The sequence below is a fragment of the Hypanus sabinus genome, chromosome 5, assembly GCF_030144855.1.
Source record: "Hypanus sabinus isolate sHypSab1 chromosome 5, sHypSab1.hap1, whole genome shotgun sequence".
NCBI lineage: Eukaryota > Metazoa > Chordata > Chondrichthyes > Myliobatiformes > Dasyatidae > Hypanus > Hypanus sabinus.
Window position 1 is genome coordinate 128,257,403 of NC_082710.1, and position 576,716 is coordinate 128,834,118.

The 576,716-nt window shown below is 41.3% G+C and overlaps 2 protein-coding genes across 2 annotated transcripts; both read left to right on the forward strand.

Annotated features, from left to right (window-relative positions):
* Positions 1 to 141,980: 141,980 nt before the first annotated feature.
* LOC132393763 (leydig cell tumor 10 kDa protein homolog) lies at positions 141,981 to 142,355 on the forward strand. Its single transcript, XM_059969156.1, has one exon. The coding sequence runs from the start codon at positions 141,983 to 141,985 to the stop codon at positions 142,244 to 142,246; it is 264 nt and encodes an 87-aa protein (XP_059825139.1). The 5' UTR covers positions 141,981 to 141,982; the 3' UTR covers positions 142,247 to 142,355.
* A 60,629-nt stretch (positions 142,356 to 202,984) lies between these two features.
* LOC132393764 (uncharacterized) lies at positions 202,985 to 205,011 on the forward strand. The gene is made up of 2 exons (XM_059969157.1): positions 202,985 to 204,606; positions 204,885 to 205,011. Exon 1 carries the CDS (start codon positions 203,023 to 203,025, stop codon positions 204,280 to 204,282), a length of 1,260 nt encoding a protein of 419 aa, XP_059825140.1. The 5' UTR covers positions 202,985 to 203,022; the 3' UTR covers positions 204,283 to 204,606; positions 204,885 to 205,011.
* The last annotated feature ends 371,705 nt before the right edge of the window (positions 205,012 to 576,716 follow it).

The following is a 576,716-nucleotide window of genomic DNA, read 5'->3' on the forward strand; positions in this document are numbered from 1 at the left end:
TTCAAAGAACTTCTAGTGGGACCAGAGAAAATCTTATGGAAGGCATTCAAAGATGTTGTTGAAAGTTTTCTTGGCAACTACAGATCACCAAACTATGTGCAGCTGGTTGACAACATGGTTCAAGCATTGAAGACCATGAAGTGTAACGTGTAATCTACAGATTCATATTCTGGATTCCCGTTTGGTCTTCTTACTTACAAATCTTGTCACTGTCACTGACATGGTAAAAGGTTTCACCAGAACATTGCGGGCATGGAGAAATGGTATCAGGGCAACTGGAATCCATCAGTGCTAACTGATTATTGTTGGACACTTAAGTGAGAATTCTCAGATTTTGAGTATAAATGAAAATCGTCAATAAAACATGTTTAGCTTAGTTGAACTATTGCAAAGTGTCAGCACCGTTATGCAATTAAACACATTATAATCATTAAAAGTTAATTTCTTGTTTCTACGTGAATTGCTACATTGTACAAGTAGTCTGAAATTATGTTTGCGTTCAGCTTCAAATTTCTGAGGAAGCAACACTTTGGAAAAAGATCTTGTTGTCCAGTGTAGTTTGCCCACTCCTTTTGGCAGAATATTTTCTACACTACCCTAATAAAATTGAGCATAATCAACTGCAAGAGTGTTTCCCCTTTGGATTAGAAACTTTCCAGCTTTGGAGCTTAAATTTACTATTAATATTTAAAGACAGATTTTATTTTATCAACTGCCTCAATCAAAATGCATCTGTTGCATTATTTCATTTGAACAAAACTACAGATAGCATAGGTTCATTATACAATTACGTATCATCAACTACTACATAATGTGGATTAGTGGAATAAAAGGGACACAGGAACACTTATTTTATTATTTGGTACAATGATGCCAAATTCAGTAATTAAAATCATCCATATGTTATTATAAAGTCATTTGGTTTCGGTGAGAATTTTATGGGGGGTTTTTTTTCAACAATATGTTAAGCATATTCTTTACTCCAGAATGTGGAATGAAGTGTTTGCTTTGTGGACTAGGTTTTGACCAAACAGACAAGGTGACTCGGCCAAGGCACCTTGTTGAGTCTAAGTACATATGCTCTTTCTGATGAGATGCTGGACTGGGCAGTAGTGTTCTTTGGAAGCAGGAAGTGAAGATGGAGGATTTTGGCAGAGGCAGAATTGATGGTATTTCTCCAATGCACTGAAGTGTTTGTTGTTGGCTGGCTTTATTCCAAATCATAAAGAGAGGTGGAAGTCACTGCTGTTTAGTAGAACTCAGGCTTGTTTCTCAATTTAAGTCTTGACTTTTGAACACTCTTTTCCTAAGGTGGCCGAAAGGTCTGCTGGAACACTGAAGACATTGTTAAATTTTATCATCGAGATCTGCCCTCACTGAAGGGTGGCACTGAAAAGTGGGAAGTAAATCATTGGGTCCAGGTTCTCCTTGGGACTTAGAGGTTAAGTGTGGTCTTGTGAAATGGTACAAGATTGAGAAAGATTTCTTTTCCTTGGAATTTTGTGACAGGCTCATCCTCATATAAGCTTTAGTGAAGGAATCAATGGCTTGGAGTTCGGTGTACTTCTGCCACAAAATAAATTTCATGACCTATGTCATTAATGTTAAACCTGATTCTGATTCTGAAGCATGGAGACACTTTCAGGCTGCGACAGCACATTTTATATATTTTTTTAATTTAGAGGTACAGCACAGTGACAGGCCCTTTCGGCACAATGAGCCCGCACTGCCCAATTACACCCATGTGACCAATTAACTTACGAGCCTGTAGGTCTTTGGAATGTGGAAGGGAACGCACATGGTCACGGTGAGGACCTACAGAGTCTTTACAGATAGTGGAGGGAACTGAACCCAGATGGCTGGCACCGTAATGGCATTACACCATCCATTCCACTATCATGCCACCCCAAAGACGCTGCCGCATCTTCAGACTGTGTTGGTCATTGATGCAAACAATATATTTCCATTATATGTCTTGATGTTACCTGTGACAAATAAAGTTCATCTTTAACAGATAGGTCGTGTTTCACTCTAAGCCACTGGCCTGACTGGGTGGCAATGGAGCTGTTAATTATTTATTTGTTCAGCAGAATAACTTAGAACAGGCCCTACGGGCTCAAAGAGCCGCACTGCCCAGTAACGCACCTCCAACTCTGTTTCTGTCTCCATACATCCACTTGACCTACTGAAGGCTTCCAACATTTCCTATTTCTGCTCCATGATCACTACATTCAAAGTTCTACTAGTCGAGGCACAACAGAATAGATGAATTAAAAAGGAAATGCAATTGAGCCAATCCTTCCAGCATACCAAGTTTGCTGCTCCTTCCTATTAATAAAAGAAGTGAAGAGAAGCTGATAATGTTTAGCAGATACAAGTGAAACATAGATTCCCTTTCTGTGCCCTTCTTTGCAATCTGTATGCAAGCTATGTCAATAATAGATGGAGGCAGAATTTTCCCTTCTGCTAATTAGTCCTTCCAGTAAAAATGGGTTCTTTGTTGACAGGTATGCTGTAGTGATTTTGTGTGAACTTTCAAAGATAGAAGAACCTGTCTTGTTGGTAAGATGCTAATTGTAAGATGAAGTGTTCCTTTTCTGTATCAATCCAATTCAGAATAAGTCCTTTTAAGGTTATAATTAGTTCTGTCGAACAAACCATTAAGTGTATTTCTATCTCCACAAATATTGTCTGATCTGCTAGATATCTGCATTATTTTCTCTTTTTAGTTCCAATTTTTTCCAGAGTAAGTTGCTTTTTCCTATGTCGATCCTTCCGGCTTGGAAAGCGGTTAGAATCTCAGGCTGCATGTCAGTCAAGCCCACATCTCAACTTCATTAGTGATGACTCTGGTGGACTAATTTATTTTTATCCATCTTACCAAAATCATTCACACAAGGGATTGTGCAAATACTGGAAATCCTGAGCAACATTTAAGGATCTCAGAGGTCAGGCAGCATCAATAGAGGGAAAAAAAACAACTGATGCTTCGGGCCCAGACCCTATATCAGAACTCGAAAAGATGATGCAAAAGCCAGAATATGAATAATAATAGTAACTTTTTATTTAGGAGTTAAAATAATAATAACTGTTTATTACTACACCAGAATAATAACTGTTCATTTCCCTGCGTAGCTGCTTCCTGACCTGCTGTGTTCCTCCAGCATTGTGTGTGTGTTGCTTACCAAACATTTACTTACACTTTATCCAGGATATACCAGTTGGAAGCCACCTTCAACCATAATTCTGCTTCCACCAACAAACGCTGAGGAAAATGGTAATTCCCAGAGAACCTTTGTTGTGCTTCTTGGATCAAAGACATTGCAAGACTTGATTGAAGTTTACAAGTCATCGCTGGTTTCAGTCAGGTAAAAGATCAAGAGCTGTTGCTCCCAGGTGGTTTATGCACCAGGGACCAGAGATTTTAAGATACAAGCTACAAGGTAGATGGAGGAAAGGGTTGGGGCTAGCAGTAGGTAGAGTAATTTTTACTCAGAAGGTAGTACATCACCGGCACTTCACTCTTGATATGTATCTATATGAGGTGTTGCCTCAAGAAGAAAATATCCATCATCAAAGATACCCACCATCTTGGCCCTGCCATCTTCTCAAATCTACCATCAAGCAGGAGGCACAAAAGCCCGAAGTCCCATTTCACCAAGTTTAGGAACAACTGCTTCCCTTCAACCATTCTGTTCATGAAACAAACTGCAAAACCTTAATCACTACCTCAGTATAGCAAAACCACGACCACTTTGATCACTTTACACGTCAATGGATTTGTACTCTATTTTCTAATTGTGTTCTTCTAAAAATATGTGTAATTTACGTTCAATTTATGTTTTTCTTGTGAAAGCTTTCATCTTGTGCTATGTGCCTGTGATGATACTGCAGGTAAGTTTTTCATAGCACCTGTACATACCTGCACTTGTACATGTTCGAAGTTCAAAGTAAATTTATCATCAAAGTAGAAAGAGACTCATCATCTTCAATCAAGTCTCCTCTCAACCTCCTTTATCCAACGGAAAGGATAAAGATTCTCCAGGTACTATCATTTTCCTTTCGGTTAGTCCTGATCAAGGGTCTCGTTCCGAAACATTGACAGTGCTTCTCCCTATAGATGCTGCCAGGCCTGCTGTGTTCCACCAGCATTTTGTGTGTGTTGTTGTTACTATAATTTTCCTGAGCATTTGTTGGTGGAAGTGGAATTGTGACAGTGAAGGGCTTCCAAACATTGTATCTTGGATAAAGTAAAAGAGAAATGGTTTTGCTCATTTACTGTGAATGCCCACAAGAAAATCCATCTATACAAATTTATTTTGATTTTTTTGTAGCCATTCACAGTAAATACAATGAAACACAATGGAATCAATGATAAACTGTACACAGCAAAGTTGGACAAACAACCAATGTGCAAAAGACAACAAAGATGTCAATTATGATTGCACTACAAGGAATCTGTATGGATTCAATAGGATGAATGGTCCCTTGAGGTAGAATTCATGATTCTATTACATTACCTTTAATGCAAAGCTCCTTGCCATAACATCACACAAAATCTAGATCATTTAGAAGATTTCATTGACAACTTAGTACCTGTGTCAGCAGGGCTGAATACAACTAATTCCATTCAATTCCTTATTTGTTTGTTAATAATCCAGTATCATACAGTGCTGCTTCACAGAGATTCACACAGAAATATAAATAATGTTAGTTAGTCTCAAAGATTTTGTGCAAAGCTATGGGCAGTAATACCCATAATTATTTTTCATCTCTTTTATAATAATCTTTATATCGTTAGACCTTGTATCCTAATGAGTGCAGCTGACAAAAACAAATCCAGTGAAGAACTTTACCAAGTTATTCTTATAATTCCTAACTGAGAAACATTTCCATGTTCTCCAGATGATACCTATTATACTGCACTGATTGAAAAGTGTCTCCTTATGATGTGCCTGAGGGAAGGTACTAATCTTGTCTTTCTGAAACCACACTGCTTTCCTTTCCCAAAGGCTACAAAACACCATAAAGGGTATTCTCACTAGCCTTTCTTTTCTGTGTTTTTTTTTCCTTCCTCCACACTTGGTTCTCATTTGCAGTAACCACAAGCAGGTCACCCCTCAGACTGTAAGACTTAACTCCTACATTTCTGAATTAAAGGAGTTCAAGCAGATTACGTTAATTTTGCTCAAGATTTTTTTTGTCATTCTCTATCTTTTATTTAAACAGCAAGGGAAAGGACAAAAAAACAAGTGGTTTTGAATAGATAATCTACTGGTAGAAAATCACCCATTATCTAAGGTACTTAACACAGGACATGATGCAGAACTGGACAGAAGGGTACGGTATTAAGGAAGGATTCTTATAAATGCAGCTAATTAAGGTCAAAGGCGACAGCTAACTTGCTGGTGGTCCTGGGACTGTGAACAGAAAGAGGAATAAAAGTACAGATATCAGGTTAAAGTTACAAAGGAGTAGTCATGTGACTGTAAAGATAGTTTGTCTCTTTTGAGGTTGAATCAGAGCCATTTCCCATAATAGAGAGCAAGAACCTGATTTACTGGAACTTGGGAAGACCCTGCATAAATGTTGTTTGTTATTTGCTGCTCTAGTATAAAGCATTAAGTCAATGCAAATGATCAATGCCTGTGTTGTTTCAAGTAGAATAGGCTTTAGGCATATTATCTGGATATTTTAAATGTATAAAGCTTTAGGTAGGCCACATTAGCAGCATTGTGCCTAGCTCTGTTTACAGGAAGGATGTAGAGGCTTTGGACAGAGTGCAGAAGAGGTGCACCAGGAAGTTGCCTGGAGTGAAGAGCATTAACTATAAGGAGAAGTTCTTTTTTCTGGAGTGTTGGAGCCTGAGGGTGAAATAGATGGAACAATGTAAAATTATGTGAAGCATGGATGGGGTAGTCAGATGCCTTTCCAAAGGTGAAAATGTCAAATATTAGAAGACAGGTTTAAGGAAAGAGGGGAAAAGTTTAAAAGAGATGTGTGAGGCAAGCTTTTTTTTCCACAGAGAGTGGTACACCCTCAAGAAAAGTGGTCGAAGGAGATAAGACAGCAACATTTATAATGCATACAGAAAAACACTTCAGAATTGGAGTCAGAATCAGAATCAGATTTATTATCACTGTCTTATATGAAGTGAGATTTATTGCTCCACAACAGTAGTACAGTTGAAAGATACAAAATTGCTATGAATTTCAAAATAAATGAATGGTACAAAATGCAGGAATAATCAGGAAGCATCCATGAGTTCATGAGCCATTGAGAAATCTAAGTGAAGAAACTGTTCCTGAATTGTTTTGTGGGTCTAAAAGTGGCTTGCTCCTTCTCATCAATGGTAGAAATGAAAGAGAGCATGCTCCAGGTAGTGAGGGCCCTTAGAGATAGATGCTACCTCCTTGAGAACATAAGACCATCAGATATAGGAGCAGGATTAGGCTGTTTGCTCTGCCATGTTATCACAGCTGATCCAATTTTCCTCTCAGCCCCAATCTCCTGCCTTCTCCCCCATCCCTTCATGCCCTAACTGCTCAAGAATTCATCAACCTGTGTCTTCAATATACATAAAGACTTGGTTTTCACAGCTGCCTGTGGCAAAGAATTCTTGCAGATGTTATTGATGGTGGCCATGAGAGAGCTGGCCTTGTTAACAGACTGCTGTGCTCCTGTGCACGAGCAGGAGACTAAAGGAATAAAGATCATATGTAGGCAGATGGGATTAGTTAGACTGGCACTATAGTCAGTGTAGACATAGTGGGTTAAAAGTGCTTGTTCCTGTTCTATACTATCTTATATTTTTAAGGTACATGGTGGATAAAAAGCTTCTCATTTCTTGACAATTCTGGATGTGAATTTAATGTATTAATGTTAAGTTTTGGTGCAGTTCTTCTGGAACTGTAACAAAATTCAGAAACAATCAAAAACTGAAACCAGGACTAATAGAACACTTATTTACAAATTTCAGAGCAAAATGCATCTAATATCTTATAAAACCTACAATGCTTACCAGAAGATTTGAACTAGGTTAGAAAGAGACAAGATCAACCCTTGTCATTCAAAGTTCAAAGTGAATTTATTATTACTGTGCATGGTTGTTATGATAACCTATCCTCATTTTCTTATAAGCATTTACAGAAAAAAGGTAAAAGCATAAAGTTTTATGAAAAACTATACATAGCCGAAGGCAGACAAACAATTAAAAGAAAACAAAAGAAAGATGAGCAAATAAAAATAACAAACATGAAGGATTCTGCAGATGTTGGAAATCCATAGCAGCACTCAGAAAACGCTGGGAGAATTCATCGGGTCAGGCAGCATCAATGGAACTGAATAAATAGTCGATGTTTTGGGGCAAGACCCTTCATCAGGACTGGAAAGGAAGGGGAGAGATGTCAGAATGTGTGGATGGAGGGGAAGGAAGATAAACTAGAATGTGATCAGTAAAGCCAGGTGGGTGGAGGAGGGGTGGTGAAGTTAGAAGCTGGGACATGATAAGTGGAAAAGGCAATGTGCTGGTGAAGAGGGAATCAGATAGAAGAGGAGAGTGGTCATGGAAGAAAAGGAAGGAGGAGGGACACAGGGGGAAGATGACAGGCAGGTGAGAAGAAGTAAGAGGTCAGACTGGAGAAATAAAGAAGAGGGTAGGTGGAGGGGGAAAATTACCAGAAGTTGGCAAAATTGATGCCAAATAAAAATTATACTGAGGACAGGAGTTGTAGAAGTAATTGAAAATGAGCTTATAGTGCACCGAATCAGTTCAAACTGAAGTAAAGGTCGAAGCGAATGAAGTTATCCACAATGGTTCAGAGCCTGATGATTACCTAGAATATGGCCGTATGGAAACGAAGGGTTTCCTGCCCAGTGGTGGTAGTGAGAAGAGTGAGTGCATGGCCTGAATGGATGCAACTTTCTTGTGGCAGTGGCCCATGTAAATGTGCCCAGTGTTGGGGTGGGCTTTCCCTGTGATAGACTAGGCTGTATCCTGCACTTTCTGTAGACATCCCCATTTCTGTACATTGGTTGCATAACACGCCATGTTGCAACCAGTTAGGTTAGTCTCCACACTGCATCCACAGAAGCCTGTCAATTTTGTTGGTAACATACCAAATCCGTGCAACTTCTAAGAATATAAAGGCACTAAGGTGCCCTCTTTGTAATGTGTTGCCCATTGCAAGGTCCATGTGCAGAAGGATTACAACAGCTCTTTATTCTCAATAGAATATCAACTGTGGTTCTAGCTCAGGTCTTTCTGACACAATGGAGACCTAACTTACGGAGAGCCTGTACATATAAATGAGCATTTGGGAGACTGGCAGGCTGATAGCATGGCAGCTTCTGGACTGCATGCACCTTCTGTTATATGTGAACTCTGTAGCAATATTATTGCATCTTGCAGACATATCTGAATGGTTTAGTTAAGTACCCTGGTTTAGCTACACATCACCCTCGTTTGCCCTATGTTTTTTAATTAAGTATATTGCCAGTTGACCACATTTACAACTTGCAACTGTTCAGGTTACAGAAAGTCCACAGGAATAGAGTCCTGTCATAACCTAGAGAGGACATGCAATTATATTTAACATGACAGATCACTGAACTTAAGACATGCAGGTTTCTGAGATGGCATATGATGAGCTGGCCTTTATTAGTTGGGGGATTGAGTTCAAGAAACATTTGGTAATCTTGCAGCTCTATAAAATTCTGGTTAGACCGCACTTGGAGTATTGTGTTCACTTCTGGTCACCGCATTACAGAAAGGCTGTGGAAGCTTTAGAAAGGGCACAGAGGAGCTTTACTTGGACTCTCACAGCTACCTAGACTATTCCTCTTCCCACCCTGTGTCTTGCAAAAATGACATCCCCTTCTTGCAATTCCTCTGACTCCACTGCATCTGCTCTCAAGATGAGGCTTTTCATTTCAGGTTGAAGGAGATGTCTTCCTTTTTTAAAGAAAGGGGCTTCCCTTACTCCACCATCAACTCTGTTCTCAAATGCATCTCTCCCATTTCACACACATCTGCTCTCACCCCATCCTCCCGCCACACCACTAGGGATAGGGTTCCCGTTGTCCTCAACTACCACCCCACCAGCCTCCGAGTCCAACATATAATTCTCCCTAGCTACCAGCACCTCCAACGGGATCCCACTAACAAGCACATCTTTCCCTCCCCTTCTCTTTCTGCTTTCCGCAGGGATTGCTCCCTATGCGACTCCCTTGTCCATTCGTATCCCCCATCCCTTTGCACTGATCTCCCTCCTGGCACTTATCCTTATAAGCAGAACAAGTGCTACACCTGCCCTTACACTTCCTCCCTCACCACCATTCAGGGCCCCAGACAGTCCTTCCAGGTGAGGCAACACTTCACCTGTGAGTCAGCTGGTGTGGTATACTGTGTCCGGTGCTCCTGGTGCTGCCTTCTATGTATTGGTGAGACCCGACGCAGACTGGGAGACTGTTTTGTTGAACACTTACTATCTGTCTGCCAGAGAAAGCAGTATCTCCCAATGGCCACACATTTTAATTCCATGTCCAATTCCCATTCTGATATGTCTATCCATGGCCTCCTCTACTGTCAAGATGAAGCCACATTCAGGTTGCAGGAACAACACCTTATATGCTGTCTAGGTAGCCTCCAACTTGATGGCATGAAAATTGATTTCTCTAACTTCCATTAATGACCTTCCTCTCCTCCTTACCCCATCCCTTATTTATTTATGTATTATTTTTCCCTTTTTCTCTCTCTCTCTTTTCTCTCTCTGTCCTTCTCACAGTCACTCCTTGCCTGCTCTCTATCTCCCTCTGGTGCTCTCCTCCCCCTTTCTTTCTGCCTAGGCCTCCCGTCCCATGATACTCTCCCTTCTCCAGCTCTGCATCCTTTTTGCCAATCAGGTTTCCAGCACTTAGCTTCATCCCTCCCCCTCTGGTCTTCTCCTATCACTTCAGATCTCCCCCTCCCACTTTCAAATCTCTTATTCTTTCTTCTTTCAGTTAGACCTGATGAAGGGTCTCAGCCCGAAACGTTGACTGTACTTCTTCCTGTAGTTGCTGCCTGGCCTGCTGCGTTCCACCAGCATTTTGTGTATGTTGCTTTACTAGAATGCTATCTTATGAGGAAAGGTTCAGTGAGTTGGGATTTTGCTAAGGTTTACTACCATGTAGTATCAGCTTTTCCCCCTTCTGTTCCTCCAGATGTGTTTTCTCGTTGGATGGACAAGATCAGGGAATTATCCATTCCAAACTGCTTGTTGCTTCAAGGACATGAAGTTATCTATTGAGCAATAAAAGGACAGAAACAATACATTTTTATCATATTTTATATTTGGCCATGTAGAATTTGCAAGTCAGAATCCATTAACACAGATAACGTTGAGGATTTTGCTCTCAGAGCTGAACAAAAATGTTTACCACATTGAGGTAGTCTCATATATCTATCATCATCATCTTTATCAATCTGTTGTCACTTTCACAGGCTGTTAGTTTCTTGATATCTCACAGAATCTGCCATCTATTTGTATGCAACTTATATATCAGGGGTTCCCAGCCTGGGGTCCACAGATCCCTCAGTTAATAGTTGGGCTCCATGGATAAAAAGGTTAGACTTTCAATCAGGTTTTAACTTCATTGTGGAATGGACCAGATAGGTCAAACTCCAGCTCGTTCACTTCAAGATACATCCTTTAATGCTATAAATCTAGATGGTATAGGAGTTCTGTTTTGATGGGTTTGCAGAATAACTTAATCAAAGTTTGCATTTGCACAACTGAAATTCTCTTGCCTTTTCCAAGGATTTGAAAAGGTGAATTTCAAGAGTGACTTGTGGTTATAACTGAAATGAACTGAAGTGAACAGAGACCAGTTGTTAACTGGAGTCCTGTCATTGACAGTGTTACAAAAGAGATAATGCAGTGCAATTTCACGCAATGCGTATTATCATTTATACTGTTTAAAGATTTTTTTTAATCCTTTGTCGTTTTTGTAATTATTTTTACTGGATCATTTTTGATTATCTGAATAAGATATTTCCATGATATTTGAATAAATTAGCATCAAAGAAACAGCAACAGGGAAATAAATTAATAATAAAATTGTGGTATCTATTTGTTTTTAAATTGTGGCCCTGCCAGCAAAGCCAGCAGATTTTTTCACAACTCTAGTTTGCCTGATGAAGGTACTCCCATAGGGAACAGAGCAGCATCACCTAGACAAACTGATGTTAAATGAACAATGACATAAGACCATAAGATATTGGAGCAGAATTAGGCCATTTGACCCATAGAGTCTTCTCTGCCATTTTATCGTGGCTGATCCAATTTTCCTCTCAGCCCCAATCACCTTTTCCCCATATTCCTCATGCCCCAACCAATCAAGAATCTGTCAACCTCTGCCTTAAATATACATAAAGATTTGGTCTCCACAGCTGCCTGTGGCAAAGAATTCCACATACTCATCTCACTGGCTAAAGAAATTCCTCCTCAGCTCTGTTCTAGAAGGACACCCCACTATTTTCAGACTGTATGTGTGGTCTTAGGCTCTCCCACCAGAGGAAGCATCCCCTCCTCATACACTCTATCAAGGCCTCTCTCCATTCGATAGGTTACAATGAGGTCACACCTCATTCTTTTGAATTCTACAGATACAGTCCCAGAGCCATCAAACACTATTCATATGATAAACCATTCAATCCTGAAATTATTTTTGTGAAGCTCCTTTGAACACTCTCCAGTTTCAGCACTTCCTTTCTAAGATATCAGGCCCAAAACTGCTCACAATACTCCAAGTGAAGCCACACCAGTGCTTTATAACATTTCAACATTACATCCTTGCTTTCATATTCTAGCCATCTTGAAATTAATGCTGACATCATAGTTGCCTTCTGTATAATAGATCAACCTGCAAATAGCCTTTTAGGAATCCTGCACATGACTCGCAAGTCCCTTTGTGCCTCAGCATTTTGTATTTTCTCTACATTTAGAAAACAGTCAACCTTTTCAATTCTTCAAGCAAAGTGCATGACCATACTCCTCCCGACACTATATTCCATTTGTCATTTCTTTGCCCATTCTCCTAATTTGTCTAAGTCCTTTTGCAGTCTCTCTACTTCCTCAATTCTACTTGCCCCTACACCCATCTTCATATTGTCTGCAAACTTTGCTACTAAACCACAAATCCCATCATCCAACTCATTGACATAAGAGAATCAGTCCCAACACAGACCCCTGGGGAACATCACTAGCCACTAGCAGTCAACCGAAAAAAGCTCCCTTTATTGCCACTCTTTGCCTCCTGCCATTCAATTGTTGCTTTATCCATGCTAGTTTCTTTCCTGTAATACCATGGGCTCATAGCTTGCTAAGTAGCCTCATGTGTTGCACCTTGTCAAAGGCCTGGTGAAAATCCAAATGCACATCATCAATCGATTCTCCATTGTCTATCCTGCTTATTGATTTTTCAAATAATTCCAACAGATTTTTCAGGCAAGATTTTCCTTTGAGGAAAACATGCGGAATACAACCTATTTTATCATGTCTCCAAGTACCCTGAGACTTCATCCTTAATAACCAACTCCAATACCTTCCCAACCACTGAGGTCAGAATAACTGCCCTGTAGTTTCAAGAACTTCCATTCTTGAAGAGTTAAGTGACATTTGCAATTTTCCAGTATTTCAGAACCATTTCAGAAACCAGTGATTCTTGAAAGATCATTACTAATGCCTACACAATCTCTTCAGCCAGTACCTTCAGAACTTTAGGGTGTATAGCATCTAATCCAGGTGACTTATCTACCTTCAGACCCTTCAGTTTCCCAAGAACCTGCTCCCTAGTAAAGGTAGTTTCACACACTTCATGACCCCTGATACCTGGAACTTCCACATACTGCTAGTATCTTCCTCAGTGGAGACTGATGTAAAAAAAAACTTACTCAGTTTGGCCACCAGTTCTTTGTGCCCTTTACTACCTCTGCAGCAATATTTTCTAGTGGTCAGATATCCACTCTCAACTCTCTTTTTCATTTGATGTATCTGAAGAAACTGTTCCTACCCTCTTTAATATTATTGGCTACCTTACTTTCATGTTACATCTTTATCTTCTTAATAACTTTTTTAGTTGCCCTCTTAGTTTTTAAAAGCTTCCCAATCCTGGAACTCCCCACTAATTTTTGCTCTATTATATGCCCTCTTTGGTTTTTATGTTGGCTTTGTCTTCTCTGGTTAACCATGGCTTGTCATCTTTCCTTTGGAATACTTCTTTTCAGAATATATATATCCTGGGCCTTCAGAATTGGTTCCAAAAATTTCAGACATTACTGCTCAACCATCATCCCCATCAGTTTTCTTTTCCAATCAATTCTGGCCAACTCATCACTCCTCTGTAATTCTCTTTACTCCACTGCAATACTGATACATCTGGTTTTAGTTTCTCCATCCCCATCCAGATGGCACATACTTTGGGACTGATCCCCAGTGCTTTTGTCTTTCCTGGTGCTGGAGCCTCCAAGTGAGTAAACAGAATGAAACTTGTAGATGGTACATATTGCAGCCCTGGTATGTAGTTGGTTATTTGGCTGAGAACAGCAGTTGCAGGTTGTGAATGTGCCATATTCATCCGGGTGGTTGGGGGGGGGGGGGGGGCAGTGGAATAACCCAAATCACATTTGGAAAGGGAACTGGCCTAATTAGGAATTGAAATCAGGTTGTTCAGTTGAAAGTCCAGCTTTCTACCACTGAGGACTGTGAGGGAACCAAATGGCAGAAACCATGTTGCAGACAAGAGTTAATGAGCAGATTCAAAAGCATGTTTAACTTTATTGTAGCCAAGATAGGCAAAAGCCAGGCATAGACAACAACAGGCAACCAGTCCAACTCAAAAATGCAGTAATCTGAACACAAATTCAGTAATCCAAGATCCTGGTACACAAGTAAGATACAGAAATGGCAGACAGTAAACAGATATTAAAAACACACACAGACAGAAAAGGACTCAAAAAAATCCCAGAGGCTCTTGCTACTTACAGTATCACACACTCAGACTGAACTAAGTAACCACAGCTTAAACAGAAAGCACAGTTTAAATACACAGATGTTAATTGGTAACATCTGCAGTCAATGATCAATTAATAAGAGAGTCCAATCAGTCCTGGAAAAAACCCTCAGGGACTATGTTTGCTCCTGCTGGCAAACCCCAGAGCAGATCAGAGTCCAAACACCTTTAGGATGACAAATACCTTAGTAAGACCTCTTGAAAGCCAAAGTTCCCAAGCTGGCATTTAACAGAGAATGTGCACTGTTTAAAGGTTTTTGCTCAAATCTACTATTTCAAACTAAAGTTTTTTGATTGTTTTCAACTGCCCTCTAGTGTCAGATTTTTTCTGCAGGTTCCTGAGATATCTGCAATACAGCATAATATTATTATTTGTCTCTTCATCAGGGGTAATAAAGGGAATTTTTATAGGTATTGAGGCAAAATTAACATGGAATTAGTGTCTATTACATATTCTAGAGATCTTATCAACAAAAAAATTGCAATTGATATGCATTGTCTTTGATTTCTGTATCATTGGTAGATGTTCAGGCATGAGATGATGTTAAATTTGTGCTTCTCTGTAGATATTTAGACCATAAGATATACGAAGGAGCAGAATTCGGCCATTTGGCTCACTTGTCAGCTCTGCCATTTGATCTGTTTGCCTCTCAATCACAATCTCCTGCCTTCTCCCTATATCTCTTCATGCCCCAACTAATCAAGAATCTATCAACCTCTGCCTTAAATATATCAAATAGCTTGGCCTTCACAGCTGCCTGTGGCAACAAATTCCACAGATTCACCACTCTCTGGCTAAAGAAATCCTCCTCACCTCCATTCTAAAAGGACATTCCTCTCTTCTGAGGCAGTGTCCTCTGGTCTTAGTCTCTCCCACCACAGAAAACACCCTCTCCGCATTCTCTCTATCATGGCCTTTCACCAATCAATGCACTTCAATGAGATGCCACTTCATTCTTCTGAATTGCAGCGAGTACAGGTCCACACCCATCAAATGCTCCTCATATGATAAGCCTTTCAATCCTGGAAACATAATTGTGAACCTCTTTTGAACCCTTTCCAATGTCAACACACCTTTTCTTAGATAAGGTGCTCAAAACTGCTCACAATATTCTAAGTGAGGCCTCTCCAGCCCTTCAACATTGCATCTTTGCTTTCATATTCCAGTCCCCTCAAGAAGAATGCTAATATTGCATTTGCCTACTCACCACTGACCCACCCTTTCAAATTAACCTTTACAGAATCCTACATGAGGTATCCCAAGTTCCTTTGCACTTCAGATTTTCGAATTTTCTCACCATTTAGTAAATAGTCAACGCTTCTATTTCTTCTACCACAGAGCATGACTATACATTTCCTAACATTGTATTCATTCTGCTACTTCTTTGTCCATCTTCCTAATCTGTCTAAGTCCTTCTATAGCCTCCCTGATTCCTTAATGCTTCCTGCCCCTCCACCTATCTTCATATTGTCCATAAACGTGGCCACAAAGCCATCAATTCCGTCATCCAAGTCATGGACATTTAACGTAAAAAGAATTGGTCCCAACACAGAACTCTGCGGAACAGCACTAGTCACCAATAGCCAACCAGAAAAGGTTCCCTTTATTCCCACACTTTGCCTCCTGCCAATTAGTTAATGCTTTATCCATGCTGGTATCTTTCCCGGTATATCCTGGGTTCTTAACTTACTAAGCAGCTTCATGTGTGGCTACTTGTCAAAGGCCTTCTGAAAATCACAACGGGCAGTGATTCTCCTTTGTCTATCCTTTGTTGGGGTCTGGAATGCACTGCCTCGGAAAGCAGTGGAGACCAATTCTCTGGATGCTTTCAAGAAGGAGCTAGATAGGTATCTTATGGATAGGGGAATCAAGGGATATGGGGACAAGGCAGGAACTGGGTATTGGTAGTTAGATGATCAGCCATGATCTCAGAATGGCGGTGCAGGCTCGAAGGGCCGAATGGTCTACTTCTGCATCTATTGTCTATTGTCTATCCTGCTCGTTATTTCTTCTAAGAATTCTAACAGATTTGTCAGACAAGATTTGCCCTTAAGGAAACCATGTTGACTATGGCCTATTTTATCATGTGCCTCCAAGGACCTCAAGTGACATTTTCAACTGCCTATTCCTCCAGAACCATGGCAGCATCTACTGATTCTTGAAAGATCATTACAAATGCTTCCACAATCTCTTCAGCCACCTCTTTCAGAACCCTCGAGTGTTACTATCTGGTCTAGGTGACTTATCTATCTTCAGACCTTTTATTTTCCCAAGTACCTTCTCCCTAGAAATGGCACCTTCAATCACTTTTGCCCTCCTCCTCCCAAAACTCACAAAATTCTGGTATACTGCTAGTGTCTTTCATGGTGAAGATCGAAGCAAAGTACTTATTCAGTTTATCCACCATTTACTTGTCCCCAAATCTACATTCCAGCATCATTTCCAACAGTCCTAGATCTGCTCTCACTTCGCTTTTATACTTTACATATCTGAAGAAACTTTTGGTATCCTCTTTAATATTATTGGCTAGCTTACTTTCACTATTCCATCTTTTCGGTCTTTATGACATTTTCAGTTGCCTTCTGTTGGTTTCTTAAAGCTTCCCAATCTTCTAATTTTCTACTAACTTTTTCTCAATTGTGTGCCCTCACTTTGGTTTTTATGTTGCTTTGACTTCTCTTGTCAGCCACGATAGCATTATCATGCCTTTAGAATTCTTAAGAACATAGAAAACCTACAGCACAATACAAGCCCACAAAGTTGTGCCGAACATGTCCTTACATTCAAAATTACCCACTATTTTTCTGAGCCTCATGTACCTGTCCAGCAGTATTTTAAAATACCCTATCGTATCCACCTCCACCACCGTCGCTGGCAGTCCATTCAATGCACTCACCACTCTCTGTGTAAAAAACATACCCCTGACGTCTCCTCTGTACCTACTTCCAAGCACCTTAAAACTGTGCCCTGTCATGCTAGCCATTTCAGCCCCGGGAAAAAGCCTCTGACTATCCACACAAACAATGCCTCTCCTCACCTTATACACCTGTATCAGGTCACCACTCATCGTCTATCACTCCAAGGAAAAAAGGCCAAGGTCACCCAATATATTCTCATGAAGCATGCTCCCTAATCCAGACAACATCCTTGTAAATCTCCTCTGCACCATTTCAATGGTTTCCACATCCTTCCTATAGTGACGCGACCAGAACTGAGCACAGTACACCAAGTGGGGTCTGACCAAGGTCCTATATAACTAATTCTTCTTCTTCCTTGGGATGTATCTACCCTGCACTGAATTGCTCCCAGAAACTCCAGCCTTCGCTGCTCTTCCATCATCCCTGCTAGTATTTCTTTCCAATCAATAATGCTTCATACAAATTGGAAGATACTTTCTTATATCATTGAAGATCACTTTGATTCATTAAGATAATCTGTATTCTCTGTGATATTTGATGGATTGAAGAACCTAGTCCCAGCTGTGGTAGCAAAAGCCTGCCTTCCTCAGAACAGGTGCAGGATTTAGGTGGCTCATGATTATCTCAGTGCAAAGATGAAGAACTCATTGTGTTATGCCCTGTAGTGTCATAGAGTCAAGAACCATACAGCATGGAAACAGGTCCTTCAGCCCAACTGTGCTGCGCGGCAAGCTAATCCCCTTGCCCATGTTCGGTCTTCTGCTGGAATCCAGCTGCATTTCCCTACAGGCATCCTGAGGTCAAGCACTAGTGCAGGCTTATGCTGACAACAGTGCCTTATACTCTACCAATTACACTCATAGCAACCCCTGCATTGTACTAATGGACACTTCTCAAGTATAAAGGGCAGGTCAAATTTCCTAGATCCAATAACTCTACCAATAGCCTGAATCATCTTTAAACTGGTTCCCATTTATAGATGTTCCCATTGAAACAAATGAGAAAAATAATCTTAATTAAACTTTACTATTTTCTGATCTAGCAATAGTCCATAGCTAGAGTCAGAAAATAGTTATGTTTAAATCAAATGAATTCCCTCATTTCTTTCAACTGGGACAGCTGTAGCTGAAAAAGATTTACCTCAACAAGGAGTTCGTCAATAATTTAACAATCTGATTGTAAAACTCTTAGTCCTTCATTGCTAAGACAACATCAGATGAGCACCAAAAGATGTGTTGATTATCTTCCAATTTCTATCTTACTAGTTCACCTTGAAAGGTATTGGACAAATCTTGTGTTGCCCCATAATCACTAACTGAATGGTGAATAGGCCATTTAAGTTTTTCTTGTGAGTCTGTGTTCCAGCACATGAAAGAAGCAGAACAAAAAGTAAGGTTTGCCTTCAAGTTGTACTTGGAGGGAGTGAACAATCTGTGCAAACCCCAAATGGTTTTGACGGCAACTGAAACCTAACTTTAAAGGCCAATACTCAAACTACATTACTGACCTTCCCTAAGATCTGTACCCTCACAACTTCTCATACCTTTTTGCTCCTCGAGACTAGACCATCATTACCATCCTCAACTAGGTATCTCAGGGTCACTCCAGGCTGCTACTAATCTTTCACTATTGCATAAAGGAGTTCATCTCAATCCTGTATTCAAGGCAAAAAAAAATATTTCTTCTTTCTGTTAGAGCACAAACATCTGCCTGCTCAGCAAACTTCCCAAAAGTGCTAGCAATCAAATACTGCAGTCGTAACTTTTGAGAAACCTCCCAGAAGTTTCCTACCGGGGCACTTGGGTTTAGGCCCGGATGGTTTGAGGACTTTACACATAAAGAACATGTCCTCTTTAAACACTGTTTTCCCTCTGACTCCTCAGAACTATTCTCAAACCTAGCATCATCTATTCATTCAGTACTAACAATCCTGTTGCTGGAGGATTGTTGTTTGTGCAATGTTATGTCCCTTTAAGATCTGAATACGAAGGTCACATGTGTTTCATTATGAAATCTGAAAGAAATTCCAATAGCTGTAGTAACCTCACTGAAACTGACAATGTTAGTTTAGTCTTGGCTTTGAATCTGGATTCTTAACGTTTTCTGCAAACCTTGCAGATGAACTGCTCTATGCCACTTTCATAAGCAGCAAATGGGTGACACACAACAGTGCTTAAAGCCAAAAATGTCTCGGAGTACTTTTTAGGTCATTCCAAGGAGCTAGAAGGTCCTCCAAAGACGGTGAAAGCAGAGATTAATGCAAGGAATGTGGACCAGTGATTCAAAAAAAAACAACAGTAGCACACATTAATTGGTAATTAAGTAGGTTAATTGGTCATTGTAAACTGTCCTATGACTGATTAGAGTTAAAACAGGGTTGTTGGGGGTTGTTGGAGTGACATGACTCAAAGGGCCTTCTCTATGCTGTATTTCTAAGCAAAAACAAAACACCACGAAGGTCAGGATTATTGACAAGTGTAGGTGTAAATGTTATTTGTTATCAACTGCACTTGTTGGCTCATTCACTGCACAAAGTACCACATGCTTATAATTCACCTTCTGAAAATCTATACCTCGAATAACTAATATAACATCGATACATTTCACAAGCTCCCATACTGCAAGGCTCATACTCGCATCTCACATTGTACATATAACCTGCTAATAAATCAGGAGCCGTCTTCCAAACACACTACGCAACACATACTTATATTCTCTCTCTATCTTGTGGGACAAGATATGGGACATATCATTATTCATATCGATTACTGGTGCCCCAGGATTAAAATTCTCAATATTATATTCAAATACCTCAATGTCCTTTCTCCTTGCATTCCAAGAAACATCTCTGGCCTTACAATCGACAAGAAACCTGCATTCCAGGAAATCTGATTTCTTGGCCACCCCAGTTTTAATTGTTCCTTCTCTGGGGAAATGCACCCTCAAATATTTGAGAGAAAAATTTTTATATCTGCACACCTTTGAGATACAGGAAGAAACTGGAGCACCCATATGATCACAGAGAGAATTGTGCATACAGACAACTTTTGAGGTCAGGAATGAGGCTGGGTTACTGGGCTACTAGATGTCTGTTGTGCCACCCTTTTGTATGAAGTGAAATATGATAATTTGCTATTAAATGTATAAAATGAATGGAAGTTATTAGCCTTGTATAATTTTAGGAGGATGAATGTTGTAATGTGAACAAAGTCACCAGAAAGACTCTGTAGCTAGTGGATATAGTGGCAATAAAAACAAGCTGCAGGCATCATTTTGAGACTCTTTGGAGAAAGAGGCCTGTTTGTCCTAATATACATGACATCTTATATGCTAAAAATCAAAGGACAATTCTATAGTTAAAATGCTTCCTTTGAATTACATATAATTTTCACATCTCCTTCTTTGCACCCACACTCCAGACACCCAAAATGATAGACAACTAGCATTGTCTAGTTTTCAACTAACTGGGTCCACAGCTCCAGGAAACTCTTGTCCAGGGCTGCATTTTAAACTTAATCTACAATCCATGTCCAGGTCTAAGGATTGGTTGTTGAAGTTAGGTGCTGAAGTTAATATTTTGTTACATAATCTAATTCCAGAATATGCCCCAATAAGAAAATATCAAATTATCTCTTGTTCTGAATGTAGAAAATGCATCATAGTAGGTTTGGAATCAAATAGCTAAATATTATTAACATATTGAGCCAAAAAGCAACATTCACAAAATTCTTAAACTTTAGAGATAAAACTATCACTTTTACTTCAAGTGCTGAAGCTCCTGAGCCTCCATCCTCGTTGACTTTGGCTTATATTATCATTCCACAATGGTACGATGTCTGGTCTAATGAGATTAAGGCAAACTCCTTGTACATCTGCCTGCAAAAATTAATTAGACATTCAAGCATCTGTCCTTTTCCTTTCAAAATAGACAAATGTGCGTTCCTGAGAGTGACTGTTGTAACAAAATCTGACTCCATTTACAACAACTAAGCACTAAAGTATAACACATTATTCTGCACCATTTTAGCAAACATACATTCTACATTGAAGATTGTTACTCTCAAAAATAGATAGAATAGGAGACAGAAAAATTCAAAGCTGATTCCACCATGTCTAAGCACAATCAAGGTCAAAGTTGAGTTCATTGTTATATGCGCAAGTACAGGTATACACAGGCACAATGAAAAACTTAATTGCATCACAGACACAAAGCACTGGATGCATAATATATCCCATGGGGTAAAAACAGACAATAAACATAAACTAAACACATTATTACAGGAAAGACCACAATTATTTATTTATTTTTACTTATTTAGTGATACAATGCGGAGTAGGTGCTTCCTGCCCTTTGAGCTATGCTATCCCAGCAACCCCACAACCCCACAACCCCAATCAAGTATAAACTAATTATGGGACAATTTATAATGACCAATTAATCTACCTGATACACCTTTGGACTGTGGAAAGAAACTGGAGGAGCCAAAGAAACTCCACCGAGAGAACATAGAAAGTCTCCTTACAGAATGATGCTGGAATTGGACTCCAAACTCCAGAATGCCCCAAGCGGTAATAGCTTTGCACTAACTGCTACACTTGTTAGAACAACTTCATTACATCGTTGTCAAAATGGTCAGGGTGTTGCTACACCCTGATAGTGAAGTAGCAGTTCTTGAAACAGGTGGTGTTGGAAATAGAGCAGGAGGTTAAGCACACATTCTTGAGACACACCTATGTTGACGATCAGTAAGGAGATGTTGTTACTACTTGAGATCTGCAGGTGAGAAATTTGAGGATCCAGTTGCAGAGTGAGGCAAAGCGGTTCGGATCCTGAAGCTCAATGATAGTTTGGATGGGATAATGGTGCTGAGCGTGAAATCGTAGTCAATGAACAGCAGGCTGACAATTATGGTCCTGTTGTCCAAATAGTTCAGAGCAGAGTGAAGAGCCAGAGAAATCACGTCTGCTGTTGTAGTCATATAGAGCTAGTGAATACAGGCTCTTGCTCACATGAAAGAACTACCCCACAATTATTCATTGTTCCATGACAAACAACTTATGCATGGTTCCATAAGCAAGCTCTCCCACATGCTTACTGAACACCCTGTGATTACAGACTTCCTCTTGATGACTTAATTGCTCTTGATCTATACAGAGACACCAAATGTTACGCATGATCAGAATGTTTCCACATGGTCATTGCAGTTCCCATGATGAACAGCTCATCACCAGTTCTTCTACTGGATCACTTACTGGACCTCTCCTATGATCAATGGCTCTTTCTGTGGATGACTAACTCTTATGTGATTGCTCTTTCTACTGTATTATCACTGACTTGCCTGTGGTCACCAGATCCGCCCTGGAATTATTGCTATCAGCCTTCCTCCCAGGATTATCAAAACCCCAATAATCACCAAGAACATCTGGACATCTCATCTCAGATCTATCCAGTGCATATCTCTAAGCTGCTGAACTGTTTCTTCCTCTGTTCCCTCTCATGCTCCTGCACACAAATTTCCACACATCCACCTTTGATCTGCCCTCCCACCTCTCCTTCTGATATCTTTCTGAATATTGCAGTAATCTCTTCTGCCTCTCCAGTCTCCATCCTTACCTTACAATCTCTTCCCAAGAAGCACAAACTTGTCAATTCTGCTGACATCCAGGCAGTGAAGCTCTTAACAAAAAGACCCATCAATCGCAGACTTAAAAGATCAACTGCAAGTGGAATTTCAGGTGAGGTCTCCTTCCTCATGCTTGCCAATCCCACCCAAGTAGATGACATCTTGTTTTAAGTTATTTATTTTTTATGAACTGATCATCACTGGAAGGTCACCTTGGTAGTGTAGCAGTTAGCACGACATTATAATGCTCAGAGTGTTCTGGAGTTTATTCTGGCACCTTTTTGGAAAGTCTCTGCTCATCCTCCCTGTGGAATGTATGGGTTTTCCTCAGGTACTCCCTTTTCCTCCCATAATCCAAAGTCATACAGTACCAAGTGGGTTAATCAGTCACTGTAAATTGTCCCGTGATTAAGTTAGGGTTAATCAGAGTCATGGGGTTGCTCAGACTGCATACCTTGAAGGGCTTGGGGGGCCTACTGTGTCACTAAATGAAAAAGAAAGAAAGCATTTTGAAGCAAAGTGGCACGCTAGATCAATTCCTATTCATCAGCATTGGTGAGTTGAATGTCACATATAGGCCTCTCCAGAGAAGAAGACAGATTCCTTCACTGAATGTTATTATTAAAGCAGCTGGATTGTTTCAACAATCCTGCATTTAGTAGCCATTATAACCCATGGATCAGTTGCATCTACAAATTCAGGTTAGTTAGCAAATGATTGGACTTGAACATAGGACACAGGGTTGTTGGTCTGATAACTTGATCTCTATGCCACCATTGTTTCTTATGTACAATAACTTAAAATGGGTTGTACTAGGTTAAGGGATGATTTAGCAGAGTTCAGCACAGTGGAAAGATCTGAAGAGTAAAAATAGAAAATAATTTTTCAAACAAATTAACAACCACAATATAATAAGATCTGAAACTCTGAAAAATAGTCATGTTTTTTGAAGACTCTGAAGAGACCTCTTGTACACTGTGTTTCTGAAAGTTAAGAAATCTTGTATTTTTGACAGAAGCGGAGAATCCTTTCTCACTCCCATTCATCATGAAATTGAGTCAGCAGATAGATATACTTCACAGATATATGCTACCTAAAAACCATGAAGTATTAGTTCAATGGATCATGCCTTTTTCCTGCCTGGTGGAAGACTGTGGATTCATCCACAATAGAGATGCCCTGTCATTCCAGTGGAGCAATGAGAGATTGCTATATGGCAGGAGGGACTATTTCTCTGAAGAGAGATCGAAATGAGATCCTGCCTGTTTTCAGAGGATTTGAATAAAAGTCTAGGACACACTCATAATGACTTGGTCAAGATTTATATTCAGGTTCAGATTTATTCCAAACACATGTATATTGGAACATACAGTGAACTGTGTCATTTGCGTTAACAACCAACATAGCTAAGTATTTTCTGGGACAGCATGCAAATGTTGCCACAGTTTTCAGCACCAACATAGCATGCCCATAATGCTTGGCAGAACAACAGAGAACACAACGTACAACAAAGCTGGAACAAGGAAAGAAGCTCCCTCCCACTCGCCCATGCACACAGTACTATAACCCCAAGACAGGCTGCTTTCTTCAGCCTCCTGCCTGCAGCAGGCTGTGGATTCACTGGCTCTGACTTCCCCAGCGGACTCACAGAGATTTGCAGACTCAAGCTCCGACTGTCAGGCATCGACTGGACTAACAATCGATGTTTGGGCTTCAATTTGCACTGCCAATCAACCTTCAAGCTTCGATCCAGACATCTGATCGATCTCTTGGGTTTCGAACATTCATATCGACCTAGGACTCACAGATAATCACAAATGGAAACCTTGGATGAGGGCCCGAACTCCATGCCTCGAATGACAGATGCACTGATGATGGGACCCCAAAAGTTAGCCCTCAACCTCCAGTCGGCCCACACACTGGCCTTCAAACACTGAGCAGAGGCTGAGAATTAGACTTAAGACTCTGGACTGTCCTCCAATTCCCTCACAAAACTGATCCCTAACTCCCCTCTCTGTCCTCAAAATCATCCCTATGGATCTAAAAAAAACCCTAAAACCTAATTAATTCTAAGCCACAACATCGATTCAATCATTTCTCAATCAATAGCAATGCATAAATTATTTTGTATCATTGATTTTTGTGGAAGCTTTTGTGTGAGCAAATTGGCCAGATTACCACGCTGAATACATTTAAAGTGATCTGTAATTGCGAAGCATTTTAAGACATCCATAAATGAATATAAATGGTGCTATATGAATGCAGGACATTTTTTTTTCATATGTCTATCACTATTGGCACTGAGCTCAGCCCATGTGTCACTATTTTTTCTATGATGCTGCATTAGTCCTACAACAAAGAAAGCAATTGCACCCCATAGCAACGTTTAAACTGAGATTGCCGTTTAATTAAAAGCCCTTCAAAGCACATTGAAAAATCTATATTTCAAAAATAAAAAAATCATTGTTTCAGTATTTGGGTGTCCAATTCATTTGATTTTATTTTGCTATACAATTTATAGTTGCTATGAATTTGACTGGATCCCAGATGGATTCTTCTAATGAAGTAAAAATCACGCAACTGGAGAAAAGGTTGAATTAACTTTGCAGGGGCGCTGCTATTCCTACTGTTATTGAATGTAACTGAATCTCAAGGTACATTTGATACAAATTTATTTACATTCATTAATGGCTAGCTTCCTAAAACTTTGTCCCCACTGCCATGATATCATCTGTCTGTTGTATCCTCTGTCTCCAGCCGTTTCCAGTGCAGAACCCAGGTCCAGCTGCTTGCAATAAACAGCAAGAGTCAGATTTGCAAATTCAACAAAGACAAGGATGTTTAGAACCGTTAGTTCCTACTTCCTTTTCCTCTGAGAGCACAGGGTAAATATAATTTTAATTAGAAACCAGCTCTCAGAAATGCTCTCCATTTCCCACAAAACCAAGTGAATCATAAAGAGCTTATTTATATGTTTATATGAGCAAAGGAAGAATTTAAGGGCTCAGGAAATGTCAACTTCCATTTGTTGAAATTATGCACCACAGAAGGCACTTTCTAAAATTATACCAAACAGGTTGATTATACTGCTATTTGTGGATGCTTCATGCAGCTTAAACATTCTGGGAACATAAACCATTGCTGGCATTAATTATAGCTATGTAGTCTGCCATGTACCAGGGACATTACTAATTTATTTTAATCAGTTCCAGAGGGATTAGCTCTTCTCCCACCTGCAGCTGCTTATTGTCCTCAGTTCTGTGAATAAGAGTTGAAGGGACAAATCTTTTGCTGGTGTCACATGCTCTTCATATTCCTGAGTTAAGTTTTCAGTTCAGCCAAGTTCATTTTATTTTGTATTTTTAAGGGTTAAATAATGATAAATAAACACCTGAATAATTGCTGTGGGGAACCGAACTGACATTTATGTTATTTTAGCACAAACACAAGAAAATCTGCAGATGCTAGAAATTCAAAGCAGCACACACAGAACACTAGAGGAACTCAGCAGGTCAGGCAGCATCTATGGAAAAGAGTAAACAGTCAACATTTTGGGCCGAGACCCTTCTTCAGGACTGAGGAGGAAGGGGAAACATTCCAGAATAAAAAGGTGGGGGGAGAGACAAGAGGTTAGTTGGAAGGTGATTCGTGTGGCCAGGTGGGTAGGAGAGGTCAAGGGCTGGAGAAGGAAGTATCTGATAGGAAAGGAGAGTGGACAATAGGGGAAAGGGACCCAGTGGAAAGTAATAGGCAGGTGAAAAGAAGTGAAAGGTCAGAATGGGAAATAGAGGAGTGGAGGGGCATGAGGGAGAATTTGTTCACTGGAAGAAGGTATCGATATTCATGCCATCAGATTGGAGGGTACCTAGATGGAAAATAAGTTGTTGGCCGTCCACCCTGAGAATGACCTCATCTTGACACAAGAGGAGACCATGGATTGGAACATCATAACAGGAATGGGAATGGGAATTATAATGTTTGGCTACCGGCAATTGCCGATTATTTCAGCATTATTTTAACAGTTGTCTTACTGGAGAAGTCCTTACCTGGCTCAGATGGATTGGGATCCAGGCATCAGAGGTAAGTGGACTTTCTCTGACACACTGTGCTACTGATTCCCTGAAGTAAACTAATATTGCATTAATAGTTCAGCTGTTTGCTCAAGATTACTACGGGCAATGTTCACTTCCAACACTCAGCTGACACCCCATTGTAATGCCAAGGGAGTATTACATTTCCACAGGTGCCAACATTTGGAAAAGATATCAGACCAGAGTGCTTCCTGATCTTTGAAATGGATGTAAAAGATCTTCTTTCACCCATTCGAAGGAAAACAGGCAGTTGTCCTTCATTGCCTGGCAAAAATGTATCCATATTATTAATATTACTGAAAAAATGTTCTTTATGGAAACTCAAGAAACTGCAGGATGCTGGAAATATAGAACAAAACAGTCAAAGCACTGGAGAAACTCATTGGTTCATAGATGCTGCCTGATTTGCTGATTTCCTCCAGTGCTTTGTATGTTCTTTCCTTTAAAGTTCAAAGTTCAAGTAAATTTTATTATCAAAGTACATAAATGTCACCATATACAACCCTGAGATTCATTCATCTGTGGGCATACTCAGCAATTCAATAGAAGCTATGACAGGATCTATGAAAGCTTAACTTGAATGCAGAAGACAACAAACTGTGCATATGCAAATATACAGTGAATGAATAGCAATAAATAATAAGAACAAAAGATAACAAGATAAAGAGTCATGAAAGTGAGATCATTGGTTGTGGGGACATCTCAGTGGATGGGCAAGTGAGTGTAGTTATCCCCTTTTGTTCAACAGCTTGATGGTTGAGGGGTCGATGCTGTTCCTGAAGCTAGTAGTGTGAGTACTGAGGCTCTTGTACCTTCTGCCTGTTGGCAGCAGTGAGAAAGTAGCATAGCCTGGTTGGTGAGGATCTCTGATGATGGGGAAGATCAGTTTTGAGATCTGGACGTCACTGACAATGCCTGTATGTATTTTCCGTTCCCAATTGACCTTGAGTAGATAATTGTCTGCCACTTACTTGAAGGACTGAAGATCTCCCAGTGAAGATACACATGCAGAGTTATGACACAAGAGACTGCAATCAATGGGATCTGGAGTATCACATAAAATCTTGGTCCTATTCAGCAGTTCAGGGAGCTTTATGAAGGAGAAAGCGTGGTCACTGATTCACATTGAACTGAAAGCGGGGAGATAGCCAGTGTAAACATGTGGAGGGAGGGGAGGAACAAATGCTGGCAGGTAATAGGTGGATTCAAGTCAGATGGGATGATAGGTAGATGGGAGAAGAGAGGTGGAAAAAATATCTGAAGCACGGAGGTGATAGTTGGAAGTGACAAAGATGATAGAATCTGTAAGGGGAGGAAGGTAGAGCATGGAATAAAGGAAGGGAGGTGGGGAGATAGAATGAGTTATTGCAATTCATGCTATGGTATCTGCATCATGCTGGTCCTAGATCATTAACGTTGTTATTGTACTGACACAGATCAATGTATTCATTCTCTCATAGCCCATATTTCAATATCCCAGGACTGTACTGAGACAAAACTATTATCGAAGTCAGCACGGTGTGAGCTTTGTGCACTGCTTTCCGATAACAACATGAAATTATTGCAGCTATCACTCTGAGTTCAACAGCTACAGTCCTTCCTCCAGCCAGTGTTTGCAGCAGGCAAGAGACAGTCATTTTATCATCTAAAATTGTTGACCTGTTGGGCTGGTTTTATGTCTAATGAACACTTGGTCATGGCTGGAAGGCCATCATAGTTTATCTCAGAAGCTGTCAAATTGTTTCACCTTTCCTAGTGCTGAGGAACACAGGAAAAATATGCAATAAAAGAATGTGTTGAGAAATTGAACTGAACAAACAAGGTGGGAGCAATCATGACCGAAAAACATAGATTGATGTAGAATACCTTGTCTTTGAAAGGTATACAGTAACATGATCAGAGATGAAGAACACTGGTATCTGCATTGGTGGGATGGTCAGATGCAGCCCCCTTGGGTGATCAAGGGTGAGGTGTGCAATGGAGTTTAGGAATCCGGCATTTAGTGGGAGATCAAGGTACTGGAGACATTTCAAAGTAGAAGGCACCTAGCAATAAGTTAAACTAACAAACCAAACTCAAGATCTGGAAAAACGAAATAAAAACAGAAAATGTCATACACAATCAGCAAGTCAGGCAGCCTGTGCTAATGTTTCGAGTGAAGACTCCTCATACAAATCAGGGAAGAGCAGAAAACAGATTGTACGATCTTAAGACATAGGAGCCAAATTAGGCCATTTGGTCTATTGAATCTGCTCTGCCATTCAATTACAGTTGACTTATTATCCCTCATAGCCCCATTCTCCTGCCTTCTCCCTGTAACCTTTGTCAGTCTTACTAATCAAGAACCTCAAAAATTTCTACATTAAATATACCCAATAACTTGGCCTCTACAGCCATCTATAACAATGAATTCCACAGATTCACCACCTTCTGGATAAAGACTCCTCCTCATCTCTGTTCTAAAGGGACGCATACGGAGGCTGTGCTTTCTGGTCCTAGACTCTCGCACTATAGGGAACATCCTTTCTATGGCCTCTCTGTCTAGTCCTTTCAACACTCAATGTGACCTCACTACCAATCTTCTAAATTTCAGAGAATACAGTCCCAAAATTATCAAATGTTTCTCATACACTAACTTCCTTTTATTAGATAAAGAGCTCAAAACAAGTTAGTTTAAAGTTGCAAATAGGGGTGCGCAGAGGGGCGGATAGAACAAAAGGAGTATCTATGATAGGGTGATAGGATGATATCAGGTTACCATGGAGATAAGTTGTAAAAGTCCTGCAGTCAAATAAGCTAATGAAAGCAATTAGAGATTTATAAAGAAACCTAGGAAGTGAAACATGTTGTAAGTAATTCAGCTTTGAGACACACCAGGACATGATAATCTGAGCTAATATCACAGAGGATGGCTTATGCCAGAAATGGCCATTTCATAAACACAGAAAAAACAGTTATCTGAAGTGCAGACTCAAGTTCTCCAATTCCTATTAAACTTACCCCTCTTCCCTCCCCCTTCTGTTTCCTCACCCTCTATTTTCTGTTATCTCTGTTGACACAATACTCCTCCTTCCCCTGCCCCTCCCACTCAACATGGCCAATACCTGCATTTTCCCCCTTTTATCTAGATTTACTTATCCTCTGCCAGTTTGTTCTCCTCCCACTTCAACCAACAAGTTTCTTCTGGCTCCTGACTTCATCCTTTAAGGTCATGACGAAACACTTTGGCCCAAAACATACACTGTTCATTTTTCTCCATAGATGTTGCTTGACCTGCTGAGTCCCTTGAGCATTTTGAGTGAGCTGCTCCAGATTTCCAGCATCTGTAGAATCTCTTGTGTCTCCATGGCACACAAGGAAGGAATGTGACTTCCAGTTTGGAGTTGCAAAGACGTCTTGAAATCAGAACAGCATGAATTTCATGACCACCATGGGTTTGAGTTTGGAAAGCTGTTTACACCTAGTTATATTTGAAAGCTAGTCCAGTTATATTAATTTTTACACTCAGTTAAAGTGCTGTGTATTTCCAGATAAACATGTGTTAAATGCTGGAAGGATTTTTATAAATGACTTCCAAGAAAAATGTGACATAAAACTACAATGAACTTATCAATAGAACATAGAAAATCTACAGCAGATTACAAGCCCTTAGGCTCAAAAAGTTGTGCCGACCATGTAACCTACTCTAGAAGTTGCCTAAAATTTCACTACCGCATAGCTCTCTATTTTTCTTAGATCCATGTACCTATCTACGAGTCTCTTAAAAGACCCTATCATCCCTGCCTCTTCCACCTTCGCTGACAGTGAATTCCTTGAACCCACTACTCTCCATGTGAAAAACTTACCTCTGACATCTTCCTTGTACCTACTTCCAAGCACCTTAAAACTATGACTTCTTGGATTAGCCATTTCAGCTCTGGAAAAGTAGCTCTGGTTATCCACATGATCAGTGCCTTTCATCATCTTATACACCTCTAACAGGTCACCTCTCATCCTCTGTCGCTCCAAGGAGAAAAGACCAAGTTCCCAATCTGTGCGGTGAATTCATTTTCCCTTGTTGTATGTATCAACTCAAATTAAAATTTTAGTGTGGAACTAAATATGCAACACCTTTTGCTTGTAGGAAAAAGATATCCCAGATTATAATGATATTTTATTTACAATTTGGGTATACAGTAGTCATATATTTTATTTGCTAAGGTGCCTGGCATTTCCACAGGATGTCAGGTCCATTGCTCAGGCAATGTAGATAGAACAACATTTAATCTGCTGGAGGAAATCAGCAGGTCAAGCAGCATCTATGGGAGGAAATGAATTGTTGACATTTTGGGTCAAAACTTCATCAGGACTGAAAGTGGTGAGATTGTCAGTATGAAGAGGGGAAGGAGTATGGTGAGAAAGGAGTCTAAGATGATTGGGGGACTGAGGAGAGGTATAAGGTGACAGCTAGGTCATGCCATCTAAGGAAGAGGTGGAGTTGGGAGACAGTGGCAGGTGAGTCATAAATGAAGATAGACAAACAGAGGGAGGGAAAAATAGGTGGAGAGGCAGACAGGGCAAGATGGGGTGAGGGTGAAGGTTGGATATGGCTGCTGGAGGGAGGTAACTGGGATTACAAATGATTGATGGATAAATGAGGTGATTGGCTGGTGGATCCAGAAGTAGATCAATCTGGGGAAGGGAGCAAAGGGAAGGGAAAGAAACCTGTGGGTGAAGTGCGTGTTTAATAAATAGATAGAACCAAGGCAGGAGGGGAAGGGGGTGAAGATGGACTAGGGGAGGTGGGGTGGTTGGTTGAGCGGAACAGGACAAAATTGTAAGACTAAAGAGTAGAGGAGGATTGAAATGGGGGGAGGTGTGAAGCAGGGGTCAACAACCTCCAGAGGAGACAGTTACTTGAAATTGGAAAACTCAGTGTTCATGCCATTGGATTGTAGACTACTCAGTCAGAATATGAGGTTTTGGTCCAGATTCCAGCATCTGTAGTCTCTTGTGTCTCCCGGCCCAAGAGATAATTCACATGGCACGGCTAGGCAGCTAGCAGAGCTGCTGCCTTGACTGAGGAAAGACGTGTGTTCAAACTGGACCTCCAATGTTGTGGGTGTGAAGTTTGCACATTCTCCTTGTGACAAAATGGGTTTCCTCTGAGTGTTCTGGTTTCCACCCACATTGCAAAGATGGACAGGTTGGTAGATAAATTTGCTTCCAGTGTGCAGGTGAGTAGTAAACTCTGGGGGCAGGGAACGTGGAGAAAATAATAAATAGATGAGATTAATGTAGAGTGAGTTAAGTAGTGTAAGTCTCATGTAAATGTCGGTTGGTGGTTGAAGGAACTCTGTGGGCTGAAGGGCTAGGATTTAATTGGGGGATAGCTGGTTGGCATAATCCGAAGGGCTGAGAGGCTTATTCTGTGCTGCATCTCAATAAGTACATTTAGAAAATGAATGCTTTATTCCTAGAGTGGCAGAAGGTCGCCTCTTCCCACTTCTACTCCTCCATCATCCAGAGCATTGATAGGAAACAAAGATTGCAATTACTTTGATTCTTACCTTTTCATCGCCTTTCTTCTCTTCCATGAATGTGAACTGTATGCATTTTTAACATCTTACAATGGATAAAGAGAATGTTCATAAGTTAAACAACACGATCACTGTACAGCCATTAGAACTATTACTTCCTCCCACTTACTTTCCTGTAATCATCCGCTCAGTTTCATTTAGCTTTTAAGTTTATCTTTTGTTTAGTGCTACGAGTTCTTTCCCAGGCCTCTCTTTCCTGTACAAGTAGGTGACCAAGTATGGATACTGCCTCCTGCCACAAATCTATGTAATGTGAACTGCTGTCACATCAGTCTGTTTTCTTTTCAATTCTCTTGAAACAATGATGCCCATTGGAACCATTTGCTGAAAACATGTGTTATTATCTCTTTTATTTCCTCCTCCTCCTTCCTCCCTAAGGGAGCAAAGCATCTGTCTGAATGGGCTCCTACGGTTTGTGTATGTTTTATGTGCTTCTCCCACAAAACCTTCACTCAGTCTTTTCAGCAGGGTTCTTGACTGAGGATTTCCAGGTTAAACTCATACTTATCTTCAAAAAAATTTCAAGCGTGTCACCTCAGTATTCAGGAGTTGGAAAGTTTACATTCTCAAGATGTTAGGCCATCATTGAGAATGTTAAGTGAAACCCTTCCATAGAAAGTATAATTCATGTAATTGCACATTCAGAAAAAAAAAAGAATTTAATAGGGCTTGATTTTCTCGTATTTAACCAAATTAAACAAAAAAAATCTTGCTTTCTTAATATTGGTTTACATGATCTATCAATTTCATTTTGCCTTATAATGCAGTTTTATTCAAAATGAGAATATTCTGCGCAGTCTCCATATTATGTGATTTCAGTGATGAATATGCCTGGACTCTTTTGATTCTTGTGTTTTATATTCTGTGTTTCTTACTTGTTTTTTTTGTGCTTTTTGCAGGATTTGTTTTATTTTTGCATGTGAAAGGAGGGTTGATGTTGTTCTTTAAACGAATCTCAGAATTGTATCCTGCATACATACCTGGAGAATGAGTGTAATTTAAACCTTGAACTTTGGTTAATTTAGGGTGAAAAATACTGGATAGGTTAAAAACATGGGCAGCAATGAACTACCTGGAACGTGCTGCCATTGTTTATTTAAAGTTAAAGTCTTTCCCGAGCCTCATAGGCTCATCAGGCTGGTGCTTATGCCAGTTTCCATGGTGTGAAGCGACTGAGACTCCCTCCCCCCGGAGAGGTTAACCCCCAGCATTTTGCTGGTACCCATTTTCAGCTGGGTGGACTGGAGCAATGTATGGTTAAGTGCCTTGCTCAAGGACAGAACATGCTGCATCGGATGGGGCTTGAAATCATGACCTTCAGATTGCTAGTCCAACAGCTTAACCACTTGGCCACACGTCACATTGTTTACTTGTTATTATCAAATTAGTTGCAATTAAAGAAGCCAATGTAAGCATTTCAGAATTGTTTTAATGAAGTAAAATTACTAAACGTTGATAGTAAATGATAATAAGTAGCTCAGTGGCTCATTGCCTCACAGTTCCTGAAGTGCTGCTTTAATATTGATCTCTGGTGCTGTTGATGTTGCGTTTGCATGTTCTCACTCTAACTGTGTGGTTTCCAGATGGTCTGATTTCCTCCTACATGTTGGTTGGTTGGTAGATTAATTAGCTATAGTAAATGTAGGTGGGTAGATGAACAATACATGGGAAATAAGAACTTGAGAAGGAATAAGTTACAGGAAAACTAGTGGAGGATTAGTCATTGGCCAAGTAACTGGGAGCATTCAAGGCATTGGCGGGTAGGTTCTTGATTGGCAAAGCCGTTAAGTGTCATGGGGAAACGACAGGAGAATAAGACTGAGGAAAAAATCAGTCACGATCGAATGATGGGGCAGACTTAATGGGCTGAATGGACTAATTCTGCTCCTATATCCTATGGTTTTATGAATGAAGATTAATAGATTTTGCTTTGAGTGTTGGCATTGACTTGAGGGGCTGAATGCTTCTTTTTGATGGTGAAAGGAAATATGAGAAACTGAGAAAAAAAAAGTCCCCAAAATGAATCAAAATAACAATTGTAACTTTCAGTTCCTAGATAGCGGGTACTTAGCCAGGTCATAGGATAAAACTAAACCCAATAACATAATATATTTTTAAAAATCCTTGAAATCTTGAAATGTTCAAATTAAGTGTGAGACTAATTAGTTTTTTTTTCTCTGAAAGGTAGATGACTCCTTTCCAGCTTGTCCCTAGTGTTTCACTTAATCCATAGATTGAAGGACTGTGGGTTCAAGTTCTACTCCCAAGACTTAAGCACAATAACGTAGGTTAATATTTTAGTAAATGTGTTACCTTTGACGCAGCTCTGAGTAACAACAGTGTGGTTTGGATAAGAGATTAATCTGAAGCCCCACCTGGTCTCCCAGGTGGAAATTAGAGATGACAATCTCACTCCTTTTCTTCTTCTCTACCACCCTCATGACCTGCCCATCACCTCCCTCTGGTTCCCCTCCTTCTTCCCTTTATTCCATGGTCCCTCAACCTCCCCTATTCAATTTTTCCTTCTCCAACCCTTTACCTCTTCATCTTATTACTCCCCAGCTTCTCACATCTCCTGTCTTCCCTCACCCACTCACCTTGGACAGAATGGGCAAAGTCTTCATGGACAGCAGCAGAGGTCAGGAGTGAACCCAAGTCACTGGTGTTCGGAAGCAGCGATTGTGATTGCTACAACAATGCTCTGCCACAGGAAATTATTCTGCCAAATGTAAAAGTCCAAGTTATAAACTTCAAAATTTCAGAGATGAAGTTCACTTACCCGTTGCTTGAAAACGTAAGTGAATACTTATAAGAATGCAAACTATGAACTCAGTTATTGGCTCTCTACTTGCTCCTCCCAAATCTGTTTAAGATGATAAGACCATAAGACATAGGAGCCGAATCAGGCCATTCAGCCCATTGAGTGTGCTGTGCCATCATGGCTGATCCTGGATCCCACTCAACCCCCTACACCTGCCTTCTTGCCATATCTTTTGATACCCTGATGATCAGGAAATGATCAACTTCCATCTTGAATGTACCAATGGATTTGGCCTCCACTGGAGTCTATGGCAGAGCATTCTGCAGATTTACTACTCTCTGGATAAAAAAAAATCCTCTCTACCTCTGTTCCAGAAGGTCATCCCTCAGTTTTGAGGCTGTGCTCTTTAGTTCTGGATACCACCACTATAGGAAACATCCTCTCCAATCCACCCCATCTAGTCCTTTCAACATTTGATAGGATTCAATGAGATCCCCACGCATTCTTCTAAATTCCTGTGAGTAAAAGCCCAAAGCTGCCAAACGCTCCTCATATGATAACCTTTGAATTCCTAGAGTCATCCTCTGGACTCTCTCAAATGACAACACATTCTTTCTGAGATATGGAGCCCAAAACAGTTGACAATATTCCAAGTGCAGCCTGACTAATGTCTTATAAAGGTTCAGCATTATCTCCTTGCTTTTATATTCTATTCCTCTTGAAATAAATACCAACATTGCATTACTTTACCGCAGACTCAACCTGTAAAATTAACCTTCTGGGAGTCTTGTACAAGGACTCCTAAGTCTCTCTGCACCTCTGATGTTTGAACATTCTTTTAGATAATAGCTCCCACTATTGTTCCTTTTACCAAAATTCATCATCACACATTTCCCAACACTGCCACTCGTCAACCAGAAAAGGCCCTTTTTATTCCCACTCTCTGTCTCCTACCTATCAGCCATTCATCTATCCATGCCATATCTTTACCGTAACACAATAGGATTCTAGCTTGTTAAACAGCCTCATGTTGGCACCTTATCAGATGCCTTCTGAAAATCCAAATAAATGACATTCACTACTTCTCCGTTGTCTACCCTGCTTGTTACTTAGTCGAGGAACTTTAATAGATTCGTTGGGCAAGATTTCCCTTTACAGAAACCATGCTGACTTTGACTTACTTAATCATTAGTTTCCAAGTACCCCAAAACTTCATATCTAATAATAGACTCCAACACTTTCCGAACCACTGAGGTTAGGCTAACTGACCTATAATTTCCTTTATTTTGGCTTTCTACCTTCTTAAAAAAAGGGAGTGACATTTTCAATCTTCTAGTTCTCCAGGACCAAGCCAGAATCAGGTGATTCTTGAAGGATCGTGAACAATGCATTCATTATCACCAACCTCTCTCAGAACTCTGGGATGTAGCCCATCTGGTCCAGGTGATTTATCCACCTTAAGACTTTTCAGTTTACCTGAAACTTTTTCCTTTGTAATAGCATGCTCCCTGACATTCATGGACCTCTGGCACACTACTAATGTCTTCCACAGTGATGACAGATGCAAGGCACTCATTAAGTGCTCTTGCCATTTCTTTGTCCCCCATTACTACCTCACCAGCATCGTTTTTCAGTAGTCCAGAATCAACTCTCACCTCCTTTACTCTTTATATAACTGAAAAAAACTTATGGTATCCTGCTTTTCATTATTGGCTAGTTTGCCCTTATATTTCACATTTCCCCTTTTAATAGCTTTTTGTTGAATTTTAAAAGCTTCCCATTCATCCAAATTACCATTCACTTTTGCTACCTTTTCTGCCATTTCCTTGGCTTGGTTTAATAAATTCAGACCAATCTGGGCTTGTACCACCTAGAGATTTCAGGTATTATTTTTGTTCAATATTATTTCTCACTAAATATTGAGGTAGTTTTCAACTATTTTGTTCTTTTTGCACCATTTACATATTTTATATGTATATATTTCTTAGTGTTGTTAAGGCATATTTTGGAGATGCTATATAGCAAATATTAATTTGACTTTGACAGCAACCAGCCTTCAGACCTAAATATAGATTGTGGATTGAATTGAGAATGCAGTTTGGAACAGTAAATTGCAGACTAGGAAACACCTAATTCTGCATATGCATGATCGCAATCAACATCACATTGCATGAATAGGACTCAGCGACCACAGTAATTAATACTCATTTTGTGTGTGTTGCGGGGAATATCCAAGTATTTGAAAGCTACATGCAACTCAAACGAAGCATCATAAGGGCATGGTAGCTTTAGAAGTTCTCTTGTTACCTTTGTTTTGTGCTGTAGTGTTGGATTGGGGAGCCTCTCTCTCCAGTGACTCCAAAGGTTATCAGCGAGTGTGCATGTCCAGAATAAAAGACTCGTTTATATCAATCAGATGCATCTCTCCAGTAACTTTGTTCACATTACATTTGTAACTTATCATCTTTTTTTATCTATTCCACTGTACTGCAGCCACAAAACAACAACTTTCATGACATATGTCAGTGATAATAGCCCTGATTTTGATTTTGATACTAATTTGACTTCTCCTCTACTGACAACAGAACATATTGTAACTGGCTACATAAGTTTTAACAAGGCTGTTTTTAACCATGTTTGAAAAAACTTTGTTTGCTCTCTGATAACTGCCAGTCTTTAAGATCTCATTTTGCTGATGCTAGATTGCTTTTTACATCCCACCCTACACCATCCCCAAGACTCTTTCAAGGTGCTTGTAAAGCACTCAATGATATTAAATCTTAAGATGCAAATAAAGAAGAACAAATACAAAGGGAAATGCTCTCAATTCTCAGCATCCTCGTACAACATCAGTAAGTTGTTTTCTACAAAAAGGCCCTGATGGAGTTCTGTTAATCTCTTCCAGCCCAATGCTAACTAACATGATACAGTCAAGTCAAATACAGTCCTATTCCTCTTGTTCCTCTCAGCACACAGGGAACATCAGCAATCCCTTTTAACCTACATTTTAAACTGCGACTAATCAAATGGCTAATATCTGTCAGCAGACACACTTTAATCACAGTTTAGCATTTGGTAGGATTTCTGAGATCATTCATCTTGGAAGATCCCATCACTTGGAATCAATAGTTTTTATCCCCTATCCCATGGGCTATTTCCAATCAATAGAGTGACGTTTGGAAGTTACATTGCTGAAAAACATCATTCAGAGATGCTTCTGCTTCTGAGAAGCCTCTTTCCACTCTGCTTTATGAGTACTAAGGTTTTATTTTAATTATTTTAGTACCCAAATACACATCCAGATGTGCACCAATACACTTCACTTCAGTTAGTCCCTGTGGCAATCCTGAAGTCACAGTCAGCAATTCACCAGTATTTTTGTGGATAGTATCCTCCCCTACATTTTGCACTAAACATACACACTAAAGAAATTTGCTCAGAACATCTGTATGTGATACATTGAGAAACTGGATATGCTTTTTCTGCCAACTTCAGAGAGAAGGAACTGGAAATGGGATTAGAGCTGGTTTATTATTTTTACATGTACCAAGTTACAGTGAAAAGCTTGTCTTGCCTACTGTTCAAATTCTGTAGATTAGATCATTGCATAGTGCATTGAGATAGAACAAGGTAAAATAATAACAATGCTAAAGTCTAAAGTCTAAAGTTGCCTAAAGTCTGGCAACAACAGAGAGAGTGCAATGCAGGTAACAATAAGATACAAGATCAAAAAGTGGTAGATTGCAAGGTCAAGAGTCCATCTTATTTTACTAGGGGACTATTTATTTATTGAAATACAGTGCAGAGTAGGCCCTCCCAGCCCTTCGAGCCATGGTGCCCTGCAGTTCCCGCAATTTAACCCTGGCCTAATCACAGGACAATTTACAATGACCAATTAACCTAACAACCGGTAGGTCTTTGTACTGTGGGAGGAAACCAGAGTACCCAGAAGAAACCAATTTGGTCACAAAATTCTTACAGGTAGCAGCTTGAAGAAGCTGTCCTTGATGCGTGTCTTCAGGCTTTTTTCAGTCTCCTACCCAATGAAATTGTGGAGATGAAAGAATGCCCAAGGTGGGTGAGGTCTCTGTTTTAGTGGCTGCTTTACTGAGGCAGTAAAAAGTAACGTATGGGGGAGACCGGTTTCCACAACAGAGTTGTGTCCACAACCCTTTTCTTTCTTACAGTCATGTGCAGACCAGTTGTCATACCAAGTTATTATACATCCAGATAGGATATGTTTTATGTTGCATTGATAATAATTGTAGATAACATACAATACTATGCCGATGTCATAGACACATGTAACAAAAATTGGTAAAGCAAAGATGCTTTAAAAAATAATAATCTGAAAGGATTCTAAATATCAAACAAAACTATAAAGTGCAGTAAACACTAGAAAACTAAATCTAAACAATAGTTGATGCGACCACCCTTTGCATTTAAAATTTCATCAATTCACCTAGGTGCACAGTCATGTAGTTTTATAAGAAAATCGACTCATAGTTTGCTCCAAGTATATTGGGGAAATTGCTGCAGTTCTTCTGTAGACTTTGACTGTCTTGCTTGCTTCTGCCTCTCCAGGTAATCCCAGGCATCTTTGATAATCTTGAGATCAGGGCTCTGTGGAGGTCACACTATCTGAAACCATATAAAATACCTAGTATGCCTAAGAATTTTACACAGTATTATTGTACTTTTTAAAATAATGGATTTTGCTAAGAGTTTAATGTATTTTGGATTATTTTAATTTATAGGTAAATGCTTCTATCTTTAATTGATTTTAATATTTTCAATCATTTTTGTACTCTGAATATTTGTGAATATGTTTTAAACATTCAGCAGTGGTCAAAGATTTATAGAATTTTGACAGCAACTAAATGCGGTCGTGTAGTTGACTGACTGTCACAGTTATATAATTTTTCCCTATTTTGTGGTCAAGGTATTTCACTCCTTCCTTCATCCACCAACGTGAGATCTGATTTTCTCATTTCCACAAGTAAGACCCTGCCAGCCGGTGGGACACTAGAGTGAATACTGAGCCTGGATCCCTCTGCAAGTTCCCATCAGTTAAAAATGCAGTGGGAAAGTCCAATCTTTGCTCAGTTATGAAAAACCATGATGTCTTGCTACAACTAGATGTTCCGTGCAAATTTCTTGTGACAATATTCATTCTTTGCAATGGGTTCCAATCTAAAAGAAAAGGTTCAAAGGTTCATTTTATTGTGAAAGTATGCAGGTATAATACAATCTTGATAATTGTCTACCCCAGATAGCCATTAAATATAGAAGGACCATGGATGTAAATGAAAGAAGACATCAGCTCCTTTGTTTATTTCTTTATGTGGCTGTAAAACACAATAAAAACAATCAACAATCCTCTACACATAACAATCCCCGGCCTTTCGCTCACAGAAAAGAACTGCGGCAGTAGCACCAAACCCCCAACCTCACTTACACACAAAAGATTTGACACGTCACCCACTCGCCAACCGTCCACAAGTAAACCACCGAAAAACTGAAGGAAACCTATAAAATACAGTCTAATAATCACATCAGTCTCAGAATATGGAAAAAGTTTCTTTCGTTGCTTACGTGGAGGGCAGCTGCACAAACTCAGTCCTTCCGTAAAAAGTGACCACTGACCGGGTCCGAACACCGCTGATCCAGGTCAAACGCACCAATCCAGGCCGACTCGGGTCCAATCGCCACTGATCCAGGGTTGAAAGCCCTATCCTGTTTGCTAACCATCTCTGTTGGGAACCATCACTGACCCCATCCAAATTCACCTCGATGCTGCAATCTTCCTCACTACTTCGAGATGGAGCCATTCATGACCCCATGCCTCATCTCTCATCTTTTCTGTGAGTCTGTTTTTGGTCTCAGACCTTCTCAGCATTCCCCCACACTCCGCCACCATCTCTATCTCCATGAGGCAGCTCCTTTGGAATCAGCAGAGTGCTGGATCCTTCGAGTGAGATTCAAACTGTAAGGTGTAGGCTCCAATAGTTTCCGTAACACGAACAAGACAAAAAGAACAAGCAGAAGTCATAGAAAGAGTGAAATAACTGAAAAGGTTTGCTATCTGAAAGATGTCACAAGCAGAATTGTTGTTTGCCGACATAATCAATTAAGTTACATAGTAAAAGTAAACAACGGCGCTTCCTTACAATAAGAACTGTCCCTGGGCAAGTGAACAGAGAAAATGTACAAGGACATTTCTGGGGCGTGAAGACCTGAGGTATAGGGAGAGGTTGAATAGGATGGGACTTTATCACTGGAGCACAAACAAATAAGGGAAAATCTGACAACCATATACAAAATTGTGAGGGGCATTGTTAGAGTGAACGTATGATTTTTTTCCCCTAATGTTGGATGAGAATAGAACTTGAGATCTTAGGCTTAGGGTGAAAGGTGAAATATTTAGAGGGACCATGAGGAGAAACTTCTTAACTCGCAGTGTAGTGCAAGTGTAGAATGAGCTCCCAGCAGAAATGGTAGATGTGAGTTCAATTGTAACATTGGAGTAAAGTTTGGATGAGAGCTGTATGGAGGCCTAAGATCCAGGTATAGATAGATGGGACTAGGCAGAAAACCCAGCTGGCATGGACTAGATGGGCCAAAGGGCTTGGTGCTGTGCTGTAGTGCTCACTGGAAAACAGTAACATGTCCAACATTTTACAGTGTAAAAGCGATAATTCAATGTTTCATCCATGATATAGTCCAGTATACGGTAGGGATGTAAGCTCTTGATGTAATATCCACTTTCCACATGCCAACAGAAATCAAGTAATCTAGCAACTGAGACTTCTAAGATGGTAGCAAGCAGGTTAGTATCCAAATCCCTGAAACTGAAGAGCTCAGATCTGAACTAACAACTTGCAGCTTCTTCCTGTTGAGAGATGGGTAATCAGCATGCTGATAACCTTTCACTTGCCCCATGCTTTCAGCAAATGCTTCAGTAGCTGGGAGGCCCAGGAACTGAGATTGCAACTCCCTCTGGGAGCATCATCCACCTGAAATATATATTGTGAAATCTGAGGCATCATTCCAGTAATTTTGTAATTTCCAGACTGCTTAACTTGAGAAAAACAAATCCACTTCTTCACTCTTTTGTCTGAAATCTAATACACAGCCTGTGCAAGTTAAAAGAGGTATAGAACAAGAGGTTAGTGATAAATAATTGGAAAAGCATCTATATCAGTAAACCATCCTGCTTATTATTCTCAGACTTTAATAATTACTTACCATCTCAAAGATGTACAAGATAGGCTTAGATAGTCTCAAGTTTAATCCTTTAATGCGTGTTACTTTGTTGCACTTTTCAATCTGTAATTGCTATAGATATTATCTTTTTATATGTTTTGGACAGAAAATGGTAATTGCTCTGAAAGGAAACTAAAAGTTATGGTTATTGGAGAAATGCAATAATGACATAAAATCTTGGAGATACTCAGTAGATCAGACAGTATCCATGGAGAGAAAAACAGAATTATTGTTCCCGGTCAATGACCTTTAATCAGAGCTCTTCTTCAGCACAATAAACATAAAGGCTGATCCATATTTTCATTGGTCACAGAAGCACTGCTTAGGACACTCATTCCAGCATTCAATTGGGCCATGAGGTTCAACATTCAACCATGTTATTATAGTTGTGAGAAGCAATGTAAAGGTTTTTAAAGTGTGGCAGGGAGTTTTCTGGAGTTATCTGAATATAGCAGATATTAATTCAAACAAGAACCAGATTTCAGTTCTTATTGTAAATGTGAACAAGTTCAGGAAGCTTGGAATTACCTTCAGTTTTATTTAAAAATTGTGAACAGTAAATTGAAGTTAAAAGCACAGGCTGCTTACAGACTAAGAGACTGATTATGCAAGACTCAAACATTAAGCAATGAGATGTGTTAATTGGCTTGTATCAAACCAGACAACCTAGCTAATTATTTGCACTATTGTGACTTGAGCGCAAGCTGGCAGACCAGGCAGATATTGTCACTTAGCATATCTAACATAGTCACAGGCACAGGCAATTAATAGTTTTTGTGTACTTACCATATTTATGTACTCATAGACATCCCTGACCACATCAATTTTGGGTGCCTTGCTCTCTGTCATCAAAAGATTTTAGAATATTTGTGTTAGTTAGTTTTCCCCAAAAATTGTTTTCAGAGGTGTTATCAATACAAAGTAATTCAACTGTGCATCTCAAAGAAACTATTTGTGAACCCAATGTATTGAAATGAACAATATCATTCTAACTATTGAAATCACCTACTGTTACCTTTGATCTTAAGGTTATAGAAATGTGTGGTACCTTTGTGTTTGTGAGCCTCTACTGAGAGTGCCTCCAAAATGATGGGCTACCATGAAGTCAGTGGTTAGTGGGCCACTTGCACAGACCATTTGTGCTCAATGGTTTTATTTTTGTTCTATAAATTCTCTAAAATTCTTAGTACATTGTTAAAAATGCTGAGAAAATTAAGTTCAGGGTAAGTTTATATGTACCCACTAATTGTTTGGATGTTGTTGACGAGTGTGGTTGCATCCTGGTCTGATATTCAGCTTAATTAAGCTAATTTTTAGAAGCAAATCATGTGACCTGGTTTTTTTTAATTGAAAACTTCACCAATCAGGATCACTTGCAATCCATATAGCCATATAACAATTACAGCATAGAAACAGGCCATCTCAGCCCTTCTAGTCCATGCTTACTCTCACCTAGCCCCACTGATCTGCACTCAGTCCATAACCCTCCATTCCTTTCCTCTCCATATACCTATCCAATTTTTTTAAAATAACAATATCGAACCTGCCTCTACCAATTCTACTGGAAGCTCGTTCCACACAGCTACCATTCTCTGAGTGAAGAAGTTCCCCCTCGTGTTACCCCTAAATTTTTGCCGCTTAACTCTCAACTCATGTCCTCATGTTTGTAGCTCCCCACTCTTAATGGAAAAAGCCTATCCACGTCAACTCTATCTATCACCCTCATAATTTTAAATACCTCTATCAAGTCCCCCCTCAACTTTCTACGCTCCAAAGAACAAAGACCTAACTTGTTCAACCTTTCCCTGTAACTTAGGTGCTGAAACCCAGGTAACGTTTTAGTAAAGCTCCTCTGTACTCTCTATTTTGTTGACATCTTTCCCATAATGTGGTGACCAGAACAGTACACAATACTCCAAATGTGGCCTCACCAATGCCTTGTAAAATTTTAACATTACATCCCAACTCCTATACTCAATGCTCTGATTTATAAAGGACAGCATACCAAAAGCTTTCTTCACCACCCTATCCACATGAGATTCCACCTTCAGGGAACTATGCACCATTATTCCTAGATCACTCTGTTCTACTGCATTCCTCAATGCTCTACCATTTACCATGTATGTCCTATTTGGATTATTCCTACCAAAATGTAGAACCTCACACTTACCAGCATTAAACTCCATCTGCCATCGTTCAGCCCACTCTTCTAACTGGCCTAAATCTGTCTGCAAGCTTTGAAAACTTACTTCATTATCCACATTGCCACCTATCTTAGTATCATCTGTATACTTACTAATCCGATTTACCACCCCATCATCCAGATCATTAATGTATATGACATTGGACCCAGTACAGATCCCTGAGGCACACCACTAGTCACTGGCCTCCAACCTGACAAACAGTTATCCACCACTACTCTCTGGCATGTCCCCCAGCCACTGTTGAATCCATTTTACTACTTCTATATTAATACCTAACAATTGGGCCTTCCTAACTAACCTTCCATGTGGAACCTTCTCAAAGGCCTTACTGAAGTTCACATAGACAACATCCATGGGCACTTCAATCATTTTCGCACACACAATTTCTGCCCTATGAATGCATGTCAGAGGCAGATCACAGTTGTCTGAGACACAATCCTTGAATACACATGGGAGCTCTGGAACATGGAATTACCCATAGATAGGCTCTTATGTTGTTAAAGCTTTCTCACAGAATAAAATAAAATAATTATTTAAACCAGTAGAAAGCTTAGCTTTCAAATTTATCATTCCAAATAAGTGAAGTATAATGGTATTGGTGCTTGTACGAAGGTCAAGTTAGCTTCCTGACATCAAGCTAAATTCTTTAATTCCTTGTAGTCATGAATCATTTCTTCTGAGATTAGACTGCTGCTGGCTAATGTTAGATTCATATTTTACTGGTATCTTCATAATTCCAGCATTCTGAAAATTTGTATCTTGTGTAGCATAATGTGTGTAAGATAAAGTCGAGGTAGTAAGTTATTTTCTTCAGCACATTGCACAAACTCAGATGGAATAGATACTCAGAGTCTTTTTTTACCTCACAGGATGGAAGAATCAAATATTAAAGGACATGTGGTCATGTGGGCATGTGATCGTGTGGATAGTCAGAGGCTTTTTCCCAGGGTAGAAATGGTTTCCACAAGAGGACACAGGTTTAAGGTGCTGGGGAATAGGTACAGAGGAGATGTCAGGGGTAAGTTTTTTACTCAGAGAGTGGTAAGTGCGTGGAATGGGCTGCCAGCAACAGTGGTGGAGATGGACATGATAGCTTCTTTTAAGAGACTTTTGGATAGGTATGTGGAGCTTAGAAAAATAGAGGGCTATGGGTAAGCCTAGTAATTTCTAAGGTAGGGACAAGTTTGGCACAACTTTGTGGGCCAAAGGGCCTGTATTGTGCTGTAGGTTTTCTATGTTTCTATGACATAGATTTAAGATGAATGAATGAATGAATGAATGAATGAATGTGTTAAGGAGAGACACCATGTATTGTACACAATGAATGTTCGGTGCCTGGTATGTTCTGCAGGGCGAGCAGATGTGATAACAACATTTAAAAAGCGTTTAGCCATTTACGTGAACAGACAGGGAATAGTGGGTGTGGACCATGTGCATAAAGATGGATCTAGTTAGACTGACATCATGATCAGTACAAACAAGGCATTCTGTGGGCCTATTTCTCTTCTACACTGTTCCATGTACTGTTCTAATGTATGTGCAGGTTTAATTCACATAGTTCGGCTCATGAACTTCCATCTAATTTTAATACAGAGTCAATTAATTCTGGCCAGATCATTAAGACAACACAGAATTAAAATGTTTCAAGTCAATAGATCCAGTAGAGCTGGTGGATTTGTCTCAAATATGGGACTACCTGCGCACCAATGATACATCCTGGGTTCCTGCTGCAGGAGTTGAACACTGTAATGGAAAGTGTAGACCTTTTTGAAAAAGTATCACACCCCACACCAACCCTTCCAGGCAATTAAGGAGCAAGTTTTGACTATGTGTGGAGTCCAAAAAGTATTCTCTACAAGAATGGTTGTTCAGCTTTCTCTCAATGGAGACTGCCAATGTTCAAACAAGCTGGTGTCCAGGATATTTATTTTTGGGAAATCTCCACACTTTATCCACACTTCTTTGGGTAGAGTTTCTGTCCCAACCAAGACATTAGAAACTCATGGGGACAAAAAGGTTGCAAATTCACAAAACCTTGGCCTCCTTATTGAACAGGAACTCTTTGGAAACGGAATTTTGAGTGCTGCTGTGGATTGGGCGCCAAGCTTACACTCTATAACCCAAATTGAAATCAATGTGAATGACGTTGTGATGAATACCTATATCTCTGTTGACTACATTTGTTCAAAGTGAAATATGCTTAAGAGGCCTCCAGATGGCCTTCAGTTTCATATATAACAAACAACTGTGCAGATGGCCACATAAATCGGCAGTCTTAAGAACTAGCGCAAAGATAATTGCTGTGTAGAAATGAAACATCAGCAGGAGGCTGAGACAATGATGGGTTGAATGTGTTTTTGCATGAGAGTGAGGGGGCCTTTTATGTTTCCAGGAAATGCTTTAGCTCACCCTAAAGCATTTGATTAGATTGATGTCTATAATGTACTCTTTCCTTCAAATGTTGTCAAATTGATGACATATCATAGGAGGACAATCAGCACATCTAGTTGATGCTGGTAGACACTGCATTCCCATCAGTTTCATGCCAGATTTTTCATTTGTTACCTCTCCACTCTCATGAGCTACAAACTTCCCGAAGTTCTTCTACTATGCACCCACTATAGGGGCAAATGACTGTAGCCATTCAACATGTCTTTGAAGTATTAAAGCAAATTGGGCCACTCAGGAAACACCACATGATCAATTGGAAGATATGCCAGCAGGCAGCGTCCGAGGCCAGGATCAAACTCTGGTTGCTAGAGATGAGCATCCTATCACTGTGCCACCCATCTATTCATTATACACCATCCAGCACTAACTGTATCTCAGCAATTAGCATGGTACATTGGTTTGGACTTCATGCCAAAACCTTGCTATTGAAGGTCAGGTCAGATTGAGACATGCTGATTATCATCATGTAAGTCATTGGAAATTGTTCACTCACAGTAGGCTGAATGCACTAGTGTTTGGAATTTGGGCTTTATAAGAGAAATAAGATAAAATGAAGTCTTAATATTATCCTTCTCACTCTTTAGAATATCCCACTCTATGATACAGCCATTGAAGTGCTTTTAAAGTACCTTCTATTCTCTGTTCTAGGGAAACTGACAGACAAATTGTGAAAAGAAGCTGTTACAGTGATATTGACTGAGGGACAAATAATGGCCAGAATAACGCTCTTCCTGTTCTTTAAAGTACTTCACTCAGGAGCTGTGCATACTCTCAGTGGCCATTTTATGAGGTACCTCCTGTACCTAATAAACTGACTATGTGAAGATATATTTGTGGTTGCTGCTATAGCCCATTCCTCTCAAATTTCAATGTGTTTTGCATTCAGAGATGCTCTTCTGCACAGCGTTATTGTAATGCCTGGTTATTTAAATTTAGTGACACCATCCTATCAGCTTGAACCAGTCTGGCCATTCTCCTCTGACCGCTCTGATTAATAAGGCGTTTTTGACCACAGAACTGCCACTCACTAGATGTTTCTTGTTTTTCACTGCATTCTCATAAAATTAAAGGGATTGTTGCATGTGAAAATCCAAGATCAGCAGTTTCTGAGATACTCAAACCACCCTGTCTGGCACCACCAATCAATCCACAATCAAAGTCACTTAGATCACATTTTTTCATCATTCTGATATACCGTCTGAACAACAACTGTACCTGTTGACAATAACTGCATGCTTTTATGTATTGAGTTGCCACCACATGATTGGCTGATTAGATATTTGTATTAACGAGCAGATGTACCTAATAAAGTGGCCACTGAGTGTATATTTAACTGCACGTTGGTGTAAGGCTTCACCCAAAACTGCAAAATCTCCAACAATGGGGCCATACACTAGATAACCAGTTTGGAACTTGGTGCCACACCATTTATTATTTTTACTGGGAAAAAGATGGAAATTAATTGCATATTATTTAAAGCTACAATCATACAGTACAACTTCCTTTTCCCACTGTGCAAACAAAGATGAATCAAAGTGGTATATATTAATACAGTTGCAACATAAAATAGTGACCAATGTTTGCACAAGTCCATAAACTCTACTGTCAGAATGCACTAACATACACCAATAAACTACACATTATTTGGTTTATTATTGAACTGTATGCTCCTTTTTTGGTTGTAAGTCACTGTTTTTTTCATGATCCAATCAATTCCTTTTACTATAATTCCATTTTAGGGCAAAAACACACAAGACTCTGCTTTGTGGCTTAGCTAAGGATTCCAGAGCAAATTTCTGTCAGTGTTATTGAACATAGACACCTGTTAGTTCTTTATTGTTTACTTTGTGAAAAAAATGTTATAAATTTCTGTTTTCTGTATTTTGCTCTTCAAACTGTACAAGAAACTTTATAAAAGCAAACTCTCTGTGGAAAATAGTAATAGCTCCCAGATTGAGCACAGAAGAATGTAAGGAAGAGAGTTATTTAATTGGCTCTTGTTCTGTATTTGCAGAAATCAGGAAATCTCAAATATCTTATCCTGTTTTACACAGATTGCTTTATTTTGGACAGTTTTCTGGCACATGTCGAACTGTATAAACATTAGCCGGAAATGGTCTTTTCCACTTAAAATAAAAAAAGACGGGCTGAATAAAATCCTATTGTCTTCACATCTGCCGAATGCTGCAGCAGCATTTATTTGAAAGGGTTGTACATTTATTTTACTTTTGAGTTAGTGCCCTGTCACATTAATTTCGTAACAGATCTCATACAAAGAAAGGCATTTTGCTTTCTGAAAATAATAAATAAATGTTTCTTTTTGTGAAAATTCAAGAAAATACACATGCGCAGAATTTCAGTGAGTGTATTTATATTTTTACATCCAGGTGCAAAAAAAACTGATGAATATAAAGCTATTTACTTCAATTGGAAGTAGCATGGATTTGATAGAAACATCTCCCCCTCAATATTTTCCACCTTTTTACGTACAAAATGGGCAGCATTCCAAACAGAAACAACTGACATTTGTAACTGCACTTCTGAAACCTTTCATTGTATTCTTCTTTGCTCCGCATGGAACCTTATACTATACTATTTTTCCTTAATATATATAATTTCAACCCTTTGCTTTCCCAGAGATGGGTGGAAAGTTCAGGCCAGAAATTCAGTGGCTAAAATACATCCAAGTATTGAAAAACATTAAACCGCAGTCAAATAGTATTAAAGAAATGCATATCTTTCCCTTTGCTTCCTAAATCATTGCTTTAAAGCCCTCATTGAGATCATTGGAATCTTGGATTTGGCATCCCAGTACGGGATCCAGTGGAGGCTTTGCAGAGTTGTGGACAGCATTTCACAGAAAACAGCCTCCCTTCCAGGGACTCAGCCTATACTTCTCACTGTCCCAGTAAAGCAGCCAGAATAATTAAAGACCCCACCCAACTACATACATTCTAACTTCTCCCTTTGCTGATTGAGCAGAAGATACAAAGCCTAAAAGCTCAAGCTACTAGGCTCAAGGACTGCTTTTACCTCACTGTTATAAGACTACTACCATAAAGTACAGGAGCAGAATTAGGCCATTTGGCCCATCGAGTCTGCTCTGCCATTCCATCGTGGCTGATCCAATTCCCTCTCAGCCCTAAACTCCTGCCCTCTCCCCGTAACCCTTTATGCCCTGATTAATCAAGAATCTATTAATCTTATGTAACCCCTTGGGTCACCTCAGGCTCGCTCAGCCCGTTCTTGTCTAGGGGGAGCAGCCTTCGGCCCCGCCAAACTGGGTAAGCAGCTGGTGTGGATGCTGTGTGATGTCCCCGCCTCGCCCAAAAACAGACAGTACACCATATGCGATTAAATGAGTACAATTTATAAAGGTTACTATAACTAAGTGATTAATAACGATACAGTATATATGAAGAGAAAATTAAAGAAAAGGCGCCAAACTTATCAAAGTCCAAACCACTTCGTGCACAACCGTTGGAGCTCAATTTCTGAAGTCTTCTGGCCACCATTTGATCCCCTCCGAACTCCTCGACTCGCAGGCTCAGGACCCTCTAAACTCCTCGACTCTCCAAACAGCTCAGGACCCTCCGAGTGGTCAACCAAGCACATCTAGCTTCATCCCCCCCCCCCTCGGAAAATCTCCCGGCCTCAGACCCCCCTTTGGGGTCCGATCCTCGCCCAGCTTAGAGCATTGCGTCCTCTCTCTCGACCCCCTCGCGCCGATCTGCCCAAAAGCCCGTCAACAAAAGCTTACAGACTCAGAAGAAAGAACATTAATCCCCATTTGGTTTACAAAGGAATACCATTCTCGTTATCAGTAAATTAGCATTCCTGCTAGTTAACAAAAAGAAACCCTTTCCCAACAGTAACAAAGAAAAAAGAAGAAACCCCCTTTACACTCTCCCTCCACCAAATAAAAGTCATGTCCTCATGACTACTAAATAACTCGCCACCTTTCCTGCCAACACACCGTAACCCAAGCACAAACAGTGACATCTCCTCCCCACACAGTAACCCTCACGCCCTGTTCCTCAGGCGCTACTTAGGCCAACTATCTGGGAGTTCCCTAACCCTTCTGAGGCCTCCGTACCCCCTCACCTAAACCCTTCAGGCTCGGACACAACTGGGGATACCTTGGGCCCACTACCAACTCCTCTCTCAACCTCTCACTCATGCCCCACACTGCACACAGCTAACCCTCCCCGCTACACCTGACTCAATGGGAGAAGGGCCAAAGGTCTCTTCCTCAATCGAGGGAAAGTCAGCAAAAGGCAGCATGTACCACACATCCAGCACATCATCCATCGAATCTGTATTCTTCCTCACTCCTGTGATCAGTAGCTGCTGTTTGATCTTCTCCAAACGGAAACACGTGGCCTGCACTGCTCCCGCAGTCTCTTCAGCCTCCTGTTCAGTATTCACTGCACTTCTCTCCAGCTTTTTCTTCCTCATGACTTCTTCCAGATCAACTTTCAGGTTTTGCACTTCATTTGAACTGTCGATGGTCATCTTCAGGTTCCCTTCAAGCTTCCGCTTCTCTCTTCTGAGATTCATCTGTAATTTCTTCACCTCCGCAAACTCCCCTCTCCGGGTTCTCAGTTTGCTATTACCCTCAGTCAGACAACTTTCTTCATTCTCTCCAACTTGTAAGTCTTCCGACTGGTTCCAGATCGCTTTCTCCAGTCTCTCCGTCTTCATTTCAAACTTGATTCCGTAGAGACAGTCACTCACGAGCTGCGACCTTCGCCAGCCCTGACACGTGTCCAGAAAACACTTTAACTCGGTAGTTCTCAGCTGCTCCTGCAACGACCTCACTTCATATTCTCCTGAGGCAAATCCAAATACCAAGAGATCATCCACATACACCAAAACTCCAAACGCCTCCATATCCCCTATGATCTTCCACCTGCCCTGCAGGAAGGTTGCAAGGGCTCCAGATATGCCCTGTGGCATCTTTTCGGACCCGAAGACTCCTAGGGAATTTATAACGGCCGTCTTGTCCTTGTCGGCCCCACTCATTGGGATCTGGCAACATCCACTCCTCAGATCGAGCACCTTAAACCACATCGCACCATTCAGACAGGCCATCGCCTCTCCGGCCCTCAGGGCCATATTCTGGTCACTGACAGTGCGCCTCTTCAACGCAATACAATCCACACACACGCTGCCTACGTCTTCCACGGCTTCAGGGGCCAGTCGCCGCAACCTCTCTCTCTCCGAGGTGTCTTCAGCAGTCAACTCCCCTCTCTCGTGGTATTTCGCAGCGTCCACTAAGAGGGTCTCACCCTCAGATACTTCCCCCAGGCCGTACCACCACTGGCTCTTGTTTGAATTCGGTATCGGCCCAATGCTGCTACACACGTCCGCACAAGCAGCTCGAAACTCTGGGTGCATCGACAATGCCTCCAAACAACGCTCACCCGCCTCCTCCGGGCAGGCCCCCAAGCACACCAGCAGGATATTGGTTCTCTCTAGAACAGAAACGCTGCCCGTCTCAACAGGGTCCGGACACATCAGCATTAACGATTCATGAACCTCAGTCTCCTCCACATTTGCCTCTAAGAACTCCATTTTCACTGACCAACAACCGTCGTCTGGATAATCACCGGCACTGGTACCCCGAATCTCCAGTGTCCTCAATGTTGTCAAGGGTAAATGCTTCCAATAACGGTTATGAAACAAACTGTACAGCAACTTCGCCCCGGTGCCAAGGATGGCTTTAACTTGACTTCCATCCATCCGTAACAACACCTGTGCGAATGGCCCCTCTAAGCCTTCAGGAATAGAGTCTGTTCCTTTCGGGAGTTCCTTGGTACATTGCTGGGAACGTGCTCCCCCAGAGACCCCAAGCCGTTCCCCCACTGGGCCTCCTCTAAGTTTCCCGACACCTCTCGAATCAACGGAACAACTGATCCTCTTGACAGATCCCCTTGGCACCACAAGCAATTTATCTGCCCCCCTAGGCAAAAAGGGATACCCTAAAAACTTCCCACCAATCTCCTGCCACGGCTATGATAAGCCCCCCAGCTGCGGCATTTGACTTCCAGTCGAACCACACGCATTTTCCCACACTTTCCCAGAACTGGCAGCGGTCACTTCGAGGTAATTGCGCCTGACAGTTCTAATAAAGTCACCAGCCCACCTACTCAAACTTTCAACCCGTCCCTGTCACTTTCCCTCAGCCAAGCACTGCCACTCACCCAACAACTGAGGGGTCCGCTCCGCCCACGCCTCCGCCCCTTTAGGGCTGGACATTATTCCAATAACTGGGCGGAGCTCACCACTGCTGAAACATCCCAACCTGTCACTCCTCACTCTCCAAACAGTACGGACAACCCATGGTCCCACCACCATTTCGTCAGCACTAGTCAGAACTTGAACAACGACCTCCAGGCTACCAACAGCAGCCACCCCACCCAACACACACGCAGCGATCACCAGCAATCACACACCCACAAAGGCACACCAGCTCTTCGCCGCAGACACAATTTAAATAGGGTGATCACACAGCCTCCACAGAAATCAACCCCGGACGAGCACCCCACAATGTAACTCCCTGGGTCGCCTCAGGCTCGCTCAGCTCGTTCTTGTCTAGGAGGAGCAGCCTTCGGCCCCGCCAAACTGGGTAATCAGCTGGTGTGGATGCTGTGTGATGTCCCCGCCTCGCCCAAAAACAGACAGTACACCATATGCGATTAAATGAGTACAATTTATAAAGGTTACTATAACTAAGTGATTAATAACGATACAGTATATATGAAGAGAAAATTAAAGAAAAGGCGCCAAACTTATCAAAGTCCAAACCACTTCGTGCACAGCCGTCGGAGCTCAATTTCTGAAGTCTTCTGGCCACCATTTGATCCCCTCCGAACTCCTCAACTCGCAGCTCAGGACCCTCTGAACTCCTCGACTCTCCAAACAGCTCAGGACCCTCCGAGTGGTCAACCAAGCACATCTAGCTTCATCCTCCCCGCCCTCCTCAGAGAATCTCCCGGCCTCGGACCCCCCTTTGGGGTCCGATCCTCGCCCAGCTTAGAGCATTGCGTCCTCTCTCTCGACCCCCTCGCGCCAATCTGCCCAAAAGCCCGACAACAAAAGCTTACAGACTCAGAAGAAAGAACATTAATCCCCATTTGGTTTACAAAGGAATACCATTCTAGTTATCAGTAAATTAGCATTGCTGCTAGTTAACAAAAAGAAACCCTTTCCCAACAGTAACAAAGAAAAAAGAAGAAACCCTCTTTACACTTAAATGGTTGGCTATTGTGACAAGATGGACTCTTCACTTCACCATTTATCTTATTATGATTTTGCACTTTATCTTTTACCTGCATTGCATTTTCTTTGTAGTTTTTACACATTATTCTGCATTGTTATTGTTCAATAGGTTTCAATAGGTGCATTTAAAGTCAGAGAAAAGTATACAATCTACGTCCTGAAATTGTTTTTCTTTGCAGATATCCATGAAAACAGGGGAGTGCCCCAAAGAATGAATGACAGTTAAAACATTAGAATCCCAAAGCCCCCCCAACTCTCCCTCCTATGCAAAGCAGCAAGGTAGTGATATGCCCTCCCCACCCCCACCAACAAAAAAGCATCAGCACCCTCCACCGAGCACTCAAGCGTGCAGCAAAGCAGCAATAAGGACAAAGACTTGCAGTACCCCAAAGACGACTTGTTCACCCAATAATTCAGCATACCACAGGCTCACTCTCTCCCTAATAAGGGAAAAAGAGGTGTCCCCATTTCACAGCAAAAGGGGAGCCATAATAAACAACTCGCCGATTTATGATGTAAAAAGTCTATTGCGTCGCTTTTCCCGAGCTCTGCATCCGGTCAGTCAGCACCAAAATGGCGCAGCTCTCCAGGCGCACAACCCCGGGCAGCCAACCCGCTGCTCCCGATGTTCCGTGCTCTCCCGCAGCGCTTCAGTCAGGGGCACCGGCCTAGAATCAGCACATCTCCAGAGCCACGAGTCCCGGAACCTCGAAGGTGCGCTCGTCTTCCAGGCTGCATCCCTGGGGTATTGTTTTACCTTGTTCTATCACATGGACTCTGTATTGATTTAATTAGTATGAATCAGAATCAGAAACTGGTTTATTCCTAATACTAATCATGTCAATGAAGCAACTTGTTAAGTACAACTTTCTACTTTTGCCAAAAAGTTCCAGATTTCTATGTAAAAAGCACATATTTACTTTTTGAGTTTTACGGACTAATGGTCAATAGCCCCATTGTCAGTGGTAAGCTATTCTGGCCGAATACTCCAGCTATTTGCAGTTCACTGCTTTAGACATTGTCAGAGAAATACTAGACTGGGCAAGTTTCTTGATAGAGTATAACTTAATTGTTAGTGTCTGTGGAGAATTCGAATGGAAATGGCCTTGAATACCATGTGCAAAATATAGAGACCATTCCCACTCCAATGTGATTGAACAAAATTACATTTTATAATGACACATATTTATAAATATCATTCTCTGAATGTCACGTCGTGTTACAGATGAAAAACAACCGTGTGATAGTGGCACTTCTAAGTTGCACTTGTAGCCTCCAGTCTAAAGCTGACAACCATATTTCAATCTGCAAAATTCCTTAACAAAAAAATCAGTTAAACTCTGAATGACCTGAGGCTTTGTTTACTCAACAACAATTGGATTTTGTTTCCATAAATGGTCCTAGCTTCACCTTAGCCGGATAGGATTTGGTACAGGAAACAGTATAGTATACATATCCTTATAAAATCAATTCATCTCTTCATAAGCAATGCCAAGAAAGATTCACTGAGATATATAAACCATACATACAGCATGTGCTTCTTGTCCGTTGCACCCCATTTCCTGTCAGGAAAAATAGAGAGGGAATTAAGAGGAGATTTACATTCAAGCATTCAAATTAGAAGCAGGAATAGTCACCTGACTCCTCAAGCCAGTGTCACTGTTTAATAAAAAGATTAAGATTGATCTATTTATAAACTGATCTTATATTCCCATTGATAAGTTCTTACCCACTTGTTTATTAATTCTCTATCTACAATATTTTCAAAGACACTGCTTCCTTTTTAAGCCAGAGAGTTCCAAAGTCTTAAGGTCCTCTGAGAAAAAGAGTATTTTCTCATTCTGTCTCAAATGGGTGATAGCTTGTTTTTAAATAGCAGCCACTAGTTCTAGATTTTCCTCATGAGTGGAAGCATTTTTTCCTCATACACACTGTCAATACTCTTCAGGACCTCTTACTCTTTCAAGCTTCAGCAGATGCATCTTTCCTCAAAAGACAACCTGCACACTCCAGGTATTAGCCTTGTCACCTCTCTGTGAACATCTTCTAAAACATCCTTCCTTAAATAAGCAGGCCAATAAAGAACACAGCTTCAGACGTGTCTCAAACAATCTGCCATAATAACTGAAGCATAGCCTCCTTACGTTTGCATTCATTTTGTTGGATCTAACTGCTTAATTGTTATTTTCTTTGCAGTTGAACAATTAATTGTCTGCTTGCATGCATAAGTAGTACATATATACATGTAACAGTTTAGTATCTTTCCTACTGGCCACCATATGCATATGAAGCTGTTCAGGGTCTCCCCTAGTTATATAGTTCTGGAAGGCTCTGGAAGCTTCTCTTGGAATTTGTCCACCCTAATTTGCCCCAGGACAGCAAACACCCCCTCCTCTGTAATCAGTATAGGGCCCATGACCTTACTGCTGCTTTCCTTAGGATCTATAGGATCTGTGCCTGCTCCTGACTATATGCAGATACAAAAAAAATCATTTTTCTCACTATCTTTTTCTGCTCAACACATTGATTACCACTCTGATCTTCCAAAGAACTAACTTCCAAAGGTTCAAAGGTACATTTAATGTCAGAGAAATGTATACAATATACATTCTGAAATGCTTTTTCTTCGCAACTATCCACAATATCAGAAGAGTGCCCCAAAGAATGAATGAGAGTTAAATGTTAGAACCTTAAAGTCCCCCCTCCCAGCTCCCCTCCCTCTCGCGCATAAGCGGCAGCAAGCAACAATCCCCCTTTCCCCCACTGGCAAAAATAAAGTGCACCCGCTACCAGCATTCAAGCATAAGCAAAGCAATAGCAAAGACACAGACTTGCAGTTGCCCCAAAGACTACATTGTTCACCTGATAATTTGACATGCTGCAAGCTCTCTCTCTCTCCTAATAAGGGAGAAAGAGGTGACTCCATTCCATTTTCCAATGAGCAGGAGAGATAACAGGCAACTCGCTGGCTTACGATGTTAAGAGTCTGTTACGTTGCTTTTTCCGAGCTCTGTGCCTGGAGATCGCAAGGTTCCCACATCCCCAGACACACAGCAGATGTTCCAACTTCCCAATGACACATGGCTCTCCTGTGGCGACACCGACCCTTGATTCACCCATCTCCAGTTACTCGAGATCCTAGGCTTCTGAAGTCATGCCAAAATCGTACGCCGTGTCTTTGGCGTGCCGAATAACGGTCGATTGTGGAGCCCCAAGAGCGGGTCCCACTCCCACAAAGAACCATAGTCAGTGTGTAACTCTAGGTCAGGGTCTTCAAATGAACCCTGAAAGGGAAAAATAGAGATATTAAAGATGGAAATAGGACTGTTTTTGAAGATGCAAGCAAAGGAGTCGCCATTGGCCACCATAACTACTTAGCTCCATCTTTCCTTGTTTCTTGTCTCTTGTTATCCTTTTGCTCTTAACATTTTTGTAGAAGACCTTAGGATTCTCTTTCACCTTGTCTGCTAGAGCAAACTCATGCCTTCTTTTAGCCCTCCTAGTTTCCTTTCAAAGGACTCTCTTGCAATTCTTATACTCAAGTACCTCATTTGTTCATACATGCCTATATCCACTATGCACTCTGTCATTTTCATGGTTTCCAAAACCTGTTATCCTTGTCTTTTACTTTGATTGGAACATTCAAATTCTGTAATCTCAAAATTTCACTTTTGAAGGCCTTCAACTTACTAAATGCCCCTTTGCCCAAAAACAACCTGTCCCAATCCACACATGTCAGATCCTTTCCAACAAATTTTGAAGTTCTCCAAATTTGATTCTCAACATGAGGATAGACCTATCCTTGAAACTACTGGATTTATGATCACCTACAGAAAATGTCACGCCCTGTCTAATTCCCAGATGTATGGATGGAGATCTCTGTAGTCGAGTGATCACACTCTCCCTCTCTTACTCTTGATGGTGAGGAAAGTTTACTAGCAATTCTTGAGTCGGAGAATCGCTGAATTAAAAGAAAGTGGCAGACTGTAATATCGTAACAGCGACTGCCGGTCTCCCCTTTTGCTAAAAAAAATGGGTGATATCTCTCTGTCCCTTGTTGGTGTGAGGAAGAGCCTTTGGCATCTCAGGGAAACGGTAGTTTTTAATGACTCTACATCACGGTCTCTCTTTTGGTGCTTTGCTGTTGCTTGGTGGGTAGTGGGCACTGACGCATTAGCTGTAATATGTGGGGCAGAGGGAGGAAGTTCTAATGCTTTTCTGGTGTTCATTCTTTTGGTGTTCTTCTGTTATTCATGGATATCTGTAAAAATAAGTATTTCAGATTGTATACTGTATACATTCTTTGAAAATATCAGAACCCTTTGAAGCATTACTACAGCTTACCTCTTCTCCTTATTTCCTTTCTGAGGCACAGAGCTGCCTTTTGCCCTTTCCCCCTTCTGATGGTCACCCCGTTACCTGGGTCCTGCACCTTGGGTGTAGCTGCCTCTCTATCTGCCCTGTTCATCATCCCCTCAGCTCCCGGAATAGTCCAGTGTTCTTCCAGTTCCAACTCCAGCTCCTTATGTTAGTAGCTGCAGCTGGATGCACTTCTTGCAGGTGTAGTCATCATGGTGATCTCCTTGCATTTCCATATCCTGCAAGAGGAGTATTCCACTATCCTGCCTAGCATCCCCACTGCTCTAAATGTGCAATACGGAAGATAAAAAGAATAAATCACGAATCTACCTGCAGCCTACACCTCTCCTTGCCATAGCCTCGAAGAGCCAAAGCCACTACACTCCACTCTGACACTGGCTCGCACACACAATGGTCGCACCTAAAGTGGCTGCCCCACTAAACCCTAACTTCTTATTGATCCTTGATGAGACCCGAACAATGTGCAATCCAATGACTCTTTGGGAACTCCGGCATGCAAAATGAGCAGACTGCCAGACTCACATCTTTTCAACTCACTCTCCCTCTATGCTATCCAATGTCTCCTTTCGAAATGTGGAGAATGGACCATGGGAGAAAGGAAAGGAGGAGGGGTACGAGGTGGAAGTGATAGCCTAGTGAGGAAAAGAGGGAAGAGGCCAGAGTGGGAAACTGAAGAAGTGGAAATGGGGAGGGAGAAGCAATTTTTAGAAGTTGGAGAAATTGATATTCATGCCATCAGGTTGGAGGCTACATAGATGGAATATGAGGTGTGGTTCCTTCATCCTGAGAGCGAGTTCATGGCGGCAGAAGAGGGAGCCATGGACAAACATGTCAGATCAGGAATGGATATAGAAAATAAAATGGAGGACATCATCTGATCACCATGCCTTTAATTCTCAGCATGGCCACAGCTCAGAAAACACTTGGTACACTGAACTTATTTGAGCCAACAGTCATGTTGTACAACTCTAAGTGTAAAGATTCCAGATACTAATTATTAGCAAATTCCTTACAGGCAGAAACAGGAAAAAATATAATAGGGTGTAAGGAAATGGGAATGAAATAAACAAATACTTTGCGATGGTCTTTGCCAAAGGAAAAATGAAAAAAAATTCCAGGAATAGTATGGAACTGAAGGTCTAATTAGAATAAGCATAGAAAAGTTACTGAAAGCATGCTTTTGGAGAAATCAATGTGACTAAAAGCTGACAAATAATTTGCATTTGATGGGACGCATCCTGGGAGGTTTAAAAGAGCTTAGAATTTATTATTAGTGATGTTTTAACAAGGTCCTTTGGAAATCCCAATAGGCTTAGCTAGAATATGTTACAGGAGTATGAAATAACATGTCATTTGAGTTGTTAGACATCAACTAGTCCAATGCATTGATAGTTAATGCTTTGGTTTGAGCTATTTCTACATTGTTGATGAAGATGAGGGAACAAGGTGTAAGTGATCTAGTCTACTAATGATGTAAGCCTAGGTAAGACAGAAAGCAATGAATAGAATGCAAAAGTCATGCAAGTCCAGACATTTATCAGCATGGCAGAGGCAATTTGCTGTGCCAACAAACCACTGTCTGTTTTGGTTATAATCTGGTCACTTGGACATTCAGCAATTCCTGAGGTCCACAGCATGAGCCACTATTGATGTAGCCTAGGCCAGGATAACTCATTTCCCTTCCACTTTGTGTCTAAGAAGGACATAGAAAAGAGTCTTTGTCCCAGATATCACAGAGGTTGGGGGTGGGGTAGGGTGGAATGGTCATGGAAGAAGATCAACCCCACGGTTCACTACACACAGTTGGTGATGGGGACGCAAGTTGTTGTTGACCAAGTAAGTGTGTGCGACCCTTGCATGTTGGGGTTTCCGGTTAGATTCTTATAATTCTTGAGGTGGGGATGTTTGAATGTTAAGCAGGGTCAGGGGATTAGGTTGTGAGGCTGGAGTATTGGAAAAAAAGTGTAGACAACATCAGATTTTCTTGTACTTGTTGTTGCTTGTACGTACAAAAGAATTGCAATATCCTTCCATTTTAGAAAACCGTGGTGAATTAAAGTACATTAATACATTAATGTATACATAATTCACGCTTAAAATACAATACTAAAATTGTTCTATTGGATACAAATAATGGATTGTGAGCAGAAAAATTCACAAGTTCATTGAGTGAAACTTGTAATTGACCAGTGCTTCCAACTTGAAGACATTATACATGACTAATAAACACAAAGTATGCTGCAGATGCTGTGGTCAAATCAAGATGTATAAAAAAGCTGGATGAACTCAACAGGTCGGGCAGCATCCGTTGAAAGGAGCGGTCGCTCAGATTATACATGACTTCTAGTCTGGATGAGAAACTTAATAAGACCAGAAACATAAATACTGTAGCTACAAGAACAAGTCAAAGGGTGATTATTTGGCAATTAATTGCTCTTCCTCTGATGCCCCAACATTGTCCAGTTATCATGGATCAAACAAGCTGCTCTCCATTTACCTGGAGGAGGGCAGCTCCAGCAGTGTTTAAGACATTCATCACTATCCCAAGGGAGGCATCCCATCACTATCCTAAATATACACTCAGCTTCCACTTATAAACCACAGCTGCAGTGCGTGACCAATGCACTGTACCAGTCAGACTTTCTACAGAGCACTTGTCCACTCTGCTCTCTGCCACCCAGAAATAATGAGGACGACAAGCAGACAGCAATGTTTCTCCCTTGCAAATGTCCCCACTCCCACTCTATCAAGTCATATATCCTGACATGTTCACTGACCTTGCATCTGAATCCTGCAACCCCTCATTTAACAGCACTCTGAGAATACCTTCATCTCAAGACGATCAAGGGTTAAGAAGGAGGCTTACTACCACATGGTCTGTGTATCTGCTGTACATTCTGTATCAAGAATTGAAGCATTGAGTTTATATGGTGCACCACGATGTTCATTGGAACAACTACTGCTTTCTCCACATGGATGATGTAATTCTCATGACATATTTTGTATATTGGAGACAGACGCTAATGTTTCCTTTAAAAATTAAAGTTCTTTATTGTGTATGGCATCTGTTGCTCAATCCCTCATATAACTTCCTCTACATTTTATGTGAACTTCAGTGACACAGTCCTGGCAATGGCTCACCTAATATCATGTTGATGCTGCTGCCATCCATTTTCTGAACTGTCCATGAACCTGTAGACACTAACTTTTATTCCGTTTTCTTGTACTTTTTATTTAGTTTTGTGATACATCCTGTGAGGCACTGGGCCAGATCACCAATGATCCAACCTGGGGTTATCGGGTGTTCCGGACCTCTCAGCATCAGACATTTTCACCCCAGGCAACCCAGCCAAGGTGGTTCAGACCCGGGCTTGCGTCCCAGCAGCATGGTCCACAGGTCACACCTCTTGATCCATTGCTGCTTAGAAGCTCGCTCAGCAGTCTCTGTGATGGCCCTGATGGTTCTTTTCTTTGCAGCCCTCGTAAGGTTTATATGTCATTGCTCTGTACCGCTGGGGCAAATCAACAGATTTCACATAATGGAAGTTGGCGATAATAAATCTGATACTGATTCCAGTGACACGTGTTCGAGCTCAACTTCTAGTGACTACATGGGTTTCCCCACGATGCTCTGGCTTCCTCCCAAATGCCAAAGACATAGCAGCTTGGAAAGTTTGGAAAGTAAACTGTCCACTGTAAATTAACCCTGGTTTAACAAAATCATGTGCGGCTTGTGATGGATAGTAGGTTCCCAGGACATAAATGGAGAATAGAATTGATGAGATAACTGGGATAGACTCAGTAGGCTGAATGATCTGTTTCAATATATTAATGAATTAGGAGTAATAATGTATTGATCCATATCCCTCCATTTTCTCCATATTCATGAACTTATCTAGGAATCATATCAGAACCTCTATCGTATCCGCCTCTACTACCACCCCTGCAGTGCATACCAGGCACTCACCATACTCTGTGTGAAAACATTGCCATATGCATCTACTTTGCATTTTCCCCATCTTAAAAGCACATCCTCTTGTATTAAACATTCTGACCCTGGAAAACAGATGCCATTGGTCTACCCTATCAGTGCCTCTCATAATTTTATAAGCTTCTGTCAGGTCTCCCCACGGCCTTCGCCACTCCAGAGAAAACATCCTAGTAGGAACTGTCTCTCGTTATGGGACACGCTTTCTAATCCAGGCTTCTGCAATCCCCTTCCCACCCATCCAAACTCCTTCCTTTAATGGGACAGCCAAAATTGAATGCAATGCCGCAGATACATCTGAATCCCAGTTTAATAAAGTTAAAACATGACTTGCTGACTATTGAACTTATTACCTCGACTAATAAAAGTAGAACATGTCATTTACCTTATTTACCACTCTATCAACTTGTAAACCACATAAAAATAAATTAAATAATATAAAAGAGATGGAGCAGGGTTGTGCAGATTTCTGAGACATGAACGTACAACAGAAATGCTGAGTGAAGGCATATTTTGAGGATGATAAATAGAATTAATCTTTAAATCTTTATATTAGAACAAATCATCACATGGGTTATTACTGACACGTTCCCAAAGTGCCATGGTTTTTTACTTAATTTTCTTTGTGAAGTTTTGTAAGAAGTGCTTAAATGTATTTTTATGATTTCAGCACCTCAGATGTAAATTTCTACTCAGATTTGTACCCAGTGGATAAATAGGTAATATGAGGACTTTCTGAAAAATATTTGTTCAGGCTACTCTACTTAACAGCAAGCCGAAGGAGAGCAAGGTTCAATTCTGTAAGTTTGATCCTGCTGGTATTTACTTCCCCACCCCTGTTCGTTTAAAGGAACTGACACCCTTCTTTTTAAAATAATCATGTTTCGGGGTAACTCTCCTTTAATAAACAGTCTTCTCAGTTTTAAAGCTTTCAAAGTGCATTTCCTTGTGCCTTTTGAGCACTTTTGCTCAAAATCTTCCTTATTTTTATCACTGACTACTCCCTACTAATTTTTATTTCCTATTTTTAAACCGGATCCCAAATGCGCACTAGCAAATACCTTGAAATCAGTAGTAATGCAACATGTCCATTTCCTTATAAAACACCCCACTCTCCAAGTTCTTTTGAACAGTACCTTGTATGCTTAAGATTGGATAGTTTTATATGAAGAAATACATTAATTTCTTCAGCTATTCTGCCAGCATTCCTTCCTTAACCAAAAATACCAAATCTAGATTTAGTGTCAGTCCATTTCAGTGTTATTTGCAGCAACATGATTGGTGCAGAAAAGCTAACATTTCCGTCTCTACTATAGGACTTTGCCTGTACTATTTTAGCAGAGAGACGTATGGATATACATCTTTTTAAAATATTACCAAATAAAATATGACTCTCTTTGTATGTATAATACATGTAATAAAATAATGTGAAAAGTGGCAAAGTTCCTTGAATGGGAAGTGGAATTCAATGTTCATATGCTGTTAAGTCATGGATTAAATGGCTAAGTCGGGCAGCGTCCATGGAAACGAGCAGTCAATGTTTCGGGCTGAGACCCTTCATCAGGACTGAAGAGGGAGGGAGCAGGGGCCTTATAAAGAAGGTGGGGTGAGGGTGGGAAGGAGAAGGCTGGTAGGTGCCAGGTGTAAAACCAGTAAGAGGAAAGATCAAGGGGTGGGGGAGGGGAAGCAGGGAGGGGATAGGCAGGAAAGGTGAAAGGGAAAGCACTAGGGGTAGTAGAAGAAGGCGGAATCATGAGAGAGCTGAAAGGCAGCTGGAGGATGAGGCAGAGTGAAACTGGGATGGGGGAAGGGGAAAGTGAAGGGGAGGGAGTTCAATCCTTTGATCTTTCCTCTTACTGGTTTTATACCTGGAATCTACCAGCCTTCTCCTTCCCACCTTCCCCCCCACCTTCTTTATGGGGTGATGCACCATCAATAACTCACTCTGAGACGTAAAGGCGAGATATCGGCTTTTATTGACTGGAAGAAGGAACCAGCAGTGAGTGACCATCATACTACATCCTGGAGACTGAGGCCGAGCATCAGGCCTCGATCGCCTTTATACAGGGGCCTGTGGGAGGAGCCACAGGAGCAGTCAGCAGGGGGCGTGTCCAGATAGGCACACGTAGTTCACCACATGGGGCCCCTGCCCCTTCCCTCTTCAGTCCTGACAAAGGGTCTTGGCCCGAAATGTTGACTGCTCGTTTCCACGGATGCTGCCCAACTTGCTGAGTTCCTCTAGCTTGTTGTACATATCTGCAGCGTACTTTGTGTGTCAATGGTGTCACCTGCCAAGAAATGCTTCAATCATTTTATGGAGTGTAGGCTCGTGTGACACAGCTAGTACATCCACTGCCTGGCAGCACTAGGGGCATGGGTTTCAGTCTTGACTTCAGATGATCTCTGCATGGAGGTCAAAGTCAAAGTCAGATTTACTGTCATTTGCACAAGTGGGGTTCATACAAGTACATGTGTGAAAGAAGTCAATGAACTGCAGTTGATGTTCTTCCCTACATTCCCTTAGAGATAACATATTATGCATTCCATATCCAATGACTTTCCAGATGGACAAGACTGGGAGCACAGCTCTTTAGCTATTGGATTGAGGTGGTTGAGTAGGGCTTTGCAGATGATTTACCACATGAGAGATGATACAATACTCCTCTGTAAGCTATTACAGTCAGACAATCTCTTTCCCCGAAAATGACACAGTTTTAGTATACCTGAGTTCCCCGGCATGTGCCTTGGATAGTGGGAAGAAATCACAGCTGCCAGAGGAAACCCATGTGCACACGGGAAGGAACATACAAACTTACTTACAGAGGGTGCCGGAAATGAAATCCAAAATCTGATGCCCTGAGCTGTAATAACATTATGCTAACCTCTCTGCTTCCATGGCAACTCTCTGATTCCTGGGACATTATTGTTTCTCAAGGTTGCTTTCACTTCTTATCAGTTAATGCCAGAATAAGAATGGGTCTGATATTTTAGAATGGAGTCAATGGCACTTATTTCAGTGAACGAACTCATGGTTGAAGAGTTCTTCAAAGTGTTGCTCTTTCTCTCTCTCCTTGATAAGTTCATCTTTATACTTGCCCTCACCCACCCACCCAACAAAGTGGATCCTAGTGTTATGGGGTAAAGAATTTCTTAGTATATGGCTGGATTTTTCCTGATCTTTTGAGCAACCATCTGTTCTCTGTGTCCTAAATACTTCTATGTGCCTATACATTCAAGTACCTGTCAAGCTGTTAATTTTCCTAAGGAACAGTAGAGCTTCCAATACACAAGAGCTACATTTAAAGTTTATTTCATTACAGGAATTTAGGTTCAGTTCTGCAAGTCACTCAGCTCCTAACCCATTACAGCCTTGGTTCAACATGGAAATTAATTCCAGAGGTGAAGTGAAAGTAACTTCACTTGTCATCAGGGCAGCATCTGATTGAGTATATCTTCAGGGAGCCCTGGCTATATGGAATTCAATAGGAATCAGAAGGGAAACCGTCCGCTGGTTGGAATCATACCTATCATAATGAAAGATGTTTGTGGTTGTTGGATATCAATCATCTCATCAACAGGATACCTCTTCAGGTGTTCAGATTAGGATTCAGATTTTATATACATCAAAACCTACAGTGAAATGTGTCATTTGCATTAATAATCAACACAACCTAAATCTGTGCTTGGGCAGCCTGGAAGTATCGACACATAATGCTTGACAGAACAACACAGAACACACGCAACAAAACAACAACAGCAAAACAAGTCCCTTTCAAAATGCCCTCCCACCCACATACATGGACAGTACCTCCAACCCAGGACTGGCCTCTGGTCCTCCAGTTTCCAGTCTCCAGTCTTTGGCCATCATACTTCAGCCATCGAACTTTGACCTCTGGAATTCTGATCAACCTTTGGGCTTTAGTCTTTGGTATTGTCCTCTGAACTATTTGATAAAGGACCTCGACCTTCAAACCTTGAACTCCAGGTTCACCAACACATTGTCCTTCACATTTCCCGCTTGCACTGTTGTAACTGTGATCAAAGTCACCAGAAAGACAATGAAGCTGGTGATATAGAAGTCTTTATTCATCACAACAAGCAGCCATTCTTCCGGAGACACTCAAGGTAATGTCTCACAAATATAAAAGTACATCTGGTTTTTATACCCCTGGGATCAAAGGTAATAGTATGTGATTCAATAATATTGCAATAGTTACATTGACATTGTTTACTTCATTACTTTGAGATGACAATGCTTCCTTTGAATTACTTATCTACAATAACAGAAACCTCTGAATGTTCAAATAATTTTTGTGAGATTCTCCCCTGAACTTATTTCAAAGTTCAAAGTAAATTTAGTATCAAAGTACATATATGTCACCATATACAGCCCTGAGATTTGTTTTCTTGCGGGCATACTCAGTTAATCCAAGAACCATAATAGAATCAAAGGAAGACCGTATCCAACAGGGTGAACAAGCAGGCAACATGCAAAAGACAGCAAACTGTTCAAGTACAAAAGAAAACAGAAATAATCACTTTCAATATTTTCAATAGGTTTCAATAGGTACATTTAATGTCAGAGAAATGTATACAATATACAGACTTAAGTTGTTTTTCTTTGCAAACATCCATGAAAGCAGAGGAGTGCCCCAAGGAATGAATGACAGTTAAATGTTAGAAACCTAAAGCCCCCACCCAACTCCCCCCCCCAACATATAAGCAGCAGCAAAGCAACAACCCTCCCTCCCCACCAGCAAAAAAGTATTGCCTCCCCCCACTAAGCACTCAAGCATGCAGCAAAGCATCAATAAAGACACAGACTTGCAGTACCCTAAAGACTACTCGTTCACCTGGTAATTCTACATACCACAGGCTCCCTCTCTCTCCCGAATAAGGGAAAAAGAGGTGTCCCTGTTTCACAGCGAGAGGAGAGACATAACAAAACAACCCACTGATTTATGGTGTTAAAAGTCTGTTGCATCGCATCTTCTGAGCTCTGTTCCCAAAGATATCGGGTCTCTGGGCACAGAGCTTTCAATCCTCCGTCTCGCACGGCACACTAGTTTTCTGTGGTGGCAAGGACCTCGGGTCCGCCTGCCTCCAGAGCCACAAGATCCCGGAACCCTGAAGGCACGCTGGTCCTGTAAGCCGCGTCCTTGGCATATCGAATAGTGGCCAGTCGTGAGACCCCGAGAGAGGGTCCCATTTCCACAAAGAACTGAAGTCAGCGTCTAACTCCAGGTCAGGGTCCTCAAAAGAACCTGATGGTTGTGTAATGTTATCCCCACTGTTGAGGGGTAATATCTGGTCCTGAACCTGGTGGTGAAAGTCCTGAAGCTCCTTAACCTTTTTGCTGAGGGTGGCAGTAAGAAGAGAGCATGATTTGGGAGGTGGAGGCGCCTGATGATAGATGCTGCTTCCATGCAATGGTGCTTAATGTAGATGTGCTGAATGGTGGGATGGCTTTAACCATGATGGACTGACTATATCCACTACTTTCTGTAGAATATTCCATTCAAGGGTTGTTTCCATACCAGACTGTGATGCAACTGGGTAATATACTCTCCACCACACATCTATAGGAGTTTCTCAAAGTTCTAGATGCCATTCCAGTTGTTTGGTTGTCATCCAGTGATTGTCTAGATTGATGCAGGGCACTTAACACAACCCCATTGCTTTAATGGGGTTGATGCAGATGCAACCTCTCAGTCTTTGGGACAGCCTGTATTTTTAACTTCAATTTGCTGTTTGTAATTTACAATAAAACCTGAAGCCTTGTTCTTGCTTGAATTCAGATCTGTTATACTCACATAGATACCTCCAGAATACTCCCTAGCAGCACAGCTGTCGAATCCTGGGACCCATCAACCTGGGCCAGCCCAACAACGCTGGAGGTCCTTCCTCCCACGTCCACATCAGTGACCTTCAGCATAGAGCAGAGACCTAGTCCCTGGATGTCCTTCATCATCTGTCCAGGTTGCTGGTCTTTGAACTTGGCGCAGAGGCCAAAATGCCAGATGACACAGGAGAAAATTACTAACTTGAATGGGCATCTTAGTTTTATGGACCTGTTGTTGTAAAGGCCCTGTTTCGATGCTTTATAACTCCATGATTCTATGACTCTAAGATAAGGATTGCAATTCCACTGTTCAAGAAAAAATTTAGGAACATCAGAACTTTCATTGACAACTTGAACAGTGTAAGACCTGAACTTGACTTCTTTATCATAGACTTGATGCTTTGACATTGGCATTCTGAGAGGGGAAGTGTAGGAGTAGGAAATAGGGAAAATGATAAAGGGACTATAACAAAAAGGGAAGTGAGTGTAAATCTAAGGCCCATTTACGAGTAAACCAAATGTAAAGTCCTGGTTAAGAGTTTTACTGTTATGCTGTAGATATTTCATTCTAGCAGTTCTGTAAGAGCAGTCTGTTCTGCTTTCAGCTTGTTTGGGTTTGAGCTGAGATAAGAGACTTTATTGCTTAACTCAGGAAGGTGGTGTCAGCCAATCAGGATGGTAGAATTGGGAGAAAGCTATGGAAAATGCCGGGGGGGGGGGGGGGGAGAGCTTTCTGTTGGCAGAAGCTGGGAGAAGACAGAAGGGAAGATGGTGGTGTATGCCATGCCTGTTGCACAAATTGGTTTGTGAAGATGAATGGCTTCGAGGAAGCAGGAGCAATACTCCCGTGGGAGAGCCCATTTGTTCAAGATGAACTTCAAGCAACATTTGGTATGCGATGTTTGCTTTCACACAGACCAAGGGTCCAGCACATGAGTTACAGACAGGCTTAAGATTTGAGCTCCATTCTGCACATGTGACTGTTTAAATATAATGGGCTCTTTTTGTTTTTTTCCTTCTTTCCTTTAATAACTGTTAGCTTAAGTTAATATTCTTAAATATACTTTATAATTGTATGCAGTGTATGATCTGTTACTTCTTGCCGACGGGCAATTGCAGTAAATCACACAACATGCATACAAACCGGGGTTTGGGTGGGTGAGACATCCCAACCTCATGGATTTGGCAGGACCAAAGTCATATACGCCCCAGACGTATAAAGCCTGAAAAAAGTGGGGTTCTCACCGCAGAATCCAGTGGCTGTTAGCAAGGGGCGAACGAGCCATATTTCCAGAGATGCCCAGTAAAAGGGAGTTTCAGAAATGTAAGGCTTGAGTTGCAAAGTAATTATATACGAAGCATAAGATTTTATATCTGAATGCACATGACACTTAAAAGAACTGCGAGCACAAATCAAAATAAGTATGCATGATCTGTTAGTCATTACTAAAACATGCCTTTCTGATATTGTAGATTGGGACCTGAATATGTAAGCCCAAAATGCATTTCAGAAGGATAGATTGTATGGAAGATGTGGGGAAGAGGTTCTGTTAATTAATGTTGGTCTAACCACAACTGAGGGGGAGGATGTTAATGCAGGAAACTAAGATATAGGAGCATTGAAACTGAAAAATAATAAAGTCAAGAATTCATTTGTGAATGCAGTGTACAGTTCCCCTCACAATAACCATGCTGGAAACAATATAAAGGAAGAAATCATGGGAACTTATCAAAAAGGTAAAGCAATATCTGAATGAGCCTTGCCATTTTTGTTCTCAATGTTTTGTTGCGACCCTAAGACATGTTTCCCCTTTGCTATGCTACACTTCTCCTAAGTCTATCTCTGTCAATATTTTCACTTTCTCTGTGGTCTTCTCTGGACTTTGTTTCTTCTGCTTCGATCCTTGACTCATTTCACATTCACTGTCATTCACTGACTACCCCTCTTTCATTTCCACATGAATATATAAACAAACTCCTCATTCCATAACAAAGAACATAGTAGGAATGCTTCCTGAAGATCACTTTTGAAATTTGACCTTTACCAATTCAGATCACTGAGGAAAATCATTTGGAAAATCTTAGCAAAGGAAGATTGAACGGATGGGGTCTGCCACTTTTGGAACACTTAAGACTGAAGGGTGATCTATTTCACAAAACTACAAAGGAGACCTAGGCAGGGTACATAGGATTAACAATCTTCATTAACTGAAAATGCAGAAGGCATGGATTTAAATCTGTAATGGAGTTAGAGGAGAGGTGAGGAGCAAAAAGTCATCTCCAGAGGATGGTAAGAACTATATCTGATTGACTGAAAGGTCTGTAGATATAGAAAACATCATTCTCTGTAAAAAGTACCCAGATGTACACTTGAAAAGCTGGTTCCTGCAGGACTGCAGTCTAGAAGTTGGAAGGTGAATTAGCCCTTTTGACTGACACAGACAGAATGGGCCAGAGATTTTTTTTGTGTGAGCAATCTTCTGCCTCATTTATCAGTGTCCCTAAGTAGAGCTCCCTTTTCTACCATGTTCTACATTGGAAGTTATAAACTTCCAATAATTTTTTCCATTGTATTAAAAGCTAAAGACAGGCAATTAGCCTGGAGAGCTGACACCATGCAATGGTTTTACAGAGGGGAGCAGGGTATAAAATGGTAGGACCTTGGATGGGTACATGGATGGTAAAGGTATGAGGGCTATGGTCCCAGTGCAGGTCGATGGGAGTAGACAGTTTAAATGGTTCAGCACAGACTAGATGGGCTGAAGGACCTGCTTCTATGCCATACCTTTCTATGATTTTGTGACCTGTTTTCTGCTTTCAGAGCTATAGCTCCACATAAAAGTATTCTAAGTCTAAAAAATTTGTTGCTCACAAAAACCAATAACAATATTTTGTCTGAGATGTCATATGAGATATCCACCTTCATCATGTAATGGGGTTTCCCTTCCTCTAACATTAATGCTGCCCTCACCTACATATCCTCCATTTCCTGGACATCTGCTCGCACCTCATCTTCCCACTGCCAAAACAGGGATAGAGTAGATAGATGTTTCCTATGGAAATCATTGAGAAATGGCAGGGAACCCATTCCTTATTACGTTAAGGGAGACTCTGATCAGGCAAATTGCTCTTTATATTGGGCTATAGTTTAGGCATGCCCTCCCCCAGCAGAACTGGGGCAGATGCAGAAGTGGCTGTGTGCTCCCCCCAGCTCTATTTTAACTCCTGGGATTCTGACACAGTGTGATGAGCCCTCTACAGTTAGATGAGGGTCGCATCACCTTCAAATGTTCGAATCCCATGTCACACCAGTTCTTTTTAACCTTACCCTCTGAATGACATGAGTCACTAGTACCAAAAACCCACCAATCAGTGAGCTGGGGCAGATTGGTTCTCAACCAGAGGGAACCATGTCAATATCTAGACCTCAGCCTAACTCGCCTCAGCAAGAGAACAGAATCTTGGATCAAGGGAGAGATGGATGAGCAGCAGAGCATGTTATGTCGTGGTGGCGGATGGGATCAGATCAGGACCAGATACTATAGGCTAAAGAGAATAGGAATGGATCAAGAACTGACATTTGGGAATTTGTTCTAGACCAGAGATAGGGCATTTTCACTGGTGAAGATTTGAAGCGGCTGTAGACCAGAGTGTTGTGGGTTGGGGAGATGCAACCAAGCTGATTGTAGTGTGATGGGGATAGCAGGTACAGTTCAAGGAGTGGGTTGGGAAGCTATTGAGCAGTGTTAAGCAATGAACCTGTCTTGTCCGGTGCCCTAATCCAATGCTGTGTGGAGAAGCGCATGTAATCTCTGGAATGACCAATAACAGGTGCCTCGAGGTCTGGTGGTAGAGATCACCATGGGAATTTCTATAAAGAATGTCAGTGTGGGAGCCAGCTTGAGCCACGTGCTGACTGATGTCGGAGTGCCTGGTCACCATGCCTAGAGTGACAGAAAGCAGAGCAACAAACAATCAGCTGGAAGATCTCAGCAGCTTCAGCAACATTTAAGGGAAGAAAGGAATTGCCGGCGACAGAAAATGGTCTAGAATTGTTTATTGAAGATATAATTGTATTTTTATTAGCACAACACAGAGAAATAAAACAGAATTATGCATATAAATTTCTAAAATGTAGTCTGCCCTTTCTCTTAGGAGCAAGGATAATGTATCACTGTTTGTAAGAAAATAATACTTGGCCCTGGAATTTCGGCCAATATATCTTACCTTATTGCTGCTTATTCTCAGCTCGGCTTCTGGGTTTGCACCAGGGCGCCAGTCACTGTAATTTTTTCATTGCAAGCACTTTGGAAGAATATCCTGAGGTCAAGAAAGATAACATATCACCATATACACCCTTGTTTTATTTCTTTAGAAAACCTACCACCATTGCTAAAGCACACCAGTTGTTTCTGGTAGTAAACTTTTCAATATTGATTTAATTTTTTAGAAATATTTTCAACCTATTAGAGTAGGGGCTCACAATTTTTTTATGCTGTTTACCAGTACCATTAACTGGGAGGACCATGGACCCCAGGTTGGGAACCCCTATATTAGAGGCTTACCTGACAACCTTTATCACAGAATGAATATCGCTACTAAGTTTGTGAGATGCTTCACTCATTTAAAATGCAGTTTTCTTTTACTGTGAGAAAGGATAGTCCAAACTGCGTAAAAAAAAAAGTCATGTACTCTGACATAATATGAAATGGCTCGTTTTAGGTTCCTTCAGAATTGTGAGGTCATGACCCACATGGAAAATAAAATTAACCTTTTTGATTAAAACAATTCTTTGCTGTACTAAGTAAACGGCGCTGAACTGATTAGTCTTTCACTGAAGTTCCTAAAATAATTAGCCGTCAATCCCAGGATAGAGAATTCTGTGTTCTTTCATTTAAAAGCTTCCCGTGTCTGCACTTCACCCTGCGACTAACTCAGCAACACAAATGGGCCTATCAACAACCTCTTCCAGCACCTTTGACATTTGCCAGATTCAGTTTACAGCAGTTGGATTCAATGAGTGTACATTTACACTCATCCTGCATGTCAATATCCAATCTTCTCCCATTGGGAGGAAGTTCGGCTGCACTTTCTTGTTTTTTTTTCATTTTGCAAGGACATCCTGTTTAGAAACTAATCACAAGAATATTAGGCTTTTTGCCAAGCATTGCAATCAGCAACCGCTCAGAGACAAATAGCCAGTGTCTAATTGTATGTGAAAATAAAACAGAAATTATACAACAGGAGATCGGTATTCTGTTGCATGGAGTGATATAAGGTAACTTTTTCCTTGAATTTACTTGTAAGTGTAAGGGAATTTCTAAGCACCCCGGAGCTTGCTGGCATAAAATGGGCCATTATGCCTCTCAGTAGAGGCCGGATGTTTGCAGTTGCTGGCAGCTGTTGTCCAAGCCCTACCCAACAGCTGATAGACTGGCAGAATACATTGAAACTGTGCAGCCTGGAGCCTGGGAAAGGTCCCAGTACTGAATGCACATAGTGGTGCAGGGTAATTAGCTTACCACAAGAAAGATTACAGTGCTAGCGCTGATGATGACCCATGTGACCTGCTTTTCAAAAGTCATTATGAATTAGAAAAGGTAATTCCTTTCACAGAAATCTGAAGAATTCCTGAATGGCCCATGTTTATAGCTCTACTTTTTAACAGTGGGCAATGTATCAAAAATTGCCAACTGCTGTTCGGGCTCTGTTACTGTCAAAAGACCCCTTTTACTAATAGAAAATAGATCTGGAAAGACTTGACCAAGAATTAATGTTAAAATGTTACATTTTAAACAAAAAATATTTGGTTAGTGGTTGTTCTTTCTGAACAATTACTATGTTCTGAATGGCCCTTATACTTCAGTGTCTGTGAAGTACTTTGGGACTCTGAAGGTCATGCAAAATGCTATATAATGACAAGTTCTCTCTTTCCCAAAGAAAATTTTAACCCTTTCATTTGCACATTGTCCCACTCCTAAAAATTGCAGCAAGGCCATCCAACATGGAGAAAGAAAATAGAATAAACTGTAAATTCCAGTTTTAAGTTATTTCACTCAGCTGTTAAGCCCCCAGTAACTCACTCCAGTCTGAGTCTGGAATGAATGGAGGAATGGAATCCATGAGGAGAAGTTCAGCAGCAGAATTTGTACACGTTGGGTTAATGCTGGAGGATCCATTTCTGCAAAACTCCACAGCTATGCGGTGGAGAGCATTCTGAAAAGGCTGCATCATGTCCTGGTATAAAGGCTCAAATGCACAGGTCTCAAAGAGGCTGCAAAGGGTTGAAGACTCAGCTACATCACGAGCACAAGCCTCCCCGTGTCGAGGGCATCTTTGAAAGGTGATGCCTCACGAAGGCAGCATCCGTCGTTAAAGACCCTCAACATCCGGGAAATGCCCTCTTCTCATTACAACCATCAGGCAGGAGGTAAAGAAGCCTGAAGATACTCTCTTCAAGAAGGTATCTAAAGGAGCTCACTCTTCTAAAGGAGCCATCAGATTTATGAATGTTCCAGGAATACATTAATACCTCCTTATTATTCCTCATTTGCAATACATATTTTATTTCTTCCTGTAACTTGTAGTTTTTCTTTAATATCTTGAACTGTGCAGTTGTCACAAAACAACAAATTTCACAACTTAGGTCAGTGATAATAAACCTGATTCCAATTTTGCTCCTGATTCTGCAACCCTACAATAGCCATTCCTAGCTGGGACCTATAATCCCCATCACATGGACAGGGAGAATTGGCCAGAGGATTAGGAAGAAAAAGGTGTACTAGCCACTTATTTTACTTTAATTTAATACATGTTAATGATCTATTGCTATTTCAACATGTATGTAATTTAATTTTTTGCTATTCTCTATAGGTTCCTTAAGGTTGTCATAGCCCGGGAAGGTAGTGGGGACAAGCTCCCACTACCTATTAAAATACCCCAATGGCATGTGCCTCAAGTACCCATGACAACCAAGTCCAGCTCTTGGCTTTCACGTGTGGCTTAGCTATTAAGTTCAGCAGAACTGTTTTTACAGACAAGAGACGAGGCAAAGGTGGGTTACTGGTGCCTTGAAACTAGTAGCTTAGGGTAGATGGGGCTCAACAGACGTAATTGGCAACTCATCAAGGAGAAGGAAAACTTTGATCTCAAACCTCTGTACCTTGCAGCTAAATCTACTAATGGAGAAGGATTCAGGAGTAAACCATGAGGAAAATTCTAGTGCTGGAGGCCCTAAAGCAGTCCTGCATTGAGTTCACCTGGCAACTAGTGCCTGGCAACTCCTGTGATGCTGCTGGTGCCAAACAGTATCGGTCTCTGCCCTTACTTTGGGTTCATCAGCTGCGTGGCGGGGGGGAGGGGGGAAGCCTGCTTCATGGGCAACAGTTTGCTCTCCATATCATACTGCCCTCACTTGTGTACCAGTTTGTGTAAGCTGGTATCATATAGACAGCAAGGTTGAACTATCATGGTTGAACCCAACCAACAGAAGACCAGATTCTATATAATTCTTAAATTAATAATTAATAGTTTAACAGTGTTGATAAAGTTTAATGAATATTTGAGTTTTAATAGTTTTGATGGGAGCTGAGGCTCCACCATCAGTCTTACCTCTTGACAAAAGTTGTAAGTGGTACCCCAGCAGACCCAAGATCTGCTGCGGTCTTGTTGCATCTCAACAGCCAGCTCACAGGGGTGGAAAGGCGGATCATTTAGCCCGTACATGGTGTTCAGACCACCAAAGTGAGCTTGCTTTTGCCTAATATCCCAAGAGCCAGAGGAAAGCAACCTTCTATGGTGAGGGAGGCAATTGGTCAACCGTCTCAGTGGGAATGTTGCTGTCGAGTGTTCATTCCACAGCACTGGCTCTGCTTACCCAAGGTGGCCCAGTGGACACATCCTCTCCATGCCAGTGAGCTGAGCTTCTTAGCCATTTAAAGTTTAAGAATAGGTTGAGATCGTTTCAGTCCCCCAGCCTCTAGTCATTTGATAAACTGTGTGCAGATAGAGAAACAGCTATCCTGAGGGAATCTGTAGAGGGAACTTCCCTCTATCCACGTCAGAAAACAAAGAGGAAGCTCCTAAGGGCCACATCAAGAATAAGCTAGGACTTTTCTGTCTGAAGTGAAGGAGGTGAGATACGACTTGATAGAAGTATATAAGATTATAGGAGGCATAGATAGAAGTGTGGACAGCCAGCATTGTTTCCCAGGGCAGAAATGACTAATGCCAGCAGATATCCTTTTAAGATGAGTGGAGGAAAATTTAGGGGAGATGTCAGAGGTAGGCTTTTTTGCACACAGAGAAGTAGGTCAACATTTGATGGCCAAGCATTTTAAGTTCAGTTCCCATTCCCATTCCAACATTTCAGTCCATAACTTCCTCTCATGCCACAGTGAGGTAGGTCATACTCAAGGTGGAGGAGCAACACCTTATATTCCCTCTGGGTAGCCTCCAACCTGATGGCATGAATATTGATTTCTCCTTCTAGTAAAACAAGTTCCCTCCCTGTCCCCTCTCCTCTATTCCCCACTCTGACTTTTTACCTCTTCTCACCTGCCTATCACTTCCCCCTGGGTCTCTTCCTCTTTCACTTTCTCTCATAGTCTACTCTAATCTCCTATCAGCCTCCTTCATCTCCAGCCCTTGACCTTTCCCACCCACTTGTCACCTTTTTTACCTATCCTCCTTCCCCCAACCCCTCACCTTTTTAGTCTGGCGTCTCACCCCTTCCTTCTCAGACTTGAAGAAGGGTCTTGGCCCAAAATGTTGACTGTTTATTCATTTCCGCAGATGCTGCCTGAACTGCTGAGTTCTTCCAGCATTTTGTATGTGTTACCTCAGAGTGGTAGGTGTCTGGAATGCTCTGTCATGCTAGGGTGGCGGTGGAGGCTGATTCATTAGAAAGATTCAAGGGACTCCCAGATAGGTACATGGATGACATAAAAATGGAGGGTGATGAGCTGTGCAAGAGAAAAGGATTAGAATGATTGTAGAATGGTTAAAAGGCCGGCACAATACCATAGGCTGAAGCGTCTGTACTGTACTGTGCTGTGCAATGTTCTGTGTTTTATATCTACCAGAGTCCAATCATCAAGTTGCTTTGAGCTCGACGTCTACAGCACTTGCAGACCCAAGAAGATCTTTGCCTTCTTCCACCTACCTCATTTCAACCAGCCAGCATGTTTTATTATGTCCTTCCTCATGTGTTTCTCCATTTCTACTTTAGGCTTGAAAATAGGGTTTACCACAAATATTCCTGATTGTACTGTATTCAATATTCTTTCCACTGTCTGGAAAAGAAGCTCTCCTCAGTGCCCAATTGGATGTATTGGTAAATTTCTTGCATTTCTTACTCTTGACAAAGCATTTATTTTGTGGAAAGGCAAGAGAACAATCCAGGAAAAGTACCAGTGAGATCTTCTTTAACTGAACCAGCTGTTATTGGATGAAGCTTGCTCCTGAATGTAAATTGTCTCCCTGTACCTTGCACATATGATGGGACTTGAATATTCATCTTAAGTAGGTATTCTATCTGATTCAGTAGTAGACTTGGACTATGGTTTTTGTGTAGTGCTTGAAATTGAGAATGGAGTTGAAGGTCTTTTGCTTGGTTTATAGGTTCAACGTCATCCAATTTCAACTGGACAGAAACTTCCAAGTCATCCCAATATCATCAGGGAATAATCATTTTTAGACTATATTCATAACCTTACACAGAGAAGAAATTCAAGAGTGGTATACATACAAACGTTTGTATAATATATTAATATTTAAGTATATTAGTTGTTCCTTAAGGGTGTTATAGTGGTGGTGGTAATGGGGACAAGCTCCCACTACTTATTAAATGCTCCCAATGGTGTGAGCCTCAAATACTCTCTGACAATCAATTCCAGTTCCTGACCTTCAGGTGTGGCTAAACTACTAAGCTTGGTGAAACTGTGTCTACTGACAGAAGAAGAGGCAAAGATGGGTTACTGACACCTTAAAACCAGTCACTTTAGGCAGATGGGGCTTTTCAGCTGTAGTTGGCAGCTCATCTAGGAGAAGAAAATCTCAGATCTCTAACCTTCGCGGCCTTGCGGCTATATCCCCTCATGGGGAAGGCTTCAGCAGTAAACCCTGAGGGAAAAATCTGGAGCTGGAGTCCCTAAGGCAGTCCTACATTGAGTTCAATGCTGACTGGCCACTCCTGCGACACTGTTAGTACCAAACTGTATCGGTCTCTGCCATCCTTTGGCTTCATCAGATGTATGGAGAAGGGGAGCTTGCTACATGGGCAACAACTTGCTCTCCATATCACACTGTCCAGGCTTGCATATCTAGATAGCTAGCATGCAATACCCATGGTCAACTCTGATTGATGGAAACCTTCACCTCACTTCAAGTATATTCGTGTTCCTGAAGTTCATGCCTCAACTTGGGGAGCTAATTATTTACAGAGAAATGCATGATTACTTCTTAGTATACTTGCTGAGGAAAAATGAAGATAACTAAAATTATGTGGAGACAAATTAGATACATAAAGCACATATATCTGCACTCATAATTGTTGCTATATAAAGTCAAAGAAAAATAGCATAATAGCATTAATTGTCAATAAATGACAGAAATGTATTTTGAAGATTATGAGTGAATTTGATATATATCCCTGAGGGCGATAACACCTGACCATTAACGCAAATATTAGTAGGTCCTTTACCATTTGGACTCACATAACTATATCAGGATTGAGAAATCTAGCAACAATTTGAAGGAATAAGAGTCAATGAAACTAAAATACACCATAACCAATTAAAGATTTATTCAAATAACTCTACTAAACCCAGAGAAAGGTAAATAATTGGCTTCTAACTTAAAAACAAGATTTTAATGCACAGCTTGGACTTTTGCCTCAATGACATGCTCCAAAGTGCAGCACAGTAGACTGCAAACCATTTTTGGTTGAGTCACATTCACCATTAAGAAAAGACTACTGGAAGTGGTTTAACCAAAAAAGAGTCAGGTCATTAATATTTTAGCAAGAAAAAAATACTTAATTCAAATAGATCAGAAATCTTAGGTCAAAAAAAAGCTCTGTAACTTAAACTTGACTTCTAATCAAGAAGACAAAAAGACAGCGGACCTCAAAAGGCTCGGCTAGTGCAATCCTTTGGCTCCAATTGTTCAGTTTCAAACCATGCCAAGAATTTGAGATAGTAAGGAAAACTTAATCTGGGCAATTTGTTTTCTATCTTTGTGTTCTGCAGCTGTGATGCAGAGAGCAGGTCTTTTGCCGCTGTAGTAAAAGATTCTGTATTCAACATCACCCTTTTGGGATAAAAAATCCAGGCTACATTCCACTGCATTACAAAGGGGCAGTTGTGTTTTTGGTGATCAAGGCAAATTGTTCAGGTAAGCCCTTCTGCTCTTCCACACCATAACTAAAGTCCCCATGGCACAATTTTGAACAGAAGAAGAATCGTCCTAATACTTCAATTCAATTACTTTTTCACACCAGTACCCTGAAATTTCCTTGGTTGATGTGGTCTGTGTTAATCCTCCTCAAAATAATTTGGGCAGAAGTCAGTCTTTAAAAGGTCCAGACGTGTGCCACAAGTGGGTGAAACTGGTTGCAAAACAAATTGCTCGCTCTCTCTGGTTCAGAGCATGGAAGTAAAATGATTGCATTTCCCCCAACTAATCACACCATCATTATTTTTATTTAAATTAAAAATAGGGATATTTGAAATTTCAGTTACTAAGAAGAAAATAATGGCAGTTAAAGAATATTTCCGGAATATATTTCAGGTTATTTGTGATGAATGATCAGACAGTTACTACTAAAATAGTCAATACTTTCTGCTGCACAATGATGGCAACCAGTTGTCGTTGAATAATTCAATAGAATAAAATAACTTGCAGGTGAGATAAGACTGTAAAAAGGAAATATAAGAACAAGAAACAGGAATTCTTAAGGTATAGATTATGGATAGGAATTTGCTTTTGGTCTTGGCCAACGGATGACTTTCATATTTGCATTTTGCATTGCACTCTGTCAATGAAATACATTCATGTGATATTTTGAAAGTGTCTGACAATGCAAACGTTCAACTATGTTGCAAAATTAAAGCAAATGGCTCCGGATAAATTACTGCCACAAGTTTTTAATAAATTATTCATGCACATTGTGAAATCAGTGAAAAATTACTTATTAAAACACAGGAGGGGGTGTAGGCAATCAGCCCATCAAATCTCTGCCAGCTCCCAACAGTGAAATCCCATCAGTTCCATTCCCAATTGCCTTGTAGTCTTGCAACTTAGTCTCACTTACACACTCATTAACTCCCATTCTATTGCATACTAAAGGGTAATTCTCTGGATTTAACCAGTGCTCTGGGACGTGTGAGGAACCCGATATGGCCACAGGGAGAATGTGCAAATTCCACATAAAAACCACCCAAGGTCAGGACTAAACCTAAGTTCACAGAGATGAGAGGCAACACTGTTAACTGCTGCATCGTTATGTTATTCTTCTCCTAGAAGAAATACATTGACATATTCATCATAGCTTCATACAGCACAGAAACAGGACCACTGGCCCAACACATCCATGCCAACACTTTTACATGTACATTACTCATCTGTGCCCATATTAAGATCTTAACTTTCTAGGTCTTGCTTGTTGGTATGTCTAAATGCCTCTTAATGCGAATGGCAGCATACTTTAGATATCAACTGTTGTCTTTGTAAAATAAGACTTGCCCCTCAGATCCCATTTCAAATGGATTTCTCTCAGCTTATCCTACCTCTTGACTTCACTTTGTTATGATCATGAACTTTATTGTGTACCTTCACTGCATTTTCTCTGTAGCTTTTACACTTTTTTCTGCATTATTATTGTTTTACCTTGCTCTAACTGTGATGAGTGACGTGAGCATGGATGGTTATACCTATGTGCTGGAGTATCTAAGGCTGGGATCGAGACCTGATGTGAGACTAAAATTAGGACAAAGAACTAAACTAGATGCTAGATCATAATCCAAGTAGAACTGACAATTGAGCACTGAACTTCTATTAAGGTGCTCCTTCAATATTGAAATCCCCAAAACATGGCAGTCAATTAGCGGGACTGTCCTGAACCTTAAAGGGGCCATACCAGCTATTCATATTCTGGAGAGTTAGAGTATCTAAACCCCAGAAGCTGACACAATTGGATGCATATCATAACACTGTGTACTGATTTGATCAGTATGAATCAGAATGAGCTTTATTACCACTGACTTATGTTGTTTTGTGATTGCAGTACAGTGCAGATCAGTCTGCAAGACAGGCTTCTCTCTTGTATCTGGGTACATATGACAACAATACACCAAACCAATATCTATACCTCTTGTTCGGATGACAACAGATTTACAGTGTTGTGCGGACAATGGGAATAAGCCTTTGATGTTTCGAGGCATGGTATTTGGGACATCGCTGGATCCTGACAAGGGAGCATGCCTCCTGCATGTGCACTTCAGTCACTTGCAGTTGACCAGCATTCTGACTTGTTCCCCTCTAATTTATTTATTTCAGCAGGTTGGGAGTCATGCTCCATTAAACAAAATAATTCTCTCTTTATACTACATAGCATTCAGATCTAAATCTTCCTAGTTACCACTTGCTTACTATTCCTGCATGTGGCTACTGTGGACATTTTGACCTTCACTGTGTGGTGGTAAAAAGCAGTAGGACATTTTTTTAAATCTCTTCCCTGAAGCATGACTTACCTCAGAGCAGATGATCAAACACTGGGATCAACAGAGAAATGAACTAGGGCTTGAAAACATATTTGGTTGAAAGATATTTAACATAAAACAAAATGTTTTTTTTGAAGGTCAAATGTAGTAGATCACAAAAAGTGCATGTTTTATGCACGCTGGGTTAGACTTTGTTGCTGTATCACTGTGTGAAACTGGTGATATATTGTTGAGGGTTTATTTTATACAGCTTTGAATTTTATTTTCTGTTAAATATTAGGAGTTATTTAAAACAAGCTGCTCTCCCCTGTTGTACAACATCTCCCCCATTATCTTATCAGAAATATTCCATTATAAAAGAGTGCTGTCCCTAGGTTAACTTTGGTAAATAAAAACAGATCCTGTTGAAGTGAATGGAGCAAAGCTTAAATTTACAATTATTATTCCATTCAGAAAATATATACTTACTTAGTTACTGCCTGTTACACCACTAGTGTTTAGGTTTGATCGACCTTCAGGCTTCAAGATTAGGTATTGACCCAGCAGTAACAGGTGGTGACAAAGGAGGACCCTGGATGAGGCCTAAACTGTAGGCCTCAAAATCTCCCATCTCTGGCGGTGTTCAGGGCTTCCTTCATTATGTCAGTAGTTTCCTCTCAGTTTTCCCTACTGTCCATCTTGAAGTCCCTGATAGAGACTCAGGATAGTTTACCAATCAGGTTTGTTAGCCCTGAGCTGAACCCCCGAACCTGGAGGACCGGTGGACCACTCTTTGTCTGTCCTCTACCCTTTGACCTGTTTGGCATGGATGACCCGAGCAAGAGCCATGAAGCTCTGACTCCAGCCAACATAGCTTTCTGGGTCTTTAAGGCACGTAAGCCTCCAAACCACAATGAGGTTATGATCCTCTTGGAGGGGGAAATACGTACTTTCCATCTTTGTAATGAATTCAGAATCTAAAAATTGTATTTTGCTGTGCATAAGTAAAATACTCAAATCCTTCTGTCAGCAAAGATTACCATTCTTCCCCTCATAAAGAAATTTTTTATTTGTACTGCAATGTGGTACAGTTTTACTAGGTGCTTAGGGCAATGTGAAGCCATCTGAGGCTGGGGAATTTGCCTAGCAGTTATTTCCTGTACATTAAGAAAAGAATCAGTCCACTGCATGTGATGGATGATCCTGAGAATGTTGGAGGAGATGTGGTCAGGAAGCCATGTTTCTATGACTTGATGTGGAAGTGCCCCAGCTTGGCCTATCTGAGGCCAATTGATTACACAGGTCTCTTTCTAAACTAAGACACTTTTCTTTCAGACAATCTTGTGACTGCCTGCAGCTTTAAAAATAGATTCTCTGTGAGTTGGCATAACTCGTGCTGCCTCATTTTGTGACTCAATGATATTTCTATATTTATCTTCACTGTGACTGACAAAATATCCATTGTGCTTCGCTCTCAACTGGCAAGGGATGACCATACCAAAGTAGATTGTAAATGCATTTATTTATTTTAGTCAGAATCGCCTCTTAAACTTTCGCAAATGCATTTTACTTACTGATAAATAAATAAAAAAACTTCTGTCACTATTGTTCCCTACAGCTATCTTAGTAAACTTGGACACTAATTATTCTTCAGATTAGATTTAGATTTAAATTCATTTATCACACATACATCAAAACATACAGTGAAACGTGTAATTTGTGTTAACAGCAAACAAGCCCAAGGAAGTGATGAGGGCAGCCCACAGGGGTCACCACACATTTTAGAGCCAACACAGCTTTTCCACAATGTTCAGCAGTACAAGAGAGAACACAACAAAACAGAACATACCAGGCAGCAAAGCAACAGCAGGTAAACAAGCCCCCTTCCTACGCACATGCAGATTCCTCAGGACAGGCTGCCTTTAGCCTCCACCCTCCAGTGGACTCATGGAATCACAGACACTGGGCTCCGACTTCACCAGAGGATTCACACAGATTGCCAGACTCCAGGATCCAGCCATTAGGTTTCAGTCCGGATCTCCGACCAGCCAACGTGCGGACCTCCGATCAACCTCCAGGCTTCGATCTGGACATCCAGTTGAACATTGGAGTTGGATCCAGACTTTTAATTGATCTTTAGGCTTTGGTGTGCACCTCCGATCAACCTTCACGCTTCGATATTTGGTATTGACCCAGCAGTCACAGATGGTGATGAAGGAGGACCCTGGATGAGGCCTTGAAACCGATGATGGTAACCTGAAAACTAGGCTTAGAAACCTGGTCTCACCGATAATGGGACCCCAAATGCTATCGCCTTCCACTTATGCCCTCACCATTGGCCTTCGAATGTCGAGCAAAGGTGTAGACTCCAGCCTGTCCACTAATTCACCCACATCCCTACACTAAAACCTTAATATTGTCCTTAACTCTGTGCCTAAGATCATCCCTACAAACATAAAATAAACTTAAAAAATATAACTAAGGACAGTATCAAGTTGCAGTCATCTCAGGGGAGAACACAACTCAACACCATCTTGAAAAAGCATATCACCAATATTGTGTTTTCGACAAACTTCTCTTCCAGTTTCATAACCCCAGCGACCAATCAAGGGACAGGCGTGAGGGCTTTTGGTCCATTGACAATACGAACTGTTGCGTTTTAGATTGTGAAGAGGTGTTGCAACAATTGTATTCTAATGTTAACATTCAATCTAAATTGCTTCTGATATGTTACCAAACAAAAATAAGCATGTTGCTATTATAAGGAATATTAAAATTACCTAAGACTTGGTCCAAAAATGAGGCTTCAGAAATACCTCATAACAAAACAAAATATGTTTAGGTTGCTATAGAATTATAGGGATTGAATTACAGGGAATAAGGGGCATACATTTTAAAATGGAAGGGTGTAAATACTTCTTTTTGCACAGGGTAGTGAATTTCTGGAATCCTCTACTCCAGAGGTCAGATCATTAGACATATTTAAGAATGTGGGTCAATAATTTTTTTTGAAAGATCAAGCATCTGAGGGTGAAGGAGAACTGACATAGAAGAGAAGATGAGGCCAGCAGAGAATAAGCCATGATCAGATTGAACAGTGGGAAAGGCTTGAGGGGAATGGTAGCCTATTCCTGCTTCTGTTGTCTTGTATTTTTGTGGACAAGTAGCCTTTTGGGACTCAGGGCATGGGTAGCAATGGTGCTAGCAATTAAAATTGTGATTGCCCAAAAAATCAGAATAAAAAATGCAGATATCTTGAAGGAAGATGCTAAATCATGTCAGGCCCAGAGCATAAAGAGAGATTCCAAAACAAGAAAATAACACTCAGTTTGAAGGGTCCTCATTTGCTGTACTCTTCCTTTAAGGGCTTACAGCATGGTAACCAAGTGAAGCAGATATGGCTGAATTTCCCCTACCACAATTCAGAAGCACCAGCTATTGTTTCAATCCATGGGGCTGATGAATCACTTCAATCAATGCGGCAACAGAAAGGTTTTGTCATTGTCATTTTCTGACAAAACGTAATTATTTTAGAAAAAGTAAAGCAAGTACATTTCACTGTGCTCTATAAATGCATGGAGTTTTAATGAATAGAATAACATATCAGAAAGTTTGTGTGATGAGGCTTCAGACTTAATTTACATCCTTTACTATCAGATTTGTTTAGCTTAAATTTTCTGTTAAAGTCTATCAGGGTAGGCCACAATAATTATTTGTTAAATAAATATTAAAATTCACAGTGTCATTTAAAAATTATGTAACATACTCCTGTCTTTTACTTGCTATGAGTTTCCTTCAAATAATAAATTAGTTCTTCTTTCCAATATTGCCTTTGTGAAGATATTCTTCATTTATTCTGTGCCTATGACTTGCTAAGAGTACCTCACTTCAAATGTTCTCAGCGTCATCCCCGGTTCTTGAAGGCGCTCCAAATCTCACTTCAGCACAGAATCAACTGTTCTGTGTGAGTGCTGACCTATCACTCTCCTGTCCATCAGCAGATGAACAGTTAACCCAAGATCCTGATGCTTTTCCTAGCTAGATCTAAAAGATCTCATGGCAGTATTTGAACAAAGAACTTTTGAAAGAAGAGTTGTTCCCAGTGTCCCAAACAACAGTTGTTCTTCAAGCATTTCCCATACACCTTTCTCATTACTTATCTCATTATCTCATGGTATGTCCATCAGTTTCAATTGTAAATGAACAAATACAACCTCCTTTTAATCTTACTGTATTTGCTTTTTTTGAATTTCAAAAAGTCTAAAATCTATAAACTAAAAACTAATCTTTGCCTTTCTTTTTTGTTTGCTCTAAACATGTTTTCCTCATGCATGTTTCCCTTTTATGTAGTTTGATATGGCATTAAATTCACCCATCCTCATTTATACAATTTTCTCAGTACTCATGCAATGAATTCCACAATCTTTTAATATATTTAGTTAAAGGTCTCCTTGATATTTGTAATGCCCACTCAATTCCCAGGGGTTGTAGTTTATCAGCTTGCAAGTCCAACAACTGTCCATAAAAGTGTAAACAAGTTGAAAGCACAAAAGTAAGTTTAAATGATGGCTAAAATTACAAAACTTTAGCACACCAGATGATGGTTCTAGGGAACTGTTTGAAATTCGCACAAGGTTCATTTGTCAATGTAAGTATTGATGGCATTCTCCGCCTCTGTTTAACTCTAAACAGATGCTGTTGGTCTTGCTGAGCATATCCTACACTTTGCATTTTTATTGATGAGTTTTGGAGAAATGTCTCCAACTATGAATACATTTGAAAGGTCTGACCCACTTATACGAAAAGTGAGTGTAAGATTTGAGAGCTATGCATATCGTGGCTTGGCCACTATATCAGTTACATTTGTTGGTATAGAAAATTCCCTTCAGGTGTCACTATGCAAAACCAGTAGTGTTTATTCCAGAATGGCGTTCTTTTTGATAGAATTTGCACGAGTTTTGTACAAAATAAACAAGATATGGATATAACAATTAAAGTTTCCTTTGTCATTAATTACCTTCATGCCAATTTGGAAACTAAATCGGAAGTAAAATTCATTTATTCTCCTCACAGTTTACAATAGTTTTCTACCTTTCTGCAATGGGGAGTTTTACAGAACTCTGTAGAAGACATTCCTTCTGTAATGCAGAAGTGGAAGGTATCCTGCACACAAGACACTGAAATCTAAGCAGCATACACAAAATGCTGGACAAGCTCAGAGGATCAGGCATCATCTTTGGAAGGAAATAAACAGTCAATGTTTTAGACTGAGACTCTTCATTGAGATGGGAATGGAAGGGGGCTGAGAAGGTGGAGAGACGAATAGGGTGAAGAGGAGTACAAAGCCAGCAGGTGATAGGAGAGACCAGGTGAGAGGGTAGGTGGGTGGCTAAGGGAGAGGGGATGATGTAAGAAGCTAGGATGTGATAGGTAGAAGAGGTAAAGGACTAAAGAAGAAGAAATCTAATTGAAGAAGGTAGTAGACCATGGAAGAAAGGGAAGGAGGTGGGGAAGCAAAAGATGATGGTCAGGCTATGAGGATGTGTGAAGAGTAAGGAAGTGGTGATGATAATCTGAATGGGGAATGGCAAAATAGAGAGAGGGGGGGAAGAACAGAAGGGGACTGCTTACTAGAAGTTAGAAAAATTGACACTCATGCTTCAGGTTGGAAGCTATCAAGAAGGAATATGAGGTGTTGCTCCTTGAGCCTAGTTTGGAATTCTCATGGCAGCAGAGTAGGCCATGGTAGTATTGTCCATATAGGAATGTTAAGTCACATTGAGATAGGTGGCCACCTGGAGATAGTAGCTGTAACAGCAGACAGAGCAAAGGTGGTCAATGAAATCGTCCCCTAATCCATGTCGGACAGTTCTACTTGCTGATTTAGAGGTCGCCATACCAGGAGCACTGGACACAATGGAAGGCCCAGAAGTATTGTTTCTCCTGCATGGACTGTCTGAAGCCCTGTATAGAGGTGAGAGAGGAGGTGAATAGGCACGTGTAATATCTGTCATGCTTGCAGGGATGAGTGCCACGTAGCTATCAGTGGGAAGGGATGAGTGGATAAGAGAATTATGTAGAAAGTGATCCCTACAAAAAGCAGAGATGAGGGTATGGGGAAGGGAATGATGTGCCTAGTGTTAGGATTCTGCTTTGAAATGGTGTAAGTTGTGGAAAATGATGTGCTGGATGCAGAGATTCATGGGGTAGTAAGGTAGTAAGGAATGACAAGTTAAACGCTATCTCTGATGTGATGGCTGGAGGATGAGCTGAGGGTAGATGTTTGGGAATAAAGGAAAAGTGGATCAAGGCAGCATTGATGCTGATGGAAGGGAAGCACTATTTTTTTGAAAAAGACTATATCTCAGATATTCTAGAATAGAAAGCCTCTTCCTGAGTACAGTTGAGGCAGAAACAGAGGAACTAAGGGAATGGAAGAATATTCTTACAAGTGACAAGGTGGAAAGAGATGTGCCCAAGATATCTGTGAGGGTTAGTCAAATTTAAATATGTTAATGGATAGTCTGTCTCCAGAGATTGAGACAAAAAGATTGAGAAAGGGAAGGGAGGTGTCGGAGTTGGATCAAGTAAATTTGAGGGCAGGTGAAATTGGAGAACAAGTTGATTAAATTGACAAGCTCAGTATAGATGTAGAGGCAGTAATGTAGTCAATGTAGCAAAGAAAGATTTAAGGAGTCTTACCCAATGAAGATTGCAGGACCACTTCGAAGAGCACCTTCACTCCATCTGCTACGACTGCCAGGATTTCCCAATGAACATCTATTTCAATTCAACCTACAAATGTTGTTGGCCAACAACATGTCTGTCCTTGGCCTTCTTTACTGCCATGATGAGGTAAAACTTAAGTTGGAGGAGTAGCATCATCTATTCCATTTGAGTAGCTTCCAACCTGATTGTATGAACATTGATCTTTCTAATTTCCACTAATTATTCCCCTTCCTCATTCTCTCTTTTTCCGTTTTCAATGCTGGTTTATATCTCACTTCTCTTCTCCTTACCTGCCATTTCCTCTCTTTGTTTCCTCATTTCTTTCCCTTTCTTCTATGGCTTATTGTCCTCTCCTATTGGATTTTTTCTTCTGTAACCCTTTGCCTCTTCCACCTCTTACCTCTCAGCTTCTTAGATCAACCCCCTCCCTTACCCATACACCTTCCCTGTCACTGGTCTCAATCAGCTGTCATCTTGTACTTCTTCATCTACCCCCCTCCCCAACCCCCACAACTCACCTTCTTATTCTGTCTTCTGCCTCCTTTCATTCCAGTCCTAATGAAGGATTTAGGCCCGAAATGTGTACCGTTTTTCCTCTCCACATTTGCTGCCTAACCTGCTGATATCGCTCAGCATTTTGTGTGTGTTGGAAGTATCCTGACTGGTTGATCATAGTTAGTAATTGCGAGTAGTGGACCCAGCCCAATACATCAATCATCAAATACCCCCACCATTTGGCAATTCCATCTCCTACCCAATGCAGGTTTCATTTTCTTGTAGCTTCTATTGGGCGGGAGATACAGAGGCCTGAATTTCCGCAGCACCAGGCTCAAAAGTATCTATCTCCTTTCAACCAATTGTTCTTGAACAAACTTGTACAATCCTAATCCCTAGAGTATAGCAACACAATAACCACTTTGATCACTGTATATTAAAGTGGACTTCGTTTTATTTTGTGTGTTTTAACTGTAGTTTTTTTTCAAAAAATGTATATAATTTAATTGTAATTTATCTATTTTTTCCTGTGAAAGCCACTTACGTGATGTTATGTGCCTGTGATGCTGCAGCTAGATAAGTTTTCATTTTGCCTGTCCATATATGTAATTTTGAATATGACAATAAATTTAACTTTGACTGACTGTGTTCAGAACACAGTGGAATCTGGTTTGAGCCTTTCTAGGTATATTCTCATATTCTCATAATGCCACCTGTAGTCAAACCTCCCATCCAATTGTCCTCAAACAGACTTCGCTGAGCCTTTCATACACTTTCTCCAGAGAACCTCAACCATTTGGCATTTATCTACATCTCCCTTGCAACAGCTCAATGTTTACCTCTTCTGACTCTTCAGTCAGTAGGTTATGGGTTCAAACCCTGTTTCATTCACTCGAAAAGACACAATCCTTGTTGCCATTTCAGTTTATTTCAGTTTATCCAGTCTATTGTCATTTAGAAACCACAAATGTAATGCAGTTAAAAAATGAGAATGTTCTGCCAGAATGATATCACAAAAGCATATGAAAAAACAGACTACACCAGAAAATCCACATAACGTTTGGCAATCCCCAATCTAGAGTCCGGAGAGGCTGCTGCATATTAATATCGCACTACCATCTTAGTATGTTCCCCAGAAAGGAGCTCCAAAGCCACCAGACGAAACAAGACCAAAAACTAAAGCTACAAGACCTGCACAAAACCACATAGTTACAACAGTGCAAACAATAGCATAATTGATAAAAAAAACAGACCATGGGCACAGTAAAAATAGTTCAAAGATGTTAAAAGACTATAAGTTTGAAAGAAACCACCACACGGATTCGACAAGTCCTCAGGATCCCGATTTGACTCGTCATCCCATGCTGGCAGCAGACGGGAATACTCCCACTATGGACTTCCACGGCATCGCCAGACTCAGCCTCGCAGAGGCAGCACACAGTGAAAGTTCCGCTGGACCCAGCCTCACAGACACAGCACACAGTGAAAGTGACCTGACTGCAGTGGACTCCGAGTCCTTCGAACCTCCGAGCCTCCGACGATCCCCTCCGGCACAGCTTCTCTGAGCACCATCCTCTGCCGAGCGTATTAAGACGCCTCCGCCAACGGCCATCGGCAATGTTGTGCTGATGGAAAATACAGTATTTCAGATGAAATAATAAACATAGTCCCAGTTTTCTTGGGTAGAAGTAAAAAAATCCCACAATGCATTTTGTGCAAAAAAAGTAAAGGAGTCTTTCTTTTCGGACCAATCAATCTAAGGAACATGTGCACGGCCTATACACACTCTTTATTAAACACTTTGCCTCTCCAACACGGTTACCAGCACCTCTACTGTTCTCACCTCCATAAATGTAGGCAGGGCTCCTGCTCCTTCCTAGTCTACTCAAACCATCTGGAAGCATGGCCATAGCATGTGTTGACAGTGCTTTCGACAGTATGCCATGGACAATGGCTTCATCAAGTTGGATTCAATTATCAACAAGGAGGATGCAATGAGAAATATGAACTCTCTGACATACACAGCTGTGATCATCTGACAGAAGCAAACTTTTTGAAATGCTCCAATTTTGTAAATAAAATTCCTTGGCATTTAGTGCTGCAAAAAAATAACATCAATCAACATCTTACACTGATTTGGTATTTCAGTTTGATGTTTATCTCAGGTTATGAGTGTATTATATAAAAATCACTCTCTCTTCTTATTGATAATGCTCCAAATTTCCGAATATGTTTGCTGGTGATAGGAAATTTGTCTGCTGCAGCATTAATCTGAAGATTATGAATAACAGCAATTTTTTTCATATGTGTACATGTGGCAGCCAATGATTTTACGACCTAGCCAAAGCTTGGATTTATATTGTACCTTTAACATCATAAATAAACCAAACAGCTTCACAGGTGAGTTAGCAAACAAATGTTGGCAAAAAGCCTAAGGTAATAAGCCCAAATGTGGCCAAAGGCTAAGTTTTGAGAGGAATGCCATCAGGGAGGATAGGAGACAAGGAGACAGAATGGTTTAGAGAAACAATTTCAGGGCTTAAAGACATAATGGTTGAAGACTTGGTCATCAATGATGGAACAGAATAAATGATAGATGTACAAGAGGTCACAGTGCACTCTCAACATTACTCCTAATAACTTTGCAAACCATAATTGAAAGATTGTGATCAAGACTTTCTCTAGGAAAGACCAGCATGTTTTCATTTATGGGACTGATTATATGAAAGGATGATTGTCTTTTGTGCAATTCATCATAGGTTCTATATCATTAGTTAAAAACAGATTTTATTTTTAGAGCTTAAATAAAATATTGTACCTCAAATAAACAAAACAACATTTCTCTGGGGATGCAATCCTCATCAATTTATGTAAAATCTTTGAACTAGAAATTGCCGTCTATTTCTCAGACCCACATGACCTCCTCCTTACTGGGAAGGACGTCTTGAAGTTTACCCATATAATTGACTGGAAGTGCAGCCAGAACAAACTAGAGATTTCTCTTCTCCATATGTGAAGGAAATCTTCAGACCTTTGTTGGCCATTAAAGAGTCTTATCCCTGTCTCATCTACCACATAGAAGTTTTTGTTTAAACTGTGGCAGCTACAGGAACAGATGCTGTTGCTGGGAAGATGAGCCTTGTGGAAAGCCTCTGAAGATAAACTCAAGTTCTTCAGTATCAGGGTCCCTAGCTACCATGGTTTCTAATACAGGAACTCCAATTGCCTATCCAATCCCTCCTCTACATACATACTGTGGTGAACTACATATACCTTTCTGGACACACACACACACCCCCACCCCCCCGCTGACTGCTCCTGTGGTTCCTCCCACAGACCCCGGTACAAAGGCGACTGGGGACACAGCCCCGGCCTCAGTCTCCAGAATGCAGTGTGGTGGTCAATTGCTGCTTGTTCTTTCTTCCAGCCAATAAAAGCCTATATCTCGCCTCACGTCTCCGAGAGTTATTGATGGTGCATCACACACCAATACTTCAGGCCATTACCAGTATGCACCACACTTGGCAACCTTTGACTATTAATCATCATCCTGTCAAGGCTTACAATATTCCCCATTTCTGCAGGACTCAAAATACCAACTTAGCCACCCATCACCTATATGACAACACCTTATCTGTAAAACAGTACCTCTCAAAAAAAGCCACTGCTCCACTGACCACTAAACATCCCACCCTTGTCCACCAACATCACCGTCTCTATGAAAATACGTTTTGATATCTAGTGCTCTATCACACGGCGTGGGTAGTGAGGGGGGACTGTCTAAACACAGACAGCACTATTCCTAGTCTATTATTTCTTCAATCAACCTGGCTATGAACTCTTCTACAAACAAGACTCTAAGGCATTTAGTAATGAAAGTAATTTTCTTTGAAAGGGAGGCATTAGTCATTCCAGATATCCACATGTCAGAATCAGAATTATGTTGATTATCACTGACCTTTATGTCATGTAATTTGTTGTTTTGCTGCAGCAGTACAGTGAAAAGACATAAAGAATGATATAAGTTACAAAATAAATAATGCAAAAAGAAAACAAAAATGAAGTCATTTTCATTTCTTCTTAGACCATTCAGAAATCTGCTGATTAGGGAAGAATCTGAATTCCTCTCAATGAGGATTGATGTGTGTTCTCCCTACTTCCCCTTTGTGGGAACCAGTTCCACAATCACCTCCCGGGACTTGTTGACAGTGAGTGTGAGACTGTTGTTGCAACACTACTCAACCAGCTGAACTTTCATTCCTTTATGCTAGAAGTTCCCAATACTTTTTATGCCAATGAGCTTTACCTTTAACAGAGGGGTCCAGGATGGGAACTCCTGTGCTCTGTTACCATCTGTTGGTGTCATCTGCAAATTCATACATGGTGTTTGAGCTGAGCTTAACCGCCGCAGTCATGAGTGTAGAAAGAGCAGATCAGTGGGGTAAGCAGCATCCTCGAGGTGCACCTGTATTGATTGCCAGTGAAGAGGAGATGTTATCATCGATCCATTTCGACTATGGTCTCTGTAAGAACACAAGTACAAGAAGCAGGAGTACATCATTGTGCTATATTCCTCTATGTAATATGACCATGTTGTTTATCTCTTGTCTTTTATCTCAGAGCCATTTGCTTGCATTAACCCCACATCATTCCCTGAAGTTTTTTAACATCTAAAGAACCATCGATCTCTGTTTTGGATATACTCATCAACAAAACCTCCCCAGTGTTTTAGGTAGAAAATTCCAAAGGAGTGCTAAATGCTGGAGGAACTCAGCAGGTCAGGCAGTGTATATGAAAATGAGTAAACAGTCAACATTTCAGGCCGAGACCTTTCTTCTGATCTAAAGAAGGGTCTCAACCTGAAAGATCAACTGTTTATTCTTTCCATGGATGCTGCCTGACTTGCTGAGTTCCTCCAGCATTTTGTGTGTGTTGCTTTGGATTTACAGCATCTGCAGATTTTCTCATGTTTGGATTACTACCAACTGACTGAAGATAATTCCATTCCCTTAAATTGAGACTGTGATCCTAAGCTCCAGGTACTTGGACAAGGGCCATTTTCTGTCTTGTCAAGAATTCTGTATCTTTCAATGAAGGTAACTGTCATTCTTTTCCTTGTCCATTAAACATTTCCTCACGAGACAAATTAACCATTGGGCAAAATTTGCAGTAATTCAATTGTCACAGATATGTTATTCCTCACCCTTAGATAGGGAAATCAAGCCCGCATGCAATATTTTAGAGCAACAAACAAAAATTCTGGAAAGAAAAGCAATGGGTCAGGCAGCATTTGAGGAGAGAAATGGACAGTGGAAGCTTTGGTTTGAGATTCATTATTTGGACTGGATGCTGCTTGACATAGTGAGCTTCTCCAGCATCTTGTTTGCTTTTCCACAGTATGTCATCTGCGGTCTTTCATAATCACAAGAGATTCTGCAGATGCAGGAAATTCAGAGCAACACACACAAAATGCTGGAGGAACACAGCAAATCAAGCAGCTTTTATGAAAAGGAAGAGAGTTGACTTTTCAGGTCAAGACCCTTCATCAGTACTGGAAAGGAATGGGGAAGATGCCAGAATGAGAAGGTGCGAGGAGGGGAAGGAGTGCAAGCCAGAAGGTGATAGGTTAAGCCTGGCGAGGGGGAAGGTAGATGGGTAAGGAGGGGAGATGAACTGAGAAGATGCAAGTTGATAGGTGGAAACGTTAAAATGTTGAAAAAGAAGTAATCTAATAGGAAAGGAGAGTGGACCATAGGAGAAAGGGGAGGAGTAGGACCATCAGAGGAGGTGATAGGCAGGTGAGGAGAAGAGAAGAGGTAAGAAGGGAGCCAAAACCTTCCATCCACCGCCACAATACTTACAGTTCCCTTAGCTCGCATTGCTCGTTTCTACCTGCTACCCAAGATTCACAAACCTGCCTGTCCAGGTAGGCCCTTTATTACTGCCTGCTCTGGTCCCACTGAATATGTATCTGCAAATCATGACTCCATTTTATCCCCCTTGGTTCAGGCTTCTTCCCACCTGCATCTGTGTGCCCAGGTATCCGTGTCAAAGAGTGCACATGTGTGTTCTTGTAGGTGCACATGTGTATATGTGTGGGGGTACAGTATGTGCATGTACATCCATATTAGCTTCTGTATCTGTACATGTATCTCTGTGTCAGCTTCTCTGTGTGCGCATGTGTGAGTGTGTTTGTCTGTGTGTCTGTTTATGGAGAATAAGGAAGCTTAAAATGGAAGTGATTGAAGCCTGTGAAAATGTGCCCATGTCTGCAGGCTGAAAGCAACTTAACTTCCTGCAATCTGCCATTAATCCTTTCATTCTGTAGAAAATCCAGCGTATAACAGCCCTTTTCAATACTGATTTCTTCCAGCGGAAGGATGTGTATTTGAGGACAGGAGATGCTTCAGCTGCCTTCATTAGTTACTTCCTATGAAAGGGCAAGGTCAAACATGGAGTTCCACAGGCAAACAACTATCACCGTTTGACCTTCCACTTTCTTCATGGGGCAATGGGACTGGTGAGATTAACAGTCTCTGCACATAATATTTCACTACAGACTTTAAACAACCCTTTTCTCGTCTGGATTTAGGGAGGCTAAGTAAGTGTTAGCAGAGTGAGGTGGTTGATTTTAACACATAACTTAACAGCATAACTAGCCCAGGCATACCTTCTGTAATCCCGTGCATATGAGTTTGTGTATGCATGGAAATAAATCAGATTTTTGCAGAAAAGAAAAGGGAACAAAGTAGACATGGCAGCTGTTAATTGTGTCAAATAATGCCAGCAAGAATCACAAACCAAACTGGCTGTTACATGGACTAAGGAACTTAGCATTTATCCTGCTGTTTGCTGGCTCCTTGCCGACTTTGGAAGTTAAAGCAAGAAATTGGGCATAAAGAATTCTGTTTAAAGGCAGCCTGTAACTCTTAAAGGGACATGCACTGACTCTTTTCGACCCGTGCTGGAAGTCATTGGTGTATTTTCAGTGTGACAAATTTTAGATGCTGTTGTTGTGAGAAAGTATTGAATATCAAGGAAAACTTAGAACCATTGGGCTAGTGGTACCCAAGCAATTTAATGTGATGACCTGTTCAATATTTCTAAGCTAAGACCCGTGTAATATTTCTCTTGGTGTTTACTTAGTTTTGCATCACAAGTTAAGTAAGTAATCACTAACGACCTTTTCCTATTTTCTTCAGACCTGAAGTAGCACTCTCCATTATACCCTTGAACTGTTGCACAATGTGTACACAAGACTCCTTCCAACTGTTGCATTCCTTCCCTGAAAATGCACATTCCTGTTATTGCAACCTTCTGACAGTCAGGATGCAAGCTCAATCCCTTTGTTGTAAAGTGTGCTGACACGCAATCTGACAAAGGGACAAAGAAGACCACCATCCCTGCCACCTTGAAAAAGGTTGTATGGGTTATTTGTGGACAGAGTGAATATGAAGTCAGGTTGAGTTCATTGTCATAAGCACAAGTACATGTATAAACTGGCACTTACTTGCAGAAGCATCGCAAAACGTGACCTGCATTTATGAACAAGAGGAGGTTTGCAGACGCTGGAAATCCAGGCAACATGCACAAAATGCTGGAGGATCTCAGAAGGCCGGGCAGCAGTTATGGGAAAAAAGTACAGTCATCGTTTCAGGCCGAGACCCTTTGGCCGGACTGGAGAGAAAAAGATGAGGAGCAAAGTTAAAAGGTGGGGAGGGGGAGCAGAAAGAGACACACAAGGTGATAGGTGAAGCCGGGAAGGGGAGGGATGAAGTAAGTAGCTGAGAAGTTGATTTGCGAAAGAATACAGGGCTGGAGAAGGGGAGTCTGATAGGAGAGGACAGAATACCAGGGAAGAAAGAAAATGGTGGAGGAACACCAAAGGGAGGCAATGGGCAGGCAAGGAGATAACCTGAGAAGAAGATCCCACTTCTTCTGGCAGACAGAATGTAATGCCCATTGAACTGGTCTGCGAATCTATGTTGCTCTCAATGATACATAGGAGGCCACACCAGCAACACTGGATGCAATAGTTGACCCCAACAGACTCAGAGGTGAAGTGTTGCTTCACCTGGAAGGACTGTTTGGGGCTCTGAATGGTAGTGAGGGAGGAGGTTTAGGGGCAGGTGTAGCCCTTGTTTTGCTTGCAAGGGTAAGTGCAAGAGGGAGATCAGTGGGAGAGATAAGTGGACAAGGTAGTCACATAGATCCCTGCAGAAAGCAGAAATTGGGGGGTGGGTTAAAGATGTGCTTGGTGATGGGATCCCGCTGGCAAAGGCAGAAGTCCCAGAGATTTAAATGCTGGATGTGGAGGCTAGTGACATGGTAGGTGAGAAACATAGAAACATAGAAAATAGGTGCAGGAATAGGTCATTCGGCCCTTCGAGCCTGCACCGACATTCAGTATGATCATGGCTGATCATCCAACTCAGAACCCTGTACCTGCTTTCTCTCCATACCCCCTGATCCCTTTAGCCACAAGGGCCATATCTAACTCCCTCTTAAATATAGCCAATGAACTGGCCTCAACTGCTTCCTGTGGCAGAGAATTCCACAGATTCACCACTCTCTGTGTGAAGAAGTTTCTCCTCATCTCATCCTAAAAGGATTCCCCTTTATCCTTAAACTGTGACCCCTCGTTCTAGACTTCCCCAACATCTAGCCTGTCCAATCCCTTTAAAATTTTGTACGTTTCAATAAGATCCCCCCTCAGTCTTCTAAATTCCAGCAAGTATAAACCCAGTTGATCCAATCTTTCTTCATATGCAAGTTCTGCCATCCCAAGAATCAATCTGGTGAACCTTCTTTGTACTCCCTCTATGGCAAGAATGTCTTTCCTCAGATTAGGGGACCAAAACTGCACACAATACTCTAGGTGTGGTCTCACCAAGACCTTGTACAACTGCAGTAGAACTTCCCTGCTCCTGTACTCGAAACCTCTTACTATGAATGCCAACATACACTTTGCCTTTTTCACCGCCTGCTGTACCTGCATGCCCACCTTCAATGACTGGTGTACAATGACACCCAGGTCTCATTGCATCTCCCCTTTTCCTAATCACCCACCATTCAGATAATAATCTGTTTTCTTGTTCTTGCCACCAAAGTGGATAGCCTCACATTTAACCACATTAAACTGCATCTGCCATGAATTTGCCCCCTCATCTGAGGACATGGGATAAGAACAGATGTGTGTGAAATGGAAGAATGTAGTTGCGAGCAGCACTGATGGTGAAGGAAGGGAAGCCCTTTCTTTGAAAAAGGAGAACATCTCCTTTGCTCTAGAATGAAAAGCCTCATTCTGAAAGCAGATGGGGTGGAGACGGAGAAATTGAGAGAAGGGGATGGCATTTTTACAAGTAACAGTGTGGGAAGAGGTATAGTCCAGGTAGCTGTGAGAATCCATGGGTTTATAATAGACCTCAATAGATAAGCTACCTCCAGACATAGAGACAATGAGCTCAAGAAAGGGGAGGAAGGTGTCGGAAATGAACCAGGTAAATTTGAGGGCAGGGTGGAAAATGGAGACAAAGTTGATGAAATCGATGAGTTCCACAATGGTGCAGTAAGCAGCACCAATAGATTGATGTAGCACAGGAAAAATGGGGGACGGACTTATGACATGGTAATGTGATGACACATGCCATTCCTGTACTGTTTCATATAAACTGCAATGAATTATGTAATTAACAAAGAATACTTAATCAAACAATACATTTACAATGTTACTTAAATATTACTGAAATTTAATTACACAACCCTCTTCCCTGCTTAGCTATAAACTGCAACTCATACAACTTATTTCAGATATGTAACACATTGCTCTGCAGTCATATATATCAAATCAGATCAAATCAACATACATTTATTATCAAAGAATGTATAAACTATACAACCTTGAGATTTATTTGCTTACAGATAGCCACAATGCAAGAAACCTGAAAGAACCCAAAATAAACAAAAATAAAATATCAACACAAGAGAAAGCAAAAAAAACACAAATCATGCAAACAATTGAAGTTATCAACAACATTCCAAATCAAATCGAGTCCTCAGATTAGAACCCTGGAGCCGGGGCAGTTTTCATAGCCTGGTTGCATGTAGAGAATAGTCAATCTATATATATATATATGTATATATATATATATATATACACACACTGTATGTGTGCGTGTGTATGTGTGTGTGTGTGTGTGTGTGTTTAAACTCTGTGGAGGAGTTCTTATTCTTGTGGAATAACTTCTTTCCTGATGATGGAAGTGGGAGGGGGTGCCACTATGCATGGCAGGTTAGACTTGTGGCTGTAAAACAATCTCTTGTTTAGAGGTCTCCTCTGTGCTGGTTGCAGGAGTTGACTCTGGGACTGTAGGAACTGGTTCTAACAGCTCTCGATGCCTTTCTTCTAGATGTGCTGGCATCCCAAACAGTGCATGGCAAGCTGCTCAATCTGCTGATCTGTTCCAGGCCAACAGACAAAGCATTAAGCCAAAGCTTTGACTTTGATCATGCCTGGATGACGGGCATGTAGCTCCTCCAATTCTTTAGCTCTCACAACAACGCTCAATCCCCACACGACGACCACCCATCCAGGGCAAGCTCATCCCAGGGTTGGTAAAAATGGAAGAACTGGAGTTTCTGTTGCACAGTTCAACCACTTTGGGAGATCATGTAGAGCTGAAAGAGTGTGGGCTCTTTTCTAGTTTCCCTTTGGATCATCTCTGCTGTGATAGGGAGACTTTCAATTTGCATAATGAAGAATACATCAAAAGGAGTGACCTCATTTGTAAATTTTTCAGGTATTTCCTTTTTCAAGGGTAAACGAGACAATCTGTCAGATTTCCATAATTAGTCATCCTCTTAAATTCAATTTTGTAATTGTGCCCTCCGAGAAATAAAGCCTATCTCTGCATTTGTGCTGCTGCCATTAATGGAACACTCTTCATTGATTGAAATGGACACTAGGGTTGATGATCAGTAACAAGGGTAAATTTTACCCCATACAAGTACTGGTTAAAATGTTTTACACCCCAAACTAGACTCAAGGTATCTCTGTCAATCTGTGTGTAATTTTTCTCTGCAGAAGTCAAGGAACATGATTCAAAGGCTATGGGGTGTTCACTTCCATTACTCAATCTTGTGACATGATGTCATATATACCATAAAGTGAGGTGTCATAGGCAAGCTTCACTGGAAAGTGTGGATTATAACATGTGAGAACAGTCTCTGATGTCACCATTTCCTTTGCCTTTTGCCACTTTAGAGTGCTTTGTTCAGTCTTATATCTTCCATCTATAGTAATGGGTTCAAGAGGTGGAACACAGTAGCCAAGTTTAGCAGGAACCTACTATAAAAATTGACAAATCCTAAAAGGAACCACCGCTGACATGTCTTTTGGCCTTGGACATCTACGACTGCATAAATTTCTCAGCACACTAGTGTAAATCTTGTGTGTCGATGTTGTGACTACAGTTAAGTGCTGCTTGTTTAAAAGAATTCACACTTTAAATTCTTGTGCTCTGAACCCATATCTTCTAATCTTTCTAACACTGCCTTGAGAATTTGGAGCTGGTCATCCTTACCGTAAGAATGATGTCATCCAGGTACCTGGGCTGCCTTGCAACATTTGCTCTATAGCTTTCTGCCAGAGTGCAGGAGCAGATGCTAACCCCAAAATAAGCCTAGTTAAGTGATAAAGCACTTTCTGACTGTTTATGGTGAGAAACACTTTGGACTGCTTTTCCATCTCCATCTGTAGATAGGCCTCAGCGAATTCACTTTGCAGAAGTGCTTCCCTCCAGAAAGGTTCGCAAAGATCTCCTCTATCCGGGGCAGAGGGTATTGATCTACTTTCATTACAGGGTTGATGGTGATTCTGACAGACCCAGTTGTTTTGGCTACTGGAACATCTGCTGTTGCCCAAGAGCTCCTCTCAAACATTGCTTCAGTCTCCACGTGATCTAGCTCACTGGCTACTTTATCATGGATAAACTAAGGAACCAAATGGGCTTTGTAATACATGGGTGTGGTATTTTCATTTAATGCGATTTTCCCTTGATATGTTTGATTAATCCAATACCAACTTGAACACTGCAGTGTCATGATCTAGTACCTTTCTTAATTCACTTTCAGTTGATTCTTTTGCAGGGGGTGCAGCATGCAAATGATGGATGAATCTGCAATCAATTTGTACTTGTCTCAGCCAGTCACTTCTCCACAATGTTGGACCTCCTGTTTTTCCCACATGCAAGCCCAATAAGGCACGTCAGTTGTTGTATTTCACTGTTACAAAAGTTATTCCCACAAGAGTTATCTTTTCTCTAGTATGTTTTCCCTCTCTCTTTTTTCCTCTCCCTTCCATCTCCCTCTCCCTCTCCTACTCTCTCTCCCTCCCTCTCTACCTCTCTCTCTCTCCCCCCATCCTCTCCCCACCCCCAAACCACCACCTCCCTCCATCCAGTGGATACTCTCTGATGCTGATAGCTTTCCACAGTAAAGTCCTAATGGAGTGAATCACTCCTCTCTATGTTCAAAAAGTAACTTGAACTAGGTCCTATGGAGAAAAAAACCTGGTTGCTAGCACTGAATGTGTGTAGGGTGATCAGCAACAAAGTTATAGCCATCTGCAAGCACTCAGCTCCTCTCATAGTAATAGTAACCAAAATCAAATCTTCCCACCTCTTTGCCCACAAATAGCCAGCCTGGCACTCATTGGTAATATTGATTTTCTCTTGTAGAGACACTTATTTAAACCAAATGATTTGCTGCATGCTACATCTTGTATCAAACACCATCAATTACTGCAATGCCTGTGAATAATTCTACTTGTTGCCCGAAAACAGTGAACACGCCAACTTCAATAATAAATTGATTCATGCAATAAATGACTTACCCATAGTTCTAATTTTCAGCTATTGTTTTAACTGATGTAAATGTTGTCACATTACCACAGCCTAAAGTTCACTGTATCCAAAGTTGTATACCTATTGTTGATGGAACAGCCACAGGGGTACTCTGCACCAGCTGCCTATACCCTTCCCTCCTCTTGACAGTTCCCAGTAACCTGTGCCCTTCACCTTGGGTGTAACTATTTTCCTGTATCACCTGTTTATCAACCTCTCAGCCTCCTGAATGTTTCCATATTACCATATAACAGTTTCAGCACGGAAACAGACCATCTCGGCCCTTCTAGTCTGTACTGAATGCTTACGCTCACCTAGTCCCACTGGCCCGCACTCAGCCTATAATCCTCCATTCCTTTCCTGTCCATATACCTATCCAATTTTACTTTAAATGACAATACCGAACCTGCCTCTACCACTTCTGCTGGAAGCTCGTCCCACACAGCTACCACTCTCTGAATAAAGAAATTCCCCCTTGTGTTACCCTTAAACTTTTGCCCCCTAACTCTCAACTCATGTCCTCTTGTTTGAATCTCCCCTACTCTCAATGGAAAAAGCAGATCCATGTCAACTCTATCTATCCCCCTCATAATTTTAAATACCTCTATCATCCCCCCTCAACCTTCTATGCTCCAAAGAATAAAGACCTAACTTGTTCAACCTTTCCCTGTAACTTAGGTGCTGAAACCCAGGTAACATTCTAGTAAATCTTCTCTGTACTCTCTCTATTTTGTTGACATCTTTCCTATAATTCAGTGATCAGAACTGTACACAATACTCCAAATTCGGCCTTACCAATGCCTTGTACAATTTTAACATTACATTCCAACTCCAATAGTCAATGCTCCAATTTATAAAGGCCAGCATACCAAAAGCTTTCTTCACCACCCTATCCATATGAGATTCCACCTTCAGGGAACTATGCACCATTATTCCTAAATCACTTTCTTCTACTGCATTCTTCAATGCCCTACCATTTATCATGTATGTCCTATTTGGATTATTCCTACCAAAGTGTAGCACCTCACACTTTTCAGCATTAAACTCCATCTGCCATCGTTCAGCCCACTCTTCTAACTGGCCTAAATCTGTCTGCAAGCTTTGAAAACTTACTTCATTATCCACATCGCCACCTATCTCAGTATCATCTGTATACTTACTAATCCAATTTACCACCCCATCATCCAGATCATTAATGAATATGACAAACAACATTGGAACTAGTACAGATCCCTGAGGCACACCGCTAGTCACCAGCCTCCAACCTGACAAACAGTTATCCACCACTACTCTCTGGCATCTCACATCCAGCCACTGTTGAAACCATTTTACTACCTCAATATTAATACCTAACGATTGAACCTTCCTAACTAACCTTCCATGCGGAACTTTGTCAAAGGCCTTATAGACAACATCCACTGATTCACCCTCGTCAACTTTCCTCGTAACCTGTTCAAAAAATTCAATAAGATTTGTCAAACGTGACCTTCCACGCACAAATCCATGCTGACCGTTCCTAATCAGACCCTGTCTATCCAGATAATTATATATACATCTCTAAGAATACTTTCCATTAATTTACCCATCACTGATGTCAAACTGACAGGTCTATAATTCAACTCACAGACCTCCATTGATACCCCTGCCCCCTCTTATCCCATCCCTATCTACAAAGTTTGTATAATTTTTGTCTGGTTCTCTTTCTCTCTCTTTCCCCCCCTGACTATTACCTCTCCCAGCCCTACCTTTCTTTCTCTTTTATTTCCCATAATTCTCCACCTTCCCCCAGCCCATTTCCCTTCAACCTATCACTTCTCAGCTCTCTACTTCATCCCTCCCCCCACTTCTTATCCCCCCTCAACCATCCCATGTTACTTCACTCCTGATGAAGGGTTTCAGCCCGAAACGTTGTCACTACCTCCTCCCATAGATGCTGTCTGGCCTGCTGAGTTCTGCCAGTATTTTGTGTTTTTAGGTCTATAATTGCTAGGTTTACTCTTAGAACCCTTTTTAAACAATGGAACCACATGTGCAATACATCAATCCTCTGGCATCATCCCCATTTCTAATGACATTTGAAATATTTCTGTCAGGGCCCTTGCTATTTCTACACTAAATTCCCTCAAGGTCCTAGGGATATCCTGTCAGGACCCGAAGATTTATCTACTTTTATATTCCTTAAAAGCGCCAGTAGTTCCTCCTCTTTAATTGTCGTAGTTTCCATAACTTCTCTACTTGTCTCCCTTACCTTACACAATTCAATATTCTTTTCCTTAGTGAATACCGAAGAAAAGAAATTGTTCAAAATCTCCCCCCATCTCTTTGGGCTCCACACATAGCTGTCCACTCTGATTCTCTAAGGGACCAATTTTATCCCTCACTATCCTTTTGTTATTAATATAACTGGAGACACCCTTCAGATTTAATTTCACCTTACTTGCCAAAGCAACCTCGTATCTTATTTTAAAGTTTCCAATATCCCTTGAAAACCATGGCTCTCTCAAACATTTCACCTTTCCTTTCAAACTAACAGGAAGATAAAGATTCTGTACCCTCAAAATTTCACCTTTAAATGACCTCCATTCAGAGTTCATCCAGCCCTAGCTCCAATTCTTTAACATGGTCTGAAAGAAGCTGCAGCTGGAAACACTTCTTGCAGGCCTAGTCATCAGGGACGTTGGAGGTCTCCTTGCCTTTCTGCATCCCGCAAGAGGAGCATTCCACTGTCCTGCCTGGCATCTCCACTGCAATAAGAAGGCAAGAAAATTTAAATGAGAAAGTCTACCTACAGTCTCCAGCTCTTCCCGCCAAAGCCAAAGCCTGAACTCCGCTCTCTAACCCTGGCCCACTCTCACAATGGCTACTCCCATAATGCCTGCTACTCTTATACCTAACATTTTTATTGGAGCTTGCCAAGTGCCTGATTATGCACAATCCAACAAGTCCTAAATAACTGTGGCATAGAGAATGTCTCAACTACCCCTGCTTGCTTCTTTTGACATCTCTCTCACACTACGCAATCCAACGTCTCCTCGGGAACCTTGGCAAGTAGAATGCCCGGACATCCCCTGCCCACTTCTTTTGAAATCTCTCTCACCATACACAATCCGATGTCTTCGCAAGAACAGCGGCATGTATGTACAGAATTAATAATTGATTATGGAAAGAACTAATGTAAAATGTGTGGATTCATTCACTGGGCCACAAAGAAGAGTAACTGATGCTATAACCACTCAAGGTATTAGGCATCTTTCCAAGTGACCAAAAATGTCTTGATAGAGATCTTCCTGGGTTAAAATAAATATTTATTACTTGTTTCTGTTTTATGGTGAAGAAATACTTAAATGTAGGTTTAAGCTTATCACAAGAAGAATTAAAGGATGTTGAAATAAAGTTCTTTACAGAACGCAAAAGTCAAGTTGCCTCAGGAGCAGGCTGAAGTCTAGAAGAACTACATAATTATTTGGAGAACGAGAATGTGTGGAATGACATAGAGAGTGAGATAAACCTAGACTTTACAAATACAAACTAACACACTGGTAGCAATTTCATGAGCAGAATGGCTGCAGGTACATTACAGCTTTCTGGATCCTTGTATTTCCTCACTAACACCTGAATCATAGTGCTACTTTTGAAGAAATTGGGAGATAGAAATTTGTCCCAAGCCACATACACCCAGTGGCCACTTTATTCGATACAAGAGTGGAACGAGGTGTGGTCTTTTGCTCCTGTAACCCATCTACTTCAAGGTTTGAGGTGCTGTGTTCAGAGATGCTGTTCTACACATTGCTGTTGTAATGCTTGGCCATCTTCCTGCCACCTTCCTGTCAGCTTGAACCAGCCTGGCCGTTCTGCTCTGACTTTTCTCATTAACAAGGTGCTTTCGTCTGCAGAACGGCCGCTCATTGGGTGATTTTTTCTTTGTTCACTTTTTTTGCACTATTCTTTGTAAACTCCAGAGACTGTTGTGTGTGGAAATCCCAGGAAATCAGCAGTTTCTGAGATACTCAAACCAACAATCATACCAGGTTCAAAGTTACTTAGATCATGTTTCTTCTCCATTTGATGCTTGGTCAGAACTACAGCTGAACCTGTTGGCTATGCCTGCATACTTTTATGCATTGAATTGCTGCCACATGATTAATTGATCAGATATTTGCATTAATAAGCAGATACACAGGTATACCTAATAAAATGGCCACTCAGTGTATATAGACCCAGTTTAGCTGCATATGTCACCAATAGATCCAAATGACAGAAACAAAGCACAATCCATAGATGTTGCCCAAAATGCCATTTTATCACATGCAACAGTGAATTAATTTCTAGCCAAGTTTATTAATATTTAAGTCTGCCTTATTTAGGCTGCTGGGCAAAGACACTGGTACCAGTCACTGAAAATGCATGATGGGTTGCATATGTGGACCACATGCCCTTGATCTTCATCTTTATTGTCATTCTTACGGTACATCAGCTCTGAAGGGCAGAATGAGACAGCGTTTCCCGGGGCAAGTGCAATCATAATGAAACAAATGCAACACTAAATAATAAACACAACAATAAATAGTAAAACACAACAGCCACATGTCGGTTAAAATCGAGTTATAAGTGTCCAGTGCAAGTTAAAAGTGTCCAAAGCAGAGTCAGGTAGAGCAGCTATTTAGCAGTCTGACTGCCTGTGGGAGGAAGCTGTTTAGTAGCCTTGTGGTTTTTGTTTTGATGCTCCTGTAACGTTTGCCTGATGACAGAAGAACAAATAGTTTATGGAGAGGGTGTGAGGGGTCTTTAATGATGTACCGTGAATTTGTGGTGTTGATGGAGATAAGTCTGGATTCTCCATGATTTAAATAGACTTTCCTTGGGAAGTCTTTTTTCCCTGTTATCTCCTAACACGCACAGTGATTGCCTCCTTAACATCCAGTCTTAGATACACGTAAACACACATACACACACCCATGCTGATTCTGGCATCTTCTGTCATTTTTCAGATCTGAATTTAGCAATCACAAATGGCATATCCACCTTTGTTGATATACACCAATCATCTCCAAAATCACTAAACTTTTCATTCTCTTTGACCCTCCAGCCTGCTCCAGTTCTATTTCCCTTGACACTAAAATTCTCTCATATTTTAATTTGATCGTTCTTCAAATTCTATCTACAATGTGGTTTTTACATCAGTTGCTGACCAACTTGTCAAAACCTTCCTGAAAATCCAGGCTGATGTTAACTTAATGATGAAGCCCAATATATCTCTGGTATAACAGCGAGGAAGTATCTAAGAGAAGCGGCTCATCATTAACAGATTTGCAACAAATTCTGTCTCCACATTGTGTTCCACTTGGAAAGAACAATAATAGCAGTAGAGGCAACAGAGGTGGATATTGGCAAGCTAGGTGCTCTCCCTTACCATCCATACTCTGTCAATTGGGCCCTTTCATAAAGCTCTGGCTTTATAAGCCTATGCCAGCCCAGAATCCAGGAGTGCATTTGCAGGTGGTCCTTATGCACAATTTTGCCTCACTTCTGCCAGAGTAATCGGGACACATCTAACATGGGTGTTCCTTCCCCTAGCTTTATCTCTTTCGGCATTAGGGACCACAATTGGTGGAGCTGGGGTTCAGCTCCAAAATAGGTCCTTACAGAGAATTAGTTCACAAATCAGTCTCAATGTACCCAGCTCAGCTGGAGGGCCTTCAACTTGTGAACAACATGTCAGGATATAGTGCTGGCCATTTCAGAAATGCCTTCTCAAAGACAGGCAGAAATCTTTGAAATTCACCACCTCACAAATACTCAGTCACTAAATATGTTCAAGACTGAAATCAATGGATCCTTTGGACTTTGATCCAGGAAATGAAAGGATAGGGAAAAAAAACGGGCATCAGGGTGGAAGTGAAGCATAGAATCTGTTTTATTCAATGGAAGATAAAATTTAAGCAACATTTGAGATTTCATTCTATATGTATTTTGTTTTTTTTTATTAAGGGTCATTTTCTTTCTGCTCTTTGTTGTTTTTATAAGATAAATCATGACAATTCAGGACAACTCTCCCGTTGGTTATATGTTGAGGCACAAATGAGACCATTTAGTGCAGAGACCAAGAGGACAGAACAGAGGGGTTACTTCCTTAAAATTTTACTGTGAGTTATCTAGTCTTATTATTTCACATTTCTTGTATTTTTGGGACTAATTTGGAACTTAGTACAAATAGCATTTTAACGTTTGTTTGCTAAAGCAGTTCCAATTTTAACTTAATTGTGTGGACTCTGGCATAGAACGTCATATTTAAAAGTTCCAAGTTCAAAGTAAATTTATTATCAAAGAATGTATGTATACGTCACCATATACTACTCTGAGATTCATTTTGTTATAAGCATTCACAGCAGAACAAAGAAATGCAACAGAATAAATGAAAAATGACACACAAAGACTGACAACAATCTTTAGCATTAAACACGCAATATTCACAAGAAAAACATGCTTAAACATGAAATATACAAATTTATACAAAAAGGAATACAATTAGAACAAAAAGTAAACAATGTGCAACAAACAAATAATAACGATAAGTTACAATAGCATATAACAATTAGGCCTACACAGCAATATTCATGTAAATCTCCAGAAAACCGCAACACAAAGCACCATTAGAATAATCCTAAAGTTCCTAGCAACTGTGAAATGAAAAGGGTTGGCTATGCTTGTATCTCATGTTTTCCCAGCTTGAGCTGAGAAAAAATACAACAATAATAAATAAATAAGTAAAAGTTAATATTGACAGTATGAGTTGTAGAGCCTGTGAAAGAGAGTCCATATATTGCGGAATCAGTTCAGTGTTGAGGTGAGAGAAGTCATTTACATTGGTTCTGGAGCCCAATGATAGAAGGATAATAACTGTTCAAAATCAGAATCAGGTTTAATATCACTGGCATCACTGAATTCCACCCAAAGACCAACGTCAAGCAACTGTACACCCACTGGAATAAATGAGAATGGGTCCTGGAAGTGTCAAGGCCACAGTCCTGAAAGAAATGCAAAACATCCATGAGTTTGTCAGGAAGATCTGGGAGAATATCTCAGACAGCAGGCAGGGACATGGAAATGGAGGTGGCTGAAGCAGAGCCAGGGGCCCAGGAACCATGGCAGGACAAGCCACTGAATGGGATCTACCATCGCCAGATATCAGAGGTGGCTGACATAAGAAAGTCCTACCAACGGCTGAAAATGGAAGGGTTGAGGGACAGTACAGAGGTTTTTGTTCATGGCTGCACCAGAACAGGCGCTGAACACAAGAACAACAGAAGCAGGGGGTTCATCACACCAAGCAAGATGCAGACTGTGCAAGGAATCTACTGAAACCAACCAGCACATTGCAGCAGGGTGTAAGATGCAGACAGGGGACAGCATACACTGAACAGCTCAACTAAGTTGCAGGAATTATATACAGAAACATCTGTGGTGAGTATGTGTTGGACTCTCCCAAGTCCAAATGGGAAACACCTGCGAAAGTAATGGAGAATGACAAAGCTAAGATCCTGCGGGATTTCCAAAAACAGACAGATCACAGGTACTGTCTTACCACCTAGACATAGTAATACTGGACAAGGAACAGAAGAAAGCAACAGTAATGGATGTGGCAATCCTCGTTGACGGTAACATCAGGAAGAAAGAATATGAGAAGTTGGACAAATACCAGTTGAAAGTGCAGATAGAAAGGAAGTTTAAAACCAGAGTAATCCAGTGGTGATAGGAGCACTTGGAGCTGTGACACTTGGACTGGGATAGTGGCTCCAACCAACCCCAGGTACGACATCTGAGATCTTGGTCTAAAAGAGCGCGCTACTAGGAACAGCAAGGATACTGCACTGAACCCCCAGGAAAAGATGAAACAAGAGGATAGACATCAGAATACCTACAGAACCTCAGAGGAGAGACTGCGTGACACCACAAGACCATTCATTCTTTCTGACACAATGACCCCACTCAGGCACTGAATCAGGATGCTCTTTAAATAATCATAGAATGCAGGAAACACGTGCTAGCAGTAATTAATGAAACGATTAAACCAAAAACACAAGGGCTTATCAACTTTAGTTAAGATATTGATTAGTAAATACAGGTGCTCAAAACCCTAGAAACTCAATGCTCCATCGGAAGCCACAAGGCCCTTGACATAAGGTTTAACTCATAAGAATGTAGGCAGCAAGCAAGACTGCTAGAAATACTATGTTCAATGACAAGGAACTAATGTGTGTAGCTTGCTTACTCACTAAGTTCACTTACTCACTTACATATTCCAACATAGAAGGAAGCCATTCAACCCATAAGGTCCACCCTGGCTCATAATAGAGCAAATACCATGTTCTATTGTGCTTTGTCATATTTCTGTGTGGCTGTACACCCATTCTCTCTCAAACATCCATCAATTCAGGGGATGTTTGCATGGCGTTCTGCATAGGTATGTTCCAATGAGAGGGGAAGGACGGTAGGGTACAGGAACTGTGGTGTACAAAGGCAGTTGAAAGTTTAGTCAAGGAGAAAAGAAAAACTTATGAAACGTTCAAAAAACTAGGTAATGAGAGAGATCTAGAAGATTATAAAGCTAGCAGGAAGGAGCTTAAGAATTAAATTAGGAGCACCAGAAGGGGCCATGAGAAGGCCTTGGTGAGCAGGATTAAAGAAAACCCCAAGGCATTCTATAAGTATGTGAAGAGCAAGAGGATAAGACGTGAGAGAATAGGACCAATCAAGTGTGATAGTGGTGAAGTGTGTCTGGAACTTGAGGAGATAGCTAAGAGACTTAATGCATACTTTGCTTTAGTATTTGCTACAGAAAAGAATCTTGGCAACTGTAGAGAAAACTTACAGCAGATTCAAAAGCTTGAGCATATAGACATTAAGAAAGAGGGTGTGCTGAAGCTTTTGGAAAGCATCAAGTTGGATAAGTCTCAAGTACCGGACGAAATGGACTCCAGGCTACTATGGGAGTTGAGGGAGGAGATTAAAGATCCACTGGCAATTATCTTTCCATCATCAATGGGGATGGGGAGGTTCCAGAGGATTGGAGGGTTGCAGATGTTTTTCCTTTATTCAAGAAAGGGAGTAGAGATAGCCCAAGAAAATATAGACCAGTGAGTCTTACTTCAGTGTTTGGTGTGTTGATGAAAAAGATCCTGAGAGGCAGGATTTATGAATATCTGGAGAGGCATAACATGATTAGGAACAGTCAGCATGACTTTGTGAAAGGCAAGCCTGATTGAATTTTTGAGGATGTGACTAAACACGCTGATGAACACAGAGCAGTAGATGTAGTGTATATGGATTTTAGCAAGGCATTTGATAAGGTACCCCATGCTAGGCTTATTTAGAAAGTAAGGAGGCATGGGACCCCACCTGGAGTATTGTGCTCAGTTCTGGTCACCTCACTACAGGAAGGATGTAGAAACTATAGAAAGGGAGCAGAGGAAATTTAGAATGATGTTGCCTGGATTGGGGAGAATTCTTATGAGAATAGGTTGAGTGAACTTGGCCTTTTCTCCTTGGAGTGACAGTATAAGGGGTGACCTGATAGAGGTGTATAGAATGATGAGAGGCATTGACCATGTGGATAGTCAGAGGTTTTTTCCCAGGACTGAAATGGCTATCACAGTTTTAAGGTGCTTGGAAGTAGGTACAGAGATGTTAGGGATAAATTTTTTATGCAGAGAGAGGTGAGTGCGTGGAATGGGCTGCTGGTGACAGTGGTAGAGGCAGATATGATAGGGTTTTTTAAGAGACTCCTGGATAGGTACATGGAGCTTAGAAAATTAGAGGGCTATGTGTAACCCTAGGTAATTTCTAAAGTAAATGCATGTTTGGCACAGGATTGTGGGCCGAATGGCCTGTATTGTGCTGTAGATTTTCTACGTTTCTATGTTTCTAATTCCCCTTTAATATCTTTTGCCATTTACCTGTACTACAGGGTAAGTTACAAAGCCAATTTTCCTATTAACCTATCTTTGGGATGGGAGAGGAGGTTGGAACATAGTGGAGATTAGAGCCGACATGATGACCATTCCAGTTTACACACTCATGGAACTAACTAATCCCTCATCTGATGGTCATCAGCGGTTCCAGTACAGCCACCATTTGAGTCTTGCAGTGAAAGTTAAGACTACTGCCATCATTTTGTGAATTACGCAATACAAAAGAACATGCAAGGACTTACAATTCAATACTCAGTCTTCTACAGCACTGAAGTGCTTTCCCTGGGAAGACCAAGTTTGTACCAATGGCCTTGCTATCACCCAATCATTGGAAAACTCCACTGCCATTCCAGAGGTGGTGCAGAGCAAAGCTGGGACTACCATATCTAGAGGGCATCCTCCAAAACCTTCCATTAGTTAGCAGCCTTTCATTAGTCATCCTGGATGGCGTTGCACAGGAGAAGGAAGCAAATCTAATTGCCCTTAACTTGTTGATAATTTTCTAACCTGTGGCCCCTTTGAGATTGATTCAAGTTGATTCAGATTGTTTTTCATCTCAGCTTACCCCAGTAACTTCAAAGTATGTAAGTTGACTGTAAGCTGTCATATTACTTTTGTTTTCCCTTGATCTTTGATGAACTCCTCTGTTCACAGCTACACAGGAAAATACAGATCTAAAATCTCTTTCTGAAATTAAAACTCTATTTACCAGTTAGGCTATTTTCAGCCTCAAATATTTACTTCATTAAAATAAATTACATTTAGGATAACATTCAAAACTGTCATTTTTAATTTGCAACAGCACCTAATTTTGTGAACATCAGAAATTTGGAAAATGAGCAGAGAGGTTAGAGTTATAACAAGGACCATAACACAGTGTTAAGTGAAACAAAGGTCTGAATTTTTTTCCTCAGCAATATTTATTCCAGGAATCATAGACTCACTGATTGAACTTGCCTGTTGTTTTACAGAGTACATTATAAAATACAGGAAGGTGATAATTCATGCTCTGTTGTAAACGCACAATATGTAAGTGATTACTTCAATGGAACTGTTTCAGAAGCAGAGTTCAACAGCCATAAGTGACTACAATAGTTGTTTAACAGATACAACCTTGGTCTCAATTCTCCCCTTACTCTCTTTTCTCTCTTACTGATGCATTTATATTTCTGCATGATTAATTCTGCTTTTCCCTTCCTCTTTTCTCATTGTTCATTGCTTTGCTTCTCTCTCATTAGCTTCAACTGAGATACGTTTGGTGACAGATTATGGGACACTACGATGGACATTGAATCAGAGAAAGGGTCTACAACCTAAACATGGTCAACAGTAGCTCCCTCTCAAGCAGAATCATAAGAAACATTTCTGTGCAGGTCCTCTTTCATTGAAAGTAAATCCCCTTTTTCCCAACCACCTTCTATTATCCTTTTTCCTTCTTATCATTCATTCACAACTACTACTATGAAATGGAGATTCAAGAGACACAAGATGCTGGAAGCTGGAGCAACATACTATGGAGGCCAGGAAGCCAGGATTGACTCCATCTCTTGTCAACTAAAGCGCAGAGGAAGACTGAAATCATCGAGGTGGGTACGGAGAGCGAGCAAGTGTTCAGCATTCCCTACCAGCCTCTTCCTTGCTGCTGCAGGAGAAGGTGTCTGCGTGTGGTGGTCTCCTGCTTACTGCTCCCGAGGGAAGGTCCTTGAATTCATGTGATCTCTCCCTCCCTTGATGCTGTTGGCAAGTGGTGCTGGAGCAAGGTTTAATCAACATGGGTGGATTAAACTTGAACTTGAACTCAGATTTCACTCAGAGTTCACTTGAACTCAGATTTGGGTTTATGATGTGTTCTAGCTCTGGTCACACTTTTGGTTACTATTTTTGGGGTATCTTTGAATCGGGGTGGCCTGCAGATAGTCAACTCAAAGCTGAACTGAACTGAAATACGCCTTTTGACTTTGTGTTTTATATCCTGTGCTTTTTGTTCTTTTTTTTGCATTTCCACTTGCGCAATTTTTTGCATGTGTGCTTGGGGGGTTGGGGGGTTGGGGGGCAGTGTTGATGTTTGATGTTTTTTTCTTGTTTTTTCTTTGAACAGGTTGGTTCCGTGTTTCTTCTTTGTTTCGTGGCTGTCTGTGGGGAAGATGAATTTCAAGGTTATACACTGCATACATAGCTTGATAATAAATGTACTTTTAATCTTTGATTATTGAATCTACTTGAGGAACTCAGCCAGTTGAGCAGCATTTGTGGGGGGTTGGGGGGAGGACTGATGTTTTGGTTATAATGTTCCATTGGGAATATCCTTCATATTATGAAATACTGTTATGTGATAATTCATTATAATAGTAGAGCCATCCTCAAATTAGGCTACAGCATAATCCAGGGTTTCATCTCCCATGCCATTTGCTACTCTACCTCTTCCCACTACTCTCATCCATTGCTGCCTAACCTGCAAAGTTCCTCCAGCATTTTGTTTGTGTTGTTCAGATTTCCAGCATCTGCAGATTTTCTCTTCTTTGTGATGAAATATATTGCTTTAAGATTGCTAGATAGATTATTAAAAACTATGTATGTCAGTAATATTTTTCTCTCTATCTCCAAGAATACCCAGAACATCTTGTATCTCAGCTTTGCAAGTGCCGTACTATGGTATAAAGCAGTCTTTTAGCTCTGGATACACAAACAATATGCTTAGTATGTCCCAAACATCACTTTTTCCTTTTGCCTTATAAATCCTGACTTGTGTTACTCATTATGCATTGTTAACTTAACCAGGCAAATTGAAATAGTTTCCATCATATCACTTGGTCTTGCAATTGAAAATGTTTACTAAGCTCATAGGACATTTAAATGTGAATTGTTGCAAGTTGTGGAAGAGGCTGGGTAAGTAAAGCAAGAATACAGTATAATAAATTACTCCTTTTTATATCATGTCCTTTCTCCTTTTTGTTATGATAAGTTCATGATGTCTTAAGACTATCATTTTAAAATGTTCAGTACTTAAAATAATTAAAAGACATTCTTTCATCAAAGTGATTACAGGAAGTTGCTTCTGCCATTAAGTTACCATTGTGGTATGAGGGCACAATGATTAAAATAAGCATATTATTATTTTATACATGTTTAAATTTGGGCTCTGAGTCATATATTTAGAAGTTACATCTGTTCTTGGTTGTTCTTTAATTAATTTTTAGAATTCTCATCAAAGGTATTTCAGGAAGTACAGCGTAACCAAAAACTGCATCCTGCTCTGCAATGAACAGAGAAATGTTATACCCGATAGGGAGAAGTGAAACCTTGAAAATATGGAGTTTGGAAATTTCATTGAGATAAAAAAAAGTTGCTGGGAAAACTCCGCAAATCAGGAAATGGCTGAGGAGTGGGGAACATGTTGAGTCGATGAACTTCCATTCGACTTGTAACAAGATGTAAGGTGCAGAGAATAAAGGGAATATCAATAATAAGTTGAAGGAGAGAGGGCAAAGGACACAAATGGTGCCACCGTTTGTGTAATTAGAGTGGTGAGGGTATGCTTTTCAATTAAAACAAGGCTGTGCCCACTACTGACTTCAGCTGCACCTCTGTCTGGGTTTGCCAATTTATAGCATAGCATCCCATTTAAATGTGTTCAGTTTGCTTCCACATCACAAGAAAGGTAAGAGAAGGCAAGAAAGGGAAACTTTAAAGTTCATAGTAAGTTTTATTCTCCAAGTACATACATGTCACTATATAGAACCCTGACATTCAATTTCTTTTGGGCACACTCAACAAATCTAGTAACTATATCAAAATTAATGAAAGACCACCCAACTAGGGCATTCAACCAGACTACAGAAGACAACAAACTGCGCAAATGCAAAAAGAAGCAATAATATACTAAATAAATAAACAAACAATAAATTTTGAGAGTATGAAATGAAGAGTCCTTAAAAGTGAATCCATTGGCTGTGGGAATATTTCCATGATAGGGCAAGTGATGTTGAGTGAATCTGGTTCAAGTACCTACTGGTTGTAGGGTAGTAACTTTTCCTGAAATAGGTAGTACAAGTCCCCAGGCTCTTGTAACTTCCTCCTAATGACAGAGATGAGATGAGAGCATGTCATGGGTAGTGGGGGTCCCTAATGATGGATGCAGCTTTTTGTGTCCGTGTGTCATGTTGATGTGTGCAATGGTTGAAAGGGCTTTACCCATGATGCATTGGGCTGTATCCAAAACATTTATTGTAGGATTTCCATTCAACTGTATTGTGATTCCATACCAAGCTATACTGCAGGCAGTCAACGTATTCTCCACCACAGATCTATAGAAGTTTCTCAAAGTTTTAGATGTCATGCCGAATCTCCACAAACTCCGAAGGAAGTAGGGGTGCTGCCATGCTTTCTTTGTAATTATACTTATGTGCTTACAGGAGAGCTTCATGAAGCATAAAGCTACCTGCTCTATGAATCTTCCTGCACAACCCCAATGCTACAATAGCAATGGAACATTATAAACCAACTCATGCTCTACCATAGAGCTGTCTTCAATTGGATCTTTATTTTGTTTATTTTGTAATAAGATCATGCTTTTCCATATTTTTTACTATTTGGTATTATTTTAATAATACCTCTTGACTTATAGAGCTGAGCAGTCAATGTACAATGAAGATATGAAGGAAAATTAAGAACATAACAGCAAGAGAAAATCTGAGGATATTTTTTAATAATTAACAAGAGAATTAATGAAAGAAAAGGGTAGCATTCATAATAGGACAGAAGTCATGGAAAAGATTTTAAGGAAGACTTTGCTACTGTTAATGCTGATGTTGCAATTAAGGATGACAAGTATGAAATTTTGCAAAGCATATAATAATAATAATATTAATAAGTACTTTATTGATCCTGAGTGGAAATTATCTAGTTACAGCAGCAACATTTAAAAACATACTTAGCAATAATAATAATAATAATAATAATAATAATAATAATATAATAACTATTAATAAAGTACAGAATAATAATTAATGAATGTGCAATAACAATGTATTAAAACAGACACTATTGTATGATATGTGTTCTTCTGTTATGCAGAGAGGAACTGTTATATACACAGAAATTTAAAATGTTTCAGGTATTTGAAAGTTAATACATCACCAAGTCATATAAAATTAATGCCAGGCTGTGAAAATAACAAAACAGGAAATTATAGAGATTTTGACATTATTTTCCTCATTCCCTGTTATCTCGGCTAATCTACCGCAGGCATCAATTTCTTTGTGATTAAAATTATGCAAAGGTAATTGGAATCCTATCAGCATTTTGAAACAAGTGAGCAACTTAAGAATATGTTATTACAATTTGCTCAAGGTGCAGGTTTATGTCAAGGATGGTGACATCCAAGTGGATATCAGTGGGCTAAATGTCCAAATTTCGACAGATGCATTGACTCCAAAGAGCCCTGGTTACAATCATAACCAAAACCTGCAGCTGGGATCTGGTCATGTACTTCAGTAACTTCTGAACTACTTCAGCTTCTTTCAAGCCAGCATACCAACCTTGATTTCATCCAACCAGTGACTTTTCAGGATACATAGTGTACAAATTCCTGACCTAATCTTTTAAAACTGTTCATGAAAGGAGTGCCAGTCTCTCTGCCATATAAGGCCTGTCAGGAACCTCAGGCTAGATCCCAAACTAGTATTCAGATCATTCATTTCCTGACAGATTACTGAGAAGACTCCACTGAGGAAGAATCTGTTCAAGTGACAGCAAATAAGAGAAATTTCGATAAAGCAAATGCATTGAACCATTGAACTTTTATTATTAGGGCCTTAGATAAAAGATTAATCATTGGAAGCTCTTCCTTAGAGAACAGTTGGAGAACCAGCTAATTCTTTTAATCAACATTTATGTAGACAAGTGAGAGGTATTTGAAATTAGCAGATCACCATGAAGTGGTTTGATAGCTGGTATCCAAAATGTTGCTCACTAATAACTATTGAAGTGAGGCATTGAGCCAAGATTCACAGCAGTAGTATCTTCTAGTCTCCAAAGTAAGAATATGTAATTTTTAGATGGCAGAAGCAGTCCTTAGAGGCAGGTTCAGATGGTTTTATTTTCCCCTGTATGTTACTGGTTATCACAGACAGAGGCCTCTACAGCAGAGTCAGAATCAGGATTAATATCATCAGCATATGTTGTGAAATTTGTTTAGTTTGCAGCAGCAATACAATGCAATACATGATAATTTCTTTCACCTCAGATGGTTGATGAAGTTTGATTTGGGCCCCCAAATCCTAAGGACTTTCTACAGGGGCACAATTGTCAGCATCCTAACTGGCTGCATCACTGCCTGGTCTGGAAACTGTACTTCCCTCAAACGCCGTACTCTGCAGAGAGTGGTGTGGACAGCCCAGCGCATCTGTAGATGTGTAAGCACCAACTTAACAAGCTTCCCACTATTCAGGACATTTACAAAGACAGGTGTGTTAAAAGGGGCCAAAGGATCACTGGGGACCTGAGATACACCAACCACAAACTTTTCCAGCAGCTACCATCCGGGAAACAATACCGCAGCATAAAAAAACAGGACCAACAGGCTCTGGGACAGCTTCTTCCACCAGGCCATCAGACTGATAAATTCATGCTGATACAATTGCATTTCTATGTTACATTAACTGTCCTATTCTATATACTAATTATTAGAAATTGCAATAAATTGAACATTGCTCATTTAGTCAGAGACATAACATAAAGATTTTTACTCCTCATGTATATGAAGGATATAAGTAATAAAGTCAATTCAAATATAAAAAATAAGTAAATAAATCAAATACAGTAAGCTTGGAGTTAAATAGTTAAATTAAAAATAATGCTAAAACAGAAATAATTAAAAAAGTGAGGTAGTGTTCATGGGTTCACTGTCCATTTTGTGTTCAGATGGCAGGGGGAAGAAGCTGTTGCTGAATTGCTCAGTGTGTGCCTTCAGGCTTCTGTACCTTCTTCTTGATGGAAGCAATGAGAAGAGGGCATGTCCTGGGTGATGGGGCTCCATAATATTGGACACCACTTTTATGAGGCACCATTCCTTGAAGAAATCTTGGATCCTACAGTGTCCAGTACCATTGATGGAGCTGACTAATTTTATACAACTTTTGTAGCTTATTTTTATACTGTGCAGTAGCCTCCCCACATCAAACAATGATGCAGCCTGTCAGAATGCTCCCCATGATACGTCTGTAGAAGTTTTTGTGTGTTCTAGGTGACAAACCAAGTTTGCTCAAACTTCTAATGAAAGATATGCACTGTCTTGCCTTCTTTATAGCTGCATCAATATCTTGGGACCAGGTTAGTTCGTCAGACATATTGACACCCAAGAACTTGAAATTACTTACTCCCTCCTCTACTGATCCCTCTATAAGGATTGGTTTGTGTTCCCTCGTCTTACCCTTTCTGAAGTCCATAATCAGCTCTTCGGTCTTATTGATTCTCAGTGCAAGGATGTTGCTGTGACACTACTCAATTAGCTGGTATATCTTGGTCCTGTACACACTTTCATCTCCATCTGAGATTCTGCCTACAATGGTTATATCAACAAATTTGTAGATAGCATTGGAGCTGTGCCTAGCCCACACAGTCATGGGTATGGAGCAAGTGGAGTAGTGGGCTAAGTACACCTCCCTGAGAAGCTCCAGTGTTGATCATCGGTGAAGTGGAGGTGCTATTATTAATCTGCACAGATTGTGGTCTTCCAGTAGGAAGTCAAAGATCCATTTGCAGAGAGATGTATCGTGACTCAGGTTCTGCAGCTTGTTGATCAGGACTATAGGAATGATGGTGTTAAACACTGAGCTGTAGTCAATAAGCAGCATCCTGACATGCTGTATTATCCAGGTGATCTAAGGCTGTGTGAAGAGCCATTGGAAATTGTGTCTACCACGAACTTTTTGTGGCAATAGGCAGGTCCTGAAGCAGGAGCTGATTCTAGCCATGACTAACCTCTCAAAGCATTCTTGGGCACTGGTGTAATTGTTGCCTTGTTGAAACAGGAGGGAACTTCCGACCACAGCAAAGAGAGATTGAAAAATATCTTTGAGTACACCCACCAGTTGGATGGCACAACCACTTTCAGAGCCTTACCAGCTACTCCATCGGGGCCTGCACCCTCCTGAAAGAGATCATGATGTTGGCCTCCGAGACAGAGATCACAGTGTCACTGGGTGCAGCAGGGATCCTCACAATTGTAGTTATACTCCCCTGGTCAAACATGTGAGACACAGTATCATGGTATTAAGTCCAGAAGACCATAAGACATAGGAGCAAAATTAGGTCATTGGCCCATTGAGTTTTCCCTGCTACTCCAACATGGCTGATTGATTAACCCTCTCAATCCCATTCACCTGCCTTCTCCCCATATCCTTTGACACCCTTAATAATTAAGAACCTATTACCCTCTGTTTTAAGTATGAAGGGTGATTGATAAGTTCATGGCCTAAGGTAGAAGGAGTCAATTTTAGAAAATCTATATTTTTCAACATAGTCCCCTCCTACGTTGTATGCAGAGCTGTAATCACTGAAGAATGTCTTAATGTGTGCATTTTCATTGCCCAGATGCTCCAGGTTTGAGTGAAGAGTCAACGAAAAGGCCTCTGCTATTGACCTGTTGTTACGTTAGATAAACTGAAGCCTCAGGTGGTCACTCCTCAGGCAGGAATTGCTATGTTTCATCACCAGCCTCTCAAAGCACTTAATCATGGTGGGTACTATTGGATGTTAGTCATTGAGGCAGGTTACCATGTTCTTCTTGGGCATCAGTACGATTGAAGCCTGCTTGAAGCAGGTGAATACCTCAGATTGCCAAAGCAACAGGTTACAAATGTCAGTGAGCACTCCAGCCAGTTGATGCTGTTATTTTATTTTTTATTATTGATATACAGAATGGAATAGGCCTGTCCCGCCCTTCAATCCTTGCCACCCAGCAGCCCCTGGCCTAATAATTAACCTACCAATCAGTATGTCTTTGGACAATGGGAGGAAACTGGAGCACTCAGAAACCCAGATGGTCATGAGGAGAATGTAGTCTCCTTACAAGCAGTGATCTTTCGTACTTGGCCCAGTACACCGAATCAGATACGGATTAGGTGTTTCCAACGGAGCCAGCCAGCAGTGTGACTCAAGACACGCACGCGCTTGTGTGAAGTATAGGTAAACACAATTGATAATTTCCAGTGAAAAAGCAACAATGAACTTCAGAACCAGCCTGAGCAGCTCCAGTCTGCAATTAAAATACACTGAGTGCAGATTCCATCCAGAGTAATACTGACTCCAGCTGCAATATGTTTTACAAAGAAGTAAATCTGGAGGTCAGAATTTGGCAATATTTATAAATTAACTTCTTGTTTAATAATATTATTTTTCCCTGATGTTTATTAAAGGTGAGGATGAGAACTGTATATACAAAATGTAATACTTGCCTGTGATGTCTGCAAAGGCACAAGTTAGACAACTTAAATTACACAACATTCAGCAACAGTGCCTTCTGGTAAATAGAAAGAAACTGAATATTTAAAAAACATATCAGTGGTCTTTACACAGTAATATATTATGATGGAATATGCCAGATGATGTACTTAAAGGCTGCACAAATTTAAATAGCCTATTCCCTACACAAGTTCCTGCAGTCATTTCTAATATAGTGGAGGCTGCCTTTAGCTCTTGTTTCTGTCTTTAAAGTCCACAACACTTGGCAGAGGACTGCACTCCGCAAAGTTAACAGAATAACCACTTAAAGATTGCACCATCTACCAAGACCCTTGCAGTCAGAGAAGGCAAATCTTTCCATATTTAGACCTAATGTTCCTGCTATTCACTTCCTTCTGTACTGTTAGCCATTGCTATAAGCTTGGGAACACAGCCAGGCAAATAAACCAGTCAGCCCTTCATGTCTGTGCTATCATTCATTTAAAGAGTAGTTACTCTGTGCCTTAATTTGATTTCCACTGTGAGTTCGATATCTTTCAACTTACCTAACATAAACGTATTAATTTCTGGCTTTCATTTTCACTCAGATTCAATACTACAGACAGGGCAATCCACAGTAAACATTTGGATCTAATCTCACAGGATAAACAAGCAAGAACAACTTATTTTGATGAGGAAACATCCTGATAACCTTTCATCAGTTCTCCATTATGGTGAGATTTGCTCTGATAAATATTTTACATGTGCTTTTCAATAACTAGATCTAAAATGGTATACAAAATTGTATCCAATCTTCTCTCACAAAATGTGGATTGTTGTTCAATCAGAAAACAGTTGCATCTACAGCTTTAGTCAAAAAACATTGAATTAAATCCTTAATTGGTTGCTTCAGAATTTGTTTAAAGATCATGAGGCCTGGAAGAGGTTTGCATAACACCAATAAAGGAGTTGAGAAACAGCTCAGCTGAGAGGAGAACAATATTGCATAAATTCTGAGATGTCTTTGAACATTCTGGGACCTTAGATTCCTAACTTTTTGGCCGGAATTTCTTTTACATTGTGTTATTTATTCTGGCATAAAACCGGCTGAATGACTTCAAGAATAGCACAAAATCCAAAGTTCATCTCCAGCATAGTTTTCAATCCCTGTGGCGATTCTCTTCAATAATACATGCACCACATTGTTGGGGGAGATGACCTACCTAGAGGAAGCTGCAGACACTGGGACTCTGGCACACCATCTGGCTCAGTGGCTCAGAAGGGAAGAGAGGGAGAAGAGTGTAGTAGTGATAGGGGATCCAATAGTTAGAAGGGCAGACAGGAGATTCCATGTACTTGAAAAAGACACCCGGATGGTATTTTGCTTCACAGATGCCAGGGTCAGCAATGTCTTGGTTCAGATCCACAGCTTTCTAAAGGGGAAGGGTGAGCAGCCAGAAGTTGTGGTACATATTAGTACCATTGACATAGGTAGGGAAAGGGAGGAGGCCCTAAAGAGAGAATATACAGAGTTAGGTAGGAAGCTGAAAAGCCAAAACCTCCAGGGTAGTAATCTCTGGATTGCTGCCTGTGCCATGCACCACTGAGGGTAAGAATAGGATGACTGTCATGTTAATGTGTGGCTGAAGAATTGGAGTAGGGGACAGTCTCGGATTTCTGAATCATTGGAATCTCTTCAGTGGAAGGAATGACCTGTACAGAAAGGTTACAACTGAACCCGAAATAGTTCAATATCCTTGTGGGCAGTTTTGCTACAGCTATCGGGAGAGTTTTAACTAATTTGGCAGGGGGACATGAACTGGAATGATGGGCTGAGGATGTGGCTGTTGGTATACAAATAGATGCAGTGTGCAGTGAGGCTGGGAGGGAGATGATAGGGCAAAACTTCAGGCAATGGGATGAGTTGAAATGCAGCATGGGGACAAAATCAGAAAGAGTGATAAATGCATTCAGTGTATAGAATTAGATGATCTTGTAATTCAGTTAGAGATCGGCATCACTGAATCATGACTGAAAGAAGAACATAGTTGGGATTAAGCACCCACTGGTGCACCTTATATCACAAGGACAAATAGGTAGGCCAAGGGGGCGAGGTGACTCTGTTGATCAAAAATGAAATCAAATCCTTAGAAAGAGGTGACAAACGATTGGACGATGAAGAATCCTCATGGGTAGAGTTAAGAAACTACGAGATTTCAAAGATCCTGATGGGAGCTTTAGGCAAATCTCCAGTTGTCAGGATTTTGGATGCAAATTACAACAGTAGATAAAAAAACGCATGAAAATAGGGCACTATTCTGATAGTCATGGGGATTTTAATATGCAGATAAATTGAGAAAATCAAGTTGGTGCAAGATGCCAAGAGAGAGAATGTACAGAATGCCTATGAGATGAGTTTTTAGAGCATCGTATGGTTGAGCCCACTAGTGGAAAAGCTATTTTGGATTGGATCTTGCATAATAAACCAGATTTGATTAGGGAGCTTAAGATAAATGAAACCTTTGGAAGCAGTGATCATAATATGAAAGAATTCACCCAACAGTTTGGGAGGGAGAAGATAAGGTCAGATGCATCAGTGCAGCTAGCCAAATTTGATTGGAATGAGACACTAGCAGGGATGATGGCAGGGCAGCAAAGGAGTTTCTGGGAGCAATTCGAAAAGCACCAAATCGATACACCCCAAAGAAGTATTCTAAAGGGAGGGTGCCACGACCATGGCTGCCAATGGAAATCAAAGAAAAAGAAAAAGCATCTAATATTGCAAAAATGAATGGGATGCTAGAGGATTAAGCTTTTTAAAAACAACAGAATGCAACTAATAATAAAAGAAAAGAAGAAATAAAAAGGTATGCTAGCCAATAAAATAAAAGAATATATCAGATGTTTTATTTTTTCAGATGTACATGGAGCAAAAGAGGGGCGGGAGTGGATATTGGACTGCTGGAAAATGACCTTGGAGAAGTAGTAATAAGAGATCAAAGAAATGGCAGACACACTTATTAAGTGTGTCTTCAGTGTGGAAGAGACTAACAGTATGCCAGAGATTTTGAGTGTCAGGGAGCAAAATTAAGTATAGTTGCTATTACTAAGGAGAAGGCACTTGGGAAGCTGAAAGGTCTAAAGGTAGATAAGTCACCTAGATTAGACAGACTACTCCTAGATTTTTAAAGAGTTAGCTGAAGAGGTTGTAGAGGTATTAGTAATGACCTTTCAAGCATCACTAGATTCTGCAAAGTTTCCCGAGGACTGGAAAATTACAAATGTCACTCAACTCTTTCAGAAAGTAAGGTGAGAGTAGAAAGGAAATCAATCATAGGCCAGGTAGCCTGACTTCAGTGGTAAAGAAGATGTTGTGCTTCATTATTAAGGATGAGCTTTTGGGATACATGGAGGCACATGATAAAATAAGCTAAAGCAAGCATGATTTTCAGAAGGGGAAATCTTGCCTGCCAAATCTGTTGGAATTCTTTGAGGAAATGACAAGCAGAAGAAACAAAGGAGAGAGAGTATATGCTGTTTACTAGGATTTCCAGAAGACCTTTGACAAGGTTACACATAATACACTGCTTAACAAGATAAGTGCCCATGGTATTACAGGAAAGGTTCCAGTATGGATAGAACATTGACCGACTGGCAGGAGCCAAATACTGGAAATAAAGGGGGCCTTTCCTGATTGACTGCCAGTGACTAGTGGTGTTCTGCAGGGGTTGGTGTTGGGACCGCTTCTTCTCATGTAATACGTGAATGATTTGGATGATGGAATTGATGGTTTTGTGGCCAAGTTTGCAGACAGGTAGTGTTGAGTTGGCAGGGAGCATGCAGAAGGACTTAGATAGATTAACAGTATGGGCAAAAATGGGAGATGTAATATAGTGCAAGAAAGTGTACAATTGTGCACTTTGTTAGAAGGAATAAAGGCATAGACTATTTTCTAGATAGGGAGAACATTCAAAAATCAGAGGTGCAAAGGGACTTGAGAGTCATTGTGCAGGATTCCTAAAAGGTTCATTAGCAGGTTGTGTCTGTGGCAAGCAAGGCAAGTGGAATGTTAACATTCATTTCAAGAGGAGCAGAACGTAAGACCAAGGATGTAATGCTGATGCTTTATAAGGCATTGAACAGAGTGCACTTGGAGTATAGTGAGCAGTTTTGGGCTCCTTATCTAAGAAAATACGTGGCATCAATGGAGAGGACTCAGAGGAGGTTCACAGGATGAGGAATGTTTGATGGTTGTGGGCCTGTACTCACTGGAGTTCAGGAGAAATGGGTGGGGGGAGAGGGGATCATATTGAAATATTTATATAATGGAAAGGCCTAGATTCAGTGGATAGCAACAAGATGTTTCCTATAGTGGGTTAGTTTAGTGGCAGTGGGCACAGCCTCAGAATAGATATATGTCCATTTAGAACAGAGCTGAGAGGAAATTTATTTAACCAGAGGGTGGCGAATATGTGGAATTTATTACCACAGATGGCTGTGGAGGCCAAATCATTGAGGGTATTTAAGAGGAGGTTGATAGGTTCTTGATTAGTCAGGGTTTTCAAGATTTTTGGGGAGATGGCAGGAAAACGTGGTTGAGAGGGTAAGTTATCAGCTATGATGGAATGGCAGAACAGTTTTGATGAGCCAAATGGCCTAATTCAGCTCCTATGTCTTATGGTCTGCTGATCTAATTGTATTTGACCGGCTTGCTTTACATCTTCTGAGTTTCTCATCACTCCCTTAATCATTGAATCTTCTAGTTAATTCTTTCTTACAACCATCACATTTTTGAACAAATCGGCACAACATTAACCCTACCTCAACAATGGAATACTGCATCACTTCTTGCACCACCATGGACCTGTTTTCAATAGTTTTTTTTTGCACTATTGTCCCTTTTAATCACAGACTTTTTCTTCACTGCCTTGCAAAATTTAAGTACAATTTATGTATAATTTCTGTTCAGTGTGTTGTCAGAATCTATAAGACTGCAAGCAAGTTTTTTTTAAACTCTACCTCAGAGTATTCATGCATGTCACAATTTACTTTTATCATTTTTCCTTGACTTTCCCTCAACTCAGCTTAAGTAACAACACTTCCTTTCAGCAAAAACGATCAGGTTGGTTTGTGACATGTCTCTTTAAGTGATGGGGTTAATGGCAGCTAATGCAAGCCCATACTTTGTTAAAATTGACACAGTTCTAAATTATGCTGTAAAAACCTGGCAATTCTGTTCCATAAAACTTGCATTTGAAGATTGTGCTGTTTACGAGATTTTCACAGTGCTAGAATAATCTATAGGAAACAGGAGCAGCTGTAGACAACCTGGATATTCAAACCTGTCCCTCCCATTCAATGCAATCATGGCTGAGCTCAACTGTTCCACTGAACCAGTTCGCCATAGCCCTTAATGCCCTAATCTTTCTAAAATCTATGTACTTCCCCTTTAAATGTTTCTAAAGATCCACCATCACGGCAGCATAGCAGTAAGTGCAACGTTATTACAGCTGAAAGCATCAGAGCTCAGAGTTCAATCTGACGTCCTCTATAAGGAGTTTGTACGTCCTTTCCATGGAACCTGTGGGTTGTCTCTGGGTGTTCCAGTTTCCTCCCACAACCACTGTAAATTTCCCCATGATTATGCTAGGGTTAAATTGATGGGCTGCTTCCAGCGCAGTTCAAAGATCTGTAAGGTCCTATTCCACACTGTGTCCATAGATAAAGAAATAAGCTCTCTGTGTCAGAGAATTTTAGTGATTTTCTACCTTCTGCAAGAAGAAATGCACATTATTTTTAAATGGTCTGCCCTTTATTAAAATTACAGCCCCCAGTTCAAGGTCCTCACAAGAGTAGAGAAATCTCAACACTTATTCTGATGTGCCCTTTCAGAAACTAATTAACTTCAATAGGATCACCTTTCGTTCCTCTAAACTCCAAAGAATACAGACCCAACCTGGTCATTCTCACTTGATCGTACAGTATGCTCAGCCCAGGAATTCACTTGGTAAATCTCCTTCGGACTGCCTCCAGACCTATTATATCCTTTGGTAGATTAAGGGACCAAATGAGAGTAAAAAACTTCTGCTACACGCATCTAGGGGAGAATTTTTTTTAATACGCCGAATGCACAAAATGCATAGTGTAGTAGCATCAAAACATTGAATTGTGCATCCAAAATTCACATAGCCAATCACTTGGTGGATTTTGGAACTGATCATGCTCATGACATCAGTTAATTGTGCATTAACATATCTATCAGATATGTCAATATAATGAGGCTTTACTCATTTAATTCAAGCACTACCCCATGTCCCTAGATCCCAAAGGTTTAGGAAGCACTGAGTTTTATGCAATTTGAAACAAGACAATGATTGATGAACAGTCAGATAAAAGTATGACCATTTATGGTCTGATGAGAGGAAGAGAGAACATTTGGGCAACATTTTCCAAATTTTTGCTCCATTGCAGACTTTACATTCCACAAGAAAAAAGAAACAAATTGACAGGATTGGACTGAATCTTAGTTCCTAGGAATGTGAGAGCTATAATCAAAGTATTAGTTCAAAGAAAATTTATTATTGAAGTACATGTATGTCACCATATACAACCCTGAGAATCATTTTCTTCTGGGCATACTCAATAAGTCCAAAAACCATAATAGAATCAGTGAAAGACCACAAACTGTGCCAATACAAAAAGAAAGAATAAAATAACTAATAATTATAATAAATAAATAAGCAATAAATATTGAGAACATGAGTGGAAGAGTCCTTCAAAATGAGTCCATAAGTTGTGGGAACAGTTCAGTGACAGGCAAGGGTAGTTGAGTGCAGTTATCCCCTTTGGTTCAGGGGTAATAACTGTTCTTGAACTGTGTGGTGTGAGTCCTAAGGCTCTTGTAGATTCTTCCTGATGGTAGCAATGAGAAGAGAGCATGACCTGGCTGGTGGGGGTCTCTGATGATAGATGTTGCTTTCCTACAACAATGCTCCATGTAGATGCACTCAATGGTAGGGAGGGCTTAAACCCATGATGGTCTGGACTTTATTCACTACTTTTTGTAGGATTTTCCATTAATTGGCATTGGTGTTTCCATACTAGGCTGTGATACGACTAGTCAATATACGCTTCATCATACTTCTACAGATGTCTGTTGAAGTTTTAGATGTGATTCCAAATCTTTGGAGACATCTCAGGAAGTAGTGGTACTGTGTGCTTTCCTCATAATGGCACTTACATGCTGGGTCCAGGAGAAGTCTTCCGAAATAACAACATTGAGGAATTTAAAATTGCTGACCCTCGCCACCTCTGATCCCCAATGAGGACTGACTCATGGACTTCTGGCTTCTTCCTCCTGAAATTAACAATCAGCTCCTTGGACTTGCTGACATTAAGAAAGAGGTTGTTGTGACACCATCGGGCCAGATTTTCAAACTCCCTCTTATATGGAGATTCATCACCATATTTGACCTATGACAGTGATGTCATCAGCAAACTTAAACATGGCATTGGAGCTGTACTTAGCCTCACAGTGCCAATGAAGAAAATGCAAAATGTGAATAAGAAAATTTGTAAAATAACTGGAACAGGACCTAAATCTGTATCCCATCCATTTTTAACAACGGAGATGAGTTTAGTAGCTTTGTGGAAAGTAGTGTAGGCTGATCATTAGATTGGAAGTGTTTATTGGCTTGAAAAGACAGAGCTGCTAGAGATGATGAACAAAACAGGGGAATGAAACCTCAGATGAATGCATTGGGTGGCAGTAAATGCAGATGTACAGAGAACTTGGAATGTAATGAACTGGAACTGAAAGTAGAGCAAGCAAATGGGAAGGTACAAACTTTGAGTTGGCAACCAGATCAAAGGATCAGAAAGTGAAAAGTAAATTTTGGATCCTGAAGCATAGGAGGGAACATCAGAAAAATAATGAAATTGCAGCTATGGGGATGCAAACATATGTTGTTGTATCGCCAGGATAAGAAACAGAGAGAAAGCCTTGCAGCTACATAGGCCATTTCATGACCTCTGGAATCCCTCAAGTACACAATTTAGTTATTTTTTTAAACTTATGCTCTAAAATGCTGACTGATTGTCCTAGCTCACAACAGATGTTGAATTTGCTTATACACAACAGATTTGTGCAGAAACTTGCGAAATCAGTTTCTCAGAATGAGTCCAATATTAGGAGAAACTTATGGCTAGATTACTGATTGCAGAAAGAATAACAGGAACTTTACCTTGAAATAGTCAAAAGCCAAAAAAATTCATTTTCTTTCAGGAAAATATAATTGAGAATTTCAAAACGGCACAAAATGTTAGAACAAAGAATAAAGCAACACAAGAACAGGACCTTTGGCTCACAATGTCTTTGCTGACCATGATACCGAATTAACATTCTCCCATCTGTTTGCACAATGCCTACATTCCCTGCCTGTTCACATGCTTGTATAAATGCCTCTTAAGTGTTGATATCATATCTGCTTCCACCAACTTTCCTGCCTGTGTTCCAGACTCTGTGTTAAAATGTGGCTTGTAAATCTCCCTTAAGCCTTCCCTCCCTCATCTATAGCGTCAGTATTTCCAGTCTGGGATAAAAGACTGGCTTTCTACCCTATCTATGCCTCGGATAACTTTATATACTTCTATTAGGTCGCCCCCCCCCCACCAGCCTCCAATCCAATGCTCCAGAGAAAACAAGAAGTATGTTCATCCGACCTTTCCGTAAAGCTCACATTTTCTTATCCAGGGACATCCTGATTTATCTCTTTTGCATTACTTCCAAAGCCTCTAAATCCTTCCTTTAATTTTACAGAAGAGCACACAGTACTCCAAATGTGACCTAGCTAAAGTTTGTACAGCTGCAGCATGACTTGCCAAATCTTTTTTCTCCAAACCCCAATTAGTGAAGAACTGATGCCTTCTTTATCACCCTATCTGCTTTCAGAGAACAATGGACTTGAACTCCACAATTTCTTGTACCTCAATGCACCTTAGGATCCTTCCATTAACTGTAAACTTTCTCCTTGTATTTTACCTCCCAAAGTGCAGCACCGCCCACTGGATTAAACTCTGCCTGCCATTCATTTGCTCCTATGTTCAACTGAGCTGCTGTACCTGGTGACAACCTTTCTTACAATGTACAGCTCCACCATCTGCAATCGTACTAATGAGTCCAATAACGTTTATATCCAAATCATTAATATACACCAGAGGTCCTGGCATTGATCCCTGTGGAACTGGTCACAGGTAGCAGTCAGAATAACATGCTTGGAAATAACATGCCTGGATGGGGTTTTGGACCTTCTTAGTTTAATCTTATTGCCAATGAAATTATTGAGATGGAGACTAAATCACCTTTGATGTGGTAGATAAATGTACAAGCCAATTGAATGAACCACATGGATTGTAATTCAGCTGACCTGGATGGGAACACTTTCATTTTGAACATGAGAAAGTTAGAGAGTAACAGAGTACCATGGCCTGTAATCAAGCCATCAAGTCCTCTTTGACTTGGTCTGCCTTGTCTCATCTATCTGCACCCGGACCATAGTCCTCCACACCCCTCTCTTAAAGGTTACAGCTGTATCCACACCTATCACCTCCACTGGTAGTTCATTCAACAGTCGCTTCACCCTCTGAGTGAAGAAGTTTTCTCCCAGTTTCCCCTTAACTATTTCACTGTTCACCCTCAACCTGTGACCTTTCGTTCTGGTCCCACCCAACCTGTGGGGAAAATGTCTGCATGCATTCATCTTATCTATACCCCTCATAATTGTTATACTTCTATAGGATCTCCCCTCATTCTACTGTGGTCCAGTGAAAAAAAAAATCCTAATCTTTTCGGGGCCTTAAGGCCCAGCAAAATCCTTGTAAATTTCTTTCAAACCTATTGATATCAAAGTGAAGCAACTATTGTTTCTTTGTTTGGTCTTCTTTCATTGCCAAGCAGTTCGCTGATAGGATGTATACCAGATTCAGCTGTGTACTTGACTCTATTGGAATTACTCTTTCCTTACATGAGTAGTTTGTGTATTTAACACTGAGAATTTCTGCATGATTCAATTCAATTCAAGTTTAATTGTCATTCTAGCATACATGAATACCCATGAGTACAGCCAAATGAGACTGTGTTACTCTGGAGTCAAGGTGCAAAACATAGTACCAACAGTCACACACAGCACAAAGTACACACAAACAGCAAATACAAATGACACAATTATGCAATGAAGGGGTCCCAAATCTTGGGTTATCAATCCACATTCGACCACCATAAAGCCCGTCTCACACCAACCAAAAACTGGGAGGCAGCACCAATTCCAGCCTGGATGCCCTGCGATATCACCTGCTGCGGAGCGCGATGATGACCTAATAATAATGATGGGCGATTACATTCCTAATTATGATGCTGACCAGGCTTCCCCACCCTTTCAAAAGCTTCCCACTGCACACTACCTCCACCTCATACCAGCCCTCCCCCACACACACCACCACCCAAACTATTCCACTTCTTTGGGCTTTTTCCTGCAGCCCAGGTAAATGTTCAAAATTGCAGTCAACTTGACATCCTGAAACCATTTTCTAACAAACAACACAACAAACCAATTCATTTCAATGTTGGTTGGTTGTTGGAATTCACTGTAGGTAAAACGTGACAGGAAGTCCCTGGAGAGTTCAGTGAGATCTTTTTGATTATATATCCTTCTTCCGTTGCAAGTCATTAACAAGCAACATTACTGTTTAATATAAATATATCAATTTCTTAATAGCTCCAGAGGATGTTTTATTTTCTGCAGAAGAAGATACTCTCATGTTTTAGTGGAATGTATTTTTGTACACATATATAAAATGGTGAAATTCAGGAGAAGATATGTTTAAACCTAAATGGCCACATCCGCCCGCAGGGCTGCATTCCTAGAGAAAACAAGTTGCTTTAACTTGTTCACTGTTTATGGATGGATCTTCATAGACTAAACTCTAGGGAGCATTGGGGTTCCTGAAATCCTCCCAGAATACACAAACAGAAGCTACAGTGTAAACAGAATGAGGTAGGTACAGCAGACAGGTTTGGTACATGAACAACTTTCTTCACTTTTAACACACACAAGTTAAGAAAACTGGTTTGCTATGATCAGAAGTATCATCCCTGTGAGACTTACTAAATTATTATTGCTGGGTAAAAACTTGACCAGTTTTATTTTGAATATGGGCTGAGAATATTTTTTGTTCTGCTGCTCTTGCCTCTATCATCCCTGTGAGAATTACTAAACAATTACTGTTGGGTAAAAACTTGGCCAATTTTACTTGGAACTGAGGCTGAGAATATTTTTGTTCTCCTGCTTCTGGTAGGTGCTTTAAGCATGCGGCAAATCTGAGATTGTCTGGCTGTTAAAAGGAAAATCACAGACTGTCAATACAGAATTTCCTGATTCATATTCCTGCTAGGTACGGTCAAATATACCTTAATATCAGAAGCATCAAATCTCATCATTCCTCTGACCATTGGCTCTTGTAGCCATTTATGGAGCAGTGTTGTGATGACATCGGGAGTTCAGAGTGCCAGTGATAAACCAATGCTATTGGCAGCTTCCTCCTTCCTCTTCCTGATGGTTGAGTGCAGGCCAATAGGTGGTGTTTGTTTGGGTTAGTTTGATCTACATTTTTATGCCAGTAGTTTGCCAGCCCAATTTATCATGCTGGTGAGTAGATAGCACTGTCACTGTTGCATTAGATCACCTTTGCTGGGAAGATATACCTTCTTCTGCCAGCATGAATCAATGGAGTAATAGAGGGATGCACAAACTTTACCTTTGTTCACAAGTGCTAAATATGATCAAGCACAGAGCTGCCAGCTGAGGTCACTTCCATTTAAGTCAATAGAACAAGATGGAGGACAACATGAAGTAAATACATTATTGTATACTTGAAGTTTTTGAAAAAGGATCTAGTGCTTTCTCAGCGTATTTTCTGAATAAACTCTTCTCAAGCTTCAGCTGGGTACAGGTATCAATTTTAACCAATGTTTCAAAGACAAACTCAGCCATTTCCATCAGAGACGATGCCAAGGTATGTCTCGTCTGGTGGTATATAGAGCCCCGTTATCCGACCCTTCTGATTAGTTAGTCTTTATCCAACTTGCTTTAAACTGAATTCCAGTTCTTACTTAGAGTGAGACCTTCATCTTTGTTAAAGTTCTTTTTCTCTGGTTTTATCTCAATGGCTTCCTTCAAAAGGTGGTCTGAAAAACCACGAGAGTGGCACAGTGGCTTTGTGCCAATGACGCCATATCCTATGGCCTTTACAAATGCAGTGTTCTGCTCCCGCTGATTTCTCCAGGTAACCCAAACAGATACACTTCCTGTGCTCCTTGATGCGGGCTTCTGCCATGTGTCCCTTCTGGCCGATATACACTGCTCCACATCCACAGGGAATCCTGTAAACGCCAGCCGTCCTGTGTCCCAGATCATCTGTTACTTACAGAAGATGCAATTTGAGCTTCCTATGGGTTTGTGGATGGTATTAATTCCTAAATGCTTCTTCAGATATGTTGATGGTACCTTCATAGTGTGGCCTCATTGACTCCAAGCACTCCAACAGTTCCATGACCAACTGTACAGCACACATCCAAACATTCAATTTACCATGGAGATGGAGAAGAATGGTTGCCTCACATTCCTGGACATTCGAATATAGCAGAAACTGGACAGTACCCACTCACACGGACTTATACCTCAACAATAACAGCCACCATCACGCCTCCCAACGTGGAGTGGTTCTTTGTACTTTGATCAAATGTGTGAAAACTACTTTAGATCCGCAGAGTGTCCATGAGGAAATAAGATGATTACACTCAACATTTCAACAGAATGGGTACAAGGTGAAGGAAATAACTTGGGCCCTTAAAAGGGCCAACGGAATACCCAGGAAACTTAACAATGATGAGGAACCCTTCGCTATTGCTTGTCTTCCCTATGTTTCCACAGTTTCTGGAAGCATCACCAAGGTCGTGAAGAAATAATGGATTAATACTATATTAGTTAAATTGAATAAATGGTGCAAAGAAATAAAAATAAAAAAGTAGTAAACTAGTGTTCATGGGTTCAACGTCCATTCAGAAATTGGATGATAGAGGGGAAGAAGCTGTACCTGAATCACTGAGTGTGTGTCTTCAGGTGTCTGTACCTCCTTCCTGATGGTAGCAATGAGAACAAGGCATGACCTAGTGATGGGGGTCCTTAATGATGAGCACTGTCTCTTTGAGGCATTATTCCTTGACGATGTCCTGGATTCTACAGAAGCTAGTGCCCATGATAGATCTGACTAATTTTTACAACTTTTTGCATTTATCTCAATCCTGTGCAGTGCCCCCCCACCATGCCCGATGATCATTTAGTCAGTTAGAATGCTCTCCATGGTGCATCTTTGACATTTACGAGTGTTTTTGGTGAAATACTAACTCTCCTCAGATGAAATAGGAGTTTGCCTTCTTTGTAACTGTGTCAATTCACTGGGTCCGGTTTAGAACCTCAGAGATACGCGAATCTAAGATAGGAAGTAGTTAAAGGTCTATATTTTTTAAAAATATGTATATGATTTTGTTTATTAATCTGAAATCTTTGTGATATAACTTTGTCCCTTTATTCCTTAGTACAAAAAAACGGGTTTTGTTGAATTTTAGTGGAATTTTAATGAGCAAGTGTTCAATTAAATTGTTTTACTGTACTGGAATGAAAATAAGGAAGAGAGAAATGTTGGAGGATTATGTTAAATACCATGCCAGTACTCCAGTTGCAACATGAAGTTTTTTTTTCCCTTTACTTGTTATCATTAATCACATTGTAAAGGTAATTCTATAAAAATCATGATAATGAGCAAGTTTAAATAGGCTTTGCTGACAGGAGCACAAGTTATATGGAGAATGTTATGGACTTTTAATGACTTTGCTCCAAAGGAAACTATTATGTGAAATATCTTGAGATGAATCAACATTGTTACATAGCACAATGTAAATACTCCTCGACTTTGTTTCACTGAACTTTATTGCTCCAATGCACATTATAAAGATTATTTTAAGGTAAATATTAATACAAAAGTTGCACAACTCATTAAGGTTTAACTGCTGCTCTGTACCTCAAGCTATCTGTCAGCAAGCTAATAAATTCTGTAACAGTCATCAATAACAATTTCTTCCTAAATACCATCTGTTCTCTACTAGAGACCAGCTTGCATGCTAGCATGTTTTTGGATTATAATCCAGTGAAACTAATACAACAATAGCTCATTATCTATGCACTCCAGAATATTTACTTTCAGGTTTCATGTGAAATTTCTGAATGACTGTCAGCAGATAGTGTTCACAACAGATTCTAAAAGTACAATAGTGACTGTGTGCTATATATACACCGCATAATTTTGTTTACGCAAGGGAAAATAAACAAAAATAACATTCCAATGGGTGTGAGAATGTCCGTTTCTTCCTGAACTGAAATTACCAAACTGCAAACATAGTACAAGACTATTAATGACAATCTGCATTAATCAGAGACGGAAACGTAAGCAGTTGCCATTGCGAATCAAGGCACTGCAGATGCTGGGAACTGGGGAAAGAAGCAAGGTGATAGGAAAAAGGAATCAGCAGGTCAGGCAGCATCTGTGAAGGGAAAGGGATGGTTGATATCTTGGGTTAAGGCCCTGCATCAGGAGCATTCCTCTGCCTAAAAAGTGCGGTCAAAGCTTTTTATTTATTGAGATGCAGCACAAGATAGGCCCGTCCAGTCCCTCAAACTATGCTGCTCAGCAATCCCTGATTTAACCCTGATCTGATCACAGGACAACTTACAATGGCAAATTCACCTACATCTTCGGACTGTTGGAGGAAACCGGAGCATCTGGAGGAAACCCACGTAGCCACGGGGAGAACATAAAAACTCCTAACAGACAGTGACAGGAATTGAAACCTGATAGCTGGTACTGCAAGGTGTTGTGCCTACCACTACACAACTGTGCCACCTCGTTGAGTTCCACCAGCCATGCTGGGTTCCAACTGCAGCTCGTTTTTGTTCTTATTGCGATGAGATCCATCCCTGTTAAGAACAACTTCAAACTTACCCGATTTCAATCAGCAAACTTTACAGCCAGGCAGAAATTCAGGATATTCCTGCCTCGACAGTTCAGGAATTGAGGCAAAAAAATATTTGATTGTGATTCAAAGAAATAATAGTGAGCTCTACTAAAGAGCTGTAGAAGTGCAAACAGAAAAAAAAGTCTTGAAACACTTAGCAGCTCAGGCAGCACCTGTGGAAAGATAAACAGAGTTAATATTTCAGGGTGAGGACATTGCATCAGAATTAGTCACATCTGCATTTTCAGCATCTAAAACATACCGCATTACAGTGCAGAAAAAAGCCACTCAGCTCATAATAACTGTGCCAATTGAAACTGCACATTTGCCTGCATGCACTCTATCCCATTTCATCTACTGCCTGTCTCTCTAAATGCCTTCTAAATGTTGCTATGATATTTGCTTCCACCTCTTGGCCTAGCAGAGCATACCGGGCACCTGCCACTCCCTGTATAAACTGTTTGCCATGTAACCATCCTTTAAGCTTTGCCGCTCTCACATTAAAACAATGCTCTGTCCCAATTATTTGCTATTTCCTGTCTGTGAAAAAGGCTCAGACTTTTTAACTTGTCTATGCCCTAACTAATTTTATGTATGCTTATCATGTTGTCCCTAAGCCATCAACACTCCCGACTAAGTTTGTCTGATCTTTCCCTATAGCTAAAATTTTATTTATTTTTTGATCTTCATTTGCTATTCTGAAAGTCATCTGATTCACTGTTGAATGGATTAAGAAAATTTCCAAATTTGGTCATTCTGCTATTTGTTACTTTACTGTGGTTTATAGGTGCAGTACATAGGGTGTAGGCTTCAGAGGCTGAGACTGTATAAGGCAAAAGATAGTGATAAGTAGCTGCCTCAGTCTTTAATGTGTGCGTACACATGCAAAGGTGTCAGTGAGGGAGTTCCATATATTTGACACAGTTATGGTGATATATGTCCAGCATTTATTTATTTGTAGTCATGCGCAATGCACTACTAAAGAAACACACGGAGGCAGAGAGAGCTGAACTCAAAATGCCTTTGCTGATTCAAAATCGCGCGCTTAAATCTCCCCTCCCATGGGCCCCTGCGACCCGTGGGGCGGACGTGACGTCAGACTGTCCCCGGAAGGTCTGTCCCGAGTGGGTAGTTCCAAACGCGCTACTGCATGTCGACCACGTGGCTCTCGATGGCGGTTCGAGTCCCGCGTGTGCGGGCCACCACACTCCCCCCCAGAAACGTCCATCGGGGGAGTGGAGCCCCCCGTCTGTGTGGCTTGCCTGGGTGGCCGGCCTCGCCAGCGCGGTGCAGGTATCCTCACTGGCTGCTCAATGTCCAAGTGTGCCGGTTTGAGGCGGCCCACTGTAAAAGTCTCTTCCCGGCCACCCACCTCCACGACACACGTGGTTCCGATCTCCCGGATCACCTTGAAGGGTCCCTCATACGACCACTGTAGAGGTGACCTGTGCATGCCCCTGCGAATAAAAACATACTCCCAGTCTCGGAGGTCTTTAGGGGTGAAGGATGGCGTGGGACCATGCCTGGAGGTCAGGACTGGAGCCAGGGTCCCTATGTTGTCCCGCAGCCTCATTAGCACCACTGCTGGAGTTTCTTCTGAACCTTGGACCTCTGGTATGAACTCGACCGGGACCGTCAGGGGCGTCAAAGACCAAATCTGCCGCGAAGGTGTCCAGGTCCTCCTTGGGGGCTGTGCAGATGCCCAGTAAGACTCAGGGAAGCTCATCTGTCCAGTTGGTGCACCATCAGGGCCGATTTGAGATGCCGGTGGAATCGCTCTACCAAACCGTTGGACTGGGGATGGTACGCTGTGGTGTGATGCAGCTGGGTGCCCAGGAGCTGCGCCAGTGCTGTCCTCAAACCAGATGTGAACTGCACCCCTCTATCGGAGGTGATGTCCATTGGGAGGCCGAACCTGGCCATCCAGTTTGCAATGAGCGCCCTGGCGCAGGACTCAGTGGACGTGTCTGTGAGCGGTACGGCTTCCGGCCTTCTGGTGAGCCTGTCTAACATGGTAAAGATATACCTGGCACCCCGGGAGACTGGCAGGGGGCCGACGATGTCCACGTGGTTGTGTTGGAACCTCCTGTGTGTCGGCTGGAACTGCTGGAGGGGAGCCTTCACGTGTCGCTGGACTTTGGTGGTCTGTCCCAGTGTCCGACCTGTTTGTGCAAACCGTGCCAGACGAATGTGTCCGCTACCAGCCTGATGGATGCCCGGATGGACGGGTGGGCCAGGTCGTGCAGCGTGTCGAACACCCGGTGCAGTACATAGGGTGTAGGCTGGTACCACAGGTCGGGGTTTGCTGGTAGACACGTCACACAGGAGTTGATCCGCTACCGGGCCGATGGAGACGTCCTCCAACTGGAGCCCCGAAACGGCGGTGCGGTAAGCCGGGATCTCGGTGTCTGACCATTGTGCTTTGCCAGTGCTGCGTAGTCTATTCCTGAGGATGATATGCCTACCGAGTGGAGGTGGGGACGAGACCGTGTGTTCCTCCCTGCGATGTGGCCGACGTCCGTGGTGAATTATGAAATAAAGGACAGGTGCCTCTGCTGCTGAGCCGACCATGGGTCTGACACCTTGGCCAGTGCGAAGGTGAGGGGCTTGTGGTCCGTATACATGGTGAACTCCCTTCCCTCGAGGAAGTACCGGAAATGCCGGACAGCCAGGTAGAGCGCTAGCAACTTTCTGTCGAAGGCACTGTACCTCACCTCTGGTGGCTGTAGGTGCCGGCTGAAGAAAGCGAGTGGCCACCACTGGTCCTCAACGAGCTGCTCCAGGACTCCGCTGACTGCCGTGTCAGAAGCGTTGACTGTGAGTGCCGTGGGTACATTGACTCTCAGATGCACCAGGAGGGCCGCCTTTGCCAGTGCCTCCTCGGCCTGCTCGAACGCCTCTGTGAACTCCGCGTCCCATGCCAATTCTTTGGCCTTGCCGGCCATCAGGCTGAACAAGGGTCTCATGATGCGTGCCGCCACCGGCACGAACCGATGATAAAAGTTGACCATCCCTACAAACTCCTGCAGGACCTTGACCGGGCTGGGCTTGGGGAACTAGCAGATGGCCTGGACCTTGTCCGGTAGGGGAACTGCGCCATGTTGGTTGACTCTGTGGCCCAAGAAGTCGATCTCCGTCAGCCTGAACTGGCGCTTTGCCAGATTGATTGCCAGTCCGTGGTCACTCAGGCATTGGCAGAGCTGGCACAAATGTACCACATGCTCTTGGTGCGAACTGCTGGCCACCAGGATATCGTCCAAGTAAACAAACATGAAATCCAGGCCTTTTCCTTTTCCTTCTGGGTGGTGGTGGCCATGTCTTTGGATGTTTTTTTCTAAGTACTTTTGATGAGCTGCTGCAGTGCATCCTTCATACAGTTCAAAATGCTGCCACGGTGCATCAGTAGTGGAGTGACAAATTGTTTTGGATGGTATATTTAATAAGCAGGCTACTATATCCCATATCATGTTGAACCTCCTGCATATTGTTGAAGCTGCACTTATCCAGGTGTGGAGATTATTCCATCACACTCCTGATCTGACCCTTGTAGATGGTGGCCAGGCTTTGGGAAGTTAGGAGATAGGAAGTGAGATACTTGCAGCAAGATTTCTAGCTTCTGACCTACACTTGTAGACACATCAAACAGTTCCATTTCTGGTCAAGGATTCAGTAAAGGCAATGCCATTGGATGTCAGGGAGTGGTAAGTCATTTTCTCATGTTGGATATTGTCATTACCAAACAATGGTATGGTGCAAATTTTATTTCCCACCTATGTTCAAATACTATTTGAAAATTTTGCAATAATCAACTAATATTCCTACTTCTGGCCTTACAATCAAAAGGAGGTCATTGATAAACAGCTGAAGATCAAGGACTCTACTCTGAGGAACTTCTGCAGAGATATCCTAGGTCTGAGATGATTAATCTCCTAGGACCTCCATTTTCTTTTGTTCTCGGCATATTTCCAACCATTGGAGGGTTTTCCTCTAGATTCACATCAACTCCAATCAAGCCAAGGCTTGAAGTCATACTCAATCAAATACAGCCTTACTATCTATCAAGGGCAGTTACTCTCACTTCAGTTCTGGAGTTCCGCTCTTTTGCCTGTGTTTGATGGAATGAAATGCATAACCAGCAGTACCATTCCCCATTTTACTACAGTGAGCTTCTCTACCATTGAGCTTAGGATATCCTGACATCATGACATTATCAAAGTGCAAGTTTCCCTTTCACCTGTTCAAAGTGTGAACATCACATTTCTTTTAAATGGTTATTCTATAAATCCCCAGGACTTTCTTTCCTACAAGCTTTCTCCATAGTAACTTATAGGCTTCTTATTGAGTCCATGCAATCAACATTAACAGAAATGTTTTGATTCAACATATTGCTCAGTTTTCAAGCAGGTTAGTACCATGTGCCCTATATTTCCTGAAGCCACGCTGGGACTACCCAATAAAGTTTACAAGCAGTCATATTTCATATTCCTCCTAAAGCTTTTTGACAGCTCCCCTGCAGTCTGTATCTAGCTCAGAGGCCTACAATTAAAAATGTCCAGTTTCTTCCATTCTTAAATAGTGGCACCTAATGAGACCACGGCCAATCCATGCGGACTTGCCCATAACTCAATCAACTGTTAAATATAATAGGCAGTAACTCACAGGGAGCCTTCCCAACTTCCCTCTGCTTTTCCCTCTTAATAATCACACCTGGATCACAAGGCTGCTGACAAAAATATATGAAAAGTCAATGACTATAATTAGGTGATTAAAGTCTCTCAACTTCCCTTGCTCAACTATTTCTCCTTTTTTCACATTTTTTGGGCCAAGTCCTGATGAAGGGTCTTGACTCCAAACATTGGCTGTTTACTCTTTTTCATAGATGTTGCCTGGCCTGCTGAGTTCATACAGAATTTTGAGAGTGTTGCTTGAATTTCCAGCATCTGCAAATTTTCTTGTCTTACTTCTCCTTTTTAGCTAGTTCCTTCTATTCCTTTAAGAGGGAGCTGATGTTACACTGGATAAGTGATATCCAGAGGCCTATGTTACTCATCTAGAAATATGAGTTTTGAATTCAGCTTAGGCATTTTGATTCAAGTAATTAAAGCTGGTAAGAGAAGCCCACCATTATTATTGGGGACAGGTTCTTTTGTATAAATCAAGAATTGCAATACTTGGCTTTGCCATGGCGCAGGGTCGCTTCAAACTGGCGGCGCGGAAACCGGCTACGGGAAAGTCTCGGAGCGGAGCCCGGGGCCCGAGGAAGGGAGGTCGAGTAATTGCTCCCAAAAAGAAGCAAGTGATTCAGCAACAGAAACTAAAGAAGAACCTGGAAGTAGCTATAAGGAACAAAATCGAACATGATGTCACCATGAAAGCCAGCTCCAACATGCCTAAGAAACTCAACATTGTGAAAGCGCCTCAGAAAAAACGTACGGTAGACAAATAGGAAAACAACTGGGAAATGCTTGGAGAATTTGGAAAAACAGAAGGGATCCTGCCAGCAGTTGCTAAATGAGACCTTTTTAATAGCCCTGACAATTTGAATATTAAAAATAGTTGGTTCAAAAAAAAGAATTGCAATACTTACAATTTACCCATCAAGGGGACTACAACAGTCTTTCGTGGTGAGGCATAAATTAACATGCACTTCCTTCAACCCTGTGCTCCCAGTGTGCCCTCACCTAAATCGGTGAGAACGAAATCAGACTAGGTGACAGATTTTGCAGAGTTCCTGTACTATGTACAGTGAGGCGAGATTCTGTGGGTGTAATAGAGACACCCGGATATTATGTTGCCTTCCAGGTGCCAGGGTCAGGGACGTCTCAGATCAGGTCCATGGCATTCTCAAAGGCGATGTCTTGGTACATATAGGCACCAATGTCAAAGTTAGACATGGTGAGGAGGTCCTGCAGAGAGATTTCAGGGAGCTAGTTAGAAAGCTGAAAGTTAATAAGCTCTGGATTGCTGCCTCTGTCATGTGCCAGTGAGGGTAAGAATAGGATGACTGGGCAGGTGAATGTATTTCTGAGGAACTAATGCAGGAGCAGGGGTTCAGATTTAAGGTTCATTGGGATCTTTTCTGGGGAGGGTATAGCATGTTCAAAAAGGACAGGTTTCAGCTGAACCCGAGGGGGACCAATATCCTTGCAGGCGGGTTGGCTAGATTTGTTCCGATGGATTTAAACTAACTTGCAGGGGAATGGGAACTGGGGTGATAGTACTCAGGATGAGGTAGATGGTTTACTAACAGAGGCAACGTGAAGTGAGACTGCTAGCAAGGAGAGGCTGGTAACAGGGCAAAGTTGCAGTCAACAGGATGAGTTACAATGTAAAAGGTGGACAAAATCGAAAAGGGTGACTACAGGACTGAAGGTGTAATATTTGAATGCACACAGTATGAGAAATAAGATAGACAAAGTTGTAGCATGGTTACAGATTGGCAGATATAATGTTGTAGGCATGACGGAATCATGGCTGAAACGAGGTTATAACTGGGGACTTGACGCCCATTACATATTATATTGAAAGGATAGGCAGGAAGACAGAGAGGGAGGCTTTGCTCTGTTGGTAAAAATGAAATGAAATCATTAGAAAGAAGTGACACAGGGTCAGAAGTTGTTGAATCATTGTGGATAGAGTTAAGGAACTGCAAGGGTAAAAAGACCCTGATGGAAGTTGTATACAGACCCCCAAACAGAAGTAAGGATGTGGTCTACATATTCCAATGGGCAATGTTACAATGGCCAAAACGGCAGTGTTACTATATGCAGGTAGACTGAGAAAATCAGGCAGGTGCTGGATCCCAAGAGGAGGAATTTCTACAATGACAATAAGATGGCTTTTTTGAGCAGCTCATGATTGAGGCCACTCAGAGATCAGCAATTCTGGGTTGGGTTTTGTGTAGTGAACAGGAATTGATTAGAGTGCTTAAGGTAAGAGAATGCTAGGTAAAAGGGATCATAATATGATTACCGTAATTTCATCCTGTACAGATAAAGCAGTGGCTGGTTGATAGGAGGCAAAGAGTGAGAATAAAGGGAGCTTTTTTTGGTTGGCTGCCAGAAATTGTGGTTTTCCACAGGGGTTTGTGTTGGGACTGATAGTTTTTACGTTATGTGCCGATGATTTGGATGACTGAATTGTTGGCTTTGTTGCAAAGATTGCAGATGACATGAGGGTCAGGTAGTTTCGAGGATCTAGACAGATTAGGAGAATGGGTGAAGAAGTGGCAGTTGGAATATAGTGTCGGGAAGTGTATGGTCATGCATGTTGGTAGAATAAATTAAAGGGTTGACTACCTTCTAAATGCAGAGAAGATACAAAAAAACTGAGGGACTTGTGCAAGGATTCCATAATGGTTAATGAGTTGTGGTGAGAAAGCAAACGTGATGTTAACATTCATTAAAAGAGGATCAGAAAATAAAAGCAAGGATGTAAATTTGAGACTTTATAAAGCACCGGTGAAGCTTCACTTGCAGTATTGTGAGCAGTTTTGTGCCCCTTATTTTAGAAAAGATATTTCGAAACTGGAGAGGGTTCAAAGAAGGTTCACAAAAGTGATTCCGGTATCGAACAGCCTGTCGTATGAAAAGCGCATGATGGCTCTGGGCCTGTATTCACTAGAATTTCAAAGAAAGAGGGGTGTCCTCATTGAAACCTATTGACTGTGAAAGGCCTTGATAGAGCGGATGTGGAGTGGATGTTCCTATGATAGGAGAGTCTAAGACCAGAGGACACAGCCTCAGAATAGAGGGGTGTCCTTTTAGAATGGAGGTGAGAAGAAATTTCTTCAGGCAGAGAATGGTGAATCTGTGGAATTCATTGCTACAGGCAGCTGTGGAGGCCAAGTTTCTATGTGTATTTAAGGCAGAGGTTTATCAATTCTTGCTTATTCAGGGCATGAAGGGATATGGAGAGAAGACAGGAGACTCTGGTTGAGAAGAAAATTGGATCAGCCACGCTGAAACGGCAGAGCAGACTCAATATCTGCTCCTATATCTAATGGTATTATGGTCTTCCCAATAGCCATCCTGAAACCTGGTGACATGCTATTCTAGCTTCCCTTGCCATTTCCACATCTGTCCTTATCCTTCTTCATTGCCAGGGTGAGGCCCAACCCAAACTAGAAGAACAACATCACATATTGTATTTGAATAGTCTACAGCCCAAAGGCATGAATATTGCATTTCTCACTTTCAGTAACACACACCCTCTGTGTTTCACTCCCCCACTCATCTCCTTATAATCTACCTCTGATCCTCTCAGATTTTTTATATTCTTTCCCATACCCCTCCTTGCAGCTCCCATCTTGCAACTTCATTTTCCTTCTCCTGGTTCTCTGCACCTACTACACATATAATTTAACCACCAGATGCTCCCCTCTCTCAACTGGTTCCATTCCCTCTTCACTTCTCTGCTAAAAGTTCCCATTGTCACTTTCCTTACTTATCAGATTCCAGCACTGATATCCTTAGTTGTCCCACATAGTCCCCTGTTATGGTCTCCATACTCACCCTCCCTTTTCCTGACTTTTTTTGCCTTTTACAGTCTCTGTTTTATTTTGCACCTCTACTTCCTTTAAAGTTTGTGAAGATTTGGAATGACGGCTAAAACTTTGACAAACTTTCATAGATGTGCAGCGGAGAGTATATTGACTGGCTGTACCTGGTATGGAAACAGCAATACCCTTGAACAGAAAATCCTACAAAAGGCCCAATCCATCACAGGTAATTTCCTCACAACCACTGAGCACATCTACATGGAAAGTTGTTGCAGGTAAGCAAAATCCATCATCAGAGACCCCCCCACCCACCACCTCCACCCATGCCATGCTCTCTTCTCAGTGCAGGAAGAAGGTACAGGAGCTTCAGGACCCATACTAACAAGTTCAGGAACAGTTATTGTCCCTCAACCATCAGGCTTTTGAACCAGAGGGAATAACTTCACTCAACTTCACTTACCCCATCACTTGTTCCACCATACACTAAGCCCACAACAAAACCTGTACTCACTTCCAAGGACTATTCATTTCACATTCTCTATATTTATTTCCTTATTCATTCATTCATCCACCCATTTATTTATTTATTTATTTATTTATGTGTCTGTTTGTTTGTTTATTTATTTATCTGTCTATCTATTGATTTTTTTTATTTATTTGTTATTACCTTTGTTTTCTTTTTGTATTTTTGCACATAGTTGTTTGTCCTGTTGAACATGGTATTTCATTGACTCTATTGGGTTCCTTGGATTTACTGTGTTGCCCACAAGGAAACAGATCTCAGGGTTGTATACAGTAATGTATATGTACTTTGTTAATGAATCTGCTTTGAACTTAGAACTTCTGTTTATTCACCTATCATCCACCTGTCTTTGTCTCCTAGCTCCTCCTCCTCCCTCCAAAGTTGGCTTCATCTGCCTGACATCCTTCACCCCTTCCTCAGTCCATCAATCATCTACTAGCCCTTATCTCATTCCTTCATCTCTCTCTCTCTCTCTCCTTTATTTTTCCAACCTCCTTTCTCCATTCTCAGTCCTGATGTCGGGGCTCACACTGAAACATCAGCAGTTCCCAGAACACTCTTCTCGACCCATTGAATTCCTCCAGCAGATTATTTGTTGCTGTGACAAAGTCTGTTTGGTTGCAGGGTGGAAATCTGCCATCCTCACATGGTCTGACAAATATGTCACTCCAGAGATACAGCAAGCCTCTGAAGTAGTCATCCTGTGAGGGGAGAAATTTGGGGCAAATAGGAATAGGGACTAAACATTGGTCTAGCCAACGAAGTCTACATTCCATGAACTATCCTGTTCCAACAATGTTTTAATCCATAATACTTTTTGACCTCTTGTCATGTGTCATGATGGCACCACCAACTGACTGGTCTTTGATATTTATTTCCCCTAACCTGTTTGCTGAATTGTTGCTATAATTTTGAGGGGGCAATGAAAGGTGAAAACTGAGGTTCTTTCCAGTTTTCCTTGCTGCTTGAAAGTTCTCATTTTGAAATGTGGGTTTCAGTAAGCATTCCTACTTCCAATAATAAGTGCAGATGCAGTCAAAAGGAATGCAGCTGTAGATCACCAGATAATAAATGTGTCATCAAAGGTGTGCGGCATTTCAGAGAATTAAGATTTGCCTTTTATTATGCATATCACATGTAACTGAAGTCATAAAACTGTTTCAACATTAATTAAAGAAGTCACCAGGGCTAAGCAAAGCTTTTTTGGCTCAGGTCCATGAGAAACATTCGTACAATATTAACTTTTACGCAGCTGCATTCATAATTAGGTAAGTTCAAAGTTCAAAGTAAATGTATTATCGAAGTCCGAAAATGTCACCATATACTTCCCTGAGATTCAGATGTATGTGCTAAATGCATAAGTATGGGATGTAGAGGGTAATATACTTAATTATTGCATTATGAACCACTAGATGCTATTACCCAGAATGAGTCCATTCTGTCCACTGTATCTCTGCTGCCTTTTTCAAGGAACTATCAAATTAATCCCCTCTTTCAAAAAGCTCAGCAAAGGATACCCAGCCAAATGTTTATCCAATTCCATCCAACTCAGTAATAAATCTGTACACATATCCTCGTAGGGCATTGTTGGTTTTAGCCATTGAAACAAGTTATTAACAGATTCATACAGAGCAGAATCAGGCCATTCGGTCCATCTCATTCATGACAGCCAACAAGTATCCTATTTAGCAGCCCTTGATCCACCATCTTCTATGCCTTGGCAAATAGAACGCTTATCTTGATGAGGGAGTAAATGAAAAGGGGTGTTATTTTTATTTCAATTGATTTACTTTGAGAGAATTTAAAATATTGAACAAATACAGAAATTGGACTCATTTTAGTTTGTTTTCAAGCTTCAACTCCTGTCATACTTTTTACATGTACTGATGTGCCATTACCTGACAGAAATTGAACTGAATGTTTGCAACTGATGTCTTTGGTGAATAATTCACAATTAAAGGTGCACCTCATGATAAAAGTAGTAAGACATAGTGTTCCAGGGACATTTTTTTTCTTTGTAAGACAGCATCCTACTGAAATACGTGTTGGAAAACAAATGGTAACCGTACGTCAGGATTCTGGGAGTTTGGGACCAGCAGTTCACAGGCCTTTTGATCTGCGGCCCAAAACTGCAATTTGTCAAGAGGCATGGGCCACATGGGGACTGAAGAGTCCAGTCAGTCAGCATTGTCGCTCCTGGGAGATCCATACACATTTATTGCTCTCCCTCCACTCACCTCATATCAGTGAAAATCCCTTAAAACTACACATGCAGCTGCAAGAAAGCACGTACTGTGTGTGTGTGTGTGTGTGTGTGTGTGTGTGTGTGTGTGTGTGTGTGTGTGTGTGTGTGTGCACGCGCGTGCGTGGGCGTTACTGGGTGGAGAAAGTAAAACACAAACACAATTCCCTGATGCAAGAATGTCTCAATTTCACATTAAAGCTTTTAACCTTTGATTTAGCTTTAAGACAATATGATGCACCCAATCAGTGTGCTATATATGCCTGCAGTCCAATTTGGAGGGAAAAACAATTGAAAACCTGCAGGTTCTGAAATCGCAGATCTTGGTCCGTATCATTACTGGTTATGGTTCTTCAACTAATTTTAGTAGAACATAGAACATAGAGCATCACAGCACTGTACAGACCCTTTGGCCCAAGATGTAGCTCCGATCTTTTAACCTACTCCAAGATCAATCTAACCCTTCCCCCCAAAATAATCCTCCACTTCTCTTTCATATATGTGCCTATCTAAGTAACTCTTAAATGTCTCTAATGTATCTGCTTCTACCACCACACCTAATAGTGTGCTTTATGAACTTCTCATACACTGTATAAAAGCTCTACCTCTGATATCTCTTCTATACTTTCCTCCAATCACCTTATAAGTATGTCCTTTCATATTAGCTTTTGCCAACCTGTGAAAGAAGCGCTGGCTGTCTACTCTATCTGCTGCTTTTATCATCTTATACACCTCTATTAACTTTCCTCTCATCCTCCTTCACTCCAAAAGGAAAAGCCCTAGCTTCCTCGGCCTTTCCTCAGGGGGCAAATTCTCTAATGCAGTCAGCATTCTGATGAATCTCCACCACACCCTCTCACAAGCATCCACATCCTTCCTATAATGAGGCTACCAGAACTGAACACAGTTCTAATGAAAGCCGTTGCCCTGAACTGTTGACTGTTTACTCTCTTCCGTCGATGCTGCCCAGCCTGCTGAGTTCCTCCAACATTTTGTGTGTGCCACTTGGATTTCCAGCATCTGCAGATTTTCTCTTGTTTGTGACAATACTCCAAGTATGGTCGGACCAGAGTTTTACAGAGCTACAATATTACTTCATGGCTCTTGAGCTCAATCTCTAGATTATTGAAGGCCAACACAGGATATGCCTTCTTAACCACTTCTCAACAACTTGCACAATGACCTTGAGGGATATGTGGACTTCTCTCAATATGGAGTGATTGCAAATCCATCATTTGATGTACATCACAGATTCATGACAATTCTTCTCTCGCTCTTGACTCTTAGACCAGAGATGGCAAGATAATTAGAATACATGGACAGTCAGCACTAATTCAGTATATCCATTAACTGGACCATTTTGACCTCACTACACCCATTATTAATGCTAACTCTGAGTCATCAAACAACCAGAGCAACTAATCATATTAAAGCATCCTAATGGGCAGCATAAAATGCACAACTTGCAAATGAGATTCCAAACATTTTAAACAGGACAGATTATAGATCAAACACCAAGTACAAGAAAATGGGAGCTGTAGTTGCTCAGTATATTTATATAAAATAGAGGGAGAGGGGAGAGAGAGAGAGAGAGAGAAGAGAGTGGAAACAAGCAAAGTCTTTAAAAATAAAATTCCTACAATTCCACAAAACCAAAAATAAAACTGCAAAAGCTAGAATCCAGGGTGAATTAAAGCCTTTCAACTGACCATGTACCATCTGTGGATATTTTAGCTATATAGACTGATGATCTTCCTGAAAGATGGTGGCATGCTCGGGTGCAGCAGCCTCTCCAGGACCAAAGGTGTAATTTTTTTGCATCTTTTGAGTGACCGCAAGACAGCGCTGGATATTGAGAGCAATGGGTGCTGCAGCTCTGCCCCAGTGGTGAGCTGCTTAATAGCTGTGAAGCTGGACTCGTTGCTGGCGGTTACAACTACTCAAGGAAGGAGGAAGGCATCAGTGGCAGTGCACAGGCCAACAAAAGGTGCAAATGATTGTCTCGCATATCTCTCTTGTTATCACAAAACTCTGTTGGACATCAGAAATATAGGATACTGCAAGTCTAGTTGACTGGTTCGATGGTGAAACTGATGGCAAGGGAGCTGTGTGGCCTCAGCTGTTGAGCAGATCAGGTCCTCATGCCAGGGGGTTGCCCGTTGCAGACATCCGGGGAGGGTTTGCCGGAGGTGGTGTGGGAGAGATCTTTTGAAATGAATGCTAAAATGGCATTTGCCTTCCTCGGTACCGGCTTGACCTCTGCATCTCCGATTGTTGAATTTTCTCCCTGTTTCAAAAATAGTCCACACATTTATTTCTACTACCAAAGTGCATGACCATGCGTTTTCAACACTGTATTTCATTTCTCACTTTCTGGCCCATTCTCCTAATCTGTCTAAGTCCTTCTGCATCCTACCTGTTTCCTCAACACTACCTGCCCCTCCACAAATCTTTGTATCATCTGCAAACTTGGCGACAAAGCCATCTATTCCATCATCTAAATCATTGATATACAGCATAAAAAGTGGTCCCAAAACTGAACCCTGCAGAACACCACTAGTCACTGGCAGCCAATCAGCAAAGGATCCTTTTATTCCCATTCACTGCCTTCTTCCAATCAGCCAATGCTCTAACCATGTTAGTAACTTTCCTGTAATACCATGGACTCTTAATTTGGTATCAGCCTCATGTTTGGCACCTTGTCAAAGGCCTTCTGAAAGTCCAAATATACAACATCCACTGCATCCTCTTTATCTTTCCTACTTGTAATCTCCTCAAAGAATTCCAACAGGTTTGTCAGGCAGGATTTTCCTGGACTTTGCCCTATCTTGTCCCGTGGCACCAAGTATTCCATCACCTCATCCTTAACAATTGGCTCTAACATCTTTCCAACCATTGAGTTCAGGCTAACTGGTCTATAATTTCCTTTCTGCTGACTTACTCCTATCTTAAAGAGTGGAGTGACAGTTGCAATTTTCCAGTCCTCTGGCACCATGCCAGAGTCCAACGATTTTTGAAAGATCATTTCTACTGCCACCACAATCTTTAACACTAACTCTTTCATAACCCTAGGGTGCAGTTCATCTGGTCCAGCTGACTTATGTACCATTAGGTCTTTTAGCATTTTAAGCACCTTCTTTCTTGTAGTAGTAACTGCGCCCACTTCTCTTCCTTCACACACTGCAACATCAGCTTGTGCTGGGTTGGGGACAGGCCCTGCTCTCCAGTGTGTGCTCCACAGAAGACAAGTTCGATTGTACTAGAGCATGAAGAGGACTTCTGCATCATCAATCTACAAGCCATGACATTTGGACACATGGGCTACATATATATATTTTTCTGTCATTGTATGTTTTTCTGTTAGAAACATAGAACCATAGAACATTACAGCACAGAAACAAGCCTTTTGGCCTTTCTTGGCTGTGCCAAACCATTTTTCTGCCTAGTCCCACTGACCTGCACCTGGCCCATATCCCTCCATACACCTCTCAACCATGTACCTGTCCAAGTTTTTTCTTAAATGTTAAAAGTGAGCCCACATTTACCACTTCATCTGGCAGCTCATTCCACACTCCCACCACCCTCTGTGTGAAAAAGCCCCCCCCCCCCAATGTTCCCTTTAAATTTTCCCCCCTTTCACCCTTAACCCATGTCCTCTGGTTTTTTTCTCTCCTAGCCTCAGTGAAAAAAGCCTGCTTGCATTCACTCTATCTATACCCATCATAATTTTATATACCTCTATCAAGTCTCTCCTCATTCTTCTACACTCCAGGGAATAAAGTCTTCACCTATTCAACCTTCCTCTGTAAGTCAGTTTCTCAAGTCCCGACAACATCCTCGTAAACCTTCTCTGCACTCTTTCAACCTTATTAATATCCTTCCTGTAATTTGGTGACCAAAACTGCACACAATACTCCAAATTCAGCCTCACCAATGCCTTACCATAAAGTTACCTTAACAACCTCACCATAACATTCCAACTCTTATACTCAATACTTTAATCTATAAAGGCCAATGCGCCAAAAATTCTCTTTACTACCCTAACTACCTGTGATGCCACTTTTAGGGAATTTTGTGTCTATATTCCTTGATCCCTCTGTTCAACTACACTCCTCAGTGCCCTACCATTTACCTTGTATGTTCTACCTTGGTTTTTCCTTCCAAAGTGCAATACCTCACACTTGTCTGTATTAAACTCCATTTGCCATTTTTCAGCCCATTTTTCCAGCTGGTCCAGATCCCTCTGCAAGCTTTGAAAACCTTCCTCCCTGTCCACTACACCTCCAGTCTTTGTATCATCAGCAAATTTACTGATCCAATTTATCACATTATCATCCAGATCATTGATATAGATGACAAATAACAATGGACCCAGCACTGATCCCTATGACACACCACAAGTCACAGGCATCCAGTCAAAGAAGCAATCCTCCACTCTCCACTGACCTCACTCTCTGACATCTCCCATTGAGCCAAAATCTAATCCAATTTACTACCTCACCATGTATTCCTAGCGACTGAATCTTCCTAACTAACCTCCCATGTGGGACCTTGTCAAAGGCCTCACTGAAGTCCATGTAGACAACATTCACTGTCTTCCCTTCATCCACTTTCCTTGTAACCACCTCGAAAAACTCTAATAGATTTGTTAAACATGACTTACCACGCACAAAGTCGTGTTGACTCTCCCTAGTAAGTCCCTGTGAATCTAAATACTTGTAGAATTTATCTCTTAGTACTCCTTCCAATAATTTACCTACTACCAATGTCAAACTTACTGGCCTATAATTTTCTGGATTACTTTTAGAGCCTTTTTTAAACAACTGAACAACATGAGCTATCCTCCAGTCCTCCGGCACCTCACCCATAGATACCAACATTTTAAATATATCTGCCAGGGCCCCTACAATTTCAACACTAGTCTCCTTCAAGGTCCAAGGGAATACCCTGTCAGGTCCTGGGGATTTATCTACTCTGATTTGCCTCAAGATAGCAAGCACCTTCTGTTCTTCAATCTGTATAGATTCTATGACCTCACTACTTGTTTGTCTTATTTCCATTGACTCCATGCCAGTTTTCTTAGTAAATACAGACGCAAAAAACTCTTTTAAGATCTCCCCCATTTCTTTTGGCTCCATACATAGCTGACCACTCTGATCTTCAAGACCATCTTTATCCCTTACTATCCTTTTGCTCTTAATATACCTGTAGAAGCTCTTTGAATTATCCTTCACTTTGACTGCGAAAGCTGCCTCATGTCTTCTTTTAGCCCTCCTGATTTCTTTCTTAAGTATTTTTTGCACTTTTTATACTCCTCAAGTACCTTATTTGCTCCTTGTTTCCTATACATATCATACATTTCTTTCTTCTTCTTTATCAGAATTCCAATATCCCTAGAGAACCAAGGTTCCTTATCCTTGCTCATTTTGCCTTTAATCCTGACAGGAACATACAAACTCTGCACTCTCAAAATTTTCCTTTGAAGGCCTCCCACTTACCAATGACATCCTTGCCAGAGAACAACCTGTCCCCATCCATGCTTTTTGGATCCTTTCTCATTTCTTCAAAATTGGCCTTTTTCCGGTTTAGAACCTCAACCCAAGGATGAGATCTATCATTATCCATGATCAAGTTGAAACTAATGGTGTTATGATCACTGGAACCAAAGTGTTCCCCTATACACACTTCCGTCACCTGTCCTAACTTGTTTCCTAATAGGAGATCTAATATTGCATCCTCTCTAGTCGGTACCTTTATATATTGATTTAGAAAACTTTCCTGAACACATTTCACAAACTAACCCGTCTAGACCTTTAACAGTATGGGAATCCAAATCAATACATGGAAAATTAAAATCCACTACTATCACCACTTTATGTTTCCTGCAATTGTCTGCTTACTCTCTGCAGATTTGCTCCTCCAATTCTCACTGACTATTGGATGGACTGTAATACAACCCCATTAATGTGGTCATACCTTTCCTGTTTCTCAGCTCCACCCATATGGCCTCGGTAGACAAGCCCTCTAATCTGTCCTGCCGAAGCACTGCTGTAACATCTTCCCTGACTAGCAATGCCATGCCACCCCCCCCCCCCCCCACCCTTCATCCTTCTGCCTCTATCACATCTGAAACATCGGAACCCTGGAATACTAAGCTGCCAATCCTGCCCCTCCTGTAGCCAAGTTTTACTAATGGCTACAATGTCATAATTCCACATGGCTCGTCAGCCTTCCCCACAATACTCCTCGCACTCAAATAGACGCACTTCAGAAGATTATTACCACCACACACAGCCCTTCTATTTCTCACTTTGCATGAAACGTTAACATCAGTTATTTTCAGCCCCGCTCCACTATCTATTCTGGCCCTCTGGTTCCCATCCCCCTGCAAATCTAGTTTAACCCCCCCCCCCCCCAATAGCACTAACAAACTTCCCTGCAATGATATTGGTCCCCCTGTAGTTCAGGTGTAACCTGTCTCTCTTGTACAGGTCCCACCTGCCCCAGAAGAGGTCCCAATGATCCTGAAATCTGAAATCCTCCCCCCTACACCAGTTCCTCAGCCACGTGTTCATCTTCCAGAGCATCCTACTCTTACCCTCACTGGCACATGGCACAGGTAGCAATCCTGAGATTACCACCCTCGAGGTCCTGCTTTTTAACTTCCTACCAAGCTCTCTATACTCACTCTTCAGGACCTCCTCACTCTTTCTTCCTACATCATTGGTACCGGTGTGTACCATGACATCTGGCTGCTCACCCTCCCATTTCAGAATGCTGTACACATGATCAGAGACATCCCTGACCCTGGCACTCGGGAGGCAACAAACCATCTGGGAGTCTCTGTCGCGACCACAGAACCTCCTGTCTGTACCTCTAGCTATTGAGTCCCCCATCACTACTGCTCTCTTCTTCTTCCCCCCTCCCTTCTGCCCTGCAGAACCAGACTCAATGCTAGAGATCCAGCTTCCGCAGCTTGTTCCTGGTAAGTCATCCCCCCAATGGTATCCAAATCAGTATACTTGTTGTTGAGGGGAATGGCCACAGGGGAGCCCTGCTCTGCCTGCCCTTTTCCCTTGCCTCACCTGATGGTAACCCAATTACCTGTGTGTTGCTTTTTTGGCTTAACTGCCTCCCTGTAGCTACAACCTATAAACTCCTCATTTTCCCGAATGATCCAGAGGTCATCCAGCTCCTGCTCCAGTTCCCTGATGCGGTTTGTTAGGAGCTGCCACTGGAAACACTTCTTGCAGGTATTGTTATCAGGGACACCGGAGATCTCCCTGACTTCCCACATCCTGCAAGAGGAGCATTCCAACATCCTGCCTTGCATTCTCTCTACTCTAAACAAATAAAACCAAACTTACCGGAACCCCCCCGCCCCCCTCGCCTCTGCCTGTTCACGTCGAAGCCTGTTGAGCCAAAGCCATCTCACTCTGACTCAGTCCACTCTGACATAAAATTACGTCACTCTATACGCTATGTCCACTGTGTGTGAATGTCGGATCTGTGTTTTGTACTTTGGCCCTAGAGGAACACTGTTTTGTTTGACTGTATTCAAGTATATTGATGGCAATTAAACTTGATCTTTCATTGAAATGTGAACTTAAATTGGTAACTCTGTTTTTCTCTTCAGAGATGCTGCCTGGCTTGCTCATCATTCCCAGTCATTCTAAACACAATTAACTGAAAAACCCACTGAACCTTGAAATATGTATTTGACACTAATATCAATTTGCAATTAGGTTGCTAGAAGAAAGGTTATACAATACATCTGTTATCAAGGTTTTTTACAACACAAAATCACCCATCCTAATGCAGTGTTGTTGATTATTTGACTGTATTTCTTTCCCCAGATGTTGTCTAAACTGCTGTTTTTCCAACATTTTCAGTTTTTATTTCAGATTTCAAGCAGCTAAATTTTTTCTTATTGATTTTCATTTAAAATCTGTCTTATGTATCCTTTAACAAAGTATAATATCAAAAAAAAACAGTGCATCAACATCAAAGGAGGGGGAGCAGTCAGATTGCTAGTTTTCTGTAGATAATCTCTCATACCTACGCTTCATAAGGAGTATGATGCAATGATGACAAATGCCAACAATTTTCCTGTCAGTACAAGATACTGAACCCTCATGCAGCTGCACACTTTCGAGGAATTTAAAATTCTAAGATGACTGACAAAATTCTGGGCATTTAGAAGTGGTTTTTAGAAGAAACTGCTGCAAGAGAATCAAGGGAAATCACAGACTTGGCACTTCAATGCTTTTTTCTAAATACAAAAGGGAAATAGATACAGAACAACCTATTCACATTTACAAGATCCCTGCAAAGACATACAGTATGTTGATAGTATTTAGAATAAGCAATTACAATGGTAAAAATGATCACAGATGGGCTGCGATCTCCTGCCCCAATTTTTGAGGTAAACAGAAGGGATAGAGGTCGTCTGTCTTTTTTATCTTGTTGGTGGTCTTGATTATGGAAGTTGTTTTTGAGGATCTGTAATCATTACCAGCAGAGTCATTGAGCTGTAATGACCTCATTGCACAAGTTATCATTTATCGTGGTAATAACTTTCATGGAACTATATCAAGCAGTCTTTACTGCAGGCGACCATGCTACTAATTCAATGTCATCATCAAACTCCCCTTTAGATACTATTAATAGAACTCACAGGAATACACACGAGATTTTGCGGATGCTGGAAATCATGAACAACACACAAAATTCTGGAGAATCGCAGCAAGTCAGGCATCATCTATGAAGGGGAATAAAAGGTTGGTATTTTGGACCAAGATGTTTTCAGTTTGTTCCCCTCTATAGATGCTGTGTGACTTGGTGAGCTCCTCCAGCATTTTGTGTGTTGCTCATAGGAATACACTGTCAATTGTTTTCTTTAGAATGGAGGAAGCTGAAGGCAGAATTAAATGAAGTGTATTTTATTTCCATTCTCATGTCAGATCCACTGAAAATGTGCAGTACACTCCTCTATAGCTCACTTGGTGAATTGGGGCAATGGGACTGACGATTGAAAATTCTTCTAGTATTGTAACATGGACACCTCTAATGCAGGGCCCACCAAAGTGTCTGATGTTATGAGGCTTAGGCACAGTTAACAGGAAGGAACTAGTTTCCTTACCTGTCTGGTTAATAATTAGTGGAAAGAAGTTAAAGAAATTGGCAGCGCTCTGTGTAGACATGCCTTTTCTGACTGGTATGAAACTAATGGGCCAAATGCTCCCCCACTGCATTGTAAATTTCATTGACTTCATATGGAAGTTCCAGATGGAACAGAAAAATCTAAAAAAGAAAACAAAATGATTTGGAAGAAATATTAGAATAAATGCTATAGTGTCCTCTGTTCCTTCACTACAGAATTGACAATTGGAGAGTATTCATAATCCGCATCTTTGTGCCTTTGATTGTCATCTGAGGATCATACAACTGATTAAGCAAGATATTAATAGCTTAAATGGTATTAGCATAACTAGGTATATTTAAATGGCATTATTTACAAAGTAGATAAATTAGTTGCTTTAAGATACAAAGTCTTTAAATGATTTGCAATCTTCTGTTAATGGTTTCCATTTTATCATTTGCACTGAAACTGCAAAGTTTCTTTTTCTCTCAATGAAGGCTCAGACCCAAAGATGTGTTGACTTAAAAATCCAATACTAACCACCCCAGAGTTTTAACCTCCAGGAATCAGCAGTTTACCAGATGTTATTGCAGTATATTCCTCATACAAATTTGTTAACTCTTAAGATGAAGAAGAAAACCCCACAGATGGAATGGGGGTTTTGTTGCAAATAGGGTTGGTGATACTGCACCGGAAAATATAGGAAAGAGCATTTACTGCCTCTTCCTAACATTGCATTAACTGCCATAACTTTGTCACACAATTTATTTAATTATTATAACTTAATAGTGACTTTTTGATATCGTACACTGTATTTTTGCCCCAAAACAACTCATTCTATTGCATATGTCAGGGAGAATAAACCTTATTCTGTCTCGGATGCTGGTCACTTCAGTGAGCTGCCAAGCTGGGCAATCCAAATAGCCTTCGGTATGAGCTGCATCAGTATTATAAGCAAATTGAGGCCCCTTAATATATATTTGATGATAAATTTGCATAACTTCATCTTAGTGATTGTCTCATTCCACCATTCCCAATGTTTTAAAGATATACTGAGCTGAAACTATTCATATCTTTGGTATTTATTTAGGAGCATCATTACATTTGTACAAGGGGTCTCAACCCTGCTTCTCCTTCCACAAACGCTGCTTCATGTACTAACTCTTCCAACGTTTCCTGTGCTTTGCCATTGGCTTGGAACTCCTTGTGTTTCTTGCCAGTCCATCAGGCCGCATGGCTAGCTTGGGTTGCCCTTAAGTATTGATGTTAAGATTTTCTTTGAGAAGGTAACTAAGAGTCTTGATGAATGCAGGGTGATAGTTATTGCCTATGTGGACTTCAGCAAAGTTTTGGACAAGGTTCTGTGTGGGAGATTGATTCAGTAGGAAAAGACAATTGACAGCATAGAGATGTTGACAAGTTCAATCAAAAACTGACTTGGTGATGAGGTCGATGGGAGCGGTGGAGGGATGGTGCTATGGGAAGCTGAAACAGCCAACGCCTATAGGTCAGCTGACAACCAATCCCAGGATGACTTTCACTGATTGGTCTTTGTTCTGTTACGAACCCCGTAACTGGGTCACTGACCAGCAAAGATAGAGAGGCCCGTTGAAGTCTGATGGTACTATTTTTTAAAAGTCTTTATTTATAAAGGGGCACAAAATAAGATTAATGCAGACATTCAGATAATATACGTCATCAATACTCAATCTAAAAACGTGGGTATAATAATAATCATCAATTAAGCAATAGCTCTATCGTTTGTCTAGGGGATATTGTATTGTCCGATGAAAAGATAAAAGTCACTGTCCTTTCAAGCTGCAGCTCTTTGGGTTTAAGAGAGACGGTTTTAAACTTGCCCGGGACTTTTATGAGGCCAATCCATTGAGTCAGGGGGAGTTGGTTCCCCATTGTTAGTTCCAAGTCGTTTTCCATGGTACCAGCTATCAGCCCCCAGGCAAGGGAACTGAATGCACGTGGCTTCCTTCAAATGGCTTCCCGCTATTACAGGATCGCTAGCGTTTCTTCTGGTGCGTCTGAGGGGCTGTCCCTACAGCCCCCCCCCCCCCCCCTTTTATCTTAACTCACCGGGTAGTAGATGTCAATCAGGTTGGGGTGATGCAATCTCTCTCTCTCAACCAGCCCACTTTGCCCGAGGGCTTGCACGTAGCATAGTCCCCAATCCACAAACGTGGTCTCCAGGAGACATGGCCATGTCTCTCTCTCATTTCCTGGGTCCTCTGACCCAACCCAATAATGCTCTTGCGATTTTCACAAAGGAGGGGGCTACCCCGCACCCTTCGGCCTCTCAGAGCTGTGGTACATTCATAACAGTTCCTAAAAACATATTAAATATTTTATACACATTAAACACATTTTAAACATATTAAACATATAAACATATTAAATGTTTTTGAGTAAACCATTTAAATAGCCATGCTCTAGATGCACTGTTGAGTTTTTTTTTTTCTTTGGCTGTGTGGTTTTACTGAATGAAGTTTCATCTTGTGTTCCGGCTTTGTTCTATCTCCTGGCTTCAGGTCTCATCAGTAGTTATAGATCAGCCAACACAGTAAATTGATGACAGGATGTTGTATTGACATGGCTTATAGTCATGGCTTAAGAAGACTTATTTGCCATTCTACAACAGTGGTAAGCTTAACTTGAAATGACCTAGCTGAAATTAATCAAATGCTTAATGAGCAGGTTATCAGTGAGTCCAGTGACATTGGTGTCAAACACAGAAAGAATCATGTGAGTCAGTTGTTGCTTCCATTATTAACTTTCATTTCAATGTCACTTCAGGAGTTACATTTGAATTGTGGTTCAAAAATTATGAATATTTCTTCTGAGTCAAGTTCACCAGTAAAGACAACTTGTGGAAGTCACACACCTTCTTCCAAAACTTGGGAACTGCTGAAAATGAGTGTCATTTCTACTTCATCCTTCCTAAGAACCCTGGTAACCTATTGTTTGATGAAACTAGCCAACATTAGCTAACTAGCTAACAGAATTTTTTGGAGAGCAGTCATCTTTCTTCATTGTTCACTACCATTGCCTAAAACTTGTTAAACACAATGCCGATGACTTCACCACATATGTCACTGTCAACATTTGTAAATGTGAAAAGTTCAAGCTGGGTAACATGACTGAATTACAATTCAAATGTCTGATTTTTATTTATGTACTTCAGTCACCTGACAATGCAGATATTTGCAAATGGCTCCTGACCAGACTGCAGCAAAACCTTGTTGGAACTGTGCTGCGTAGTATTATGCTAATACAAGAACCCCATTTTCAGCAAATGTCAACGCCATGGTCACAAAGCAGGCTTTTGCCATCCTTCACTGTCTTCAAGGCCAGCCAAACACAATGGCAAGAAGTTTCAAAAGCCATCAAAATCAACCAGGAGTGTAATGAACACATTCAAAGTTGACTTCACCACTGGGAGACAGTACATCAATGTACTTATCAACAATCAGTTGGTAAAGCTACAACTCAGACAACATCAAGCATCAGCATTATCTCCAGTAACATGCAGCGATCGTCACCAGTCAAAATAACTTGCAATCCTTCCTACAGTGCGTCAGGTGGAAACCTCCAGCTGACTGGCAAACTGCATGAAGTTGAACGATCAGAAAGTCAGCAGTGTGTGTTACCAAACAGAGCAGCCGGATCAGAATATCCTTGGCATTGACCGCATGGGCAAACTTGATCTCTGGAGCATCCCTCCGGATGAGGTCTTTGGGAATACTTTGGCCATTCCAGTGATGCCAGTCAATGCCATACCACCATCAGTACACAAGACCATGCAGCAACTCCAGTAGTCATCATCAAGTAAGCCAACAGGACAGTAAGTTTGGGTACAGATTTCTTCATTGCTGCTCTGGAGACTCTTCAGTACCCAGTACCAAGATGTCTTCGCAAAAGTGAATGGTTGTCATCACTTTGCGAAGTTGGCCTTGGCTGAAACCCCCTTTCAGATGGAAGTGGTGGAAAATTCACAGGAGCTTCTCACCATTACAAGGCACAAGGAGTTGCTTTCCTTCCTCCATCTGCCTTTCGGGGTAAAAGCAGTTCCTTCAGTTATCAGACAGTTCATAACTAGAATGGTGAAAGTTGCTCAAGGGTTAATAGTATGTTCTTTGTGTGAGATGTGGGAACTCTGGAAGACCTCCAATCTCCCTGATGACTCAATCTGCGTGAAGAGCACTGAGCTGCAACTCCTTAGGGATCAAGTAAAGGAAATGGAGTTGCAGCTGGATGACCTTCAGCTCCTATGGGAGAATGAGGAAGTGATAGACAGGAGCTACGGGGAGGTGCTCACTCCTAAGTTGCAGGAGGCAGGTATCTGGATGAATGTCAGGAGAAGGAAAGGGAATATGCTGTGGCTGCTCTCCTCAATAATAAGGAAAGCATTTTAGATACAGTTGTGGTGGGGGGGGGGGAAATAACCAAAAAGGGGAAGCCACAGCGACCGGGTCTCTGGCACTCAGCCTGGCTCTGTGACTCAGAAGGGCAGTGGGGGGGAAGAAAAGGAGTGCAGTAGTGATAGAGAATCCCGGAGTTGAATTAGCAGACAGGAGATACTGAAGACATGAAAGAAACACCAAAATGGTATGTTGCCTCCCAGGCACCTGGGGTAGGGATGTGTCTCAGATTGTGTCCACACTGTCCTAAAGCGGGAGAAAAAGCAGTTGAAAGTTGTGGTACATTTTGGTACCAACAAAACAGCTAGGAAAAGGGTGGACACTCTGAAGAGAGAATAAGGGGAGCTGGGTAGAAAGCTGAAAAGCAGGACCTCTGCAGTAGTAATCTTGGGATTGCTGCCTGTGCCACACATCAGTAAGGAATAGTATGATGTGGCAGGTGTGGTTGAAGAATTGGTGTAGGGAGCAGGGATGCATCATTGGGGAAGGTATGACTTGTACAAGAAGAACTAGTTACACCAGAACCCAAGGGAAACCAATATCCTTGTATGTAAGTTGGAACTGGACTGATAGGACTGAGGATGGGGCAGCTGGTATACATGTAGATGAAGTGTGTAGTGAAACTGTGAGGAAGGACAGGCACATGTATCGCATGGGGGCAAAATTGAAAAGGATGATCAATACTGGACTGAAGGTGTTATATTTGAATGCATGCAGTATATGGATTAAGGTAGATGATCTTGCAGTGCAGCTAGAGTGGGCAAGTATGATGTTGTGGGCATCACTGAGTTGTGGTGGAAAGAGAATCATAATTCAGAGCTTAACATCCATTGCATCAAAAGTACAGGCAGGTAGGCAAATTGGATGGGTGGCTTTGTTGGTAAGAAATTTTTAGAAATGGGTGAGATACAGTAGGATCAGATGATATGGAATCCTTGTAGGTAGATTTAAGAAACCACAAGGGTCAAAATACCCTAATGGGACTTATATACAGGCCTCCAAACAGTAGCTAGGATGTGGGGTACAAACTAAAATGGGAGATGGAAATAGGATGTAAAAAAGGGCAATGTTATGATAACCATGCAGGATTTCAACATGCAAGTGGCAAGGAAAAATCAGGTTGGTGCTGTATCCCAAGAGATGGAATTTGTAGAAAGCCTATGAGATTGCTTATTATAGCAACTGGGGGAAAGGCAATTCTGTTACTTTGTTATCTTCCAGTTTTTGAAGATCAGGTAGTTAGAGTATAACCCCCCTTTAGTGAGAGTCCTCATGACTACTTATATCCAATAGGACTTCAGGTATTCATTTGAATTTGGAACTTTGTGGTCAACAAACCCAGTGCTATCACAGTAGAGGCTGAAATATTAGGAACATTTAAGGGATTCTTAGATAGGCATATCATTGAAAGATAAAATGGAGGGTTATGGGTTATACAGGAACAAAGGCTTAAATTGATCAAGGAGTAGATACAATTTTGGCACAACATTTTGGACATGTTCTACGTCCCCTGTCCCTGCACTATACTATCCTTCTATACAACTCTGTGTCCAGAAATCTAGTGGCTTGCTGCAACTTGCATAATTCTCTTTTGGAAAAGGGGCATCATATGGAGTCAATACTGAACGAAGCTTTCCAATGCTGAGTGATGAAAGCAATTGGGAGTTGAGATTGATTAGAAGTGGGTGGGTAAAAGCATCTGGTACAGTCAGAGTCTTTTGATAGCAGATAATTAAATGGAGTTTCAACTGAACTGTCAGACCCTTGACAACACCTCTGCCATTTCACCAACACAGAGATAAAGCAGTTCCATACCAGGATCAACAATACTATTCATGCCTTAGAAACACAGAAAATGTGGAAATATTCACCAGATCAGGAAACATCTGGGAGAGTGAAACACAATCGAAATTTCGGTTCATTGACCTTTCATCACAAGCATGACACCAGAGAATGCAGCCTATTTGCTGCAGGAAAGAAGATCAGTTCATTTCTCTGTGACATTTTAATAGCCAACTAATGTAACATACGGCAAAATTATCATCTAGGTCTTCACACAGAGTGCCTTTCATAAGTGATTCCTTTGGTTACCACTGTTATTCCACTGATTCTATGATGAGAGACAGAAGAGACTAGTGCTCCATTAAGTGATTTAAAGTGTTTATGAATAGCACCATACTGGACTTCAGGATTCAGATGGCTACTATGTTGGCATGCCATGTATCAGAACTCCACTGGAAGCAAGGTCCTCCACACTTCAGAAATGATTTATTAGGCCAGCAGTCTTTGCCTCAAACAAAGCTACCTTCCCCTCCTGCATGCCACCTCTTTACTCTTTCTAGTAGCAACAATGCTAGAGCTCTCCTATATATTGGATACTAGTGTGTAGACCATTGAATTCATAATCTGCCTTGATGGTGTTTTCATATCTGTATTAATAAGAGGAATATAAATGTTGGTGCATCCTCAGGAAAGTTGTGACCTCCAGGTGTGGAAATACAAGGCTTGGAAAAAGAAAATACGGTTAACATAGGAAAAATAACACCATGTGAGTGACAATGCAGTATTACATCAAAAACAGTCAGTAAGGTACTTTACATCCAATTAAGGAAATGGATTTCAGACTAATATTTGAAAAACATATAGGACTTTAAAAAGTGCAGCAATTTTGTGTCAATCAGAGACACCCATGTCTCCGGAGCATGTGATAAGAGGCCCCAGCAAGAACGGTAAGGATCCAAGTGCTGGAGAATCCGAGACATGACTTCAAGACTGAGATGAGAATAGGGCTCTTGACCAGATGCTAGATGAGAACCTGACGAGACTAGATGAAAATCCAAAAGAGAGAAATATCCTAAACACAGTAGCAGACTAAACCAAATCTAAATTCAGGTGCTCGTTAAATATCCAAATCATCGTGCCAAAACAGGACCGTCAATTAGCGGGGCGGGCCAGAATCTTTAAAGGGACCACGGCAGATATACATACTCAGGTGCAAACCGTAACAGAGCATGATTTGAACTCATAATCTTCTGACTCAGAATTGACAGCACATGAGCAAATTGAAGTATTAGTAGCATTGTTTCATTAATTGATTTTGGGCCCTCAGGAATACTTGTGTGCTCTGTCCCTTGATGAGCTTGACTCAGAGGAGGGACATCTCATTGCACAGGACAACATTCAAAGTTCAAATTAAAATGATTAAAGTACATATATGTCACCATATACTACCCTGAGATTCATCTTCCTGCAGGCGATCACAATAGAACAAAGAAATACAATAGAACCAATTAAAAATTGCAAAGACAATTTGTGCAAATACAAAAGAAATGAATAACAATTAACAAATAAGTAAATACATAGAAGCATAGATCAATTAATCAATAAATAGATAAATAATATCAAGAACATGAGTTGTAGAGTCCTTGAAAGTGAGTCCATATTGTGGTATCAGTTCAGTGTTGAAGTGAGTGAAGTTATCTACACTGGTTCAGTAGCCTGATGGTAGAGGGATAATAACTGTTCCTAAACCTGGTGTTGTGGGACCCAAGGCTCCTGCACCTTCTTCTTGATGGCGGCAGTGAGAAGAGAGCATGGGCTGGATGGTGGGGGTTCTTGATGATGGATGTTGCGTTCTTGGGGCAGTGCTCCTTGTAGATGTGCTCAATAGTGGGCAAGGCTTTTCCTGTGATGTACTGGACAAGGATGTATCGGTAGCACGTAGTAGGCAAATGCATGAACGTGTATGTGGAAAGAACAAAATGAAGCAATCTTCCATGTAAAGTGTGCTTGAGGTTTCAGAAGTTAAACAAAGTATGTCTGTCTCCATCCATGCAGCCCCAGTAATATATCCATGAAATAGGTTGGAAAAGCCTGTCTTGACTACACTCTTGATTTTAATGACTCTACCCTCATACATCTATTTAAGTCTGCTGGCTTAGAGTGTCACAATAAAACATTGGAGGTAACATCCCATCGTGACGATTAGACTGGAAAGAAGGAAGCAAAGCTTGTATGAGGTGTTCACCTGAATGAAAAAACACATGGAACAAGGCACTTAACATTTCCTGGATAATCCATAAACCATCAAACATTCGTGCTCTGTGACAAATTCAAATCTAGCCGCACCAGGAAGAATGTGGAAGTTGCAATTTTTGTATGTTGCATTGTAGATTTCTTGGTTAATTACTCTTCTGGGAGGATGACATGCCTTGTTCATAATTTACTGTAAAATGTGAAATGTGTGCACAAGAATGTGCTTATGATTCAGCCAGTAATAATGGAGCAAAGAAATCACCCGGCTTATTCAATTACCAAAAGACAACTAATAAAGCGAAATTTAAATTGGAAAATCTTACAGGACATTTGCATCTTGCAGTGATAAATTGTTATTAATGTCACAAACAAATTTCTCTGGTTAACGGATAGTGGTAAGACATTTTCCTTCTTTTGCCTTCAAGAACATAATGTGAAAATGTCAGTGCAAATGAATTTGTTGGCATGGAAAACAGGGCCATATCCATCACCTTTCTGTTCCTGGGCACTGGTGTTTCCATACCAGACCACGAAGCAATTAGTTAGGATATCCACCACCGTGCATCTGCAGAAGTTTGTCAAATGCTTCAGTTATGTGCTGAACCTATGCAAACTTCTTGGAAAGTAGAGGCCCTGCCATGCCTTCTTTGTGATGACACTTCATCTGTGTGTAGTGGAGTTGACACATTGGAGTGTGTGTGCATTTATCAGTGCATACCTGTGCTGTATGCGTGGTCAGGTGTTACTTATGAAAGCCAGTGCATCGAAGAGTAATTCAAAATGCTATGTTTCTCAGCTGGACCCAACTTGTGAGGCCACACTTTACCATTCCCCCATATTGCAGAGCACTTCACATATCACACTAAGTCCTGCAATCTCCTGCCAGCTTATTTTTCTAGACCCCCTTCTTCTGTGGACCATGCCCACAAGTAAACCCATCTAAAAGCTGCGGAGACACACTCTGCTGCCTCTCAGTCTGAGGCTAAGCCCAGTCAGACCACAGGAGGCATCGTTGTGGCTTTGAGCTGAGGTACCTTTAACGGCTGGAGGCTTGATGTGTTTGCTGTGTGAGTAAGTGCTGGCAGCTGCCTGAAATTTAACAATCATTAGTTGGGTCATGCACTGCTTCTTAGGAGGAAGCATTGCTTAGTTCATTCGTGCCTGGGCTGTTGCACAAGGATTGCTATCTCAAACTGCGATCATAATGCACCAGCATGAAACAGCATGGGTGAGCCAGCAGCCCAGAGCTGATGAATTGAAGGCAAGCATGCATCATTACAAAGCACTCAATAATGAGTAGTGTTAACAGCCACATAATGTGAGAAATTGTCTTTGTGTCACAAGGCTCAGTGTTTGGCTTCTCTGTACTATACTTCAGAGATATCAAAAGGCTGAGAAGTCTTTGGGGACCTGAAACGTGGTGCAAAATTGTATTTTCTTTCTTTAAAATTAATTATTATTAGGGGTCCAAATCCACTGAAATCCACTTACACTTGGCCTTGGCTGCTATTGGTTTCCTGTGTCAATGCACTTGGATTTAATTAGCATAATAATGCTTGTATTTGCACAAATCATTTTAATCAGGAAATTAATTCCAAAACAGGCTGTAATGAGTATTCTTTGCTTTCCTTTGTCAGTATTACCAGTAACTGGATGTGCTCCAATGTGAATGTTGAAACTCTTGTACAAACTTCGAGGATCTTATTGCTTTCCCTTGGATCAGTTCATGATGTATCGAGTCTCCCAACTCTGTAATAAATTCAGTGATTTAAAATCAGGATGATATTGTCCACACTAATATATCAGGACCGACATTCCTCCACCCCACAATACACAAACCCCACCCATAAGTCACAACGAGAATGAGAAGAATTACTCATTATCATTACTGTTTGTGGGATCCTGTTCTACACTCGTTGGCTATTTCTTTACACAAATAACATTGAGATTTTTCAATGACTCCTATCAGTGTGCATTTTAATTAAATTTAAATTTCAGAATTAATTTTTGAAGCATATACAAAACCAACACTTATTCAGGATGTCCTGTGGCTACAGAAGATCCTTTACCACTTCTTTCTTTTGCCTTTAAATGTCAATCAACAACAACTTATCCCATTCAGTTTAGCAGTTTGAATTACGTATTGGTTTATGTTCAGCACCTTGGTTAGGACGGAAGCTACGCCACCTGGCCTACATTAGGAATTTATGACTGACATACAGCACATCAAAGGGAAAGATAATGTGATGGCCAATTGCCTTTTATGGTCCGCCATCGATGCCATACACATCAGGATTGACTATGCCAACATGGCAGCTGAACAAGCTCCCAGCAGAGGTCCAGACTTGCACAAAAGCAGTCAGGGGCCTGCAGTTGGCCAATATCAAGTTCAGAAACCATATGTCAAATGAGATAGTGTTCCTCTGAGGCCATGGTGCATAACATACGTTCAAAATAGTGAGTGAGAAAAAAACACACGCATCATTGTGCAAGAAAACACGTATATAGTCCAACTCTGAGTGACATGCTAATTCATAGTACATCTCCCGGCAATCCAGCCTGTGCTTCCGCCTGGCAAACACTAGAGGGAAGCATTGATGGAGAGTCCAGCTCCCAGCCGAGTACAGGCACCACATTACACCACCTCCGGTGTCATCTCAACTGGACTGCAACTGGCAAGCCTGCTTGAGGCCCAGTCCCTGCTACAACCAAGGCCACACAGCTGCCGCGTCACCTGTCCCACCACCAAACAAGGGAAACAGGCCGTGGCATCTCACATTATCAATGACCAACAGGATCTTTTGATCGCAAGAGATACGTCCAAGACAGTCACTCATGGTTACACTGCACGCTGCTTTCGCACACCAAGTCCAATGTCTTCGAGTAGCAGGCAACAGCACAGTCTGCACCTAGGTTAGCTTCTCTGAACCTTCTCCCGGCCAACCAGCGGCTTCTCCTTCTCCCAGCTGAGTGCCAGCTTCTCCTTCTCCAGATCAAGCGCCGGCTCTGAACAATGAACAGATCACTGATGTGGTAGACCTGCAGTACATTTTGTTCTTGGACTACGCTATAGTTTCATAATCATAAAAAGCACATTTTAAAAAGAAAAGTGAATCTTTGGTTGGTTGCCGCTGCATTCAAACGTGCTGCTATCTTACCACCATCATTCCTACCTTCCATCATGGCATTTAACACTCTTGGGTTCCAGATTGTTACATTCTATCTCATTCACTTTTCAATACATTTCAATAGGTACATTTATTGTCAGAGAAATGTATGCAATATTCGTCTTGAAATTCTTTTCCTTCGCAGACATCCACGAAAACAGAGAAGTGCCCCAAAGAATAAAAAACAGTTAAAACCCAAAGTCCGCCCCCCCCCCCCACCCCAACTGCCCAACCCACACTCAAGCAGCTGCCAGGCAATGAACCCACCTACCAGCAGAAAAACATCAGCACCCTCCACCGGGCACTCAAGCGTGCAACAAAGCATCAATAAAGACACAGACGCAGTACCCCAAAGACGACTTGTTCACCCAATAATCTGACATACCACAGGATCCCTCTCTTCCTAATAAGGGGAAAAAGGTATCCCATATCATAGTGAGAGGGGAGAAATAACAAACAGCTTGCTGATTTACAATAATGTAAGTCCGTTGCGACGTTTTTTCTGAGCTCTGTGCCCGGACAGTCGGCACCAAAATGGCGCAGCTCTCCAGGCACACAACCCCCGGCAGCCAACCCGCTGCTCCCGATGTTCCGTGCTCTCCCGCAGCGCTTCAGTCAGGGGCACCGGCCTAGAATCAGCACGTCCCCAGAGCCACGGAAATCCGGCACCCTGAAGGCGCGCTCGCCTTCCAGGCAGCGTTCTTGGGATATCAAAAAAACAGCTGGTCGTGAGGCCCTGAGAGCAGGTCCCATTCCCACGAAGAACCAAAGGTCCAGGTTTAGCTCCAGGTCAGGGTCTTCAAAGGAACCTTGAAAACCTTGAAAATGGAAAATAGAGCTATCAAAGATGGAAATACAAGATGCAAGATGCATTCAGCGCCATCTTAACTTCACTCCGCCTCTTCTGCTATGATGCACATTGACCATATAACCATATAACAATTACAGCACAGAAACAGGCCATCTCGGCCGTTCTAGTCTGTGCCGAATGCTTACTCTCACCTAGTTCCACTGACCTGCACTCAGCCCATAACCCTCCATTCCTTTCCTGTCCATATACCCATCCAATTTTACATTAAATGACAAAATCGAACCTACCTCTACCACTTCTACTGGAAGCTCATTCCACACAGCTACCACTCTCCGAGTAAAGAAATTCCCCCTCGTGTTACCCCTAAACTTTTGCCCCCTAACTCTCAACTCATGTCCTCTTGTTTGAATCTCCCCCTCTCTCAATGGAAAAAGCCTATCCATGTCAACTCTACAACAAACCCCATTGACACCCCATTAACCCCCCCTTACGATGGTCTGTTCTGCATTTTGGAAAAGGGTGAGAACACTTTTATTGTAAGTAGGAAGGGTAAAGCTGAATGCACTAAACTGGCCCACCAAACCCTAGTTGGTTCCATACTCCCTGCATCACAACATGATCAAGGATATGTCAGTACACTACTGGACAAGCCAGAGGTGCCGGCTGTTATTCCACCCAAGGCATATAGGACCCAAGACAGGCAGCTCATATGGACTCCAGACAGACAGACAATGACGGTTTTGGTAAGTTCTGGAGAGAGGGGCCTCTGTAGGGTAATGTAATGGGTGACAGAAGGCACATATTGTTCATAATTGAAACTGTTCTGCATATTTCACAAAGACTGTCATTGAATTATTGTGTTTACTTTAAGAGAGTGTCTGATGTAATGACATCAGTGTAAAGTGACTGCTTTGGGTTTGTTCATAACGGAAGTAAAGTGCTGCGGCTTTTGTTAAGCACATTAAACGACTTTTGCATGTCTTATTCACAAAATCCTACAGGGGAGATTGCCAAACAACACATCATATAGGCGGCTGAAAGGTGATTGGAACATCTGGTGACAGGAGGATGACCTTAGGAAACCAGCTGCACATTGAGGAGGGGAGCAACAGGCTAGTGTGGGGGTGGGGGCGCAGTTGATTAGGACAGAGACTGAATGGAGGGTCTAATATTAAGACATGGAAAAGCCATGGAATGAAAATTCTCAGGAAAATATCCAAATTCCCTTGCAATACTCTGGAAGATTATTGCAAGAATGACATGATTTCTCATAGCTGCTGTAGGTATAACCCACCAAAAAGAGATGTCCTGTCAAATTTCACCATTGAAGTAATTTGATCCAGGAAGGACTGCACAATTTACTCATAAATCAAATCACAAGGCAGCCCAGTTTGGGGGCAATAATTGCTCCATTTGCTCCTTTTACAGTAGGGAATGTCTGCTCTTTGGAGCATTTGTTCCAAAGTCATAGATCATTCAGCAGGAATGTCTAATCTGGTCTGGTGAAAACAACCGTTGGTAAAAAGTGAAAAAGAAAAGGAAAGGGGTGAAAGAGAAACCCAACATTTTAAATTAAAGATTTTCTTCTGCCAGTCAGGAGGTTACATGGAATAATGAAAATATGCTTTTCTGTACTTTGTTACAGCCTATTAAACCAGTTTTGCAAAAATGTGGAATGATGAAATGCTGGAAATGTACTAAAACGCTGATATTCAAGTAAAGCTTGGACGCTAATAGTTGCATTACCCTCTAATATCAGTGCATTGTATGCATATCAGGATTACACATATATCACAAGTGAAACATTCACATGAATTATTGAATGAAAGTCAAATCATTACACAAATATATTCAGGTCTGGTACTGGACATAATGATAAATGCTACCACCTGCTTTGCAGTCACCAAGTGGGAATAAATATAAAAGCAGCAGTGAAGGATGAGTATTTCTGGGTTTCATCAGTAACACCTCCGCCTGGACAAAGCCAAGGGGAACGATAGTTATTCTTGTTAATTGGAAACAGAATTCAAAAGGCATTTGCCCTATCTCCTTAGGGTAATATCTTTTCCAAACCACTGTCATCTCAAGTGCAACAAGCACATTTGGAAAACACACCTTTTATAGGGGGTGGTTGGGGGTTGGTCATGACACTTTATGATCAGGATTACCGTTGCTCTGTATAAATGGCTGAATTTAAGACAACAGTTACACAGGACTTCGGACAAAAGTATCCACATCATGACCATGGAAGCCTTTCTAACAGCGTATCCTACTGTCACTATTCACCAAGTAAAGTGATGCGTGGAGCCCACACAGAGGATACATGATTTCATCGGATGGACCTGGACAAAGAAGAATAATCACGGATGGCCTCTAAGAGGACCACAATCTTGCTGTAGTTTGGAGGCTTGTGTGCCTCACTGAGCTATGTTGGCTGGAGTCAAGGCTTTATGCTTTTGCCTCTTGGTGGGGTCACCCATGCCAAACAGGTCAAAGGGTAGAGGCTAGTATCAGAGTTGTCCACTGGTCCTCCAGGTTCAGGGGTTCAGCTCAGGCCTAACAAAACCAACTGATAAAATAAATTTGTAACGGAAACAGCAATAAAAAAAAAGTCCTTCTACATCTGAGCGTGATGGTATTCCTGATTCTCCACCCAGAACTTGCATGACTGATATTAGTGAAAACCAAGCTACTGACATCATGATGGAAACCTTGAACACAGCCAGAGATGAAGGACCTTTATCAGACAGGAGAGAGGGAGAGAGAGGGAGGGGGAGAGGGGGAGGGGGAGGGGGAGGGGGAGGGGGAGGGGGAGGGGGAGGGGGAGGGGGAGGGGGAGGGGGAGGGGGAGGGGGAGGGGGAGGGGGAGGGGGAGGGGGAGGGGGAGGGGGAGGGGGAGAGGGAGGGGGAGAGGGAGAGGGAGAGGGAGAGGGAGAGGGAGAGGGAGAGGGAGAGGGAGAGGGAGAGGAGAGGAGAGAGAGAGAGAGAGAGGAGGGGAGAGAGAGAGAGAGAGAGAGAGAGGAATAATCAAATGTGGAGCTTCAAATTTTATCCCTGTTTATGAATACATGATGCAAAACTATAGCTTGTAAATTTTGTAACATCTTGTAAATTTTCACTACTCTTGTAATCTTATCAATATCTTTCCTGTAGTTAGGTGATCAAAACTGCACACAATACTCCATATTTGGCCTCACTGACATCTTATACAACATCAACATAACATCCCACCAGCTCCTAAACTCACTAGTCTGATTTTTGAAGGCCAGCGTGCCAAAAGCTTTCTTTATGACCCTTTCTACAGTCATGCTGCTTCTGATCCGGACTGACTGAGGTCTCCCAGTCAGGAAGTCTAGGATCCAGTTGCAGAGGGAGGTGTTCAGGCCCAGCAGTTTCAGCTTTCCAATCAGGTGCTGAGTAATGATTGTGTTGAATGCTGAACTGAAGTCTATGAACAGCATTCGAAGGTATGTGTCTTTTTTGTCCAGGTGTTCTCCCGCTCCTGGGTCCAGTCTTTCGTGACTGCGCTATGACATGACAGATTACAATTTCTAATATACAAAGTACACTGCAGATGCTGTGGTCAAATCAAGACGTACAAAAAAGCTGGATGAACTCAGCAGGTCGGGCAGCATCCGTTGAAAGGAGCAGTCAACGTTTTGGGTCGAGACACTTCATCAGGACTGACCCTCGACCCGAAACGTTGACTGCTCCTTTCAACGGATGCTGCCCGACCTGCAGGTTACAATTTCTGCTCCTCGGCTCCATTTCAAATTTCACACATACCTCGGATCCATACTTCCAACAGGACCTTCACTGTTAAACCTTATTTTTTTGTCCAACACAGATTGCAATTAAAAAAGTAGCATACTTAAACTTGGCACATTGCTCTTTTTCATACTGTTTCCTGACCTCAGCTGAAATTATTCCAATTTTCCACTGAAACATGTGCAAAAACATAGGAAATCCACTTAGCACCAAGCCTCCATTGAGTATGATAACATATGATTCTGTGCCTCTAGTACATTTTCCTGTGTAATCCCCATTGTCTAGATACTAACCAGTATAACCACAAGCATGCCCAGTCTTCCTTCTTTCACAGCCGGGCTTGAGACCATCCATAGTGGAGTTAGAAAACAGGTACAATACCCCGAAATGATGAAAACTGGCTTTATTCATCAATGGTGAAGTTTCTGAAATACCATGCAAGTGGCTTTATGTGCAAATACAACAGTGATTCGTCTCAATAAATCCTAGTTTTGCAGATGGGAGGAATGTGGACAATGAAAAAGAGATGAAGAGACATGAGAAAATCTGCAGATGCTGGAAATCACAAGCAACACTTACAAAATGCTGGAGGAACTCAGCAGGTCAGGCAGCATCTGTGGAAAAGAGTAAACTGTCGATGCTCCGGGCCAAGGCTTTCATCAGGACTGTAGTATATGTTGGGGGTGCAGGGGTTAATCTTGCACCATTAATACCTGAGTTCAGCTGTGGAACATGAATCGAGTAATAATAAGGGATTTAAAATGGTTTAAATGATAACTACTAAACAGCTTGATGGTCATTTAAACCCCATCTAAATCATTTATTGCATCTTTACCCTGGTTGGCCTATATGTGGCTCAAAAACCACCAATATAGTTGACTGATAAAATAGTCTTGGAAATCATCTTGGAAGCTTCTCAGGTGACAGGTGATTTGTGTCGCACCTTGTTGGTGATGACTGAATCCCAATAATTGAAGTAAAATCCAAAGCTGATATATTGTTTTAATATCTTTCCCTTTCTACTCGCTCATGGGAACATAAAACTTCTCCTGCATTGTTGAAGGCTGTTTGGCCCATTGAGACTGTGATACTAAGAACCAGTCAGTTCAATTTCCTCCACCTATTCCACGCAGCCCTCAAGACTATATTAAATACCTTCTTGAGAGCTCTGCTTGATTTGATTCCAAACCACTTTTACAGGGAATAAGTTCTAGATCACAATCATTTCCTGTAAATGTTTTAATTTCTTTTTCATTGTTTATGCCAAACATTTTAAATCTCTTGTCTTTGAATTATCTTCTATTAAGAACAGTTTCCTTCTATTTACCTTATCAAAATGAGTCATAATGGTATGTCTGTCTAACACATTTGGCTTGAATCAAGCTCAACTAGGCAAACATTATGGAAAGGAATGCAATCATTATTCCATAGGTCTTTGAAGCCAATGGTCCTAGATCATCAGTACTTCTACAATAACAGTTTATGTTTGGGCATAACTTCACTTGACCCCCCCCCCACCCCCAGCCTTGTTCTACTGTTCAGGATGTGTTTGGTTATTCTGAAAACATCTTAGCCAGTACTACTTCACTTTAATATTCAATTCCAAGAACATCCTCTGACCAAAGAGCACAGCCTTATAACTGAAGTGGAATAAAATCCAGTCAAAGTTGAGGAAGCATCACTCAAAGTTTGTTAAAACTTCAAAAGTGTCATTACAGAAAATCTACAATACACGATAGCTGCAATTCCAGCAAGAAACAGACTACATAGCACTGTTTCGTCTGTCCACTGCTCGAGGAGAGCCGCTATGCATTTTACACCTCACAGCTGGTTGCTTGCTTTAGAAAGACAATCATTTCTATAAAGTGGGGAGTGCAGCAAACAGGTTGATGCACAGCAAGATCCCACAATCAACAATGCCAGAACAACCAGGCATTTTTGTTTCATTAATTGGCCAGCTCACCAGGGAGAATTTCACTGCCTTCCTTCAAAGCAGTGCAACAGAATAATACATAATTTGGAAGATGTGTAGCTCAGCTGGTTGATGGTTGGGTTGAGTTGTTCTCCGATCTTGGCAATTGACTTGCAAACATTTCATCACCACACGAAGAGACATCGTCAGTGTGCTGTTGATTGTGTGTGTCCTCTGAATGCACTGACAATGTCTCCTCACATGGTGAGGAAAGATTTGCAAGTAAATTGCCTAGATTGGAGATCAACTAAACACAACCAGAGTATTTTATGCCAGAGTGGCAGGGCAGGCAACGTCTCATTTAATAGCTTATCCAGAGGATGATGCCACTAACAGTGCAGCAATCCTTCAGAAGCAAGGACAGACCAGATTCATTTTGAGCTGTTGCCAAAGATTTCTGGCAAACCATGTAAAGTGGACATTGATGGAAATACCTACGATCTCTGTAGATAACGAACATTGACCAGCAGATCTGACCTCCTGGATTATTGTAACATGAGTGAAGATTGTGTAATCATCTCCAATGCAAGTATTAGTGGGTTAGAGAACATAAGCAATAATTTGATGGTAAATCATTTCTTGTTTGATGATTTTGCTTCTTATCTCTTAGTCAGCACATTAAAGAAGACCTCAGCTGCCTATGCACATCACAAGCTAATACTACAGTGAAGTATTGAAGTGCTGCTCTGCTCGTTGTCACTTGGACGAGCCATTATAGTAAAGCATTGCTGTGCAGCTAGAAGGTCATAAAAGATTTCATTGAACTATTTTGCAGAAAAGCAGCAACGTCCTCCCTGGTGGTCTAGTTGATCAGTAACGTCTTAAGAAATCTCAACCCTTGTCAGAACTCAACAGGTTCAACAGTAGCTGTGGGAGGGAAGGAAGTATTGATGCTTCTGGTCAAAATGTTGCCTCAGGAATGAGAGTGGAAAAGGCAGACAATTGATAGTAAAGGGGAGAGTGGCAGCGGTAGTGGTGAGACAGGTGTTTGAGGTGACTAGTGGAGTGAGGGAAAGAGAAGGATGAAGGGCAGTTTGAACTGGATAGGGAAGAGGAAGTGGGGAACTGGGATATAGAGGAAGATGGATAATGAACGTGGACACTGATTAAAAATGAGGCCAAGGAGAGGTCCTTTTCCCTGCATTTCCTGTTCTTTTCTGTCTCCCTCCATCCATCCATCATCCACGAACTTTCCCAACCTCCCATTCCCAACTCGTTTGACTTCCGCACAGGTGCTTCTTGACCTGCTGAGATCCAGCAGCAGATTATCTCTTGGCCCAGATTCCACAATCTGCAGTCTCTTATGCCTCCAAGAAAACTTAACAGCTCATCATCACCCTGTGGTAGTGCTACAAATTGGTTGCCATATTCAAAGCTCAAAGTACATTTATTATTAAAGTATATATATGAAACACGCTGGTTTCCTTGGCTGCGTAAGTCTAAGGAAGACACTCTCAAGACCCAACAAACTTGTGAGGTTGAGACAGGTCATCCCATCCCAAACCCTGGTTTGTCTGGATGCTGTTTAATTTGCTACCCTATTACAAATTAGTGCCACGAAATAACAGACAGTACAGTACATACAATTAAAGGAATTATATTTATGAATCTTAACTAAAGGGTTAGTAAAAAATAACAAATTGAAAAGGGCCCATTCTAATTAAACAGACAAATGTGCACAAGTTGGAGCTCATCTTGAACTTCTCTGTCACTCCTGTCCTGGGCCCTCGGTCAACGTGAAAGCACACACCACCTTCCGAACGTCATGTGCAATCCATCTTGAACAAACGGGTCTCCTTCCAGATCGTACGCTACGACCGGTTTTCCCCAGCGTCATCTCTCTCCATCTCCTGCCAAACACAACCCAAGACCAACTTTATTGTCCCTCACCAAGAAAACCTCCAGCTAATTGGATGGCACACATTCCACATCATCCCTCATTTCCAACAACAATCCAAACAGACTGAAAGCTCAACGAACTGCTCTCATAGAGCTGCTAAATGAAATATCTGCAGCATAACAGTAAAATATGAACCAGGGCACTACATATACCATTTTCAGGCAACCACAAAACAAGAAACCCAAAAGAACCATTTAAAAAAAACATCAAACACCCAAGGTGGAGAGAGAAAGAAAAAACAAATTGTGCAAACAATAAAAATAAGCAAACAACATTTAGAACAAAAGTGAGTCCTTGGACATGAAGCCCGGTGCAGCCGGAGCAGACCCAGGGCCTCAGCCTCAACTCAATTCATGCTTCTCCCTTATAGCAGTCATTGTACATCTCAGGATCAGAATCAGGTGATTATCACCAGCATGTGACGTGAAATGTGTTAACTTAGCAGCAGCAGATCAATGCAATACATAATCTAGAAGATAGTAAAAAATAAAAATAATAATAATAATAAATCAATCAAATGCAGTATACATATATTGAATAGATCATAAAAAGTGCAAAAATCAAAAATACTGTATGTTAAAAAAAAAGTGAGGTAGTGTTCAAGGGTTCAATGTCCATTTAGGAATCAGATGGCAGAAGGGAAGAAGTTGTTCCTGAATCGCTGAGTGTGTGCCTTCAGGCTTATCCATCTCCTACCTGATGGTCACAGTGAGGAAAGGGCATGCCCTGGGTGCTGGAGGTCCTTATAATGGACACTGCCTTTCTGAGACACCGCTCGCTGAAGATGTCCTGGGTACTTTGTAGACTGGTACCCAAGATGGAGCTGACTAGATTTACAACTTCCTGTGGCTTCTTTTGGTCCTGTGCAGTGGCATCCCCCCCACCCCACCCCACCCCATTACAGACAGTGATGCAGCCTGTCAGAATGCTCCCAACAGTACATCTTTAGAAGTTTTTGAGTGTATTTGTTGACATGCCAAATCACTTCAAACTCCTAATGAAGTATAGCTACTGTCTTGCTTTCTTTATAACTATATCTACATGTTGGGTCCAGGTTAGATCCTTAGACACTCACCAAGAATTTGAAACTGCTCACTCTCTCCACTTCTGATCCCTCTATGAGGATTGGTATGCGTTCCTTCGTCTTACCCTTCCTGAATCCGCGATCAGCTCTTCTGTCTTACTGACGTTGGGTGCCAGAGTGTTGCTGCGACACCACTCCACTGGTTGGTATATCTCACTCCTGTATGTCCTCTCGTCACCACCTGAGATTCTACCAACAATGGTTGTATCATCAGCAGATTTATAGATGGTATTTGAGCTATGCCTAGGCACACAGTCCTGTGTATATAGAGAGTAGAGCAGTGGGCTAAGCACATACCCCTGAGGTGTGCCAGTGTTGATCGTCAGCGAGGAGGATATGTTACCAACAATCCACACAGACTGTGGTCTTCTGGTTAGGAAGTTGAGGGTCTAATTACAGAGAGAGGTACAGAGGCCCAGGTTCTGCAACTTCTCAATCAGGATTGTGGGAATGGTGGTATTAAATGCTGAGCTATAGTTGATGAACAGCATCTTGACATAGGTGTTTGTGTTGTCCAGGTGGTCTAAAGCCATGTGGAGAGTCATTGAGACTACATCTGCTGTTGACCTATTGTGGTGACAGGCAAATTGCAATGGGTCCAGGTCCTAGCTGAGGCAGGAGTTCAGTCTAGTCATGACCAACCTCTCAAAGCATTTTATCACTGTTGATGTGAGTGCTACTGGGCAATAGTATTTAGGCAGCTCACATTATTCTTCTTAGGCACTGGTATAATTGTTGCCTTTTTGAAGCAAATAGGAACTTCTGCCTGTAGCAGTCAGAGGTTGAAAATGTCCTTGAATACTCCTGCTAGATGGTTGGCACAGGTTTTCAGAGCATTACCAGGGACTCCATTGGGACCTTCGGCTTTGTGAGGTTTCACTCTCTTTAAAGACAGCCGAACATCGGCTTCTGAGATGGAGATCACAGGGTCCTCAGGTGCATCAGGGATGTTCACAAGCATAGTTGTGTTCTCCCTTTCAAAGCGTGTATAGAAGGTGTTGAGTTCATTTGATAGTGATGCATCGCCTCCATTCACGCTATTGGGTTTTGCTTTGTAGGAAGTAATGTCCTGCAAACCCTGCCAGTGTTGTCGTGCGTCCGATGTCACCTCCAATCTTGTTCAAAGTTAATTCTTTGCCCTTGAAATAGCCCGCCTACAGGCCTGGGTCACCAGACTTGAATGCCACAGATCTAGCTTTCAGCAGACGACGTACTTCCTGGTTCATCCACGTCTTTTGGTTTGGGAATGTACCATAAGTATTTGTGGGCACACGCTCATCCACACAGGTTTTAATGAAGTTGGTAACAACTGCCACATACTTATCCAGGTTCGAAGATGAATCCCTGAATACAGTCCAGTCCACCGATCCAAAGCAGTCCTGTAGGTCCTCCTGTACTTCCCTTGGCCATACCTCCTTGGTTCTCACTACTGGCACTTCTGAAGTAAATGTTTAAAGTCTCGATGCAGGTTTTCAACCTGAAACATTGACAATCTCTTTCATCCCTCAGGTGCTGCTCACCTTATTGTTCTACAGTAGCTTTGATGAAGGCTCTTGGCCTGAAAGGTCGACTGTTTATTCCACTCCATTGATGTTGCCTGACCTGTTTAGTACCTCCGGCATTTTGTTCTGGGTTTCAAGCTCTGCAGAATCTGTTGTGTTCTAAAGAGCACAAAAGTACACTGGCTGTGAGGTGATCAGGAATTAAGTTCAAAGTTCACAGTAAATTTATTATTAAATTACATACATATCGCTATATATAACCCTGAGATACATTTTCTTGTGGCATACTCATTAAACCCATTATAGAAATAATGCAAGATCACACTAAGTTGGGCATTTAAGCAAAGTACAAATTTTGCAAATACAAAAAATAATAATAATAAATAACTAAGCAATAAATATCAAGACCATGAGATAAAGTGAGTTCGTTGGTCATGGGAACATTTCAATGACGGGGCGATTGAAGATGAGTGAAATTATCCCTTTTGGTTCAACAGCCAAAGGTTATTGAGGGGTAATAACTATTCCTGAACCTGGTGTTATGAGTCCTTCTTCCTTCTTCCTGATGGCAGCAGTGAGAAGAGAGCATCATCAGGCTTGTTGGGAGGGTGGGGGTGGGGCAGAAATCTCTTTTGATGGATTCTCCTTTTCTTTGACAGTGCACTGTTCTCAATGGCGGGGAGGGCTTTATCCATTACATTATCTGTTCAAGGGTACTGATGTTTCCATACCAAGTTGGGGAATGTAGTGTTTTCCCCTCCTTTCTGTTGTTTTGTTTCTTTCTTTTCAACTGAAAGAGAACCACACTAACCAAAAGATTCTCAAGATAGCTTTTTGTAAGTTCAATGAAAAGAGGAAAGATAAATTTAGAGACTCACTGATAATCAAATTAAAGCCAGTTGGAAATAAGCAAAGTGAGTGGGATTGTACTGCATAAGTAAAGATCATATAATGGTAAGATTGTGGGAGCAACTGAGAATAAAATAGAGCTAATCAATCCAGTGTGGGTGGATGTAACTTGAGTGAGCAGTGCAGAGGAAGATCACATCTCCTTTCATCACACCATCAGAGACAAGTACTTGACTCTTCTCCAGCTCCTTCAAGCTATGGGTTCATCTGTCTAATACATTTCCATCAACCCTCTTAAAGCACATGATAACCATGTGCTCCCTTAAATGAATGATTATAAATCTAAATGACACCATTGCTCTCCACTGCAGGTTTCACTAAATATAGGGAGTGCAGACATTTAAAGGATTATCGTGCAAAGAGTTAGAGATCTGAAGACATATTTTCACCCACAATGTCCTTTAAACTGAGCCGAACAGAACTTTCTTTTTTAACTTAATCCTTTGAGTTAGCTTCTAGATTTTAAAGAGCATACAAAAGAACAAATGAGGCCAGCTGTTTAATGCTTTTTCTCCTTTAGTATGTTCGCCGTTGTGTCAGAAATACCAGCTGTTGCAATATGAGAGAAACTTGCTTTTAATCCACTCTGATTATGGAGATGATCGGGTGATTAAATGTTTCTGCCAAAGAGGAAATAACTAGGCTTTCGGTATGCACAGGTGTCAAGTACATAACCCCAGCAGAGACAAGCTGCATACTACAACAGCTCATCCTAAAGAGCAACCTCCAGGCCATCTGGGTGAAAGGCCAAGGCGTAAGGACATCCTTATTCACAAATCTGACAGTTTACAGAAGTTTTCTGTTTTAAGAAAAATAAAAATCTCCCAGCATTGTCTGAGTCAACCTCCAATGTCAACTTGAAATAAAACTTGTTTGTTCTTTGGGGGAAAAAATCTTTGCATGTTTAGTAATGGACATTAAATTGTGTGCAATAAATTTGTTTCTGCATTCCTCACAATAAAAATGTTTTGTGATTTATATCTCCTGACTATAGCTAAGATTTGAAAAATGTGTGTGTGTGTGTGTGAGAGAGAGAGAGAGAGAGAGAAAGGCAGGGGGCAGGAGAGAATTTGTTTGTTACTACCACAGAAAGAAACTCACTTGAAGGATTTTTGGGGGGGAAATATAATAATTTGTATTCAATCTAAGCTTTTTATCAATGTCTTAAAACACCCTAAGGAAATCTACAGACAATAAACTGTTTTTATTTGAAAGTGTAGTTATTAATGCAGACAATTTGTAGAAATCAAGTACTTGAGGGCAATAAGTTATCAAAGGCACAATGGAATGCATCTTCTGTTCAGATGCCAGCAGTTCTATAGAACTTAAATGTACTTCTCAGGACAAGTCCTAAAATCCAATAACTAGTGCAGACTTCAACCAGAAGTAGCATTCTCTCCTGTGCTCACTGTACAGCACCAGTTGACTCCTCCTGGCTTCCAATGGGACAACACAGACCTCCTCTGTCTTCCTAATTGAGGCATGGAAATCCAACTGCCCTCTGAAACTTCCTTGGGTTTAACCTGGTGGAAGTTCAACAATGTCATTGAAATGAAGAGGAAGAGCCAACTGCTGGGAGAATAGTTTATGTCTGATTTAGGTCAGTAGGTATAGATGTATTCGAAAGCTTTGCTTGTGTTTTAGTTCTTTTATTCAGAAAAAATAAAGAACTTTAATTCTTATTTTTGGAGAAAGATGCAAGACACTGCAGATGCTGGAACTTAAACAAATGTAAAAGAAGCTGGAGGAACACAAGAGGTTAGGCAGCATCGGTAGATGGAAATGGACAGAGGAAATGTTGGTCCAGACCCTTCACCCGGTTAAAAGAGAAAGGGAAAATAGTTGGTGCTGCTGGCTGTGTGCCCAGAGACTCAATTTCTTTGTGCACTAAGCTTAGAAGAAGCTATGCAACAGATGTTTAACATCATAAATCAGTGAGTTGTTTGTTATGTCTCCCCTCTCACTATGAAAATGGGGACGCCTTTTTCCCTTATTTAGGAGAGAGCGAGAGGCTGTGTTATGTCGAATTACTAGGTGAATGAGTAGTGTTGGTTTACTGCAAATCTGTGTCTTTGTTGATGTTTAGCTGCACGCTTTGCTGGGGGGGGGGGTTGTTGCTTTGTTGCTGCTTGTGCTTGGGAGGGGAGAGCTGGGGGATGGTGCTTTGGGGTTCTAACATTTAACTGTCACTCGTTCTTCAGGATACTCCTCTGTTTACGAAGAAAAAGAATATTAGTATGTATATTGTATACATTTCCCTGATGTTAAACGTACCTTTGAAATCAGACGGCAGAAGGGAGGAGGCTGTCCCTGAATCATTGAGTGTGTGCCTTCGTACCTCTGTACCTCCTTCCTGATGGTAGCAATGAGAACAGAGCATGTCATGGATGATGGGCGTCCTTAATGATGGATACATCCTTCCTGGCGCACCTGATGCTTTGAGGATGTATTTGATACTACGGAAATCAACTCCTGTGACGGAGGTGAATTTTACTACTTTATGCAAATTACTTCAATCCTGTGCAGTAGCCCCACCCTCCCTCCCCCCCCCCCCCCCACCGCACAGCAGACAATGATGCAGCTAGGTAAAATGCCCGCCCTGGCACATCTGTAGAAGTTTTTGAGTGTTTTAGGTGCAAATCAGATCTCCTGAAACTCTTAATGAAATATAGCCACTGACTTGCCTTCTTTATAGTTGCATTATTATGTTGCAGTGAGGTTAGATCCTCAGAGGTAGTGACACCCAGGAACTTAAAATTGCACACTCTCACCAGATTGGAGGTTGCTTTGCAGCAGGTCTCAAAGAGTCAGTAGGGCCTATTCAGCATCTAAATAAACAAATAAAGGGCTGTGGCTTTTGTTACGCACATAAAACATGTTTCACATGTTTTATTCATAAAATCCTACACCGTGTTATACCCGATCAAAGATTGTTGCTGGGATCAAAATGGAACAAGCAATATTTCCCTATCAAAAGCAGCTACCATTTTAGAGTTTTCATCCATGAAAGACTGAGGTTTGGGACCTCGCATCAGATAAAGGGCACGTGCAAAAATGCTACAGAAACTCAGTAAATCAGGCAGCGTTTATGAAGGGGGATAAGGAGGCAATGTTTTGAACTGAGATCCTTTATCAGTAATGGAATGAAAGGGGGCAGAAGCCAGAGATGAAAGTGGGGAAAGAAGAGGAGTACATGCTGCCAGGTGAGGTGGAAGGCGAGTGGGTAAAGGAGGGCGCGTGAAGTAAGAAGCTGGAAGGTAATAGATGAAGAGACAGAAGGAGGAAGGAATCTAATAGGAGAGAAGAGTGGAGTAAGGGGAAGGTAGGAAACAAGAGATGGATGACAGGCATGTCTGGAGGTTGGGAAGGACAAGATAAGGGGTAAGAGGGCCACCAAAATGGGGGAGTAAAACAAAAGGGGAAGGGGAGAGAAGAGGGGAATGGTTACTAGAAGTTAGAGAATTTGATGTTCATACCATCAGGTTGTAGACCACCTTGACAGAATATGAGGTTTTGCTCCTCCAACCTACATTTGGCCTCATCATGGCAGTAGAGGAGGCCAAGGACAGCCATGTTGATGTGGAAATAGGAAGTTCAATTGAAATAGGTAGCCAGCAGGAGATCCTGCCTTTTATGGTGGACAGAGTAAAGGTGCTCAACAAAGCAGACCCTAATCTGCATTGGACCTCTCTGATGTAGAGGAGAATGCACCAGGAACACCAGATTAAATAAAATGACTATGACTGACTTGCAGGTGAAGCACTGTCTCACTTGCAAGGACTGTTTAGGGCTGTGGTGAACTATGTGCCTGTTGGGACACGCCCCTGCTGACTGCTCCTGTGGCTCCTCCCACAGGCCCCTGTATAAAGGAGACCTGCGGCCTGAAGATCGGCCTCAGTCTCCAGGACCTTGTATGATAGACACTCACTCCTAGTTCCTTCTTCCAGTCAATAAAAGCCGATATCTCGCCTACGTCTCAGTGTGAGTTATTGATGGTGCATCAATTTTATTGACTGGAAGTTTTAAAACATGGAACCCGTTTTGCGTCCGGACCGGTTGGATTTGGACCCTCAAGACCCTGACGCAGCTCTCGCTTTTGAACACTGGCTTGCATGCTTCCAATCGTACTTGGCGGAGCTTCGTGCGACTGAACCCGCCGTTATGCACAGAATCCTACTCTCGAGGGTCTCCTCCAAAGTTTACTCCTTTATCCGGGACCTGCCGACCTACGAAGGGGCACTGGACGCCCTCAAACGACAGTACCTGCGGCCGGTGAACACCGTCTACGCAAGACATCGCTTAGCTACCCGGCAACAGCGGCCTGGCGAATCGTGCGCTGAGTTTCTCCGAGCACTACAGACACTCGTCCGAGCTTGTGACTGCAAGACGCTCACGGCAGAACAGCATGCGGAGCTGCTGGTGCGAGACGCCTTTGTGACGGGACTGAGGTCAGTGTACATGCGCCAGCGACTGCTGGAGAACTCGGATCTTACCTTAAGCTCGGCGATAGAGAAGGCCAACGCTCTAGAAGCTGCTTTGCATAACGCCGACGCTGTCCAGTCGCGCGATTCCCCGCCGGTTTCGTGGACGCCTCAGACCCCGCCACCGCCGGCTCCCAGGAGCGAATTCGCCAACGCCGCCGCCAGTCGCCATTCCACGAGCTCCCCGACCCAGACCACGGCTGTGGCCCGTAAGGAACTCGTGCTTTGTTATTTCTGTGGCCAAAAGAAACATCCTCGACAACGCTGTCCAGCGCGAGAAGCGACCTGCTCCAGCTGCGGAAAGCGGGGCCACTTCGCCAAGGTCTGTAAGTCTCAACCTCGAGCGGAGTGCAGCGCTGCGGGTGAAACGTGGGGGCCGCCATCTTGCATGCCGGGATGTGGGCGGCCATCTTTGTCGACGTCAGCACGCCCCGCCCCCGATCCTCGGATGCTGACCGGGTACCCCGGATGTGAGCGGCCATCTTTGTCGGCGTCAGCATGCCCTGCCCCCGACCCTCCGATGCTGACCGGGTACCCCGACGGCGATCCAACTCTGGCCACTGTGACTCTCGACCAAAGTGCCCCACACCAGCTTGCAAGGTCCATGATGGACATCCAGGTGGAGGGGCATTGGACTGGATGCCTGTTTGACACGGGCAGCACTGGGAGTTTTATTCACCCGGACACAGTGCAACGCTGCGGACTTGCAACGCGGCCGGTCAGTCGGAGGTTCCATTTGGCCTCTGGGTCGCAGTCCGCAGACATCCGGGCGGGTTGTGTAGCGACTTTGGTGGTGCAAGGCACAGTATATCGGGACTTTGAACTGCTGGTCATGCCTAATCTGTGTGCACCTGTGCTATTGGGGCTGGACTTCCAGAGCCATCTCGAAAGTGTGACTATGGTATACGACGGGCCCCTCCCACCACTCACTGTCAAGAATCCTCAGTTTTGTGGGACTTCTTCACATACCCCGCTACTGACCACACACACACACGGACACACACATCCCATCCAGAACCAGGCCAACAGCTGCGCTACCGACACTTACAGCCTCTCCACTCTCAAGATCCCTCCCCCACCGCTGTTCGCCAACCTGACCCCCGACTGTAAACCTGTGGCAACCAAAAGCAGGAGGTACAGCGCGGGGGACCGGGCCTTCATTCAGTCGGAGGTGCAGCGGCTGCTCAGGGAGGGGATCATTGAGCCGAGCACAAGCCCTTGGAGGGCCCAGGTGGTGGTTGTTCGGACTGGGCAGAAAAATAGGATGGTGGTGGACTATAGTCAAACCATCAATAGGTTTACGCAGCTTGACGCATACCCCCTACCCCGCATCGCGGATATGGTCAACCAGATTGCTCAGTATAAGGTGTACTCGACAATAGATCTGAAATCCGCTTATCACCAGCTCCCCATCTGCCCAGAGGACCGCCCCTACACCGCCTTCGAGGCGGGCGGCCGGCTCTATCACTTCCTGCGCGTCCCTTTCGGTGTCACGAATGGTGTCTCTGTCTTCCAGAGGGAAATGGACCGGATGGTGGACCAGTACCAACTGCAGGCCACATTTCCCTATCTGGATAACATCACCATCTGTGGTCATGACAGGCCAGATCACGACGCCAACCTCCAACGGTTTCTCCAAGTGGCCGCAGCTCTGAACCTTACTTATAACAGGGACAAGTGTGTTTTTGGTACCACCCGCCTTGCTATACTTGGGTATGTCGTGGAAAACGGGGTTATTGGGCCTGATCCCGAACGTATGCGCCCCCTGTTAGAGCTCCCTCTTCCCACCACTCTCAAGGCCCTCAGACGGTGCCTGGGGTTTTTTTCCTATTACGCCCAATGGGTCCCCCATTACGCGGACAAGGCTCGCCCCCTGGTCAAGTCTACCTCGTTTCCCCTCTCTGCTGAGGCCTGCGTGGCCTTCAACTGCATTAAAGCGGACATTGCCAAAGCTACGATGCATGCAGTGGACGAGACCGCTCCCTTCCAAGTGGAGTGTAATGCCTCCGATTTCGCTCTGGCTGCTACACTTAATCAGGAAGGCAGACCAGTAGCATTCTTTTCTCGCACCCTCCAAGGCTCTGAAATTCGGCACTCCGCGGTGGAGAAAGAAGCCCAGGCCATAGTGGAGGCTGTTAGGCACTGGAGGCACTATCTTGCTGGCAAAAGATTCACTGTGCTGACCGACCAGCGCTCGGTTGCGTTCCTGTTCAGCAACCAACAGCGGGGCAAGATCAAAAATGATAAGATTTTGCGGTGGAGGATAGAACTCTCCACCTACACCTATGATATCCTGTACCGGCCTGGCAGACTCAATGAGCCCCCTGATGCCCTATCCCGGGGAACATGTGCTAGCACACAGCTCGACCAGCTGTACGCCCTTCATGCACAACTTTGCCATCCGGGGGTCACCCGATTTTACCATTTTGTGAAAGCTCGGAACCTGCCGTACTCCCTGGAGGACATCAGGACGATGACCAGGGACTGCCAAATTTGTGCCGAGTGCAAACCGCACTTCTACTGTCCTGACACGGCACAACTTGTCAAGGCCACCCGCCCTTTTGAACGCCTGAGTGTTGACTTTAAGGGCCCCCTTCCCTCCACTGACCGCAATGTCTATTTTCTCAGTGTTATTGACGAGTTCTCACGGTTCCCCTTTGCCATCCCCTGCCCCGACACCACTGCCACGTCCGTCATAAAAGCCCTGCGCCAGCTCTTCACTCTGTTCGGGTATCCCTGCTATATCCACAGTGATAGAGGGTCCTCCTTTATGAGTGAGGAGCTGCGCCAGTACTTGCTAGCTAGGGGCATTGCTACCAGTCGGACCACGAGTTATAATCCCCGGGGTAATGGCCAGGTAGAGCGGGAGAATGCCACAGTGTGGAAGGCCACACTTTTAGCCCTTAAGTCAAAAGGGTTGCCGGTCTCTCGATGGCAGGAGGTCCTCCCTGAGGCACTGCACTCTATCCGCTCTCTGTTATGTACGTCCACCAATGCCACCCCTCACGAACGCCTATTCTCTTTTCCCAGGAAGTCTGTCACTGGGACCACCCTACCAGTTTGGCTGACGTCCCCGGGGCCAGTGCTGCTCCGGAAACATGTGAGGAGCAATAAATACTCCCCGCTGGTGGAGAGGGTTCACCTTCTCCATGCGAACCCCCAGTATGCTTACGTGGTCTTACCTGATGGGCGGGAGGACACGGTCTCCATCCGCGACCTGGCACCCGCAGGTGCAGCAGAAAACTACCCTGAAGGCTCTCCGGTAACTATGAACCCTGCACCTGAGGTGACACCGTACTCACCAGGCCCTACACAGACTCCTCACGACACTTGTATACCGGGCGTTTCGTACGCATTTATACCAGGCGCCTCGCACATGCATGAGGGATCACCGGCGCCTAGTGGGCAAGAACACGTGCAACCCCCGTCCCCTGTGCAATCGCCAATGTTGCCGGCACCTATGCGGTCACAGCCGGTGCTACGTAGATCGCAGCGACAGATTCGACCGCCTGATCGGCTTGACTTGTAAGAACCTTCGCTACATGAGGACTTTTTCAAACGAGGGGGGGGGTGAATGTGGTGAACTATGTGCCTGTCGGGACACGCCCCTGCTGACTGCTCCTGTGGCTCCTCCCACAGGCCCCTGTATAAAGGAGACCTGCGGCCTGAAGATCGGCCTCAGTCTCCAGGACCTTGTATGATAGACACTCACTCCTGGTTCCTTCTTCCAGTCAATAAAAGCCGATATCTCGCCTACGTCTCAGTGTGAGTTATTGATGGTGCATCAAGGGCCCTGAATGGGCATGTATATCACTTGTCATGGTTGCAGGGATATTGGGCACTTCTAGCTTAACAGCTCTCTCTTAGTAAAATGACAGACTGACAGCCTGTAGCCTTCCTTGTCTGCTTTTCAAGTTGCAAGTGCTGTACTTGAACAAAGAATCTTTCAATTTATTAAAATAAAAATCCAAAAATAATAATTGGATTGTGCAAACAGGCAAACAATTGGAGCCATTAAATGCTAACAGTATCTTGTGCCAAGTGGCATGGTAGCTCTGTCTGTTATAATACCATTAGTAAGAGCTACGAACGTTAGCTGTGTACCTGTCCTCGTTCTAATGAAGTAAATGGAGAGAATGGTAGAAAGAAATGGAATTAACTGCAATTATTGTGTCTTGCTTTTGTTTCATTAACTGAATGATGAACTCCACCAAAAATGCTGAAGCAAACTTTGCCAGTCTGGGAAACATAATGTGTTCATTTGCAACACACATTTCAATTTAGTCCATTGCAAAGAACAAACTTGGCTGAGAGTTTGAAACAAATGCAGAATTATAAAAATCAAGTAGAAGTAGTTTGATTTAACAAGTGCCACAAACAGATACATCAACATTTTTGGATCTCGTTACTGAAACATTCTATCTTTATTTATTACTTTGTTAATAGACAGACAAAATTTCATGGAAATTTAATAATTCGTCTGCTTCATTTAAATATTTAGGCTTCTATAATAAATACTATGTTACAGGCACACAGCAGCATAGTGATATTTAACCAAACTAGACTGATCAGCCAAACAAGCATACTTTAAGTGATCTCCACTCCAATCCATTTAACTGTCTTTACTTCATATCTTTTGATGGCTTCAACTAACAACTATCTATTGCCATGTTATTTCTTTGATCAATGCAATCTCACTGCTTTCAGTAAGTGGATTCCTTGTTTCTACTCGAATCTATGCGGAGAATGCTTCCTGTCTTCAGCAAAGAATGGTCCTGCACTGAACTGTAAGGTTATGACTCAAAGGTTGAAAGTATCGATCCAAACAATTTTTAAAATCATCTTAAGTATCATCTGAACTGAATGGAGTAAGCTGCTATCCTATAGTGTACTTGGTTTTCTTTCTGAAAACCATTCCATTCTTCCTGGGACAGAGCCCAGAACTGACACAGGACTCTTGATGTGGGCTTACCTGAATCTGCAGCATTTTCTTTCTAATTATTTTTTATATTTCACCCCAGTCGAGCAAAACACCAATTTTTCATTTGCCTTTGAAACTATTTTTGCTGCCTGCCCACAAACATCTGTGATTCCTAACCTGATTTTCTGATCCTCTGCGATTCTAAGCATCTCAGCTATTTAGAAATATAAAAAAAACCTGTTTCTGTCTTTCTTCGATCCATTGTGAAAACACTTCTCCTCCCTGACCTCTATCTGGTGTAGACTTGGCCAGAAACTTAGTCTGATATTGTTTATTTTGTCAGTCTCTTTTCCCATCCACATTACTTACTACACTGCCTCATTTATTTTGATCAGCAAAGATTGATGTATGGCACTCAATTTCTTCAGTTATGGTGTAATACACCCAGTGTCAGCATTCAGTAAATGAAAGATTCCCGTATAAGGTAAAAGCCTTTAATGATTATTATTTTTGTGCAGAAAACCACAGTGTTCTGGATTTCCTGAGACAAATCTCTTGAAAAGAGTTTCAAATGGCGGACTGAACTCATTTTGAACTGTCCCTTTATCCTAAACCCTTTGATGGCAGCTTCAGAAGCTCAGGGAAGAAAAGTCAAAACATCCTTTCCTGTGAATGATGAATCTACAGTGTTTTTATTCTAAGAAGCATACCTTTTTTTTCTTTTTTAGAGATGAACCAGCCGGTAACTGAAAACTGAGCTGAGATTTTCTTTTCAACAACATTGTCAAAAATGTAATTTGCTCCAGTTTTGTATGCAATAGCCTTCCAATATAATTTGAGAGGAGAAGATTTCACTAAGGTCCACTCCCTGAGTAGAAAATGGAGCAGCAGGTCGCTGCTGCATAGCAGAGCTTTGACCAGCGAACAATCTGTACATCAGAAGTTTTGAGAAGGGGGCATTTCACTAAGGTCCACTGCCTGTGTAGAAAAGGGAGCAACAGGTCACTGCAGCATAATAGAGCTTTGACTAACGACCGATCTGCATTTGGGATTGATTAGGAAGAGCAAATTAAAGGGAGGCAGGGGCAAGCACAGTGGCTGCTGTCTGAGTGTACAGAGTCAGACTAGTGAACTTGAAGCTTTAGGTCTTTGACACTTCAGCAAAGAGAGGAATCAGTCAGAGAAAGCAAAGAAAAGGAAAGCTTAAGGTTAAGTTTGTTTTTCTCCTTCCCTTCTTTATATCTGTTCATCTGGGACAGTAGAGATGCCAGGCAGGATACTGAAATGTTCCTCTTGCGGTATGTGAAAAGGCAGAGAAACCGCCAGTATCCCTGCCTTTCAACTGTGAGAAGTGCATCCAGCTGCATCTTCCAACAAGCTGTGTTAAGGAGTTGGATCTGCAACTGGATGAACTCTGGATCATTTGGGAGGCTGAAGGGGTGACATATAAGGAGGAAGTTACCCCTGTGACCACCCCCCTCGGAGACAGGTATATCACTTTGGATACTGTTGGGGGTGGGGGAGTTGACCTAACAGAGGAACGTCACAGTGGTCTTGTCTCTGGCACTGATTCCAGCTCTGTGACTCAGAAGGGAAGGGGGGATGAAGAGGCATGCTGTGGAATAGGGGATTCATTAGTTTGGGGAACAGACAGAAGCTTCTGTGCATGAGAACAAGATTCCTGGATGGTATGTTGCCTCCCAGGTGCAGTAAGGATGTAGTCTACAAATCACAATGGGAGATTGAAAATGCATGCCAAAAGGGGAGTGTTGCAATAGTCACGGGGACTTCAATATGCAAGTAGATTGGAAAAATCAGATTAGTGCTAGATTCCAAGAGGGAGAATTTCCAGATTGCTTATGAGATGGCTTTTTAAGAGCAGCTGGTGGTTGAGCCCACTAGCAGATCTGCTATTCTGGATTGGATATCTGGCAATAATCCAGAATTAATTTGAGATCTTAAGGTAAAAATGCTTAGGGAAAAATAATCATAATATGATTGAATTCACCCTGAAATCTGAGAAGGGGAAGCTGAAGTCAGATGTATTAGTATTACAGTGGAGTAAAGGGAATTGCAGAGGCATGAAAGGAGAGTCGGCTAGAATTGATTGGAAAAGAACACTGGCATGGATGACGGCAGTGCAGCTGTGGCTAGAATATCAGGAAGCAACTCGGAAGGCACAGGATATATACATCCCAAAGTGGAAGAAGTATGCTGAAGAAAAGAGACAGAACCGTGGTTAACAAAATTGATTGTTATCTGAATGGTGTCAAGTGAGGAAAAGGGGAAGTACAACGAGAGCTAGGTGTCCTTGTTCATCAGCCACTGAAAGTAAGCATGCAGGTACAGCAGGCAGTGAAGAAAGCTAATGGCATGTTGGCCTTCATAACAAGGGGAGTTGAGTATAGGAGCAAGGAGGTCCTTCTGCAGTTGTACGGGGCCCTGGTGAGACCACACCTGGAATATTGTGTTCAGTTTTGGTCTCCAGATTTGAGAAAGGACATTCTTGCTATTGAGCGAGTGCAGTGTAGGTTCACAAGCTTGATTCCCGGGATGGCAGGACTGTCATATGTTGAAAGATTGGACCAACTGGGCTAGTTTACACTGGAATTTAGAAGGATGAGAGGGGATCTGATTGAAACATATAAGATTATTAAGGGATTGAACATGCTGGAGGCAGGAAACATGTTCCCGATGTTGGGGGAGTCCAGAACCAAAGGCCACAGTTTAAGAATAAGGGGTAGGCCATTTAGAATGGAGTTCAGGGAAAACTTTTTCACTCAGAGAGTTGTGGATCTATGGAATGCTCTGCCTCAGAAGACAATGGAGGCCAATTCTCTGGATGCTTTCGAGAAAGAGTTAGATAGTGCTCTTAAAGATAGCGGAGTCAAGGGATATGGGGAGAAGGCAGGAACAGGGTACTGTTCGTGGATGATCAGCCATGATCACATTGAATTGTGGTGCTGGTACGAAGGGCCAAATGGCCTACTCTTGCATCTACTGTCTGCTGTCTATAATTGATCAGAGCCAATATAAACCCCAGGCAGAGGCTATATAATAGAGCAAGAATTTGTTATAATTTAGAGGATTGGGAAGCTTTTAAAAAACAACAGAAAAAGTCACAAAGAAGATAAAGATGGAATACGAAAATAAGCTAGCCAATAGTATTAAAGAGTATACCAAAAGTTTCTTCAGATACATGAAGTGTAAAAGAGAGGTGAGGGTGGATATCAGACCATTGGAAGACAATGCTGGAGAGGTAGTAATGGCAGACAAGGAAATGGCAGACAAACTGAATAAGTCTTTTGCATCAGTCTTCACTGTAGAAGACACTAGCAGTATGGCAGAAGCTCTAGGTGTTTAGGGGATGAAGTATGTGAAGTTACCATTACTAGAGAGAAGGTTCTTGGAAGATTGAAAGGGAAATATGTCACCTGGAACAGATTGTGTACACCTCGGAGTTCTGAAAGAGCTGGCTGAAGAGATCATTGAGGTATTAGTATGATATTTGAAGAATGATTAGATTCTCAAATGGTTACAGAAGACTGGACATTTGCAAATGTCACTCCACTCTTCAAGAAAGGAAACTATAGGCCATTTAGTCTGACCTTACTGGTTGAGAAGATTTTAGAGTCTATCATTAAGGATGAGGGCTCAGGGTGCTTGAAGGCACATGATAAAAGAGGTTGTAGTTAGCATGGTTTCATCAAGGGAAAATTTTACTTGGCAAATCTGTTGGAATCCTTTGAAGTAAAAAAACAGGAAGGATAGACAAAGGGGAATTGGTTAATGATGTGTACTTGGATTTTCAGAAAGCCTTTGACAAGGTACCTCACATGAGTCTGCTTAACAAACTACAAGCTTATTCAGATTCAAATTCAGTTTATTGCCATTTAGAAACCACAAATGCAATGCAGTTAAAAAATGAGACAACGTTCCCCCAGAATGATATCACAAAAGCATATGACAAAACAGACTACGCCGGAAAATCCACGTAACATTTGACTATCCCCAAATCCAGAGTCCGGAGAGGCTGCTGTGTATTAATATCGCGCTGCTGTCTAGCGCGTTCCCTGGAAAGGAGCTCCAAAATCCACCAGACAAAAACAAGACTAAAAACTAAAGCTACAAGACCTACACAAAACCACATAATTACAACATATAGTTACAACTGTGTAAATAATAGCATAATTGATAAAAAAAAAACGGACTATGGGCACAGTAAAAATAGTCCAAGACGTTAAAGGACTATCAGTTCAAAAGAAATCACCACAGTTTCCACAAGTCCTCAGGGTCCCGACAGACTCGCCATTCCATGCCGGCAGCAGAAGGGAATACCCCCGCAATGGACTTCCAAGGCTTCGCCCGACTCAGCCTCGCAGATGCAGCACACATTGGAAGCTCCAATGGAACCAGCAAGATTCTAGTATGGATAATGCAGTGGCTGATTGGTAGGAGGCAAAGAGTGGGAATATAGGGAGCCATTTCTGTTTGGCTGCCAGTTACTAGTGATGTTCCATAGAGTCTGTGTTGGGACTGATTGTTTTTATTTTATATGTCAATGATTTGGATGATGGAATTGATGGCCTTGTTGCAAGGTGTGCAGACAATATGATGATAGGTGGAGGGGCAGGTAGTTTTGAGTAAAGAGAGAGGCTACAGAAGGACAGACTGATTAGGAGAATGGGCTAAGAAGTGGCAGATAGAATACCGTTTCAGGAGGTGTATAATCATGCGCTTTAGTAGAAGAAGTGAAAATGACCATTTTCTAAATGGAGAGAAAATACAAAATACTGAGGTGCAAAAGGACTTGGGAGTCATTGTGCAAGATTCCCTAAAGCTTAAATTGAAGGTTGAGTCTGTGGTGAGCATGGCAACTGTGATGTTAGTATTTATTTCAAGAGGACGAGAATATAAAAGCAAGGATGTAAAATTGAGACTTTATAAAGCAATGTTGAGCCTCACTTGCAGCATTCTGAGCAGTTCTGAGCCCCTTATCTTGGAAAGAATGTGATGAAACTGTAGAGTGTTGTATCTGTGCACAACTAAATAAAAGCACGTACACAGGCGATGGCTTAAACTATTCACATTGAAGCAAGAGAGAGAGCAAATGTGCATGCCCAGAAACAGGTCTATAGATAGTGTTAAGGGAGGGGTCATTGCTCTAAAAGAAGTACAATCATACATTGCAGTTCCTCCCCCTTTAGTTTAATGCACCATAAAACTGTATATGTACAAAACACTCCATTTTCACAACTTTCACAAAACTTTCACAAACCACGTTCCAAATAAACATGTTTTCACAATAACAGTCTATCACTAACATCAGAGTTCTAAACATAGAAACAAAGAAAACCCACAGCACAACACAGGCCCTTCGGCTCACAAAGTTGTGCAGAACATGTCACCACCTTAGAAATTACTAGGCTTACCTATAGCCCTCTATTTTACTAAGCTCCATATACCTATCTAAATGTCTCTTAAAAGACGCTATCATATCCGCCTCCACCACCGACGCCGGCAGCCCATTCCACACACTTACCACACTGAGTAAAAAACTTACCCCTGACATCTCCTCTGTACCTTCTCCCCAGCAACTTAAACCTGTGTCCTCTTGTGGAAACCTTTTCAGCACTGGGAAAAAGCCTCTGACTATCCACACAATCAATGCCTCTCATCATCTTATACACCTCTATCAGGTCGCCTCACATCCTCTGTCGCTCCAAAAAGAAAAGCCCGTGTTCACTCAACCTATTCTCATAAGGCATGCTCCGCAATCCAGGCAACATCCTTGTAAATCTACTCTGCACCCTTTCTATGGCTTCCACATCCTTCTTGTAGTGAGGCTAGCAGAACTGAGCACAATACTCCAAGTGGAATCTGACCAGGGTCCTATATAGCTGCAACATTACCTCTCGGCTCCTAAATTCAATTCCATGATTGATGAAGGCCAATACACCGTATTCCTTCTTAACCACAAAGTCAACTTGCGCAGCTGCTTTGAGCGTCCTATGGACTTGGATCCCAAGATAGAACCATAGAACATTACAGCACAGAAACAGGCCTTTTGGCCCTTCTTAGTTGTGTTGAACAATTTGTCTGCCTAGTCCCACTGACCTGCACCTGGCCCATATCCCTCCATATACCTCTCATCCATGTGCCTGTCCAAGTTTTTCTTAAAAGTTAAAAGCATTTACCACTTCATCTGGCGGCTCATTCCACACTCCCACCACTCTCTGTGTGAAGAAGCCCCCACTAATTTTCCCTTTAAACATTTCCGCCTTCACCCTTAACCCATGTGCTCTAGTTTTTTTCTCCCCTAGACTCAGTGGAAAAAGCCTGCTTGCATTCACTCTATCTATATCCATCATAATTTTATATACCTTTCAAGTCTCCCCTCATTCTTCTACACTCCAGGGAATAAAGTCCTAACCTATTCAACCTTTCTCTGTAAGTCAGTTTCTCAAGTCCCGGCAACATCCTTGTAAACCTTCTCTGCACTCTTTCAACCTTATTAATATCCTTCCTGTAATTCGGTGACCAAAACTGCACACAATACTCCAAATTCGGCCTCACCAATGCCTTATACAACCTCACCATAACGTTCCAACTCTTATACTCAATACTTTGATTTATAAAGGCCAAAGTACCAAAAACTCTCTTTACTACCCTATCTACCTGTGACGCCACTTTTAGGGAATTTTGTATCAGCATTCCTAGATCCCTCTGTTCTACTGCACTCCTCAGTGCCCTACCATTTATCTTGTATGTTCTACTTTTTTCCCCTTCCAAAGTTCAATACCTCACACTTGTCTTTATTAAAATCCATCTGCCATTTTTCAGCCCATTTTTCCAGCTGGTCCAGATCCATCTGCAAGCTTTGAAGGCTTTCCTCACTGTCCACTACACCTCCAAACTTTGTATCATCAGCAAATTTACTGATCCAATTTACCGCATTAACATCCAGATCATTGATATAGATGACAAATAACAATGGAACCAGCACTGATCCCTGTGGCACACCACTAGTCACAGGCCTCCACTCAGAGAAGCAATCCTCCACTACCACTCTCTGACATCTCCCACTGAGCCAATGTCTAATCCAGTTTACTACCTCACCATGTATACCTAGCGACTGAACCTTCCTAACTAACCTCCCATGCAGGATCTTGTCAAAGTCCTTACTGAAGTCCATGTAGACAACATCCACTGCCTTCCCTTCATCCACTTTCCTTGTAACCTCCTCGAAAAACTCTAATAGATTTGTTAAACATGACTTACCACGCACAAAGCCATGTTGACTCTCTCTAATAAGTCCCTGTCTATCTAAATAATTGTAAATCCTATCTCTTAGTACTCCTTCTAATAACTTACCTACTACCAATGTTAAATTTACTGGCCTATAATTTCCCGGATTACTTTTAGAGCTTTTTTTTAAAACAACTGAACAACATGAGCTAACCTCCAATCCTCTGGCACCTCACCCATAGATACCAACATTTTAAATATTCCTCCAGGGCCCCTGCAAATTCAACACTCATCTCCTTCAAGGTCCGAGGGAATACGCTGTCAGGTTCTGGGAATTTATCTACTCCAATTTATCTCAATATAGCAATCACCCCCTCCTCTTCAATCTGTCTAGGTTCCATGACCTCACTACTTGTTTGCCTTATTTCCATTGACTCCATGCCAGTTTCCTTAGTAAATACAGATGCAAGATCCCTCTGATCCTCCACACTGCCAAGAGTATTACCTTTAATACTATTTTCTGCCATCATATTTGACCAACCGAAATGAATCACTTCACACTTATCTCATTTGAACTCCATCTGCCACTTCTCAGCCCAGTTTTGCATCCTCTTAATGTCCCACTGTAACCTCTGACAGCCCTCCACACTATCCACAACACCTCCAAACTTTGAGTCATCAGCAAACTTACTAACCCATCCTCCACTTCCTCATCCAGGTCATTTATAAAAATCACAAAGAGTAAGGGTCCCAGAACAGATCCCCGAGGCACACCATTGGTCACCGACCTCCATGCAGAATATGACCTGTCTACAACCATTCTTTGCCTTCTGTGGGCAAGCCAGTTCTGGATCCCCAAAGCAATGTCCCCTTGGATCCCATGCCTCCTTACTTTCTCAATAAGCCTTGCATGGGGTACCTTATCAAATGCCTTGCTGAAATCCAGATACACTACATCTACCTTGTACACTATACACTACATCTGTTCTTCCTTCATCAATGCGTTTAGTCACATCCTCAAGAAATTCTATCAGGCTCATAAGGCACGACCTACCCTTGACAAAGCTATGTTGACTACTCCTAATCATATTATACCTTTCCAAATTTTTATAAATCCTGCCTCTCAGGATCTTCCCCATCAACTTTCCAACTACTGAGGTAAGACTCACTGGTCTGTAATTTCCTGGTCTATCTCCACTGCACTGTACCCAAGTGTCCTTCATGCAGATTCTCTCACACTCTGGTGCACAGCTTAGAGGGAACCACAACACGAGATACACACCCCAGCATTCTTTGACATACATACAGTTGGAATGTCTCACTGAGAACTCTGGAAACAGAGTTACCTTGACAGGCCATCCTTGCACCGCGACTTTATAGATTTTTGACAATGCCGGGTCATTCTTTGTTTCCCTTTGAATTTCTGTGTTTGTCACCATCAGCTGGTCCACAACGTGGTGTGCAACACTTCTGCTGGGTCACAGTATGAAGACTTTTTCTTCTTCAGTTGCCTTTAGTGGAAAATGCTGTTTGTTATCGTTGAACTCTATGTCATAAGAGTGGGCACCTCGGAATAGTGCCCAACATTGTAACCAGGTAGCAGTCATCAGTGTTCTTGTGCTGTTTAACTCTCATAGTTTTGTCCCATAAATGTCAATGCAGTTCATGATATTTCCCGACATTCAAGTTCATACTGGTCGCCAAATTGTCATGTCTGTACACAACAAATATCGATCAAATAAAAGCACACACGAGAGATGGCTTTAACTGGTGTATTTAACTAGTGAGAGAGAGAGATAGAGATAGATAGTGAGAAAGAGAGAGAGAGAGAGAGAGAGAGAGAGAGAGAGAGAGAGCACATGTGCAAACAACAAATCAATACATAGTTCAAAGTGGTGAGGGAGGGGCTTCATTGCACTAAAAGAAATTGATTCATACATTACAGAGAGTTCAAAGAAGTTTTACGAAAATGATTCCAGGATTGAATAGCTTGTCATATGAAGAACATTTGACGGCTCTGGGCCTGTATTCATTAGAATTAAGGAGAATGAGGGGTCATCTCATTGAAATTTGTCAAAAGGGTGAAAAGTCTTGATAGACTGGATGTGGAGAGGATGTTTTCTCTAGTGGGAGAGTGTCAGACCAGAGGATGCAGCTTCAGAATACAGGGGCATCCTTTTAGAATGGAGATGAGGAGGAATTTCTTCAGCCAGGGAGTGGTGAAAGTGTGGAATTCTTTACCACGATCAACTGTGGAGGCCAAGACTTAATGTATACTTAAGGCAGAGATTGATGTTTTCTTGATTGGTCAGGGTATGAAGGGAATATGGAGAAAGGGTTAGAGATTGGGGCTGAAGGGGAAATAGCAGTGCAGATTCAATGGGGCAAATGCCTTAATCCTGTTTCTGTATCTTATGGCCTTATAATGGATGTAATGAACAATAAGCTTAAAAATATTAATATTTTTCCAATCATCATAAATGGTTTAGCCACTTTTGTTGAAAGGTTTATTTTAAGTTCTGTGTCTTACTTCATTATCCAGTTACAGAGGTAAATTTATGAAAACTACAAACAAACTCTTGAGAAGTGGATTATCAAAATGCATTTATTATCAAAGGTTGTCAACTTTATACAATCTTGACATTCTTTGAGGAGGTGACCGGGCATACAGATGAGGGTAGTGCAGTGGATGTGATCTACATGGATTTCAGTAAGGCATTTGATAATGTTCCACACGGTAGACTTATTCAGAGAGTCAGAAGGTATGGGATCCAGGGTAGTTTGACCAGGTGGATTCAGAATGGGCTCGCCTGCAGAAAGCAGAGAGTCATGGTGGAGGGAGTACATTCAGGTTGGAGGATTGTGACTAGTGGTGTCCCACAAGGATCAGTTCTGGGACCTCTACTTTTCATGATTTTTATTAACGAACTGGATATAGGGGTAGATGAGTGGGTTGGCAAATTTGCAGACAACACAAAGGTTGGTGGTTTTGTAGATAGTGTAGAGTATTGTCGAACATTGCAGGGAGAGATTGATAGGATGCAGAAGTGGGCTGAGAAGTGGCAGATGGAGTTCAACCCGGAGAAGTGTGAAGTGGTACACTTTGGAAGGACAAACTCCAAGGCAGAGTACAAAGTAAATGGCAAGATACTTGGTAGTGTGGAGGAGCAGAGGGATCTGGGAGTACATGTCCACAGATCCTGGAAAGTTGCCTCACAGGTAGATAGGGTAGTTAAGAAAGCATATGGGGTGTTAACTTTCTAAAGTCGAGGGATAGAGTTTAAGAGTTGCAAGGTAATGATGCAGCTCTATAAAACTCTGGTTAGCCCACACTTGGAGTACTGTGTCCAGTTTTCGTCACCTCACTATAGGCAGGATGTGCAAGCATTTGTCATGGTCTGGTCCGTTAAGTCTGCATTCTGGTTCACAGTCCAGTCCATTGTTCCTTATTCCAGGTTTTCTGGTTTTCCCTTGTTCTGTTGGGTGCTCTAATTGAGGCATCTGATTCTCATTTTGGGCTGGCTACATAAATAGCTCCTGGGTTTAACTTCATTGGCTGGACTGTTCTATGCCCTCGTGAACAAGATTGGAGCCCTGCTGTGTCTATATAAGGAACTGTCTATTGTTGTTTGGTACAGTCTCTGTGTCCATACCTTTGCTAGGTAGGTCTGGCTGTTTGCTGCTACCTTGTGTTGGGAATTGTCTCTCTGTGTTCTGTGTATGAGTCCTGGCCCTATGCCCTGTTCCCTGGGAGGGGTCCTGACACTGTGTAGATCCCTGGCCCAAAGTCCTGCTCCTAAGGAGGGGTCCTGGCCCTATGTTCCATGTCACTGTGTTCCTGTTCTCTCAAGACCAAGGCTCTGTGTTCAGGTGTCCCAAGATCAAGTCAAAGCTTTGGGTTCTTGTTCTGTGCAGGAATTCTATGTCTAGTCTGGCAGTCAAGCCTTGAAGAACCCAAGCCATGTCCAGTCCTGTAGCTATGTCATGTCCTTGCCTAGTTCTGGGGTCTGAGTCTGAGTCAAAACCCAGGTTCTGGGTCCTTGTCCCTGGCTTGGAGTCCAAGCCCAGGCTCCTAGTTCCCAGTTCTTTGTCCTGGTCCTGTTTTCCTAGCCTAAGTCCTAGCCCAAGTCTGTGTTCCTGTCCTATACCTTACTCTAGTCCACTCCAGTTCCTAGTATTTCAGTATCTGTGTCTTGCATTTGGGTCCATTCCCATTGCCCCACTGTATGACAGCATTGGAAAGGGTACTGAGGACATTTACCAGGATGCTGTCTGGTTTAGAGATTATGCATTATGATCAGAGATTAAGGGAGCTAGGGCTTTACTCTTTGGAGAGAAGGAGGATGAGAGGAGACATGATAGAGGTATACAAGATTGTGCTGTCTTTACGACAGTTATTTAGTTTATAATATTTTCGCTTAGTAATTCATTCAATAGTATTTTCTAGTTAGAATTAGAAGTGTTTAAAGTGTATTCATTGCATGTAAAATATATCGGCATGCGATGACGTCACATCCGGTTTCGCCGCGTCTTGTGGGAAAACACCGGTTTGAAATTAGCGCGAGGGTGGGGGCTTTCCACGAGGCTCACCTGAGCACAAGCAGTTTTGCAGGCATGAGAAATCACAGTGAGAGCAACGCTGTAAGTTAATAGATAATCGATATATTGAACTAAGATATTAATGCTGATCCTGTTAGAGGTAACGACGGTAGATAATGTTTATGCTTTCGTTAGTTAAAGAGTCGCGGATAGTTTGCATGGAAGTGTATTTAAAGTAGTCAATGGAGCAGGTAAACTCTCCCTGTATACTGCACCTTAGTGTAATGTAGTTATAGTCACCTTTGCAAGTATTTACACTTGAAATGTGATATTAAGGAAGGAACAAATACTGTATCAATCTTGTATTGTTTTATCAACAGTTTTCACCATATGTTAATGTGAAGAGTGAACAGTAAATGGTTAATCTTACTGCGATCTGGTTCTTATTAACTGTGGTTTATCCGGACGTTAAATTCGGCGTTTCGTTACACCCGAAGGAGAACGTGACAGTGAAAAAGCGGCATTATCAGGTGTTTCAAGTGCTGCAATGTCAGCTCGATCCGGGATCAAGTCGATGGCGCCCAGCGACAAGGGCAGTAGAACGACATCAAGTAAGTCCACACAGGCAAGAGCCAAGGCAGAAGCCGCCAAGGTGCGACTGCATTACGCCAAACAAGAGGCAGTTTTGAAAATGAAACTGGCCACCAAAGAAGCCGAAAGGGCCGCCAGACAAAGAGAAGAGGCTGCCAGAGAAAAAGAAAAGGCTGCCAGAGAAGCCGAAATCCAGAAAGAAAGGGCCGCCAGAGAAGCCGAAATCCAGAAAGAAAGGGCCGCCAGAGAAGCCGAAATCCAGAAGGAAAAGGCCGCCAGACAAAGGAAAGCGGCCGCCCGAGAAGCCGAAATCCAGTTGGAAATGGCAAAAATATCGACAGAGTTGCAAGTGCTGCAGCTAGAAAGAGAAGAAGCTGCTGCCATGGCGGAAGCAAAGTACATAGAGGCCGCCAGACAAAGGAAAGCGGCCGCCCGAGAAGCCGAAACCCAGTTGGAAATGGCAAAAATATCGACAGAGTTGCAAGTGCTGCAGCTAGAAAGAGAAGAAGCTGCTGCCATGGCGGAAGCAAAGTACATAGAAGAAGCTGAAGGGTCGCGTGATCTGACCGCAGCAAGATCTACTTTAGAAAGGACCAGACTGGAACGCACAAGCGACTATGTACAATCTCAAATAGACAGGCAGGCTCGTCTCCCCTCTCCATACGTATTCGATAACTTCCCCAGCTACGAGGAACCTCAGAGAGTCACGATTGCATCACATCCATACGAGGAAGGAAATTTACCCTCACGGCTCCGTGATGAAGTCAAGAATGAAAGAACCGACAACGCTCCTTCACCCCCACAACAGGACGGCGGGGAGGGAGAGGTTCACTCCAGGACAACAATTGTCAGCTCGAACTGTACAGAAGTTTGCGGTCAAACTCAGTCAAGCCGTTCTTGTTCCAAGATCTGCCTCACTGAGGTGTACCCTAAAGAAGCACAACAAGACATTACCAAGCGTAAAGTAACCGACGAGACGCTAGGTCAGTCAGTTTTCGTTCGAACCGAGCGCGGAAACAAACTTGCACAATCAGCTCAAGATACCATTTCTTTAAAACCCAAAGACACCAAGGTCTTCAGAGATGAAGCAAATAATGGGGTTGCCCCATTGCCAATCAGAGAACCACGCCAGCGCTCACCAGATAACAAAGAGCAGGCAGTCAAACGGTTCACGTCCTTACGGAAAACCTGGAAAAAGAAACCTGAGATACAGCAACGCACCCGATTGGCCCACGAGGTACTGTGCACCCTAATGGCAGAGGTCACAGCCATTATAAACGCACAATCATTCCTACCTGTGTCTTCTGACCCAGAAAACCCCTTCATCCTTTCGCCATCAATGCTCCTTACACAGAAGGCAGGGGCACCTCCTCCACCAGGAGACTTTTCAGACAGGGATCTGTACACAAAGCAATGGAGACAAGTCCAGGCTCTGGCAAATCAGTTCTGGCCTTGCTGGAGACAAAAATATCTACCTTTGTTGCAACAGAGACAAAAGTGGACAGAACCCCGCAGGAATCTTCAAGTTGGAAACTTAGTCCTGCTCAGGGACAAGCAAGTCGCTCGCAACAGCTGGCCAACGGCCAGAATCACTGCTACATTCCCTAGCGAGGATGGACATGTCAGGAAGATCGAATTGAAGACTACCGACCAAGGCGATGTGAAAATTTACCAAGGGCCAGTTACAGAAGTTATTCTACTTCTACCCAATGACTGATTAAGAGACTAAGTTTTGTACTCTGCTCATTGTGACCTTACGAAGGTCAAGCGGGGAGTGTGCTGTCTTTACGACAGTTATTTAGTTTATAATATTTTCGCTTAGTAATTCATTCAATAGTATTTTCTAGTTAGAATTAGAAGTGTTTAAAGTGTATTCATTGCATGTAAAATATATCGGCATGCGATGACGTCACATCCGGTTTCGCCGCGTCTTGTGGGAAAACACCGGTTTGAAATTAGCGCGAGGGTGGGGGCTTTCCACGAGGCTCACCTGAGCACAAGCAGTTTTGCAGGCATGAGAAATCACAGTGAGAGCAACGCTGTAAGTTAATAGATAATCGATATATTGAACTAAGATATTAATGCTGATCCTGTTAGAGGTAACGACGGTAGATAATGTTTATGCTTTCGTTAGTTAAAGAGTCGCGGATAGTTTGCATGGAAGTGTATTTAAAGTAGTCAATGGAGCAGGTAAACTCTCCCTGTATACTGCACCTTAGTGTAATGTAGTTATAGTCACCTTTGCAAGTATTTACACTTGAAATGTGATATTAAGGAAGGAACAAATACTGTATCAATCTTGTATTGTTTTATCAACAGTTTTCACCATATGTTAATGTGAAGAGTGAACAGTAAATGGTTAATCTTACTGCGATCTGGTTCTTATTAACTGTGGTTTATCCGGACGTTAAATTCGGCGTTTCGTTACACCCGAAGGAGAACGTGACAAAGATATTAAGAGGAATAGATAAAGTGGACAGGCAGTGCCTCTTCCCCAGGGCACCACTGCTCAATACAAGAGGGCATAGCTTTAAGGGGTGGGAAGTTCAAGGGGAATATTAGAGGAAGGTTTTTTTTTTACTCAGTGGTTGGTGCATGGAATGCACTGCCTGAATCAGCCGTGGAAGCAGATACACTAGTGAAGTTTAAGAAAGTACTAGACAGGTATGTGGAGGAATTTAAGGTGGGGGATTATATGGGAGACAGGGTTTAAGGGTCAGCACAACATTGTGGGCAGAAGGGCCTGTACTGTGCTGTACTATTCTATGTTCTGTGTTTTATGCCTCCTTACAGGCAGCCACAAGACAAAGAAACTCCATAGAACCCACTGAAGCGAAAGAAGACTGTTGAACACCCAATGTTCAGACAGCGAAAACAAATCATACCAATAATAAGTTATTGAACAGCATTCTGAACTCAGGTTCAAGAAAGTGAGTCCAGAATCCTGTTACTTGTAGGCCACAGTCTCAGCTCAACACAAAGATGAGCAAGTCTCACGGAGCAGTGAGCTGAATTTCAGTGCAGAGACAAATAACCTCACAGCAGGAAACTGAACCAGACAGTTCCTCATCTCCAGCCCTGACACGCCAACCTTTTCGATCTGGAGTATGATTGTTACACCAGAAAATAAATCATCCCTCTGCATTTCTATATCACAATTTTCATTCAGTCCAGTGTGCCTATTGATTCCATTCAATGAATCGTGTTTTCACTTTCTATACTGCTGTTGGTAAAAGGTGATTGTTAATTAGGGACTGCTGCCTCTGTAAGCACTGTGCCATGTAATAACTCTCCCCAATTTGTCACATTGTCACTAAGGCTACCAGAACCAGTCTAGGTGGAGCCAATCTGTTTGAAAGTTCTGAGGTTTGTGAAAGGTAAGCTACAACTTAGAGTCAAAGAGAGAACAATATCTACACCTGAGAGACTGCAGATACTGGAATTTGTAGTACATACAAAAGTGCTGGAGGATTTTAATGCATCTAAAAGCATCTGTCCTGAAGAAGGGTCTTGACCGGAAACATCAACTGTTCATTCATTTCCATAGATGCTGCCTGATCCATGGAGTCAGTCCAGCATTTTGTGTGTTGGTTTGAATTTTCAACATCTGCAGAATTTCTCCTGTTTACAATCTGTAGAGGGAAATGGACAGTTGATGTTTTGGATCAAAACCCTTCATCTGAACTGGAAAGAAAGCGGGAGGAGAAAGACCATAATACCATAAAACCAGAAGACTTAGAAGCAGAATTAGACCATTCGGCCCATTAAGTCTGCTGTGCTATTCCATCATGGTTGATTTATTATCCTTGGCAATCCCATTCTCCTGCCTTCTCCCCATAACCTTTGACACTCTCACTAATCAAGAACCTATCAAGCTTCACTTTAAATATACCTAACAAAATGGATTCCACAGCCGTCTGGAGCAATAAATTCCACCAATTCACTACCCTCTGGCTAAAGAAATTCCTCCTCATCTCTGTTCTACATGGACATCCCTCTATTCGAAGGCTGTGACTTTTGGTTCTAGACTCCCCCTCTAAAGGAAACATCACCTCCACATCTAGGCCTTTCAATATCTGATAACTTTTAATGAAATCACCCCTCATTCCTTTAAACTCTAGCAAATACAGACCCAAAGCCACCTAAAGCTCCTCATACATTAACCCTTTCATTCCCAGATACATTCTTGTGAATATCCCCTGGATCCTCTCCAATGACAGCACATCTTTGTTTTTCAGATATGTGGCTTATGTATCTTAGTATCATCTGCAGACTTGGCCATATAGCCAACAATTCTGACATCTAAATCATTCACATATAACATAAGAAGATATGATCCCAACACTGACCCCTGCAGAACACCACTAGTCACTGGCAGCCATTCAGAAAAGGCCTCCTTTGTTCCAATTCTTTGCCTCCAGCCAGTCAACCAATCTTCTAGCCATAGTAGTAATTTTCTTCTGATACATTGGCTCTTTTCTTGTTAAGCAGTCTCATGTGCAGCACCATTTCAAAGGCTGGTTAAAGAATTCCAACAAGTTCATCAGGCAAGATTTCCCCATAAAGAAACCATGCTGATTTTGGCCTTTTTTAATCATGTGACTCCAACTACCCCAAAACCTCATCCCTAATAATGGACTACAACATCTTCCCAACCACTGAAGTCAGGCTGAGAGGCCTATAATTTCCTCTCTTCTGTCTGCCTCCCTTCTTAAAGACTGAAGTAACATTTGCAATTTTCCTGTCCTCTGGAACCATACATACCAAGAATATAGTGATTCTTGAAAGATCATTAATGCCTCCACAATCTCTTTAGATACATCTTTCAGAATCCTGGGGTGTGGTCCAGCTGACTTATCAAAACTTCAGACCTTTCAGCTTCCCAAGCACCTTCTCCTTATTAAAAGCAATTACACTCACTTTAGCCCCCTGATATTCTCAAATTTCTGAACTGACACGAAGATTGGCACAAAATATTTATTAAGTTTGTTCACCATTTTTTCATCTCCTATTACTATCTCTCTAGAGGTATTTTCCAGTGGTCTGATATTCACTCTCCCCTCTCTTTCACTTTTTATATATCTGAAATATCTTTTGGCATCCTCTTTTGTATTATTAGCAAACTTACCTTCATATGTCATCTTTTCTCTCCTTATGGTTTTTTTAATTGCCTGGTGGTTTTTAATTGCTTCCCAATTCTCTAACTTCCTATTATCCTTTGCTATATTATATGCCCTCTCTTCTGCTTTTCTGCAGTCTTTGACATCCCTTGTCAGCCACAGTTGCCTCACCCTCCCTTTAGAATACTACTTCATCTTTCGGATGTATCTATCCTTCACTTTCCACATTGCACCCAGGAATTCCAGCCATTGCTGTTCTGCTGTCATCACTGCTAGTGTCCCCTTCTGATCAATATGGGGCAGCTCCTTTCTCTGTAATTCCCTTCACTCCACTGTAATACTATAATACTAACTTTACCTTCTCCCTGAACTTAAAGAGATGGAGGGAAGGAGTGGGACTAGAACTGGCAGATGAGGTAGAGGGCTGACAGATAAAGGAGGGTGCAAATGCTGCCAGAAGCAGGGAAGCGATATTGTGTGAAAATCTACATTTCAATTTAGAATGATTTTTTTCCTATGGTTGAATGTGTGATAAGTGACATAAAACAGGAGGTGCTTAACACCCTGCTCAGGACAGTGCAGTGGCACAGCTGCCATCTAACTGCTCCAGAAATCCATGTTCAATCCTCATCTCTGGTACTGTTTGTGCTGTTTACACAACATTTTCAAGTTCAAGTTTATTATACCGAGGATATAAATGCCATGAAAGCGAGCTTTATACAGCAGTAACTCAGGACATTACGCATTCTTCCTGTGACTATATGGGTTTCCTCTGCATGCTCCAATTCATTCCCACATCTCAATGAGACATACAGTTCAAAATTGCCCCCAGTAGTCAGTGTGTGGTAGAATCTGGGGGACAGAGAAAGGGGAAGGAAAGGGAATTTGAGAGAAATAAAATGGGATTGGTATAGAATTGGTGTAGATGGTTTGATGGTCAGAGTGGTTTATTGGGCTGAATGGCCTGTTGTCCTGCTGTATAACTATTACCATGACTCCATTTAAGTTTATTTCAGAATGGATTACAACAAACAAATACTGATGAGTGTGATTTTCCTTTCAGTTCCACATTAGGAGTGGCATCTTCGCAGGTTCAAACATTCTGCTGTATGCATAAAACTTAACCAATGAAATAGAGATAGGTCTTGGAATTAAGGACGGCAGCAGAAACATTATTGTTGGCTGTTGCAATAGGCAAATACATACTGCTTTAAGAAGCATTTTCCTCCCTTCACTTCAACAAGAACTGAGCCAAGAGCTTTATCTTCCATCTACAAACCAATCATGTAGTTTTGCACAGGTGTTTACCCTGTAAATTTCATTAACTTAGTATTTGTTAACCAGCACTTACTCCTCAACCAACATTAATAAAACAAGTCATTTGATCAGATGTGGGAATGATACCTATGTGTGGCTCCCTTGTTTCTTATTTTAGAATAGTAAATACTTTTAAAAAATACTTCACCACCTATGAGACAATTTGTGATATCTCAAAGTAAATCTATCATCGAAGTACATACAGTATACATCACCATATACAACTCTGAGATTTGTTTTCCTGTGGGCACACTCAGTTAATCCAAGAAACATAATAGAATCAATGAAAGACAGCACCCATCTGGATGGACAAACAACCAATTGGCACAAAACAACAAACTGTGCAAATCCAAAAAGAAAAAATAAGAAATAACAATAATAAATTCATGAACAACAAATATCAAGAACATGAGATGAAGAGTCCCTGAAAGTGAGTCCATAGGTTGTGGGAACAATTCAATAATGGGGCAAGTGAAGTTGAGTAAAGGTATTCCCGTTGGTTCAAGAGCCTGATTGTTGAGGGGTAATAACTGTTCCTGAACATAATGGTGTGGGTCCTGAGGCTCCTGTACCTTCTTCCTGATGCCAGCAGTGAGAAGAGAGTATGACCTCCTCAAAAATCAATTTGAGGAAACTATGGGAGAGGAGGTTAGTTCACCAGTAGAGCAAGTAAGTAGACAGTGTGTGAGGGAGGAAAGGCAGGTGATGGAGAAGGGATGCGCTCAGCCCGAAGATGTAGGGGAGAAGAGAGAAAAGGATAATAAATTTGAATGCATTGTTATGGATGAAAAGAGAGGAGGAGGTGGAGAGTATCTTAAATGTATCTATTTTAATGCTAGGAGCATTGTAAGAAAGGTGGATGAGCTTAAAGCGCGGATTGATACCTGGAATTATAATGTTGTGACTATTAGTGAAACATGGTTGCAGGAAGGGTGTGATTGGCAACTAAATATTCCTGGATTTAGTTGCTTCAGGTGTGATAGAGTAGGAGGGGCCAGAGGAGGAGGTGTTGCATTGCTTGTCCGAGAAAATCTTATGGCGGTGCTTTGGAAGGATAGATTAGAGAGCTCCTCTAGGGAGGCTATTTGGATGGAATTGAGGAATGGGAAAGGTGTAGTAACACTGATAGGAGTGTATTATAGGCCACCTAATGGGGAGCGTGAGTTGGAAGAGCAAATGTGTAAGGAGATAGCAGATATATGTAGTAAACACAAGGTGGTGATTGTGGGAGATTTTAATTTTCCACACATAGATTTGGAAGCTCATTCTGTAAAAGGGCTGGATGGTTTAGAGTTTATGAAATGTGTGCAGGATAGTTTTTTGCCACAATACATAGAAGTACCGACTAGAGATGGGGCAGTGTTGGATCTCCTGTTAGGGAATGCGATAGGTCAGCTGACAGATGTATGTGTTGGGGAGCACTTCGGGTCCAGTGATCACAATAGCATTAGCTTCAATATAATTATGGAGAAGGACAGGACTGGACCTGGAGTTGAGATTTTTGATTGGAGAAAGGCCAACTTTGAGGAGATGCGAAGGGATTTAGAGAGAGTGGATTTGGTCAAGTTGTTTTAAGGGAAGGATGTAATAGAGTAATGGAGGTCATTTAAGGGTGAAATTATGAGGATACAGAATCTTTATGTTCCTGTTAGGTTGAAAGGAAAGGTTAAAGGTTTGAAAGCACCATGGTTTTCAAGGGATATTAGAAACTTGGTTCGAAAAAAGAGGGACATCTACAATAGATATAGGCAGCATGGAGTAAAGGAATTGCTTGAGGAATATAAAGAATGTAAAAGGAATCTTAAGAAAGAGATTAGAAAAGCTAAGATACGAAGTTGGTTTGGCAAATAAGGTGAAAGTAAATCCGAAAGGTTTCTACAGTTATATTAAAAGCAAGAGGATAGGGAGGGATAAAATTGGTCCCTTAGAGAATCAGGGTAGTCAGCTATGTGTGGAGCCGAGGGAGATGGGAGAGATTTTGAACGATTTCTTCACTTCAGTATTCACTAAGGAGAAGGATATTGAATTGTGTAAGGTGTGGGAAACAAGTAAGGAAGTTATGGAACCCATGATAATTAAAGAGGTGGAAGTACTGGCGCTTTTAAGAAATTTAAAAGTGATAAATCTCCGGGTCCTGACAGGATTTTCCCAGGACCTTGAGGGAAGTTTGTGTAGAGATAGCAGGAGCTCTGACGGAGATCTTTCAGATGTCATTAGAAACGGGGATTGTGCCGGAGGATTGGCATATTGCTCATGTGGTTCCATTGTTTAAAAAGGGTTCTAGAAGTAAGCCTAGCAATTATAGACCTGTCAGTTTGACATCAGTGGTGGGTAAATTAATGGAAAGTATTCTTAGAGATAGTATTAATAATTATCTGGATAGACAGGATCTGATTAGGAGTAGCCAGCATGGATTTGTGCGTGGAAGTTCATGTTTGACAAACCTTATTGAATTTTTTGAAGAAGTTAGGAGGAATGTTGACGAGGCTAAGGTAGTGGATGTAGTTCATACGGACTTCAGCAAGGCCTTTGACAAAGTTCCACATGGAAGGTTAGTTAAGAAGGTTCAGTCGTTAGGTATTAATGCTGGAGTAATAAAATGGATTCAACAGTGGCTAGATGGGAGATGCCAGAGAGTAGTGGTGGATAATTGTTTATCGGGATGGAGGCTAGAGACTAGCGGGGTGCCTCAGGGATCTGTTTTGGGCCCAATGTTGTTTGTAATATACATAAATGATCTGGATGATGGGGTGGTAAATTGGATTAGTAGGTATGCCGATGATACTAAGGTAGAAGGTGTTGTGGATAATGAGGTGGGTTTTCAAAGCTTGCAGGGAGATTTATGCCAGTTAGAAGAAAGGGCTGAACGTTGGCAGATGGAGTTTAATGCTGAGAAGTGTGAGGTTCTACATTTTGACAGGAATAATCCAAATAGAACATACAGGGTAAATGGTAGGGCATTGAGGAATGCAGTGGAACAGAGAGATCCAGGAATAACAGTACATAGTTCCCTGAAGGTGGAATCTCATGTAGAAAGGGTGGTGAAGAAGGCTTTTGGAACGCTGGCCTTTATAAATCAGAGCATTGAGTACAGAAGTTGGGATGTAATGTTAAAATTGTACAAGGCATTGGTAAGGCCAAATTTGGAATATTGTGTACAGTTCTGGTCACCGAATTATAGGAAAGATATCAATAAATTAGAAAGAGTGCAGAGACGATTTACTAGGATGTTACCTGGGTTTCAGCACTTAACTTACAGAGAAAGGTTGAACAAGTTAGGTCTCTATTCATTGGAGCGTAGAAGGTTGAGGGGGGATTTGATTGATTTAAAATTTTGAGAGGGATAGATAGAGTTGACGTGAATAGGCTGTTTCCATTGAGAGTAGGGGAGATTCAAACGAGAGGACATGATTTGAGAGTTAGGGGGCAGAAGTTTAAGGGAAACACGAGGGGGTATTTCTTTACTCAGAGAGTGATAGCTGTGTGGAATGAGCTTCCTGTAGAAGTAGTAGAGGCCAGTTCAGTTGTGTCATTTAAGGTAAAATTGGCTAGGTATATGGACAGGAAAGGAGTGGAGGGTTATGGGCTGAGTGCGGGTAGGTGGGACTAGGTGAGATTAAGAGTTCGGCACAGACTAGGAGGGCCAAGATAGCCTGTTTCTGTGCTGTGATTGTTATATGGTTATATGAAGTGGATCCTTGATGATGGATCAAAAAGCAAACTCGAGGAAATCTGCAGATGCTGGACATTCAAGCAACACACACAATATGCTGGTGGAACGCAGCAGGCCAGGCAGCATCTATAAAGCACTGTCGACGTTTCAGGCTGAGAATCTTCTGTCCTGACGAAGGGTCTCAGCCCGAAACATCGACAGTGCTTCTTCCTATAGATGCTGCCTGGCCTGCTGCGTTCCACCTGCATTTTGTGTGTGTTCCTTGATGATGGATGCTGCTTTCCTGCAACAGCGCTCAATGGTGAGGACAACTTTACACGTGATGGACAGGCCCATATTGACTAGTTTTTGTAGGATTTTCCACTTAATGGCTTTGGTGTTTCCATAACATGCCGTGATGCAATCAGTCAATATATGTTCCAAAATACATTTAAAAAGTTTGTCGAAGTTATAGATGTTATGCCAAGTGTTTGCAAACTTCTAAGGAAGTAGAGACGCTAACGTGCTTTTTTACATGCTGGGCGCATGACATTCAGCAAAGCAAAACCTTAGCAAACATTTATACCTTTTGTTTTATTGCCAATTGTTTTTCTGAACTGCACTGTTCTTTTTGGTATGCATCCATTTTAATATGCTCTATTGTGCATATGTTTCATATCTAGCCACTGGCACATTGTCTACCTAATATTTTCAATTTTAAAAGCATTAGGTGATGCAAAAAGCTATTATGGTTCTTTTATTTGTTTTTCTTTTCCTAAGCACTGTGTCTGCTTAGTTTGAAAGAGACTCCCATCTCTCTGAACTCCCACAGCCCCATGAAATAAAAGCAGGTCGTGCTCCAGTGCATCTCTGTGAGCCCTTAGACCAAATCAAACACCCGGTTAAGTGCGCTTCATTCAGCAAACGGGAAATATTACTTTGCAGCCTGGTGCCAGGAAGGGAGGGTGGTTTTAATAGGAGAATAAAGGCTAACGGAGACTCAGACAGTAAAAGCACATTCCAGGGAGAGGTTAATGGACAGGAAAAGCAAGCATTCATTCAGAAAGACAGAAAGGAATTTTAAAGTTGTGCGTTTTGATTTATAGGTGCAGAAGAGTCAGGGATCAGGCGAAGGAGTGAGCTTAAATGCATTCCATGAGGGAAACAGGGTATTAGCAGTGGATGTGAAGCTTAGCAATAGTGAAAATTTACAATGTGGCTTCAATACAAAAGCGCCAATGAGATAAAGTGATAAGCTGCATGCAGAGACTGGGCTTTCCATAATAACTGCAGCCTTTAGATGACTATGAAAGAATTTTCTGTATTATCTCCATTCAGAACAAGTAACACAATCAACTGCGTTCTCAGGCAGATATTGAACTATTTAACTGGCATGCTGATGCACCTAGTGTCTGTACAATTGATATTATGTCACAAGAACAAAATTAGCAGGTATACCTTCAGATGATTGCAAAGTTAACAATTAGACTTCAGTGATAATTCTACCAGGAACTCATAACCTACTTAAAATTGTACTCTCCACCACATTCAGTGGTGACAAATTTACCCGCTATAGGGAAACTGTGCGTGCATTGTTTTAACATAGAATTTGTCTGCATTGGAATTTTTCTTTGGGAAAATGAGAGAGTGCAACACTTTTGGAAATCAAATCACTGAGGCTGTTGGCTTGTTTTTTTTTTACTGCCCATTATTTAGGGCAGCTATGAAGGTCCACAATTTCGTGCAGCATTCAGGACTTCCTTCATCATGTCAGTAGCTTTAGTACTGGCAGTTATGCAAGTCCCAGGTGGAGACTCAGGAGTACCATTGCATTCACAAGTAGATGAATTCTTCATTGCTGTTTCCATAACAATTTAGTTTTACCAATCAGATTTGCTAGCCCTGAACTTGGAGGACTGGTGGACCACTCTTAGATGGGCCTCCATTCTTTGACCTGTTTGGCAAGGGTGACCTTACCAAGAGCTAAGGCATAAAGCCCTGACAAACCAACACAGCTCTCCGGGTCATTGAGGAATGCAAGCCTCCAAACCCAACAAACAACAAAGTTGTGGTCCTCTTGGAGGGATGACTTACTTTGACAGGAATCAATTCTTGCCTAACTTGAGTCATCTTACAAAGGTTTTATATAGTCAAGGGAGAGAAAAAAAAAATGTTTGTTGTTTATGCATTAATGCTGCAAATGTGGCTTCAGTTTCGATGCTTAGGATACTAGAGCAACATCTTGACTTAATTAATATGTAAGATGCCTTTAAGGGTTTATTGGTGATGTGGCTCTACTAGAGTTGTTCTTGCAAAAACATGCTTTGATCGATTTATTTAATTATGGTTTCCCTTCTACATCCATTTATGATGTTAAAGACACCGTTTAATTGAATGTGTGCACTTTAAACTGTGCAGGCACAAAAAGACACACAAAAAAATCTATTGAAAGTGCAACAAGCACATGAACTGCAGCTTTAACTAAGATATTCCCTAGACCGAACATGGTAGAAATTCAGGAATGTTCATCTCAGAGTGCCAAAACTAAACACGTGGCTTGATCACAGGACAATACATAGCAGATAAAATACATAGCAAGCACTGCATTTTAGTACTTTAACTTGTTCTATCACTTAAAGCCCATGAGTGAAGTAAATGAGATTTTTTTTTGCAGGGGAGTGTTGGCAGTTTTTCTGCATGCCTTGCTTTTATTAGGTTTTGTGTGTTCAGAGTTGACCAATGAGGCCAACACCTGCAGGCTGTTCCACAACGGGACAGAAGGTGACTGAGGGGGCTGGTGGGTAGATGGCTTGTGAAATGGTTCCTCTCCCATTTACACTGGACTTCTTGCTGTTTCTGACACATGCACTCAAGTACTATTCCATATGTTGCTTTTACACTTTGAGCAGTCATGGGATAGAGATTCACTGGAATCAAAAGGGATTTTGCTTTTTAGCAAGGGAGCTTTGAGACATCTTTCAGTCATTTTCTATGCCCACATGTTAATTTATTCCCGTGACTGGGGTCAGAACTGAAGACCGGTTCTTGCTTGAATTAATATCTGCTATATTCACATAACTGCAGAACACTCCCTGACACACACAATTCAAGGTCCTAAACAATTCTTCATAATGAAGCTGCAATATACTTGTACTTCTTGCAATTTAGAGTATTACATTCAATGTTGATGTCTCTGTGATGAAGAATTCAAATGTACAGTTGTTGATTGTAAGAACACATTTGTTCTGACTGGAAGGGTGACTCTGAGCTTTTTGTCTCATATCAATTTAATTCTATATTCTGTTCCTGCTCTGATATCTCAGCCTTTGAATCTACTACAGTATCCCAACTTTTCACTGTGTGTGTTACGTTGTAGGAGCTTAAACTGTAATTCAGCCATTTCGGATTATTGACCTTTCCAGTGTGTGTTATAACTGCCAATTATTATACATCTGGTATCTTGATTTTCATTCAGTGCATTAGCTGAATGACAAGTTGAGTAATTCTAACATTATCTTTCAGAATTCTTCCAGAATCTTGCAGTTACAGAATCATGGAACTTTTGAGCAATACAGTGTAGATTCAAGTCCTTTAGCTCGATCACTCCAGGCCAACCACAGTGACAACCTCACTACTCCCAATTTCCTGCATTTGACCCTTTTCCCTCCATCCCTCCATGTGCCCATCAAAGTGCTTCTTAAACAACATTAGTTGACAATATCGTCTCTTGCATTATCTCAATCAAGTGCCAGTACTTGCTTTCTTTCCACTGGCATCATTCCCCTCTCATTATTTACAGCTCCTTCACACAGATCAGCTATGATTAAAAAGAAGCATCCATCATTCACTCTTTGAGAGAGACCACGCCAATTGTGTTACCTGGACAATGTTGATATTTATCTTTGTTTTCATCATCTCTTAACATAGAAGACATGCATTCTTGACCTCTCCATGAAAGGAAGTGACGGTGTTCTGTGTTGTTCTGCAGAGCATTCTGGGCATGTTATATTAATGACAGGATGTGTAGCGACACTTAAGGACCATCCCTAGCAAGCCTACATAGGAGTAGAATTAGGCCAGGTAGCTCATCGAGTCTGCTCCACCATTCCATCATTCATCTCTCTCAATTCTATTCACGTAACACTCTTACTGCACCAGAGACCTAGGTTCATTTCTGCCGCTGTATGTAAGGAGCTAGTGCATACTCCCGCATTCCAAAGTTGTAGGGGGTTAACAGGTTAATTGGTCAGATGGGTGTATTAGATGGGTCTGGGCTTTTAGAGCCTATTACTGTGCTGTATCTCTAAATAATAATACTTTTTAACATTATGTGTAGTCAGCAATAAAAGTAAAGATCAGTATTGATCAAAGCTACAGATGATATAGCTTTCCAGTCCTGACAATTTCAGTTTAGAGCAGAACCATGCAAAATATTGTAAATGATGTGCATGTGAAAATGCAATTTGGCTCTTTAATCTTGATTCTGTTCCTCTGTGTACAGATGCTGCCTGACGTACTGATCAGATTCAGCATCTACTGTTTTTATTTAAGATGTTGAATGTCTCTCGTAGACTGTTGCCAAAGAATCAGACATTTCCAAGTCAACCATCTCCATTGCAGGTAAAATTCTAATCGGGAACACTGCTGCAGATTTGACACAAGCATGACTGCACACAATTATAAAGAAGATTTTGTGGCAAACTCCTGAACCTTTGGAGGAACACTGCCTGCCAGCACTGATAGGTTTAAATCTAATGAAGTCAGGTCTCCTGTATTAACCAAAGCAGCTTTACGTTGTGAATATGCATCCTGTCATTGGATTATGTGGGCAAAGTCACAGCAAGGGAATTATAATTGAAGAGTCTCTTTGTGGTTCATAGAAATATGACTGACAGCTGATAAATCCAACAGTAGCAGCAGCAGCAATGGCACTGAAAACATGTAGAAGGAAATAAAATGCTGTGAAAGACTATATTGAGGGAGGCAACAGTGTCAGTTGTGGGTAACTTCTATACACACAGAGCATTCCTGTTTGTTCAGGTGGCTGACTTCATTGCTAACAGTCCAGCAAATGGGCTCTGTCAATAGCCCTTTAATTAACTGCATCAGTTCACAGTTTCATATGAGGATCAATGCACATGGCAGTTCCCATAAGTCAGAGGCAGCAGTGCCAGCTCTGACAAGGAACAGGTTTCTCCTTGCATTTGCCTGCTGAAAGTAGGGACAAAGGGTTATTGAGAATGTCTGAGAGTCAGTTTAGTTCTGGTGTTCATTTATTGAGCCTCAATGGCCTCCAACTTTCCATATTCTTCCAAACACTTCTGTTCTTCTAACCTCAGTTTTCTGTGCTCAGCGCTTCTGCCCATCCAAGCTCAGGTTTCCACTTGCAGGTGTTTGCTTCATGTTCTGGATCTCAAGTCGAGTTTATTGCCATGTGAACAATCACTGTGCGGATTAGTTCAACACAGAACAGCAGCAGTAGGAGTGCGCTCACTTAAACCGAGTATGATGTTCTCTAAAGGAGTTGTCGATTGTTTGGTTTTCAGGTGGCTACAGAGGCCAATCTAGGTCTCACATATTCTGAGGGGCTTCTAGACATCATAATCCTGTCCCCTTCACCACCTGCTGTGCCATGGAGTTTAATCGGGGTGTTCGATCGGATTTCTTTCATAGGCAATGTCTAGTTGGGTCACAACAAACATCTACAAATGGCTACAAAGCCATCAATTCCATCATCCAAATCATTGACATATAGCGTGAAAAGTAACGGTTCTAACACTGACCACTGCAGAGCATCACTAGTCACTGGCAGCCAACTGGAAAAGACTCTTTATTCCCACTGTTTGCCTCCTGCCATTCAGCCAATCTTCTACACATGCTGCTATGTATCCCAGGGTGCTTACCTTGTTCAGCAGCTCCATGTGCTCACCTTTGTCAAAGACCTCCTGAAAATCCAAGTAAACAACATCCACTGACTCTTCTTTGTCTACCCTGTCTGTTAATTCCTCAAAGAATTCCAACAGATTTGTCAGGTAAGAATCTGTCCTTAAGGAAATCATACAGACTTTAGCTTATTTTATCATTTTCCCCCAAATACCCTGAAATCTCATCCTTAATAATGGACTCAAATCAGAACAAATAAAGTTTAATTATCATTCAAATTATACATGTATACAGTCAAATGATACAGCATTCCTCTGAGGCCAAGGTGCATAACACATATTCAAAATAGTGAAGGGAAAAAAAACACATACAGTCCTTATCTGCGAGGGATTGGTTCTGGGACCTCTCACGGATACCAAAATTCAAGTGCCTTATTCAACCTGTCTCAGTGCAGTGGACATTAGGACCCGACGGCAGAACTTTGAATCTGCAGTGTTTCTGTTCATGAAAATAATCATGATCACGATTGAAAATAAAGTGGAAATAATATAGCGATCAGAAAGAGGGGAAACGCCATCGTTCATTGGAAAAGTGTTAGGCTATGTCGGTCAACGATCAGAACAATTTTAAAGGATAAAGTGAGAAAGGCTCTGCCCCAATAAAATCTACAATTATTACTAAGCAACACAGTGGTTTAATTTTTGGGTTTTGGGGTTTTGGGTTTTTGATCCTCCACATCAACCCATTAAGGTGGAGAGCGCACTCGGGAGTGATCTGTCACTAGATCAAACTCGGGAACTTCTGTTCCTGAGCCCGGCGCTGAAACATATGTTCTTAAGTGTTTTATATGCATAGAAAGGTAAAATATATACCATATACAAAGACAAACGTTTGACTAACTGACATTAAATCATACGGATGTACCTGTTCCAACTTACTTATTAAAAGAACTTCCGATTTTTTTCGATCCCGATCCATGATAACCCACGCACATCCTCCCGTATACTTTAAATCATCTGTAGGTTACATATAATACTTAATACAATGTAAATGCTATGTAAAATAGTTGTTATACTACATTGTTTAGGGATTAATGACAAGAAAAAAAATGTCTGTACATGCTCGAACAACAAGTGCTGGAAGAGTGCTTCCGGGCTTTTGTGATTCGCAGTTGGTTGAATTTGAGCATGCGGAATCCGTGGATAAGGAGGGCTGACTGTATATAGTCCAAAGCCCTGAGATTCATGCAAATTGATTGTACAGCTCCAGGCAATCCAGCCTGTCAATCCACTGATAGAACACTAGTGGGCAGCACAGACGGGATAGGCCAGTCCCCAATCAAACACGGACGCTATGCTACACTGCCTCTAGCATCTTCTCATCTGGACTGCATCAGCAGGCAAGCCTGCATCTTGAGGCCTAATCCTTGCTACAACTGAGACCATGCTACTGCCTCATCACCTGTCTCAAACAAAGGAAGCAGGCCTTGCATTGTCAATGTACAATAGAATCTTGCGATCACAAGAAAAGTGTCGAAGACAGTCACTCATGGTTATGCTACATGCTGTTTTCATGCACCAACTTTGATGTCTTTGAGTAGCAGGCCACAGCACAGTCTGCACCTGAGTCAGCTCCTCTGAACCTTGTCCCGGCCCATCCGCTGGCTTCTTCTTCTCTGACACATCAGATGACTTTATCCTCTTCGACCAGACCACTGGTTTCTCCTTCTCCAGCCCATCTGATGGCTTCTCCTTCTCTGACCTGTTTGCTGCCTTTTTCTTCCCCAACCCAACTGCCAGCTCCTCCGACACCACAGCCAGCTTCTCTGAACAACAAACAGATCACTGATGTGGTACACCTGCTGTACCCATTGTCTTGGAGTCCAGTACAGTCCTACAATCTTAAAAAACACATTGTCAAAAGGAAAGTACATCTTTGGTTGGCTACCAAAAGGCTGCTGTGTTCAAATATACCACCATCTTATCAGAAGTCCAATATCTTCCCAACCACTGAAGTCAAGCTAATAGACCTACAATACCCTTTCTTCTGCATCATCCCTTCTTAAAGAGTGGAATAACATTTACAGTTCTCTTCTGGAACAATTCCAGACAGGTGATTCTTGAAAGATCATTACTAATGCCTCCAGAATCTCTTCAGCTACCTCTTTCAGAACTCTGGGGTATAGTCCATCTGGTCCAGGTCACTAATCTACATTCAAACCTTTCAGCTTCTCAAGCACCTTCTCCTTTGTAATTGAAACTACACTCAATTCTACCCCCTGACATTCTCAAATTTCTGGCATACTGCGAGTGTCTTCCATAGTGAAGACCGGTGTAAAATATTTATTAAACTGGCCTGTTTGATTTTGTCTCCCATTATTTTTCTGCCTTGTTATTTTCCAGCAGTCCGATATCCACTCTTGCCTCTCTTTTACTCTTTATATGTTTATTACAACCTGGTATGGGGCCTTTAATGCTTAGGATTGAAAGAGGATGCCAAGGGTCCTAGATTCAGCCAGCTCCATCACAGGCACAACCCTGCCAACCATCAAGGCAGAGGAGCCTGAAAATTCAATGATTTAGGAACAGCTTAACCCCCTCCACCATCAGATTTTTAAATGGTAAGTAAACCCATAAATGTTATCTTGCCATTCCTTTTCAAATTTTATTTTGTTATGTATAGGTTTTTTTGTCTTTGCACTGTATTGTGCTGCAAAATAGGACATCATGGTCGTGTAGCAGTCAACAGGACACTATTACAGCTTGGGGAATTACAGTTCAGAGTTCAATTCTGACACTTTCTATAAGAGGTTTATACATCCTTCCTGTGACCAGTTCCCTCCCGCTGTCTAAAAATGTACCAGTCAATGGGTTCATCGGTCATTATAAATTGTCACGTGATTAGGTATGATTAAAGTTGGTGGAATGCCGGATGGTGTGGCTTGTTGGGCCGAAAGGATCAATCAATGTATAAATAACAAATGTCAGTGATAATAAATCTGATTCTGACCCTGATTGTACCAGGAACACCATTTGCAGGCACTTCTCCAAGCAAGATTGTACATTTAATCTAGGAAGATTCTCAACCAGCTGTTTAATTAGTAATGGGTGAGATTCTGGAATGTTCTCTGTTAATATGATCAGAATTCTTGTTAGTATCATCTGATTTGGTAAATTCCAACACTTTAGGCTTCATAGTATATTTCCACCTTGAGTGTTCCACTTAATCAGTCAAGTTCATTCCTAGCTAATCAGACCTGTTCATTAAATCGACACAGCAATACAGGAGTCATTGCAAAGGAGAATGATGTCTGTTTCCGCACATCCAAAAGTTCAGCCGCATATTAGCATGAATCACAGGAACATAAAACAAGAGAATGGGAGCCAAAGTAGGCCAGTCTGCCCTTCAACTGCACTCTAACATTCAATGTAATCAAAGCTTCAGGTTCTAAAGTGAGTGCCTGCGTGGATTAAATGTGATTAAACCCAAAAATGATTGCAACTGCATTTCTCTCTAGAGAAGGGGTAACTTTCCTTCACATGGCATTGCAACAAAATGCTTCTAAGTGGCTGAATTTCTTAACATTTGGTCACTTTGGAATTCAGTGAAACTCAGCAATATCTTTGAATTTTACGCTTTAAAAGGAACTTGACTGCAGTCAGCTGAAGCGTTAACAACTATGGTCAAAAAGTTACGTCACAACTCAAGCAGAATTAGAATCAGATTTATTATCACTGACGTATCTCATGAAGTTTGATGTTTTGTGAAAACAGTACAGTGCAGGACATAAATAAAGGACTAGTAAGGCAGTACAATAAATTAAACCCCAGGTATTTCAAGCAATTTGCAACTCCATAATCAACATGACAAAGCCAGTCTTCATTTTCACAAATGAGAGAAAGGTTTACTCAGTGAATGGATACATGGAGTATTGTAATCAGTTTTGGTCACCTCATTATAGGAAGGATGTGGATGCCTTCGAGAGGGTGCAGAGGAGATTTACCAGGATGCTGCCTGGATTAGGGAACATGTCTTATGAGGAAAGACTGTTGGATAGGTGAAAGAAAAATCGAAGGCTATGTGGTAGAGAAGAGTTATATTGATCTTGAAGTAATTTAAAGAGTCATCACAACATTGTGGGCCAAAGTGGCTGTTCTGTGCTGTGCTACAGTGCTGTCGAAAAGTCTAAGGCACCCTAGCTAATTACAGTATATATCTGCCTAAGACTTTTGCACAGTACTGTAGTAATTTTATGCATTGCATTGTATTACTGCTCCAAAATAAAAACAAACCATGACATACCTGAGTGATGGTAAACCTGATCCTGATATTGGTCTCTATTGAAGACTGAGTGTGGGAAAGGGGCAGGGAGAGGGGAGTCATAGTTGGGAAAAGTGGAAGGGAGAGTGTAGGGAACGGAAAGCACCAGAGAGACATTTTGTAATGATCAATAAACCAATTGTTTGGAATCAAATGGCCTTGCCTGGTGTCTCAGGGCTGGGTGTGTCTGCACCCAGGCCACACCTCCACCCAGCTCTGCATTCCTTCTCTGCCACCTGTCCCACACCCCTCCACCCTCACCATTCCCAACATCATTTGCTCCCACAAGATTTACAAACTCACGCTCTGCTCCACATCAACAAATATAAACCCTATCCATCTATATCTATCTGTGTGTGTGTGTGCACAAGCCTTTAGTACAATACTATATGTTCTATAATGAGATTAAAGCTCTCTCCAGCAAAGGCAGAGTTTTCGTCCTCCAGAGTAACAATTTTCAATCAGTGTCAGAGAGTGGAGCAGGTTGCGATATGTGAAGACCACATATTAATTCCAATATTGCTGTGCCAAGCTAATGAACTTGTTTGATGAATTGGAAATAAACTTATCTGATTATTTGAAAATAAATTATTAGATTTCATGACATATGCCAGTGATATTAAACTGATTCTGATTCTGATAAAGGTGCTGTGAAAATACTGCAAAGTCTGCAGTTCTGGAATTTTCCCAATCGGATGACATTAGCCAGAAATTCACCATCATACGTTAAAATGCTGATTGAGGATATTTTCCTAAATTAATTATGCAATTCTGCTTGGAATTGGCAACAAAAATCCGACAATAATTCATCAGCAAAAGTATCCCTTTACCACAAGTGTAATTTTTATGTCACACATTCAAATATGTGGTACCTGTTATTTGCTCTGGAGCATGATGTAATTACCTTCTGAAACATTATCTCCCATTGCTTTGCACTTAATTCAGCAGGCATTACAGCGAGTATTGACCCATCAGCTTTGGCCTGACAGTGCACCTCTGGGTGAGGTAATTTGATTGTGCTATTTATGCAGGAAGGTGACGGGAGTAGCCCCAAACCACAGCTGGTTTTCTTTCATTCTCCCTTCCCCTACTTCTTTCTCTCTCTCTCATTTCTTTCAACAGGAAGTTGGGAATCTCATGCTGTTCCTGACCTTGCAGCCTGCAAGTGATGGCGACACTTTCTGACAGGTCCCTTTGCAAACATTGATGAAAGAACACAAAAGGTCGCGGCCCACAATTACAGAGGTCAGGCATGGGTCAGGAGGTTCACAGGAAAGCCAGCTAGTTTGCCCAGCAAATATAAAAGTGCAAATGACCAGCCATTGTTTGTGCTACTGCTCCAGATAGCATCACTGGCAATCTAAAGTAAATAGTGTCACTCACAGTGAATGCTTTACTGCGCTGACCAGGTGGTACCCATAATGCTCTGTGTGAGCAACCTGATGCAGTAAGGTTGATGTAATCATGGGTCAACACCAGACCATGCAGGTGTAATTAGGTTATAAAGCAATAGCCCCTTTGTGAATTGATTGTTGTTTTCTTGCTCCCTAGAGGCACCTCTCATAAAGTGCATTGCAAAACACTGCTATCTAAACCTCCTCCCTTCACCTTCCAAAATAATTTACTTCCATTTGCCCGTCAGGGCCTCTATATCGAACATAACACGATCCTTTCAAATCAGGATCAGAAGCAGGTTTAATACCACTAGTATATGATGTGAAATTTCTTGATTTTGTGGCAGCAATACAATGCAATACACAACAAAAGAGAAAAACTGCAAATTGCAGTAAGTATATATATATTTTTTAAAATAGTTAAATTAAATAAGTAGTGCAAAAATACAAAATGCAGTGAGGTAGTGTTCATGGGTTCAATGTCCATTCCAAAATCAAATGGCAGAAGGGAAGAAGCTTTTCCTGAATCATTGAGTGTGTGCCCCCTTCTAGGTGGTAGCAATGAGAACAAGGCGTGACCTGGGTGATGAGGGTCCTTAATGAAGGATGCTGCCTTTTTGAGGCATCGTTCCTTGAAGATGTCCTGGATACTATGGAGGCCAGTACTCACGATGGAGCTGACTGAGAGAACTCTCTGCAGTTTATCTCAGTCTTGTGCAGTCGCCACTCTCCTCATCCCCCCTTACCAGACTGTGATGCAGTCAGTTAGAATGCGGTCTATGGTACATCAGATAAACTGATGCAGGAACACTTAAACACTGATCCTGTTATAATGATCTTAACCCACTTTGCAATTCATTTACCCTGTGTTTGCCACTTCTGAAGAAACAGGAAAAGATACTGGGAATGTGATAAACGAACTCTCACTTATTAACAGCCAATTCATTTAGGCTCAGGTCTGGCAGTGTTAAAAGCATAAAAATTTACTAGTACTTTATTTCATTACTCTATCAAAAGATATTTATAAACATCACAACTGTAGCAGAGTCCTTCTGGGGCTTAAAATTGTGGCTTCTCTATTGTGAGAGACTGTTGGACCCTCTGCATAACTTATATTGCTAAAGTGACAAAAGGGGGAGGAACAGGCTACTAAAGGGTTTGAATGCAGCTAGAAATCTGGTTGTTTCAAAAAGAATGCTTCTTGGAGTGTTTGTACAGCCAACACAGTCTGAAAGATGTATTAAAAGGTTGTTGATTTTTTTGGAATTACTTTTTACCAAGCCAGCTGAATGATCACTCAAATTTCAGCTAATGAAGACTCCTTATGACTAGGTACCATGGTGTTCCTTACCTTTTGATATACACTACTTACCTTCCAGCACCAGGTTACTGCAGCCGCCAAACCCCAGTTTCACTTCTCTCCCCACCATTCCTCCGGAGGTGTTCCTTGGTGTCATTTAGATAAATGGTGATTTGGGCCAATAGGGTACACTCAGGAACAGATTGCACTGATTTAGCTCATCATTCTGCAGTTTAATGACTGGCAAAGATAGCAATGGGAGAAAAGTAGCACTGTGCCTTTGGGCTCCTGTGGAGACAAAATGGGGTCATGAAGTTTGGAATGCACTTTAGTGGCTGGGTTAGAAAAGGTGTGAAAATATGATTGGTGGTAGAACATTGGATGCACAGAATATTGATCAGGTGGGAAGAAGGGAGTAATAATCAGTAATTGGCCATGACACTACTTTAACTAAAAGTAATTAGGTTTCAGGAGTTGAAGTGGAAAAGCAACAAACAAATCAAGGGCAAATCATCTTTTCAAACTCCAGAAGCAGCTGCCACGTAGAAGGACACACCAACTCAAGCAGAAGCAAATGATGATTTGTATTCCATCTTCATGGATACATTTAAAGAAAAGAAGACTGATGGCATAGTATCACCCCTGATTTCTGAACTATGAAACAATGTTACAGCCAATGCAATGAGCCAGAATGTGTGGGAAAGCTGTAAAGAGGGAATGGAGCTCTCACTATTTATGCAGGGTTACCAATGTGCCTCACACATATGGACTTGATGTTCTCAAATCCAACCCAAGTGGTCCTTCTCTACTTTTAGCAGTCCTTCCCAGTAGTAGGGAAGATGTTACAATTTTTCCAAAGAGTAATTGAGGACATTCCTGAATCTTTTACACTGTCCATGTCATAATCATTTCCCGCAGGGAAGTTCTGCATAAAGAGCTCTACAAGTCTAGGTTTGGGAGTGACATGGCCTGAGTCATAAACTCCGTGGAATGTAGGACCTCAATGCTGAATGTTTGTCCAAGAAGTACAGTGACTTTGATTTGCTCAATCTTCCAATGCACTGAGAAGAATTTATAGGACCTCCAGAGCTCTTCAATCTTCTTACCCGAATTTCACTTCCTCGGAAGTGATAATCCCACTGCAGCACAACTAAGGTACCCATATTGGCTGCCATAGTTTCCACTTGGTGGAGAACCTGAGGAAATGCTGCAGGGTCATACAGAAAAGGAAGAAGATGGCAAAACTCCCACTTCATTTGGGGTTAACCTGGCAAAATAGAGTGTTGCATGAACTGTGGAGAGCTTTTAAAGAAAAAGAACCCGGTGACACAGTATTGTTCAGAATCTCTGAACTATGAAGCAGCATTTTGTAAAAGAGAGAATTTCATGGGTGGATTACAGAACAATGAAAGAATCACTACTAATGCATAGAAATGAAAGATAAATGATCAATCACGAGTGTTTTCAATTCCTTTTTCACTATTTATTTTGTAGACTACAGATACTTTTATGTGCTAACATTGTGTTGCTGCCACAATACAACAAATCCGATACCATCTTTCACTAATATGTCAGTGATAATAAATCTGTTTTTGATCCTGATATTGTTGGCAAAAAAATGGAGGGAGATGTTTTTTTTAATGAATAGAACTGACAATTAAATAAAGTTATACTCCACTGGTATTTCAAACCCTCGCTTCAATCTTGCTGAAAGATTAGAGGATACCAGAGTCAGCCAGCATTCAAGAGATGGCATAATCCACTATTAACATTATACAACTTAGTTTTTTTTAAATAAAGGATTCCTTCCAGATGTTTGTAATTGTTGAGAAATCTTCCAGCATTAACTATCTCCTTCCCCATCCACTATAAATTCTTGTCTTTGATCTTAGTAGTGTTAAACCTGCAGTCAACAGAAAGAAAATCTTACACTTATGATATACCCTTTGTTTTTGACACTGGTTGACACTGGCCATTGCAATATTTTGTGTTGACATATGTACATTGACTGTAACACTGTTTCATTGTTCAGGAATTATGAACAATTCAATGCCTTTGAGTTTCTTTTCCATAAAAGTATCCATACGACTAGAGTGTAAAACACAATTTGATTCTACTTGGGTTGGTCTGTCCTTCTATGTGGTATCCTCTTCTGGAGCTTGAAAAGACAATTTAACCTTGATCTGTTTGCTGCTCTTCCAGTTCAACCATCAAAGTCCACATGCTTTTGGTTAAAGTAGTGTGAAAAACTGAACTCGTGCATGCATAGCCAACTATGCGGTATAGATTAAAAAAATAGGGTTATGAAGTTTGGAATGCACTTTACAAGGCTGGGTTAGACAGGCCCTGGAACTAGGAATGACATTAGAGCATTGGATGCACAAAATATTGATCTCGGAGGAAGAAAGGAGCAATAATCAGTACTTTACTTCTTTCTGAAGCTTCACATATAAACTAAAAAGTACTTGTAAGAAACATTTAATATTCAATAAATACATCCTAAAGATCAAAGGGTAGGAAAATATGAATAAATGGGGCCCCACGCACAATTTATTAGAGATTTTTTCTTAAGATAAAATATCCTGCAAATTTAGTTTAAAGTTCAAAATAAATTTATTATCAAAGTACATATGTATAGATCACCATTCGCATCCCTTTGATTCATCATCTTGTGGACCTATTCAATAAATCTATAGAATAATAATCATAACAGAATCAATGAAAGATTGTCTAACTAATGTGTTCAACCAGAGTGCCTAAGGCAACAAACCATGCAAATGAAAAGAAATAATAATAATAATAATAAATAAGCAATAAATATCAAGAACATAAGATGACAAGTCCTTGAATATGAGTCTATAGGTTACGGGAACATTTCAAAGTTGGGGCAAGTGAAATGGAGTGAATTTATCCCCTGTTGTTCAAGAGCCTGATAGCTGAGGGGTAGTAACTGTTCCCCAACCTGCCGGTGTAGATCCTTAGGTACTTATACTTTCTTCCTGTGGCAGCAGTGAGAAGGGAGCATGTCCTGCGTGACGGGGATCCCTGATGATGGATTGCTGCTTTCCTGTGATAGTGTTTCATGTAGATGGGCTCAATGGTTGGGAGGGTTTTACCTGTGATGGACTGGACCATCTCCTCTACATTCAAAGTCAATGATGTTTCCATATCAGCCAGTCAATATACTCTCCACTACACATCAATAGAAGTTTGTCAAAGGTTTAGGTGTCATGCTGAACATCCTCAAACTCCTCAGGAATCAGAATCAGAATCAGACTTTAATCGCCAATTAGAGTCACTGCCATTCTTTCTTCACAATTGCACCTACAACCCGGGCCCAGGATAAGTCTGCCAAAATAATAACACCTATAAATTTAAAGTTGCTAACACTCTCCACTTCTGATCCTTTGATGAGGCCTAGCTCATGGACCATTAGTTTACTGCTTCTGAAGTCAGCTCGTTAGTCTTGCTGACATTGAGGGAGAGGTTGTTATGTCACTATTCAGTCAGATTTTCAATCTTCCTCCTATATGCTGATTCATCATCACCTTTGGTAGTGGTATCATCAGCAAACTTGAATATGGTATTGGAGCTTAGCCACACAGTCATAAGTGCAAAGTGAATAGAGCAGAGCACCAAACACATAGACTTGTGGTAAACTTGTGCTGGTGGAGATCATGGCGGAGACGTTGCCAATTCGAACTGACGGGAGTCTGCAAGTGAGGAAATCCAGGATCCAATTCCACAATAAACACAAAATACTGGAGGAACTCGGCAGGCCAGGCCTGCCGAAGGATTTTGACCCAAATAATCGACTGTACTTTTTCCATTGATGCTGCTTGGCCTGCTGAATTCCTCCAGCATTTTGTGTGTGTTGCTCAGATCTCCAGTATCTGCAGATTTTCTCTTGTTTGTGATCCAATTGCACAAGGGAGGTACTGAGGCCAAGGTCTTGGAGATTATTGATTTCTTGTCAAGTAATAAAATTTTCCTCTTGGATTAATTTGCACACCCTTTTGATACAGATTTAACAACACATGACAAACTTTGCCCTCATTTCCCACTCACTCATGCATTCTCTCTCTCACTCTCGCTCTCTCTCACTCTGTCTCTCTCCCTCTTTCTCTCTCTCTCTCTCTCTCACACACAAGTGAACTCATGTTGTGGTCACATGTCACGCAACATTTTTTGAAAACAGATTATTCATATTTTAGTTACTTTCTCTCAAAGGTTAAACATTCACCAGAACATCTTAAAACACACATTCACAACCACCTTCCAGAATCTTAGACCTTAAGTATTTGAAACAAAGAATGTTGGAAATTATTGGACAAATATTTAACCATCCCGCACAGCAACCAAGTTTCTACCATCCCCTGAGCTTTCTCAAAGTCATATCTCTGACCAATCGAATTCTGATTATGTGACCCATTTGACTTACAGTCTTGGACAATGAGTTCTATTCATCCTACCAGGACCATCCTTTAGTCCAGACCTTTGCTTCCACTTTATACGTTTGTGAGTTTCTGTGATTCTTCTGTTCTAATTGGGCCTATTCTGAATAGTTCACAATCTTGTTTGTGTTCAGCCAATACCCCAGGGATCTCTTGACAGAATTTATATACACCATCCTGACTCAGGCCCTGCATTGTCAACATTACTGTGGTCAGATTGTCAGTTCTTGAATCTCAAGTTCTTGCTGACTCTGACTTGTTCATGTAACCTGTCCTGTCCCCGAGTATAGGACATCACCTGCCTTACTAAGTTCATCTGTCCCAGAACAGTGCCTTCCCTATTCAGGCATACCGAGAAATCCATTGGAAACACTCCCCAGTCAAGGGCAAGGCCCAGTCAGTTATGAACACCAAAGCTCCTGTGTCCCCTAACATATCGCATTACTTACCCCCTACTAAAGTTCTTTGTACACATCGTGGTAACCAGTACTAGCAAAGGGGTTGCTGTTAGCTGTTTGACTGACTTGGATGCTGCCTTTACTAGTTGTATAATCTGATTAGTGGTCAATGAGGTTAGAGAACATTCTGCTGCGGTTTCTGTCTGTCTTGGTGGATGACTGTCACTCCTTCACTCTGTCTTGTGACATTGCCTCTGACCGTGGCCTGAGAGGCTACAGTTGTAAAACACCATTGTCTTTACCCTCCTATGTCTGGTCTGGCAGTCCATTGCTTGGTGCCCTGGTTGCTGGTACACAAAGTAAGTCCTCAGTGTCCTTGCAGCAATTACATTCATTACAACCAAGTTACGACTTCTCTTTCCTTTCTTTTTTGTCCATTTTCCCAGTCCATTAAACTGTTGTGGAGTAGGTGAGGCCCTCCCTTGGCCAGCATTGACCGTGGATGTTACGTCCTAGCTGTCTACGTAATATGCAAGCCAGAGCGGTACAATATGGAAAGCAAGATGTCGCTCTTTCAGCAGGTTCCCCGTCTCCATACAGCTGATGAAGCCAAAGGAGCAGCAGAGACCGACGCTGTTTGACGCTAGCAGCATCGCAGGAGTTGCCAGTCAGCGTTGAACTCAACATAAGACTACCTTAGTCAAGTCAAGTCAAGTCACCTTTTATTGTCATTTCGACCATAACTGCTGGTACAGTACGCAGTAAAAACAAGACATTTTTCAGGACCATGGTGCTACATGACACAGTCCAAAAACTAGACTGAACTACGTAAAACCAGCACAGAAAAAAACTACACTAGACTACAGACCCACCCAGGACTGCATAAAGTTCACAAAACAGTGCAGGCATTACAATAAATAATAAACAAGGCAATAGGGCAGTAAGGTGTCAGTCCAGGCTCTGGTTATTCTGATAGCTTGGAGACTCCAGCTCCAGATTCTTCCTCGGGGTTTCCTCCCCATGAGTGGGTATAGCCACAAGTCAGTGGAGGTTTACATTAGAGTTTTCCTTCTCCTAGGTGAGCTGCCAACTATGGCTGATGAGCTCCAACTGCCCTGTGACTGGTTTTAAGGTGCCAGTAACCCACCTTTGCCCCTTCTGTCAATAGAAATGGTTCCGCCTGGCTTAGTAGCCACATGTGAAGGCCAGGAGCCGAACTAGGTTGTCAGAGGCTGTTTGAGATGCTCACTGTTGGAAGCATTTAATGATAGTGGGAGCTTAATCCCCATTACCTCCTCCTGCTCTGACAACCTTAAGGTTTGTTACCTCCTTCCCTGCTGGTCCATTGCAGTTTAATCACATGTTTTCTTCACTCCATTATGCCTAGCATGGCAGTCCCTTGTTAAGTGCTCCCTGCATCTTCACAACAGCTATATTTGACACAATCACCTCTTGCCTCTCTTTTGATCTATTTCCCCAGCCCATGAAACTGTTGTGGAGCAGGTGGATCTCCCTATTGTTCCCACGTCTTAAAACCTCCTGGTGGGCTGAGCTCAGCCCTTCCTTGAGCATTTTCAGAAAAACTGATCATTCCTCCAAAGATTACCTAATCCTGAGTAATTGTTTTATTTATATTATTTTATTTTATTTAGAGATATAGCCCTTGCAGCTTTTGAACCTCTCGGCCCACCAAACCCCAATTTAACCCTAACCTAATCATGGGACAATTTATAATAACCAATCAACCTACTAACCGGTACGTCTTTGGACTGTGGGAGGAAACTGGAACACCTGGAGAAAACCAAAAAAATTGGAAAGGAAGCACATACAGATTCCTCACTGGTGAAATCAGAAGTGAACTCCAAACTCCAATTGTAATAACTTTGCGCTAACCACCACACTACCATGGCCAAGAGTGCTCGCTCCACGTAGTTCATCAGATTCCAGAATAACTGACGTAGTCATTTCCAAGTTACTGTCACCTCCTCCGAGTCACTGCCTCGCTTCATCCTTAATGATCCAGTCGATACCTCTGCTCATTATTGTCATTCCCTGTAGTTGCCCATTATCTGTCCCACACCCCCGTGGTTGTACTGTATAGATAGATACTTTATTGATCCCAAAGGAAATTACAGTGTCACAGTAACAATGGGAAAGGTTTCACTGCTAACATAACGGCCTTTCTGTAGCAGCAGTGCTTGGGTTATGGGCTTTGGAATGTGCGCAGTCCGAAGAAGGAAGTGTTTTTTTTTGTTGTGTGCCCAAGACCAAGGGGATCTTGGTATTTTGTACGGCGGAAGATGAAGAGAGAAGATGCCAGAAAGGAGAGGTTGTAGACACCAGAAAGGAGTGGACTTGGAGTGGAGCCGGGAGTCATCGAAGCCTGCGGAAATCGATGGAGGACCAGCGGAAGGGAATCTGTGAGCTCCAACTTGTGCACATTAGACTGCTTCATTAAAATGGGCCCTTTTCCTTTTGTTTCACTTTACTAATCCTTTAGTCAAATTAAGAATTATAAAGCTAAATCGTTTAATTTCATGTAGTGTACTGTCTGTTATTTTGCGGTACTGATTTGTAACAGGGTAACACATCACGCAGCATCCAAACAGGAGGTTTTGCACCTCAATCTCATACGTTTGGTGGGGCCAGAGATCGTCTTCCCTAGACTTATGCAGCTGACAGAACCTGAGGATTACATAAATATTAGAAGAGAAATAAAAAGAATAAAAAATATGTTACCACAAACATTCTTACAGGATGGATCATCACTTCCCCGGCTAAAGGGAGTAAAACTCTTTGTGTTATGACTCCATCGCAAAGTACAGACATGTGAATTTATAAGCCTAATTTCTTGTAGAAAGAAGCTGTCCCATAGCCTGTTGGTCCTGACTTCAATACTGTGGTAACATTTGCTAGAAGAAAGCAGCTGGAACAGTTTATAGTTGGGATTACTGGTGTCCCAGATAATCTTCCAGGCCTTCTTTACGCACCTGCTGCTATAAATGTCCTAATGGAGGGAAGTTCACATCCACAGATGTACTGGACCGTCCATACCGCTCTCTGCAGTGCCTAGCGATAAAGGTTGGTGCGGTTCCCGTACCAAGCGGTGATACAGCCAATCAGTATGCTCTCAATGGTGCGCCTGTAGAAAGTCTTGAGGATTTGGGGGCACATGCCGAATTTCCTCTTTTGTGATGTGCATACTGAGGAACTTGAAACTACTCACCCTCTCAACTACAGTCCGATTGATGTTGATTGGGGCAAGCCTGTCTCCATTCCTCCTATAATCCATGATCAGCTCTCTTGTTTTTTCGACATTGAGGGCTTTGCTGTTCTCTGTATTCATCTTTTCCTTCTGTATCTCTTTTATTTGTACACATTATGATTCTAAGTAGATTGTTCTCCCTTGCAAATGTACAAGACAGAAGGACTGTTGCTTTATCTCCCTTCCTCTTTGATTGACATTTCCTCTGGACTCCAAGTCTTAACCCACCTGGTTAGACCATTCCTGTTCAACCTTCTCAAGTTTATGGAGTATACACTCTGTCAGTTCTCCCTTTTTCACAATTAAGCCCAGATGTTGTTGTAACCCTACCCTTTTACATAGAAAGTTAAATACAATACAAATACTTTATTGTCACCAAACAATTGATACTAGAGCATACAATCATCACAGTGATATTTGTTTCTGCACTTCACGCTCCCTGAAGTACAAATCGAAGTAAATACAATAAAAATTTAAATTATAAATCATAATTAGAAAACAGAAAAGGGAAAGTAAGGTAGTGCAAGTCAGGTCCAGATATTTGGAAGGTACGGCCCAGATCCGGGTCAGGATCTGTTCAGCAGTCTTATCACAGTTGGAAAGAAGCTGTTCCCAAATCTGGCCGTACGTATCTTCATGCTCCTGAACCTTCTCCTGGAGGGAAGTGGGACAAAAAGTGTGTTGGCTAGGTGGGACTTATCCTTGATTATCCTCCGACAGCGTGTGGTATAAAGTGAGTCCAAGGATGGAAGATTGGTTTGTGTGATGTGCTGGGCTAGGTTCGCGATCTTATTCCTGCAATATCGCACTATCATCTCAGCACCTGGGCTTTGATTCTAAGGTTTATTCAGCACACAATCAGGCACACACAAAAAATTCCCCAAATGAGTATCCACACATCCTCTGGTATTTTCCGCACAGCCCAGGCCTTACACTTAGGTTGTTGCCAACAGTAAGAGTACACACACACCCTTCTGGTGCCCTGAACAGTCTTTAACCACCTTTTGCAACTGGTGGCCCTGCCTCAATCCTGTTCTGATAGCTGGTCCAGTACACACACAACACACACACACACACACACACACACACACACACACACACACACACACACACACACACACACACACACACACTCACTCACACACACACACACACACACACACACACACACACACACACACACACACACACACACACACACACACACACACACACACACACACACACACACACATCTACCTCTCCAGCTCTCTACCTTGTTCTTTGAAACTTCACCTAAGATAATGTATTATATATGTGATACGGCCAATATATGGATAATATATAATATGGCCAATGATACATGGTCATTGGCCTAATGAGATCTAAACATGGAGTGTCACAGTCAGAAATACTCAACCTCAGTTGTAACTGTGATCAAAGTCACCAGAGAAACACTGAAGCTGGTGATATACGTAGAAATCTTTATTCAGCACTGCAAGCAGGCATTATACTGCAGACGCTCTTGGTAGAGGCTCACAAACCAAAGGTACATCACATTTTTATACCCTTAAGATCAAAGGCAACAGTAGGTGATTCAATACAATTTCAATGGTTCCAATGACATTGGTTATTTCAATACTTTAGGTTGACAAATGGTTTCTTTGAGATACATTGCAATTGACAAGACACCTCTGAAAGTCCAAACACCTTTGGGGGAAACTAAGTAATACAAATATTCTAAAACCTTTTGACGACAGAGAGGCAGGCACCCAAAAGTAATGTTGTCCAGGCTGTCTCTGAGTATACAAGTATGGCAAGTACACAAAAACTATTGTTTGTCTTTACCTGTGACCATGCTGTGTAAGTGACAACATCCGTCTAGTCTCTCAGTTTGTACTCAAGTCACAATGATGCAAATAACTCGGTCATGTTGTCTGGTTTGATGCAAACCAATTAAGACTAACCCGTTCTCTTAACTTTATGCTCATGCATATGCAATCATCTTACGATCACATTTTGCAAACCATACTTCAGTCTATGGGCTTTTAACTTCAGTTTATTGCTTGCAACTGACAATAAAAACTAAAGGCTAATTGCAAGCTTCCTGAGCCTATTTGCATTTACAATAAGAACTGAAGCCTGTTTCTTGATTGAATGAATTAATAATACTATTAAAGAACTTTATTTCAACAATAAAACATCACTAAAACTAAATGTTTCACAATTCCCTTCTGCATTTCCCACACCACAACAGTAGCAAAATTTGTTTTCAGACATTCAAGGTTCAAAGTAAATTTATTGTCAAAGTGCATTTATGTCAGCCTCTCAAAGTCCAACCCCACACCTCCATCATGAGAGGTGGAAATGGATTAGGCCAGCCAGCAGGGCTCTGGTGAGGCTGTATAGGCGAATCCCCTGTACAGTGGATGCAATTGATTACAGAAACATTGATTAACTCCAATCATACCAACGACTTTGGACAATGGAGTTGGGAGATCATCAATGACCCATACTCCACTGGGATCTAAGGGCCCAAGAAGAAGAAGACATATATTGCACTATAAACAACCCCACGATTCATGTCCTTGCTGTCATTTGCAGTATATACAAGAAATACAATAGAATCAATGAAACACCATTCCCAAACATGTATCACTCAACTAATCAGCACACACTTAGATAACCACAATATACTTCCAGAAGAGCAGAAAGAGTGTCATAAGGGTATGAAAGGATGTAAAGATCAACTGATTCTGTAATACTAAATCAAGCCCAGTGAAAAAGCAGAAATATTTCATGTTGTTATATTGACTAACAACAAGCATTTGATTCTGTCCCACACTCATGGTTAACAGAAGCAATGAATATATATGAACTACTTGTGGAATTCAGAATAAGAATCAGATTTAATATAACTGGCATATGTCATGAAATTTGGTGTTTTGCAGCAGATAATAAAGCCGTAAATTATAATAAGATGTGTGTATATATATATTTTTAAGTCAAATAGTGCAAAAAGAGAGAAGAGTCTTGAGTTAGTGTTCATGGGTTCAACGTCCATTCAGATATCTAATAACAGAGATGAAGAAGCTATTCTTCAATCATTGAGTGTGTGCCTTTAGGCTCCTGTACCTTCTTCCTGAGGATATGTACTTGGTGATGGGGTTCCTTAATGGAGTAGGCCACCTTTTTTGAGGCATCGCTCCCTGAAGACGTGCTGGATGTTGGTGAGGGTGGTACCTATGATGGAGTTGACTGAATTCACAAATTACTGCAGCTTATTTTGATCTTGTGCAGTGGCAGCCCATACCAGAGAGTGATGCAGCCAGTCAGAATGCTCTCTGTACATCTGTAGAAATTTGTGAGTATCTTTGGTGACATGCTAAATCTCCTCTAAATCCTAATGCTGTCATGTCATCTTTGAAACTGTATTAACATATTGGGCTCTGTATAGATCCTCAGCAATGTTGATACCCAGGATCTTTAAAATCCTCACACTTTCCACTTCTGATCCCTCGATGAGGTTGGATGAGTGCTCCCTCATATTATCCTTTCTAAAGTCCATGATCAATTCTTTGGTCTTACTGACAATGAGTTCAAGTTTGTTGCTGTGACACCACTCAACAGTGGTCCAATGTGTTTGCTCCTCGGGTTCCTCAAGTGATATGTTCTTAATAATTATTTAGGGCCTTTTTTAAACTGGCATGGCTAAAGACCCCAAAATTATGGGAAAGGCATCAGAGTGAGCTGTTTCTTCCCTGTTGTTACACCGCTCAATTTGACTCAAGCCTATTAGACACAGGTCAAAGATGGAAAGTACACCGCTACTAAGCTGATGGCTGAAAACTCCAGCGGCAAATAAAATGGGTGACACTTGATTGCTGGATGTTCCTTGTTTAGTGAGTAGGACTGAATCAGAACCATTACATTAGCGCACCACCTAGAGCGGCATCATCCCTTCCACTGTCCTAAGTGGAACCACACTTGCCACCAGAGACTACTGTCTGAGGTTCATGGACTTTGAACAGTGATAGATTAATGTTGCTTATTGTATTGTACATGGCTTTGCCGTGGATTTCAGCTGCAGCAGACTAAAATGGGAGTATTTGAAGAATTCCATCATAACTGCTTGCACGAGTTGCATTCTTATTGGCACCACCAGAACCAGGAATTCCTACATCTGGTGAAGCACTGGCATATTATAATCCATTAACAACCAAAAAAGAACAACCTCCATAATCAAAATAAACCGAGGTGTTTTCCGGGGTGACTCTGTCCACTAGGGTTTTGTTTAGCTGTAAAGCCACTCTCTAATTTTCTGAATCAGATGAAAGCAAATTTTTAAATCAGAGACAAGCAGAAGAATTATATTTTGACACACCTTCTATACATAGATAATTTGAAATTATAGGCTCCTTCTTCAGTAAATGTAAAACAATTAATTCAAAATTCTGGTTAAGATGACACCACCAAGCACATGCAACTGCTCAATGGTAGTTAAAAAAGTTAAGAGATCTGACTAAAATCATCACTAAAAATACCTTTTCTGAGGTAAATTGTGTTAAATTATCACAGCAAACAAGCGATAGTGTGGCAAGTTCAGGAGATGAGCCATCATTGCAGATGGAGTTCCAATGCCTGTACAACTGGCCTGGGTGTGAAGCTGGATCACTCTGGGCATTGAGCTGATTTGAAGAGCTTGATAGTGGCTTTGGACTGGGCGGCAAAATCTGGGCCCGGAGCGAGTTGGTGGGTGGCATGGTCCAGGTGGCATGACTTGGCATATGGGTGGCATGATTTGGCATATGGGTGGCATGACTTGGCATGTGTCCAAGTCCTACACAGTGCCCAGGTCCTAGCACAAAGTACGATCTTCTGTTTAGACAATTTAATTGCCAACTCAGTTTGGAGGTGGGATCTGATTTCGCTCGCTCTCTGTGATGCTCACTCCTCTCTCCAGAGAACCAGAGCCTTCTGCTGTTCCAGTGTTTGGTCGATTTAAAGGCCAGCCCAGATAGACTGAAAAGACAAGGTGCCAGGATCCAAGGTGAGAGCTGATTTCACTTGCTCTCCGCGATGGTCGCTCACCTCCCTCTATGGCGCTGAGCTGCTGTGCTCCATGCCCGTTAATATGATGATCTGATAAGTGCGGCTCTGGGCCAAATCTGGGCTGCTCTGAGTTTCAGATCTGAGGACTCATTTTGGTTCGGAATATTGATGTTTGCTTCAATTGTTTGCATGAAGTTGTGTTTTTCTTTTCTCTCTTGCACATCGGGTGTTGGTCTTTTATTTTAGTTTCTTTAATTAGGTTCTTTCAGGTTTCTTGCTTTGTAGCTACCTGTGAACAAACAAATTTTAAGGTTGTATAATATATATATTCTTTGATAATCAGTGTACTTTGAATCTTTGAATCTCTGAAATAATAGAACAATTTCCTAAAGATACATATAAATATGAACTTTGAACCTGTTAAGTGTAGAACATTGAACATAAAGAAAAGTGTAATAGAGCCAATAGAATACAAAACAAAACAGCAGGATACAACACAAGCAATGTATGAACATGAAACACATAAGTCTCTGGGACATCAACAATGAAAGAAAATAGATCATTGTGCGATAAAGGAAAAACTTTTGACAGAATTTACTTCAAGGCTTAAGAAAGTTTGCCAAACAGAGGGTTCCTTATGGCAATACGGGAACAGGAAGTTAACACAAAAAAACAATCAAAAATCACAACAGAAGACCAACAAAATCAAAACGATAAATGTGGAAAATGCCAAGAGAAACCAGAATCAATCCAGCACACTACAGGGTCCTGCAGCAGTTTAACTCAATCTGATTACTTACATGGGCACAATCAAGTGGCAAACATCATTCACCAAAACCTTGCCTGAAAATACAAATTCTTAAAGTACACTATACCATACTATAAATACAAGCCTGATCCAGTTTTAGAGACAGTATCCTACAAATTATATTACGACTGATCCATTATTACAGATAGAATAATCCGTAATAACTGTCTGGATATAATATTACAGGATAAACAACATAAGCAACTTAATTAATATATACAATCATTCCAAACACAATAATTAATTAACAATAATTAATAAGCTCCTAGACCTTGGCCTCAATACCTCCTTGTGGAATTGGATCACTGATTTCCTCACTTGCAGACCCCAGCCAGTTTGGATTGGAATAACGTCTCCTCCACAATCTCCATCAGTACAGGTGCACCACAAGGCTGTGTGCTTAGCCCCTGTTCTACTCACTTTACACTTATGACTGCTTGGCTGAGCACAGCTCCAATGTTATATTCTAGTTTGCTGATGACACCACTGTCACAGGCCAAATCAAAGGTGAAAAGGCTAAGCATTGTCCCAATAGGTCAACCTTCTATAATCCGGCACCATTGGGACCTGAGGAATGCTGAATTACAGAAGGATCACATTAAGCAATAGCTAACTACCTCATCATACCTTTAAAATATCATGTTAATCAGTACATTAGATAATAATGAATCAGAAATATTAAATGAGTAGCAAGTGAAATTTTAATAAAGTAATATACTATACAGGCACAGATAAAATAAAGGGTAGAAGTAAATGTACAGGAATTAACTTATACAGAACAGTGAGCACTTCCGCTTCTAAAGTGAGACATTTAATATACCTTCAGGCAAAGTTACATGTCTGCAAGTGTGGGGTTGTCAGGATAATCAACATCTTCATCTTGCAAAATGAGTGAAGAATCAGGAGCTGGTGCTGAAACTGGCACAAGAGTTTCTTCAAAAGCTGTTGATGATGGTGGCAGCACATCTGGGTGAGCAGAAGCAGAAGTCGGAGAAAGGAGGTCTTCTATACAACACATTTCACGCGACCGCCAGGCAGCCAGGGATTCGGCACTGAGCTCTTCCCTCTTCGCAGTTACTTTACCTCCACTTAGTAATATGCTTAAATTCAGCAGGTCACCATGTCTGATCTGAGGTCGTAGGCAGAAGAGAACGGAGACCGGCTGGGCAACGCTGGAGGGTAGTGGGCGAGGGTAGAGGACTGACCCAGCGCGTGCCAGCTCCCCTGCCGCTGGCGGGTGAGCCAGGCAGGTGCCAGGTGGCTGCACCTCACGCAAATGATATTAATAAATGCAGGAAAACAAGCAGGAATCACCTGTCTGTGCTTCTAAGAGCACACCAACACGTGAACAGATCTAGCGCGACCAACACAATGCGCAGCAGGTTGGTATGGTGGTCCAGGAAGTCTGAAATTACAGTTGCGTGGAAAATTTGAAATCAGTGCTGGATTATCAAAGGAACCAGATTAGAGGTAGTCGGATTAATGAAGGTTGACCTGTATTTACAATTGGTATCATCCAAAAATCACTACATGATAGCATTACATACTTAGGCCTACATAACAATATTTATGTAAACCTCCAGAAAGCCACAATACCAATCACCACTAAACAGTCTGAAAGTTCTTTGCATTTGAGAAATGACTGTGTATGGCTATGCCCATATCTCAGGTTTTACCGGTTTGAGCTGAAAACAAGAAAAGGCATAATAATAAGTAAGCATTAAATATCAAAATCATGAGATGAAGAGCCCTTGAAAGTGAGTCCATAAGTTGTAGGGACAGTTCAGTGATGGGGTGAGTGAAGTTGCAAGAAGTTACCCCTTTGGCTCAAGAGCCAGATGGTTTAAGAGCAATAATTGTGCTTGAAACTGGTGGTGTGGGTCCTAAGGCTCCTGTACCATATTCCTGATTGCAGCAGCGAAAAGAGAGCACTCCTGTATCATGGGAGTCCTTGACGATGGATGTGGCCTTCCTGCAAAGTGCTTTGTGCATTCGTGCTCAATGATCGAGAGGGCTTTACCCTTGATGTATTGGGCCTTATACACTAGGCTCAACTGTTTAATGGCATTGCTGTTTCATCCCAGGCCATGATGCAAGCAGTCAATACACTCTCCACCACCATCTATCAAAGTTTGTCTACGTTTTAGATGTCATACTAAATTGTCGCAAACTCCTCAGAGCGTAAAGGCGCTGCTATACTCTCTGCATAATGAATAGCTTCATACTAAACACAACCTTTTAATCTTCTTCAAAATTAACCTGTTTTCTTGTTTTTGTGATGGAAAAGAATATCTGATCTGAATGTTATCACACACACAACATGCTAGAGGAACTCTAGAGGTCAGGCAGCATCTAGGCAGGAAAATGAACAGCTGGCATTTCATTGATGAAGGACCCGAAATGTTGACTGCTCACATTCCTCTGTAGATCCTGCCTGATGTGCTGAGTTCCTTCAGCATCTTGTGTGTGTTACTCGCAATTTTTAGAATCTGCAGGATCTGCTGTGCCTACCTTACAATGGATTTCACTCACGAAAGTCTGTGTGGCTTAATTGATAAAAATACCATACTGTTGAGTATAATTTGCAGTCCACTTCTGAAATTCAATTAGCTTGATATTAATCAAATCAAGTTTTAGAAGTAGATGACAATGGGATTGCGCCAGGGGGATGAAACCAAAGATGAACTTCTACTCCATATATTCGCAAAACCATAAGTGTTAGGAAGGTTGCCAATTTAATTTCCAACATACACAGCAATAGCTGTTTACCCTCAGTGTAAGGTGAAGGCTGCCAGATTTGGCTCATTAGATTTAGGACAAGGAAAGGAAAAGTCACCTAGACATCTTTCTACAGATTGCAACCATGAGGTCCCTGCTGGGAGAGACAAAAAACATATGTGAGGAAGATTGGCTGTGACACATTCCAGTGGCTTGTTGAAACTCATGCTTTGGCCCAACACAAAGAAAAGCCTCTTCAACAAGACACTGGAGAGCAGCCAATGCCATGCAACTGGGTGCCTTCATAAAGAGAGAAGTGGAGCAAAATAAAACCGTCAGCTTACAGTTACATAACACATTGTGACTGCCAGCCACTTTGTACTGAAGCTAAGTTCTCAGAGCAGATGAGATATTCCCTTGATAGTCAAGAACTAGAGGGACACAGACTGTGGGCTTTGTTGAACTAGCATAATTGTAGAGGCAGGCATGGTGGGTCGGTGGGTTTGTTTCTTTGCTGTATGCTTTGATCTTGAAACCATTTATGCACCTTTGTCCTGTCAAAGGACAGCTTCTAGAAGTCAAATAAAATACTTTTGAAATATGAATCAGCATCTGAATCTGGTTTATTATTACTGACATATGTTGCGAAATCTCTTGTTTTGTTGCAGCAGTGCAATGAAAGAAAATAAATAATTATTATGTGTAACAAAAAGAAATAAGATAAATACACTGTGCAAAAAAGAAATAGTGAGTTAGTGTTGGTGGGTTCATGGACCAATGAATACTGTTGGTTCACGGATGGGCTTAGAAATATCAAAGTAGAACAGGTGCCACGACTTCAATGATTTCTGTCACACCAGAGCAATGGTGTTGGAAGATTTCAAACCCTATTTTATTAGCAATTCAGCAGAGGCAAAATTGATGCAGAGCATTAACATCAGCCAAAGCATCATACCCTAGTGTTCACCAGTACCAACACAATCTTTCCAGGCATGCCAGGGGGAAAGGTGGGAGGAGGGAGGGGATGGAGGATGGTGGAAGGGAAGCGGGGGTGGGGGAATGCTCAGCACACACAGAGAGCAGAATTCAGAGGGCTAGAGGAAGTGTTCGTGTGACACATGATGTAATTCAGCAGGCATTTGCTTCAAGAGTTTCTCACCATCAGTCAAGTCCAGATTAAATCTTGACAGGCAGCAATAAAGGGAAAAAAAGAAATGAAAAGCTTAAACCCTTATTAGGAAGGCTTGGGATATACTCGGCCAATGTGAAAATTCAAACAGCAACAGCAAAGAAATTCTCCCTTATTTTGTTTTTTGTGCGTGCTTTGTCTCTGTGTGTGTGTGTGCACGCGCGCGGATCAAACACCTGTGTAACCCTGATATTCAAGTTCCACCCAATTTCAAGCTGACAGTCAGTGTATGCAGTAATCCTAGCTATTCACCTCTTGGATCCCCATCAGCCAGTCAATCGGCCCTAATTGTAAGTTGCGTGCTTTGGAGAAGTGGCAGGTGGCGGCAGTCAGTCTGGTGGGGATAAAGCTGTCGCAGAAACAGAACACGGCAACCAGGTACCCAGGTGGCCTGTGAATGCTTGCTGGGCCTTTGTTTCTCCTAGTGCTGGGTAACATTTGTCTGCAATACAAAGGTCACCCCTTATTATTAGTTAGAAGTACAGAATAAATAAAGATCCATTAAAGTATACTTGTAAGGACTTGAATATCCTGCAAAAGAAAAGCCTAATTGTTTGTGTCAGTGCCTTACCTGTTCCGTTCAACTGGAGGAGGATTCTCACAGATAGTTCAGTAATTAACTCTTGAACATTTGTAGTAGTCATTTTGAAAATAACACCAGTGTTCAACAAATAGTGAAATTCAATTCTGATTTGTAAGGGTAATTCATAATATTGCCGAGGAAAGAAGGAGTAAAGATTCCTCATTCTCTTTTATCAAAAGTGAAGTCACGGATGTAAAATTGCATAACTTTACAGTGATAAGAGGGTCTTAAGTTAGTGTAATTGCCAAATTATCTGACTATGAAATAGCATGAGAGACAGATCCAAGGCTTTACTTGCCTGGACAAATGGGATGTTTGAGCATCTGAAAATGTGTATATTTCCAAACTCAAGATTAGCTGCAACTACTTAGCCCAAGAATGCAAGAAAACTCAGAGAGTTGCGGACACAGTTCAGTCCATTAAGGAAACCAGCTTCCCTTCCAAGGATTTTATCTACATTTCCGGTGTCTTGGAAAAGCAGCCAACATAATTAAAAACCCCACCCAACTAGGACATTTTGTCTTCTGCCTCCTTCCATTGAGCAGAAGGTACAACAGCTTGAACATGTACCAGCAGGTTCATGGACAGCTCTGTCTCACTGTTTTAAGATTATTAAATGAATATCTTGTATGATAAAGATGAGCTCACAATCTACCTGATCATTACCTTTTCTACCTAAATTCCACTCTCTCTGCAGCTGTAACTACAAAACAATGAGATATAGAAGCAGAATTAGGCCATTTGGCTCACTGAGTCTGCTCTGCCATTCGATCATAGCCAATTTATTATCACTCTCAACCCCAATCTCCTGACTTCTCACATGAGAAGTAAATGGTAGGGCAATGAGGAATGCAGTTGAACAGAGTGATCTAGGAATAATGGTGCATAGTTCCCTGAAGGTGGAATCTCATGTAGATAGGGTGGTGAAGAAGGCTTTTGGAACGCTGGCCTTTATAAATCAGAATATTGAGTTTAGGAGTTGGGATATAATGTTAAAATTGTACAACGCATTGGTGAGGCGGAATTTGGAGTATTGTGTACAGTTCTGATCACCGAATTATAGGAAAGATATCAACAAAATAGAGAGAGTACAGAGAAGATTTATGAGAATGTTACCTGGGTTTCAGCACCTAAATTACAGAGAAAGGTTGAACAAGTTAGGACTTTATTCTTTGGAGCATAGAAGGTTGAGGGGACACTTGATAGAGGTATTTAAAATTATAAGGGGGATAGATAGAGTTGACGTGGATAGGCTTTTTCCATTGAGAGTAGGGGAGATTCAAACAAGAGGACATGAGTTGAGAGTTAAGGGGCAAAAGTTTAGGGGTAACACGAGGGAGAACTTCTTTACTCAGAGAGTGGTAACTGTGAGGAACGACCTTCCACTCAAAGTGGTAGAGGAAGGTTCGATTTTGTCATTTTAAAAAAATTGGATAGGTATATGGACAGGAAAGGAATGGAAGGTTATGGGCTGAGTGCAGGTAGGTGGGAATAGGTGAGAGTAAGCGTTTGGCACGGACTAGAAGGGCCAAGGTGGCCTGTTTCCATGCTGTAATTGTTATATGGTTATGTGGTTATATGATCTTGTAATGATTTGGACTCCAGAGCCCTCTGTGGCAATGATTTCGACCCTCTTTCCAAACAAATCCTTCCTCATTTTTGTTCTAAAGCAATGTCCTTCTTTTTTGAGGCTATGACCTCTTGCCCCAAACTATCCCACCATTGGAAACATCTTCCCCAAGTCCACTTTATGCGGCCCCTCATTCTTCTAACTCCAGCAAGTACAAACCTAGAGTCATAAAACACTGCACTATATACTGCATTGTGTTATTGTTTCACCCTTAGACTATTTGATGTAATTCGTTTTTTAAATTCTCTGCATGGATGGCATGCAGACCTAAATTTTTCATTGTATCCCTTTATCCAGAGAGTGGTGAATTGTGGAATTCTTTGCCTTAGGCAACTGCTGAGATAAGTCTTTGGGTATGTTTAAGGGAGAGGTTGATAGATTCTCGATTAGTCAGGGCATGAAGGGATACAGGGAGAAGGCAGGAGATTGGGGTTGAGAAGGGAAGTGAATCAGCCATGATGGAATGGCAGAGCAGACTTGATGGACCAAATAGCCTAATTCTGCTCCTGTACTTTATGGTCTTATTAGTCTTATAACAGTGATGTAAAAACTGATAGTCAAATGGTCTAATTCTGCTTTTATAATTTGTGGTTTTATGGTCTTACATGACAGGAATAAATCAATTACCAATTGCCAGTTTACAATTACCCATTAACACTTCCAACCAAGCCATCATGGAGGAGTTCAGGTTTTACCCAAAAGCTTTCAAAGTTAGCTATTTATTTTCATTACTAATTAAGGAGCCGATGCATTCATAAAGAGTGAATATTGGCAGAGCCACCAGTAGAAGTATCAGGTGAAAAGAACCCAGCAATTAAAATGGGAGGTCAGCTTACATAAGTGTCTTCACAGCATTACATTGTCCTGAAGTAGGCTGTGGAGAATGAAACAGCAGAGACCATTTTCACAAACTTCCCATAATGATCAGGTAATCTTCTTTGGTAATGGTGATTAACAAGTACTGGACAGCAAATTGCTTTTGAATGTGTTGCTTGCTCAGAATAATTTTATGGCTATGAAAGCTCAAAGCTGAACACAAATATAATTTCAGACTCCTTTTAGGAATTTAGAAAGACAAGAAATTAACTTTTATTGACTATAATGCATTTAATTGCATAATGGTGCTGATGCTTTGCCATAGCTCAAGTTAGCTAAAAATGTTTTGTTGATGATCTTTGTTTGCACTCAGTGTCTGAGGCTTCTCGCTTAAGTATCCAATAATAATCAGCCAGCACTGATGGATTCCAGTTGTCCTCGTACTGTTTATCAATGACCACAATATCCTGGTGTAGTTTTGGCCAGGAATTTGGGGAGATTTTCTTTTTTAAATCCAAGTTCTAAAAATGCAATATTATGGATCCACCTGTGTGAATGGACAGGCCTTGATCTTTAGAGTGGCACATTTGATAGTGCAGCACCCTCAAAGTGGCAGGTCAAACCTTTATTCCTCAGAGTTTGGGATAAGACAGAATACATCTATTATTTTTTCCCTGTTTGCAAGTCCAATTAAAATCCTCAAAACATGGTCAAGAACATTAAACTTCCACTAATCTTTTGATACTAATCAGGAAAAAAGTGTACTTGGATATGAAATGTAAACACAGAGGTTTTGCATTAAACATTGAGAGATTAAAGTTCACACTTCACTAAACAATTTATTAAGAGGAGGCAGTTAAAATATTTTTAAAATTTAACGTTACTTTTTCCAAATTTACACAACATATGCCAATGATATTAACGCTGATTCTGATTCCGATTCCACCTACTGAAGGCGAATGTAAACTAAATTTCTCAGCCATGCAGTCATGATGATAAAATTACCATTTTGAATTGACTATATTTTCATACAGGTCCTCTGTACCAGATTTTCTCACACTTTTCAACCAGAAGAAAGAAGCAGATACCAGCATTATCAAGAGGGAAGATAATCATGCTTGGGTTAACTGTATAGTTTATGGCTGCCCTCCAAAACGATGTGGCTTTCTTTGGCGGTTTTCCATTAAACCATTTACACCTACCATGCACTCTGGTGTAACAAATTGTCTCTTCTTTAGCGATGGGCAGGTCCACGATTCACATTACCATGTCTTTGCTTTGTTTTTGACAGTTCTGGAGTAAGGTCTGATGCAAAAGTCTGTTAACAGCACACAAAAGGTTAAAAAAAACCTGTTCAGCTCCATTCTGAAGTTTAATGATAGATGCATCTCTTCTCATTAAAATGAGAAAAGCTATTATCTCCTTCCCATAAATGTACATATGCTACAATATCATAATAAAGCACTAGTTTAATCAGCACTACTGCTTACAACTTCCTAAAGACTGTTTTCATTCTAACTGCTACAGTTAGAAAGAGATTTGTTTAATGAAAATATATAACAATTATATAATAGATTTGAGAGAAACAGCAAAAAGGCAAAAAGGCCCTCTTTTTGATTGATTTTTTTTTGAGGAGCACATTATGAACTGGGTCTCAAGTTTGAGATAAGGTTAAGAGACAGGCAAAGGCTACCCACAGGGAGTGAAAATATCTCCTCAAGTATATGCATTAAGTGAGTAATATCATAACATATGTGCATGAAACTGCTTCTGAAGTTCAGTTACATTGAAGTCAATGGAAAATTACAGGTTTGATAGAAACACCAGAGGATGGGTTTCTTCCATTTGACAGATGTCTGGTTATAGAGGCGACTAGGTACATAATATTTTAGGAATCTTCTTTTCCTCAAGTTTGCCCTTCTGGCAGTAAACATATTGCATTCAAAGTGCATGTCACTACTGAAGAAGCAAGAATTTTAATAAGATCATATCCAGTCTAATTTTACAAGAAAATTTATTCTGGATGAACTTGCTGTCAAGGGGGGGATTACTGTAAGGATATGGACTTTATGGTCAATTTATTTGTCACGCACGTATGCTAGTCAGTTTTTTTTTATTGCTTAGCCTCAGGTCAAGGTTTTTTCGTAATTCCAGCAGCCTTTCATGTAATCAGTTAGCAGTTGATGTGTTTTTCTAATCCAGTGTGGACATTACCATAGAAGTATCCCAGCAGCATAATTCTGAAGGCTCTTGACCTTGGCTGCCAGTCAGTTGCAGCCGAGGTAAAATTGAGGCCGTCTCTGAAGAATGTTTAATGGTTAAGAATTTATTGTGTAGGAGATCATCCATGACAGCAAGAGATGAGGATCTCCTAGACGTAAAGTCTAAAGTCCTTGAGAGATTACCAAATGTTCTGCAGACAACAGAATTGATGAAAATAAACCAGAATCAGGTTTAATATCACTGACATATGTCATGAAATTTGTTAACTTTGCTGCAGCAGTACAATACAGTACAGTAAAATGATGAAGAAAAAATTGTGAATTTTATATATATAAAACAGTTAAGTTAAGTAGTGCAAATTCAGAAATTTTAAAAAGTAGAGAGGTAGTGTTTGTGGCTTTAATGTCCATTCAGAAATAAGACGGCAGCAAAGAAGAAGCTGTTCCTGATTCATTGAGTGTGTGCCTTCAGGGTTCTGTGTCTCTTTTCTGATGGTTGCAGTGAGAAGAGAGCACGTTCTGAGTGATGGGTGTCCTTAATGAAGGGCACCGCGTTTTTGAGACATCTCTCCTTGAAGATGTCCTGGACACTATGAAGGCTAGTGCCAGTGATGGAGCTGACTATGTTTACAACTCTGCAGCTTACTTCGATCCTGTGCAGTAGCACACCCTCCAGTTGTAGGTAATGCAGCCAGTTATGAAGTTACAATGTTTTCCATGGTACATCTGTTGAAATTTGTGAGTGTTCTAGGTGATACACCAAATCTCCTCAAACCCGTAATGAAACAGAGCTATTGTCATGCCTTCTTTGTAGCTGCATCAATATATTGGGTCCAGGTCTGATCCTCAGAAATCTTGACAACCAGGAACTTGAAATTGCTTATTCTTTCAACTTCCTATTCCTTTATGAGGATTGGTTTGGGTTCCCTCGCCTTACCCTTTCTGAGTTCCACAATCAATATTTTGGTCTTACTGACATTGATTGCAAGGCTGCTGCTGCGACACCTTCACTAACCGGAATTTCTTGCATGTGAGATTCTGCCAACAGTGGTTGTATTGTCAGCAAATTTACAGATGAGCTGTACTTGTCCTCATAATCTTGAGTGTAGAGAGAGCAGAGCAGTGGGCTAAGCACACAGCCCTGAGGTGCACCAGTGCTGATCGTCAGTGAAGTGGAGATGTGGTCTTCCGGTTAGGAAGCCTAGGATCCAGATGCAGAGGGAGGTAGAGAGGCCCAGTTCTGGAGCTTTTAAATCAGAACTGTAGGAATGATGGTGTTAACGCTGAGCTGTAAGCAGCATCCTGACACAGGAATTTATATTTTCCTGGTGATCCAAGGCTACATGGAGGACCAATGATAATGCATCCACTGTAGACTTATTGTGGTGAGAGGCAAGTGGCACCAGTACTCCAGGTTCTTGCTGAGACAAAATTTAGTTAATTCTATCCATAACCAACTTCTCAGAGCACTTCATCACTGTAGATATGAATGCTACTAGACAATAGTCATGAAGGTAGCTCACCCTGCTCTTCTTGGGCACTGATATAATTGTTGCCCTTGTAAAGCAGGAGGGAAATTCCGACTACAGCAATGGGAGGTTGACCTTTAAGAAAATATAAAGCAGTTGCATTTATTGTAATTTGACAAAAATGGGATCAAGTGGTACAACACACCACTTCTATGCATATGTTCTGAAATAAAGTTTGTGAATTATAAGAGCTTAGATTTACTCACTTGCATCTCGAATATTAAAACTGCTGCCGTGTTACTTTCGTTCCATCAAAGGAACTTGTGCCTTTTGTTGCCTAGTTTCTAAGATGTGAGAGTTCCTTCCAAAATTATCATGTATCACAACTTCCAAAATAACACTTCTATTTTTGACATAATCATTAGCCTCTTTCAGTAATGAGGAAGTATTACAATATTACAATATTACAAGTATTACAATATTCGTCAATGTCCTGACGAAGGGTCTCCGCCCAAAACGTCGCCAGTGCTTCTCCTTATAGATGCTGCCTGGCCTGCTGTATTCCACCAGCATTTTGTGTGTGTTGTTGTTTGAAGTTCCAGCATCTGCAGATTTTGTCGTGTTTGCTATTACAATATTAATTGGCTTGTATTTCTAGTGCAATTCTTGTTTAAGGGATGCCTTGAATGAAACTTATTTGAACAAGCACTATATCCATTTTCTAAAGTCTTCTTGTGGCAGTCAGTATTACATTGTCATTTACAGCATTCCAATAAATTACTTTAACATTTTGATATATTAAGTAGCAATATACAGTAAGCTGACACAGTGGTAGACAAAAGATGTAGTAAGGACGTGAAGAACTTGCAGAGAATGAGACCAACAGCATTGCTCCTCTAAGAGGCAACGTGGATTCAAAGGGCTGAATGTCCTCTTCCTGTAATTCTATGATGCAGTGACACCATTCTAAAAATCATAAGCCGATATGACACAAACGGGACTTCCCAGTGCCAAACATTTTAATTCTCATCCCCATTCCCATTCCGACATGTTGGTCCATGGCCCCCTGTTGTGCCAAATGAGGCCACCCTCATGGTGGAGGAGCAACACCTTATATTTCATCTGGGTATCCTACAACCTGATGGCATGAATATCGATCTTCCTTCTGCTAAAAAAAAATTCCTCCTCTCTCTTCCTCGATTCCCCACTTTGCTGATTTACCTCTTCTTGCCTATCTACTACTTCCTCCTGGGTCCCCTCCTCCTTCCCTTTCTCCTATGGTCCACTCTCCTCTGCTATCAGATTCCTTCTTCTCCAGCCCTTGTCCTTTCCCACCCACCTGGCTTCACCCATCACCTTCCATCTGGCCTCCTTCCCCTCCCCCCATCTTTTTATTCTGGCATCTTCCCCCTTCCTTCTCAGTCCTAAAGAAGGGTCTCAGCTCGAAACACAGTCTCTTTTCCATAAGTGCTGCCTGATTTGCTCCAGCATTTTGTGTGTGTTACTTTGGAATTCCAGCTTTTGCTGACTTTCTCGTGTTTGTAAACCCAGTAAAGTCAGTTAAACGTATTTTCATTGGAATAGTAGACTAACAATAATAAAAAAGCCAAAATATAGGAGCATCCTAAATTCTAATGGCTAATTTAAAAATGTCATCATCTATTGACTTGATTACTGAAGGTATATGTTCATCGAAACAGATTTTTCAGGATTCAATAAAAAAAACAAAATCCATAAATTTTTCAACTCTTTGCACACGTCTATATATCCTTTTAATAGTGGCAAATAGTTAACAAACCTGATTTTGATATGTTGGTTCCCTATATAAAGATGTGGAATATTTCGAACTAGATGGCCATTGGGTGATCACAACTCAGTTACTCTGGAGACCCAATGCATGCAGGAAAGAGCTTTGCTGTTGATTGATACAGACAGTCAATTAGTACTTCAAAGGGAAACTGGTTTCTTGTTTTTTTTTCCACACAACACAGAATATAGAATAAAGGATTCCTGTTTGATGCCTTGTAATCCCTGTGCTTCTGTAGTCACTGAGACAGCATGATATCAGCAGATTCCTGAGTAGTTGGAAGGACCATGCATTGCCTGCTAATGGGAAAGAAATACTCAAAGTTCAATACTCTTCTTGGATTTTTCAACAGGTTGCCATAAGCATCCAACCGGATCGGACACCAAATACATCCCTCAGTTTAGACTGAAAAGAATAACCTCTGATTTAGCCTCAATTCAAATATGATTCTATAAAATCAAATCACAGCAAAAAAGCTTTATAAACCTCTAATGCATTCTAAAATTATTGCATATCTTAACTTCCAAAACAACACCTGTAGATTCTGACTTGATCATTAGCTCTTCCAGATGCTATGCAATATTAACCTGACAACAAAGTTTGGATCCGTCTATCCTGGTTTTGGGAGTTTCTTTCAGTAGCGATACTCATTGTGTAGAAAAATTGATTGTCAAATTAAAGAAGCAGCTATTCAGAATTAAATGCCAAGAATCAGACTCTGTGCAGTTTTCTGTTCAGTTTTTAAAACAAAGAACCCATTGGTTTTAAGGCTCAGTTGGAGTCATGGTATCAGCTGGTTAGTGTAATATTGGGAATGTTTTGCAATGACTATTGTCTGCTCCTATTAGTGGCTGTTACTGCATGAACATTTGGCTCTAGTTGGCCATAGAAGCCTTTGATATGATGTTTGCATTCTTTTGGCACAAATTGTCCCAACACACCAAAGCACCATTGCTTCAAGGTATCAAAATGTTAGTTGTTAGCTTCATTGGAAAGGAAATGTGTTTTCTCAATGGAAACGTGAAAGCTGAAGTGTGAAGTCTTTGCTTCTTTGTAGAAATATTTATATTGTGATTTTTCAGCCAGTTCTAACTTACAAGTATCGAATCTACATAGAAAAGAATCCCTGTTTTAAAAGACAATCAGTCCTAATCTGCCTTTTTCAGATTTTGCCCCAGCAAATACATTAGAGAATTTGAACTACTTGAGAATAATTGCCACATTCAAAATGAAATCTCGCAGTTATGACAACAGGGCCTACACGGCAAGTTTAATTTCATTTCACAATTACTTCTGAATATACTGAACTCTTCAAGTTGGCAATAGCTACCTTCTCCCCAACAACTCTGCAGCAATGCAATATTATTTCCAAATTGGCAACAGTATGACTATTTAAATATAGAGACATGCAGCCAGAAACCCATATTTATTGTGGCAGATGTTATTCTTTTCCCAACTATTGCTGGCAGTGCAATCAGTGGAACATCTGGGCCAATTCTGAAAAAAAATAATTCTGACCTTCATGTATTTCAGACTTAAAGTATTACAGAAGACAAAGTCCACAGACAGGACAATCCAAAATCCTTCTAAAGGACAAGGAATTGATTTGATTCTAGATGCAATGTCTCATCCGTTATTGCTATCGGTTTGTTCTTTTTTTCCCAATATATCTTTAAGTTGACGCTTCACTTGTATCGTACCCACCAAGGTCTAATTTAAGATTTTCTGTTTATTATCTAATCTATGTTCCTTCTCCCCTTCTTAATCCATCTTTGTCACATTCTCCATTATCAGACCTTTCCTCACTTTAACTCTCACATCTGTGCCACTGTTCTACGTTTATTCCCAGCAGAAGTGGAGGAAGTTTGCCAGGGACTGTAAAGGAGGTTTAATCCAAATGCAGAGCAGCAAAGTCTATTGATTTACTTATTTATTGAGATACAAGGCCTTTCTGGTCCTTTGAGCTGTGCTGCCCAGCAATCCTCTGATTTAATCCTAGCCTAACCACGGGACAATTTACAATAATCAATTGCCCTACCACCTGGTACATCTTTGGACTGTGGGAGGAAACCAAAGCACCTGGGGGAAACCCATGTGGTCACAGGTAGAACATGCAAACTCATTACAGGCAGTGGTGAGAATTGAACCTGGATCGCCTGTACTAACTGCTAACCACTACGCTACTGTGCTGCTCCATATTAAAGCTAGTAGTGATCAATAACTTTAATAATAAACTGTAAAATAACAATCCACGAGGTACCACAAGACAAGAGAGAACAGAAACTTACCACAACAAGGCAACTGAAGGCTAGGAGCAACTGGTTGAAGAAGGATTGTGAATGAGAGCTGGGTTTAAATAGGCTGCAGGTGTTTCCTGTCTGTGCAGGTCCGACAAGATCCCCATTCCTACAGTTGGCACCCTGCGGTGATGGGTCCAGTGGGACTCATTGATGAGTGATAGATCTAAGATGAAACTGGATGGCACCCAAGGTCTTTCCTGTGGGTCGTCCACTTGCCAGTCAACCAAGTACTCCACCACCCACGATGACGTGCATTCATCAGCCAACATACATGTACACTGGACCCCATTCTGTCCTACATTCTGGAGGTGCAGGCTCACGTAGGTTGAATGATCCATGGGCATCAGGCTTGAGGCAGGGCATGAGCAAGGTAGGTGTGATCCTCGGGGACAGTGGCAGCTGGAGATGGTAAGTGACTGGATTGATGTGATGGGCAATCTTGAAGGAATCAATGAAGTGGATTGAGAGCTTGCTGGCAGGTGTCAGGTGGATAGCCAGATCACGGTCCCCGGGTTGGAGAAGTCCGGCTGGCTGCTGCCAACATTTGGCCTGGTGGAAGTAGGCACTGTTGGTAGCTAGGATGCCAGTCAATGCAAAGAGTTACTTCACCCAAAAAAGCAGCAGCACAAAAGATTAAGTGGAACTGGTGCCTTGCACATTCTACAATAAGGGTTGACTACCCACAAAATGCTGGAGGAAGTCAGCACGTCAGGCAGCATGGAAATAAATAAATAGTCGACGTTTCAAGCTGAGACCCTTCTTAAGGACTGGGAAGGAAGGGGGAAGATACCAAAATAAAAAGGTGGGGGGAGGGGAAGAAGGACTAGTTAGAAAATGATAGGTGAAGCCAGGTAGGTGGGAAAGGTAAAAGCCTGGAGAAGAAAGAATATGATAGGAGAGAAGGGTGGACCATGGGAGAAAGGGAATAAGAAGAGGCACCGGGCAGGTGATAGGCAAATGTAGAGAAGAGGTAAGAGGCCAGAGTGGGGAACAGAAGAAGAGGGGAGGGAGAGTGAACAAAAAATTACCAGAAGGAGAAATAGATGTTCATGCCCTCAGGTTGGAAGCTACCTATGTGGGCTATGAGGTGTTGCTCCTCCACCCTGAGAGTTGCCTCATCATGGTAAAAGAGGAGACTATGGACTGATATGTCAGAATGGGAATGGGGATAGGAATTAAAATGGCTGCCCACTGGGAAATTCTACTTTTCGCAGATAGGGCAAACTTGCTCAACTAAACTGGTCCCCCAATTTACTTCAGGTCTCACCAATGTAGAAGAAGCCACAACGACAGAACCAGACACAATAAGTGACCCCAATAGATTCCAGGTGATGTGTTGCCTCAGCTGGAAGTACTGTTTGGGTCCCTGAGTGGAGGTGAATGGACAGATGTAGCATTCCTGTCACTTGCACGGAAATGTGCCAGGAGGAAGGTGAATGGGGAGGGACGAATGGACAATGAAGTCACGGAGGAAGCAATCCCTGTGGAAAGCAGAGAGTGGAATGGAGGATATTTCATAATAATATCCCGTTGAAGATGGCGAAAGTTGCAGAGAATGATATGTTGGATGCAAAGGAACATGGGATGATACATGAGGACAAGAGGAAGATGGGGGGAACATGGATGTCCATCAAGCGGAAGAGATGCGAGTGAAGGCAGCGTCAATGGTGGAGGAAGAGAAACCCTGTTCTTTGAAGAAGGAGGACATCTCTGCTGTCCTGAATAGGAAAGCCTCATTCTGGGAACAGATGTGGCAGAGATGAAGGAAATGAGAAAATGGGAGAGCATTTTTATTGAACACAGGGAGGGAAAAGGCATTGTCAAGATAGCCGTGGGAATCGGTAGGTTTATAAAAGATGTCATCAGTGCGCAGTAGGAAATCCTTGTCAAACAGTTGGGCTTAGAGACGGAGTGGATACAAGAAGATCTCAGCATCATAGCAGGTGCAAAACTAACTGGGGTGTGTGAAAAGTTCTACAAAGGTAAGGTCCTTGCTGAAGACAGGCATTCCTTCTCAGAGAGGAAAGGTCAAAGGGAATGCTGAAGACATGGCAGGGATTAGATTGGGATCAGAGGAGGAAGGAGAGTTGGGGAAGGGGTAGAGGGGGGCAAAGTGAATGTTTGGGTGTATAGGGAAGGTAGGGTGGATGTATTGCACCTTCCTTCTAAATTTTGGTTCCAAGAAATGAACAGCATCATACTTTCAGTGTTGATTATAGAGCCTAGCTGTGATTATCTTACCCATTTGGCACATGTCACAAATGACCAATTTTTTTAACCTTCTCTACTCTGACTGTTTCATGAGTAGTTCCTACTCAGCCCATCCTTCTTTAGAGACCTTTATATGCTATGGGAAATCTAAGGAATTCATATAACCATAACATAATTCATGCCCATTTCAATTTTCATTGATTCATTACCATTTTAGGGTTTTCCAACAGGTACAAATTTGATCCATTTTCGTTGGTCCACAAAAACACCTGCATCATCCAACTGTGAAATGATGCCTTGGAGATAAGTCTCCTGCCTTCTGCTGGAGACTGGAGAGGGCAAGCTGTATTAAGGGTCATGGCCGGCATGTCTTGAAGAGTCAATGATTTCTCCAACCTCATCAGGCAAGATGGTACATTCAGAGAAATTTGCTCCAAACTGCCTGGGCAGCTCCATTGTAGTGGAGACCAACAAAGGGATTTATGCTTAAGACGTTTACTTAGCGTCACTCTCCATAGATGCTGCCTAACCTTCTGAGTATTTCCAGCAATTTCGGTTTTTATATCAGATTTCCAACATCTGCAGGTCCTTTTTCATTTTCCTTCATTGTGTCCCCCAACTGGGTATTAGAAAATCTGACCCCGTACATGACCACCTTTTCAAAATGAAGAGTGGGATAAATGCAGTTTAAAGGCATTGGTAGTATGGCCCTAGCAAGATTAATAGGTAAGATTCGGTTTGGCCTCATCTTTCAGAGATGTCCTCCTGAGGAGCTTCCGTTGGTTCCAATGTACTTTATTTCTCCAAGGCTGCTGTGTAAAGCAGAAATTAAGGGAGCAGAAAGGTGAAGGGGTGTGTGTCCCTGCTGCTTGGGCAGCTGGATGTTTTCTGCTCGCACCAGGTTCCACCATGTGACCTGCTTGGTACTGCATCAGTGAGGTATTGCAGTTGTTACACTTGCTCGGGCGCAAGGTAAACTTCAGCTGACTGTGATTAATGATTAACTTCACCCTCCCAATGTCTTTGCCCCTACTTCTGCTCAATTTGACATTAAGAATAAGGAAGCAAATTGGATTCAACATTGGAACATTGGCTTAATGGAAGAAGCGAGAGAACGTTCACAGATGGTTGCCTCACTCACCCAAGACCTATGACTAAGGGTGTGATATAGAGATTGGCACTAGTCCGTTGTTACTTGTCTATAACAATAATCCAGATGATAACTTGTAAATTGGATCAAGCATTTGTGGATGACACCCAGATTATGGGCATAGCGGACAGTGAGGAAAGTAATCAAATTTTGCAGCTGGATCTGAACGAACTGGGAAAGTAGACTGAAAAATGGCAAATTGAATTTAATGCAGACAAGTGTGAGGTTTTGTACTTTGGGAGCACAAACCAGGATAGGACATACACAATGAATGGTAGGGCACTGAGGTATGCGGTAGAACAAAGGGATCTGGGAATAGAGATCAACAATTCTTTGAAATAACGTCACAGGTGGATAGATTCATAAAGAAGCTTTTGGCACACACACACACACACACACACACACACACACACACACACACACACACACACACACACACACACACACACACACACACACACACACACACAATCCAGCTTATCATTTCACCAATCAAACACTGGAGAGCAGCACCGATGCGAAAGGCTAGCCTCCAACTGACATGGAGGGCACACTATATGAACTCCAGTGTCTCCTCTCTTGGACTGCAACAGCAGCAGGCAAGTCCTGCAGCTTGAGGCCTAGTCCACCTGCAAGCAAATCTACGCAGCTCTGCCACCATCTGTTGCATCAGCAAATATGGGAGATAGGCTTGCAGCATCTTACATTATTGATGCCCAACAGGGTCTTGCGATTGCAAGAGAATCATGAAAGGAAATCGCGTGCCATTACACTGCACACTGCCTTTACACACCATCTCCAATGCCTTCCAGTAAAAGGAAGCAAAATGGTTCACAACAAGTCCATCTCCACCAACTCTTCCTCAAAAGATGAGGTATATCTGTAGTACCTGGAGTTCTTCAAGTCCAGCATTGTATTGTAATGATAAAAAAGACAAAGTACTTTGGTTGGCCCGCCAACAGGCTACTGTGTCCCACTGCACCACCATCTTACTAGAAGATCCCTATTGTGAGCCACTTGCTTGGGTGTTTTTTTATATGCAATTGCTCTCATAATTCCAAAACCAATAAATGGCTGTAGGCTACATTTAGAAGTAACACAAAAGCTTGCATTAAGGAAATCAGAGATCACTATATGTCTTTCGCCATTGATCATAACTCCTTAAGACATCAGTCAATCTTATGCTGTAAGAGTTCAACACAGCAGAAAAACCTTTGACACAATAGATCTAACTGAATGATGCACAGTTCAAGAAAGCCCCTTCAACATTAATCTCTCTTCTACATTACTCTGAATGGAGGGAGCATTTTGTAAATTGAAGGAAGTGACAGAGCATATTCTGATGAATTTGATCTCTTCATTCAGATCCCCCAATCCAGGTACTTAACATCCAATCAGAAACTGTTTGGCTAAAATTATGGAGTAGGGATGGCCAGCTACAGTCATGTCTTTAGCCTTTCCCCAATCCCAATCTTGGTTAGTAAAGAGCTTAAGTTCAATCCTTCTGAAGGTATGATTTCCATCTAAGGCCTCTAACCTTCATAATGCATAGACAAAGTTAACCTGTAAGTTCAGAATTTCATTATTTCCAAATCCTACTCACCAGGTTTTATAATATTGAACTAATATGTTTTTTTTTAAATCAGCCTGGATTTGCTATAAGTATTCCTAATACACTTGCTACCCTGGAAGAATTTTTATTACATTTTTTTTGTTGATTAAAAAAAACTTGCAAACACTATTTTAACACAAGTGTTCATCTCACCAGTTTCTGTCAAGGAAGTCAACACACTTTATAGATTAAATTTGATTGCCATCAAGCCACTTGTTTTTAAACAATTGAATAGATTGACGTCCATACATGAAAATAGCCAAAGCCAATTGTATTAGTAAAATTAGAACTTTAGAACTTTCAATCAAATGCATCTATTTCAGAGAAAACAATGTGAAGTAATGAGATGAGCAGAGATTCCAGTCTGCAAACTTCACTTCTGATAACATTGCAATAGTGTGTGGTTTATAATGCTAAAGATTAATCATAAGATTGACAAATAACTTCAAGGTACCTAATACAAACAAAATAAACTTCTCTACATGGGGAATTGCTTGATTTTGTCCCAATGACAATAGCACAATATAAAAATTCATGTTCAAACATTGGAGTTTAATGTTCTTGATCAGCAATTGGGTAAATCACATCCAATCAAAATGCTTAAAATGAAGTAGATGAATGGCGTGGTTTTCAGTTACAGGAACTGGTCTTCTCTTTCAAATACAGTCAATAAATTGCCAGGAGAAATTCACGGAAATTACATCTGTGCCATATTTCAATTAAATTAAATTTGAACATATTGCTTGCTAGTGTTCTTATCCGCCTTTAAGTTTGTCAATTTAAGTGAAGGTCATTTACCATGCCACAGAAATTTAAGAGATCTAAGATAATTGTTAAGTTTCTTGAAAAAATACTTTGAGGATATATATGAATAGCATCTGGAACATGTTTAATCGATGCAACAGTGTATCCATTTTAGTCACATTAACCTAGTAAAAGCTAGTTTTCCGGTCTATTATAAGTTTTATATTACATTACATACATCCTGGTGACAAATAGTTTGCTTGGATTCAGCTGCAGCATGTGAGAAATGGGCTGTGCTGCCAATAGCACAACTTGTTTTCGGTAGTAGAAAACCATGAGATGATTTTATAACACACCCGATTGAAATGCATTCATGCATATTATTCTCTGTAACTTCTGCCACCTCCAACGGGATCCCACCACCAGCACATCTTTCCCACCCCACCTTTCTGCTTTCCGCAGGGATCGTTCCCTACGTAACTCCCTTGTCCATTCATACCCTCCCCCATCCTTCCCACCGATCTCTCTCCCAGCACTTATCCTTGTAAGCGGAACAAGTGCTACACCTGCCCTTACACTTCCTCCCTCACCACCATTCAGGGCCCCAGACAGTTCTTCCAGGTGAGGCAACACTTCACCTGTGAGTCGGCTGGTGTGATATACTGCGTCCGGTGCTCCCGTTGTGGCCTTTTATATATTGGTGAGACCCAACGCAGACTGGGAGACCGTTTCGCTGAACACCTACTCTCTGTCCGCCAGAGAAAGCAGGATCTCCCAGTGGCCACACATTTTAATTCCACGCCCCATTCCCATTCTGATATGTCTATCCATGACCTCCTCTACTGTCAAGATGAAGCCACACTCAGGTTGGAGGAACAACATCCTATATACCGGCTGGGTAGCCTCCAACCTGATGGCATGAACATTGGCTTCTCTAACTTCCATTAATGCCCCTCCTCCCCTTCTTACCCCATCCTTTATTTATTTATTTATTGATTGATTGGTTGATTTTTTTTATTTATTATTTTCCCCCCTTTTTTCCCACTCTATTTTTTCTTTCTCTGTCACTCTCACAATCACTCCTTGCCTGCTCTCCATCTCCCTCTGGTGCTCCCCTCCCCCTTTCTTTCTCCCTAGGCCTCCCGTTCCATGATCTTCTCCCTCTCCAGTTATGTATTCCTTTTGCCAACCAACTTTCCAGCTCTTAGCTTCACCCCTCCCCCTCCGGTCTTCCTCTATCATTATGGATTTCCCCTTCCCCCTCCTACTTACAAATCTCTTACTATCTCTTCTTAGATAGTAAGAGATCTGACAAAGGGTCTCGGCCCAAAACATAGACTGTACTTCTTCCTATAGATGCTGCCTGGCCTGCTGCATTCCACCAGCCTTTTGTATTAATTATAAAATACAGTTTGGCGTAAGTTTAAACAGAGAAAAGGAGACTACAGAGGATTTTTTTCTGGGAACCAGGGATGGCACAGCAGCATAGTGGTTAGTGCAATGCCTTATGGTACCAGTGACCTGGGATCAATTCCCCACCATTGCCTGTAAGGAGTTTGTACGTTCTCGCAGTGACATCCTCTAGGTGTTCCAGTTTCTTCTTATAGTCCAAAGAGATACGAGTTGGTCGGTAAATTGTCCCACGATTAAGCTAGGATTAAATCGGGGGGTTGCTGGGTGTTGAGGCTTGAAAGGCCAGAAGGGCCTATTTCACGCCGTTTCACAATCAGTCAATAAACAGGTGTGTTGCATGTATTCTGTTTAATGTTATGCATTAATTTTGAATGAAAAATTTGAATAACTTCTCCAGGTCTCTCAATAACAGTGCTTGGTACATTGCAAGACCACCCATTGCCTGGTCATTCTGAACTAACTGTCGCATAGAGATGAATAGATATCCAATAGTGAAAATGGTTGCACATCAATATGGCTTGCTCTGTAATCAATTACAAAATCAAATAACATTGTTCATTTATATTTCTCCATTAATAGAGAAAAAAAAATCACAAGCAGTTCACAGGATAGTTCTCAACACTAAAACTTAGGTTAATGATTGTACAGTTCTGTTAGGACAGAGGACCAAAAACCTGGCCAAAGAAGCAGGCTTTAGCTAGTATCATAGATACAAAAGGTTCAGAAGGATATGGGCCAAAAAGGGCCAGCTTAGATGGAATGGAAGAGTTGGACTGAAAAGCTTGTAACTGGTGATTGGTTTATTATTATCACATGGAGTGAGATACAGAGTAAAAAAATTTGTTTTGCAAGACATCCATACAGATCATTTTGAAACATAAGTACAGCTGGTTTCTCTAATGTATAACTTTATGAGTCTGTGACTCTATAGAAAAGAGATCGAGGAACAGGATTCCAGGGCTAGTGGTCTTGTCAGCAGAAGTCACTGTAATTGATGGAGTAATTTGTCTCAAGGATGGGAGCAAGATCTCAATTCAATACATGTAGGTGACACAGTAATGTGGCTGGAGACCATGGAAATAAGATGGAGACCTTTGAAGACAAAGTAAGAATTTTAAAATAAAGGTCTTGTTTAGCTGTGACTTCCATGAAGAGGACCACAAACTTGTCGTAGGGTTTGGAGGTTTGCAGCTTCAATGACCCAGAGAGCTATGTTGGCTGGAGTCAGGACCTTGAGTTTTGATAGGGTCACCCATGCCACACAGGTCAAAGGGTAGAGGCCAGACTGTGAGTGGTCCATTTGGTCCTCCAGGTTCTGAGGTTCAGCTCAGGGCTAACAACCATGACCGGTCGAAAAAACTGTTATATAGGAGCGGTGAAGAATGCTCCTATGTTTGTGTGCAACAGGTTGGACAGAAAGAGATGGAGAACATTCATAGCTGCCCTAAATGCCAACAGCATAATGGGCAATAAATAAGTTAACCATGACTTAATATAACTCCGTGAGTACAGGAGCGATGACTGAGCTCGACTTAGGTCCAGATTAGGGAAGGGCAACATCGTTTCTTATGCCCTTAAGTTTATGAGAGTAAAGCAAGTGAAACTGGCCATCAATAGGCTGTAACATTCAAACCTGAAGATAATAAAGATGAACCTGTTGGCATTGGCAAAGGTTTATTATTGCCACATGCACCATGATACAGTGAAAAACGTATGTTTGCATACCAGCCAGTAAAAGATTCAAGAGATTCAACATACATTTATTATCAAAGTATGTATGCAGTATACAACCCTGAGATTCCTCTTCCCACAGACAACCATGAAATGAAGAAAACCATGGACCTCACTCAAAGAAAAAGATCAACCACACCAACCCCCACCAGCGTGCAAAAAGGTAACAAATCACACAAACGGCAAAAAAATGAGGAAAAAAAAAACACATAATATAAAACACCAACCCACGAAGTCATCAAAAGAGACCAGGCATATTCAATTCAGTTCTATCCTACACTGTGTCATACATTATCTGTAGGTTGCCCCAGCCAAAATCACCCAAAATGGCAATAAAAAATGTGAACTACAGAGTTCAATCCACAAACTGCATCAATTAAACCTTGTCCAAGACCCAGAACTCTGCCACCATCCTCTGGTAGCATGGAGCGAGAGAGGAAGCGAAACAGTTTGAATGCAGGAACCTTCCTCCGGGAGGGTGGTGGACAGTACTGAACGCCCACTCACCATCTACTCTCACCTTGACGACTTCAATCTTCCTCGATGCTTCGGCGAGATCAGTGAGAAATGGGGTTGATTGAGCATGCCATACACAAATACATTGTGGTAGTAAAATGAAACAGAATGCAGAAAATAGTGTTGCAGCAACAGAAAAAAAGGGTGTGATGAGGAACGGTTCAAAGATTCAAAGATTCTAAGTACATTTATTATCAAAGTATGTATACAGAAAAAATACTCAGGCAGCCCTGATGCAAAGAAACACCATGGAACTTGCTCAAGAAAGCATCAAATACCCAATGTGCAAAAAAAAAGAACAAATTGTGGAAATGACAAAAACCAAGTGAGAGGCACATGGAAGTAGTATTCAGTTTAGTGCAGTTCAACACTGCACCACTAGCTCACTGCAGGCCAGTGGGCAATTCTTCACCAAAGTGCTGCAGTGAGCATTGATTGCCCCGATCAAACTGCTCAGAAACAGCAGAGAGAAAGAGTTACCAGAATCTAGAAACACATGCAACACGAACCATAAAGTCCCTTAAAATGAGCCCACAGACTCAAAGATCAATTCTTACAAATTCGATCCCAAGATTCCTGCACCTCCCTCTGAATGTAGCTGTCGAGAGGGAGAGGAGGACTGATCTAATGCAGGCAGATGTCACCAAACACATGCCTGTCCTCCACTCTCACCCTTGTCGACCTCAACCTTGCTCGATCAGAGAGAAGCAATGGAGGCGATTATGGTTTCCAGACTTCCAAACCTCCAGGCTGCAAGGTTCACTCCAAACCTCACCAAACTCCCTTGGAGACAGCAAAGTGGCAGATCGCTCAATTGGCCCAAAAGCACACCATCAAAATGAAAATCATAGGTTCCAATCAGGCACAGCTTAGTAGTCGAATAAAAAGAAGTTAAAGAAGTACTTTCATGTAATGTCTGCAGGATGTTGCCATTGTTCATGGTTTTCGCTAGTGCCATCTTAAAGATCATGGAAGACTGGAAGGTCAAGATTTCAGCTTTAAAATATGATGGGTTGTCAGAAACCGATAATCTGAGGCATAGGTGAAATTCAATGATGCTGCAAAAATACATCAAAGAGTTGATATGATTTCAATAACAGTAAATAAAAATTACTATTTTGTATATTAGCATCTGAAATTTAGACTCTGAACGTTCTCTATAGATTAACTTGCCCCAAATTATTTATTTGTACCTTTCATTACCAAGTTCTGTTCTATATTTCACTGGACACCGGGAAAAGCTGGCTGGGTGAGGCAGAATAACATCAATAGCCAACTAGTGATTCACAAAAAAACTACTATCACTAATAGTTTAATTTGAATGTTTTTGGGAAAATACGAGAACTTATATGAATTATGATTGGAACAACAGTGCTAAAATCCTAAGCAATGCACAAAAGTGCTGGAGGAAATCAGTAGGTTAGGCAGCATCAATGGAAATAAATAAACAGTCATCGTTTCAGGCCAAGGCCCTCCGTCAGGACTGAGAAGGAAGAGGAAAGACACCAGGATAAAAAGGTGGGAGGAGGGGAAGGAGGCTTTCTAGAAGGTGAAAGATGAAGCTGGATGGGTAGGACAGGTCAAGGGCTGGAGAGGAAGGAATCTGATAGGGGGCTGGACCATAGGAGGAACAGAAGGGGACCCAGGGGGAGGAGAGGGGTTAAAAGGATAGAGTAGGGAATAGACAAAGAGGTTTGAGTGGATTTTTTTTAACAGAAGGAGAAATCAATATTTATGCCATCAGGTTGGAGTCTACCCTAACTGAATATATGGTGTTGCACCTTTACCCTGAGGGTAGCCTCATCTTGCCACAATCAGAGGCCATGGACCAACACACCGGAATGGGAATTTAAATGTTTGCCTATTAGGAAGTTGTGTTTGTGGCAGTTGGAGCAGAGGTGCTCACTCCATCCACCACAAGTGGAATTCTGCCCCTTAATCTGCAGACAGAATAGACAGTGTGGTGTTTCATATCTATGCTCAGCTTTGTGCTGATTTTCTGTGACTTGTTTTGTTCCATTGGATATGTAAGTGTCCTCTGCTTGGCCAACCTCCCCAGCACAGATATCCTAATTATATTCAGTTGGATATGTTGCAAACGCTGCTCATTCTTATGTACATATCTCAGAACAGATGGTCTGTTCTAGGCTCTGTCATGGGAGAAAATTACCAGGAAAACAGAAGATTAAATAACATGTCCAACGCTTCCCTGAAGAAATGCAATAGCCCCATTAGTTTCTGGGAATCGTAGCCCATAACCACTCAACGCGGAGAAGGAGCATTTGAGATATTGTTGAAAACTTTGAAGTCGTGCATGGAAACCACAGCGAAGCCCTGCATAGATGGGGGAAGAAATGCACCATCTGATAAACTACCTAATCACCCATCCCGGTGGGAACTTCTTGTCCCATCTGTGGAAGAGTCTGCAGTTCTCATATTGTCTTCATTAGCCAACGTAGAACCCACAAAAGCAGAGCAGGAAAATGCTCAATACTGAACAACTGCCTAAGAGCAATTATGATAAAATTGAATTTGCATTAGAAGAATTCATGGCAGTGTCCAAGCTTCTTCAGAAGTTACCACTTAATATGTTTTTGGCAGAGCTTCATTCTGTATCATGTTAAATTAGACAAAAGAGCTGTCAAGAAACATCCTAATGGGGTGGACTGATTGACTCTGTTCCTGGATTTGGCAAGTTTCTATCTTTTTGCTTGTTTCATTAGCTTTTATTATTTCTTTTCCATTTGTGAATATTTTATATTAATGTGTAGTGGAACAGCCTGTTTTATTTGTTTGGGAACTTGGCTTTACAAGTTGAAAATATTCAACCACCTAGCTTAGCCAAATGTTCTCTGTCCACTCAATATGCTGGTGTTCTTCTTAAATTGAGGATAAGAAAGAAATATTCCCAGCAAGAGTAAGAGAGGGCCACTGATTAGCTTCAAGTGGGGACAACACAAGAACCAAGCCACAGATAATCATCATCAGAGGGAAGTATTAATTTGACCTAATTTGCCACATGCAGCTATGGAGGCCAGGTCACTGGGTGTATTTAAGGCCTAAGAATGATAGGTTCTTGATTGAACATAACATCAAAGGTTACAGGGAGAAGGCTGAGAAATGGGGCTGAGGAGGAGAAAAGAAAGGATCAGCCATAATTGAATGGTGAAGCTGAATCAAAATGCTGAATGGCCTAATTTTACTCCTATGTCTTATGGTCTCATTTCACCTCACAGGACTTTGGGTCAGATATAACCTCAAAGATAATCCCTGGTGAACCTCCTCGCAAAGGGGTTCCCTACCAGAATCATGCCATGGACCGATACGCAAGGAGACCATGGATCCCAGATTGGGAAACCCTGCCCCAGGATATCTCAGTCATAAGCACAGTAGATGTGTACAGCAGGATAAAGGCTATTTCTTCAAGGATACCCTTATATCCAATGCAAATATATCAAGTTTCTTGAGCTTACTGCAACTTTATCTAGTGCTGTTTATGTGAGAGAAGTAAGTGAAGTGGCAGGATGATAGATGCCTCCAGGAACCTGAGAGATACATGCGATAAGGAAAATTCTGTGTTTCCTTTGGAGCCATCAGTAATGCTGAATGCAACCTCCTGAAAGAGGATCTGAAGAGTAGGGCTTCTCCTTATTTTATTTTCTCATGGACTGACAACACTAACAACCTACTAAGAGTTCTTCTATTGCACCTTATTACAAGATAATATAAACCAATATGATCAAGCTAGATGTATTGTATAACAATCCTAGCAAACTATTTTAGCATTTACTTTGTCAACTGCTTGACTTCACCAATGCATACATCAAGATACTTTTCATTGACTATACCTACAAATGCAATAATATCATGCCCTCAAGACTCATCACTAAGCTCAAGGACTTAGGCCTTGATATTTCCCTGTGTGATTGGGTCCTCAATTTCTTTATATGCAGACCTCAGTCAGTACAGATTTGCAACATAATTTCCTGCGTTAGTATTGGTGCGCCATAATGCTATGTGCTTAGTCCCCTGCCTTACTCATTATGTATCAATGACTGGGGACTAAGTACTGCTCCAATGCCGTATTTAAGTTTGCTGATGACACCACTGCTTTTGGCCAAATCAAAGCTGGTGACAAATCAGCACATAGGAGGGAGCTTGAAAACCTGTTTGATGGTGCCAGAGCCTCTCACTCAGTGTTCGCAAAACCAAAAAGCAGATTACTGACTGCAGGAGGTAGAAACTAAAGGTCCGTGAGCCAGTCCTCATCAGAGGATCGGAGGTGGAGAGGGTCAGTAACTTTAAATTCCTTGGTGGTATCATATCAGAGAACCTGTCCTGAGGACAGGATATAAGTGCCATCACAAAGAAAGCACAATAGCTCCTTTACTTCCTTAGATGTTTGCGCAGGTTCTGCATGGAATCTACTCAGAGGGTGGTGGGTTTATGGAATGAGCTGGCAGAGGAAATGATAGAGCCAGGTCCAATTACAGTGTTTCAAAGACATTTGGACAAGTTCATGGATAGAAAAGATTGAGAGGAATATGGGAAAGACATAAGCAAATGTTACTAATTCAGTTCTACGTCTTGGTTGGCATAGAGATTGTTTGTTTCTGTATTGTATAACTCTGTGACTCTATATACAGTACATTAGCCTAACTGTTGTAAATATTGGCAAGAGCCATTTATGAGATCTATTGTGATCTTTATAATAGTTAAGTGTGATTTTTTTACTGTTCTCTGGTGATAAATGTGTTCTCAGACTACAGAATCATCTCAACCTTCCACATGACACAGCTATAATTGGCACCTGTGAAGTGACTCATAGCTTCTTCACCAGAAAACAGCAGGACTGATTTCAAGAGAAGACCTAGGAACAAGTTATCTGCAAATTCTCGATTTTGGAAAATCTACCATCCAGCAAAGGAAAGGAAGCAACTCCACAGGCACCAGAAAAAATTAGCTCCAGCAAAAAAAAAGCTAATTAATAGCCAACGCATGGAAAAAGGGCAGAATGTCTCATTAATTTGCTGAAAACCATGATATGCATGGTCCTTCAACTTGGTCAAGACTATCTATACCATTAACATACAAAATACCCTAAAGCTCAGCCAGCCAATGAAGATAACATGGAGATGAACCTACCCTGAACCGAAATACAGTCAGTGCCTATTGAAAGGAACACATTGAAAATTTTTTCAAAATTAACTTTGACCTTGACACCAATCCTTGATTCGACCCTACACCAAACTACTGTCATCCCTCGCTGGCAAGAATTTGAAAAGGCAGTGTGTCTTTAGTGAGGAAGGTATCTCTACTGAACTTCTTAAACTTTGCAGAGAGCTAGTTCTAATTGAAATTACTGCATTTATTTCTGCATTTGATAAGGGGAAGACAGCCAAGAACTTCGGAAACATCATAAATGTAACCATCTTCAAGGAGAACGATAAATCCAATTGTGGTAACTGTAGAGCTGTCTCCTGTTGTTTGCTACAGGGAAAGTCACCACCAAATCCTGCCAAATCACTTCTTCCAAGTGACTCAAGAAATGCTGCCTGAGTTACTGTGGGGATTATATTCATCCAGAGGCACAATACACTTAATCTTCACTGCACATGCACATTAAGAGAAAACACTTTATGAGAGGGAACAGCACTATCCACCTGTATGTAGCCTTTTTAGATCTTAAGAAGTCACGCAATGCTATGACTGTATTACTGAAAGATTGCACCATCTTGACTGGTCTATCATATAATTCCATGATTTTAGCCAATGACTCCCCGACAGACTCAATATATGTTCTGGGGTTGAACAAGGCTGTGATAGGGCCATTAAAACTTTTTTCAGCCTTTCTTTCTTTAGTGCTGCTCCTCCCCTCGTGCTGAAGTAGAGTTGGCCGACCTGCAGCTGCTTTGTCATTCCACTGCCAAGTCATTCCAACCTCAGACCGAACAAGTGCAGTCTGAGGACAATATTTGTACTTGTCTACTTTTGGAGACTGAATTCCAAACCCATTGTCAGTTTGTTCACTGAATATTCTACAGAATGGGTCTTCCAGATGGCATCTGCAAAATAAAAGTCCTCTACCAACTTGCCTCATTCAACAGCATTAGGAACTAAAGATCTGCAATAAAACACTGGAAAGATCACTTTCATTAGAGATAATTCCAGCTTGTTGCAAAATTTGCATTTCTTTCCAAGAACATTTGAAAACATTTTTGAATTTTCCTTTATCCACCTGTCAATCTCTTGATGTAATGAGGGACATGTGCTCTATGCTTCCACTTCCAACTATAGGAAGAATGCCAAAAGATTCACAAGACTGATAATGGAATGGTGGGGACTTAACTTACAGTATATGAAGAAGCTGGATCTGGAACAATTGGCACTCTTTAACCTCCAGCATAGAAGTTTGAGGAGTGACCTTACAGAGGAACTGCCTATAAATCATAAGGAATGTAGATAAGGTGGATGATCACACTCCTCCCCTCTTCCAGGACAGAAAAGCTTAAAACTAGAAAGCATATTTTTTGGGTGCAATACAAAAGATTTAAAAGGGCCTGAGGGGTAACATTTTCACATAGAGAGTGGTTAGTATATGGAACAATCGCAAAATAAGCTGTAGAGGAGGGTGCAATTACAATGCTTAAGAGATATTTGGATAAGTACATGGATAGAAAAGTCTTAGAGGGATATGGAGCAAACACGGGCAAATGGGAATAGCATGGATAGATACATTAGTCACCATGGACGAGTTTTTTTTAAATTTTTCTATTTTTACAGCACAGGGTAGGCCCTTCCGGTCCTTTGATCAATGCTGCCCAGTAACAGATGAGTTAGTCCTAGCCTGATCATGGGACAATTTACAATGACCAATTAACCTACCAACTGGTCTGTCTTGGGGCTGTGGGGGTGGTGGGGGGGACTGGAGCACCCGGAGAAACCCACACAGTCATGGGAAAACGTACAAACACCTTAAAGACAGTGGTGTGAATTGTACCCAGGTCATCTGTATTGTAAAAGGTTATGCTAACCACTATGTTACCATGCCACCCAGCTGGCCAAAGCACCTGTTTCTGTGCACTATGACGCTATGATTCCATGACTCTATGAATATATGAGGAACCACCAGTAAACCTCATAGTTCCACAGGCAGGTCCTGTATTCCAAACGTGAGATAACCAAATGGACAGAAAGATACAAAGGTGTCCTTGTACCAACCCGGCTATGCCATCTTCTCACAGCTACCATCATGCAGGAGGTATGGAAGCTTGAAGTCGCATGCCTCAAGGTTCAAGAACAGTTACTTCCCTTTAAACATTTGCTTCCCAAACAAAGTTACACAACCTCAATCACCGCCTCAGTGTAGCAACACTATGATCTCGTTGATCACTTTGCACTAAAATAGACTCTGTTTCTTTATTGTTCTAATTGAGTTCTTCCTTGTGAAAATTATGTAGTTTGTTAAATTTATGTTTTTTTTCTTCAGAATGTTGCTTGTATGATATCTTGTGTCTGTAAAGCTCCTACAAATAAGTTTTTCATTGGACTTGGGCTTTTGGCATGCACCCCACCTAAATGAACCTCTCCTGCCCCAGCCATGGAAGTGTCTGCTAATTCCGCACTGGCCTTATTAGATCCTCAGAACATGAAACAAATCAAATCACTTTTACATCCACAGCACTGCCTTAGAATTAAAAAGACAAATACACTGATCAGCCCTGCAGTCAATTTCATAAAATCAGCTGTTTTCTCTGCTTTCAGATGAAGCAGTTACTACCAATGTCTTCTTAATCTTTTAAAATCTGCATCGCTTCAAATTATGCTTACTTACATTGAATGTGGTCTCCTTGACTTGCACACTTAATTCAGCCTTCCTAGTTGACAGATTTAGGTTTTGAATTCCTGAAAATCGGTGGGACAGGTTGATCATTGGGTTATCTGCAAGCCAAGGCTGAGTACCCTGTTTCATAAAGAAGCCTAAATCAGTATCCAAGAGGGTAAAGTTTGACTACTTTCACTAATGAGAATACGTCATTCTGAACTTGGACATGTACACTGTTCTAGCTGGAAATTTGCTGCAAATGCTAATTTGCTTCTCATCCAAAGCACAACCTTGGTCTTGAGAAAATGCTTGCAGCATTCAGAGACACCATCTATAGAGCACAATATTTGTCACTTTGCAGCTCCTTTTGGTAATATGTAAGTGTTATTTCCCTTGACTGCAGTCTTTGTTTGAAGAATATAACACTGGCCAATGCAGTGCATTTAAATATCTTAACTGCATCTGACAGCATTAAATAATTTTGATGTAGGGCAGAAAAGAAGTGTGAAATTTCTCACCAGATTAACATTCAAGTTATCAGACATAATCCCTTCACAAACAACACGTTTATTGATTATTGGGTCCTTGGCAGTGTTCTTGCCAATGTCTGTCTTTCCACAAAGGAGGGAAGAAATACGAACCTGGAAATTTGCCATCTTGAGAAGTTTTCAGGCAGCAAGTTGTCTAGGCAACCGAGGTCCTTCTTGCTGTCCAGTAGAAGGCAAATTATTTTGGTTCAATTGCAAATGTGCGGTTGGAAGGAGAAAGAGGCAGACACGAAATTAAAAAAATGTTCCTTTATTTGTTTGTCTTCAATTGATCTGCATCAGAACAGGAGAACAGTTCTGAAATTCTCTGTTCTTCAGTATTAGTTCAAACCTTTAATGATACCTCTTCAGCTGGCAAATTAGTTATTATAGGATGCAATACTGATGATAAGGGCTGTTGTCTTCATTGGCATGGTACTTTGACATGGTTTGGGAATTTATGTTGCAGTAACCATTACATCCATCTGACCGACAGAATTTTAAATATGTTGTCAGGTCTCTGTGGGACTTACTATCTTATTGGTTTGTCTGTTCAAACTCATTCTCGATTTTTTTCTCTTTTTCAATGAGAAACGACAGCTATTCTCTGGGATTATGGTATTTGAGGGTCAATTACTTTGGCAATATATGACATCTGGCTAGTTTCAAATCTTCTCAAATGCTAAGTTATTCGGTCATCTTTCTTTATAATTTGTATGACCTCAGAGACCCTGGCAACCGTTTGACCCTCTCTTTCCAGCCATAGAAGGAAGTATGTTTGTGGATGGTAAGCGAGTGATTGGGTTCTCAACGCTGCACTTCGTCATACTTTAGCTACTCTGAAAAGGCAGCAGTTGTCAAAGCTTGTCAAGTGCAGAGTTCCAGAACTGTGGTAACTGAATATTCCCACAATAACATAAAGGGTTCATTCAAAAGATATTATACTATAGTGGAAAGAAAATCAAAGATCTGTTTTTCTGCAACAATACTTTTAATTCAATCATGGGATTAGAAAAATGATATAGCATAGAAGGAGGCCATTTGGCCTATGACTTTTGTGCCAGTTCTTTAAAAATATTATCCAGGTATTTTCAATTTCCTGTTATTTCTGCTGCTTGTGAACTTTTGAGTTTCATGAATAATTTTTTTTTGGAAACTTCAATAGAATCTGCTTCTTTATTCGTTGGGGGCACATTCTGCATCATAACAATTCACTCAATATATTAAAAAAAAACAACTTTATGTTGCCTGTGCGTCCTTCTCTCCTTCTAAAAGAGCTCCTGAGCTGCTTCATTTGTTGAGGGATTGTAAAAGGAACTGAATTCTGTGATGGCTTTGTGATGGAAGGAAGAGTGTTGATGAAGTAGCTGAACATGTTTCAGCATGAGAAACTTCAGCAGTAATGTCCTAGGTCTGAAAATGTAGTGTATTTAATGTTTCAGTAATGCATGAGTAACATTGCAAATATGTTGTTTGATTAACCATTCTGGTTTGTTCACAAAATCTATCACACGTTATATGTAAGAAGTATGTGAATGGTATATATCATCACGTCATCACATCATATGTAAAAGTAAAATAAAACATCTATGAGTTATCCCTAGTTCCCATATTTTTCTCTCAGTTAGTTTTATGTTTTGGAGTTAAGAAACATAACAATGGTGACAGGTACGTTTTGAATGAACCCAAGATGATAACCTACCTGTTGAAATGCAGCAAAAATTTTTGCTTTGGAAGGGAGGAAAGAAATGTTCAAGTTTAAAATAAAGCACAGCACTTTATTTTCTTCAGAACGGGGGGGCGTCGAGTTAATAAAAAGAAGGCAAAAAGATGAAATCCACGGGTCATTAAACAGTAAATGTCGGATGATAATAATAATAATAAATTAATTAATATTAAGCAGAAATAATTGGCTATATAGGAAAAATAGACATGTTTGATTGCAGAACATATAACTGGATTATGTGCATTGAACAGTACATTTGAGCAGTATTTTGAAATAGCCAATGAAAAGTAAGTGTCAGTGTTGCTGAGTGTAATAGGTAGAAAAGCATTACAATTTACTTGGAAGTTTGACTGCCCCAACAAAACCAGCTGAAATGAGCTTTGCTGATGTACTGAATATAATGGAAGAAAATCTGGAACCAAAGCCATCACTGAATGCAGAACGCTTTCGGTTTCATAAGCAGGATCAAAAAAAAAGGTAAGTCCATTTCTGGCTGAATTTAAGAGAATGTCAGTGCATTATGAGTTCAGTGATGGGCTTAATGATGTGCTGAGAAATCATTTAGTTTAAGGAATCTTACAAAAATCATTCAAGAATGGCTTCTAACTAATGCACAATTCGTAACTAAAAGAGCAGATAAACTCACTGTATCAATGGAAACAGCAGGTATAGACACAATTGAGTTGCAGTCAGAAATGAAAGCGAGTTGGAACAAAATTGCCACGTCTAAACAGAAACCTGTTTGGCCAAGCAAATTGTGTTAATGTGGTGGCAGCGGCTCTCATACATCAGACCAATGCAGATTTAGAGGTAAAATGTGCAGAAAATACAACAAAGTAGGACACATACAGAAAGCATGTCAGGCAGACAGAAATAAATGGACTGCACAGGGAAGAGCAAAAGATAAAAAAGTCAAGTAGCAGTTTCAAAAAGAACACTAATCTGATAACAATGAGAGTGGCACAGGTCTGGGAATCTTGAGGTTTTTATTGTGAAAGCCAATAAGAGAGAAGCAAAATGGTTTATAACAGGAGTGAACAATGGACTAATTAAAATGGAATCGGACACTGGCTCAGTTGTTTCAATCATTCCACAAAATGAATTTGAACGGCTTTTCAAAGTTACTGAACTGGAGGCTGCAAAAATCAAACCAAGAACTTATATTGAAGTAAAAAAGTACCCCCTGTGGGAATGACATTCAAAACAATGAAAGACAACAAGCCCCATTGGACTTGTATGTGGTAAAAACAAAAGAGGAAGGCCAGCATTGTGTGGCTACAATTTGATTAGAGATCCATCCACAACTTGCATGCCACATCCTTGCAAAAGAGTCAACCAAAAGCAAATTAAGAAAGGTACTGGATGATACCAAAGCAGCGTTTAGGAATGGCATTGGAAAACTCAAACATATCAAGGGTAAAAAAGAGGTAAAATGAAAATGCCACACTCAAGTTTTACATGACCAATCCAATTCCTCATACCATACATAATAAAGTCACCAGTGAGTTAGATCACATGGCGGCTGAAGGAATTCTTTTAAGGTTGAGTGGAGTCTAAGGGAAAAAACACTAGTTACAGAAGCCAAGAAGAATACATCTGTCGGGATCTGTGGCGATTTTATGGTCATCACCAACCCAGTACTGGAAGTAGATCAATCACTGCACAGGATAGGGGACATATTTGCAAATCTTTCTAGAGGAAAACACTTCAGAAAAGTGAACTTAACTGAGGCTTACCTGCAGATAGAGATGGAAGAAGGGTCCAAATTGTTTCTCAGTATAAGCACTCACAAAGCACTTTATCTCTGTGATAGGCTTATTTTTGGAGTAGCAACTGTACCTGCGCTCTGGCAGAAACCTTGTAAGGCTGCCCAGCTACACAGTGTTACCTGGATAATATCATTGTTACTGGTAAAGATAACAAGGATCATCTACAAAATCTCAAAACAGTGTTAAAAAGATTAGAAGACTATGAGCACAATGCAGCAAGTGTGAATTCTCAGATTATTGGACAGTACAAATACCTATGTCAGAATGCTGACTGTTGATGATAGCTCAGCATTTAACACCAAGGTTGTCAAGCCAAGGAGTGGTAGTGGGGACAAGATCCCACTGCCTAAAAGTGCTCCTCACGGCATGCGCCTCAAATAGCCTTTGACAACCGAGTCCAACTCCTGGCCTTCACATGTGGCTTAGCCTCTAAGCCCGGCAGAACTGTTTCGACTGACAGGGGAAGGGACGAAGGCGAGTCCTCGTGCCTTAAAGCCAGTGCTTCAGGTAGACAGAGCTCATCAGCCTGGGAAGGCAGTCCATCTAAGAGAGGAAAAACTCCGATTTCAAACCTCCACTGGACAGCTACCGCCTGCCTCAGGCTGTGCAGCCCCCAGCCAATTAGGTGCTGTCCTGCCACGATCCTTCCACTTCACTGGGTGCATGGAGCTTAGGGTTCCAGGTAGCCCGAACTGCGAACTGCAAACACTGCACCAGGCACAACAAGAAGACAAAGAAAGAAGCCAGCACTCAGACTAGGAAGCTGGAATATACGAACCATGACCACTGGTATATCAGATGACCTTCGGGAGATCAGCGACACACGCAAGACAGCAGTGATTAACAATGAGCTGCTGAGACTCCAAGTGGACGTCGCAACACTCCAAGAGACACGTCTCACGGAATCGGGAACCCGACGTGAGAGAGACTATACCTTCTTCTGGCAGGGGAAGGGCTCAGAAGAGACCAGAGAGCATGGTGTCGGCTTCGCCATGAAGAACTCGCTGCTAAAGATGGTAGAGCCTAGCAAGAAAGGGACGGAGCGGATTTTCTCACTTCAACTCCACACATCCGATGGGCCTGTCAACCTTGTCAGCGTCTATGTCCCCAACCCTCTACTCTACACAAGACGCAAAGGACGAGTTCTACGACCAGCTCTCAGCAATGATACAGGAGATCCCAAGTCAGGAACAGTTGCTGCTATTTGGCGACCTCAATGCCAGAGTGGGCACCGGCCACGACTCCTGGCCAAGCTGCCTGGGGCAGTATGGGATTGGCAGCGTGAATGACAACGGGCAACGACTGCTCAAGCTTTGCATGCTCCACAAATTGTGTGTCACCAACACCTACTTCCAGACCAAAGCTCAGCACAAAGTGTCTTGCTGACATTCCTGCTCCAAACCCTGGCACCAGCGAGACTTGATCATCACAAGACGCCGTCACCTGAGAAACATGCTCATGCCTCGCTCCTTTCAAAGTGCCGACTGCGACACGGATCACTCTCTGGTTTGCTGCAAGATCAGACTTCGGCCAAAGAAGATGCACTACGCCTAGCCTCCAGGCAAGCTGCGCATCGATGCCAGTAAGACACAACAGCCAGACGAAGCGGTGGAGTTCATCAAGTCACTGGAGGATGCTCTCCTTGCAGACCCACCAAGGGAGATGCTCAGCAGAGATGGGACTCTCTCAGGGACACAATCCACAGCACTGCACGCAAGGCCTTCAGGAAGAAATGGGGCAAGATGCACGACTGGTTTGAAGTGAGCTCAAGTAAGCTCACTGCTGTCATCATATGAGGTAAAACGTGTTGCACTACCAGGGCACAAGTGCCACCGCACCCAGGCAACACAGCAAGCGCTAAGGGCAGCAAGAAACAGCAAGGCCCAGGAAACAGGCAGATGCTGTGCAAATGACTACTGGCTACAACCATGCAAAAGCATTCGTCATCATTTGACACAGACAACATCCATGGAGTGTATGAGGGCATCAAGAAAGCCATTGGTCCAACCCAGAGCAGGATAGCTCCATTGAAAACAATAACAGGCGAGACAATCCAAGACAAAGGCAAGCAGATGGAGAGATGGGTGGAGCATTACTCTGAACTCTTCTCCAGAGAAAATAATATCTCGGACAGCACGCTAGACGCCATGGAATGCCTGCCTGTCATGGAGGAACTGGATGTTTTGCTGACTGCTGAAGAGCTGAGTGAAGCCATTGACAGCCTGCCCACTGGGAAGGCAGCAGAATCAATGGCATTCCACCAGAGGCCATCAAGTGCACAAAGGGCATCTCATTAAACCACCTGCATGAACTCCTATGCCAGTGCTGGATAGAGGGAATAGTGCCGCTAGGCATGAGAGACTGCAACATTGTCACCCTATATAAGAACAAAGGGGACAGAAGCGACTGTAACAGCTACAGGGGAATCTCCTTGCTGAGCATCGTTGGGAAGGTCTTCGCCTGCGTAGTCTTGAACAAACTGCAGAAAATAGCTGACAGGGTATATCCCAAGTCTCAGTGCGGTTTCAGGTCGGAACGATCCACAATCGACATGATCTTCTCCCTCTGGCAGATACAAGAGATATGCTGAGAGCAAAGGCAACCACTCTACGTCGCTTTCATTGACCTCACAAAGGCCTTTGACCTTGTGAGCAGAGATGGCCTGTTAAAATCCTCGCCAGGATTGGTTGCCCCCAAGAATAGTTCAGTCATTCCTCGCAGACGATGAGGGGCGTCATTCAGTTTGACAGCTCCTCTTCGGAGGCCACAGCAGTGTGAAGCAGGACTGTGTGCTTGCCCCCACCCTGTTCGGCATCTTCTTTGCAGTCATGCTGAAGCACACCATTGGAATATCAACTGATGGTGTCTACCTCCACACCAGATTGGACGGGAGGCTGTTCAGTCTGTCCCAGCTGAGGGCCAAAACCAAAGTTCATGAAGTACTCATCAGGGACATGTTGTTTGCAGATGACGCGGCACTGGCAACACACTCTGAAGAGCAAATGCAACGCCTCATGGACAGCTTCTCACGAGCTTGTCAGGACTTCAGCTTGACCATCAGCCTGAAGAAGATCAACGTGTTGGACCAAGGCATTGAGCACCCCCTGTCATTACCATCAACAACTATGAGCTGGAGGTAGTTCACAAGTTTACATAGCTTGGCTCCACTATCATGGACAGTCTCTCCCTAGACCCCGAGATCAACAGACAGATCGGACGAGCAGCCTCAACATTCACCAGGCTGACAGAGTCTGGGAGAACAGAAAGCTGATGACGGTCCAAGATTACAGTCTACAGAGCCTGCGTCCTCAGCACACTGCTTAACGGCAGCGAGACCCAGAGCCTCTACTTCAGACAAGGGCAGTGTCTTGACGTCTCCCACCTTGGACGCATCCTGGACGTCAAGTGGACTGACCAAGTCACCAACAATGAGGTCCTGGCCTACACCCAGATACCCACCCTCTACACCCTGCTCCAACAACACCATCTCCGCTGGCTGGGTCATGTACACTGCATGTCAGACAGGAGGATCCTGAAAGACCTGCTGTACGGGGAACTGGCCTCCGGCAAGAGAGCACAAGGGCGGCCTTATCTTCATTTCAAAGCTGTCTGCAAGACAGACATGAAGTCACTGAACATGAACGTCAAGAGGTGGGAGGACATTGCAAACGATCACCCTCGCTGGAGGCTGGAACTACGCAGAGGTCTAAAAAGAGGAGAATAGAAGCTGAGGCTTGCTGCTAAAGAAAAGCGCACTCGCCAAGAAAACAGCATCAAGACAACACCCAAGGACAGCGCCTAAAAGTGCAGTTGCTGGAGCCGAGACTGTCACTCCCATGTCGACCTCTACAGCCACAACAGATGCTGCTTTACCAACACAGACTGAAGCAAGACTTTCCAGGCGCAGGTCCATGGTCTCGCAAGACTAACGGATGCCATCATCATCATCATTCCCACAATCCTGATTGATAAATTACAGAATGTGTGCATCTGTACCTCCCTCAGCAATTGGATCCTCAACTTCCTAAGTAGAAGACCACAATCTGTTTAGATTGGTGATAATATCTCCTCCTCAATGTTGATCAACATTGGCATTCCTCAGGGGCATGTGCTTAGGCCACTGCTGTACTCTCTCTGTACCCATGACTGTTTGGCTAGGTTTAGCTCTAATACCATCTATAAATTTGCTGATGATGCAACCATTGTTGATAATGGAGATGAGGGGGTGTACAGGAGTGAGATATACCTGCTAGTTGAGTGGTGTCACAGCAACAGCTTTGCACTCAGTGTCAGTAAGACAAAAGAGCTGATAGTGGACTCAGCAAGGGTAAGACAAGGAAACAAAAGCCAATCCACATAGAGGGATCAGAAGTGAAGAGACTGAGTGAATTCAAGTTCCTAATTGTCAAGATCTCTGAGGATCTAACCTGGCGCCAACATATTGATGCAGCTACAAAGACAGCAAGACAGCGGCCTTATTTCATTAGGAGTTCGAAAAGATTTGGTCTGTCAACTAAAACACTCAAAAACCTCTCTAGCTGTGTGCAGAGCATTCCAACAGGCTGCGTCACTGTCTAGTATGGGGGGAATTGTGGGGGCTACTGCACAGGACTGAGAGAAGCCTCAGAAGGTCATAAAATTAGTCAACTCCATCCGGGAGGTTAAAAATATGACAAGAGGGCTGCCACAACAGCAGCCTTTCAGCAAGACCAAGGAGCTGATTATTGACTTCAAGAGAAGGAAAAAAACAGAGGACTATAAGCCATCAAGGAATCAGATGTGGAGAAGGTCAGCAACTTCAAATTCTTCAGTGTTACTGCAAAGGATCTGCCCTGGGCCCAGCATGTAAATGCAATTATGAAGAAAGCTTGACAGCACATCGACTTCCTTGGAAGTTTGTGCACCATCTTGACCTTATCGATTTGCTTAACCCTTTTCACTGGACTATGAAGCTGAACCCCAAGATCTGTTTGAACCTCAGTATTATTATGGGGCTTTCTATTACCTATTTCTTGTTCCAGTCTTTTCCACACTCAATCCCAAACATCCCAAACTGCAACACCTTACACTTGCCCAGATTTTGTCTAATGAATAGGAGCAGACTGATTTTGTGTTAATTAACTTAATTGCATCTTTCCTATTTTTTACAGAAGGACATGCCTGGACTGCTTTCTACATTGTTGGGAAGATGTCAATGTTGTAATTGCCCATGAAGAGCTTGGCTGCAAGTCTGACTAGTTCTGGAACACAGATCATTAATACTACAGCCAGCATGTTGTCAGATCCTATTGTCATTGCTGTACCCATGTTCTCAGTTAGTTCTTGTTATTTCCTGTGGGGAGTTTGAGGTGAAGTCCAGTTGGAACATTTGTTTAGAACTTCTGGCTTAACATGGTTGCAAAAGTTCCAACCTTCTTTCTCGCACTCAAATTGTGGACTCAGTCATCAGTGAAGGATGCCTTTGTATCTTTTTCCCCTGCTTATAACTGTTGAATGGTCAGTTACAGCCAGACGTGTAGTATTGATCTGAAACATTGCTCAGGAGATGGTGAGCTCTGCCTGTGCAATTTTTGTTCGCGTGCATATAATCCTGCATTCCAGCTTCTCCACACAGAAAGCATTTCCAAGGATGCCTGAAACCAGCATGGTAGGCATAAGAGGGGTATAGGAAGTCACTTGGATTTTCTTTTTTTGCCCGAGCCAACCAACATAAAGAGAATAAGAGCTGGAAAGCTATGGTTACAGTCTTATAAAACATTAGATCCACCACAACTAGAGTACTACTCATAGTTCTGGTCACCACACTCTAGGAAGGATGTGATTGAACAGGAGATGGTGCAAAGGAGATGCATGGGGATATTACCGAAGATGGAGCTATGAGAAGAAACGTGATATGCTGGGTTCACTTCTTTTTCAGCAAAAAATACTGAAAGGGAATCTGATTGAGGTACAAAAAATTCTGAGACGTATAGATAAGGTCGCTATTGGCAAAAGTTTTTCTCTTAGCAGGCCCACCTATGACGAGAAAACATATTTAAGTGTAAAGGGTTTCTTATGTTACTGCGTACGTTAATTAAAATGGCTTCTTTGTTAAAAGTAAAATTGCTTCTTTGTTATGCTGACTGGAGAGAGAGTGCTTTCTCTCGCACCTTGTTTGGGTTACGATAACTGATCACGGGAATTGTACTCATTTGTTCACCAATTGGGATAGATGTTATTCTCTCTTGTGGGTCTGTGAGCTGGGTTTTCACAGGTTTTTGGGGAGTTGGAGAGGAGATTGCGAGGAAGGTGGATGGTGCTGGAGGCGCTGCTGGTCGATCACCGAAGGTGGTCCCAGGCGCGCGGGTCGTAGAGGTCAGAGAAGATCGAATAGTGGACCGAAGACCTTGATGGTTGAGCTCTGACAATTGTGCACTAATGGACTGAATCCTGATAAGTTCTGGTGCCTTTTCTTTCCTTTCTTTTCTTTCATATATATTGTATCATTATTAATCACTTAGTTTTAGTAAGATTTATAAAGTGTATTCTGTAAACGTACATGGTGTGCGGTTTGCTTGTGTGAGTGCGAGTTTGTACCAGTGTGCATTTCACAGCATCCACGTATAAGGGAGGCGCAGTCTGGCGGGTGGACGAATTTTCCCCAAGACATACACCAGCCGATCGCGTAAGCGTTACGTAAGTTAAAGGTTAAGAGATTTAAAGGGGATTTGGAGAAGAATTTAGTTTACTCAAAATGAGGAGTTGATATCTTAAAGACCCTTCCTGAGTGGGTGGTGGAGGTAGGTAATCTCGTAAAGTTTATACGTATTCAGATGATTATAGGCTAAGTGCAAGAAAATGAAAGTAGTATAGGTAGGTGCCTGACACCAGCCCAGACGTGCCCCCTTCTCATTACTACCATCAGAGAGGAGGAGCGTGAGCCAGAAATGTTCTGTGAATAGCTTCTCCTCCTCTGCCATCAGATTTCTGAATGGTCATTGAACATGACCTCATTATTCATCTTTTTCTATTACTTATTTACAGTATTTTTATTGTAATAGTATTTTTAATCTCTTGCATGCCACCAAACAACAAATGTTGCTACATATGTCAGTGATAATAAACCTGACTTTAATTCTGATATTGATTCACTAGGCATGTCCTTTTGTATTACTTATTGAACTAATTAATCATATAACTAATTAGTAACAGAAAAATGAAATAATATCCTCTCCCCTTCCTCTATTCCCCACTCTGGCCTTTTATCTCTCTCACCTGCCTATCAGTTCCCCCTGGGCCCCCTCTTCCTTCTCTTTCTCCTATGGTCCACTCTCCTATCCTATTAAATTCCTTCTTCTCAGCCCTTGACCTTTCCCACCCTCACCTCTCACCTTCCAGCTAGCCTCCTTTCCCTCACTCCACCTCTTTCTTCTGAAGTTCACCCTTGCTTCCAGTCGGAGAAAGGTCCTAGCCCAAAATGTCAACTATTTATTAATTTCCATAGAAACTGCCTGACCTGCTGAGTTCCTCCAGAATTTTGTGTATGTTGCTTTGAGCCCATGAGCTTACAGATGGAGGTAAAACATTCTTGATGGTCTAGAGCACCACAATCTTTCAGAGACTATCCCAGTGACTATATTAGTAGAGTCAGCAATAAAGTAGGTTTAGTAAACACTGCATGAGGCAAGAGGTGGGAATGAATGGGGACACTTTTGAGTTCACTCAAGAGCAAAATGTAAAACTTTCAAATGGACCTAATGAATAATGGCTTTGTAAGGGAATTGGAAGTGCAAAGCTTAAGATAAGAGTGGTATAATTATAGAAAGATACAAAAGAGAGAGAGCAATTAGTCCAATGATTAAACCCACATCAATCACCAATTCACATAAATACTAGAATAATTCTGGTGTCAAAAGGGTTATTGTGACGTGTCTAGTGTGCTAGTTTAGTGGGTAGTGCTTGTCGCTCTCACTTTCAGCTTGCACCACTGACCAGCAATCTCGTGAAAAAGAGAGGTGAGTGTGTAAGTTTCTGCCTGCCAGTACATGGACTGTCCAACAGCAAGCCCCATATAGAGCCTCCTCACTGGCAACACACGGAAGCTGAACTCCTTTCAGACTCCGACTGAACTGCAGAGGACAGGGAGGGGATCTGGTTAAGTAGCCCCATTGCCTTGTGGGCAGCCTTGGGAGAGACGAAGGCCATGAGAGCAAACACAGACAGTAAATCCGGAGTGGCTGGACATCATCGAACATCCTTCCAGCAACTCCTGCAGCCAAGCTGGTGCCAAACGTATTGCATCATAAGCTTTCCTTTGGACTACACTGGTGAGGCAAAGAGGGAGATCTTGATGACTGAGCATCTCAGGATCTCCATACCTTCCACCCAGGCTTGTGATGATGATCATCACCCATTGTCATTTGAGGCAGACAGATGCCAACTACCACTACCACCACATTAATTTTATATTTTTTATCCTCCCCACATTCTCATTGACTGTTCAGATACTTTCACTCACCCAGACTCTTAAGTGACAATTTAGAACAGTTGATTAACCTTCCAATCTTCACATGTTTAGTATGTGGGAAGGAACCATAGTAGCCAGTGGAAACCCACAGGTCACAGAGAGAACATGCAAATTCCATATAGAAAGCTCCCCAGATTAGGACTGAAAATGAGTCTCTGGTGTCACCAGGTAGCAGTTCTTTTTGCTTCACTATTGTGCTACTGTATTTGGGTTGGAACACAGCGAAGGATTAAAACTAGCCCAAGAGCAACAGCAGAGCCATATGTGAAATATTATTGGACAAGAAAAAAATACTGGTTTGAGAAGGAAAAAGACAATTGTATAGAATAAAGAGACTAAAATACAATCCTAACGGTAACACTTGGAAGAGAGAAAGAGTTGCATGGTAAGGATGTCAAATTCCATCTTAAAAGTTATTTACTAACCACTTAAATTTGTGTGACCATCCAATAATTTCTAGGAAACCAAAACAATGGCAACATTTTAATTCAGTTTATCAAAGCAGGATTCTAACTCTTTCACATCCCCTTCATTCTCTTCTTCCTGTCACTTCATCAACAAGTCAACTGAAAATTCTTTAGGAGCTGAATGTACATGATGTGTCATTCTCTGTTCCCTGCACTTTCTTTAGAGTGTCATTGATAATAGTATTCAAAGATCAAAGTTCAAAGTAAATGTTATAATCAAAGTACATATATGTCACCATATACAGTCTGGAGTCTTATTTTCTTGTGAGCATACTGAACAAATCATTATAATATTAACTATAACAGGATCAATGAAAGATAAACCAGAGTGCAGAAGACAACAAAGGGATCAAATGCAAATGTAAATATATAGCAATAAATAATGACAACATGAGAAGAAGAAACCTTGAAACCATGTTTATTGATTGTGGGAACAGTTCAATGATGGGTCAAGTGAACTTGAGTGTCATTATCTCCAGTAACATCATAACACTTTATATCACAAAGACTTACTCCAGGTGTGTGAACAAACAGGCATGGAGACAGCAGGTATATATCAGTTTCAACATCATGGGATGGTCTATGATTTTTTTCCTATCACTGCCTCTTGCTTTTAACCATATAACCATATAACAATTACAGCATGGAAACAGGCCATCTTGGCCCTTCTAGTCCATGCCGAACGCTTACTCTTACCTAGTCCCACCGACCCGCACTCAGCCCATAACCCTCCATTCCTTTCCTGTCCATATACCTAACCAATTTTAATTTAAATGACAATACCAAACCTGCCTCTACCACTTCTACTGGAAGCTCGTTCCACACAGCTACCACTCTCTGAGTAAAGAAATTCCCCCTTGTTTTACCCTTAAACTTTTGCCCCCTAACTCTCAACTCATGTCCTCTTGTTTGAATCTCCCCTACTCTCAATGGAAAAAACCTATCCACGTCAACTCTATCTATCCCCCTCATAATTTTAAATACCTCTATCAAGTCCCCCCTCAAACTTATACGCTCCAAAGAATAAAGACCTAAAATCACCTTTGGGTGATTACATACAATGTTTTCTTTATTAGTAGTAATCAAATTAAATGATCATGATATATGCAAAACAAAAACAGGCAAAATTTAAAAAAAAACATTTTTATTGTTCCTGTTAGATGATCAGAACTGCAAAATATCCAGAGCTTCAAAAATTAATTGCACAAAACTCATTTTGTTGAAAGTGCCAACAACTGTGCATTCCTGTAATCTGTGTAAGGATAGGACTGGGTTTAGCTGTGCTGATGCAATGATGGAATAGGCTATCATCTTTAACTGCCATAACTATGAATGGCGAGCATTCATGTGATAGAGGAGCCACTGGCAAAACTTTTAGAAGCTTTTAAAACAGAATTCATAAGCAGAAAAATGTTTATTGTCATTGACGTAAGTTGTGAAATGTGTTGCTTTGTTGCAGGAATACGATGCAGCCACAATAAATTACTATCAGTTACAATATATAAAAAAAGAGGAATAGTGAGGTAGTGTTCCTGGGTTCATGAATCTTTCAGATGTCTGGTGGCAAAGGGAAAGAAGCTGTTCCTAGTACTTTGAGGGTGGGTCATCAGGTTCCTCTACCTCCTTCCAGATGGTAGTAATGAGAAGAAAGTATGTCCTGGATGATGAGTGTCCTTAATGATGTATTCCACTTTCTTGAGGCTCTGCTTTTGGAAGATGTCTTCAATAGTGGGGTGGCTTTTGTCAATGGTGGAATTCGCTGAGTTTACAACCTCTGAAGCCTCCTACAATCCGGTGCATTAGTGCCTCCATACCAGATTCTGATGCAATCAGTCAAGATGTTCAACACAGCACATCTTTTAAAAGTTTGCTAAAGTCCTCGGTGACATGAAAACCACTGGGTTTTGTACTTGTTGGAGAGAGAGAGAGAGAGAGAGAGAGATTGGTGAGAAAAGAAACTTGCCTGGGTCTTTTATGAAGCAAATCCGTTGAATCAGGGGAGCGGGCTTCCCCGTTGTTAGCTAAAAGCGGTTTTCTGTGGTTCCAGTCACGGAATCCAACGCACGTGGTTTCCTTCAAATGGCTTCTCGCTACTACGGGATCGTTAGCGTTGCTTCTGGTGCGTCTGAAGGGGGTGTTCCCCCAAACCCTCTTTTATACTTCCTCACGGGGTCTCGGATGTCAATTGGGTTGGGATGATGCAATTTCTCTCTCAACCAGCCCACTTTGCCCGAGGGTTTGCACGTAGCCTAGTCCCCAATCCACAAACATGGTCTCCAGGAGACAATGGTCAAGGTCGCATTATTTTGTATCGTGGTGGAACGAGGTATTCGGCACGTCTCTCTCTCCCATTTCCTGGGTCTCCTGAACGGACTCAATAGTGATCTTGCGATTCTCACAAAGGAGGGGGCTACCCCACACCCTTCGGCCCCTCAGAGCTGTGGTACATTCATAACACTCCCTTTCTTCAAAGCATTGGTAGTACAGAGACTTACAGGGTTTTAGAATCTAACACAATACAAAAGTTTTTTTTTACAGAGTAATACAGTTATACATTCAATTCAGTATCTAAACAGTTAACGATTACAGTGTCACTTTCTTTAATATCTTAACATCGCGTACCTTACTAAAGTCTTGTAGCATCAGACTTCAATTTAATAACCACCTATTTTTATTTAGTTCCTTCAGCAACAAAACTAAGGAGGTGTGATCTTAGCTTATGTGCATCTACAAAAGTTTCTGCGAATACTAATCGTTTTGGGCGTTTTAATTAACCGGCAGGTCTCCAAGAGGCTGTCTTTATTATTCACAGGCTTTGGCCCAATCCCGTACAACCTGGTTTGCTGTTTAAAGTGGCATCCCCATTAACCGTCGCCTCTTTTCTGGTGAGTTCCCCCCCCACCCCCGTGGGGAACTTGAGTAATTTGGCGTGGTAAACTCCCGCCCGCCTCGTTCATAGGGGTTAATTTTATCAACACCAATCAAGTGTGTCCCAAACTTAGACCATTTCCACCCAATTCTTTAATTTTACCCAGGTGGTTAGCCCTTTTGTCATGACCCTTCAGGCTATTGGTTTTTAATTTGAACTCTTTGTTCAAGTAGCATTTCGAATTCGGCCTCTTCACACCCCATCCTGGCATAACAATTATGTGCCCCCCCCCCCCCCCCCCCGCAATCTCCTGGCTCACTCTGTAAGTGATCTGCCAGGTTTAAAATTTCTTCATTCGATTTGGGAACTACAGACTTGCCGTTTCCTTCAATAATAATCCTCATCTCCCCATTCTTAAATTCTGCATTAACTTTGAACACACCTTCGAGCACAAACACCTGGGAACTCACACTTCCCTCGGTTACCAAGGATAACCCTTTTTCCACTGAACCAAATACCTCAGACTTCTTCTGAGCTCCGTTACTAGGTTCAGTACCACATGCATCCCCATCTTGGGCACACTCAAACGGGACATTGGCCTCTTCCAGGCTTTCAACACCTGTACCCTTTTTAAATTCTAAGTTCCCCCGTTTCTCCCAGGTACTCTCTGGGCAACTCCCTTCCGGAGTAAAGTCAACCCCGCGGGTTGAAACAACCTCATCTGCCAACCCAGCAGACTTCTTCGAGGTAAGGGCACCCTTTTCATCTAGGGCTGCCCTCATTTCATTATCGGGGACACCTTTAGAAGTTTCAACTTCCTCAAACAGTTCTGCCAAATCAGATAGATCATCCATGTCCACCTCTGGACCTCTTAACCGCTCTATCAGTTCCTCATCTTTATTTTCTGCCTCTAGGACCTTTCTCCTCGCTAAAGGCATATCTACCTCCATTCCCTTACCCTCTTTCACTTTACTATTCTTCGTTTTACCCCCCTCTAAACCCTCGTGGTACAGGGTCGGTAGAAACGTCTCGGCCAAATCAAAACTGGCCCGATTTAAACTGCTCTCGTTCTCAGCTGCCTTTCTCGACAGGCTGCGAGTGACCACGCATGCGGGATAGATCTGGGACTCTAGGGGTGGGGCCACCGCACTCGCTGGTCGGCGGGTCGGCATCATGGCTGCCCAAACCTTACCACCTGCTAAATCGTTACCAAGAAGGACGTCCGCGTCAGTTCTCAGGAACTCTGATGGCACCCCTATTTCAACGGGTCCAAACACCAGCTCACAATCCATAATGACCTCATGTAAGGCCACCATTTCTATTCTTTTGCTGATCCCCTCTACCTTTGCCATGCCTGTTTTTCGACCAAATTCTAGTACCTTACTGCTGATCAACAACAGCTCAGCCCCCTCAACCTTACTGCTAGCACCCGGCGGGACCTCTGCCTCACTCGTCGGACTTTCTCAATCGTTCCCACGGTCTCTCTGGGAACTTTTATTTGAGGAAAACTTTGTCTTGTGGGTTAAGGCATATTCATCCACGAACCTAGCAAATTCTGAAATGGACTTATTCGGCTTCTCATTCAAATACATCCGGATGTCCTCCAAAACACAACCTTTAAATTCCTCAATCAAAAATAACTCCCTGAGACGCCCATAATCCTCGTCCACTTTTTCCGCGGTGCACCAACGGTCCAAGAGCACACCCTTCTCATAGGCAAACTCGGTATACGTCTGATTCCACCCTTTTCATAAATTTCTGAACTTTTATCTATATGCTTCAGCTACTAACTCGTAACCCCGGAGAATGGCTGCCTTTACTTGGTCATATTCCTCCTCCCCTTCCCCCTCCGTGGACAACGCCGCATATGTCTGCTGGGCCTTCCCTCTTAACACACTTTGTAACAGCGCCACCCACTGCTCTCTGGGCCACTTCTGATTCCCTGCCACCTTTTCAAAAAGCAAGAAATAACTATCAACATCCATCTCCTCTAACAGGGGTACTAATCTCATCGCCCGACTGACATCAAACCGCTCCTCTCGGTCTGACCCCTGACTTCGTTGCTCTTGCCTTAACTTCTCCATCTCCAAGTCATGTTTCCTCTGTCTCTCTGCCTCCATCTCCTTCTCAGCCCTCTCCTTCTCCTTCTCGGCCCTTTCCTTCTCCTTCTCAGCCCTTTCCTTCTCCTTCTCAGCTGCTTCCAGCCCTTTTAGCTGAAGTTCATGCTCTCTTTCTTTCTCGGCCCTTTCCTTCTCTATTTCCAGCTGTTTTAACTTAATTTCATGTTCCCACCTTAATTTTTCCAACTCTAACTGAACCGCCCCACTAGCTGGTACCTTTTCAGGGATATTTTCCAATACCTCAGCTGTAAACACATTCTTCCCAATATAATACTGAGTTATTGCCCTTCGCACCTCCCGCTTTATCATTGACAACCTCACCCCTGCAAGGTTTAACTCCTTTGCCAATTTTATCAAGTCCGATTTGGAGGCCACCTCCAACGCCTTCAGAGTCGGGTTTTCTATAAATTTACACACATCCATCTTTGCTGGTTTCCCGTCTGGCTACTCGCGTAACCAGATCCAAGTTTTGGACCTACAAGCCCGATTCACTGGCCCTCCAATTTGGTGTCAAATCCTAAGACGAGAACCCCAACTGTTACGAAATCCCGTAACTGGATCACTTATCAGCAAAGATAGAGAGGTCTGTTGATGGTACTATTTTTAAAAGTCTTTATTTATGAAGGGGCACAAAAATAAGATTAATACAAACATTCAGATAATATACGTCGTCACTACTCAATCTAAAAGCACAGGTCTAATAATAACCATCAATAAGAAACAGCTCGATCGTTTGTCTAGGGGATAATATAGTGTCCAACGGAAATATAAAAGTCACTCAGGTCCTGCAGGCTTCAGCCTTTTGGGGGACCGTTGGGTTTTCACTTGTTGGAGAGAGAGAGAGAGAGATTGGTGAGGAAAGAAACTTGCCCGGGTCTTTTATGAAGCAAATCCGTTGAACCAGGGGAGCGGGCTTCCCCATTGTTAGCTAAAAGCGGTCTTCCGTGGTTCCAGCCACCGATTCCAGCCACGGAATCCAACGCACGTGGCTTCCTTCAAATGGCTTCCCGCTACTACGGGATCGTTAGCGTTTCTTCTGGTGCGTCTGAAGGGGGTGTTCCCCCAAACCCTCTTTTATACTTCCTCACGGGGTCTCGGATGTCAATCAGGTTGGGATGATGCAATTTCTCTCTCAACCAGCCCACTTTGCCCGAGAGCTTGTACGTAGCCTAGTCCCCAATCCACAAACGTGGTCTCCAGGAGACAATGGTCAAGGTCGCATTATTTTGTATCGGGGTGGAACGAGGTATTCGGCACGTCTCTCTCTCCCATTTCCTGGGTCTCCTGAACGGACTCAATAGTGATCTTGTGATTCTCACAAAGGAGGGGGCTACCCCGCACCCTTCAGCCCCTCAGAGCTGTGGTACATTCATAACACATGCAAAATCTTCTTAAATTCCAAATGAAGTATAGCTGCTGATATGCCTTTGTCTTGATTGCATCAAGATGGTGGGTCTAGGATAGGTCCACTGAGATGTTAACGCCCAGAAACCTGAAACTCTTCACCCTTTTCACCGCTGACTCCTCAATGAAGATTGGCGTGTTTTCTCCCAACTTTCCCTTCCTGAAGTCTACAATCAGTTCCTTGGTCTTGCTCACACTAAGTGCAAGGAGTTGTGACACCACTCGACCTACTAATCTACTTGGCTCCTATATGTTTCCTTGATATTCTGCCAACAAGCGCTCAAACATTACTGTTGCAAGAACCAATATACTGACTTTGTAATAAAGGGATAACTTTATTTGTTAAAATTTTAAGTAATACTTATTTCAAGTTAATGGTTGAAAGTAAGATATATGCTGTGATACTGATCCATACAGACCAACATGTTAATGGCATCTGTATTTGGTCCATTTGAGTCTCACCTAAGGGAGTGGCAGGGGAATTGGTGACATTATTGCTAGAAAATAATTTTATTCACCTTACTATGCTTGATTGTAAACTGGTCACCTCTAAAGTAAGTATTTATATGGATTCTATTTCAAGACAGCACCTCAGTGTATAACTCTCATTTCTCATTGGTTTCAAATTAGAATTTCTAAAGCAGAGAGTGTATTAGTTGGAACTATGTAGGGTATGTGAAGTGCTGTGGGATAGAGATGGTTTCTTCGATTGAGGTGTAAAACCGAGTTCACTCTGATTTTTTGGACAGAGCACAGATCTGCATCAACACTGTGAACTAGCTCCCATACTGCTGTGCAGATTAGAGAAATGGCTGAGCATAGTGTCTCTGCACAGTATACTGAGCAGTAGTAGATTTTTTCTACCACAGTAGGCTGTCAGGGAGTATTCTCGAGTTATGTGAATATAGCAGATATTAATTCAAACAAGAATCAGGCTTCAGTTCTTATTGTAAATATAAATAAGCTCAGGAAGCTTGCAGTTAGCCTTCAATTTCTTTTGTAAATTCCAAACAACAAATTTAAGTTAAAATTATAGGCTGCTCCACACATTAAGAGATTGCATATATAAGAGCTTAACATTAAGACAAAGGGATTTGTATTAATTGGATTACTATACATCACACCAGGCAACATGGCTAAGTTATATGCTAAGTGACAACATCCATCTGGTCTGCCAGCTTGCGCTCAAACTGAGTGAAAGCTGGTAGACCAGACAAATGTTGTCACCTAGCATATCAAACATGGTCACCAGCATAGGCAATCAATAGTTTTTGTGTACTCACCGCATTAATGTACTCATAGACAACCCTGACAATATTAATTTTGGGTGTCTGGATCTCTGTTGTCTTAAAAACTTTTAGAATATTTGTGTTATTTCCCAAACCCATTCGGACCTCCTGAGGTTTCATCAATTACAATGTGCTTCCAATATCTTCCTCAAAAGAGGAGCTGTCAGCCCAATATATTGAAGCTAACATTGTCATTGTAACTACTGAAATTGTATTGAATCATCTACTGTTTCCTTTGATCTTAATGATATATAAATATGATGCACCTTTGAGAGCCTCTACTGAGAATGTCTCCATTTTGATGCCTGCTTCTTGTGCTGAATAAAAACTTCTATTTCACCAGCTTCAGTGCTTATCCAGTAACTTTGATCAGGTTCATTGCAGGTATAGCTCTGGAATAGCATGTCCAACAGCATCCAGACTGATGGGGGTTGAAAGACTTTGCTTCATTGGGCATCTGGCCAAGAACCCATCATCAATAGCAGAAATAGATTTGAGTCAACCTTAATGCAGAACATGCATCTTATCATGCATGACTGGGTCATCACAAACATTACGGTGTTGAATTGTGCAGCACCCTGATATGTTCAGGGATGATTATACCACTGCAAAGAACAAGCAACCAAGGGGAATGTTGAATCCAATTTCATAGAACTATTTCAATAAGAATTATCTTGAATTATACTTTAGCCAACTTCACCAAATCAGATTATCGGGTTATCTCTCATTGCTCTTTGTGGGACTTATGCATAGTTTGGCATTCTGTGCTCCACTGACTGTGAAATATTCCAGGACATACTGAGGTGATGATAGATGACTATTTAAATGCATGCATTTTCTTCCTGTTAGGCTCAGTTCTGTTAATTGCTATTGTCAAGTACTCCAGAGATACTGAATTTGTTCACTTATGTCCCGCATTTTCATAAGAAATAAATACAATTTTCTCTTTTTGCTGTTAAATTTTCTCTTGAGCATTTTTCACCATATGTAATCTTGATTTTCTATTCACACTTAGAAAATGACTATAGACTTCAGGAGGAGGAAAGTAGAAGTCCATGATCCAGTCTTTATCTGAGGATCAGAGGTGGAGAGGGTTAGCAACTTCAAATTCCTAGGTGTTATTATTTTGGAGGTGTTGTCCTGGACTCAGCATGTATGTGCAATTACAAAGAATGCTTCCCTCGGAACTTGCAGAGACTCAGCATGATATCTATGACAAACTGCTATAGATATGCAGTGGAGAGTGTGTTAACTGGCTGCATCACAGTGTGGTATGGAAATATCAATGTCCTCGAACAAAAATCCCTACAAAAAGTAATGGATACAGCCAGTCCATCAAAGTTAAAGCCCTCCCAACCATCTACATGAAACACTGTTGCAGGAGAGCGGCATCCATCATCAGGGACCCCCACAACCCAGGACATGCTCTCTTCTCACTGCTGTCATCAGGAACAAGGTACTAGTACCTCAGGACTCACTCCACCAGGTTCAAGGACAGTAACTATCCCTCAACCATCAGGCTCTTGAACCAAGGGAGGTAACTTCACTTAACTTCACCTGCCCCGTAATTGAAATTTTCTCACAAACAATGCTCTCTCCTTCAAGGAAGTTTCATCTCATGTTCTTGAAATTTATTGCTAATTTATTTATTATTGTCGCTTCTTCTTTTTGTGTTTGCACAGTTTGTTGTCTTCCACACTCTGGTTGAATGTCCAAGTTGGGAGGTTTTTCGTTGATTTTGTTATTGTTATTATTCTATAGATTTGCTGAGTATGCCATATGAAAATGAAACTCAGGGTTGTATATGGTGTCATATATGTACTTTAATAACAACATTCACTTTGAACTTTGAACAATATTATCAATGACACTTAAGAAAGTGCAGGATACAGAAAGTGACATATCAAGTATCTTCAGCTTCTAAAGAATTGCCAGTTGATGAAGTGATAGGAGGAAGAGAATTGGATGGAAACGCACTTTCTTGTTTTACCCTCAGTGAGTGTCAGAGTAACATATGCGTGTCATAATATTTTCTTATGATGTAGAAGAAACCTTTCTGCTCACTGGGCCCATGCCAATTCTCAGAGCAATCCCATCGATCCCATCCTTTGCAACCTATTTTCTTTGGCTTGTCCATTCCATCTCAGCCTAAGTTCCCCTCAATTTCCACTAATATTATAATGTAATTTTTGTTTATTGTGGTGAATAATTTATACCTGATTTATGTAAATTTATGTGTCATGTTTGTAATGTGCTGCGCTCATCCTGCATAAAGCTAATTTTCATAAAATCTATACCATGAGCATGTATGCCCATGACAATAACCATGAACTTGAACTTGACTTTCGATTGAGCTAACTTTCCTCTGGCTTTGTGTCTCTTGTAAAGCTCGGCTTACTTTTATTGTTTGCACAATGTTTTTTTTCCCTTCTCTGCGTTTTGGGTGTTTAATGGTCTTTTTTACTATTTTTATTTTGGAGTTTCTTTGTTTTGTGGCTGCCTGTAAGGAGACAAATCTGAAGACTGTATAATATATACATATATTCACAATGAAAGTACTTTGAACTTTGAACTATCACCACATATGCAGTAAGGGTAATTTACAGTAGCCAGTTACCCTACTGGCTAGCGCATGTGGGGAGAGAACTGGAAGTACTGGGGATGGCTATGATGAAAGTGAACATGCAAACTTCACACACACAAACCGACGGTCAGTATTGAACCTGGGTTGCTAGAGTTGTGAGACATCAACTCTGCCTTCTCAGCAATGCAAATTCCCACTGTAAGGGTCTCAACACAAGAATGACTGTCTGCTTCCCTGCACAGATGCTGTCTGACCCATTGAGTTCCCCCTGTTCCTCCTGTCAACGTGTCCATTATCTCTCATTCACTCTCCAAGGTATGGAGACAGATGGAAAACAGATGGCAACTTAAAACTAATAACAACAGAAGTTTGCAGTGTTGGGAGCATTTTCTCTGTGTCTTCTACAGAGGCAGTCAGACTCCGAAATGTTCCACACTTAACAATATTGCAACACAGACAGCAGTTAGTCACATGATATAATTCTTCAACACAGTTCCAGCCACTTATGTTCCAAATATGACAAATGTTCTGAAGCAAGTTTCCGTGAGTTCAGTTCTGGTCTCCTCTTTGTACAAAAGATGTCGAAGGTTTAGGGAAGGTGCAGAGATTTACCAGGATGCTGCCTGGATTGGAGAACGCAGTTAGATTTTACTCTTTATTCTTATTTAGAGCTGAAGCATAATAACAAGCCCTTCTGGCCCTACGAGCCCACATTACCCAAATGCACCAATGTGACCAATTAACCAACTAACTCATAAGACTTTGAAATCTGGGAGGAAACTAAAGGAAGTCTACCTGCTCAAGCAGAGGATGCACAAACTCTTTATAAACAGTGGCAGAATTGAACCCAGGTCACGATAGCATTATATTAATTGCTATGCTATCCGTGACACCCCCAATTCTTATGAGGAAGAGCTAACGAGGGCTTTTCTCTTTGGAGTGAAGGAGGGTGCGAAGTGACCTTGACGGAAGTGCATAAGATGATAAGCGGCATAGATAGAATGGACAGCAAGCAGCTTTTCCCAGGGCTGAAATGACTAATACAGAGGGCATACCTTAAGGTGATTTGGTAAAGTATAGGGGGGGGTGACAGAGGTAGGTTGATCACACAGAGAGTGGTAGGTGCAGGGAACACATTGCCAGGGCTGGTGGTAGAAGCAGATACAGTGGGAATATGTAAGAGATTCTTGGATGAAAAAAAAATCTGGAAGACTATGTTGGAAGGAAGGGTTAGACCAGGGGTCGGCAACCTTTACCACTGAAAGAGCCACTTGGACCCGTTTCCCACAGAAAAGAAAACACTGGGAGCCGCAAAACCCGTTTGACATTTAAAATGAAATAACACTGCATACAACGTTTTTTTTGCCTTTATGCTATGTATAAACAAACTATAATGTGTTGCATTTATGAAATTGATGAACTCCTGCAGAGAAAACGAAATTACATTTCTGCATGCAACAAAAACATTTTGAACTCCGAAAAAAAGACGTTGGGTTGAAAGTTACTTTTAAGTAAAATACTCAATGTCTATTTGAGTCCTTCTTGTATTTATGAAAAACGCCGAACTTAAATTTTCCGCCAGCAGCAAACCAAAAATAACATCAGCCAGCTGTCAGCCTGAAAAATAAAAGGACTATTTCACTGAACAATGAAAAAATATGAATATACATAAAATAATAGGGAATTAAAATATTTATCATACTTGGTTAATGGGATTTCTGCTCCTGGACCTCAGCGCACAGCGTCTGCACATCAGGGCTGTATGACGTCACCTTCATCTTTACACAGGATCGCAAGCTGTCATCTGTGAGGCGTGCGCGATGTTTGTTTTTAATAAAGTTCATGTTGGAGAACACCTGCTCACATACATATGTGGATCCAAAGATCGACAGGACTCCAAGCGCATACTTTTTCATGTTTACATAAATGTCGGGCATAGCATTCCATGTTTCGAACACAAGTTTGTCCGGTTTTGGAAGGTTTTCAATATCACTCCATTTGTGATTCTGAGCAAGAACGGCCTTCTGACGGGCAACATCTTCAAGGTCTGCTGTCAAGCGTCTAAACTTGGACACCCATATGTCTTTGTCGGCTATGTCGGCCAGTTCCATCTCAAGATCAGGTTGACTCACACCTGCCAATGCAGTCGTATTCAGTAGGGAAGGATCGATGCTTAAGGGAGTGACCGGGAAGGATAATGTGTTTTTTTCCTCTCTGAACTCACAGAAGCGTTTCCCAAACGATGTTTGCATTGCGATGATTGCAGAATGTAAATACTCCGAAATTATCATGTCGTGACCTTGTTTGAACTCTCTCAAATTGGGGAAGTGAGACAAAGTGCCTTTCTGTAAATCTCTGGCAAGCACTGTCAACTTGCGCTCGAATGCCAAGACATCCTCCAACATGTGCAGGGCTGTGCGTCCTTACCCCTGAAGAGCTGTGTTCAGCGTGTTCAGGTGCGCTGTCATGTCTACCATGAAGTGTAGCTTTTCTAGCCACTCTGGCTGTTCCAGCTCAGGAAAGGTGAGCCCTTTGCTGCCCAGGAAAGTTTTCACTTCTTCCAGACACGCGACAAAGCGTTTCAGCACCTTCCGTCTGGACAGCCAGCGATAAAAACACGTTGTAGCGGTGTCAGTAAACTGCAGTCAAAGATAGCTTTATTCGAACTAAACAGCCTTGCTTTTAAGCCTCCCTCAACCCAGCCCCCATGGACGCAGATGCTGCAAAAGACGCGTACTCACAAACCCCTGTAGGCTATCTCCCTTAGCCGGAATGCTGGCTAATTGTGAGCCGTTTCGGATGTGGCAGGAAATGTGTCGCCACACTTAGATTGTACAAGATCACCATAATCTTCAAATTTAGAATTACATTTCAAAAGCTAACAAACTAACATAAAATACATTTTAATTAAATACTGACCAATTATTTCCCAAAGCCACAGGGAGCCGCAGCACAGAGGTGAAAGAGCCACAAATGGCTCGGGAGCCGCAGGTTGCCGACCCCCGGGTTAGACTGTCCTTTGGTTTAAAAGGTCTGAACCATGTTGTGAGCCAAAGGGCCTGTTGTACGGAGTTTGCACATTCTCCCCATGAACATGTGGGTTTCCTCTGAGTACTCCCGGTTTCCTCCAAAAGACATACTAGTTAGTAAGTTAATTGGTTATTGTAAATTGTCCTGTGCTAAGGCTGGTGTTAACAAGATGAGTTGCTGCCTGGTACAGCTCTTTGGGCTAGAAAGGCCCGTTCCACAGTGTATCGCTAAATAAATACATAAATAGTTCTGCCAGGGGTGGTGGTAGAGTCAGGTATATTAGGGACATTTAAGAAATTGTTAAATAGGCACATGGATGACTGAAAACTGGAGGGCTATATGAGAGGGAAATGTTAGAATGACCTTGGTGTAGGTCAAAAATTCTGCACAAATTTGGCTGAAGGACCTTACTGCACCTCATTGTTCTATGTTACAAAATGAACTCTATCACTGCAAGAAGAACATTTTGTAGAAGTTCACATTTAGTTGCTCCACCAAGATTCAAAATTCCTTTCTCAAGCTGCTGCCACTCTTGATCTTTTAAGAAGCTCCATAGAGCATTTTTTGCAAGTGGCCTTAGGTCTTCTCATATGGCCTAGTTTCATATTTTGTTTGATAACAGCCCTGTGAAGCAGCTTAAGGCATTTTATTTTATTACAGGTTATAAAAATTCAAGTTGTACTTGCTGAAAATATTATTTTCAATATTATGGCTTGTGACTATTAATATTTATCAGTGTCACAAGCAATAATATTGGAAAATATACCATAGGTTTTTGAATTCAACTCAGCAATTCAGCTGTGTCTTATGTGATTGATTTTGCAGCCTTGCAATCACTAAACTGAATTGCATTTTTTTTTCCTGAATTAATTCCACTGCCTCAGCCACACTTAGACCAAGCTTTCATCTGAGTGAGCAATTTCCCAGTTTGACACACTAGACTTGGAGTTTAGTCAATAAAAGCTTTTACGTGTTCTTTTCTCTCTCAGTGTTCACAAAGGAGGACCAAGTTCAATTCATCCTTTTCTCTAGTCTCTGTAGACTTCAGTAATACCGCTCCTACTTGGCAAGGGACATGCCACAAAGTTGGCAGGAACACTGTCAAAGGAATTTGTTATTCCCATGGCTGCTGCCTTCCTTCCATGAGGGGTGCATGTGAATTTACCACACTTCAACCATTTCCCATTTCTTTCACATTTGATCTATTTTTAATAAAAAAACACAATGATTGTTTTGTATCGATGAAATATGCTCTTGCTTGTTCGTTCAGTTTTATCCGTTCTCTCTCTCAAATTGCAACAGATTGATTGGGATATAAAGCTCAGTTTGATGAAGAATCTTAAGCATATTTAATTATCTAGAATTGTGTGAAACAAACAGCAGGGATGCATTGGGTGAATTACAATGGTCTCATTACTTCTACAAATGATGCGTTCAGTTTCAGTACTGAAAGAAAAGTAAACAGGCGTCTGGCCAGGAATCAGCTTATTTCCTCTGCAGCGTGAAAACCAAAATCTTGAGCAATGTTTCTTCGGGCATAACACTTCAATTCAAATTATACAACTGTTTTAGTTAACCACACATAACAATGTGGAACATTATGGAGAGACTGAATTGATTATCGAAAAATGTCTATCTTTGTGAAAAGGAAAAGAATATAGTATTTTCTCTAATTCTATTAATTCCAACTTTAATCTGCCTTCATATTATTACCCATGTTAGCAAAATTCATGTCAGCTTTATACAAATATATTCAAAATTTACGAAGCAACACACACACAAATCACTGGAGGAACTCAGCAAGCCAGGCAGCATCTGTGGAAAAGAATAAACAGTTGACGTTTTGGTTTGAGACCCTTCAAGACTGGATTTACTAACATAGTTAACTTTTTAATTTGGTCAGTGAACACCTTAATTTCAAAAGTTACATGTGACTTTCCCACGTCCATAATATTATAGACTGCACACAGTCTAAATTATTTGACATGTAAGATGCACAATGCAATTATAATAGTTCCACCAATGACCCAACCACTTTTACACTGCAAATAATTTAAAGTTGCATAGCCCTCTCTACCTGCTTGATCCCCCAATGAGGACTGGCTCATGGACCCCTGGTTTCCCAGTCCGGAAGTCAATAATCAGCTCCTTGGTCTTGCTGATATTGAGTGTGAAGTTGTTGTTGTAACTGTGGTGAACTATGTGCCTGTCGGGACACGCCCCTGCTGACTGCTCCTGTGGCTCCTCCCACAGGCCCCTGTATAAAGGAGACCTGCGGCCTGAAGATCGGCCTCAGTCTCCAGGACCTTGTATGATAGACACTCACTCCTGGTTCCTTCTTCCAGTCAATAAAAGCCGATATCTCGCCTACGTCTCAGTGTGAGTTATTGATGGTGCATCAATTTTATTGACTGGAAGTTTTAAAACATGGAACCCGTTTTGAGTCCGGACCGGTTGGATTTGGACCCTCAAGACCCTGACGCAGCTCTCGCTTTTGAACACTGGCTTGCATGCTTCCAATCGTACTTGGCGGAGCTTCGTGCGACTGAACCCGCCGTTATGCACAGAATCCTACTCTCGAGGGTCTCCTCCAAAGTTTACTCCTTTATCCGGGACCTGCCGACCTACGAAGGGGCACTGGACGCCCTCAAACGACAGTACCTGCGGCCGGTGAACACCGTCTACGCAAGACATCGCTTAGCTACCCGGCAACAGCGGCCTGGCGAATCGTGCGCTGAGTTTCTCCGAGCACTACAGACACTCGTCCGAGCTTGTGACTGCAAGACGCTCACGGCAGAACAGCATGCGGAGCTGCTGGTGCGAGACGCCTTTGTGACGGGACTGAGGTCAGTGTACATGCGCCAGCGGCTGCTGGAGAACTCGGATCTTACCTTAAGCTCGGCGATAGAGAAGGCCAACGCTCTAGAAGCTGCGCGGCATAACGCCGACGCTGTCCAGTCGCGCGATTCCCCGCCGGTTTCGTGGACGCCTCAGACCCCGCCACCGCCGGCTCCCGGGAGCAAATTCGCCAACGCCGCCGCCAGTCGCGATTCCACGAGCTCCCCGACCCAGACCACGGCTGTGGCCCGTAAGAAACTCGTGCTTTGTTATTTCTGTGGCCAAAAGAAACATCCTCGACAACGCTGTCCGGCGCGAGAAGCGACCTGCTCCAGCTGCGGAAAGCGGGGCCACTTCGCCAAGGTCTGTAAGTCTCAACCTCGAGCGGAGTGCAGCGCTGCGGGTAAAACGTGGGGGCCGCCATCTTGCATGCCGGGATGTGGGCGGCCATCTTTGTCGACGTCAGCACGCCCCGCCCCCGATCCTCGGATGCTGACCGGGTACCCCGGATGTGAGCGGCCATCTTTGTCGGCGTCAGCATGCCCCGCCCCCGACCCTCCGATGCTGACCGGGTACCCCGACGGCGATCCAACTCTGGCCACTGTGACTCTCGACCAAAGCGCCCCACACCAGCTTGCAAGATCCATGATGGACATCCAGGTGGAGGGGCATTGGACTGGATGCCTGTTTGACACGGGCAGCACTGGGAGTTTTATTCACCCGGACACAGTGCAACGCTGCGGACTTGCAACGCGGCCGGTCAGTCGGAGGTTCCATTTGGCCTCTGGGTCGCAGTCCGCAGACATCCGGGCGGGTTGTGTAGCGACTTTGGTGGTGCAAGGCACAGAATATCGGGACTTTGAACTGCTGGTCATGCCTAATCTGTGTGCACCTGTGCTATTGGGGCTGGACTTCCAGAGCCATCTCGAAAGTGTGACTATGGTATACGACGGGCCCCTCCCACCACTCACTGTCAAGAATCCTCAGTTTTGTGGGACTTCTTCACATACCCCGCTACTGACCACACACACACATGGACACACACATCCCATCCAGAACCAGGCCAACAGCTGCGCTACCGACACTTGCAGCCTCTCCACTCTCAAGATCCCTCCCCCACCGCTGTTCGCCAACCTGACCCCCGACTGTAAACCTGTGACAACCAAAAGCAGGAGGTACAGCGCGGGGGACCGGGCCTTCATTCAGTCGGAGGTGCAGCGGCTGCTCAGGGAGGGGATCATTGAGCCGAGCACAAGCCCTTGGAGGGCCCAGGTGGTTGTTGTTCGGACTGGGCAGAAAAATAGGATGGTGGTGGACTATAGTCAAACCATCAATAGGTTTACGCAGCTTGACGCATACCCCCTACCCCGCATCGCGGATATGGTCAACCAGAATGCTCAGTATAAGGTGTACTCGACAATAGATCTGAAATCCGCTTATCACCAGCTCCCCATCTGCCCAGAGGACCGCCCCTACACCGCCTTCGAGGCGGGCGGCCGGCTCTATCACTTCCTGCGCGTCCCTTTCGGTGTCACGAATGGTGTCTCTGTCTTCCAGAGGGAAATGGACCGGATGGTGGACCAGTACCAACTGCAGGCCACATTTCCCTATCTGGATAACATCACCATCTGTGGTCATGACAGGCCAGATCACGACGCCAACCTCCAACGGTTTCTCCAAGTGGCCGCAGCTCTGAACCTTACTTATAACAGGGACAAGTGTGTTTTTGGTATCACCCGCCTTGCTATACTTGGGTATGTCGTGGAAAACGGGGTTATTGGGCCTGATCCCGAACGTATGCGCCCCCTGTTAGAGCTCCCTCTTCCCACCACTCTCAAGGCCCTCAGACGGTGCCTGGGGTTTTTTTCCTATTACGCCCAATGGGTCCCCCATTACGCAGACAAGGCTCGCCCCCTGGTCAAGTCTACCTCGTTTCCCCTCTCTGCTGAGGCCTGCGCGGCCTTCAACTGCATTAAAGCGGACATTGCCAAAGCTACGATGCATGCAGTGGACGAGACCGCTCCCTTCCAAGTGGAGTGTGATGCCTCCGATTTCGCTCTGGCTGCTACCCTTAATCAGGAAGGCAGACCAGTAGCATTCTTTTCTCGCACCCTCCAAGGCTCTGAAATTCGGCACTCCGCGGTGGAGAAAGAAGCCCAGGCCATAGTGGAGGCTGTTAGGCACTGGAGGCACTATCTTGCTGGCAAAAGATTCACTGTGCTGACCGACCAGCGCTCGGTTGCGTTCCTGTTCAGCAACCAACAGCGGGGCAAGATCAAAAATGATAAGATTTTGCGGTGGAGGATAGAACTCTCCACCTACACCTATGATATCCTGTACCGGCCTGGCAGACTCAATGAGCCCCCTGATGCCCTATCCCGGGGAACATGTGCTAGCACACAGCTCGACCAGCTGTACGCCCTTCATGCACAACTTTGCCATCCGGGGGTCACCCGATTTTACCATTTTGTGAAAGCTCGGAGCCTGCCGTACTCCCTGGAGGACATCAGGACGATGACCAGGGACTGCCAAATTTGTGCCGAGTGCAAACCGCACTTCTACTGTCCTGACACGGCACAACTTGTCAAGGCCACCCGCCCTTTTGAACGCCTGAGTGTTGACTTTAAGGGCCCCCTTCCCTCCACTGACCGCAATGTCTATTTTCTCAGTGTTATTGACGAGTTCTCACGGTTCCCCTTTGCCATCCCCTGCCCCGACACCACTGCCACGTCCATCATAAAAGCCCTGCGCCAGCTCTTCACTCTGTTCGGGTATCCCTGCTATATCCACAGTGATAGAGGGTCCTCCTTTATGAGTGAGGAGCTGCGCCAGTACTTGCTAGCTAGGGGCATTGCTACCAGTCGGACCACGAGTTATAATCCCCGGGGTAATGGCCAGGTAGAGCGGGAGAATGCCACAGTGTGGAAGGCCACACTTTTAGCCCTTAAGTCCAAAGGGTTGCCGGTCTCTCGATGGCAGGAGGTCCTCCCTGAGGCACTGCACTCTATCCGCTCTCTGTTATGTACGTCCACCAATGCCACCCCTCACGAACGCCTATTCTCTTTTCCCAGGAAGTCTGTCACTGGGACCACCCTACCAGTTTGGCTGACGTCCCCGGGGACAGTGCTGCTCCGGAAACATGTGAGGAGCAATAAATACTCCCCGCTGGTGGAGAGGGTTCACCTTCTCCATGCGAACCCCCAGTATGCTTACGTGGTCTTACCTGATGGGCGGGAGGACACGGTCTCCATCCGCGACCTGGCACCCGCAGGTGCAGCAGACCACTACCCTGAAGGCTCTCCGGTAACTGTGAACCCTGCACCAGAGGTGACACCGTACTCACCAGGTCCTACACAGACTCCTCACGACACTTGTATACCGGGCGTTTCGTACGCATTTATACCAGGCGCCTCGCACATGCATGAGGGATCACCGGCGCCTAGTGGGCAAGAACACGCGCAACCCCCGTCCCCTGTGCAATCGCCAATGTTGCCGGCACCTATGTGGTCACAGCCGGTGCTACGTAGATCGCAGCGACAGATTCGACCGCCTGATCGGCTTGACTTGTAAGAACCTTCGCTACATGAGGACTTTTTCAAACGAAGGGGGGGTGAATGTGGTGAACTATGTGCCTGTCGGGACACGCCCCTGCTGACTGCTCCTGTGGCTCCTCCCACAGGCCCCTGTATAAAGGAGACCTGCGGCCTGAAGATCGGCCTCAGTCTCCAGAACCTTGTATGATAGACACTCACTCCTGGTTCCTTCTTCCAGTCAATAAAAGCCGATATCTCGCCTACGTCTCAGTGTGAGTTATTGATGGTGCATCAGTAACCAGATTTTCAATCTCCCTCCTATATGCTGATTCATCACCACCTTTGATGCAGCCTCCAACAGTGGTGTCATCAGCAAACTTGAATAAGGCATTGGAGCTGTTTTTAGCCATACAGTCATATGTGTACAGTGAGTAGAGCAGGGGGATAAGCACACAGCCTTCTTGTGCACCTGTGCTGATGGAGATTGTGGAGGAGATGTTTTTGACAAAATTGCAAGTGAGGAAATCGAGGATCCAATTGCACAAGGAGGTACTGAGGACAAGTTCTTGAAGCTTATTGATTAGTTTTGAGAAGGTGATATTATTGAATACTGAGCTGTAATCAGTAAAGACCATCCTGATGTATGCATCTTTGCTGTTCAAGTGTTCCAGAGTTGAGTGAAAAAGCCAAAAAAATTATATCTGCTGTGGACCTGTTGTGCTTGCAGGCAAATTGGAGTGGATCCTAGTAATCACTCAGGCAGGAGTTGATATGTTTCATCGTCAACTTCACAAAGATGTAAGTGCTACTGGATGATATTTATTGAGGCAGGTTACCACTTTCTTCTTAGGTACCGGTATAATGAACGCCTGCTGAAGCAGGTACTGTCGGTGCCTTAGTCGGCTGAAGCAAGAGGTTAAAGATAGCAGCACAGTTGATCAGCACAGCCAGATACCCTGTCTGGGCCAAATACTTTCTATGGGTTCACCTTCCTGAAGGATGGTGTCTCGTCCTCACCTACCAATCCACCAGTCTCCGCATCCAGCACATTATTCACCGAAACTACAACCACCTCCAATGGAAACCCACCAGCAAGCACATCTATCCCTCTCCGCCACTTCCTGCTTCCGCAGGGATCGCTCCGTACACGACTCCCTTGTCCATTCATCCCTCCCCACTGATCTCCCTCCTGGCACTTATCCTTGCAAGCGGAACAAGTGCTACACCTGCCCCTACACCTCCTCCCTCACTACCATTCAATGTCCTAAACAGTCCTTCCAGGTGAGGTGAGGTGGTCATATACTGTGCTCGGTGATCCCAGTGTGGCCTTTTGTATATTGGTGAGACCCAACGTGGATTGGGAGACTGTTTTGCTGGGCATCTACACGCTGTCTGCTAGAACAAGTGGGATCTCCCAGTGGCCACCCATTTTAATTCCACTTGCCATTCCCATTCTGATATGTCTATCCACGGCCTCCTCCACTGTCGTGATGAGGCCACACTTAGATTGGAGGAACAACACCTTATATTCGGTTTGGGTAACCTCCAACCTGATGATATGAACATCAATTTCTCAAACTTCTGGTCATGCTCCCCCCAACACCCCACCCCCTTTTACCTCTCTCATCTATCTCCTTGCCCACTCATTGCCTCACTCAGGTGCTACTCCCCCCTTTTTCTTTCTTCCAAGGCCTTCTGCCTCTTTCACTAATCAACTTTCTAGCTCTTTACTTCATCCCTCCCCCCTCCAGGTTTCACTTATCACCTGGTGTTTCTCTCTCCCCTCCCCCTACCTTTTAAATCTACCCCTCAGCTTTTTTTCTCCAGTCCTGCCGCAGGGTTTCGGCCCGAAACATCAACTGGACTTGAGTTATAGCAAGATTATCTGTTTTAAGGATGCTGATTGAAAGTTTAATAGCATCCAGGGAAAATAGTACAACGTCTCTGTTTATTGTGCAAAAAATGTTTATACATTAAGTTATATTTTAAAAAGGTCAAACGATGTATAATAGCAAAACAAAATAATTGCTGCTTGTCTGCGATCGTGCACATTGCTATACTTGTGTGCTGCTTCCAAAGCTCCAGTGATTGCTCCAAAAGTCAAATCCTTAACTTGATCCTTTATAGGAAATTAGCAAACATACAGTGAAGCATTATCACACACAAAATGCTGGTGGAACACAGCAGGCCAGGCAGCATCTATAGGGAGAAGCACTGTCAACGTTTCGGGCCGAGACCCTTCGTCAGAAACGTCGACAGCGTTTCTCCCTATAGATGCTGCCTGGCCTGCTGTGTTCCACCAGCATTTTGTGTGTGTTGTTGTTTGAATTTCCAGCATCTGCTAGTGAAGCATTATTGAGCTTTATCTCAGTGGTCAGCAAAAGATATGACCTCCGCCAGTCCCAAGCTACAAACACCATGAAATAAGCAAGAATACATAACTTATTCCCTTTGCCTTTACTACACCCTCACTAATGTGGTTATTTATCATAATAAACACACAACTCAGTTTGTGCAACTTCAGAGCTGTGTGTCAGACATGGCCAGAAGCAGCACTGGGGACCGACAGGGGACTGTATTGGCTCCCTTCCTGTTTACCCTGTATACTTCAAACTTTATATACAACACAGAGTCATGTCATCTGCAGAAATTCTCTGATGACTCAGCAGTAGTTGGATGTATAAAGAGAGGGTGGATGAATAAAGGGCCCTGGTGGAGGATTTTGTTAAATGGCGCTAGCTGAATCATCTGTAGTTCAACATCAGTAAGACAAAGGAGATGGTGATGGACTTTAGGAAGACTAAGCCTGCACTGTTCCCTGTTACTATTGATGGTGAGGACATGGATGTGGTGAGGACCTACAAGTACCTAGGGGTGCACCTGGATGACGGATTTGAGTGGACCACCAACACAGAGGCTGTGCACAAGAAAGGCCAGCGTTACCTCTGCTTCCTGAGGAGACTCGGGTCCTTTGGAGTGTGTAGGCCTCTCCTTCAAATGTTCCACCTGTCTGTTGTCACCAGTACGATCTTCTATGTGGTGGTGTGCTGGGGTAATGGCATCAACATGGGTGATGCCCACAGTCTCAATAAACTGATTAGAAAGGCAGGGTCTGTGGTAAGAGTCAAACTGAACACACTGGAGGCTGTGGTAGAACTGAATTGATTTTATTACTTATATGTTTCATATATATGAGGAGTAAATATCTATACATTATGTCTCTGTCTAAACATGCAAGGTGCAATTTATAGTAATTTATAATAAATAGTATGCACAACAGAACCGTTAATATAACATAAAAATACAATTGTAACAGCATGAATTAATCAGTCTGATGGCCTGGTGATAGAGGCTGTCCTGGAGCCTGTTGGACCTGGCTTTTATGCTGTGGTACCGTTTCCCGGATGGTAGCAGCTGGAATAGATTGTGCTTGGGGTGACATGGACCCCAATGATCCTTCAGGCCCGTCTTACACACCTATTTTTGCAAATGTCCTGCGATTGAGGGAAGTACAGTTCCCAAACCATCAGTGATGCAGCCAGTCAGGATGCTCTCAATTGTGCCTCTGTAAAGTTGTTAGGATTTGGGGGCCCATACCAAACTTCTTCAACCGTCTGAGGTGAAAGAGGTGCTGCTGTGCTTTTTTCACCACACAGCTGTTATGTAAAGACCACGTGAGATCCTTAGCAATGTGTATGCCAAGGAATTTAAAGCTGCTCACCCTCTCAATCCCAGATCTATTGATGTCAATAGAGGTTAGCCCGTCTCCATTCCTTCTGTAATCTACAACCAGCTTCTTTGTTTTTGCGACATTGAGGGAGAGATTGTTTTCTTGAAACCACTCTGTCAGGCTGATGACTTCTCTGTAGGCTGCCTCATTATTATTTGAGATTAGGCCAATCTATGTAGTGTCGTCAGCAAATTTAATGAGCAGATTGGAGCTGTGGGTGGCGACACAGTCATGGGTATACAGAGAGTAAAGGAAGGGGCTTAGTACACAGCCCTGAGGAACACCTGTGTTGAGGGTCAGAGGGGCAGATCTCAGAGCCCACTCTTACCACCTGCTGGTGATCTGACAGGAAGAAAAGACCCTACAGAAAATACTGGCAATTCTGGACAATACTTCTCACCCTCTGCATGCCACTTCAGCTGAACAGAAGAGCACTTTTAGTAACAGTCTGAGACAACCACACTGCTCCAAAGTGAGCTATATGAGGTCATTCTTACCCTCAGCCATTAGACTCTATAATAAGTCAACCTATAGCCGGGGAAGTGATGACCCCCTCCTGCTGGACTGGTTGAGGAAACATTTTTTATTCTTTCTTACTTCTCTCGTAATATTTGTATATTTGTATGTTATGCACTTGTAATGCTACTATGGCACTGTAATTTATTTTGGGATCAATGAAGTATCTATCTGCCTGCTGGTCCATAATGCCAACCCATATGGAAATCTGTGCATCCTGCAGACACATCTGGCACAACTGATAACTCTTTGATGCAAATCTGCCAGACGTTAGTGAAAAACCTACTGAGTTAACTGAAGCCATGTGACTAATTATGTTTAACCGGGACAGTCCCATCTGCAAATGTTCCAAAGATCAACAAATTGTAGGGACTATTTATCTTACGTTCCCAAGTGCCAACAGACACATCGCTCACATGATATTTCAACCTGCCTCTCCCAAACTGCCAATGTACTCCGACCCTCAGCTTTACACTTTTACTTGCTGAAATTCCTGCCCAAAAATAATACTCTGATCCAATCAATGACATTGTTTGAAAACAAAGTAGATTCAGATTTATTGATTGGCAGTAGGAAAACAAAAAAGCTGGGAAGTACTTTATTTGCTAGAGGTGGGAACAATATCAATATTTGAGGCCGAAACTGTAGCTAGAATTGAAGCACTAAAGGAACTGTTACACTTGCGTGTGCAAAAAAATGGATTCTTGACCTCACAACCTACCTCATTATGATCTTTCACTTTATTGTTTCCCTGGACTACACTTTTCCAGTTGCTCTTACACTTTATTCTACATTGTTTCTCTCTTACCTTGTTCTCCCTCAATGTAATGATCTGATCTGGATGAACAGCATGCAAGATAAACTTTTTACTGTATTTTAATATAGAAACCAACCTACATAGTAGGAAGAGAGCAAGAGAAAGGCCAATTTAGTAGTTCAGTGGCAGTTAATGAATGTGCACGGACTTCAGAGATTACAACATGAAGCAGATGACAGAAACAGGGAGGGACAATGGCCATGGAGATGGGATGATGGGGGATTTGAAAGCATTAAAGCAACAATTTCTTAGCAAGATGACTTTTTATTTTCAATCAAGACAATGATAATTCGAAGGAGCTTTGACCATGAAAAAGGGACCTTAGGGTTCAAATCCATACATCACTCAGGTTGCTGAGCAGGTCAATAGGGTAGTTAAGAAGGCCTATGGGATGCTAGGCTTCATTAACGGGGGGGGTTGAGTTCAAGAGTAGGCTGACGTGATGTGAATAGGCTGTTTCCATTGAGAGTAGGGGAGATTCAAACGAGAGGACATGATTTGAGAGTTAGGGGGCAGAAGTTTAAGGGAAACACGAGGGGGTATTTCTTTACTCAGAGAGTGATAGCCGTGTGGAATGAGCTTTCTGTAGAAGTAGTAGAGGCCAGTTCAGTTGTGTCATTTAAGGTAAAATTGGATAGGTATATGGACAGGAAAGGAGTGGAGGGTTATGGGCTGATTGCGGGTAGGTGGGACTAGGTGAGATTAAGAGTTCGGCATGGACTAGGAGGGCCGAGATGGCCTGTTTCCGTGCTGTGATTGTTATATGGTTATATGGTTGTTATATGGTTATAGTAGAGAGGTCAGGTTGCAACTCTACAAATCTCTGGTGAGATCGCATTTAGAGTATTGTGTTCAATGCTGGTCACCTCATTATAGGAAGGATGTGGAAGCTATGGAGAGGATACAGAGGAGATTTACCAGGATGTTGCCTGGTTTGGAGAAAAGTCATATGAAGCAAGGTTAGCAGAGCTGGGACTTTTCTCTTTGGTGTGTAGAAGAATGGGAGGGGACTTGATAGAGGTCTACAAGATTATGAGAGGCATAGATAGGGTGGATAGTCAGTACCTGTTTCCCAGGGCACCAATAGCAAACACTAGAGGGCATATGTACAAAATTAAAGGAGGGAAGTTTAAGGGAGACATCAGGGGTAAGTTTTTTACGCAGAGGGTTGTGAGTGCCTGGATTGACTTGCCAGGGATGGTGGTGGAGGCTAAAACATTAGGGGTATTTAAGATCCTCTTGGACAGTCACATGGATGAAAGAAAAATAGAGGGTTATGGGGTAGTGTGGGTTTAGTACTTTTTTTAAGGATTATATGGGTCAGCACAACATGGAGGGCTGAAGGGCCTGTACTGTGCTGTAGTGTTCTATGGTTGTATGGAAAAGTATCATTTATCTTAGTCATACTCCTGGCCACAGACATAGTAGAAATTTCCTTATGTTTTCATCTAAACAGCCACCCAAAGACATACAATAAATGGGACTCCTGTTGAAGTTACTGTCTGGGAGATTCTGCGATATCATCAGCAAAAGAGGCAGCAATCCACTAGAACAGTCGGGGGACACTTTCCAACATGAAAAAAGAACTGATGTTAGATTTAATGTATCCTTCATGGCTACTCTGTGGGACGATGCAAGTTTGGTTTAACATGGGGTGGTAGGTTTTAAAGTGGGTATTGAAGCCACAACTTTCTGATCAGGTCTATTTCTCTCTGTTGAAGGAAGAGAAAATAAATACAGAAGAGTCAGATTTATTATCATTGACATAAGATGTGGAATTTGTTGTTTTGTGGTAGCAGTACTGTGCAAAGATATAAAATTACTATAAATCACAAAAATCTGTAAATAGTGCAATGGACCATTCAGAAATCTTTGCAAGGTTGACTAAGCCATGTCTAAATTCAGTGCCGATGTTAATATCATGCGGTTCAGCTGGTTTTATCCTTTCTCTGTTTCGACATTATGTTATGATACAACTGAATGGCTTGCTGAGCGATTTCAGAGGATGCTTAAGGAGCCAACCACATTCATGGTTTTGCATTTATACGTGAACCATACTGGGTAAAGAAAGCAGATTTCCTCCCCGAAGAACATCTGTGAACCAGATGGGCTTTTACATCTAACCAATAGTTTGTTTGATAATGTCATAGTTTTGTTATCATTAATATTAGTAAATAGTTATTGTAATTATTTCTCATGAGGAGCTGAAGTTAGGTTTCTGGATTTTTCAAAACGCTAGGACAATTAAGTACATTGGTGCCACAATAGCACAACCAACAGAGTGCTGATTTGTTATAGAAAACTTTGTTTGTTAGTCTGTACGCTCACAGGTACTTTAAAAAAATACTTCCATTCAAGTTGAGTCCTGCTGTGCTTAGAAACCTAGCATAAGCTCTTGCTCTGCAGCTGTCTCCATTGGGATCAGGATGCCATGAATGATCTAACACCTTGCCATTCCCTGGTGTTCCACTATCAATGAATCACCAGAATGCAAAACCAGGGATATTATGCTGCATCTGAGGCCATACCGAGAGTACTGTGTGCAGTTGTTGTCTCCTACTTGAGAAAAGATATACTGTCTTTGGAGGTGGTGCTGCAGAGGTTCACCAGATTGACTCCATAGAGGAAACAGTTAGACCATGAGGGAAGATTGAATCAACTGAAACTGTACTGACTGGAACTCAGAACAATGAGAGGGGAACAAAACAATGAAAGCGGTACATAGATAGAAGCAGGAGAGTTATTTCTACTAGAAGCTGAGACTAGAACTAAGGGCTTACCCTCAAGATTCAGGGGAATATATCTAGGACAGAGATGAGGAAAAACTGCTTTTTCCCAGGGAATAGTGGAGCTGTGGAATTCTCTACCAAGAGAAGAAATAAAAGCTATCTCTTTAAATATATTTTAAGATGCAGTTATATAGATTCCTGCTGCACAGTAGGGGCATTATGAGTTAAAGGCAAGAGGGTGAAGCTAAACAGGAACAGTTTCTTCCCCAATTTCTGAGTGACATTGAACCTACCTCACTATTTCTTTCTTTTTTAATTTTTCCATAACTAGTTAATTTAACTATTTATATACATATAATAGTTATATTCAGGTTTATATTCAGGTTTTTATTCAGAGAAAAATGGAATTACAATAAGTATATAGATATATAATCTGTAATTCAGTTTGTTTCTCTATTATTGTGTATTGTATTGTACTGCAGCCACAAAGACAACAAATTTCATGACATTTGCCACTTTTGAAGAAGAAGTTAGGAGGAATGTTGACGAGGGTAAGGCAGTGTATGTAGTCTATATGGACTTCAGCAAAGCCTTTGACAAAGTTCCACATGGAAGGTTAGTTAAGAAGGTTCAGTCGTTAGGTATTAATGCTGGAGTACTAAAATGGATTCAACAGTGGCTAGATGGGAGATGCCAGAGAGTAGTGGTGGATAATTGTTTATCGGGATGGAGGCCGGTGACTAGCGGGGTGCCTCAGGGATCTGTTTTGGGCCCAATGTTGTTTGTAATATATATAAATGATCTGGATGATGGGGTGGTAAATTGAATTAGTAAGTATGCTGATGATACTAAGGTAGGAGGTGTTGTGGATAATGAGGTGAGTTTTCAAAGCTTGCAGGGAGATTTATGCCGGTTAGAAGAAGATGGAGTTTAATGCTGAGAAGTGTGAGGTTCTACATTTTGGCAGGAATAATCCAAATAAAACATACAGGGTAAATGGTAGGGCATTGAGGAATGCAGAGGAACAGAGCGATCTAGGAATAACAGTGCATAGTTCCCTGAAGGTGGAGTCTCATGTAGATAAGGTGGTGAAGAAGGCTTTTGGAACACTGGCCTTTATAAATCAGAGCATTGAATACAGAAGTTGGGATGTAATGTTAAAATTGTACAAGGCATTGGTAAGGCCAAATTTGGAATATTGTGTGCAGTTCTGGTCACCGAATTATAGGAAAGATATCAATAAATTAGAGAGAGTGCAGAGACGATTTACTAGGATGTTACCTGGGTTTCAGCACTTAACTTACAGAGAAAGGTTGAACAAGTTAGGTCTCTATTCATTGGAGCGTAGAAGGTTGAGGGGGGATTTGATCGAGGTATTTAAAATTTTGAGAGGGATAGATAGAGTTGACGTGAATAGGCTGTTTCCATTGAGAGTAGGGGAGATTCAAATGAGAGGACATGATTTGAGAGTTAGGGGGCAGAAGTTTAAGGGAAACACGAGGGGGTATTTCTTTACTCAGAGAGTGGAATGAGCTTCCTGTAGAAGTAGTAGGGGCCAGTTCAGTTGTGTCATTTAAGGTAAAATTGGCTAGGTATATGGACAGGAAAGGAGTGGAGGGTTATGGGCTGAGAGCGGGTAGGTGGGACTAGGTGAGATTAAGAGTTCGGCACGGACTAGGAGGGCCGAGATGGCCTGTTTCCGTGCTGTGATTGTTATATGGTTATATGATATTAAACCTGATTCTGATTCTGAACCCACGGCCGGATCACTTATGATCTCACTGAACAGCAACACAGGCTCAATGATCCAGATGACCTACTCCAGCTGCATCTATTCTCAAGATGAGGCTTTTCATTCCAGGACGAAGGAGATGTCTTCCTTTTTTAAACAAAGGGGCTTTCCTTCTTCCACCATCAACTCTGCTCTCAAGCGCATCTCTCCCATTTCCCGCACATCTGCCCTCAACCCATCCGCCCATCACCCCACTTAGGATAGGGTTCCCCTTGTCCCTACCTACCACCCCATCAACCTCTGTGTCCAACATATAATTCTCCGTAACTTCCGCCACCTCCAACGAGATCCCATTACCAAACAAATTTTTCCCTCCCCCCCCACTTTCTGCTTTCTGCAGGGATCGCTCCCTACGCAACTTCCTTGTCCATTCGTTTCCCCCCCCCCATCCCTTCCCACCGAACTCCCTCCTGACACTTATCCTTGTAAGCGGAACAAGTGCCTCACCTGCCCTCACACTTCCTCCCTCACCACCATTCAGGGCCCCAGACAGTCCTTCCAGGTGAGGCTACACTTCACCTGTGAGTCAGCTGGTGTGGTATACTGTGTCCGGTGCTCCCGGTGTGGCCTTTTATATATTGGTGAGACCCAACGCAGACTGGGAGACCGTTTCGCTGAACACCTACGCTCGGTCTGCCAGAGAAAGCAGGATCTCCCAGTGGCCACACATTTTAATTCCACATCCCATTCCCATTCTGATATGTCTATCCATGGCCTCCTCTTGTCAAGATGAATCCACATTCAGCTTGGAGAAACAATACCTTATATACCATCTGGGTAGCCTCCAAGCTGACGGCATGAACATTGACTTCTCTAACTTCCGTTAATGCCTCTCCTCCCCTTCTTACTCCATCCCTGATATATTTAGTTTTTTTCCCATCTCCCTTTTCTCTCTCTCTTTGCCCATCACTCTTCCTGTTCTCCATCGTCCTCTGGTGCTCCCCTCCTCCTTTCTTTCTCCCGAGGCCTCCTGTCCCATGATCCTTTCCCTTCTCCAGCTCTGTATCACTTTTGCTAATCACCTTTCTAGCTCTCAACTTCACCCCACCCCCTCCGGTCTTCTATCATTTCACATTTCCCCCTCTCCCTCCTACTTTCAATGTCATGGTTCAGTCCAAAATCTGCATTCCAGTTCAAATTCCGGTCCGCAGACTCTGGACTCTGGGTCCTCCGACTGTCCCTTGTTTGGACTCAAGCATTTGCACCTGATGCTCATCTTGTTGGCTGGGAATATAAGTGGTTCTGTGACTGAGTGTAGTTGGGGGGTTGTATTGGCAGTCTCTGCTTGAAGTAACCCACTGGTGGAAGGCTAGCTCATTCAGTGAGTTATGGATTTGGCTGTTCTGCAGCCCACTGAGGTTACTGGCTGCCTCGAGTCTTGGAGCCAATCCAGACCGAGCTCCTTTCCTGTCCCTTGCCTCTGTTGGGTAAGCCAGGCTGGTTGCTGGTACCCTGTGGTTGGTTCTGTCCCTTGCCTCCATTGGGTTGTGTCCCGTGTCCTGCCCAGGAGTCCTGCATCCTGCTCAGGAGGCTAGCTCCCTAGAAATCCAAGGTCTCCAAGAACTCTGGGAACCCAAGTCTCCGACTCCTAGAACCCAGGCCTTGTCATGTCTTTGCCTGGTTTGGGGGTCTGAGCCCAAGTCAAGGCCCAGGCTCTGGGTCTGTGTCCAGTCTTGAGCTTGGAGTCCACCCCAGGGTCCTTGCTCCCAGTCCCTCGTCCCGGTCCTGCTTCCCCAGCCTTGTCTGTGACCTGTCCCGTCCTTTAGTTTTGTCTTGTCCTGTCCTGTCCCTAGTACTTCAGTGTCTGCGTCCTGCATTTGGGTCCAGTCTCAATGCCCCCCACCCCCCAATGACATTCAAATCTCTTGCTATCTTTCCTTTCAGTTAGTCCTGATGAAAGGTCTCGGTCCGAAATGTTGACAGTGCTGCTCCTTGTAGATGCTGCCTGGCCTGCTGTGTTCCACCAGCATTTTGTGTGTGTTGACCTACTCCAGCTCTTATTTCTTATGTTCTTCTGTATCAAGAGATTGTATCTGAGGGCAGGTGTCAAGGGGGAGCCATGAATCTTTTCAGCACTGAGGTGAGGCTCAGCCCAGTGCTTGTACAATGAGTGTGAACTATTGCTGGGTCCCTTATTGGCTCTCCCTGTACTGACAGGCACCCGGCATCTTATGGCCTCTCACTTCACCTCTGTACATCAAGTTCAAGTGGTGACGTGGACAGCTCAAGGCACAGCCTTGTTCTTCATATTGTTAGACTATTTATTTATCTTGTACTTTATTGTATGTCTTGCTCTGTGTTGTTCCCACAAAATATTAAATTTCACAATGTGCCAGCAATAATAAACCTGATACAAATTCAGATTCTGAAAATATGCAAATAGTGAAATCCAGAGCAACATACAATCCACGGAAGGAACGGGTTTGACTGCAGGATCCGGTAGAGGATCCGCAGATTGAGCATCATCTGTGGTGGGAAGGGATGTTTTGGGTCAAAACCCTGCATCAGGACTGGTGATCAGAGCAGCTGCTCACTGCTAAAACATGGGGTTCTGAACTGAACCCCGTCCTGTGTGATAATTACAGAGCAGGGTTTCCACCTGTAACACCAACAGGTCCCTTCCCCACAGTGAGTGCTGTACGACCCACAAAGCTCTAACAGCAGAGTGTCTGTTGCCATTGAGAAGCCTCAGGTCTGGGGAATGTTAAGAAGGAGGAGAGGGACAGTAGCTTCAAACAGGAGGTGATGAGAGGGACCACAAGCTTCACTGGAGTCCAGCTCAGTCCCTAGTAGTGGCCTAGGATTATTGCACTGTACAGGGTGCTCCACGTCTTAGTACGAGAAGCCCATCTACCACAAATCCTCACAGCCAGCTTCTCCAAGTTGGTATTGGTATCTATTTATCGTTGTCAGATGTTAGTCAAAAACTTGTCTTGCATACTGTTCGTACAGATCAAATCAATGCATTGAGGTGAAACAAGATAAAACCATAACAATGCAGAATAAAGTATAAAAGTGTCCGAAAAAGTGCAGTTCGGGTAATTGACAAAGTGCAAGATCATAATGAAGTAGATTGTGAGGCTCAGAGTCCATCTCGGCTGGCTGTGTTAGATGAGTCAAACTGAACTCACTAGAGGCTGTGGTAGAACAAAGGAGCCTACTGAACATCCTGGCAGTTCTGGACAGTGTTTCTCACTCTCTGCATGCCACTTTTAAAAACAGACTAAGACAACTGCACTGCTCCAAAGCATGCTATATAATGTCATTTTTACCCTCGGTCATTAGGCTCTATAAGGAGTCAACCTATAGCCAGGAAAGTGATGACCCCTTCCTGTTAGACTGTTTGAGGTAACCTTTTTTTTATTCTTTTTCAGCTCTCTTCTAAAAATTGCACATTTGTTTATCTGTGTAATACTACTGTGACACTGTAATTTCCTTTGGAATTAATAAAGCATATATCCATCCCCCTTATTGTAAAGAGATTCATTCAAGTGTCTGATAACCAGGATAGAAGCTGTCCTTAAGTCTGGTGGTAGGTGATTTCATGCTTTTGTATCTTCTGCCCTATTGGACAGGGGAGAAGAGAGATTATCTGGAGTGGGTGAGATCTTTGATTATGCTGGTTATATTACTGAAGCAGTGAGAAGTACAGACAGAGTCTGTAGACGGACAGCTGGTTCCTCCGATGTGCTGAGCTTCATATATAACTCTCTGCAGTTCCTTGTGATGATGTACAGAGCAGTTGCCATATCAAGCCATTCTATGGTGCATTGATAAAAATCAACAGGGACATGCTGAATTTATTTAGCTTCCAGAGGAAGTAGAAGCATTGGTGAGCTTTCTTGGCTATGATATCAATGTAGTTGCACGAGGACAGGCTACTGATGATGGTCACTCATAGGAACCTGAAGCTCAGAACTCTCTCAACCTCAACACTCGCTGATGTAGACAGGAGCACGTGCACTGCTTACCTGCCTTTCTGAAGACAATGCTTTCTTGACATTGAGGGAAAGGTTGCTGATATTAGCATTTAGTGACTTATTCTAGGTTGGAGCTCAGCAATGAGAAGAAAAACGATTCTCACGAGGCTAACAATGTATCAGTAACAATGTATCAGTGACAAGTCTCCATATCCATCATTCTGTACTGAATCCTGATAGTGAGAATTCCATTAGTTCGCTCATTCTTAGCAAAGGACACTGAGCATGAAGCAGAGTACCAGATTACAGTGAAAGTTGCTCCAATAGCAGTGAGCAGTCAAAGGCGAACATTATGGTCCTAGGACTTGGTCATCACTTTGTCCACCTCCAGTCTAACAGATTCTGAGGGTGCAAAGCAAGGAAATGCAGTCAGGAGAGTGATACAAGGACCAAGTGCTGCGCTCAACATAATCTAGCCCACGATCTGCCTACAAAGTGGCTAAACCACAACTCAAACCCCGGTTGCTGGGATTAATTTATTGGTTTATTTCTGAGAAAATTTAATGAAAATAGTTTTATTAAATAATGGGAATGTTTCTGCTGAAAATTTCCAGCAAAGGAACTAACAGGATCAGATGCAGCACTAGTTTTACACTCTTCAGATTCAGACCAGATTTAGTTATTTATCAAATGTACATCAAAACATACAGTGAAATGTGTAACTTGTATTAATGATCAGCCCAACCTATGGATGTGTTGAAGGCAGCACACAAGTGCCACCATACATTCTAACGCTGACATAGCATGCCCTCTGCAGAGATACAGTGAAAAACCTCTCTTGTATACCAGTTCTTGCAGGTGATCATAACATTTCATCGGGGTAGTACAAGGGAAGACAATAACAAAATGCAGAATAAAATGTTTCAGAATGTGCAGTGCAGCCAATAATGTGCAAGATCATAATAAGGTAGATAGCGAGGTCAAGAGTCTGTCTCATTATACTAGGGAACCATTCTATGGTCTATTCAACTGGATAGAAGCTATCCTTGAGCCTGGTGCTATGAGCTTACAGGCCTTTGTATTTTCTGCACCAATGTTAACCCATTAATCACATGGTTTTCCCACCCAGTTGGTGGAGATACGTGTGCTTCAATGCATTGAAAAAATCATCTTAATTAAAAAGCATTTTGCTTCAATCCTAATCTTAGGTTTTACTAATGAAAATGAAAGTGGTTTCACAAACTGATAGGCATATAGCAATCTTGTCCTTATTAGTAGAGGCACTGAGTTCACAAGTCAGGAAGTTATGTTGCAAAGTCATAAATCTGGTTAGGCTGCATCGGGAGTCTTTCATATAGTTCAGGATACCCAATTATTGGCAGTACGTGGGAGTTTCAGAGAGGATGCATAGGAGGTTTACTAGGATGCTGCCTGGATTAGGGAGTATGTTTTATAAGGAAACGTTGGGCAAACTTGGGTTGTTTTCTCTGGTGCAGTAGAGGCTGACTGGAGACTTGATTGAAATTAAAAGGTTATTAGATTAAAAGCAGACAGCTGGTATTTTTATCCCAGAATCAAAATATCTTGTACCAGAGGACATGCTTTCAAGATGAGAGGGTATAATTTCAAAGGAGATGTACCAGAGAACTTTTTACACATTTTACTTTTTACAAATGTATCGGCAACTTGTTTTCTCCTTCAGCAGTTTTAGAGTCTTTAGAGTAGTAGAGATATAGAGCAACCTTCACAGATACAGTCTGCCTCTGGAATGAAAACACAACACAAAATGCTGGAGGAACTCAGCAGGCCAAGCAGCACCTATGGAAAAGAGTACAGTCAATGTTTCTGCCTGGCATACTGAACTCCTCTAGCATTTCGTGTTGTGTTGCTTGGATTTCCAGCATCTGTAGATTTTCTCTTGTTTGCTTCTGGAATAATCAATTTTTACTTACAGAGACCAATCAACGGAGCAAAATGTCGGAACTATTTAAGATAAAAATTGACATTGGCGGTGTAAAGAGACAAAAAATCGAAAGACCAAAGCCTTAGTGGATTGAGGCAGTGGGCAGTCAAGGGTTCTGACAGAGATAAAAATGGCTACCACTCTTCTGGAGCTATGTTCATGTGTCTTTAAAGAAGGAGCACGTGGTATCGATGGGTACAATGGGAAATGTCTGGAATCAGTGGGTAGCACAGAGTCTCGAGATGAAGTAGTTTGAAACTATTCATTCAGGTCGAGGACCCGTTATCCGAAAACCTCCGGTCTGAAATGTTTTGAACACAGACATGACGTCACAAAAGGAAAATTCTACAAGACGTTGCGCAGGTTTTCAGGTGATGCACAGATCTCTGCATATCACTGACAGTTCTGGGAAGTTACATCAAATATAGAATGAACAGAAGTTAATGAAAAATAGAAAAACACTGCATAAAGGAGAAAATGGAAGATCTTGGTCATGTAGTGAAGTGTGGGAGTGAACATATGTCACTTATTGGTATGCTGATCATTAAACAAGCAAAAATCTATCACAACAAATGGAAAATTGAAGATAATTGTGAATATTCAACAAACCGGTTACAGTAATTTAAGAAAAGGCATGACATTAAATCTTCAGATAATTTTTTTTCTAAAGATGAAGAGTTTGCTGATCATGAAGCTGCAGAGAAATTCACTGAATTTGCAGATCATTACTGATGAAAATCTAACACCTTAAAATGTAGCTGCCTCTACCACCACTCCAGAAAGTGTAGTCCAGGCACCTACCACCCTCTGTGTAAACCTTTTGCATCACACATCTGCTTTGAACCTTAAATGCATGCCCTCTGGCATTAGGGAAAAATACCTGTGAAAAAGACACTGTCTGTCTACTCTATCTATGCCTTACTCATTGCACCTATCACTCTTTGATGTACCATCAATAACTCTCGGAGACGTGAGGTGAGATATAGGCTTTTATTCGCTGGAAGAGAGCAGTCAGCAGCAAGAGATCCCCACACGACATCCTGGAGACCGAGGGAGGAGCAGTGCCTCCAATTGCCTTTATACAGGGGTCTGTGGGAGGAGCCACAGGAGCAGTCAGCAGGGGGCGTGTCCAGACAGGTATATGTAGTTCACCACACCCTTAATCCCTAACTTCTAGTTCTAGTCTCAAGTGAATAGGAACAGTTAATGTTGGTGAACCACAGCTAAAGAGTTATCAGCTGGACAGGACAACAGATAAAAGGAGGGGGGCGGCCAAGAAGAGAATAGTCCATCAGAAGAAAAATCCTCCCCATCACTGAGCACATTTACAAAGAGCACTGCCACAAGAATGGAGCATCCAACATCAACAATCCCCACCATCCAGGACATGTTCTCTTCTACCATCATAAAGGAGGTACAGGAGCCTGGAAAGAACAAGCAGCAATTGACCACCACACTACACCCTGGAGACTGAGACCGGGGCAGTCCCCAATCTCCTTTATACTGGGGTCCGTGGGAGAAGCCACAGGAGCAGTCAGCGAGGGGGGGGGCATGTCCAGACAGGTATATTTAGTTCACCACAGAGCCTTAGGTCCCACACAACCAGGTTTAAGATCAATTATTAGCCTTCAGCCATCAGGTTCCAGAACCAGCATGGATAAATTGACCCATCACAACATTAAACTGATTACTGGAGACAACCTATGGACTCACTTTCAAGGACTCTAGGACTCATGTTCTCTTTACTATTTATGTATTTGATTGTCTGTTTGTCCATTTACTTATCTATCTCTATCAAGCTATCTATTTATTTATATATTTATGTATTTACTGGATGCTTTTCTTGTATTTGTACAGCTTGTCTTCTCTTGCACATCATTTGCTTGCCAGTCTTTGTGTGCAGTTTATTATTAATTCTATGCCTATTTCTTTGTTCTACTGTGAATGCCTGCAAGAAAATGAATCTTGGGGAAGTGGTCGGTGACAATACTTTGATTATAAATGTATTTTTGACTCTGAAATTTGAATTGTAAACCCACTATTCCAGTAGCTCAATAGAATAGGCTGTCACAAAATGTCACCTGTCATTGATTTGTTATCGATGCTTTGCCAGTTTGTTAAGGCGTTTTTGAGGTTACAGCATATAGCAAATAACTTCAGCAATTAACTTCATCCACCAAGCTTCAACTCTGAATAAAGACTATAGATTAAATTTAAAATGCAGCTCTGGACAATGGGATCCCAGACCTGTGAAAACAGTGGTTATTGAAAAAACAGACAATGTTGATTAACATTGTCTGGAGTGTGGGTAGGAAGAAGGAGGTCTGAAAGTTATATGTAACTCAAAAGAAAGAATTGTAGATGCATTGTAAATGTAAAATTGCCTTTTGATCTTCAGCATATAACATGTGATGTAATGTTGGGTATAGCGGGCATCTTCCTTTGAAAGGGTCTCAATATGATGCATGCTGTGTCTCATTTTGTCGAATAAAGAGACTACTTCATATCTACCAGCTATGTCCCTCTGGTAACTTTGCTCATGTTACAACACAGTTGAGAGCATTATTCATCCTGTTTCTGGAAACATATATATCAAAATTATCCTAGGAACCTCTACCAATTAAAGATAGATGGGAACCCATTAAAGCCAGGGAGTTTCTGTCAACCTTCAGCTGAAGCAGCAGCAACCCATTGAGACAATCCATGAAGGCACTTTCCAATGCAGTCTGCTGTCTAAACAAGAGCACTAATGCTTGGTTCAATGGAGTTAAGAGTATGTGAATGGAATCAGAGTAGGCATTTGAAGCAGATTGTTGGGGAGATGTGAGAGTGACAGAATTGTGCTGGCACTGGCCTTTTTACTGAAAAAGAGTTCTTTGTGTGTCCTTACAAACCCAAATTCACCAGTGAACTGCAAAGAAGTTCTTTGGGTGAATCTGAACAAATTAATAGCTGCATCACTCATGGTACAGGCTTCTACAAAATAGGCTTTTTATCTAAAAATGTTGTGCTTCCAGCTATGACTTTAGCCAAGTAGATGTTTTGTTTTAAAGTCCTCCAAAGTTTCTCAAGTCTATAGGAGTTTGTTTATTTGTATAGTGTATGTGCATATTTGAACTTTGTATATAACCATTTGAAAATGAATTTACTCTGCTTCAATCCATAACATTTTTAATAAAAGCACTGATATAGGCATGGGTAGAAACCTGGCTATTTTGTATTGCATGAAATGTCATTGTGTAAATAGCTCAGCCAAAATTTCTAAATGCCAAATTAACTGCCAGGAAAGCTGTATTCTGTTATTTGTATGAAAAGTTCATCATTTCTGGCTTTATTCAAAATTAATTTTCCTATGTGTGCTTTAAATCTCTGTGAGAGGGAGTTAAATGTACAATTGGAAAGGAAAACCTTTCTTCCGTTTTCTTTTGAGACAGGAGGGAAATGATTTTAGACTTTCTCAGAGGAACAAGACATTCCTGTCAAAGATATTCCAGGCACTTTCCTTGCTGGCTTTTAAACATGCCTTCAGGAAAACAGTAAGGTTCTGATTTCTGTTTCCTGAATGTTTTGGCAAATCTAGGAACAAAAGCAGTCAGAATTGTTCATTTAATTCAATGTATTTTCTCCCAAGTAAAACATTATCAGCCGATAAGCAGTTCAGTTCCCCCCCCCCCCAAGGCATTTAATACATTCCATCATCTCTTCTGTGTGATTTATCTCCATTCATCATAGAGATTCAATCATTTATTTTTCTAACAAATGCACTTGTGGTTATTAATTTATTTTCATTTCAACACAATTGCAGTATAAAGAACAATACTCTTTGGATCACAGCATTCAATTCTTTGCCGAACAACGCTCTGGATTATTGAAGGAAGCTTCAAATACCAGCCTCAGATGTCTCTGGAATACCCCTCCCTGCATGAAACAGTCTGGTATCAGAGGTATAAAGTAAAGAAATCACACTAAAGTGGGAAAATAGCTGCAATAAAACAAAGTGACACTGCACACAATTGGAGGGGAATTTCTACATCTGAGTGTCATCTTTTTCTTTTAATCTGTTCTATATAAAGGCTGGTCCAGAATGTTCAAACACAGGGTGAATTAGAGGCAGAGGGTAGTGGTGGATAGATATTTTTTTAATTGCAAGTGGGCTTGGATGAGAAAGCAGGGAGCATGATTAGTAATTTTATGGATGACACAAAAATTGGTGGAGTCATAGATAATGAAAGGTATTTAAAATACAGTGACATAATCAGCTGGAAAGTTGGGCAGAAAAATGGAATTTAATCCGGGCAAGTGTAAGGTAATGATATTAGTGAGGACAAATTTATTTAAGATGTACAGGGTAAAAGGTGTAGAGATGTCAGGGTTCAAATCTATGACTCTGAAAGTGGATAAGGAAGTGAAAAGGCCATTTAGTATGCTTCCTTAGGCAGGCCAATGCATTAAGTATAAATATTTATATGCTTAAATGCTACAATAGTACAATTTTTTCTGATTGTTTTGCACATTTCAGATTGCCACATTACAGGAAGCTTACAGTAGCAATCGAGAGACTGTGGAAGAGATTCACCAGAATATTGCTTAGAATGGAGAACTGTTGTTATATGGAGAGATCAGAGTGGCTGGGTTTACTCTCACTACAACGTGGAGGCTGAAGGGTGGCCTTGTACAGATTTACACAATTATGAAGCGCTTAGATAGAGTAGGGAGACAACATCTTCTTTTCTCCCAATGAAGGGAGTCTAGAATTAAAGGACACAGGTTTAAGATGAAAGGTGAGAAATTTAAGAGAGATCTGAGGAAAAGTTCTGAGAAAGGGTCTTGGCCGAAAATGTTGACTCACATCATTCTATTCCTTTCTCATCCAATTAACTGGTCAAATGACTTTTAAACCTCGCAATGGTATCAACCTCCACCAGCTCTTCTGGCAGCTTGTTCCAAATTTTCACCAACTTCTGATGCTGCCTAGCCTGCTGAGTTCCTCCAGCATTTTTTGTGTGCTGCTCCAGAGATCTGAAGGATGAGTTTGTCTCACAGAAGGTGGAAATTTGGAACAAACTGCCAGAGGAGGTACTATGGCATGGTTTAAAAGTCATTTGAGCAATTAGTTGGATGAGAAAGGAGTATAAAGATGTGGGCCTTTTGCAGGCAGTTGAATTAGTGTAAACGGGCATTAATCTCAGCATGGAAAAGGTGGACCATAGATACAAAATTTTGAAAGGGATAGTAAGATAGAAGTAGGAAAGTTGTCTCCATCGGTAGGTGACGCAAGAACTATGGGACATTTCCTCAAGATTCAGGGGAGAAGATTTAGGACGGAGATAAGGAGAAACAGTTTTTACCAGAGAGTGGTAAATCTGTGGAATTCTCTGCCCAGGGAAGCAGTTGAGGCTTCCTCACTAAATATATTTAAGACACAGTTAGATAGATTTTTACATAGTAGGGGAATTAAAGGTTATGGGGAAAAGGTAGGTAGATGGAGCCAAGTTTACAGGCAGATCAGCCATGATCTTATTGAATGGCAGGGCAGGTTCAATGGACTGGATGGTCTATTCCTGTTCCTATTTCTTATGTTTTTATAGTGCTTCTGTGATCTATTTTTATGGACTCAATCAAAATCATTGAATTATTGCGGTAGAGAAGAAAACTGAAAGACCAATTCTATCAGTGTTATTCCATTAGCTTTTCCCTATAACTCTATAAATTGTTGTCCACTCGAGTGTCCATCAAATTAGTACTTAAAGGCATCTGTTTCATTCTATTTCCACCAATCCCACAAGCAGTGAGCTCTAGAATATAACTACATTGAGATTTAAAGCTTTAAATCTGTGTCTCTTTGTCCTTGAAATATCATATGATGGGAATTTCGTTTACTTCAGTTCTTTCATGGTCTGGTATGCAAACAACAATACTCTTGTACAAAAATAACCTACAAACATGACTGGTAAAGCCATCCCCACCATTGAGCATATCTATACGGAGCACTGTAACAGGAAAGCAGCATCAATCATCAAGGACCCCCACCATCTCGAGCAGTTCTCTTCTCACTGCTGCCATCAGAAAGAAAGTACAGGAGCCTCAATACTCACACCACTAGGTTCGGGAACAGTTATTATCCCTCAACCATCAGGCTCTTGAACCAGAGGGGATAACTTCAGTGAACTTCACTCTCCCATCACTGAAAAGTTCCCATAACCTGTGGACTCACTTTCAAGGACTCATCTCATGTCTTGGATATTTATTTTTCATTTATTTATTATTATATTTTTTTTCCTCAGCTCAATCTGGTAAAACTTATGGTATGGGCATCACCAAACACACTCATCTCTCAAGTGCTACAAACTTTTGGATTATTCTAATGGTGTTTAGTATTGAGGCTTTCTGGAGATTAACATAAATATTGCTGTGTAGGCTTAATTGTTTAATGCTATAGTGTAGTGACTTTGAGATGATACCAGCTGTGGATATTACAATTGGGACAATGTATATACTGTTCATGTTCCATAGTCTTTCAATTTCCTCTTTTAATAAACCATATTTCATCTGTTTTTCACTTGTTGATTTCTGATTGTTTGTTTGGAATGCCTATATCTATATTTAAGTTGTTCTTGTTCATCCTGTCATGTTATAAATGGATGCTTATTATGGATTGTCCTATCTGTAATAACTGATTGGTCGTAATATATTTAATTGGACGCTGACTCTAAAACTGGATCAGATTTGTGTTTACAGTTAAGCATGTTGTCTTCTATGAGTTTGTATTTTAAATCTTGATTTTGTTGAATAATGTTTGCCACTTGATTGTGCCTATGTCAGTAATTAGACCGAGTTAAGCTACAGCATGATCTTGTAGTGTATTGGATTGTTTCTGCTTTCTCTTGACATTTTCTGCATTTATCGTCTTGAATTTGTTGGTCTTTTATTATGTATTTTTGATAATTTCTTGTGTTGACCACCTGGTCCTGTATTCCCTCAAGGAACCCTTCTGCCTCTGGGGGGTGGTCTCCAACTCTGAGCTTTGTCGACATCTAACCTGCTCAGATGATGGGGATGTCTTCTATGGAGGGTCATGCTCTTCTATTGTTTTTTTTTCTTCTATAGTGATAATTACTTCATTTTCCTGGGCTGTGCTTTCATTTAAGTTCAGTGGTGTGTGCTTCCTATCGGAATTGCATACTCTCACGTGGAGTGTTGTACGCTGTTTTCATTGATGATAACATATCCTTAGAAGTTTTATCTGACTGTTAAGCAATCTTTTACATCTGTTATTCTTCCTCCTGATTCTGTCTATGCACATTTGATGTACAGTACATAGTGTTTTCCAAAATTTGTCATTTCAATTGTTATTTTTCTTTGTAAATTTTCCAAGTCACTCTCAGACCAAGATATTATGCCAAAAGAACACGTTAATATGGGTATAGTGAAAGTGTTTATTCTCTTTCTTTTTGTATTTACACAGTTTGTTGTCCCTTTTTGCAGATTGGTTGTTGTCTGTCCTTTTGGGTGTGGTCTTTCATTGATCCTATTATGTTTCTTGTGCTTACTGTGATTGCTCGTAAGAAAATAAATCTCAGGGTAGTATATGGTGATGTATATATCCTCTGAAAATTAATTTATATAGAATATTGAATGTTGAACGGAAAGCATTGCAAAACAAAATGAAAGAGCAATGGAACTAGCTGTAGTTCTTTCACTAAGCTTGTATAGACTCAAAGTATCAAATGATTTTCTCCTGTGTGTAACTGATTTTTAATCTTATCAAATCTCCTTGGAACCCTCTTTCCACTAAAGAGAGCAACCCATCTTCTCCAGCCTACTTCATTAAAATCTTTACTGCCAGGACTTTTATTTTCTGCACCCTCTCACAGAATACATCCTTCCGAAATTTAGATGGCAAGAATTGGCAGCTATATTTTATTTGTGCCTTAAGCAGCATTTTATACAGGTAAGACATAAATTCCCTACTCTGTTATGCATAATCCCATTTAAAAATCCCACTAACCACTCCCTTAAGAAGCTTTACCAATTACAAAGACTTTTTACACGTGAATCTCTGTGCGTCAATACCCTCTTTAAAAGTGTCATTCAGTCTTAGGCAACACACACAAAATGCTGGAGGAACTCAGCAGGACAAGCAGCTTCTAAGGAAAAGAGGATGGAAGAGGACCATTGGTGGTCCTGATGAAGGCTCCCAGCGCAAAACATTGACTTTTTATTCTATTGCCTGGCCTGCTGAGTTCCACCAGCATTTTGTGTCTGTGTTTGGATTTCCGGCATCTGCAGATTTTCTTGTGTTCATTCAGTCTATATTGCTTCTCATTCTTCTGCCTAACTATATCACTTCACAATTCTCTGGATGGGAAGTGAAAGCTTCAGACTAAGTTTTGGAGAGAATGTTTGGGTGCAATTTTAAGCCTATGCACTCAATAAAAACGGGGCAGGTGGGAAGTTAGAATCCCTTATGGTACTTTGGAACCAGTGGCACCTCTGGTTTTCACTGCCTTTCCTACTTTTTTCCCCTAGGCAGTCACTTGAGATTGAGCACGTATTGTTTGCACTCGAGTCTCAGAGGACCTCATGTGGTCAATGAGGTCAATAAGGGAGTACAGCCTCTTCAATAGATGGCCAGGAGGTACCTGATGGGGCAAATAGTTGGATAGTTTCCTTCTGCTGTTTATTGTAGAGCCTCTGTATGCAGTTAGTCCATAAATCTGATGTTCTCAGTGCCATTCTGAATGCTTCTTCTTTACTTTGAGCTATCAGAGATTCCCACCTTCCATAGGGTGTTGCAGTTTTTGAGGAGCTACTTCAAGAACAGCTATCCCTTCAAACATTCAGTTCCTGATTTCAACCTCCACAACCATAACTACCACCTCAGTATAGGAACACTATGACTGCTTTGATCAATTTGCACAACAATGGACTTCTTTTTGTTCTAATTCTGTGCTTTACTGTAAAGTTTGTATATAATTCATGTTTTTGTGAGCTTTGTGCATCTGATGCTATGTCCCTGTGATGCTACAGCAAGTAAGTTTTCCTTTGCACCTGTGCAAACGTGCACTTGTGCATATAACAATAAACTTGACTTTTTATTGAGTACATTCTTGAATCTTTTCTACCATTTTCATGGTAAATTTTATCTATGAAAGATTTAGAAATCGAAGGTTTGTTTCCTTGGGTAGAAAGAACATCGTGCAAGAGTGACTAGGTCCTTCGATAACATTTTAAGCTGCAGCCTAAATTAGTGTTGAGCTTTCTTGATGTGATGTGATGCATTTAGGGGCTGGAGAAGGTCAAAGTAATATGCAGGTAGCTAAAGAGTGAATAATTCCCTCGTGCAGCCAGAAAGGACAAATTGCTGTTTTAATGAAGGGTGTAAATTAGGTTAACATGGGTTTCATTACTCGGGCAGTGTATAGGTAGGCCTAGAGTCAAAAAGAGTCTTGGTTATTAGCTTCCTCGTACACAGCTGCAGTCTGTCAGGGTGGGGTTGCACTGTTTCCTGCCTCATGGTTCAGTTGTGTCTGGTTTTCCACTGAGAATGGATAATCACCTCTATAATTTTATGAAACTCTTGATAATTCCAGTAGCATGATTGCCTTGAGAAATGAGAATCCTCTGAGTTTCAAACCAATTCACACAAGCCTTTCCCCTACTCCACTCTCCAGGAGCAGATGATCAGAGAGATGCCTCCTTTATGCAAACTCTTTGGCACATTTGCCTTTTAAAGCAGTGGTTCACAAAGTGGGTGATATCACCCCCCTCCCCTGGGGGTATTGGGAGTTTTTAAGGGGGCAATAAAGATAAAAGGGGTGGTGGTAGTGCTCAGTAGCAAGGGGGGCAGCTGAGAGATTATAGGCTTAATTTAAGAAATTAATTACTTATTACAAGTGTTTGTTCCTTAGTGCCTCATAGTTGATTACAATGATCACATAATCACCACATCTCCTGCCAACCCAGCATTCTCTCAGACTTTGTTCAAAGTGCATTAAATTTATTGCGAAGTATTTGGTGTATCATGAGAAATCTGGACTGAAGAGATCATGTTAATTCCAAGCCCAGCCCACATATTATTGTCACTCACTATTGTAATATGGTGTTAGCTGGTACAATTCCCATACTCTAAACACACACAATTCCTGTGAATTAGGGTATGGCATCGAATGGGGTAAAGTTCAGAATCTGCCCTTTCAAATGGTCTGGACCACATTTCTCAAGCCTACACCCCAACTGAGATATCTCTGTCCCACTCTATGTACCTTCAAGCAGAGAGTCAGGTTTCCCCTTTATAGATCGAAGTGCGCTCAAGGTTGGACTTAAACAACAGATAATTGACTGGTTATTGACAAATAATGAAAATGGCAGAACAGGCCAAATGACAAAGGAGTGTGGACAGTATAGTGTGGAGTATCTGAAATGTGGATTTATACTAGCACCAAGCAACCAACAGCAGCCAATGTGTCTGTTATGTGAAATTGTTTATTTTTTAATGAGGCGATGAATCCATCCACACTCCTTGAATATATTTAAAGAGAATACACTCTGATAACTTGGCTTACTGTCAGTCACTTCAAGAAAGCTTTCAGAAACAGAAAACACTTCAAAACATGTTTGCCAGCACAGAACAGCAATGGTTTGCCTGCTTCATACGCCATTTCATTGCTCATTGCTAAATCTGGAAAGTCCCATCCAATTGGAGAACTTACTCTGCTAGCAGTAAGGGAAGCATTGAGTGCAGTTTTACATGAGTCACCAGACCAAATAATTAAAGTGATTCTGCTCAGTGACAACTCTGTTCAAAGATGAATAGATGAAATATCTGAGAATGTGGAAGGCACATTGTACAACTCACTTAGGAGAACAGGATATGATCTGAAGTTGGATGATTTAGCTTTGACAAGCAGCAAATCTTTGCTTCTTGGTTATGTTTGCTGTATAAAAGATAAAGGCATGATTCAAGAGTTGCTATTTGCAAGCAGACTAGAAACAGATATGAAGGAGGAGCTGAAATTTTGGGTTGCTGAACAAATTTTCAAAGAGAAGGATGTCTTGCTCACCAACATTCTTGCTTGTGCAACAGAAGGGGCACCGTCAACGATAAGATGCCACAATGGAGTTATTTCTTTCTTGAAAAAGTTGTACCTAACATATTTACCGTTCATTGTGTAATTCACAGATAACATCTTGTCACAAAAGCTTGAGTTAACAGCCGCACAGATCATTAAATACTGTTATCACAGCAGTAAATAAAATTAAATCTCATGCTCTCAATTCTTGACTATTTTGAGAGCTTTGTATTGAGAATGGTAAGCATTATGAGCACTTGCTGTTGCACACAGAAGTCAGATCGTTCCCAAAAGAAAATATTTGAGATGCTTCTATCTGCTTTGTAAAACTGATTAAATTCTTTGAAGACTCGGCTGCTTCAGCCAATAATCAACTCAATTAATATTAGGCACAACATTACTTATTTGTCAAATTATTCACAAGGTTTAATGAAATCAATTTTTAATTGCAAGGAAATCATGTGAAACATTCAGCATGATGTTGAGAAGCTGATATCACTGCACCAAGTCCATTCATCTCATTGATAGGTGAAAAACCAATAAAGTAGTGAATAGTTAGACTATTAGTCTATGCTCTAAAGTTTTTTTGACTGGAATTAAATAAGATAAATAATTTTATTTGGAGCTTTAAATATAATTGTGTTTTGCTTTGCATTTATTTGAATCCCCAGTTCCTATTTTCATTCATTGTGAATTGTAACTAAAAATTATTTATAACTTTATGGAATGGCCAGAAAGGGAGAGGGGGGGATTGCTGAGAATGTATTCCGGGAACCAAGGAAGAAGAATCCCACAAGAATTTGGGAACGAACGTTTTAGAAAGTTTTGCTTTAATGCAAAGATACAAGCAATGGTCACACTTGGGCCTTCACTTCTTTTCATATCATCAGACTGAGTTCTTCCTTTCTCTCCCACAGCACAAGGAAGGATTTAGGATTATTAATTTAATAAATCATAAATAATTGTGCATACCAGTTGAATTACACTACATCAACATTTCCAGGCATTTCTTCAAGTTTTTTTTCACAGAGCACAATTAAAACCAGAACATTTGAGAACAAAACCACGATGAGGGGCATCAGGCAACAGAACGGGTCTGAGCTGCCACATTCAGGTTGTTAAATAAAATGTTTTCTTCTGGCCAGTTTTCTTCTGTCCTGCAGCCATTGACATCTCGTTAAGAGGCGTTTCTTTAGCTGCTGGCTGCAGTCCAAGTTACGTCCACACTGTTATTATTCACGTGCAAGGTTTGGCAGCCAACGTTAGCAGGCTATTTAAAGTGGGATAAGATATCCAAGCCCTCTTCTTGTGCTAATGCAAACTCCATGTTCATTGACTTTGGTACAGAGTCACTGCAAAATATCAGCACTAGATATCCTTTCCACTTCCTCTTAACTGCTGGCCCTTATAGCCCAGTGAGAATCCCTGCCAACACATTAGTTGGAATAAAGTGCTTCTGTACCAATCGAACAAGAGAAGTGAGATTCTCCTTTTCTATGTGGACGAAGTATTCACATGGCAGCTGTGTTAAGGGAGGTTTTAATGTTGTTGGAAACATTCAGAACAGATCAGATATCAAAGCATTGTAGCCTTAATGTTACTCTATTGATTAGCACTGTGATCAGCTCTACATTTATACCCATGTTAAATTACAATAATTAATGTAATTAATGTCAATTAGGTTAGAGCCAATTGAGCATTGCCCTTGTCCTTATGGGGTATTAACACACATCACAGTGTCTGTGTAGAAGTCACCGGGCATAAATATCTGGAAATAATTTACAAATTAGAGTCATTGAGTCAAGGAAATATTCCCTTCAGTCCAACTCAATAATGCTGACTACGATGCCCTTTCTGCATGTGTTTGGTCCATGGCCCATAGCCTTGGAAACCACTCCTATCCTTGTATTTATCTAGTTAACTTCTAAATGTTGCTGATGTGCTTGCCTCAACCATTATTTCTGTCCTGAGAGTCCTGAAGAAGGATCTCGGCCTGAAACCTTGACTGCTTATTCATTTCCGTGGATGCTGCCTGACTGGCTGAGTTCCCTTTAGCATTTTGTGTGTGTTACTTTTGATTTCTAGTGTCTGCAGGCTTTCGAATGTTCACTATTTCTGTCAGTTCATTCCGGCTACACATTGAAGAAGCAACCCCTCTATGATGTCCCTTTTAATTACATATCTCAACTCTTGATCTTAAGCTTAAGCCCTCTTGTCTTCAGCCCCTCTTGATTTTAGACTATGTGTTTTCACTCCGTCCATGCCCATCACAATTTTAAATACCTTTATTGGATCGCTGCTCACTCTCCTACATTCCAGGAAATAAAATCCCAGCCAATGAAACCACTTCTTGTAAATCAGGCCCCCAAGTTCAAGAAACATCCAGGTAAATCTTTTTTGTATCCTTTCTAATTTAATAATATCTTTCCTATAAGAGTGTGACCAAAACTGTACCCAATATTCCAAGTGTGGCCTCACCAATATCTTGTATAACAGAAACCTAACTTCAAAGCTCCTGTACTCAATGTCCTGACTGATGAAGGCTGATGAATTGGTTGTGATATCTGTGTTGGAATGGGCTAAATCTGAATTGAATTTACTTTATTACTTACATCCATCATATACATAAGGAGGAAAAATCTTTCTACTACGTCTCATTTCAAATGTGTGAAGTACAATTATAGTAATTTATATGAATTATTATGTACAACAGGATAGAAATACTGTTACATTAGCATGAATTAATCAGTCTGATGGCCTTGTGGAAGAAGCTGTCCTGGAGCGTGTTGGTCTTGGTTCTTATGCTGCCATCCTGTTTCCTGGATGGTAGCAGCTGGAACAGTTTGTGGTTGGGGTGACTCGGGTCCCCAATGATCCTTTGTGTCCTTTTTACACAACTGTCTTTATAAATGTACTGAATAGTGGGAAGTTCACATCTACAGATGTGCTGGGCTGTCCGCACCACTTTCTGCAGAGTCCTGTGACTGAGGGAAGTACAGTTCCCATATCAGGCAGTGACACAGCCGAATGGAATATTCCATTTGGATTCATTCACTAGTTTCTATAATGGTTCTGTAGCGGTTCAAAGTTCAAATCAAAGTTAGCATCAAAGTACAAGTATGTCACCATATACAACACTAAGTTTATTTGTTTCTCTGGGCATTCACAGCAAATACAAGAAGCACAAGAGAATTAATGAAACACCACACCCAATAGGACAGACAACAACCAATGTACAAAAGGCAACAAGCTGTATAAAATAAAAAAGAACTAATAATAAATAACCAATAAATATCAAAAACATGAGATGAAGGGTCCCTGAAAGTGAGTCCATAGTTTATGGGAATAGTTCACTGATGGGTTGAGTGAAGTTATCGCTCTCTGCTTCAAGAGCCTGGTTGAGGGATAATAATGGTTCCTGAACCTGGGGATGTAGATCCTCAGGCTCATGTACCTCCTTCCTGATAGCAGCAGTGAGAAAAAAGCATGGCCTGTGTTGGGACTGGGGGTGGTTCTTGATGATAGATGCTGCTTTCCAGCAATAGTGCTCTATGTTGATAAATAGATAGAGATAGTTACAAATGTCTGTAGATACTTTATTGGTCCCACAGGAAATTATAGTGTCACATTAGCATTACAAGTGCACAGATATAAATACTAGGAGAGGTTAGGAAGAATAAAAAATAAGTTACCACAAACAGTCTAACAGAAGTGGTCATCACTTCCTTGGCTATAGGTTGACTTATTATAGAGCCAAATGACCATGGTTAAGAATGATCTCATATAGCACTCTTTGGAGTAACAAAGTTGTCTATTACTAAAAGTGCTCCTCTATTCAGCCAAGGAGGCATGCAGAGAGTAAGAAGCATTCTCCATAATTGCCAGTATTTTCTTTAGGGTCACTTGTCTGACACAGCATCCAGTGTGTCCAGTTTGGCTCCTATAACAGGGGCACATTTTCTGATCAGTTTATTGAGCCTGTTGGCATCACGTGTTGATACCATTGCCCCCACACACCACAGCATAGAAGATTGCACTGGCGACAGCAGACTGGTGCAACGTGTGAAGGAGAGGCCCGCATACTCCGAAGGATCTCAGTATCATCAGGACGTAGAGGTGACTCTTACTCTTCTTGTACACAGCCTCTGTGATGGTACTCCACTCAAATCTGTCATCCAGGTGCGCCCCCAGGTACTTGTAGGTCCTCACCACATCCACAGCATCAATAGTAACAGAGAGAATGCAGGCTTTGTCTTCCTAAAGTCCTACACCATCTCCTTTGTCTTACTAATATTGAGTTGCAACTGTTTCATGTTGGACCATTTAACAAAGTCGTCCACCAGGACCCTGTATTCATCTTCTAAACAATGTCTACATTGATGGAGAGGTCTTTACCCATGATGGACTGGGCCGTATCCACTACTTTTTGTAGGGTTCTAGGACACTGGTATTTCAATACCCGGCTGTGATGCAACCAGTCAATACATTCTCCACCGGACTATCAACAGAAGTTTGTCAAAGTTTTACAGGGCATGCTGAATCTTCACAAACTTCAAAGGAAGGAGAGGTGCTGCCATGCTTTCTTCATAATGGCACTTATATGCTGGACCCAGGACAGATCCACTGAAACAATAACACAGAAGATTTTAAAGCTGCTGACCCTCTCCACTTCCGATCCTCTGATGAGGACTTCTGGTTTTCTCCTCCTGAAGCTATTCATCAGCTCTTGAATACTTCTCAGTATACCTTAGTAATAATTCATTGGTTATTATTATCTTTCCATAATTATTGAAGGCAATACTCAGTATACAAAAGGAGGCAGCAGCTGTCAATTACTAAAGAGTTAAAGTTTTCTGAAATAGGAAAAGAGGAAGTTGGCAAAAAAGCAGAACAACTTGTGCTTCTATTGAAGCAAACCATGTGGTATGAAATTCCTTAGTATGAAAGCAATTAAATGAAAGCCAGTCTCAATGCCGCACAAACCTATTCTAAACAATTTTCCGGGACTGGGTCTATACGAGTCCAACCATGTCATTGTCTTCTGCGTTTTTTTTCCCACTGCAAGATTAACTGCCTCTGTCCTGAGTGTGGAGACAACTTAAAATATCCCACTGTGAATTGGACAGGTTAACAACAGAAAGCAGGAGCAACTTGAACAGTGAGACATACCAACTGCACCATCTCTGGAGCCACTTTCTCCTGCTCAGAGGAACTTGGCCCATTCTTTTGGATGTAGTTATTGGCAGGGAGGCAGAGCCCTGAATACAGCTGAGTGTTCCTGCTTACTGCCTCCTGTAGGATGGAAGCAAATAGCCGAGGCCTTCTCCCACCATAAGTACGATCCAACCACTAAGTTTTTTTTAAAACTTAACGAACAACTAGCTGGAGGAGCTCAGTGGACTGAGTTCTTCAAATCCTGCTTAAGGGAGGGGAGGGATGGATTTGTGAGACAGGGACAAGTGGATGATAAATGGAGGGAGAGAAATAAAAGAATATGGAGTCAGGAGAGCAGCGAGATAAGCAGAAGCACAAAGACTACCTGTGCTGTGAGAGAGAAACATTGTGTCTCCCAGCTTTTTCAAGCTTAATATGCCCATCATTTTGAAACCCGATGCAAAGGTACCAGCAATTAACTTTGGGCAGTCTGACGATGATTGGCAGCTGATCCCAGTAAAAAAAATAGCACTTTGTTATAATCACTGAGCTGGACCATGAGCTTTATTTCTTCAACATTCCTTTCACATGCTTCATTAGACCAGACTGTGTCCATTTATAGGGTGATGATAATGCAACAAATTGATTTGCCTGGAGTTGACCACCAATGTTGGTCCAATTTTGCAATAGAGTTGTCAATTACAAAACTGAACCAGATGCCTATGCACTCTCCTACAACAGCACTTTCACAGTTCCTCTTGGCATATTTATTTTCTTCATTACTGGCACAGTACCACTGTTTACCATTCCTAGTACAAACTGGAGCTTAGAGATGTAACCTATGACCATAATGGAACACCCTGAGATCAACTAGGAACCAAATCAACTAGTAGTCCAATACTATTCTCTTTAATTATAGATACACTGCTATATCAACACATCTGACTAAGTTGCATTATAACTGGTTGCAGCCTTCCAAATTTCACAGTTTCCTTCGGATACTCCCTTGGGAAATGGGTTCTGAGGGATAATGGCTATATTCTCCTTCTATAATATTCCAAATGGTATCCTCTACAACTAAGCACACATGCATCTAGATTTACCAAGGTGAAGTTTTACCAAAACTGTGCATCAGTCTTGAGGAAGCCTTGCTATAAATGCCAAGCAGCATGTACAGTATGTTTCAGTAATATTTGTGTAATATTGTAAATATATTGTTTGATTAAGCATTCTTGGTTTGTTTAAATAATTCATTACTGGTTATATGTATAAATGAGTAAATTCTACACATCATGGTGCTAAACATCATACTGCCTTGCCTTGCTCAAAGTAAAAAGAAACCGGCACACATTCTTCTGGACTTCCATCTCTCTCTTATAATTAGTTTTGTGTTTTGGAGCTACAAGATATAACAGTGGCAATGAGGTATTTTTAAAACAAACCAATGACAACTACCTATCTGTTGAAGTTCAGCAAGACGTTCAAGTTTTTAAAAAGTCCAGTGAGAAGCTGCTCTGAAAAACCATCTTGTTAGCATTCTTGAAATTCTTCCTCTTGGAATCCCGCACCAACCTGATTTACCCAATCTACCTGCATATTGAAGTCCCCGTGACTATTGTAACATTGACCTTTTGGCATGCATTTTCCATGTCCCATTTTAATAAGTAGGCAACATCCTTACTAGTGTCTGGGAGGGTGTGTGCAACTCCCATCAGGATCTTTTTACCCTTGCAATTCCATAGCTCGGTCTACAATGATTCAAAACCTTCCAACCCTATGTCACCTCTTTCTAATGATTTGATTTGATTTTTTACCAACAGACCAATGCTGCCCCCTCTGCCTTCCTGCCTATCCTTTCAATACAATGTGTATCGTTCAACATTAAAATCTCAGCTATAATCTTTCAGCCATGATTCTGTGATGCCTACAACATCATACCTGGCAATCTGTCACTGGCTCCAAACTGAAGCACAGCTTACAATGAAAAGACCGGTTGTGGCTATGGGAACAGCAGATGGAGACACTATTGAGTTGCATTCAGGAATGAGAGCGAGCCTGAACAAAATTACATCATCTAAGCAGAAACCTGCTCTGCTGAACAAATTGTAGCAGACTCCCACATACACCAGACCAATGCAAGTTTAAAGGCAAAACTTGGAGAAAATGCAGCAAAATAGGACACATACAAAGAGCACGTCAGGCAGACAAAAATAAATGGACTGCACAGGAAAGAGAAAAAGTTAAAAAGTCAAGTTGCAGTTTCCAAAAAGAGCACTGATCTGCATGCTGTTGCAGAAAAATCTGATAATGATGACAGTGACACACGATTGTGTAGCTTGATGCTCACAATGTGAAAACGATTGTGTGGTGCCAGTGTTTGCAGTAGACAAGAAGAATGAATCTGTTGTGAATTTAGGGTCACCATCTTCTCAGTACTAGAAATAGATCAGTACCCTCTGCTAGGGTAGAGGATATCTTTGCAAACCTTTCTGGGGGGAAATATTTCAACAAAGTAGACTTAGCTGAGGCCAACCTACAGATGGAAATGGAAGGAGAGACCAAAGTGTTTCTCACCATAAACACACGTAAAGGGCTTTACTTCTATAATATGCTTGTTTTGGAGTAGTATCTGCACCTGCACTCTGGCAGAAATATGGACCAGGTGCTGCAAGGCTGTCCATGCACTCAGACACCTGGATGATATTATGGTTCCCAGCAAGGATGACAAGGAACATCTCCAAAATGTCAAGACAGTGCTAGAAACATTAGATAATTATTAGGCTCAGAGCACAGTGCAACAAGGATTACATATGTGTGCTGAGAAACTTTAGGCAATGGTGGGTCCTCCAAGCCCTAAGGATGTGTCAAAATTATGGTCCTTTCCAAAATTTTTCAATTGCAGAAACAGGTTTCTGCCAAACCTGGCTACTGTGCTCCACCCTTTGAACTCATTTCTACGGACTGGGAAGAAATGGCAATGGGCAAAGCAGTGTGATTTGGCTTTCCAAAAGGTAAAGGAAATGGTGACATCAGACACTGTACTCACACATTATAATCCATACTGTCCAATGAAACTTCCCTGTGATACCTCACCTTATGGTATATGTGCAGTCCTGTCGCATGTTATGAGTAATGGAAGTGAATTCCCAATACCCTTTGAATCTCGATCTCTTATTGTGGCACAGAAAAATTATGCACAGGTTTACAGAGAGTCTAGTTTGGTGTGTGAAATGTTTCAATTTGTAGTTATGTGGAAGGGAGTTTCCCCTCATTTCTGATCATCAACCACTAGTGCCCATTTTTAATCCACTAACAACAGTAGCACAAATGCAGAGATAGTCTCTGTTTCTTGGAGGATACAATTGCAAGATTGAATTCAAGAGGACAACAAGTCATGGAAAAGCAGATGGATTGTCCTATTTACCCTCGGAAAAGGAAATACCCGAAAATTTCACAAAAGAAGACACACCTCTTGACGTACTCTTTGTAATGCAAATTCTCCCTATTATGGCAGAAATTATCCAAAGGGAAACACAGAAAGGACCCCACACTGACTCAGATCTGCACAGCAGCTCAATGTGCAGAAGAAATCCCAGTTCCTTGATTTTTTACCAGCTCTGGGATGAACTTGCCTTGGATGGAGCTTGCATCAAGTGGGAATTGAGAGTCAAGGTGTTGGAGGAGCTAGATGCTGGTCATCTTGGCATAGTCAAAGTAAACATGTTTGCTCCAAGCTTTGTAACGGTGGCCTGGGATAGATCAGAGAATGGAGAGCTTGCCATGCACAGTTCGTGATGCCAGCAAGTTTCATAGGTACACAATTCTTGGTAGCAGTGGATGCAGCTACAATGTGGCCAGAAGTGTTCCCTGTGGCCAACACTATAGCTTAGCGCACTATTGATGTGTTGGCATGCCTCTACTCAAGGACTGGTGTTCCAGAACACTTAGTCAGTGACAATGGACCACAGTTCATTGCAGAACAATTTCAGGTATTCCTGAAAATGAATGAAATAAGACATATCACATCTGCACTATACCACCCAGGTACTACTGGCTTTTTGGAAAAGTTTGTCCAGAGTCTAATGAATGCACTGTAAGTAATGTCAGCAGAACATGCTGCATTGACACTAAATCAAAAACTCGCCAATTTCCTCCTTGCATATCATAATGCAGCACACTCCCTTGCCTCATGCTAAGATCTCTTCAAACTTATTTTCAGAAGAAGTATACAGGTGTCAGGTTGGGTTGGGTTATGGTAGGTCTCAAGTGCAAACCAATGAAGGCTCTTTTACCAGGATTTATTAGGGAGCACAAGGGCAACAGTCTTTCAAAAACAGGAGGCAGGCACGAATCGGGAATGGCAGGCGGAGGTCATAACTGGGAAAGGCAGTCCGGCGAGGGCAGACGATCCAGAGCGTACAGGCAAAAATCAGGTTCCAAAACAGGTAAAATCCAGAAACACAGAGTCCGGCAAAATCAGTTGGCTGCAGTCGCAATGGCAGGCTAGAACGACTCAGGTCAGAGCTAGGACGGACTGGCAGAGAATGTGAGTCAAGGCAGGGTTTAAATGGACCGGGTAATGAGTGAAAACAGAAACAGTTGGGTGCTAGTGAGGAGATAAGTGGGTAATTGGCAAAAGTCCGATAAGGAAAGGGGCTGGGTCAAAACCCACATGGCCAGGTGAAAGGCGGCAGAAATTAAGGGCTGTCGTGGTCCAGAGCTATCAGCAGAGGCCCTTTGACCCCGTGTTCAGGCTGGATCCTTAACAGCAGGACAATCAGCCAAGGTAAATTGAAGGCTCCTCAAACAAGAAGGTTCAATGTTTCAATCCTGGACAAGCAGTCCTGATGAAGGACTGCAGAGGTGATCAAAAGAGGCTACTTGGAAAGTTTAAGGACAGAACTGGACCACTCTCCTACGCAGCACAGATATCATCTGCAGACGACAAATTGGTAAGTTGAGGAGTGCAGAGTCAATTGTTGGAGAAGAAAGCTGTCAGGACCACTTCCTGCAGATGCAGAGTCAACTCCTACAACCACTATGGAGGAGGCCTCAGAACCTGACATTGTTTCACAGCCACAAGACTCACCTGCCAAGCAGAGTGATTCCCTTTGACAGGAAGAACATTATCCTGCAAGAGTAAGAAATCCTCCACAGTGATTAAATCTTTAGGCCTGAATGGGACAATTTAAATTTTACTTTGCTGTGGAAGTGGATGTCTTTATGTTATTTGTATTATATCGTATAATATAATATTGTGTTATATAATGTTCTATTACTTAATATTATTTGATTAAGCATTCTTTGTTTGTTTAAATAGTTCATTACAGGTCTTGGGTAAAAATAAGTGAATTGTATGCATTATCACATTATTTTCTCATATGTGTGCACCTTGTTTAAAGTAAAAACAAACTAAGACATGTTCTCCTAGGCTCCCATCTTTTTCTTACAATTGGTTTTATATTTTGCAGCTACAAATCATAACAATGTGCAGCAAGTGTGCCCCAGAATGATGCACAGTACAGAACTTCAATACAGTGGAAACCTTGTTCGCTGTGAGCTGAATACTTGCAGACGTTTAGAAGCGCCAGTCCCATAAGAAGAGCAGCAAGGGCACCAGGAGCCTGAGGGCCATCAGGTGGAGTCTGAAAAGCAGCTTAAGCAAAAAGAATAAGGTGGTTTCAGAACAAAGCCAGAGGCCTGTGCTGACATGTTGCCAGTTGACCTGAAGGATGTAGGTACGGTCCGCAGAGAACTCAATGGGAGCATGAACCTGCAAAGTCATAGCCAGCAATCAAACTGGATGATTCCTTTTTGCATTTTAACTGTTGTCAACAAACTATATGAAAAATCAAGGGGGGCCCAGATAGCATAAGAATCCTTCATATGTTGTTTATGGGGTCCAGCTGCATTGATCCAAACAATAGTAAATACGTCCCAGAGCCATTTACTGGAATGGTTCATTACTAATATTTTCTTTAGCGGTCTGCAGTTCACCCCAATGTATATTGTGAGGATGCAAAAATTTATTTCTGCATTGAGTGGAGGAGTGGGAGTAATTCTCACACCTGGAGCTACATCTTGCCAGGTTCTTCTCCCTCTGGTGGTCTTGGCAAGTTTCCTGGTCTATTTGGCACGCAGGACCACCCAGCAGCACGTATCTGTTGACCAGGGATTCCACATCCCTTGATGAACTTTAAACTGTCCTTCCTCCACTAGCAGCTAAAGTCTGCTTTGCTACTGCCTGGTTGTCATAGGGAGTGCAGTTTTAAGGGATGACGCTTCTCTGATTGGTCAACAGTAAAACGTCATAAGCTTTAATGAATTCAATAGGAAACCTTCAGGTCCGATTTTGCAAAATCTTCTGGTTGTATACTCTCCAAAACTTTTCAAATATCTCTTTGATGAACTTCACTTTTGTTTTGAGGTGAGCTACTCTGGGAGTTGAATGAAACACAATCAGTGTTTAACACAACATCAGGATCTAATTCAATATCTAAGCTCCACAGTTCACACTGGTAAGCCAACATAATAGAACTTCTATCTCCATTTATGTAAAAGACCACCCTCATCCCACAGTATTATCTTTTAAGTGGCGCTCTCGAAAAGAAAACATGCCAAACTGGCAGCAGCTGCCAAGGTACAATCAATAATTTTTTCCAGGCTTTGGCACGCTTGCTTGGCAATTGGCCCTGCCTTCCTAATGGTGGCTATGGAGTTGTGCCATCTTCTGGAAGACACCTGGAGTTACCATGCAACAGACGGTCCACACACTGCTTTCATTGTATGGTATGAGGCTCTGTTTGTCTGAATAAAGTCAAAGAAAGCTGTGCTCCAGATTTTCACAGAGGTTCTTATTCAGGTATTGTATCACGCAACATCAACCACATACAATGATCTCAATTCAACCTACATTGGAGACAATCTCTTATTGAAATTACTGAATCTCAGTTAGTGGAGATAATATTAACCTAAACCGTCCAACTGGAAACTGCTGAGATTGGGACAAACACCTAGCTTTACACCCTGATTAATTCTCGTCTCTCCACGGAGAATAACATTCAGATAGATGTAAAAGAGGCAACCAAAACTCAGCAGCTTCCTATTGAATGGCTTAGGTGAAAAAGCAGTGCTTTGAAGGAAAATGAACGCCAGTCAATTTGGTGAAACTTAAATATAACATGTGATAGCACCAAAGTGTCATTCATGTTGCACTTTCAAATGGACAATCCTCCTAAATATTAGTCTTATGAAAAGAATGATGATCAAAGAAAGTAAGCTTTCAGTATCGCTTCAAAGGATAGATAAAGACATACAGTTATAGAGCATGAAAACAGGCCCTTTGGCCCAACTGGGTCCAACTGACCAAGACGCCTCATCCAAGTTAGTCTCCTTTGCAAGAATTTGACCCATAACCTTCAAAACCTTTCCCATCAATGTAGCTGTCCAACTGCCTTTATGAGTTATTATTGTGTCTGCCACTTCACCTAGCAGTTGATTCCACATAATTATCAACGTGAGAGAAAAAGTGTTGCCCCTCAAGTACTCTTAAATCTATACTTTAAAACCATGTCCTCTGGTTCTTGATTTCCCAAATCTGGGAAAAGGACTGAATGCATTTACCACATCCATGGCCTTTATGAATTTATACGTCTCTATAAGATCACTTCTCTGTTTCCTGCACTTTAGGAAATAAAGCCCTAGCCTGTCCAACCTCTCCCTATAACTCAGTCCCTTAAGTCTCATCAACATCTTTATAAATATCTTATGCACTGCAGGACCAAATTTGAACACAATACTCCAAATGCAACCTGCAACCTGTAATGTTGTACAATGACTTACCAGTTTTTATACTCATTGCACTGAAGGCCAGCATGGCAAAAACCTTCTTCACTACCCCATCTACGTGTGACTCCACTTTTAGTGAACTATGTACTTGTACTACAAGGTGCCTCTGTTCAACAACATACCCAAGCACCCTGCATTCACTAAGAACATCTTGCCTCAATTTAACTTTACAAATTCAATATCTCACACTTACCCAAAGCATCCATTTTCTATTCCTCTGCTTATTTACACAGTTGATCAAGATTTCCCCTGGCATTTTTAGTAAACTTCTTCATTACCCAGTGTCCCAGCTATTCTAGTGTCACCTGCCAATGTGCAATCCATGCCTTGTACATCCTTATCCTATTCATTGATATAGATGTCAAACAACAAATGTGTCCTATGCCAATGCTTGAGGCACACCATTAGCCATGGACTTCCAGCCCAAGAAGCAACTTTCCACCATCACTCTCTGTTTTCTACCATCAGCCCAACTGTGCATCCAATTAGTTGATATGCCCTAGATTCCATGTGATCTAACGTTCCAGAGCAGCCTAGCATGAAGAAATTTATCAAAGGCCTTACTGGAGTATATATGATGCAGGAGTTCCTAGTTCTGATGTCTTCATGTCTTTCCCTATGATCTTTCCATTCGGCACGGATTAGAATGGCCAAAATGGCCTGTTTCAGTGCTGTAATTGTTATATATGATAAAAACAGAGCAGAGATAGCCATTAAACTGAAAGGAGGTGTATAAACTAATGTAGAACATGGATTTTAGACAATTAAAGTGCTAATGGCTGAATTAAGGGCAAAGGGATATTCAAAAGAGACTAGAGCAATATGAATACAAAATTCTTAGGGGGTTGTCGTTTCTATAGATAGAGTGGATCAAGGCCACAGTGCAGTTTAAAACACAAGAGTGGGAGGGCAGTAGGAATAAGACAACAGAGATCTTCATGAACTAAGTATAAGAAAGGAGAGACAGAGTATTGGAATAGCTTCACCTAAAGTTGCCCATGATATGGATGAGTGATTTATTATAGTTGGGCTGATGTTGAAGATGTAAGATGGGGTGTAAAAGCAATCTGTGCTAGAAAGGGATGGTGTCTAGAAAATCAGAGAGAGGAATGAAACTGGAAGAAAAAGGAAGATGGTTATGCTATTGGTATTGTCAAGTTGCTTTCAGGTCCAAAATAATTGCTTCAGAAGGTAAGTTTAGGAAATAAGATGTAGATGAAGCTGGAGTGAGCTAGAGTTTGATCATTCAGAGTTATCAGGGTAGATGAAGGGAAATAAAGGTACTCTCCATGATAGTGTATGTAGATACTGTGTAAGTACAGAGAACATACAACAGTAGAATACAGGTACAAAGCCCTTTGCTCCTCAATGTTAATGCCAAACACAATGCCAAATTAAACTAAATCTCTTTAGCTTTGGGCTTTTGCTGTAGGTCTCCTGTGGGAATAAAATGTCTCAATAAAAAGACAAACTACACACACAAAATGCTGGTGGAGCACAGCAGGCCAGGCAGTATCTATAAGGAGAAGCACTGTCGACGTTACGGGCCGAGACGGGAGGTGAGAGGGCAGTGGATGGATAATTAGAGGGTTCTACAAATAGGACCATTCATCTTCCCATTGCATCTGCTCCAGCCACCCATACATCAAGAGGATCTCTCAAGATGCCTTGCGTGAAACTTTGCTCAGTTTTGTACGTTCTGGGAAAAGATTCAGGAAGTGAAATGGAAACTGTTCCCTTCCGTATCTGACAAATTCAATGATCAATGAGAAGTCCAAATGAAGGACCCAAACATGGCAGCAGAGCAGGGAATGTGCATCCAGTTTGAGAAAGCATTAAGGCCTGAGGAGAACTCTGGGTTTTTGATATCTGTCGCAAGAGTGAGGAAATATAATTATTTTGTAACTCCTTCAGAAAGTTAAATATAGATTAAAAGCATCCAACACATTATGCAGAACCAAAAAAATCTTACTGGATCAATTATTAATCTCAGTAAACCAGATGTGTCAGGGGTTTTATGTGTTTTCTTTATTAGCAAGAGAGAGAGACATAAACAAAAGGTAAGTTTCTTCTTCAGGAATGCACAGCTTAATTTTGGCACAATCTTCGTATTATCCTGCCTGAATTGTATCCAAATGGAAAAAGTAAGTTATTTTCCAGTCAGGTTTCAGAGCACACTGAAGCTATTTATTAATGATAGTTAAACATGGTGCTGCTTTGCCTGTCTCAGTTTGGCTGATATATTTAACAGTTTTCTAATAAGCAAAGGCAACAGGAAGTAAGTGAATCAATAAGTGGTCAATTTTTATCTTTTATATCGAATTGTAAATTGTTATTATTATGTTTGGATATTGTCTTTAGGGGATTTTCCTGTCATCAGGGTCCATGTGCAAATTGCCATTGCTTCTTGTAAATGAATCAGTACCTCATCTGTGCACATTGTCAGGTTCCCTATGGCTCATCTCCCCTGACAAGCAAATATGTTGGCCAACTTTTTCTTTTCTTCCTCATTCTTTGATGAAACTGATTTGAAGAAACTGTCTGAAACACAAACAGGAGTTGAACATAAATAAGGTTAAAGCTACATGCAAAATGAAATAATTGTTGTCACAATCATGTCATCAATCCAACTTATCAAAAGTACAATGATATAAACAGCAGGATATTAATAACAAGGTGGCAATTTGGTTGATCTGTTTATTATTCTTTATATTTGATGTGATTCAGTCCAAAGCACAAAAAGGGCGAAGGAGCCCCTTTGATGACAACCAGATATCTACTGAGGAGCACTAAGTGGGAGAAAATTGCTTATCTCAATTCAGACTGCTGCAGAGGACAGCAACATAAATGGGACAAGGTGGAGGATGGAAAGAGACTTCTAACACCAAGGATATTTGTGAGAAGATGCAATAGCCTTTGCTTCTAACCAGCGTCAGATTAGAAATTCTGAGAAATTACAGCACAAGAAAGCAGGGAGACCGCAAATTCACTGAAATATAACATAATGGAGTCAGTCACCTCCCTATGCTGACAAACTCATAGAGTAATCAGTGTGAGTGGCTCGCAGTCTGAAACTAGTCAAAATCAAATGTCTGAAGTGATATTTTAACCTCCTCAGATGGGTTGAATTAGGATAATGTTGCAGATGGATGCAAAAAACCCCAGAACAACCTTTGTCCACTTCTAGCTTTAAGATTGGCAGATTAAGGGAACATCATTTTGCCCATCTTCTGAATTTAGCCATGATTAAATGGCAAAGCAGACCCGATGGGCCAGGTGGCCTAATTCTGCTCCTATGTCTTTTGGTCTTATGGCCTGAATTCTCCTCAATTAAAGATATTAGTAATGCTGTATTCCTCAAATAATAATGTCTACAACTAGGAATGCCGACTGTTCCATGCCTAGACCACATTTCCAGAAATCTGATCACTTGGCTGTCCTCATCTCATCAGTATACAGGCAAAGGCTAAAGAGCAAGGCTCCAGAGATAATGACAATAAAGAAGTGGTCGGGGGAGATAGAGGAAAGCCTATAGGATTGTGTCAAGTTGGTGGACTGGGCTGTGTTCAAGGACTTGGAGGATCTGATTGAATACACCATGGTTGTTATGGACCATCGTATATGAGAGTGACTCCACAAAATCATTCGCAGTCTTCCCCAAACAGAAGCTCTGGATGAATCATGAGATACACAGTCTGCTGAGAGCCAGATCAGTGGCTTTTAGTTCTGGCAACCAAGTAAGATACAAATGGTCCAGGTACAATGTCTGGAAAACAATCTCAAGTACAAAGTGACAATTCAGGACCAAACTTGATTCATTCACTGAAGGTTGCTCAATAGCTGTGGCAGGGCTTGAATGCCATCACCTGTTACAAAGCGAAACCAAGTAAGATCGGTGATAATAAGGCTTTGCTGTCAGTTGAGCTCAATGCCTTCTAGGCTTGCTTTAATCATCAAACCATGGAGGAGCCCTAACTAAATCCCACAGCCCCCATTGACCCAGTGATTTCATTCTCTGAGATCAATGTGAGAGCATCCATCAGAAGGATGAACTCACAAAAAGCATCCGGCAGATGTGGTACCTGCCTAGTACAAAAGACCTGTGCTGATCAACTGGTTGCAGTGCTCACTGAAATCCTCAACCACTCGATTAGGCAGTCTGAGGTATGCAGCTACTTCAAGCAGGCTTCAGTTAAACTGGTGCCTAAGAAGAACATGGTAATTTGTCTCAATGACTATTGTCCAATAGCACTTACATCCAATGTACTGAAGTGTTTTGAGAGTTTATGATAAAACGTATCAACTCCTGCCTGAGAAGCAATTTGCATCTACCCCAGTTTGTCAGCCATCACAACATGTCCACAGTAATTGCTATTTCACTGGCTCTTCCCTCAACCCTGGAAAATATGGACAGCAAAGATGAATACATCAGGACATTTTTTATCTACTGCAGTTAGGCACTCAATACCCTCATTCCCTTAAAACTAATCAATAAGCTTCAATAACTTGGCCTCAATGCTTCCTGTGTATTTGGATGCTCAATTTCCTCACCTGGGCAGACCCCAGTCAATATGGATTGGCAATATCTCCTCCACAATCTCCATCAGCACAGGTGTAACACAAGGCTATGTGCTTAGCCCCCTGTTCCACTCACTCACTTTATACTTAGGATAGGGAGGTTAAGCAATGTTCTATTACCATATTTAAGTTTGCTGATGACACTATTGTCATTGGCCAAATCAGAGGAGTGATGGATCAGCATAATGGAGGGAGATTGAAATTATGGCGGAGGGATGTCACAAAAATAACCTTTCATTCATTGACAGCGAGAGCAAGGAACTGATTATTGACTTCAGGTGGAAGAAGCCAGAGGTCTGTCCATGTGTCCATCTTCACTGGGGGATGATAGTTGGAGTCAGTCAGCCACTTCAAATTCCTCAGTCTTATCATTTCAGAGGATCTCTTCAGGGACCAATACATTAAGTGCCATTACAAAGGAAGCATGGCAGAGCCTCTACTTCCTTAGAAATTTGTGAAGATTCGGCATGATATCTAAAACTTTGACAAACTTCTATAGGTAAGTGATGGGGATTATGTTGACTGGTCACATCACAGCCTGGTATGAGAACAGCTATGTCCTTGAATGAAAGATCCTACAAAATGTAATGGATACAGTCCAGTCCATCACAGGTAAAGCCCCCCCCCCCCACTATTGACCAGTGGAGATGACTTCACTCAACTTTACCTAATTCAGCTTCACTTTCCCCCATCATTGAACTGTTCCACAAACTAAAAACTCACATTAAAGGACTTTTCATTTCCTATTCTCAATAATTCTTGCTTATTTGTTTGTTATTTTTATTTTTTTTCTCTTTTATATTTCACAGTTTGTTGTCTTTAGCACAGTGAATGCCTGTCTACCCTGCCGGGTAAGGCCTTTCATTAATTTTATTATTTTTCTTGGATTTACTATGCCAGTAAGAAAATTAATCTCAGGGTTGTATCTGGTGATATATATGTACTTTGACAAAATCTTAACTTTGAACAAGCTTGTGAATGGTGTTTGCCTGCCACACTTGGTGGTATTTTGGCGGTTCATGGAAGTATGCACACGAAGATAAGTTGCAAGTTTTTACACAGCTTGGCATCAACATGGTGGTCTGCACTGCCAAATGATTAAAACTTCAGGGCCTTTGTGTCTAGAGAAAGCAAATACAGAGCCAAAGTTAGTTAGTTTATCCAATCCAGGTCTTAAGTTTGTTGATGTTGTATCCAATCACACAGCAGTGTGCACGACTTTATGTACATGTGGAAATGTTTAATTTCATGTAATAAAGCATCATTGCACGAAGAATGTGTCAGCTAGATTGGAAATTCATAAATTGCCCTATTGCACATATTCCAAGGGAAGTAAGTCAATGGAGAGACACTGTTGTAGTTATGAAAGCCTATATTTATCTTGAAAAAAATAGACATTCTTCTGGAGACACTCTCAATAGAGGCTTACAAGCCCAAATGTACATTGTGGCGACCCATTTCCTGGCGCATCCGAACCGACTCACAATTAGATAGCCTACGGGGGTTTGCGAGCACAGAGCTTTGGAGCCTCTGCGCCATGGGGGGCCGGTTGAGGGAGGCTTAAAAGTGAGGCTGAAGTTTTCGAATAAAGTTTTTTCCTTCGACTGCAGTTACCGACTCCGTGTCGTAATTTTAGCGCTGCGTGTAGCACACCGCTACAACATCACATTTTTGTACCTTAAAGATGATTTGATACAATCTCAATAGTTACAATGACATTATTTACTCCAATATTTTCTGTTGACAATGCTTCCTTTGAATTATATATCTACAATGGGAGACACCTCTAAATGTTCAAACACCGCTATTGGCACATCTTTTCTAAAAACTTCTGAAGGCAGAGAGACAGACGCTAGAAGACACAATATTGTAATTGATTGCTATTGATTGCAATTTTACCTGTGGCTGTGCTTGATATGCTATCTGACAATATTAGCCTGTTCTGCCAGTTTGAACGCAGTTATAATGGTGCAAATAACTTAGCTATGTTACCTGGTTTGACGCAAGCCAATTAACACAAACTCATTGTCCTAATATTTGGCTGATACTATGCAAACATATCCTGGTCACCACTTTGCAAAGGTGTGCTTTTAACTTCAATTTACAGCTTGCAATTTACAATCAACATTAAGAACAGAAGGCTGCTTCTTACTTGAATTAATATTTGCTATATTCACATAACTCTAGAATACCCCCTAACAATATCCATGTGGAAATATTTAATTTCATGTAATAAAGAATCATTGCCATGAAAAGGTACTCAGCTAGATTGGAAATTCCTAACTTGTCCCATTGCATATAGTCCAACGGGGGTGGGGGAATTGCAAAATATTAAGGGTGACAGTGATGGTTAACAGAGAAAATTGATTTTTGTGGCTGTAGGCATTTATCTTGGAGGGGAGATTAGTTGAGGAGGGAGAATCACAAGAGGCTGGGTGGAGTATCAGAGACAACTGCTGAGCAGATGAACAGGAAGGCTCAGGCAGTTGACTGTGGGAGCTTTGATGGGTGTGATCATGTGGATGATGGTTTGGATTGGACAGATGATATTAGTAATTGGCTGAAAATTTGAAACAGCTGTAGTGGCTGGTAAATATGGCAGTTGATATGCATTAAGGGAAAGTTTTAGGACCTCTGAGTTTGACAATCTAAACCAAAAGTTGTCATTTTCTGTAACACTTGGCCCAAGTAACACAAGAATGCAACAGCATTGAGTTTTAGCAATAATTATTTTTTTACGACTTTTGTTTAGTTAAGGGCCACAGAGGAAGGTTAATGATCTTTGAATTACAAAAGATTCTAGAAGTTTGAGGTAATTCCCAAGGCTAAAGATTAGGAAAATTACTGCCTCATAAAGTTTACAATAGTGAACCATTAATTCAGGGGAGACACAAAACGCTGGAATCCACAGCAGAAAAATAACAAATTGCGGGAGGAACTCAATGGGTCAAACAGTATCTGTGGAGACAAAGGGATGGTTACTGGTTTTGGGACATGACCTGCATCAGAACTGAGAGGTTAGAACGGAGTTAGTTTGTATGAAAAGGTGAGAGGGAGGCGTGAGGTAGGGGCTGGCAGGTAATGAGTGAAGGGCAAATGGACTCATGTAGACCACAGAGACTGGGATGGGTGAGCAATTGGTTGAGACAGGTGAACCGAAAGTAGAAAGTGGCAATTGGTGCCAGTTTGGTGGGGAAGGGAGGGAGGTTAGAGGTAGAGTCGGAGGCTGGAGGGTGATAAGAGGAAACAGAAGAGGCTACAGATACTAGAATCTGCTCAGTACAGAAGGTGTTGTGGAACCAGATAAGGAAGGGATTGTGGGCTAATGGAGCATGTTGAGAGGAGGGGATAGGAGGACCAGGAGGTATAATATGTGGATAAAATTGCAAATGCAGCAGGTGGAGAAGGAGAATATAACTGGGTTTCAGACTTCCTTCTTGTGAATTGTTAGAACAATATTGATAGTTTGAGCTGGTTTGTAGACCCCTATATGATCCTTTCTGGAGAGACAGCGTAACTCATTAAGCAACACACACAAAATGCTGGAGGAACACGGGAAGTCGGGCAACATCTACAGAGAGGAATAAACAGTTGATGCCTTGGGCAGAGACCCTTCATCAGGACAGTTTATTTGTTTTAAGTTTTGGGAACTGATTTGATTTGGCTGACTCTTTTCACAGGGAAATGATTGCCTGATGTGCAAATAATACGTTAAGAAGACATATAAGCAATGACCCATGTCTTTGGAGGCTACCAAATTCTAGCAAACCTTTTCTTTGTGTCAAAGGTTCTTTAGGGACCAACTATCAAAACCAGCAGCTCACTAGCTTCTGCTGTTAGTTCTAATAAGCACAATAATTGATTTTCATAACCCTTCCTAATCCATGTTTTTCCAAAAACCTTTGTTCAAGAATGAGTCACTTTTCAATCATATCTAATGAAATCCAAATATGTAACTCCAGTACAATTTATGACCCCACAATTCTGTTCAATAATTTCACAACCTATTTCTGAATCTGACTTTACTCTCTTTCCACAAAATTTAACCATTCTGAACCCGAAAAAAAAACAGAAATCCAACATCCAATGATCTACTGTTTCCAGATCCATGCTATTGGTGCAACACCATGATTACTTTGCTCTTACTATTGCTAAAACAATCACTCTTACTTTGTTACCCAGCTCCTAACTGGCTTCTGTATGTACCGCACAAGTTGCAATTCAACTAGAAATCTATATCCCTGTTCAGCAATGTGCCTAGATTGCCCCTCTCCTTCATCAGCCCACTCTAGCTTCTGTTTCTCCTTATACCTTCATTTCCAGATCCTCATTCATGCTTCATGCTTGCTCCAATGTTTTCCCCTCTATAGATACCCCTTTGGTATCTATTCCAACTCTATGTGTCATGTTCTATCATGTTAGATTCACATTGCTGTGAGCTCCAAATTCCTTCTTTCAATGATTCCACTATTGCAGATGAATGTTAGTTTCTTCTTATTTAGAATTCGCTTTCAAACTGCTTCCTGCTTTCTCCATTTCTCCCCATGTCCTCAGTAATCTGCTGATTATTTTTATCATGAGGCACCTTTGTTAAATCTGCCAATACCTCCTCCTTGAGCTGCTCACAGCTGCCCTCCTTTAACAGTTTATACCAATGACGCCTCCCTCCCTGACACTAATAAACATCTTTTAAGCACATTGTGAGGCTTGCAATGCAACTCCAGCCATGAAAGCTACCTCTCCTACCAGGTGAGCATACACTATCGGTAACAGCAGCAGACGTGAGGAGGACTCTGGAGAGTCAAGCCCTGTAAGATTGGCAGGCCAGGTGGCATCCGAAGTCGAGAACTCAGAGAATGTGTACACTAGCTGAATGATGTCTTCATGGAAACCTTCAACACTTCACTCATCCAAGGTGCGGCCCCTACATGCTTCATATCAGCCACCATCATCCCTGTACCACAGAACCCTACACTTTCAAAAGTAAGCGACTACCATCTGGTGATACTGATGCCAAAGATTTTGAATTCTTTTGAATGCTGGTAATGGCATACATGAAAAACGCTACTCCTACCACAATGGAAACTCACCAATATGCTTACCAAAAGAACCACTCTACAGCTGGCTCTGGCACACCTAGAAAGCAAGAATACTTCCTGAATTTTCTTCCATATTCACTACTATTGTCCCATAGACCTTGGTGAACAAACTTCTACATCTTGGTCTAAATACGTAAATGTGCAACTGGGGGTTGGACTTCTAAATCAACAGACCTCAGATAGTCAGGATGGATAACCATTCTTCCCTCCCCACCATCATCAACAGAGCCTCCAGAGCTGTGTGCCTAGCTCACTGCTGTTTACTCCACTCATGCACAAAATGTATGACTAAGAGCTATCAAGTTCACTTAAGAGTGTTAGAGCTCATCAACAACAATGATGAGGCTGGCTACAGAGAGGAGGTGGAAGAGCTTGAGGCCTGGTGTCAAGCAAATAACCTCTTCCTCCATGCCAACAGACGAAGCAGATGGTTACTGACATCAAGAAAACTCATACCACTCATACACCCTCTTTACACTGTGGCATAGCCGTGGAAACTGGGAGCAGTTTAAAACTCCTGGGAGTGCACATCTTGCACAACCTTTCAGAACACATTGGACACTTTCTGAGGAGGCCAAAGAAATTGGACAAAGCTGGTTGTTCATGTCTATCATCTCCATTTTTTCCATTGTTTCTATTGTGCTTCTTTGTACTTACTATGAAAGGCTGAAAGAAAATGAACCTCAGAAGACATATGGAGATATATATATACTATGATAATAACTTCTGTGAACATCAGAACTCATGACCTTCTCAAGAGGTGTAGAAGAGAGCATCCTAAGATGTTGCATCACAACATGGTGTTGAAATGCACTGTGGCAAGCAGGAAGACTATACAATGGGTAGTCAAAATTGCCTGATGCCTTACCAACACCAGCTTACCCAGCATCAAGGACATATGTATATACAGAAAGGTGCCAGATAAAGGCCAACAATATCATGAAGGATCCCACCCACCCTGCTCATGAACTGTTTGTCCTACTGTGGTGTATTTGGATTTTCAGAAGGCCCTTGGCAAGGTGCCGCACATGAGGCTGCTTAGCAAGATAAGGGCCCATGGAATTATAGGGGAGTTACTAGCATGGGTGGAGTATTGGCTGATCAGCAGAAAACAGAGAGTGGGAATAAAGGAGTCCTATTCTGGCTGGCTGCCAGTTGCTAGTGGAGTTCCACAGGGGCTGGTGTCGGGACCGCTGCTTTTTACGATGTATGTCAATGATTTGGACCATGGGATGAATGGATTTGTGGCTAAATTTGCCGATGATACAAAGATAGGTGGAGGAGAGGGTAGTGTTGAGGAAGCAGAGAGCCTTCAGAGAGACTTAGATAGTTTAGGGGAAACGACGGAATGGGGAAGCAGACTCAATCTGCTGAACGGCCTACTTCTGCTCCTGTATCTTATGGTCTCCCATCAGGGAAGCTGCTATGTAGCATCAGCACCACAAGCACCAGACAAAAGACAGTTATTTTCCCAACACTTCCATCCACTAATGCACCCTGCAACCACCTCCACTGCCACTACTTTATCATTTCCTGTCAGAGTCAACTTATATTAACACTCCTGTGTCTAGTGTCGGATTATGGAGAGAGAGCCTCTCTGGTGGCCAGGGTCAACCATGGATATTGTGTCCCAGCTCTCTACGTGATATGGAGAGCAAGCTGTTGCCTATGCAGCAGGATCCCCTTTCCACACCACTAATGATCCTAAAGGAATGCCAGAGAATAATACAGTCTGGCACCAGCGGGATCACAGGAGTTACCAGTCAGCATTGAACTCAATGTAGGACTGCCTTAGGAACTCCAGCTTCAGATATTTCCTTGAGGATTACTTCCAAAGCCTTCCCCATGAGCAGGTATAGCGGAGGTTTGATATTTTCCTTCTCCTGGATGAGCTGCCAGCCATGGCTGATGAGCTCCATCTGCCTGGTGCGACTGGTTTTAAGGCACCAGTAACCCAGCTTTGCCCCTTTTCCTGTCAGTAGAAATATTTCTGCCAGGCTTAGTAGGTAAGCCACAAGTGAAGACCAGAAATTGGACACTGTCAGAGGCTATTTACTAGGTCATGGGAGCTTCCACCAATTATAACATCCTTAATGAACCAACCTTATGGCAATCAGTTTATAGGTATACAGTCCACCTATGTGTGTGTGTATATATATAAGCTCTCTTATGTAATTATTTTTTAATAATGTGATCTTTATCTTATTAGGTACTTTTGCGCTGCATTGGATCCAGAGGAAGAAGTATTTCTTTTTCCTTTACCCTTGTGTACTGGAAATGACATTAAACCATTTTGAATATTGAATATTTTTGGAATCAAGTTGAGGATTACTCAAGGATTTTACTCAATAAGAAAAAAATAGGCTACTTTTAAAATATTTTGAAACACCAGTTAATAGCTGAGTTTAAAAGGAACAGTAAGACACTCTCCCATTGATTTTAAAGTTAACCTGTACTCAGATTATTGATTGGACCAAGCTTAATATTTCCTTGTCAATTTTCCCTCCATTACTCAAAGTGTTTTGGGATAGAAGATTAATCTGAGGAGCTTGTTTAAAATACAAACTATAATTGCATATGTACACTGAATTTCACTTCCAAAATTTGGCACAATTATGTCATTGACTGATGGTGTTTGACCATGACCTAATGGAATATTATTGACCTCCTCCACAGATGCTTCCTGGAATGCTGAATATTTCCAGCATCCTCCGTCTATATGATGGTTTCTTTACTGAGCTTGAAAAGACAGCAAAATGGGTTTAAAATCAACTTGATTTGCTAACTATGAAAATGGTATTTGAACTCCATTAAAGTAACCTTCAGGGATATGAAAGGAAGAGAGTTCAAGGAACTGGAATCACTGAGAATGAGATTAATTGAGTGCAAGGCTGGAGAAATGATCTTTGAACCAAAGCTCTGATTCTTCAACTTTAACTGTTGAATAACAATAAATATCTCAAAAGAGAAAAGTTGTAACTAACCTGTTAGGGATTGTAATCATTTACTCTAGTAATGTGATAGTTTGCTGTTGGGAAGTTCATATTCGTGCTTTCCTGCATTGACTGAAAAAGTGTTCCAAAGAATCACCAGTATGATTTTGCCATCATTCGAACCTGGGAAACATTGCAGTTAGTTCATGACTGTGTGAATGAAGCCAAAGTCACTTTGATATTCTACTAATGTAAGAAATGCTCACAGCAAAGAAAGAACCATTTTGCCAATGTGGGTTATCCTAGCTGGAAAAATTATATTTTCTTACAATGGAATTGATAGGTATGAATTGCAAATGCTTGAAGGTAGGATTTTAGAATATTAATTAAACTGAAATATGATAATTGACTATAATGTAATTATGCATTATATATCATCATAATCCATGGGGCTGAAGCAGGACTAATTTATGATGCCCTCCAAATACTGAATTTTCTGTACAACACCAAAGAAAATAATATTTACGCAGTATTCCCTGATCTGATTAACAACTGTTATCATTTCCAGGAGGCAATATTCCTTTGTGTCCATAGCTGCTTTTTAAGTGATCTTAGTCTGTTTTTCTGTTGATGTAGAGTAGCTTTCATCAGACTGTTGAGTCAAGCTGCCCAGAAGTCTGATCTCCAGTATGCAGTAGGAGGTATCTGACTCTGGAAATACAGAATGTAAAAGGAATGCCCCCTCCTCCCTTTGTCTCCTCAGTGGAGTGTCACTTTTCAATCTTGTTTTTCAGCCCAGTTGTCCCGAAACACTGCCAACCTACCATTTGTTCTGTAGAAAGTCACTACCTGCATCATCAGATTACTTCCTTAGATTTATTCTGCCTTGTGGTGGCCTAGTCTATAGCCTCCTTGTGTGCCAAGATGAGGCCACCCTCAGGGTGGAGATCAACACCTTATGTTCCATCTGGGTACCCTTCAACCTGATTGCATGAATATTGATTTCTTCTGACAGTAAACAGATTTTACCTTTGCTCCTCTATTACCCACTCTGACCTTTTACTTCTTCACACCTGCCTATTATTTCCCCTTGGGCCCCCCTTCCTTCGCTTTCTTCCCTGGTCCACTCATCTCTCCTATCGATTCCTTCTTCTCCAGTTCTTGACCTTTCCTACCCTCCTGGTTTTACCTATGATCTTCTAGCTAATTTCCTGCCCATCTTCCCACCTTTTGATCCTGGTGTCTTTCCTCTTCTTTCTCAGTCCTGAGAAGAGTCTTGGACAGAAATGTCAACTGTTTATTCATTTCCGTAGCTGCTGACTTACCTAATCAGTTCCAAAGGCATTTTATGTCTGTTGCCCTGTGAAGTATCTGTTTCTACTTAGTTTCTTTTTATAGATCCATGGGATGCCATACTATTAGAGACTGTGCTTCTACCAATATGTCCTTTGAGCCCCTTCACTCAGGTTCTTAATTCTATATTCTGTTTATTTTGAACTTATAGTTTATGGGACTTAAATTTTCCTGCCTTGGAGTTCAGATGGGATTTGTTGGTAGTGACAGAAAAAGCTACAGCTTTTTCTCAGCTTAAATACTGGATGTAGCACACCCATGCCTGCGTGGCTAGGCATCGCTCAAATGCCATCTATAAATTTGCTGATTATATAACCAATGTTGGCAGAATTTCAGATAGTGACGAAAGGGCGTATAGGAGGGAGATATATCAATTAGCTGAGTGGTGTCACAGCAACAACCTGGCACTCAACATCAGTAAGACAAAAGAGCTGACTGTGGACTTCAGAAAGTGTAAGACAAAGGAACACATACCAATCCTTATACAGAGATCAGAAATGGAGAAATTGAGCAATTTCAAGTTTCTGGGTATAAATACCTCTGAGGACCTAACTTGGATGTAACATATTGATGTAGCTATAAAGAAGGCAAGACAGTGTCCATCTTTCATTAGGAGTTTGATGAGATTTGGTTTGTCAACTAAAACACTCGAAAATGTTTACACATGTACATTGTAGAGCATTCTGACTGGTTGTATCACTGTTTAGTATGGGGGGGGGGGGGCTACTGCACAGCATCGGAGAAAGTTGCAGAAACTTGTAAAATTAGTCCTAGCCTCCATAGCATCCAAGACATCTTCAAGAAACAGTGCCTTAGGAAGGCGGTGTCCATCATTAAGGATCCCCACCACCCAGGAAGTGCTCTCTTCACACTGTTACCATCTGAAAGGAGGTACAGAAGCCTGAAGGCACACACTCAGTGTTTCAGGAACTGCTTCTTCCCCTCTGCTATCTGATTTCTAAAAGGATATTAAACCCATGAATACTACCTTGCTACTTTTTTAAATTCTTGCACTACTGATTTTAACTTAATCATCTAACAGACATGTACTTTATATATTTAATGTAACTAGGTTTTTTTAATCTATATTTATTTATCATGTATTTCATTGTACTGTTGCTGTATAGTTAATAAATTTCACAAAATATGCTGGTGATATTAAATTTGTCTCTGATGATTTGGGACTACTGTATTAATCAGATGACCCAAATTTAATGGCTAAGTTGTATTGGTTTTTTCCCCATCTGCATTTCAGCACTGACTACCCTATGGAATAGGAGTTTGCTGAGGTTTCTTGATATTTATGCTGGGGATCCTGTTGTTGTATCATGGCTTAAGATCAATCCACCTGCATTAAAGTGTATGCACTTCAATAGAAGTATGGAAAGTAGGAAGGGGCATATTAAGTCAGCTCCTTTATTATTCTTACTCATGTTTGGTTTAATACTTCCAATTATTTAAATGTTTTAACCAATTTTTAATAACATTCTCTTTATTTTTTTCTTTTTTGTTTTTATAACGTTTCTGAATAACAAGCACACAGGCCAGTACATTCAATCCACTCCTGGGGGTAAGAGGATTGGTGCTGCTCAGTGACTGAAGAGTTAAATATTAAGGAATGGAAGCCTAAGACATTGCCCATCTGACTACTGTTATTGTTATATCACACACACTGTGGCATAAAATTGTTTCATGGATTAACACGGCTATTCAATACCATATTTCACTTCATTTAAACCAGGTCCACAAAGTCCAAACTCTTGCTGTATAAATTTTCCAAAGTTGTGACACTCAGTAATGAAAAAGCCACAGGATCCACGTCCAGAAAGTACAGTATGACTCTTTTCAACAAGTAACATGGAGAAATACAATCCCCAGACCATGAAATGCTGTTGGCTTCTTTCCACTGGATTACAACCTTCAACAGCCATTCTTGACTACCAAACCTCACAATTGCAAACCTTGATCATGCACTTTATCAGTCAGGGCTTATCAATGTTCTAATTGCTAGGGCCAGATATGTAAAGATGTCTGGGTGTGACCAATACCATATGCACCTGTTGAATTTTAATAACTGTGATGAAACAGAGTTGGGAAGTATTGACATTATCCTACTAGTAAATTTGACTGGACATTCAAGGCCCTGCTTGCGGCAATTTGCAGATTCATTCAGTTCCTCCTTATTTCCCTTCAAGTAACATGATCTAATTTTGCAGACCGGAAAAAAAAAAATGTGTTTATAATTGAACAGAGAATCAAACTGTGAATAGATCCTGAAATCAAACAAATGCTTTTCAATGTCCTGATTCCATTTGGGAACAAATCCAAATACCATTGAAGCAGGAAGTCTGGAACAAAACAAGAAAGTTTATAAATGCAGGTCGGGCAAAATCAATGGAGTTAGAAACACAGCCAAAATTTCAGGTCAATAAACTTTAGGGAGAGCATTGACTGTTGTAGCCATGAATGAAATCAACAGAGAGATGCAGCTGGTAGATATAAAAGTTTTTATTTGGGACACACACAAACTGACAGCATTTGGAGTCAGTTGAGAGAGAGAGAGAGAGAGAGAGAGAGAGAGAGAGAGAGAGAGAGAGAGAGAGAGAGAGAGAGGGAGCAAGACACAACATTACAGCACATTTTTATATGTTAAAGAACAAAGTTCACAGGACTATTTCTATAGTTACAATGCCCTCATAATGCTTCTTTTGAGTTACATATAATTTTTCAAGTACCTGGATCTTTCCCCCAACATACCCATAATGAGTGTTAATTACTGTGGTCTCTGAGTCGTATTCATGCAGTGAGGGATGTTGATTGCATTCATGCATATGCAGACATCTCTGGTCAACTGGATGTTTCCTGGTCTGCAATTTATTCTAAAATGCCGCTCCAAGAAGACCATTGTTTCAAGCTGCATTTTAAATTCAATATAAAACCCACATTCAGATCTGAAAATTGGATGCTGTTGAAATTAAAATTGGCTCTATAACAGTTCTCCGGATTACAGCCTAAAAATTTGATGTTAATCACTGGGGTGGATGCCTTGCAGTCTATGGGGAATTAACTGCTACTCTGACCACTTAATACAAATGGAAAAGGCCTTCAGAGCACACATAAGCTGTTAATGATGTAGCAGGGTAGTTTGGGAGTTAAGTTCAAGCATATTGTCATTCAACCATTTACATGTGTGTACCCCAAAAGGAACAACTTTCCCTCAGACAAAGATGCACAACACAGTGCATATAATTCACACACAACACATAGAGCAATATTATCACAAAAAAATGACAAATTAATAAAATATATTCCAGAAGATTGACATTTAGCACAAATTTATAATATAAGCAGTTATAATGCTGCTGGTGCTTCACGGCGATGAGACCTGGGTGGTGGCAGGGAGATCAGTAGTCTCACAGTCTGGGAGAAGGAACAGTCCCATCCGAACAGTTCTTGTCCGCATGCTACGGTACTTCCTGTCTGATGGTCAGAGATCAAAGAGACTGTGGGAAGAATGAGGCATCATTTCGAGAGTCTGAGTCTTATCACTACCCAGGAAGTGTCTGCTTTCTGAGGTATCAATGTAAGATCTGCAGTTGTGTAGGTGAATACAAATAATGTTACCAAAGTGTTGGCAACTCCCTGGGTTGAGACGCTCTAACTCCCTGGAGTATGGATAGCTGACACAGCCCCTTTAAGGTTTCAGGACTGTCCACTAATTGGCAATTGTGTTTTGGCATCAAGAACTGAGTATTTAAAGAGTACCCTGACAGAGCCTTAGTGCTCAATCATGAGCCCATTGAGAAATATCGTCCAGTGTTTTGTTTGAGCTCAGTTCTTGTTCCAGCTTTATACCATGTCTCAATCCTTGCCTCGCATACTCCAGCACTTGGGTCCAAACCATCCTTGTGAAAGTCTCTCATCAAAGTATGATTGAGCCAGTGTGGAGGCAAGTGGGGCATCAGAGTCTTTCATCCGTCGTGGTCAGCCATGGTGAAAGGATTTTCAGACGGAGCCTGGAGGTTCATGATCTCCAGGTTGCCGTTCATCAACCTTTGCAAAGAGGATGCCAGAGTCATTTGGAAGAGCCAGTTGGCCGCTGTGTGGAGTCAATACATTTTCCAACCCCGGGGAGATTTGGTGGTGACCCCAGTTCTTGTTGAAGCTTCCTCACTCAATGCTCATTGGTGTCTGAACTCCAGCCATCCCGGTTCCCTTCAGAGCATGGAAAGGTAGCCTTCATTATCTCTCTCCTGACTGAGAAAGCCCTGGCCTGTGCCACCATGCATTGGGAATGAAGGTCAGATATTTTCTCAGACTTGGAGGAAATCATGGTTGCCTTGGGGAAGGTGTTCCATCACACCGCTGGAGCCAGTCGAGTCTCAGACCATCTGATGAAGATTCGGCAGGGTATATTGGTCAGTGGCCGACTGTGCTATTGAGTTTTGGACCTTGGCCCAAGACAGTTCCTGGAACGGGGTGGGCTTGGCCACTCTCTACTGTCATGGACTCCGAGATGAACGAAGGATGTCCTCACCTTGGGAGAGCCAGAAGTAGAGTTAGTGGTTCTGATCGATCAGTCCATTTGTCTCAATAAATCGTCTGACAGAGCAACAGTGGGACTACATCAAGAGGTCAAAGTGGGCTAGCACAAGCCCAGCCTCAATGCTTCGCAATTACACTCTCCGGCCTTAGGCCACAACCTCGTCTCCTGCTCAAGATCCTGGCAAGACCATGCAAATTTGCTGTACTAGACTCTCCACTGATGAGAGGTCTCAGCATCAGAGTCAAAGCTGCTGCTGTTACTGTAGGGAGACAGATCACTTGTGGGTCAAATGCCTGAGGCTGCAGCCATTGGGAGAACTGCAAGGACCATCTTGTGTTGGAAGTACTGTGACAGTAGCAGCCCTTGCTCCAAACCCGTTGTGTGTCATGCTGAAGGCAGAGATCTCCAGGGCTACGAACCGAACAGAGTTGAAGGCCTTTGTGGACTCTGAGGTGGCTGGTAATTTCTTGAACTTGGGGACCATCCTTTGGCTCAACGTACGACTGTGAGAGTTGAGCCAGTTCTTCCCGCAACTGTCTTGGACGGCCGTACACTAGATTCTAGGCAACAGACATTGGTTTTGCAGATGAGATTGAAGACATTAGTTTCTACATTACTGACTCACCACTCATTCCCCTGATCCTCAGGTACCCTTGGCTGTCTCAGCATAACCCTTTCACAAACTGGAAGGAAGTGGGAATCATAGTTTGGTCCAGACATAGTAAGAGGTATGTTTGCAGCATGGAGATCTGACCACAGACTCTCCTGAGGCCAAAGACTAACAAGTGGGCAGACCTCAGCGCAATGTAACCATCCCTCAAAGACAGACAAGTCAGTCCCGGTCAAACTGACATCGCGAGTCTCAACCCTATCTAGTGCTGGGGTTAGAGAGAGGAAATCTCTAGTTCAGGTGAAGACTAAGGAATCTATTGAACCATAGGTGAGACTTGAGATCTGTTGAATCACCCCTGCCACCTCAGAAGCTTCAGGAGTCATCCTTGAAGGAATGTTCTGAGGAACTTGCAACACCTAGACCAGTTGCAGTTCCTTCCATATATAAGGACTTGGAAGTGATAAAAAGGCCTTGACTCCTTGTCCACACCACCCTGCATCTGTGCCTTGAACCTACTGCTTGATATTTGTCCTCCATGGAATTGACTATACGCGCTCTCAAACCCAGGGAGAAGCTCAATGGAAGAATATATAAAGGAAACTCTTGCCAAGGTTTTATTCAGCCCTCCACCTCATCAGCTGGTGTAGCCTTCTTCTTTGTACATGTAGCCCCTTGGCAGGCCTCAGGCTCGCTCAGCTCACTTCTGTCTAGGGGGAGCAGCCTTTGGCCCCACCAAACTGGGTAACCAGCTTGTGTGGATGCTGTGTGATGATCCCCCCCCCCCACCCGCCAAATAACAGACAGTACACCATATGCGATTAAAGGATTACACTTTATAGAGATTACTAGAACTAAGTGATTAATAATGATACAGTATATATGAAGGAAAAGAAAATAAAGAAAAGGCGCCAAAACTTATCAAAGTCCAAACCACTTTGTGCACAACCATTGGAGCTCAATTAATGAAGTCTTCCGGCCAGCATTCAATCCCTTCTGAACTCCTCAACTCGTAGCTCAGGACCACCTGAAGTGATCAACCAAGCACCACCGGCATGTCTGTCTTCATCTCCTCTCCTCGCCGAAAATCCTGGCCTCGGACCCCCGCTTGGGGTCCGTTCCATCACCCAGCTTACAGCATCGCGTCCTCTCTCTCTCTCCCCCTCACGCCGACTCCCCAAAATACCCGCCAACAATAGCTTACAGACACAGAAGAAAGAATAATATTAATCTCAATTGGTTAACAAAAGAATACAATTCTCGTTATCAGTAATTTTAACCCAAACAAGCTGCGAAAGAAAGCATTTATCATAAGAAAGAAGCATTCCTACTTTTAACAAAACAAAGAAGCCATTTTGATTAACATACACAGTAACAAAAAAGAAAAAAAACCCTCACAAAGAAGAACCCCTTACATACAAAAAAAGATGTGAGTCTGTGGCCATGCATTGATTATAAAGGGTTAAACTGCATAATGGCCATGAATCATTACCACCTTCCATTTACGAATATAGCTTTTGAAATTCTCCAAGGGGCAAGAGTATTCATGAAGCTAGACCTGCAGAGTACGTACAATCTGGTCTGCGTAAAGGAGGGCAATGAGTGGAAAACCACATTCAATACACCGACAGGGCACCATGAGTACTCTGCTATGACCTTCGGTCTTGCAAATGCTCCAGCAGTTTTTCAGGCACTTATTAATGACATGCTCTGGGATACTCTCTGTAAGTATGCCTTCATCCTCTTGGTTGATATCCTAGTCTTCTCAAAGTCCATGGAGGAGCTCGTCATTCATGTCAGGGACATTTTAAAGAGGCTTCTAAACCATGGACTTTACATCAAGCTGGAGAAGTCCAAATTTCACGTGACCATTGTTTCAATTTTGGGTTTTATCATTTCTAATGGCAGTCTCAAGATGGGCCCCACTACGATGCAGGCAGTCAGAGACTGGCCATCACTATCCAAAGTGAAACAGGTTCAATGTTTCCTGAGATTTGCCAACTTTTACCGGAAGTTCATCAGGAACTTCACTCAGTGGTGGCTTCACTGACAGCTCTGACCAAGAAATCCATAGGCTATTTTGTGTGGACTGCTGAAATGGAGGTTGCTTTTGCAGAACACATACAATGGTTCAAATCAGCTCCCATCTTGGTTTCACCTAATCAGGACCTTCCCTTCATTGTGGAGGTAGACGCCTCAGACATCAGAGTGGGTGCAGCGTTGTCTCAACGGTGTTCTTTGGACAGTAAACTGCACCTGTGTGCGTTCTTCTGCAGGCAGCTATCCCCAGCAGAGAGAAACCATGACATCAGGAATCGGGAGCTACTTGCGGTTAAGATGGCTTTGGAAGAACGGTGTCACTACCTTGAAAGGGCAAAGAACCCTTTTATCACTTGGACAGACCACAAGAAATTGTCATATAGTAAGTTGTACAAAGTGCTGGAGGAACTCAGTAAGTCAGGCAACATCAATTGAGGAAAATGAACAGTCAACTTTTTGGGCCAAGACCCTTCATCAGGACTCCGGCTGAAGCATTGATCCATTCATTTCTCTCCATGAGTTCCTCCAGCATTTTCTGTACGTTGCTCAGAATTTTCAGCCTCTGCAGTATCTCTTGTGCTGATAATAATAGCAATCGTGTTTATAAAGAAAGACAAGAGAATATTCACACAATTAAAACAAGAAAGCAATTTGATGATAAATGAGACTGCAGATGGTGGAATCCAGAACAAGACCAGATGCTGGAAGATTTCAACAGAGCAAGAAACATTTGTAAAGGCAAGAAGTATAAGATGACAATTTGAGTTGAAGCCCTGTATCAGGAACAAGAGGGGACAAAACATTACGAGTCCATTATCAATTCTGTATGTAATGTGTGGTGTAGAGGCAGTTGGAACCAAATGGAGAGAGAATGTTAGGAAGCTGAGCCCAGCTGGTGGAAAGGGCCTGAGAGAGATGAACAAAGAAAGAAAGAGAACAACGTGCAAAGTGAGGGTGTCTGTGAGAACACACTTACTAATATTCATCAAGTGAAATTGGAAAACTCAATAATCATTCCATTGGGTTTTAAACTAGCCAAGTGGAATGTGAGATGTTTTTATTCCAATTTACTTTTGGCTTCTCTGTAGCAATGGAAATGGCCAGGAACAGATAGGTTGGTGTGAGAGTGGGAAGAAAAGTTAACATGAAATGCAATGAGGGGAGGGAGGGATGGAGAGAGAGAGAGAGAGAGAGCACTCACTATGCTTTGCAGTTTAGAGAGTTCAGAGAGAGAAACTGAAAATAAAAGAATAATTTTCCAATCCCTCTTTGCTTTGGAGTTTATCTGAATGAATAACATTATGAGATTATTTCATATGTGTGCAGAATATTTCAATAGGTTGTTTAATTAATGAAACCTTCATTCAAAAACAGAATGCTCAATTGGCATCTGTGGAGGCCGAAGTCAACATTTCAGATCAAGGCCTTCTATAAGAACTGAGAACTGAGAAGGCCAGAATGATAGCCAGTAGATAGCAAGGGTTGGGATAGAGGCTGGCAGATGATAGGTAAAACCAGAGTGGGGGATGATGATAGGTATGTACAGATGGAAGTGGGGGTTGCTATACAATGGAAGACACATAATAGGTGGAATCAAATAGGGAGAGGTTGACGGGCAGATGAAACCATGTTTAAAATTCAAAGTTCAAAGTAAATTTATTATCAAAGTACACAAATGTTACCCTCTACAACCTTAAGATTCATTTTCTTGTGAGCATACACAGTAAATAAGAAGATGCATGATAGAATCAATGAACAACAAGATGGACAAGTAACCAATAGGTGAAAGGTTAACAAATTGTGCGGGAAAAAAGGGGATAGATAGATAGATAAATAGATAAGCAAGCAATGAAGAGGTAGCTGAACATTGCTGGGTCTATGTGGTTTCTTTAACTGCCATGTGTGCAGTCAGTAAAGCCCTGTTTAAGAGGGAATGCCACCATATCCACGAACTTGAGCATGAACCTCTTCAGTCTGGAGTTATTCCAGGCAGGATTGATCTAATTGTCTGCTCTTGCATAGGTCATCTTTCTTATGGTTTAGGTAAACTTGCAGAGAAGCATGATCAGCAAGTTCATGTTATTCTTATTCTAGTTACATTCATATGTTACGTACCCCGTAACTAGGTCACTTACCAGCAAAGATAGAGATGTCCGTTGAAGTCTAATGGTACTATTTTTAAAAGTCTTTATTTATAAAGGGGCACAAAAATAAGATTAATACACACAGTCAGATAATATACGTCATCACTACTCAATCTAAAAGCACGAGTATAATAATAATCATCAATAAGAAACAGCTCGATCGTTTGTCTAGGGGATAATATATTGTCCGATGGAAATATAAAAGTCACTCAGTTCCTGCAGGCTTCAGCCTTTTGGGACCATTGGGTTTTCACTTGTTGGAGAGAGAGAGATTTGTGAGAAAAGAAACTTGCCCGGGTCTTTTATGAAGGAAATCCGTTGAATCGGGGAAGTTGGTTCCCCGTGGTTAGTTCAAGAACATTGGTTCTGTGGTACCCGCCACCGGCTCCCAAGCAAAGGGGAACCGAACGCACGTGGCTTCCTTTCAATGGCTTCCCGCTACTACGGGATCGTTAATGTTTCTTCTGGTGTGTCTGAAGGGGTTGTTCCCCCAGGCCCTCTTTTATACTTCCTCGCGGGGTCTCAGATGTCAATCAGGTTGGGATGATGCAATCTCTCTCTCAACCAGCCCACTTTGCCCGAGAGCTTGCACGTAGCATAGTCCCCAATCCACAAACGTGGTCTCCAGGAGACAATGGTCAATGTTGCGTTAATTTGCATCACCGGGGAACGAGGCATCCGGCATGTCTCTCTCCCATTTCCTGATTTCCTTGGTCAACTGATCCCCCCCCCCCCCACAACTGGTGCTCTTGTGATTCTCACAAAGGAGGGGGCTGCGGACATAACACATATAAGTTACATCTTATTCTAGTAGACTGAAGATATCTACCAACATTTAATGTGAAAGTATCAAATACATAATCAAAGACCCCACCCATCCCACCCACTTCTCCCCTCTCCCATCTTGCAGAAGATTAAAAGAAAGCTTGAAATCTCATAACAGCATGCTCAAGGGCATCTTCTACCCCGCTGTTATCAGACACTTGAATGATAAAATGCACTCTTGACCTCGCATCTACCTTCTTATGATCTTGCATTTTGTTGTTTACCTGCACTGCTTTTTCACACTTCATTCTGCGTTGTTAATGTTTTACCTTGATCTTCCTCAACATAGTTCCTTAATGATTTAATCTCTATAAAAGGTATTCAAGACAATCTTTTTACTGCATAGTGGTGCAAGTGACAATAACAAACTAATACTAATGAAAATATTTAGGTACAGGAAGGATCATTCAGTTGGCTCTGTTCTGCATGTTCAATATAAGACATCAATACAACCATGTTCAGACTCTGCCTTGGACAAGGATCACCAGATGGACACCTGATGTTCTGTCAGCCTCCTTGAAGAAATGCAGATCCTGATGTAGCAATCGCTAGTCAAAATGGAGGACATTTAAGAACGGCACTCGGATCCATGAATTCATGCATTGGAACTTATAGACCCGCTGTGTTAATGGTGATGGAAGAGCGACTCCTTTCCTGATTGCCCTCCTCCCTGCACCACCGTGTACCTCATACCGTATGTGTCACACAGTCTTCCACATTGGCCTCAGGTCCCACAACTTTGGAATGGAACCAACTCATTCACTACCTCAAGAGACTGATTATGGTCTAATAAGAAAATATCAAGCAATCTTGTCCTCTATCAGAAGACTCTGTGTGACATGTATGGTCTTTAAGAAATTGTACCTTTGAATACTACCTTTTCTTTCAATAATATGCAATCCCTGCTCTTGCAAATTCCTCTGCAGCTGCTGTTCAACTTGAGCTACATTAGATTTGCAAAGATACACAGAAGAATCTTAGCTATGAAACTAACCTGTGGAGTTTGCAAAGACGTTCACCACAAAATCTGTGATCTAAGCCTTCATCAGAAAGAGTTGAGAAGACAGTTGTGAGGTTACTTGATTGGAGTCATTGTGTCCTACCAGCATGGAAACCAGCCCTTCAGCCCAGAAATCCATGTTAATCATCAAGAAAATCTTTGTACTGATTTTATATCAATCCCATTTTTAAAAACTCTCCCCACATTCATATTCAATTTCTTTCCCTCCCATGGATCAACCATCCCACATCCCATTCCAGATTCTAGCATTCATCTGCACATTAGTAGTCACCTACAGCAGCCAATTACCCTACTAACTCTACATGTCCATGGAACATGGGAGGTAACTGGAGCTCTCAGAAGTAATCTGGACAGACATGGAGAGAATTTAATGCAGTACTAAAGGATAGGATCAAACCAGATTATCTCTCTCTCCCCCTCTCTTTCATTAGTCCCCATAAATTAATGTGGCCTCTCCAAAGGACATGAGATGGATTTAAATGTTCTTTAAATGACTGCCCAGTGTTTTGGGACATCCTGAAATTGTGAAATGATCCACATTAATGCAAACTTACTGAATGAGACCAGCTGGAGATCCTGAATGACTCTGGTCCCTAACATACAACTTCTCTTTTAATTATCTAATCTCCTTACCCACCAGGAGTATAATAATGTTCCTCCTACATTTACTTTATTGTTTGTTAATTCAGCTTGGACTGGAAGGGTCTGTAGGAATGATCAACATGACCTCCCAGTGGACTCCCAGTGAAGAGGGCGACCACAGAAAATGCATCTTGAGAAATTCCAGGCACACAACCCATGATTTTATATCCATGGCTAATGAGAGGCAGCATACCCCTGATATAACAAGATGTTCTTTGGATCATTAAACTGAAACCTCATGAGTTGATGAAGTGGTATAATATTCTACATGGCCAAATCAGTTCAAACCTACATCCAACACATGTTTCTATCTCTAATGATGGAACAAAAAGCCACACAAAATCTTTAATTGGCTTTGTATAAAATATTAAATGTTACTAATTGTGCAGTTTCAGATTCAGCACGAACCTGCAACAACACTTTTCATTTACACTCTCTTTCATCCCAATCTGCAAATACTTGGCTTTATTAGATCAATTTATTTTATTCCCCTTCCCCCTTTCCTTCTTCTGAAGCAGAATGATCAGCCAACAAATGTTTTCATTCGGAGGATGAGCCTGAGCCAAGTCAAGTATTTAGATTGAATGCTAAAACACTCTAACTGCTTCAAAACAGGAAGTGTCGACACCAAGTGACAGATAGCATGCTTTCCTCAAGGGTATATAATTTTGTCTCCAAGCCATATATGGTTCAACACTGTTCTCCTCAACTTATTCTAAGATTATGTGGTCAGAGGTCCTGGGTCATTTTTGCCTCTCCCATCTCTGCTACTTTCCTCTTTTCTACAAATTCAATTGACTGGGGAAATCTTTGTTTTCTGCGAAAACAATTGCTTATAATTCTGCCTTTTTTTTAGGATTTAATAACATCCCCAAAATATGCTGTCAGTTGTAGCTTTTGTGTATGGGTTTATATTTCCTAAAACAACCTCAACTTACTTTATAGTCCAGCTTTTGAATCGAGTCATTGTAGTGATGGTGTAATGAATTCACCTGCACTCTAACAGGGCATTGGATTAAAAAAGGATCAGGTTGTCCGGAAGTTAGATGTAACTGGTAAAGTAAAGAAGGTCTTCTTCCACTTCTTCTTCTTCTTCAATATCTTCTGAGTAATCCTCAATCTCTTTCTCTAGATTCGAGGATGCATTGCTACCTGAGTGAGGCCAATATGGCTCTGCAACTCTACAATTCATGTTCTCAGTATCATAGGTTTTTTTTGTATTTGCACATTGGTTGCTTGTCAGTCTTTGTGTGTAACTTTCATTGATTATGTTGCATCTCTTTGTTCTACTGTCAATGCCTGCAAGAAAATAAATCTAAGGGTAGTATACTGTATAGTGACATACAGGTATATGTACTTTGAAATTAAATTTACTTTGAACTTTGAATATGAGATTTTCAGACTCTGTCACAGATGGAGCAGAAGGTGCTCAATAGGATAGCTTCAGATGTGTTGCATTCCTTTCTCTGTTTTTATTGGGTTGCTGATGCATGGACACACGGTTTCCATTCACATCCTAAATGCACTCTTTCCACTTCATGGAATTATGGAGTAGGGAAATTGTATCTTTCACAGAAGGTTTGAGAGCATCCTTGTAGATTTGGTCCATTTGCCTGGTAATATCTTCCTAAGACAATGTTCAGACTAGGATGGCCTCCTCTCTGAGTCCTCCCTGTGACACGAGAGCTTTTCCCACAGCCTCAGTGTGCATTCCATCATTTGCATGAGTGGATAGGATCACCACATCACAACAGCACCAGGAGAAATGCAGAGTGCTACCCCAACCATTATCGATGATTTTAGGCAACTCACTAACTCTGTCATTCAGAGGGATCGTGGAGCAATCTCTTCATGTTTGGTTGCTTCCTCAAATTCATCCCACATTACTGAATGAGTGCTGCAAAATAATGCTGGCAATAATTTGGAACTCAACTAAACAATTAATGAAATTAGACATCCTTGCTTTGGTAGATCATTGTCATGACTTGTTCCCTTTTAAGGTGTCGACACTTAAGCCACACTCAAAATACTCAATGCTTTAGGAACAGCTTCTTCACCTCTGTCATCAGATTTCTGAATGGTCCTTCAATCTGTGAACACTCCCTCGCTATCCTTCTTTTGCACTACCTAACTTTCTATCTATCTAGTCATTTGTTCGTTTATATTTTATTGAGAAATAAAGTATTTTTTCATGTCTTGCACTGAACCACTGCCTCAAAACAATCAATTTCCCTACTTATGGTAGTGACAATAAATCTGATTCAGATTCTGACCTTTGTTGACAAGTGACATTTGCTGATACTAGAAATCTAAATTGAAAACATAAGATGTTGTGTTTTGTCAGCAGATCAGGCAGCATCTGTAGTCAGGAGAGCAGAATCACCATTCCACATCAATAGCTCTGTTTCTTTCTACACTGGCCACTTGCTTGTTTGGAGCTGGTACAAAGGTTCGTATGTTCTTAATCACCGCTTTTAAAACAACCTCTCCTTGTGCCATGAAGCAACAGGAAGACCAAGAAAGGAAAGGGTCATAGGAAATAGGGAGTATATCAGCCCCTCAATCAATACAATTAAGAACTGACCCTGAGAACAGTGGTGAACTTAAGGATGGAGTGCAAGTTCAGGTGGAGTAAAAATTTCCATTACGTTCTGGAATGCAGACCATAAATGACAGTACAGCCAAGCACTTTCTCACAAACTACCTGTGACAAGTTTGCAGAAACATCAATGCTGATTCTCTTTTCTTGGAGGCACCCTGAACTGCTCAGTATTTCCAATAACTCTTCAGAATATCCAAAGTAGTGCTTTCAATAGTACTTCAGATTTCAGAAGGTCAGTGGGTGCCTGGGATGCTGCTGGATTTGACACAGATGAATCCAGTTAGAGTGACCACTGCGAGGACCGAGGAGGAAGACGAAAATCTTGGCACTTGCATTTGGGGTCCCAGAATCCCTAGGAGTTTCATGGGGAGCCATTAGGAACTTGAAGAAAAACTCACCTCAATATTGATCAATGTGCACGGGGTAAAGAGGCTTAGAGATCTTGTTTCAAAATAGTATTTGGACAGCAGAGTACTAACTGAATGGCTTAAGATTTAAAAAGGACAGGCTGTTTAGAATTACATTTGAGTTGGAGTGCTCAGAATATACAAGGGTGAGGGCATGAGTATCAAATGCATTGAGGAATAGGCTGTGACATGCAATATTATCGAGGAGGAAGTAGGGAGAAAAAGGAACGTGCAACTATGTCATTAGAATCTCCTCTCTTTTGGAGCATATGAAAATCTTGAATGTGAGTCACTCGTGATTTTAAAAGCAGATAGCTGAATCCACTATTTGAGTTTGCACAATCTTGATGAATTGATTTACAGATCTACGGACCACCATGAAGCCTGTGGCTGCTTTGCAAACATCTCTGGAAGACCAAATGTTATTTATTGTGCCTCTAATAAAAATTTCAGTTGCTGCTATTTAGGCTGTTCAGCTGCAGATAGAACAGATGTCCCTGCTAACTGAACGATGGAAGTTCACATTGTAAGAACTCTCGCTCATATTCTATCAGAATATGTGATGACAGAGCAAACAAATGTGAAGGAAGAGCCAAATGAAGGTGTGGACCTTCCTTGTAAACTCCTTCCTCAGTCTCAAGGAAAGTATTGTATTTATTTTACCAAAAATATAAACAAGAATTCTCAATTTCCCATGCTTTTCTGGGATAATAGAATGTACATCAGTCTCCCCCTAAAACGCAATTCATGCAGTGGCCATTCCCACGTCATATTAAAACCATCAATGTTCTCAGAGTTCAAAGTTCAAAGTAAATTTATTATCAATGTACATATATTTCATCACATACAACCCTGAGATTTGTTTTCTTGCAGGCATATTCAGTAAATTCAATTACCATAATATATTCATGAAAGACAACACACAACAGGATGGAAAACCAGTATGCAAAAGTCCACAATCTATGCAAATACAAAAGAAAATGAAGAAATAATAATAGTATTAATAAAAAACACAGGAATAAACAAAGTGAGTTCATAGGTTGTTGGAACAGTTTGGTGATGGGGTAAGTGAAGTTATCTGCTCTGGTCCAAGAGCCTGATGGTTGACGGGTAATAACTGTTCCTGAACCTGTTGGTGTGAGTCCAGAGGCTCCTGTACCTTCTTCCTGATAGCAGCAGTAAGAAAACAACATGCCCTGGGTGGTTGTGGTCCTTGATGATGGATGCAACTTTTCTGCGACCGCTTTCCATGCAGATGTGCTCAATGGTGGGGAGGGCTTTTTCCTGTGAAGCATTTAGCCATATCTGCAACTTTTTGAAGGATTTTCTCTTCAAGGGCAGTTGTGCTTCCATAGCAGGCTGTGATGCAGCCAGTCAATTTACTCTCCACCACACATCTATAAAAGTCTGCCAAAGTTTTAGTTATCATGCCAAATCTTCACAAACTGCTCAGGAAGTAAAGACACTGCCGTGCTCTGCTTGTTATCAGGATTTATCAGATAAGCATCATTACAGGAAGCTTCAAATGCTTCAGCAGTTCTTAGGATTGCTTCTCCTCCAAAAAACCACAGTGATTTTATCAACACACAGTGGCCACTTTATAAGGTACAGGATTGTACCTAAAAATGTGGCCACAGGAGTAAAACCCAGTGTGGTCTTCTGCCTCTGTAGCCCATCCATTTTAAGGTTTGGTGTGTTGTGCTCTTCTGCACTCCACTGTTGTAACGTGTGGCTATTTGAACTGCTGTTGCCTTTCTGCCAGTTTGAACAAATGTGACCATTCTCCTCTGACCTTTTTCTTTAACAAGGCATTTTCACTGACAGCACTGCCCCTCATTGGATGCGTCATTCCCTGTAAACTCTCGAGACAGGTGTGCATGAAAATCCCAAGTGATCAGCAGTTTCTGAGAGACCCAAACCATCCTGCCTGGCACCAGCAATTATTCCATGATTGAAGTCACTTAGATCACATTTCGTCCTCATTATGGTTTGAACAAAAACTGCAACTCTTGACGTTGTCTGCATGCTTTTATGCACGGATTGCTGCCACATGATTGGCTGATGATATATTTGCATTGATGAGCAGGTGTACGTATCAAAGTGGTCACTGAGTGCATTAATGAATGTTAAAATGGATGCAATTATTAGAAGCAAAAATGTGAACATTTGGGAAATATTAACAGTTTATCAAACCTTGTATCTTTGACAGTGCAAATAATTCTTAACAAGTGTAAAATAAAATTTTGCACTTGAGGTATAATCACTGGAAGAGTGTTAAGAGTTCTAAAAAGCATAGAAGGAATGCAGAAAGGAATAAAAAGAGAAAATTCTGGAAATACTCAGAAGGTTGTGCAGCTCTGTTCAAAGAAATGTCGCGTGGCCTCTTCAGTATTTCCAGCATTTTCTCTTTTTATTTCAGAATATTAACATCTGCAGGTTTCTGTTTGATTATCAGCAGTGAGAAGAAGCATGGCTCAAAGATCAGGAATAATGGCAGTCCCGCTCAGTTTAATAATGTGCTAGGGGAGAAAAAAACAAAGTTTGAAAGAAGCTGAGGAGGTGATGGACCTTCTGAAAATGCCCAGATACTCTGGTTCAACCAAGACTGACTGAAGAAGTACACAAAAACTTTGGGGTAAGGAGAAATATGGCGGCAGACAAAAATTTTCAAAAGAGCTCTGATGAAACATTGAGGAAAGAAATGATCATCCAAAATCATTGGGGTGGCATGATAATGCGGTGGTGAGCACAACTCTTTACAATACCAATGACCCGACTTTAATTCCCACCACTGCCTGTAAGGGGTTTGTATGTTCTCCCCGTGACCATGTGGGTTTCCTCCGGGTTCTCGAGTTCCCACCCCCACCCCTTCCCCACAGTCCAAAAACCTACTGGCCGGTAGGTTAATTGGTTATTGCAATATTGCCCTGTGATTAGGCTAGGGTTAAATCAGGGGCTGCTGGGTCTTGTGGCTCGAAGGGCTGAAAGGGCCTGTTATGTGCTGTATCTCAATAAATAAATAAATACATTTTCAAACTGTTTAATGTTAATGAGACTGGGGTAATTAGGTAAGGAGTATACGAGGGGTGATTGATATGTTCATGGCCCAAGGTAGAAGGAGTCAATTTTAGAAAACATAACACATTTATTTTTCAACATAGTCCTCTCCTACATTTACACACTTAGTCCAGCGGCCATGGAGCATACGGATCTTGGACCTCCAGAAAGTATCCACAGATGGGTGATTGATAAGTTTGTGGCCTAAGGTAGAAGGAGGTGAGTTATACAGCTCTCATTACATGCACAGGCAGTTCAACTCTTTGAGTGATTACGCAGAAAGTTTGAAGTTTGTCATCTCCTTCTTACTTAGGCCATGAAACTATCAATTACCCCTGATGAGTTATTAACTTCAAACTTTCTGCATAATCACTCAAAGAGTTGACCTGCATGTGCATGTAAAGAGAGCTATATAGCTCATTTCCTTCTACCTTAGGCCACACACTTATCAATTACTCCTGCTGTGGACAATTTCTGGAGCTCCAAGATCCTTATGCTCCACGACCGCTGGACTAAGTGTGTTAATGTAGGAGGGAACTATATTGAAAAATAAATGTGCTAGGGTTTCTAAAACGGACTCCTTCTACCTTAGGCCATAAACTTATCAATCACCCCTCATATTCACTGACATTTATCTTATAACCATATAACAATCACAGCACAGAAACAGGCCATCTTGGCCCTCCTAGTCCCTGCCAAACTCTTAATCTCACCTAGTCCCACCTACCCGCTCTCAGCCCATAACCCTCCACTCCTTTCCTGTCCATATACCTATCCAATTTTACCTTAAATGACACAACTGAACTGGCCTCTACTACTTCTACAGGAAGCTCATTCCACACAGCTATCACTCTCTGAGTAAAGAAATACCCCCTCGTGTTTCCCTTAAACTTCTGCCCCCTAACTCTCAAATCATGTCCTTTCGTTTGAATCTCCCCTACTCTCAATGGAAACAGCCTATTCACGTCAACTCTATCTATCCCTCTCAAAATTTTAAATACCTCGATCAAATCCCCCCTCAACCTTCTATGCTCCAATGAATAGAGACCTAACTTGTTCAATCTTTCTCTGTAATTTAAGTGCTGAAACCCAGGTAACATCCTAGTAAATTGTCTCTGCACTCTCTCTAATTTATTGATATCTTTCCTAAAATTCGGTGACCAGAACTGTACACAATATTCCAAATTTGGCCTTACCAATGCCTTGTACAATTTTAACATTACATCCCAACTTCTGTACTCAATGCTCTGATTTATAAAGGCCAGTGTTCCAAAAGCCTTCTTCACCACCCTATCTACATGAGACTCCACCTTCAGGGAACTATGCACTGTTATTCCTAGATCTCTCTGTTCCACTGCATTCCTCAATGCCCTACCATTTACCCTGTATGTTCTATTTGGATTATTCCTGCCAAAATGTAGAACCTCACACTTCTCAGCATTAAACTCCATCTGCCAACATTCAGCCCATTCTTCTAACCGGCATAAATCTCCCTGCAAGCTTTGAAAACCCACCTCATTATCCACAAACCTCCTACCTTAGTATCATCGGCATACTTACTAATCCAATTTACCACCCCATCATCCAGATCATTTATATATATTACAAACAACATTGGGCCCAAACAGATCCCTGAGGCACCCTGCTAGTCACCGGCCTCCATCCCGATAAACAATTATCCACCACTACTCTCTGGCATCTCCCATCTAGCCATTGTTGAATCCATTTTATTACTCCAGCATTAATACCTAACGACTGAACCTTCTTAACTAACCTTCCATATGGAACTTTGTCAAAGGCCTTGCTGAAGTCCATATAGACCACATCCACTGCCTTACCCTCGTCAACATTCCTCATAACTTCTTCAAAAAATTCAATAAGGTTTGTCAAACATGACCTTCCACGCACAAATCCATGCTGGCTACTCCTAATCAGATCCTGTCTATCCAGATAATTATAAATACTATCTCTAAGAATACTTTTAGGGTGAAGAAACTATTCCAGGTTTTAAGGAAGGCTAAGCTGACTTTTATGTTCCCTTTGCAGTTAATCCGGAGAGTAACCACAAACAGAAGTCCTTTTTTGGGTTACTGCACAAAGATCTCTGGGCCATGTTGGAGGACTCAAAAACCAATGTTAGAGCATATGGTAATAAACAGTATGTACAATGGGTGTTGCTCTTCAAGATCCTTAACCTTCATAGTGTGTGAGGGATTATCATGATAGAAAAAGTCTTGTTCATCATGAACAACGCACCCGAGATATCCAGGTAGCAGCAAAATACTTTGATGCCATCATGCTGGTCTATTTTTCACCTCGACCCTCATGCTATCTTTTCATTATCATCCAGGAAATTTTCAGAGTAGCTATATACCACATAAGTGCCTCTTTGGAATATGTAATGCATAGAACAAGAAGTGGAGTATGGAAGAAATTATGGACAGATTCTGTGCACAAATCCCACAAATTTACAAACATTAAAAAAATCTCCGAAAAGGCAATGTTGATTTCGTAAATGAGACTGGATTTGATTAAGTAGACCCCAATGATGTGGTAGGGTGATTGGAGTTTCATGCCGAACTGCTTACAAATGAGGGAATGCTAAATTTTACACAGGAGGAGTAAGAGGCCACCAGTACAGCACCAACATCATCAAAGTAGCTCACAATAAAGAATGACTTTTGGAGGAATCCTTGCTGTGGGCTTGCTTCAATGACGATGATTGCACATGGAGCACTGTGGTTGCAAAAATTCTGAGCTTGGCTCCAGGAAAGATTCTCAGGTAGAAAAGAAAAGAAACATCCAAACACAAGGAAATTTGCAGATGCTGGAAATTCAAGCAACACACACAAAATGCTGGTGGAATGCAGCAGGCCAGGCAGCATCTATAGGAAGAAGCACTGTCGACGTTTCAGGCTGAGACCCTTCATCAGGACTAACTGAAAGAAAAGGTAGTAAGAGATTTGAAAGTAGGAGGGGGAGGGGGAAATCTGAAATGATATGAGAAGACCGGAGGGGAGGGATGAAGCTAAGAGCTGGAAAGGTGATTGGCAAAAGGGATACAGAGCTTGAGAAGGGAAAGGATCATGTGACGGGAGGCCTAGGGTGAAAGAAAGGGGGAGGGGAGCACCAGAGGGAGATGGAAAACAGGCAGAGTGATGGGCAGAGAGAGAAAAAAAAAGGAGAGGGGAAATAAATAAATCAGGGATGGGAGAAGAAGGGGAGGAGGGGCATTAATGGAAGTTAGAGAAATCAATGTTCATGTCATCCGGTGGGAGGCTACCCAGACGGAATATAAGGTGTTGCTCCTCCAACCTAAGTGTGGCTTCATCTTGACAGTAGAAGAGGCCATGGATAGACGAATCAGAATGGGAATGGGACGTGGAATTAAAATGTGTGGCCACTGGGAGATCCTGCTTTCCCTGGCGGACAGAGCGTAGGTGTTCAGCAAAATGGTCTCCCAGTCTGCGTCGGGTCTCACCAATATATAAAAGGCCACAATAGGAGCACTGGACACAGTATACCACACCAGCCGACTCACAGGTGAAGTGTCGCCTCACCTGGAAGGTCTGTCTGGGGCCCTGAATGGTGGTGAGGGAGGAAGTGTAAGGGCAGGTGTAATACTTGTTCCGCTTACAAGGATAAGTGCCAGGAGGGAGATCAGTGGGAAGGGATGGGGGGGACGAATGGACAAGGGAGTCGTGTAGAGAGCGATCCCTGTGGAAAGCAGAAAGTGGGTGAGGGAAAGATGTGCTTGGTAGTGGGAAATGTCCAGGAACATCCAGAGTTCCATCAACACCTTCAAAGTTTGTTCATGAGCTTTTACATTCCAAGTCACAAACTTCCTCAACCCCAGTTTCACTATTGTTACTCATCCTCGTGACACCTTGCCTCTCACCTCCCCTTCAGCCATTGTGAAATACAGAGAGACAACAAAAACAAATGGGAGCACAGGCAAGCCTTTCAGCCAGTTGAGCAATGCAATAAAATCATTGCTGATTGGATAACAACTCCAACTCCCCATTTCTGCCAATTTGCCTGTCAAGAATGCACCTCAGAGAAGATTCTACCTCATTGACCTTTGAGGAAATGAGTTTTATAACCATCATATCTGTCTGAAATGGGTCAATGCAAGACCATGGCCTCTAATTTTGATTCTGCCAAGAGAGGTTGAGCACACAAGTAAATGAACTTACAGAATAGTTTTTAAGTTTCACTTGATGAATACTCTGACATTATGGAATGTGTGTATGATTACTCCTGGAAAAGGTTTAATTGCAAATAAAATTAAATTTCATGATTTCAGATATTTGTGTTGAATTATTTTTAAGTGTTTAAGGTTTTTCTTTTGTCCAAAATTCTCAGACACAGCTAAAGCATTTATAATGAAACTACAGGGAAACAAGCAGCTATTTGATTAAAAAGTTTTTCCTTAACAAATTATTTTCCCAGAACATTTTCATATCTCAAGGGATACCTGAAATCTATCCATAAAATTTGCAAATGTATGGTACAGCATATTCAGAGGTTGCCATAGTGTACAAAACAAAACATTTCATTTGCTTATATGATTTGTATTGTTTTTGCATAAAATCGGTTTTTATTTTTACTATGCATTCAAATGGGCAATGGGGTGCTGCTATGTACCTACCAACGGAGTGCAAGGCACTCCCTCCCTCCCCTAGCCTGCTGGTCATCCTTGCACAGGGTGTAGCACCTGCTTAGCCCCCCAATCAGGGTCATGTGAAGCCGTGGGAGCAGGGAGTAGATGGTTGTATGAGCAGCTGGTGCATATCACAAGTCCTGACATGCAACCGCTGACACCAGGCAATTTCTGAAGAGTATTGATAATGGCTGGAGTCACCCATGTTGTAAAGACACTACCCAGAAAAGTCTGTGGCTGTGATGCCACTGTCAAGGAATTATATACCAGTATTTCCTGGCCCCACACACCTCAGAGCCCTATCTTTTACTGTGCAAGTCTTACCTTAATTTGTCCTCCCAAAGTGCAATACCTCACAGCTGTATGCATTAAATTCTAACTGCCATTTTTCTGTCCATTTTCTTAACTGGTCATATTGTGTTTAATGTGAGCAGGAGAAATAGATCCAGTACTTCTTACGTAAACCTGGGACAGAAATCTTTCACAGTGTGCACTTGCAGGACTGGACCAAGTTCAGTGATAATAAACTTGCTTCTGATTCTGAAGTTTGGAGGAAAGGCAGGCTGTCTCTGCCACAGCAATTGCTGGCACTGACCCAACCCTGGTACCGCAGCGTCAGTCATGGGAAGCACTGATAACAACTTGACCCCAGGAGTGGAGGGCGGCAAACACCCCATGAAGAGATGGAAACAAGAGGTTAGATGTAAGGATGGCAACAGAGACTCAGAGGAATTGTTGAGCACCACTGCAAGACAATTCATTCTCTCCAACACAATGACTTCACTAAACGAGAGTCCTTTTTAAATAATCATAGAATGTTGGAACTGCATGCCAGTCACAATTAACTGAACAGATTAATCAGAAAGCAAAGGGCTTAACAACTCTTGTTAAGACAATAATTAGTAAATGCAGGTACTTGAGAAACCGACAAGCCTGGTGTTCTACTGCAAACTGCAGACTCCCGCTGGTTCAGGACAAAGCCATGCATACGAGAGGTGATTGATAAGTTTGTGGCCTAAGGTAGAAGGAGTCAATTTTAGAAATCCTAGTACAGTTATTTTTCAACATTGTCCCCTCCTACATTTACGCACTTAGTCCAGCAGTCGTGGAGCATATGGATCCCTTTGTAGAAGTCGGCGTCTTGGATCTCCAAAAGTGGTCAACAACAGGGGTGATTGATAAGTTCGTAGTCTAAGGTAGAAGGAGAGAAATTATTAACTTCAAACTTTCTGTATAATCACTCAAAGAGTTGAAATGCATGTGCATATAACAAAAGCTGTATAACTCAGCTCCTGCTACCTTAGGCCACAAACTTATCAATCACCCCTGCTGTTGACCATGTCTGGAGGTCCAAGACGCTGACCTCTACAAAGGGATACGTATGCCCCATGACCGCTGGACTAAGTGTGTAAATGTAGGAGGGGACCATGTTGAAAAATAAATGTGCTAGGTTTTCTAAAACTGACTCCTTCTACCTTAGGCCACGAATTTATCAATCACCCCACGTATTTAAAATGCCAGTGGGGATAAGGCCCGAATGTATTTCAAGAGCATGTAGGAAGGGTTCCCTGTTGTGTTTAATGAGAATGTAGGAACATGATTCCAGTGTATTTAAAGTGAGGATAGGAAGGGTCATCATTGAGCCAGGTGTCAAACCATCAGGATTTCCATGCACCGCAACAGTTGATTTTGGAGTTTTTCCATAATTTTCATCAAATATGTAGTCTGGAGACAAGCAAAGAAATAGACTCATTATCCATTCATAGCCCTGATGGCAGAAAGGAAAAGGTTGTTGCTAAAACACTGAGGGTGTGTATCATCAAGTTCCTGTACCTCCTCCTTGATGGTAACAACGAGAAGAGGCCATGCTCAGGGTGATGGGGTCCTTAATGATGGAAACCGCCTTTATGAGGCACTGCATTTTGAAAATGTCCTTGATGCTGGGGAGGCTAGTGCCCATGACGGAGCTGGCTTGGTTTTCAACTTTCTTCAGCTTTTTCGGATCCTGTGCAGTGGCCCCTCCATAGAAGACGATGATTCAACCAGTTAGAATGCTTTCCACGGTACATCTATAGAAATGTTCTCACGTCTTTTGTGACATACCAAGTTTTGTCAAACTCCTAATGAAATAGAGCCACTGTCATGCATTCTTTGTAATTGCATCAAAATGTTGGGCTCAGAATTAGTTCTTCAGAGATGCAGGCATGAAGGAACTTGAACCCTCTCACCCTTACCACTACTAATCTCTTGATGGGGAGTGATGGGGTTTCTTTGACTTCCATTTCTTGAAGCCTACAATCAATTCCTTGGTCTTACTGACACTGAGTGCAAGGTTTTATTTTATGATATCACTCACCCAACTGATCAGTCTCACTCCTGCACACCTCCTCGTCATCGTCTCAAATTCTGCTAACAATAGTTGTATCATCGTCAAATTTATAGATGGTGTTTGAGCTGTTGATTAGTACTGAGGGAATAAAGGTAACCAATACCTGGTGTGGGATTCAGCTCTATCACAGGCGCAAGCCTCTTCACCATCAAGGACAGCCTCAAAAGGTGATGCCTCAAGAAGGCAGCATCCATCGTCAAAGAGCCTCACTGTCTAAGAAGTGCCCTCTTCTTGTTACAACTATCGGGGAGGAAGTACAAGAGCCTGAAGACTAACATTCAGTGATTCAGGAACAGCTGCCATCAGACTTCTGAATGCTTCATGAACCCATGATTGTTTGCAATCTTTATTTAACTATGTAATTGATAGCAATATAATGTTGTTGCATTGCATTGATGTTCCAAAACAGCATTTGTTTAGTTAGGTGTTTAATTAGTTGGGCATAACACCATGAGCTGAAGGGTCTGTTCCTGTGGGTATTGTTCAATGTTCTAATTTTAGTGTTTTATTCTTCAGACCTCATTCCCTCTTCTCACCTCTCAGTCTTGTCAGCAAGCTTCTAGATTTAGTATCGGCATCAACACATTTAAGAAAGAGAGACAGGCAGACAGAGAGACAAAATTTTAAAAAAGAGATGACAGAGAGACAGGCAGGTAGTCAGACAGACGACAGAGACAGAGTGAGATTGGACAACAACCAGTATGATAGTAAGACAGAGATCAAGGAGTGAGATTCAGATACAGCAATGCGATAGATAGGAAAAGGAAGAAGAGTGAGAATGATACCTTGGTTTACAGTCAGTGTCATAGAAAAGTACAGCACAGAAACAGGCCCTTTGGCCCATCTAGTCTATACTGAAAGTATTTAATCTGCCTACTCCCGTTGAGGTGTACCTATCCAAACTTCGCTTAACCATTGAAATCGAGCTCTCACTGGGTTTGGGTAGAATCTGGTTTGGTGAGCAATGAGGAACAGAGAATGGGGCTTCAGTGAATGAGAGGATAATTGATGAAAGACGATCAATGAATATGACAAGGTAGGACACACCCTAAAAACTGTGGATCAAGGTTGTAGCCTGAGGCTGGTGAATTTGTGGAATTTATTACTACAACCAGCTGTGGAGGCCAGGTTGTTGGGTGTTTTTAAGGCAGAATTTGATAAGTTCTTGATTGGACATGGCATCAAAGGTTATGGGGAGAAGATTGCGGAGTGGGGCTGAGGAGAGGAGAAAAGGATAGCCATGATTGAATAGCAGAGTGGACTCGATTGGCCAAATGGCTTAATTCTGCTCCTGTGTCTTATGGCTTTATGGTTATCAAGTCAAGTCAAGTCACTTTTATTGTCATTTCGAGCATAACTGCTGGTACAGTGCATAGTAAAAATGAGAATGTTTTTCAGGACCATGGTGTTACATGACACAGTACAAAAACTAGACTGAACTACACAAAAAAAAACAACACAGAGAAAGCTACACTAGACTACAGACCTACACAGGACTGCATATTTGGATTCAGGTAGAGGAATAAAAGGAAACTTGAGGCTGGGGGGGTTCTGAATAATCAACAGATTGGTATATAATATTGACATGCTTAAACATTTTCTCAAGGTTTCAGTAGCAACAACACTGTGAATATGTTCCATACCAAAAAAGAATAGTCAGTAAAAGAATGGGTGAAATTGTGAGGGTTTATTGTAAGAAGACAGCTCCCATCACCCTGTGTCGTTATTCTCTCCATATCACACTGTCACTAATATACGCCTCTCACTGGTCCCCTCCCCACCTTTTTCCTTTTATTTCATGCTCCACCTATCAGATTCCATCATCTTCAGCCCATTGCCACTTCCACCATTCAAAGCCCAACTTCTGAAAACACTTCTGACATCATCTGTCTATCATACACCCCCCTCCCCACACATACACTTACTTAGATCCACCTATCACCTGCTAGTATTTGGTTCACCCCTTCCTTACACCATTTTATATTGACTATCTCGCCCTTTCTTTCCAGTCCTCTGAAATTTCTTCAGAATTCCTTAGATTGGTCCTGTCCTCCAGAATAATCCAAAAGTTATTTTCAGCCTTTTCTAGACAAAAACAACATAATAAGGGTAGGAATACATTATTCCATGGTGATAAATCTGGATAACAATTTGCAATTCATACAAGACATTAAACCTTTCAGTAGTGTTCACTGCTACACTTATGACAGACCTATAGATATATTCACCCCAATAGTTTTATCTCCTTTTCCTCTGGTGGTTCATTCATTGAGAACTGGATCACATTAATACAATTTTATAGTCTTTCTCAATGCACACTATTTACTGTTTCAAATGATAACACAGTCATTGCTATCAAGCTGCGTGGTACCCACTGGCCCTGGAAATTACCCATTTTCACACTGATACCACATGCCCCACTTCCAGAGACACATGGGCAGAGATATAATGCTGGAAGAGGGGCAGACAACCCCAGGAGGTTCAGGTACTAAGACAGAGAAGAGGTCAATGCATATAGCGTCACAGAGTCTCAGAGCAATTCGGCACGGAAATGGCCCCTCAGCTCAGTGTTCATCCTTTTTTGCCTGCTTTTTGCCATTTCCCCTAAAAGCCTTTCCTATCTATTCATCTAATGTTACTGTTGTATCTATCTCAACTACTTCCTGGGGCAGCTCATTCAACGTACACAGGGGCAAGTAACAATAACAGTAAATCAGCAGATTACCATTGTTCAAAACATCAGCTTGCATCCTGCAAGAGGAATTTCTGATCATAAATGAGCAATGACCGCTGATTACAGAGGATTCATTCCATCTGAAGTACCATCCCTTTTTTGCCCATAGACAAGGTCTGAAGCCAGTTCTGCCCATCACTGATGGTGGAAAGTCAGCAACAGTGATTCAAATTATATGCAGAGTATTACTTTGCAAAGGCATTGATAATAAAGGAGAATCTAATGGATACTGAACATATGCAAATGAGCCAGAATGACTAGCCAATCAGTAAATGGAAGAATCTAGTAACTATATTTACATAATCTGGATGAATGGGTTTACAGAGCCACAGACCACCATGAAGCTGATGGCAGCTCCACAAACATCCTCAGGCACCCTAATGTTATTCTTTGCATCTCCAACAAACACTCAGATTGCCGTGACTGAGGCCTTTCTACTCCTGAATGGAGTAGACTGAAAGTTGAAAGGTGCCTTAGGAAGGCAGCATCCATCATTAAGTATCTTCACCACCCAAGACATGCCCTCTTCACACTGATCCTGTCAGAAAGGAGGTTACAGAAGCCTGAAGGCCCACATTCAGTGATTCAGCAACAGCTTCTTCCTCGCCTGCTATCCAATTTCTAAATGGACATTCAACCCTTGAAAATCACTGCACTACATTTTTATTTCTGTTATTTCTCACTACAGTTGGCGCTCCTTATTCACAGGGGATTGGTTCCTGGACCCTCCACAGATACCAAAAAACACGGATGCTCAAGTCCCTTATATGAAATGGCCTAGTATTTGCATATAACCTATGCACATCCTCCCGTATACTTTAAATCATCTCTAGATTACTTACAATACCTAATACAATGTAAATGATATGTAACTAGTTGTTATACTGTTGCTTAGGGAATATTGACAAAAAAAAACTGTACATGTTCCTCTCGCTCACAACACAAGCAATGAATGAACAAGACGCGAGGCGAACAATGATCAAACGACGAGTGAAACTTTTAATCATCTCTAGATTACAGAACTTATAACACCTAATACAATGGAAATGCTATGTAAATAGTTGTTACACTGTCTTGTTTAGGGAATATTGACAAGAAAAAAAACTGTATATGTTCCTCTCACTCACAACACAAGCAGCGAACGATAATCAATCAACGAGTAAAACTTGTAATACCTGTACAGTAGTCATTACACTGTCTTGTTTAGGGAATAATGACCCTTTGGAGGAGGCGCAGTAATACTAAAGTCAGGAACTGTGGAGGTCGAGGGCTGAGGATCTTAAAGCATTGAATGTCAAGACTTCAGAATTGCAGATGCTTTAGTTAGAAACATTGTTCTAGGAAGCTGTCTCTTCTTTTTCTTTGCATCATCAAACAAATCTTGCAGTGGTTGTAGGCATGTTGTTACCCCTCGGGTGACACGGAGGCTTTGTTCCATTGAAGGATCGAACAACGAGTGGTGGAAGGCCACTTCCAGGTTTTCTCCACATGTGGTTGGTTGAATTCGTGAATGCGGAACACGTGGATAAGGAGGGCCGACTGTACTTATTTTAACTATTTTTAAACACATATGCATACTTAATGTAACTCAGTATTTTCTCCATATTTATTTATCATGTACTTCATTGTACCGCTGCCATAAAGTTTCACGACATACTCCAACCCTGAGATTTTTTTCTTCTGTGGGCATATTTAGCAAATCTGTAGAACAGTAACTGTAAACTGTAAACATCAGGAACTGTTAGCTGAGAACAAACTGTGTGAATTCAGATTTTAGTTCTGATTCTGACAGGGAATACATTGAAAGGGCAACACCAGTGATACCTCATACCTTCACTGACTTCACCAGAATGTGTGATGGGGTAGCAGTGAAGGAGATGTGTTGCTAGTGTTGGTGTTCATTCAAGCTCTCTTTGCATATGAGCCATGTGCACACTAAAATCACCATACTCAATTCACCGAACATACGTGAGCAAGCATGCAAGATCAGGCAGCTGTGAAATAACAGATCCGCTTGACACAAATGGAGGAACATTAAAATCCAAAAATGACTGCAATCATATAACAGCGTCCAGCCATCTCATTCACACAGTTGACATAGATGGTTTAGAGCAGGGACTCAGATGAACTCACATTCTTGCAAAGTTATTTAAAGTAAATATCAAGACAATAAACAATAGACAGGTACACTTATAATTTTAAAGCGCACAATGCTGGTTGGATTATTGAGAGTGTGAGTCTAGTCCTGGGGACAATATTTGCTCATTAAATAAACAGTAGCTTCAGCACATAATTAGCCCAAAGAGATCTTTTTTGAAGTCAACAGTGCTCAATCCTACAATGGAAATTCCCTTTTCACTGCCAGCTTTCTGTCAGCATGTGGCAATTTAACAAGCTGCAACACCCATTTTATTGGCTTCTACACCTGGAGACAAAGTACTGAAGTTATGCACTTGCTCATTTACATATGGTCAATAAACATTATCTGATTTAAATTAAGTCCTCACATCTCGTGGCAAAAAACTTTTATAATTAATGCCCAGCCACTAATCCTCCACTCAGCTTTGGCCCATCTGGACAGCAGCAAAACCTATGTCAGGTTGCTCTTAATTGATTACAGCTCTTCATTCAACACTATCATCCCCTCAGTACTAATCGACAAACTTCACAACCTGGGCCTCCGTACCTCCCTCTGTAACTGGATCCTCGCCCGGAGACAACAGCTTGGATCAGAAATGCCAGCTTCTGCGCACTGACAACAACTCAGGTTACCCGCAACAGTTCGTGCTTAGCCTCCTGCTCTACTCTCTACATTCATGGCTGCGTGGCTAGTACATCGTCTATAAAGTCACCGATGACACAACAGTTATTGGCAGAATCTCATAACGTGTCAAGGAGACATACGGAAGTGAGATACATTGGCTGGTTGAGTAGTAGAGCAATAACAACATCGCACTCAATGTCAGTAAGACTAAGAATTGATTGTGGATGTCAGGAAGGGGAAGTCAGGGGAAACAAACCCCAGACTTCATTAAGGAGTCAGCAGAGGAAACAGTGAGTTACTTCAAGCTCCTGGCATCAATATCTCTGAAGATCTACCCTAGGCCGAACATACTGATGTACTTACGAAGAAGGTTCTATTACATTAGGAACTTGAGGACATTTGGTATGTCACGGAAGGTTCTAGCAAACGTCTACAAGTGTACCGTGCAGAGCATTCTAACTGGTCGCTTCACCAGCTGACATGGTGGAACCAGTGAACAGGATCAGAAAAAGCTGCAGGGGATTGTAAACTCAGCCTGCTCCATCATGGGGACCAGCCTCTGCATCAGCAAGGACATATTCAAACACTGATGTCTCAAGAAAGTGGCATTCATCATTAAGGACCATCGCCATTCAGAATTGACCTCTGCTCATTACTACAACCAGACAGGAGGTACAAGAGCCTGAAGACTCACACTCAATGTTTTAGGAACAGCTTCTTCCCCTCTGCCATTAGATTTCTGAGTGGTCCATGAACCCATGAACACAACCTCATGATTCTGTTCTTTTTTTTTGCACTACTTATTTATTTTTGATATATCTTATTTTAACATAGTATTTCAATGCTATAAAATACCGCTGCCAGAAAACAGCAAACTTCATGACAATGCACACAAATTGCTGGAGTTACTCAGCAAGTCAGGAAGCATCTATGGAGAGGAATAAATAGTTGCTGTTTTGGGTTGAGACATTTTATCAGTACTAGAAATGAAGAGAGAAGAAGCCAGAAAAAGATGAGGAGAGGAGGAGAAGTATAAGGTGGCAAGTGATAGGTGAAACCATGTGAGGGGATGAAGAAGCTAGGAAGAGATGGTGAAAGAAGCCAAGGGTGAAGTGGAAAGAATCTGATAGGAGAGAACAATTGACCATGGGATAATGGGAAGGAGGAGGGGCACCAGAGAGAGATGATGGGCAGGTGAAGAGAAGGGGTAAGAGGGAAGCCAGAACGGGGAATGGAAAAATAGAGAAGGTGTGTAATTTTGGTGTAAGTTAGTTAAAATGATTGAAATTCACCAAATCCGCCCCAAAGACATGTACATGCTGGTTAAAGCTAAATGCTGAGCATATATGCAACAGAATGTCCAGGATGTGTCGAAAAAGGTACATGGATGCTAGGTGGGAATGTTAGTATGGAAGGTAGGAATTGCATCTTTATGGGGGAAGTTACAGAACGAATGGAAGGAGGAGAGAGTGATTGGAGAATGATAGTGTCAGTTGTTCTGAAGTACACCAAGATCATCTTGGACTGCGTGAAAAGGAAATATTGGGCCAATGAGGAATGCTTGTGAGTGAGCAGTTCTGGTAAGGGTGATCCAGTCTTCCAGAAAATGCTCAGGAAGGTCTGAGCTGAGCCCAGCAGGGTGTCTTGGACATGCACATTGGAATCCACCTACAAATGGGCTAGGGAGATAGACCGGAGGAGAGGGAAGAATATTATAGTTTGTCTGTGCTGATGTAGCCACTATTAAAATACAGGGAATGCGCTTTGTGGGCTTGGATGTCAATACCTCTGAGGACCTAACTTGTACGCAACTTAGTGACACAGCTATAAGGAAGGCAAGACCGTGCCTATATTTCAGTCAGAGTTTGAGGAGATTTGGTTTGTTAACTAAAACATTCAAAAGCTTCTACAAATGTACTGTGGAGAGTATTCTGATTGGCTGCATCATCGTCTGATATGGGTGGGGTGAGGGGCTGCTGCACAAGATTAAAGTAAGTGGCAGAAACTTGTAAAATTAGTCAGCTCCATCATGGGTGTCCAAGACATCTTCAAGGAGCGGTGCCTAAGGAAGGTGCCGTCCATCATTAAGGACCCCCACCACCCACAACATGCCCTCTTCATACTGTTACCATCGGGGAAGAGGTTCAGAAGCCTGAAGGCACAGACTCAATGATTCAAGAACAGCTTCTTCCCCTCTGCCATCTGATTTTTAAATGGTCATTGAACCCACAAACACAACCTCACTACTTTCTACCTTTTTTTTTGCACTACTTTCTTTAACTTAACTGTTTAATAGACATATACACACTTACTGTAATTCCAGTTCTTTTCCACTATATTTATTTATCATGCATTTATTTCACTGTACTGCTGCTGTAAAATTAATGAATTTCATGACATATGCCAACGATATTAAACCTGATTCTGATTCTGAAAACACCAGGGCAATTGGTGAGGGACTGCCACACCAGCCATAGAAAAGGGAAAGATAATACGCGGGGTGATTGATGAGTTCATGGCCTAAGGGAGAATGAGTCAATTTTAGAAAACCTAGCACTTTTATTTTTTAACATGGTCCTCTCCTACATTTACACACTTAGTCCAGCGGTCGTGGAGCATACAGATCTTGGACCTCCAGAAAGTGTCCACAAGTGGGTGTTTGATAAATTTGTGGCCTATGGTAGAAGGAGATGAGTTATACAGCTCTTGTTACATGCACATGCAGGTCAACTCTTTGAGAGATTATGCAGAAAGTTTGAAGTTAATAACTCATCTCCTTCTACCTTAGGCCATGAACTTATCAATCAACCGGATGAGTTATTAACTGATGAATTATTAACTTCAAACTTCCTGCATAATCACTCAAAAAGTTGAACTGCCTGTGCATGTAGCGAGAGCTGTATAACTCATCTCCTTATACACTAGGCCACAAACATATCAATCACCCCTGTTGTGGACACTTTCTGGAGGTCCAAGATCCGTATGCACCACGACTGCTGGACTAAGTGTGTAAATGTAGGAGGGAACTATGTTGAAAAATAAATGTGCTAGTGTTTCTCAAATTGACTTCTTCTACTTAGGCCACAAACCTATCAATCACCCCTTGTATATGAAGGTTGGAGATAAGCTGTGAGAGGCATTCCCTTTGTCTTCCTGGGGTAGTGGATGACTTGCATTCACTGCAGTTCTGAGGTAAAGCAAATGCATGATACGCAAATGCTGCCAACATTGGAAACTGACGGGATCAGTGGATGAATTGTTGGGGAAGTTCAATGCTCCTTCCACCATTTTCAATAGACAGTAGGTGCAGGAGTAGGCCATTCGGCCCTTCTAGCCAGCACCGCCATTCACTGTGATCATGGCTGATCATACACAATCAGTACCCCATTCCTGCCCTCTCCCCATATCCCTTGACCCCGCTATCTATAAGAGCTCTATCTAACTCTCTCTTGAATGCATCCAGAGGCTTGGCCTCCACTGCCTTCTGGGGCAGAGCATTCCACATATCCACCACTCTCTGAGTGAAAAAGTTTTTTCGCATCTCTGTTCTAAATGGCCTACCCCTTATTCTTAAACTGTGGCCTCCAGTTCTAGACTCACCCGTCAGCGGGAACATGCTTCCTGCCTCCAGTGTGTCCAATCCCTTAATAATCTTATATGTTTCAATCAGATCCCCTCTCATCCTTCTAAATTCCAGTGTATACAAGCCCAGTTGTCCAATCTTTCAACATATGACAGTCCCACCATTCCGGGAATTAACCTGGTGAACCTGTGCTGCACTCCCTCAATAGCAAGAATGTCCTTCCTCAAATTTGGAGACAAAAACTGCACACAATACTCCAGATGGGGTCTCACCAGGGCCCTGTACAGCTGCAGAAGGACCTCTTTACTCCTATACTCAATTCCTCCTGTTATAAAAGCCAGCATGTCATTAGCTTTCTTCACTGCCTGCTGTACCTGCATGCTTGCTTTCATTGACTGATGTACAAGAACACCTAGATCTCATTGTACTTCCCCTTTTCCTAACTTGACTCCATTTAGATAGTAATCTGCCTTCCTGTTCTTGCCACCAAAGTGGATAACCTCACATTTATCCACATTAAACTGCATCTGCCATATATTTGCCCACTCACCCAACCTGTCCAAGTCACCCTGACATTTCACACTGCTACCCAGATATGTGTCATCAGCAAATTTGCTAATGTTACTTTTAATCCCTTCATCTAAATCATTAATGTATATTGTAAACAGCTGCGGTCCCAGCACCAAACATTGCGGTACCCCACTGGTCACAGCCTGCCATTCCAAAAGGGACCCGTTAATCACTACTCTTTGTTTCCTGTCAGCCAGCCAATTTTCAATCCATATCAGTACTCTGCCCCCAATACCATGTGCCCTAATTTTGCCCACTAATCTCCTATGTGGGACTTTATCAAAAGCTTTCTGGAAGTCCAGGTACACTACATCCACTGGCTCTCCCTTGTCCATTTTCATAGTTATACCCTCAAAAAAATCCAGAAGATTAGTCAAGCATGATTTTCCTTTCATAAATCCATGCTGACTCAGACTGACCCTTCTACTGCTATCCAAATGTGTCGTAATTTCCTCTTTTATAATTGACTCCAGCATCTTTCCCACCACTGACGTCAGGCTAACCGGTCTATAATTCCCTGTTTTCTCTCTCCACCCTTTCTTGAAAAGTGGGACAACATTAGCCACCCTCCAATCAACAGGAACTGTTCCTGAATCTATAGAACATTGGAAAATGATTACCAATGTGTCCACGATTTCTATAGCCATCTCTTTAAGTACCCTGGGATGCAGACCATCAGGTCCCGGGGACTTATCAGCCTTCAGACTCAACAGTCTATCCAACACTGTTTCTTGCCTAATATAAATTTCCTTCAGTTCATCCTTTACACTAGTTCCTTTGGCCACTATTACATCTGGGAGATTGTTTGTGTCTTCCCTAGTGAAGACAGATCCAAAGTACCTGTTCAACTCATCTGCCATTTCCTTGTTCCCCATAATAAATTCACCCGTTTCTGTCTTCAATGGCCCAATTTTGGTCTTAACTATTTTTTTTGCTATTCACATACCTAAAGAAGCTTTTACTATCTTCCTTTATATTCTTGGCTAGTTTACCTTCGTACCTCATTTTTTTCTTCGCGTATTGTCTTTTTTGTTATCTTCTGTTGCTCTTTAAATGTTTCCCAGTCCTCCAGTTTCCCGCTCATCTTTGTTATGTTATACTTCTTCTCTTTTATTTTTATACTGCCCTTTACTTCCCTCATCAGCCACAGCCTCCCCTTACTTACCTTAGGATCTTTCTTCCTCTTTGGAATGAACCGATCCTGCACCTTCTGCACTATTCCCAGAAATACCTGCCATTTTTGTTTCACTGTCTTCCCTGCTAGGGTATTGTTCCATTGAACTTTGGCCATCTCCTCCCTCATAGCTCCAAAGTTCCCTTTGTTCAACTGTAATACTGACACATCCGATTTTCCCTTCTCCTTCTCAAATTGTAGGTTAAAACATATTATATTATGGTCAGTACCTCCTCATGGTTCCATGTTTTTGTTTCCATGTGCTTCAATGAAAGAAAGCCATGCCTCTCAAAGACTTCAAAACCAAATGCTTTCAACCATCAGACTCCCAAATCAGTGCAGATAACCTTACTCACCTCAAAATTGAACTGGTTCCACCTTCAAGGACTCTACACTCAGATTCTCAGAACTAATTATTTATTTGTTTTGTGATCATGCTGCTGATGATGATTATTACACAGATTGTATTCTTTTGCACATTGTTTTTCAGTCTTTGTGTGTAATTTTTCATTTATTCTTTTGTTTTACTTCATTGCCTGCAAGAAAGTGACTCTCAGGATAGTTTATTTTGACATATACATATTTTGATTATAAATTTACTTAAATTTACTTAGAGCTTTGAAAAATGCTGCTGCTCCATTTGGAGCAAGTGTTGATTAGGGAGTCCCAGGAGATGATGAATGTGTTCCATTGATGTAACACATAGTTAAATATGGTGCCACTGAGCGATTGAGAAATCCTGCTAAGTGTACCAGCATGATATTTAATATAACATAACAATTGAGTAAAACATGCTCTTCCTGTTTAAACAAGTGTGAAGAAATGTAAGCTGAAGACAGACTGTATTTTATTCGGATGCAGTACAGATCTTCTTGGCGATAAGGCTGAAACTCAGCAGACTAGTGACTGAAAAGGATGGTCAATCACACTTGAGGTGTGACAAACAGAATGATAGCATTGGGAACGTGAAATGAAGATTAACCAAAAAGCCACAATCGTGGCGACAAAGACCATTTTGAAACCTTATCTTCTCAAACTCTTCAGTATGTGTTCCAGACACATGGGCAACAAAATGTCACATGACCCTTCCTGAAAGTAATGACTTGAGGACCACCTTAAATATACTGGCGCAATGAATATTTCCTGTGTAATTCTGTTGGACAACAGACACAAATCTCAGTTTGTAGTTATATCCCACCCAGAGCTACACTAACAAACATGTAATTAATACTTCCTGTGGAGCAAGGAATATTATTTGAAGAGCAGATTTAGTTCACCTAAATCTAAAGCCACAGACAGAGCCGCCCAGCTTCAGGGTATTTCAGCTACAGGGGAGTGCCCTTTGTTCCCATCTGTTCAGGTACCTGTTAATTAGTGGCTTCAAGCTTTTGTGCCAACAGTTGTAAAGTGATACTTCCTTCCTGTTTGGGGGAGGGGGTTTGTGGTGGGGGAATGGTGGGGGATGCGGGGGAGGGAGAGGAGAGAATCTAAATGCAAAACACTGCCTTGACGAGCCATACAATGGTGCTTTATGGTGAAGTCAAAACTCCATTCAAGTTATAGCCTGACTTGCTAAAAACTGTTAATGTATGCAGAATTCAAAATTCCACAAACAGAACATTAAGTGCTTTTGACTTGTATCAAAACAGTTCACAAAGAGAAAGAAAAGAACATTTAAGATGATCTTGTCTGCAAATGCAGAGTTGTTGATTTTTTTGAGAGTCTGAACTTTCGGAACTTGCAAAATACTATATTTATGAAAGTCGCCATTTCAGTTTATCGACAGAAGCCTATTGAAAATTATTTTCTGCCCCTGGCGTATATTTAGATATTATTAATGGTGAGGCAGTAACCTTGCAATTTGTAACCTAAAAAGATAAGTTGGAAAGCAGAACAGTCGGCTATGAAAATCCAAAAATGTTATTTCGTGGAGTGCGTCCAAATGAGAAAGAGCCAATTTTAGATTTAAGTTCTGATTGACACTGAAAATTTTGAACCAAATTCTAATGTTAAAGCCAGAACATTCCTTACAATAGGTTTGCAGAGGCTTTCTAATGTGTCTAACTGGCCAATGATGAATGGATACCACATGCAAGGCTGACAAGGAAAGACGATTCACTCTGAGAAATACATGCAAGTCAGATTCAGAGGACAATTAATAATTATTTTCAGCTTCAGAAGTTATTTTTGTCTCGTGTACCAAGGAACGATGTACCATTTTGTACTATTTATTACAGCACTGTGTTGAGGTTAGTTAAAATTAAAGTCTGTCCCGAGCCCTATAGGCTTATCAGGCCACTGCTAATGGCGTGACTATGAGACTGCCACCCCACCCCCAGCATTTGAGGCGAGGTTAAACCCCAGCATTTTGTCAGTACCAATTGCAACTCGGTGGACTGGAGCAATGTGTAGTTAACTGCTTTGCTCAAGGTCACAACACAGTACCTCAGCTGGGGCTTGAACTCATGACCTTCAGATCCCTAATCCAATGCCTTAACCACTTGGCCATGCACCACACACTGTATTATAGTATTCCAAAGTAAAGCAATGGAGAATAAAATATGCATCTGCAGTTTCTTTCTTGCTTGTGACAGAATAAAACATTTTGTTACAGAGGAAGTGCAGTGCAGGCCAACAATAAAGTGCAAGATCATGTTAAAGGACCCCCTCTGACCAGAGCACGAATATCTTATTCTGCTTTAAATACTTTTTGATTTTTTTTATTCTACTTGTGCATTTAGTAAAGAATTGACATGATTAGCTGTTTATTTTACTGGAAATTGTGGAAATTTGGCTTTGGCCCACATCACTATGAACTGGTTTGTGCCACACCTCGGATTCCACCATAACAACTATTTTCATATCAGACCAAGATGCAGGATCAGACTTTGGGGAATACTCAAAAGTTGAATTTGATCCTACACCAAATCAATGCAACTGTATTGAAACCACTGATACTTTGTTGCTGTTTAATATAAAATTGACAACAACTTCATCAATCCAATGACACTGATCTTTTGGTGAAATACAAACAAAATGAAGTTCTTTGTTTCAAAGCAACTTTAAAGTATATTTATTATCAAAGTACATATATTTCACCCTATCCTTCAATATATTTCAAGTTATTTGACATGGTTCTGTATGGGAAGTTGGGGTAAATTAGATAAGACGTTGGCTTTGAGGGAGAAGCCAGAGAGTGATGGTAAATAGTTGCCTCTCACTGGAGGCCTGTGACTTGTGGAGTGCTGTAAGGATTGGTGCTAGGTCCATTGTTGTTTGTCATCTGCATTAATGACCTGGATGATACTGTGGTTAACTGGAACTGCAAATGACACCAAGCGTAGGGGTATAGCAGACAATGAGGAAGACGATCAGGGCTTGCAACGGGCTCAGGACCAGCTGGGGAAATGGGCTGAAAATTGGCAGATAGAATTTAATGCAGACAAATGCAAAGTGTTGCACTTGGGTTGGACCAACCAGGGTAGGTCTTACACAATGAACAATAGGGCACTGAGGGGTGTGGTAGAACAAAGGGATCTGGAAATACAGGTCTATAATTTGTTGTAAGTGGTGGCACAGGTAAGTAGAGTCATAAAGAAAGCTTTTGGCATGTTGGCCTTCATAAATCATTGTATTAAGTACAGAAGACGGGATGTTATGTTGAAGTTGTGTAAGACATTGGTGAGGACTAGTTTGGAGTATTGTGTGCAGTTTTAGTCACCTACCTACAGGAAAGATGTAAACAAGATTTAAATAGTACAGAAAACATTTTCAGGAATGTGCCAGGACTAGTGGACCTGAGTAATAGGAAAGATTGAATAGATTAGGACTTTATTCCTTGGAACATAGTAGATTGAGGGGAGATTAGATACAGATGTACAAAATTATGAGTTGTATAAATTGAGTAAATGCAAGGAGGTTTTTCCTACTGTGGTTGGATGGTACTAAAGCTAGAGATCGTGGGTTAAAGGTGAAAGGTGAGAAGATTAAGGGGAACATGAGGGGAGACTTCTTTACTCAGAGGGTGTGAGAATGTGGAATGAGCCAACAGCGCAAATGCTGCATGTGAGCTCAATTTCAAACTTTAAGAGAAGTTTGGATGGGTACATGGATGGTAGGGGTATGGTATGATAGGGGGATGGCAGGTGTATGGAGGGCTATGGTCCGTGTGCAGTTCAATGGAACTAGGCAGTTTCAATCATTTTGGCATGGACTAGATGGGCCAAAGGGCTTATTCCTGTGCTGTGTTTTTCTATGACTCTCTACTAACCTGATATTTATTTTCTTGCAGGCATCCACAGTAGATACACTGTAACGCACAATAGAGTCAATGAAAATCTACACACAAACAAAAACAACTAATATGCATAAGAAGATAAAAGGTACAATTACAAATAAAATAATAATAAGTAAACAAATAAAACATAAATAATATTTACAACTTGAGTTGTAGAGTCCTTAGAAATAAGTTCCTAGGTTGTGCAATAGTTCAGGTTTGGGGTAAGTGAACTTATCCACACTAGTTCAGGAGCCTGATGGTTGATGGATAATAACTGTTCCTGAACCTGCTGGTGTGTGACCAAAAACTCCTGTACCTCCTTCCTGATAGTAGCAGCGAGAAGAGAGTGCGGCCTGGTGGGTTGTGGTCCTTAACGATGGACATTCCTTTCCTGTGACAACACTCCTTGCAGATGTGCTCAATGGTGGGTAGGGTTCTTCCTCTGATGGATGGGCTATATACACTACCTTTTGTAGGTGTTTCCATTCATTGGCATTAGTGTTTCCACACCACACTGTGATGCAACCAGTCAGGAATGTTCCTACTATGCATATATAGAAGTTTGTTAAAGTTTTCAAAGATTTGTCAAATCTGTGCAAATTTCTAAGAAAGTAGAGGTGCTGCTCTGCCATCTTCCCAATGGCACTTACATGCTGGTCCCAGGGCAGATCCTCTGAAATGATAACACCAAAGAACTTAAAGTTACTGACCCTCACCACCTCTGATCCCCCGATGAGGACTGGCTCATGGACCTCTGGTTTCCTCCTCCTGTAGTCAATAATCAGCCCTTTGGTATTAAAGAATATAATTAAGAAAGATAATTATCACTGCATATGCTGACAACACATTAAGGTAATTTGTCTTTGAGTTTGGGCACCTCTGTGCAGTTTGGAACTCCAATCCTTCAAACCCAGTATATGAGCAAAATAGGCCAGTGTATATATGTTGTGGATTATTAATTTCTTTACCTAAAAAAATTAACCATTACAAATGTTTGTTTTTCTCCCTTGCACCTTCACTAGAACAAAACACTCCAAATTGCTTTGTAGGAGTATTATTGTAGAATAATGGATCTTAGATTCTTGTAGTACAGAAAGAGTCCCTTCAGCCCACCATTCTCATGCTAACTCTTGAGTGCCTATCTCTACTAGGCCCATTTTAGGCAATTCAAGTGCTCACTTAGATAGTTCTCAAATGTTGTGGGAGCACTTGTCTTCACCAATCCTTCAGGCAATGCATTCCAGTGTGTCACACTATCCACCCTATTAATTGATTTAAAAATGATAGAAATATATGACACCTGTTAATTTGCATCTCTCCTTTGCTGTTCCACATTTGCACTATTTATTTATGTGTTCATTTACTTCTTTGTAACTTATATTATTTTTTATGTCTTGCACTGTACTGCAGCCACAAAGCAAGACATTTTATGACATATGTAAGTAATAAAAACCTTGATTCTGATTCTGACTCATATTTCCATACTTCACCAGGAATATTTTTTCTATTATAGGAACTGAATGTCACCTTTAGTCAGCAATATGTGGATGGCAGTCATTATACAAACAAGAGCCAGTCTTCAGTTTAGGACAAGGGTAGATCCACAGTTACACAGTGTCACCTGAAGAAGGAGGCATCTCTTAGCGCAGTGGTGAAAAAAAGCTGTTTTGGATGCCTGAAGTCACAGAATGTGAAGAAGTATCGCTGTCAAATGAGATGTGTTCTCATTGCAAACGTTCTATGGAGCTATTTACCCAGAGCTGACACTGAAAATGCAATTTTATTTAATTATATACCATCATTCAAACTATAAAACTTCACATTGCTTTCATTTCAATAATATTCTTTAGAAATAGTTATGCTGAATAAAGACCTTTTACATCTACAGCTCCAGTCTCCAAGTGGCTGGTTCTAAGAAGCAACAACCACCAGGTCTATTTGTAGAGTGGATGGATTCAGACCGTGGGCACAAACATTCTGGAAAAGAGACTCTCAATCTATTTTATAAAATCATCATAAATCATAGAAAAAATGGTCTCTATTTTGCCCATTGGATCTATGTTAGCTTTTGAAAAAGAAACCATGCACAGTCCCATGTCTTCCACTGCAACTAGCCACAATTCTCATCATCAAATTTCTTTGGCTGTGTTCCAGGTTTACACAATAATCTCCTTGCATCCTCGCACATGGTAGACCTGTTGAGACAGGCTGAGCAATTAAGCCATTTTACAGCTGGGAATGATCGTAGTCATTGACTGCTGTTTACATTGTCAATATGTCTGATTCAGGAAAATGCCAATTCCCTCAACAGTTGTCCTCACGGGAGCATCTACAAACCCCATTTCCAGAAAAGTTGGGATATTTTCTAAAATGCAATAAAAACAAAAATCTGTGATATGTTAATTCATGTGAACCTTTATTTAACTGACAAAAGTACAAAGAAAAGATTTTCAATAGTTTTACTGACCAACTTAATTGTATTTTGTAAATATACACAAATTTAGAATTTGATGGCTGCAACACACTCAACAAAAGTTGGGACAGAGTTAAAATAAGACTGAAAAGTGCACAGAATATTCAAGTAACACCGGTTTGGAAGACACCACATTAAGCAGGCTAATTGGTAGCAGGTGAGGTATCACAACTGGGTATAAAAGTAGAGTCCATCAAAGGCTCAGTCTTTGCAAGCAAGGATGGGTTGTGGCTCACCCCTTTGTGCCAAAATTCATGAGAGAATTGTTAGTCAGTTCAAAAGGAACATTTCTCATCGCAAGATTGCAGAGAATTTAGGTCTTTCAACATCTACAGTACATAATATTGTGAAAAGATTCAGAGAATTCAGAGACATCTCAGTGCGTAAAGGGCAAGGTTGGAAACCACTGTTGAATGCGCATGATCTTCAAGCCCTCAGGCAGCACTGCCTGAGAAACTGTCATGCTACTGTGATAATTATAGCCACCTGGGCTCGGGAGTACTTCGGAAAACCATTGTCACTTAACACAGTCCGTCGCTGCATCCAGAAATGCAACTTGAAACTGTATTACGCAAGGAGGAAGCCATACATCAACTCTATGCAGAAACGCCGGTGAGTTCTCTGGACCCGAGCTCATCTCAGATGGACCAAAAGACTGTGGAACCATGTGCTGTGGTCAGATGAGTCCACATTTCAGCTAGTTTTCGGAAAAAACAGGCGTCGAGTTCTCCGTGCCACAGGTGAAAATGACCATCGTGATTGTTATCAGCGAAAGGTGAAAAGCCAGCATCTGTGATGGTATGGGGGTGCATCAGTGTCCACAGCATGGGTGAGTTGCATGTATGTGAAGGTACCATTGACTCTGAGACATATATTAGGATTTTAGAGAGACATATGTTGCCATCAAGGCGACGTCTCTTCCCGGGACGTCCATGCTTATTTCAGCAGGACAATGCCAGACTATATTCTGCACGGGCTACAACAGCGTGGCTTTGTAGACACAGAGTGCGTGTGCTTGACTGGCCTGCTGCCAGTCCAGATCTATCTCCTATTGAAAATGTATGGCGCATCATGAAGAGGAGAATCAGACAACGGAGACCATGGACTGTTGAGCAGTTGAAGTCTTATATCAAGCAAGAATGGATAAAATTTCTAATTGCAAATCTACTACAATTAGTATCCTCAGTTCCAAAATGATTAAAAAGTGCTATTAAAAGGAAAGGTGATGTAACACAATGGTAATCATGTGTTTTGTTGAGTGTGTTGCAGCCATCAAATTCTAAATTTGTGTCTATTTACAAAATACAATTAAGTTGGTCAGTAAAACTATTGAAAATCTTTTCTTTGTACTTTTGTCAGTTAAATAAAGGTTCACGTGAATTAACATATCACAGATTTTTGTTTTTATTGCATTTTGGAAAATATCCCAACTTTTCTGGAAATGGGGTTTATAATACCACAGCGAACCCATGTAGATAGCATTGCAACGTTTGTGATTACACTAGTGATGCCTGGGTGATATCTGCTGTGGTTTTCACTACAAACACCTCAGTCATCTTATTGTCTTCTGGACCACTTTTTGCTATAACTCATTTTTTAAACACTACTCCTCTTTTGCAAACAGAGCATAAAAGATGGTGCTGATTTGGTGAGGTGGGTCATGAGCTCAGCCTTGACCTTTGACTTTGCGTTGAGTGGTTCAACCATTGTGCTGTTGTTTGCTAATCCGGCAAATATTACGTTCCCCACCAAATCAATCTTCCTACCCAAACCTAGTGCCAGAAGTTGTCATGTGATAGGTGGAAACAGTTTTTGAAGAAATGATGGGCAGGGGAGATGGGCAAAATGAGGATAGTCCCAGAAGCTGGCAAGAGTTAAGCAGATCCAGCTGATGGAGGGTCATAGGCATGGCGGGGGGGGGGGGGCACAAGGGAATATTGCTAGAAGTTGGCAAGTGATAGGTAGAAGTGACAAAAGGCTGAAAATGATCAGACAGTCCCTTCCAGATCAGACAGTCTTTTACATGCAGATCCTCTTAGGTAATTTGTTGCATCTGGTACTCATGACAAGATCCCCTCTACATCGGTGAGACTGGGTGCAGACTGGGTGACCACTTCACAGAGCACCTGTACACTGTTCACATTGGCTGCCTGGATCTCCCAGATGCCAGCAAATTTAATTCTCCTGCCCATTCCCACACCAGCATATTTGTCCTTTGCCTCCTCTACTAGCAAGTTGAGGCTAAACACAAGCTAGGGGAACAACACTTCATATTGCTGTACATTCCACCTACAACATGACAGCAAGAGCATTGAATTCTCCAACTTCCAGTAAGTGCTGCCCCCTCCCCCTTTGCTTTCCTCTCTATATCTGCCTGGCTTTCATCACTATGTATCTTTCCCCTCTCTACCTACTCCATCTGCCCAGCACCCACACAGACCTCTCTCACAACTCACCTCTACCCTCCCACTTCCCTCTCTTGATTCTGTGTTCCATCTTCCTCTCCTATCTGATTCCATCTTCTTCAGCTCTCTGAGAGCTTCACTTTCTACCTTTTGTTGCTCTTCCCGTACTCCCCTCTTCATTCTGCCTAATACCCCTCCTCTCCTGCATCAACCTATGACCTTCCAACTCCTTCCTTCTGTCTCTTTATACTGGCCATCTTTTTAAAGTCCAGGTGAAGGGCTCAATCTGAATTATTGACTGTTCATTTCCCTCCATTGTTATTTCCTGGCCTCTTGAATTCTTCCAGCATTTTGTGTGTTGCTCCAGTTAGGCAATTGGAATAGAAAGTTAATCAAGTTTGTGTTTTCCTAAAATAAATGATCACACCAACTTGAATCAAGAGGAGCACAGATTCTGTTATCCACTGTGCTAAATGAAACTGATCTGATTTAAGGTTCATTCATCAATTTAGCACTCTTTCCTACAGACCATTTAACTTTAAGCATGTCCTTCATCATTACTGAGGATCACAGGGAGTTGAGAAGCTGTGCCAAATGCTTTTGCACATACCAAATTGTGATCCAGGAAATAACCTCTCACCTTCACATGACTGTGATAACTTCGAGTGCAGCATTCCTTACTATGCAGCAGGCCTGGAATTCTTCACTAATTCCATGATGGCAGAACACTGCCAGACACTGCCTACTCAATGTGACCAATAATCTCAGCCGGTATCACCGCTCTGCAAGCAACTTCATAGCCACTTTCTTCCCTCAGAACCACTTTCCTTCACTCACCCATTTACCCTTATGATATCTAAAAGCTGATCAATTTCTGTCTGGAATATACTCACCAACTGATCCTTCGCAGCCCATAAGGATAGAGAATTCTAAAGATTCACCACATTGGTGAAGGAATTTTGTGCAGAACAGCAGATGCCTTGTTCTGAATGTCTGACACTTCAGCCAGGTTTAAGTATCAAACATGCATCTACTCTGTCAAATCTCTCATGAATTTTGTTTGTTTCAGTGAGTTGACCTCTCATTCTTCTAAATTCTTGGGAGTATAAACTGCTTAATCTCTCCTTGTGAGACAAACCCACCATCCCAGTAATCAATCTGGTAAACATTCACTGCACTTCATCTATTGTAAGTAGGGAAATCAGACTTGTACACAATATTCCAGATGTGGTCTCACCAGGCCCAATATAATTGGATCAAGATGTCTCTGCTCAATTCATTCTCCTTCCGACTTATTTGTTAAAGTAGAATGTTAGCTTTCACTGATTAGTGTAGAAAAACATAAAATATTCCCCTTGAATGCTGACATCTTTTAAATTCTTACTATTTAAACATGATTCTGCTCTTGTATATATATTCTACATTATACTCAGCCTGTCATGTTCTAGACCATTTATTAAGCCTGTCAATATACCTCTGAAATCTCTCTTCAATTTCTTTCTAGCCAGCACTGACGTCTAGGTTTGTATCGTTAACAAACCTGGATATACATTTTATTCTCTCATTCAAATCACTGGCAGAGATTGAAGCTTCATTACTCATTTCAATCTTTCCTTAGTATCTGTCTATCATTAGAATAGGATGTCTGGGCCACTAGGAAGACTATGTTAAACGTATATCACATGGCAGAACTTCTCTGCCCAAATCTCACTGAAAGCAGACAAGGAGTTTTCTCCCCTGGATTCATTACTGTGCAGAAGGTGGAAAATAATATTTTCATGAATGCTTTCAGAAAAAGCAAATAGACATCCAAAGTTTAGAGATTTATTTACAGAACTCTGTACTCAGCATGTGGACATTGACTCTCTAAGGTGTTGCAAACTTACAACATTCTATTCTGCTGTAACTCAAACACACACAGACACAAAATACAATACAAAATTACAACGTAATGTAAATGGAGAAAACAAGTGAGACGTGAGCTTTGGAGGCCCTAAGAGAATAAGGGTCGGTGTAGAGTCTTAGGTCATGACTAAGTTTGGGCCTATTGTTCATGCATGCAAATAGGGCATCGGCGGGTACTGGAATTAGCAGCTGGGGCTGCTGGGTTGGTGTTGCATCAAGTGAGTGAGGCTGTGGATACATTGGATTATTGTTCTGAGGGGAAGTATTAAAACAATGCACACTACCAATTCTGGAATCTGGGCTGACAAACAGCACTGGATGAACTCAGCACATCAAAGGGTATCTTGTGGGACAAAATATTAAAGCAAGTTAATATTTCAGGTCAAGTCCCTTCACCGTCACTGGTTTTCAGTTTAGAAGTTCGCTCTCCAACAGTACTTTGGGAATACCTTCACCCAAGTGACTCCAGTAGGTCAAGAATGCGGCTCACCACTATCTTCTCAAGGATAGTCGAATTATGTCAAGTCAAGGTTGTTTAATGTTATTTCCAGTACACAAGTGTAAAGGTGAACAAAATAATTGCTACTCCAGATTCAATGCATCTCGAAAAACAGAATAAGGTAAAGAATGCAATAATAAAAGAACCACAATAAATGTAAATGCATAAGATAGCTTACAGACATAGATTGATTGCCTATCCATAAAGTGACACTAGACAGAGGAGTGATTGTACACAAGGTGACTCTGACAGGAAATGATAAATTCATGGTGATCCGGGGTGGAGAGGGGTGAGTTAGTGGGTGGAGGTGGTGTTAAGTCTTACTGCTTGGGTAAAGCGCTTTTCCGGCACTTTTCTGTATATATGTTCTTGATGGTGGGTAGGCTGGTGTTGGTGATGCATTGGACAGTCTTGACTACTCGTTATACAGCCTTCCTGTTAGCCGCAGTGCAGTTTCTGTACCATACACTGATGCAGCTTGCTGGTAAGATCTCTTCTATGTGTCTGTAGGAGGACGTGAGTGTAGATGTACAAAGTCCAGCTCGTTTCAGTCTCCTCAGAAAGTAGAGGTGTTGTTTACCTTTCCTGATTGTGTAGGAACATGAAATATTGTGTGAGAGAGGAAAGCAATTGATAACCCACACCAACGACTTGAAAAGTATAAAAATAAGAATAAAAGGCAACATGGTTTATTCTGCATTGTGATTAAACTGCTACGTAAAATGTCTGCATCTGCTACATTGATCAGAGATGGCAATACATCAGCATTTTGAATTTTAGATTGAAAGCAATTTATAAATCTTGACGCAGAATTAGTGAAGTTCCCAAACTGCAGCATGTCAGCCATTAAATTAATAACTCCAAATGTCAAAGTGGAACTGAAAATTTGTGAGAAGTAACAGAAGAAAATTATTAATTGACAAAAACAGAGATTTGTCAAGTTTACATGGTAAATGAGTATGCATTGCCTTAGTCTTTGTTTTATCCATGCCTAATATCCATCAGTTGTGTGTGTAATGCTCTTAAACGAAGGCCAAACTTAATTAGGTTGTCAAGGATTTGTGCTCAAACTATGTGAAGAGTGAAGATGATTGCTTAAAGTACTATACTGTATAAATGTGAAATTAGATTTTATGAGTTAACACTCATGTGCAAAATTCTCCACTGCAGGGATGTGCAACAGACCCAATCATGTGACTCAGTGACTCCACTAATGAGTGACATTATCAGGTAGAAAGCATCAATGTTCAGACCTTATTTCCAATATGCATTTCTGCACCCTGACTGCTTTTCGTTCTGTCAAGCCTTGGGGATGGTCCTGCAGTCCCCTTGAATTATGTATTAACTCCTGAAGCAAGTTTTAGGAAAGATAACTCATTAATAAATATTGCTACTGCAAATTATTCATAATTTTCTTAACAAAATAAACTTTATTCACATCAGAATAATTATTTAAGAAAAAATCGTTTCATGACTTTCCATTCTTTGGTTATATGGTCAATACTTTCCATACTGTTCTAACACTGCTTCCACTCGTGGCATTCAAGGTTTTTATATTAAATACTACAGTAACTGAGGGGCTTCATTTCCACACACACCCCCCCCCCCACCCGGCCCCTCTCTCTACAGCAGGAGAAGAACGCAAAACTGTGGTTGATCCTTCCCCACCAAGCCTTTGCGGTGGCTGCTCCAAGCAACTATTCATGAATTCCATTCAGTGAACTTAGTGTTGCAGCTTCTGATACGGAGTGAAATACTCCGTATCAGAATGTCACGGTAATTCATGCCACAGTGGCACGGTAGCAATCTCCTCTGCTGCCTGTAAGGTTCTGTACATTCTCCCCGTGGCTGTGTGGGTTTCCTCCTGCAGTCCAAAGACATGCCAGCTGGTAGGTTAATTGATCACTGCAAGTTGTCCGATGATTAGGCTGGGATTAAAAACTGGGAGATTGCTGGGGCAACACACATCTCCAAAGGCCAGAAGGGCCTGATCCTTGCTTATTGCAGTAAATAAATCAGTTTAGGGCAGCGGAATGGTGGAGCTGCTTCATCACAACTCCACCAACCATGATTCAATCCGACTTCAGGTGCAGCCTTCGTGCAACTTTCTCATTCTCCTCGTGACTGTGTGGGTTTGCCCTGGGTGCCTCAGTTTCCCTCCACATCACAAAAAATGATCTGGTTGGTAGGTTAGTTGATCACTGTAAATTTCTCCAAATTTGCAGTAGGCGAGTCTGGAGGGTGGGGGGGGGGGCGATGGGAAAGTGGAGAGACCAAAATGGAAGGCTGTAGGATTAGTCTAAAACTGAGTGGCTGATGATTAGCATAGATCAGTGGGTTAAAGGGCCTGTTCAATGCTGTATCTAACACTCCCTGTGGAAAATTGCTGCCATTCATCATTTCTAACCTTTATAAGAGAGCCCGCTTTCCTTCTTTGCTTTCTCACAAACATTTGTTAATCCACTTTATGAAGGTTAGAAATCCACAGGGCCGTGCTAAAATGAAATGGTATTAAGAACATTCTGTTTCCTTTACCTCATATCTACTTTTTTGCTGAAGCCTGGCAGTGATACAAGAATCACTTCCAACCTGTGGAGAGCCTGTAAGGAAGGCTGACCTAAAAATAGAACATAACTTCTTGTGCATTAATTTGAAAATAACTTATGGGGCAAAAAGACAAACTATTGGTGCAGGTTATCAGTGAAACATACACTGAAGTGCACTGTGTGCGGAAGTAGAAACTTGACAGGAAACACCCTCTAATAGCTTTGCAAACTGCCAAGCTTTATTTGCCTGGGAAACTCTTTCCCCCTAAAGCACAATATTGAAAGGATATCATCCAGCAGATCTTTCAAAAGACCCTCATTCTTCAGTTTTGGTAAATAGCAAAGTTGCCTCTTAGGCTGCTTTGAGACAAGGTCTGTCACCAAGCTGTCTGCTGACTGCTATCTGCTAAGTGCTAGACAGGCTGGAATGCTATGAGGAAACATGCTGTACCATAAACACCATGTTATTGATAATTTCCTGTCAGTGAAGAATTAAACACCGGGACACTCAGAATAGAGTGGTTTACTGCTTGGTGACAAAACTGAGAACAGCTAAAACAGTTACCAATCCTTTATATTATGTAATTTTTTTTATTTACTTACAATACACTGTGGAGAAGGCCGATCTAGCCCTTTGAGACATGTCGTCCCAGCAACAGCCAACAAACCCAGTTAATTCTAACCTAATCGCAAGAATTAACAATGACCAATTAACCTAATCAGTGCAGCTTTGGACTGTGGGTGGAGTCCGCAGGACCTGGAGAAACTCCACATGTTGCGTGGGGAGGACATAAGAGATTCCTTACAGAATGGCAGCAGAATTAAACTCCAAATTCCATAATGCCCTGAGCTGTAACTGCATAGCACTAACTGCTACACTATCAAGAGGTCATGAATGAAATAGAACTTCTGGTAAATGATAAAAAAAAAGCCCCCTTAATGCTCTTACACTAAATTTGTACATAAGCTATCAGAAAGTTATCACAGCTACATATCACCACAACTTACTTATAAAATAATGTGCAAAATAATAATAAAACATCTAGAAGAGGCAGTGCCCGAAGTCTGCAGTATCCATCACTGCAAATCTTCACCATCCGTCACATGCTTTTTTTTCTTTACTACAATCAGAGAAGGGGCTCAGGAGATGGAAGATCCACATTCTATATTTTAGGAGCAGCTTCCTCTAATCCCCCATCAGATTTACGAACGGTCTATGAACCTATATTTACTACCTTGTTATTCCTTTTATTTTTGTAATTTACTGTAACATTTGCCTTTGCACTCATTGTAAAGATAATCGTATTCAAATGACTAAGAAAGTACCCTTACATCTCTACTGTACTTCCACAAAAGGCTAAGGAAATTCAATATTTCTCTGATGACTCCTTGCAATTTTTACAATGTACGATCCTATACAGATTCATCATAGCTTGGTATGGCAACTACACTGCCCAAAACTGCAAGAGATTACAAAAGTACTAAAGGCAGCCTAGTCCATCACAAAAACCCTGCCTCCTTTTCATTGACTTTGTCTACATTTCTCACTGGCATGGAAGAACATCCAACGTAATCGAAGATCCCTTGCACCTTGGTCATCCTCCCTTTACCGCTCTCCAATCAGCCAGATGAATTTCAAAGTTGTATACTTCAATACTAAATGAACCTTTGAACCTTTCCAACAACCCTATATTCTGCATTTTTGATTTCTTTATATTACGTCAATGTTCTTATGTATGGCATGATGTGACTGGATGGCACACAAACTAAAGCTTTTCATGATATCTTGGTAAATATGACAACTACAGAACAAAAACCAACACTAATTGTCTTTGGTGCACAAGTGAATCTGCAGATGCTGGAAATAAATAAAAACACAAAATGCTGGCAGAACTCAGCAGGCCAGACAGCATCTATGGGAGGAGGTAGTGACGACGTTTCGGGCCGAAACCCTTCATCAGGAGTGAAGTAACATGGGATGGTTGAGGGGGGATAAGAAGTGAGGAGAGGGATAAAGTAGAGAGCTAGGAAGTGATAGGCTGGAGGGAAATGGGCTAGGGGGATGGTGAAGAATTATGGGAAATAAGAGAGAAAGAAAGGTAGGGCTGCGGGAAGATTATAGTGAGGGGGGAAAAAAGAGAGAGGAAGAGAACCAGACTAAAATAATAGATAGGGATGGGGGTCTCGTGTGGCCTTTGAATTCACTACTGCGAAGCCTCTTTCAGTGATGCCTTCACTGAAGAAGTTCAGATCTTTTCTCTGACGGGAGTTCAGTGAGAACCTCTCTCTCTGCTCCCGACCTACTATTTCTTCGGCCCTGAACCCATAGATGCTGTCTGGCCTGCTGAGTTCTGCCAGCATGTTGTGTTTTTATTTACTTCCAGCATCTGGGATATGGGAGGAAACCAGAGCACCCGAGGAAAACACACAGAGTTGCAGGGAGAATATGGAAATTTCACACAGATAACACTGGATGTCAGGATTGGATCGTGGGACCTTTGATCCAAAGCGTTGACTCATTTTTCTTTGCACCAATACCGATTGACTAACTGAGTTTGCCCTGCATTTTCTGTTTTTGTCTCAGATTCTAGCTTCTGTACCTCCTACCTGATGGTAACAGTGAGAAAAGGACATGCTCTGGGTGCTGAAGGTCCTTAATAACGGACGCTGCCTTTCTGAGACACCGTGCCTTGAAGATGTCCTGGGTACTTTGTAGGCTAGTACCCACGATGAAGCTGACTATAGTTACAACCTTTTGCAGCTTCTTTCGTTCCTGTGCAGTAGCACCCCCCCCCCCCACTTCTCCATACCAGACAGTGATGCAGCCTGTCAGAATGCTCTCCACGGTACATCTATAGAAATTTGTGAGTGAATTTGTGAGTAAATCTCTTCAAACAGTATAGTTTCCTTCTTTATAACTGCATCGATATGTTGGGACCAGGATAGGTCCTCAGAGATCTTGACACACAGGAACTTGAAACTGCTCACTCTCTCCACTTCTGATCCCTCTATGAGGATTGGTATGTGTTCCTTCGTCTTACCTTTCCTGAAATCCACAATCAGCTCTTTCATCTTATTGACATTTTTGTGCAAGTTTGTTGCTGTGACACCACTCCACTAGTTGGTACATCTCGCTCTTGTACGCCCCCTCATCACCAAATGAGATTCTACCAACAATGGTTACCTCATCAGCAAATTTATAGATGATATCTGAGCTAAGCCTAGCCACACAATCATGGGTATAGTGTTACGGATTCAAGCAACAATAAATATATGAGTGAGGCAGGGGTTTTTATAACAAATAACACGTTTATTAAACACTGAAAACAAACCCCCCAAAAGTAAACAAATCACTAACGTAACCGAAAATCAGCTGCTGTGCGGCAGCTTAAACAGTTCTTAAAGCAATGAAGCTTAAACAGTTCTTAAAGCAATGAAGCTTAAACAGTTCTTAAAGCGATGATGCAAAAACAGTTCTTCAAAGTAGTATTGCAAAAGTTCAAAATGCTTACAGTCCATTTGAGGGAGAGACTTTTTAAGACGATTTAAATTCTCTTTCACGTTGTGTTGTTGCAATTCCCAGGCGAACTACTTTTCCCACGAAGATGGAAATGAAACGGCTTAAAGCAACTGACCTTTCCTTTACAAAACTGTTCCCAATCCTTTCTGCTATTCACAGGGATTAACATGGGGACAGTCAGCGAATTCCTTCCGAATAAGGATCAAACAAGGTCGAACCTGTTTCACCGTCGAAATCGATTCTCCTCGATCTTCTATCTCCCGAACTCTGATCTTCACTCTCCACTAATTCTCAACTAGCAGTATTATAAAGAAACTGCTGGCAATGACCTTTTAAACTTTAGGCATTAAATAAAACTCCATCTTTCAACTAAACTGCATCATAACATTAAATCACGCAGTGGCATGAAGTCAACATGGCAAATCCAGCCACGAACTGCCCCTCCTCACAGGGAGGGGTCCTCCTTTTATACCCTGTAAAAAAAACCCTGTCACATGACCTCTACTGACAGGAAAATGACATCACTCCACCATCACAAGACCATTACCTCAAGTTCAGTACAGCTTCAACACCTGTCACGTGACAAGTACACCACTGTCACGTGTCACGGGTACGTAACAATAGAAAGGTTAGAGCAGTGGACTGAGTTTATCTGGTCTTGAAGCATCGCCCCCATTCATGCTATTGGGTTTCACTTTGTAGGAAGTAATGTCTTGCAAACCCTATCAGAGTTGTTGTGCATCCAGTGTCACCTCCAACCCCTCTTTCGAAATTGTCTCTTCGCCCTTGAAATGGCCCTCCGCAAATCTTAGTTTTTTGGTATAGATCTAGCCTTCAGCAGATGACGTACCTCCTGGTTCATCCACGGCTTTTGGTTTGGGAATGTACGGTAAGGTTTTGTAGACACAAAGGATTTATTATCATGTCCTAGAGTAAATTCCCCACTATCAATACAGGGAACCTGAACAAGATGCCAGTCTACTACTGCACTCTAAAGAGAATCCAGAAACAGAACACTGATAGGAAACGGCTGGTGGAATTCAGCCAATGGGTTCAAAACATCCCCCTATATGTGCAGATATGGTTACTGTGAACAAAGTCATCAAGGGACACTGAGTCTGGTGATATAGAAGTCTTTATTCAGCACACAAGCAGGCATCACACTCGAGAGACTCTTGGAAAAAGAGGTATCCAAAACTTTAATGTACATCTAATGTATACTTTTTAGATCAATGGTAACTCAATATAGTTTCAATGGTTACAATGGTATTACTTACTTCAACACGTTGGGTTAACAGAGCTTCATTTAAGTTACATATAAGCTTCAAACACCTAAATCTTCACACCAAAACTCCAGGCACACTAGATTGAATGTTAATTACCAATGTCTCTCTAGCTGCATTCATGCATATGTAGATATCTCAGGTGAATGAAGTTGCAATCAACCCCAGTCTGCAGCTCCAGGAAGAACATTGTTCAGAGCTGCTTTTTAAATAAATATATAGTCTACCTTCAAATCTGAAGACAGGTTGCTGTAGAAATTAATGTGTGCTGTATACCATAACTCCAGAATATGCCGTAACACAGGAATCTCAAAGCCTGCCGGTATCAAAGTTAGGAAATTCCACACTTCTGGCAATTCCCAGTAAAATCCAAGCTTCTACTTTTGGTGTGGATGCAATTACCTGTAAATAAGATACAGATTGCAACTTACTTAGTTTTATTGAAAAGTTTTATGGAAATTAAATTAACTGCCAGTGTTCCTCCTCTGTACACTGCCATCTCCAAACAGATACCTACTGGAACATCTTTTATGCTGCTAGAACTCACTGCATCCATGTATGGGAAATGCTGAGGAAAGAAATAGCGATGAAGTCACATAGTAACAAAACTGATACAAAAGGAAGTATTTTTTTCCTTCACTGTGGAAAGTTTAAGAGTAAAGTAGAGCACATATAAACAAAAGTACAAGTAATCTTTTCAAAGTGAGGATATTGTGGTATAAACTATTTTTTCATTAGAACTCTTTATTGAGTTTTAGAAAAAAATCAACTTGCAATGAAAACTTACATCTTTAAAAACAGTTGATTGAGAAGGTTACGCCTGAGGAAGCTAAAAGGAAACGATCCACCGATAACTTGTCAGAAACGGAATGCAGCAACCAACCAACAATATAATCAACCTCATCTTGAACTCCAGAAAATAATAGTATATTACCTAAAGTACTTAATACTATAAAATGTCAAAGTACAGGTCTAAGTCTCATAATTCCACAATCTATTCAATACATTGAATGAATCATCCCGGTGGATGTTAGAGGCTGAACACTGAGCAAAATGTTTGGCAGTATAAAATAAGTCATCACAAGTGCAAGATATTGACACAGTCACTATCACTTGCATGGCTCCACTTCTGCCAAGGTTTTATTTAGAATTGCTTTTCTCCCCCTCCTCCTCAGTGCCCATTTGGCATGATAACAAGTAATAACAAGACTCTTACAGATGTGTACTGTTTCACATTGTTCAATGTTCCTATAAAAAGTACTTTTCATTAAATAACATTTTCCTAATCCAGAATTTGAGTTACTTTTTAAAAACATGATTTTCACACCTCCAGATGACTTTGTTTTTTAAAACACCTCAAAGCTTTAGTGAGCAGGGCCAGCAGTTTCCATGGAGGAGCAGTGCCAGGTCCTGAAAAATGAACTGTAGCCAGGATTATTTGTTTTCATCGCTCTTCATTTGGCTGCCACAGTGAAGAACACATTCATCATGAGCTCTGAAGATCCATTTCACGCATGTACAAAGTCAACAGTGCTACTTCTTTCTTGTTGTCAACCATTCAGGCATGCGTTCATCAGTTCTATGATGGAAGCCTGGAGAAATCATCTGGTGTTCTATAGGGTAGCAACATGATGGTATTGCCCAATTTGATTCATTGTGATGGTGAAGTGGAGGTTGTTCTCATTAACCACTACAAGTTCCTATTGTTAGTTTTCCTAACACTAAGAGCTTTTGCCCAGGCAGCATGGGATGAAATGCAAAGAATTCTTCATATTTTCACTGTCTGTGTAATTATCTAGTTAAATAAGTCAGCACAATATCCATACACACATTTCAGTGTGATTTTGATCTCCCTCAATGAAAGAGCACAACGTAAGTGCATATTCTTCCTAATGTAAATAATCTAAACACAGCATTAAGCCAACCAAATTTCTCCACTACAGATTGTTGATGTGTTTCCTCTGTTTTTAATATAGTTTGCAGGTGTCCCCCACAGTTAGGATTAAACAAAAGGCTTCCAACCACCTACTTCCCCCTCACCTGGATTTTCCTATCACCTGCCAGATTGTGCTCTTCCTTCTCCGACTACCTTTTTATTCTGACTTCTGCGTCCTCTTCAGGTGTGAGCAAGATGGTCTCTTCTCTATCGTCTGAGTTGGCCTCTTTCCTCTGGGAACGTAATACATTAACCTATGGAAGTGCGGTATATCTCTGCTCAAATAGTTTCAGTCTGCAAAGTACCTACCATGAACTTGAGCACAGGGTTGTTCTCATGTTGGTAATGGTGGGAGAGAGGGCTAGGGAAAATAGTAGTGGGATTGCTGTCAAGGTTTGACTTTGATATTATCTAAATAAGTGCTAGATCAGCTCCATTTCAGTATCTGCATCCTTTATCTCACTTGTGTTGATATTGGGAGTCAAGGTTTCAATTTCATAGAGTAAAATGTCCCTCTTCAGTTCAGTCTCTATTTATCGTTTTTGTGTCTCTGAGGCGTAATGAAGATGCAACATAGATCTAAGCTGCATTTACTATTGATCCTAATAAAGGGAATAATACAGTTGCAAGAAAAAGTTTGTGAATCCTTTGCAATTACTTGTCTTTCTACAGTAATTTCTCATAAAAAGTGGTCATCTTCACCTAAGTCACAATAATAGACAAATACAATCTGCCGAAACTAATAACACACGAACAATTGCACTTCTTGTCATTACTGAGTATACCATTTAAACAATCACACTCGAGGTTCAAAAAGTTTGTGAACCTCTGGGGTAAAGCCTTCAACAAAAGCTACTTAGAGTCAGATGTTTCAATCAATGAGATGAGATTGGAGCTGCAGCTTGAAGTGGTGCCCCATCCATTTAAAAAAGACATACAAAGTCTGGTGACTGACCGAGACTGCTCTTCTCAAGAAAGATCTCTTTATGTACACTAAGCTTTGATCAAAACAACCTTCAGAGGACCTTAGAAGAAGTATTATAGAGATGCATGAAGCTGGAAAAGGCTACAAAAGCATGTCTAAAGACCTGAGTATTCATCAGTCAACAGTAAGAGTAAGTCTCCAAATGGAAGAAATTCACTCTCCCTAGGAGTGGGTGTCCTACAAAGATCATACCAAGAGCAATGCTGAAGAAGATGGAAAAGAACACAAGAGTAACAACCAAAGACCTAAAGAAAACTTTAGAGCTTGCTGAAGTCTCTGTCCATGTGTACGCTACAAGAAGAGAACTGAACAAGAATGGTGTTCATGGAAGGACACCATGGAGGAAACCACTCTTCTCCAAAAAAAACATTGTCTCAAGTGTGTAACGACCAAAAGGATGTTCCACAGTACTTCTGGGATAGTATTTTGTGGCCAGCTGAGACAAAAGTTGAACTTTTTGGCAGAAGTGCACACTGCTATGTTTGGAGGGAAAAAAGCACTGCACACCAACACCAAATTCTCATTACAACTGTGAAGTATGGTGGTAAGAGCATCATGGTTTGGGGCTGCTTTGCTGCCGCAGAGGTTGGACCGTTTGCATTCACTGAGGGAACAATGAATTCAAAATTGTGTCAAGACATTTTACAGGAGAATGTCAGGGTAGCGGTCTGACACCTGAAGCTTAGTAGAGGTTAAATGATGCAACAAGAGAATGATCCGAAACATAAGAGTAAATCACCAACAGAATAGTTTAAAAAGAAGAACATTTGCATTTTGAAATGGCCAAGTCAGAGTTCATCCAATTGAGATACTGTGGCATGGCCGGAAGAGAGCTGTTTTGGTATCCCAGAAATCTTCTTCTTTGGCAGTCCATTGATTTTTGTTGATGACTGAGGCCTGGGCAAGGTTGTATGGAAGACCTATAGTTGCCCCTCTCCACGCCACCGATATTGTCCAAGGGAAGGGCATTAGGACCCATACAGCTTGGCACCGGTGTCGTCGCAGTGCAATGTATGGTTAAGTGCCTTGCTCAATGACACAAAACGTTGCCTCAGCTAAGGCTCGAACTAGCGACCTTCAGATAACTAGACCGATGCCTTAACCGACTTGGCCACGTACCACACAGAAATATTGATGAACTGAAACAGTTTTGTATGGAGGAATGGTCTAAAATGTGCAGGCTATCAACAGTTACCAAAAACATTTGATTGAAGCTATGGCTGTACAAGGGGGTTCACATCAGTTACTGAAAGCAAAAATTCACCTACTTTTTCCAATAATGTAATATTGGATCATTTTTCTCAATAACTAAATGAACAAGTATAATGTTTTGTGTTATCTATATAATTGAGTCCTCTTTATCTAGTTTTAGGACTTCGGTGAAGATCTGATCACAACTTAAGTCACATTTATGCAGAAATAGAGAAAATTCTCTCCTGCTGAAGGGTCTTGGCCCAAAACATTGATTGTACTTTCTAACATAGATGCTGCCTGGCCTACTGAGTTCCTCCAGCATTTTTTGTGTGTTGCATAGAGAAAACTCTAAAGGGTACACAAACTTTCTAGCACCACTGTAGATGCATGGCAGTATATTGCATGTTGGCAGACAATTTTAAAAGAAATAATCAGCAGGATTGCAGTTTGGGAAAGCTCTATTGCTTATTGCTTATCCGTTCTCTGACATATGATTGCGAGTTAAAGGATCTCACTATTATTTTATACTCCATATAATGGGTCACAACATTTATTTATTTATAAAATAGTAGAATTGTTAACTAGCCAGAGTTTACAATTTCATCAGTGAAGGCAACTGTTTACAGATTGTTGCAATAGGTAATGCACTCACAATCTGCTTTATTCTTATATTATCAGTTCCAATGCTTAACCTTTAACACAAAGACATAACTAAAATTAATGGCAGCTGGAGGATTGCATGTGACCAAACCCTTCCATAATAAATTCAATTCTTATGATGAGAATCTTCACGTGGTGGACAGATGTAACAATCTTGTGAGCTGAATCTTTCCATCTGTCCGAGTGGGTGCATTCACAGCAGTGCTATGCAGCTTGCATCACCACAGACCACCTCCCCCACCCCCAGTATCCAGGCCATGCCCTCTTCTCACTGCTAACATCAGGACGGTGGTACAGGAGCCTTAGTTCCCATAGCAGCTGATTCAGAAACAGTTATCTTCAATAATCTGACTCCTGGCCAATGTTGATAACCTCACTTACCACACACTGATCACTGTACACAACCTACAGAGTCTTTTTCATGAACTCTACAACTCATGCTCTCGGTATTATTTATTTACTTGCTTGCTTGCCTGCTTATTTATTTATTTATTTATTTATCTATCTATCTATTTATTTGTGTATTTATTTATTTAATACTTGCACTTTTTGTCTTTTTTTGTACATTGGTTTCTTGTCAGTCTTTGCATGTATTTTCTCATTGATTCTATTGTATTTTGATTTATGGATTGATTGAGATACAGTGTGGAATCGGCCTTTCCAGTGCAATCTCCCAAGTCTAACCACAGGACAACTTACAACGACCAATTAACCTACGAAGGAGTACATCTTTGAAACTGGAGCACCTGGAGGCAACCCACCTGGTCACGCAGGTAGCCGTGGAAATTGAACCTCGGTCACTGGTGCTGTAATGCTTTGATATAACTATAATGCTCTGTGCTACCTTTCTGTGTTCTGCTGTGAATGCCTATAGGAAAATGTTTCTCAGAGTTGTATACGGTACCGTATGTACTTTGATGACAAATCTCCTTTGAACTTTATCTACATTTTTGACATCCATTTCTCCCCAACCTTTCAAAGTTTCTGCTGCATTACCTCCCAAGGTTGGCACCTTTGACATCTAGAGGACAAGCACACCATTTTCACAAGTTCCCTTACCTTTCAAGTACCAGCCCAGCTTGCAACCTTATTATGAATGAATGAATGAATGAACGACATTGAATGACATGAATGAATTAACATCCTTTTGTGGTCTTCAGATCAAAATTCTGGAATTCTCTATACAATAAGACAGATATCATCATGGCATAGATTATAGAAATTCAGCTACAAACTTCACCATATTTTCTCAACAGCAACTAGAGTTGGAAGATAAATGCTTCTCACAGCTATGACTTTCAAAATGATTTCCAGTTTCTCTGATAGATGTACTGAACAATTACTGATGGTGACAAAGGTCCCTACATTTTCTTAATGGTATTGCATTGTGACAGATAGTATTAATTCTCACGTTTGATTGCATAAAACACAGGATTTGAGATACGCATAATATGCATGATAACAGAAGTGCAATATATTCTCAGTGGTCACTTTATTATCACTAATAATAAACTTAAGTTTGTAGATTTCTGCTGCTGGAGACGATCAATTTCAAGGTTCAATGTGTTATGTGCTCAGATGTGCTCCTCTGCACCACGCTGTTGTATCGTGTAGTTATTTGAGTTACTGTCAGCTTGAAGCAGCCTGATCATCTCTCATTAATAAGACCTATTTGCCCAGAGGACTGCTGCTGAATGGATGTTTTTGTCTTTTGCATCATTCCTTGTAATATCTAAAGACTTTTGTGCATGAAAATCCAAGGTGATCAGCAGTTTTGGAAATAGTTAAACCTCCCCATTAGGCACCAACAACCATTCTACGTCAAAATCATTTTGATCATATTTCTCCCCCATTCTGATGTTTAGACTGAACAACAACTGAACCTCTTAACCACGTCTGCATGCTTTTGTGCATGAATTTGCTGCTACATGATTGGTTGATTACTTATTTGTATCAAAGTACAGGTGTATCTAATAACGTGGCCAGTGCATATGTGCCTGTTGTTTTAGTGACAATGAGAACAAGTTCCCAACTGGACAGTGAGAATCACAATTCATTCCAAGAATAAGAAAACAGGGAGTAAATGTAGGGAGGTTTTGGGGGCTTGCTTACTCAGTAAATATTTACTCATTCTTTTTCATCTACTTTACAAGTAAGTATGAAGCTCATTTTCATACCTATATCCAAGTTTTGTGCAGCCTTCAAGAGAAAACTAATTAAATCAGTAAGTATTTATAATGCAAAGGGAAGTAAGTGTTCTTTTACTTTCAATGGTAATGTATTCCTTGCTAATTTCATACTCACAGTTTGACAGTGGGTTTCTCTTTTATTTTAAGAACAGAAATAGCTTGTCTGGCTAGCAGCCACATTCAGAACGAGAAACAATATTATGAATTTTATGATTTTCTTTATGACAAAGGACAGTCCTGTCATTCAGTTTAATTGACTGTTTAACTGTTCATAAAAAAGTGGAATTGTGTCTGTGAATCCTACAAACTGATTAATATTTCATTTAGGGAAATATTAAAGAATATTTTGTTGTGCTTATTTTGTGTGAAATATTTTTAAATGTTGCTCAAAGTTATGATCTCTTCTCTTTCAAAAAATCCATAGCCTGATGTCCAATGAATGGTGCAGTGGAAAAAAATGGAAGCAATTGTGACATTTCAATATTTTAAAATCATTCAGTACTGAATATTCTTTCAAAAAATAATAAATGATCAGTGCTTAAATAAGTGCAAGATATTTAAAGAAGTAGATCTTTTTTTGTAATGTTAACTCCAGGTAAGGTAGAATAATATCGTGAAAATATCACAATTAATTTCAGACTTCTGAGCTTTACTGATTTTGAGCTCTTCAGTTTGTACATGGACCTTACACCCCGGGTTCTACATCACACTATAGAGTTTGCTGAAAAGAGGCGAACTCCAGTCCAGCTCAAGCTCACTTGTAGCATTTTCCCTGCAGGCACACTTCTCGCAGCCTGATGGTTCATTCGTTCAGGACGCCTGTCCGGCACAGCTACCCTGCTAAACCAAATAGTTCATATCCAATGACAATGCATCAACTTGCAGTTCCTAGGGCCCTGCCCTAACCCTCATAATGGTCCTTCAATGAAAATGTTCAACCTGCAATGAAAAATAATAGATTTTAAATCATAGAACACTTACTTGACCAGCCCTTCCCCACCTTAAGTGTTCACAGTTGATTTAAAATATATTAAATAACTATACAACATTTTAAGACCTTAGTTAGATCTCACTTGGAGTACTGTGTTCAGTTCTGGTCACTTCATTGCGGGAAGGGTGGATACTGTAGGAAGAGTACAGAGAAGATTTGCAGGGTCGCTGCCTGGATTGGAGAGCATAGCTTATGTGAATAGGTTGAGTGAACTTGGTCTTTTCTCCCTTGTGCAACAGAAGATGAGAGGTGACCTGACAGTTCTAGGGTGCTTGGAAGTAGGTACAAGAGGGATGTCAGAAGTAAGTCTTTCCACACAGAGAGTGGTGAGTGCGTGGAATGCACAGTCAGTGACTGTGTTAGAGGCAGATACAATAGGGTCTTTTAAGAGACTCTTAGATGGGTACATGGGGCTTAGAAAAATAGAGGACTATGCGGTAAAGATATTCTAGGCAGCTTCTAAAGTAGATTCCATTGTCGGCACAACATTGTGGGCCGAAGCGCCTGTAATGTGCTGTAGATTTCTATGTCTCTATGTTTTACTAAATATTAAAAAATGTTGTTCCTTTCAATTAGTGGACAACAACAAGGGACAAAGCGTGAAATTGTACTGAACCCTCAGCTCCAGGTTTATCTCTATCTCTATCTCCCGGTTTGAATATGTGTTAAGCAGCAGGGAGCAAACCTGGATATGGCAGACCTAGCCATCAGCTTGTTGTCCTTTTTCTAAGTCACAACCTGCAGGTTGTCATGTAGAAACTGACCCACTCACTGCAGTTCACTGGCTGTCCGGATGAAAATTGGAAAGAGTGAATAATTTCAAGTTCCTGGGCGTCAATATCTCTGAGGGTCTATTCTGAGCCCAACATGCCAACACAGCTAAAAAGAAGGCATGATAGTGGTTATATTTCATTAAGAGTTTGAGGAGATTTTGTATGTCAGCAAAGACACTCACAAATTTCTACAGATGTACTGTAGAGAGCATTCTAACTGGCTACATCACTGTATAGCATGGGGGTTGGGGGGTGCTATTGCACAGGATCAAAATAAGCCGCAGACAGTTGTAAGCTCAGTCAGCTCCATCATGGACACTAGCTTCCATAAAATCCAGGACATCTTCAAGGAATGATGCCTCAAAAAGGCCCTATTCTCATAGCGACCATCAGGAAGGAGGTACACAGGAGCCAGAAGACACACACTGAATGATTCAGGAACACCGTCTTTCTCTGTACCATCCAATTTTTGAATGGATATTGAACCCATGAACCCTCACTACTTTTTTTTATTTTTATTTTTGCATTACTTATTTACTTTAATTATTCTATATATATCTTCATTACTTTGTATTGCATTGTACTGCTGCCACAAAAACAACACATTTCATGACATATGCCAGTGATGTTAAATCTGACTCTAATCCGATTCTGACTAGAAATTAGTACCATCCAGTCTATTGCATTAGATGAAATGTAACTCTTTAGAAAACTACACCTATTATGTAGCTCCTGTACCTAATAAAGTGGCCACTGAGAGTATGTTCATGGTCTTCTGCCACTGTAGCCCATCCACTTCAAGTTTCCATGTGTTGTGCATTCAGTGATGCACTTCAGAGTTACTGTCTGTCCATTGTCCTTTGATCTCTCTCATTAACAAGGCATTTTTGCCCATAGAACTGCTACTCACTGAATGTTTTTTTTTGGTTTTTGCACTAATATCTGTAAATGCTAGAGATTGTTGTGTGTGAAAATACCAGGAGATGAAGTATTCTGAGTTACTCAAACCACCCTGTCTGGCGTCAACAAGTATTCCACAGTCCAAGGCATTTAGATCACATTTCTTCCTCTTTCTGGTGTTTTATTTCCCTGAACAACTGGACCTCTTGACCATGTCTGCATGCTTTTACACCTCGAGTTGCTGTCACATATTTGGCTGATGAGATATTTGCATTATCAAGCCGGTATACCAAATAAAGTTGCAACTGAATGCATTTTACTAGTAATCGTAAGTAATCAGATTGCAAAATATAAACTAGGCCACCTTTCAGGAGCAAATTTTTCTCTAACCACGTGACATCCTGTAGTCTTAATCCACAATCCTGAGCTTTAATACTATAGCATGTGAGCCTGGTGGTGTGAGCAGGTGAGAAGGAAAGTCTCCACCTGAATTGTAAAGTGAGCAGAATCATTTTCCTAAATGAGATATATGTAATATTCCTTCACTTTTGTTAATTGCTGGAAAACCAGGAGCTGAAAAATTCATCAGCATAAGATACAGACCTGTTTGTAGTTAAAGTCTGCCAGAATTAAAGTCTCCATCTGGGAACTAAACACTAAGATGACAGATGGCAAATACAGTGCTTTAAATATATTAATTTAATTTGGAGGCTGTGCAGTTTAAACAGTTAATTTATGATTGCATTTATCCTGTTCCACCCACTCTTTATTCTGCCTACTGTATACAAGAAACACTCATGTGTAAGATTAAGAGGCATATATAAACAGAATATAAACACATTAAAACAGCTATCATATCTACATAACTTTCCTAACTATCTAATAGTCAACAGGATGGAAGGAAAAAAATCTGCTTAACCCACACACATGAATTCCAAAAGTTAGTTTAAGCAGGGGATTTAGGTACCAAATGCTCCTGTTTTCTCTCTGTTGTGAATAAATGTACTGTGAAATAAATTAGATTGGTAATAACTGATAAAGTGAGAACAGGAAAATGAAGCAGCTAGTTACATTCAGACTATTAACAAAATCTTATTTTTTTCAGTGATTGACTAGTTACCATTTAACTCTTTTTCCATTATATTCATTCTTTTTTCTTAATTCTTCTGAGCCCTACAAGAAGATGTGAATATTTTGGATATCTTGTTAGCACGTACAATTATGGCACAAAGTAGATTGGGTTTCTTCCAAAGGATTACACACTCTTCACGGTTCAATAGAAGGTTTACATCACCTCAAAAGTGTTCTGTGCCTTTAAGGGTGAATTACATTAGACCTATGGTTTCATGGCACAAGTTTTCTCTGATTTCATTGCCAAATAAGTTCCATCACAAGTGAGGAATTCAAGTCACCATAGACAGCACACTAAGCCTTGGATTCTGGAACATTCATATAGAATTTCCTTCCATTTCTTCCACCAATATTTCTCGAGAGCAGCAGTTCCTAACCTTCTTACCCTATGGACCCCTACCATTAACCAATGGGCCTGTGGACCTCTGGTTGGAAACCCTTGATCTATAGTGAGGTGAGAGTAAGGTATTTGTGCCTGATGTCCAGCTGATTGGATCACCAGGCGAGGAAGCATAAACTGGGTGAAGGAGAGAGAGACAGTACATTGAGAGATCTACAAGCCTGAGCACCAAAGACCTAATCCAATTTCATGATTAACCATTGATAATATTCACTTATTTAGTACACAACAGTACTGTATCTGGTGAAAATATTTAGACCATCTTATTTTATTTGATAAAATCTTATCACTAGATGTCAAGCACACAGCCATCTTTGAATTTAGTTTTAACCTTCGGATTCAAATTCAGCTTTCTTTAACATGCAAACTCAAGATGTGACCAAAGCTGTGATGAATTTTATTTTTGAACCCATGCACTCACATTCACTTGAGAAATTTTCAGAATGAATCCTGGTGCCATTCAGTTTGAATCAATTGTGCCTCATCCCTTCAGGTTTTTAGTGAACTATTTTAAAAACAAAAAAAAACAAGTTTCAATACCTCCATGTGCATTTGGATCCTGGATTTCCTCACTTATAGACCTGATTCAGTTCCGATTGTCCACAACACCTCCTCCACCATTTCCCATCAGCACAGGTGCACAGCACAAGGCTGTGTGTTTAGCTCCTTGCTTAAAATTGCTTTACACATATGACTGCATGGCTGCACAGCTCAAATGCCATATTCAGGTTTGCTAATGACACCACTGTTGTGCCAAAGGTGTTGCTGAACCAGCTGACAGGTGGGCGATTGAAAACTTGCCTGAGTGGTGTCATAACAACAACCTCTCACTCAATGTCAGCAAGGCCAAGGAACTGGTGTGGACTTCAGAAGAGGGAAACCAGAGATCCATGAGCCAGTCCACATTGGAAGATCAGAGGTGGAAAGGGTTAGCAGCTTTAAATTCCTGGGTGCTACTATTTCTGAGGATCTGTCCTGAACCCAGCATGTAAGTACATTTACGAAGAAAGCACAGCAGCACCGTTACTTCCTTAGGAGTATGCAGAGATTTGGCATGACATCTAAAACTTTGACAAACATCTATGGATGTGTAATAGAGAATGTATAGATTGACTGCATCATAGCCTGATATGGAAACACCAATGTCTTTAAACAGAAAATCCTACAAAAGGTAATGGATTCGACCCAGTTATATTGTGTGTAAAGCCCTTCCAGCCACCGATCATACCTACATGAAATGCTGTCGTAGGAAACCAGCATCCATCGTCAGAGATCCCCCACCACCTAGGCCATATTCGTTTCTTGCTGCTGTCATCAGGCAGAAGACACAAGAGCCTCAGGACTCGCTGAACAAGATTCAAGAACAGTTACTACTCCTCAACCATCAGGCTCTTGAACAAAGGGGATAAGTACACTCATTCCCCCATCATTGAAATGTTCCCACAACCAATGATCTCACTTTAAGAACGCTTTATCTCTTATTTCATGTTCTCATTGTTTATAGCTATTTATTTATATTTGCATTTGCACAGTTTGTTTTCTTCTGCACTCTAGTTGATCTTTCGTTGATCTTGTTATAGTTATTATTCTATAGATTTGCTGAGTATGCCCACAGGAAAATGAACCTTAGGGTTGTATGTGATGACATATATGTACTTAGATAATAAATTTACTTTGAACTTTGAGGTTTCATTTTAATATTTGCAGACTAACTTTTTTTATTTCCATTTTTTGAAACAGTTAAAATTTTTCAAGATACAATGGAAGGATTTATAGGGCAATCCTCACTAGAATAGCAACATAGCCCCTACCTGTCCTATTTAATTGGACCAGTAGTCCTGGCAGATGCAAGAAAAAGTTTCTAATTTACTTTCCCCTGATGCTACAGTTCTCTCAACCAGGATTAACAGGTTATGGCTTCAAGTCCATATCCAGAAACGTTATCTTATCAATCAAGCAATTACATCAGAGCTATGTTAAAGGAGACTGGACTCTCAATGGTGGCATTTTTTCAAGGGAATATTAAATCAAGAAGTAACAATCCCTCCCCACTTCCAACACCAAATCCCTATCTGCCCTCCCAGGAAACAAAGAAGATCTCATGGTCTGGCTATTTTTCAGAGGAGTTCATCAATGATCTGACCAAAATTAACCAACCAACAACTAAAGAAGGCAACTTACCTTAATTCATTATTTATGAGAATTAACTTTGTGCTATATAACCATATAACAATTACAGCGCAGAAACAGGCCATCTCGGCCCTTCTAGTCCATGCCAAACACTTACTCTCACTTAGTCCCACCTACCTGCACTCAGCCCATAACCTTCCATTCCTTTCCTGTCCATATAACTATCCAATTTTTTTTTTAAATGACAATATTGAACCTGTCTCTACCTAATAGCTGCCAAGTTATCTTAATCAGGTTAATGTATGAGGAGTGATTGATGGCTTTCTGGAGTTTAGAAGAATTGGTGGGTGGGGGGAATCTCACTGAAACCTATGGAATATTTAAAGGTCAAGTTAAAGTGGATGTGGCGAGGATGTTTCCAATACTGGGGGAGTCTAAGAGCAGAAGGGACAGCCTCAGAATAGAAGGATATCCCTTTAGAAAAGAGATGGAGAGGAATTTATTTAGCCCTAAGGAGATGAATCTTGAAATCCATCACCATAGATGGATGTGATAGCCAAGTCATTTGGTATTGCTAATGTGGAGGTTGATAGGTTCGATTAGCCAGGCCATTAAAATTAGGGTGAGAAGGCAGGAGAATAGTATTGAGAAGAAAAAATAAATTAGCCATGATCAAATAGCAGAGCAGTCTGGGGCCAAATGACTTAATTCTACTCCTATGTCTAATGGTGATATCATAATGAAATAAGTCCACCAAGCTTAAAAGGGAACTCAAAGCAAAAGAAAATATTGGACACATTGAAGTAAAGAACACTGTACATGCTGTATACAGTGTCTTCTATCTTTGGGAATGGCAATGTAGAGGTTCAGAGAGTAACAGGTAATACTTGTCTTCTAGCTGATTATCCTGCTCTCAGGAGATTAATCCCTCATTAAAATGTTTTTTATACTTTTAGTTATGTTGTCATTCCTGTTTCCATTAAATCTGGAAGTACTCAGACATTAGGTAATTACCATCTTTATTTCCCACCCAAAACCATCCCAAAAACATAACATAGGATCCGAAAAGTCTGCATAAAGTTGCAAAATCTATCTTTTCCATCATGGGCACTCATCTCCCCAGCATCAAGGAGATCTTCTAAAGGCGATGTCTTAAAACAGCTGCATCCGACTTCAAGGATCCCAGTCAACCAGGACATACCGGCTTCAGAGAGGAGCTGCAGGAGTCTGAAGACACACACTCAACATTTTTGGAAGAGCTTCTTCGCCTCCACTATCAGATTTCTGAATGAACAATGAGCCCATGTACACTTGCTCACTATTTTTTCTCTTTTTGCTCTCTTTTCTCACTATTTATTTAATTATATATTTATTCTTATTGTAATGTTTTCAGTATAATTATATATTGCAGTGTATTGTTGCTGCAAACATCAAATTTCATGACATATAGCACTGATATTAAACCCACTTCAGATTCTGATTCTGATTTTAATTTTAATTCATACCTTCTGAACATTTGTTTCTTGAAGTATACTATATCATCCTTTCTCCTTTTGGCATGTGGCCAAGTGGTTTGAGGTGTCGGTCTAGTGATCTGAAGGTCGCTAGCTCGAGCCTTGGCCAAGGCTGCATGTGTGTCCTTGAGCAAGGCACTTAACCACACATTGCTCTGTGTCGACACCAGCGCCAAACTGTATAGGCTCTAATGCCCTTCCCTTGGACAACATCAGTGGCGTGGAGAGGGGAGACTTGCAGCCTGGGCAACTGCTGGTCTTCCATAAAAAAAACCTTGCCCAGGCTTGCACCATGGAAACTTTCCAAGGTGCAAATCCATGGCCTATTGAGACTAACGGAGGCCTACATCCCCAAAATTCTACAGGCGGAAGGCAGGAGAAAGGGGTTGTACAGCAAAATAAAATAGTCACGATCAAACAGTGAAGCACACTCAATGGGTTGAATGGCCTAATTCTGCTCTTACAGTCTTATGGTCAGTATTAGAACATTGATGTCCCTTCAAAGTACTTATTGTTTTGGGATGGTTCAAGGCCATAAGAGAAACTATGTACATTCATATTTTACCTCCTCTCTCCATGCTGGGACACTTCTTTGTGATAGTTATGCATTATTGTGGTGTCTGAACACTTCAAGTTAACTACCATAGGATTCTTCACAACTGAACTCTAAACACTCCTAATGCCACATCTTCTCACGTTCATGAGAAGGGCCATTGAACAGCAGAAATTTCTCGCTGATGTTCTTTCACCTTAAAACCCAAAAGGACTAACCCTGATTACCACTCACAAAATGATAGCAGGCTCTCCAATCTGTATTTAAGAAGCCACTGGCATTTGGGCATTTATTGCAAAGATGTTGGAGATTAAGAACCAGGAGGTTTTGTTGCATTTGAGCATGGTGTTAGTGCAACCACAATCGTAAAATTTGCACAAAGCGTATGCCTGCTTACATAGAAAGGACAGAAGAACATTGCAACTCATCCAAATGAGATTCACCAGTCTAATTCCTGGGATGAGCAAGTTTTCCTAGCAAGAGAGTCCAGATAGTTTGGGTCTTTATTCCCTGGAGCTTTGAAAAATGAAAGGTCATCCTAAGGGTATTTAACATGGTAGATATTGAAATGTTTTCACTGGAATGGTGGTCAAGGACAAGGGGACACAGCTGCAAAGAATTTTCTTTCTGTGGCAGTAGTAAATCTTTGGAACTCTCTGCCTCCAGGTGTGGCAGATTTACCTGATCATTAACGATTATAAGGACTGATGAAGAATCTTGGCCCAAAATATTGACTGTTTATTCCCCTCCATAGATGCTACCTGGCCTGCTGACTTCCTCCACAGCATTTTGCATAGAAACATAAAAACATAGAAAAACAACAGCACAATACAGGCCATTCGGCCCACAAAGTTGTGCCGAACATGTCCCTACGTTAGAAATTACTAGGCTTACCCATAGCCTTCTCATTTCTCCAAGCTCCATGTACCTATCTAAAAGTCTCTTAAAAGATCCTATCGTATCCAACTTCACGCATTCTCCACTCTCTGAGTAAAAAACTTACCCCTGACATCTCCCCTGTACCTACTCCCTAGCACCTTAAACCTGTGTCCTCTTGTAGCAACCATTTCAGCCCTGAGAAAAAGCCTCTGACTATCCACACGATCAATGCCTCTCATCATTTTATACACCTCTATCAGGTCACCTCTCATCCTTCGTCGCTCCAAGGGAAAAAGTCCGAGCTCTCTCAACCTATTCTCATAAGGCAGGCTCCCCAATCCAGGCAACGTCCTTGTAAATCTACTCTGCTCCCTTTCTGAGGCGACCAGAACTGAGCACAGTTCTCCAAGTGGGGTCTGACCAGGGTCCTATATAGCTGCAACAATTACCTCTCGGCTCTTATGTTGCTCTAGTAGAGTAACTGAGGCCTCCAGAGATCAATCATTATGACATTCAATAGCAGGGCAGCTCAAAGGCCCTGGAGGCCTTCTTCTGTTCCTGATTGTTTTCATTCTTGTGTTTTTATATGTTTATTCACAAAAAGTTCTCTTAGCTGAAGCTAGCTATGATATGTAAAAATTCTAAATAAACAATATATCCGTATTTTAGTGAATTCCAAGTATATCAGCCAATAGATATGGCGGTAGGAAATATTTAATTGTTGGGTAATAACTACAAAGTGTAGTTTTCTGAATATGCTTGGCATTAAATAAGCAAATGATGTTTGTTTAGCTAATCAAACAAAAATTAAGCCTTCATAGTCAAAAATACGATGACAATAAATAAAGATATTTGGTAGTTGGTAAAACATAGCAGCTTCAAAATATTAGATTTGGTTACTAAATGGCATGCAACTTATTTTGTTATCTCTGCATTACAGTATAGAATTGTTTTTGCCTCTTAGAATTACAGAATTGTTACAGCACTGGAAGAGACTACTTTGTAAAGTCAATGCTTTGCAGGTCAGTTAAGTCAGTTCCCTATCACCAGCTTTGCAAATTGCTATATTTCAAGAGATTATCCTATTCTCTTTCAAGAGCCATGATTAATAGCTTCAAATCACAACTTTCAAATCATAATGATTATGCAAAATAAAATCCATGTCTGAACTTCTCCTGTTCAGTGTGCTGTTGATTTTAGTGGCACTAACAAGCAATGGAAAGATACTAGGATACAATGCATAGAAAACTCTTCTTCGTAAAGCTTGAAGGGTATAAAGTCGATCCAAAATGGTGCAAAATTACTTGTTAAACTTGATATTGGTAAATAGCAGAAATGAGTGCAATTTGAAAAAAAATCTGCAAATATGGGATACAGAAACATTAAAACCATTAAAGACAGAAAATAAATCTACCACAAGCAATGAAAACAAATTAAAATGTCCTTTGAAGAATTTTGCAAAAATAACTCCTATAATTTATTAACATATATACATTTTTATTTTAATTTATTTAAAAAATAGCTGTGATGTAGCTTCAAAATTCAAAATTTTCCTTCTGTAAATTGCTTAAGCAAGATCAGCCAATATGATGTGCATTTTGAAAGTTAACATACTTGACACAAAAAGACTAACATTTTTTGCTTCAGCAAAATCTCTGGTGTTTTAAAATGCTACAGTAATAAGCACAAGTCTGTGAGCTCATGTAAATTCAATGCGTTTCAAACACTTGCTATGTGCCAATTAATTTTACAGTGTTCCATTCTTTATAAACTAATCAGAACAAGTTTTTTGCTTTGTGATTATTAACATGCTCTCCAGCTGTACCTCCATCAGCTTGCCAAAGATAAGCTGATTTTTTTTCTTCTGTTGTAAAGGAAATTGTTGAAATTTGATTAGGAAAAAATGGACTTCTAATCAGCCAACTGGAGATATGACCAGGTTCATAAGTTCACAGACAAATGTTTCCACTAATCATGATGCTTGTGTTATTTCTGTCTCGAAATGTAGGCAGATACTCATCTGTGTAGAGTTCTAACTATGATGTGAGATTTAAACCAATTTCATGTCCTATTTGTATGCAGTAGCAGAAACAAACAGGAAAGGAAAATACTTCATACCTAAATAATGGCTAAAGTATAAATACCATGTATAGAAAAAATGTATAAAGGAATAATCTATAACGCCTTCCAGCTCACTCCCAGCACTTTCCTGGGTCACTACATGAAGCCATATATAACCATTACTGTCTTATTGACCTTGTAACTTCTTACCCTCTTCCACCTTCTCCATTTCTACTACATTGTCTATCATCTGCCCAACTTATCTATGCTTTGTAAATCATACAAAATACTGGAGGAATTCGGCAGTCAGGCAGCTCTATGGAAAAAAATGATGCTTTGGGTTGATTACTTTGTGTGTGTTACTCTGGATTTCCAACATATGAAAAATCTATTGTGCTTATTTCTACTTTGTTTTTTGCTTTATCTCTTGACTAATTCTAAAATCCTGGCTAGCCTTCCACATTGAAGTCTCTAAAACTGATAACAGGCAAAATTCAGCTCTCCCTATATTACTTCCCATTCATGCTCAGGTCTGCTAAGCTACATTCTCAAATCTTCACACTTGCTTTCAACTGTTAGTTGAAACTCTTAGTCATTGCATGTATGTAAAACGGGGGTTGATTGATTCCTGATTGGTCAGGGCATGAAGGGATACGGGGAGAAGGCAGGAGATTGGGGCTGGGAGGGAAAATGGATCAGCCATGATGAAATGGTGGAGCAGACTTGCTGGACCAAATGTCCTAACTCTGCTCCTATATCTAATGGTCTTATGGTCTTCCTCTGTTCCTGTCCTTTCATAGCTAGGTGACTTAGGTGTTGGATTTTGGAGAGTCAATTCACCTTCCTGGTAAATGGTAGAGTCCTTGGGGGTGTTGTAGAACAGAGGGAACTAGGAGTATAGATACTACACCTGGTTCTCTGGAAGCCAACTCACAGGTGGACAGGGAGGTGAAGAAGGATTTTATAGACTTATCTTCATCAGTCAGGACATTGAGTATAAAAGTTGTGAGGCTATGTTTCAATTTACAGCACACTGGTGAGGCATAATTTGGAGCATTATGCTCAATTTTAGTCATCTTCTACAGAGAATTGTAAAGTCAGCAGAAAAGATTTACAAGGGTGTTATCAGGACTTGAGGGACTGGGCTACAGAGACAGGTGGAGCTGATTGGACTGATTTCCTTGAAGAACAGAAGAATGAGTGGTGATCTTACAAAGATGCATTAAATCCTGATGGGATGAACACATTCAGTCTTTTTGCCCAGGGCTGGAAAATCAAGAATTAGGGAGCATAGATTAAGGTGTGAGGGATGGAATTACTGGGACTTTGAGGTGGCGGGGGGTGGGGGGGGGTCAAGTTTTCCTTCACAGACCATGGTAAGTATGTTGAAAAAGCTGCCAGAGAAAGCGATTGAGGTGGACACATTGACACCTTTTCAAAGACGGTAGGACAGGTGTGAGGATAGGAAATATTTAGAAGTGCATGGCTCTCTCAATTACAGGTAAAAAGTTTCATAACTTTTAACAGTGAAAAGCATGGAAGTCTGGATTTAAAACTCAAAGATACTGCAGATGATGAACATTTGAATTAATCCATTGTGGGCCAGACCTCAATGATGATATGGATTTCAGGGAAGAATTGTGACAATAATAGACCTATTACCAATTGCCAAACAGAAAATGCTGACAACACTCAACTAGTCAGGTAGCATCTGTGGGAAGAGAAACTAAAGAAATGTTTCACGTCTATGACCCTTGTTTATAAACCTAAAACGTTAACCTACCTTGACTGTGCGGCTCGGCACAGCTCAAATGCCATCTATATGTTTGTTGACGATACAATTATTGCTGGCAGAATCTCAGACGTTGACGAGAGGGCCCACAGGAGAGAGATGTACCAGCTAGTTGAGTGGTGTTGCAGAAACAACATTGCACTCAACATCAGTAATATCAAAGACAGATTGTGAACTTCAGAGAGGTTAAGATGAGGGAACATCCTCATAGAGGAATCAGAAATTTCCTGAGTGTCAGTTTCTGACCAAACTGACCAAACATATCAAAGCAACTATAAAGAAGGTATGACAGTGGTTATATTTCATTCGGAATCTGAGGAAATATGTTACCTAAATCACTCAGAAATTTCTACAGATGTACCGTGAAGAACATTCCAACTAGTTGCATCATCTCCTGGTATGGGTGTGGGAGTGCAACTACACATGATCAAAATGAACAGCAGAAGTTGTGAAATTAGTCAGCCCCATCATGGGCACTATCCTTCATAGTATCCAGGATATATTCAAGGAGCAATGCCTCAAAAAGGTGGTGTCCATCGGTAAGGATTCCTATCACCCAGGACTTACCTTCTCATTGCTACCATCAGGAAGGAGGTACAGAAGCCTGGAGGCACACACTCAATGATTCAGGACCAGCTTCTTTCCCTCTGCCATCAGAATACTGAATGGACAATGAACACATGAACACTATCTCACTACTTTTTTTTATTTCTATTGTTTGCCCTACTTACAGTGGTGCTAGAAAGTTTGTGAACTCTGAAGAATTTTCTCTATTTTTGCATAACTGTGATCTAAAATGTGATCAGATCTTCACTTAAGTCCTAAAACTAGATGAAGAAAACCCAATTAAATAAATAACACAAAAACATTATGCTTGCTGATTTACTTATTAAGAAAAAATTATCCAATTTTGCATTTATTTGTTGGAAAAAGTATGTGAACCTTTGCTTTCAGTAACTGATGTGACACCCTTTGTAACGTTCTCCTTCGGGTGTAACTAATAACGCCAAATTCAACGTCGAGATAAACCACAGTCAATGAAACCAGATCGCAGTAAGATTAACCATTTACTGTTCACTCTTCACATTAACATATGGTGAAAACTGTTGATAAAACAATACAAGATTGATACAGTATTTGTTCCTTCCTTAATATCACATTTCAATTGTAAATACTTGTAAAGGTGACTATAACTACATTACACTAAGGTGCAGTATACAGGCAGAGTTTACCTGTGCCATTGACTACTTTAAATACACTTCAATGCAAACTATCCGCAACTCTTTAACTAACGAAAACATAAACACTATCAACCGTCGTTACTTTTAACAGGATCGGCGTTAACATCTTAGTTCAATATATCGATTATCTATTAACTTACAGCGTTGCTCTCACTGTGATTTCTAATGCCTGCAAAACAACTTCTGCTCAGGTGTGCCTCGTGGTGAACCCCTCACCCTCGCGTTAATTTCAAACCGGTACTTTCCCACAAGACGCGGCGAAACCGGATGTGACGTCATCGCATGCCGATATATTTTACATGCGATGAATATACTTTAAACAATTCTAATTCTAACTAGAAAATACTATCAAATGAATTACTAAGCGAAAATATTATAAACTAAATAACTGTCGTAAAGACAGCACACTCCCCACTTGACCTTCGTAAGGTCACAATGAACAGAGTACAAAACTTAGTCTCTTAATCAGTCATTGGGTAGAAGTAGAATAACTTCTGCAACTGGCCCTTGGTAAATTTTCGCATCGCCTTGGTCGGTAGTCTTCAATTCGATCTTCCTGACATGTCCATCTCCACTAGGGAATGTAGCAGTGATTCTGGCCATTGGCCAGCTGTTGCGGGCGATTTGCTTGTCCCTGAGAAGGACTAAGTCTCCAACTTGAAGATTCCTGCGGGGTTCTGTCCACTTTTGTCTCTGTTGCAACAAAGGTAGATATTTTTGTCTCCAGCGAGACCAGAACTGATTTGCCAGAGCCTGGACGTGTCTCCATTGCTTTGTGTACAAATCCTCGTCTGAGAAGTCTCCTGGTGAAGGGGGAGCTCCTGCCTTCTGCGGAAGGAGCATTGATGGCGAAAGTATGAAGGGGTTTTCTGGGTCAGAAGACACAGGTAGGAGTGGTTGTGCGTTTATAATGGCTGTGACCTCTGCCATTAGGGTGCACAGTACCTCGTGGGCCAATCGGGTGCGTTGCTGCATCTCAGGTTTCCTTTTCGGGGTTTTCCGTAAGGACGTGAACCGTTTGACTGCCTGCTCTTTGTTATCTGGTGAGTGCTGGCGTGGTTCTCTGAAAGGCAATGGGGCAACCCCATTATTTGCTTCATCTCTGAAGACCTTGGTGTCCTTTGTTTTTAAAGAAATGGCATCTTGAGCTGATTGTGCAAGTTTATTTCCGTGCTCGGTTTGAACGAAAACTGACTGACCTAGCGTCTCGTCAGTTACTTTACGCTTGTTAACGTCTTGTTGTGCTTCCTTAATGCACGGGACACTCGGGCAGGGTTGAAAGATTGAATGGCGGCCACTCTCTAGCACATTGGTCTTGAGTGTGTTAACCATCGGTTTGTGTACGTCTTCAGGGCACACCACTCCTATCACCACCCAGCCTAGATCCAAGCGTTGCGCAAAGGGGGCGTCGTGTGGTCCATTGACCTGCTGCCTAACCTTGTGCACCCGGATTACATCTCTTCCTAATAGCAGGAGTATTTCCGCTTTTGGATCCAGTTCTGGGATGTTTTGGCGATGTGGTGGAGATGTGGCTGGTGTAGCGCCGCACTTGGTGTCGGGATCTCAGTGCGGTTATTCATGATTCCATCGCACTCTAAGAGCGGAGGGAGACAGATGACGACTTTACCATCCAGGGACTCGATCTGGATGCCTTCTGCCTTCCTTCCTTGGGTTTCCATGTTGCCTGAGCAAGTTTTGAGGTAGTATGGGAACTGCTCACTCTCAATGTTGAACAATTTAAAGAACTCTGGACTGACTAGTGAGCGATTGCTCTGATCATCCAGAATCGCATAGGCTTTGATGGCCTTGTCTTTGGCTCCTTTAGGGTACACCTTAGTGAGGCAGATCTTGGAACAAGAACAGCTTGACTGACCTTGACCGCAAACTTCTGTACAGTTCGAGCTGACAACTGTTGTCCTGGGGTGAGCCTCTCCCTCCCCGCCGTCCTGTTGTGGGGGTGAAGGAGCATCGTCGGTTTGCGGTGACAGGTCGGGATGCATGGCCCCGACGTGATCTGGGCTATCACATTCCGGACGCTTCACAGCGATCGTACACTCTCTGGCGAGGTGAGAGGTTGAGGAACAGCATCTAAAACATATTCTTTTCTCCTTGAGAAGGGCCTTGGCTCTTGCCTGGGTGGACTTACTTGATGTCGCTCTACTGCCCTTGTCGCTGGGCGCCCTCTACTTGATGCTGAATCGAGCTGACATTGTAGCACTTGAAACACCTGATAACGCCTGGGTGGGCTTACTTGATGTCAGTCTACTGCCCTTGTCGCTGGGCGGCGTCGACTTGATGCTGGATCGAGCTGACATTGCAGCACTTGAAACACCTGATAATGCCGCTTTTTCACTGTAACGTTCTCCTTCGGGTGTAACTAATAACGCCGAATTCAACGTCGAGATAAACCACAGTCAATGAAACCAGATCGCAGTAAGTTTAACCATTTACTGTTCACTCTTCACATTAACATATGGTGAAAACTGTTGATAAAACAATACAAGATTGATACAGTATTTGTTCCTTCCTTATTATCACATTTCAATTGTAAATACTTGTAAAGGTGACTATAACTACATTACACTAAGGTGCAGTATACAGGCAGAGTTTACCTGCGCCATTGACTACTTTAAATACACTTCAATGCAAACTATCCGCAACTCTTTAACTAACGAAAACATAAACACTATCAACCGTCGTTACTTTTAACAGGATCGGCGTTAACATCTTAGTTCAATATATTGATTATCTATTAACTTACAGCGTTGCTCTCACTGTGATTTCTCATGCCTGCAAAACAACTTCTGCTCAGGTGTGCCTCGTGGTGAGCCCCCACCCTCGCGTTAATTTCAAACCAGTACTTTCCCACAAGACGCGGCGAAACCGGATGTGACGTCATCGCATGCCGATATATTTTACATGCAATGAATATACTTTAAACACTCCTAATTCTAACTAGAAAATACTATCAAATGAATTACTAAGCGAAAATATTATAAACTAAATAACTGTCGTAAAGACAACACACCCTTGTACAGCAATAACTTCAACCAACATTCCCAGTAAGTGCTGATCAGTCCTGCACATCGGCTTGGAGGAATTTTAGGCCATCCTTCCTTCCTGGAATGTTGGTGGACTTCCTTGCATGAACTGCTTACTTCAGGTCCTTCCACAAGATTTCGATAGGATTAAGGCCAGGACTTTGTCTTGGCTGTTCCAAAACACAAATTTTCTTCTGTTTAAACAAACTTTCTTCTGTTGATTTATTCTTGTATTTCAGATCATTGTCTTGCTGAATTATTCAACTTCTATTAAGTGATGGACTGCTACCCTGATATTCTCCTGTAAAATGTCTTGATACAAATTTGAATTCTTTGTTCCCTCAACGATTGCAAGCTGAGGCCACAAAAGCAGCCCAAAACCATACTCCTTCCACCATGTTTCACAGTTGGGATTTGATTTTAGTGTTGGAATGCAGTGTCCTTTTCCCTCCAAACATAGCAATGTGCATTTCTGCCAAAAAGTTCAACTTCTGTCTCAACTGACCAAGGAATTTTTTCCAGATTTGTTGTAAAACATCCAGGTGGTCTTTTGGAAACTAGAGACATGCAGCAATTTTTTTTTTTTGGAGAGCAGAGGTTTCCTCTGTGGTGTCCTTCCATGAACACCATTTTTGTTCACTGTTTTTTTCTTATAATGGACACATGAACAGAGACCTTAGCAAGCACTAGAGATTTCTGTAGTTCTTTTGCTCTACCCTTGGGTTGTATTTCACCTTCTTCAGCATTGCGTGTCGTGCTCTTGGTGTGATCTTTTCAGGATGTCCACTACTAGGGAGAGTAACAACAGTACGTGTTGCCTTTATGGCAGTTATTTAGTTTATAATATTTTCGCTTAGTAATTTATTTGTTAGTATTTTCTAGTTAGAATTAGAATTGTTTGAAGTATATTCATTGCCTGTAAAATATATCGGCATGCGATGACGTCACATCTGGTTTCACCGCGTCTTGTGGGAAAATACCGGTTTGGGATCGACACAAGGGCGGGGGCTCGCACGAGGCAGACCCGAGCAAGAAGTTGTTTGTAAGCATTAGAAATCACAGTGAGAGCAACGCTGTAAGTTAATAGATAATCGATATGTTGAATTAAAATGTTAACGCCAATCCTGTTAAAAGTAACGACGGTCGATAATGTTTATGTTTTCGTTAGTTAAAGAGTTGCGGATAGTTTGCGTTGAAGTGTATTTAAAGCAGTCAATGGCGTAGGTAAATTCTACTGTATGCTGCACTTTAATGTAATGTAGTTATAGTTTACTTTTACAAGTATTTACAATGTAAATGTGATATCAAGAAGGGAACAAATACTGTATCAATCTTGTATTGTTTTATCAACAGTTTTCACCATACGTTAATGTGAAGAGTGAACAGTAAATGGTTAATCTTACTGCGACCTTGTTTCATTGACCACGGTTTATCTCGGCGTTTAATTCGGCGTTTCATTACACACAAGCGAGAACGCTACAAGTACTAAGAACAGTTTTGTAGGCAACAGTATTGTAGACAATTTATCATACTGTGGGCTGTAAGGATCCTTCAAGACAAACAGATGCCAATCAACCAATTTACTGTAATTCACAGTTTTTTCTCTTTTATTATGGATTACATTGTACTGCTGTTGCTAAGTTAACAAACTTAATGAATTATGCCACTGATATTAAACCTGATTCTGATTCTGAGCTCTGTTTCTCTTTTCATGTAGACTGTCTGACCACTTAAGCATTTCCAGCATTGTCTGTTTTTATTTGAGCTCTCTTTGAGTTGTACAAAACATTTTTCTCATTCAACTCTGAGGATGAAATAGGGTTATTTGTTTCTTTGTCTCAGAACTATTTGCAGATTTCTGTGCATAAAATGTCTGTCATTGATCCCAGCATAACACTTCAAAATTAGGGGATTGACTGAGAAGTGCTTTTAAATTGCCTGAAATCATGAAACTTTATCTATTAATTCATCTTAAGTGCTTTCTTATCTTTTTTTTAAATCATACAGTTGCTTTGAGGAATACATTTGTAAAACTGTTGTTGCTAGTCCAAAATAAATATTTTTTGTGAAGAATTCAGGCAATGTACTGTACTTACATATTGCAATGCCTGGTCTGAATTTCCAAATGCATCAATTGAGAAGAAAATGAAAATTATAATTCTAATCTCCATATTTAAACATCTGACTGTGATATTGTTGCATATTTGCATACTTCATGTCATTTCACCTCAAGTTCATCCAGGTTTCAAAATAATGGGTATCTAATTTCTGAGTATAAGTGATCGAGGAATTGAAATATAAAGAGAAATTTTAACCTTCACAGACAGTAGGGAAAGTGCAGAGGAACAACTAAAATAGAGCAGAATCAATTCCTGCTGATTTCCTATATTAGCACTAATTACTTTGGCAATGGATAAGATCCCCTAATTGATTTCAGTGTTTCTCATGAATCAAGAAATACCACCTTTCAAAGTATGCATAGCATGCCTACATCATTTTATAATCTGTTTTATATGTTTACAAAATATTCGAAAATAAACAGCTTTGAGTTGATATTAATGCTTAAACTATAATGTCAAAAACAACATATTGTGGCGACCCATTTCCTGGCACATCCGAACCGACTCACAATTAGATAGCCTACGGGGGTTTGCGAGCACAGAGCTTTGGAGCCTCTGCGCCATGGGGGGCCGGTTGAGGGAGGCTTAATAGTGAGGCTGAAGTTTTCGAATAAAGTTTTTTCCTTCGACTGCAGTTACCGACTCCGTGTCGTAATTTTAGCGCTGCGTGTAGCACACCGCTACAATATGTAGATTTTTATATATGTCGGGTTCTCAGTATGATTAACTGTGGTGTTAACTGTTCAGGCTAACAAAAGGGCTTCTCTGTATTGTTATAATGAAATGGCTTCTCTGTAAGGTTACTTAATGCTGTAATGGGTTTCTGTAGCTGGAATGTTTGGGTTATAGCTGTAGATAAGGGGGGAGCTAACCAATGGAGAATTGTTACGCTACCTTGCATGTGTGAACTGAGCTGGAGTTCGCGGGCTTTTTCTCAGGAGGCGAGCGAGGAGGACGGATATGTGAGGAGCGGACAGCGATTCCAGGGTGGTGGATACCGGAAGTTGGTGTTTCGGATGGTGGCCAAAGGCTCAGAAGGATGTTGCGAATGGAACCGGAGTCATGAGCCCCAGCGTGTTAAAATATTATGTGCACAAGTTGATAAACTTACTGATTTGGCGCCTTTAAGTTACCTGTTTCTACTAACCCATCAGTAAGAAATAATTATAAAGTTGTAATTATTTACTCGCCTTTGGTGTATTGTCTGATATTTGTGTTGCGAGCGTGTACGGGGGGGGGGGGGGTACACCGTATTTACACCAAAGTATTGCACTATTGGCGGGGCGATGGTGTTTCACCCTAGGCGAATGGGGGTAAATTGGGGGCACAGATGCTACATATATTTTAAGATTAATTTGAATAACATGATGTAAAGACCAGAAAATTCAGCTAGGTGAATGGTGCAGATTACATTATATTTTCATACAACAGGATAGTTTTCTTGGTTTTATTTATAGATTATTTTCCTTTTTGTAAGAATCAGATTATCAGAAATATTTCATATAGTTTTGGCTAGTCTTTACTCAAGGGAATTTCTGATTTAATTCAATGCAGACTTAAAACATGAGGTATCCATTTTAGATCTTTTTTTAAAATCTAATCTCAATTTCTTTAGTACTTGCTTATGTTTTTATCTTAAAAATTGGAAGTGATATGAACTGTAATATGCATTGATTCGCAAAAACATAGCAAACATGTTAAAATTATTGTAAGCATATATAGAATTCCTGCAATGTATAATGACACAAAGTAAAGAGTGTAAAGGAATAGCGCTCTATAGATCTCATGCTGGATAACTAGGATCTGGTACTGAAGGACTGCTATAGCATAATGCCTTTCTGTTGGACTAGTTCTAATTTAATGGTCTGTTTAGGTAGAGAAGGAATGGCTTCAATCCCGCTATGGATAGAGAGAGCTCTTAGATGCAGTACATTGTTGTGGCTGATATCGAAATCACTGAAGCTGGAGATGTAAAAGTCTTTATCCATTTCAAAAAGCATGCATACTTCTGCAGACCCTCTCTGAAGATCAATGATAACAATACAGTTTCAACAGTTAAAATGAATTTGTTTTCTCCAATAATTTTACAATACTTACTGTGAATTGCATATCTATAGTATGAGACATCTCTAAATGTTCAATACCTTTGTTAGGTCAACCTAGTTGACACAGAATGTCTAAGAGCTTCTGAAGTTAGAGACCCTGATACCCAGGATTATGCAAACTGACACTGTGTGCACACTAACATCCTGTTTACACAAATATCCCAACTATTGATTGTTTATACCAATGACCATATTTGTTATGTTAAGTGACTACATCAGTCTTGTCTGCCAGATTCCTCGAACTTGTTTACAGTGGTGCAAATTACTTAAACCCATAGTTACCTGGAGTGATGCAGGCCAATTAACACAACGCCATTTAGCTTAACATATGCGAGTATCTTGGTTCTGTATGGTTTACCTGAGCTCTTGTTTGTTTTGCTGGCTAATTTCAATAATAATTTTTTTATTTTGTTTGAAATGCTGAAGCCCCTGTAACTCCTGCACTTGAGTTCACCCGTGACCCTAACATTTAGGAGTAGATCATCAGGACCTTCAAAACTGGTCACCAATTGCAAACTATATACCTTGGGCTTTGGGCTAACCTGTGCTTTTAACTTCAACTTACCACTTACAAATTACAATTTACAATAAGAACTGAAGACTGGTTCTTATTTGAAATAATATATCCTATGTTCACATAACTCCAGAATACTCCCTACATTTGAAATTAAATAGGTGATGGTGAAACTGCTATATTACCATAATAAAGCTGAATTGGTTCATCAATATCTTAATATAAATATATAAAGTTGTGAGAGAGGTAGATAGCATAGAAATCAAAATCTTTATGTATATTTAAGACAGAGGTTGATAGATTCTGATTAGTCAGGGCATGAAGGCATTTGGGAAGAAGGCAGGAGATTGGGGCTGAGAGGGAAAATAGATCAGCTGTGATGAAATGACAGAAAATACTTGATGGGCCAAATGACCTAATTCTGCTCCTATATCTTATGGTTTTATGGTCTTACACCCTTACCCCAAGCTTCCTTCTTCCTTCAGAGACTAGGCTTTTCTGTGCATGTTTTCACTGACTGGCACCTTATCTTGTCCCCTTGTTTATGAAACTATATTCCCTTTCACTCACACCAGTGTAATCATCTCAACATCTTCCCTGTCAAGCCCTCTTAGGATCTTATATGCTTGAATAAGATCATCCCTTATTCTTCTAAATTCCAAGTATTAGATGCTCAAATCATCCTGCCTCTTGTTCAAGTTGACCAATAAAAATACTTTACAAAGAATTTTTCAGGGAGTAACATTTAACGAGAGTGCATGAGCAGGATAACGGGATATTTTGCGTGTCATAAATCCTGAAATATATTACCTAGAAATAAGGGCAGATGAAAGGGGCAGAATGCACTGTTAGCTTTAAGAAGATGGTAATTCCATTATATTGGCAATAGGACATGAAAACCAGGAGACAATATGACCCTCATGCCTGTTGCATTAGCAGATCTGCATTTTCTGTATATTTTCCTGTTTTCACTATCTCTTCAGTCCCCTTATGAAACAATGAATCAAAATTGTGAATATACTTAAGGAATGCAGAATTTTAAAGTTTATAGCTCTGTGGAGAAAAATCTGTCCTTTTCCAGTATATTTCCCTAAGGCTATAGCTATAAAAGAGAAGGGGTGTAACTATACAATTTTCCATGTTACTTCTCCCACACTGGCCAAATTGGAAAGGTTGGGTACAGGCAGTGTCAAGGCTTCAGGGTTCAGGCCCAGAGAGTACTGAAGAACTGAACCAAATGATTGGATGACAATTTAGGTGCTGGGCCAGGGTGAAAAGGTCAGGGCATTGGGGCCTGAGCTGGAGGATTGTAGGATAAGCCAATTCAGCTCGCTACTCCACTCTGAGCTGAACGAACTGTCTGAGGACAGACTCTTTCGTGAACTTCAGTTCAGAACATTATTTGCTTGCTTGCTTTATTATTATTACACACTTTGATAATATATGCACTTTGAACTTTGATAATCTATCATTGTATCTGAAACCTACAGATACAACAATCATTGACCGTAAAGGACACTTGTCAGTGAGGGCCCATTAAAAGCAACAGCCAGGATTAAGTTTTACTCAACATTAAAACCAAAGTATTGAGTAAGATTTGCAGCTGACTAATGCACAGCTCCCCTGGCTTTAAGAGTATTTGCCTGGAGACAAATAGTTTTGGTTTAGAATGGGTGCGAGTTCATTCAGGATAATACATTGATCAAGTTTAGAGAAATCATATCAGGAAGTTGGTCAATCTAGCTGCAGCTTTACTCTTAACAAGTGGTATATTTGTCATTAATACCACAGGTTCTCAAAATTTAGAAACAACTGGTACCTCATTTCAAAGTAAGTTTTCCTAAGCATGTTGCTTGATGGAGTAAGCAGAGTTTAATGTTGTTAATAAATAGTTACAGGCTGGTTAAGCAATTAGTCAGTGGATAATATTTTAGATATGTATACATATCTATTTTATGCATACATATTTTAGATATGTATGCATACTGTTACTAGAGGAGCCTTGCTAAGTGCATGTTTGGGATGTTGGGTTGTAATTATGCCATCCCAATTCTCTAACCTACACTCATCCTGTAAGGATGCTAATTGACAAGAGTACCTTGTGAGATCACTCCATGTGGCCACTTTTCCAACATCTGGCCCGAGTATGATGCAAATCATAAAGGGCATGATGCAAGATAGAGTTATGTAAACCCAAAACATTCTATTAACTATACAAAACTAAAATAAAGGGTTCTCAGCCCCCTTGAATTAGATAAAAGAAGCAATTGACAAGGATCCACTACTACCCATCTGATTTGTGATGAGGACATTTAATGAGTATGAACTACACTTTCATCAGAGGGTTAACATTCACAAAATATGTCTGAGGACCTAACCTGAACACAACACATTCATGCAGCTCTAAAGAAGGCAAGACAGAGGCGATATTGCATTCTGAGTTTGAGGAGATTCTAAAACACTCGAGAACTGCTACAAATGTACTGTGGAGAACATTCTGACTGGCTGCATCATTGTCTGGTATGGGGATGGGTGGATGGGGCTACTGCACACGATTGAGGTAAGTTGCAGAAACTTATAAAATTAGTTCCGTCACGGGTACTAGCCTCCGTAGTATCAAGGAGCAGTGCCTTAGGCAGGCAGCATCCATCATTAAAATTCCCTCATCCAGGACATGATCTCTTCTCACTGTTACCATGGTACAGGAGCCTGAAAGTACATGCTGAGCAGCTCAGGAACAGCTTTTTCCCCTCTGCCATCTGATTTCTAAACGGACATTGAACCAATGAACGCTACCTTGCTACTTTTTATTCCTGTTTTTTTATTGCACTATTTATGTTAACTTACCTATTTTATAGACATACATGTACTTACAGTAATTCAATCATTTTTCTCCATATTTATTTTTCTCCATTTTTATTGCTTTTTTTTGTACTATTTATGTTAACTTAACTATTTTATAGACATACATGCACTTACAGTAATTCAGTCATTTTTCTCCATATTTATCATGGATTTTACTGAACTGCTGCCATTAATTTAACACATTTAGCGACATATGCTGATAATATTAATCCTGATACTGATTCTGATTCTGAAAAATGCAACAAAATAGACCTGTATCTGGAAGGTTCAACTGCTGGTGAGTCAGTATCCTGGCAAAAACTACACCATGAAGACAAAAGAGTATTCCAAGCAAGTCTTCAAAAAGGTTATTGAAAAGCACAAGCCAGGAGATGGATACCCCTTGGAGTACAGTTAAGTCAATCATCAAGAAATGGAAAGAATATGGCACAGCTGTAACTCTGCCTATTCAGGCTGTCCTCAAAAACTGAGTGACCATGCAAGAAAGAGTCTAGTGAGAAAGGCCACCTAGAGACCTATGACAACTCTAGAGGAGTTACAAGCTTCAGTGGCTGAGATGGGAGAGACTGCGCATTCAGCAACTATTGCCCGGGTGCTTCACCAGTCACAACCTTATGGGAGAGCCACTGTTTAAAAAAAACATAAAATGAAATCGTGGCTGATTTTTCCAGAAGGCATGTGGAAGACTGAAGTCAGCCGTAAGAAGTTAATATTGTCTGATGAAACTAAAATCTAGCTTTTTGGCCATCAGATTAAATGCTATGTTTGGTATAAACCAAACACTGCACATCATCAAAAAAACACCACCTCTACCGTGAAGCATGGGTGCTTCACTGCAGATTGCCCTGGAAGGCTTCTGAAGGTAGAAGGTAAAATGAATGCAGCAAAATACAGGGAAATCCTGGAGGAAAACCTGATGCAGTCTGCAAGAGAACTATGACTTGGGAAAAGAGTTGTTTTCCAGCAGAACAATGACCCCAAGCATAAAGCCACAGCTACACAGGAATGGCTTAGAAACAATAAAGTTAATGTCCTAGAGTGGCTAAGTCAGTGTCCAGAACTCAATCCAACTGAGAATTTGTGTCTGGACTTGAAAAGTGCTGTTCAGTCACAATGACCATGCAATCTGACAGAGCTTGAGCAGTTTTGTATAGTAGAATGGGGATAACTTGCAGTGTCTACACAACACAAAGGACACGACAGATGCTGTGGTCAAATCAACACGTACAACATGCTGGAGGAACTCAGCAGGTTGGGCAGCATCTGTGAAAATGAGGAGTCAATGTCTCGGCCCGAAACGTTGATTCCTCGTTTCCACGGATGCCGCCCGGCCTGCTGAGCTCCTCCAGCGTGTTGTACATGTTGACTTGAGTGTCTAGGTTTGCAAAGCTGATAGAGACCTATCCACACTGACTAAAAGCTGTGATTACTGCCAAAACTGTATCTGACTTGAAGGACATGATACTTATGCAATCAATTATTTTTTGCTGTGTTTGTAATTAATTTAGATTACTTTGTAGAGGTCTGTTTTCACTTTGACATGAAACAATCTTTTTCTTTTGAACACTGTCAAAAAAAAGTCAAATTAAATCCACTGTGATTCAATATTGTAAAACAATAAAACATGAAAATTTCAGGGAAGGGATGTGAATATTTTTATCGGCACCGTATATTGAACAGCTAGATTAAAATAGTACAAAACAGAAAAAATATTAAAAACCCCGATTCATGGGTTCAATGTCCATTTAGGAATCAAATGGCAGAGGGGAAAAACAAAGAATGTGGAAAAATAAATGTAAAGGCTGAGAGAAGGGAGTGGAAAATGATTTTGAAAGTGAAGGAAAGTAAAATTAATTGATTAGTGGATTTTCAATGTAGGAAGATCACAGTGACCACCCCAGGTGTGGAAAATAGAAGGAAATCAGCAGGTCAGGCCTTGGGGAGATTTGAAAACAGGATAAGTAGTGCTTATATTAAATAGGAAAGCAATGGAAATTGGAGACAAAGGTTGATTTATAAGTGAGGTTTTGGTGACTTAGTGTTTTTGGCCACAATATTAGATACTACACCATTCTTAGAACGGTAAATAAGCACAAATTCAGGAAGTCAAAATTGGTCCTGATCTCATAGGCAAACTTGGAATTTTATTCTTATTGAATTTTATGACATCCTATCACTGATACATTTTAAAATTAAGACTTCCTACAGCATTTTCCAAGTCTTTTCAATTTTGTTAAAAAAAATCTTGATTTTCTATTACAGAAGAAAATCTGCAGATATTCTCTTGTTGGTTATCTGTAAATTTTTGGAAGATTTATACTTTATAAAGCACAGTGCACATCTTTGTTTACATCTTATACAACAAGGGCTGTCAACACTCCAGTTCAACCTCGAGTCTTCCTCTGTTAATACTGAATGACTCATGCTTGGCAGCATTTTATTGGAAAAATAAGAACTTTTTTCCTTACTGAATAAAATCATAGGCATGGTTTGTGAATTCAACCTGTCAAAAAAGGATACATCACTCCACAAAATCTGTTCCAAGAGGATTCTTTTCCCGCCAATTTTTTGTCACATATATTTGTTGAAAATACTGTAATTACTCAGGTCCAAAATGCAATGGACTACATAATAATAATAATAATAATAATAATAATAATAATAATAATAACATAAAATGTATCAATGAACATTTTCAAGCAATTAATATTTTGCAATTCAGTAGAAGATAGGCATCGCCAATTCAGGGAATAATCATATATTTGATTGTTAATTCCTTGGTTATTTGTACTCAACTGCTACCATTAACTTTCTGCTGCAAACTGGTTGCTGAACTCTCAGAGGTGAGTACTCAGTCGATTGCTTACCATTTACAAAATGCAAGACATAAAAATGCTCTCTATTCATAAGGATCAAAGGAATCATATTCACTCACCTGTATTTTTATTGAGTCATTGTATACATAAAGAGAAGTCCAGCAATGTGACACGCCACAAACGTGATATTTTTTGTAAGCTCATCTGTTCAACAGTTCAATAGTTCCATTTAATATCAGATAATGTATAGAGCATACAACCTGAAATTCGTACTCTTCATAGGCATCCGTGAAACTGAAGAAATGTAGAACGCCAAAGCCCTCTCCCCCTCCCATGCACAAGTAACAGCAAACTATCAACCCTCCCTCCTCCCCTTCCCTTATTTCTTCCAGCAGAAAGCATCAGCTCCCCTCAACAACCACCATGCAAGCAATAACAAAGTCCCAAAGGGACCATGGTCTAGCATCCATCAAAAACTACTGTTCATCCCAATCCACAGGTTCTCTCTCTCTCACTAATGAGGGAGAGAGAGAGATATCTGTTTCCTCTCACTTTGGCAAACTGGAAGCAAATTTCATATAGCAACTCTTTCAATGTCCATCCATTCTAAGTCTTTTGAAGAAAAAAGGTTCAATCCAGTCTTTAACTCTGTACTTTGAGGATTCAGAATCAGGTTTAACATCACCAGCATATGTTGTGAATTTCAGGTTCCAGGGCATCAACATCCTTGATGATCTATCTTGGGCCCAAGATTTCAGTACAGTTACAAAGAAGGAATGACTGCAGCTATATTTCATTAGGAGTTTGTGGAAATTTGCTATGTCACCAAAGGTACTTACAAATTTCTGTGGAGAGCATCATAACTGGTTGCATCACTGTCTAGCATGGGGCGGGGGTGGGGTCACTACATAGGATTGAAAGAAGCTGCTGGCTGACACATCTTCAAAGAGAGATGTCTCAAAAAGGTGACATCCATCATTAAGGAACCCATTACCAAGGGCATGCCCTCTTCCCATTGCTACCATCAGGAAGGAGTACAGGAGCCTAAAGGCACACACTCAGTGATTCAGGAACAGCTTCTTCCCACTGCCATCAGATTTCTGAATAAACATTGAACCCATGACCACAACCTCAACCTTCTTATTTCTATTTTTGCACTACTTACTTAACTTAACTATTATGTACATATATATAATGTAATTCACAGTTTTCATTACTGCATATTGCAATGTAATTCAACAGCAGAGTGAGCCTGAGGAAGGATGTGTTCTTCTCAATTTGTGAGGTCTCCTTTTATTTTCTTGAGTTACGTGCGCAGTGCCTCTTTTCTCCACCATCAGCAAACAAAATCCAGTCTAGTGGGAATATTACTTCAGAATACACAAGAGAGACTGCAGTTGCTGCAAATCTGGATCAACACACACAAAATCGTAAAGGAACTCCACATGTCAGGCAGCATCTATGGAGGGAAATGAACAGTCAATGGTCAGGCTGAAACCCACCATGAAGTTTTGAAAGGAAGAGGCAGGAAACCAGAATAAAGGAGTAATGGGTGTGGGGGGGGGGGGGGGGTTGGAGGCAGGCTGGCAGGTGATGGATGAATCGAAGTGAGGGGAAAGGCAGGAAAGTGGAGGCACATGTAGATCACTAGCTTATCTATATATGCCTCACTTGTGCTTTTGTGATCTTTCAACATGGCTAGAGTAATAATTTATCTTCATAATCTTCAGATCATTTGAAACTTACTTGTCCTCAGTCCAGAAGCAATTTAATTTTCCTTTCAGGTCCCTCCATAATCTCCCTCAACCTTACTGTCTCTGAGAATTCTACATCTTTCTAACATTGATCTCTCTGCTTTTCCTTACTCTACCATTGGCAACCACGATGCCTGTACCATGAGGTCTGGAAATCCACCCCAAACCTCTTCTGCTCTTCCTTTGAGAGCTCTTCCTTTGAGATGCCTCTCGCCAAACTTCTGATGACAAGGGAACACGAAGTGTCCCTTTGGATATTTGACTATTTAAAAATGATATGTAAATGCAAATAGAGATGCACAAGACATTTGCCTGTCACATTGGATTTATATCCGAAGTGAAGTTAGAAAATCTTGCTAAATATAAATATTGTTGAGCATATCTGATATCAAATAAATACTTAAATCTTAAGCAAGAGCTAGGGCAGTGTGATTCCAACTCTTGTTTGCTATTATTTCACAATTCAGTGCTAATTGCCACCCAATTAGCAATGAACTCCGAGCTGTCATATGATTGTTAGTGAGGAAATGACACATTGGTGCAGTATGCAAGGGTTATGTTGACTAAATTAGTTCAGATACCTTAGGTAGTAAACTTCCTCTGGTGCAATGGAGTGAGAACAGTTCGGTAGTGTTCAGTCTTAAACACATCCTGCATTGTAAGAGATCTCAACCACTTATTGGAAAGGCTAGCTTGTTTCAATTGCAGCATTGCTGGAAGGCACGTACATGATGTAGGTGACCCAGTTATGTTCAGATCAATGACATTCCATCTTTATTTTTACTACTGTGTCATCGTTGCTTCACACAGGGGAACTGATGATTATGAGTTGGTGCATTAATATTCTGCTAGGAAGAGCAGGCATGTGCTTTATGGAGATACACAAACCAAAGTTGTTTCCTCTGGTGCAGTGAAGGTTGAAGAATGTAAGGAGTGGTGGTGTTAGATGCAGATCTGTTAGAGAAATTTAAGAAGCTGTTAGATAGGCACATGAATATGTAGAGAATGGAGGGACATGAACCATGTGCAGGCAAAAGGTATTAATTTAATTATGTAACTTTGGCTTAAATAGTTCAGTGCAACATTGTGTGTCTTAAGCCCTTTTCTTGTGCTGCTTAAATGATGTTATGTGATGTTGCTGCCGTTAAGTTTTTCATTATACTTACTCATTTATATACTTGTGCAAATGGTAATAAACTTGACTTTGACTTGGACTCAGTCCACTCATTTTGAAAATGGCTTGAGGTACAATACCTGAGGCACAGACTTTAGAAATCAAATCCAACTGTAAAGTGGACAAAGAATATCATTCGTTCCACTCATGCCTTATTAAAGTTTTCAAGACATGTATAACACCATGGCTGTGACAACAATATGTGCTTGCTGTCTTGAAGGTACTGTGTGTGTTTTGTGCTGTGTGTGACTGTTGGTATTGTGTTTTGCACCTTGGACCCTGAGGTGCACTGTTTCATTTGGCTGTATTAATGGGTATCCATGTATTGAATGACAATTAAACTTGAATTGAATTGAAAACATCAAAAACTCATTTTAAAATCAGATCAATCCTGATGGTGTGTATATTGACAAGATCATTCCATAAAATAAACCATTGTCAAAAAAAGGTTATAAGTTATGACAATTTGATACAGGTTTGAGAGAAGGTGATATAGCCAAATGCATTGTGGAGTGCAGATCATAAAAGTACACTCTAATAGTAACTTGGCAATTTAATACTTAACTCACCAATGCAGTGGAACATTGTAAGGAAAAGGCAGGAGTAAATGCAATATTTTATTATAGTAACAATTTAAAAGTTGAACTATCATCTTAGAAATAAACTTCGAAAAGATTTTCAGTATTTCATTACTTCAGAGGCTATTGTGAAATACAACTTTGTCTTACACATACTCAATAAATCATTAGTTTAAGATCAGCATGTCATTGGGAGCTTCCACTGATCGCTGTGGTGTGACAGTAAATCAAAAGGTCTTCAGCATCAATAAACTTTGTCCATCTTTATCCAGTTAAATAAGTACACTGAGAATGACTGCTGCAAATTTGTTTCTGGTATAAAGATCATCTCAGGTTCAATGGCATCGTTGCTTCCTGTCACTCAGCTGATTATCATTTTTATAGGAATTGACTTTTGCTGCCCTTTGCTTGTATGACAGGATAGCCGGAGATTAGAAAAGTAAGTTATGTGGCCTGGATCAGATACTGATGATTTTTATGTACGCATGTGTTCAGGTTCTCAGAGAGAGGCAAGAAATGCTTCCTTGAGTGCTTAAGTGAAAAGTTGGTTCTCAAGACCTGCGCTGACGATTGCTGCGACATATTTCAGACATCCACTCAGAGATTAACAAGGATTCAGCTGCTTTGTTACCTGGATGGCGACTGAAATGAAAGATAACAGAAAAAAATGAGCCAGAGGCCCGAAAAGCATCCTTAGAATTCTCTTTAATGTGATGCAACTTCAGAAACGTCCGGCTCCAGGGATGGAAAATCTGGCACTCAGCCTCTGCGGGCAAAAGGTAACCTTTCATGTTTGATTGCCAATGTTTGGGCTGGCGAAGAATCCTGTGTTAAGAGGTAGAAGACCTTCTGAGTTTGTTGCAACAACATCTGTTGTAACGTGAACCAGAAAGTCACACCTTACTAGACTAGTGTTTGTAAAACTCACTGCCACCTTAGCCTCCTCACTTAACTCTGAAGAAGAATTGTGCAGGATCTTACAAATGACTGCACATCAATACCAAAGCAGATGACTGGCAACTCACATGTCAGAACACAATTACTTCAGTTTCTTATCCAGTGATGCTTGTTAGGTTTGCTACTAGTCTTGATGAAGGTTTTTGGACCAAAGCATCAACTGTTTACTCCTTTCCATAGATGCTGCCTATTCCTCCCGCATTTTGTGCATTGTCCTCAGGATTTCCAGCATTTGCAGAATCTCTTGTGTCTAATGTTTGATAACTTGGTTGGTTTCTCCATTCTCCACATTTACAACAACACATTTGCTATAGTGTGAATGCCCTGACTCCAAGGCTTTGCTTAGCATCAGTTCTGGTAGACTATTTATACTGTTCTGCACAAGAGTTTTGGTCAGTGTTCATGATGATTTTATTTTGTGAGAACCCATCCTTCCCAAACAACAGGCAGCTCAACACAGAGTTAAAAGCTGACTCTATGAAGGGACACATACAGACGCAGTGCATGAGTGATGGAAGGAAAACCATATGACTATCTGTTTGAGCAAGATATCGGCACACCAAGATCTAGGAATCCCCTGTCTTATATAGCAGTCATAGTCTCCAGCATACTTGTTATCTGCTGTGCTCTGAATAGCATTGGTCAGCAGTGAGATTTATACCAGAACCGCAGACCGTCTTCAAGTTATCAAAGTTCAAAGTACAAATTAATTTGTTTTAATTGAAGTACATATTTGTACGTCACCATACACAACCTTGAGATTTATTTTCTTGTGGCCATACTTAACAAATCTATAAAATAAAAACTATAACAGAATCAATGAAGAGCCGCCCGACTTGAATGTTCAAGCAGAGTGCAGAAGACAACTAACTGTGCAAAATGCAAAAAGGAAAAACAATAATATTAAAAATAAGCAATAAATATTAAGAACATGAGATGACAGGCGGAGCTTAAGAGGACCATGGCACCTAATGGTGACTCCTTTGCTCGCATCTCCAGAAACATTTCTATTTCTATCTTTGATTTCTCTTTTTTCCCTTTTCAAGGTTCTTTTGAAGACCCTGACCTGGAGTTACATGCTGACTTCAGTTCTTTGAGGAATTGGCATCTGCTTTCAGGGCCTCACGACCGGCTGCTTTTTGAGATGCCAAGGATGCGGCCTGGAACGCTAGCCCGCCTTCAGGGTGTCGGATTTGCGTGGCTCTGGAGGCGGGTGGTCTCAAGGCCGGTGCCCTCACCTGATGCACCGTGGGAGGCAGAACATTGAAAGCAGCAAGCTGGCTGCTGGCTGTGTGCCCAGAGGGCCGAGTTCTTTGGGCACAGAGCTCAGAAAAAGTGACACAACGGATCTTTAACACCATAAATCGGTGAGCTGTTTTGTTATGTCTCCCTTCTCGCTGTGAAATAGGGACACCTTGTTTTCCTTTATTAGGGAGAGAGAGAGAGCCTGTGGTATGTCAAATACCGGCTGAATTAGTAGTATTTGGTGTGCTGCAAGTCTGTGCCTTTATTGAAGCTTTGCTACACGCTTCAGTGCTCGGTGGGGAGTGTTGATGCTTTTCTGCTGGTGGGGGAAGGGAGGGTCATTGCTTTTGCTGCTGTTTATGCATAGGAGGGGGAGTTGAGGGGCTTTGGAGTTCTGACATTTAACTGTCATTCATTCTTTGGGCACTCCTCTGTTTTTCTGGATGTTTGCGAAAAAAGAGAATTTCAGGATGTATATTGTATACATTTCTCTGACATTAAATGTATCTATTGAAACCTATTGGAAAGTCCTTGAAAGTGAGTCCTTTGGTGGGAATATTTCAATGACGGGTTAAGTGGAACTTACAGCCTTCTGTTCAGGAGCCAGATGGTTGAGGGGTAGGAACTGTCCCTGAGCTGGTGATGTGAGTCCTGAGGCTCTTGTATCTTCTTCCTGGTGGCAGCAGCAAGAAGACGTTGATGCAGAGGAGATGGAAGAGGACAAACATATTACACCACTGACCCGGCAGCAGCAAGTATTACAGCCTGAGTTGATCAAGTGCTCTTGTTGTGAGGTTCAGATGGCCACACTTTTGATGTCAAGTTGCAAAAGCAGACATCCCACCTCCCCCGGAAATTCCAGGAGTCTCCCGCATATTGATAGCAGCTTGGCGCCCACAAGTTATATACAATATCCTGGAAATTGATGTTTTTGACAGTGAGCGAGCGGCGGTGGGGAGGGAGGAGAGAAAGAGAGAGAGACAGAGAGAGAACAGACGGAGACAGAGAAACAGAGAGAGCGAGTGACAGACATAGCGAAAGAGTGACAGAGAGAGAATCCTGATTGGTCTCCCTTTGTGCTAAGTAAACCTGTCAGTTTTTTCTGTGGGCGGGCTTTACAATCGACCGCTCCCTCTCTTTCATTGTCCATCAGTTCAGTTTAGTGTCCTGCAGCACCATGGCAGAGTGTTCCAAAAAAAAGAAAATATAAAACGTACTCAACCCAGACTACACTAAAGTGTACTCCTGCCTAATAGGGGTCAAAAATAATGACAGAGTTGCTCACTGCATTGTTTGCAACAGTGACTTATGTCTCAACTAACCTTGAAGGACTGGTGCCAAACTACAAAAGTTTGCCAGTTGATGAGTTCTGGGTGAAGCTGCCCAAAGTAAAATCTGTGAGCGCAGGGCAGTTGAGATTCACAGAGCCCTGTCAGTTGATGAAGCTGCTTTTGGTGCTGCCAAATTCTAATTGTGATGTAGAAAGGGCATTCAGCAAGGTGCGTCACATTAAGTCAGAATTCAGAAGTCAGCTGTCTCACAAAACACTTGTGAATTTGATGTCTTGCAAAATTAACAAATTCAGTGACACAGACTGCTATGAGGTTGAGACTTCCGACAAAATGCTCAAATCTGCCAAGCAAGCCACATCACAGTATGAGGAAAGTTTGAAAAAGAAATAGAAAAGCTATTTGCATTAGCATTTAGCTATTAGTATTGAGACTGCAAACAAAATACTCAACAAGGAATATAAATTGTTGTGTTCTTTCACAATCAAATGTCTTGTATACATACACCCCTGGAGGTCGACCAGGGTGGGGGGGGGGGGTTTGCGGGTACAGGGGTGGTGGTGCTACCTCCCTGAAATGAGTAGGATGTCTGCAAAAGCCACATTCTTGCTTCACATTCCTTCCCCAATACAGTCCCCCTGCCGGCTACATGGATTTGCTTGTATCAATCACTCACTCAGCTCATCCACCATGTTTCGGGTCACCTTTCCTCTGTCATCTGTTGAGGTGGAGGCAGAGCAAGATAACACAGATAAATGGGCCTTTGCCTTGGCAGTAACCAAAAGTAGGATAGTGATGGCAGCACATGACAACAATTAATTCTGCAATGTATTGTTTTCACAAATTACTGGTCTGATTTACAGTTCATTTCTATCTTGCAGCGCCCTTAAAATCAGGCAAGTAAATGTTTATTCTGTAATAATGTGCACACATTTATGCATGTTAGCCAATATTACTAGCTTTTACCAAGAGGTATAGAGCTGTACTAATGTCTAAGGCACATGTTTAAAAAATTCTATATAGCAAAGATACTTTCAAAACTAATGAAATAAAAAGTTTCTAAATATCAAAAATCAATATAAATAGCAGTAAATTGTAAAAAAAAACTGAATCAAATCAATATTTGGTGTGACCACTGTAACGTTCTCCTTCGGGTGTAACGAAACGCCGAATTTAACGTCCGGATAAACCACAGCCAATGCAAACCAGATCGCAGTAAGATTAACCATTTACTGTTCACTCTTCACATTAACATGTGGTGAAAACTGTTGATAAAACAATACAAGATTGATACAGTATTTGTTCCTTCCTTAATATCACATTTCAAGTGTAAATACTTGCAAAGGTGACTATAACTACATTACACTAAGGTGCAGTATACAGGGAGAGTTTACCTGCTCCATTGACTACTTTAAATACACTTCCATGCAAACTATCCGCGACTCTTTAACTAACGAAAGCATAAACATTATCTACCGTCGTTACTTCTAACGGGATCGGCATTAACATCTTAGTTCAATATATCGATTATCTATTAACTTACAGCGTTGCTCTCACTGTGATTTCTCATGCCTGCAAAACTGCTTCTGCTCAGGTGAGCCTCGTGGAAAGCCCCCACCCTCGCGCTAATTTCAAACCGGTGTTTTCCCACAAGACGCGGCGAAACCGGATGTGACGTCATCGCATGCCGATATATTTTACATGCAATGAATACACTTTAAACACTTCTAATTCTAACTAGAAAATACTATTGAATGAATTACTAAGCGAAAATATTATAAACTAAATAACTGTCGTAAAGACAGCACACTCCCCGCTTGACCTTCGTAAGGTCACAATGAGCAGAGTACAAAACTTAGTCTCTTAATCAGTCATTGGGTAGAAGTAGAATAACTTCTGTAACTGGCCCTTGGTAAATTTTCACATCGCCTTGGTCGGTAGTCTTCAATTCGATCTTCCTGACATGTCCATCCTCGATAGGGAATGTAGCAGTGATTCTGGCCGTTGGCCAGCTGTTGCGAGCGACTAGCTTGTCCCTGAGCAGGACTAAGTCTCCAACTTGAAGATTCCTGCGGGGTTCTGTCCACTTTCGTCTCTGTTGCAACGAGGGTAGATATTTCTGTCTCCAGCGGGACCAGAACTGATTTGCCAGAGCCTGGACTTGTCTCCATTGCTTTGTGTACAAATTCTTGTCTGAGAAGTCTCCTGGTGGAGGAGGTGCTCCTGCCTTTTGCGTAAGGAGCGTTGATGGCGAAAGCATAAAGGGGTTTTCTGAGTCAGAGGACACAGGCAGGAGTGGTCGTGAGTTCATAATGGCTGTGACCTCTGCCATTAGGGTGCACAGTACCTCGTGGGCCAATCGGGTGCGTTTCTGCATCTCAGGTTTCCTTTTCCGGGTTTTCCGTAAGAACGTGAACCGTTTGACTGCCTGCTCTTTGTTATCTGGTGAGCGCTGGCGTGGTTCTCTGAAAGGCGATGGGGCAACCCCATTATTTGCTTCATCTCTGAAGACCTTAGTGTCTTTGGGTTTTAAAGAAATGGTATCTTGAGCTGATTGTGCAAGTTTGTTTCCGTCCTCGGTTTGAACGAAAACTGACTGACCTAGCGTCTCGTCGGTTACTTTACGCTTGGTAATGTCTTGTTGTGCTTCTTTAGGGTACACCTCAGTGAGGCAGATCTCGGAACAAGAACGGCTTGACTGAGTTTGACCGCAAACTTCTGTACAGTTCGAGCTGACAATTGTTGTCCTGGAGTGAACCTCTCCCTCCCCGCCGTCCTGTTGTGGGGGTGAAGGAGCGTTGTCGGTTCTTTCATTCTTGACTTCATCACGGAGCCGTGAGGGTAAATTTCCTTCCTCGTATGGATGTGATGCAATCGTGACTCTCTGAGGTTCCTCGTAGCTGGGGAAGTTATCGAATACGTATGGAGAGGGGAGACGAGCCTGCCTGTCTATTTGAGATTGTACATAGTCGCTTGTGCGTTCCAGTCTGGTCCTTTCTAAAGTAGATCTTGCTGCGGTCAGATCACGCGACCCTTCAGCTTCTTCTATGTACTTTGCTTCCGCCATGGCAGCTTCTTCTTCTCTTTCTAGCTGCAGCACTTGCAACTCTGTCGATATTTTTGCCATTTCCAACTGGATTTCGGCTTCTCGGGCGGCCTCTTCTCTTTGTCTGGCAGCCTCTTCGGCTTCTCTGGCGGCCCTTTCTTTCTGGATTTCGGCTTCTCTGGCAGCCTCTTCTCTTTGTCTGGCGGCCCTTTCGGCTTCTTTGGTGGCCAGTTTCATTTTCAAAACTGCTTCTTGTTTGGCGTAATGCAGTCGCACCTTGGCGGCTTCTGCCTTGGCTCTTGCCTGTGAGGACTTACTTGATGTCGTTCTACTGCCCTTGTCGCTGGGCGCCATCGACTTGATCCCGGATCGAGCTGACATTGCAGCACTTGGAACACCTGATAACGCCTGGGTGGGCTTACTTGATGTCGGTTTACTGCCCTTGTCGCTGGGCGGCGTCGACTTGATGCTGGATTGAGCTGACATTGCAGCACTTGAAACACCTGATAACAACGCTTTTTCACTGTAACGTTCTCCTTCGGGTGTAACGAAACGCCGAATTTAACGTCCGGATAAACCACAGCCAATGCAAACCAGATCGCAGTAAGATTAACCATTTACTGTTCACTCTTCACATTAACATGTGGTGAAAACTGTTGATAAAACAATACAAGATTGATACAGTATTTGTTCCTTCCTTAATATCACATTTCAAGTGTAAATACTTGCAAAGGTGACTATAACTACATTACACTAAGGTGCAGTATACAGGGAGAGTTTACCTGCTCCATTGACTACTTTAAATACACTTCCATGCAAACTATCCGCGACTCTTTAACTAACGAAAGCATAAACATTATCTACCATCGTTACTTCTAACGGGATCGGCATTAACATCTTAGTTCAATATATCGATTATCTATTAACTTACAGCGTTGCTCTCACTGTGATTTCTCATGCCTGCAAAACAACTTCTGCTCAGGTGAGCCTCGTGGAAAGCCCCCACCCTCGCGCTAATTTCAAACCGGTGTTTTCCCACAAGACGCGGCGAAACCGGATGTGACGTCATCGCATGCCGATATATTTTACATGCAATGAATACACTTTAAACACTTCTAATTCTAACTAGAAAATACTATTGAATGAATTACTAAGCGAAAATATTATAAACTAAATAACTGTCGTAAAGACAGCACAACCACCTTTTTCCTTTAAAACTGCATCAATTCTGTTTGGAACACTGTCATCCAGTTTTATATGAAAATCGGCTGGCAGGTTGCTCCAAGCATATTGTAGAAATTGCCACAGTCCTTCTGCAGAATTTGTTTGTCTCGCTTGTCACTGTGTCTCTAGGTAATCCCAGATAACGTGGAGATCTGGGCTCTGTGGAGGCCATTCCATCTGAAACAACATAAAAAAAAATCTAGTGTGCCAAAGACTTTTGCATAGTACTGTACATAGTACTCAAGTTAAGCTTCTGTTTGCTGTTATTAGAAAAGATTCCCTCAATGCATTTTAAAGGCCCAGTTTCATACCTAGAGATAAAAATATTGTTACATCCTTGCCTTCATGATTCTATTCTGCCTGAACTTCTTCCAAAGTAACACCATCTGCTTCAACCTGCGTATGTGGAATGAGACTTAAAAATCTGAAATTAAGTTATGCAGGTTGTCACAACATCCATATCGTAAATTGTCAGTACGATATATGTGGTGCATGTGTGATTGTGTGACACAATTACTGTTGTTTAAAACTGTATCACCTTATAGTATTCTCTGAGTGCTCAGCTGCCAGAATCAGTCTATCTCCTCAGAAATTATATGGCAATAAAGGTAAATGGATTAAAACCTCACTGACTGGTGCTCTGTATTCATATCCAGGATTCCCAAGCAATTCCAGACCCTTTTCCCTGTGCTAATTAGGTTTTACAATTTTATTGTAATCTCAAAGATTACTTTGCTTCTTTTTGTTTCTTTTATCACAGTTATATAATCTAGCAAAATGACAAAGAGATGCTTCTTCAAGAAACTATCAAATAATTTATAGCATGCGCTTTGCATAAAAGCTCCTATTTAGAAGATATGTGCAAATATATATACTGTATTTTGTTCCATAAGACATTGCCAAAAATATCCTTCTTTCAAATTATTTGATGAAATAGTTATCAAATATTGTTGAATCAGGGCAACTACAAAGAAATCTAATTGTAATTACACAATCAAAGACTCAAAGTACACTTATTATCAGAGTGTATAAACTAGCAACTTGTAGGTCAGGAGTTTGAGCCCAGCTGAGGTAGCGTGTGTGTCCTTGAGCAAGGTACTTAACCACACAATGCTCCAGTCTACCCAGCTGAAAAATGGGTACTGGCAAAAAAATGCTGGGGGTCAACTTCACGATAGACTGGCGCCTTATCCAAGGGGCAGTCTTGTTCTCTCAGTTGCTTCACACCACAGAAACCGGCATAATCACTGGCCTGATGAGCCACAAAGGCTTGGGACAGGCCTTTGACTGACTATATAAACTATACAGCTTTGAGATTTGTTTACATACAGCTAGCTACAAAACATGAAACCTGAAAGAACACAGTTAAAGAAAAAAAGATAAAAGACCAACACCCGCAAGAGAAAGGAAAAAAATACAAATCATGCAAACAATTAAAGCAAGCAACAACATTATGAACCAAATTGAGTCCTCAGATCCAAACCCTGGAGCAGCCCGGAGTAGGCCCAAAGCCTCACTCATCACTTCATCATTTTAGCGGGCATGGAACACAGCAGCCAGGGCAGTCTTCATAGCCTCAGTGCCATGGATAGGAGTGACCACCACGGAGAGCGAGTGAAATTGATTCTCACCTCAGATCCCAACACCCTGCCTTTTCAGTCTTTCTGGGCCAGCATTTAAATTGACCATACAACAGAACAGTGAAAGGCTCTGGTGCCCTAGAGAGAGGAGTAAGCATCATGAAGAGTGAGTGAAATCAGCTCTCGCTTCTGATTTGGGCCAGTGTTTAAATGATCTAAACAGTGTTTTGTACCTCACACCAGAACCTGGCTATTGTGAAGGGGTCAGGGCCTTGACCATGCCACCCAGTGATTCGCTCCTGACCCAGATTTTTGTCGCCCAGCCCAAAGCCACACTCAAGCTCTTCAAATTAGCTCAGCACCCAACCTCGCACCTGGGCCAGTCGTATGGGCATCAAATCTCTTCTGCCCCAGCTTCTCTTCTTGCTACGCTGAGCGACCCAACCTCACTCCCAGGCCAGTTGTAAGGGCATCGGAACTCCACTGCCCCGATTTCTTCTCTCCAAATAGGTGGCTCCATCTGCATCGATTCTGCAACACACCATCTTGACTCATCCCCTGAACTTGCCCGACAATTGCTCACCCGCTCACAGTTTGTGGCAAGAATTGAACACAATTTACATCAGAAATGCTGTTTTCAATGTGTTTTTAGTCAAATTTCATGCCTTTTTAACTACCACTGAACTGTTGCATGCATTTGGTAGCACCATCTTAATCTGAATTGATTGCTATAATAATCTGTAATTGCCAGCTTGGCTTTCTTCATAAACTTGCTGATAAGGCACATAGTAATTCAATAATTTTATTTCCTATTGTGGGCAATAATTTCTTTTGTAACTTGTTATTCGTTTGGAATTAAATTATGCTATGTTCAGAATTAATTCTCTAGTCCATCTTCCCTTGTGGCTAATCACCTTTAGGAGAACTTTTTCAATTTTTAATCCATTGATTATGCAATTTCTACAAATTACAAGCCAATATGAGGCCTAGGTGGTGAGGATCAAATATCTCCCACTGAAGTGACAGACAAGGCAAAAACTCTATAAATCTAACCAAGGGATTAACATCATCTTAGAAAATAGGAAGCACATAGTAACATAAATCACCACACAAATAGTAATAAATTATTCTACCTTGATTCAAGCCCTTTTAACTCCATTTTTACTTACCTGTCATTTCGTTATTCTCATTCTGAGCAACAAGGTTATGGTTCCAAGAATTTTACTAGAAGCCTAAGGATACAGCTCTAGACTGAATATCTAATGCAGTACTGAAGGAAATCTGTATGGTTTGTGCTGTCTTCATAGTTATAGAGCCATTGAGTTATACAGCACAGAAACAAGCCCTTTGGCCTAACTTCTCCAGGGCAATCAAGATGTCTATCTGACCTTGTCCCATTTGCCTGTATTTGGCTCATAACATATGCAATCCTCATACAGTACCTGTCCAAATATCTTTTAAACACTGTAATTATCCACCTTTACTAACATTTGCTCAATGTAGCCACTATTCTTGATGTGAAAAAGTTGCCCCTCATGTCCCTTTAAAATATTTCCCCTCTGGCCTTAAATTTACATCTACCGTATCTTAGGAAAAAATCTTATCTCAACCCCTTATGATTTGATATGCTTCTGTTTAATCACCCCTCAGCTTCCCAAACTCCAGTGAAAAATGCCCCAGCCAATCCAGCCTCTCAGTTAATATCATTATAATATTATTTAGCTGAGGCCTGACCTGTTCTTTAGGCTGGATATAAAATATCTCATCACACTCTTTCAAAGAAAAGTGGAGAAGATATCCTCTTCTGCCACTCAAGACACTGTGGCCGACACCAATGTTCCAGCTGTTCTTCCTAACATCTGCAAATTCCACACACATTGCCAAATAAACTAATATTCCTAGCAGCTCAGTAGCAAGGTGACACACCTAGTGTGTAAGGAAATACTAAAGTTTTAAGTTCAAAGAAAATATATTATCTAAATATGTATATATCACAAAGACTGGCAAACAACCAGAGTACAAAAGAAGACAAACTGTCCAAATATCAAATAATAATAAAATAATAATAATAATAATGCCCGGCTCAGAGTCAGAAACCCTCTTCCCAGAAACAGAAGGGTTCCTTGTCACAATTCACGACCAGGTGGTTAACACAAAAAAAGCTATCAAAATACATAATAAAAGACCAACAAATTCAAGATGATAAATGTAGAAAATGCCAAGGAGAATGAAAAACACTCCAACACATTACAGGATCCTGCAGCAGTTTAACTCAATCTGATTACTTACATGGGCACAATCAAGTGGCAAACTTCATTCACCAAAATCTTGCTTTAAAATACATAAAATAAATCATACCTTACTACAAATACAAGCCTGATCCAGTTTTAGAGTCAGAATATCACAAATTATATTATGACTGATGGGTTATTATGGATAGGAAAGTCTGTGGCGACCCATTTCCTGGCACATCCGAACCGGCTCACAATTAGCCAGCGTTCCAGCTAAGGGAGATAGCCTACGGGGGTTTGCGAGCGCAGAGCTTTGGAGCCTCTGCACCACGGGGGGCAGGTTGAGGGAGGCTTAAAAGCAAGGCTGGGTATTACGAATAAAGTTTTTCTTCAACTGCAGTTACTGACTCCGTGTCGTAATTTATTATGGACCGCTACAAGTCCATAATAACTGTGCAAGATATAACAACACAGCATAAACAAGCAAGATCATCTTACATAATAGATATAGCCATTCCAAACGTACAGAAATCTGTGTGAAAAACACTAAAAATATACTAATTTGAAAGAGGAAATTGAAAGGCTATGGAATACGAGCAGGGTATGTATTGTCCCAATAGTAATATCTACAACTGGTATCATCCCAAAGGCATTAAACAATATGGACTACTGTCTTCAATTTGGGTGCTTTCTCAATTATCTTTTTTTGTATCATATTATTATTGTATGTTTATTCTTGCACTGTATTAATGTTCTTCATTTTGATTTGGGTTTTTTTTTCTATCTGTAGCGATGTAGAAAATGCATAAAAAAACTAATTAAAAAAAACAATATGGACTACACAGCAACATGTATGCAAATCTTCTGAAAGCCACAATCCTGAACACTATGAAAATAGTGCGAAAGTTCCTAGTAATTGAGAAATGAACATGTCCACGCCTCAGGTGTTAGCAGCTTCAGCTGAGAAAATAATAATAACAATAATAACCAGAAACAATCCAATACATTACAAGAACCTGTAGTAGTTTAACTCAATTTGATCATTTATAGAGGCACACCAACTGGCAAGCATCATTCACCAAAATCTTGCTTTAAAGACACCATATTTATATCCAAGTTTGGTCCAGCTTTAGAGTCAGAGTTCTACAGATTATATTATGACCAGTCATTGATACAGATAGGACAATCTGTAATAACTGTCTGGATATAACATAACAGGATAACAAGCAAGAACGGTTCACTTAACAGATGTAGTCATACCAAACGCACATAACATACAGAAATCAGTAAGTGAAATACTTCAGAACTATGCTGAATTATAAGAGGAAACTGAAAGGTACACATTGCCCCAGTGGTAATATCCCACAACTGGTATCATTGTAAAGTCGCTACACAATAGCATTAAACAATTAGGCCTACATAGCAATATTTATGTAAATCTGCAGAAATCATTAGAAACTTCCAGTTTAAGTTGGTGCTACTGAAGGTGTGCAACAACTTACTGGCAGCTTGAAAACAAAGAAATTTAATTAAAAATATTACTAGTAACAGTTTTAGATTGAATCTTTTTGTTTTTGAGCTACCAGTAAGCTGCTGCACAATAACAGGTGAGTGAAGGCAAGGCAAATTCGAAAGGTCTGCCCTGTCGGTGCCCTGCAAAATTGGTGCAGTTGCAGTTGGAGCCGTGCTAGTAGGAATGAACAATTTGGCAAAGAGAACATGAGGCAGAGGAGGTTCGATGCCCGTCTAATTAACCCAGGTGTGAAGGTGGATCGCTCTATGCGCCAAGCTGATTTGGAGAGATCAAGAATGGCTTCTTCAACAGCAAAATCCAGGTCTGAGGTGAAAAGCTAGATGGCACGTTCTAGGCCCAGGTTCTAATGTGAGGCGTGGTCCACTGTTTGGACAACCTAAATGCATGCTCAGATGCATTGGACTGGAAAGGCAGGGTGTCAAGAGTCAAGTGAAGTAGGATTGCTCTGGGTGCTTAGCTGATCTGCAAAGATCACGAGCAACTTCTTGGGCAGCAAAACCTAGGCCTGGAGCAAATCGCCGCAGCAGATCCTAGATCCTAATGCGAGGTACGATCCACTGTTCAGACAATTTAAACGCTGGCCCAGATAAACTAGAGGCACTTCACTCCGCGACGCTAAGGCTTGTAGACTGCCCCCAACTGCTATGCTTCATTTCTGTGAACTTTGCGGCAATTTGCCCTGCTAATATGATGAACTGAATACCAAGGCTTTGGGCTTACTCCAGGAATTTGGAATCGATTTGGTTCAGAGTACTGTTGTTACCACTTGCTTCTACTGTTTGTGTGATTCATGTTTTGCTCCCTCTTTCTCTGTGTGCAGAGAGAGTTGGGGTTAGTCTTTATTTTTGTTATTGGTTTCTTTCGGATTTCTTGCTTTACAACTGCCTGAAAGCAAATAAATCTCAAGGTTGTATAATTTATAAATTCTTTGATAATAAATGTACCTTGAACCTTTGAATCTAGAATAGTCCAAAAGTTCTGAGCAATTGAGAAATGATTGTGTTTGGCCATACTGTACCTCAGATTTTACCAGCTTTAGCTGAGAAAAAAATTTATTAAAACTAATAATAATAACAAATAAATAATACTCTAAACAAGAGTTGTAAAGTCCTTGAAAGCGAGTTGCTAGGTTGTGGAATCAGTTCATTAAGGTGAGTGAAGTTATCTTTGCTGGATCAGGAGCCTGATGGTTGAAGGGTATTAACTACCTGAATCTGGTGGTGTGGCACCTAAGGCTTATGAATAAAGCAGTACCAGACTGAGAATATATATGTTTGGTCTCCACTGTTCTGCCTTTACTTTAATTTGTGTGTCAAGTGTCTTCTTGAAGGTTCAGATTGATTGTAAATCAAATTAGCTTTGAAGCCTCACTAATCACCTCTTTTTTCTCTACCCTGATTCATTATAAATGGAGAGTTCCTTTGATCTATCAAATATTGAATTTTTACAACTTTGCCTGTGCATTATGAGGGGCCATAATATAAATAATTGGCTTGGTTCTATAACTGTCAGATTAGATCCAAAGGCAATGTGACAGAAAGCAGTGGTGTGAAACGGCTTTTATTGACATGCTGCCAACAGATACACCACTCCTGTTAGGCACCTTCATGCTGGTAGTATTGATTTTAAAATAAATCTACTTGCTTGCACAGCTTTGTATTGTATTCCCACATGTTTGTATTTGCTTCTCAGGATGTGAGCAATACTGGAAAGATTACATTTACTGCCAACCACAAGATAACCTGAGAAGACATCCTTGAATTGCTTTCATTGTTATGGGAAAGATGCTCCCACAATGTTGATAGATAAATAATTTCACAATATTGACAGATATAATGGCCAAGTGAGGAAATGATTCATTATAAATGGTGGGGAACTAAATGGATAATATTGAGGTGAATTTTATCTGTTGGTGTGAGATGGCAAGACTGGCAATTGAAGTCTTCATCTATAGTCAGAAGAAGGACTTGCTTGTTTTGAAAATAAGTAAAGAACATGAGATCAACAAATAAAAGTAAAGATAAATTGTAAACACGAGGAAATCTGCAGATGCTGGAAATTCAAACAACACACAAAATGCTGGTGGAACACTGCAGGCCAGGCAGCATCTATAAGGAGAAGATAAATTGTGCTCCTTCGTTCATTCTCTGTCTCTCCATCACATATTAACTAATATACAAAATCCCAATAGCAACCAAGGTCTTGCCCTTTTACAGATATTCCCTTTATTTTACCTTCTCCACTTTCTCTGCTAATTAAAACTAATTTATTTTTTCTCTCTCCTCGTTATGACGAACAATCTTCCCCTTGAAATATTAACTCGGTTTTACTTTCCTGTCAGTTGAGAATTGCAGCATTTTCTATTTTTATTTGGTTCTTTTTATTTATTTTTAAGCAGCAGCTTCCATCAGTGTTGGAGGATCGTCTTGGCTGCAGTGCACCTGAGGAAACAGCATGAACAATGACACCATGAGTTCTATGCTCAGGAATTATCCGGAATCAGGTGTTATATCCCAGATGATGACAGGAGACATTAACCAATCTGGTATGTTGCAACTTATAGTGCTTCATCCCTTAATACTCATTTTTGTGAGTAAAATGGGGGTGAAAAATCCAGTTTCTAGCTCGCTATCTTCTGATTGGATTCTTTAACATTTACTGCATTACTGTATGAAGTCCATAACCGATTCAGTTCAATTACCCATTGACTAGCTGTATCAGAGACTGGTATGGAAGCACCAATGCCCTTGAACAGAAAGTCCTACCGAAAGTAGTGGATTCCGCCCAGTACATCACAGGTAAAGTCCTACCAACCATTGTACACATCTACATGAAGTGCTGTCAGAGGAAGGCAGCATCCATCACCAAAGACGCCCACCACCCAGGTCACGCTTTCTTCTTGCTGCTGCCATCAGGTAGAAGGTACAAGAGCCTTAGGACTCACACCACCAGGATCAAGAACAGTTATTACCCCTCAACCATCAGGCTTTTGAACAAAGGGGATAACTTCACTCATCCTCACTTGCCCCTTCATTGAAATGTTCCCATAACCAATGGACTACTTTCAAGGACTCTTCATCTCATGTTCTCATTATTTATTGTTATTTATTTATATTTGCATTTGCACAGGTTGTTCTCTTCTGCTTTCTGGATAAATACCCTAGTTGAATGTTCTTTTATTGACTCTATTATATTTACTATTCTATAGATTTGTTGAGTTTGCCAACAAGAAAATTATTATTTATTCTGACATACATGTACCTTGAACTTTCAACTTGGAATTCTCTTACTTGGTTGAAGTTATAATCAGTAATTTGTTCAAGAGGAACAGCTTAAAATACATATTATTTTCTATTGTCTAATGTATATTTCTTTTGGAAAAAATATTAAATGGTAAACGATTTGCAATGAACAGAGACCACTGAATCTTGATAAATAAACATAAGGTAATAAATTTGGAATCCACCAGAAATTGTTGGGGAGCAGGTAGTGTTGAGGAAACAGATAGGCTGCAAAAGAACTTGGACAGATTAGGAGACCAGGCAACAGAGTGGCAAATGAAATACAACATTGAAAAAAGTGTGGTCATGCACTTTGGTAATAGAGATAAATGTGCAGGTTATTTACTAATCAGGGAGAAAATCCAAAAATCTGAGATGCAAAGGGACTTGGGAGTCCTTGTGCAGAACACTCTGAAGATTAACTAACAGCCAGAATCAGTGATAAGCAAGACAAACACATTGTTAGCATTCATTTTAAGAGGTCTAGAAATCAAGAGCAGGGATATGATGCTGAGGAATTATAAGGCACTGGTGAAGCCTCACCTTGAACATCGTGTACAGTTTTGGGCTCCTCATCTAAGAAAGGATGTGCTGGCATTGGAGAGGGTTCAGAGGAGGTTCACAAGGATGATTCCGGGAATGAAAGGGTTGTCATATGAGGAATGTTTGATAGCTCTGGGTCTGTGCTCACTGGAATTTAGAAGGATGGGTGGGGGGGGGGGGGAATCTCATTGAAACCTTTCAAATGTTGAAAGGCCTAGACAGAGTAGTTGTGGAAAGGATGTTTCCCATTGCGGGGAATCTAGGACAAGAGGCCACAGGCTCAGGATAGAGGGGTTGTCCATTTAAAACAGAGATCAGAGAAATCTCTTTAGCGAGAGGGTGGTAAATTTGTTGAATTTGTTACCACAGGCAACTGTGGAGACCTGGTCATTGTGTGTATTTAAGGCAAAGATTTATAGCTTCTTGATTGGACATGACATCAAAGGTTATGGGGAGAAGGGCAGGAGTGGGGCTAAGGATGGAAAAAAGGATCATCTAGTCATAATTGAATGGTGGAGCAGACTTGATGGGCCAAATGGACTAACTCTGTTCCTATGTCTTAGGTTTATAGGAAATTACAAGCTTCAATTGTTTGATCATTGAAGGCCATGAAAGAAGTTGTTTCATCCACAAGAAATACACAATAATGTAAAACAGAACTGTGGTAGTTTAATATTATTACACGCACAAGGATTGATCAGTCCTAGTAGTTAAAGGCACTGGATATATTGTATATTGGCTGAGTTCTTTGCCTTTAATATTCCTTTATTGTTACAATGCATACTCAGTAGTGACTTTTTCTTTATTATAAATGATAATGTTCAGGAACCAGGAGGTCTTAAACATTCCTGAAGAATGGGCAAAGGGGTAACAGGTGGAATAATGTATTGGGAAGTGTATGGTCATGCACTTTGGTAGAAGGAATGAAAGTGTAGGCTATTATCTAAATATGGAACAAATTCAGAAATCAGATTTGGAAATGGACCGGGGAGACCAAATGCAGGATTCTCAAAAGCTTAACTTGGAGGTGGTGTCAGTAGTAAGGAAGGCAAATGCAAGGTTAGCACTAATGTTAAGAGGACTAGAATATAAAACAAAAGATATAATGCTGAGGCTAAATAAGGTATCAGACAGACCATATTTGGAGTACTGTGAGCAGTTTTAAGCCCCATATCCAAGAAAGGATGTGTCAACATTAGAGAGGAACTGAGGAGGTCTACAAGATTGAACTTGGGAAAGAAAGTTCTGATGTATAAAAAGTGTATGATAGCTCTTAGCCTGTAATCTCTGGAATTTAGAAGAATGGAGGGAGATTTCTTTGATACCTATCGAATATTGAAAGATCTATATAGAATGGATGCGGAGCGGATTTTTCCAAAACAGAAAGAGTCTCGGACCAGAGAGCACAGCCACAGAATAGAAGGACATCCATTTAGAACAGAGTCCTTCAGCCAGAGGGTGTGAATCGATGGGTTCATTGCCAAATATGGCCGTGGAGGCCAAGTCATTGGGTACATTTAAAACAGAGATTCAAATTTCAAAGTTCGAAGTTCAAAGTTCTAAGTTTAATGTAATTTTATTATCAAAGTACATATATGCCACCATATTTTCCCCTGAGATTCATTTTCTTGTTGGCATTCACAGAAAATATAACAAAACACAACAGAATCAATGAAAAATTACATAGGACAGAGGTAGACAAACAACCCAAAGTACAAACTGTGCAAATATAAATAAAAGAAAATTTATAATTGTAATTAATAAGTAAGCAATAAATAGTGAAAACACAAGTTGTAGACTTCTTAAAAGTGAGTCCATAGATTGTAGAGTAAGTTCAGTACTGGTTTGAGTGAGATTACACCCTCCAGATGCTGATGGTTAAAGATAAATAACCATTCCTGAACACGGTTGTGTGGGACTTGAGTCTCCTGAACCTCCTTCCTGATGGCAGCAGCAAGAAGAGAGTATGACCTGGATGATGGGACCCCTTGAGGATGGATGCTGCTTTCCTGTCACAGTGCTCCTTGTAAAAGTGTGCACTCGTAGGGAGGGCTTTTCCTGTAATGGACTGTATCCACTACTTTTTATAGTTTTTCCATTCAAGGGCATTGGTGTTCCCGTACCTGGTCGAGATGCAGCCAGTCAGTATACTCTCCACCACACATCTATAGAAGTTTGTCAAAGTTTTAGATTACATGCCGAATCTTTGCAAACTTCTAATGAAGTAGAAATGAGACCATGCCTTCTTTGTAATGGCACTTAGGTGCTGGACCCAGGACTTATCCTCTGAAATGATAACACCAAAGTTGATAGGTTCTTGATCAATAAAGACAACAAAAGTTTCGGGGAGGATAGCTAATCTGCTCACAGGAGATGAATCTCTCAGTCAAATTTATTTTACATATTTTAATTATATTCCCCATCCTTCTTCCATTAAATCTGAAGTACACAAATATGAAATTGTTACCATCTTTATTCCCTGTACAAAACCACCTCTAAAACATAACAATGCCTACTAAATCTTTGCTTTTCAATGTACGTTTTACTATAAAATGCAGTGACAATATTTAATCATGAAAACTGGAACATGGTATTCAAGCAAATCTTAAGGCAGACCAAGGAACTGATTATACAAACAAGGCCTGATGAATGAAGGCTGCAAACTTTTAGGCTGCTGTTGTAAATCAGCTGAGTGTTTTGCGCTTAATAATTCCTCGATGGTTGATGATGTATATTCGATGGTTTACAGGATGTTTTCTCAATGAAAGGAGTTCACTGAATTTCAATGGAACTGAAAGCAAATGTAGGTTGGTCACTTTCTTCTCAACCCCCGGTTATCTTCTTCTAGGCCTGTGACTTGTTATTGGTTCACATTGTTTAGCTTATTGTCCCACATTTACCTCAGCTTGTAAGTGCCAATGTCACAAACTTCTTCCAACACTCTTGAGGTACTTTGCAGAGCTTAACAACTTAAGACAGCACTGCAGCGTAGTGGTTAACACAACACTTTACGGTACCAGTGACGCAGGTTCAATTCCCACCACTGCTTGTAAGGAGTTTGTTCTCCCCATGAGTGTGTTTGTTTCCTCTGTGTGTTCTTGTTTCCTCCCTTAGCCCAAAGAACTACCGGTTGGTAAGTTAATTGGTCATTGTAAATTGTCCTGAGATTTGAACCCTTTACATACCTAACATCTGTTTACTTTTTTTTTGTGGCCATCACATAGAGTTCCTTATAGAGCAGAAGCAAACAAAAAATACAGACTAGATATCCAGACAATGAGTGATTTATTCAAATCGGTGCATCCCAGACAGCCAGACAAAGCTGTCAATCCAAATGCAATTTTGGGACAGTCTTAGCACTTTCCCACATATAACTTATAACTGAGTTTTGATTGTTACATTTCTCTGATTACGTAATTACACGAAAGACTTCATTAACAGTAAAACTGGGTTTTGGTTATAGAATAAAGCAATTATCTGTAAGTTCGTAGCACATCAATAGGTGTATGCTCTAACACAACAGCATGCTATAACTCTGTCAAGCGACTGTACCTTGGTGCAGTCACAGATGCATCGTATCTCCCTGCTGGTGAATCTTATCAGTGCTTTCCTGTTAGTGCAATCGCGTGAGCTGCATTCCATTTTCGTAGTCATTAACCTCCTCTATTCCTACCCCTCCAACTTTACCTTCATAGGTGCCCTAAATGCCAGCTGCATAAAATACAGTAACTAACCAATTATTCCTACCCCCTACAATGATAGTCTTTCTGCTGAGCTATAATCTTCGAATTTGTGCATCCATCTGATTATTTCTTCTTGAAAGGGGAAATGTTAAACTCCAGCACTGCTTGGAGAATTAATGTTTTGTTTTGACGTCTTTCCCAATAAAATGCTCCAATGAAATTTAGAAAGATAAATCCAAATGTTTCACTGTTTCTGAGCATCGGCTTAAGTTGCAATTGTCCCAATTTCTAAATGTAAACCTGTGTTGTCTCAGAACCAGCACAGAAAACTACCTGAGGTAGCAAGTGCAAGAGAACAATGGATTCTATTGATAGCTCAGAGTTACTCTAGAAGTCATATGGGAACTCATTTTACTGTCCTGAGGGTAGATCACAAATCCATAATACCTTTACATTAATGTCAACATTTTACATAGACTCACATGAAGTTCACAGTGGTGACTGAATAGCCTCTCAAATTTAAAGGAAAGTAAAACTTAACAGAAACAGTAGCCAGGGCTTCTGTACTTGGTATCCCTGATTGACCTGCAATTTAAATTAGAGGATAAAATACAGACAATTTTATTAAGATGACACAAAACACATATTTATCAACTCAGTATTTTACCTATCAGTTTTTACCCACTCATTTTTCTCCCTCACTCATTCTTCCACAGTAGCAATGTTGTAACTCTCCTGAGCTGATAGGGAAGCACAATGGCTTAGCCACCAGAGCCCGTGCCTCGATCCCCAGAGACCCATAATCAATCGTGACCTCTTATGCTACTTCTGTGAAGTTTGCACATTTTCCATGTAACCGTGTGAGTTTCGTCCAACTGTTCTCGAGTCCCTCCAATTCCCAAAGACGTGTTGGTAGGTGCATTAATTGACCATTATAAATTGCCTTGAGTGTGTAGGTGAATAGTGGTACACGAAAAGAATTGATCTGAGTGTAGGGAGAATAGATGGTGATCGAAGTAGGATTGGTGCCAATGGATGCTTGATGGTCTGTGAGACTTGATATGCTGAAGGGCATCTTTAAGTGTGGTATCTCTCTATAACTTTTAAATTCTTAATGTATCAAATTAAGTGGTAAGTGAAAGACAAAGTAGTGTAAATAACACACACACAATGCTGAAGAAACTCAGCAGGTCAGGCAGAATCTATGGAAATGAATAAACAGTCAACTTTTCAAGCTGAGACCCTTGTTCGGGACTGGAAAGGAAGGGGGAAGATGCCGGACTATAAAGATGAGGGGAGGGGTAAGAGGTAATAGATGAAGCCAGGTGGATAGGAAAGGTAAAGGGATGGAGAAGAAAGAATCTGATAGGAGAGGAGAGTGGACCATGGGGATAACGAAAGGAGGAGGTGCACCAGAGGCAGGACAGAGGAGGTAAGAGGCCACATTGGTTGTTTGTCAGTCCTTGTCCGTTTATGTATGTATAGATTATTTTTCATAAAGTTCTATTGTATTTCACCTCTTGTAAACATCTGCAAGATAAAGAATCTCTGTATATGGTATCATCTATGCAGTTATAATAAATTAAGGATATGCCTTAATAATAAATTTACTTCAAACTTTGAACTTTGAAGTTATATCTAATGAAAAAGCTGACCTTTCATGATCTGCAAAAAGGAGTTCTAGACCATAGGCTCTGCATGTTCCAGGGATTGCAATTTGATTTAAAAGAATTGGGCCCATCAATTGAAAAGGTATTGTTTAATATAAAGTCATGGAAACCGTTTTGCAAGGAAATGTGGTAGTCATTTTCGTACTGCAAAGTTTCAATAGCAGTAATTAGGTGCATGGTTAATTAGTCTGCCTTTGGTTGGTATGTTGATGAAGGAACAAATAGATCAGATTTTCAAGTTCCTTTTCAAACAGAATGACGTATAGTAATACCGTAGAGTCCTTTGCCCACTTATAGATATAATTTAGAATCAGAGTCAGAATCAGGTTTAATATTATTGGAACATGTCATGAAATTTGTTGTCCCTGGGGCAGCATTTCAATGCAATACCTAATAGAATAGGTAAATTAAGTAATTGATGCAAAAATAGAAATTAAAAAGTAGTAAGATGGTGTTCATGGGTTCAATGTCCATTCAGAAATGCCTCCTTCCTGATGGTAGCAATGAGAACAAGGCATGTCCTGGGATGAGGGTCCTTAGTGATCGACACTTCCTTTTTGAGGCATCGCTTCTTGAAAACTTCTTGAATACTATGGAGGCAAGTGCTCATGATGGAGCTGACTAAGTTTACAACTCTTTGCAGCTTATTTCAGTGCTGTGCAGTAGCATACCCCTCCCCCCACCTCAGATCGGACAGTGTCGCAGGCAGTTAGAATGCTCTCCACAGCACATCTGTAGACATTTGCAGTTACTTTAAAGAGTTATAATTAAAGTTTAATATATTCATACAAGTTGATGAAAACTTCATTCTGATCCATTTTGATGGGTTCTGAGTGACTGATGAGGACGGTGCAGTTGAAGTGAGATATGTGGCCTATGTGGGACATAGTTACATGGAGAGTAATGGTTGCCTTGAATCTGCTAACAGGATGATGGTGAAGGCAGATATGATAGGGGCACTTAAGAGACATTGGCACATAAATACACAGAAAATGGGAGTATATGGAGCATGGACAGACAGAAGGGATTGGGTGCCATTAGCTTAATTAGTTCAGCTTAATGTCACAGACCGAAGGACCTTTTCTTGTGTTAAACTGTAATGTTCTATGTTCTGTATGGCAGAGGAGTGACCTTGAATATTAATAAACACTTCTGCTTAGAGGCTTAAAGCATTGTGCTTCCAATATTCCAATGTTCTATAACTAAAAATCAATTTCAACATGAATAAGTTGTATTTAGAATCAATTCAAAGTCAAATAACATAAAATCATAAAATCCAACCAGGCACTTCCAGTGAATATTCCACAGCAAGGACACCCTCAATGATCATGCCATATCTATGACAACGTGCTCTGCACATCGTGCTTTCCACATCGCCCGTACTTCCCACAGCCCCCACCCCAGCATTATCGGTCAGCTTTTGTGGTCTGTGTTCACTTTCTTAGACCCTCACTAGACTGTGACAGATTCTGTGGCCTCTGTCACTGTGACCAGACTTTCTCCAGACTCCACACTTCAGTCCGGTCTCTCGAATTTAAAAGTATCCTGATAGGTTGTATCATGGACTGATGTGACAATTACAAGACACAAAATGCAAGGGGCTGAAGAGAATAGTGGACTCAGCCCAGGCCATCACTAATACAATCATCACAATCATGATGGCAACTGCAGGAGGTGTTGCTTCAAGAAGGTGACATCCACCATCAATGATCCCAGACACAATCTCATCAATGATCCCAGACACAATCTCACCCATGATCCCAGACACAATCTCACCCATGATCCCAGACACAATCTCACCCACGGTCCCAGGCACAATCTCACCCACGGTCCCAGGCACAATCTCACCCATGATCCCAGACACAATCTCACCCATGATCCCAGACACAATCTCACCCACGGTCCCAGACACAATCTCACCCACGGTCCCAGGCACAATCTCACCCACGGTCCCAGGCACAATCTCACCCATGATCCCAGACACAATCTCACCCACAGTCCCAGGCACAATCTCACCCATGATCCCAGGCACAAACTCACCCATGATCCCAGGCACAATCTCACCCATGATCCCAGGCACAATCTCACCCATGATCCCAGGCACAATCTCACCCACGGTCCCAGGCACAATCTCACCCATGATCCCAGACACAATCTCACCCACGGTCCCAGGCACAATATCATCAATGATCTCAGACACAATCTCACCCACGGTCCCAGGCACAATCTCACCCATGATCCCAGGCACAATCTCACCCACGGTCCCAGGCACAATCTCACCCACGGTCCCAGGCACAATCTCACCCACGGTCCCAGGCACAATCTCACCCATGGTCCCAGGCACAATATCATCAATGATCTCAGACACAATCTCACCCATGGTCCCAGACACAATCTCATCAATGATCCCAGACACAATCTCACCCATGGTCCCAGGCACAATATCATCAATGATCCCAGACACAATCTCACCCATGATCCCAGACACAATCTCATCAATGATCCCAGACATAATCTCACCCACAGTCCCAGACACAATTTCATCAATGATCTCAGACACAATCTCACCCACGGTCCCAGTCACAATCTCACCCATGATCCCAGACACAAACTCACCCATGATCCCAGACACAATCTCACCCACGGTCCCAGACACAATCTCACCCACGGTCCCAGGCACAATCTCACCCATGATCCCAGGCACAATCTCACCCATGATCCCAGGCACAATCTCACCCATGATCCCAGGCACAATCTCACCCACGGTCCCAGGCACAATCTCACCCATGATCCCAGGCACAAACTCACCCACGGTCCCTGGCACAAACTCACCCACGGTCCCTGGCACAATCTCACCCATGATCCCAGGCACAATCTCACCCATGATCCCAGGCACAATCTTACCCACGGTCCCAGGCACAATCTCACCCACGGTCCCAGGCACAATATCATCAATGATCTCAGACACAATCTCACCCACGGTCCCAGGCACAATCTCACCCATGATCCCAGGCACAATCTCACCCACGGTCCCAGGAACAATCTCACCCACGGTCCCAGGCACAATCTTACCCATGATCCCAGGCACAATCTCACCCATGGTCCCAGGCACAATATCATCAATGATCTCAGACACAATCTCACCCATGGTCCCAGACACAATCTCATCAATGATCCCAGACACAATCTCACCCATGGTCCCAGGCACAATATCATCACAGACACAATCTCACCCATGGTCCCAGGCACAATATCATCAATGATCTCAGACACAATCTCACCCATGGTCCCAGACACAATCTCATCAATGATCCCAGACACAATCTCATCAATGATCCCAGACACAATCTCACCCATGATCCCAGATACAATTTCATCAATGATCCCAGACATAATCTCACCCACAGTCCCAGACACAATTTCATCAATGATCTCAGACACAATCTCACCCATGGTCCCAGACACAATCTTATCAATGATCCCAGACACAATCTCACCCATGGTCCCAGTGGTCATGCTCTCTTCTTGCTATTAACATCTGGCTGGAGATACAGAAGCCTGATGTCCCACGCCAAGAATAACTAATTTCTTACAGTTTGCATCTAATTTCTTACCCTAACTCTACCTCATCAATGGAACACTGTGGACTTTTCTGTACTACTATGGTCTTGCCTCCATTTGTGTCCTTTTGTCTTTTTAACTATCTCTTTACTGTCTTGTAATGTATGTATAATTTATAATCTGCATGATGTGTATACCTGTATGCCTGTGATGCTACCACATGCGGGTTTTCCATTGTACTGGTACCTCACTGTACTTGTGCACATGACAATCAGCTTGACTTGGTTTATCTTAACTGAGAGAGTAACTCAGATGTCAGTAGAACAAAAATCCTGCCAACTCTGCAATGAATTGGAATCCACTTCATCAGAATTGCCCCAGAGTCATAGGTGAGAGTTCTGCAACTCTCCTGGCTGTTGTTCCGTATGTTGTTGATGAGGTATCCAGAGAAAAGTAGAAAATCGCATGATCTACATTGAAGAATTGATAAAACCAAGAATCTGACCTGGGAGTCAAATTTATGATCATTCAGTTAGCCAAATTGCAAGTCCATTTCAAGAAATGAGTTATATCTATTGTCTGAATTGAAGACGGCAATGTTTTGAATGTCAGGCATACAGGGAAAAATCAAACATGCAAGAGGGAGTCCAATACAGTGGGATATCAGCTAGCAAGTTGAGTCCCTTGAGTAGAGTACAGATGGCTGAAGGAGGACTCTGCAAGGCTAGATTTTCTTTTTGTTCCAATCAGTGTTGCTTTTGGATGCACAATAAAATAAATAATGTGATGTCAGAGATAAAGCAACTGATTTGCAAACAGCAGTGATAATGACCATATTTACTGAGGCAGGGAGAAGAGTAACTATTGGGTAGGATACCATCAACAACTCCCTCATAAAAGTCTGATGAATCACTGAAAGTGCAGATGGATCCGTGTTTCAGTACCTCATCTCAACAATACACTATTCCCTCTGGAATCAAGTTATGAGCATAGAATTGACTCGGTTATTCACAGCAAAATCTAATGAGAATGAGGATGATTCCTTCTCTGTTGTAACTGAGAGAGGAATCATCTTCATTCCTGTTAGCAATTGTAGGGTCTGTTGTAATGTGAACAATGTCCCTGGAGAGACACTGAAGCTAGTGAATACAGAAATGTTTTATTCAACTAAATGAGACACTCTCGGTAGAAGAGGCCTGTCTGACCCAATATTACATAACATTTAATACGCTAAAGATCAAAGGACAATTCTATAGTTGCCATGTATCTACAATGCTTCCTTTTAATTTTATATAATTTCCACACCTCCTTCTTTGCACCCAGACTCCAGACACCCAAAATGTTTGTTAACCACATAACCATATAACCATGTTAATCAGCATTGTCTGATTTTCAGTTATCTGCTGCCCACAGCTCCAAGAAACTGTTGCCCATGGCTGCATTTTTAATTTAATCTCCAGTTTACCTCCTGCCTTTGGTTACTGAAGTTAATTGCTGAAGTTAATACTTTACAATATAACCTAACTCCAGAATACGGTCTAACAGACAACCAGAAAACCAGGCCAGATTTCCTAAAGGTTCTTGGCCAAGAATCCTTCAGGTTATCAACATGATTCCCTAGAATTCAGGATCATCTGGTTGGCCCAGGAACCAGTCAGAGTGATACTAGGTAATCATCTGGGTTTGGTGGGGAAGAATCAGAGCATGGTGTAAATGGGAATTGATGGCAGAGAAAGCGCATCCAGAGAAAGAGAGATTTCATAGAATTTGTGACAGTCCAGCCAGTTTCTAGAAAAAAAATGGCACAATGTGGAAATTTCACAGGCTGGAGAGAAACTGAGCCAAGTTGTGTCAAGCCGCAGGAGGTAATGTACAATAGTCAGTATATTACAATTTAGATGTAATGGCAGTGTTTAACTTTCACTAAGATAGAGGGCAAATCATATTCTTAGAATAACAAATGTAATCAGCCCTTAAAGGTTGAGACCTGAAACACTAAAGTATCTATTCTTCTCCCATTTGTTTTTTATACACAGGGGCTCCCCCAGTTATAAATTACCTGACTTACAGAAATCTGACTTTATGCAGGTTCTTCCATGTATTCTTCAAGCTGGTAATAATAATAAAAATAAAGTATTTCATGGTATTCATTAATGACTAGATACTGTATGAATTTCTCCAGCTGCATTCTGTGTCGTGTTATTCAATGAAATGAAAGAATTTTCGCAAGTATAGGTGAAGTGATCTGATGTGGGTTACTATAGAAAACAGACATTTCTTGCAGGGAAATTAAGTAACAGACAGTTCTTAGAAACAGAACCCTTATGCAACTGGGTGATTGTCTGTATGTGAAAAATTTCTCTTAATGCCTTAACTTCAACCTTCATAATTGTATAGCAGTAACTATCAACTCAATCAGATCTAAATCCATCCAACCATGTTACTAACTTATAATTAATCAAGAAGGACCCAAAGAAAAAGCGGCTTGTTTAAATGTTTGATTTCTAAAAGAGAAAACCACCTTCAGACTAAAGGAATTTCCATTAAAACATTTATTTCAATGCATGGTTAGACACGTAAAAATAAAATATTTATAATGTAGAAAAGGTGCTCTCCACTTTTTTCATTGTTATTTAGCTCCACAAACTTCATTAATTTTCCAGAAACAACACTTCACTCAGTCTAAATTTATCTGATAAACACCAGAAACTAGATTAATGCCAATGAATGAATGAGTAAAGTATGTGTAAATAGACCAGCAGAAATCAGAGGTCAGAAGCTGGGCTCCTTCCTTTAATAAATTTTAATGAGGAATTCACATTCCAGCAGTAGACACAGTCAGACTGCGCCTGAATCCAGATGGGTCATAGTCATTACATTGAGGGTCAGTCACGCCATAAATGAGGAGTGTGAGCTTGATGTTAAACATATTACTAATGACCATGTGTACAGAGAAGCACCTTTTGACATTGATTGCTCAGGCATTTTGGTAACTAAATCCAAAATAATCAGAAAAGAAACGTTTTGTTTAGCTCAGCTGTTGGGATCTAGGTGTTGGGATCCAGCTCTTGGGATCTAGTCACATCTTCTCTTCAACACTTCATTGGAGGCAATGGTTTGTGCTGATCAGGCAATGTCATATTTTTGATGTCTCCCTCTGAGGGGTTAGTTCCAATCACACCTAAAGCACGATTAGTAGCAATTTAAGTATCTTTGTCCAATACCTACACCAATGCAAACTTCCAGTTAATTCTGGCAAAGAAATCAAAAGCTTCCCACATGATAAATTACCCCTAATTCCCAACCTGACCACCCCACAGCTCAAATATCAAGACTGTTTGCAATAACTGTCGTTTTGAAAAGATTTTAAATAATGCCTTGCTTACTTAGTTGAAAATAGATAACATTATTTGTTGTGCCCTGATCAACAAATCCAAATGGACTGTCTATTCTTCACATTTACTCTGAAGAAACCTTTTTTGGACACAACTAACTGTACTTTAACACATACTGCACTTTGGTTCATCAGCTGTGAAGAACCTTGGGAAATGCTGAAATGTCACAAGGTGCTATACAGATACACATGATTTTCACTGTGCTGGTGTTCTGAGTAAGATGAGATAGCTCAGAAAATGAAAATGGCTCAAGCATTTTTCACATTGGAAGGCAATAATGGAGTTGCTGATCATAAAATAACTGCAATATCTATTGCAACAACAACAGCAGCAATAACTATTTACAGTCTCCACAAGCAGTGATTCTGCCCATGTCACAAAGAGAACAGGGAATGCTCAGGCTTTCTGCTAATTTCTTAATCTTAATAGTGAATTAATAATTTCAGGTGATTTCTCTGCTTTTTATCTCTCTCTACAAATGAGGTTTTATCTCTCTGTTTCAATATGCCTGGGTTTTTTTCTCTGTCTCCAGCTGTTGTTCTTTAAAGTAACTTTTAACTTGTCGACTTTAGATTGCACCTTTAAACAGGAATTCTCATGTTCTCTTGAAGTTTCTCCCTCTTCACAACTTTCTTATCACATTTTTAATTCCAATGATCCAAAGTAATGAATTTTCTTTCCCCACCAGCGCATTCATATTTCCAAGTGATTTCCGCATTCTCTGTTGTTTCAATTTCCAGCATCTACAAATTTTTGCTCCAATTCAGAGGTCAGGCAGCAGCTACAGAAATAAATAAACAGTCAACATTTTGGGCTGGAACCCTTCTTCAGAATCATCGACTGTGTTTTATTCATTTCCATTGATGCTGCCTGTCCGGCTGAGTTCCTCCAGCATTTTGTGTGTGTTGCTCTGGAAATCCAGCATCTGCAGACTTTCTCTTGTTTATATTTTTGCTCCAGTTGTTCTCTTTTAGTTATCATTTCCTGTCCGTTATTCATTTTATTCAACAGAGTAAAATCCCTGGGCACTGCAGTAGCATCACAGTTAACATGACGTTATTACAGCTGGGGATGTCAAAGTTGGGAGCTCAATTCCAACGGCATCTGTAAGGAATTTGAACATTGTCCCGGTGGAATGTGTGGGTTTTCCACAGGTACTCTGGTTTCCTCCCTACAGCCCAAAGATGTACTGCATAGGTTAATTGGTCATTGTAGACTATCCTGTGATTAGGACAGGGTTAAATGTCAGGGGTTGCTGGGGGGGCAGCAAAGCTCAAAAGGCCAGAAGGGCCTTATTGTTAAATAAATAAGTACCATTGCAAAATCTGAACTAATACCAATTTATATTCAAAAACATTACATCCAAAAACTACTGCCGCATTTTTCTAGTCTCTTTTCTTATACAATGGCTCTAACTTTATTCTGTATGAGTCTTAAGCAACTGACATTATCTTTAGTCCTAAAATCAGAATCAGATTTAATATCACCAGAAAATGTCATGGAATTTGTTGACTTTATGGCAACAGTACACTGAAATACATGATAAATAAAGTCAGAGAAAAAAAACTGAGTTACATTAAGTATATATATGTCTATTAAATAGTTAAGTTAAAATAAGTAGTGCAAAGATAACATAAATAATAAAGTAGTGAGGTAGTATTCATGAGTTCAATGTCCATTTAGAAATTAGATGGCAGAGGGAAAGAAGCTGTTCCCGAATCACTGAGTGTGTGCCTTCAGGCTTCTGTACCTCCTTCCTGATAGTAACAGTGAGAAGAGGGCATGCCCTGGGTGGTAATGATGGACAACGCTTTCTTAGGCACCGCTCCTTGAGGATATCTTGGATACTGTAGGCTGATACCCAAGATGGAGCTGACTACTTTTACAAGTTTCCGCAACTTATTTGATCTTGTGCAGTAGCCAAACCCCCTAGGCCAGACAGTGATGCAGCCAGTCAGAATGCTCTCCATGGTGTATTTGTTGAAGCTTTCAAGTGTTTTAGTTGATAAACCAAATCTCCTCAAACTCCAAATCAAATATAGCAATTCCCTTGTCTTCTTTATAAGTGCATTAATATGTTGTGTCCAGGTTACACCCTCAGAGATATTGACACCCAGGAACTTGAAACTGCTCACTCTCTCCACTTCTGATCCATCTATGAGGATTGGTTTATGTTCCCTTGTCCTACCTTTCCTGAAGTCCACAATCAGCTCTTTGGTCTTGCTCACGTTGAGTGCAAGGTTGCTGCTGCAACCCCACTCAGCTAACTGGTGTATCTCATTCCTGTATGCCCTTTCATCACCATCTGAAATTCTGTCAACAACGATTGTATAATTAGCAAAATTATAGATGCTGTTTGAACTATGCCTAGCCACACAATCATGGGTGTGGAGAGAGTAAAGCAGTGGGCTAAACACACATCTCTGTGGAGCGCCAGTGTTAGTAGTGAGTGAGACGGAGGTGTTATTTCCAACCTGCACAGATTGTGATCTTCCGGTTAGGAAGCTGAGAGAAGATGGGACAAAAATTTGTATTAAAGACTGGGAAAAATGCTATAGCACATGACTGACAGTGTTATTGGAGACTTCTGTTTCCAAGGAATGAAGTAAGAAAATGGACAGAGAAATTATATTTGTTATGAAAAGTGTATAATTTGTCACTATCAGTGGAATTGGAAAATAATTCTTTGTGGTTGCACAAATTGGTTATTGCATTTACCATATTGCAATCTTGAATACATTTTGAAGTTATTTCACAGGCTGTCATGGACATCGTAAGCATGAATGAAGCTGTATAAATGCAAAACATTTTATTCTTTTATATGAGTAGGACACAAATTGTAGAGATGGAGAGGAACACAGGTTATGGAGGATAACTACTTAATATTCCTCTCCTTGAAGGATAATTCCGTAAGGTGGGCGGTGGCTGTACAGAGGCTAAATTCTGAATGTATTGGAATTTGTGAAGAACAGACAGAATGGAGAAAACCTGGCCTTGAAGTTCAGAAGTGAGTTAACACAGATATGTATAGAATGCAGTCTTTGAGCTGGACGTTTGGAAGACAGGCTCAGAAGGTTATGAGACTTGTCCCACATTGCACAGTGATGAAACTAGTTGAAAAAAAGACAATAGAAAATCTGCAGATGCTGAAAATCCAAGCAACACACACAAAATACTGGGGAAGCTCAGCAAGCCAGGTAGCAATTATGGACAAGAGTACCGTCGATGTTTCAGGCAGACCCTTCGGCAGGACTGGCAAAAAAAGCTGAGAAGTAGATTTAAAAGGTGGGGAGAAGGGAGAGAGAAAAACACAAGGTGATAGGTGAAACGTGAAGGGGGAGGAATGAAGGAAAGAGCTTGGGAAGTTGATTGGTGAAAGAGATACAGGGCTGGAGGGGTGGGGGGGGGAGTCTAATACAAGAGGACAGAAGGCCATGAAAGAAAGAAAAAGGGGAGGAACACCAGAAGAAGCCAATGGGTGGGCAAGGAGATAAGGTGAGGGATGGAAAAGGAAATGGGGAATGGTGAAGGTTGTTGGGGGGGGGGGCATTACTGCAAGTTCAAGAAATAAATGTTCATGCCATCAGATTGGAGGCTGTCCAGATGGAATATAAGGTGTTGTTCCTCCAGCCTAAGTGTGGCCTTGCCATGGCAGTGGAGGAGGCCATGGATGAACATATCGGAATGGGATTAAAATGGGTGACCATTGTAGGTGGCATAACACACGGCAGCAGCGGCCTTTCAGATCTGGTGCTACTTTAATTTAGTTTTTTAATTTAATTTTAAGGTACAATTAGGGTTTAGGGCAATGGATAACAGAGCATCTACCTACCATTGCCAGATACTGCTACAATACAGAGATCGCCCAAAAACAAACCTTCATGAAAATCTGCTGGATAGATTGTGCGACCTCAGCTTGCTGACAGAATCGGGCCTACAGTCCTCAGAGTCGCGTGATGCCGGTGGCTGGAGTTGGGGACGTCGTATGCGGTGTGCGAGGAAGCAGAGGCGAGGCGAGTGGGCAGGAGTCATTACCAGAAAAAAAGCAAGCCCTAGTCGGCCGGCTGTCCTGTCCATTCCGCTCTCCAATGGACATTAATTTGGACAACATCTGTGGCAATGAAATACGCGGCAGGAGTACAGAAACGGACGGAATCCCAGACACCGCCATTCAGCTGTTAATTTATGAAACAGATTTTCCCCCAAGCCATCGGACTACCAGCCTACTCCCTCTGCTGTGCCAATTGTCTTGTTTATTATTTATTGTAATGCCTGCACTGTTCTGTGTACTTTATGCAGTCCTGGGTAGGACTGTAGTCTAGTGTAGTTTTTGTGTTGGTTTATCTAGTTCAGTGTAGTTTTTGTATTGTTCATGTAACACCATGGTTCTGAAAAACGTTGTCTCATTTTTATTGTGTACTGTACCAGCAGTTATGGTTGAAATGACAATAAAAAGTGACTTGACTTGACTTGACTTGACTTGACACTAGGAGAACCCGTTTTTTTCTGTCAGATGGAGCGTAGGTGTTTAGCAAAGCGGTCTGTCAATCTACGTCGGGTCTCACCACTATACAGGAGGCCACACCGGGAGCACCGAACAGAGTACATAACCCCAGCAGACTCACAGGTGAAGTGTCACCTCACCTGGAAGGAGTATTTGGGGCCTTGAATGGTAGTGATTGAGGAGGTGTAGGGGCAGGTGGAGCACTTGTTCTGGTTACAAGGGTAAGTGCTAGGAGGGAGATCAATGGGGAGGAACAAATGTGCAATTTGTGAGATGGTTGAAACTTTCTGCTCTACAAATGCTTGAATTCCCAATGCATGGCTTTGATATTCTCAATGCCATGCTGAATACTCCTTCTCCACTTTGAGTTGTCATGGACCAGAGGTTCCTAGGAATCAGTGGAGACTTTGCAATTCTTTAAGGAATCCTTGAACATGCCTTTGAATCTTTTTCAATGTTTATACGTTCATCTCCCTGATGATAGAGTCTGGTGTCAGGCATGTCAATCATGTGGCGTGCCCAAATATGACAGCGGCCATTAAAAAGGGGATCAGATCGGGGGACTTTGGACTGGAAGAAGAGAGTGGTGTTTGTTCTATTATTCTTCTAGTGAAGTTGGAGGACTTTCTCGAAACAGAATTGGTAGCAGTTTTCCATTGCCTCGAGTTTGTAAGAACCCTGATGAACCCTCCTGATGAAGGGTTTCGGCCTGAAACATCGTCACTACCTCCTCCCATAGATGCTGTCTGGCCTGCTGAGCTCTGCCAGCATTTTGTGTTTTTATTTATTTCCAGCATCTACAGATTCACTGGTGTTGTCAACTAATATCAATGTACTGATGTCTGCAACCTATTTTAGAACCAAAAACTGATTGGTAGAGAAGAGTATGGTTTCATCACCTTGCACGTGTTCCTTGACCAGTCACTGTACAATCATAGTTGTTGTGATATCACCAAGATATAAAGTCAACACCAGAGCAGCGGATTTGAATATTTTTTGTAACTGTTGTCTCAAGAAGTTTTCCACAACCCATGCGTTCTCAGTCCAGTCCTCGCCTTTGCCATGCCTGTTGCAGCCTTATTCTGCATGGCCTATTTGTCCTCTCCCTTGCCTTAAGTCAAACGTGACCATGATTACTTTCATGTGTATGGACTTTCTGTGTTTAATTGGTGTTGTCTACTTATCTTAGATGTTGTATGAATTATGAAATATTGCAATACAGTTACATTGTCCATGAGGAGATGTGTTTTCCCTAAATACATTGTTAATTTCCTCTTTTTGTTGGAGGACATTTTAATTTGAAAAAAAAATTTGGCTGTGCTCAGGGCTAGAGATTGATTAATGCATGATTTAATTTCCTCTTTAAAATTAGAAACAGAACTCGGCACAATAGCTAATAATTTTCATTCGCTGTCCTGCCCTGTTTGTTCAGGCAGTCTAATTAAGGCCCAGTTCCCATGGTTGATTAGACAGATCCTACATCTGACTGCAGTTTGCAGATAATGCTCCAAGGCAGGAACTCATGCCTATTTGCAGTAAATCGGAAAAGTCTGCGGATGAACAACAAGCTTTTTCTCCTTTAATTAGAGAAATTGGAATGTCTTCTGTGTAATGATACAGGATAATTTAGCAATAAGTGTCAGCTGCAGTCAAAGCATAACGCCCTTGGTCATTTGTATGTGTGTCCGATCTGATTTTACATGTTCATACAGGGGCTGAAAAGCTATTCAAAGTAATGCTCCTCATTAGAATACCGTACATCTGCCTATTCACTGACACAGCCCACGATGGTTACAGCAACAAAGAAAAACTTCCTGCTTGATTTGTATAAATATCAGAAGTAGAATAATGGATTTTTCTTGGGATCATGGTGGGTGGACCTTAGGCTTTAGATTCAATCCGTGATGCAAAAGGCAAGTTGCTTTGAGAAGCGGTTTTCTGCCTTGAGTTCACTCTCAAAGCAATGCTTTTGCCCACCACCAATGCTGAGATCAGACATAACAAACAGTATTTTGGAACATATTCCTTGGATATGCAGTTGCATAATGCTGCTATTATTTTCAACAAGCAGCACCGGATAATTGATCATTTTTCCAGAGTGAAACCACACAAAACTTGTTTTTAACTCACTTAATCAAACACCAGATATTTTTCTGCCTTTACTGCTTATAAGTCGCCCTAATGCACAGGAGCTATTTCCTTCCCTGGTCCTTTTAGAAAACTCTGACAGAACATGGCCTAGATGAGCCGATCAATAGGCACTCCTGAGGCAACATGATCTCCAAGCACAGTACCAGAATATGATGATTACTAGTCAAGCGCATTATTTGCCTTCATTTTTATTTTACCCCCTTCTACACTCCATTGAACTCCATGAAACACTCAGACTTGCACTAATACACACACGCTATCAGTAATCACAAAAATCCTCAGCATTATCAATCAAGTCCAGAGTCTCCCAACCATCCATTTAAAATGCAATAATATACCATCCCACATCTTATATGTGTATGCTATTCCTTGTCAACATCCCACTTCCTGTCACCATCATTCTTTCCACTCCCACTGCCATAGTTCAACTCCAGATGGTTGCAGGAAGCAGAGGAGCACTATGGGATTGCTTCAAGTTGCTGGACTGGGCCCTGTTCAAGAACAGAATGAATACCACCAGGATTGTCACAGTCTTCATGAGGTTAGTCGTGGGCCAGTGTGACCCCACAAATTCATTCAGAGTCTTCTCCAACCAGAAGCCTTGGATGAACCAAAAAATCCACAGTCTGCTAAGGGCCAGATCAGTGGCATTCAGGTCTGGTGACCAAATAATATACAAGAGGGCCAGGTCCAACCTCCAGAAAGCTATCTCATATGCCAAGTGGCAATTCCAGGCCAAAACTTGAAGCACAGAAGGATGCTTGACAGCTGTTGTAGAGCTTGAATGCTATCACTTCTTACAAAGTAAAACCAAATGACACACGTGACAGCAAGGTTTTGGTTCCAGAAAAGTGCAATGCTTTTATGCTTGATTTTACTGACAAAATGTGGAGGCACCTTCACAAACTCACACAGCGCCTGACAACCATATGATTTTAGATCCTGAGGCCACTGTAAGAGAATCCTTCAGGAAGGTGAACCCACATCTGGTCCAGAGAGTGAACCTGGCCACGTACTGAAGAACTGTGCTAATCAACTGGCTGGAGATATCGTTAAACTCTTGCTTTGGCAGTCTGAGGTACTCATTTGCTTCAAGCAGGCTTTAGTTATGCTGGTGCCCAAGAAGAATGTGTTTATCTGCATCAATGACTATGGTCCAGCAGGCTGGTGGCGCAATGGCGTCAGCGCCGGACTCCAGAGTGAAGGCTCCCGAGTTCGAATCAAAGTCGGGCCGCTCCCAAGCACACTTCCCATCCGTGCCAGGTTGAGCATCCAGCTAGCCACTGCGCCTTGTAAAAAAAAAGGGTCGAGTCAGGAATGTTCATATCATGACCCAGTTAATCTGAAAGGAGGCCAATTCTGACACCACGTGCCAGACAAGAATGTCTGGTTGCTTAGTGCGACACGCTAAAAAAAATCTATCGTCCATTATCTATTACATCCACGTGATGAAGTGCTTTGAGAGGTTGCAGATAAAACATATCAACTCCTGCTTGAGGAGCAACTTGGAACTTCTCCAATTTACCTCACGTCACAACAGTTCAACTGTCCATTGGCTCTACACACAACCCTGGAAAACCTGGACAGTGAAGAGGCATGTATCATAATGCATTTCATCGATTACACCTCTACATTCAACACTATCATCCCCTCAAAGCTAATTAATGAACTCTTAGGCATAGGCCTCAATAACTCCTTGTGGAACTGGATCCTCAATTTCCTCATTTACAGATCCCAGTCAGTTTAGATTGGCAATAACATTTCCTATATAATCTCCATCAATACAGGTGCACTACTGGGTTGAGTGCTATTTGCTTTATATTTATGAACGTGAGGCTAAGCACAATTTCAATGCCATACTCAAGTTTACTGATGACACCACTGTTGTTGGCCAAACCAAAGATGGAGGCACATTGGCATATAGGAGGAAGATTGAAACTCTGGTTGAATGGCACCACAACAGCCTGACACTCAACATTAGCAAAACCAAGGAGCTGATTATTGCCTACAGGAGGAGGAAACTGGATCAGCCAGTCTTCATCAGGGGATCAGAGGTGGAGAAGGTCTTCAATTTTAAATTCCTCAGTGTTATCATTTCAGAGCATCTGTCCTGGATCCAGCACATAAGTAATTACAAAGAAGGCATGGCAACACCTTTCCTTTCATTGAGGATTTGCCGTGACATCTAAAACTAAAAAAAGACTATAGATGTGTGGTGGAGAGTATACTGACTGGTTTCATAATGGCCCGGTATAGAAATACCAATGCCCTTGAATGGAAAAGCCTACAAAAATTAGTTGATACAGCAGTCTACAAGGAACACTGTCACAAGAAAGTAGCATCCCTCATTCAAGGACAGGTGGGGACTACACGGTTCTGGAATATTAAGTGTGTAGTAGAGAAAGGTGAGGCGGAACAAGTGATAAGGAGGGCTCATGTACAGAGGGATGGTCTGACGGATCATGGAGTTAAATGTGCAGAAAGAATAGGTAAATTTAGGAAGGACAACTAAATTCAAGGGGCTTATAGCCCGATGGGAGTTCGGGGAGCAGGGTTAAGCACAATAGGCAGTGATTTAAACAGAGAGAGGAGAAATGGGCTAAAAATTCCATATCTGAATGCACAAAGTGTCAGAAATAAGGCGGGTGAGCTTGAAGCTCAGGTGAAATGGGTAACTATGACGTTGTTGGGATAGCGGTGACATGGCTACAGGGAGATCAGACCTGGAAAATGAATGTACAAGGGCATACGTGCTATCGTAGGGACTGAAATGTGGGCAGAGGGGGTGGGGTGGCCCTGTTGGTGAGGAATGAGATTCAGTCCTTTGCAAGGGGGAACATAGGATCAGGAGAAGTAGAGTCTGTGTGGATAGAACTGAGGAACAGTAAGGGCAAAAAAACCCTAATGGGTGTTGACTACAGGCCCCCAAACAGTAGCATAGATATTGGGTGCAAGTTGAATAGGGAGTTAACATTAGCATGTGGCAAAGGTAATGTCACAGTAGTTATGGGGGATTTCAACATGCTGGTGAACTGGGAGAATCAGGTTGGTGCTGGACCACAGGATAGGGAGTTTGTAGAGTGCCTACGGGATGCATTCTTGGAACAGCTTGTACGAGAGCCGACCAGGGACAAGGCTATTCTGGATTTAGTGTTGTGTAATGAACAGGATTTGATAAGCGATCTTGAAGTAAAGGAGCTATTAGGAGGTAGTGACCATAATATGATGTTTTTATCTACAATTTGAGAAGGATAAGGGCAGATTGAAGGTGTCAGTGTTGCAGCTGAACAAAGGAGACTATGGAGCCATGAGGGAGGAGCTGGCCAAAGTTAACTGGACGGATATCCTAGCAGAAAAGACAGTGGAACAGCAATGGCAGGTATTCTTGGGAATAATGCACAAGGTGCAAAATCAGTTCATCCCCCAGAGAAGGAAGGATTCAAAGGGGGGAAAGGGGCCACAGTGGTTGACAAAGGAAGTCAGAGATTGCATAGCATTAAAAAAAAAGAAGTATGACAGAGCTAGGGTGAGTGGGATGACAGATGATTGGGAAATTTTTAAGGAACAACAGAACTTAACTAAAAAGGCAATACGGGGAGAAAAAATGAGGTATGAACGCAAGCTAGCCAGGAATATAAAGGAGGATAGCAAAAGCTTTTTTAGGTATGTGAAGAGAAAGAAGATAGTTAGGAACAATGTTGGGCCCTTGAAGAATGAATTGGGTGAAATTGTAATGGGAAACAGAGAAATGGCAGAAGAATTTAATAAGCACTTTAGATCGGTCTTCACTAGGGAAGACAAAAGCAATCTCCCAGATGTATGGATGGGCCAAGGACATAGGGTAACAGAGGAAATGAAACAAATTGACAGTAGGAAGGAAACGGTGATGAGTAGACTGATGGGACTGAATGCTAGCAAATCCCCAGGTCCAGATGGTCTGCATCCTAAAGGAGGTGACTCTGGAAATTCAGGATGCATTGGTAATCATTTTCCAATGTTCCTTAGATTCAGAATCAGTTCCTGAGGATTGGAGAATGGCTAATGTTATCCCACTTTTTAAAAAAGAAGGGAGGGAGAAAACAGAGAACTATCATCCTGTCAGCCTAACATCAGTAGTGGGGAAGATGCTAGAGTCCATTATTAAAGATGAAATAGTGGCACATCTAGATAGCAGTGATAGGATTGGGCCGAGCCAGCATGGATTTACCAAGGGCAATTCATGCTTGACTAATCTATTGAAGTTTTTCAAGGATGTAACCAGGAAGTTAGACAAGGGAGATCCAGTGGATGTAGTGTACCTCGATTTTCAGAAGGCATTTGATAAGGTCCCACATAGGAGATTGGTGGGTAAAATCAGAGCTCATGGCATTGGGGAGAAGATACTGACATGGATAGAAAACTGGCTGGCAGATAGAAAGCAAAGGGTAGCGGTGAATGGGTGTTTCTCAGAATGGCAGGTGGTGACTAGTGGGATGCCACAGGGCTCGGTATTGGGACCACAGCTGTTTACGATTTACATCAACGATTTAGATGAAGGCATTGAGAATAACATCAGCTAGTTTGCTGATGATACTAAGCTGGGTGGCAGTGTGATATGTGATGAGGATATTAGAAGAATTCAGGGTGACTTGGATAGGCTGGGTGAGTGGGCAGATACTTGGCAGATGACGTTTAATGTGAATAAGTGTGAGGTTATCCACTTTGGGAGTAAGAACAGGAAGGCAGATTATTATCTGAATGGTGTAGCGTTAGGTAAGGGAGAAATACAAAGAGATCTAGGAGTCCTTGTTCATCAGTCACTGAAGGTGAATGAGCAAGTGCAGGCAGTGAAGAAGGCTAATAAAATGTTGGCCTTCATTACAAAGGGAATTGAGTACAAGAGCAAGGAAATCCTTTTGCATTTGTACAGGGCCCTGGTGAGACCACACCTGGAGTATTGTGTGTCTCCAGGGTTAAGGAAGGACATCCTGGCTGTAGAGGAAGTGCAGCATAGATTCACAAGGTTAATTCCTGGGATGTCTGAACTGTCTTACGCAGAGAGGTTAGAGAGACTGGGCTTGTACACGCTGGAATTAAGGAGATTAAGAGGGGATCTGATTGCAGCATGTAAGATTATTAAGGGATTGGACAAGATAGAGGCAGGAAATATGTTCCAGATGCTGGGAGAGTCCAGTACCAGAGGGCATGGTTTAAGAATAAGGGGTAGGTCATTTAGGACAGAGTTAAGGAAAAACTTCTTTTCCCAGAGAGTTGTGGGGGTATGGAATGCACTGCCTCAGAAGGCAGTGGAGGCCAATTCTCTGGATGCTTTCAAGAAGGAGCTAGATAGGTATCTTATGGATAGGGGAATCAAGGGATATGGGGACAAGGCAGGAACCGGGTATTGATAGTAGATGATCAGCCATGATCTCAGAATGGCGGTGCAGGCTCGAAGAGCCGAATGGTCTACTTCTGCACCTATTGTCTATTGACCCCCACCATACAATCTTCTTGCTGCTGCCATCAGAAGGAGACTTAAGAGCCTCAGATTCCTTATCACCAGGTTCAGGAACAGTTATCCCTCAACCATTAGATTCTTGAACCAGAGGGAATAACTCCACTCATCCCACCTCTGATCTGATTCCACAACCAATGGACTCACCTTCAATAACTCAACAGCTCATGTTCTCAATATTTTTGTTTGTCTTTTTTGTATTTATACAATTTGTTGACTTTTGCACATTGATAGTTTGTCCATCTTTGTTGTGTGCAGTTTTTCATTGATTCTATTGTGTTTCTTTGTATTTACTGTGCATGCCTGCGAGAAAATTAATATCAAGGGACATGCACGTTGATAAGAAACTTTCTTTGAACTTTGAATTTCACTGGCTCCGAAAGCATCATTGCATCTGCACTATCTTGATCTCCAACCTATCACTAACATTCCCTTTGTTCTCTGCACTCCTACAGTATCTGAATCATTATCTATTTCTCTCTCCACAGATGCTGCTTGAACTGCTGAGAATGTCCAACAGTTTTTACATTTATTTCAGTGCAGGAGAATGAGGAGAGATATACCAAATTATGACAGATATAGATAGGTGAAGGCATGCAGACTTTTCCCCATCAGGTTGTGAGAGACTACAATTAGCAGTGATAGGTGAAACACTTAGGGAAATCTGAGAGGGAACTTGCTGACTCAGAGGAAGGTGCAAGTTTGGAATGAGCTACCAGCAGAGGTGGTAGGTGCAGGTACATTTAAGAGAAGTTTTGATAGATAAATGGATGAGATAGATATGGAAGGCTCTACTCAAAGTACAGGTAGATGGAACTTGGCAGAAAATTAGCCTGGCATGGACTAAGCAGGCAGATTGATGTTTCTGTTCTACAGTGCTCTATGTCTCCCTATAACTCAATGATCCTATGTTTTTTGGCTTTTCAGATAACTTTGCTGCTAACTGGATCACTGGACATGTATATCAGCCGTCACAAAATGAAGGTGACTATCAAAAATACCAAAAAGTGAAATGAAGCTGCACAGTCTCCAAACCATCTATAAAAGCCTATTTAATAAAATGGCTTGTAGGAAGAAACTGTCCCGTAGCCTGTTGGTCCTGGTTTTAATGCTACGGTACCATTTGCCAGATCGAAACAGCTGAAACAGTTTATGGTTGGGGTGACTGGTGTCCCCAATGATCTTCCAGGCCTTCTTTCTGCACCTGTTGCTGTAAATGTCCTTAAAGTAGGGAAGTTCACATCCAGAGAGGTGCTGGGCTGTCCATACCACTCTCTGCAGTGCCCAGCAATCAAGATTGGTGCAGTTTCCATGCCGGGCAGTGATACAGCCAGTCTGGATGCTCTCAGTAGTGTCCCTGTAGAAGAAATTGAGAATCTGGGAAGCTCATGCCAAAAGTCTTCAGTTGGTTGAGATGGAAGAGATGCTGTTGTGCTTTTTTTGCCACACAGCCAGAGTGTGCAGTCCAGGTGAGATCACTGGTGATGTGTATACCAAGGAACTTGAAGCTACTCACTCGCTCAACTGCAGACTCATTGATGTTGATCGGGCCAAGCCTGTCTCTGTTCCTCCCGTAATCCACAATCATCTTTTTTTATTTTTTGGACATTGGAGTTGTTATCTTGGCACTACTGTGTCAGGGTGTCAACCTCTCCTCTGTAGGCTGTCTCATCACTGCTAGAAATAAGGCCGATCAAAGTCATGTCATGTACGAATTTGATTAGCAGATTGTAGCAGATTGTAGTCGACAGCATAGTCCTGGGTGTAAAGGAGTAGAGGAGGGGACTCAGGACACAACCCTGGAGGGCACCTGTGTTGAGAGTCAGAGGGCAGAGATGAGGGAGCCCATCTTTATCACTTGCCGGTGATCTCATAGGAAGTTTAGGATCCAGCTACACATGGTAGGGTGCAGGCCGTTGTCTCTAAAGTTTCCTGTCAAGTCTGGAGGGAATTATGATGTTGAATGTTGAAATGTAGTTCAGGAACAGCATTCTAACATAACCATCCCTCTTCTCCAAGTGAGTGAAGAAATGATATATAAATTATAAAGGAGTTTCACATGGTCCTTCCCCTCCTCACTCATCCCTGACCAATAATCACTTCCCTTCATTCTGGTGGAGGCAACTATGTATTTCCAGGTAGAAGGAGTCAGTGCATTTAATCACTATTTTCTAAAGTTCCACTTTAGATCAGATTACTTTGAGAGCCCACACCAACTCTTACATGGAGATCACGTATGAGCACAGGTCCACCCTCACATTGTATTTCCTTCGGTCTTGTTTCAGGCACATCGTCAGACATACAGTGAGACCACAAGACAGAGGAGCAGAATTAGGCCATTCAGCCCATTGAGAGAGCCCTATTTTTTGTAATTTTTTAAATTGAAGTTCATCTCCTTAAGGTCTCCTTAAACTCTTTCACCAGTAGTGGAGAGTTTGGACGTTTACATTACTTTTTACTTGTTTGTCTTTAAAAGAGCAAAGGTGTCACATAAGGAGAGAGCCAGAGTCCTGTGCCCCAGGATGGAAATGTCAAATACTAGACAGCATAGATTTAGGGTCAGGAAGAGGGGTAGGTGAAAATCAGAGGAACTTAGTAAGACGTTATTTTTACCCATAGTTAAGATGGCACCAAGTGGTTGCCCTTCTGACTTATCTGTGAAAATAGCTTAAATTCCTCTCTGTAACATCGCCTTTTTTCTTCTTTTCAAGATGGCTGCAGTTCCATCAGGGTCCTGATCTGAAACTGGCACCTAAACTGCGTTTTAATTTACAATGGATGAGTACCCCCCGCAACCCACCCGGAGGTCGTCGGCCGACCATTTTCCAGCATTCTTCAGGCTCCTCACGGGTGTGACCCTGTGGACGACCAATTCCAAGCCAACGTTGCCGACTGGGGTGGGACGAGCGAAGGAACATCAGGAGTTTGCTGCAGTGGGTATATGGAAAAGCAACGCGGCAGACTGGACTATCGTAACAGTGACTGCCAATCTCCCCTTTTGCTGTGAAAATGGACAAGTTGTTAGTGAGGGAGAGAACCTATGGCATGTTGAATGTCAGGTAAACAATAGATTCTGTTGACTGCAGATCATGGTCTCTCTTTGGGTGCTTTTATGCTGCCTGGTGGGTGCAGGGCACTGATGCGTTTTGCTGAAATCTGGGGGGGGGGGGTAGGTCAATGCGTTGATTCTTGCTGCTGCTTGCGCTGGGAGGAACTTTGGGGTTCTAATGTTTTTCAGTCGTTTATTCTTTGGGGTTCTTATGTGTTTTGTAGATGTCTGCAGGTTTTCTACTGAATGCATTCTCTAATAATAAACTGAGCCATTTGAGTGGCATATAACTTGATCACTTAATCACTTGAGCCATTTGAGTGGCATATAACTAGAACACACTTCCGGGGGAAGTAGATAGGATGGCAACATTTGAGACAGGCATATGAATAAGGGATGCAGACTGCTTATAAACAGGTGAGTTTGGATTGGCATCAAAACTAGTGCAGACATGTTAGACCTAAGGGTCTGTTCCTATCATGTTCAAAGTCTATATCTAAGTGGCTAACGTAGTACTGCATCAAAAACCACTAAAGAATTTGATCAGCAAACACGAGGAAATCTGCAGATGCTGGAAATTCAAACAACAACACACACAAAATGCTTGTCGAACACAGCAGGCCAGGCAGCATCTATAGGGAGAAGCACTGTTGATGTTTTGGCCCGAGACCCTTGGTCAGGACAAACCGAAAGGAAAGATAGTAAGAGATTTGAAAGTAGTGGGGGGAGGGGGAAATGCAAAATGATAGGAGAAGACCGGAGGGGTTGGGATGAAGCTAAGAGGTGAAAAGGTGATTGGCGAAAGGGATACAGAGCTAGAGAAGGGAAAGGATCATGGGACGGGAGGCCTCAGGAGAAAGAAAGGATTGGGGGGGGGGGAAGCACCAGAGGAAGATGGAGAACAGGGAAACAACTAAATATGTCAGGGATGGGGCAAGAAAAGGAGGAGGGGCATTAATGGAAGTTAGAGAAGCCAATGTTCATGCCATCAGGTTGGAGGCTACCCAGTCAGTATATAAGGTGTTGTTCCTCCAACCTGAGTTTGGATTCATTTTGATAATAGAGGAGGCCATGGATAGACATATCAGAATGGGAATGGGACATGGAATTAAAATGTGTGGCCACTGGGAGATCCTGCTTTCTATATTGCTACAAATGTCCCTGTGTAAAATCAGCAGAATGGATTTCCCTGTATGGAAGTGAGTCACAGCGAGAACGCTGTCACTCACTCAAAACTTCTGTTTCGTTTAACAAAAGTGAACTTGCTACTAATTTGAGTGAAAAACTGTTTTCCTGGATCCTAGTGAAAGATACTGCGATACTTTTCTGTATCATGTTAATTAATCAGTTCAGTTTGTAAGCAAGTGCGGTGAGTGGAACCAGCATCCAGTAGGATTCTCTGTAATCCAAATCAAAACACTGGAGCAATATGAGTTATACTCATTTGATTAGGATTTAGAACTCGATGATCTTTCACACTGGCATTGCCAATTTTAGGCCAAGTTGCATTTCATAAACATTGTGCAATTAGAGATTAAAAGATTAGCTTTATTTAGCACATATCTGCTGAAACATCGAAACATACAGAGAAGTGCATCATTTGCATCAATGACCAACAGTCTGAGGATGAGATGGGGGCAGCCCACATGTCTTGCCATTTTCCAGCACCAAGGTAGCTTGCCTAAAACTTACCGACCCATACATCTTTGGAACGTGGGAGGAAAACTAACATGGTCATGGGGAGAACATACAAACTCTTACAGACAGTGGTGGGAATTGAACCCTGCTTGCTAGCATTGGAAAGTGTTATGCTAACCGCTAAGCTACCACACTTTGGCCTTTCCATGTGTATATGAACAAAACTTTGGAGTTTGACCATCATAATAATGGCTTGCCCTTTATTTGTCATTATTCAGATTAAGATTCATAAGTTGTTTCAATATACAAATTGAAATAGGTATTAGGGATACATGATAAAGAGATAGAAAGCTGAACTATGGTCAAAACAACAGGTTCTGAAGGAGATTTCAAATAAGAGGAAACAGACCTGGTATGAGAGCTTTTGCAAGAACTTTCGACTCTACAGGAACAAGGTGACCAAAGACACTGTCAAAGTTCAAAGTATGTATACATTATACAACCTTGAGATTCATCTCCCAACAGGCAGCTGTGAAACAAAGAAACCCAAAAGAACCCATAAGAAAGAGTCAAACAAACACCCGATGTGCAGAGAGAAAATAAAACATGCAAACAATTACCGCAAACATGAGGAAATCTGCAGATGCTGGAAATTCAAACAACAACACACACAAAATGCTGGTGGAACACAGCAGGCCAGGCAGCATCTATAGGGAGAAGCGCTGTTGACGTTTCGGGCCGAGACCCTTCGTCAGGACTCAATTACCGCAAGCAGATAGTGTTCTGAAGCTAAGTCCACGAAGGGAGTCCGAGACCCACAGTTCAGCAAAGAGCTGCATAAATGTTATGGAGCAGCAAGCTGAACCAGGCCGTCCCTCGCCTTGGGCCCCAGAGCCCTGACCTTTTCAATTTGGCCTAGTGTTTAGATATCCATCCCAGCATCAGGTTCAGTAACCTTGGTACTCTCTGGCACCTGGATACTACTGCCTCGATTTAGTCTGTCCCCGACATTTGCCATTCAGCCCAGCTCTTAAATTGAACGAACCTCAGGTCTTCATAACTCTCGGCAATGGACCTGAAACGTTGATTGTAACTCTTCTGCATAGATGCTGCCTGACTTGCTGAGTTTTTCAGTATTTTGTGTTGTGGGAAGTTACAGACTTGCGATGATCGTTTGTCAGAAAAAGTGTGATTAACAAAGTTATTCATTGTTCTTCTTGTTTCAGTAGCACCAGCCAGAAGTCACTGAGTTCTCCAGTGGCATCTTAAACCGAAGGGCCACTGTTGATTGTATTAAAAAGTTGGGAGTACCACTGGCACAATGGCAGTACTAAATGTATTCTTGTTTCATAGTTTGACATAATAAAGCCATGCTTATCCTAGTTAACACATAGTTATCCTAGTTTAGAGGAGGGAGTGATAAATGTTGGTTCATGGACCAAATTTATTCCTTTTTTTTAGATTGGCCTGTCTCCAATATTCCAATGCACAGGGAAATAGGGTTGTGTGGGAAGTGAAATAGACATCTCCTGATGGATCTTATTTCGTATCATAGGATCTAGAGAGGAAGGGAATTGGAGAGAGGATTATGTAGGGAAGAGTCGGGACAATCATGTGATGGGTGGACGTTTTCAGCATTTGTTGTTTTCGTTTTAAAAAACAGTAGTTGTTTACTTCACACCTTACTTTAATTTAGTTATCTGTGGCTCAAGAACAGAAACTATGTTGTACTATGAATTCAGCATTCAAACCTTCCATGAGCCCTGACGAATAGTCTCAGCCTGAAAGTTCAGCTGCTTATTTCCCTCCATTGATGCTGCTTGACATGCTAAATTTCTCCAGCATTTTATGTGTGTTTGCTCTGTCTCGATTTCAGATTGTTTATCTTTCTCTTTGAACTGCAGGTAATTATCACAAGTTCCCACTGTCCATTATATACACTAATCAGCCGGCTGTGATTAAAATACCTGATCACATTCAAATATCAACTAGCTTTTCAAAGGTAATCAAAGGAGTCCCATTGTTGATTGCTAGACTGTCAAATGGAGGGTGTATTTCAAAAATCTTTGGACTTTGCAATCTATTTGGAACACTTCAAAGTTTAAAGTCAAACTCACATTTATTGTATTAAAAACATAATTATATTTTTATGAACTATAACATAGACACCAGAATATCCCTCATCATATTTCTTCAACGGTGATGCAGGTTACCTGAGAATCTGGGTCCTAGTAGGTGACATCATCACTAAATGCCTCACAAGCTAGTTGGAAGATTGGTTCTGCAGAGCAGTCTGACATGCTGACTAATCAAAAGCTACTGAAAATCTTGGCCGTCGGTCAGATGTGCAATGCAAGTTGCTGGATCCCAGTATGCTTGTTCAGTGACCATAATGTTGCCAAATTTGCAGGCAACATCAAGACAGGTAGAAGGATAAGGAATGTCACAAAGATCATGAGTCTACTGAAGGAATTGGACAATTTGGGAGAATGGACAAGGAAGTGACAGATGGAATGCAGCATAGCGAGGTGTGCACTCTGTTAGGAAGATTAATGATGTAGACTATTGTCTAAATGGAAGAGAATCCTGAAATTGGAGGTGTAACAGGACTTGGGAGACTTAGTTCAGGATTCCCTAAAAGTTAACTTGCAGATTTAGTCAGCAGTAAAGAAGGCCAATGCAATGTTAGCATTGATTTTGAGCGGAGTAAAACATAAAAGCAAAGATGTACTGCCTTGGAGTTATAAGGCGTTAGTCAGACCACATTTGGAATATTATGATCCATTTTGGGACCCATATCTAGGAAAGGTGTGCTGACCCCAAAGAGGCCCAAAGGAGGTTCACAAAAATGATCTCAGGAATAAAACTTATGAGGAGCGCTTGATGTCTCTGAGCCTGTTTTTGATGGAATTCAGAGGATGAGGAGGGATCTCAGTGAAACCTAGCGGATACTAAAAATCATGCAGAGAGTAGTGTGAAAAAGATGCTTCCCTTGGTAGAAGAGTCTGTGATCTGGGGCACATCTTCAGAAAAAAAGGACATCCTTTGTTTAAAAGGAAAATTGAGATGAGGATGCATTTCTTCACCCAGTGGGTATTGAATCTGTGGAATTGATTGGCACAGAAGGCAATGGAGGGCAAGTCATTAGTGTATTTAAGGCAGAGGATGGTAGGACTTTAATTGATAAAGAGTTAAGATTTATAGGGAGAATATTTAACATTGTCAAGGTTGTTTAATATCATTTCCTGTACCCAAGTGTAAAGAAGAACAAAATAATTGTTATGGATCTCAAGCAGCACAAAATAAATAAAATAAGATAAAGAACACAATAATAAAACACAATAAATATTAATACATAATATAGCTTATAAAAGTAATTGATTGTATGGTCTTAAAGTGCCACTAGGTATCAGAGTGGTTGTACGTAAGCTGACTCCGACAGGAAATGATAACTACTAGTGGTGGTAGGAGGTGTGGAGGAATGGGTTAGTGCAGGTGTTGATCAGCCTTACTGCTTGGTTTAAGTAATTGTTTTTGAGGCTGGTGGTCCTGGCATGGATGCTACATAGCCTCCTCCCTGACTGGACTAGGATAACAGTCCATGAGCAGCGTGGGTGGGTGGGATCCTTCATGATATTACTAGGCTTTTTCACTCACTTTTCTGTACATATGTCCTTGATGGTGGGCTGGCTGATGCCAGTGTTGCATTGGACCGTTTGACTACCCATTGTAGAGCCTTCCTTACCAAGCAGTGATGCATCATGTTCGGATGCTCTCTACTTCTCTGCTGTAGAAGAACGTGAGTATAGATGTGCATAGACCCTCCCCCCCTCAGCCTCCTCAGAAAGTAGAGACATTGGTGAGCTTTCCTGACAGTGTACAATGTGCTCTGGGACCATAAGAGGTTGTGTGAGATGTGCACTCCCAGGAAATTGCAGGAGAATGGGGCCAAAAATAATTCAGCTGTGACTGATGCTGAACAAACTCAATGGGCTGAATGGCTTAACTGTTCCTATATTTTAATATCTAATATTTCATATGTCAGCAGACAGGAGACCACAGAATGTAATTCATGGACACATGGAAGTCTTAAAATGATTACAAATATTAAATGTTGTCATTTTACTTGTGAGCAGATTGTAGGTCTTTGAATAAATACTCCTCACCAAAGAGGCATGCAACATCAGTGACATGTTCATAAGCCCACCTCATCAATATGGATATCAACTTCAGTGGGGAAATTGTAGAGCCATTAACATTTGGCCCGGACTCTCATTGACTGTGAGACTTGAGCACTGCAATCTGCACAATACCTTTGTTTACTCTAGGGTATCTCTAACTGATTCAAGGGAGAAACAATCTGGCATCCAAGCTGATATTTCAATTGTACTCTCCATCAAATGCCCAGCAAAAAAGTGTAGTCTTGTTAGATAATTTCCAACTAAAATCCTCGCTTACCAGAATGGTGTAATTCACCACATAATCACTTTCAAGTTCCAGTGAATTCAGTCAAAAAATTACACTGACTAACATACAAGTAAATGAATTCTTGAGTGATCATTTAATTCCTGCACCACAGCCGGTGAATTTAAAATCAAGAGTGAAGATTTGAAAAATGAGTGAAAAGATTCCTCCTTACGTTCTGCTTAGACATTTCACATTTCGCCCTTCGCCCATGATACCATGACCAAGTTCTAGTTTCACCCAAAATTATGTTAATCTGGATTTAAAAGCTACTGTCAGTTAACGTGTTTACAAAACTACTGGATTGTAGTGAAAAAACCTTCTTCATTAATGTTCTTCAGAGCGACTTTATTCCCTTAATTCCATTCTCAATTTAGATGGAATGAGGAATGGATAAAAAAAAACTGCCAGGGCAACACACACAGAATGCTGGAGGAACTCAACAACCCAGGCAGCATCTATAGAAAAGAGTGAACAGTTGATGGTTTGGATTGAGACCCTTCCTGAAATGTCACTGTTTACTCTTTTCCATGGATGCTGCCTGGCCTGTTGAATTCTTCCAGCATTTTATGTGTGGCAATTTGGATTTCCAGAATCTGCAGATTTTCTTGTGTTTGAAAAAAAATGCCAGCCTTGACATTGGTGTTCCAATCTAATGAAACTGTAAAAATAAACTTGGCACTTCCTCCGGAAGTTTTACTTGTTGTAGTATCACATCAAAGCTTTGTGTAGCAGCCGCGCACTGCTTTCAAAGCTGTTACTTTAAGCATTTGGAAAATCATTCCCATGCCAATTCTATTGTGTTAAAATAACCCTTTACATTCTTCTCCATCTGGTTACATCAGTAGTGTTGTAATTAGTGTTTGGTGTCCTTATATTATCCATTTTTACAGACTGTAAAATAACGTAGTGTGCTGAGCTCTAATAGTGACTTTCAATTTAAATCAGTGGTGCATTGCATCATTTACAGAGGACATCATGAACTGGAGCCAGGTCGATGCATCACTCAGATTCTACTTATCACCAAAATGGCATTGCTGTCTCTGTTAACTTGCCAGAAGAAACATTTGTGATTTGTACAGCAAAATACATCAGATTCTGGAATTCTGAAACTATAAAAGGAGCTACTGGCAGCATTCAGAGGTGACACAGACTCAGCTGGGTGCGAAACAGTAAACATTTCTGGTCAAAGATCCTTTATCAGAATAGATTTCCTCAGTAACTTTTTTCAGATGGGATAAAAGAAGGAGGGCTAAGTCAGGTGAGGAACATATCAGCACTGGCTTTCGATGCATGCCAACCAGACTGCCCACTTTATTCATCAAAGGTATCAGTGAATTCTCTGGATCAGTATCTATTTAAAGACAGGTGGCAACCTGCCATCCTTTTTTATCTTACATTGACAGTCATTATGTTGGAAGAAATCCGACAAAGGGGGAGGAACCATTGAAGTAATGGATTGAAGTGCCAATGAAGAGCACATCCAGCAAAATTTTAAATGTCCCGAAGATAATAAAGGAAGTTTTGTCACTGTACCTTCATCTAGCTCTACCCAGCTGTTATTGAAATACAGGATCTGTCATCATCATGTCGAAAAACAGAACAGGTACTAAGTTTTAGCATACTCTTTTTCCCATTTTCCATGTTTTTGCTTCGGTATTTCTTAAGATCTTTTTAAGTCACACTAGAAATGACCATTTGGGATTTGCATTCACCTTTGTTATCATTTCTTACAGGTTTATTCTGATCCTTAATATGGAAGTGAGACGAAGAAGTTAAAAGGTCCTAAACTTATTCAAAATTAATTATCTAAACTGGATAACCTCAACTCCAATACAAAATGAAAGTCCACAATTACGTGTTTTATTGTTCTTGGCTGATGGGAAGGTAAAATAAGTTTGCTTTTGATCTGTATCCAATGAATGCTCCAGTATAACTCACAGTTAGATTACTGAATCTACCAACACAACAGAATAACATTCATCCATTGAGTTTGTGCCTGCTCTTCAAAAAGACTATCAAATCTGCTTCTCTATCTCTGTTGTTCCTCTTTTCCCCATTTCATATATAAATCAAGTTTTCTTTTGGAAATTTAATTTGAATCTGCAGCTAGAAAATTGGTTTATTCCCATTGTCTAAGCCAATTTTCCTTTTATTCTATTGAATTAAATCTATGTACCCTAGATAATTTCTGCCTGGAAACTAGCTGCTCTCGACATATTTATTTATTTGGCTACAGTGCAGAGCTGGCCTTTCAGGCCTTTTGAGCCATGCCTCCCACCAATCCCATGATTTAATCCTGGCCTAATCATGGGATAATGACCAATTAACCTACTAACCGGTATGGATTTGGCGTTGGAAGGAACCCAATGCAGTCACAGGGAGAATTTACATACACTTTACAGATAGTGGTGGAAATTGAATCCTGGATGCCTGTACTGTAAAGAGTTGTATTAGCCAGTATGCTACCATGCCGTCCTTAAATTGATTTAACTATCAACATACCCAATAATAGAAAACTTTCTCAGTTTGACAGGGAACAATGCCAGCCTGTCAGGTCCTTTCACACTTTCTCACCTCAGGTGAGAATCTGTTAAATATCCCTTTGCTATAGTCCTAATGTTTCCAATTTTTGGTGCACAAGATTAGACTCAATACATCATGGAAATATGTGCACTAGAATGTGTGTCATTTCATGTTTGGATGCTAACAGATATGTCTTTTTGAGCCCTGGTATTGAGGCTATCAATTTTTTCTGTCACAATTCACAGTTCAGTTTTATGCAGTAAGGAGTGATGACTGTACCCGAACCCTGGACTGACACCTTGCCCTATTGTCCTGTTTATTATTTATTGTAATGCCTGCACTGTTTTTGTGCACTTTATGCAGTCCAGTGTAGGTCTGTAGTCTAGTGTAGCTTTCTCAGTGTTGTTTCTTTTTACGTAGTTTAGTCTAGTTTTTGTACTGTGTCATGTAACACCATGGTCCTGAAAAATGTTGTCTCATTTTTACTAGGTACTGTTCAAGCAGTTATGGTCGAAATGACAATTAAAGTGACTTGACTTGACTTGACTTCTTGGAAATGACAGAAGGTACAAATGCTTAGTCACAATCAATAAAGTCATTACAATAGTGAAGGATCAAAAGGGATAAAAGAGATGGAAAAGTAATATTGAAACAAAGCTTCTAAACCATGAGACCTTAATTGGATATAATGAAGTAATATTATGTCAGACATTTATCATTCAAGATTCAAGATTGGTTAATGTCATTTCCTGTACGCAAATGTAAAGGACAATGAAGTGTTTGTTCCTTTTGATCCAATGCACACAAAAAACCCACAAAAAAACCACAAAAGATAAATAACACAATAATAATAAAAACACAATAAATATAAATACATAAGATACCTTATATACATAGTTTGATTGCATGTCCATAAAATGATGCTAGGCTGTATATATGGAAAACTGCCAGGAAATGATAAAGTAGAGGTGGAGGTGTTGATGAGCTTTTCTTGGGAAAAAATAACTGTTTCTGAATCTGGAGATCCTGGCATGGATGCTTATGTACTCTCCTCTCTGATGGGAGTGGGACAAGCAGTGCATGAGCAGTGTGAGTGGTTTCCTTCACAATGTTACTGGCCCTTTTCCAACACCTTTCCGTGTACTGTATGCCCTTGATGGTGGGTAGACTGGTGTTAGTGGTATTTTGGACAATTTTGATTACCCATTAGAGAGGCTTCCTGTATTTTTTATATTGTTGACTTTAATTAGAAAATTGCATGTTGTTTCCTATTTATCTTATTTCAATAGACTATTGACTAAAGAAATAGACTATCTCTGTAATTTCTGAATTGAGACTTCATTTTTTTAATGCACTTAAAGGTTAATTGTAAAACGAAGATGTACATTTATTTCAAAACAGTAAACCTTTAGTGTGGAGAATAGGTTGAGGAAAATTCATTGATGACTGGGGTTTAAATAACAATGACAATTTATGCCTCAGAGATCAAACTCCAGAAAACTCCAACAAATCTAGGTAAATATAAAATTCAGATTACCAATCAAGTATACAGAAAGACTTTGCATTTTAGAAGTCTGTTGGTTAAATTGAAGACTGAATTGTTCATAAAATATCATTATAACACCTTTTTTTACATGCAGACTTTGCAAAATATTTCTACCAGGTTATTAGAAAAAAATCCTGTAACATTTAATGTACAATATTTCACATTTCAGTTTGAGAAATGATAAAAGTCAATGAGGCTATACAATCTAGGAGCTTAATTAGGGCATTTGGTCCATTATGTTTATTTTGCCATGCCTGATTTTTTTTCACCCAGTTTCTCCCACCTTCTCCCCATAACCCTTTAACACTTTACCAATTTAACCTGTCAATCTCTGCCTTAAATGCACCCAGTGACTTGGCCTCCACCACCTTCTGTGGCAACAAATTCCACAGCTATACCATCCACTGGCTAAAGAATACCTCCTCTTCTCAGCTTTGAAAGGATTTTATTCTAAGGCTGTGACCTCAGATCCTAGACCCTACTACTAAAAATTAACCCTTCATTTTCAGGATCATACTTATGAACCTCCTCTGGACCATCTCCAGGCCTTCCTCAAATAGATCTTTCCTTAAATGGTGGATCAATGGATCATAAAAGGTAGCAGTATATTCTTTCTATTTCATGCCAATCTTCTCAAAATTAATGGTAATTTGTATTTGTCTTCTTTAGTACTGATTCAGCCTTTCAAAAATCACCTTAAGGGAAACCTGAACTCAAACTTCCAATTTCGAAGTCCTGCCATGTGCAGAAGTTCGCTGATGACACGGCCATAGTGGGGTGTGTCAGGAATGGTCAGGAGGAAGAGTATAGGAAACTGATACAGGACTTTGTGATATGGTGCAACTCAAACTACCTGCGTCTCAATATCACCAAGACCAAAGAGATGGTGGTGGACTTTAGGAGACCTAGGCCTCATATGGAGCCAGTGATCATTAATGGAGAATGTGTGGAGCAGGTTAAGACATACAAGTATCTGGGAGTGCAGTTAGACGAGAAGCTAGACTGGACTGCCAACACAGATGCCCCTGTACAGGAAAGCACAGAGTCAACTGTACTTCCTCAGAAGGCTGGCATCATTCAATGTTTGTAGTGAGATGCTGAAGATGTTCTATCGGTCAGTTGTGGAGAGCGCCCTCTTCTTTGTGGTGGCGTGCTGGGGAGGCAGCATTAAGAAGAGGGACGCCTCATGTCTTAATAAGCTGGTAAGGAAGGCGGGCTCTGTCGTGGGCACAGAACTGGAGAGTATGACATCGGTGGCAGAGAGGAGGGCGCTGAGTAGACTACGGTCAATCATGGAAAACTCTGAACATCCTCTGCACAGCACCATCCAGAGACAGAGAAGCAGCTTCAGCGGCAGGTTGCTGTCAATGCAATGCTCCTCAGACAGGATGAAGAGGTCATTACTCCCCAACGCCATTCGGCTCTACAATTCAACCACCAGGGGCAAGACGTGTTAAAGTGCCAGGGTTAGGACTGAGCTTAAGTTACCACTCAATGCACTTTAGTAAACTATTTAAGAACTTTTTAAAAGCTATTTATTAATGCTTTTTGGGAGGGTGATTTTAGATGCATATCATATTTTTACTGAGTTAAATACTGTATGTAATTAGTTTTGCTACAATAAGTGTATGGGACACTGGAAAAATATTGAATTTCCCCTTGGGGATGAATAAAGTATCTATCTTCTTTATATCTCTACCTTTTCAATTCTATTCCTAATTAGGAAAAAAATTCTACACCATTATTCTTCCTACCAAAGTGAATAAACCCATACTTTCCTATGCTGTATTCCATCTGCCACTGCTTTGTACACTCTCCCAACCTGTCCTCGTGCTTCTGCAAGTTCCCTGCATTGCAAAACTAGATACTCCTTCACCTGTCTGGATCATCTGCAACCTAGCAACAATGCCACCAGTTCCTTCATCCGGATCAGTGATACATAAAGTGAAAACTCCCAGTTAATGCATGAGAGCATTTGATGGCTCTGGGTACTGGAGTTTAGAAGAATGAGGAGTGACCCTATTGAAACCTACCAAATATTGAAATGGCTAGATAAAGTGAAAATGCAGAGTGGGTGTCCAAGAGTGGAAGAGACTAGGTCTAAAAGGCATGATCATAGCTTCGGAATAGAATGACATATCTTTAGAACAGAAATGAGAAGGTATTACTTTAGCCAGAGGGTGGTGAATCTGCGGAACTCATCGACAAAAATAACTGAGGGAGACCAAGTAATTGGTTATATCTAAAGTGAGTTTGGTAGGTTCCCAATTGGTCAGGGCATCAAAGGTTTTGTGCAGAAGGCAGGAGAACGGGATTGAGAGGGATAATAAATCAGCCATGATCAAATAGCAGAACAGACTCGAAGGGCTGAATGGCCTAATTCTGCTCATATGTCTTATGAAAAAGTTGTAGTCCCAACACTCAGCCCTGATGACCGCCATCAACCACTAACAGCCATCCTGAAAAGGGCCCCTTTATAACTGTTCTCTGCCTTCTGTCAGTCAATGCAGCTGAAGCCATCAAAGCAGAAAAATCAAGCCAACAGATCCGAATCAAGTTTATTATCGCTGACATATGTCGTGAGAATTGTCACTTTGCAGTGCAATACATTAAATTACTGAATAAGAAATGTATAAATAAATAATGCAAAAAGAGAGCAAAATAGTGAGAGAGTGTTCGTGAGTTAATTGTCCATTCAGAAATCTGATGGTAGGGGTGAATAAGCTGTTTCTAAAATGTTGAGTATACATTTTCAGTTTCCTGTACTTCTTACCCAATGGTAGCAAAGAGGTCAGATCCTAGATAGTCTGAGTCCTTAATGAAGGATGCTGCAGAGGCATTGCCAAGTAGTGTTATATAATTACCACCAGAATGTTGGCTGATTTAGAAAGTATTAGCTGTAAGGAGAGATTGGACAAATTTGGTTTGTTTTCTCTGGAGCGCCAGAGGCTAAGGCTCAACCTGTAAGAAATTCATAAAATTATGAGAGACATAGATAGAATAGATAGTGGTGGTCCTTTTTTTAATGCCAGGATGGAAATGTCAAACACTCGATGACATAGGTTTAAGATGAGAAGGAGAAAATTTAAAGGAGATGTGTTAGACAAGTGTATGGTGCTTTCAAGGCACTGCAAGGAAAAGTGATACAGACGGATATGACAGCAAAATTTTAAGAGGCATTTTGGCAGACACGTGAACAGGTGTGGACACAATGGGCCAAATGCCTTAATTCTGCTCCTATACCTTATGGTCTTATGGACGAAAGGGATTCAGACCTCGTGCAGGCAGATGGGATTATTCAGACTGGCATTTGGGTTAGCACAGAAATGGTGGACTGAAGGGTGTGCTGGTTGTTTCCAAGTAATCCGCATTGGCTTTGTCGAGCATATGTCTGGCAATGGCCTTACATTGTAAAACCCTTGCGAAATTCAGCTCTGGTCACTTCTTTGTAATTGAACTTTGAAAGTGAACTACTGCACACAGCAATGACAAAATGACATAGGCAACAAAAAATCATACAGCGCAGAAAGTGGGGGGGTCATCTGTTTATGTTTATTATGTTTATGCTTGTCCTCTCCCAGTCCCCTGCTCCTTCCCAAGAGACCTGCAATTGTTCTTCAAACATCATCTACCAATTATTCCAACCGCAAAAACGCTTTTTATTAACATAATACCATGTGCAAAAATCAAACTGATCACACCATGAACTTTACTGTTATTTCTTATATTTACACACACAATGCATATTTGCTTTGAAGTGAATTAGAATGTTTTGAGTTTGCTCCAGATGTTTACACAATCCAAGGAATTTGAATATCCCCATCCCAGTGGAGAATTTAAATTCAAGTAATTAAATATGTTTGGAAATTTAAAAAATAACACATGTCTTGTTAACAATAACCATGAATCCAATGGACGGTCTGCTTCTTTAAAGCCTTTTGGAGGTGGAACTTTACTGTCCTGACCTATGTGTGACTTTGGACACAACAACATAGTTGATTCTTAACTGTCTGCTTGTTTCAATACAATTTGGAAATAGATTTTATACTGTATATAGGCATGGTTTGGTTTGGGAAAAGAAAGGTTAGGACATTTCCATGTGGTGTTGCTGGCTGACTGCAATGTAAATATTAGCATGTCCAATGCCCTGGTTCATATTTTTACTTCTATGCTGTATGTATTTCATTGTGGCAGTTCTGTAAGAGCAGCTTGTTTTCAGCTTGCTCCGTTTTCAGCTTGTTTGGGTTATTGTTGAAGATAAGGGATGAGGAGAAATGTGTTCCATCCAATTAGGATGGTTGAATTTAGGGGAGGTTTCTCTGCTGAGGGACACTAAGGTTGGGCTTGGGGCTTTGGTTCAAGAGGAGATTAAGAGGAAGGACACTGGAGAGAAGAGATCATAGGATTCAACCTGAAGCAGTACTGTGATTACTCAAGGCCCAGGGTGAGATCGGTGGAGGATTGGTGTCTTGGAGAAACTCTGAGCTCAGCTTGTGCACATTAAAGTGGGCCCTTTTCTTTTTTTTTTGTTATTTTCTTTATTAAGCCTTTAGTCAAATTAAGAATCATAAAGATAATCTTTTAATTGTATGCAGTGTACTGTCTGTTATTTTGTGGCAGCAAATTACACAGCATCCACATAAGCATGGGTTTGGGGTGGGAGAGCGCCTCAGTCTCACGAATTTGGCAGGGCTGGAGGTTGTCTTCCCTAGACTTACGCAGCCAAGGAAACCAGACGGTTTCACATGGATTTCAGAACTCAAAACCATTTGAGATCCCATCTTGAACTCTCCATGGAGCTTCTTCAGCTCCTGAAATGTATTTGTTGAATCATTTTCTGTAGATGTAAAAGTCTGAAATGCCCGGAAGTACTTATCTAACTGGCATCACCTTCAAACATCGTATCTCTCATTTGAGATATTTTTCCAGTCGAGTAAGCTGGTTCACCCAAGCAATTGCAGTTCACAAAATGGAGGATGCAGTGCAGCTTCACAAAATAGCAGCCCTCCATTCCTTCATGCTCATGGCAAGAATAAAGACAATTTATCAGTCTATTTCCATTATCCTTGATTCATTCGAATTCATTGATTTGTAGACTGTAGTTCTTTCCAGCCAATATTAAATAACTGTAATCACATGTACTATTGTTGTGATAGTTCCAATACTACAACAAAGTTGAAATTTTAGGAAATAGTAAATTCTATGGCCAGGGAATTTGCTATAAAAGGCTATTTCTTTCTATCTTTCAGTTGTAGATGCTCTTTGTTGATCATTTTTCTGTGGTTACTATGTGGAGGAAGAGTTCCAAGGTATGACTTGCAAAGGCAAATTTTCCCCAGGTCCAAAATCACTAGGGAAATTTTCAATCGAACATACAATTTATTGATGCATAGATGCAAAATGTATCTTTTAAAATTTAAATTAAGGAACTGAAAGTCACAAGAGAAACATTCACTATTTCCCAGTAAACAGCTCACCGTATGCAAAACCTAGCAGATGTTAAGCAGTTTTTGTTTGTGTTCTTTCAGTGTACAAATTGCAAAGCACAACTAACACAAAGCAAGATGGTTGGACTCTAAACTAAATAGGGGAAAATCTTCTCATCATTAACAGATTTTCTCCAGTTGCATTAGGCTCCGGTTAAACATGAGATATCTGTCCATGCTCTAGAATTCTCAGGTCACATGCGATCCTTACACACAGTATAACACTTTCTGCAGGTTGACTTTCTGAGCTGAATGACAGACCATTGTACTACCTGAGCTGTCATACAGAATCTAAGCAAACTATATACTGTCACATTGTCACGTTTCCTATGGTGGGGGAGTCTAACTTCTGGTTAAGATGGTGCTACTAAATGCATGTGACAGCTCTCTGGTAGTTAAAAAGCTAAGATATCTGACTAAAAACATCACTAAAAATACCTTTCCTGAGGTCATTTGTGTGAAATTATCACTGCAGACTGTGAATGGTTGACTCATGGTGAGGTGAGTGTGAGGGATGAACCAAGATTGTGAGTTGCAGAATTGTTACTGATGGAGTACTGATGCCCGTAAACTGGCCTGGGTGCAAGGCAGGATCACTCTGGGCACTGAAAGGAGAAGTCAGGGCCTGAGCAGAAGAGATTTGTCAGCCATACAATTGGCCAGGATGCGAGATTGGATCACTCTTGCTGCTGAGAGGAGAAGTTGGGGCCTGGGCAGAGGAGAATGTACAACTGCCCAGGTGCAAGGTTGAATTTCTCTGGACACCAAGCTGATTTGAAAAGCTTGAGAGTGACTTCAGGCTGGGCAGCAAAATCTGGGCCTGGAGGAAGTCACTTGTAAGCGAGGTTTTCAACCTCCGCTGGGCTGCTGCGGGGTTCGGATCTGAGGACTCAATTTGGTTCCGAATGTTATTGTTCATTTCAGTTGTTCGCATGATTTGTGTATCAGGCGTTGGTCTTTTATTTTTTTCTCCTAAATTGGGTTATTTCGGGTTCCTTGCTTTGCGGCTACCTCCGAGCAAGCAAATCTCAAGGTTGTATAATTTATACATTCTTAATAATAAATGCACTTGAATCTTGAATCTAAAACCAAAGGACACAGACTCAGAATTTTAGAATGGAGATAAGGAGGAATTTCTTCAGATAAATAATGATGAATATGTTGAATTCGCTGTTTCAGGAGCAATGGAGGTCAAGTCACTGGGTATATTTAAGGCAGAGGATGATAGATTCTTGATTAGTCAGGGTATGATGGGATTAGGGGAGAAGGCATGAGACTGGGACTGAGAGAGAAAATGGATCAGCCATGATGAATTGGCAGAGGAGACTCATTGGACTAACTGACCTAATTCTGCTCTTGTATCTTATGGTCTTATGGTGTCATAATATAGCTTAAAGTAATGATGTGAAAATGTTTATATAGCACTCAGCTCTGAGATAGTGATGATCTTTTTGATTATTTTGGACAGGAGGCTGTTTTTGTACACTTATTTAGCAGATGGTTTGTGAAATTTTGTGGAGTCAATTAGAAAATACAGATCTGTAATACAATGAACTGCTATGCAGACCACTTAACAGGGGCCATTGTTCTACGTTCTTCTCACAATGAATGTGAGTGAAGATGCTGCCCATGGTGTGGTCCATTCTATTTGGGAGTAACTGAGAGAACAATCAGCCACAATGGGAAGTGATACTTTCTGGTATCAGTACTTCCTCTCCAATTGGGAGAGGTAGCATTGGGAATAAAGGTGGACATGTTTCTGTGGAATTTCTATAGTCAAAGATATAATCCTGAGGGAAATTGAGGTCTAATTTTCAATATGAAATTTATGAGAGTGATAATGAACTACTTACTGAAACAAAGGTCAAAACATATGGCAGAGTGGTAAAATAATGCAACCTTGGACTTTCTGGCTGTAAACGATTGGGTTTAGATCCGCATAGTCAATAAAAATGCATTTTCTCATCTCTGCTTCTTGTGGCATGCCTGGAGAAAGATGGGCAAAGCAAGCAAAACTTTCTAAACAGTCATGCTTGGATTTGAGTTTGAAAAGGTAATTAAATTCACGGTAAGCTTTGTATTCAGCTATTGAATGAGATTAATGAATCACAGAGACTATTGCAAACCCTGAAGTGATGCCAGTCCAATGGCTTTACCTAATAACCCTAAGATTATTTTTTGGGTTTCCTTTTTCTACAGAGTTGATACTTGTTGTTTTAGATGAGGGGTTCTGAACCCTGGGTCAACAGACCCCTCTGTAAAGGGTAGGTATCCATGGCCTCCCCTGCTATGGACTCTCTTGTTCACCAACTTCAGTAGGACATTCCCATTTTACCATCTAAAAGTAAACACGAGGACTAGTTTGGAAGATGCACATTAAAAACAGAGGTAAACCATTTGATCTCTCTAACTTGTTCATGTTTTAACATAAATATCATTGATGTGTTTGTACATTCTGTTCCAAGTTTCAGGCTAATCTCCACCCACCCCAACTCTTGTAGCCCCTCATTCTCCCAGCTCATTGAGGAGCCAACAGCATCAAGGACCTCTCTCATCCTGGTGATTCCCTCTTCTTCTCCCTCTTATCAGACAGAAGATACAAAAGCATGAGAATATATACCATAAGGCTCAGAGACAGCTTTGATCCCATTCTTATCAGACACATGAATGGCAAAAGTGAAATTGTGACTTCACAATATACCTCACCATGGCTCTCACTCCTTGTTGTTTATCTGAGTTGCAGTTTCAAAGATTCAATGTACATTTATTATCAAAGGATGTCTGCAGTATACGACCCTGAGATTTGTTTACCTGCAGACAGCCATGAAACAAAGAAACACCGTAGAATCTGTTCAAAGAAAACAGCAAACACACAGAGATAAAAAAAAGAACAAATCATGCAAACGGCAAAAAAAATGAACAAAAACACAGAATATAAAATATCAAACCACAGAGTCATTGAAACAGTCTAGGAATGTTTTTCTCTGTAAATGTAACATTATATTCTGCATTTTGTTATTGTTTATCCTTACGTATTGTTTCAACGGACATATGATGATAATGATCTCTACCAAAATTTCAGCTTGCTTCCGATGCAGAAAAGGCTCAGTCAAAAATTTCATTTAAATAAAATCTAAAATCCCCACTCAAATGTCCTGAAAGAGGTACATTCAGTGTGCAGGTTACAATAGTTCACCTACCACTATCTTCCAACACCATCTTGAAATAAGGAATTAATGAAGGGCATGACAGATTCTCGCATCCCTGATGTAAAACAAACCCTTAAATGAATAAATAAATTATAGCTTAATGGTACCTTTATGAAAGGCACCACATTTAATATGAATAAAATTGAGTACAAGCTCAGTGCTTGTAAATGTATGGATAAAGCTGCACTAGGAGACAATGAGGAGGGATAGTGGAAGCAAAAGTTGGTTGTGTACTTGTGAATTTGTTCTAATGTGGATTTCAAAGTATTTCCTGGTCCTACACTAACATATTCACTATATATAATGTCAGTGGAATTCTCATTCTGAATTGGTAAGAATTAATTCTGACAAGAATTAGAAAGGCTCCAGTGTGTGCTGAATCTGGGTCTGAGAGTCTATCAAAGAAGCAGGGCCCAGGTCCCAGAGTGAGGAACAGTCCGCTGTTTGGCAGATTTGAGTGCTGGGCCAGATTAAAAAGGTCAGAGGCAAGGGACAGACCAGTGTTCAGCTCACTGCTCTGCATGGCTTACTCTTCTCCATACTGAGCTGGGGCTGTGGCCTGCAACTAATAGGCTCCCGGATTAGCTGTAACTAGCTTCATGGCTATGGACTCACTTTCGTGAACTTCAGTGCTGAATGTTACTTGTTTATTTTTTTGCATAGTTTGGTCAGGCAGCACAGTAGCGTAGTGGTTAGCAAAACGCTTTGAAGTACCAGCAACCAGGATTAAGCTCTTACTGTCTGTAAGGAATTTGTCCGTTCTCCCTGTGACAGCATGGGTGTCTTCCGGGTGCTCTGGGATTAATGCACTTATAGTATTTCTATGAAGTATTGACACTAACCCGTGCATCAAAAATTTAAAATATTAAGAGGGTTATTTATCAGATTCTTAACAGAGGTGAGGAAATGTGAAATGTGAAAGTGACTCATATTCCAAGCGCTACTTGGCAATTTTAAACACTCAGCTAGTTATTGTTATGTCTGTCAGCTCTTAAGGGAAGAATTTTTGCATTGTCAATCTCACTTTCTTTCCCCACCTCCTCATTTCCCATCCTACATTCCTAGATTGCAATTCCAGCTAACTGCAGTCAAGCACGTTTAGCAGATCATAAATAGAAAAAATTCTGCAGATGCTGGAAATCCAGAGCAACACACACAAAATGCTGAAGGAACTCAGTAGCTTAGACAACATTGATGGAAATGAATAGTCGACACTATGGGCCGAAAGACCCACTGAAGACCCCTCTTCAGGACTGGAAAAGAAAGGAGAAGATGCCTGTGGAAAGCAGCCAGTGAGTGAGTGGGCTAGTGAAGGAGTGGAGATTTGAGGCTTTGACTCGAGAGATTCTGGCAGTTTTGGCAGCTGGACTGTGCAATCAAGTCAATCAAGGTTTGAATAGCTCAGCAGAAAGCTGTTGATTAGACAATCAAGATTTGAATAGCTCAGACTCAGCAGAAAGCAGCTGATTGGGCAATCGAGGTCAGGTGACCAAGCAGTTTGAAAAGCTCAAGCAAATAAATAGAGGGTTACCTCAAGCAGAGCGGCCAGTGAGTGAGTGGGCCAGTGAAGGAGTGGAGATTTGAGGCTTTGACTCGAGATGCTTCAATGAGAAGAGGCTGAGGATGAGCTTCACTCCAAGTGAGGTAAGGCCGGATAAATTCCTTTCAAAGGAGAAAGTTTCAAAAGTTGAGGCAAGTATTGGGTAGATCATGGCATCTGAGATCGGCCCTGTGGTTTGTTCATCCTGCAGCATGTGGGAAATCAGGGATACTTCCAGTATCCCTGACGACTTAGTGTGTAGGAAGTGTGTCCAACTGCAGCTTCTGGCAGACCACATTGAGCGTCTGGAGCTGCAATTGGATTCATACTGGAGCATCCGAGATGCTGAGAAAGTCGTGAATAGCATGTTCAGTGAGTTGACCATACCGCAGGTAAAGGCTACACAGGCAGAAAGGGAAGGGTGGCCACTAGACAGCGTAGCAGTAGGCAGGTAGTGCAGGAGACCCCTGAGGTCATCTCCCTCCTAAACAGATTAACTGTTTTGGATACTGTTGGGGGAGATGTCTCATCAGGGGAAGGCAGCAGCAGCTGAGTTCATTGCACCATAGGTGGCTCTGTGGCACAGGAGGGAAGGAAAAGGAGTGGGAGAGCAATAGTGATAGGGGATTCGATTGTAAGGGGAATAGATGGGCATTTCTGCGGCCGCAAACGAGACTCCAGGATGGTATGTTGCCTCCTTGGTGCAAGGGTCAAGGATGTCTCTGAGCGGCTGCAGGACATTCTAGAATAGGAGGGTGAACAGCCAGTGGTCGTGGTGCACATAGGTACCAACGATATAGGTAAAAAAAATGGGATGAGGTCCTACAAGGTGAATTTAGGGAGTTAGGAGATAAACTAAAAAGTAGGACCACAAAGGTAATAATCTCTGGATTATTACCAGTGCCATGTGCTACTCAGAGTAGAAATAGGAGGATATTTCAGATGAATACGTGGCTTGAAAAATAGTGCAAGGGGGAGGGATTCAAATTTCTGGGGCACTGGAACCAGTTCTGGGGGAGGTGGGACCGGTATAAACAGGACGGTCTGCACCTGGGCTGGACTGGAACCAATGTCCTAGGGGGAGCGTTTGCTACTGCTGTTCAGGAGGCTTTAAACTAATGTGGCAGGGGGATGGGAACAAGGGCAGAGAGACAGAGGGGTGTAAAATGAGGGTAGAAGCAAGAAGTAGTAAGGTGAAAAGTAAAAGTGGCAGGCAGGCAAATCCAGGGCAAAAAACAAAAAGGGTCACTTTTCAACATAATTCTATAAGAGGCTTGTAAAAACAAGCCTGAAGGCTTTGTGTGTAAATGCAAGGAGCATTCGTAACAAGGTGGATGAATTGAATGTGCAGATAGTTATTAATGAATATGATATAGTTGGGATCACGGAGACATGGCTACAGGGTGACCAAGGATGGGAACTCAACATCCAGGGATACTCAATATTCAGGAGGGATAGACAGGAAAGAAAAGCAGGTGGGGTAACATTGCTGGTTAGAGAGGAGATTAATGCAATAGAAAGGAAGGACATCAGCCTGGAGGATGTGGAATCGACATGGGTAGAACTACATAACACTAAGGGGCAGAAAACGCTGGTGGGAGTTGTGTACAGGCCACCAAACAGTAGTAGTGAGATTGGGGATGGCAATAAACAGGAAATTAGAAATGTTTGCAAAAAAGGAACAGTAGTTATAATGGGTGACTTCAATCTACATATAGATTGGGTGAACCAAATTGGTAAGGGTGCTGAGGAAGAGGATTTCTTGGAATGTATGCGGGATGGTTTTCTGAACCAGCATGTTGAGGAACCAACTAGAGAGCAGGCCATTCTAGATTGGGTATTGAGCAATGAGGAAGGGTTAGTTAGCTATCTTGTCGTGCGAGGTCCCTTGGGTAAGAGTGACCATAATATGGTGGAATTCTTCATTAAGATGGAGAGTGACATAGTTCATTCAGAAACAAAGGTTCTGAACTTAAAGAAGGGTAACTTTGAAGATATGAGACGTAAATTAGCTAAGATAGACTGGCAAATGATACTTAAAGGGTTGATGGTGGATATACAATGGCAAGCATTTAAAGATCGCATGGATGAACTACAACAATTGTTCATCCCAGTTTGGCAAAAGAATAAACCAGGGAAGGTAGTGCACTCATGGCTGACAAGGGAAATTAGGGATAGTATCAAGTCCAAAGAAGAAACATATAAATTAGCAAAAAAAAAGCGGCACATCTGAGGACTGGGAGAAATTCGGAGACCAGCAAAGGAGGACAAAGGGCTTAATTAGGAAAGGGAAAAAAGATTATGAGAGAAAGCTGTCAGGGAACATAGAAACTGACTAAAAGCTTTTATAGATACGTGAAAAGAATAAGATTGGTCAAGACAAATGTAGGTCCTTTACAGTCAGAAACAGGTGAATTGATCATAGGGAACAAAGACATGGCAGACCAATTGAATAACTACTTTGGTTCTGTCTTCACTAAGGAGGACATAAATAATCTTCCAGAAATAGTAAGGGACCAAGGGTCTAGTGAGGAGGAACTGAGGGAAATACATGTTAGTAGGGAAGTGGTGTTAGGTAAATTGAAGGGATTAAATTCAAGGCAGATAAATCCCCAGGGCCAGATGGTCTGCATCTCAGAGTGCTTAAGGAAGTAGCCCAAGAAATAGTGAATGCATTAGTGATAATTTTTCAAAACTCCTTAGATTCTGGATTAGTTCCTGAGGATTGGAGAGTGGCTAATGTAACCCCACTTTTTAAAAAAGGAGGGAGAGAAACCAGGGAATTATAGACCGGTTAGTCTGACATTGGTGGTGGGGAAAATGCTAGAGTCGGTTATCAAAGATGTGATAACAGCACAATTGGAAAGAGGTGAAATCATCGGACAAAGTCAGCATGGATTTGAGAAAGGAAAATCATGTCTGACGAACCTTATAGAATTTTTTGAAGATGTAACTAGTAGAGTGGATGGGGAGAGCCAGTGGATGTGGTATATTTAGATTTTCAAAAGGCTTTTGACAAGGTCCCACACAGGAGATTAGTGTGCAGACTTAAAGCACACGGTATTGGGGGTATGGTATTGATGTGGATAGAGAATTGGTTGGCAGACAGGAAGCAAAGAGTAGAAGTAAACGGGACCCTTTCAGAATGGCAGGCAGAGACTAGTGGGGTACCGCAAGGCTCAGTGCTGGGACCCCAGTTGTTTACAATATATATTAATGATTTAGACGAGGGAATTAAATGCAGCATCTCCAAGTTTGCGGATGACACGAAGCTGGGCAGCGGTGTTAGCTGTGAGGAGGATGCTAAGAGGATGCAGGGTGACTTGCATAGGTTAGGTGAGTGGGCAAATTCATGGCAGATGCAATTTAATGTGGATAAATGTGAGGTTATCCACTTTGGTTGCAAGAACAGGAAAACAGATTATTATCTGAATGGTGGCCGATTAGGAAAAGGAGAGGTGCAACGAGACCTGGGTGTCATTGTACACCAGTCATTGAAGGTGGGCATGCAGGTACAGCAGGCGGTGAAAAAGGCAAATGGTATGTTGGCATTCATAGCAAAAGGATTTGAGTACAGGAGCAGGGAGGTTCTACTGCAGTTGTACAAGGCCTTGGTGAGACCGCACCTAGAGTATTGTGTGCAGTTTTGGTCCCCTGATCTGATGAAAGACATTCTTGCCACAGAGGGAGTACAAAGAAAGTTCACCAGATTGATTCCTGGGATGGCAGGACTTTCATATGAAGGAAGACTGGATCGACTAGGCTTATACTCACCGGAATTTAGAAGATTGAGGGGGCATCTTATTGAAACATATAAAATTCTAAAGGGATTGGACAGGCTAGATGCAGGAAGATTGTTTCCGATGTTGGGGAAGTCCAGAATGAGGGGTCACAGTTTAAGGATAAAGAGGAAGCCTTTTAGGACGGAGATGAGGAAAAACTTCTTCACACAGAGAGTGGAGAATCTGTGGAATTCTCTGCCACAGGAAACAGTTGAGGCCGGTTCATTGGCTATATTTAAGAGGAACTTAGATATGGCCCTTGTGGCTAAAGGGATCAGGGGGTATGGAAAGAAAGCAGGTACAGGGTTCTGAGTTGGATGATCAGGCGCGATCATACTGAATGGCGGTGCAGGTTCGAAGGGCCGAATGGCCTACTTCTACACCTATTTTCCCTGTTTCTAATAAAGAGGTGGGGAGAGGGGTAGGAGGATAGCTAGAAGGTGATAAGTGAAGCCAGGAGGATAGGAAAGGTAAAGGGCTGGAGAGGAAGCTATCTGATAGGAATGGAGAGTACACCATAGAAGAAAGAGAAGGAGGAGGGGCACCAAGGAGAAGTGATGGGCAGGAGAAAAAGGTAAGAGGCCAAAGTGGGGATTAGAAGAAGATGGGAGGTGGAAGGGAATTTTTTTTACCAGAAGGAGGAATCAATATTCCTGCCATCAGAATGGAAGCTAAACAGACAGATTATAAGTTGTTGTTCCTCCACCCTAAGAGTTGGCCTCATCTTGGCACAAGAGGAGGCCATGGACCAACATGTCAGAATGGTAATGGGAATCAGAATTAAAATGTTTGGCTACCAGGAAGTTCTGCTTATGGCAGATGAAGCGGAGGTGCCAGATAAGGTGGTCCCATAATTCACGACGTGTCTCACCAACATAGAGTAGGCCAAATCGGGACCACCGAACACAATAGATGATGACAACAGATTCGTAGGTGAAGTGTTGCCTCATCTGGAAGCACTGTTTGAGGATCTGAATGGAGGTAAGGGAGGAGGTAAATGGGCAGGTGTAGCATTCACTGACTAACTTACCCTCTGCTTTCATTTCAAATGTTGCAATGAAGGAAGACAGAGTCAAGTGCTTGTTTGACTAATTCCTGACACATCTAAGCCATCCTAAAATTCTCTCACCAGTAGGTTGATATCAGGGTTTACAAAGATTCTCAGTCATTTCTTTTCAAAAAATTTGCTAAACACAGCTGTTGTATTTATCTGAAATGCACAGGGTTAAAATCTCTTTTATTTGCTCCCCTGTGTGGTCCTTGCCTTTGATCAGCTGCTTGTGTGACCACATTTCATCTTTCCAAGTCTTTCAATTCAAGATCAAAGGGCTGATGTCACTGTTATGCCTTCGTGTTGGTCCATTTCCCTGAATAACTTTTCTCATGGTGAGTGTCAACACGATTTTTATGACACCTATAGCACTATCTATTTTGTTACTTTTATGTAAGTATTTTCTAATATCAATAGAAAAGGTAGGTTTTGATGTAGTGGGAAACGAAGGTGAACAGTGGTATATGCCAGATGGATTAAATGGGCTGCTTTCTCTACATTCTCGCTTGTGTACTAAAGGCAACTACAAAATACAGCCATTCCTTCTTTCTTTCTTTCTTTCTTCATTTATTTACTTATTGGGTTACAGCATGGATTAGGCCCTTCTGGCCCCTTAAGACACGCTGCCCAATTACAATGACCAATGAACCTACTAACCGATACAACTTCGAGCTGTGGGAGGAAACTGGAGCCCATGGAGGAAAGCCATACAATCACAGGGAGACAGTGGCAGGAAATGAACCCTTGTCACTGACACTGTAAAGCAATGTACTAGTCACTATGTTACCCAAGGTTTGCACTTAATTTCAGCCACATTTTTAAGAAGGGTCACATCCTTAAGAAGGTATATTAGAACTGCCAAAACCAATGGGAGGTCTAACAAACTCGACTCTCATTGTGAAATTATTGCATTAAAAAAAATAAATCTCACCTCTGGGAAATGTTCCAAAGAATTTTACGTAAATTACATTGTTCTGGAACTAATTCATTTGGACTTGCATTGTGGGTGTAGCAAGGTGCCACGCAAACAATTGTCAAAGGAACTCAGGGCAGCAAGAGGACAGATTGTTTTACACAGAGATGTGTTAGGAACTGGAATGCACTGTCCAAAAAGGTAATAGAGCTGAATCCATTATAACCCTGGAAATTGAATTGAATGAATATTTGAAAAAAATATGGATTTATACTAAAGGGCAGGAGATTAATTGGATAAGTTTACCAAAAGTTTGGCACAGTCCCAATAGTCTGAATGCCCTTATTCTAGTTGTATCATTCAATGATAATCTGTTATGATCTAACATTAGGCCACCACCGTACTGTAGGAGTTAGTGTGACACTATTACAGGTGAGGGCATTCCAGAGTTCAGAGTTCAGTTCTAGCGCTGCTCTTTAAAGAGGTTCGACCTTCTTCCTGTGAGTGCATGTGTTTCCTCCGAGTGCTCTGGTTGCCTCTCACAGTCCGAAGACATACCAGTTAGTAGGTTAGTTATTCAATATAAATTTTCCTGTGATTTGGCTAATGTTAAATAGGGGAGTTGCTGGTCAGTGTGGCTAGTTGCACCAGAAACGCCCGTCCATGTTCTATCTCTAAATTTAAAAAGTATATATATAATAAACTGAAATGACAATTTTCTGGAAATACTTTCCAAACTTATATATAATGCAATAATGTTATGACAAAATAAAACAATTTCCTGTATTTTTGGAAAACTTAAATGTAAACAAAATATATGGAAAATGCTAAGCAGATTGATCGATCTCTTAAGCAATGGAAACTGTTAATATTTCAAGGAGACAACTTATTGTCAGATTTGGTTATAATACAGAATGAGTGAACAATGTTTCACTTTATCATCAGTTTGAGCAGTTTCCACACAAAGAAAAAGAAATAAATATGTAATATAACCTTAAACAAAATATGGTTTTCTAATGTTTTGCAAGCCACAATGTAAAATCAGCGGACAGATACATAAAACATTTTTTTAAATTGCTCTCCTAAAATGATGTTGATTGCATTCTGCTCCAGGGTATACTCTGATATTAACAATAAAAAAACTAAGATAGCAGGTCATTATTTTAAAAAAAACTCTTTCATGCCAAAAAAAATACTTGTCTTTGCCTCCAAGCTGTTGCACAGAGAGGAAAGAATGAACAGGGAAAGCCATAAAGCAGACCGCTCTCCTATCCTATCTCTGGGAGATGAAAGGCACATTTTCCTTGTCAGATGGGACTACCAACTAATTTTGCACCAGTTTCATTGACAAAAAAAAAGGACCTGCGTAAGCAATGGGTCATTTTGAGTTCTGAAGAAATGCTTCAGTTCAACAATGTAAAATGATTATTGGCTGCATTTTCTGGCACAGCCTGACTTTCCATGTGAACTAGGTTGACTTGAAACTTCACTTGATGATGAGAAGTAGACAGACTTCCAAGTCATCTGTGTCCTATAAATTAACCAAATGATGTTCTTTGGCTTGGAATTGTTTCTTGGCAGCACAGTGTAGAATGTAGAATGAGAAAGAGAAAACTTCCATTTGTGGAGTTGGGTTAGGGAAAGAACATTTCATATATGGAATCACTACGGAGCTAAGAAACCATTACAGCATCTGGCATAAAGTTGTGCTGCAGCACACTGGGCTGGATTTAAACTTGAATGTAACTTGCAATAACAAAAACAAATGAGTAATGGATGTTTAAAAAGTAGTAAAATTGTTTCATTAAATGGGAATGGTGTTTAATCTATTTACAGTGTTATTTATATCAAAAATGACTCACTGAAAATTCAGCTTCTCGTCAAACTGGAAAACTATACGTCAATGCTTCTGGTTTTATAATTTTAAAAAATACTGATATTATTTTGTACAAGCTAACCCATTTCTTGTAAGGAATTTAACCATGTGCTTTCTTCAGATATGGATGAATCTTCAGATATACCTTTTATTTCTGACATGGCCAGGATCCTTTAGGAGAAATTAGGAGAAATAGATGAACAATTATCTTACATCTTTCCATTAATCATTTGCACCATTAGTTCTGACTTGAAGCTTTACTTTGGTGGTATGAGTGGCAGAATTTGTATGGTAGTCACCTTGGTTGAAGTCCACCAGAAACAATTTCCTTCTCTAGGCTAATCATACTTACAAGTTATCATCAGAGAAAGCACCAATTTTCTTTCAGCTAAAGATGATGTCATAATTTTTATAGAATGTAGAAACAGAAAACCTACAGCACAATACAGGCCCTTCGGCCCACAATGTTTTGCCGAACATGTCCCTACCTTAGAAATTACTAGGGTTACACATAGCCCTCTATTATTCTAAGCTCCATGTACCTATCCAAAAGTCTCTTAAAAGACCCTTTCAGATCTGCCTCCACAACCGTTGCCATGCATTCACCACTCTCTGCATAAAAAACTTGCACACGACATCTCCTCTGCACCTATTCCCAAGCACCTTAAACCTGTGCCCTCTTGTGACAGCCATTTCAGCCCTCGGAAAGAGCCCCTGACTATCCACATGAGCAATGCCTCTCATCATCTTATACACCTCTATCAGGTCACCTCTCATCCTCTGTCACTCCAAACAGAAAAGGCCAAGTTCACTCAACCTATTCTTATAAGACATACTTCCTAATCCAGGCAACATCATTGTAAATCTCCTCTGCACCATTCCTATGGTTTCCACATCCTTACTGCAGTGAGGCGACCACAACTGAGCACAGTACTCCAAGTGGGGTCTGACCAGGGTCCTATATAGCTACAACTTTACCTCTCAGCTCCTAAATTCAATTCCACGATTGATGAAGGCCAATACACCATACACCTTCTTAAGCACTGAGTAAACCTGCTCAGCTGCTTTGAGCGTCCTATGGACTCAGATCCCAAGATCCCTCTGATCACACTGCCAAGAGTTTTACCATTAATACTATATTCTGCCATCATATTTGACCTACCAAAATGAACCACCTCACACTTATCTGCGTTGAACTCCATCTGTCACTTCTCAGCCCAGTTTTTCATCCTATCAATGTCCCGCTGTAACCTCTGACAGCCCTCCACACTATCCACAACACCCCCAACCTTTGTGTCATCAGAAAACTTATTAACCCATCTCTCCACTTCCTCATCCAGATCATTTATAAAAATCATGAATAGACCCCTGAGGCACACCACTGGTCACCGACCTCCATGCAGAATATGACCCATCTACAACCACCCTTTGCCTTCTGTGGGCAAGCCAGTTCTGGAGCCACAAAGCAATGTCCCCTTGGATCCCATGCCTCCTTACTTTCTCAATAAGCCTCATGAGGTACCTTATCAAATACCTTGCTGAAATCCATATACACTACATCTACTGCTCTTCCTTCATCAATGTGTTTGGTCACATCCTCAAAAAATTCAATCAGGCTTGTAAGGCATGACCTGCCCTTGACAAAGCCATGCTGACTATTCCTAATCATGTTATACCTCTCCAAATGTTCATAAATCCTGCCTCGCAGGATCTTCTCCATCAACTCATAAGACTCACTGGTCTATAATATCCTGGGCTGTCTCTACTCCCTTTCTTAAATAAGGGAACAACATCTGCAACCGTCCAATCCTGTGGAACCTCTCCCGTCACCATTAATGATGCAAAGATCATCACCAGAGGCTCATCAATCTCCTCCCTCACCTCCCAGAGCAGCCTGGGATACATCTCATCCGGTCCCGGCGACTTATCCAACTTGATGCTTTCCAAAAGCTCCAGCACATCCTCTTTCTTAATGTATACATGCTCAAGCTTTTCAGTCCACTGCAAGTCATCACTACAATCACCAAGATCCATTTCTATAGTGAATACTGAAGCAAAGTATTCATTAAATACCTCTGCTATTTCCTCCAGTTCCATACACACTTTCCCACTGTCCCACTTGATAGGTTCTATTCTTTCACATCTTATCTTCTTGCTCTTCACATACTTGTAGAATGCCTTGGGGTTTTCCTTAATCCTGCCCGCCAAGGCCTTCTCATGGCCCCTTCTGGCTCTCCTAAGCTCCTTCCTGTTAGCCTTATAATCTTCTAGATCTCCAACATTACCTAGCTCTCTGAACCTTTCATAAGCTTTTCTTTTCTTCTTGACTAGATTTTCAACAGCCTTTGTACACCATGGTTCCTGTACCCTACCATAACTTCTGACTCATTGGAATGTATCTATGCTGAACTCCACACAAATATCCCCTGAACATTTGCCACATTTCTTCTGTACATTTCCCTGAGAACATCTTTCCCAATTTAAGCTTCCAGGTTCCTGCCTGATAGCTTCATAATTCCCCTTACTCCAATTAAACGCTTTTCTATTTTGTCTGTTCCTATCTCTCTCCAATGCTATTGTAAAGGAGACAGAATTATGATCAGAATCTCCAAAATGCTCTACCACTGAGAAATCTGACACCTGACCAGGTTCATTACCCAATACCAGATCAAGTGCAGCCTCGCCTCTTGTAGGCTTATCTACATATTGTGACAAGAAACCTTCCTGAACACACCTGACAAACTCTACCCCATCTAAACCCCTTGCTCTAGGAAGATGCCAATCGATATTTAGTAAACTAAAATCTCCCACCACGACAACTCTGTTATTATTACACCTTTCCAGGATCTGTTTCCCTATCTGCTCCTCGATATCCCTGTTACTATCGGGTGGCCTATAAAAAACACCCAGTAAAGTTATTGACCACCTTCCTGTTCCAAACCTCCACCCACAGAGACTCCGTAGACAATCCCTCCATGACGTCCACCTTTTCTGCAGCTGTAGAGGAATCCCTGAGCATCCCAAAGTTTTCCCAAAGGAAAAAAATCTGTAATAATTGCTTTACTTAATTCCACCTTCCCTATATGTTAAAGCAAACTTCCAATTTCCTCTCCCTTCCCTCTTGTGCTATTCCCCACTCTAGCCACTTATGTACCTCCTCTCCTCTCCTCACCTCCTTAACAACTCGTCCTGGTGCACCTCCTTCATTCCTTTCTCCCATGGTCCACTCTTATCTCCTCTCAAATTCCTTCTTTGCATTTCCCACTCACCTGGCTTCTCTGATCATAGGAGCATAGGACTTGGGAACAGTATAAAGCCATTTGGCTCATCGTGTCTGTTCCACCATTCCATCATGGCTGAATGATTATCCTGCTCAACCCAGTCACCCACTTCTCCCCATAAACCGTAGACACGCTTACGAATATTAATCTACAGTGAAAAAGGATATGGTTCATTCCCAACATATATGATGAATAAACTCTTGCCGGGTTTCAAACCGGCTACAGGTATCAATTTTAACCAATGTTTCGATGACAAACTCTGCCATCTTCGTCAGGGATGATGCCTTGGTATCTTCCAGCATGTCCTGCTCACCGCCCCCCCACTTTTTTTTTTATTTTGGCATCTTCTCTCTTCTTTTTTCAGTCCTGAAGAAAGGTCTCGGCCCAAAACGTCGACTGTTTATTCACTTTCCCAGATGCTGCCTGACCTGCTGATTTCCTCCAGCATTTTTGCATGTGTTGCTCTGTTGTTGTTTTTCTGACAGTGTGCTGTGAGTAGTTAACAGCCGGATTAGGGAGAGTATTTATTTATTTATTTAGAGATACAGCATAGAGCCCTTCCAGCTGTACCACCCAGCAACCCCAATTTAACCCTAAACTGATCACGGGACAATTTACAATGACCGGTTAACCATTCTGGCATGTTTTTGGACTGTGAGGGGAAACCGGAGGACACAGAGAAAACCCATTCCACTGGGTGGCCAAGCAGCGCAAGCTGGAATTGAACTCTGAACTCCGATGCCCCCGAGCCACCGCTAACTTAGAGATACAGCACAGTACTATGCCCTGCTGGCCCAAAGATCCAATGTGTCTTTGGCACATTGATTGCTTTCCATCCTAGTAGATGCAGTCTTTAATTTTCTAACGTGTTTCTTTCGATTTACTGTGAATGCCCGCAAGAAAATGCGTATGGTGACATATATGTACTTCAATAATAAATTTACTTTGAACTTTGTTCTTGGATTTGTCCTGCTGATCTTCAAACCTTTATTTATATGGACATAAGGTAGCGCAAGTTGGTTAGAGACTGCAAGATGCAGGCACTGTAATGTCCAAGTGCCTCTCTTGTTAAACCCAGTAAAGGTACCATTACAAATTTTGGCTTGTTTGTTTATGACTAAGATTATAACATTCAAGCAATGCAAGCAGATTATAATAAAAACAAAATGCTGGCAGAACTCAGCAGGCCAGACAGCATCTATGGGAGGAGGTAGTGACGATGTTTCGGGCCGAAACCTTTCATCAGGAGAGAAGTAACATGGGATGGTCGGGGGGGGGGGGATAAGAAGTGGGGGGAGGGATGAAGTAGAGAGCCGGGAAGAGATAGACTGGAGGGAAATGGGCTAGGGGGAAGGTGGAGAATTATGGGAAATAAAAGAGAAAGAAAGGTAGGGCTGGGGGGAGAGATTATAGTGAGGGGGGAAAGAGAAAGAAAGAGAACCAGACTAAAATAATAGATAGGGATGGGGGTAAGGGTGTGGGGCAGGGGTATCAACGGAGGTCAGTGAGTTAGTTGTACGTTCATGCCGGCAGGAAGGAGGCTACCTAGGCGGGAGATAAGGTATTGCCTAGGACGATGGAGCAATACATCTTCTCCCTTCCCCCAGCCCATTGCTCTCCAGCCTATCACTTCCCAGCTCTCTACTTTATCCCTCCCCCCACTTCTTATCTCCCCTCGACCATCCCATGTTACTTCACTCTTGTTGAAGGGTTTCGGCCCAAAACGTCATGATTACCTCCTCCCATAGATGCTGTCTGGCCTGCTGAGTTCTGCCAGCATTTCGTGTTTTTTTTAAGTTTATTTCCAGCATCTGCAGATTCACTCGTGTTGCAGGTAGATTATAGCTTATTTGAGGGGAATTCATTTTGCAATCAACATGATTAGATCCAGTCATTTCAGGTTAAAGTCAAACTGAATCTGAGTTGCATCATTGCTTTAGAAGAGGTGTGAATGTGTGCAAATAAACAAAATAGCATGGCACAATCAAATCAATATGGACTCCATGAGTTGAGTGCTTTTGAGAAGGGGTTTGAGAACCTCCTCTTGACATCAAGAACTAGCATCAGGAAGGAGCTGACAGAATTTGCCTGTAAATAGATGAAAGACCCTCCCAACTACTCAACACCTGCTTTGCCGTACACTTGCTGCTCCATCTGTGGTAAAGTCTGCAGATCAGAAACCACAGATATGCAGTAGAAGCAACTCAGTCGCGACCCTGCAAAACTCAGCTGGTATGACAACTCTTCTGTTGAAGACCATAAGAAACTGCGGAGAGGTGTTGACACCGCTCAGTTTGTCTCAGGCTCTTCTCTATGGACTCTATCTGAACTTCCAGCTGCTTTGAAAAAACAATCAACAAGATCAAAGATCCTTCCGGTCTGGACATTCTCTCTTCTCCACCTTTCCATCAAGCAGAAGATACAAAAGTTTGAAAGAATGCACTACCAAGCTCAAGGATGGCTTCTACCATACTTTTAAACGACTTCTTGAACAATAGAGATGAACTCACAAGCGACCTTTTCATGGTTCTTGCACCTTATTTTCTATCTGCATTGCACTTTTTCTATAGCTGTAACTGTATATTTTGCTATATTTTGCATACTGCCTTTGTTTTTGCTATATTTTGCATACTGCCTTTGTTTTTTTTTCTTTTATACTACTTTGACTCACTCATATTTTGAATACTTTCACGGATGGCATGCAAAACAAAGTTCTTCATTGTATCCTGGTACATGTGACAATAATAAAATAACTACCGATGCAGAAGAGTGGGGAGGAGATTAAAAGGAGATGATTTCTGCTGGCGAGGATTCAGGTGAGGTTTTACAGGGCAGCCTACAGAGAAAGCTGATAGATTTGAACAATGAAATACTGAAGACTTCTCCAGAAAGCCTGTAATGCAATGTTAATGCAAGTTAGCTTTACAAGCGGTAATCCAAGACCAACCTCACACAGTGCTTCGTTCAAATGGATTTTTAAAGATTCAAAGTACATTTATTGTCAGAGAATGTATAAATGATACAACCTTGAGATTTGTTTGTTTACAGGGAGCCACGAAACAAGAAACCAGAAAGAACCCAATTAAAAAAAGGACCACCACCGAATGCACAGAGAAAGAGAAAAAAACAAATCATGCATAGAAAAAAAAAGCAAGCAACAGCATTCCAAACAAAACTGAGTCCACGAACCCGGAGGCCTGGGGCAGCTGGAGTAGGCCTATAGCCTCAGTATCAGTTCATCATTTAAAATCACTTAAACACACTTAAGTCCACTTAAGTTAGCTTAATTATGCTTAATTACATTGAAGATAGCTTAATATGCTAACACTGTTTATTTTATTACATCATTAGTTTTAGTTTCACTTCTATCACTTCATGATTGTTTGTTTGCTAGTTTCTTAATAAAGGACCAAACATATTCTTTGACTTTGGAACCTTGCTGGTATTGGACTGGGGTGAGTGTGTAATACAGGAACAACCCTTCATAAATCAAAGTATTGATTACAGGAGATGGGAGGTAATGCTGTATAAGATGTTGGTGAGGACTAATTTGGAGTATTTTGTGCAGTTTTGATCATCTACCTACAGGAAAGATATAAATAAGGTTGAAAGAGTACAGAGAAAATTCACGGGGATGTTGCTAGGTTTGGAGGAACCGAGTCATAAGGGATGATTGAATAGGTTAGGACTTTATCCCTTATAATGTAGCAGATTGAGAGGCGATTTGATAAAGGTATTGAAAATTATGAGGGGTAGAGATAGGGTAAATGCAAGCAGACTTTTTCCACTCAGATTGGGTGGGACTACAACCAGAGGTGATGGGTTAAGGGTGAAAGGTGAAATGTTTAAGTTAAGCTTCTTCACTCAGAGGGTCGTGAGAGTGTGGAATGAGCTGTCAGCACAAGTGATGGGTACAAGCTCGATTTCAGCACTTATGTGAAGTTTGGATAGGTACATGGAAGGTCAAAGTATAGAGGTCTATCGTCCTGGAACAGGTCATTAGCAGTAGGCAGTTTAAATGGTTTTGGCATGGACTAGATGGGCTGAAGGGCTTGTTTCTGTGTTGTGCTTTTCTATGACTCTATAACACCTCCCCCCACCCTCAGATGAGTCTATAAGCTGTGGTTGTTCAAGTACCTGCTACAGTTTCCATCTTTGCAGGAGTCATCTGCACGGAGGTCGGTGACCAGCGGTGTGCTTCAGAGATCTGTTCTGGGACCCTTACTATTTGTGATTTTTCTAAATGAAGTGGAGCGATAGGTTAGTAAGTTTGCTGATGACAAAGGTTGGGGGTGTTGTGGAGGGCTGTCAGAGGTTACGGCAGGACATTGATAGGATGCAAAACTGTGCTGAGAAGTGACAGATGGTGTTCAACCCAGATAAGTGTGAAGTGGTTCATTTTGGTAGGTCAAATATGATGGCAGAATATAGTATTAATGGCAGTATGGGGGATCAGAGGGATCTTGGAGTCAGAGTCCATAGGATGCTCAATGCAGCTGCGCAGGTGGACTCTGTGCTTAAGAAGGCATACCGTGTATTAGCCTTCATTAATCATGGAATTGAATTTAGGAGCTGAGAGGTAATGTTGCAGTTATATAGGACCCTGGTCAGACCCCACTTGCAGTACTGTGCTCAGTTCTGGTCGCCTCACTACAGGAAGGATGTGGAAGCCATAGAAAGGGTGCAAAGGAGATTTACAAGGATGTTACCTGGATTGGGGAGCATGCCTTATGAGAATAGGTTGAGTGAACTCGGCCTTTTCTTCGTGGAGCGACGGAGGATAAGAGGTGACCTGATAGAAGTGTATAAAATGATGAGAGGCATTGATCATGTGGATAGTCGGAGGCTTTTTCCCAGAGCTGAAATGACTGCCACAAAAGGACACAGGTTTAAGGTGCTGGGGAGTAGGTACAGAGGAGATGTCAGGGGTAAGTTTTTTACTCAGAGAGGAGTGGGTGCATGGAATGGGCTGTCAGCAGCAGTGGTGGAGGCGGATATGATAGGGTCTTTTAAGAGACTTTTGGATAGGTTAATGGAGCTTGGAGAAATTAGAGGGCTATGAGTAACCGTAGTAATTTCTAAGGTATGGACATGTTCGGCACAACTTTGTGGGCTGAAGGGCCTGTATTGTGCTGTAGGTTTTCTATGTTTCTATGTTATCTATGATTCTTCCATTATTGGTTTGTACAACTGCAAGTAGATGCTGGTAGGACTGGTAGGGAGATTGCAGATACATTCACAAACCTGAACTTCTAACAGGTTGCATGAAAGGTTGCTCCCTGCAGTAGGGCAATTGTTTTCCCTTTCCTAAGTCTATTTCCACCAATTGAAATATTCTTGATTTATCTGTGACTTATTGATTTACTGTCTTCATTCAAAGATGATAGAGCTAAACAGCATGGAAGCTAGCTTTTCAAGTCAAGTGAAGTCAAGTCACTTTTATTGTCATTTCAACCATAACTGCTGGTACAGTCCATAGTAAAAATGAGACAATATTTTTCAGGACCTTGGTGTTACATGACACTGTACAAAAACTAGACTGAATTACGTAAAAAAACACAGAAAGCTACACTAGACTACAGACCTACACCGGACTGTGTAAAGTGCACAAAAACAGTGCAGGCTTTACAATAAATAATAAACAGGACAATAGGGCAAGGTGTCAGTCCCGGCTCTAGGTACTGAGCAGTCTGATAGCTTGGGGGAAGAAACTGTTGCATAGCCTGGTCGTGAGACCCCGAATGCTTTGGAGCCTTTTCCCAGACAGCAGGAGGGAGAAGAGATTGCATGAGGGGTGCATGGGGGCATGGGGTCCTTCATAATGCTGTTTCCTTTGTGGATGCAGCGCATAGTGTAAATGTTCATGACGGCGGGAGGAGAGACCCCGATGGTCTTCTCAGCTGACCTCACTATCTGCTGCAGGGTCTTGCAATCTGAGATGGTGCAATTTCCGAACCAGGCAGTGATGCAGCTGCTCGGGATGCTCTCAATACAACCCCTGTAGAATGTGATGAGGATGGGGGATGGGAAATAGACTTTCCTCAGCCTTCACAGAAAGTAGAGACGCCGTTGGACTTTCTTTGCTAAGGAGCTGGTGTTGAGGGAGCAGGTGAGATCCTCCGCCAGGTGAACACCGAGTAATTTGGTGCTCTTAACAATCTCTACCGAGGAGCCATCGATGTTCAGCGGGGAGTGGTCGTTCTGTGCCCTACTGAGGTCTGCAACCATCTCTTTTGTTTTGTTCACATTAAGAGACAGGTTGTTGGCTCTGCACCAGTCCATTAGCCGCTGAACCTCCTCTCAGTTATCTGACTCATCGTTCTTGCTGATGAGACCCACCACGGTCGTGTCATCAGCGAACTTGATGATGTGGTTCGAGCTGTGTGTTGCAGTACAGTCGTGGGACAGCAGCCCACGACTGCTCAACCCAACTCATCCATGCTGACCATTTAGTCCGTCTGAGCTAGTCTTATTTGAATCTGTTTGGCAGACATCTTTCCTATCTACATACCTGAGTGCACATTTACCAGATGATTGACTGACTAGCAGGAGGCAAAGAGTGGGAATAAAGGAAGTCTTTTCTGGTTGGCTTCTGGTGACTAGTGGTGCTCCACAAGGGATAGCTGTGCTGTCTTTACGACAGTTATTTAGTTTATAATATTTTCGCTTAGTAATTCATTCAATAGTATTTTCTAGTTAGAATTAGAAGTGTTTAAAGTATATTCATTGCATGTAAAATATATCGGCATGCGATGACGTCACATCCGGTTTCGCCGCGTCTTGTGGGAAAATACCGGTTTGAAATTAGCGCGAGGGTGGGGGCTTACCACGAGGCTCACCTGAGCAGAAGTTGTTTTGCAGGCATGAGAAATCACAGTGAGAGCAACACTGTAAGTTAATAGATAATCGATATATTGAACTAAGATGTTAATGCCGATCCTGTTAGAAGTAACGACGGTAGATAAAGTTTATGCTTTCGTTAGTTAAAGAGTCGCGGATAGTTTGCATGGAAGTGTATTTAAAGTAGTCAATGGAGCAGGTAAACTCTCCCTGTATACTGCACCTTAGTGTAATGTAGTTATAGTCACCTTTGCAAGTATTTACACTTGAAATGTGATATTAAGGAAGGAACAAATACTGTATCAATCTTGTATTGTTTTATCAACAGTTTTCACCATATGTTAATGTGAAGAGTGAACAGTAAATGGTTAATCTTACTGCGATCTGGTTCTTATTAACTGTGGTTTATCTCGACGTTAAATTCGGCGTTCGTGACACGCGAAGGAGAACGTTACAATAGCCCTTGGACTGCTTCTTTTCACGTTACATGTCAATGATTGGGTGATGGAATTGCCTGCTTTGTGGTCAAGTTTACAGATGACACGAAGATAGGTGAGGTACAGATAGTATTGAGGAAGCAGGGAGTCTGCAGAAGAACATAGACAGATTAGGAGAATGGGCAAAGAAGTGACAGATGGAATTTAATGTGGGGAAGTGTATGGTCATGCACTGTGATAGGAGTAAAGTCTTGGATTCTTTTCTAAATAGGGAAAATATTCAAAAAATCAGAGGTACAAAGGGACTTGGCGTCCTTGTACAGGATTCCCTGCAGTTTAACTTGCAGGCTGAGTTGGTACTAAGGAAAGCAAAGGCCATGTTAGCATTTATTTTGAAAGGACTTGAATATAAAAGCAAGGATGTAATGCTGAGGCTTTATAAGGCACTGGTCAGACTGCGTGGAGTATTGTGAGCAACTTTGAGCTGCTTAACTAAGAAAGGATGTGTTGGCATTGGGGAGCAGGGTCCAGAGGGGCTTCATGTTTTGTATTCATGTATATTTTGACTTTACAGGTTACTGTCAAGCTTCCCATTGTGTTTCGCACTGAACGTAATGTGAGAGGGCATTCTGGGTAGATGACTTATAAGTGAAATAAACAGCAGTATGTTTGCTCCCACTCTCTCCATCTCTCGTTTGTGTTTTTCACGGCCACCCGGTTTCCCAGTACTACAAACAGAACAACTGGTGACAATGTGACAAGTTCTCACATAATATTTATTGTTTTGTTCCTCTCGGCAAGAAAATTCCATGTGCAGCACTGTTGGTGTACTGCTGTGTAATGTGTATGATCGGATAGAAACGTTCGCAGGAAGCGTGGTGAGTGAAGAATCCGAGGGGAGAGAATGAGAACGGGATGGTTAAATGAAACAAATAAGAGAGGGAGAGAGATGGATAAGACTGGTTAACTTTTCTGGAATGTGATTGTGGTTGAAAGTAGCGATAATGTTTGGAAGTATGGGGCCGTGTGACAAAATGACAGAGCAATGGGGTATATATACCAAAAAATTTGAATATTTTGCACCGGAAAATAAAATTTCAGATAATATTTGTGTTCCAACTTTTCTGATTGTGATGGGCGCAAAAACTTTTAAACTATTATGCAGTCTAATGCAACCTGCTAAGCCTGGCGTTCACTTTATGAGGACACAGTTAAAATCTTGAAGGGCCTCTATTAACCTAAACCTTTGATTGTTACTGAGAGGTTTCGATTTCATAAAAGGAATCAAGAGGAAGGTGAGCCTATTTCACAGTTCGTGGCGGTGCTGAAGCAGTTGTCCAAACACTGATTTTAGGCAGTCACTGGATGACACGCTAAGTGATAGACTCGTATGTGGTCTGCATAGTGAGGCAATTCAGAAACATTTGCTTACAGACGACAGAATATCATTACAGAAAGCAATTGAGATTTGTACAGTACTGCGCAAAAGCCTTAGGCACATATATATAGCCAGAGTGCCCAAGACTTTTGCACAGTACTGTACCATCAGGTAAAAGGTACAAGGCTGTCAGGACTCACACCTCCAGGTTCAAGAACAGTTACTACCACACAACCATCAGGCTCTTGAACAAAGGCGACAACCACATTCACTTGCCCATCCATTGAGATGCTCCCACATCCAATGACCTCTCCCTAAGGACTTGTTGCCTTTTTATTTCATGGTCTCCTTATTATTGCTATTTATTTATATTTACATTTATACAGTTTGTTATCTGGTACACTCTAGTTGATCTTTCATTGATCTGGTTATAGTTACGATTCTATAGATTTGCTGAGTATGTCCACAGGAATCTCAGGGATGTATATGATGACATCTATGTCCTTTTATAATCAATTTGCTTTGAACTTTGAACATTGTCAACGTGGAACAGAGAGCAAGTTTGTAAATCTAGCAGGGAAAAGGATGTTGGGAATTGCCACGGTGGAGTGCCATGGTAGGGATTTATTTTACATTACAAATGGTGGCTGGGTTTCTGGGATAAAGCTGAGGATTTATTTCACAGCTCATCATTCTCCACTGCTGTGATGCAGATTACTTTACTGCCTGTTACACAGTGGTGCTTGGAGTAGCAACAGAGGCCCTCCAGCTCTGGTAGTGTGCAGGGCTTTCTTCATCATGTCAGTAGCTTCCTGTCCGTTTTCACCACTGTCAGTCATGCAAGTCCCAGATGGAGAGTCAGAAACACCAACACACTCAGGTGTAGAAAGATTTCTGTTTCCATAACAATTTTGTTTTATCAGTCACAGTCGTTAGCCCTGAGCTGAACCAACAAACCTGGAGAGACAGTGGACCACTCTTAGTCTGGCCTCTACCCTTTGACCTGTTGGCATGGATGACCCTACCAAGAGCCAAAGCATAAAGCCCTGAATTCAGCTCTCCGGATCATTGAGGCACACACGCCTTAAAAACCAATGACAAGGTTTTGGAGGATTAGGCATTGTACAATTAACCCATAGAAATTAGATGCAGCAACTGTGTGTCTAACAGTAATAAATTTTAAATATGAGGAAAGGTGTTGCAGATGTGTTTAAGAACAATAGGGAAACCTCTGGGGATTTTGGGATTTGACAAGTATTCCGTAGCTTAGGTCATTCTGCATGTACTTTATTTTAGATTGATGGATAAATGGTACGTCCTTTTTCTCCAATAGTTTTATTTTTTGAGATACATGACAGCAACGGTCAATTTGTGTCTCTGTTTGACTGGTTGACGGTGCACAGATATAGTCATCCGGATTCCCTTCTTTTCCTCGGTAAATCCATCGGGGTCAAGGATGACCTGCTTCCATTGTAGTCTTGTACACTGAGGTGACAGAGATGGACAATGTGGGACCTAGGGAGAAAAGGGGTGCCTCGTGTGATAGAAAATCCGGTAACTGTACAGGATTGAAATAAGTTGAAGAAAATTCTAAGATCAGTCAGTTCCGTTAAAGGTACTGGATTCTCCAGCATCCAGGACATCTTCAAGGAGCGATGCCTCAAAAAAGCGGCATCCATCATTAGGGACCCCATTATCCCTGACATGCCATCCTCTCATTGCTACTGTCAGGGAGGAGGTACAGGAGCCTGAAGGCACACACTCAGCGATTCAAGAATCCCCTCTGCAATCAGATTTCTGTATGGACTTTGAAACCATGAACAGCCTCTCACTACATTTTTTTCTCTTGTTACACTATTTAAGTTAACTTTCTAAATATATGTACATGCACATAATTCTTACAGTAATTTACAGTTTTTATTATGATGTATTACAATGTACAGCTGCCACATAACAACAAATTTCATGACATATGCCAGTGATATTAAGCCTGGTTCTGATTCCCTTTCTGCCCATTTACAATGGGTTTCAATGTTATCATGACACATGCACTCACACTCCTCAGTGCCAGTTGAATGCTCTTTCACCTCTTTAGGATGTCATAGGTTATGGACTTCCAAAATCAGTGAGAGTATTGCAAGTTCAAAAATCTTTATCTTTGGATAATTTTTTTTCTTTTTTTCTCTGTCTACCTGTTAATCTTTTCCCATTACAGAATTCAGAATTGTGTGTCTGTTTTGGGAGGTTAGTACTTGGTATACGCAGAATATGGCTGACTGATTGGAACTGATGGTAAGTAAGACCTCAATGCTGATGTGTAGGCCTTGGTTCAGTTAACTTTCTAATTAGTTAAGATTTATGTGGACAACATTGTTGCAAACTCTTCTGAGCTTCGTGGTCCTTGCTGTGAGTAGTCCAATTTTAGAAGCATACAAGAGGCATGAATTCCTATTTTGTATTAGACCAGGAGCACGGTTCATGCTTTGAGATCTTGATCTTCGGATAACCTTGCCCTGAGATAGCCAAGGTTTATGCTGGTGAGCTGAAGGAGATGGTGAATTTCATCATGGATGTCATCATTTACTGAGAACTGGCTTCTGAGATCTTGCAGGAGATCCATATTGTCCTAGGTCTCATCAATGACTACATGTCTGAAAGAAATTGAGACAAGTTGGCAGAGTACAAGGCCATCCTTTTGAGTGCTTCAGTAAAGAACTTAAAAATTCTTGAACTCAGATTTAACATGCCTACACAAATGTATTTTGCACTCTGCAGTTTGATCATTGAGGCTATGTAGATTGAATATTTCTTGTTAGACCTAGAGCTTAGCACCATTTCACCAAGGAGCTGGATGACAGTGACTTGTTGCACTGTGACAAGGAAGTTTGCGAAAATCATTAAAGTGAGGAGGAAGTTTTGTCTTCTCTTCACTGTGACTAGCTCTATTGTAAACATCTTTTTTTATGACTATTTTAATTATGCTTTTTCCTATTTGCGTGGTAAATATTGGGTTGTATGAGGCTGTGAAGTTTTGCAAGACAAATGAACTCTATGATAGAATTTCCATAAGAGGAAACATATTTAAATTCTGTTCATGACTGGCAGAACCCAATATGAATGGTGTAAATGAATGTTAATTTGTTTCATTTTGTCCGTCCCACTACATCTGTACCACTGCAGTCATCTTTCCAGGAGTGGTAATCAAGAGGCCTGGATCACAAACAAGAGAAAATCTGCAGATGCTGGAAATCCGAGCAACACACACAAAATGCTGGAGGAACTCAGCAGGCCAGGCAACATCTATCGAAAAATATACAGTTGATTTTTCTGGCCGAAACCCTTCAGCAGGACTGGAGAGAAAAAAGCTGAGGAGTAGATTTGAAAGGGGGAGGAGAGAGAGAAATGCCAGGTGATAGGAGAAACTTAGAGGGAGAGGGATGAAGCAAAGAGCTAGGAAGTTTATTGGTGAAAGAGACAGAAGGCCATGAAAGAAAGAAGAAATGGGGGTGGGGGGCAAGGAGCATCAGAGGGAGGCAATGGGTGGGCAAATAGATAATATGAGAGAGTGACAAGGGGGTGGGAAATGGTGAAGGGGGAGATGGGTTGTGGAGGCACTACTAGAAGCTTGAGAAATTGATGTTCATGCCATCAAGTTGGAGGCTACCCAATCGGATTATAAGGTGTTGTTCCTCCATCCTAAGTGTGCCCTTATCCTGACAGTGGAGGAGGCCATAGAAAGACATATCAGAATGGGAATGGGAAGTGGAATTAAAATGAGTGGCCACTGGGAGATCCTGCTTGTTCTGGTGGATGGAGCATGGATGCTCGGTGAAGCCGTCTCCCAATCTATATCAGGTCTCACCGTTATACAAGAAGCCACATGGGGAGCACCAGACACAGTATATGACCCCAACAGACTCACAGGCGAAGTGTTGCCTCATCTGGATGGACTGTTTGGGACCATGAATGATAATGAGAGAAGAAGTGTAGGGGCAGATGAAGCGCTTGTTCTGCTTGCAAGGATAAGTGCTAGGAGGGAGATCAGTGGGGAGGGACAAATGGACAAAGGAGTCACATAGGGAGTGATCCCTGGAGAAACCAGAAAGTGGTGGTGGGATCCAGTTGGGGGGGTGGAGTTTCAAGATGGCAACGTAAACATCTGCCTTTTAGGCGCTCTTCACTTTTCTAACTATAATCACCCTTTAATCTAATCTTTTCGAATTTAATCAAATGAGTTGATATTTTCGATTGACTTTTTTTTCTTTTAAAACTATATTTGATCTAACTTTGCCGAACTTAAAATGGCTACAAGTAAGAAATCGTCTAAGGAGCCTTTATCTGTTGAAACAATTTCTAATCTTCTGGACACTAAACTTGCAGGTTTGGATAACAAGCTGCAAAGTAAAATGGCAAGTTTGGAAAGTAAAATGGCAAGTTTGGAAAACACGTTTACCACGAAAATGTCTGAACTTGAAGGAGCTGTTAAATCGCTTGATACTAAGTTTCAGTCGCAGGCATCGGTTATTCAGCGGCATGAAGATAAGTTGGCGACTCTTGAAAAATTAATTGTTGAAAAAGTACGTACAATTGAAGTGTTGGATAAGAAGGTACAATCGACTCTTAAGACTGTAGATCAGTATAAGTTTAAAATTTCTGATCCCGAAAATCGATCTCGCAGACAGAATTTGCGTATTATCGGGTTTTCCGAAAAAGTTGAGTCCGGTGATTTAACTGAATTTTTCTCTAATTTACTATGGGAAATTTTCGGTGATGAAGGTTTGCAAACTAAACCTGTTATTGACCGTGCTCATAGAGTTGCGAGGTTTTCGTCTATGGCTGATAAACCTCGAGCGGTGATTGTTCGCCTTCATTATCCTCGTGAGAAAGAGCTTTTAATTCGATTAGCTCGTAAAAAAGGTATGATTTCCTACAAAAACTTTCAATTTCGAATTGTTGAGGATTATTCTTATGAAGTAATGAAAGCCAGGATCGCTTTTAAACCAGTGATGGCAGAGATTCATTCGATCGGACTTAGACAAGCTTTAATGTATCCAGCGAAGCTTAGAATTGTGCTGCCCGACAACAGTCAACGATTTTTCAACACTCTGGAAGAAGCGAAGAAATTTGTTGAAGAATTTCGATCTTCTACTGCAACTTGAACTATGTGTTATGTGGAAGATTTTTCGGAGAGAGGATATCTTTCTATTTTAAGTTTTAACCTATGAAGTTGGGTTATAACTTTTTATTTTTTGATCTATGGGTCCGGTTTTTTTTACTAGCATCATTGTTTATAGATGTTCTTTTTAATTTTGATAATATTCTTTTTTTTCTTTCTGTTTTGGTTATATACGTTTATATTTTGCATTAATGATTTATCTTTTTTTTAAGATGTTTATTTTTTCCCGTAAGATTCTGTTTTTTACAAGCATTTATCTGTTTGCCTGTACTCAGATATGGGACGAATGTTTTGGATTTTTAGTTTTTTTTTTATATATATGTTGTACTGTTTATTATATCCCTTTTTTTTAAATGTTATTTTGTCTTTTAACAGATCGCTGAACTCACTTTTGTATTTAGTAATATGGCTTTTTCAAAATGGCGTTTCTTCTTCCCATAAGTCTTTGCTCTTGAAACGTCATCTTGTATTTGAATATGGGATTTTTTTTAAAGGTATATTACACTTTTAAATTTTGACGTTTATACCTTTTTTTTTATTAATGATTGTTGTATTATATTAGTTTTTTTTTATTCTGATTGATATATATTTTTTTTGCAACTCTATATTTTAATTTGGGTGATATATAGTTTTCTTCTAATCTTTTCTTTATAGAGCTGCCATCTTGAAATGGGGGTAATATTAGTATTAGATTATGCGCCTGCCGCTTGGCTTTTTTTCGAAGGGTGGGGGGAGGGGGGGGGATCTTTTTTCACGTTTTTGCTTTTTATTTTTTTGCTTTTAGTTTATGGGCCGACTTTAAATTACTAATATTGTTGAGGTGTCATGTTCTCCGGCTGCTCCTGATTCAATTTTCCTCCTTCCTGAATTGTGGGTTATGTGTCTTTTTAACCTTTTATGATACACACAATTAATATTGGTATGATGGATAGATCTGTTAACTTTATCTCCTGGAATACTAATGGTTTAAATCATCCGATTAAACATAAAAAAATATTTAAAGTATTCCATAGACTGAATGCTAATATTATCTTTGCACAGGAGACCCATATCAGGAGGGAGGATAATCAACGTTTTTTTAGGTTCTGGAAGGGTCAACAATTTCATTCGAATTGTACCGCCAAAATTAGGGGTGTGTCTATTTTTATAGATCCCTCAATATCGTTTACACATCATGAAATTATCTCTGACCCACAGGGTAGATTTTTGTTGATAACTGGTTTACTTTTCCATTGGAAAGTTGTTCTAGTTAATATTTATGCTCCAAACTTTGATTGCCCTGAATTTTTTAGACGTTTATTTACCTCTCTTCCTAATCTAAATGAATATATGTTGATAATGGGTGGAGATTTTAATTGTTGTTTGAATCCTTCGATGGATAGATCTAAACCTATTCGCACTCTTCCGAATAGATCAGCCCTACTTATTAATTCATTTTTGGTTGACTCGGGAATTACAGAAATATGGCGGTTTTTGAACCCTAAAGATAAAGAATTTTCTTTTTTTTCACATGTATATCATAGCTACTCTAGAATTGACTATTTTCTTATTGATCATCGGTTATTAACGGATGTTATTGATTGTAAATATGATTCTATTACTATTTCGGATCATGCACCTTTGAAGTTATCTATTAAGATTTCGGACTATTCCAATAACACCAGATCTTGGAGACTTAACGCTACTTTGCTTCAAGACCCAGAATTTATTACTTATATAAAACAGCAAATTGACTTGTTCTTTTCTACAAACTGTACTGAAGAAATCGACAGAGGAATACTTTGGGACTCTTTTAAGGCTTTTATTCGTGGTCAAATTATCTCATATTCTGTTGGTAAAAGAAAACAAAGATATTTAGATATTGCTTTATTGGTGGATAAAATTAAGGAAATTGATAAGATTTATTCCGTGACTCCTACCAAAGAACTTTATAAGAAGAGAGTTGAGCTTCAAATGGAACATAGTTTACTATTATCTTCTTCAATTGAAAATCAATTAATTAGGACCAGGGCTCAATTTTATATTCATAGTGACCGTACTGGTAAACTGTTAGCTAATCAATTAAAGGCTATCTCGACTAAGCAACAAATTACTAAAATTAGCAAATCAGACGGTAATTTAACTACTGATCATAAAGAAATTAATAATACCTTTCAAGATTTTTATAAATCTTTATATCATTCAGAATTTGATGGTGACCAGTCCATGATAGATAATTTTTTTAACAATTTGAATATTCCTAAACTGACTGATGAAGATCATAGTCTGTTAGATGCTCCTATTTCTATAGTGGAAATAGGAGAGGCTATTTCATCAATGAACTCAGGGAAAGCTCCTGGTCCTGATGGTTATATAGTAGAATTTTTTAAAACTTTTTCTTCTTTGCTTTCTCCTTGGTTATGTGAAATTTTTAATGATGCGTTTGCTAAGAAGAGATTACCTCAATCTTTTTATGAAGCTAATATTTCTCTAATTCTTAAAAAAGATAAAGATCCTACTTTATGTACATCTTATCGCCCTATATCATTATTAAATGTAGATTCTAAGATTCTTACAAAAATTTTAGCTATTAGATTAGAAAAAGTACTGTCTCAGATTATTTCAGAAGATCAAACTGGTTTTATGAGGAATCGGTATTCCTTTTTTAATGTTAGAAAATTGATTAATATAATTCATACTTCACCACCCACAATCCCAGAATGTGTTATTTCATTAGATGCTGAAAAAGCTTTTGATAGAGTTGAATGGATATATTTATTTAATACATTGAGAAATTTTAATTTTAGTCCTAATTTTATATCATGGATTAAATTAATATATCATAAACCTGTTGCTTCTGTTTTTACGAATAACCACAGATCCTCTTTTTTTCAATTATCTCGTGGTACGAGACAAGGTTGTCCCTTAAGTCCTTTATTATTTAATATTGCATTAGAACCTTTAGCTATTGCTATTCGTGAATCTCCTAATATTTTTGGTATTACCCGTAATGAGAAGTTATATAAATTATCTCTTTATGCTGATGATTTGCTGTTATATATTTCTGATCCTGATAGGTCTATTCCTGCTATTTTATCTTTGTTGGTTCAATTTGGTACTTTTTCTGGTTATAAACTAAATTTAGATAAGAGTGAATTATTTCCTTTAAATGCACAAACTTTATTGACTGATAGGATACCATTTAAAGTTGTTACTGATAACTTCACTTATCTAGGTATAAAAATTACCAAGAAATATAAAGATTTATTTAGACCGAATTTTTTACCTATGCTTCATCAAATTCATCAACTTACTACAAGATGGTCTCCCTTGTTTTTATCATTAATTGGTCGGATTAATGCTGTCAAAATGATGATTTTACCGAAATTTTTATATTTATTTCAAGCCCTACCAGTTTTTATTCCTAAATCTTTTTTTGATAACATTGATTCAAAAATTTCTTCATTTGTGTGGCAAAATAAAAACCCTAGGTTAAGTAAAAAGCAATTACAAAAATCAAAAAAAGATGGTGGTTTAGCTTTACCTAATTTTAGATTTTATTATTGGGCAAATAATATTCGTAATTTATTGTATTGGAAATTAGATTTGGATTCACCACTGTGCCCACAGTGGGTAAATTTGGAATGTAATGAGGTAAAGGGATATTCTCTATTCTCTGTTCTTGGTTCTTGTCTTCCTGCGGATTTAGTTAAATTTAATAAACAAATATTTAATCCTGTTATTAAACATACATTACGAATTTGGTTTCAATTTCGTAAGTTTTTTATTTTGAAAAACTTTGTTCTTGATAGCCCTATCTTATTTAATTTCTTTTTCAAACCCTCCTGGACAGATCAAGCTTTTAACATATGGAAAAGGAAAGGTATAAAATGTTTTCGTGATCTCTTTTTTGAAGATACTTTGATGTCATTTGATCAACTTTCTAATAAATTTGAATTATCTAAATCTAATTTTTTCAGATATTTACAAATTAGAAATTTTTTACATAAAGTTTTACCATCTTTTCCTAATTCAACTTTGATGGACACTACAGATTTGATCTTTACCTTAAATCCTTTTCAGAAGGGATTAGTAGCTTTTATTTATAATATGATTATGAAGATACAACCAGAAATATCAGTTAGAATTAAACAAGAATGGGAAAAAGAACTTCAATACAACATATCAACAGATAAATGGGAAAAAATTTTGCAAATGGTTAATTCTTCTTCTATATGTGCTAAACATGCTTTAATACAATTTAAAATTGTACATAGAGCTCATATGTCTAAAGATAAACTTGCTCGATTCTATTCTCATATTAACCCTCTATGTGACAGATGTCATTTAGCAGTGGCCTCATTGACCCATATGTTTTGGTCATGTCCCACTTTACATAATTATTGGAAGGATATATTTACTACTATTTCCTCAATTTGGAATATAGATTTACAACCTCATTTTATTACTGCAATTTTTGGCATACCAAATGAAGATGGTAATCAGTTTTCCCCCTCAATCAGACGAATGATTGCTTTTGTAACATTAATGGCCAGAAGGTCTATACTACAAAATTGGAAAGAAGTAAATCCTCCTACTACATTTCAATGGCTTTCTCAAACTATTTCTTATCTGAGTTTGGAAAAAATTAGAAGCACTATTTTTGACTCATCAATTAAATTTGAAGAAACTTGGAGACCGTTTATTCGACATTTTCATATGAATTAATTTGGCCTTCTCCAGACCTTTCTGCTTATTCATGTTCAGGTATGGAGTTCCGGAGTTCTTTGACACTATCTTATACTTGTAAACTGTTATTATTGCCTATGTTAGTTTAGTTTAGTGTTTTATTTTTTTTTAATATATATTTTTTTTCTCACATATTTTTTAATATTTTTTTTTTCTTTTTTAATGGTTATTTTTGTTCTTTTTTCATATAATCATGTGGACTTGATTAAGGTATTTTCTTTTGTTGATGTTTAGTAGGATATTATTATCTTATTATTAATGTGATTTCAAGTCTATTGTATTTATAATTTACTTATTACTATGTTATTTTTTTTGTGTATATGTGAAAATCAATAAAAAGATTGAAAAAGAAAGAAAGGGATCCAGTTGGAGGTGGCGGAAGTTTCGGAGAGTTATGTTGCTGGACACGGATGCTGGTGGGGTGGTAGGTGAAGACGAGAGGTACCCTATCCCTGGTAGCATGGTAAGAGCAGACATAGGTGAAATGAAAGAGATGCAGTTGAGGGCAGTGCTGATGATGAAGCCCCTTTCTTTGAAAAAGAAGGACATCTCCTTCATTCTAGAATGAAAAGCCTCATCCTGAGAGCAGATGCGGCAGAAACAGAGGAATTGAGAGAAGGGTTGGCATTTTTACAAGTAGCAGGGTGGCACAAGGTATAGTCCAGGTAGATGTAAGAGTCTGTTGTTTATAATAGACATTGGTGGATAAGCTGCCTCCGGAAATAGAGTCAGTGACACTAAGAAAGGGAGGGAAATGTCAGAAATGGACAAGGTGAATTTGAGGGCCAGGTGGAATTGGACGCAAAGTAGATGAAATCGATAAGTTCAGCACAGGTGCAGGAAACAGAACCTGTAGTCGTCGATGTAGCATAGGAAAAGTGGGACAGTCACCAGCGTAGGCTTGGAACATAGACTGTTCCATGTAGCCAACAAACAGGCAGACATAGCTGGGACCCATGCGAGTACTCATGGTTACCCCTTTTGTTTTACGAAAGTGGGAGGACCCAAAGGAGAAATTATTTAGAGTGAGGACAAGTTCCACTAGGCAAAGGAGAGCGGTGGTGGAGGGGAACTGGTTGGGATTTTGGATATATAGATGTAGTGTTGAAGCTTTACAAGGCATTGGTGAGATCTCTCTTGGAGTACTGTGAGCAGTTTTGGACCCCTTATCTAAGAAGAGGATGTGATGACATTGGAGAGGGTTTGAAGGATGTTCATGTGCATACTTTTGGGATTCAAAGGCTTATCATACGAGGAACATTTGATGGCTCTGGGTCTGTGCTCACTGGAATTCAGAAGAATAAGGGGGGATCTTATTGAAACCTATCAAATGTTGAAAGGCCTCGATAGAACAGATATGGAGAGGATATTTCCTATGGTGGGGAGTGAAAGACCATAGAATTTAGCCTCAGAAAAGAGAGACGTTCATTTACAACAAAGGTGAGGGGAATTTCTTTAGCCAGAGGTGGTGAATCTGTGGAGGAATGGAGGACAAGTCATTGGGTATTTTCAAGGTAGAAGTTGATAGAATCTTGATTATTCAGGCATGAAAGGATATGGGGAGAAGGCAGGAGATTGGAGCTACAAGGAAAATGGATCAGACATGATGGAATTGTGGTGCAGACTCAATGGGCAAAATCGCCTTGGTCTGCCTCTATATATTATGGTCTTATGGATGAATGGCCCAAAATCATGAGCTTGAATTCCATCGTGATAGCTAATATGTTAATCAAATAAATCTAGAATAAAACATCAGTGACAGTAACAGTGACTATGAAGCTACTGGATTACTGCAAGGACCTGTCTAGTTCATCAATGCCCAGTCAGGAAGTAAGTTTTTCACCATTTGAGTATCCTGACCTAAGACTCTTTGGCTGACTCTCAATTGCCCATTGGAACTGATGAGCAACTATCTTAGATTCAGGTCCATTCAGCATGGTTGATGAACTTAAAGGGGAGAAAAATGCACACTTAAATGACTAGCTACCAGTTGACTCCATGAGGACACCACGTTAGCATAGAGATCAGTGCGATACGATTGTTAGAATAATTTTTGGGTTTGGGTCATTTACATTTAGCAAGTGGCTTTGGCTACCAGTGTTCTGTTCCTTGAAAATATATTTTGGGTTTAATTTGGAACAATGCTTTCTTAAAAGCTGTGGATCCCAGTCCAGGAGATGCTGGCGTCTGTGGGATGGATACGAATCAGAAGGTGTGAAGTTTGTATGTAGATTCAAAAGAAAGCATTATCTATACTTTGTAAGTATGGAATTGTTCTTTGTGTTTAGCAAATAAATATTGAGCCCCACATTGGGCCAACAGACCTTTCAACCAAAAGTGTCTCCGTATGATGCCAGCTGTACATTGTTTTGTCAAATAAAGAAGCTGCTTTGTATCTACCAGTAATTCACTCTGGCAATTTCATTCATGCAACAACAATGATTGCAGCACAGGATGTCAGAGTTCAGAGGTCAATTCTGATGCCAGCTGTATGAAGTTTGTACATCTTTCTCACGAGCGTGTGTGTTTCCTCCGTGTACTTCAGTTTCCTTCCTCATTCCAAAGACGTACTGGCTAGTAGGTTAATTGATCATTGTGAACTGTCCTGTGAACACACTCAGGTCAAATAAGTGGGTTGCTGAGCTGTGCAGCTCCTTCAGCCAGAAATAAATGAATAAAATCTGGTTGACTCGACAGTCCATTGAAACAGATGAGCAAGTATCTTACTTTGAAGTCCATTAGGCATGGGTGAATAAAAAGTAGAAAATAGAAACACACTTAAACGTCTTCCTAACAATTATTTCCAATACGGGCCAGGAACTTTAAGACAATCTTTGGTTCTAACTTGACTAAGTTGCTTCATCTTTTAAATGCTCCCAATATTTGTTCCTTTTGCAAACGTAACCAACTTGCCAATATGGTGAAAGACACTCTTTTCACTGTTCTTCCTGCACTGAATATACATTAAGCATCATCAATCATGTAAGTCCCTCTACTGCAATTTCAAATGAGGGAAATTCATGTACCGCATGAATGAAATAAATCATGAGCAAATGACCATGTTTCCTGTTAATAAGTAATTTAGAAGGAGTTAACAAAATAAAGAGTATTTGGGTAACATCGAAAAAATTTGCTGAACAAAAAAAAAATCATATGAACAACTTCTGTTGTATGGATAAAATCTCTCTGAGATTTACTGGGTCAAATTGTGCTGGATCTGGTCTGTTGCCTGCATAATGTATTTTCTAATCCCTGGGCAGATGTAAAGGCCTATCAAGTTGACCTTCCAGATATGGGAGATATTGAGTTGGTCAGAGTGAAGACACAGGAGTGAATAGCTCTGTTCTCATGAGACATTCCCTTGACAGCCTTTGGCAAAGCCAGGAGAATTCCTGATCTCTTTCTAAAAAAAATACTATAAGAATAGTTACTCTTCTGGTCTGCAAAAAATTACAGCTCCCGTGATATAAAAGAGCATCTTTTAAGATTCATACCTTAAACATTCATCTCTTTGATTTATTTTTGCAATCTTTTAGAAAGAAGATTTTTTTCTGGCTGCATTTTTTTGCCACACTCTCAGATAAACGTTCAGAATGAGCTGAAGAAAGGCTTATTTCTAGTTTCATTGGAATCGAGCTCTCTTAATTTGTTTTTGAAAATGTGTTACTTATGAAAACTAAAGTATTGCGGTTATAACAGCTTAAAGGGCTGTGAATGAACTGTGGAAATCAATGGCACAGTCATAACAGGCACAACTCTTCCCACAGAGACATGCACAGTATTAGCCGTCTCAATAGCAGAAGGATGAGAAATGTACAACATTAGAAAATAATCTAAGATCAATCCAACAATATATCTTCATAAAATGCCAGAGGAACTCAGCAGGCCAGGCAGCATCTATGGAAAAGAGTACAGTCAACGTTTTGGGCCGAAACCCTTCATCGGGACTGGAAAAAAAGATGAGGAGTCAGTGTAAGAAAGTGGGGGAAGGAGAGGGGAAAAAAAACACAAGATGCTAGGTGAAACCGAGAGAAGAGGAAAGTAAAGAGCTGGAAACTTGATTAGTGAAAATGATTTCCCAGTAGCCACCTATTTTAATTCCTCTTCCCACTCCCGTTCCTACATGTCAGTCTGTGGCCTCCTCCATTGTTGTGATGACGCCACACTCAGGCTGGAGGAGCAAATCCTTATATCCCTCTGTGTAGCCCCTGACCTGATTGCATGAACATAGATTCCTTGAGCTTCCAGTAATGCCCACCCCAACACCCGTCTCCTTCTCCGTTCCCCATTCCCATTTTCCTCTTACCTTATTTCCTTACCTGTCTATCACCTCCCTCTGGTGCTCCTCCTCCTTTCCTTTCTTCCATGGTCTTCTGTCCTCTCCTGTCAGATTCCCTTTGCCAGCCCTGTAGCTCTTTTACTAATCAACTTCCCAGCTCTTTACTCCACCGTTTACTCTTTTTCCTTTGTCAGCCCTGTATCTCTTTTACTAATCAACTTCCCAGCTCTTTACTCCACCGTTTACTCTTTTCCATAGATGCTGCCTGACCTGCTGAGTTCCTCCAGCATTTTGTGTGTGCTGTTTGGATTTCCAGCATCTGTAGATTTTCTCTTGTTAGTCAACAATTCATCCTGTAGTGATAATACCCCAGATATCCTGCATTGAGGCTCAAAAGAACTTATTATCATGTATATATATTCCATGTATATATATTCCAACTTATTATCATGTATATATATTATCATGTATATATATTCCAACACAATATCTATATTAACTGCACAAAACAAAATCTAACATTTTGACAAATGAAATAGAGTGCAAAATAATTATAGGTAATACAGTACATGAAGACTATCTGAGCAAGAGGGTTTTAGTGGTGCTGGTTGCAAGTGATGTCCTGTGCAATTTCAGCAGATTATCACACAACCATTTTCAAGGAATGCTGTGGCTCTGATTTAAACTAAGATCCCTCCCCTTCCCACTCTTAATTCAAGGAACTCTCAGCAACTAGTGCAATTAGCTTACTTGTCTAGAGCAGACAATAGAGAAAAGAGATCTCTTCACATTAGCACAACTTGATTTGCAACTCAAAACATATATTCCTCAGGCTCTTACCTGTTCCATAGTGGAGTTGTGGTTCATGGAAATTACGCCCAGAAGAGTGTAACGTTAGTGTGTGATAACCTAATGACAACCTTAGTAGTTGGGAGCCATTGTAGTGTAATCCTATTGTAGTCATCATCCTCTGTTGTATAAAGACACACAATTGAACGGCTTCATACACAGAGCTGCATATAATTTGATTGCCAAATAGAAAGTGTTTTGAAGCACCATACTTGATACATTGAACAACTCTATTATGATAATAGGTGAAGAGAATAAACAAAGAATAGCCAGGCTATCTTTAGAATTCAATGTGGTTTGTCTTTTGTGAGAAGCTGGTATCCTACCTCCAAAACTGTGAAACAGCATTGTTTATTATAAATTAATTAATTTCCATTGCTTTAGACTTTTGTGCTTGGATTGTTTGTAATTTGACATAATCAAATTAAAATAAGGACATGCACCTTCTTTTGTTCCTAAACTGAGGAAGGATCTAAGTAAAGGACAGTATATGTAAATTCACAACTACAGGTAGATCAGAAGAGAGGAAGAAATACAAAGACCCGATTTGATATGTCCACAGAAAGAGTATAGGATTGTATGTGGCAGCACTAGTACAGTAGAAGTCAGATAGTTTGCATTTCTTAATTAATTGGGGTACTGTATACACATAAGAGTATGGAAGGTCTTGGTACAACTTAGTAAACTTGTCCATTTGTCCCTCCCCACTAACCTCCCTCCCATCACTTGTTCCTGCAAGTGGCCAAAGTGCAACACTTGCCCATTTACCTCCTCCCTCACATCCATGCAGAGCCCCAAGCAGTCCTTCCAGGTGAGGCAACATTACACCTACAAATCTGCAGGGGTCAACTATTGTGTCTGGTGCTCTCAATGCTGCCTCCTCCACATTGATGAGACTTGTTTTAAATTGAGGCACCATTTCATCGAGCACCTCTGTTCTATCCCCCAAAAGTGGCATTTCCCAGTAACCAAATACTTTAATTCCGGTTCTGACATGTCTGTCCATGGCCTTCTCTTGTGCCATGATGAAGCCACCCTCAGGGTGAAGGAGCAACACCTTATATTCTGTCTGGGTAGACTCCAACCTGATGGCATGAATATTGATTTCTCCTTCAGACTTTTTCCTCTTTTTTTCCTGAGTTTGTTTTCCTTTGTGGAAAGGAGGATAAGAGAGGGCTTGATAAAGACTCAAAAAATTACATGAGGAAAAGTTCTGATAGCAAGAGACTTTTTGCCAGGGCAGAAGTGTCTCAGATCCACAGGGCACAGGCTTCAGATCAGGAGTAAAAGGTTTAGAACTTTCTTTAGAGGAAGAAGATTCATACCCAGAATATGGCTGAAATCTTGAATTTACTACACAAGAAAGGGATGGAGATATGTATTCTCCAAACACTTAATTAGTAATCAGTTTATTATTGCAACATGTACAGTGAGAAGCTTAGTTTTGCATGCCAACCATTCACTTCACATCAGCACACCAAGGTAGTACAAAGGGAAGAGTGGTAATTGGATGCAGATTATAATATAATCATAGAAAACAGGCCATTCAGCTGATCTAGTCCATGCCAAACCATTTGAACTGCCTACTCTCATTAACCTGCTCTGGGACTATAGCCCTCCATAGCACTACTGTCCATGTACCTGTCCAAATTTCACTTAAACATTGAAATCAAGCTCACTTGCACTGGCAGTTCATTCCTCACTGCCATGACCTTCTGAGTTTCCTCTCATGTTCCGCCTTAAACTTTTCACCTTTCATCCTTTAATAAGGTCCAAGACAGTGATAAGGCAGATTTTAAGATCAGAAGCCAATCTTATCATCAAAGAGGTCCAGCTAATAATTTTATAGCAGCAGGATAGAAGCTGTACTTGAGACTGGTGGTGTGGGCTTTCAGGCTTCTGAACCTTCTGCCTGATAGGAAGAGGTGAAAGAGAAAATCGTCTTTCATGACGTTGACTGCTTTTCCAAGGCAGTGAGAAGCGTAGACAAAGTCCATGGGCAAGCACTTGAGTCACCAAGGTAAACTGGACAAGGTGCTAGTAATGGGATTTAGTATAGATAGTTACCAGATGGTGGTTTGGACATGGTACACTAAAGGGTCTGCTTCCGTGTTGCAAGAGTCTATGACACTATAACAAAGTTAAGTATGACATTGCAACTACTAAATAAATATTAAAAATCACATGTGGGTTTTGATGCTAGGCAAACAGATGTTTACAAACATATTAAAATATCCAGCTTTATTATTTATTTGATTATTTATTGAGATACAACATGGAAAAGGCCCTCTGGCCCTTCGAGCCACACTGCCCAGCAATTCCCCCCATTTAATCCTAGCCTAATCACAGGACAATTTACATTAGACCAATCACCCTACCAACCAGGATGTCTTTGGACTGGGGAAAGAAACCAGAGCACCCAAAGGCAACCCACGTGGTCATGATGGGAACATACAAACTCCTTACAGGCAGCGATGGGAATTGAACCCAGGTCACTGGTAATGTAAAGCGTTATGCTAACCTCTATGCTGCTGTGCCACCCTAAACAAATTTGTTTCCTAAGCAAATGTCAGCAGACTAACTTGTATTTCATAAGATTTTAAAACATTTAATGTTAAAAGACTAAGAAATTATAGGTCCCACGAGAAGCACAGAAATATATTTGAATTTTTACGCCGCAACTTTCTTTTGAGTTGTCACAGACTTTGTCTTTGAAGAGAGGGGTTTTGATGATAACAGCTATAGACTTAACTACTCACTGCAAAAGCAATGCCAAATAAAAATTATTATATATGAAACACAACAAGAAAACAAGAAGAGGTATGATGAAATATGCTCTACTGAGCAATATGCTGTGCTCTTTAGCAACATTGAAAAATTGTTTCAGATTCAATCACTGACAGGAGACATGCTGGGCGATATCAATCAAGGACCCACAGTAAAAATGTATTTTTATAAAATGCTTACTCTTCAGGGACTATTGCAGTGGCAGTCTTCAGAGAGGGTTTAAACATTGAATTTCTTTGCTATTATTCGGTGTATAAATAACCCTGTCATATTTTGGATGTGGTACAGTCCAACCTCAGACCACAAGCTCAATCCATAAAAGCTTGTTAGAGAAAAAAAATCTGGTATTGATAAATAGTTTTGACATAATGCAGAGGAGCTGAAATAAACAATCTTTGTCTTGACTCCAGTGGATCCTATATAAGAAGCTCCACTTCCTTGTCCATTTGTCTGACCCCATATTTTCAGTGCAAATAACCTAGCTTAATTAGCCAAAGAGGCTCCAGGAACAGCTATTATGGCTTCAAATGTTCCTCAGACCACAGTTTCAAAGGGTTTGAGGACATTTATAGCAGCTTAATTATAGAGAGACTTTTGCTTCCTTCCGCGTTGCTGGTTTCTAGGAGGTCATTGTTGCCTAAACTGGTGTGTATCCCACCCAACTATAAAGCTGCATGTAGTAAATGAGACTTTATTTACCAATCCAATAACATAAGGACCTTTTGAAACAAATGTCAAACACTCCCCTCCCAAATGTAAGGCTTTCAAGATCATAAATGCTGACAGAAATTTTGTGCAGAATCAAATGTCAATGCATCACAAACATCAGCTAGGTTGAACCTTGACCCATATCCCTTTGTTAAGACCGGTGTACAGTGAATTTTCTATTTGCTTGATTTCCTGATACAATATTTATGGTTTGGAGATTATTTTAAATGGTGCTGTGGGTGTTAATTCAGATTATAATAAAGAACTGAAAATTTCTGCAAACGCTTCAATGGGTACAAGTAATGTCAGAGAAATATATACAATATACTTCCTGAAATTCTTAAATTTGAACCCTTAAATGATTTTAGTGGCACTAAGAATGCTGAAGAATCAATCCTGAGACAAGAGACAATAAGAACTTTCACCTCCAATATTCAGATTTCAATTGCCACATGTTGCATAAACCAGCCTTCATTCACTCTTAACTTTTAAAACACATATCCTAATTAATTGATGTTCATGCATTTTTAAGTTTACTTTTATCACTCAGCACTTGTATTGCAAAGGGAGTCATGTCCAGTGATGAAGTCAATGTCTGAATTTAATGAGCAGTGGGATATTTACTTTTAAAACACTTCCTCTTAATAGAAATATCCCCTCAGCTTTGCCATGTCATCTCTTAAGTCCCCACAGAGAGTTTAAAAGTATTCAAGAAAATTGGAAATTAATGATCTGAATGGTCAGGGCAAAGGTACTTTAATTAGTCTGCACAAGCTACCAAGAAAAGTATAACGATCTTCATAATAACCATCTACATTTCTGTGATTGTTTAATACAACAAAATGTCTGATTCTTTTACAGATAAAAATATATCAAGATACACATGCATATAAGTGAGGAATTACGTATTTAGACAGGTTGTCCCAATATCCATCCACTACAACAGCACCAGACTCAAAAATAGTTACTTTCCTCAAGTTGTAAGGCTAATCCTCAGATCCATCCACTAGCCCACACCACCACACCTTCAACCACCACTACTTTATTATTTCCTGTCAGCCACCTTATGTACAGATACTCCTGTGCCTAGTGCCACTTCATGGACACACAATCAATCTATGTATATAGGCTACTTATGTATTTATATTTATTATGATTTTATTATCATTCTCTTCATCTTATTATGTTCATTATCTTATTGTGTATTTTGCACGGCATTGGATGCAGAGTAGCAATTATTTTGTTCTCTTTCACACCTGTGTACTGGAAATGATAGTAAACATTCTTGAACCTTGAAGAGGTCAAACATTTCATAAAAAAGAGGAATATGAAAATTCAGAAGACAGTAGAGCAAACAAGTAGAAGCAAAGTGCAAGGAAGAGAAAATTCCTTGTTATAGTTCCTTCTGCTTCACGGCCAGGAAGAGCTTCGAAATATAGTCACTGCTAGCAAACATTTTATGCACAGCAAGCTCTCAAAAGTAGTAAGGACCAGATAATCAAATTTTAAAAGGTTGATTGAGGGGTAAGTATTGGATATTCTGAGGTAGGGAATGGATACATCTCAAAGTATGAAGACAGAAATATAATCGATGGAAATGAAAATTCCATAATGGTTCATCACAGCACAACTTCTTTAGTGAAAAGTGCACAAAGTTACATTAATTCAAGTGTAATTATCTTTTGATCATACACATGAATACAGTCAAGCGAAACAGCATTCCTGCGAGGCCAAGGTACAAAACCCATTACCAACAACGACGTGCAGCACAAAGCACATACAATTATGATAGCAGAAAAACATACAGTCTCAGAAAATATATATAGCCCATGTCTGTGAGTGTTATGGTGCATAGACTGATGGTGTATTGGATGTTGTCTTGGAGTTATGTTTCTGTAAGAACAAGCTGTAGCAGTTCCTCATCCTGCGCTAATGCAGCCACAGATGTAGGCAGTCCACCTCGCCTACCACCAAGCAGACACTGGAGGGTAGACTGATCAGAGGGGCAACCACAATCCAGAATGGACTTCCACTGCATTACCAATGCCCAACAGGGTCTTACGGTCAGAAGAAAAGCATCCAAGACAATCATTTGCTCCATTCGTTGAACAGCGCACCACCTCCACACAACCACAGTACACAGTAAGTCCAAGCGACAACAAGGTACGGAACAAGCCCAGCTCCACTGCTATCAAGCAACTCGCTAGTGGGTAGACCTCCTGTACTTGATGTTCTTAACATCCAGCAGTGCCTTGCAATTATAACAAGATGTAAAGGACAAACAATTACACCTTGGTTTGGACCCAAAGAGGCTGGACTCTTACCTTAACACTAACCGTGACCAGTTGGCCATCCTAATTTCTACTTCCACTGCACTGATTGCAATTTATTGAAGAGAGCTAGGGACATTGAAATCAGCTCTAGTATTTAGGAACTCCCTTTATGAATGGACGTCCTTGGTACTGAGCTCTGTGTAACTGCAACTCATTTTGTGAACTCAGGTGCACAGACTACTCAGAACATTTTCTAACGAGCATTGATCACCTCAGCCAAATTGTTAACAAGCTTTACATCTCCAGGGGTTCTTCCCTGGGAGTTCTCATCCATAACACCTTCCTCCTTATTTCAAACATCCAGCACCTATTTAATGAAATAAATTATTGGAGACTGCTAACTAATAGAAAAATTATAATGCGTATGTGTCGCAGAGTCATTGATGTTTCCTCCGGGTGCTCTGGTTTCCTCCCACATTCCAAGGATGTAGTCGTTGTTAGATTAATTGGTCATTATAAATTGTCCCATGATTAGGGTGCAATTACATAGGAGGGATTGTTGCACAGCACAGCCAGAAGAGCCTACTCCATGCTGTATGCCAATTAAGAGAACTAAAATAAATAAATACTTAAATTTACTCATATTAAGATTGTACATGAAATTAATCCCAAGTTCTCAGCAGGAAAATACTTTATATGTTTGGCCTAAAGTTAGGCAATGGCATCATCATCTGGGATGCAGCCTCCTTTCTACAATTAAACTACCAATTGCCACCCTCGCATTGTCCATCACTCACCACCCTACTTTCTTTCAGCTTATAAATAACACTGAAATATAGCTCTAATTGATGAAAAGATACTTGAGTGATTCACTGAAAACATAGTGCAACTTGGCAAGAGTCAGCTCTATGAAAATTGGGCAGAGGAGCAAAGCCGAAACATGACATTCCATTTCTATTATTGTTATTCAACAAATTATTGAGTTAAATTGCAAGAACAAACAAAAAAAAAATCAAATTTCACAGGTGTATCTGAATATCCATTTTGTTGCTTGGGAAATTGAATTCAATTTAATTTGTCCACAGTCACTTGCATTCCTATTGAAAATTTAAAATGCCATGAAAATGCTTTGCAGGTGTGTAATCAGACACTAAATTGACACCAGAGTAAGGGAAGAGTTATTGGAACAGGTGTCTGCAGGGTCAGTCAACAAATAGGCAGTCATGCCTTCATCCAAAAACAACAGTGCAACATTCCCTCAATATTGAATGAAAGTATCAAACTACACCATTGGAATGAAATTTCAACCAACATCTGCTAACTAAACAATGAGAGAACATTGACTGAGCCAATCCTGTGTCAATGTAATCACACTCACTCTTCCTTGCCTTTAGGTGGGAAAATTAGCTTGACACGTATCTCCCAACTGAAGCCCTGCACATGAATATGAAAAGGAAGTTTCTCAAACTGAATATTTTACAACCACCAACTCACATTAAAGAAATATTACCTCAGCCACTGTATGAGGGGAGACTGGTGTCTTAAAGGCATGTGGGGAGCAAACCAACAATAAAGAAATGCAAATAAGGAAAAGCAGATGTACATTTCAAAGTATCTACATATTTGCTCAGGTTCAAATTATTAAAAATATCACCAAATATAATTTTGTCATATTCAGGAAAGTTGTTGTAGGGAAAAGCAATAGCATAGCATTACGTTCATCTGCAATTTCATGATGATTTCTTGAGCAAAAGTTAATTTTATTTATTTATTGAGATACAATGTGCAAGCTGCCCTTCAAGCCAAACTGAGCAGCAACGCTCGAGTTAATTCTAGCCTAGTCACAAGACAATTTTCAATAACTTCCCAATCGGTCGGTCTCTGGACTGTGGTAAGAAACCTGAGCACCCAAAGGAAACCCATGCAGTCACAGGAAGAACACACAAACTTGTTTTCTTTGAATTGTAACTAAAATTTTGCTTTTATGAATAATGCTAATCCTAAATTTGACCTGTTGTGTATTTTCATTCAAAAACGGAAGCTTCTTCATTCACTGAGTATTGTTTTCATTGGACTTAATGTATTTAATTTTAGAAGATTAAATATATTTTGTGTTGGTGCTTGGCATTTATCCCAAGATGGACAGAAATTCTTTTGTGGGAAAACACTTCTGCTTTGTTTGCAGGGGAAAATGTTTTGCAGCACATCATCAGATCTGCGCCACTTCTTCTTGGCGTTATTTTGGTTGGCAGACTCCTGAGTCTGTTCCTGAAAAGCTACAAGGATTGCAAGCTCAGCACATGGACCACCAACCAGACTTTTCAACTGTCCTCTCCCCTAATATGATAAGGCCATGTATATAGGTGTTGCAACAGTTCATTATTTAAATCAGGGGATCCCAAACTTTTTATGCCATGGACCTGTATCATTAAGAAATGGGTTCATGGACCCCAGATTGGGAATCCCTGATTTAGATGTTCAACTACACACATAACATAGGGGAGGTCAGGAAAATATTCAATAAAGGTTTTCATTCTTATTTCTCTCTGACAATACTGCATCAAAACATTTCCGAGCACACAATAGCTCAGCTGTGTGATTAATTGGTGCATCAGATTTCATGAGCAAGTATGTGAGATATGCATGCACATTGTGTTCCACTTCTATTGAGTCATACAGTCACTGAGAGCTACAGCTCAAAAAACAGGCTCTTTGCTTCATTCAAGTCCGAGGTCATTAACAAAAGTACATTTTACACTAATCCTACAGTATTTCCATTTCTTATTTCCCCCACATTCTTACCATCTTCCCCAGATTCTACCTCCACCCCAGCATATTTGGGGACAATTTACAATGGCCCAATTAAACTACCAATCTGAAAGTCTTTAGGGTATCGGCAGAAGCAGGAACTCCCAGACAAAACCAACACAGTCACAAGGAGAACCTGTAATCTGTACACAGACAGCAAATGAGGTCAAAATTAAACCTGGGTCTCTGGCACTGTGAGACTGCAACACTGCTGGCTGTCTCCTATGCTAATCTCCTGTACTGTCATTCTGCTATAAATGTTTTCCTGAGGAGGTTTACAGCAACTGCAACTTCATTCCTTAGGCAATTTGAGTATCAGAATTACTTTATATATAGTTTTTTTCTCTCTCTGGAAAATCCACATCGGACATGTGGAGGGTGTTTAAAGATAATTTTTTGCACGGAGTACCGGAAAGGTATGTTCCTGTTAGAAGGAAGGATGAAGATGAAAAGGTAAGAGAACCTTGGGTGCCCAGAGAGGTGGTGAATTTTGTCAAGAAGAGAAAGGAAAAGTATGTAAAGCTTCAAAAGGTGGTTAAATTCCTAGCGCATGATGGGATTTACCCCAGGTTATTGAATGAGGCAAAAGACGAGATTGTTGGGCCTCTGACCAGTAGCTTTGTGTCCTCTATAGGTGCAAGTGAGATCCCAGAGGACGGGCGAGTGGCTACCTCCATGTTGTACCACTATTTAAGAAGGGAACAAGAGAGAATCCTGGAAAATTGAAACCAGTGAGTCTCACTGCAGTTGTAAGGAAATTGCTGGAGAAAATTCTTAAGGATACGACATATGAGCAATTGGAAATCCATGGCCTAATTAGGAAGAACCAGCACGGCTTTGTGCTGAGCAGGTTGTGTCTTACCGACTTGGTTGAGTTTTCTGACAAGATGATGTGAGAGCTTGATGAGGATAGAGCAGTGAATGTTATCTACGTGAAAGGAGTTTGATGATGTCCCTCATGGGAGGTTAATCCAGAAGATGAAGATGCATGGAGTCCACGATGAGTTGGCTGTTTGGATTCAGAACTGGCTTTCACATACAAGACAGAGGATAGTGGCTGAATGGACTTACTTGAGCTGGGGGTCTGTAATTATTAGTGATCCACAGGGATCTGTGCTGGGACTTCCGCTGTTTGTGATGTATATAAATGACCTGACTGAAAATGTAGATGGGTGGGTTAGTAAGTTTGCAGATGATACCAAGAGTTGTGTAGAAGACTGGCAAAGAATTCAGCCAGGTATAGATCAGTTGCAGATATGGCAGATGGATTTTAGCCCAGATAAATGCAAGCTGTTGCACCTTGGTAGGACAAACGCAAGGAAACAGTAGACTGTTAATGGCAAGATCCTTAACAGTGTTACTGAGCAAAGAGATCTAGGGATCCAAGTTCATAGCTCCCTGAGAGTGGCTATATCAGTCAAAAGTCTGGTCAAAGGCTTATGGAATGCTTGTATTAATAGTTGAGGCATTGAGTTCAAAAATCTAGAGGTTTTGTTCCAACTTGATAAAACTCTGGTTAGGTCTCATCAGGAGTATTGCATGCAGTTCTGGTCCCCCCACACACACACACTATAGGAATGATGTTGAGGCTTTGAAGAGGGTGCAGAGGAAGTTTCCCAGAATGCTGCCTGGTTTAGAGGGCATGTCCTATCAGGAGAGGCTGGACAAACTCGGGTAGTTTTCTCTGGAGTGGCAGAGACTGCGGGGAGATCTGAGAGATGTTTATAAGGTTATGAGGGGCATGGACAGAGTAGACAGGGAGTAGCTCTTTTCCAGGGTAGAAATGTCTAATACCAGAGGGCAGGTATTGAAGATGAGAGGGGTCAGGTTTAAAAGGGATGTGAGGGGTAATTTTTTTACTGAGAGAGTGGTGAATGCCTGAAATGCAGCAAATACATTAAAGACTTCTAAGAGACGTTTAGATAGGCACATGGATTTGAAGAAGATGGACGGATATGAATATTGTGTAGGTAGGAGCGATTAGTGTTTGGGTGTTTTTAATTTGTTTTTTAGTTGGCTTGGCCCTCAGATCTGTTCATGTGCTGTACTCTTCTATGTTTGATGATACAAAGATGGTAATATTTGTTGCCTAAACAATACAGTTTTGAACTGCATGATAGCCAGTTCTGAAGCAGTTGTTCTTAGATGTCTGCATTGAAATCAAAGCAATTTCACATAAGAAAGGTAAAATATACCTGTGCTGCAACCAAATTATTCTTAGCATCACCTGCTCACACCTCACCAATCCAAAATCCAATTCTGAAAGAAACAGCTCAGATTATTGATGTCATGGAAGGAATATCGGTCAACTTTAAGTGCCTCAAAATATTTCTGGCACCTTTGTAGAATCTTTGAATCACAGATGTTCATCAGGTCTATGCTGGTTTTCTGTAAAGTAGTCTTGTCAGCCGTATTCCTCTACTCTTCCATTACTCTGAATATTATCATCCCATAGTGCATATCTGTGCGCATTTGAAAGCCTTGGTTGACTGGGTTCCCATTACCCTCATGGGTAATCAATTCCTCTTTGTGAAAGCTTCTTGTCAAGATGGTTTCTCCTCACATCCTTTTGTATCTTTTATACCAAACTTTTAACCTGTTCTTCCTATCTCTTGAAACATCTGCGAACGATAACGTCTTCCCTCAAAGTAAAACAATGCAGGTTCTCCATTCTAACCTTGCAACTGAAATGACTCTCATCTCTGGAACCATTCCGACCCTTGTTTAGAATTTTCACATCCTTCCTAAAGTTAGATTCCTCATGACTTGTTCCAATTGAAGAACTTCTGGAAATGAATACTAAAGGTGCACCATAATCAATAGGAATTTCTAAGATCTTTTTCTGGCACTGATCATTACTAAAATTTGTCAAGCATCTTCAGGCACTCCACACACTAATACTGGAAATAAAACTTCAATTGGTGGAGAGAAATGAAAGCTGAAGTCTCTTGTGAAGTTATGTAGGCATCTTTGATTACATATTCAAGACTAATAACCATCATTGTATGTAATTGTTAGAGTGATTTTTGGGTTTAGGTCGTTTACATTTAACAAATGGCTTTGGCTACTAGTCTTCTGTTCCTTGATAATGTATTGTGGATTTAATTTGGAACAATGCATTTCCTAAAAGCTGAGAACACCAGTCCAGATGCTGTTGGTGCCAATGGGATGGATGTAATCAGAAGTTGTGAAAAGTTTGTATGTAGATTCAAAAGAAAGCATTGTCTATACTTTGTAAATATGGATTGTCCTTTGTGTTTAGCAAATAAATATTGAGGCCCACACTGGGCCAGCAGACCTTTCCACCGTAAGTTTCTCCGTATGATGTCAGCTGTACCTTGTTATGTCAAATAAAGAAGCTGCTTTGTATCAACCAATAACTCTCTCTCTGGTGATTTCATTCACGCAACAACATAATACTCAATGTTCTTCTGCTTCTGCATGGAGTACAAGCAGCAGGTGATAACGATAGTCACAAATGCCCATCCACCACCACATTCAAAGAGAATGCAAGATTCTAATAGTTGGTTTCTCTCCTTCAATGCCTTCCTGAAACAGGGAATGACTACAGATTATTGATGATAACATGATTTTGTTTTTCCTGTTGTCTCAATGACAGCTAAATACAAAAATTCCAGTGATTTTCCTCGATCCCTGTATTGTTACAGTCAGCATCCTCCTCCAGCCTGTTCACGATCAAGATCAAGATCATGATCTTTAATGTCATTTCCAGTACACAAGTGTAAAGGAGAACAAAATCATTGTTACTCCAGCCCATGCAGCACAAAAAAAACACAAGAGAAAGAACACAATAATAATTAAAAAACAGAATAGATATGTAACTTTCGGTTTGGCTACAGATGTAAATATTTATATCGATATAAATACATAAAGTGGCTTATATACATAGATTGATTGAATGTCCATAAATTTACCCTTGGCACAGAAGTGTCTGTACCTAAGTTGACTGAATGAAAATGATAAATTAGTGGTGATAAAGGTGTGTAGTGGGGTGGGTTAGTGGGTAGAGGCATTGATCAGCCTTTAGTACTTGTGGCAAGTAACTGTTATTGAGTCTGGTGGTCCTGGCCTGGGTACTAAGTAGTCTTCTCCCTGAAAGGAATGTGATAAACAGCCAGTGGGTAGAGTGGGTGGGATTCTTCATGAAGTTACTAACCCTCTTCTGGTACCATCTAGTGTATAAGTCCTTGATGGTAGGTAGGCCAGTGCCAGTGAAGCATGGGGCAGTTCTGACAATTTGTCAAGCCTTCCAGTATACTGCAGTTCAGTTTCCAGACCATGCAATGGTGCAGCATTTAAGGATGCTCTCTACTGCATTTCTATAGGACGAGCATAGTCCAGGTTTCTTCAGCCTCATCAGAAAGTAAAGGCATCGGTAAGCTTTCCTGATTGTGTAGAATGTGTTCTGGGCCCACGGGAGGTTGTGCAAGATGCGCACTACCAGGAGTGTAAAACTACTAATAGTTTTCATTGATGTAAAGAGGGATGTGAGTTGTGTGAGTTCTCCTGAACTCATTTTTTCCTTTTGATTCCTTGGGCACATGTTAGTGGTGGTTTAGAGTCTTGTGGATAGAGAAATGAATATGTAGAGATGCAGGAATATAGACGAGCATAGGCAGGAAAGAGCTAGTTTAATTTGACATGTTCAACACAGGCATCAGGGGAAGAATGATCTGTTTCTGTGCTGTACTGTTCTATTTGTTCTATGTTTTGTGATTCAGCTTTAAAACGTACATCCATTGTAAGGTATGAATCTATATCTTTTAGAGAAATGACACTCCCCCCCCCCCCGCCTTTAGCATTACGTATTGATCTGTTGTCTGCTCATGCGCTGCTGTCTGTGTATGCGCATTGCTCTCTCGTTCTCACTGCGATGTGAATACACCAATTAAAGCCATCTCCCACACGCATGCTTTTATTTAATGTGTAGTTGTGCACAGACACAACCAATTGCCAATGAGTACAAACCTGTGTACCAGAAAACGTCATGAACCACCAACAGTTACGGCACAATTATGCAATGAAACACCATGAGTTAAACAGCATGAGAAGGCCATCACAGACACTAACAAATGTGTGACCGCAGTGCATAGTTACAGTGAAAGATGCTGAATTTAAAGTGAAAATAACATGGCGATGGCTTCAGTTGGGAAGGTTGATGGATTTAATAACACTAATGAAGGCTGGGAATCGTATATTGAGAAAGATTGTAACGCAGAAAACATGGAAGAGCAAAAGAAAGTCCCTACACTTCTTAGCTTAATGAGCCCAAGAACATACAGTCCCTTATGCAACCTGGTAACCCCTGAAAGGCCAGCAAGCAAGGTGTTTGATAGATTTGTTACAACTTTACATAATCACTTGAGCCCTGAACTGCTGGTAATAGCTGAGTGATTTAGATTTTATAAAAGGAACCAGTTAAAAACTGAAAACCTTTCTGAATACATTGCAGAACTGTGTAAACTTTCCTGGTACTGTGACTTTAGAGACGGACTTTCTGATGCATTGTGGGACAGACATGTATGTGGCATGCATAGTCAAAGCACACAAACAAGGCTACTGTCTGAAAGAGACCTAACTTCAGAACAGGCATTGTCCACTGCAATATCACTAGAGACTGCTGCAAAGGATGCAACATAAATACAGAAAAGTAGGTTAGGATGTGAAATACACAAAATGTCCCCAAATGGTGCAAAAAGCCTAAAATGTTATCGATGTGGCAAATCCTCCCATGATGCAAATGACAGCTGGTTCAAGGAAAAGGTGTCACAGACAAGGTCATATAGAGAGAGTGTCCGAGGCAGACATAAAGCACAACCGAGTGAGAAGTCTCAAACACAAAACTAAGCAAATGCGTAAAGTTGATGAATGTAAAACAGAATCAGACAACAGAGGGCCTGACTGTGGTGAATTGTCATGCCTGGAACTGCATAGTATAACTGTAGCAGATCACAAAATCATTTGAATTACAATCAATGTGTCTGGTATAAAACTGAAAATTTAACTGGATACAGAGTCAGCTTTGTCCATAATTCTAGAGGCTAACTACAACAGACTGTTTTCTAAGATACCATTAGAGAAGACCTCAGTGATGCTAAAGACTTACACAGGTGAAATGGTTCCTATGTGAATAGTTGAGAAAAATTCAACTAGACTGGAACTCAATCAAAGCTCTTAATGTTACATCAACAGGTAACGGCTGCCCAAATGGTAGCACTAACAAGAGACGGACAAAACAGTTTAACGCTAATGAGAAGGTGTTTGAGAAGGGTATTGGTAAACTCAAAGGCATGAAGGCCAGAGTTGAACTAGACTGAACAGTTACTCCAAGATTCCATAAAGCACATCCAGTGCCTTACGCACTACATCCTAAAGTGGATGTTGAACTGCAGAGCTTGGAGGCATCTGGAATTTTCTATAAGGTTGAGTGGACTGACTGGGCCATGCCCATTGTCCTGGTGATAAAATAAGGGAAGATCGGAGCCTTCCACGTATATGTGGGATTTCAAGATGAGTGTTAACCCTGTGCTGCATACTGTGCAGTATCCCCTGCCATGAATAGAAGACATTTTTGCTTTTTTGATAGTTGGGGAAAGTTTTCAAAGATTGACTTGTCACAAATGGAGACTGAGGAGTCAAGAAGAAAGTTCCTCACAATCAACACTCACAATTGACTGCTGGACATCAGCTCCAGCAATTTGGAAAAGAGAAATGGACCAAGTGCTTCAAGATATCCCAGGAACACAATGTTACATTGATGATATCATAGTGACTGGCAAAAATGAAGAGCACCTCCAGAACCATGGTAAAGTGTGAACCAGACTGAGTGAGTATGGTCTGCACACAAAGAGGTGGCTGTACCATCTCCCTCATCATGTTTGTCCTCATATCAGCAACAGCGGGCGTAACCCAAGGCCCAGTGCAGGAGCCCGGCATCTGACAACCTGCAATATGGGGGTTCATGGATGACATCACAGTAACCACTGTAATCCATGTCCTAGCAAAATGGGTATTGCAAACCCTAGACAATGTAGCTACCTGTATTAGGATTACCTTCAAAGCCAGGACGTCTAGATGCATGGTGATCAAAAAGGACAAGGTTACTAGAATGTTCAGTCTTCAAGTACAGGGAGGAGTCATTCCATCCATCGAGGACAACTCAGTAAAGTGTCTTGGACAGTGGTTTCATGCAGCAATGATGGACAGCACAAGCATCACCAATGCTGTTAAGAAGACTGAAGAGTGGCTGAAGAAGATTGACAAAACCGGACTCCCTGGTAAAGTTAAGATATGATTGCACCAACATAGTCTTCTAGCAAGGCTGCTCTGGCTTTTAACTGTGTACAAGTTCCCCATGGCCACTGTAGAAGGCATCAAGATGAAAGTCAACAAACACCTGCATGGGTGGTTTGGGACTCCTCCCAAGATTTTCTTCAGTGGGGCCCTACCCAAGATCAGGCCAGCTACAGCTCCTGTTATCATCGGTAATGGAGGAGTTCAAGGTGACAAAGTGTAGAGCTGTGTTAACATACAGTAGAGTGGCTTTGAAAACAAGCTAATAAACCAAGCAGAAGTCAATAGAAGGTCAGGCCGAAAGTAATCTGTCAACTCGGCCATAGATCAGGCAGTGAACTCCCTGCAATTGACAGACATCATTAGCGACCCATGCCTGGGATGGCAAGGCCTTGGCTCAGCATACTTCCAATGACGGGGGAGTGCAAGTGAAAGGGATAGGCATGACATGGTCCAGGCAGAGGTACGGAACCACAAGCATGAAAGGCAGGTACCGAAGCCAGTGGAGTTGGGGTCACAAGGATTTTCCCATGCACAAGATCACTTGGGAAGAGCTTTGGAGACTGTAGCTCTTCCACATTTCTTTCCTCCTGTGATCCGTGTATGACACGCTCCCTATGTCATCACTGCCGTACACATGGGGGCTGAGAGGGGATTCTAACTGTAACCTTTGTGGTCACCAGGATTCACTGGCACACATAATGTCAGGATGCAAAACAGCTTCAACACAGGACGGTATAGGTGGCACCACGACAAGGTCCTCCTGTCCGTTGCTGACACAGTGGAGCGGGAGAGGTGTAAAAAGAGACCAGCAGGCAGAGGGGCAAACAGGGCAGTCATTCTCATCAAGGAGAGTGCCACTCCAGTCATTTCAAAGGGGCCTAAATCCAATCTCAAGCCATCAAATCAGGGAAGATGAGGGTCGATGTGGGGAGGAAGCTGCAGCTTCTGGAGGTGGTGCAAAACCACACTTCGATCAGACATTGTACTGTGATCCACCAAAGGCAAGAAAATCATCCTGGTGGAGCTCACAGTACCATGGGAGAAAGGATATGAGGATGCTCACAAGAGGAAGGCCCTGAAGTATCAGTCCTTTGTCCAGCAGTGCATGGAAAAGGATGGCAGATGTGGCTAGTCCCCATGGAGATTGGCTGTAAAGTGTTCCTGGTAAGGTCAGCATGGAGGTTGCTGTCTTCACTGGGCCTTGAAAAGAGCAAGAACCAAGCAGCTCACAGGATGGGTGAGGAAAGAGAAAGAGCCCCTTGCTGGATATGGAGCAGGCGAGAAGAGTTGAGCTGGAAGTCAGGAACAGATGGGCAGTGACTTCGCCAGCATTACTGACCCACCAAATGGAGAGTGTAGTGATTAAGGGCTGAAACACTCTATGAAGGCTGGGCACCACCTGACGACATCTGCTCCTGGCCAAAAGCTACGGTTACCTCATCAGGTAACTGCGGAAAGCACCCCCGCGTATGATGCAGGCGACCACCAGTTCCTCCCAAACATTGCTATAGTGCTGCATCCGTTGAACACATTGTTACAGACAGGAGCAAAGGGGGAATAGTCAGAAAGATGTGAAAAAGCATTCAAGGAAACAAAGAAACTAACAACATCTGATGAACGGCTGGCCCTTTATAATCCATACCTGCCCAATATGATCCATCCCTGCCCATTATGATCCATCCCTGCCCATTATGATCCATCCCTGCCCATTATAATCCATCCCTGCCCATTATAATCCATCCTTGCCCATTATGATCCATCCCTGCCCATTATAATCCATCCCTGCCCATTATAATCCATCCCTGCCCATTATGATCCATCCCTGCCCATTATAATCCATCCCTGCCCATTATGATCCATCCCTGCCCATTATGATCCATCCCTGCCCATTATAATCCATCCCTGCCCATTATGATCCATCCCTGCCCATTATGATCCATCCCTGCCCATTATAATCCATCCCTGCCCATTATGATCGATCCCTGCCCATTATAATCCATCCTCGCCCATTATGATCCATCCCTGCCCATTATAATCCATCCTTGTCCATAATAATCCATCCCTGCCCATTATAATCCATCCCTGCCCATTATGATCCATCCCTGCCCATTATGATCGATCCCTGCCCATTATAATCCATCCTCGCCCATTATGATCCATCCCTGCCCATTATAATCCATCCTTGTCCATAATAATCCATCCCTGCCCATTATGATCCATCCCTGCCCATTATGATCCATCCCTGCCCATTATAATCCATCCCTGCCCATTATGATCGATCCCTGCCCATTATAATCCATCCTCGCCCATTATGATCCATCCCTGCCCATTATAATCCATCCTTGTCCATAATAATCCATCCCTGCCCATTATAATCCATCCCTGCCCATTATGATCCATCCCTGCCCATTATGATCGATCCCTGCCCATTATAATCCATCCTCGCCCATTATGATCCATCCCTGCCCATTATAATCCATCCTTGTCCATAATAATCCATCCCTGCCCATTATAATCCATCCTTGCCCATTATGATCCATCCCTGCCCATTATAATCCATCCTTGCCCATCAGACTGGTGTGCAATGCATCACCTTATGGCATTGGAGCCGTCTTGTCACATGTTATGAAAGGTGGATCTGAGGTCCTGATTGCATTTGCTTTAAGATCACTGATGAGCGCAGAATGCATCTATGCACAGATAGACCGAGAGGCTCTTTGTCTAGTGTGGGGGAATAAAGAATTTCCACCACAACCTCTACAGACAAAAGTTTACACTAGTGACAGATCACCAACCCCTGGTGTCCGTTTTCAATCCCTGGAAGGGGCTTCCAGTGATGACTGCAACCCAGTTACAATGTTGGGGACTATTCCAAGCAGCCCACTCTTATGACAAGAGCACCAAACAAAACAGCAATTCTGATGGCCTGTCTCATCTTCCACTATTGACAACTGAAGAAGTCTTCATATAGTGCCCCAGCGGAAGTGTTCTGACATTGACCCGACCTTGTCAAAAGATTATGAAATCATGATGTAAGGATGGCCAGTTTATGGTAACCCCATGTTTCTAGAGTTCTCAGCAAGAAGAGACTAATTGTTAGTGTGTCAAAGCTGATATGTGGATCTCGTGTTGTGATTCCCTCTAAACTGCGCACCAGAGTGTTAGAAAATCTGCATAAAGGACATTTGGGTACAGTCAAGATGAAGAGTCTCGTCCAGTGCTATATATGTGAAGACTTGGCCAAAAGCTGTTAAGGATGCCAAAAAGTTCAAGGTGTACCCCCATAGGCATCATTACACCCAAGGGAGTGGCCATCGTCACCATGGCAAAGCATACTTTGCTGGGCAATTCAGGGACTCCATGTTTCTGATTGCTGTGGATGCTCATTCAAAATGGCCAGAGGTTATATCAATGAAGCAACCACCTCACAAAAGACTGTCTCCACTCTGAGGACTGTCTTCACCAGAAATGACTTACATAACAAATTGTAAGTGACTGTTCAAGAAGAAAAATTGAATCAGACATTTCAAGTCATCTCCTCACCACCCAGCAACGAATGGATTAGCTGAAAGGTTTATCCAAACCTTCAAAATGGACAAAGAGGACATTTCTCTACAGCAGAAGGTGGACAACTTCCCCTTTGTGTGTTGGAATTCCTTTCAAGTGACGACAAATCAAACATCTGCAATGCTGTTCATGAACAGGAATCTGCGATCTCGCATAGACCACCTGAAACCAAATCTATGGAAGGAAGTGCAGAATGAACAGTTCAGCCAGTTGCCAAGTGAAGCAGCAAGGAGCTTCAAGATTGGACAGGAAGTCCTAGCATGTGATTACCGAGAAGACCAGTGGACCCCCTGTAGGATAGCTACAAGAACTGGACCACTGATGTACACAGTGGATTTTGGAGATCAGGCATGGAGACATCATGTGGACCAGATACTGGATGCTCAACCAAAAAACACTCCTGAGACAACTGCATCCAACAAGATGGTCACATTACAGTCACAGGACATACATGAGGATCATGTCAATGACAACAACATGACAGCAGAAACTGAGAATGTGACAAGACACCTATCAAACCTGATGCCACTCCACAGGTCCAGAGGCACTATCCTGAAAGAAGCAGAGCACCATCCAAAAGTCTGAATCTTTAGAACAGTGAAATTAGTCATGGACTGCTACTGTGAAAGCATGTTTATTTGGAATATGGGTTTATGGAAGGGAAAATGAATGTTTTATACATATACAGTTTTATGTTTCATTAATCTAAAGGGGGAGGATGTGTAATGTAGGGATCTTTTTTTTAGAGCAATGTCCATATCCCCCCTTCGCCTTAGCACTATGTATTGAACTGTTGTGTGTGTATGCACTGTTATCTACACATGGCCTTGCTGTCTCGCTCCGCTCTCACTGCAATATGAATACACCAGTTAAAACCATCTCTCTTGTACGTACTCTTATTTAATATATATGTAACTGGGTGACCATTGAATGCTATTCATTATCATTAAAAAGTGTACTCAGGCATTCATCTGGGTAATGCGAGAACAGTTGTCTGCGCCTTTAAGTGGAGGTGGTGATGTCATTACACACGCGCAGGATAGCAGAGAGACCATTTTGCTTTCTGCTGCAGGAGCTGGTGGGGCTTTGGGCATCACGTTCCCCCAGAGGTGCTAGGCATGGTGAGGAAAGATTTTCACAAGTAAAAGTCTCAACGCTGGATAGCGTGGCTTGTGCAAAGTTCTTTACCAGCCAAGCAGAATTGCCACTACCGTATTAGTACCATATTAATTCCGTATTAGTACTGTATCAGTTTTGTGCGATTTTCTTTGTACTTTTATACTGCATACGCAATTGGTGGACACACAAGTGTGTGGATCGAAGGATAAACAGAGATTGTAATGGCGGGATCCGATTGTAAAGTCATTCGTTTTGTTTTAAGACCCTCTTCTAGCACTTAAACATCTAAAACAGATAAAGGAATTAAAACCCAAAAACGTAGTTGTTATCCTGAGGGTGTACTTTCCCCTGGGCTACAACATATATGTAGCTGTGCACAGCCACAACGCTCATCTTTTCCGGAAATCTTTCATTCTGGATTCTTCCTATTCTGTAATACAGAAATGGATCTTGCACAGTGATTAATGACACCCTATAGAACAGTTCCCTTGTGTCTTTTATCACCAGTCTGCAGCCTTTTGCATCAACATCCAGTCTTTTCCAACACCTCTCCACTATCGTCCAGCGGGGAGTGTGTTTGCCTGGATTTATTCAGATCTTTCCAAGCATGCTGCCACTCATGCACCATTCACCCTAGTGCCCTTTAGGTTTATTTATTGGCTCCCACCCATTTTTTATCTGTAGCCTACTTGTTGCCAACTTCATCTAATGGTTTTCACATGCATATTGTTCGCAGGTCAGCATGTACACTGAGATTTAAACATTTATCTTTTCCATTTCTAACAGTTCAACCTATTTCCATTGCCTTAACATTGCCTACTCCACCTTTACTTCAATTAATCTTCTGCTGAAACTCCTCGGTCATGTCTTTATTTTACATCCAGATTTGACTTTTGCAATGCATTTCTTGTTGGCCTCTCTCCTTCCTTAAACTTGCAGTCAGCCAAAACTCTTTATCCTTTGTCCGATCTTGCAATAAACTCCACTCACCCTTCAATAGATTCAGTTTTATTTATCACATGTACATCAAAACATATAGTGAAATGTGTTGTTTGCATTAACAATCAACACACTCAAGGATGTGGTGAGGCAATCTTCACCTTTATCCCTGTACATCCTGACGAGGTTATCCCACACGAGCCTTATTTCCACCCCGAACGCCCAGACCCAGGATCACAAAGTTTCCTTCCTTCCAACACTTACATCATCTAACCATCATCCACATACTTTTCCAACTGGGTCCCCTTCCTCTACTATTCCCATCTGCCCTTATTTGGCGCCACCTTTCACTTTGAAAGAGCAATGCCTCAAAAAGGCAGTGTCTATCATTAAGGACCCCCATCACCCAGGACATATCCTCTTCTCATGACTACCATTGGGGAGAAAGGAGAGGAGGCTGAAGACACACATTCAACAATTCAGGAGCAGCTTCTTTCCTTCTGCCATCAGATTTCTGAATGGACATTGAACCCATGACACTACCTCACTACTTCTTGATTTTTATTTAATTCACTGTAATTCATGTTTTCTCTATTATTATGTATTGCATTGTACTGCTGCCACAAAGACAACAAATTTCTTGCCATTTGCCAGTGGTATTAGATCTGATTCTGATTAATTCTCCAAAATCCCCACTTGTCTTCTCCCAGCCTCTATTGTTATCTTCCCTCTTTCATCCCCCTTCTGATTTCATTTGCAAATCAACCCATCCTCATTTGGATCCACCTATCATTTGTCAGCCTTTGCCCCTCAGCTCTTTATATTGGTTGTCTCCTCTTTACCCAAAACACTGACTACCCATTTCCTTCCGCAGATGCTGCCTGATCTGAAGATTTCCTCAAACAACTAACTTTTTTTTTACTACCGTTGGAGTTCATATTCTTATTTTCATATTCCTCTGTGACTTTACCCCTCCCATTTTCTGTTTCTCCTTTTCCTCTCTGCTCCTCCTATTTTGGTCTTGTGATCATCTGAAAGCTTAAGTATCACACTATTGTTGGCATAGCTTCAGATACCAAAACCCTAAGCTCTGGAATTCTCTATGTGGCAAAGAAAGGTTTATTCTGAAAGATGTTCTAAAGCCAAAATTAGTCTACTTTTCCCATTAATTTTTCAGCTCCATCAGAATGATTTTTACAGAGTTAGAAGCCAGGTGTACAGTGCAGCTCCCTCAACCTTGTCCCATAAAGATTCTTGGGGTTATCTCCTACTGTACAATAAAGGTGATTGTCAATGGCGGCCAAAATGGGGATATTTTCATGTGATATTTCATGCCTTCTTGGATTGAAAATGAGAGTTTAACTTTTGTTAGAGATCCTTGGTGCCAACGGACTGTCAGCTTGGCCAGATCAGGATCCACTAGGCCACCTAGTTTCCCACAGCTGGTATTTTAAGCTAAATCATCAACTAAGTATCTACGTGCAAGCCCAGAATCCAAAGCTACAGAAAGTAACATCTTTGGCACCAGTTTACCATGAATTGAGTTAAGGCATTACTGCTAGACTCTCTCACATGCTGCATATGCACAATTACTCACAGATGTGGGACACAACAGAGTGAAACATAAGCTACTGGTGATCCATTGAACAATGTATTAGGAGTCTGCGGTCTGATTCGGAAAATGTAAAATTGTTAAGCTTGTGCTGTGGGGGATGAGACTGACAATGCTTTTGAGACTAAATTGAAGGAACTTTGCTTTGCTCTCCACTACACACAAAACACTGACTCTGCTAGCATGCCTCATCTTGAAGAACAATAAATAAATTTCATAGTCATCAATTCATAGAGCATGGATACAGGCTTTTTGGCCCACTGAGCCCACACCAATAATCAAACATCCATTTATGCACTAATCTTACACTAGTCCCATTCTATTTCCCCAATATTCCCATTCTAGTCTAGGGGAAATCTATAATGATCAATTAACCTGTCAAACTTCATGTCCTTAAGATGTGGAATGTTCCAGTCAAGATGGCGCCGAGCTGCAATGTCTGTTGATGTCAGACTTGGTTGTCTTCTAGGTTCACAGGGACAGTTTTGGTGGCAGCGCCCGGAGTTAGAGGTCAGGCCAGAGGTCACACCCCCGTGGACAGATGTCAGGTTACTGGGCCCACGGATGAGGGATGTTGATTCTTCAAGATTGATAGGTTCAGGATCAGAGGTTGATGTAGACAGGGGACTTGAGGACCAGTGACACCACTCTTCCCCCCACATCAGTGAGTCCCAGATTTAGAGGTCTGAGCGAGTCTGAGACTAAGGCATGGAATTTGAGGTCCCATGATTGGTGAGTGCTGGGGTTGACCCTGAATATCAAAGCCCAAAAGTCGAAGACAAACTCAGTGACTCCAAAAGTTGATACCTGGTAGTTGAAGCTCTAGGTTTGCGTGTCTGGAAGTCAGAGGCCCAATGTCTGGGAGTCTGGAAGCTGGAGCCCCAGAGGTGGCCTATCCAGAATTTTGAGGCCTGTCTGTTTGTGTGTGAGTGCCTGCATAGATGGAAGGGAGGAAAGAGGCTTGTTCAGCTGTTTTCTGGAAACTACAATCAAACTGTTCAATCACACATCCTGCTATATTGGATCAGGGGAAAAATGTCAAGTGCACAGAAACACTTTATGCAAAGTACACTCATTTCACTTGAAGCACGCTCCATCCCAGAGGGAACATCAGCTGACAGAGAAACAGAAACTGCAAGTTACACTCACACGTTTGATATTTTTCCACTTCAACTATTTAAACTGAAGTTAAGTTTATTTAAGTGACTCAAACAAATCACTTACATAAACCTTTGGTCGAAAAAAATCTCGATTTTAAAGTAATATTAAAGTGATCTATGCAGTCACTGATAAATTGTATTGGAAATAAGCCCCAGTATACATTGAATTATTAGGTATAAGTATAAAGCATACCCAACAACTTTAACAACTTAATAAAAACACAAAATGCTGGCCGAACTCAGCAGGCCAGACAGCATCTATGGGAGGAGGCAGTGACGACGTTTCGGGCCGAAACCCTTCATCAGGAGTGAAATAACATGGGATGCTCGAGGGGGGATAAGAAGCTGGGGGAGGGATGAAGTAGAGAGCTGGGAAGTGATAGGCTGGAGGGAAATTGGCTAGGAGGAAGGTGGAGAATTGTGGGAAATAAAAGAGAAAGAAAGGTAGGGCTGGGGGGAGAGATTATAGTGGGGGGGGGGGGAAGAGAAAGAGAACCAGACTAAAATTATAGATAGGGATGGGGTAAGGGGGGGCAGGGGTATCAATGAAGGTCTGTGAGTTGAATGTTACTGGAACTGTGAGTTGAACTTTAACAACTTGTCTGCAAGACAAAAAAGGCAATGCCGCCTGACACTGAAATAGACTGTAGAGCTCACGAAGGCATGTACAGTCATCGCCACTACAAGTCAACTACCTTTCTCCATCTGTGCTTCAAACTTTGCAGGAAGACTCACTATCAATAATGGTGACTTTTCTACTTATATGTAGGTGACAAACAGAACAGAGGTAAAATAACATGGGGCAACAGACAGATGGAGCTCTGTTGTGTTCATTGGTAGCACCAGTAGATTATTGCTATTGAATGGCCCACTGAGAAAGATACTGACTAATTAAATTCCCCTTCTTTTCTTTGCTTTTTTTCTCTTGCTTCTTCTGCTTCTCCTCTACCTGTTCAACAGTTGCCTGCAGTACGAATGGGAAGGGCTGAATCATTTTAACAGCAAGCTTGTGTGATGAATTCTGCACCACAGCAAATCTCAAGGCTGGGTCTGGGGATTATTAAAAGCTTTCCAAGAATGATTCCAGTCATCATATCTGTTTTTTGAGAACTCCAGTAGTCATTCTATGGTGTTCTCTACATTGGCATCATCTTTGTTCTAAACCTGTTGTCCATGTGTTCACTATTGACTCATTTACTGAAGAGGTTGAGAGGAGTAGACTTATCAACACTGGTTAAACAAAGGTTCTCTATCAGCCTGCTTCCACTGCTCTGCATGCCCATTCAGCAACCAATTTCCTCAATGAGATCCTGGGAAAAGTGGACTGCTTCTCTTTTCTCTGGACCCACTCTCAGTGTGTTCAGATATGGCCCAAGTGAGGAGTGAGAGACACTGAAGTGGGTCAATAGTTCACGGTCTTTAATGTGAACAGAGTTATAGAGAAAAGAAAACAATAAACGCTAGGCCAGACAGAGCCGTTAACTAAAACTCTCAAATGGTAAACAAAGCCACATTTGCGGCTGAAAGGAATAACTAAATATAAAATAAATACTGCTAGGCTTCAGTGTCAGTTAACTCAACAGTCCAATTTCTTAGGAAGAATGAAGCAAGCAGCCAGCAAAATGTTGCTGTGCTTTGCTCAAGTCTCGACAAGTGTTACAACGAAAAGAATAGAGTTAAATACCATCACAATGAAATAATAATTAGCTGACTCATGCATATTCACCAGCGCAATTGCCGTATCTGCTGTGCTGTTGAATCCGTGGTTGTGACACCCACCTCTCCAATGAAGCCGGCGCTGAATTATGACATCTCGCCACTGCGTCTACTACTTCAGCAGGATCTTTGGCTGTCTGAAAAAATCTTCAGAACAGGTACAAAGTTTGGTCAGTAACTCCTTCCCTCTAGAATGCTTTTTGCACGTCTTGGAAACATAGATTAACAATAAAAAGACACCTCAGGGCACTAGAGGTGTATCAACAATGTCCTCTCTGCAAAAGCTTCCCAGGATACTGGCAGGATAAGCAGTTGCTGCACACATGGAAGTGAACAGAAGTATAGCATATTATCGTGTTGATGTGTGGTGTCCTCGGCAACACTTGAGGACAGTCAAAGGTAACTTGCCCTTTCATGAACCGCATAATCCTGGAGAAATCATTATCTCATTCTGCCTGTAAATCTGTTGAAGAGAAAATGGGATTAAATGGATATTTTTGAATTGAGAGCACCTGTGATCAACTGTGAATAGCAATTTAAGATAGGTTGCAAATACAGTCGACTCTCCTTATCCGCGGGGGATTGGTTCCGGGAACCCCAGCGGATACCAAAATTTGCAGATGCTCAAGTCCCTTATTTAACACGTATCAGTGGGGTGGTCTTTAGGACCCAGCGGGACCCCGAACTT

What these genes read in the sequence shown, in the direction of transcription:
- LOC132393764 (XM_059969157.1), top strand. Translation starts at nt 203,023, where the DNA reads ATGGCAAAAATATCGACAGAGTTGCAAGTGCTGCAGCTAGAAAGAGAA.
- LOC132393763 (XM_059969156.1), top strand. Translation starts at nt 141,983, where the DNA reads ATGGCGCAGGGTCGCTTCAAACTGGCGGCGCGGAAACCGGCTACGGGA.